We start from the raw sequence: 570,825 nt of genomic DNA, 5'->3' as shown, positions 1-570,825 counted from the left end.
TGGTTAACCAAGTAAACACAAATCGTCTATGACAAAGGTCGTTCATTGCTTTGTGTCTATTTTTTAACAGAATAGTAAAAATTGCGGTTTGTGCTTAAAGTATATAAGTCATAGAGACTACGAAATGTTATCATTGGTTACGTAGTTTGTCTACAGCCCGAAAAAGGTAGGTTGATAATTTATTCCATGCAACGATTCCTGAAGTCATAAGAGATGTTGCATTCATTACATTGGTGATAGGAATGACTTTTAAATAAAGGGATCTGATATCACCCCATATAACCCCGATACACAATCCGGACGTTGATGCGTTCGACGCGATAAACAATTTCGAATGCCTTTCTAGAAATTATGTTAGTTTATATCAATATGTACATGAACATGGTAGTTTATCTAATCAATTATAAAGTTGTTGCAAGTCTCAGATTTTGTAAAAAAAAAAGTTAGATAAAAATGCTAGATGCAAAACGCACAGGCATGGTGAAATTTTCTACAATTTATGAGGTGAACATTGTTCAATATCTTTCCTTATATTAGCTTTTGTGTAGCAATACTTTAAGCAATGATAAATAACTACACGAAAAATTACCACGTGCTTTCAAATATTCCCCAGAAGTCCAAATAAACACTATATCGTTCTAAATTAGTTCATCTTATACTGTATCGTTTGTTTCACCAAACATATCATGTTCGTGGCTCCCTTCCAAATAATCACTGTACAATCCGTTGACAAAAACCGTCATAAATCCCTGTCTTTTTTATGTATTCGTGAAGGCAGCAGCACCTTTTTTCTGTGTTTTATTGTAAATTTGCATCTGTAACTTTTGAAGTAGTCAACCATGAAATTGTCAGTCATCCAAAGCCATAAATGAAATGCACATCAGCGCACATCTGAAGGCAATTTTTTATTGAAGACTAGGAATTTCCACGTTATTCCAGATGAAATAAAGTTAAAATATTTATACATGTATATTACAGCCAATAAAACTTCGATATCTCTTACTTTCATGATTTTGAGTCTCTCTCAAATGCAGATGTTGAAAAACAACCAGATGAGCTTGTTGAACATTGTTTGCCGAACGCATTAGATTACGAGTCAAGTCCTTTCCAACTGTTTTTAGTCAATTCTTATCTTGTGTTTTTACACCACCGTCTTAGGTTGGGTATAGGATTGACTTGCAAACATGTTTAACCCCGCCGCATTATATACCGGTATCACTGACAGAGGCGGACTCATAAATTTTTCAGGGGAGTGTCACCAATACTAACTTTTAAAACGTGTCATTTTTCTTTGATAATAAAGGTCTAGCAACCAAATGGTAACCCATAAGTTACAAAATTGATTTAAATTTAATTTTTCTTTGATGGCTGCGAGCAAAAGCGTAAACAAGCCCATGAATTTACTAGTGTAAACATAAAGCAAGTGCAAATCAAAAGGGTTGACTGGGTTATAGGAAAATGGTCATACCTTGGTCTTTTTTCCGAACGGAAATCCGATGGCTCGATTAGAGAGTGCCACGCCCTCTGAACGGTAAGAACCCTTGCAACAACTCTTTAAGGGGTCCATAGGTGGCATTTTGCAAGGCTAAATTTCACTTACCAATGGCAGTCCCACCCCCAAAAATTCATCCCGATCAACCCTTAATATAGGACCTACATATTGTATTTATTGTTAATTTATTCGAGTCCTGAACATGCATGAAATGTTTGCCATTGGACACTAAGAAAACAACAACTAGTCAATCATAATGCACGTGTATCAGTGCTAATCCATAAAGTCATTTCTGTCCTGTTTTTAAGTTAAAAAAACTCAGGAACCTGAGCTTCCTATTTAAACGCTGAAATTCTCAACTGCATGGTTACACTTATCGTGCTGACTATTATAAATATGGCAGATGTTTGGAAAGTCAAACTTGTTGTTAATTAATGCTTTCAGTTGCAGACTTTGGTAATGTTGGTTTTGTGTCTGGCCAGAAATACAACCACACTTTTACTTCGAATGATAAATCACTCTTGCTAATCAAGAAAAAGTTTAGGTTTTCGATTACTAGTATAACGCATGCGTCTGTGTTCATAATATTCACATGAGAAAACAAGAGCAATAACAAGTGTCCATTAAGAGTAGTTGGTTCTTCAGATTGGTGCTTATGATTTTTCATGAAGAAAAGGGGGTAGAATAGGTAAGAAGTCAACATTTGAATGAAATTAATATGTTGTAGGATGGGCATAGGTTTAAGATGCTAATAATAATCAGAACGAATGATGAATCATTTGGATTTTGGCATTACAGTAGCAAAACATAATGTTCAGGGAAATTAAGCAATAACGTTTATATCTTGCGCCCATTACCATTACATTTGCGCGTAAAAATCATCACATTTGTGCGCAGATTTTTATTACATTTGCCCGATTCATTTTATAGGTAAAAACGGGAAACTAGATAATACACATTCCATTTCTTTACGGTCCTAGGTTTACCATGACGGTTTTCAATAATTAAATCAGATAAGGTACTACTCATCGAATTCCTTTTTCGGTGGTCAGTATATAAAGAAAAGTTAAGGCGTGCTAGACCAATGTGGCGTTCGTTACAAGAAAGTTAGGACATAGAAGTTAGATTTGTATACTATTCCCATCCCGTCCAACCCAAATAACCTTCATATATACTACTGGTACTTCCTCATTTCATATTTACTTGCGCATACTGAATTTTGATGCATTTGTATATATAAAAATGAGGAAATCTGGTGATTGCAAATGAGACAACTATCCTCCAGAGTTAAAATGAAGTGGTAGTCAGCAATTATAGGCCACCGTACGGCCTTCAACAATAAATAAAAGAGATTTCGTATAGTCGGCTATAAAAGGCACATACATGAAAAATGTGAAACAATTCAAAAGAGAATCTAACAGCCTCATTTATTACAAACTAATTTACGAAAAACCACATATGACACCGACAACCACTGTATTAAAGGATCTGGGATTGGTACAGGCAACAAAAAATGTCAAAGTCAAAATAAACGTGTTCTATCGATACGGAAAGGAAATCCATCGTTCATATTTATTTATATTTTTAAGATATGCGCTGACGCAACTTCACACAATGACTTAATTAATATTCAGTAAAATTAGGAAACAGAATACAATATTCGCAATTAAAAAGAGAATGGGAACAGGGAATGTGTCAAAGATACAGGCACTCGATTATAGAGCAGAACAGAGCCAAAGGCCAGCAATGGGTCTTCAACGCAACGAGAAAATCTCGCATATTGAGGCGGGCTTCAGCTGGTCCCTTAATAATGTATTCTAGTTCAGCGAAATGAACGCCACACTAAAGTTCGAAACATACAAATGAACAAAAACTAAAAAACACACAAGACTTACAAAGGCTAGAGGTTCCTGACTTGGGACAGGCGCAAAAATGTGACGGGGTTAAACATGTTTTGAGAGATCTCAACCTCTTCATAAAACTCTAGCCAATGTGAAATAAACAAACACACAGTCACAGTTGAGTTAGATTTTTATAGGCCACTTTATGCAATAAAGTTTCATGTATGTCTTAAGAGCTAACGGGATTTCTCTTGATCACTTAATATAATGTTTGAGAATTCAATATGGAAAATGTATAATTCAAAATGATAAATATGTTTAAAATTAATAACATCAGACAAATTTATAATGAATTATTTATATATTTACCTGCGTTACCTATTAAGGAAATTGCGCAAAGTAAAAACAAATCTTATCCAAGTCAAGAGCCTATAATCCATTGTTTTTTTAATTGCTGTCTGACATGTTTTCATTGTTTTCATATCTTGTTGTAGTATAAATTAGGCCTCTTGTTTTTTTTTTTTAAATTAACTCACGTACGGTAGAATTTTCTTATGGTTAAGGTAGTACATAACACTACAGGGAGATAACTCTGTAAAAATCAGCTGAACGTTTTAATCACGTTCTATTTTTAAGGAAATATTAAGCTTCTCAATGATCAAAATTAGTGTTTGTCAAACTGCTATATATCCAATGAAATTTTTCCGATGAAGTGTGTGGTTCAAGTTTTTATATTTTTGTCAAAGGGTCAATCAAAATTTTATGGAAATTAAACGAGCCATATTAATTTTAGTCAAGGTGTTTGGTACCACCTTAAATGTCGTACGGTAAACGTTTAAAAATATGTTATCAAATGGGAAGTCGCACGCGTCTATCCGTACGCTCAGCCAGTGATATCTGTAATTTGTCGAGCGATTGTATTTTCTAACCAATTTGCACTTTCATTATTGATTATGACACTTCTTACATGTACAAAAGAACTCAAATACTTCCATGTGTATTTCAACTATGCAACGGAGATTATATGCTGGCTTATGGTGGTAAATAATTTTTTTTTTAACATGTATATTGTTATCCCCATATGACAACATGTTTAAATACATGCAAAATTCATATGACAAATACAATGTTTTCGCAACGAATCGTACAGTATAAAACGTGTACAGATAACGAAGCGTACACAATTTGAAAATACAGAAAATACAGACATGTGAAAACATGCATTTTATTGATTCTAGATAACACATAAACCTACAGTCTTTACAAGTTTGATGTCTTAACTATAATATTATCAAAAATGTATATTTCAAAAGATATGAGGCACGGGAAACTTGAAATGTATAACTATTAAAAAATAAAGAACATGCTTTTATCAGTGGCAAGGTCGTGCGTTTTTTGCCTATAAAGAAATAAAATATTTTAAAAACCTTGCAGTAAGAGATGAGTAATACAGCAAAGAATATATTGACGCATAATATTCGAAGAATAGATATTGGAATTTCCTTAAAATTATAAATTCTTCTCTGTCTGAACTCCGTGGAATACGGTGTGTTCGATTCGAACGCGTCAACGTCCGCATTTATTTGTATAGGGGTTATACGGGGTGGATATGGGTTTTGGGGGTTCTTGTCTAGGGTGGAGATTTGTTTTTTTTGGTTGGGTTTTTTTCAGTTTAAGCGATTATCAAATGTATGGTAAGTCGGGTTAAAAGTTGAAAGAAAAACATTCAACTCATATTCTGTACGTATATATATAAAGGTGTGTATTTTTCTGGGGGGAAATGTAAGTAAAAACTTAAAGATCGAGTTAATTATCATAATGTTTAATTTCAGAAACTACCACACATGGCGTCTGTCGTCTTACTGTTGTTAGCTCTTGTCGGAATTGTCACAGCAGAGGCTGGTTTTAAAGGATATAGTCCCAAATATAATCTGAAAACATATGGCAATTCATTTGGACCCGGTTATTTTGGTGTTAATGGATATCAAGGAATTAATGGTTTTCAACAAAAAGGTTTATTGTTTGGTGCATATGGGTCAGATCCTGAATATAGTAGTTATGGAAACAGTTACTATGGTTTGAATGTACCATCATACCTAGGTGGTATCGGCGGCTATCAATCGTTTCGTGGATTTCCTGGTAATGGATATTACAACGGAAGAAGTTTTGGTGGGATAGATAATTACAGAAGTTATGGTGTTTACGGTAAAGGAATTGGACCTTTCAACTGGTATGGTTTAAGTGGATTCCACGGAAGACTTGGAGGAAATCTTGAATATGGGGACTACAGGGGTTATGGCGTTTCAAACGGCTACGGACCATATGGTTTTGGCGGGTTCATTAATGGACGATATGGGTACAAAGGCTATGGTAGTTTGGGAAAATTAGGTAAATTCTAATTGTAATACATATTGATAAGCAGATATTAGACCGTTGGTTTTTCCGTTTGTATGGTTTTACACTAGTAATTTTTTGGGGCCCTTTATAGCTTACTGTTCGGTGTGAGCCAATGCTCCGTGTTGAAGGCCGTACCTTGACCTATAATGGTTTACTTTTATAAATTGTAACTTGGATGGAGAGTTGTCTCATTGGCACTCATACCACATCTTCCTATATCTATTCGGTTATCTTATAACTCAATCTATTCGTAAATAGGAAGTGAATAAATTTAAAACTTGTAATATGTGTGCTTTATAGTTATGAGGTAAATTGCGAGAGAAAAATATATCTTCTATATAGAGGCATACGTGTTTACACAAACATATCGCGTTAATCATTTATAATTTAGACACGTGGATTGATAAATAAGTATTCATTTACTCTATGCACATCACACGTTGATGTTTTGTTTTGTTTGTTTTTTTTTTAATTTTAGAGGACAACTTCTTAAGTAAGTGAAATACATAGTATTTAAAAATTATTCATTTCAGCTTACAGAGATCTATTTTTGCAAATTCAATCAAAACTTGAAACTTTTGTCTTTTTCATACTTTTCGATCTTTGGCAAATTGTCAGGGCTTAGTGCACCAATCAGTTTATCTAGCATTGTAGTTTGGCGAAGTTATTTATCTTATCACTATTATGGATTGTAATGTTTTATCATTGCAGGTAAAAGTGCATATTAGATCCGGATTGGTAACATAGAGATTCATCTTTCAATACGTTTATCATGTCTTATATTTATATTGTATTCTCATAATTAAAATGAATCATTTATCATATACAAGCTGTTTGTGTAGTTAATTAGGTCTTCATAAAGAAAATATTTCTGGTGAAAGGGGGTGAACCCGTGTGCTCATGATATCATATATTTTTGACTATCTGAACAATTTCTCTCTCTCTCTCTCTCTCTCTCTCTCTCTCTCTCTCTCTCTCTCTCTCTCTCTCTCTCTCTCTCTCTCTCTCTCTCTCTCTCTCTCTCTTTCATACATAAACACCCATACACATACATTGTTGACACAAAGTAACGTAATACAATAGTAGCATCTATGAGGAAAACACACTTGTTTCGTTGTTTTCTTCAACAAGATCTAAGTTCGAACTATGTCCATATAGTTCTCTTTCAAGCATACACAGCTGTTCTACAAATCCTGAATTTGGGCATATTTTTCTATTCGATCTTGCTTCAACAATGGCGTTCCAAAGATGGAATTTTTGCTTCATCATCATATACGCGATTGCTACTGTTGGAGAGCGACGGTACCCAGAGTGACAATGAACTAATACTTTGCCTGAAAGAAAAAGATATCATCATCAAAACAATACAAGTTTCTGTATGTCGATAATATAAAATATGAATGAATTGGTCTTGTTTTTATCATCTTTGCTAGCCAAGGGTTACGATCCAGTACTTCGATCCTCCTCTCCACCCTTGGCAGATTAAGCCAACATTTGTGATAACAATGTTGCGCCATCTATCGGTAGATTAAAGTCACGCCCATTCCGAATACCTTATTCTTGACCAATGGTAGCACTTGAACTCTTCAATTTGGAGGTAAAAACATGGTAGCGTCTAGATTCTACACACTTGGTAAAGCAGGAAACGAAAATATACGTTGACATTCATGCATTTGTGCAAGAAACATACACAGGAACTTCTATTAATTGATTAAAAACATTCAAATTGTCACTAAATATAGTCGTATGTTTAGGGATATAAAGACTTGTTGCACAATAAGCACGTGCCAATTGTTTACATGCACTTTCTACATTTACACGTGATCATATTATAGGCGCTTTTTGATTGGATGCAGCGAGTTTCGACTGCAACCAATGAAAATCATTACCTTTTGTCTCCGAAATTCTATCTCAATCCGCCAAGGGTGGAGAGAAGGGAAGTGGATCGTAACCCTTGTTTAGCGAAGATGGTTTTTATAGAAGTGTGACAGTCCGCATGGTGCAAAACAACTCGTATACGTAATCTTCTTGTCGATTGATGATCATTGAACATAATTAAACTATGCTTGCCCATATACATATAATTATCTTACCTCCTTTACATTTCGAGGAATCTGATTGGTTAAAAGCAACCGCGTGGAGACCGTGTATATTCCATATTAGGTTAGTAGGGTTCCATATTGAGTTAGTGGGCGGGGCTTATTTCAATACACGGTTAGTAGTGGTGTTACGTCCCTTTCGCTCTCACCCCATATATATCGTATTAGGTCACTAGCACACTTTGTAACTAATATTGTCGTCAAGAACTGGTTTCTCAAATATAGAATTATACCAAACTTAAGCCATATCCTCAAACAGCATCATACAGCCATGACAGCAGTGTTTAGTGATGATTAATATTTTGAGAGCTATGTATAGATTTTCTAAAACCTTGTCGAATTTATAAACTTTCGAATAATCACTATGAGTGAAACAATACAAATAATGCTGGTTATTTCTGTTTAAAAATCCCATATCACATTAAAAAAAAGAACCATACATCCATTAACCATAAGACTATTGTAAATAATCATAACACTTTATACTAGTTGTTTGTGTACTTCTTTTTGTCTATTGGTCTTTTTCTTTTTTAGCCATGGCGTTGCAAGTTTATAAAAGTTTGAATGTCCTTTTGGTATCTTTCGCCTTTCTTTTATAAATGTTGTAAGTCAGAAGCACTTTTCTGGGTTTACCTTAATCATGAAAGCTCAAAACAAAAGAAACTATATAGGACCAAAGGGCATTAAAACAGAATAGCCAAAACCATCAAGGGTCAACTATGTCTGAGGGAGTTAGAACCTTGGTCTCTTGATTATTATCACGTTTTCAAAGCAAAATAGCAATAGAATTGAGAATGGAAACGTGGAATGTGTCCAAGAGATAACAACCCGAACAAAGAGCAGAATACAGCCCAATGCCACCAATGGGTCTTCAACGCAGAGTGAATATCCCGAAAGGTACCCGGAGGTGGATTTAATGTGGCTCTATGTCTGAGGAGGTTGGAACCTTAGTCTCTTGATAATTTCTTACGTTTTCAAAGGAAATTTGAAGCAACGTATGACCTGGATCCTGTTAGTGGCGAAGAACTGACTTCTGTTAAACGACTATACTGACTGACTATATCTCCTTGTTTTTATACTAGGCTAAACAATAATAGTGAACTAACAGCAGTATCAAACCAGTGCTAGTAGATAAAAATAACACTTTATATCTTTGGTGCATCCGAAGCAAATACTTGGATTTATCTTTATAAGAGGCACTCAAAATCATAACAACTGAAAACGAAGGATGTAGAAATACCTGAGAAGAGGGTACTAAAACAAATAGCCAAAACCATCTACGGTAAACTTTACCTTAGGGGTTGGAACCTTAGTTTCTTTATAACTTTGTAATCTTAAACGGAAAATTAAAGATATATTATATAATAAATCATGCCAGTGGCAAAGCACTGAATACAGGGCTAAAAATACACTAACACTTCATCAGCAGCGATCGGAAATACCTGTGGCGCTATAAGACTATACGTTCAAATTAAAAAGAGAAAGATTACCAACTACATTCCATTTTCTCTCAAGGCATTATCTATTATGTCAGAAGTATACTCTAAATGTTGTTTAATATCGTAATCTTCTTCATCATACATCTCAACTTCAAAATAGGCTATTGCAGTGTCACCGTAATATTCGTTTCCAGTTTCTGAATCTTCTATTGCTAAATTTAAAATATGTGTTATTCCTCGATATTGTAGTCCTTGTAAATCTCTTGCGAAATGCCTGTAATATTTGATGGTTACAAAGTCAACAGTACTATTTGAAATTATTAATTACATGTATGTTAACGCAATTATATCTGGTAAAGGTTTTTGAACTGAATCAACGAAGTTAAAAATTTGAACTTCACGTCATTTTGTTTTTTTATTTATTTTTTTTTTTTTTGCTTAACAGATCTTTTAATTTTTATATTTATATTTATTATATCAATATATTTGTTTTTCAGTCATTGCTAGTTGTATATTTTTCACTTACACATTTCCAACATAAATACTGGGGAAAAGTTCATCCACGTCGTTTTTTAGGTGCTTGTTGTCTTGGAGAAAATGTCGTATTTTGTAAAACAGTTTCACGTCATATATATAATGTTCTTCTGCAATTAAAGAAAGTTTTAGCTAGATAGCTATCTGTTATGGCAATCAGTGTATAATTATGTTGTACAGTATATAGATACAGCTTAAGATCAAGGCGGATCAATCACTGTGTGACGTCAGTTTAAGCAATATTCTCGACCAAAATCTGTGGATTAATCTTTTTTCAGTAATTTGAATAATAGAACTCTTTACCCCCAGAAAATCACTTTTTTCCTGGATCCTTTAATGGAATACATGTTTACATGATTCTATAGATCACTATATCCTTCCTTTTCCAAAATATAAAATCCCTCGATAGCCAGCATTGATTTAGTTTTACTGTTTTTCTTCGATATCAGTAGGGACTTCTGTGGCCGAATAGTCTGAAAAGTAGTTCATCTACAACTGATCACTAGCCGGTGTCGCCACGATATAGCCTAGAGTGTTTAAAGTGGCGTTAAACACCAACAATCAATTAATCAATTGTTGTTAGTAATCCCATCTTGGTAGAACGAATACGCCAATACGGTCTGGAATTGTCGAGTTTTAAGAGCTTAAAGAAAGTAATTGGAATGAAAACTTGTCAAAGAAAATATCATTTTGTGCTCGTCTGTTATGCAATAATGATTTGAATTTGTCATATAGATCGTACATTCTGTCGAAAGAAGTATTGTGCAATTGTTAATAACGGGGACGGGGTTACGGTGAGACTCAATTGACTGTTAATAACTAAACAAGTTTAATATAAAACATTACATTCATCCTCTTTTCCAAAATCATGGATCCACCATAATGGCATTTATATTTTGGGTATGCAAATTGAAGTTTCCGGGATATATTCAGATATTTCAATAGCAAACAGTTTTAAATGTTCATTACAATATACAATTGTCTTAGACAAAACAAAAGTTATTATATTCACGGGGTTTTTTTTCTCCTTTTGCTTATTTCAAAAAAAATCTCACTTACCATGTTTCTTTTTCTGACGGTGTGTGATGAATGACTGTGTCTTGAATCCCACTCTTTTCTTGAAGCCGCATTTTGGGTTCGAGTTTTTTCTTTCTTCTAACATTCCTTCAAAATATTTGTACACGTAGATAAACATTAGATTGATTGATTGATTGATTGTTGGTTGCTTAACGTCCAGTGGGATAAACATTAGACCTTAAACAGTTATGTATACGGGATATAATATGAATCCAATGAAATCACCCAACAGTTGTAGAATTAATCCCTGAGAACCGGAGGAACTTATGTAAAAATTGTATGTTACCTCCTATACATTTTTAGGAATATGATTGGTTAAAAGCGACCGCGTGGAGACCGTGTATATTTCATATGGAGTTAGTAGGAGTGGTTTATCAATGTTCTTCAACTTCGTACTTTTTGGTCTTTTTAACTTTTTTTTTATTCGAGCGTCACTGATGAGTCTTTTGTAGACGAAAAGCGCGTCTGGCGCAAATACAAAATTTCAATCCTGGTATCTATGATGAGTTGATTTATTTTAATACACGGTTAGTAGTGGTGTTACGTCCCGTTATGGAAATAACATGACGTTGAAGACAAATCTTAATGAAACGTTTCGCCCAAACAACAGTTGAAGAAATTGATGATGAACGATTGAAAATAAATGCAGAAAACACATGAAAGCTAACAGGTTGTATATTGCTGGCATTTGTTTTTGTAAAGACCAATGGAAGTAGGTTCATAATATTGAAGACTTGATCACTTTGATGGGTCACTATTCTAAATAGCACATGTTAAGATAGTTGATAAGATAAATTCGTTACACAGTGTGTTGGTGATCTAATACGATATATATGGGGTCAGTAAATTCCAATTGGGGATTCGCTCTCACCCCATATGGAATTTACTGAACTCATATATATCGTATTAGGTCACTAGCACACTATGTAACTAATAGTATCTACTGGCGTCAAATCCTCTACCCTGAGAAAGGATCCTATTTCTGGAAAAAATAAAAATTATATAGTTTTTCTATTTAAAATATAATTGAATTTAAATTTACGAATAAACAAAGATAAATTCATACATGGCTGGTGCAAATTATACATGTGTTAAATATTGCACCGAATGATATCCTAAATCGAAATAATTAAAATTGTATCTGACAGACTATATACAAATCATTTTTACAGAAAAACCAAAATTTGACAAAATCTATCATAATTGCAGTTCTGAGGTATTTTTAGGTACCTTTAATTTGGTCACATTTTCGATAATTCTTTTGAACTTAAAATACACACATGAAGCTGTGTTAATGTTAATGTTAGTGGAAATATGACTTTTTGAAAAGAGCCCCCGAGTGAAATAAAAACAGGGAAAGTTTGCCATATCTCTTTTAATAATAACAAATATGTATGTATAGATCTACAACCAACAACAAATCTTCCATATAACTAAAAACATTAAGATCTACATGAAAAGGCAACGACTAACGATGTTCCTTACCTTTTAAACAAGCATTTTGGAGATATTAACCCTCCCCCTTTTATCAGTTACCGGTGCGATCATTGTAATAACAGTTGAAATCCTTGATCATAATAAAGTTCAGAAGATGCAATAAAAAATCCATAAAGGAAAAGGAAATCATAATGTCCTGCAGTCTAATATCGATGGTTTTTAACTTCAGGGTAGATTTCATAAATCTCGGAATAAATGCATGGAATTTAATGCTTCGACTATTTGAAGTGTAAATAACAATGCTTTTATTCGATGACACAGTTATAAACCAACTATTCAGATAGATAATTATCTCATTTATGAATGATTCCACTAAAATTTGACAGCCGAACTAAAACTGAAATAATTATAATGTTAAAAAATAAATAGTTATGACGATAACAATATCGATTTTATTTTCTGTTATATGATATCTTGACTAATCTGTTTGTATTTGATCTACATGTACATTAAAGTTTGTACGACAGTTCATTGGATTTTTGGTTGTTGCTTTTTTTTTTTGCTGGTCTTTTCGAGTGTTCTTATAATAGTGTATATGTCACGGACTTTCCTTGTAATTAGGCAAATTAAGTATGAGTTGGTATTTTTTTTTTAAACTGTATAATCATAAAGTGTTAACATTTTAAGTGAAGCTACACGTATTTGTAACCATACATCTTTTGTGCGTCATAAGATTTGTATTATGGGACAACCATTTCCCAACCGTTTTATCAAAATAAAACAATCTATTTCTTTATATGAAATACAGGAACGAGAAAAGTTTATTTTAAAAATATCAATGTATTTTTCTTCACATCTAAAACAAATTCAGAATATACAAATTATTTTAAACAAAGTAATGCCACCACAAAAGATTAATTGTCAGTGCCTATGTAGATCGTCACTATACTATTATCAAGGTATTGTTCTTAAAAATAAACATAGTTTGTTTGAAAAAGCCGTTCTAGTTAAAGGTTTCAGTAAGTTACAGCTAGGCTGTACAAAATCTTTCATTTAATACAAAAAGAATGTGAATTAAAACCCAAATACGTAAAATAATGACAAACCACATACTAATTTATCTTATTCCAGCTAATATAAAAAACAGTTTCTTTGATTTTTCTAAAATACCATCTTCATAAGTAAAAATGATTAGAATATTCCTATTTTCACGAAACTCAGCTGACGATTTACTATTAAGATTAATGTTAAGAAACTGAGGAGAAAAACTTTATCCTTCATCTCATTGAAAATACCCAATATGTATGATCAGTGTAACCATAGATGCATAAGGCTTTATAGATCTATGGTGTAACAATGTAGCTACTGTATTATTTGGGTTACCTTAACCCATTTTAATGTCTCTCATTTGGGGGTGGTTACTGAACGGATAAAGGAAGATATAGGATATGTGCAATCCGTACACTTGCTATGATAGAGGATGAGAATGTGCAAAAATGTTTCTTAAATATACCATACTTTTTAAACTAATTACAACGCTCAAGACATTGGGAATTCAATTTGATTGGGCTGTCATTCAACAAAAACAACATGTGGCATATTTTGGACACAACACAGCATATGCACAGGTAGTGAAACAAAGAAAATCTCGGCAGTGTTGTTCAAATAGTACACCTTACTCGACACATGCTACACCATCTTCATATATACAGCGGCAAAATGATATGTGGGACAGTAGTGACGCTAGTCCGAATAGACAATATATCAAGATTTTCATTCAATACCAATTAAGAGCCATTTTTTCAAGTAGACATTTTACAAAGAATATTTAACAAAGCTTTTATCGTCAGAAGTGTTTCTATGGTCTTGATATTTTGTCAAATGTTACATGTCGTTATTAGATTTATAATACATAACAGTGACACAACAGCGATATGCTCTTAACATTGCTTTATCTTATAAATTAGAGCAGGATCCGATTACCCTTCCAGAGCACCTGAGATCACCCCCGATTTTGGGGGGTTTCGTGTTACTCAGTTTTTACTTTTCTACGTTGTGTTTTGTATACTGTTGTTTGTCTTTTGGTCTTTTTTCTTCTTTTTTTTTTTTTTTTTGGCCATGGCGTTGTCAGTTTATTTTCGGCTTATGAGTGTGAATATCCCATTGGTATCTTTCAGACCGCCTCTCTTTTACAGACAGCTCTTTTAGACAGTGGTAATACATTAAGGATTTTATACAAATTGCGTATATTGTGACTCGAAAAAGGATTTTACCTTTTTGTTGATGAGGCTATAATTGATGAGATGGTAATCGAGTGCATATATTTATATGAATCCTTTATTTATTTTAAAAGAACTTTGAAATCTAAAAGACCTTCTTCTTCAGCTACCGTCAGAAAACCATCAACATAATGAATGTGATTTGGAATAATAGAGGGAGAACCCGTGTCAACATATAAAACTTGTTATCATAGTTATAGATATAATTGCTTGAGGTATCCGTATTTGGATCACTCATCATCTATTGTGCTCTTTCCAGTAAAATATTTATAAACACTGAGCCTCGGAGCACCAGACTACATATACGGAAGTATGGTTCCCCTACAAAGACAGAAGTAATGCAAAGCATAATAACAGTGTGATGAATTTTCTCGGGAATTTAAGATTCTATCACATTTCATCGGCTACCAGTATTTGAGATTAAATGGTGTTCGTTAACAGTGATCTGCTGGGGTCAAACGTTTTTTCGGTCATTAGTTATATTTGTAGCCAAAATACCTTCACATATAAAATTTTGTGTAAATTGAAAGTAGACTATCGATTGCCAGGACATCTACAAACAATTATAAACTAAAATGTCTTCAAAAGAGGAAACCACACTTTTTGCTATTTATACACTCGGATATACATTTTTTAGTCTGGTAATGATAGCACCACCAACTGAATTTGTGGCTGCCGGATTGACTGTACAAAATATGTTGTCGGGTTTCCTTGGGAGTGAAGAACTTGGTTTTATCTACTTTCACATAAAAAGAACAGCTGCGACCCTTTTGATTCATTCATGTTTTCCATTAGGTAATCATAAACGAGCATTGTTTTTCGTTCTATTATCTGACCTAAGAACGGTTCATCAAAAGGAATTGAAAAATATGGCCGTGTTTACACCACAAAATCTACTCGAGTACAGACAAACCGATGCACCTAGGAAATTTGTAAGGCATGGCTGGACCTAGATACATAAAAGTTATACATGTATGTAGTTTTTGTTCCAGAAAATTAAAAACTTACCTGGATTTGGGTGTGCATTTTTTCCAGTCTGTAGAATATAGCAAAATAGACCTTATCGCTTTTTCGAAATCTGCGCCACTTGAACCGAGAATCTGCCTCTCTTAAACTATTGATGTCATACAACACTTTTCCACTGTGGCGTCAGATATTTTCTATTGTGAAGTCAAAATATAACGGGAACTTTTGTGATGTCCAGTAATGGCGGACAAATAGCGATAAGGTGTATAACTATAAGCAAACACTTGAGTTTCATTTGATACAGTCCACTCTGTTACATCGGAGCGTCTTTTTACCACAGAACACCACAGAATACCACAGAACACTCAAAATGTACCACAGAACTACATAAATTACAACAAAACTACTGAAATATGCCACAGAACAGTAAAATTACTTTATAAAACGCAAATCTAATAATTCCGAATTATATTATTTCTTTAATTCGGGTTACACCAATGACATGATGATTGACTGGATGAGATAAAAATGATCATTACTTTTTTGTTATTTGCCATATTTTGTTTACATTTGGAGACCTTTAATTGAGACACTAAACTAATGCATTGTAAAAATGAAAATCTAAAATAAACATTTAAAAAAATAGTTTTTAGCAACAAAAAAATTACTGTACGGTTTTCTCAATCGCTGATCAATATACGCTTTGAATATATTGAACTGATCGATAAAAAGTGTTAATAACTCTTTTGTTTTGCAATATTTTTTCGTGAAATTAAGAAAGAGCTAATATTTCTCATATGTAACTAGGTGTGATAATTTAAATGACATGTTAATTGGTGATTACCACAAGTGTCAAAATTGGTTAATCTAATTAAATTTCGGTACTTTAATTGTGTCGGTGAACTTGCTATGGTCAACATTAATTTTGGACTAAAAAATATAGAATATATATGTAAATGCTCAGTTCAACGATTTCTAAATGCATACAAAATTTGGTAAAAATCCGAAATATTGTTAAATGATTGGAGAAGATACACACACAACATAAGATTCAAAAAACAGTCATCGAGCTTGAACTTTTAATTGACAATTAAAAAGACACACTTATAATATGTTATAAGTCAACTCAAATATTACTGTCCTACAACAACTTTAGATATCTTTTTGAAGTTTTATATATAACTCTATAAACGGAGAAAACTTTGATGTACACACATTCGCCAATTGTTTGAACAACTCTAGATATCAGCTTAACAAATTACTTCATTAATCACTTTAATAAATAATTACGTAATGTATCTAAACATTTTCAAAAATGAATTAAAATTACAAAAAAGATTAAAATGTATTTAAAATATAAATGTCACAAATATAAATATATTATGGTTTTAATAGCTAGGGGTTTTCGGTATGATCCCAATTTATATTGGCCATTCAGTTGGGTGGCGTAGCGTTAATGAGTCGATCCTAAATAGAAAAATTAAATTTTATTTGAATAATGAATGTCAAATTATAAAAAGAATTAACAATTGCACGATAATAATGTCTGAAGTATTATTATTTCGATGTTCTGTGGTGTTCTGTGGTATTCTGTGGTATTCTGTGGTATTCTGTGGTGTTCTGTGGTGTTCTGTGGTAAAAAGACGCTCCCCTGTTACATAGTTTAAATCACCTATTGTTTGCAGATATCTATTGTCCATCTATTGTCCATTTAAATCAATACAACTCACAACATTTATTATATGAGGGGAGCTTCTCAAACCTCTTTCCCAACTCAGTTTATTTTGGCACTTTCTGCAGGGATGGAAAAAAAAATGAAAAGCAAAATCCAGTTAAGTTTTTAATATTCTGAAACTTAAGGATGTTTGCTTGTCATGTTTTGGAATTTTTGTCAGATTTTCGGAATCCTCTGGTTTCATCCATTTGAATGCCTTAAAAATTTTTGCCCATTGACCCCCATTTTTCTTTTGATAAATCTTTTACATGTATAATTATAAGCCATCTGTAAAAGTCTTATGAAATTTTATTTATTTTTGAATAATTTTTGAGAACTTTAACTGGTCAATGATAAAGCTATGAGAAATAAAGAGAGAACATTTTCCCACCAAAATTTCAATGGCTAGTATCTCGAAAACAAGCAAATTGACCTATATATTTTTTTTACTCTATTTGTTCCTTAATTAATCCCCTATCAATATATACTAGTGTTATGGAAAGCTAATTATTTTGAAACTGAGTAGCGAACTTCCTTAAAATGCATTTAAATTATATATATCTAGGTCCAGCCATGTTCTAAAACTTTTCCAGATGCACTGGTTTGTCTGTACCCAGAGTGTAATTTATGGCGTAAATATGGCCATATTTGCTAAAAGTTTATGATGGACCTTAACTGGTTTAATCAGAGACATATAAAATAAATATATACATGTATAAAACATGTATTATACATGTTATATGTCTATGGTTTTATAAAGGATGATGTGTCAATTTCTTGGTTCAATGCTAAATTTAAAACATATGGAAATTTTTGTAGAAAATCCACAGCTTTTCCTCTTGAATTCATATATTTGACAGTAACAGTTATTTTCTTAATAAATAGGGGATTACAGCATGTAGTGCTAGCAATTATTTCCCTAAAACAAGCTTTGAAATAAGATATTTTTTAAAATAACTTGATACAAATTTGGACCTATTCAGGTACACCTTTCAGGGTGCATTAAACTTAACTTTTATTGTAAAGATTGTTTAGGAATTTTTGTAAACATAAAAGCTAGCGCAACATGTACAAACAAGTGAGCAGTCAATGTTTGAAATGTTATAAAGAAAATCTCTGTATATAAAATAATTTTAAAAAGTCTGTATTCTGTAAAAATCTTGACTTCATTTGCAACAAAATTCTCATTTTCTATTACATTTTAAAGAAACAAATATCATTGCAATGAAACAATAGATATTATTGCTGTGAGTGATGTTTTCCTTGTACATGTTGTACATATGTGTACAAAATAGCCAATCTCTTTTATTCAGAATTTTTGTTGTTATATTATTGCACTTTAAAAATTCATAATACACAGGCCTACAGAAGGGGTCATAAATCTTAAAATTGTTTTTTTCAACACATTTTAAACTTTGACAGAAAATAATCAGTAACAAACAAAATGTTAAAGGCAGGATTATCAGTCTTTGTTTGTCCGAAAAAAAGGCTGTACATGGTTTCAAGAAGTTACCAATTTGACATCAAACTAATTGGTAATGTTTTATATTGACTGTATTAAAATATTGTATTACAGTATGAATTAAAATAGTTTAATGTTTTTTTTTCATTTTAGGGTATTTTATAGGACTAAGATATGTCTCGCCTCTTCAACATGTTTACTGGTTTCCTTACTTTGCATGGTATTGGCAGATATATTTGACAATTAGTCTCTTTATTATTATATGTGCATCAGCTGTTGTGTTTTACTGGTCTACAGACAAATGGTCCAGACATCCTATTGCTAAAGAACTTAGTTATCTTACCAATAATGCAGGAAGTTGGAGATCAGTGGCAGCCTCTATAAATGTTGAGTTCCGTCGTTTTGACAAATTTACGTCTGGCCCACATGGGAGAAGAGTTATTGTCACAGACTCTTGGGTTTTGAAAACATCCACATACTTTTTAAATATAGCACATCAGAATGATATTCATCTAACTTTATCCAAATCAGAAGAACACTCTCTTTCGTATGAAAGTATGACATCAGTGCAGTATCTGAATATCTCAGTAGTTAGTATCAACAAGAAAGTTAAACCATTTCAAATCAGGCAAGTCTAGTAGTTAGTATCAACAAGAAAGTTAAACCATTTCAAATCAGGCAAGTCTAGTAGTTAGTATCAACAAGAAAGTTAAACCATTTCAAATCAGACAAGTAAAGTAATTAGTATCAATAAGAAAGTTAAGACTATTTCAAATCAGGCAAGTCAAGTAGTTAGTATCAACAAGAGTTAAACCATATCAAATCAGGCAAGTCATGTAGTTAGTATCAACAAGAGAGTTAATCTATTTCTAATCAGGCAAGTCAAGTAGTTAGTATCAGTAAGAAAGTTAAACCATTTTATATAAAGCAAGTCAATTAGTTTAATAGTATCAATAAGAAAGTTAACCAATTTCAAATCAGGGAAGTCAAGTAGTTAGTATCAATAAGAGAGTTAAACTATTTCAAATCAGACAAATCAAGTAGTTTGTATCCATAAGAAAGTTAAACCATTTCATATAAAGCAAGTCAAGTAGTTAGTATCAATAAGAAAGTTAAGATATTTTAAATCAGGCAAGTCATGTAGTTAGTATCAACAAGAGAGTTAAACCATATCAAACCAGGCAAGTCACTGTTATAGTTAAGTTAATTTACAATTTAAGCAATTATAAGTATAAAAAAACTACAGTTGAGTGTTTCAATAAAAAATAAAGGGATAAGATCTATTAATTTCTGACACAAAACCCCTAAAAGCACATAACATTACACAAGGCAGAGAACATCGTTTTGTTGTTTGTAATCTCAAAGCCACAGCAATGTCTTCAGCCTTCAACACAGAAAAAATTTCTCACCTTATTACAAATTCAAGATGGCCCCTAGCACCCATTTGAGGGGAATAGAAACCCATGAATGTTTTTGATATTACATTTTTATACAACCGCAAAAAATTTGCAGTCTTATATTGGTATCACGTCATCATCATCGTCGTCGTCCGAAGACACATTGGTTTCAGGACAATAACTTTTGTTTAAGTGTATAGATTTCTATGAAATTTTACAATAAGGTTTATGACAACAAAAGGAAAGTTGGGATTGATTTTGGGGGTTATGGTCCTAACAGTTCAGGAAAAAGGGGCCAAAATGGGGCCCAAATAAGCATTTTTCTAGTTTCCAGACAATAACTTGTGAAATGGTTTATGGATCTCTCTGAAATTATACCACAAGTTACCATATCACAAAGGGATGGTAAGCATTTGCGTTGGGGGGTTATGGCTTAAACCGTTTAGAAATTAGGGGCAAAAAGGGGAAAAACAAGGGTTTCCAGGTTAATGGTCAATTACTTAATTTTAAAGCAGTGTAAGGGAGGTAATTCAAACACATATTTTCAAATTACCTCCCTTACACTGCTTGTAAATTATCTATTAAGAAATCTATTGTCTTTAGGTGATTAGCTGTCAATTTATTTTTAGAAGTTACTTTTTTAAAAATGTTTAATAAAGGTAATTTGATTATAGCCATGACTATGTATGTGAAGGAATTTTATTTTTAGATATTACTATTTAATGTTGCTGATGGAGGCTTTTTAATTTAAGGCATGATTATGATGTCATTTTCTATTTTAAAAATTATTTAATTTTAGCCATGATTATGTATGTGAAGGAATTTTATTTTTAGCTCACCTGGCCTACAAGGCCAAGTGAGCTTTTCTCATCACTTGGCGTCCGGTGTCCGTCGTCTGTCGTCGTTAACTTTTACAAAAATCTTCTCCTCTGAAACTACTGGACCAAATTTAACCAAACTTGGCCACAATCATCATTGGGGTATCTAGTTTAAAAAGAGTGTCCAATGACCCTGCCTGCCAACCAACATGGCCGACATGGCTAAAAATAGAACATAGGAATAAAATGCAGATTTTGGCTTATATCTCTTAAACTAAAGAATTTAGCACAAATCTGACAAGAAGTAAAAATGTTCATCAGGTTAAGATCTATCAGCCCTGAAATCTTCAGACAAATCAGACATTCCTTAGTTGGGTTGCTGCCCCTGAATTGGTAATTTTAAGGAAATTTTAGTTTTTATTTTGCGGTTGTATATTGGTATGACGTTGGCGTCATCGTCGTCCGAAGACACATTGGTTTTCGCACAATAACTTTAGTTTAAGTGAATGGATCTCTATGAAAATTTACCATAAGGTTCAGTACCACAAAAGGAAGGTTGGGAATGATTTTTGGGGTTATGGTACCAACAGTTAAGGAATGAGGGGCCAAAAAGGGGCCAAAAATAAGCATTTTTGTAGCTTCCAGACAATAACTTGTGTTTAAGTGTATGGATCTCTCTGAAATTATACCACAAGTTTCCATACCACAAAAGGATGGTTAGGATTGGCTTTGGGGGGTTATGACTCAAACCGTTTAGGAATTAGGGGCAAAAAAGGGGGAAAAACAAGGGTTTCCTGGTTAATGGACAATTTAAAAGCAGTGTAAGGGAGGTAATCCAAAAACAAAATTGTACAATGTTGTACAATGTTGGATTACCTCCCTTACACTGCTTTTAAATTATCTATTTAAGACTTTTATTATGTATTTAAATGGGTAATAATGGTTGCAAACTCCATTGGTAATTTGAATTGAGATTATGACTATATCTTGAGGGAAAGAATTTTTTTTTTGAAAAAGAGGGAGGGGGGGCAATTTTTTCTCATTTCAGATTTCAGAAATTAAACAAAATTTCTTCACTTATTTTTTTTTTGGCTAAAAAAAGGTGGGGGGGGGGGGGTCAATATGCAACAGCATAGTGTATTGCACAAAAGCAAAAAATTGAATATAAATTCAAATCATATAACCAATTCTAAGTTCTTTGACTACAATTATTCTTTGTCAGAAACCTATTATGTGTGAAATATTTAATTACAATCCAAATTCAGACCTGTATCAAGCTCGAATATTGTGTCCATTTTTACCCCAACTGTTCAGGGTTGGACCTCTGCGGTCGTATCCAGCTGCACCAAGCGAAGCAATTTATTGGTTATTAACTTGAATATTATTATAGATAGAGATGAACTGTAAACAGCAATAATGTTCAGCAAAGAAAGATCTACAAATTAGTCACCATGACCAAAATGGTCAATTGACCCCTTAAGGAGTTATTGCCCTTTATAGTCAATTTTTAACAATTTTTTGTAAATTTTTGCAATCTTTTACAAAAATCTTCTCCTCTGAAACTACTGAGACAAATTTTACCAAACTTGGCCTTAATCATCATTAGGGTATATAGCTTAAAAAATGTGTCTAAAATAGAACATAGGGGTAAAATGCAAGTTTTGTCTATTATGTTGTGAACCGTTATAAATAAACAAAATCTGAAAGGAGCAAAAATGTTCAGAATAATGAGCTCTACCAATTGTCCATATACGTCAAAACTGTTAGACAAATTCTTATAGGCGTTATTGCCCATAAATGACAAATTTTACTATTTTTTTCATTTTTGCCTATAATCATGAAAACTATGATATTTAGAGAGAAACATTTTTTTTTGTTATGCCTTATATGATTTAAATTATAATAGATAAATGAACACTTTAAATCACAGAAATGATCAGCAAGCCAAGATCTATTAAAAAGTCAAATTTTGTCGATATAGTTAGTAGACTGTCACTCTTCATAAGAGTGATTGCCCTTAAATGAGATTTTTTTTTACCCTCTTTTGTTTTTTGAGCAAAAACTAAAGAAAATAGAGAGAAATTAAACAGACTAAAAGATCAGTAATACAAGATCAACAAAATAGAGATTTTTGTCATGAAGTCTATTCTTGTCTACAATGTTGGAGAGTGTCCTTTGTTTGATACATGTATGCACATACACCAAGGTGAGCGACGAGCCTCTAGTTAGATATTACTATTCAATGTTGCTGATGAAAGTGTTTTAATTTTAGGCATGATTATAATGTCATTTTCTATTTTAATACTTTTAGGATGTATTTAAATGGGTTTTTATGGTTGCAAAGTCCTAGCTGTCAATTTATTTTTAGAAGTTACTTTCAAATGCTGATGAAGAAATTTTATTTTTAGATATTACTTTTAAAAGTTGCTGATGAAGGTTTTTTAATTTTAGCCATGACTATGATGTCATTTTCTATTTTAATACTTTTATGATGTATTTAAATGGGCTTTTATGGTTAAAAAAAAGCATTTTTCTAGTTTCCAGACAGTAACTTGTGATTAAGTGTATGGATCTCTCTAAAATTGTACTACAAGGTTCCATACTACAAAGGAAAGACTGCAATTGAGTTTGATGGTTAATGCTAAAAGGGGGATTCAAAAAGTTTGGGGGGAAGGGGGGGTTTCCAATTTTTTTTTAAAAAGGTTCATATTTTTATTTTCAAAATTTTCAAAATTTCAAATTTTTGAAAAGTTTCAAGAAGAAATCTTCAATTGCACAGTATTGCGCATTAGATTTGTAAGATCTTTGACCACATTTATTTTGTGTCAGAAACCTATATTAAGTCAAAAATTTGATCACAATCCAAATTCAGATAGTATCAAGCTTGAATATTGTGTCCAAATTTGCCCCAACTGTTCAGGGTTCGACCACTGCGGTCGTATTAGGCTGCGCTCAGCGAAGCATTTTATTGGTAAATATAACAATTTAACAAGGAGAAGATTAAATCTAAGACATACATTTGCTGCATGCAGTAAGAGTTTAAATAGTGAAGACACATATATGTATAAGCATGGAAGTATTATATTGACTATAATACTTCCATGGTATAAGTGAACAGTTGTATAGGGATTCATTGCATAAAAGTATCATTTTACACAGAAATGAAATAAAAATTTACCACATGTAATTTTCAGAAGTTCTGAATCAGAACCATATATATATTTATAAGTGCACTTTAATAATTCAGTTTTTGAAAGTTGGTCCTTGATACACTTAAGTCACAAATGACAACATATACTTCTACTCTTTTCAGACTGAACTCATTGGAATACAGAGATTTGAAAGAAAAGCTATCAGGGCCAATTAGAAATGCTAGGAACATTGTAATAAAACAATCTTTAAGTGACCAGTTTTTGGAAGCATTCCATGAACAAGTGAATTTGAATCATGACTTTCGTTTGCCTTTAAATATGGTAAGTATATCTCCGAGAGCAGAACATTTGCAGCTTCATGCCAGTATCTAAGACATATTTTGTAATATTCGTTGGGCCGTAAATGGCGATATTTATGAATAACAAAAATCAGCAACGTGTTCACTTGCATTCTCATGCATAAAACTGACTAAAGTAATATGGGGTTTACACAAAGCATATCAGACTGTTATGAAACAACTCAATTATTAGAACCAGAAGTAAATCAAAGTATGCAAAGTACTAATGGAATAATGTTACTTATGCTTGATTATTTTATTACAAAATACATCATTTAAACTTTAAGGAAGAATTAATTTCAATTAAAAATCCTCTTACTTTAATTAAAGACTAAAACAGAAACAGGGAAATGGTAAACAAACTTAATATATCATTTACTTTTCTTGTATAAGCATAATGTAGTAAATAACTGATGGCCTTCTCACAAAGTTTGTATTTTGTACTTTTTACTTTTAAGTATTATACAATAATTAAATCCTCACCCGACAACAGGGAGAAATAACATAAATTCAGAAATTTGCTAGATGATTTATTTGTTTATATTTAATGTTCTTTCACTCCGCTACCTCTCCCTCCCCTTTATGACTGTCAAAAAAAGGACATTTGATTAAATCTTTATGAAAATTTAAAGATATCTTTATAAAGAAAGTAATGAACTATGAGTTAGGAACTGCTTTAAGTTAAAAGAACAGGGCAAGGTTGCACAATTTATAATATTTGAAAACTTGGAACTGTCTCAACTTTAATTGAAAATTTATAAAATAATACATTTTTTTTTGTACCAAATTTTTTTTTTTACATATATTCTGTACAAATGCATTATCTATTTGATATTAAGTTATATTCAACATGCCCTAGTTGTTTGCAAATTAAAGATAGCTCTGTATAACAATCCATTTATGTTATTTGATGTTAACTCATTTTTCAAAGTGTCTGTTTGTCTTATCTTTTCAGGATTGTGATAATTGTATTGGATGTATGTATCTGTATGTCTCATCTTTTCAGGATTGTGATAATTGTATTGGATGTATGCAGAAAGAATCTGATGTGAAGCTTGTAAAACTTTGTGATGATCCAGAAGCTGGTAATTGTGTCCAGTGTTTTTGCCGACCTATGTGGTGTTTAGAATGTATGGGTAAATGGTTTGCTAGTCGTCAGAATCAACAAAGGCCAGAGATATGGATGAGTGGAAAATCTCCCTGTCCTACATGCAGAGCAACATTTTGTGTTTTAGATGTCTGTAAAATTGTTAAATAAATGTTCAAATATATAAAAGACTGTATTTCAAAAATTGCACCTAACTATTGTACATGAAAAAGCATGTTCAAATTTTATTTCACATGACAACTTGAAACCCCTGTTTACTGGGAAAGAAATGTTCTTTAGAAATTATGAAACTGGGGTTATCAATTTTTATACGACCGCAAAAAGTTTGCATTCGTACAATGCTATCACGTTGTCATCATTATCTGAAGACATTTGGTTTCCAGGCAATAACTTTAAGTGTATGGATCTCTATGAAATTTAATCAAAAGGTTCAATATCACAAAAGGAAGGTTGGGATTGTTTTGGTAGGTGGTGGTCCCAACCGTTTAGGAATTAAGGGCCAAAAAGGGCCCAAAACAAGCATTTTTCTAGTTTAAGGACAATAACTTGTGTATAAGTATTTTGATTGCTCTGAAATTGTACCACAAAGTTTAATACCACAAGTAGAAGGTTGGGATTCATTTTGGGGGTAATTGCCTACACCGTTCAGGAATTAGGGGCCAAAACTAGCAAATTTCTAGTTTTCAGACAATAACTTGTGTTTAAGTGTATAGATGTCTCTTAAATTTTACCACATTTTACAAAAATCTTCAAATATTTTTTTTAGGAGGGGGGGGGGGGGGGGGGGGGGGGGGGTAAAAAAAAATTTTTTGGGGTGGGGGTCAATTTTTTTTCCTCAAGATTTAAGAAATTATCAATTTTCCAAAAAAAATATTGGGGGGTCACAATTTATTTTGCTAATTCTTTGTATATAGTCTGAAAACAGATTAACTAAGTATTGTGCAACAGCACAGTGTATTGCACAAGAGCAAGAAATCTTCAATTGAATATAAATTCAATTCATATAACCAATTTCAAGTTCTTTGACTACATTTATTCTATGTCAGAAACCTATAATGTGTCAAATATTTAATTACAATCCAAATTCAGACCTGTATCAAGCTTGAATATTGTGTCCATTTTTGCCCCAACTGTTCAGGGTTGGACCTCTGCGGTCATATCCAGCTGCGCTCTGTGAAGCAGTTTATTTTTCCTTGCAGGGAAAATACTTTTTTCTTTTTAAATAATCAACATTCCAGTAATATAAAGATCTGATTTTAATCTAGACCATGTCAAAAGGTGTTATTTTTCATGATAATTACAGCAGCTGATGAGGTTTTTGATACAGCGTAATTCTAAAGTTATTTGGACAAACAGAATTTTGTTTCAGGATAATAGGATTATAATCGAAATAATTTTATCGTATTTACAGACTTGTTTTCAGAGTTTCAAATGACAATTTTTCTTGTCACCCTTAGGCATGATAGGAATTATTATACCCAAATCTATAGTAGGAGGCTATATTAAAATCACCTGGCTGCTGTCTGTTCTTCCATCAATATTTTTGTCACACTACTGAACAGAATGACTTCATATTTGGTCAGCAGCAAGACATTGGTAAGTTGTTATGAGGATCTGTCAGACGACTTCATCTCCTTGTTAAAGAAATTAAATTATTATTGTTTTCAATGCTCTTATGAGGACAAAAACAAAGCTAAAATTCTGTTTTATATTTTAAAATGAACAAATGAAGTAATTTTTAGATTGTTTTGCTTGGTATAATAATGGTATTTAAGTATCAGGCAACAATGACATAGGCACAACATGATTACAATAATGATATCTAGATAACATTTCCTGATCCATCCAAGTCATCAACCTTCAAAATTAATCTTTTAATAAAAAAAGTCCTTTTTAGCTCACCTGGCCTAAATGGCCATGTGAGATTTTGCCATCATGTAGCGTCTGTCGTTGTCCATCCGGCTGTTGTCATTAACTTTTTTAAAATCTCCTCTGAAAATAATAGGACATATGTAACCATAACTTTACCTTGATATTCCTTAGGTTTAGGGTATCTATCTACTATTAAAATATTATATCCAGGGATTTGATCCATCGTCAAACATGGCCGCTGTTGCTAAAAATTGAACATCAGGAAAAAATGCAGTTTTTGGCTTATATCTCAAAAATTAAAGCAGTAATAGCAAATCTGACAGGTAATGATCAGCAAGTCAAGGTCTGTCACCCTTGGAATTTTCAGAAAAATTTAGTAAATTACAAAGTTGTTGGCTTATAACTCAAAAACTAAAGAAGTTAGAGCAAACTGACATGGGGAAAATTGATCAGCAGGTCAAGGTTGTCTTCTTATGTGAAATTTTCAGAAAAATCAAAACCTCATATTGGAGTTATTGCCCCTGAAGTTTCTTTTTTTTTAGTGTGCAAATTTCACAGTATTCGGTTATTATCTTGAAAGCTATAACAGATAGAGACAATTTTTTTGCAGTTAAAATGTCCGAGATCGATAAATAAGTCCACTTGGCAGAAATTGTCAAATGTGTTATTGTCCTTGAAAGTCATATTTTACTTATTTTGTCAAATGTTTTTAAAAATCATCTCTGAAACTACTGGGCCAAATGTTACCAAACTTTACCTGGATGTTTCTTAAGGTATCTTCTTGAAAATTGTATCAAGGGATTTGATCCATCATCAAACATGGCAGCTGTTGCTTAAAATAGACATAGGGGTAAAATGCAGTTAGAACAAGTTTGACAGAGTATAAAATGATCAATAGGTCATGGTCTATCACCTGTCGAATTTTCAGAAAAATCTAACAATCTGTTGAAATGTCAATTTTTAGAATTTTTAATAAATTTCAGTTTGGCTTATATCTCAAAATTTAAAGCCATTAGAGCAAATCTGACTGGAGTAGAACTTATCAGCAGGTCAAGTTGTATTTTTTGCGGAATTTTCGGGAAAATCCAACAACCCATTTTGGAGTTATTGCCCCTGAAATGTATTTTTTTTTGCAAATTTCACAGTTTTTGGTTATTATCTTAAAAACAGATAGAGCAAAATTTTAAAATGTAAAAATGTCCAGAACAAATTTTTTTTTGTATGGAAATTATAGTTGATAAAGAGGTTCTTTCCAAAGTAAAAAATGTTTAACAAAATATATAGTCAATTGACTTCTTTTAGGAGTTATTGCCCTTGAAAGACATATTTTCAGTCATTTTTATGTTTTTGGCAGAAACTACATACTGAGAAATTAATAAGCAAAAGTATCCAGCAAAATAAGATCTACAATAGATCTGGCTTATATATCAAAAGTTCTGAAGTTCTGTCTGACATGACCTCACTTTCATGGTTCAATGACCACATAAATACTACAGTTTTTTTCATTGCAGATTATGAGTATAGGTCACCTATACTTTGTATACCGAAACATTGCAATGTTTACATATTGATCAGACAGGGTTCTCATTTCATGGTTTTGTATAAATCTACAGTTAGTTTTTGTGATTAAATCAGTTTCTCAGATATTTTAAGTATTATCAACTATATTTGGTGTAAATGATTGTAAGCTGTACATATAAATTAGAAGATGTGGTATGAGTGCCAATGAAACAACTCTCCATCCAAGTCACAATGTATAAAAAGTTAACAATTATAGGTCAAAGTACGGCCTTCAACAGGAGCCTTGGCTCACACCGAGCAGCAAGCTATAAAGGGCCCCGAAATGACTAGTGTAAAACATGACTGTATGACTGGGTTTATCTAACCGTGACTGAAGTTTGTGGATCAATGTTTAACTAATTTTGCACGATTTTTCTGAGATTATATAAGTAAAAAGTCAACTATATTTTTTGTATAGATTTATTGTAAAGTGTTCAGTCCATCAGACATTATTGTTCTAACCTTGGCCTCATTTTTTGGTTCAGTCGTCAGTGTTGATATTTTACCATAAAGTCAATTTTTCAGTCTTGATAAAGATTAGGTAAATATATCATATTGTGTTAAGATTCGTTGTAAACAGTACGTATATATGAAAATAAGGAGATGTGGTATGATTGCAAATGAGACAAGTTAACTATCCACTAAAGTTCAAATGAAGTGGATGTAAGCAATTATAGGCAACCGTACGGCCTTCAACAATGCAAAAAACCCATACTGTATAGTCGGCTATAAAAGGCCTCCACATGAAAAATATGACACAATCTAACCAGGTTAATCACACCTTATCCCATTTTCATGATTCATTGGTCAAAGTTGAGACTTTCCTGAACTATATAGTTTCTCATTCAATATCAAAATATGAAAGGTAAATTATACAAATTGTACATGCGCAGGCGCTTAGAGAATGGACCCCCCTTTTTAATTCATTTAAAGTAAAATTTCTTTATTTCTTTATTATTTTTCAGTTATTTCCCCCCTTTTTCTTGCTGTTATCTTTACGATTTAACAATAACAATTTTTATTTTTTCCCATTTTTAGCTTCAAATATAGAACTTTTAATCAAAACAGTTAAATAAATATTATTTTGAAAATTCTATATACAAATTTACAGAACCAAAACTAGTTGAATAAAGTTTTAATAATTTTAATAAACGTTTTTAGTAGCAGTTTTTCACTTTAGATGGATGCAAAAAAGATCGTGTTTCAAAAAACGCTGACGCAATGATCGGACTGTTGTAATTTGAATAAGGGTACAATTCTCATTGATGTACCCAAACATAAACTTTTAAAGGCCTGCATAAACAGGTGATCGAGTCTTATGGAAATAGAACAACCTTTGATCAGTAGGTGTAGAAGCCACTCCCATCGATCTGACAAGAATTGAAATTAATAACATTTCTATGATGTTTGTTCCATATCATTTTATTGAGGGTTTCTATTAAATCATTTGTTGTTTGGTGTCTTTAAAGCATGTAGACTGTATATTTTGATTATCATATCATCTTATTTAATTGTCTTTCTGCTAGCTTTGCCTATATATAATAATATGAGACTACCATAATCTCAGATAATAATATAAGGAGATGTAGTATTATTTCCTATGATTGATTATTGGTTGAGATTTGCCTAACTTTTAGTGGCAAGTTTTTCATACATACCCAGGACGAGAAAAAATCGGGTACGTCCTAAAAATTGGATCGATTTGAGTGAAGGAGAAAATTTGAACTTTCATCGGGAAACAACTGGAAATAAAAAGAGGCAGACGTTTTTCTTTACAACAGGTCTCTCTGAGGGCTTCTTTTACGTGTTGAGGACTTGGTACTTTCCCAACAGAAAATATTGCATTCAAGATAGGTTACATCTGAACAAAGGAGTAGGTCTGGTAAGGGCCGATTTTGGCCTCAAAATTCAGGTTCACCTAATGAAAGATTTTGGACACTTTTTAAAAACATAAGTGTCTACTTCAGTCGATTCAATTAGTTTATGTGAAATATTTGAACTGATTCAGTCATTAAAGACGCTCAAATTCGTGCTTAAATATGAAACATCTATCAAATATGCCATAATATGTCACTTTTCAGATGGTTTTTGTCAAAAATGAAAGTGGCCGCATCCGTGCTCATTCTCAACCTTTATATATGTTATGTATTGCCATCAAATACAACTTACATTTAAATATTAAGAATTAACACAAATGCAGCCACTTCCATTTCAGACGGAAACCGTCTAAAAATTAACCAAAATGCTAAAATTTCGAAGATTTCAGTAATTTAACATGACTTAATGATGCTAGTACCCGATACATGTGCATTGTATTGTCAAAAACAGCCCATATTTATGTAACAGAAGTATTCTTCCTTCCAATAAATAGCTAAAAATTTATATTTTAACAACTTTGTAAAACTGCTATACTTTGGGGCCAAAAAGGGGATTTACTTGGCCTACTCCTTTTTCAACAATGGACATACGCTCCTGTAGTAAGGTCAGCTTTTAAAGGTACCCAGTCAAGAACGTATATATACGTATAATACATATATATAAACTAAGACACGGACCATTCATCTTTTTGGGAGCTAATGATTTTTTTCTCGGGACAAACATTGTTTTCAACTTTAATCAAATACACACCTTTTTTGCTTGTCCCTGATGCAACAAATAGTTTTTGTTCAATACAATCAATTTATTTTGAAACAAAGCAATGCCTCCCAAAAAAGATGAATAGTTTGTGCCTTACAACTGAAGTTGGGGAAAACATAAAACAGGCCGAAGTTGATAACGGACTACTGGTTAAAAATTGGAACAGGCTTAGGATCATAAGAGTAGAACGGGTTAATATATTCAATTTGTTCAATTATTAAACTACAAATGTATTGTACCGACGAAAAAACGTCGTGCCGACGGTAGGTTTGTGGATTTCGCTCTTTTGTTGTTTTTAAAAACAACGTGTATTAAATGACAGAGTTAAAGGTAGAGACGAACTCTGTGAAGGATTGTCATTCCTCCTCATTTCCTGTTAACATCATCAATGTCGAGGCTATGTTTTAGAGGCTAGGAATATAACTTAAAACTTTCCTCCAGGTAACCAATAAACGGACAGGATAAAAACAAGGATCTATTTGAGTACACTCAACTCCATCCGTCCCGTTGAAAAGTAATATTCTTCACTGAAATAGAAAATAGTCCGAGAAACAACCAGTTCAGTTAAAGTCTTTTTCATGAGTTTGTGATACGATGTGAACGCTCTCAGTCTGTTCTGTTCGTCGTCGAAGAGCATACAGCGACTCTTGAATATCTATTGTAGTTATTAAACTCAGACTTATGATACCTTTTACACTGCCTCTTCTTCTATGATACCTTTTACACTGCCTCTTCTTCTATGATACCTTTTACACTGCCTCTTCTTCTATGATACCTTTTACACTGCCTCTTCTTCTATGATACCTTTTACACTGCCTCTTCTTCTATTCGTATTTTATTTTTTGTCATCGGAACCCCAAAAATAACCTGAGTATAAAAAGATATACTCACAACACGAGTTAATGTGAGGAAGTGTTGTCAAGTTGCGTTCCATTCCCTTGTTAGCTGAAGGAAATTTCTGGATTTTTCTAATCTTTTTTCATTTGCCATCAGGCACATAATCCATTCAGGAAGATGATTCTACGATTTTGAAATAATTGACTATGAATCATTGATTATTAATTAAAGATTTTTTTGTGATAAAAGTATAATTAGAACGAGTTTACATACTGTCTGAATGTCATATAGACATATTTATGAATCACATGCGTTGGTGTATAAAGTATAATATTTCATATTTTTCTTTTGTGCTTTGTATTTTTTTGAAGTAATTTTTACATGTTTTGGCTGTAAATTATGTCCTGGCATAAACATGGTTTTGTTGTATTTGTCCTCAAATTAGAAATTCTAGATATACCTGTGACCTGGATGAATAGATATACTAGTACACACTTACAGTTAAAAGTCACTTAAATATTGAATAAACAAGAAAACCATCCTCGATCACTTTGCAATTAAACGGTTGGTGATTTTAGGGTAGATGACACATATCTATTGTATGTAAAATGTAGAAACGTTAAATATGCATTCCCTTTAATAATGGCGACTGAAAGGAAAGTTAGAAAATTTTGTAGTGTTTGTGAAAAGGAAAATCTGGTGGCATGGAAATGTTTAAACTGTTTGGAATTACAATGTAGTGATTGTAAAAACGTTCACGAGAAATTTTCGATAAGTAAGAATCATATTCTTATACCTCTGGATAAACTAAGTCCTTCTATGATGGAGGAGCAAAAACTTAAAATTACGTCTGCTATCAACAATCAGGAACAATGTGACTTATTTTGCATCAACTGTAACATTAGAATCAAAACGGCAGATTCCATTATGGAACATCTCACACATAATTTGGACAGTTTTGAATCATTCAATAAGACTCTTCGAACAAATATCGACTCTCTGATATCGAAAATCACATTAGAAGTTGGATCTTCGAAATCTTACGATGACAAAAAACAAATGGTAGAGGAGAAAAGAGAAATGAAAAGAGAAATTCAAAAGAGGTATGAGGAAATAATATTAAGTTGCAAAGCTAATATGAAATCCCTACACAATGATGTGGATAAGTTTTACAAAGAAAGAGAAAAACATATTAAAGAAGCTAAGAAGAGAGTTGGGAAAGAAAGTACAAAGCTTGTCAAGGCCAGAGACAAACTCGGCATGTTGCAACATAAAGCGGAACTTCCACAATTACAAACTACATTTATAACCACAAAACAGCAACTGGATAAATACGTATCAACTTTACCCGTCGATGAACAAATAGTATTTCAAACTGGGGATCAAACAGCTGACGACATTTCACGAGATATAGGATCTCTCCACTACTCTATTGCAGCTTCTGGAAAATCAGGGAAAAGTTTTCAGTTGGAACTAATAGATAAATCAGGACCAACTAAACTACAGACCGTCTCCGTTATAACACCTTGTGGTGAGGTCGATGTCTGCATTGGGGGCGTCAAACACAAAACGATTCAACTGGTCAACCTTACTAGACCATCAACTCCACTCAACGAATTTACTGTGACATTTTATGATTTTACATCTTCAGCGGATGGCAGCTTGTTGTATATTACAGATTTCAAAAACAAATGCTTGCAAGCTGTGACAAAACTTGGAGATTTGAAAAATATTAAAACTTTCTCCCCGCTTTTGCCAACTTGTGTTCACGTTACATCTAATCATGAAATATACGTCGGAATAGTAGAATCTGACAGTCAAAACCTCGACGCAGATAGCAAAAGAGCAATACTGAAATTGACACCACAAGGAATTTTCAAGTCTGAGTTTGAGTTTGATTTGAGAGGCACTCGATTATTTACTGTGCCATATCGTTGCCATGTGAACGAAACAAACAAGTCCATTGTTGTAATTGACAAATACGATCCATCCACAGGACGAGTAATCGCATTTGACGAAACCGGAGAAGTAAAATTCAGATATTCTGGATTCACAGCTAGTTCCAAATTTAAGCCGTTTAGACCAACGAATGTCAGCTGTACACAAATGGGTGAAACAATTATTTGTGATATCGACAATCACTCTTTGCATATCATTGACAAACACGGATTCTTTATCCAAAATTTGTCGACTCTTGAAGTGGGTATACTGCACCCGCATAGCATGGCTATAGATTCATATGACCGTTTGTGGATTGGCACAGGCCACCCTCCGACTGATGCTAAACAAAAAGGTCAAATATACATCACTAGATTAACAAAGAAATAACTTCTAACGTTTTGCCGCATGAGGATGATTACTAAGTCTCTCGTAGGGATTGTTTAGATAAATCAGATACAGAAAAGTAGTCTATGTTTCTCCTGGAACAAACACGTTTTGCAGAAACGATAACAGTTTTGATTATGTTAAAATCAACTGCCTATTCATTTACAACATGAAAGTCAAACACAACCGACTATTTAAAAAGTATATGCACTAATTATAAGAGATTTTATTTTATACATTCATGTGTCTTTAAAACTTCAAAATAGTTTTTATCTACTGTAACTATTGTGACATTATGTTTGCTACTACATGTATAAATGAAAAAAATAACGATGATAAGTGAAGGTAAATCGCACAAATATGATATTTTCACAATAATAAAAAGTGAATGTTTCACAATCTTTTTCAAATTATATCTGTGATTTTGGTTTAAGTGAGTTAATAAGATACAAACAAATGTTAATCAATTTGGAATATCCCATGTTCATCCAATTCACAAACAAATACATATAAGATCATATAAGGAGTATGCAGGAGACATAAAAAGTTATTCCAGTGCGAAAAGGTACTTTGTAGAGATCTGATGAGTTAAGCCACTTTCAACTAATTTTTATAGTTTGTTCTTATGTTGTGCTGTAACACCACTGTCCCAGTTTAGGGGGAGGGTAGTTTGTTCTTATGTTGTGCTGTAACACCACTGTCCCAGTTTAGGGGGAGGGTTGAGCGCTCACAAACATGTTTAACCCCGCCCGATGTATGTGCCTGTCCCAAGTCAGGAGTCTGTAGTTCAGTGGTTGTCGTTGGTTCATGTCTGTCATACTTGTTTTTTGTAAATTGTTTTGTTATAAATTAGGCCATAATTGTTTTCTCAATTGAATTGTTTCATATTTTTCATGTTTTGGCCTTTTATAGCCGACTATACGGTAAGGGTTTTTCTCATTGTTGGAAGCCATACGGTTGCCTAGAATTGCTTACATCCACTTCATTTGAACTTGGGTGGAAAGTTGTCTCATTGGCAATCTTATCACATCTCCCTATTTCTATATGATCAAAATCAGCTATGAATAAACGACTTGCGCAAAAGAAAGAACAATCTTGCACTGTACTTGTCTAAAACATCATACAAAACCGATACAACTAGCACATGAGAGGAAAACATCATACAAAACCGATACTACTAGCACATAAGAGGAAAGCTTTACCATTCGCGTCGGTAATCGGTGGGGGTTTTGTTACTTAAATTAGTTTTCTATGAAAGGTTTTGTGGACTTCAATTGATCCTTTCGGTTTTTGTCTTTTGTTTCCGGTGTTAGCTTGTGTTGCCTTCTCGATATTTCTTTTTCTTGCAGTATTTTAATTAATATTGCTATGTTTGTAATATGTCTTGATTTAGAATATCTTGAAAAAACCGAGCTGATTTATTTCAGTCTTGAGAAAATCATCGTCAAAATAGGTATTATAGCCCATGTGCATATCTATAGTTTTAGTATACGTTATTTAACGAGATACACAACTTTATGTGCATTTAATCATAAATACCAAGTTACTGTAATTTACACTTTTTTTTATCTTTCAAAAATGAATGAAAATTGTGGATTCATTCGGTAAAAAGTTAATTATGATTTATTAGGTTTTCAGGTGTGTTAAATCGTGAAATTAAAATCCTGTACGAAATACCTGCTATGTTCTAATGATGATACATTTAAAAACTAATCTGGTTTTTCCATAAAAAAAAAATGTGTTACAGTGTGTACCCACATAAATTTCAAGTAAACTCTTTTCCTCCTATTGATAAAAAATGATATGTAGGCATATAACTTTGAAAGAAGGTTTCTAATTATCAAAACCAAGGATGAGTTTGCTAATCAGAAAATACAGAAACGGAAGACCATGTTTTCGAGATACACTTTTGGAGATGGGGCTCGTAAAAATATCCCATATCAATTATGTATGACCGTGGTATTCTAATTTTTGCTATCTCATCAATTCGTCAACAAAATTGAAAGTCAATATACAAAAATTTCATTAGAAGGTCCCTTTGTTTCAATGTCAATACGAGATGTACTACTTGTTTCATTGTGTTGTTTGGAGGCCGTCTCATAAACGTGCACCTAAATTTCTTATATCGATAGGCTAAAAATAAAATAGGTTGATTGATTGTTGATTATTGTCCAGTGGCGAATATTTTATGCACATATCAAGACGACAATGTGACATTGTAAAATTATAACAATTGTGTAATTTGATAACTTTCGTTTTTTAAGAACAAATCACAGTATTTTTGTCACGTCTCGCTTTGCATATTAAAAATACCAACAGTTATTCGTTTGTTTCTGAAAAGAGAAGACAGTTTGCGGTTTTAATTAAGCATTCTGAGACAAGTAGGCTGTATATGACCCTGTTGAATCTCCTGCTGACTAGTGTTTTATTTCTTAAAATGTAATTTAACAATAATCAAGTCTTTCCGTTACGAATTTTTACAATGTTTTACTTTGTACCGATTTAAGTTTTTAAAATGTTATTCTTTGATCGCAGTTTTAAGTTTGAATAAATGTTCCAAAATACAACAGTATAATGTCAGAACCTCAAAATACGCACATGAAAATTGTTTGGTATTGTGAAAAGTCTTCAGTGAAATTTGGTCCAACCTCTTTTTAATTAGTCATTTTAATTTAAGAACATAATAAAAGGCAAACGAGTACGATCCGTCTTGTTGGTCATAGACAGTCAATAAACAATTAAGGTTCAAAGAAAAATACATGAACGTGTGTACTCAAATCGTTAAAAAGATGCACCTTATTTATTAAAAATCATTTTAGTAGTTATGTAAATGTGTCTTTGTTCGCAATATAATGATTCGACCTTGAATAATTCTAAATATGCATGGTTTTCCCAATAAAAATAGTTTAATGTGTTATGTATGTAATAACAAATATATCATTATATAGCATTTAAAACAGGGTCTACTGAATTGATCTTTAATAAAATAATTTTTAAATATAGGTATTTCATATAAAATGACAATTACAACGTCGTTAATGTAGTCTCCGTGTGAAACTCTTTTCCTTGCAATAATTCTTCATATATATATTTATATATGTCAAAAGCCAACTTCAAAGTTTCAATCGTGAATATCAGAAAGGCAAATAAATAAAATGTCTTTCAAGGCCTAAGGTACAACGCCTTAATGAAAGGATTTCATCAGAAAACAGGTATAACCTTAAATTTCCAAAACCCAGAAGCACCAATGTTGTATAAGCCGAGTTGCGATCTTAATGGATTTTTTAGTCATTTACTATTTTTTTATGTTAAATGTTTGACATACTTACCCAAACTTAAAAGGGTCTTGTTTTTACAAGGTGTTTTCTTAAGCTAACAAATTTAAGGCTTAGTGAAAGATGGACACATGGTTCAAGATAACATCCGGAAACCAAAATTTTACCCAACTTTTATTCTATCAATTATTGCTGCGGTGACCTTGACCTTTGACCTATTGATATCAATACGGGTCTCACCCCTTGTAGCGTTAAGTAATTTTGTATAGCTCAAACGATTTTGTCAGGAAGCTAACATATTGATGACCGGAATCTGACGACATTCATCATACTAGGGACATTTCAAGCATTTGTTTTATCAAATCAAACTTAAGTAATCAATTATCTGTTGAGATTAGTTTATGTTTAAGCAGCTTCCACGGACCTAAAGTCACAACATGGTCACAATTTTGTTTATGGCAGTGGCTATTTTGACGGCTCTATTGAAATTTTTATATTACTTCAAAAAAAATTAACAGAAATGTACAGCACACATGCTAAAGTTTATAAATTGAAGTTAAGTTCCTGTTTTAATAATAACTCATTCTTACAAAATAATTCAGCATTTTTATTGTGACTTCTTTTTACAGTTTCAATATGTTTTTGCTTGGCAATGTTATTAAAATTTTTAGTGAATTTTATGTATTGTGTATGCTATTTATATCAAACTGAAATAATAACATTTCAATTTTTCAGTTATGATGATAAAAAAGGCAGTGGCTATTTTACCAGCTCTAATAAAAATTTGTCTTTTGGATACCATAAAATGGTCAGTTTTTCCTATCCTCTATATGGAAAGAGAAGCAAGAAAAGTGTTCTGTGAAAAAGACTGCTGACCCTTTTACTATGACAAAGAAATAAGATGTGGTATGGTATGATTGCAGTGACACAACTATCCACGACAGACTAAATCAAGTGGATATAAGCAACTATACATATGTAGGTTACCATACAGCAATTAACAATGAGCAAAACTCGTTCCATATATTAAATATAAAGGAATGGTGCCAACAGTGAAATTTCAGCTGCATTTTTTGATTTGCTTCACTTGTGTTGTTAGAATACCATATTTGGATAAACTATGAGAACAATGCAAGGGCATGAACTATACTGAACTTTGAGTATGAGGTTCAATTCAAATGAATAAAAGACCAAGATCTCCTTGTATAAACAAATTCAAATATCCACCTTACTTTATTTATTCCATCCTAAAAAAAATATTTTTCTAGGTGGTCATAAAATCAGTCCTGTATACTTTATATATGCAAACTTTTCCAGAGGACATTACCCCGGTATATTACCTCCTAGTTTTTTTTGTAGGGGTTCTTGTTGCTGAGTCTTTATTTTTTATGTAGTATTTTTTACACTGTTGTTTGTCCTTTTTGCCATTATTTTGCAGCTCTTTCTTTGACTTATGAGTCTCCCTTTGGTATCTTTCACATTTTAAAATTTTTCAGATTTTAAAATAAGGTATATATATTCATCAATATTAAACCCCAACCTTTGCAGCAAAACTATGACTTAGCTAGAAAACTTGTCATAAGTGACTTTTGTATTAAACAATCATGAGACCAAATGTTTGTTGTACAAGTCCAGTAAGACAGAAGCATTCATCCTTTAAGGTGTTCATGAATATTTATGCTGCTAAATGACAAGTAATTCAACAAGGCACTCTGAAGGAAGATAATCTTGGTTGGCTATAATAAACATAAACATTTTCTTTAGACATGAATGAAATGATATAATCAATTAGCACTTTGATACAACACAAATTACTATAGTATCCTGTAACTAGTAGGTCTTATAACAAAACATAACAGAAATAAAATTTCATAGAATCCATGAACACGATCACCTTTTCATAAACAATAGTCTAGGTATAAACTTAGTATATTCAAATTTAATCTCTGCCTCAAGGTGCAAATGTTTAGTTTTTGCATTATAAAAATCTATTCTACTTTCATGGTTATCTTAAAGATTCCTTCTTAAAAACAACCATCAAAGACAAAACTATAAAGTCATGAAAACCAAACACTATATCTTCAATAGCAATTAAGAGACTGTCTCACATTGTTCCGTAGTATGACAAGTTAAATAGAATTCCTGACATCTAACATTGTTTAGTTCTTCTCATACAGAAATACATGTTATACATTTTAAATATGTCCCTCCTAATTGCACAAGCACAAATGTGTACATTTTTTTAAAAGTAAAATCACAAGAAAAACCTTCAGCAATGTTATCATCTTTATCAAGACTTGTATTGAAAGTAATATTCTTGTCTGCTCCTAGACCTTTTTTCCTTCCATTGTTCAGTATGTTTACTCAAGTTCAACAGGTTCATAGGTCATACTGTTTTGGAGTTTTGATTCTCCTTGTTCTTGTGGCTGCAATGGTAGACAATGCTGGTTTGGGTGTTGCTGTGTATGATGTTACTGAAGTGGTAGCTGTAGATTTACTAGTCTTGGGGGTTGCAGAATGAGTTGTAGTACTAGCCTTTTGGACTACGGACCCCACATGAGTTGTTGTGCTGGTAACTGGGGTCTTTTTAGGTGTGGATTCATATGTTTTTGTAATAGTATAACTGCCTATTTGTGAAGAGCTTGGAGTTACAATGTTTGTGGATGTTCTTTGAATGACGGGACTAGATTCCAGTAAAGAATTTACTTTACCTAGAGTTTCTGAGGTAACAATAGGTCTGATTGTTCCTGATCCGGTGGTTTGGACTTTAGTTGTGGACGGTGCAGAATGTATAATACTTTTATCACTTGTCAGACTGACAGTTACTATATTTCCTTCAGTCACAGTGCTGACAATAGCTGGTCTCTGTGGCCGTGGAGGAGATGTATCATCTGTTTCCATGGTCATTGTTCCAGAGGACTCCATTTGATTTCCTTTACTGGTTACAATCTGAACTGTAGACGGTTTGCTGATGTCAGATAGGCCTGGGCTTGGACTTTTAGTGGCATTTGAACTTGTAAGTATTTTAGCCTGTGCTAATGTAGCTGTGTTTGGAAACTTGATCAAGCTTGCTGTGGTTAGAGGAAAATCATGAAACTGTAGTTTCTGAATGGCCTGAAGTTTCTCACTATCAGTCTGTGTAGTTGTAGATGAATTAATTGGAGAGCCGGACGTCTGACTTGTGGATGAGGAGGCATCAAGTATACTTCCTGGAGAAACCATAGCAGGAGATTTTAACGATGACAACAATGTCGGAAGTGATTTCTGTGTCTTGGATTCTGTTGTTCTATTAACAGATGTATAAAGCAGATGTTGAATCTGACTTGTCATTGACTGAGCTGATGTTATATGTACAGATGGTTTGTATCCACCAGTCCTCAGAGCATTGTGTAATGAAGTGAGTGTGGAAGCTAAACTTGGTAAAGTGTTCTCCGATGATGTCTGTAAATGTTTTGACAGCATGCTTTCATTGTGATTACCAACCGATTGAACCGAGGTTAAAGTATTGGCTGATACCTGTCGAACACTGTTTAAATGAGAACTGCTGGCTAGTGATGCAACAAGAGATTGTTGCGCTGCTTTAGCTGCAAGTTGTGCCTTAATATCGGCAGATGTCAGAGAACTTGCTAATGCCTGATGTGCAGTAGCCTTAGCAGCAAGCTGTGCCTTCAGATCAGAATATAAAGCAGATCCTTCCTTCAAAAGTCTATTCTGCATATCTATCTCTTGTTTTATGTCATGTATTTGTCTCTGTCCTCGTAACAATCCAGATAACTCTGGTGCACTCTTCATAACATGAGTTGTACCCGGTGAAAACTTTGAGTCTGGTGCAGACTTAATTCTCTTCCTTGGTGGAGCCAGAGAACTATGAGTGGATTTTCTCTTGGGCACTATAGTTGAACCTGAAAAATTCATAATTGGACTCAATGTAATATAAAAGATAATGAATGATACATTTAACAGACTGGGTTTTATAATTGACAAACTTTAATGAATTCTGGCTTAAGTTGAATATGCAGACAGAGGTCAAAAGTGTTTCACAACTCGAAAATTATATTTAAAAAAATAAAAAATAAAAAAACTTTTCTCCTTGTTTGATTTTAATTAAATGTTTACTGTTAAAATCATAAATGAGCAGATTTTTATGGTTACCATAAAACACATTTGCAACAATCTTTTTTTTTAAATTTGTTTTTATATGAAATATATGAGTAATTTTTGAGGGGTGAAACACTTTTGACCTCTGACTGACAAATGGTCCTTTTTAACATCCTTTTTTACCTGAATTTGACTTGGTCTTGTACAAAACTGCAGATTTGTAATATTTTGTTGCTTTAAGGTGTTTTCTTAGATTTTCACTGCAGAAATTTTCCTGAAACCTTGAAAATAAACTTATACAGGTTTTAAGATTTATAATGCATATATCAAAAGAAACATGGGCAGATTTGATCAACTTTGACTAGTTTGAGTCTATTTTCCAAAACTTAACAGATTATGATTTTTTTGTATAAATTTTAGTATTATTAAAATATTCAATATGAATATAAAGGAAAGTTATAAATACCTGAATGTTGAACTTTTGTGTCAACTTCTGTTTTTATATGACTTGCCCCTGAAACTGTCATTAATTTCTCATTCTGAAATAAAAAGATAAAGATTATTAGTACTATATATACTAATAAAAGTTCTGATCTTCATGTTCATAATACAATTTAAGTAAAATAGGTGGCAAGAAGATTAATGGCAAAATATATAAACAAACTGATAAAAATATGAGAAGTATTTTAGTGCAAATATGTATTTTTAGAAGCATGAGAATTCAATTTTGATAAGTGTATGTTCCTACAATACCGTAGATTCATTACTATTTGTACAATACCAATTTTCATGGATTTCGTAGGTACAGGTGAACCACGATTTTAAATGTTAGACAAATTACAAATTTTCTATAGGCTTGTATGCAGACTAGTGCAAAACCATGAAAATAAATATTCCCGAAAATGCAAGTTTTCCTCAATCCATGAAAAATTGGTATTAATAAAATAAATGAATCAACAGTATTATAATTTAAGGTTTTAAATCTGTTCTCCTTGAAATCTTTTAAAGTTTAAGTTTCCGGAACATTTGATCAAATTATTTCATAAAGATTATAACATTCTTTATTTGCAATGGAGATTAAATATTGTTCTTATCAATGTGTAAATTTGTAATTTGAAATTTTTTCAGAACAAATTTACAGCAGTGTTTTTATATGTCTATTAACAAATCTTATCTATAAAATTTATACTTAATTTAATTTTACAATTCCAAGTTTAGAAATAGAAATTTATAAATGAATACATATAGACACTAATTACAAAAAAAGAAAAAAATCCTTTTTGAATTCTTTAGATCAGATATTTCATAATAAATGTTTTGATTCAGTTGCTTGTAAACAAAACAACTGATAAATAAGAGTGCTCACATTAAAATGTTTCGCCTGCTTTACTGACCATTGATTTTATGATGATATATATGAAGTTTTACTACAAGTATCACATAAACTAAACATGATCCAAGAAAATGAGGTCAAGGTCAGTTAAAACAAGCCAGAAATACATGTACACCTTACAATCATTCCATACACAAAATCTGGTTGACCTATTGCTTATAGTATACAAGAAACAGACCAAACCATGAAAACTTTATATTGACCAATGAACCATGAAAATGAGATGAACCCTGCCAGACAGACATGTATACCTTACAGTCATTCCATGCATCAAATAAAGTATCTAAGAAACAAACTTAACCAGGAAAACTTAACATTGACCAATGAACCATGAAAATGAGGTCAAGGTCAGATGATACATTCCAGACAGACATATACACCTTACAATCATTTTATACACCAGATATAGTTGACCTTTTGCTTATAGTTTAAGAAAAACATACCAAAACACAAAAAATGAGGTCAAGGTCAAATAAAACCTACCAGACTGACATGCACATCTAAAATATTTCCATACACCAAATATATAGTTGACATATTGCATACAGTATTGGAAAAACAGACCAAAACACAAAAAACTTAACTTTAACCACTGAACCATGAAAATGAGGTCAAGGTCAGATGACACCTGACAGTTGGACATGAACACCTTACAATTATTCCATATACCAAATATATTAGACCTATTGCTGATAGTATCTGAGAAATGGACTTGACCATAAAAACTAAACCTTGTTCACTGATCCATGAAATGAGGTCAAGGTCTAATGAAAACTGTTTGATAAGCATGAGGACCTTGCAAGGTACGCACATACCAAATACAGTTATCCTATTCCCCATAAGAGAGAAATTAACATTACAAATTTTTTTCAAGAAGTCCCTGAACCATAAAAATGACAACGGACATATGACAGACGGAAACTTCATAACATTTGGCATCTTTATACAAAGTATGAAGCATCCAGGTCCTCTACCTTCTAAAATATGAAGCTGTTAAGTAGTTAGTAAATGCCGCCATCGCCGCCAGATCACTATCCCTATGTCTCACTTCCTATAAAAGTCATTGTGAAAATATGAATTATATTAGGATTAACCAGTATGGTAATTGTTTACTAACAATTGATTTTTAGTACCAATACTTTTAAATATGGATCTATTAACAGATGTAAATATGTTAATAAATTTGTTATAAGGGAGAATAAAATGCTTCGCTGGGAGCAGCTTGATACGACCACAGAGGTCGAACCCTGAACAGTTGGGGCAAGTATGGACACAACATTCAAGCTTAAACAGCTCTGAATTTGGATTGTGATTAAATAGTTGACACAGCATAGGTTTCTGACACAGAAAGAATGTGGTCTAAGAACTTGAATTTTTTTAATTTACCTATTATGGTCCAATGTCCAAAATCAAAATACATGGTTAGATTCAGCATATCAAAGAACCCCAAGAATTCAATTTTTGTTAAAATTAAACTAAGTTTAATTTAGGACCCTTTGGACCTTAATGTAGACCAATTTAAAAAACGGGACCCAAAATTAAAAATCTAAATACACGATTAGATTTGGAATATCGAAGAACCCCAATAATTCAATTTTTGATGAAATCAAACAAAGTTTCATTTTGGACCCTTTTGACCTCAATATGAACCAATTTGATAGCGGGGCCCACAAATAAAAAATCTAAATACATGGTTAGATTCAGCATATCAAAGAACCCCATATATTCAATTTTTGTTGAAATCAAACAAAGTTTAATTTTGGACCCCAACTGGGACCAACTTGAAAACTGGGCCCATAATCAAAAATCTAAACACATGTTTAGATTCAGCATATCAAAGAACTCCAAGAACTCAATTTTTGTTAAAATCAAACTAAGTTTAATTTTGGACCCTTTTGACCTCAATATGAACCAATTTGATAGCAGGGTCCACAAATAAAAAATCTAAATACATGGTTAGATTCAGCATATCAAAGATCGCCATATATTCAATTTTTGTTGAAATCAAACAAAGTTTAATTTTGGACCCCAATTTGGACCAACTTGAAAACTGGGCCCAAAATCAAAAATCTAAATACATGTTTAGATTCAGCATATCAAAGAACCCCATATATTCAATTTTTGTTAAAATCAAACAAAGTATAATTTTGGACCCTTTGGACCTAAATGTAGACCAATTTGAAAACTGGACCCAAAATTAAAAATCTAAATACCCGGTTAGATTCGGCATAACAAATAAATAAATGTTGTCCAAGATTTTACAAATCTAATGCGCCATACTGTGCAATTAAAGATTACTTCTTGAAATTTTTCAATATTTGAAATTTGAAAAAAAAAATAATATTTGAAGAATAATTCTTTTTAATTTCTGAAATCTGAAATGAGAAAAAATTGACCCCCCACAATTTCTTTTTACCCCCCCCCCCCCCCCCTTTTTTCCCCCAAAAAATTCTTTCCCTCAAGATATGGTCATAATCTCAATTCAAATTTCCAATGGAGTTTGCAACTATAATTACCCATTTAAATTTACCATAGCGCTAACTTAATCTATTTTATAATAGAATTTAAAATATAGTGTCAACTCTTTCATATGGATTTTTTTGTAAAAAAAAAAGATGCAACATTTGCAGATATTTTTACTGGTCTTCCTTTATAAATATGCATTTCTTTAAACATAATTTAAAAGCAGTGTAAGGGAAGTAACCAAAACATTGTATTTGGATTACCTCCCTTACACTGTTTTAAATTATCTTAATTGTTCATTTTCCATTACTTTATACATAATTTAAAAGCAGTGTAAGGGAGGTAATTTCAATGATGTATTTGATTTATCTCCCTTACACTGCTTTAAATTATGTTTTGTACTAAAGTATTTGTCCATTAACCAGGACAACCTTGTTTTTCCCCCTTTTTTGCCCCTAATTCCTAAATGGTTTGAGCCATAACCCCCGAAAGCAAATCCTAACCATCCCTTTGTGGTATGGAAACTTGTAGTATAATTTCAGAGAGATCCATACACCGTTCCACAGTTATTGTCTTGAAACTAGAAAATGCTTATTTTTGGCCCCTTTTTGGCCCCTAATTCCTTAACTGTTGGTACCATAACCCCCAAAATCAATCCCAACCTTCCTTTTGTGGTATTTAACCTTATGGTAAAATTTCAGAGATCCATTCACTTAAACTAAAGTTAGAGTGCGAAAACCAATGTGTCTTCGGACGACGACAACGACGACGACGCCAACGTCATACCAATATACGACCGCAAAATTTTGCGGTTGTATAAAAACATTGTTGAGTTTGGTGAATTAATTTTATCCTCATCCCAGTTTGAAAAGACACTTGTATAAAAAGCATACCCTTTTTTTAGGTTTCTTCTTCATCTCAGCATCTGAAGCCTCTGGTGTTTCTACATATTGGGATGTTGACTGTGATAATATTCCACCAAGAAATTCAGATATTTCATCCTAAAAAATGTGAACAAAACTCTTTACTTTTTTACGGCAAGATAGTACTGTTTCTGGGATTAGCTAATTTAATGACACCACTTTATCATTCCTTGATAAAACCAATAATAACTAAGACACTAATTTGATCATTTTGATTGTATCCATGATTCATGCAGATTTTTATAAAATCATTGAATCATGAAAATATAACTATTTTTTTATACTACATTTTCTAGAAATTCAGCTTTCACTTAATATCATTTCAAGCTTCCAAGTAAACATGTCAAACAATACTCTACAGTAGTTACCTGTAGAAATTTCTTTTCTTAAAAAGAGTGAATAATGATTTAATGATGCAAAAGGGAAACTCCACAGCAAGTAAAAATATCTATGAGACTGTCAGACAACTAAAAAAACATTTTTTTTATATTCAGTTGGTTAGCTTACTGGCCTGGGCTATCAGACTTATTTCCATCTAATGAACCCCTTTTACAACAGCTAAGTCATCCTTGGTGTTGTAGCTTCTCAACATCATGCAGTCTGGAATCATGACCTAATCCTTGCTTCATGCCTACTGCCATCCAGTCAGCAGCCAGACCTCCAAAAGATCCAAGTGCATGTAGTATACAGACAGACTGTGAGCCATCTACCCCAAAACTCGTAATGTACAACATGTCCACTTCAGTATTGTTTTAAATTTGTTCTAGCTCATCCTTGAAGACCTAAGGGTGACTTTCATTTAAATGAAACGAAATTAATGCATCACTCTCTTGCTTCATTATTTTTATTATATTTTATTTTATTTTTTTTTCACCTGTAGATATCCTTTACTGGTCTTAATCCAGTAAATGTCATTGAATGTAAGAATGTCAGTGTTTTTCATGAAAATTCCTATTTCTTTTTTAAAACCACTCAATAATAATCTGATTTGGCCCTACCTTCATATGTCATAAGTTTAACAATTTTGAATAAAAAGTACTAAAACTTACCAATATTTTTTTGTCACACACAATCTGTGTAATTCCTTCTTGCTTTCGTTTGGCCCTAGACATTCTGAGTTGGTTATCAGCTCCACCAATAACAACTAAAGCATTCTCTGCTCTCATTCTCTCACGGAGATCTTCCATATCATCCATATTTGTTGTTGTGGAGTTCTGGCCAATCACGAACAAAGAGGGAGTTGTCAGGTCTAGTAATGAATCTTCAATATCCTAAATTTAAAAAGAAGATACTTCCTTGAAAGAATCTTAATTGCAAACGCATAAACATGCTATGGTAAAATAAACAACATATATTATTCAATATAACACATGGATAGACAGCAGAGAACAAAAGTAAATAACTACATGGCAAATGTAAAGTTCTGAAAGTATATGAGATCTAATATTCCATGCTGTGTTTTTTCAGAATTACATAATTAAATAGTGGGAGACTTATTAGCACTTAAGGTATATGCTAATGTTTATGATTATTAGGCCAAGAACAATAATACTTCTATAAAAAATGTGTTGACAAATATCGATATGATGGACATCTAAAACACAATGACATTTGTCTTCAATAAGATTGAACTAATAAGCTAATTTAACTAATCATGGATTACAATAATTCTGATCACCATAGATAAGCGTGTAAAAGACTGCAAATGCTATTAAGACAAAGCAATTTGATTTTTTTTGATTTTTTGTTTGCTTTGTCTGAAAAAAAGTGAAAATAACAGTCACTATTAAGATCCCTGTTTCAAACTTGATCTGAGTTTTGTGGTAATAAGCATTGTTTATAAGTTGCATAACATTTGGTTGAGGCAAACTTAAGTTAGAGAACAGAAACTAAAACCAGCATTTTTTCCATTTGTAATGTGACATAACTCTAGAAAGGTAAAAGTGTTTCCACACTAATTCAAACTTGATCTGTGTTTTGTGGTAATAAGCATTGTGTATAAGTTTCATAATATTTGGTTTAGGCAAACTAAAGTTAGAGAACGGAAACCAATTTTGGGACAAACAGCCGTACTAACGTACTGACGGACAAGGGTAAAACTTAATGCCTCCTCTGCTGCGGCGGGGTGTAAAAAATAATTGTAATCACTGTGAAGTATTTCATTCATATATATGGGTAAGTGTAACAGTGGCCTTTCACTTCCTAGGACTGTTTAATATTGCCCTTTACTATTATCTAACTTTAATCCAATAATAAGCTTTATTTTCATGGTTACATGTTCTACTCACTCCTCTGTATCCACTGATGCCACTCAATGGTAGACCAAGACATACCACAGCAGACACAGTCTCTTGTAGTGCCACCTAAAACATATATACTATTATTATTTGATAAATAAATAGAACAGCGTTCCAATGTTTGCACTGATGCACATATTATATCTGTCCAAGGGCAATAACTCTAATATATTTTGTTTGGCTCTTTTAAACTTTTTCATAGATTTCCTGAAAGAAATGTAGGAGCGAGATTGCTTACAATGCAATTTTCCATTTATAATTTCTATTTCAAAGGGATATAACTCCTGTAAGAATAGTTGATCAGCACTGATTATCAAATTTGTCATAGATCTTGCTGATAGATAATCTGGATAATATCAGTTATACATGTAGTTCAAGCTTAAAAAAGCATTTCTTACTGCAATTCTAACTAGTCAAAAAGAAAAAAAAGTTGAAAAATCTAAATTAGTTTCAAAATCTCTTTTTTGTGTTTCTTATAAATGAAAGGTCATAGTAAAAGTCAATGATAGATTATAACATGTTTATACTTACATGACAAGCAATTAATGAGCCAGTATCCCATCCCAGTAAAACTATTGGCTTATGTTGAAAATGGCCTTTTAACTGAAAAATAACATGTTTATCATTACATAGAATCTTTACTTAATATTTGGGGCATTCAAACTACAAATTTATTTTCAAATAAAATTCTATAACTTGGCACAGTAACAGTTGAGTTATAGTTTTCCAATGGGTTTTTTTGTCAAATGAAAAAAAAAACATTTTAATTATAATGGTTAAGCTCAACTGTGTAATCCAATTGCATTCTTTATGACGGCTACCATATTTATAATAATAAACCTGATAGTCAACAAAAGTTTCATGGTTTAAGGTTCATTTATAAACCAAGCCAAGCTTACCTCCAAGACTTTAGTATGTACAGCTCCAACCATATGTTCTAAACACTGAGATATACCAACACCTTTACTGCCATTCACTGTGTGCATAGTGACAGGGATCACCTTGCCAAGGTTAGATAACTGAGAATTCCAGAATCTGGTTCTTTTAGAGTAAGCATGACCACCTGCAGATGGCACAGAGGGCGCTACAATGATCAGAGGATTTCCTGGCAACTTTTGCTGTAATTAAAATATATACAAATTACTACACTAATGTTACTTTTTTTAATTTACAAATTTCATAAATACTTATCTTTTAAAAGAAAATGTAAGAGTTCTTATTAGGACTATTCCAGAATTAATTGTATTGGGGTTGGAAGGCACCTTATATTAATAAAGAAGTGGGGTTCTAAACAAGTTTTCTTTTCACACTATAACTCAAAAATTTTCTATTTAAAATTATTTGGGTGGAAGTCTTTGGGGTAAATGACTTCCAAATATTCCATCATATTCAGGACTATAACACACAAGCTGGCAAGATTGCATTTAGCTGTAAGACATGTTACCCTAACCCTAAAGCATAATTCTGACTCTGAGGCAGCCAGTCTTTGTTCTTACTCCTAAATGCTATGTGCTTGTGGACAGGTAGCAAGTACCAAACAAAAACCAAAATTTTCTCTTTAGTTTGCGATGTACACATTCTATCTTTTCCTAAATTGATATTTTCTATATAGAAAAAAAATCTTTGTACTTTTTTATAATATTTATTTCAATAAAATATCAAAATACATGTATTTATTATATCCCGAGGAAATTATATAAATTTCAATTATTTGTTTTTGTTTTAGACAGCATCTAAAATTTTATTTAAATACCTTTTATCATCTTTTTCCCTAAAATTAAATGGTCCTTTAACAATTCTGATAACTTTAAAAGTATCTCATCAATAACTTACAGGTTTTTGTTGATTATAAGTACTCAAGACTGGGTCCCAAGGTCTTTTCAACAGTAAATGTAATGCTTCTATGGATGTTGCAGATTTTCCACTAGCTAAACCAATAGCCACCATTTTATCTATCATTGTTGGCAACTGTAATGTAAATTTTTCATAAAATAATTATTAACATGATTAAAAGAAATTCTTCCTGTGTTAAAAATATTATTGTGGCATTGTTTACAACCAACATCAATACAACATTGTTTACAACCGACATCAATACAACATTGGTTACAACCAACATCAATACAACATTGGTTTACAACCAACATCAATACAACATGGTTTACAACCAACATCAATACAACACCAACATCAATACAACATTGTTTACAACCGACATCAATACAACATTGTTTACCAACCATCATCAATACAACATTGTTTACAACCAACATCAATACAACATTGGTTACAACCGACATCAATACAACATTGGTTACAACCAACATTGGTTTAAAACCAACATCAATACAACATTGGTTTACAACCAACATAAATACAACATTGGTTACAACCGACATCAATACAACATTGTTTACAACCAACATCAATACAACATTGGTTACAACCAACATCAATACAACATTGGTTTACAACCAACATCAATACAACATTGGTTACAACCAACATCAATACAACATTGTTTACAACCAACATCAATACAACATTGGTTTACAACCATCATCAATACAACATTGTTTACAACCGACATCAATACAACATTGGTTACAACCAACATCAATACAACATTGGTTACAACCATCATCAATACAACATTGGTTACAACTTACATCAATACAACATTGGTTACAACCGACATCAATACAACATTGGTTTACAACCAACATCAATACAACATTGTTTACAACCAACATCAATACAACATTGGTTACAACCAACATCAATACAACATTGGTTTACAACCAACATCAATACAACATTGGTTACAACCGACATCAATACAACATTGGTTTACAACCAACATCAATACAACATTGGTTTACAACCAACATCAATACAACATTGGTTACAACCGACATCAATACAACATTGGTTTACAACCAACATCAATACAACATTGTTTACAACCGACAACAATACAACATTGGTTTACAACGGACATCAATACAACATTGGTTACAACCAACATCAATACAACATTGTTTACAACTGACATCAATACAACATTGTCAACCAACATCAATACAACATTGGTTTACAACCAACATCAATACAACATTGGTTACAACCGACATCAATACAACATTGGTTTACAACCAACATCAATACAACATTGGTTTACAACCAACATCAATACAACATTGGTTACAACCGACATCAATACAACATTGGTTTACAACCAACATCAATACAACATTGGTTTACAACCGACATCAATACAACATTGGTTTACAACCAACATCAATACAACATTGGTTTACAACCGACATCAATACAACATTGGTTTACAACCATCATCAATACAACATTGTTTACAACTATCATCAATACAACATTGTTTACAACCAACATCAATACAACATTGGTTACAACCGACATCAATACAACATTGGTTTACAACCAACATCAATACAACATTGGTTACAACCGACATCAATACAACATTGGTTTACAACCAACATCAATACAACATTGTTTACAACCGACATCAATACAACATTGGTTTACAACCATCATCAATACAACATTGTTTACAACCGACATCAATACAACATTGGTTTACAACCATCATCAATACAACATTGTTTACAACCATCATCAATACAACATTGTCAACCAACATCAATACAACATTGGTTTACAACCATCATCAATACAACATTGTTTACAACCATCATCAATACAACATTGTCAACCAACATCAATACAACATTGGTTTACAACCAACATCAATACAACATTGTTTACAACCGACTTCAATACAACATTGTTTACAACCGACATCAATACAACATTGGTTACAACCAACATCAATACAACATTGTTTACAACCGACATCAATACAACATTGGTTACAACCAACATCAATACAACATTGGTTTATGTAATTCTCAAGATTTATTGTGCTTCGTTTGATTTTATAAAATATTGATGAAATTTATCTTTATATTTTACTGTTTGTAGTTCAGATCTCAGCTGTCAATAGAAATTTTAAATGGGGAGTAGGTTCTCTTTGTACTAGCCATAAAAATTTCTATGAACTCTCTATGTGCCTGTCCCAAGTCAGGAACCTGTAATTCAATGGTTATTGTTTGTTGCTGTATATCATATTTGTTTTTCATATGTTGTTTTGTACATAAATCAGGCTGCTAGTTCCTCGTTTGAATTGTTTTACATTTGCCATGTTGAATCGTTTATAACTTGCTATACAGTATGTTTTTTTTTTATTGTTGAAGGCAGTACCATGACCTATAATTGCAAAAGTCTACATTGTTTGGTCACTCATAAAAAGTTTTCTCATTGGCAATCACACCCCATCATCTTATTTCTATATGGGCAGTTCTCATCAAAAGTTCAAAATTACAAAATTGGGTACATTATGTTACATGCATGACTACTTGCTTTCCTTCGAATTTCTTATAGCATCCTTAAAAACAGGGAATTTTGAAATACCATCTTGTTTCTAGAAAATATAGAATCACATATGTAATACATTCTATAAGAAAATCATTTCAGATAGCTGAGACTATGATCTAAAATCTCACAGGTAGAGATGAGGTTTGGAAGATATAGCTATCAAGCCAGTAACATAATTAGGGGTTTTGATTGCAGTACAAATCTCAGAATGATACAGATACATTTTAAAACCTATAAATAGGAATGTAATCAAGAGGAAATGTCAATCAAGAATTCCAGAACTTATCACTAAGACATTGAAAGAGGGTTGAAATATAAAATTTTATAGTGTTGCTCTTGATTGAGTGTTAATGGAATACTCTTACAAGACCTTAAGTACAACATATTACATTATTACAATCTTACCTTTGCCCTGAGGGTCTGTAATACATCTAAATATGATGCCAACATCTGAATGCTTAAGTTCTCTATCAGTAAATTATGTAACCATTGTGTCAATTTGGAATCCTGAAATATAATAATGTCTAAACTTATTCTATTGAAAAAATCTTATAGTTTCAGAATTCATATTCACTGAAAAGAGAAATTGATTAAGGTAAATTTTTTTTGGAAATTTTGGAAAATATATGATGCTGCATCTTTCAATGAAAACAGCAACATTTAACTGAGGGAAAGAAAAATTCTTAATTGACTTTCCAAAAGGATTGTTTTTCTCTTCGAAAATCTAGAACTCATTGACATACTGCATGAATGAACTGAAATGAATGATTTATTTGGCAAAAATAGCAATGTACATATTAAAAGATTTTAAAATGTTTACAAAGTACATGTAAACATCATTAAATGAAACAATAAAATGCTCCGCAGGGCGCAGCTTGATACGACCGCAGAGGTCGAACCCTGAACAGTTGGGGCAAGTATGGACACAACATTCAAGCTTGATACAGCTCTGAATTTGGATTGTGATTAAATATTTGACACAGCATAGGTTTCTGACACAGAATGAATGTGGTCTAAGAACTTAAAAATTTTAAATTGGACATTCACCTATTATGGTCCAATATCCAAAATCTAAATACATGGTTAGATTCAGCATATCAAAGAACCCCAAGAATTCAATTTTTTATGAAATCAAACAAAGTTTAATTTTGGACCCTTTTGACCTCAATGTGGACAAAGTTGATAATGGGGCCCAAAAATCAAAAATCTAAATACATGGTTAGATTCAGCATATCAAAGAACCCCATATATTCAATTTTTGTTGAAATCAAACAAAGTTTAATTTTGGACCCCGATTTGGACCAACTTGAAAACTGGGCCCAAAATCAAAAATCTAAATACATGTTTAGATTCAGCATATCAAAGAACCCTAAGAATTCATTTTTTGTTAAAATCAAACTAAGTTTAATTTTGGACCCTTTGGACCTTAATGTAGACAAATTTGAAAACGGAACCAAAAATTAAGAATCTAAATACATGGTTAGATTCGGCATATCAAAGAACCCCAATAATTCAATTTTTGATGAAATCAAACAAAGTTTAATTTTGGACCCTTTGGACCTCAATGTGGACCAATTTAAAAACGGGGCCCAAAATCCAAAAACTTAATACACGGTTAGAATCAGCATATTAAAGAACCCCAAGAATTCAAGAATAAAACCCCATTGAAATTGGTCAAGAAATAAGCAATTTATACGAAGTATCTTCTTTTGCACAATACTGTGCAATTGAATATTTCTTGCTATTGCGCAATACTGTACAATTGACAATTTCTTGCTATTGCGCAATATTGTGCTATTGGATATTTCTTGCTATTGCACAATACTGTGCAATTGAAGATTTCTTGCTATTGCGCAATACTGTGCAATTGAAGATTTCTTGCTATTGTGCAATACTGTGCAATTGAAAATTTCTTGCTATTGCACAATACTTATTATATAATAATTTACACATCCTGTTTGGTGTGTATCTCCTACCATATCATTATTATTTGCTTTTAAATATAAAACAGAAATAACCAACTTAAAATGGAAAATTTTAAAAGAAAAAAAAAAGAAAAAAAAGGACAAAAAAAAAAATCCCTTTGTTGAACCCCCTTATGATTCATCACCCCCAAACTCAATCCCAGCTATCCCTTTGTGGTATGGTACCTTGCAGTACAATTTCAGAGAGATCCATACACTTGAACACAAGTTATTGTCTGGAAACTAGAAAAATGCTTATTTTTGGCCCCTTTTTGCTAAACATTTTGGGCAATTACCCCCAAACTCAATTCCAGCTTTCCCTTTGTGATATGGAACCTTGTAGTACAATTTCAGAAAGATCCATACACTTACACACAAGTTATTATCATGAAACTAGAAAAAATGCTTGTTTTTTGCCCCTTTTTTGGCCCCTAATTCCTAATATTTTGAGGCAATTACCCCCAAAATCAATCCCAGCATTCCCTGTGTGATATGGAACCTTGTGGTACAATTTCAGAGAGATCCATACACTTGAACACATGATATTGTCTGGAAACTAGAAAAATGCTTATTTTTGGCCCCTTTTTGGCCCCTTATTCCTAAACATTTTGGGCAATTACCCCCAAACTCAATTCCAGCTTTCCCTTTGTGATATGGAACCTTGTAGTACAATTTCAGAAAGATCCATACACTTACACACAAGTTATTATCATGAAAATAGAAAAATGCTTGTTTTTTGCCCCTTTTTTGGCCCCTAATTCCTAATATTTTGAGGCAATTACCCCCAAAATCAATCCCAGCATTCCCTGTGTGATATGGAACCTTGTGGTACAATTTCAGAGAGATCCATACACTTGAACACAAGTTATTGTCTGGAAACTAGAAAAATGCTTATTTTTGGCCCCTTTTTGGCCCCTTATTCCTAAATGTTTTGGGTAATTACCCCCAAACTCAATTCCAGCTTTCCCTTTGTGATATGGAACCTTGTAGTACAATTTCAGAAAGATCCATACACTTACACACAAGTTATTGTCATGAAACTAGAAAAATGCTTGTTTTTGGCCCCTAATTCCACATATTTTGAGGCAATTACCCCCAAAATCAATCCCAGCATTCCCTGTGTGATATGGAACCTTGTGGTACAATGTCAGAGAGATCCATACACTAACACACAAGTTATGTCTGGAAGTTACAAAAATGCTTATTTTTGGCCCCTTATTCCTTAACTGTTGGTACCATAACCCCCAAAATCAATCCCAACCTTCCTTTTGTGGTATTGAACCTTATGGTAATATTTCATAGAGATCCATTCACTTAAACTAAAGTAAGAGTGCGAAAACCAATGTGTCTTCGGACGACGACGACGATGCCAACGTCATACCAATATACGACCGCAAAATTTTTTTGCGGTCGTATAAAAAGTACTGAGAAGTTTGCTTCCATGATATCAGAATTTGTTTTTGCTCTGGACAAGTGAATATCCCTTTTATTACAGGAGTTATACTATACAACTTAAAATGTATGTTTTTCTTGAATATTTCTGTTTATATTCTATTCTATTGTACTTCTAACAAATAGATTAGCATTACTTTGCCAGTTCTGTTTTTCATTTAAACAAACTTAAATATTATTTTTCTTACCATCACTCCCACTTTCCAATATTCTACTAGCTACAAATACAGTTGCTCATAACAATTAATTTTAGAATTTTGACATGACACCCTTCCACTGTAATTATCAATGAATTATTTAACAAGCCTACATATAAAACTTCTGACAGTAGACTTTTTAAATCTAATAAGCCCAGTAATTACTATTGTAGCATAATCATGAAAGTCAAAGTATAGACAAACTGATATGTTAAGAAGGACTTGGAAAACACTACACTGACTTTGTTTTTTAAAATACTGATTTTGCAAACAAATTACCCATGATACACCAGCCAGAGCTTGTCTGATACGTCTTGCTGTTTTGTCTATATGAATCCTTCTCATTATTGGTTCATTTTTTGTCTGTTAAAATAAGATAAAGATAGATTAGATTACAAATAAATGGTATATTATTTCACAAACTGACTTCAATGACTTAGTGGTCTCTACAATGAGTAAAGTCCTATATAATTTGACCAGATTCAATTTGGAGCAGTATTCTGATGACAACATTATTTAACCGACTGATACTAGTCATCTGAATGATTGTTTTACTGGTATCTTATGAAAATTTCGGACAAGTAAACCTAAGTTAAAGAATAAGTTTGTTCGCCATATCAAAGGTATGTGGTTAACTCTAGGTACTACAGTTTCCTAAACTTAAGAATTTCTGCTGCCTTAATCATAAACTATTAAAACATAAACATCATTGTAAACAGTCCTTTAAAAACTATTATAAAGAGTTATAAATTACTGACAGATATTAAAGATAAAACTATTCTTCATAACAATTTAAGATAACCTTACATCAACATAAGAAAGCCTGGCAAGCCTATCTGACTGTAACGCCTTCATCACTTTATTAAACAATCTGTTCTGTTGTAAACTCCATCCATTCCTTAAATAAATAAACGAACAATGATTAACTTACAAACAGACTATATTCAAAGAAATTGTAATAGAAAAGTGAGACATTACTTCATGTAAAACTACTGCTCTTTAGACCCATATAACTTACAGTGCCAATTGTGTACCCTTTATCAACAAAGAAATAAAATAAATGTGGATAGTGTCCACATGTGGACACAGATAATGCCCCCGCTTGCATAGCATATAGTTATAAAGGGGCATAACTGAAGAACAGTAAAAGTGACACTACCCAAATTTGAACTTGATCTGAGTTTTGTGGTAATAAGCATTGTGTGTAAGTCTCATAACATTTGGTTGAGGCTAGCTTAAGTAGAGAACAGAAACTAAAAATTCAGCATTTTTTCTATTTGTAAACACACATAACTCTAGAATGGTCGTGTATAAGTTTTATAACATTTAGTTGAGACAAACTAAAGTTAGAAAACGAAAACGAAAAATTCTGCAATTTTTTATGTTTATAATGGATATAACTCAAGAATGGTAAAAGTGTTCTCACCAAATTTCGTACTAAATCTGTATTATGTAGTAATAAGCATTGTGTATAAGTTTCATAACATTTGGTTGAGGCAAACTAAAATTAGAAAACGGAAACAAAAATTTGTACTTGATCTTAGTTTTGTGGTAATGAATATTGTGTATAGGTTTCATAATGTTTGGTTGGGGCAAACTTAAGTTACAGAATGGAAACTAAAAATTTTTCAATCTTTCGATTTATAAAGGGGCATAACTCAATAATGGTTAAAGCGACACTACCCAAATTCAACTTGATCTGTGTTTTATCAGTGGAAGTCAAAATTAAACATTGCATTGTATAAAGCATTGATTGTAGTTGATTCAACTATAATAATGGACAAAGGAAGATAACTCCAATTTTTAAAATTACTTGATATTTAGAAGAAAATAAAATTTTTGCAATTTTTCCATTTATAAAGGGGCATAATTCTAGAACGGTTAAAGTGACGCCACCGAAATTCAAACTTGATCTGTGTTTTGTGGTAATAAGCATTGTGTATTAGTTTCATAACATTTGGTTGAGGCTTTTTGACTCCGTCAAGGCGAGACAAAAATGTGTTGACAAATACCAATATGCTGGACATCTAAAACACAATGACATTTGTCTTCAATAAGATTGAACTAATTTAACTAATCATGGATTACAATAACACTGATCACCATAGATAAGCGTGTAAAAGACTGCAAATGCTATTAAGACCAAGCAATTTGATTTTTTTAAATTTTTTTGTTTGCTTTGTCCATGTTGTCTGAAAAAAAGTTAAATAACATTCACTATTAAGATCCATGTTTCAAACAGTAAGAAATAAATGGGGAATGTGTTCATGGGACACAGATAATGCCCCCGCTTGCATATTACACTATAAAGGAACATAACTCAAGAACAGTTAAAGTGACGCTTCCCAAATTCATACTTGATCTGAGTTTTGTGGTAATAAGCATTGTTTCTAAGTTGCATAATATTTGGTTGAGGCAAACTTAAGTTAGAGAACGGAAACTAAAATTTTTTCCATTTTTCCATTTATAAAGGGGCATAACTCTAGAACGGTTAAAGTGACGCCACCAAAATTCAAACTTGATCTGTGTTTTGTGGTAATAAGCATTGTGTATAAGTTTCATAACATTTGGTTGAGGCAAACTCAAGTTAGAGAACGGAAACCAATAAACGTATTTACACTTTTGGTATTTAGCTATATTTTTGCCTCCGAATGACCTTAGATCTACCCCGAATCACCTTTTGACTTCAGGCAACAATCACTTTTCAATTGTGACGTCAAATGTTTTGAATTATGATGTCAAAGTTTACGGGAACCTGTGTGATTTTACGTAATGGCGGACAAATTTGCATACAAGTGTAAATACGTCTATTTTGGGACGTACGTACATACTACGTACAGACGGACAAGGGTAAAACTTAATGCCCCCACTGCTACGGCGGGGGCATAAAAAGAATTTAACTGTCCTATTTCAAACTATCTATGACCTGTGACCCCTCACTTTTTAAAAATTTTGAATATACTATCATTGCATTCAACACTGTAACAAGGCCAGTGTATCAATTAACTTCATCATCCAGGTGAAAAGTGTAATTAGAGTCTAGAACCATCTAGTATCTTAGTGCTGTCATTGTAATTCTCTTAGTTGACTTATTAAGTATCATTGACAAGTCTGAATTACGTAAGAAATGAACTGACAATGATTTTGATGTGTTTACTTGAAAATATTGGATGGTTCAATAGGAAAGTTTGATCTTACCTTCGATAAATTGTCTGTATACTGTAAACCAACTTATTTTCGCGGATACTTTATTTCGTGTTTATTCCTTTCTAGTTCATTTCGCAGCGATTTAATTTTGCGATTCTCAAATTTCTTCATGTAGATAGCTAAGGAAAAATCCAAGTTTTACATATTCTCGATGATTTATATTCACGTTATTTTTCTACTCGCAAAAAACGCGAAAATAAATCGATCGTGAAAATTAGTTGGTTTACAGTATATACTGATATATACCATTGTATTTTAACCCACTGAGTCACAAGATAGCATACAAATTACATAATAATCAGTCAAAATTACAAGCTTAAATTAGTACTAATATGCATTTCCAATCTTTAAAAATTAAACATCAGCATATTTCATATCATACAGATGAAATCACAATTCATGCAGTAAGCAGATGTTTAACTAAGCAGTATAATGTTTGAAGCATGATTTCCCCAGTATGAATTGACAATGAAAGGGACGATGATGTGCAAAACTATCATTAATTTCTAAATATGTCACACACAAAATGTTTTCACGTCATACAACTGTTAAATCAAATAGGTTACAAATATTATAATTGTTACTTTTTTAGGTCTATAAAATCACTGTTCAAATACATATCTAAATCTAACAATTATTCAAATACTGATTATAATTATTATTGATAGTTGAATAAAATCATGTCAACTAAAACAGTTGACACATCACAGTGATCCAAAAATTGTTGCTGTGTTTTTATTTCAAATTTTATATAATAGTCTCATTCAACTCATTGCTAAGAAAAAATATCATTCAAATAATTTTAAATCTTTTGATATCTTAATTATGAATGAAATACTGGTTTCTTTCTATTATAATAATTGAACAAGCTATTAAACGTGAAATTAATGCAAGATGAAAATGAGGTGTTACCATGATCCCCATGAAATCAACAGACATTTGTTTAAACCTTGAAATTCTTTCTTCCCAGTCCTCTGGGCTTTCTTCTGTTCTCATAAGAGGCACATGTCGTCCACACTCCTGCATAAGACTTCTGGCTTTAGCTGTATCATATGGTGGCTTGCTGGGTTCTGTTACTGTACAAACATCTATTTCTGCTTCCCTGAAATAAAAAGACAACATGTTTATAAAAGAAACAACTGCTATAATGTTCCATCAAATTTTAATCACATATTGATCTTTATCTTTTCCTCAGTCATTCCTGTTTGTTGGGGTTTTTTTTGGCAAAGGTGGTGTTCTGGTGAAGTATGTGAGTTATGTCATATTTTGTTTGCAAATTTATTTATGTTTGTCTAAAAAATGAAGTGTGATATAAGTGCCAATGAGACAATTATCCATCAGAAGATCAAAGGACAATGATATATACATGTACCACTACAGGTTTCCTCTGGGCTGTTCCATTAAAACATACATTGTACCCAGGGAAGGCACCAGGGATGGGGTAATCGTAATCTGTAATCGTAATCGATTGTAATTGATTACATTTTTTCCAGTAATCGACAGTAATCTGTAATCGAAGATATTTTCATTTCATGTAATCGTAATTTAATCGATTACAGCAAAAATTATGATGTAATCATAGATTACTTTTCGATTACATTTCGATTACTTTGGTAAAATAGCTTGATGAAATATAATCTATTTTATATGAAAGTATGTATGTTTTCATCACTTTATAGTACAGATAAAAATAAAATGTATTGATATGACTTAAGAGTTTATCAAATGCCTTGTTTCTATCTATTGGCTCCAGCTGCTTCAACCAGATCTATCAAATTATACTGTATATCTAGCTTTTGAAACAAATGACTTTTCTTGCTGGTCAATAATTTAAGACCTTTTATTTAAAAATAAGAAAATAGATTTAAATAAGAAATAAGTCTTAAGTTAAAATCTTATTGCAGCAGTAAGCTCATTTGTATTAAAATTCCTTAAAGCATAATTTTTAATAATAGTTGGAATTTTAGCTTAGAATAGATAAACATTTGATTCATTATAATGTTATGACATAAAAATTACAAAGTACAAGAAATCCTTTTGACAATGAACCAATGGCTATGCATTAAAATTCTTGTTCAGAAATAGAGATACATGTTTCCAATTTTTGCACAAAAAAAAAAAATTGTTTATAATTTTGAAATGAAAATACAAAATTCTCAACAAACTTCTTGTCTTTACTAATCAGATGAACAAAGACTTCTAATCAATAAGATGAAGACTTTGTTTTGATTTCAATTATGTCTAATTAAGAGGAGATTTACATTATATGGCCCAGGTTATAATTGTACTCCATTGGCAGTATTATAGCCTGTAATTAGGGAGGTTGTCAAAACAAAAGGATTAATTCATGCATGTAATTACAAATCATAAATTTTCATCTCTAAAATTAGCTGAACTAATTAATTATTCTACTTTTTTATAGTTTTTTTTTCAGAGTAAACTTTCAACATTGTAATGAACTATATTCAAATATAGCTGTTAATAATGAGTAAAAACAAAAAACTTAACTTTAGTCAGTATGACAGCAAAATTTTGCAAAAATATGGAGATAATAACCTAAAATATAAAGAAGTGATTGATGCAATGTGATGCCATTGCAAGAACTTTATCACCAATCATTCATATTGAAAACCAAAATTTCTAGAATTTTTGAATATTTCGGATCCTTAGACAGTAAGAGCTTCCATCTAGAAAACAACTGTCAACATAAAATTTGGAAACAATGCTTTAAATGCTATTTTTGTAAAGTTCAAAATTTCCACTATACATACATTGAACAACATAATTGACTTTGTGTTTAACTTAATTTATTTAATTTGTAATTTTGTAGCATGTAATTGACAGTAATCGAAAAGTAATGTAATTACTTTTGCTAAAGTAATCGATTGCAATCGATTACATACAAAAATCAGAGTAATCGATTATTAATCGATTACACAAAAATCCTTCAAGTAATCGATTATTAATCGATTACATTTGTCAGTAATCGTGCCCATCCCTGGAAGGCACTTTTCAAACAGAGTGACCACCCATAGAAGCAATTTTAGAGTCCTGCCTACATTTAAACCCGTACAATACAATATTTCATACCCATCCATAGTGGCAAATTTAAGTTGCCTTCCCTGGGTCCCATGTATGTTTTTATGGAACAGCCCTCTGTTGTTGTTTTCGTCCTGTCAATATAATTAATACTCTTCATTCAAAAAAAAATACATTCAATATTTTTGTTAGTTTATATTCTGAGGATCTTGTTTTCATGTGGTACAATATTTCTAACTTTCTTTGAAAATCTTCCTTAAAGTATACACATATTATAAAAACAATTTCAACTATCTATTTACATGAATGACCCATCCCGGCTATCGGTACCTCACATTATATCATAGACCAGTCAATACTAAGATAATAAGTCAGGTCAACAGTGTATTTTATGGTGGTGAAACAATTCACAGAAGAATCTTTGAACCGGGATGTTTTTGCTTTGTTTAATAATAATAGTTTCGATTCATTTCATCTGTATTCAAGTTCAGTTCTGGTCCGGATAAATTCTGAGTGCTATCACTAGTAGCAAGATTTCAGTCTGAAACGGTCATTTTGGTCTGATCAAGTCTGAATCAACTGAATTTACCGCTAGGGAAAAACGTTAAGACTTTTTAAGACTTTCAGACGCTGTTCAGATATGTCGTGTTCAGTCCGTTCATTCATGTCAAGATAAACAAGACAGAAGGCTCTAGCTGTTAAACAAGATATGTTAAGACGGTTTTAGACGAATTCAGACCAAACATAAAAAGTAATGTTCAAATTTTCAAATCGGGTTAAGATCCGTTTAGTGTGTCAGAATGATATTAGGAGTTACGCCCCTTCATGTGGATGATACATTTTAATTATAAAAAAATTACAATATAAATGCTAGAATGAAAAACGTATATTTTTAATAATTAAACATAAAATCATTGGTTGACTTTTTATTTCTGTTGGTCTTTTTTTAAGAGATTAGTGATTTTGTTTTGTTGAGGAAATAACTTATTCGCCTATAACTGTTTATGATTTTATTTTATTTTTTATTTTCTGATGTTAATTTATGTATTTATCTACTTATTCTTTGAAAAGAAGTAATTGCAAATTTTAAACATAACATTATCAAAAGAGTGAAAACACCTTATAAATTTCATGCGTCTGAAGCACGTTTCTGGATTTAACTTCATCGGGAACGATCAACGTAAATACAAATATGTTTTATGTCAGATAATTTATATCCTTAATTTCGTTATCTTTCGATACTTTCCTCTAAAACTTAATAATTACTTCGTGGCATTTAGTAATCATTCCCCGTACGTGTTATTCTTTTTATATTTGGACAACCGTCTTTTTTTTTTTTTTTTTGCTTTTATTTCGTAGTGATGCGTAGTCACCAAGGCCGCATCAGGGAACCATGTCTCCGAGTGCAGTTAATATTCTGAAAACTGCACTTAGACCGTGACGAGACAATAAAACTAAAAATAACATACCATCGGAAAGAAGAAGATGTTGATGGGAGGGGGCGGGGAGGAGGTTACAGAATAGAGAATGAGTGGCAATAAATATAAAGAATAGAGAAAATGGATAAAAAAAATAAAGAATAGAGAATAATAAGGTGCTTGAATATAAAGAATTGATAATAATAGACAAAAAGTTTAAAGAATAGAGAAAATCGGCATAAAAAATTAAAGAATACAGAAATAAAGGACCCCCTCCAGATCCTCATAGAAGTTTTCGTTAAAACAATACAACCTAATTTAAGTTCAGCATCGAGTATATATCCTTGTAAATGCGTTAATCCTTTCTTTCATTTTAATAACAATTTTATTTAATATAAAATAATTATGTATTTATTTGTTTATTCAAGTTGCACTATAGCAAATAATTCTTCTTCGTTTTTTTCTTCCTATAATAGTAATAAATGTATTCGTTATTTAATATTTTCTGTCAATAAAGATTGAATTCGATGGCACGTGCCACTAATCAAAAATGATCCTTAAACTATCAAAAACTTGGCAATTACAATGGCTATTTCACAATTACATCATATGTACACCTGTCATGGTATCATAGCTCCGTTCATGTATGTGTAATTTAAGGTTCTGACACATTTTATAATAGCTTCTTTCTGAACACTATTGACGACATTGTTAAAACTGCACGAACATATCACAAAACCGCAAATTTAGTGGTTAAAAAATAAACGATAATGAAAAAAAAATAATTAAAAACTAAAAACAAAACAAAATTCTGTTGGAAGTAGCATATATTTACATGTATAAATTGTCTAGTGCTTTTATTACAGCGGTATACTTGTTTTATACACAGACCATATTCTGATCATATTCTATGCTAAGATATTGACAAGACAGAAGTAAATATGTTAAAAGTCGTTTTAAATCAATTCATTTCACAGCTGAGGCAAATGTTCCTTCCCATTGTTGAATGGAGGTTAAATAAATGTGAACAATAAAAAAGATGTATATTTCTTAGGCATGGAGCTAGGCATTTCTGAAGTATCTTTGATAGCATTTTTTTCCTATCAAAAATGTATGCTGGTATATATGTAACTCTAGGTGTTTACCTAAAATGTTATGTATATGTAAAAGTTTAAGATTTTTTTTTTAATATTTGCCAAAAAATAAAACATTATCCGGAAAACCATATAATGGCGTTTTGTCCTTTAATTCTTTTTTTGTGATTTTCTAACCTACCTTCTAATTGATACGTTAATCCAAACAGTGCAAGTGTGTAATGCAAACATACAAAATTCGGCTTTGGTGTATCATGTTAAAACAATACCCATAAATTATGATAATTTTCAATAATTTTAGATAAGATTATGCAAGGAAATGTGTTATTGTTTTCTATTTATCTAGCAAAATTGTATCTTTTTTTACACAAAGATGTCGATAAATAAAATTTGATACCCTGCATTTTTCATGCATTTCAATAGCATATTGTCAAATTGTTAAAAGATCTCCTCCTTAACAGGGAATCCATTAGTATTGAAAGTCCCTGTCCTAAATTATTGAATTTGTCATTCTGCATTGACAATATTCAATTTATCTTGGTGTAAGTAATACGCGCTCATTCGGGCTAACACCCTTAATGTGTATCTAATACATATTATTTTCTCCCTCGTTTCACCCCTCCGATAATAAAGTTTTTTCTTAACTAGATATCGTAGAAAAACCAAACACAGTATAGGGTTGTGCGTTCGCTACAAGATCGCCTTGAATTTAACATGTTCAACATAAATATATACAATCAGCCATGCAAAAAGGCATAACATTTGTGTCAACTAATTCTGCCTCTTTAAAGGTCAAATGAAAGTTAGTCATTTCACTCTACTATGGAATGAAATGAACGAGAAAACTTTTGACGTGGTATAGTTATAATATAACTGTTCTTTATACTTATGCTTAGTTTGTACTGCAAGCCGAAAAATCCACTTTGCTCTCTGGATGTCTCTTGGTTTTTGTTTTTGTTTTTGGTTTGTTTGCTATATAATTGACGTAAATAAAACCGACAACTCCTTTTATTCAGATACATAATTTGAGTTCTGTAAATTTCTAGACGTACGTAAGAATGAAAGACGAAAATGCAGGTTTCATAAGTGGTCATCAAAGAGCGACACAATTAAAAACAAATAAAAATATAGTTATTACAGCTACAGTCATTTTTTTTTTCTCTATTAAAACATATTTGATACTTTTAGCGCTATTGTCATATATCAAAAAAAATCTAACATTTCCATAAGCTTTCTGTGATTTCCCCGATTCACCATTATGATGTCATGCCACTTGCTATATGGATTCAGAAAACAAATTTACGAAATCTATGACCACACAATTGTAACTGTTCCTATCTTTATTAACAAAATTTAGCGTAAATATTTACAACTATAAAAATTAGTAACAGTGGTGGTCTATTCTGCCCGGAAAACAATGCGGACTAAATCTGTGTACAGTGCACGTGGCAGATCCAGTCTTTTTAAATGGGGGTTCCCAACCAAGGATAAAGGGAGGGGATCCAACCGTATGTCCTTATTAACAAAAGGGGGTCCAAAATCCGCCCCCCGCCCCATCCGCCACTGTGTGTGTACCACTGACATTAAATTTTACAAATATGCAAATCGATACTTGTTCTGTTAGATAGAGGAATTGTCTACCCCCGATCAAGAATCTCATTAAATTGTACAGATGTGCATACGTATTAGTCTAAAATATAATCTTTCATCTTATCAAATTTGAATCTCATGATTTTTGTAAAAAGGCGGAATTACATTTCCAAAGTGATATTCAAACTTATTATTCAAAGACAAACTGACAACGCCATGGCAAAATAAAAAAAAGTCAAAATGACAAACTGTACAGATATGCTAACTTAGAATATATAGAACATACTTTATGACTTCATAACCATAGAAAGACAACGAAAGATCATATCATAAACAAAATTGTATTGAAAGGTCAATGATGAGAAAATTTTAACATTTGTTATACCTAGTACTTCATAATCTTTTTCTGAAAAGTTTTGTCGTCCTGAATATGCATGAAATGTTTGCCACTGGACGTTAAGCAACCAACAATCAATTAATCTTTTGCTCTAAAAAATTAATTAAACAATATAAGCCACAATTGTATCCATCACTTGGTGTCTGTTTAGGAGCCAGCTGAAGCACGCCTCCGGGTGCGGGATTTTCTCGCTGTGTTGAAGACCCATTGGTGGCCTTCGGCTGTTTTCTGCTCTGTGGTCGGGTTGATGTCACTTTGACACATGCATTCCCCATTTCCATTCTCAATTTTGAATAGTATAAAAAGTTGTTTTATTTAAAAGAGACTTTGAATAATAACTTTAAAACACAGTTATGTTATAATTGAACGAGTTCATAAAAACTAGAAATAAAGGACTATATATATATACTGGAGTAAAACCAAAAGTTTGTTCCGACACTAGACTTGTAGGCAACGGCTCAGATATACTTATTTATACTGGATAACCTATATGTGTGGTCATAAAAATTACAGACTAATTTCCTCTATGTAAACACAAGGAGATGTGGTATATTAAGAATTGCTTATGAAACAACTAAGTTCCAGGTTTGTGAGATTTGTTCCTTACCTGGTGAAATAAGTTCCTTGTCTGTGAAATATGTTCCACTGGTTATACAAGTTATCTTTTATACTGAGCATTGTTATCAGTGAGCTTAAAGTTATAATTCAAGTACATTATAAAAACATGTATTATATTGATAATGTAATAAATAAAAGGTGTAAACATCCAATATGGATTCAGTGCAGTATAGCAAAATGTTTAATTACATTATCCATACAAAAATACCCAAATGACAATAATTTAATGAGGCAGATAAGCGAAGAATAAAAAAAATCCTTCAGAAATTTTTTATAGATCAATCATTTATTTATGAATATTGCAATTCAACATATGTTACTTCATATCAGAATTTGTAGATAAACTGTTATCACAGAAATATGTCTCATCCTTTTGTAATTTTGATTATGCAAATGTTGAAATTAAAATAGCAATACTTTAACATGTTTCATAAGTTATGCAAATATTCAAAGTCAATGAACCATGACTGAGGTACATGGCTAAACAATTTCCATGTAAATGAGATGTGCCAAAGCTAATACAACTGCATACCAAATACCATTGAATTATTATAAGTCGTTCCCTTTAAACAAACCTAAACACAAACATTAACTTATAAACTATGTAAAAGTTTCAAAGTCAATAAACCATGAAGAGGGGGTGAGGCTATATAATATCCATGGAAACGATATTTGCAAATGCCAATAAATTTGCATACCAAATATCGTTTACTTAACATTAGCAGTTCATCTTAAACTGATCTAATCACAAACTAATACATGTAAACTAAGCAAAAGTTTCTAAGTCGATAGACAATGACTGAGGGGGCGGGGCCAAATATTCTCCATGGTAATGAGATGTGCTAATGCTTATACAACTGAATACCAATTAACATTTGCCTACCCTAAATGGTTCCCCTTGAACTGACCTAATCACAAACTAATACATGTTAACTTAGCAAAATTCTCAAAGTCAATAGACCATGACTAAGGGAGCCAAATAATCTCCATGGAAATAAGATATGCCAATGCTTATACAACTGCATACCAAATATCATTGACCTACCACTAGTGGTTCCCCATAAGCTGACCTAATCACAAACTAATACATGTAAAATAAGCAAAAGTTTCAAAGTCAATTGACCATGACTGAGGGGGCAGGGCCAAATAATCTCCATGGAAATGAGATGTACCAATGCTAATACAACTGCATACCAAATATGATTGACCTACCACTTGTGGTTCGCCATAAACTAGACCTAATCACAAACTAATACATTGTTGACGACGCCGCCGCCGCCGACGCCGGAAACAGCATACCTATGTCTCGCTTTTTGACTCCGTCAAGGCGAGACAAAAAATGAAATAGTGTGTTTTAAATATTTATCGCAGTTGTTAATCATAGTTGTGCATTTGTTTTTTAATCATATTATCTACGTACAATATATATGCTGACTTAATTTGAATTTCTCAAAGATTTACCTTATTTTGAACGTTGTCGTGTTGTTTAAAGACTTCAAACAAAGTTCAATTTTGGACCCTTTGGACCTCAATGTGGACCAATTTAAAAACGGGGCCTAAAATCCAAAAACTTAATACACGGTTAGATTCAGCATATTAAAGAACCCCAAGAATTCAAGAATAAAACCCCATTGAAATTGGTCAAGAAATAAGCAATTTATACGAAGTATCTTCTTTTGCACAATACTGTGCAATTGAATATTTCTTGCTATTGTGCAATACTGTACAATTGACAATTTCTTGCTATTGCCCAATATTGTGCTATTGGATATTTCTTGCTATTGCGCAATACTGTGCAATTGAAGATTTCTTGCTATTGCGCAATACTGTGCAATGGAAGATTTCTTGCTATTCTGCAATACTGTGCAATTGAAAATTTCTTGCTATTGCACAATACTTATTATATAATAATTTACACATCCTGTTTGGTGTGTATCTCCTACCATATCATTATTATTTGCTTTTAAATATAAATCAGAAATAACCAACTTAAAATGGAAAATTTTAAAAGGAAAAAAAAGGATAAAAGAAAAAAAAGGAAAAAATCCCCCCCCCCCAAATTTTTTGAAACCCCTTATGATACATCACCCCCAAACTCAATCCCAACCTTCCCTTTGTGGTATGGTACCTTGCAGTACAATTTCAGAGAGATCCATACACTTGAACACAAGTAATTGTCCTGAAACTAGAAAAATGCTTGTTTTTTTCCCCTTTTTGGCCCCTAATTCCTAAAATTTTGAGGCAATTACCCCCAAAATCAATCCCAGCATTCCCTTTGTGGTATGGTACATTGCAGTACAATTTCGGAGAGATCCATACACTTGAACACAAGTAATTGTCTGGAAACTAGAAAAATGCTATTTTTGGCCCCTTTTTGGCCCCTTTTTCCTAAACGTTTTGGGCAATTACCCCCAAACTCAATTCCAGCTTTCCCTTTGTGATATGGAAGCTTGTAGTTTAATTTCAGAAAGATCCATACACTTACACACAAGTAATTATCATGAAACTAGAAAAATGCTTGTTTTTTGCCCCTTTTTTGGCCCCTTATTCCTTAAATTTTGAGGCAATTACCCCCAAAATCAATCCCAGCATTCCCTTTGTGATATGGAACCTTGTGGTATAATGTCAGAGAGATCCATACACTAACACACAAGTAATGTCTGGAAGTTACAAAAATGCTTATTTTTGGCCCCTTTTTGGCCCCTAATTCCTTAACTGTTGGTACCATAACCCCCAAAATCAATCCCAACTTTCCTTTTGTGGTATTGAACCTTATGGTAAAATTTCACAGAGTTCCATTCACTTGAACTAAAGTTAGAGTGCGAAAACCAATGTGTCTTCGGACGACGCCGGACGACGACGACGACGTCATACCAATATACGACCAAAAAATTTTTAATTTTTGCGGTCGTATAAAAAAATTAGTTCCGGAACAAATTTTACAGTGCTGGAACATATTTTCTTAAAATATATATTCCGGGTAAAAATTTTCTGTGATATAAATTCCGGTAGAACATATTTCGTATGAAATAAGTTCCAGCGGAACAAATGTCACGCCGGAACATTTTTTTTGTTACAAAAAATAATCTTAATAGCAAAAAATAATTCAGATATTACTTGGAACTATGAGCAGGGTCAGGAACAAACTTCTAATGTTTGTTTTGAGGTTTATTGACTATTTATACTAGACATGCTAAATGAGAGAAAGAGAAATAAAAGAAAATTATAAATTTAAAAGACGAAAATACTGTTGGCACTTTAAAAGATTATTCTTAATTGTATGTTTTCTACAAGAATTGTAAAAACAAGTATAAACATACATATACTATGATCATAAAACAAAAAGACATTTATATGTCAACATACGAACGGTCTCCCACAAAAGATTATGTCAATCCAGTATGTCAAGCTTTTAAGGGTAAGTATGATAAGGGCCTTATTCGTCATCCAACATTAAATGGTATAGTAAATAAATATGAAGATATGTACAAGTAAAGCAATAACAAAAGATACAGTATCAAGCTGTATGCTTGATTAAGTTTTGGTCAAATTTGTTGATTCTCTTATGTTGATGGCCTCATAGTGAACTTAAAGTAGCTTTGCAGAACTTATCACCTTCTTTATAACCAACGACGTCTATTATGATTTGAAAAAAAATGGCGGCGAAACTACTTTGTTTTCAGGCGCTTACAATAGGTCTTATATAACAAATTATCCGTCTCACGACTCTGAGTATTTTTCATCAAAAAATAAAATCAAGAAGTCCAATAAAACCAAATAATCTGAAAAAAAGAAACATTTAATTGTTAAGGATACTCATTATTCAAATATAGAAAAAGAGGCGTGGGGCATTCCACATTGCAGTCCAACTACAATGAATAGACAAAATCTTCATCGACAACAAAAATAACCATACATATATGTGAAGCTTTACATTTTAAGGATCATTTTTGAAAAGATGTGAGATACCGTTGGAAATATATTAATTGTGTTCTTATATGTTTAAATTTACTACGTTTCACATTTACCAGGCATGGGGCGAATTACATTTCAATGTTATGCATTATATCACAATTACTTTGACCAAACCATGCATTATATTACAATTACAATTACATGCATTTATCAAAGTAATGCATTATATTACAATTACTTTTGCAAAGTAATGCCTTGAATTACACATTACATTTGAAAATTTTATTAGTGAATAGAAAAATTAAACATTTTGAAAAACAACTACAAGTCACAAAAGATTCTAGCATATGCAGTAACTGTTCCATGAATTGAATATAAGTATACATGTAAAAAGTCTATTTAATTTGACTTTTACAATTTTTAATTATTTTAACTTAATGTTGACTTTACCTTTATAAATATATTTTTTGTTGTTTTTCTTTAAATTTTAAACGAAATATTTAATTACTGTGAATTACTTCCCTAATTATAAAATAAACATAGACCTTAATTAAAATTAACATATTCTTAATTAATCAAGAAATCTTAAATTTGGTTTAGTTAAAACTCCAACAATATGTTAAAGATGTAGTATGTGAAAAAAGTAATGACATGTAATGCCATGTAATGCATGAAATTACACAACTTTTTGCTAAAGTAATGCATTATATTACAATTACATGTAATGCACAAATTGCTGCATTACACATTACATGCAATTACTTGGAAAAATGTAATGCATTACCATGCATTACAATTACAAATTTGCATTACCCCATGCCTGCTCTCTACACTTTTCGATGCCTATTATGAACGAAAAACTTTCAGGTGGAAGCGGCCATACTTTTCTAACACAAATAAACAAGCAAACAACCAAAGAAAAAGCCAACGAACAACTCCGATATCTGTTTGAAAAAAAATAATCGAGAAAAAGACATTACCCCCAATTTCCAGTTTTAATACTTTCCCCAAAAAAAAATTGGTAAATCTAAAAAAAAGGTATAAGCCTTTTATAATTTTTGTTATCTACTACAATTTACATACAATTTTGAACGAATTGAACTACAAAGAGAAAACATTTTCCACTTTCATCAGCTATGAGACGGCTAGCTTTTTAGAAAAGCATAATTGAAAGGGTTATTTGCATGAGTATAGATCAATTGCTTTTCTTTCACCCAAGCCATGCATATACTCAGAGGACAAAAAGGATAAAAAAACTTGAACACAAGTACAGTATAAGTAAATTTTTTGAAAATAAAATAGTTCCCTACTTTACCATCTTACTATTTTATGACGTATTAGGACCTAAATTAAATAAAATTTTTTGCAAAGTTTTAAAATATCCAGTTACCTTTAAAGAATAATGATAAGATCCGAAATAAGGTAACTTTAAACTGTGAAGGAAAATAATTAAACATGTATATATGATGAATCGTTCTAAACCCCAACCCTTTTACATAAGTCTTATAAAATAACCTTCTCATTATAAATTCTGATGTACGTATAGCACCTTTAACTAACAATTATAAGAAAGTTTAATTTAAGACCACTTAAATTCTAAATTCTTATTTGTAAATATATCCAGTTCTTACTTAACTTATTCTTACACTTCAGCACATTATGAATATTATTTTTAAAATTTTATGATGACAATCCTATGAATTAGTTATAATATTAATTATTTAGTAATCATTATTGCCTAAATTCAGTCATCTGTACATAATTAAATGTTTCCTTATGTTCTAAGGTGTATATAGTTGCTACAATTATACCCTATGGGTAGTGCTCCACAATTAATGGAGGAATATACAAGAAACTGAACTGAACTGATTAATCGTAGAGAGATGTACCTAAATTTATGGTACATAGTTAACAGAAAAAAGTTTCATTCTCAGTCTTATTTCAATTGTATTAATTTTAAAGACATGTCACATCCAAACGAAGTCTACGTATATGTACATGTATTCGTCTTGTCTTGTCTATAGTCGGGAAATTTTCAATTCAATTCATTTCATTTGAAAACGTTAAAAATAATATAGATCTTATTCATTGCAAAACGTGACGTCCTTTTTGGATAAAACCCCTGTTTCATCTACGAGGAAAGTCCTATAATATAAGAATGCATATATAGGTGTGGTTGAACATTTGATAGTAAAAAAAAGGAAAATCTGGCATCAATAGAGCGCATAATAAATTAAAAAATAATTCCCGAAATAAATGTATATAAAATATGTGTGTGACTATTGAAAGTGTATCCACATATTTACAAGACACTGTCGCTTTTTTCACTCGTTCTTGTCCAGTAACACCGTGTTTCATCGGTACAGCGGATATAGGTACTAACCAAGCGGACGTGATCGATTTTTCTTCTGACACGGTAAGAAAGTCTTTGTTGTGTTTACATAATATCAATGTGTACCTCAATCTAAACATTATTGTTGTTTTAAGAAATGATTTGGTCGTAGGTTGATGATTAGAGAAGTCTCATTATTTTCCTAAAACAAGAACACTTACTAAAACATTCGCAAATACTTGTCAAAGAAGTTGGCGCTCGTCTCATCCGATATTATCCTATATTCAATATTGCAACTCTTTTTCTGATAGAAGGCCATGCACTGTGTGTACGTAATAAGTATAGCTGTTTCAATAATTGGCATTGAAATCTTTCATACATATGTTATTTTTCGATATTTTATTCCGAAAAGAAGCGTTGTGTACAGTGTATAGCTGACCACATAAATCCTTCTGTACAGTGCATAGTTAAATGAATGTACGGTATATAGCTTTTCACCCTTCGAAGTACCTATTAAGCTGTATCCGCTGTACCGATGAGTGAGTAATAAATTCCTCAAACGAGTTTGAATAGGGAAATAGAATCTGAAGAAGGAATTTGTCATCAACATTTTAATAAGGCAATATTTGGTTTTGAATGAAGCCCGTTCTTATCTGTATTTGTTGCCGTACTTATCAAAATACGATTTTCAAATAATCAAACTCAAACAGTAAAGTTTTGTTTCTCCTTAAAATCGTTCTTCTCCAGTATTACCATGATTACAAGCCTGAACGAATTTCAATGAGAAAATAAATTCTGAATAATGAATTTGACTCCATTTTTCTGTCAGTTTTCTGTCCCAATCAAGACCGACCCCCCCCTTTCACAAACGGGCTAAAATAATGCGTACATTGAACTCCCGTCATTTATCATATTTGGTTTTTTTTCTTAACATTTTCAGGTAGTAAGATTTGGTTTTAAATCGAGCTCATGAGAAATTATGAACTTTTTGGTCTTACAGAAAACATGTTATTTCATATCAATTTAATATTGTTTTTGCAAGACTCATAATCAAGAACAGCGAGAAAGACTATTTCGCAGACTGTTGAAAGATACTCAGTCCGTTCTTACAACGAATAAGTCCTTATGCACAGATGTTAAATAAAAATAAAACAAAAACTTGCCCATAAGCCAAACCAAAGAAAGAAACCAATAAAAGCACGTACTCTACCAAGATATTAGACTTATCAAAACAAAACAAAAAACACTTTGTATGTTTATATTAAATAAAATATGATATTCGTTTATTTAATTGATGTTGGAAAGGAGAAAAAATTCACGAAGAAAAACAAAAACGAACTGATAATAGACAAACTATAAAACAATATCAATTGTTATTTCTTTTACTTTAGAACTGCAGAACGTATAATAACAAAATTAATTAAGCTGACTCATTACACATAAACTGTATAAAAATACATTAAATGGGACTTTTGAGGTTTTTTTCTCCATTATCGTTAAAGTCAATACACAAAGTATTTAATTACATAAATCAATTTCGAAAAAACTTTAAAATTTCGCATTATTAAATTTTTATAAAAAACACTGTTTCAATAACATAATATTCATAAGATAGATTAATAAAATATTGAATCTGAATATTCATAAGCAATAAGGATAATCCAATCAATTTTGTTGATTGGATTATTCACGGCTGAGTAGTTGTGAATCAGTGACACGTGCCCTCATTATTTTATAAAAATATTGAATATCTATTTAAGTTCGTTTTCAAAATATTCCAAAAGTTTCCACTAAAATAGACAATGTGAAAAGAATGTAAACATTTTTCCTGTGTGCATATACGATGACTTTAAAAGAGTCCTGGGTGCACTTTGTATGTCCTGAGTGCACTCAGGAGGTCCTGGGCAGTGTTTAGACGTACCCGTTGATTTGCAACTGTATTTTTTCTGTTTTGGCACATACTTATATATGAACCTCATTAAATTCGATCTCAAAATAGCGAATATAAAGGAACAGATATTTTAAAGTCTTAATAAATTCCATTGAGCACAAAACTAATCCAAATTCGATTTCAATTATTTCGTGATTCTAAAATACGTTTTTTTTGTGGCAGAAATTGCAATTATGTTTTTTATCTGATATGACTTTGAAACACTGATTTAAGATTTATATTGTCCACAAAATATCATAAAATATAAGGGATAAAAAAGACGCTTTTCTATTATTTTTTTTACAAGGTTGTTAATTGTTTAATTATGTCGTAATTTGCTTGGTCAGTGGCGGATTCAGGAGCCGACATATCGCTTCCCCTTTGATTGGATAATATATCATTTTTAGCATAATTAAAATCATCATTTTTTTTTATCCTGGCTACACGTGGCGTTATTTCTCCGTCTGTATAATACAGCTAGTGAATTAGTCTAAATATCCATCCAATGCATAGTAATATTTCTTTTTCATCACTTTTTTTATTCTTAAATATAAGCGTTGTCTATTTCTATCTGACAAGCACACACATGGACTTTTTCGTTAGTATAGAAAGTCCCTGGCCAACAATAGCAACAACGTCCTTTTGATGATCAATTCATTATAAAAAAAACAACTAAACTCTCTAAACTAAACTATGTGGACAGTGGGTCATCGCACACAGGTTTGTTTAACAAGACAGCTGATTGGATAAATGTGATAGATTGTCACGCCTACATTAAACTGTTGTCCAATCAAATGCCAGCAGAAACCTGTCAATAAAAAGGTTATTGCAAGCGTGGATAAGTTAGAGATTTGATTGTGTATTCGATATTTGAACAAAAAGTTAGATAATCACTATTCGTTTAGAATTAAATTGCGAAGAAAGTGTTCGTGTAACAACCCTCCCCTTTTCCCGTTTTCGCCTTCTTATTTTTACACTTTCTTTTTTAACAGAAAGTATTAAATATGAGCGTACTGCAAGTTTCTGAATTTTACAAGCATTCTATATAGCGACTTGTGATTTCCGGGAACGTCATATTTTCAAGATTTCACAGACCTCTGAAAAAGTTAGAACATACAAGTTTCATCTACCATTTGCAGAAAAAACAATACCAAATTATATTTGTAAATTGGAAGAGATTAAGAATTATAGTTTAATATCCGTACTAAAAATCGTCTGAAATATAACAAAACATATTTCTCTCTGCCTCAATGCAATCGAAAGCAAATTTTCATTTTATTCTTCATCTATTTGCAAAAGACGAAGAATTCTCCTTAAAACTGTAAATTATTAAACAGGCATACTAACTTTAAAGGATAAAATACAAGTTTGTACTACCATCCAAGGAAATAAGTGTTCCATAAAGTAACTAATCCTTAATTCACAACCGTCAAAACTCAGGACTCATTTTTGATATTTACCTGAGAGATCATAAAGGACATACATCTACCAAGAACTTATTATAACCAAAATGGCAAAAATGAAACAATATCTATTTTTTTTTTTGGTAGACGAGTAGCAAATTGAATAAGGAAATGTTATTGAAAGAGAATTAAGATATATGATAATTTTTCCAAGCAAAGTGGCAAAAACATGCATATATAGAGTTATGTAGGTGCAAAACAAAACTATATATTAATAGTCAATTTCGACTATTTAATAAAGGATTATAGGTCGAACACGACACACGATTCTTGATTTCCAATGTACATGATTTAAAACCGTGTTTTTTCTTCTACAGATTGCATTTTGAAGAACACATGCTTGGCCATGATTGTTGAATGTTCAGCGTACAATATTACATAATATTCAGGATGATTTCAACGAAAAGCAAACGAAAAAGATTTATTTTTTTAAATTCGAGCATTCCTTAAATTCAACATTTAAAACCGTTTTGTTTTACGCAAAACATATAAAATTGAGAATGACTGATGTACTTTTTATTCTCTCTAACACTTAGGATTGGTAGTCCCGACAGCTTTCTCTCCATTAGTAAGGGAGGTCCTGGGTAAGGGAGGTCCTATTCTTAACAGTAAGCAAACACTGAAAAGTCACAGGACAAAAAGTCACAGGACAGGAAGTGACAATTGTTTAAGTATGTAAGAGAAATATCTTGAAAATTTACTTTGTATTACATATATTCTTTTTACAGTTTATGAAATTGTTCATTAGCCTTGGTAAATGAAGATTTATTAAATTTTAATCATGCAAATGATATAATATTTCTTAGCACCATGAAGCTGTTTAGGTACCAATCCACTTTGATAGTTTGTTTACTAAACAATTATTTGTTCATTTAATACATTTGTTTACAGAGTTGGTTTATATATACAATAGTTCAAGATACATACAAAATATATTTTTTTAAATAAGTATTTTCTCTTTTTCAAAGAAAATAGTCTCAGAAACTGAATTGTGACCTTTCGTCTGTGACCTTTTGTCCACAAGCACGCATTATTTATGAGTAAAGTTGGAACAAAGGTCAATTTGGCTCTGATTCACAACAATTGTTCTCTTGTAAACATGACCTTTTTTGTCGACACGCGCTCGCCGTATCAGGCTAGAACAAACCAATGCATATCAATGTCACATGTGTCTTTTCCTCGACTGAATGTTATTAGCAATATTAATATTGGATACAATTGTAACGTAATGAATTGCATTTGATCCTAGTCCTAAGTTTAATTTTTGGTTGAATCAGTTGAACATCTAAGTGATCATCGATGTGTAATATTTGACACTGGACATTATTTTAGGAGCGATGCAATACAAATAATGTATTTCTATCAATCATTTACTTCAGTTAAAGACTTTTGAATGTAACAATATGGTACAAATCGATTTGATTTACTGAATTGCATATTTCTTTTTATCGAAATGAAAATATTATAAACTGCTCCTGGTTAATATAAACATAGATGTATGTGTGCCAAATAATCATCTCCATCCAAGTTACAAAGTATAAAACAATTATAGATTAAAAATACGGCCTCAACACGGAGCTTTGTCTCACACCGAACAGCAAGCCATAAGGGTCCCCAAAATGACTAGTGTAAAACAATTCAAAATGGAAAAACAAAGGTATAATCTATAAGTACAGTCATTTCGCTACGTTATTCTATAGCTTTTTGGTCAATTTCGAAAAAGCAAGTAAGCATCTCACTGTTTTTTAAATGAGAAGTAACGCTGGTGTTATAAAAAAAATCTGATACGAAACAGAAATATAAACCGTACACAAGATTTTATCAATCGTTGTTTGATATTTTTCTATAAGATTTATTCTTGTATTAGTTCTTGCTAAAAAAAACTTGATGATAAAAAAAAATCAAGAGAGGTATCGAAATCGGTCTTTATAGGTACCTAATGGTAAATATAAACTGTCAACTAAATTCTTAAAATATTCTTTATTCTTGTTGCATTTTTTTTGAAAAAATAATGTTTTATTTGTCAATGTAATAATTTTACCCGGTAAATCCTTATATAAGATAAAACATGGAACTTTATTCATTTTACGTCCATAGATAAAACATCATAAGCGTTGCATGGGTAATTATTTAGATAGTTTATGACAACCCGTTTCGGTTGACTGCTTAGATAATCCGTTTATTGAAATGTAAATAACTTTCACCAAGCAACTGTCATCTGTATAATATTTAAAAATTTAAAGTAAATTAGATACTTAGAATATATTTTTCTTGACAAATTGTATATGAATCAGAACTATTATTTAACATTAGAAACAAAAAATGTTTAAGAAAATTTCAGAACATCTTTGGGATATATTACTTATCATTATATCTTTACGGGCGGAATGAATAAATACAGGACTACTTTATGTCAGAAAGCACGACTGTAAAGTTTTAATGACAAACACATTTCCCGGTTAAGACAACTAATCTTTTCTTATATAACCAATTAAATGTTAAAAATTCTATCGGGAAAAAATGAATTGTACGTTTGCATACGTTATTTAATGAAATAGATATACAGTATTACATTAAAAGACCACAAAAGAATATCCTCCTAGCTATGCCGATTTTATTCATAAAGGGGAGTAACCCCTGATAAACACAGATAAAGTGTCGCTCGTTTTATTTAAAATATTTAAAATCTTAACACGACTGAACACGATCTTACAGCAACTAAACCGATTTTTTACCTTTGGTCTTATTTTATCTGAACGTGATCTAATCAAGTCTTATTTGAACGCTAGAAGAATCTGTCTTGTTTATCTTGACCCGACTGATATGACTGAACACGATATATCGGAACAGAGTCTGAAAGTCTAAACCGGTCTTAACGTTTTTCCCTAGCAGTAAATCAAGGCGATTAAGACTTGATCAGACCAAAATGACCGTTTCAGACTTAAATCTTGCTACTAGTGTATAATTTTCTATAGGTTTGTTTCAAATTAAACGTCTCTATGAAATGGCTGGCATTGCTGTTGAATGTTGAATACGTATCGTATCATTAGGTAGGTGTATCTTTACAGTACTAGTATTTTATGACAGTTATTGATATCATTACCTGTTTTGTACATGCATTGGTGTAAGATGTGGTAGCTTCGGCATATATAACTTTTTAATTGGCCTAGCATTACTGGCATCTGGATGAGCACTCCATGGTTTGGAATAACAATGATCCATGGATACTGTACTTCCTCTATCTGGTAGGTAAACATCCATTTTAACCAAAATCTATTCCTCTACTGCCAAAAAAATCTGAAACAAAAAGTTTAAGATTGTTCATCATTCTAATTCATTGTAATTAGAGTAGGCAGACAGAATACATATAAAGGTAGGTATGCTGAGGTTATAATTGACTACTTCAATGGCTGAAAATCCCTACAATTAGAGGCCTAGGACCAGTGTCAATAACATGCCTGGTTGCACAGTGTTAATTTCTTCAATTTTATTGTTTACATCTCCCTTAATTTTTTTTTTTTTTTTGTGACAATCTTAAACAATTTTTTCAACTTAAAAAGTTTTTTAAGACATATAAGATAAAACCCAGTTGTAAATTATGCATGTACATGTACAGATGTGGGTATGGGCAAGTATCAAGAACTTCTCTAGTGATTTCTTCCCTAAAACATTCAGTAGATTAAAGGTGCACACATAGGCTTGAGGTTTGTCACATACATATGTACATGTCTTTATTTTATCAACAATATTTGAAAATAAATTAAGTGGTTAAAATTATGTACAGAAGGTTTTATATTCAATTGAAAGTACAGAGAACAGCAAAAATAGGCTGTTCAATAAAGATATCTACTGAGAGAGACTGTTTTATTGAAATGGGTAGTGTGTTCTATTGGGGTATTGTAAACCGAAAAAATGAGTGCTTGTATGTATCTATAGATGTAAGGTGCAGTCCATTGTATCCACACACCTGAGGCTTTTGGCTTTACTTTGGTTAACTCATAAATCCATGAATAATTGGATATATTGAGTGAACAAATTCATGTTATACTTTAATTTCATGAAATCTTCTTAATGTAAGATTTCACCCTTAAGATTTTGTGTAATGTGTGTCCAAAATTAAGGAAACCCCTGTTTTGACAGGTTTTTAAATATCAGGTGACTTTGCGCATGTCTTCTAAAATCAGTAAATTTTGAACAAAGGAAAAATTTTATACTACAAAACACTGTAAACACAGTTCTGTTTGAACAGACTACAGTTCTAAATGACAAAATGAATGAACCAAACAGACTGCCAAGGACGCAGAGCAAATTCTATTTTATTTTAATATAGTTTGCCTTAAAATGAAACCAATATGTTATAAACATTGATAAACTAATGATGTCATAATTTTTATAGAAAATTATTGAATATGTTTAATCATGCGATTGCAATTATCATGATTATAAATTTATGCTTGAAAATATTAATTTTAATCTTTTCTGTCCCTTCATAAGACTAAAACAGTCATGCATGATATCATCAGCACAGAGGATTATAATGTATATATGTGTCTAAAAGCGAGGTGATGAAGATTTCTGATTCTTCAATCTGCAGGTGTAAGAATGGTGTCTGATGGAATTGTGACTAGATGATATAGGAGATCTTGTACAATGAACATCATGAAAAGTCTTGTGCATAGTCTACATGCTGATAATGGTAGCAAATACATGAGATTCCAATTTTGACTTTTTAAATGAACCTCCCTGGTTGACCTGGGATCATTCTGGGTATAATGTCATCATGGTCATGGGCCATTGTGATGTGAAGATATTCGCTTTGTGACATTAAATTCCTAGAAAAAGCACCAGATGGAAGACCACGTATCTAGTGTGTTCAGCCAATTAGATACCTTACTCATATCATCTGATATTAATATCCGACAAACATATCAAGCAGCTCGCCTCTTGCTCATTTCAATATTTGATACTAATTCTGCAGTGTGGGCGTCCCGGACTGAGCAAGAGTACTCTAGTTTAGTGCGGATAAGTGCTAGGTACAAACAAAAGGAAACCTATTACCGAGAACTACACCATACATGGAAAGACATTAGAATTAGTACAGAACGCAAAATACCAAAGCCTTAATATCAGCCACAACTTATCATGGAACTATCACATGGGCACAGTAACGAAGAAAGCAAACAACATCACATCTTTCTTGAGAAGAAGTATCAGCTCCAGTCCAAACAAGATCAAAGTACAATTTTATATCACACTAGTAAGACCATTTATGGAGTATGCTTGTATCATTTAGGATCCAATAACTTAGAGAATTAGAAATGGTGCAGAGAAGAGCAGCACGTTTTGTAACTGGCGACTACAGAACCACCAGTAGTGTAACCTTGATACTAGAAGCCCTGCAATGGGTCGAATTACAAGAACCCAGGAAGAGAGTAAAGACATCATGCTCTCCCGCAGAATACACCATCGTGTTGCAATACCACCAGAACAATACTTAATACTGAGGGGTGTAGCGTAACAACAAGAGGACATGACACCAGATTCCTACTACCCTTCTCGAGAATACAAAACCACCAGCAATCATTTTTTCCTTCTGCAATTCGTCTATGTAATGAACTACCATCTGCTTTTGTCACAGCTTTGAAGCTTCCACATTGGAAGAATTCAAAGACAGCCTCCAGACACTTGCTTCATGTTAGACACTTCAATTTTAAGGTTCATCAAAAGGAATTGAAAAATATCAGATACCTATTGCTTCAGGTAGTGAGTTCCAGTCCGAAATAGTGCGAGGATAAAAAGAAAATTTATAGAAATCTTTATTTGTTGATATTTGCCTAAATTTATGTTTCCCCCTAGTACGTCTATCAGATATTGTTAAATTGTCCTTAGGAACTTCCACTAACCCCCAATTTATTTTATATAGCATAGTTAATCTAGCTTTTTTCCTTCTTATTTCTAAATTTTCCCATTCCAATGATTTAATTAAATTTGAAACTGCTCCAGGTGATCTGTCTTTATAATCATTGAAGACAAACCTGGCTGCCTTACGCTGTACCTGCTCAACCTGAGTGATATGTTGCTTTTTGTACGGATCCCATACAGGGGAAGAGTATTCGACGACTGGACGGACAAGTGATGTGTACGTGTGCAGTTTTTTAAGTTCCTACGAAGAAACGAAGAAAACCTAAGGTTTTATTTGCCTTACAGGTAATATTGTTTATATGTGTTCCCCAATCAAGATCATGGCTTATAGTTACGCCTAAATATTTACTGTCTTTTACTGCTTCTAAAACATGATTGTGCAATATATAATCAAAAGTGGAAGGTTTACTTTTTTAGAAACATGAATAACATAACACTTCTCAGGATTAAAATTCATTTGCCAGTCCTCTTCCCATTGTACTAAACTAGATAAATCTTTTTGAAGTAATTTGGCATCATAACTATTATTAACATTTCTATACAATAAACAGTCATCTGCAAAAAGTCTTGCATTGCAAGTTACATGTTCGGGTAGGTCATTAATAAAGAGTAAAAATAATGTTGGGCCTAACACTGTTCCCTGAGGGACACCAGAATCAACAGCTAATTTTGAAGATTTAACACCATTTAATAGTACCTGCTGTTGCCTGTCAGCTAAAAAGTCATTTATCCAATTTAAATTTTGATTCCTAATACCATAAAAGTTTAATTTCTGGGCTAATCTTTGATGGGGGACTTTATCGAAAGCTTTGGAAAAATCTAAAAGTATAACATCTATTTGGTTACCATATCCCAATGATTTTGCAAGATCTTGTAAACTGATGATAAGTTGGGTCTCACAAGACCTTTTACTTCTAAACCCATGTTGACTATCATTTAATATGTTATTAATTGTAAGATGTTTCCTTATGTTGCTTGTTATAATGTGTTCTAGAATTTTGCAACATATATGTCAAAGCACACTGAACTGTAATTAGGACAGTCACAGATAAGGCAGTCCCAAGCTATTGCACTGTCCTCTACTAAGATGTTGTATGTTCGAGAGCTGACTGACTGACAGGTGGTATGGTACCACTGGTTACAGGTATCACACATACCTTTGTCTTCCCATGTAACAGGTTCGTCACAGGTTCCGCATAGAAATACTGTTGTGTCTTCGCCTGGATTTAGGTTTATGTCGTTTGCTATGGTTATAAGTAGCATGGATAGATATGCAAGATGATATGATTGTTTACCATTTATTCCTTGTGAAAATCCTTTTAAGATTTATATGTAATCTGAAGTTTGCCAGGATAATCTGATGGTCTGATATATTATATCTGTTTATAATGGTAAATTGAGGATATTCATGATGGTCTACAGTATTGGTGATTTTGACATCAGAGACAAGAATATGATGAGGCATAACATGAGCTGTAGCTGTAGAAGAGTGTAATCTTACTTTTTTTTTTTTGGATAAAAACTGCATTATACCTCAATTGGTGTATCCCATTATATGTCAAATGGTGGATTATACCTGAATTGAGGTTTTGAGATAATTTCCCCTGTTTGAAGTTTTGAGATAATTTCGTTTTAGAAAACAGAGTTTCAAATTATCAGAATACAAAATTCGACGGCGACAAAACTGTCGTTTTTCAGATACTTACAAATAATTGGGAATACTGTCTTAAGTAGCATTCATACTTAAATATATCGATAAAATAATTATTTAGCCATTCCACGCCAAATATTGCATATAGGTGAAGGTCAAATTTCTAATTGCGATACGATTGCGGAATGAATATAACTCTTTCCGGAATCCGCAGTATCTTGTAAAAATTCCACTAATTCCAAAATTAGTGAAATAGTTCCCTCTTTTTTAAATATGACTAATGAAGCAAGATTTAAATTTTTGTATACCTGTGGTGAGACTGATATAATTAGAATTATTGTAAAATTCATAAGCACCATGTATAATTCTAGAAATGCTTTATTGAGTTCTTAATAACTTTGTGGTACCACCTCCTCAGCAGAGATTATATACATTCATTTATTATTGTAACAATATTTTCTTTTTATAATGGAGGGGATATACAGTTATATATATATAATGTTTATAAATGTGGTCAGATTTTGTTTGTATGTTTTTGTATTGTCTTGGTAACAATCCTATAGTTTTGGATTTTGAACCAATAAAATTATCTTATCTTATCTTATCTTATCTTATCTGTAAAAAATATTTTGAGACCAGCAGCCGGTTTTACGAACGTGGCATTAGCCTAATGGGTCATTAAGTCTTCATTAAGCCTTTATGATGCATTAGACTAATGAAGACTTAATGACTCATTAGACTTATGACACGTTCGTACAACCGGCTGCAGGGCCGTAACTACAAAGCCATTGAGGCAAATGAGGCAAATGCCTCATGTTGAAATTTTCGAGAAAAAAATTATAAGTTGAAACAAAAGCTTGTCTTCATATCAAATTGTTTTCAAGGCGAGTGTCTTGCAAGAAGCAAGTTCTGTTCACCCTCTGACGTCGTCCCCTGTTTTTCGGGATCCATGTTCCTGATTTATTTTTAGTTTTCAGTGTTGATGGTCTATCTGTTACCGGGTTTGTCTTTTGTTCGTTTATTGCCCTTCTTTATGACTATTGTCTTAGTGTTGAATTTCATTTGTAAAGACATTTTGTCTAATTTTAAAGCCTACTTTAACTTGTAAAAATATTTGAAATTAGCTCTCGCTTTTTTGTTCTGAGGCGGCGTTAAGCGAACACCAATTAATCTATCAATCAATCAATCAGTCTTTATGACTAACGCTTCAGTTGTCCAATATTAAGCAGTTGTTGATTCTTCTCGTAACATATGTATGTTGTAAACGTTCATTCTCTGCTTTGAGTAGACTTAAGACTTGGGAAAGATCAACGATGACGGGTAAAAGGTTGTGTGGTTTGGCAATGTTGCATGTCCACCGATGTCGAAAAAAATGGTTTGAGAAGATTCGATGCTACCGGACAAGGAAAAATTGGTCGTTGTTTTCATGGAAAATTAAACTTTATATTAAAGAATACAAGACTGGCTCTCTTTTCTGTAAATAAAACTTAAAAGCTGACATGGGTTAAATTAAAGTGAGACAACCAATCTCCCGGAATCAAATCATTTAAAAAGAAAAATCACGTATTGCCATACGACCTTTTACATTGAAGGGCTAAACTTGCATTAAGCCGTGTTCAGGCCCTTAAATAGAAAATAAAGGGATATGGAGTAAATGTGCAATGGACAAAATCGCACACACTACATAGAAAAAGTACAAATTATCAATGAACAGGGTTTTTATTCCTGTTCTTCATCTTGACAGTCGCTTGAGGTTCTTCAACAATGAAAGAATCATTCATACCCTACAACAAGGTCAAGACGGCCCCTATCGTCGACTTGAGCGGTACTTAAAGTATTGTACTGTGAATAAATTTCAAAGTCACACAAAAATACACCGAAGTCTAAACACAATACAAGACCAGAACAGAACAGAACAGACAGATCCGACATTAATCAGCCGGTATAAAATGTAGCAATGAGGTCTAAGAACAGTTTTCCTGAGTCTAACTTGAGTGTACCCTTTTATCTCAGTTAGGAACTACATCAAGTATTTATGGAAATGCGTTATAAAATCTTAATTCACATATTTAAATAAATGATAATCAGCCCCTCTTAACTTGATTTGAAAAAGAAATAATTGACAGGTACAATACGTTTTCTGCAAGCCGAAACTCAATTAAAAAAAAAAAAAAAAAAAAAAACAGCAGCCACACACTTTAATTATGTGACATACGATTTTTGCTTTATCCTGTTTATCGGTCTTTTGATGTTGTCCCTAAAAGCTAAGAGTATTACAATGAATCTATATATTTTGCTTTGAGACCAGAATATTGTCGAAAACATAATTAAAACAAAACTTGCGTTTCTGATTAAGAACGGGTCCGAGAAACGCTCAGAATGCACAATTTTGCGTCATTTTTTCCAGAGCTTCTGGGGCCTTGAGCGGCGAATATATTTTGCCTCACTTTTAAAAGAGGCTAGTTACGGCCCTGGAGACCTTTTTATAAAATCCCCTACTTAGTTTGGTATTCTACCTACTACCCACATAATAAAGACAAACCTTACAGAAATAATTTATTTCTAAATCACTAAAATTAGTTTTCTTTTAAAAAAACATAGCCAGACAGACACTTGGTAAATTTTTTGGGGTTGCCCCGTAATTCCGACACCCCACTAGTCCGACGCCCCATTGGTCCGACATCCCATTAGTCCGACACCCCAATAATCCGACAAAGGAAGATACATTACTGCCGTAATAGAAAATTTATTCACTGAATCATAGAATTGTTGGCGCCCGGCGTGGTTTTTTAACTACTCTTTCTTATAAGTATGTTAAAGAAACAGATAATACCATATACCACCCATCTGGTATTTAAGAAATACTATGAACATATGCATATAAAGCAATCGAGAACCTTACAAGTTTTGGTTAACTCATACACGGTGTGTTCTATGGGAAACTTCACTCCACTAAAAAGAAAATGTAAAGAACAGTCCTCGGTAGTGTGCATCATAGTCTCTCATCGTTCACTGTCATTACCGAAAAAGTATCATTTTGCCATCCGAGCGGAATATCTTTTTTTCAATCCTGACGATTTCTGTTCATCTACACTGTTCACGAACGGCTTATAGATCGAAAACTTTCAAAACTGAAAGTTGTCGAGTTGCTAATTGATAATGTAGTCGAAAATTAGTGAGTTTAAAAGTTTGATCGAAATATGCATTCATTCATTCATTTCTTTATTTCCTCAATCAAGAGATTCAATGAACAACTATATGTTAACAGATTAGATTACAAAAGTTTACAAAACAGATAACACAATACAATATTACAATATGTACAATAACTATAGTTATGTAAATATATATTACCAAAAAATCGTTTTAAATCACTTCAAATTATATCCTTGATATTGCCCTATATATATGTTTTAAAACAGTCCTGTTTTTTGTTTTTTTCATTTTTCTTTTTCCAAAAATGTCTATTAAACAGTCATTATCCATATTATCGTTTAGCTGATATAAGTGTTTTTTCCGAATTTGAAACTGACTTAATTTTCAATATATATGTTCCTGCACTGAGGAAGGCTATTTGTTAAGCCGAAATATTTGTCAACACGATTTACTCCGAAAAGTTTGATCGAAATATGCATTCATTCATTCATTTTTTTATTTCCTCAATCAAGAGATTAAATGAACAACAGTTACTGTTTTCCAATGCTCACGAATGACATCAAAGCTGTTTTTGAGGGATGGGTGGTAAGTGAGAACACATGGAGTCCTTTTATTTTTCTTTTTATCTTTGTATTCTAAAAGTTTACTCCTAGGAATTGATTCAGCTTTCTGAAAACTTTTTTTGATATTTCTGTGTTTGTATCCCCTTCTCTTCAAGCGGGTTTCAAGTTGACGTAGTTGTTATTTGGTTGTTTCTGTCACTTGGAACATATTCGCTTGAGGTATAATACCATCTTATATTAGTATCGTTGTGCAAATTTTTAGACTTATATATATATATATAATTTAATTTTGGATGTAACGCGTCTTCTGATTGGCTGACATTGTATTGTTTAGCTCATAGACATAATTTTGTCATGTGACCGTGACGTCATCAACGTTTTTTCATGGTTTACTCCGGTTTAAAATGGAATTTAGAATTAAATTATAAGAAATGACTGTAATATTTTTTTCTGTCTATTCGAAATAACATAAAAAATGTGGTGCACACTTTAAAATAACCCGCTACGCGGGTTATTCAGTGTGCACCACATTTTTGATGTTATTTCTTCATAGACAGAAAATATATTACAGTCATTCCTTAAATATATATATATATATATTTATTAAGAAACTACCCATTTACAACGAGGGTACTTGCAGGCAGGGTACATATATATATATATATACAACTGCGTCTAAGAGCATATACAATGAATAATGTAAAACAAAATAAAAGACACATAAGACTATATCATAGTTAAAAATTGATACCCTTTAAAACAAGTCACCTTTTATGAAAGACATAACAGCATTATAAGATAAAATCTCAACATTTAAAGATTACATCAATTTAATTGCACACGCAAATCACAGTCAGCTTAATTTTCTTAAACCGAAGACCTGTAAGTGTACATTTCACTCAACATCTTTTTACTAAAAGTGTTCACATGTTTACAAACATTTGGATCAACATGATAAAAAAATTCACCTAGCAGTATGTTTATTTGTTCGTAGGACGGTAACTCTGTGAAGCAAAAGTCGGGGAAGTTAGTACTTAGGTACTAATTTATATCGGCAAAATACTATTTTCGTATAGGGGTATATTCAGAACATTCGAGTACGAAGTGTTCCACGGACTCCTCAGATTTACATGAACACATTTGACAAATGGGAGTCTCGCTCATATTCATTCTATACAAAACTTGATTCATGTGTAAACAGTTTGTTCGTGCTAACAATTTTAAACATGTAGATTTAAAATCGAGCGACAAATAAGGCTGTCTACTAGGCGCAGGGTTAAATTTTGGAGAACGCATTTAAACTGCTTTTATTTCTTATAACATGAAATTCTCTTTTACAAACAAACTTTCCAAAAAACTATTTGAAAATTATTCAGGTTAACATTTGAATTGTAAAAATGATCAAGACCAACCGTAGTGAACAAATTTTCCATATACTGGGGATATCCCCATCCTCGATGTAGCGTTAAGCCCTTTAGCTCGTCAAATATAATTCGACATAATCTATTCTTATCTAGGTCATGAATTCTATCAAAATAAGACACCCTTTGTCTATCAAGGAAATAATTTATTGATTCCCAACCTAAATATACGAAAAAAGCCGATTTAGGGATATTAATATTAGTACTGAAAATAAATTTCGCCGATTTATATTGCAAAGTTTCAAGAATTTGTTTGCTTGAAGCTGACGACGGCAGCCATACAGCACAACCGTGTGCGATAGATGGCCGTATTACCGAGTTCCAGAGGGCATCTCCAAAGGATATACGATTGAAAGATCCGTGCTCATTTAGCACTTTAGTCATATAATTGAGCTTGCGCTCGAAGTTATCTTTTAAGTAACAATTTATATGGTAGGCAAAAGTCAATGAACGGGTAAAATAAACTCAGAGATATTTGTATTCATTGGTTTCATCAAGGAGCAGATTACCTAATTGCCATTTCTTATCTTTATCCAAACTTTTTTTTTCTAGATGCCCCTGAACCTCGCATAAAATATTATTATTTATTAAGTAGGCCATTTCAGATTCCTCCAAAATTTTCGAATATACCTTGTACACATTAGACGTTAAAGTTATTCCCCCATAGTTATCAATATCAAAGACAGATCCAGCTTTGAGTATGGGTTTGATGATGCCATTTTGACAATCATCAGGTACAGCTTCGAGGTCAGTAATAATAGTGAAGAGATCAAACAAGTGAATCCGCAAGAGCATCGCCACCAAACTTTAAAAATTCATTGGGAATCTCAACGATATCACTAGCTTTACACGACAGAAGGTTTTTTTATAATTTTATCTATCTGCTCTCTGTCAATTTTTACTGAGATGTGCAAGTCAGGAAAAACGTCATTTTTTTCTATACTCGAAAGAAATTCCTTAACCTCATTTTGCATATTACGTTTTAAGAATCTCTACCGAAAGAGTTAAAATGGTTACTCAAAACAGCATTTATGTCTTTTTCGTCCGTACGAAGTTCGGACTTATTCTTTGGGTTCATAATTTGTTTGGGGACAGTACTCTTATTTTTGCTTTTTAAAAGGTCCCAGAAGCCTATTACTTTATTGGAGGAATTAACTCATTTGTCATGAAATTGTTTCAATTTCAGAGCGTTTTCCTTCTTTTTAATAGCTTCTTGGACTTTAACTTTCCTGCGCTTATAAGTATTAGTCAAAAGTTTGCCCGTCTCGCTATTACAGTCACGGGTTTTGTCGTGAATTCTTTTTAGACGGTTACTTCCTTTTCTGCTTTTCGTTAAAAAGTCAAGCTCTTTGTCCCAGAACCTAGGATAGTGCTTAGATTTGCTTGCTTTTCCGATAGAAAAATAAGCTGCATCATGAACAGACTTTTACCATTGACCCCAAATAGTATTGATATCAAATGATATTTTCATAATAGGCACTGACGCGTTGAATTTTTGTTTTAGGGTTGACCGAAAAGTGTGCCAATCAGTATTATCGTTAATTTTCCAAATGAAAGCAGGTTTTTGGGGTTTATTCTTTATACTACACATATTTACGTTCATTTCAGTCCGTATTATTACATGGTCACTATGTAGATCGAAAATACTTTCCTATACATCTATAATTACACATGTAACGTTGCGACTAAGGGCTTCTGAAAGAAGAACATGGTCAATCGCGGACCTCTGGTTGTTAAGAATAAGCGTATAAAATCCTTGGCAAACCGCGAGGCAATTTACAGCATATAGCTCACTTACTTCTATAAACTGATGTGAAGCCTTTTTCCATTATAAATGCCATTCACACAATATTAAAATTAGTAATTTGACACTTCTCGATACATTTTCCGTTAAAGTCACCTATCAGTAAACTTTCATAACTAGAGATTGCTAGCTTTGAACAGTTTTCAAGTAATTCATACATGAGTATATCGGTTGTTTCCCGATCAATACCATCATTCGGAAAATATGCAATTCCTATAGCAGTTTTGGTATTGCCTATTCTAGACAGAACTCACAAACGCTCATGTTTATAGTCTTTACTACAAGTATTCAGAACATTATCATCTAGAACTGGAAGGTCTGATTTTAAGCAGATACCTATTCCCCCTTTATCTTTACCTGAGTTCCTGAATTTTCCGATCCATGTATACGTATCATCAAATTTGCAGGTCTATCATTAGTTTTAAGAAAGTTTCAACCATGCCAAATATACTTACATTATCCTAAGTAAGATGATTTTTTAGTACATGTATTTTTCTACAGACACCTCGAATGTTTAAAAAGTCTATTTTAGAAACTGGCTTAGCTTTGAACTTACCATTACGATCACGTTTATGCGTACGGATTTATTCTTACCGACCTTTGCTTCACATGAAATATCGCCAGTTACGGCACTCACTTCTTGGCCAATGCCCTAATGCATCTGACAAGCTTTAGCTTTGTGGCCTTCACCATTACACCTGTGACAAATGACAGGAGCTCCATGACGACACACATATGAAGGTGTGATTTTGCTCACCACAATACCAACATATATAATTTAACATTGTTTGACACATTTGAGTGGTTGCTATACCTTTGAGATCTTGATGGTTTGCTGTACCCGAGATGGGGATGCACAAATACGTCTCTACCAAAATACCTTGATTACTTGGATCAGTCGATGGACAAGGCGTTCGGTTGTAGATACATATGGCACGCCTGAACCACTTTTATAGATAATCCTAGATTATCTCAGATAAACTAGGATTATCTCACTATTTTACATTAAGCTCAGATAAACCGGGATTATCTCGATTTTTTTCAGATAATCCCGGTTTATCTTAGAATTTAAAGATAAACCGGGATTTTCTCAGCTTAATGCATATTTGAGATAATTCATTATATTCCTCACAAAATTAGATAAATAATTAACTGGAGAAAATCTGGGATTATCTGAAAATTCTGAGATAATCCAGGATTATCTGAGAATTTTGAAAAAATCAATTAACTGAATAAAAGGAGCCAATAGAAAGCCACGACACATAGGAGGAAAATTTCATGGTCATAAGGGATAAGATATAGATACAATGATGCATCTATACAGATAGAGAAGAATGAAAGATTACGCTCTTACGGGAAACGTTTTAGAAGTTTTAAATTTCCAAATTTGATATAAATAACAATTGATTTATTCAGGATGTAGATGTATGACAAGTGTATCGATAATAATGAAGATCAGAGGGATCTAGAATTTAGAAGATTGTCTTGAGAGTTTTTTTTAAGAGAATTTGAATGTTATATCCGTATTTGTCTTTATGAAGATATTGAAATATGTTATATAAATCTGGCATCCGCACAATTAACTAGGACAAATAACTAAAATGTTGAAATAAGTTTAGCAAAGTTGAAATACACCATTTCGAAGTTCTAAAGAGTTTCCTTTTAGGAAGTTATAATCTTTTTAAAAAAAATATCACGCGCCGTTTTTCTTTCATTAATTTTCTCTATTAAAAGAGTGAAATATGGTGCAGGAATTTGTCATCCATTTTATTGTTAAGTGTGACATTTAAGTATTTACTTGGTAAGTTGAATTAGAAAGTGTTTTTGTCAAATAGATAATCTAATCATGATTATAACAAATGCCCAATACCTGAAATATCTATTACCTTACAACTCTATTACATTGTTAATCAGTTTGGTTTTTTTAACGACACGTGGCCAATGCATAATTAACCTTTAAACAAACGCTTTTAAAACGGGGTTTTGATCCCTGAAGGACGCCACACTTTGCAATGAATTAGATCTATATTTGTTAACGTTTTCGAATTAAATAAACTGAATGGATTTCTTAAATTTCTCAAATGGCTTTAATATTATTACAAACAAAACAAAACATTTATTTAACATTTTTTGCAACTTTTATCTTTATTTTTGTTCTAAGAAAACCTTTCTTGTTTGGTTAACTAGTATGTGTTGATTACCTTCACTAATTACTAAAGATCAGAAGACCTAATTAAGGATTTGTATAGACCTTATCAACATGATAATTGGTATTGAATATGATCATCGGTCATGCATGACATATTCCAAATAACGGTGCGTGTTAATAAACACTTCAATAACTTCTGAAATATTCAATTAATTTTATTCAAACAAAAATATTAAGATAAAAAATAAATAATTTAACGCCCACTAAAATATCAATTACATGTCCTGAGTGCACTCAGGAGGCCTTGAGCGGTTTTAAAACGTACCGCAAAATTATTACTTAAAATAATTTTTGTTGACTGTTCAATGAAATACATTTCAATTCATGGATTGTTAGTGAGTTATAATATAATTTACAAATGAGGGCCCCACTTTGGTAGTCCAACTTGAAACACATTGGGCGATCGTATATATGCAATCAGGAACAGATGTATCCACGAAATTATAATAACATTTTATGAACTTGCCTGCTTTAATAAATCATGTTTTAGTTATAACATACACTTTTAATGTAATATTATTTATAAATCAATGTTTAAAATTCACATATATGTGCTAAGATTAAAACTTCATGTAATATTTTAATACTTTATTCTTGTAAAATTTTTCATTAATAAATACTGTTTAAACTAAGATTAAAATTTCATGTGTCATACGCTCATTCCAAGTGTCATTCGGTCATTCGTGTTATGTATCTCCAGTACTTCTCTATGGATAAGAGCTAAAACTACCAAAAGAAAGTTCACCAGAATTAATCAAAAACTTCCAGAAAAAGCTTATACTCTCATTACCAACTTATGTAGCAGATGTTACTATCAACATCCTAAAAGGAATACTACCAATAGAAGCCCAACTACATATTCGAGTACTTGGACTATTGAACAACATCTGTAATCAGCCCGAAAAAAGCATAGATAAATTGCTAGCTGACGACAACTTAAACTGAAAAATAGCCAAAGTTCTAGTTGCTTGTCGCTATAAAACATATGCCCAAGAAGTACGATCTATAAAATAGTACATGGACAACACCGTCAAAAAAATCTTATGGACCTCCAACATCAAGAAAACAGTACAGAGCTACTAGTCTAAGAGTAACTTCAGTAAATAGCAACACTGTATTCTAGCTTCGAAGGCCGTACGGTGACCTATAGTTGTTAGTTTAAACATATTTTATTGTTCCAAAATGACAAATGGATTAGACACAAGTTTTTCAACTTAGTAACATCTTCTATTGTTGTCAATTTCTGTGTCATTTGGTCTCTTGTGGAGAGTTGTCTCATTGGCAATCATACCACATCTTCTTTTTTAATTTCCAAAACGACGAGTGTAAAAAAAAGCAAATTTGCAAACATACAGCCTGATTTATATTTACAACAAAAACAAAATGAAATACAGGAACAAAGACTCAATTACACAATATGCCATGACGGGGGAATGCACATGCATTTTTGGAAGGGGCTAAAAAAAGGTCTAGTGCCAAACCATACCTTAAACTGAGACTGTACACATGGGATAAGACCGAAGTCAGAACTTAAAAGTAAAAATTTGTTGAAAAAGGTTCAGATCAACACAATACAGATAAAAAAAAATATACCAATAAATAGGACACAAAAGAACGATCTGATAGTACTAGCAGTTTAAAACCTAGTTCAACATGTTCAAAGTCAGTAAACTTGACAGATAGATAGATATACAGAGTGGTGATAGATATGCAGAGTGGTGATAGATATACAGAATGGTGATATATAAACGAAGTGGTGATAGATATACAGAATGGTGATAGATATACAGAGTGGTAGTAGATATACAGATTGTTGATGGATATACAGAGTGGTGGTAGATATACAGAGTGGTGATAGATAAACAAAGTGGGGATAGATATACAGAGTGGAGATAGATATGCAGAGTGGTGGTAGATATACAGAGTGGTGATAGATATACAGAGTGGTGATAGATATACAAGGTGGTGATATATATACAGAGTGTTAATAGATATACAGAGTGGTGATAGATATAAAGAGTAATGATCAATATACAAAGTGGTGATAGACAATAAAGTTGTAATAGATATGCAGAGTGGTGGTAGATATACAGAGTGGTGATAGATGTACAAAGTGGAGATAGATATGCAGAGTGGTGGTAGATATAGAGTAGTGAAAGATATACCATTGGTGATATAAATATAAAGTGGTGATAGATATGCAGAGCGGTGGTAGATATACAAAGTGGTGATAGGTATACAGAGTGGAGATAGATATGCAGAGTGATGGTAGATATACAGAGTGGTGATAGATATACAGAGTGGTGATAGATTTACAAAGTGGTGATATATACATATAAAATGGTGATAGATATGAAGAGTGGTGGTAGATATACAGAGTGGTGGTAGATATACAGAGGGGTGATAGATATACAAAGTGGTTATAGATATACAGAGTGGTGATAGATATACAGAGTGGTGATAGATATACAAAATGGTGATAGATATATAAAGAGGTGATAGAGTTTGATATGCAGAGTGGTGGTAGATATACAGAGTGGTGGTAGATATACAGAGGGGTGATAGATAAACAGAGTGGTGATATATATATACAGAGTGGTGATAGATATGCAGAGTGGTGGTAGATATAATGAGTGGTGCTAGATATACAAAGTGGTGATAGATATACACAGTGATGATAGATATACAGAGTGGTGGTAGACATACAGAGTGTTGATAGATATACAGAGTGGTGGTAGATATACAGAGTGGTTATAGGTATACAAAGTGGTGATTGATATACAGAGTGGAGATAGATATGCAGAGTGGTGATAGATATACAGAGTGGTGATATATATACAGGGTGGTGGTAAATATACAGGATGGGGATAGATATACAGAGTGGTGATATATATACACAGTGGTGATAGAGATACAGAGTGGTGATAAGTATACAGAGTGGAGATAGATATATAGAGTGGTGATAGATATACAGAGTGGTGATGGATATACAGATTGGGGTAGAAATACAGAGTGGTGGTAGATATACAGAGTGGTGATAGATATACAAAGTGGTGATAGATATATAAATTGGTGATAGATATGCAGAGTGGTGGCATATGTACAGATTGGTGGTAGATATACAGAGTAGTGATAGATATACAGAGTTGTGATAGATATACAGGGTGGTGATAGATATACAGAGTAGTGATAGATATACAGAGTAGTGGTAGATATACAGAGTGGTGATAGATATACAGAGTAGTGATAGATTTACAGAGTGGTGATAGATATACAGAGTGGTGATATATATACAGAGTAGTGATAGATATACAGAGTGGTGATAGATATACAGAGTAGTGGTAGATATACAGAATGGTGATAGATATACAGAGTGGTGATAGATATACAGAGTAGAGATGGATATACAGAGTAGTGATAGATATGCAGAGTTGTGGTAGATTACAGAATGTTGATAGATATACAGAGTGGTGATAGATATACAGAGTAGTGATAGATATACAGAGTGGTGATAGATATACAGAGTGGTGATAGTTATAGTAGGAACTTGTTGAATGTCTTATATTTGAGCTTGAACGATAACCAACATTTTGTGCAACAATACTTTCTTAAGTTATATGTATCTTTGTATACAACGTAGCAGATGTGGATTGATTTCCAATGAGATAACTATATATTACAGACTAAAGAATACCAGAGCGCAAATGCTGAAATGTCTCGTCTGCTTTACTAATGATAGTATATTTGTTGAACTTCTGTAATATAAAGGGTTTTACTAGAAGTATCACATACGCTTATAATTGTCCATAATTCATAAAAAAGGGTCAAGGTCAGATGCACCATGCCATACAGATCTCTACAAAAATCCCGTACACCAAATATAGGTGTTCCGATGCTTACAGTACCTTAGAAACTGACAAATGTAAAAGTTATGTTTGGCCAATTAATTCGGAACATGAGGTCGAAAGTATATGAACCCTGACCGACAGTCAGACACAGACATCTTACTATCATTCAATATATCAAATACAATTGACGTCATATATGAAACATGCAGACAGACATGTACACCATACACCAAATACTGTGGCCCTATAGCATACAGGTATGTGAGCTTTATAAATATAATGGGCATAAAAATGAAAATTCAAAGTTATAAATACAAAATAAAACATCTTAATGTATAAAAAAACAATACTTATGAAGGATGGACAAATGGACTGGTATTGATACAATTTACCAAGTCTGTGTGGTATTATAAGATATTAGATCCAATGGCATTGCACGATTATAGCCCTATTCACCAACAAAAGAGACCCGGGTCAGTCATGCCAATCTAGTTTTTTTTTAATACCAATAACAAATATTAATTATCATATAATTGTAGAATAATTTGAACGTCTTCGTAGCATCAGATCTTTCACGATCTTCAAAAACCGGTACGTGATCTTTGACGATCCGAAATATCAATTTTGTGTAAATATTTCTTTTTTTACCAAGTTTCAGATTATGTTTATACAAAATAACTATGAGAACCATTTGATGCATTCAAATGGAATCCCCTTTTTCGAAGAAAAATTGTTTATTTTATTCGAATTTGTGAAAAAATCATGTTTGTTTACATTTTTGATGTCACTGAAATATCGAGGAGCAATATGCCTTTTGTTATTTTGTAAAAACTATGTACTTTTAGAACTGGATTTTCTCACATACTGACCATAATGTTGAACCATTTTGACAGACAGTTTTATTTTGTTGTAAATTTGTCCGTTTAATTAATTAAATTAGATTATTTACTGACTTTTCATATGTCTTCTCGATTAAATTTCTTTCACGATCCAGTACCAGAGCTTTCACGATCGTCTCGCAATACTTGACCTCCGTTAAATATTCTTTCACGATCATTTCTCTCGATAAATCGAATGACACCCGTGTTAGCGAGTACACACACATTTTGTATTTCAGACAATGCACATTTATTGTTTATATCCTACAATTAATAACTGGCGCTTTAAGGTTCGTGGCATATAAACTATTATGTATTTAATTATTTTGAAAACAAAATGAAAATTATGTCTTATGAATAACCATGATGAAATAATTGTTTTTTCCATAATTGAATCGTGCATTATTTGTGTATTGGATTACTTAGTTGCCTTCTTTCTAGTGTTATCTATTTTGTTTACTGACAAATGACGAAATAATGCAATAGTTAAAATTAAATATTTTACAAAACTTTGTCACGATTAAAAAATTAAAACCGACTGAATGAATTAAAATATGAGAATTCAATGATTATCGATGTCGAAATTAGCCGTCGGTAGTAAACAGTCCGTTTGTGTAAAAGAAATAGCTACCAAATTTGTTTATTATGTATGTACAAAGTATATGTATATTGTATATAATCAGCCCTTCTGTATATTACTTGTTTTTATACGGCCGCAAAAAAAATTTGCGGTCGTATATTGGTATGACGTTGGCGTCGTCGTCGTCGTCGTCGTCGTCGTCCGAAGACACATTGGTTTTCGCACTATAACTTTATTTTAAGTAAATGGATCTCTATGAAATTTTACCTTAAGGTTAAATACCACAAAAGGAAGGTTGGGATTGATTTTGGGGGTTATGGTACCAATAGTTAAGGAATTAGGGGCCAAAAGGGGCCAAAAATAAACATTTTCTAGTTTCAAGACTGTCACAATAACTTGTGGAACGGTGTATGGATCTCTCTGAAATTATACCACAAGTGTCCATACCACAAAGGGATGGTTAGGATTTGCTTTGGGGATTTATGGCTCAAACCGTTTAGGAATTAGGGGCAAAAAAGGGGGAAAACAAGGTTGTCCTGGTTAATGGACAAATACTTTAGTACAAAACATAATTTTAAGCAGTGTAAGGGAGATAAATCAATTACATCATTTGAAGTACCTCCCTTACACTGCTTTAAAATTATGTATAAAGTAATGGTTAATGAACAATTAAGAAAATTTAAAGCAGTGTAAGGGAGGTAAATTATGTTTAAAGAAATGCATATTTATAAAGGAAGACCAGTAAAAATATCTGCAAATGTTGCATCTTTTTTTTTTACAAAAAAAATCCACATGAAAGATTTGACACCATATTTTAAATTCTATTATAAAATATTATAAAATAGATTAAGTTAGCACTATGGGAAATTTGAATTGAGATTATGACCATATCTTGAGGGAAAGAATTTTTGGGGGGAAATAGGGGGTGGGGGGTAAAAAGAAATTGGTCAATTTTTTCTCATTTCAGATTTCAGAAATTAAAAAGAATTATTCTTCAAATATTATTTTTTTTTCAAATTTCAAATATTGAAAAATTTCAAGAAGTAATCTTTAATTGCACAGTATGGCGCATTAGATTTGTAAAATCTTTGACCACATTTATTTATTTGATATGCCGAATCTGAGACTACTATAACTAGTCTCAGGCCGAATCTAACCGTGTATTTAGATTTTTAATATTGGGTCCAGTTTTCAAATTGGTCTACATTAAGGTCCAAAGGGTCCAAAATTAAACTTAGTTTGATTTTAACAAAAATTGAATATATGGGGTTCTTTGATATGCTGAATTTAAACATGTATTTAGATTTTTGATTTTGGGCCCAGTTTTCAAGTTGGTCTAAATTGGGGTCCAAAATTAAACTTTGTTTGATTTCAACAAAAATTAAATATATGGGGTTCTTTGATATGCTGAATCTAGCCATGTATTTAGATTTTTTATTTGTGGGCCCTGCTATTAAATTGGTTCATATTGAGATCAAAAGGGTCCAAAATTAAACTTTGTTTGATTTCATCAAAAATTGAATTATTGGGGTTCTTTGATATGCCAAATCTAACCGTGTATTTAGATTTTAATTTTGGGTCCAGTTTTCAAATTGGTCTACATTAAGGTCCAAAGGGTCCAAAATTAAACTTAGTTTGATTTTAACAAAAATTGAATATATGGGGTTTTTTGATATGCTGAATCTAAACATGTATTTAGATTTTTGATTTTGGGCCCAGTTTTCAAGTTGGTACAAGTTGGGGTCCAAAATTAAACTTTGTTTGATTTCAACAAAAATTGAATATATGGGGTTCTTTGATATGCTGAATCTAACCATGTATTTTGATTTTTGGCCCCGTTATCAAATTGGTCCACATTGAGGTCAAAAGGGTCCAAAATCAAACTTTGTTTGATTTCATCAAAAATTGAATTCTTTGGATTCTTTGATATGCTGAATCTAACCATGTATTAAGATTTTGGATAGTGGACCATAATAGGTAAATTAATAATTTTTAAGTTCTTAGACCACATTCATTCTGTGTCAGAAACCTATTCTGTGTCAAATATTTAATCACAATCCAAATTCAGAGCTGTATCAAGCTTGAATGTTGTGTCCATACTTGCCCCAACTGTTCAGGGTTCGACCTCTGCGGTCGTATCAAGCTGCGCCCAGCGGAGCATTTTATTATAATTGATTCAACAAATTTCGCTTGTCCAGGTGTCAATAACGGTGATGTTCACACCACGAGTAGTGATAAATGACACAATAACACAGCGATCGATCAATAATATAAGTAAAAATTGCGTGCCGTATGCTGAATGTCGCTCCTCCTCTGAAAAAGGACGCTAATTTTTATATAAAATCTCGCAAAATTATGACCTATATTTTGGCACATCCCCGTTCACCCAATAATAGGAGGTGAATTCGTCACCATCATGGTTTCAAAGAGAAAGTAAAACGTTAATATTTTGAGATAAACCGGGATTTTCTCCAGGTAATGAATTTTCTGTATTTTCTGAGAAAAACTAGGATTTTCTCGAATTGGAATTAAGCTGAGATAATCTTAGTTTATCTGAGATAAACCGGGATTATCTGAGATAATCCTAGTTTATCTGAGATAATTTAAGATTAATTAATAAAAGTTGTTCAGGCGTGCCATACATGGCTCAGCGGGAGACAATTTTTTGAATGTCACCCTCTCGTGCAGACCAATCAAAAATTGATAATTTAAAGGACAATGAATTGAATTTACATCAAAAAATTAAAGACAATGCTCATCGTCTTTGTTTTGGCCTCAGAAGAACTTTTTCGTAGACTGTCAAAATAAAAATAAATTGTCTTGCTTCCATTCTGTTATTTTTCTAATAACTGTTACGTTCAGTGTTATGTGCGTGACGTCATAGTTAAGAAGTTTCAATCTAAAACAGGAATAAAACCACCACTTTGTCTTAGAGCAAAGAAAACTAAAAGGAGTTGATTGATAAATTCAGAAATGTTTACTTTTTTGGTAGATCTTATCTTGCTGATCAATTTTTTAGGTTCTCTCTATCACTTTAATATTTATACAATTTCTAATGAAAAAAAATATAACCCTAACCAAAAATGACCAAAATGTGGCTGAGGTGATACTAGTAATACACAAGATACAGTAGCAAAAGTGAAATAAACACATGAAAAATACCTTTTGTTAGGCCGCAACCATTTGATATTCTGGAAGAAGGAGGGAGGGGGGGGGGGGGGGATGGGGGCTATGGATTTTTTTGGAAAAAAAGTTTTTCTGGAAAATGTGGAAAAAAATGATATGACTATCACTGAAGAGAAAAAAAAGTTTGTTTTAAAAAAATGACAAAAAAAAAATTAACTGTTGCTTAATTTGAAACATGAAAAAAAAAGTTGGACATCGTGTATATTTAACAACTGAAAGAGAAGAAAGAACTCTGACAAAAAAATGACAGGGGAGTTAAGGTTTGTTTCTATTATTAAATCATTTAATAGCATATATAGTTGCATCAAATGTATATAGTATCACTATCAGTATAAAATGTCTATGATTTATAATATCAGCAGCCTAATAGTCATCTACCTAGGAGTTCGACCATACTCAATATGAAGCGGTTGAATGCATGTAGTTAGTTTGAAGTTCAACTAAAACTATTCAGTATTCAGCGACACAAAGGCAAAATTACAAATGACCGATGAAATAAAAATGGTGAATATTAAGTCAAAGAGACAAACAATCCAATGAGGATCAAATATAGAAGTTGTCAATGGAAGTCCCCTTATACTGCCATTAGATGTTGGATGTTGCAGATGGACACAGATGCCTGATCAGATTGCTCTGGCTAAAACAAGGTAATTTTGTTACAATTATTATGATGTATAACAATCATGACAATAGTGGATTTGGTGAACATGTCAAAGAACCCAACTGGGACTAAAAAATATCAGCCCAAGGCAACCTATGGGTCTTGGAAAGAATAATGAAGACTAGTTACTATAACTTCAAAGTATATATTGGAAGATTGACTTTATTTTCATTAAAGAATGGTGAAAAGATTGCCTATTGTTAAATACAAAATGGTCTATTTACATTCTTAAAATGTTTTGTTGTACAACTCAATTCATTTTACTCTCATTTATCACCAAATGCTTTTCATATGTCTGAGTACAAGGTAAGAATGATTAAGATTTTGTTGCAAGGTACTTCATACAAGTTGACACATTAATCAACTACAACAAAAATGAACTCAAATGAATGTAGTGTAATTATTTGATAAAAATCCCACTTGCTTATATTATAAAGTAGTTCTTCTCCTGGTACACATTGTATTAAATATTAAAATGTGGAAAACTTTACCTTTTCAGATATACCATCCAAGCCATTACATATGGAAATGGTGGACATTTCACCAGCTCCATCAGAATCCAAAACACTTGGTATACATGTATGATGGGGCTCCAGGAATATCACACGACAGGAAATGGACTTAAAAAACAGCAGAAAATAATCCCTTCCCCAACCTACACCAAGAGCCATGCTGTCTATGTGAAAGATGCTATGCAGTAGTGAGATGACAAAAAATAGATTGTTTTCAATAGATGGTGAAAAAAAATATTTGTTTTTGATTGGCCCTGGAAAAAATTACAAGTTATTTTGGCTCAATGTAAAAAAAAGTTTGTCTCAGAAAAAAATCCATAGCCCCCCAGAAAATCAAATGGTTGCTGCCTTATACAAACAATAAGTTTTTACAATCTATCTTCCATAAATTTCTTTTAATGAAGAAATGCCATGGAGCAGTCATTCATATATACAGAATACAGAATCGTTTATCAAACAACTATGGATTAAAGGGCAACAGTCCTTTTGCGCCAATTTCAATTTTCAAGATGTATCATTTGCGTCAATTATCATTTTTCAAAGGTATCAATTGCGCCAATTTACGGAATTCATTTGCGCCATAACACCTGTATTCATATATTTACCGTACATAATAATCCTTAATAAATTGTAATTAAAAAAAAAAGTCATTTATGATATATAGGATATAAACACGTACAGAGCTAGATGACCAAAAATGATCTAAAATATTCAAACTTATCTACGGTCAACTTTGCCTGACTTAGTTGGAACCTTAGTTTCTTAATAGATTATTAATTTATCAACGGAAAAAATTAAGAAAATTATGTATTAAAAGTAGTCATAACTTCGCCAATGTAACCCGCTGGTCCCATACCCGGTTAAAAAGTAGAAGTAAAGTCATTACTTTTTTTTATTTGAAAAAAAATGGCGCAATCGTATACTTTATTCTTGGCGCAAATGATACACTGTATTTCAAAAACAAGTGGTGCCAACAAATTTCTGTTGACCCTTATAATACACCATATGCTGAAGGGATGGATATGAAATGTGCCAATGCTTATATAGCTGCATACGAAATATCAAGGACTTACCTTAAGTGTTTAACCTTAAACTGACCTTATCACAAACTTTAACAGTTAAACTAGTCTATGCAGAAGTTTCAATAGTCAATAGACCATGACTAAGGGATAATGACCAACTCCATGGATATGAAATTTGTCAATGCTTATATAGTTGCATATACGAAATATCAAAGACTTACCATAAGTGGTTCCCCATAAACTCACGGGTGTCATTCGGTATATCGAGAGAAATGATCGTGAAAGAATAACTAACGGTGGTCAAGCCCTCAACAAACTCCTTTTAATTTAGACCAAACAAAAAGACTTGAAAATAAAAAAAGTTGCATTTTCTATCTTGGACATAAAAAGTTGTAGTTTGGGTGTTAAATGTCTTACAAAAGAACCAAATAGTCTAAGTCGTCGATCCCTTTGCGGAGTTTTGTAGTTGAATTATATTTTAGGCACTGACCGTTTTTTTCTTTTTAAGGAGCATGGTATTTTTCTCGTGACAAACATTTTTTCCCCGACTTAAAAAAACCCAAGCTATTTCTCAATAACAAGAAAATTATTACGAAACGCAATGAATAATTCATTTCACCCCTAATATTCAATGCAAACAAAGTTTTTTGTTCACTTTCCTTCTCATATGGAATTATACTTAAATTAAATATATATAGAATACTCCCCATCAAAAGATGAATGGTCGGTGTTTTATTGAACTTTTGAAAATTCGCCCTTACAACAAATAAGACAACTGTTGTTAGTAGTATAAAGACATATGAATATGTTAATGATGATTAGGTTAATGTAACCATTTTTTCTTTCATAACACAACATCCAATAAGGGTACGCAATGATGACATCTGAATGGAATAAACGGCATATATATATATATATATAAACAAGTCTAAATTGAAAACAACGTTCAAACCTATATGATTGCGTTGGATAAAAACCGCAATTTTTATACGTTTGCATGCAAAACAAATTTCTTTGTAGAGGGGTCTAAATACAGCACAAACAACATTTTCCAAAAGATCAAAAAAGTGAAAAAGTATATTTTAACAAAACGCATTTGACTAGCAGGTCGAACAACGGATGTTCTTGAACCCTACTGACTGCCATGGCGATTGCCAAATAAACAGATCACAGATGTAACACAATGGATCTTAATTATTAATTTAATACCAAACAGAAAACAATAAACTTGCGGAAAAGATGGTATAACGCAAACATGAGGTGCAAAAATTTGTACACCATAACAATAAATGTCTCTTCACTGATGTTAGGAATCGAAACGGAATTTGGAAGGCCATATAATTTACCTCAATTTGGGACTGACTCTTGAATTTTGAAGAGTCGAAATAGGATGAACGGATCATTTAAACCCGCAGGCAAATATAATACAAGCCCAAACGAAAAAATATAAACAAGTCTAAACTTTGAAAACAACGTTCAAACCTATGATTGCGTTGGATAAAAACCGCAATTTTTATACGTGTGTATGCAAAACAAATTTCTTTGTAGAGGGGTCTTAATACAGCACAAACAACATTTTCCAAAAGACCAAAAAAATGAAAAAGTATATTTTAACAAAACGCATTTGACTAGCAGGTCGAACAACGGATGTTCTAAAACCCTGCTGACTGCCATGGCGATTGCCAAATAAACAGATCACAGATGTAACACAATGGATCTTAATTATTAATTTAATACCAAACAGAAAACAATAAACTTGCGGAAAAGATGGTATACCGCAAACATGAGGTGCACACATTTGTACACCATATCCGGATTTCGACAATAAATGTCTCTTCAGTGATGTTAGGAATCGAAACGGTATTTGGAAGGCCATATAATTTACCTCAATTTGGGATTGACACTTGAATTTTGAAGAGTCGAAATAGGATGAACGGATCATATAAACCCGAAGGCAAATATAATACAAGCCCAAACGAAAAATACATGTACACCATATCACCCTTGTTATTATCTATATAGTTATTAATATCATCTTTACATTTCAGTATATCGAAAGACGCCGTACAGAAAAACAAGTTATTTTGCAATTCGCCGTACAACGCCCTTCAATTCTCCGTATAGTAACTTGAAAATTATATGTGCATATTCTTTAAAAAACATCTTTTTGAGAGCAAATTTCAGTAAATATACTAAATATGATGTCACATTATCATAATCTAAAAATTTGTCTGGAAAAAGAATGAATATTTGGCCAGTGGGACGTCGGAGAGCGATTGACCTCGAAATTTTCTGGTACCAAGCGCACAGTTTTGAAGTATTACGCAAAATCTTGTCTTTGTTTGCTACTTGTTGGCATAAAAATTAAGCACTATATATATCAGAAAATCGTTTCATAAGCGGTAACCTCATCAAAACGGTAGAAATGGTTTAAATCAAATGATTTCTAACCTTTTTTTTCCTCCTTTCTCTCCGCTTCGTTAGTACCCAATTTCCGTTGGCTTTTATACTTTATTTTTTGTTGATGTTTATCATTTGAATTTGTCACAAGTTTCATGTTTTACTTATATATATGACAATAAAGAATTATATACTGAATAATTTAAATTCTTATCCTTTGACATGGCATTTTCGTATAAAAAAACACTGCGTTTGCCCATGTCTGATGATGACGACTACTGGTTTTCAGATATTACATATTGGATTGAAACCTTACTTAGATATAAAAGTTTTCTACACAAATTGAGGTCTATATTTATGCCCCTGTTGCTAGGCGAGGGGACATTAAGTGTTACCCTTGACCGTCCGTCAGTCTGTCTTTCCGCCCGTCCCATTTTTAAATTGCAAAGCTTGAGCAGGGGCATTCGTGTCCTCAGACACTTTCTTCTTTTATTAGTAACTATGATCTTGACCTTTGACATGGTGAACTAAAAATCAATGAGGAACTTCCTCTCATTACATGCGACATATATCCCAGTAAGGTTGCAATCTGATATAAGAATTCGAGTAAACTAAGCATCTTGAAAAAAAGAACCGACAGACGGACAGACGGACTGACATACAGATGAACGGATTGACAGGCAGGAAAAAATCTTCATTGCAAGGGATATAATTCATACCATCAGTAAGTAAGAGTCTGCATGGTAGGTACACAAGTATGAACAGCAGGGACTGACACTAGAGATTGATGGCTACTGAGGATGGATACTGGATAGACAGGAAATTTCCCACTAACCCATCAGAGTGTTGTTGCAGCTGTTCTTTAACGTGCAGAGTATATGGAATTTGCCCTTCAAGAGACATGGGATTTAGAATTTGGTGAAATTATTAACTTCTTTTCTGCAGCAAAATCCCAAGCAGGATGGATAGTCTAATACTTATTCTACTTAATATTAAAACCCCTTTCTAGTCAAAAATTTGGAATTTTGACTGAACGTTGCAATATTGCTGTATGAAAATAAAAAGAGGTCAAACACGTATGAATAATTCAAATGTTGTGAAAATCTTTTCATATAAGTTTATCTTACTTTATGTAAACCAATGAACCAAGAAAATTCTAAAGAAAAAATCTTAGTTTTTATATGCAACTCCATATTCAACTTTACATGGTTTTCAATATTCATCATATTTTTTTTTTTTTGGCAAAAGAAGTTTTCATAAATGTAAAAAAATCATACTATTTTGATTTGAATTCAAAATCACATACTAGTAAATACGTAATGCTTCGTAGAAAATATTTTAGCTCTACTTGTCTTGTGTATGGTCTAAAAATTCATAATGTTGGGATAATTTCAGCTTATTTGGTGTAATCTGGGACCAATATTTATAAATCCAAGGTGTTAATTGATATGACATAATTTTCATTTTTCATAATGTACTAAAGTTTTTGTCATTCTGTGCAAACAATACTTATTTCATGGCATAAAAAGTGTCACAAGCCACACATATATGAGTATATGCTGCTTATTAAATGTTTCGACTTAAGGTCGCACAACATTCAGCAAACATGATATTCTTCCAGCTTCTACGTTATATGACTTAAAACAAAAAGACATTTTCCCCATTCAGATTAAATTCAGCATTTGTCCTCAACATGCATGAAATATTTTCCACTGGATGTTGAGCAAACATCAACTAATCAATCAATTCAGCATACATATTTAATTAAATAGGAACAAAATTACTGCGGAAATTAATCCGAATGAAATATGACTTTTTTTCATTTCCCTCCATGAATACAAAACTGTAGTTGTTGGCCACTTTCAGCAACCTTGGCTATATATGGCAGTCAGTCTATGGTTGGTGGAGGAAGATGGAACTAGTACCTGGAGAGAACCACCAATCTTCAACAGAAAAACTCAGGCAATCCTTGCTAATCAAGATCTGAGTTGAACCCTCGCAATGACCAGGTTTCAGATTTGGATCAAAGTTGAAAGGCCAGTGACTGGTTCCATCAGATGTAAATTGGGATAGAACAAATCATTATTCAATAGCCTTAATATGAACAAACAAAAATGTCTAACATGCACGCTCAACAGTTAAATACCTCTCATAAAAAGTGACCTACTATAATATAAGGGATCTTATGAATACTTCTGAGCATCATACATCAACATTATCTTAAACTGTTAACACAGAGATATGCCTCACCTTTTTGTTATTTTGCTAGTAAAATGCAAATGATATTTAAATAGCAAAACTTGAACATGCAAGTTATGCAAAATATTCAAAGTCAATGAACCATGACTGAAGGCACAGGGCCAAACATTCTCCATGGAAATTCGATGTGCCAATGCTAATACAACATACTAAATATCATTGACCTACCACTAGTTGTTACCCATAAACTGACCTAATCACAAACTAATACATGTAAACTAAGCAAAAGTTTCAAAGTCAGTAGACAATGACCGAGGGGACGGGGCCAAATAATCTCCATGGAAATGAGATGTGCCAATGCTGATACAACTGCATACCAAATATCATTGACCTATCACTAGTAGTGGTTCCCCATAATCAGAAATTAGGTACCTCACAGATCTGAAAAGCTCACGTTTTAACTCATCAGTCAAGCTTTGACCAAAATGGTAGTCATCCTGTTCAGCAGTACCTGAAAAAAATGTGACGGGAATATTTGCTGGACAAACGGGCAGACAGAGGGACAGACCGACAAGGTGAATGCAATATAGCCTTAACTCCTCGAGGAGGTATATAATACTAGGACAAGAAGCCATCATTGCTGATTTTCAATATAAACTTTTATTAAGAAATATTATTTCAATAACCATACACAAAATGCAAAAAAAAAAATAACACTTGAATGTTTTGTTAATAAAATATCATTCTCTTACTCCAAAAATTGAAAATTAAGAAACAATGTAATTATTTTTTTTAAGTACTGGTAATCAAATTCGAAATACTTTACCCTCCTTCTAGATTCATCCAATCTTAATCCAATGGCAGATTTTAGTAGTTTTATTGAAAATTGGTCATAAGAGATGATTACAATTAGATGAAAGAAGCACCTGCTGTTAGATTGAAACAGAATAAACCTTCACAAAGTCTTGTTCTATCTCTCTATCAAATATGCAAATCAGATGAATTTAAAATATAAAAAGAAGAATTTAATATCCAAAAGATATCATTAAATTTCAAACCAACCCATACTGCTATTTCCTATAACTTAGTTTACAGTTTTTACTAAGCTCTACAAAATGGCAAATTTTGATTACATCTGATGTGCTCCTATTAATGTCTAATTAATTACCTTTCACCAAAGGAAGCGACCAGAATAAGGAGGTAAATAGGTGTATTCCCTCCCCTTGCCATAAACTTCACCCTATTAGCTCCTCATTCATCACATGGATTTTGCTTTCTGTGTTGAAGGGGTTAACAAATGACATAGATACACATAGAATAGAACATGACTGTGATGTTTAAAACAATGAGAGCTGATTTATTAAATTTTGATCCATGTCATATTCAAGTGTATATTCTTTGTTCATAGATTCAAGCCATAAAACAAATCAAAGAAAAAGTAGCATCTCAAAATACTATCTTCCTTCTAGATTTATCTTATCTAAACCAAATGACAGGTTAATTTTGGCAACTTGTTTGAGACCAGTCTACAAAAAGTTGTAAGAAGTGCCTGCTGTTTGGCTGAAAGAAAAAATAAACCTCCACATAATATCTTTCTCTCCCTCACACACACCAGATGTATTAAGTTGTAAGAATACTTTTCGATCCAATACAACTTATAAATTTCAGAAAATCCCATACTGCCATTTCCTAGAACTTTGTTTACAGTTTTTTCTTTTATCTTTTTTTTTTTCTTTTTCTTTTGTTTACATTATTTCTTTACTATTAGCTCTACAAAATGGCAAATTTTGATAACATCTGTGTCCCTTAAATATATTACATGTAAATAATACAAGTATGATAAATTAACTTTCATCATAGGAAGAAACCAGTATTAGGAGGTAAATAGGTTTATTCCCTCCCCTTGCCATAACTTCCAACCTATTAGCTCCTCATTCATTTTAGATTTCAATTCCTGTGTTGAAAACTAAAAAAAATAAATATATAAAAAATGGTACACTTAATATATTGCATATGTGTGATAATTTAGATATAAAATGAAAATTTATGATTTAAATTTTTTAGTATGTAATATTTTTAGTGTATCCTTTTTAAAAATACAGTTTTCAATACACAATGTAATACTCATCCAAGATTTATCCAATTTAAACAAATTGGCAAGTGCTTGATTATTTCAATACAAAAAGTTATAAAGAAGAACCTGCTGTTTTGCTGAAAAAGAATAGACCTTTACATAGTCCTTATTTCTGTCTTTCATACACTGCAATTCCTCTTAGATTAATCTTGTTTAAACCATAAATACAAACAAACAAAAAATAGCAGTGACCGTCTATAGTCAAACAGCTCTTAAAAAATGGAAACAATATTATGAGCTTTAAGGTTGAAACAGGATAAATCTTTACAAATGAATATTCTAACTATCTCACATTTTAACATAATGAATTTTGAAGAAAAAATTTTTTTTTAATCAAACATTGAAGATAAGCAGTGAGCTTTAAAATGAACAAATTTAATCTTCACAAATACCTAGCTGACTCTCTCTTTGCCTTTCACACATTTCATATTTTGAAATTATATTTGACTCTCTCAATTTTATAATCAATAAATAAAAAAGTTTGTGTGTGTTGTCCTTCCTTCATTTTCACCTTTTTTTCAAAATATCCACAATTGGAAGCATCAAACATTACCTACAAATGGAATGATAAGTTTTATCACTAAGGTTCTTAAAAATAAAAAGGAGAAACAATTTTTCTGTGTCACAATATTTATTCTTCATAATCAGGTTAATCACTGACAGTTAAGATTATGTTTTGCTGCTAAGTTCTTTATTTTTTATACCATTTGGTGTCCAAGATTGAATATCCGTTTACAATGCAAGCCAGGTGGCAAATAATTGGTTTTAAGAAAACGAAAAAGTTTCAAATGGTAAAACTTGACCATTCTGTGGTTTTTGCATAAAAAAATGAATCTTACAGTAAGATCTGAATGTTATTTCAGCCCTATTTGCAAATCTGATTTGATGATGATATGATATTGTATTTATAAATTAGTCCCAATAAAAAAATCTCTTATCTCCCTTGAAATAATTTTCAGCAATGCATTTCCCCCCTTTCCTCAGTATGATTGTGTGATGCACACATTTTTACATAATTAGTATATCTTCATATTGATGAGTTATTAATGAAAAAAATTCTCTGAGCAATGAGTCCTGTCATGTGTCAATTAGTTTTGAAGCTATAAAATATATAAACTGGTAGAAATAAGGCCAATAACTCATCTGAATGCTTTAACAAGGAAATTTTATACAAGAATACAACCAGTCTCTTTAACAATACATTTGTGTAGTGTTTTTGTAATAATGCTGACTTACCTAAACATCAGGTAAATTTATTCCCATTAAGTTTTCATCTAATAAAGGCACTTTGTGAATACCATGCAGGGCCAGCATCGCATTGAATGAAGCTGAAAATATAAATTATCAAAATGTTTTACTGTTCTGAGATACTTATATTTCTTCAACTTCTAATTGGTAGCATTAGAATATTTTAAAATTAGCATATTACTCATTCCTATTCTGGATTTTATTTTCTGTTAAAGTTATCCAATCTGAGCAGCCACTTAAAAATCAGCCTTCATTAACTGCAACAGTGTTCAAAAGATAATTTTTGAAACAAGAACAATATCCCTAGAATATCGCATCCATTATTCTTAGTGGATTTTTTTCTTTATGCATTTTCTCAATATAGTAAAAATTATGAGAGTTCTAAGGTCCCAGCCAGATAGATGACTTGGTCTTATTGATGCATTGACCATTATAAATCAACCTTCAAAAGTATTTTTTTTTAAATTTAAGAAAAGATAACCTCGTGTTTTGCATTGAACCACTTCAGATTTGAGGTAACAATCTCTTGAAAACTTCCTGTTTGCTATTTTCATCCTGAAAAAAAAAAAGATTGGAAAAAATATGCTTAAAAGTTAAAACAAATGATATAATTAGAAATGCATATAATCTAATTTTAATAATATTTAAAATTTAATTCCTATAACTTAACTCTGAAATATTTCATTCACACTTCTCATTATCAGTGATTGAAAAGTGACAAGCTCTCAAAATCCTAGCTTAAACCCTGCTCATTATTATCATGAAATGGCACTTTTGAGGTAAAACAGTATCAATTTTCCAAGTCCTGCAGCAACATCGAATTAACCTTTTTGTTTAATCTTGGCATCTCAAAAAGAATGGATCAACATTTGTAAATGAAACATACTTCACCACGCACATAATTTTTCATAATCCATTAAATGGCAAATCTGCAAAAAGATGACTAAATATGACATGCAAAAAGTTCAATTTAAATGTTTAAAAGATATTACTTTAATTTTGTCTGCTCTTTTAACTTATCAGTTAGCAATGCATTACTGGGAATAATCTAATATAATTTAATCTCTTTAATGTTCACTCAGGCCTTTGCTCTGGTCATGGAGATCTCTTGCTTGGATAACCATCTTTCATAATATTCCATTCCAACTTGTTGCAGTCAGTTGATGTCCACTTGCAAATATTTTTTGCATATTCAGGACATTAATTCCAGTAGGTACCTTTTGCAAAATTGGTAAACCAGGATGAAAGGTATAAGATTTAAACTACCATTGTAAAAAGGGGAAACTTGGAGGCAGAAATTCTGTCTTGCAACAGGCAAGATACATACCCCTCAGAGTTGTTGCCAGGGTTCTTTAATGTGCAGAGATCAATCTCCTACTTCACAATCAAATCGGATGTGACTGCATATTAATATTCCATTGCAACAAAAACTGATCCCCTTCAAATAAGATTTACCGCTGGATGGGAGAAGTCCAGATGACCACATATCCCACTGATTCCTTGGGTTTCCCCATTTGAATAAAATTTTATATTAATTAGGGGTTTGGGTATTGCCTCTAAATACCACCTCCTCCCTTTTAACTTTATTTGTATTTGGCAATTTATACTCTGTTGTAAAGTTTTCTTTTCTTCAATTTATTTCTCTTTTTAATATATTCTAAATTTCTGCACATAAATGTTAGGTGAAAACCTATCGAGGAATGGACAATTCATTTTTCACTCACATCTTTCTTTGTGTTATTTTATTCTCAGATTTGTTGTACTTTATTTATTGACCAATTAAAATATTATTTTATGATACCTATTAAAATTCTTTGAAGTTTTCCCTCCATCCCAAATATAAACCACACTCGAATGGCACTAAAAATGAATATTTTACCCTTGCCTTACAAAGCTTCAAAGTCAGCTAGAACACAACCATTAGGTCCAAAAATAATAATACAAAATACAATGATAAATTGTGTAGCCAGGTAAGACAAGAGTGGACACGCTGAAATGTCTCGCCTTCTTTACTAACCATTGATATTATGTTGATAGTCCTAAATGAAAGCTTTACTACAACTATTACATAAACTTAACATGATCCAAGAAAATGAAGTCAAGGTCATATAAACCAAACGAGAAATACATGTACACCTTACAATCATTCAATACACTAAATATAGTTGACCTATTGCTTATAGTTTCTAAGAAACAGACTTAACCAAGAAAACTAAACATTGACCAATGAATCGTGAAAATGAGGTCAAAGTCAGATGAACCATGCCAGGCAGACATGAACAGCTTACAATCCTTCCATACAACAAATATAGCTGACCTATTGCTTATAGTTTAAGAAAAACAGACTGAAACACATAAACTTAACACTGAGCAATGAACCGTGAAAATGAGGTCAAGGTCAAATAAAACCTGCAAGACTGACATGTACATCATAGAATATTTCCATACACCAAATATAGTTGACTTATTGCATATAGTATAAGAAAAAAGACCAAAACTCAAAAACTTAACTTTGACCACTGAACCACGAAAATGAGGTCAAAGTCAGATGACACCTGTCAGTTGGACATTTACACCTTACAATCATTCCATACACCAAATATAGTAGACCTATTGCATAAAGTATAAGAAAAACGGACCAAAACACAAAAACTTAACTATAACCACTGAACCATGAAAATGAGGTCAAGGTCAGATGACACCTGCCAGCTAGACATGTACACCTTACAATCATTCCATACACCAAATATAGTAGACCTATTGCATACAGTATAAGAAAAACAGACCAAAACACAAAAACTTAACTATAACCACTGAACCATGAAAATGAGGTCAAGGTCAGATGACACCTGCCAGTTGGACATGTACACCTTACAGTCCTTCCATACACCGAATATACTAGACCTATTGCTTATAGTATCTGAGATATGGACTTGACCACCAAAACTTAACCTTGTTCACTGATCCATGAAATGAGGTCGAGGTCAAGTGAAAACTGTCTGACAGGCATGAGGACCTTGCAAGGTACGCACATACTAAATATAGTTATCCTATTACTTATAATAAGAGAGAATTTAACATTACAAAAAATCTGAACTTTTTTTTCAAGTAGTCACTGAACCATGAAAATGAGGTCAAGGACATTGGACATGTGACTGACGGAAAGTTCGTAACATGAGGCATCCATATACAAAGTATGAAGCATCCAGGTCTTCCACCTTCTAAAATATAAAGCTTTTAAGAAGTTAGCTAACGCCGCCGCCGCCGGATCGCTATCCCTATGTCGAGCTTTCTGCGACAAAAGTCGCAGGCTCAACAAAAACTCTACCACTTGCACATAATTGCATTGCATTAAAAGGACAAGATATTAAAATGTTCCAAGAACTGTTGCACCATAAAATGACTAGCAGTGTTTTGTTTATATTAACAAAATTATTTTTTACTACTATTTAACTTATGAAATTTTGGGTTTTTTTTTTTTTGTAGTTCTTTTGGTTTTTTTTTCATTTAGTTTTATACTTTTACTTCAAAATTTAACATTAAGGTATTGGGAAAAACTGGATTCTGCTTGACAATATTTTTTTTCATCAAATTGGGGATCAGAATATGTTTTTAGGAGAAAACCATAACCATGCAAAATAAACCATGAATTTAAACAACATGGAGCTCAATTTTAACAGTGCATTTCTAACCAGAAAAAAATCAAAATTTACTATCTGCTTAATTTTAGAAAAAACTTCTATTCTTGATCATGTTTCTCTATATTTTTTAAGTATAATTCTAAATTCTATATGTCAAAATACATACTCCAAGCAATTCTTAAATGATCATGAAGAGAAGGAAATCTTACACAAAAATATTAACTTTTACAAATAATCTAACAACGTTTTTTTTTTAATCTGCTTTAATTTAAGAATTGAATATCTAAAATTTGAGAATACATTTAAACAGAAACCATTAAAGAGCTGCTATCAACACAAAATTCTCTAAATAACATAAATGATAAAAGACAAATATGGACAATTAAGGATCTGGACTTTAGTAATGAATGATATGCACTACAATGTTTATATAATTTTGATAAAATTAATTTTGAAATAATTACGAAAAAATTCAAATTGTTACTGAATCAAATGAGACCCCATAGAAAAAACTTTTTAAAACTTAAAACATCATATAAATAAACTTCAGAAATACATAACTAAGAAACTCTATAAAAACTATAGACAACATTTCAACAATCAAATACATGTATATGAAACCATTCAAACCAGCAAAATAGCAAGAAAACGTAAACACAACTTAGAAATGACCAATGAAGTTTAGACATACTAATGATAAAGAAAAAATGTTAGGTCTGTTAGATTGGTGGTTAAATGTTAGTATAGAAATGGCTAGTAAGTAAGATGTATTTCTGAATTTATTATCTGATATTTATTTGCATTATTTACCCTTGAATAAAAATATTTTTCTGTCAATTTATAATGTAGTGCACATATTCCCCTTTATATAAGGTAATTAATTATGGCCATTAACACCAAAAAATATCTCGATTTTATTTAATTGCTTATTATTCACCATTAACAAATTATTACCCGACATCCAAATAGAGTTTTACATGTACCTGAAAACTGAAATCTTTTTTCTTTATTTAGCAATTTGTTGAATATGGAATATTGATAGTCTCAGCTAAATTAATTCACTTTTTCTAGATTAGTGTTCAAAGCTCTAGTCGACATATTGTATAAGACACTTTTTTTTTAAATTGTTGATTGTTGGAGACCATAATTTTTTATGTTGATATTCTTTTTTTATGTGACGTTGGGTTGCTGTCTAATTGACCAATGATGTATTATGTATATCCACACAGCTTTTTTTTGTAGTTTAACAGGTTGTGTCAAATGCCAACTTTCAAAGCTGCAATTTCCCAAATATAAATGATTGTTGGTTGCTTAACGTCCAGTGGCAAATACCAAATATAAATGAGTATAAATCTCTAATCTATTTATAATCTTTTTTTTTAAACCATTCATTTTGCTTTAGATGTCCTTGAATGAAAAAATATGTAAGAGCAACAATTTAATATATGTGCTTCTATACAGATACACGCTAATATACATCTGATACATTAAGGATATAAGCTGAAATAAATCTGATATGTTAAGGATACAGGACGAAACACATCTGATACATACATATAATACATTAAGGAATAAGTAACTACTAAATAGATTTAAATCCTTCAAGAATGAAATTAAAAGTTCGGTTTGTAGATCCTGCAAAAAATACAAATATTTCATAAGATATCTATCGGATATTTCTGCAGTAACATCCTCAAAATACCCAACTTGGTTCATTCTGAAATAAAAACAAATTGGAGACCGTCTGCTGTCACATCCTGAAGTAATGGTACTCTTTTACAAGCTCTGGGTAGGAGGCCTGTAATTGCTGCAGGAACACAGTGGAACTGTCAACTACCCCGTCCGGGTCATCTACAACGGAGCCATTCTCAAAGTGTATGACTTAAGATCTCTTGGTCCATTCTGAAATAAAAACAAATAGGAGGATATCTGTGCAGTCACATCCTCAAGTAATGGTACTCTTTTACAAGCTCTGGGTAGAAGGCCTGTAATAGCTGCAGGAACACAGTGGAACTGTCAACTACCCCGTCCGGGTCATCTACAACGGAGCCATTCTCAAAGTGTATGACTAAAGATCTCTTGGTCCATTCTGAAATAAAAACAAATTGGAGGCCATCTGCAGTCACATCCTCAAGTTATGGTACTCTTTTGCAAGCTCTGGGTAGAAGGCCTGTAACTGCTGCAGGAACATAGTGGAACTGTCAACTACCCCGTCTGGGTCATCTACAACGGAGCCATTCTCAAAGTGTATGACTAAAGATCTCTTAGTCCATTCTGAAATAAAAACAAATTGGAGGCCATCTGCAGTCACATCCTCAAGTTATGGTACTCTTTTGCAAGCTCTGGGTAGAAGGCCTGTAACTGCTGCAGGAACATAGTGGAACTGTCAACTACCCCGTCCGGGTCATCTACAACGGAGCCATTCTCAAAGTGTATGACTAAAGATCTCTTGGTCCATTCTGAAATAAAAACAAATTGGAGGCCATCTGCAGTCACATCCTCAAGTAATGGTACTCTTTTACAAGCTCTGGGTAGAAGGCCTGTAACTGCTGCAGCAACACAGTGGAACTGTCAACTACCCCGTCCGGGTCATCTACAACGGAGCCATTCTCAAAGTGTATGACTAAAGATCTCTTGGTCCATTCTGAAATAAAAATTAATCTGATATGAAAAAGATACTAAGTTGCATTCATCTGACACATTAAGGATATAAGCTGTGCTAAATCTGATCTATTAAGGATACAGACTGGCATACTTCTGATACATTAAGGATACAGGCTGGCATACATCTTATATAGTAAGGATACAAGGCTGGCATAAATCTGATACATTAAGAATACAGGCTGTCATACATCTCATATAGCTAGGGTGCAGCTGGCTGGTATATATCTGATATAGTAAGGATACAGGCTGGCATACATCTGATACATGAAGGATACGGACTGGCATACATCTGATACATAAGGATACAGACTGGCATTATGTAACATCTGATATAGTATTTTTGTATACAGGCTGGCAAACATCTTATACATGAAGGATATCAGATATCTGATATAGTAAGGATACAGGTTGCCATACATTGGATACATTAAGGATACAGGCTGGCATACATCTGATATACTGTAAGGATACAGGCTGGTATACATTGCATACATTAAGGATACAGACCAGCATACATCTGATATAAAGTAAGGATACAGGTTGCCATACATTGGATACATGGATACAGGCTGGCAAATATCTGATGTAGCAAGGATACAGGCTGGCATACATCTGATACATTAAGGATTCAGACAGGCATACATCTGATATAGTAAGGATACAGGCTGGCATACATCTGATAGGTTAATATTACAGGTTGGCAAACATCTGAAACAATACGGATACAGGCTGGCATACATATAATACTTAAATGATACAGACTGGCATACAACTGACATAGTAAGGATACAGGCTGGCATACATATGATACATAAAGGATACAGACTGGCATACATCTGATATAGTAAGGATACAGGCTGGCATACATATGATACATCAAGGATACAAACTGATATACATCGTATAGGTTAAGGATACAAGTTGGCAAGCTTCTGAAACATTAAGAATACAGGCTGGTATACATCTGATACATTAAGGATACAGGCTGGCATAAATCTGATACATTAAGGATACAGGCTGGCATACATCTGTTAAAGTAAGGATACAGGCTGGCATACATTTGATATAGTAAGGATACAAGCTGGCATATAATTTGGTTCAAGTACGCAAGATGAAAGTCTGAAAAGGTTTGAAATTATGAGTTTGTACTGTCTTTGTGGTAGAATCAGGCAAAATGTTTATATTCAATTAAAAGGAAGACATCAAAATCTCTATTTGAAATTTTAAACATATTTGGGAATTTATAGTGCAGTATACATTTTTGTTTTTGTCTCGTGCTTATATACTTTTCAATTGAACATGTTGAATGATTGTGCAAAACACAGTAATTATGTTATCATATATAACACTGATTCAGATTCATTATCAAATATCTGTGAATTTACATGAAAATTTCACTAAATTAAAATGTTAAAGATTTACAGGTCAACAAGTCTTTCTCTTACGGTTGTGGCCTGTTTTCTATTTCTTGCATGAATAAATATTTCTTGTATCACACTGCTCTGAGTGTGATAGAAAAAGTTATACGAAAATCTGTGTTAATTTGATTGGCTTATCCAGCATCATGAGACGATATTACGACATTTCCATTGGCTATCGTTAGGTCTTTGATGACTTTCAAAGGTTAAGACTATGTACATTTCATCCATGGCAACGGATATATATTTATGTTATTTCTTCCAATAATATACAAAACACTCACACTTTTCACCTGACAATCTTATTTTTAATCAAATTTTATTACATTCTAAAGAGTACAAAAAGTCTTAAAATGTCTGATTTTAAAGTTTCATATGACATCAGAAAAGGACATATGACGTCATACTGGAATGTGCAAAAGACGATCAACGATTCAAGAAATTTTTAATTTAACACGAGAGTGTTGACCATAAGAGAAATAGGTTTAACAATTTGTGAGAATTGGATATCGCTTGATATCATCTCTGGTTAATTAATTTAAACAGTAAACTCGCCGAAGGCTTGTTTATTATTATATTGAAATTAAATAACGAGTTGATATCAAGCGATATCACATTCTCACTCATATGAAACCTATGAATATCATACATTACTGTGATAACGTTAAACTGTAAGCCAACATTTACAAACTAGAAAACTGGATCCTTCAAATAATAAACAAAATACTGTAAATTTGGAAATTTTTCATTCATCTAATTATCACTATTTCACAGTACTCACTGACATTGAACCTGAAATAAATTGTACACGAATATTTCTCTGTTCATTTAAAGGAACTGTGGCCATGAAACATTAAAAATAAGTGCAGTGAAGACTTAACTATCAAATTAGTTTAACCAGGGGTGTAGCTGGACTTAAATAAAGTGCAATAATAACTATCAAAAATTTTTTTTGGCCATTTTATGCAGAAAATGATAACTTTTTTCTGGCATTTTCCCGGTATGCCATGCTTATGAAATTCACATCACTCCTTCACGCCCAAACTCCTATTTTTTTAATACTTGTGGACTTTATAGTGATTCAGCAAGGGAGGAGGCTATGGACCACTCAAAGTCCCAAGCTGGTCCAGGGTAGCACCCTAGTCTGGGATCCAGGGCAGCACCGTAGACTGGTCCAGGGAAACGAATCCCCATGAAGCTCCGGGCATATGAGTTATTACAGTGACTGCTTTGAACATGAAAAATACCCTATCTGTTTCTTACTGTATATACCATATTTCATGAAACGATAGTAAAAGTCTAGTGAGTTCTGTAATTTGCTGCTTATATTATTAACATGGTTATTTTCAAATATAAAATAAATTTTATAAAACGGGAAGATCAGGCAGAGTCGACAACCGAAGCGTTAATCAATGGACAATTTACAAACCCGGGAACAGATAAGACACAAAAGGAGAAACAAAAACATTCAACATTGAAAACTAAATACAGATGAAAAACACGGACCCAGAAAACAATGTGGCGACCTCCGGTGCTCAGGAAGGGTAAGCAGCTCCTGCTTCTTGCAAGACACCCGTAGTGTTTCTCACGAAGGTTATTCTCAAATCAAAGGAGAGGTTTCTACGACAACGGTAGAAGGTCATTTGGGGCACAGATACCCCAGGTGAATTAATAGTCTTTTGGACGAACGGACAATGGGAATACGAAATCTAACGGCCACTTTTAAGTCGACTTATAAGTAAGGGATATAAATCTAAGATGTTTTCAAGGTGATTGTATTGAGCCTGTATTATTAAATGTTAATACTGCATGTAAGACTTAAAGTATAGTTAATATCGAAAGTCCATATATCTATTTTTTGCCAAGGCAAATGATCGCAGAACTCTCTGAGTGTTGATATCCATTTCTTTGTGAACATGTATGAGCGCCAACGAAGATAGTCTGTCCTGTACCATGGTTGAACGGAGATAAGTTTTCGGTCGCCGTAATGCACTTAATGACCGTTCAGTATAGTTGATGTAGTTACTGGCATTGTAACTAGAATTGAGAAGATTGCGAATATTGAAGGATATATAGTTCCTTATTAGTCACTGCGACATCAGAGATTTGGGCTTTAAACACCGCCCGACACAATAATCTGCAAAGACTAAAACTATCCGTAATTCAATTTCAGAATTATTTCAGAATTTTTTTTTTTTGTGAAAAAAATGTGCAAGCAAATGATTTTTTGCGTAAAGGCAGCTACCCGCCTGTCAACTGTCAAAAGTTAAGGTCCTAGCAAGGAATAAAACCTGATGCAAAACAAGTGAATTTAAACTGCGAGCTACGTACTGCTCAATGATGATACCCCCGCCCAAGTACTTGACGATAAACAGGAAGTTGTTGAGTAATGAATCTGAAAACAAATCACATGGTAGAGCTGACTTATATAAACCCTGAAACCGAATTTTAGAAATCCTTATGATGTAGTTCCTGAGAAAGATGCGACGAAAAAATATTCATGGGACAGATGGAAGGACTAATGGACAGACGGACGGACGGACAGAGGTAAAACAGTATACCCCACCTTTTTTAAGCGGGAGTATAAAAATGACCTAATATATATATAGCATAACATTACAGGTTGACCATTCATCCGATACATTAAGGATGCAGGCTGGCATATAATCTTGTTTGAGTATTCAAGATGAAAGTTTGAAAAGAAAAGAAGTTTTTTGAAATTATGAGTTTGTATAAAATGCACATGTCTGTGTGATAGAATAAATCAAAATATTTATGATAATCCAGCAAAATTTACTGTTGAAAAATGGTCCAAACAGCTATTTAAGAGGAAACAAAACCTAAGGAAATAAACTGTTGACAGAGATATGTCTCGCCTGTTGGCATAAATTTCAGAAAAAGACAATCTGATGGACACTCACTGCAACATGGTTTATAAGTTCAGTCACTGGACCATGACCTAGGGGGCAGGGCCAAAAAATAGTCTTCAAACTGATATGCACTGATTCAACAATTGTTAACGCCATTGAAGGAAAAGCAATCCATATGTCTCGCTTTACACGACTTTCATTGCAGGGGAGATAAATTACCTGATATATAAAGTTTAAACATACAGATTAGCCATCATCTGATAAATTAAGGATGCAGGCTGGCATATAATCTTGTTCCAGTATACAAGATGAAAGTCTGAAAAGAAAATAAGGAATAGTTTTGAATTATAATCCAGAAAAATTAACCAAAAGATATCAAAATATGTATAACAAATTTCCATTTATAATTTTTTACACATTTAAAACATATTGGAGAATACATATATATAGTATACTTAATTCTAGTTGTCTCATGCTTCTAACTTTCATTTGAATGATTCACTCACAGTGCAAAACACAATAGTTTTGTTTTTAAATATAAAATGGATTCAGATTCAAAATAAAAAATCCTTTGAATTTTCATTAAGAGTTCACTAACTTAGAATGCTAAAGATTTACAGACCAACAAGTCAGCTATCTTATATATTACTGTGATAATGTAAATATGTAAGCCAACATTTACAAATCGTAAAACTGGATCCATAATATAATAAAGTAAGTTGTAAATCTGGAAATTTTTGTGTGTCCAATTTTTGCAGTAAACATTATTCTTTGTAATCAACTCATTGTGACCATGAAACATTAGAAATAAATGCAGTGAAGATCTATCAAAGTTTAAAGTCCAAACTAGAAACAAAACCTGAAGCAAAAAATAAACTGATGTATAGTGAAAACTTACAGTATCTCTACCTTCATAAATCTGTGGCTTTCTATTGGCTCTTTGACATCATTTGTGTCGATGGAAGATAACAAAATAAAGAATAAGAGTTGATTAAAACTGATTCTAAACACTTTCACCAAATACTTTTATATAATTCCCATCCTCACCACTGACTTCCCAATGAAGCTAAGTCCTGGTCCTGTTGTGGGAACAACAATCTGTAACTAAGGAAGATAACAAACAAAACACATTATTAAAACCAATAACATCAATAACATTATAACAGCCAATATACTAATACCACTTTCCAATGGAGTTAAGTCCTGTTGAATGAAGTACAATCTGCAACAACCAAAGATTACAAACAAAACAATAGCATACAAAACAACAACATTATTAATTTATTTAAACATGTGATTGCAAAGTCAAAATTTTCTTAAATTAATTTTGTAAAATTATATTGCAGTCAAACTTTTCTTAAATTTGTAAAATTATATTGACCTAAAAGTATATTTATATTTTATTCTGAACACTTTCATTAAATACTTAAGAACCAATTAACTTGCCACTCTCCAATGAAGCTAAGTCCTGTTGTGTGAACTACAATCTGCAACAAAGATAGTCTGATTAAAACCATCCCCCACTGCAAGTGGATAGTGGGGGCTGGTTTTAATCAGATTGCAACAAAGAAAGATTACGAACAAAACATATCATAAAAAACAATAATATCATTCATTTATTTAATCATGTAATTTGCAAGGTCAAACTTTTCTTAAATTTGTAAAATTATATAGACCTAAAAATATATTTATATTTTATTCTGAACACTTTCATTAAATACTTAAGAGCCAAAACTTGCCACTCTCCAATGAAGCTAAGTCCTGTTGTGTGAACTACAATCTGCTACAAAGATAGTCTGATTAAAACCATCCCCCACTGCAAGTGGATAGTGGGGGCTGGTTTTAATCAGACTGCAACAAAGAAAGATTACGAACAAAACATATCATGAAAAACAATAATATCATTCATTTATTTAAACATGTAATTTGCAAGGTCAAACTTTTCTTAAATTTGTAAAATTATATAGACCTAAAAATATATTTATATTTTATTCTGAACACTTTCATTAAATACTTAAGAGCCAAAACTTGCCACTCTCCAATGAAGCTAAGTCCTGTTGTGTGAACTACAATCTGCAACAAAGATAGTCTGATTAAAACCAAAACCATGTTTTAATCAGACTGAAACAAAAATAGATTACGAACAAAACATATCATAAAAAACAATAATATAATATCATTCATTTATTTAAACATGTAATTTGCAAAGTCAAAATTTTCTGAAATTTGTAAAATTACATTGATCTAAAAATATATTTATATTTTATTCTGAACACTTTCATTAAATACTTAAGAACCAATTAACTTGCCATTCTCCAATGAAGCTAAGTCATGTTGTGTGAACTACAATCTGTAACAAAGATAGTCTGATTAAAACCATCCCCCACTGCAAGTGGATAGTGGGGGCTGGTTTTAATCAGACTGCAACAAAGAAAGATTACGAACAAAACATATCATAAAAAACAATAATATCATTCATTTATTTAAACATGTAATTTGCAAGGTCAAACTTTTCTTAAATTTGTAAAATTATATAGACCTAAAAATATATTTATATTTTATTCTGAACACTTTCATTAAATACTTAAGAGCCAAAACTTGCCACTCTCCAATGAAGCTAAGTCCTGTTGTGTGAACTACAATCTGCAACAAAGATAGTCTGATTAAAACCATCCCCCACTGCAAGTGGATAGTGGGGTCATGTTTTAATCAAACTGCAACAAAGAAAGATTACGAACAAAACATATCATAAAAAACAATAATATCATTCATTTATTTAAACATGTAATTTGTAAAGTCAAACTTTTCTTAAATTTGTAAAATTATATTACAGTCAAAATTTTCTTTTATTTATAAAATTATATTGACCTAAAAATATATTTATATTTTATTCTGAACACTTTCATTAAATACTTAAGAGCCAAAACTTGCCACTCTTCAATGAAACTAAGTCCTGTTGTGTGAACTACAATCTGCAACAAAGATAGTCTGATTAAAACCAAAACCATGTTTTAATCAGACTGCAACAAAAAAAGATTACGCACAAAACATCATAAAAAACAATAATATCATTCATTTATTTAAACATGTAATTTGCAAAGTCAAACTTTTCTTAAATTTGTAAAATTATATTGCAAAGTCAAAATTTTTAAATTTGTAAAATTATATTGACCTTAAAATATATTTATATTTTATTCTGAACACTTTTCATTAAATACTTAAGAGCCAAAACTTGCCACTCTCCAATGAAGCTAAGTCCTGTTGTGTGAACTACAATCTGCAACAAAGATAGTCTGATTAAAACCATCCCCCACTGCAAGTGGATAGTGGGGGCATGTTTTAATCAAACTGCAACAAAGAAAGATTACGAACAAAACATATCATAAAAGACAATAATATCATTCATTTATTTAAACATGTAATTTGCAAAGTCAAACTTTTCTTAAATTTGTAAAATTATATTGCAAAGTCAAAATTTTCTTCAATTTGTAAAATTATATTGACCTAAAAATATATTGATATTTAATTCTGAACACTTTCATTAAATACTTAAGAGCTAAAACTTGCCACTCTCCCCTGGAGCTAAGTCCTGTTGTGTGAACTACAATCTGCAACAAAGATAGTCTGATTAAAACCAGCCCCCACTGCAAGTGGATAGTGGGGGCTGGTTTTAATCAGACTGCAACAAAGAAAGATTACGAACAAAACATATCATAAAAAACAATAATATCATTCATTTATTTAAACATGTAATTTGCAAGGTCAAACTTTTCTTAAATTTGTAAAATTATATTGCAAAGTCAAAATTTTCTTAAATTTGTAAAATTATATAGACCTAAAAATATATTTATATTTTATTCTGAACACTTTCATTAAAATACTTAAGAGCCAAAACTTGCCACTCTCCAATGAAGCTTAGTCCTGTTGTGTGAACTACAATCTGCAACAAAGATAGTCTGATTAAAACCAGTCCCCACTGCAAGTGGATAGTGGGGGCTGGTTTTAATCAGACTGAAACAAAGAAAGATTACGAACAAAACATATCATAAAAAACAATAATATCATTCATTTATTTAAACATGTAATTTGCAAGGTCAAACTTTTCTTAAATTTGTAAAATTATATTGCAAAGTCAAAATTTTCTTAAATTTGTAAAATTACATAGACCTAAAAATATATTTATATTTTGTTCTGAACACTTTCATTAAATACTTAAGAGCCAAAACTTGCCACTGTCCAATGAAGCTAAGTCCTGTTGTGTGAACTACAATCTGCAACAAAGATAGTCTGATTAAAACCAGCCCCCACTGCAAGTGGATAGTGGGGGGGGGGGGCTGGTTTTAATCAGACTGCAACAAAGAAAGATTACGAACAAAACATATCATAAAAAACAATAATATCATTCATTTAATTAAACATGTAATTTGCAAAGTCAAAATCTTCTTAAATTTGTAAAATTATATAGACCTAAAAATATATTTATATTTTATTCTGAACACTTTCATTAAATACTAAAGAGCCAACACTTGCCACTCTCCAATGAAGCTAAGTCCTGTTGTGTGAACTACAATCTGCAACAAAGATAGTCTGATTAAAACCAGCCCCCACTGCAAGTGGATAGTGGGGGGGGGGGGGGGGGGCTGGATCTTGAACACTTTCATTAAAGCCCCCACTGCAAGTTGATAGAGGGGGCTGGTTTTAATCAGACTGCAAGAAAGAAAGATTACGAACAAAACATACCATAAAAAACAATAATATCATTCATTTATTTAAACATGTAATTTGCAAGGTCAAACTTTTCTTAAATTTGTAAAATTATATTGCAAAGTCAAAATTTTCTTAAATTTGTAAAATTATATAGACCTAAAAATATATTTATATTTTGTTCTGAACACTTTCATTAAAATACTTAAGAGCCAAAACTTGCCACTCTCCAATGAAGCTTAGTCCTGTTGTGTGAACAACAATCTGCAACAAAGATAGTCTGATTAAAACCAGTCCCCACTGCAAGTGGATAGTGGGGGCTGGTTTTAATCAGACTGAAACAAAGAAAGATTACGAACAAAACATATCATAAAAAACAATAATATCATTTATTTATTTTAACATGTAATTTGCAAAGTCAAACTTTTCTTAAATTTGTAAAATTATATTGCAAAGTCAAAATTTTCTTAAACTTTTAAAATTATATTGACCTAAAAATATATTTATATTTTGTTCTGAACACTTTCATTAAATACTTAAGAGCCAAAACTTGCCACTCTCCAATGAAGCTAAGTCCTGTTGTGTGAACTACAATCTGCAACAAAGATAGTCTGATTAAAACCAGCCCCCACTGCAAGTGGATAGTGGGGGGGGGCTGGTTTTAATCAGACTGCAACAAAGAAAGATTACGAACAAAACATATCATAAAAAACGATAATACCATTCATTTAATTAAACATGTAATTTGCAAAGTCAAACTTTTCTTAAATTTGTAAAATTATATTGCAAAGTCAAAATTTTCTTAAACTTTTAAAATTATATTGACCTAAAAATATATTTATATTTTGTTCTGAACACTTTCATTAAATACTTAAGAGCCAAAACTTGCCACTCTCCAATGAAGCTAAGTCCTGTTGTGTGAACTACAATCTGCAACAAAGATAGTCTGATTAAAACCAGCCCCCACTGCAAGTGGATAGTGGGGGCTGGTTTTAATCAGACTGCAAGAAAGAAAGATTACGAACAAAACATATCATAAAAAACAATAATATCATTCATTTATTTAAACATGTAATTTGCAAAGTCAAATCATTAAATACTAAAGAGCCAAAACTTGCCACTCTCCAATGAAGCTAAGTCCTGTTGTGTGAACTACAATCTGCAACAAAAATAGTCTGATTAAAACCAGCCCCCACTGCAAGTTGATAGTGGGGGCTGGTTTTAATCAGACTGCAAGAAAGAAAGATTACGAACAAAACATATCATAAAAAACAATAATATCATTCATTTATTTAAACATGTAATTTGCAAAGTCAAATCATTAAATACTAAAGAGCCAAAACTTGCCACTCTCCAATGAAGCTAAGTCATGTTGTGTGAACTACAATCTGCAACAAAAATAGTCTGATTAAAACCAGTCCCCACTGCAAGTGGATAGTGGGGGCTGGTTTTAATCAGACTGAAACAAAGAAAGATTACGAACAAAACATATCATAAAAAACAATAATATCATTCATTTATTTAAACATGTAATTTGCAAGGTCAAACTTTTCTTAAATTTGTAAAATTATATAGACCTAAAAATATATTTATATTTTATTCTGAACACTTTCATTAAATACTAAAGAGCCAAAACTTGCCACTCTCCAATGAAGCTAAGTCCTGTTGTGTGAACTACAATCTGCAACAAAAATAGTCTGATTAAAACCAGCCCCCACTGCAAGTGGATAGTGGGGGCTGGTTTTAATCAGACTGCAAGAAAGAAAGATTACGAACAAAACATATCATAAAAAACAATAATATCATTCATTTATTTAAACATGTAATTTGCAAGGTCAAACTTTTCTTAAATTTGTAAAATTATATTGCAAAGTCAAAATTTTCTTAAATTTGTAAAATTATATAGACCTAAAAATATATTTATATTTTGTTCTGAACACTTTCATTAAATACTTAAGAGCCAAAACTTGCCACTGTCCAATGAAGCTAAGTCCTGTTGTGTGAACTACAATCTGCAACAAAGATAGTCTGATTAAAACCAGCCCCCACTGCAAGTGGATAGTGGGGGGGGGGTGGGGGGTGGGGGGGGGAGGGGGGGGCTGGTTTTAATCAGACTGCAACAAAGAAAGATTACGAACAAAACATATCATAAAAAACAATAATATCATTCATTTAATTAAACATGTAATTTGCAAAGTCAAATCATTAAATACTAAAGAGCCAAAACTTGCCACTCTCCAATGAAGCTAAGTCCTGTTGTGTGAACTACAATCTGCAACAAAAATAGTCTGATTAAAACCAGCCCCCACTGCAAGTTGATAGAGGGGGCTGGTTTTAATCAGACTGCAAGAAAGAAAGATTACGAACAAAACATATCATAAAAAACAATAATATCATTCATTTATTTAAACATGTAATTTGCAAGGTCAAACTTTTCTTAAATTTGTAAAATTATATTGCAAAGTCAAAATTTTCTTAAATTTGTAAAATTATATAGACCTAAAAATATATTTATATTTTATTCTGAACACTTTCATTAAAATACTTAAGAGCCAAAACTTGCCACTCTCCAATGAAGCTTAGTCCTGTTGTGTGAACAACAATCTGCAACAAAGATAGTCTGATTAAAACCAGTCCCCACTGCAAGTGGATAGTGGGGGCTGGTTTTAATCAGACTGAAACAAAGAAAGATTACGAACAAAACATATCATAAAAAACAATAATATCATTTATTTATTTTAACATGTAATTTGCAAAGTCAAACTTTTCTTAAATTTGTAAAATTATATTGCAAAGTCAAAATTTTCTTAAACTTTTAAAATTATATTGACCTAAAAATATATTTATATTTTGTTCTGAACACTTTCATTAAATACTTAAGAGCCAAAACTTGCCACTCTCCAATGAAGCTAAGTCCTGTTGTGTGAACTACAATCTGCAACAAAGATAGTCTGATTAAAACCAGCCCCCACTGCAAGTGGATAGTGGGGGGGGGGGGGGGGGGGCTGGTTTTAATCAGACTGCAACAAAGAAAGATTACGAACAAAACATATCATAAAAAACGATAATACCATTCATTTAATTAAACATGTAATTTGCAAAGTCAAAATCTTCTTAAATTTGTAAAATTATATAGACCTAAAAATATATTTATATTTTATTCTGAACACTTTCATTAAATACTAAAGAGCCAACACTTGCCACTCTCCAATGAAGCTAAGTCCTGTTGTGTGAACTACAATCTGCAACAAAAATAGTCTGATTAAAACCAGCCCCCACTGCAAGTGGATAGTGGGGGCTGGTTTTAATCAGACTGCAAGAAAGAAAGATTACGAACAAAACATATCATAAAAAACAATAATATCATTCATTTATTTAAACATGTAATTTGCAAGGTCAAACTTTTCTTAAATTTGTAAAATTATATTGCAAAGTCAAAATTTTCTTAAATTTGTAAAATTATATAGACCTAAAAATATATTTATATTTTGTTCTGAACACTTTCATTAAATACTTAAGAGCCAAAACTTGCCACTGTCCAATGAAGCTAAGTCCTGTTGTGTGAACTACAATCTGCAACAAAGATAGTCTGATTAAAACCAGCCCCCACTGCAAGTGGATAGTGGAGGGGGGGGGGGGGCTGGTTTTAATCAGACTGCAACAAAGAAAGATTACGAACAAAACATATCATAAAAAACAATAATATCATTCATTTAATTAAACATGTAATTTTGAAGTCAAATCATTAAATACTAAAGAGCCAAAACTTGCCACTCTCCAATGAAGCTAAGTCCTGTTGTGTGAACTACAATCTGCAACAAAAATAGTCTGATTAAAACCAGCCCCCACTGCAAGTTGATAGTGGGGGCTGGTTTTAATCAGACTGCAAGAAAGAAAGATTACGAACAAAACATATCATAAAAAACAATAATATCATTCATTTATTTAAACATGTAATTTGCAAGGTCAAACTTTTCTTAAATTTGTAAAATTATATTGCAAAGTCAAAATTTTCTTAAACTTTTAAAATTATATTGACCTAAAAATATATTTATATTTTATTCTGAACACTTTCATTAAATACTTAAGAGCCAAAACTTGCCACTCTCCAATGAAGCTAAGTCCTGTTGTGTGAACTACAATCTGCAACAAAGATAGTCTGATTAAAACCAGCCCCCACTGCAAGTGGCTAGTGGGGGGGGGGGGGGGGGGGGGGGGGGGCTGGTTTTAATCAGACTGCAACAAAGAAAGATTACGAACAAAACATATCATAAAAAACAATAATATCATTCATTTAATTAAACATGTAATTTGCAAAGTCAAAATATTCTTAAATTTGTAAAATTATATTGACCTAAAAATATATTTATATTTTATTCTGAACACTTTCATTAAATACTAAAGAGCCAAAACTTGCCACTCTCCAATGAAGCTAAGTCCTGTTGTGTGAACTACAATCTGCAACAAAAATAGTCTGATTAAAACCAGCCCCCACTGCAAGTGGATAGTGGGGGCTGGTTTTAATCAGACTGCAACAAAGAAAGATTACGAACAAAACATATCATAAAAAACAATAATATCATTCATTTATTTAAACATGTAATTTGCAAAGTCAAACTTTTCTTAAATTTGTAAAATTATATTTCAAAGTCAAAATTTTCTTAAATTTGTAAAATTATATTGACCTTAAAATAAATTTAAATACAAAAATGTAATATTATATATATATATATATATATATATATATATATATATATATATATATAAATGGTCCATTTCCAAAGCGTTAGTGCATAAACCTTCAATTATGTTTTAAAGGAGCTTTCCGTCCCTTCATGTCCCTTCATTTAAAATTTGGCTTTCTATTTTGTAGTAGGATTACACCTCTCCATTTGTTGCCTATTTTTAGGACTACAAGACCTGTAATGTCACTCGTTCATTTTAAAAATAAGTATGAACACATTTTTACTTACCTCTTCCAATAGCTGAAAAAAAAACTATTTTCTATCGATGCTCAACGTAACATTTGTGAAGGAATTGCAAACTCAAATCGTGAATTCCGTCCAAATTTATAAAGATGTATGCGCAAGGAGGTTGAATCTCGGATAAAACCGTCTTTCGCTTACTTTGACCTTGACCACTGACAAAGGTTCATTCGATTTGAATTTTTAAAAAAAGTGATGGCAATAATAAATTGATTTTCCATTCGACTTGCATGACTTTCGTGACAAATATTTCATGCATATTCAGGACGATCAAGTTAATAGAAACGACTGTCCTAAAAAGCAGAAACTTGATTAACAATAAACGGATGGGGGTTTTGGAAAGGGTCATCTAATATATAAAAAAATAATTCAACGTGAGATGATATATGTATCATATGATTTATCAAAATTTATGAGAGAAGATTTTTTTATAAGGCGTGTTTTGATCCATAAAACGAAAATAATCTGGGGAAATATCTACCTTGTATGTGTGGCTATACAAACAGCTACAAGGATCACATCAAAACTTGTTTACTTCTCTGAAGTATGTCCAACTTGTTCGTTTAAAGACAAAGGGCTATTTGAAACATTTCGGCGGGAAGTTTTCCACTGGCAAAAAAATGAGGGTCACAAAACATGAAACCAATGAGAACCAACAAAACAAGACACACCCTCGGCATTAAAACAACTCACAAATTCATTTGACCACAGTCTTGTTGAACAATCAAATTTTGATCTCAAATCGAGCATAAAAAAGTTGCCTAGGGACAAATTATAATTAAGAGAGAACAATCATTTTAATTCTAAATAAGAAGTACGAGAAATATTTTTTTTTAATATATATTATTTATTCTTAACAATATATATAATTATGTATACCAATCGAAGTCTTAAGTGCGAACTTACCGGCGAAATTGTCATAAACAGACGTACACCTGATATCTAGTTTTCATTACAGCAACCTGATTTGAATCTATTTAGAAATAATCATACATTTATTTCCTAACACAATTTGAACAACTCCAGTGCTAAGCTGACACGTTACGAGGGGAAATGTGTGTACTTACTGAGCCTCCTCATGGGTTTTTTTTATTATGTGATTACTTGGCCGTTTTTATAGTGATTATTTGATTACCAGACTAAGTATTTCATGATTATTCTATTATTTGATAATCTAAGACTGTATTTTTGATTATTTGATTATCTTGTTTAAAAAAAAAATTAATGATTGTGTGATTACATTGGCAAAACATTTGAGATTATTTGATTACTTGGACATCCCCATGAGGGACCTCCTTACTCAATGGTCACACTTTCGACAGCATGAGAGTTCTCGCCCTACCGTGATCAAATAACCTACGTATTGTTTTGTTCTTGAATGTCTAGAATATGCATGAAATATTTGCAACTGGGCGATTACCAAACAATATAATAAATTAATCGGTATATCTAACTGAAATTGGGAAGAAAAATAACGAAGCGAATTATTTACAACAAAGCCATACCATATGACAGTAAATGTAAGAGTCAGTGGCATAGCAAGGAATTCCTTATGCTCTGGATACTGTCTTTTGATCATATAAAGCTTCTGTCATAATTTCATAAAATTCCATGAAGTGCTGACAAAATTGTTGATGTTTAAAAAAAATTTAAACCACAAACTCAACCTTCATGTTGACGACACCGACGCCGACAGAATCTATAATATTATAGCTATGTCTCGCTTTCGAGACATACATTTCGCAGGCTCGACAAAAATGCAAACTACGTATCGTATCTCAGCAGATAATGAATTGCTTTATACAATAGGAAACATTAGAATTCATAGTAGATTCAGACTTTGACAGAAAAATGAATAAATAATATATATAATATGATACCATTTGATTAAAAGTAAATTTCGTCACATTTAATAATTTATTAATACATTCATTAATACTTTCTGTATGTGTCTGTCCCAAGTCAAGAGCCTGCAATTCAGTAGTTGTCGGTTGTTGCTGTGTATCATATTTGTTTTTCGTTCATTATTTTGTACATAAATCCGTTAGCTTTTCTCGTTTGAATTATTTTACATTTGACATTTCGGGGCCTTTTATAGCTGACTACAGCGGTATGGGTTTTACTCATTGTTGATGGCCGAATGGTGACCTATGTTGTTGATTTCTGTGTAATTTGGTCTCTTGTTGGAGAGTTGTCTCATGTACGCCCAGACATTTTGACGTAAACGTAGCTACGCGCCTGATCAGTATTCTAAATTTACTGTTATCTGTTTTGAGAAAAAAAAAATATGACTTGGTCTGTTGAGGATTCTATCTTGTCAAAAATGTCCGGTGGTATTGAGTTCCAGTTAAATGGTATTCGGGATAAAGCTAAATTTGAGCGAGTCTGTTCTTGATGGTGGTCTGAGGAAATGATGTATATGCATGGATTTGGTGATTTTTCCAGATATTTTCAATTGCTCTGTTTGTATACTTTTTTGTTTAGTACTTTATGTAGAAGTAGTATCCTACACTGTGGGTAAATTGAGATGTTTCAAAATTTCTATTATTGTTCTGGATTTATAATCTCTATAATTTGTTGAATTAAAAGGGGCCGCTCTTTTTTTAAGTTTAATAATTTCTCCTGGAGATACGTTTGATAGGGATCCCAGTGTTCTGTATGCTTTGTTATAGATTTCTTCAACTTGTTTTCCACATTGTAGGTTACTTTTGATGTTTACGCCAAGATATTTGATTAATTAGAGAAATACCAGTTTGGTGCCTTTCAGAGTATCATCAAATTATACATTACTATTCTTCCTGCTTAGTGTCATCATGTGACATTTGACTGGTTAAAATCTCATACACCATGTTGTTGCTGTCTATGCCTTCCTGTTATTTGTAACAATCATTGATGGTGCTAATTTATCTATAGCAAACGCAGTCATCGGCAAATAGTTTGATTCAGGATGTATTATTTTTAGAAATTTAGTTGATTTGTACAAGAATTAATATTGGATCCAAGACCAGGGGCGGATCCAGCCGTTTTTAAAAGGGTGTTTCCAACCATATGTCCCCATTCAAATGCATAGGTCGTCCAAAAAACGGGGTGCAACCACCGGAACCCCCCCCCCCCTTGGATCCTCCACTGAAGACAGTGCCTTGCAGGACACCTGAGAGCACTGGTGTTGTTTTTGAATTGCAACCATTTACTACCAATCATTGTGTCCTCTGTATTTAAAATAAGTCTATCCAATTTAATATGTTTGTTCGTACTCAATATCTACTGACCTTACTTTTTAGAAGTTCGCGAGGTACTGTATCAAATGCCTTTTTCAAAATCAAGTTTAAAGATGTCAATATAAATAAGAAGATGTGGTATGTGCGCCAATGAGACAACTCTCCATCCAAGTCACAATATCTCTTGTGGAGAGTTGTCTCATTGGCAATCATACCACATCTTCTTTTTATACATCTGATATGTCTTGGATGTTTCTTCGACTTATTTCAAGCTAATATTTCAAGTTAAAACTTAGATACCCATTTCTGCAGAAAAAACTTGACCAAAATTTCCCAATTTGGTTCATCTTTTACAAAAGGTTATCAGAATTCAAATTTGTAAATACGTTTTAATATGGAACGCCACAGCTGTCTTATGTGGAACTCTGATATTAATTTATGTTGTTTTATTATTACTTGATGATATTTTGTCTTTACTTAATATGGTTTTGACATTACGTAATGATGTTTTGATATAACTCAATATGGAATAGTCATGAGTTGAGATCTCAAAAAACATGTTTAACCCCGCCGCATTTTTGCGCCTGTCCCAAGTCAGGAGCCTCTGGCCTTTGTTAGTCTTGTATCATTTTTAATTTTAGTTTCTTGCGTATAATTTGGAGTTTAGTATGACGTCCATTATCACTGAACTAGTATACGTAGTTGTTTAGGGGCCAGCTGAAGGACGCCTCCGGGTGCGGGAGTTTCTCGCTGCATTGAAAACCCATTGGTGGCCTTCGGCTGTTGTCTGCTCTATGGTCGGGTTGTTGTCTCTTTGACACATTCCCCATTTTCATTCTCAATTTTATTACTTAATAATATTTCGATATTACACGATATGGTTTCGTATTGACTTGATATAGTTTTGTCATTACTCAATATGGTTTTGTCATTACTCGATGTGGTTTCACCATTATTTAATGTGGTTGTGTCATTAGTCAATGTGGTTTTAACATTACTTGATGTGAGATGTGACTTAACGTTATGTAGTTGTTTCATTACATGATGTGGTTTTGTTATTTTGTAATGATGATTTGCCTATTCTTTAAATGGTTTTAACATTACGCAATGATGTTTCAAAATTTGACGATTTTACACTACATGATGTGTTTGTTTCATTATTTGATGTGGTTCTGTCATTCTTTGATGTGGTTATCCCATTACTTGATGAGGTAAAACCACGTGACCAATTCGGAAAAAAATATGTTCTATTTTTAAACAGATTTCAATGTATCGTTTGTTTAATGTGCTTTGGATGGGTATCGCTATCTATTGAGTTAAAGTTCAAATTAAAGTTCGAGTGGTTGTTCAGAGTTATTTGGTATGAAAAAGGGGAACGGCAGACAATAATAAGAAAAAAAGTATTAAAAAGTTTACAGTATTTCGGACATAGTTGGGATATCCCCAAACCACTTGGTCCTGTTGTTTTTATCCTAAGTTCTCAAACGGAAGCAGTATTTTTGTAATAAATTTGTAAAATATTCCACGGAACCCTGTGTCTCGCCTGATATTGCTGCTGTAAGTGTAAAAGCGTCATGTTGATCGGCTGTACATGTACATTTATCTATACATTTATCGGTAAAAAAAAAAATTAAAAAAAAAAATTTTTTTCTATAGATGCGTTTTCTTGAAATTGAGGAATAACTCCTATACAAGTTTTAAAACACTTCATGGAGGTTTACAAATTTATCATGTTAAAACAGTTTAATTCGGTTTTATTTAACTAAAACAAACTTGACTGTATGGTTTTCAACAATGAGCAAAACCCATACCCTATAGTAAGCTATAAAAGGTCCCGAAATGAAAAATGTACAAAACTAGAAACCTAACGATCTATAGATAGATAGATAGATAGATAGATAGATAGATACTTTATTCTCTAAAAACTAAATACAAGTTTACAGAGAAACATACAATATAAATACAGATACAATAGTCGAGGTAAACAAATACAGTATGATATTCTAAAAGTACAAAATTATGATGGCATACATGTTTAGTAACATTGTATAATGAAAGGTTAAACTCAATAGAAAAAAAAAAAAGGAGATGGAGACGCCGACGCCGACGCCACTATCGACGACGAAATATAGGTTTGTTGTGTCTCACTGCCGCTACATTGATGTCGCAGGCTCGACACAAATCAAAAGACTTGAACTTTATTGTTAACAAATGAAACACTTCAAATCAACTCACTCTAAAGTTACAGGGAAACGGGGGGAGGGGTGCTCGGACCAAGTCAAAATTTTTAAAAGTAAACCATTATAGGTCAAAGTACGGTCTTCAACACGGAGCCTTGGCTCACACCGAACAGTAAGCTATAAAGAGCCCCAAAAATTACTAGTGTAAAACCATTCAAACGGGAAAACCAACGGTCTAATCTTTATAAGCAACGAGAAACGAGAAACACTTATGAACCACATCAACAAACGACAACTACTGAACATCAAATTTCTGACTTAGGACAGGTGCAAACAATTGCAGCGGGTTTAAACGTTTTAATGGTACCAAACCTTCACCCTTATCTGAAACAATAGTGTAACATCACAACATAGAAAGACACACTATAAAATATCAATTGAAATGGCTTAACTCAATCAAAAGACATATTAACACCAGTGAACATACACTGAACAAATAAATTTGATCTATGATACAATGCAAATACTAAATAAATAAACTAAGGGAAGAATAATTAAAGTAACGTGTTATACCGCTGTGAAATGTTAAACAAACTAAGAAAAAACAATATGCTTGAACAAAAATATCAGCCATTTGCAATTACTTTAAACACAGGTAAATGAAAATAATTTTGTTGTTATAAGTATTTATTTGATACTGTACATATTTTAACATCTTATCCTATCTAGACGGAATATTTTGTGATATATATAAAGTTCCATATATATTCTGTGACTGTATCTTGCTTTAATTTGTAGGATCCTTTACAATAGATATTTCAGCTGATCTGTAACAATTCCATCTTCATGCCTTATATATCATGTACTGTATAACGACGCTAGATTAAAACTGACGAGGAAAGGTAACACCCGGGCACCGAAAGCTTTATTATTGTGAAGCCTAGTTGGCCGAGTGGTCTAGCGCGTCGGATTCAGTGCAGGCAATTTGGTGTCACGATATCTCAGTAGCATGAGTTCGAATCCCGGCAAGGGAAGAACCAAAAATTTGCGAAAGCAAATTTACAGATCTAACATTGTTGGGCTGATGTTTAGACGAGTTGTATATACAGAATGTACACAGCCATGATACAGTTTTAAAATTAAATAAACACGTTATCAGGCTTTCTAATATAAAACTATATTAACTTTTGTTCAATTATTCGATGTCGGACCAATGGGGCGTCGAACCAATGGGGTGTCGAACCAATGGGGCGTCGGACTAATGGGGTGTCGGACTAATGGGGTGTCGGAATATCGGGGCTGCCCCAATTTTTTTTACCAGTATTAAGGTATTTAGGTTAAAACAAAAATCGGAGACAAGCTCGTGCCTGTGCTACCACTACCAGAGACATGTAATACATATTACATGTCTCTGATACTACTGCACAAGACTGAAAATCATATTTGAGAGGTTTTTAATTGTTAATTTAATAGTTATTTTCTAAAATTATTAAATCTGCAAAAACAAAAGTATCCATTAACAACCCTTGAAGTATACCGATTTTCCTTTTTAGAAGACACCGGTGGAATTCCTGATGGGAGGCAGTCAACAAGAAAAACAATGGACATATTACAAAAAACAATGGACATATTACAATTAAGTAATCATTTGGCAGGGACTTTATATACTAACATATAGAAAGTGAATTAGTCCCTGCATCTGGTAACCATTTATTTCAGCTGCAAGGACCAAGATTTGGACATTCGAACTATACATGCAGGAATTAAACGCACTTGGATTTTTCTGAACCATTATAACAAGAGGCTAGCCTTATATTACACTTGATGAAAAGGGGCACACCAGCTTGTGAAATCTTAATATATTATTTGACATTTTTGGTTTTGTTTTTTTTTTTTTTGTCCTGCTGATCAATTTTGCCATTTACAATTTTAACTTAGCTCTTGTATTGTTTGAGATAACAGCCAAAAAGTGTGTAAATGGGAAGAAATTGGTCAAAGTCAAAGGACCACAACTCTCCACAAAATCATCAGACCAGGACAAAATTCGAACTTGATCTGTAACTTGTCATGATAAAACTATACATGCACTAAATATCAAATCAATGTCTTCAAGCATGAAGAAAAAAAGTGTGGAAAACTGATTTACCGGACTGACGGATGGACAGACAGACAGACAGACAGACAGACAGACAGACAGACAGACGGAGTGCAAACCTAAAGTCCCCATCGACTTCGACGGTAGGGAACTAATAAAAAACTTACCTTCAAAACTTTGTACGGTGTCCTATGAGCTTGATTACATTTAATATACTTTCTGGAATCAACTTGTACAAACACTGAATATAATCAGGCGTAATACTGACTCAAATACGGTGGATTTCTTGACCAAATCATTTTTAGATTTAATCACCCAGTATGTGTTTAAAGTTTTCTTTTAATAAATAACCAAATGTTTTCTATCACATTAAGGTCTGGATATTGTGCAGGCCAGCCCACACCGTAAATTTTGTTTCGGTCATAATGGCCAGATGAGCTAAAAGGAATAAGCTTTTTTGTATATCATCTGCCTAATATTTGAATGTTTTTAACTTTTAAAACACGTTTGATGCTTATCATTATAGTTAAAATAAATCATGATGTATTGCTTTGAATTTTGAGTATTGGAGAATATCTTATATTAATACAAAATGGAAGCCTCATTATGGTTTCAGTTTACAAAACTTATTTGGTAGCTGGAGGTAAGAAGACCCTGATAAATTAATAACATATCTGGTTGTTGCAGTTTTATAGCAAAAAATATTGTGACACTATACATTTTAATTTTTTCCTGTTGCTTCCTTAGCTTCTTTATCAGTGGCATAGCTGGTCATGAAGCTGAAAATTCTTGAAATTCTGTTAGCACTCTACTGTTTCATAATACTGTAGATTCATTTATTTTTGTGGGTACCAATTTTCGTGGATTGAGGAAATCTTACATTTTTGTGGATATTTGATTTTGTGGTTTTGTCAAAGTCTGTATACAAGCAAATGGAAAATATGTAATTTGCTGAACATTTAAATACCGACTATATCCACGAAAATTGGTATCCCATGAAAATTAATGAATCCACAGTACATAAAATGGAAAACAGGAATCACCAAACTAACACTTCTAACAGGCCACAACAACCATCAACACCAGATTCTATTGAGAGAGTAGGCATACAAACTAAGACAAACAATGAACAACAGATGGTATAGATAGACTGGTACCAGAATACAAAGTGGTGGAGTTAAACCAGTTTTACATGACTACAAACCTTACCATTTGTCTATTTTTGACCATGTTATTGAGGTAAGACACTCAAACCACCTGCACAGTGCAGCTACCAATCAGGATGACTACTAACTTGATCAAGGAAATAAAACGGACACTTGGTTACTTGGAAAACAGGTTCAGAATCCGAGATTGACATCTGGTATTGAGAACTGTCTCTCAACGAGAACCTCATGTAGACTGTAATTAACTTTTTATTTTTATTGAGTTGATGTCTCGGACACATATACCCTAAATCTTTTATATTCATTCCTATCAACTCCGTGGTGTTATAGAAGTTCAACTTTGATTCTTTACAAGAATTACTGTATTTACGCAGACTTCTGCAATTCTTTCAACCATTTTGAAGAAATGGAAATCTTTTAACTTTGTAGTAGTTGAATGGAACAAATACATCAATACAACTAACTAAAATCTACATCAAAATTATGTTTATTTCTCTGAAATATTAAATTTTGCTTTGTATTCACATACATTCTTACATAATTATGATAATTTTAATGGTAGAATTAATTACATATATATTAAACAATATATTTGAGATATTATTGCTTAAATGTATAACTTTCATTATTATGCATGAAATATTCAGTCAGAAATCAATTCATTCATGTAATACTAGCAGAAGACAAACAACATGGAATATCTAGTACAGAACTCAATATTTTAACAATGGTAAAACTATTTTCCATGTTTATTTGGGTCATTTTTCTAAAAGCTTCTTGTACGCAGTCTTTCCGACTTAGAAAATATTATAATAAAACGATATCATGTAACATGCATAACAGGGTCAAATAATTAAAATAAGTTCTAGCAATTATTGTCAATGTAAAATTAATTTTCTACCACATCAAAAAATGATAAAATATTCAATAAGTCATATTTAAGAAAGATATGAATAGAAGTAACTTTTAATGGGCTTTTTTTATTTATTTTTTTTATTGCAATACTATGTTTACTCCCTTCTAATTGAAATAATTTGGTAAAATTCATTATTCCTATCAAAACAGTTTTAATACTGAATGATACGGAAGTTAAGCTTATTCAACACTTTTAAGAGACATCCTTAAAGAGTGCATTTAACAGGATGAGAAAATCTATTTAAGGTCCATATGCTGGATATACCAAAACAGTAAAGAGGACGATAGCAAAGAAATAAAAGTTGTTAATTTAATTTTCTACAAATCGGTTTATCAAAAGTACCAAATTTTTCAACATTAATGATAAAAGTACAGGTAATTAGGCTTTCAGGCCAGCAATCAATACTCTGAAAACAATTTCTTATCAAAATGTTAAATAGAATACTGTTATGTGTTATTTTTTATATGTTTTATATGTTTCAGAGTTTAATGTGTTGTCCACTTTGCTGAACTAGAATACATTATTGCTTAGGGGTCAGCTGTCTGCGCTGAAGCCCGCTTCCGGGTGCAGGATTTTCTTGCTGCATTGAAGATCCATTAGTGGCCTTGGGCTGTTTTCTGCTCTTTGGTCAGGTTGTTGACTCTTTGACACTTTCCCCATGTCCATTCTCATTTCTATTAAACCTGTACATGTTCTGTGAGGTTTAATATGGCCAGGTCTTTTTTGTCTCTGATTTTGAACATCTTAACCAAAAAAAATACACAAGGTGATATAAATTAGTGAAAACTAATCCCCTCACCAAAATATTGCACATACAGTAGTCAGTAGTTATTGTTTTGATAGAACTTTATCTTCATAGACACTGTGAATAGGGTTACATGAAAGTCAACTGCATTATGAAAATATAAAGGTATCAACCATAGATTTCAAGACAAATATCTTTCAGCCCAATCTGCTATTTAAAGTGAGTTCTTAGTATAGTTAAAATAACTTGGACACTTTTATATTTCAACTAATTTGAACTTAAATACTTTTAAGTTTTCACATGGATTTCTTTGAACTGTTAGTTTTCAAACATCTACTGAAAAGCAAAAGCTTTAAAAAGGAATAAAAAAAACAATTCCAACATGAAACAATTACACATCAGATAAAAATCTCAAATCATAACAAACTGTTCTTCAAAATGAAGTAATGCATATAAATTTGGCCCCAAATGGTTTGACAAACCTTCTCCACATGTTGTAAATATTTATGGATTATGGGATACAAATAAAATGTATAACCACAACATCCTGAACATCTGTCTTGGCTATATTATAGGGTGTTATAATTTTTTTACATTTGCCTAACAGAATCTGAAAGGGAAGGTAAAATAAGTATTTAGACTCCTTACTGTAAACTAGTTAACAAATGCCACTGTCTTTTATATAACAATATTACAGGTGAGTAAAATTACTAACAAATCAACTACCTCATTAAGTATGCCAATCTGATTATAATCCGATGTTGTGATACGCTACGCTCCCTCTAACATCTGAACCAACTCAATATGGGGTCATGTGTGGAGAGTATCGTAGCGAAAAATAACAGCTGATTTTTATGAGATTGTAATTATGTTTTTTTGCCTATTGTTGTATACATTACGTTAAACACTACATGATGTACAGTAAAGGTATTATATTCTGTATAGGCCCTCATTAACATCATAAGAGCCAACAGTTTCCACAACCACAAAAATTGGGGTCCACAAATAAATGTATTTTAAGAGTAGCAAAATAACTGCTTCAATATGAAAGAATGCCTAAAAAACTATGTGCCTTATTTGTCTTCGAAATGATTGAAAAAAAGGTTTATACAAATAACAAGGAGATAAAGGTTTGAGAGATTTGAGATGCTATATGAAGTGATCATCAGTGATGTCCATATCTGTAAGCTGCCAGTCCTGCTGCCACCACAGCCGCCACTCCTCCACCTAACATTGCCCACTTCCACGACTTCTGAAACAAAAATATCTCATTAAAACTGATTAGAACTCATTACAGGAAAGACAGTAAAGTATGTAACCCAATTTTTAAGAATTCATTAAATTATGATTGTTTTTGTTCTTATATTTTGTTTATGCAAAAACAAGAATTAGACATTCACATTTACTGGTGGTTATGTGCATTGTGGACTTACACATTACAACATTTTGTTACTATTTATAAAAGGTTAAACACAAATCAACTTAAATCATAACCATGGTAAGTTCTTTTAACTATTTTCATTTCTCTGTTTTTTTAATTCTTGATCAGCTCTTGACAATTTATTTTGACCCTTGATCAATGTAATTTTTCATGCAATAAGAACAGTTATAAAATTTAAATCTGTAGCCTAAAAAGTAATAAAATGCTTCGCTGGGGCGCAGCTTGATACGACCGCAGAGGTCGAACCCTGAACAGTTGGGGCAAGTATGGACACAACATTCAAGCTTGATACAGCTCTGAATTTGGATTGTTATTAAATATTTGACACAGCATAGGTTTCTGACACAGAAAGAATGTGGTCTAAGAACTTGAATTTTTTTAATTTACCTATTATGGTCCAATGTCCAAAATCAAAATACATGGTTAGATTCAGCATATCAAAGAACCCCATATATTCAATTTTTGTTAAAATCAAACAAAGTTTAATTTTGGACCCCAACTTGGACAAACTTGAAAACTGGGCCCATAATCAAAAATCTAAACACATGTTTAGATTCAGCATATCAAAGAACCCCAAGAATTCAATTTTTGCTAAAATCAAACTAAGTTTAATTTTGGACCCTTTGGACCTTAATGTAGACCAATTTAAAAAACGGGACTTAAAATTAAAAATCTAAATACACGGTTTGATTTGGAATATCAAAGAACCCCAATAATTCAATTTTTGATGAAATCAAACAAAGTTTAATTTTGGACCCTTTTGACCTCAATATGAACCAATTTGATAGCTGGGCCCACAAATAAAAAATCTAAATTCATGGTTAGATTCAGCATATCAAAGAACCCCATATATTCAATTTTTGTTGAAATCAAAAAAAGTATAATTTTGGACCCCAACTTGGACCAACTTGAAAACTGGGCCCATAATCAAAAATCTAAACACATGTTTAGATTCAGCATATCAAAGAACCCCAAGAATTCAATTTTTGTTAAAATCAAACTAAGTTTAATTTTGGACCCTTTGGACCTCAATGAAGACCAATTTAAAAAACGGGACCCAAATTAAAAATCTAAAAACACGGTTAGATTTGGCATATCAAAGAACCCCAATAATTCAATTTTCGATGAAATCAAACAAAGTTTAATTTTGGACCCTTTTGACCTCAATATGAACCAATTTGATAGCGGGGCCTACAAATAAAAAATCTAAATACATGGTTAGATTCAGCATATCAAAGAACCTCATATATTCAATTTTTGTTGAAATCAAACAAAGTTTAATTTTGGACCCCAATTTGGACCAACTTGAAAACTGGGCCCATAATCAAAAATCTAAATACATGTTTAGATTCAGCATATCAAAGAACCCCATATATTCAATTTTTGTTGAAATCAAACAAAGTTTAAATACTGGACCCTATCTTGGACCAACTTGAAAACTGGGCCCATAATCAAAAATCTAAACACATGTTTAGATTCAGCATATCAAAGAACCCCAAGAATTCAATTTTTGCTAAAATCAAACTAAGTTTAATTTTGGACCCTTTGGACCTTAATGTAGACCAATTTAAAAAACGGGACTTAAAATTAAAAATCTAAATAAACGGTTAGATTTGGAATATCAAAGAACCCCAATAATTCAATTTTAGATGAAATCAAACAAAGTTTAATTTTGGACCCTTTTGACCTCAATATGAACCAATTAGATAACGGGGTCCACAAATAAAAAATCTAAATACATGGTAAGATTCAGCATATCAAAGAACCCCATATATTCAATTTTTGTTGAAATCAAACAAAGTTTAATTTTGGACCCCAATTTGGACCAACTTGAAAACTGGGCCAAAAATCAAAAATCTAAATACATGTTTAGATTCAGCATATCAAAGAACCTCATATATTCAATTTTTGCTAAAATCAAACAAAGTTTAATTTTGGACCCTTTGGACATTAAAGTAGACCAATTTGAAAACTGGACCCAAAATTAAAAATCTAAATACACTGTTAGATTCGGCATAACAAATAAATAAATGTGATCAAAGATTTTACAAATCTAATGCGCCATACTGTGCAATTAAAGATTACTTCTTGAAATTTTTCAATATTTGAAATTTGAAAAAAAAATAATATTTGAAGAATAATTCTTTTTAATTTCTGAAATCTGAAATGAGAAAAAATTGGCCCCCCACAATTTCTTTTTATCCCCCCCCCCACCTTTTTCCCCCAAAAAAATTCTTTCCCTCAAGATATGGTCATAATCTCAATTCAAATTTCCAATGGAGTTGGCAACCATAATTACCCATTTAAATTTACCATAGTGCTAACTTAATCTATTTTATAATAGAATTAATAAAAATATAGTGTCAAATCTTTCATATGGATTTTTTTGTAAAAAAAAAAGATGAAAACATTTGCAGATATTTTTACTGGTCTTCCTTTATAAATATGCATTTCTTTAAACATAATTTAAAAGCAGTGTAAGGGAAGTAACCAAAACGTTGTATTTGGATTACCTCCCTTACACTGTTTTAGATTATCTTTATTGTTCATTAACCATTACTTTATACATAATTTAAAAGCAGTGTAAGGGAGATAATTTCAATGATGTATTTGATTTATCTCCCTTACACTGCTTTAAATTATGTTTTGTACTAAAGTATTTGTCCATTAACCAGGACAACCTTGTTTTTCCCCCTTTTTTGCCCCTAATTCCTAAACGGTTTGAGCCATAACCCCCCAAAGCAAATCCTAACCATCCCTTTGTGGTATGGAAACTTGTAGTATAATTTCAGAGAGATCCATACACCGTTCCACAGTTATTGTCTGGAAACTAGAAAATGCTCATTTTTGGCCCCTTTTTGGCCCCTAATTCCTTAACTGTTGGTACCATAACCCCCAAAATCAATCCCAACCTTCCTTTTGTGGTATTTAACCTTATGGTCAAATTTCAAAAAGATCCATTCACTTAAACTAAAGTTAGAGTGCAAAAAACCAATATGTATTCGGACGACGACGCCGGACGACGACGACGACGACGACGACGACGCCAACGTCATACCAATATACGACCACAAAATTTTTTTGCGGTCGTATAAAAATTTATCACCTTTAGTTAACAATCGTATTGTAGTCTTTATTTCTAAACCAAGACGACCCAATGTATTATATTTTGAAAAATAGAAATCCCTTGGCCAATAGCCACGACATACACTATAAAATGAATAATAGCTATATACAAACCTGATTAGTGGTTGTTGTTGCTGCAGCTGCTGTTGTTGTTTTAGTCCCCATCATCTTTTTATACATATCTTTCTCTAATTCTGTTTCTTTGCTGATTTTCTGAGATAATTTCTTGATTTCTTGCTTAATAACCTACAAAAATATCTTAAAGTTATTTTAAAATGTCCTTGTTTATGAATAAAATAAATAAAACTACTTTCTTCATAAACATGTCTCAATGCATTTAGCTGATCTACAACTAATCTGAAAAAATATAACACCTCCCTTTTTTTTTTATTATCAAGGCTATATTTTTTTTGGTTAAAAACTTTTATATAACAATACTCAATTGATTTTACAAACTGAATACTTGTGGCTAACAACCAATCCTCAAAACATGTAATTCTCTTTTGACATTACCATGGAAACATTAGTTTAAAAGGAAACAATCTCTTTCTTTTTTCTTTTTTTTTCTAAAATATTAAAATGGAAATAAATGGAGAATGTGTTCCCATGGACAGATAATGCCCCTGCTTGCATACAACATTATAAAGGGATATAACTTAAGAACGATAAAAGTGATGCTACCCAAATTTGTATTTGATCTGAGTTTTGTGGTAATAAGTATTGTGTATAGGTTTCATAATGTTTGGTTGGGGCAAACTTAAGTTATTTTTTTCAATTAATAAAGGGGCATAACTCGATAATGGTTAAAGTGACGCCACCAAAATTTAACTTGATCTATGTTTTGTGGTAATAAGCATTGTGTATAGTTTCATAACAATGGGTTGAGGCAACTTAAGTTAGAGAACAGAAAGTAAAAATTTTGCATTTTTTTCCATTTATAAAGGGGCATAACACGAGAATGGTTAAAGTGACCCCACCAAAATTCAAACTTGATCTGTATTTTGTGGTAATAAGTATTGTATATAAGTTTCATAACATTTGGTTGAGGCAAACTTAAGTTAGAGAACGGAAACAAAATTTTTGTAATTTTTCCATTTATATAAGGGGCAGAACTCTAGATAGGTTAGAGTGACACTATCAAAATTCAAACTTGATCTGTATTTTGTGGAAATAAGCATTGTGCATAAGTTGCATAACATTTGGTCGAGGCAAACTTAAGGTAGAGAACGGAAACTAAATTTTTTTCCATTTTTCCATTTATAAAGGGGCATAACTCTAGAACGGTTAAAGTGAGGCCACCAAAATTCAAACTTGACCTGTGTTTTGTGGTAATTAGCATTGTGTATAAGTTTCATAACATTTGGTTGAGGCAAACTCAAGTTAGAGAAAGGAAACTAATTTTGGGACGGACTGACGTAGGTACAGACGGACAAGGGTAAAACTTAATGCCCCCTCCGCTATGGCGGGGGCATAAAAACCATATCTTAAATTCATCAAGAAAGTAATTTTACATAGACATGACAAAAAATGTATGAATATTCCGGCATCAATTTAACAAATAAAAATAACCAACTCATATATGGTTTAGGAATATACAATAATGATAGTGAACTATGTAAATGTTTATCTTTCCTTTAATACATCATCAGCAAATATTAACAAAACCCTTTATTTCTTATGTACAGTACAATCCTACGATATTTTCCTATGCATTGATAAAAGATTGTGCAGATAGGTAGGAGTTTCTTACCTTAGAATCTGGCTCCAGTCTAAAGGCTTTCTGTAAGTACTGAATCCCTTCTTTTGTATTACCTTTTGCTGTATGAGCCTGAAATGAAAATACATGTAATTAATTTTTTTGCACATAATTTGACACTCCTACTTTCCTAATGTTGTTTTTGTTATTATGTAATGTGATTTTTTTTTTGTATCATAAATTAATAAATTTTCTATTTTGGTTAATGTAAATTCAGAAATTAATGCATGCATTAATCAAATTACTGATTACTAGTAAACTAGAAAATGTAAGATCTAATTAATGGGATTCCAAGGATTTTGTAAAGGAAAATCACTAATGAAATTATGAATGCAAGTTTTTATTATTGCGAAACTGATACTGTTACGTTTTTCGCATTAATCAAAACATTGCAATAATTCCTGAATTTACAGTAATTGATAAACAAACTGTTGGCACAGAGATATGTCTCACCTGTCAGCATAAAATTCAGAAAAAGACAATCTGATGGACAACAACTTTAATTCAAAGTCCATGGACCCAACTTTAATTCAAAGTCACTGGACCATGATCTAGTGGGCTGGGCCTCGAAATGGTCAATAAACTGAGATGTACAGACAATAATGTAACATAAAATGTAAAATATCGTAGTCAATTGTAAGTAGTTCCTATCAATCTAACTTAAGCAGAAAACTTAACATTGAAAATTGCTAATTAATTCAAGGTCACTGGACCATGTCCTAGGGTGCAGGGCCTAAAAATTGTTGTCAAACTGATATGTACTGATGGTAATGCAACCTGATACAAAATATCATTGATCCATCACAAGTAGTTTTCATCAAACTGACTTAAGCAGAAAACATAACATTGAAAATTGCTAATTAATTCAAAGTCACTGGACCTTGACCTAGGCAACAGGGCCTTAAAATAGTTGTCAAACTGATATGTACTGATAATAATGCAACTTTACATTAAATATCAATGATTTATCACAAGTAGTTCCAATCAAACTAACTTAAGCAGAAAACTTAAGAATTGTTGATGCCAACATCGTCATCGTCCTCACCAGAAAAGCCAATCCCTATGTCTATTTTTCGGCGAGACAAAAAAAACTAATCCAAGAATTAGAATGTTGTAAAATCTTCAATAATTGCCTAAAAAACCCATTGATTTATGAATGACAACAGGTCATGAGTGAATTATCAATGTTGTTGTGTCACTAGTGGGAAGTTTTATATTTTGAATTCTTGGATTAATTTTCATTTTGTTATATTGACATTTAATGTAAAACATTGAAAATGCAAAGAAGTACATCTTTAGATACGTTTTTACATTGTCCTGATGCATCTTCTCTGACAATGTGTTGACATAAATTTTCTCTAATTTTCATGCTATTTTCACATTTCTCGATCGGTGTGAGAAAAGTATCTCATCTCTAGAGTAAACTTTGTTCTCAGCAAATGATTGGTCCAAATTCAATTATTACTTCAAATTTTCTTGATCTCTACTGAATTTTCTATTTGTGATGTCACGAAAAAAGGCGCCCATGCCTATGCCGCCACAAGAACACCACTTTCTGCAAATCTTTGAGAAGGAAGGATAAACTTTGTTTAGATATCGTCTTAAAATCATTATAGAGAAACAGATTCCACCACTATAACATGTGTATTACAATATTTCTCCACTCTCAACAGTTAAATTTTAAATATTCAAAAAGCACGGCAAGCCTTGCGTTTTAAATTTTAAAATTGAACTGTCTCGAGTGGTGAAATACGGTAACACATATTATGCAGTGGTGGAATCTATATGTTAAATAAATGAACTTGTGGTATACTTTTGTCTTTAGCTATATCTTAATGGGCTATTTGTCCTGTTGGAAATTTGGAGTTGATGGCAGATCTTCGATAGTTTCTGTTTAATTTATTTATAGATTGTCTAGATCAGGGGGAATTTAGACCTTAACATATCATAGAGACAATTGTTTATTGGTGAAGACCAAATGTGTACATCTAGATGCCATTTAGGTCTTTTTATTATTGGGTGACTTTTTGATGTAGAACCTGCATCTCCTTTTATTCATATTACATCCATGACTTTAAAAATTGGTAAAACATTTTTTAAAATAACATTTGTTATGACTTGGAAATGAATTCTGATTACCTTTCCAAGTCTGAAGAGAGCTTTAACATTTTGCGGCTGTAAATCTAACACTGACTGACAGGATTTTATAGCTGCATCATAAGCTTCTACCTACAAAAAAAATGGAATCAGAACCAATGACTTCATAGGATAAATCACCAGGGAAATACAGACAACAAAATTAAACTGTGTCAAGTCATACAATTTAATACAAAATATATAAAAATGTTAACAAGATACAAACTAAAGGCTCTTTTAAATGAAATAGCCTGTGTTGCTCACCTGGATCTATGTGAGCTTGAACAATGGTCATTCTCAAAACTTAAAAGATAAATTCTCTATTTTGTTGATCTTGTATTGCTGATCATTCTTGCTGTATACAGTTTTTTTTTCTTTATCTACTCTAGTTTTGTCATAAATGCAAAAAATAAATGGGCAAAAATGTCATTAAAGGGCAATACCTCCTAATAAAATCGACTGACAATTTTAGCTATGTTGACCTATTTGTAGATCTTGTCTTGCTGTTTGCAGTTTCTCTCTATCTACTATATTTTTTCCCAAAATGCAAAAAATGAGTAAAAATCAGCATTTAATTGCAATAACTCCATTAGGAGTTGTTTGACAATTTTGGATAATAGACAATACTTGCATTTTACACCTAATTCTTTTTTTTTTTTTGCAATTGCAGCCATGTTTGTTGGCAGGAATGATCATCAGGCATAATTTTTAAACTACATGTCATTACTATTACCACATTAAGTTAATGTTTATTGTGTGTAATTAACACACTTTTTTCATAATCTGGAATTACTTATGCTCTTTACCCCTGTATAAATTGGGTAGATTTCCAAATTAATTAAAAATCTCACAAAGAAAATTCTATTTTTGATACAAAATATATTTCCCCCTTGTTCTGTCCTCTCTAAGGTACTCATACAGTATAAAATATATTTTATCTACAAAATACTTAAAAATGCAAAACTGCTCATGTTATCAAGTCATTCTATTAAGTATATTAAATTTTGTTTCATTTCAATGTAAACTGTACGAAACTTTTACATTGAAAAACATCTTTAAAAATATATTTTGCCAAATCTATGTTTGATGTTGGTTACCTACAAAATCAACATGATAAAAATAAAATTGAAGATTCATAACTAAATGCACTATGAAGAAATTCTGTCAAGCTTTGTTCCATTTCAATGTATACTGTAAGAGATCACAAACCAGTATATTAAGGTCATCTTGTCTCTTCTGCAAAAAATCAAATTCTGTCAAAACGAGAAATGATAGAGTGAAGACAGCAGTACAGGTAGATAGCAAAGGGCTATGTATTTTTCTTGACCACACAGGCTAGCTTTTCAAATATGTCATCATGGGAAATTTATCTTCTACATCATGGACAGAATGTTAAATGTTACCTTAAGTTGGCAAGCTGTCATATCATTACAACACTTTAGTCTACAGTTTGATAGGTCTTGGAGTTTTGTAGGGGTTCTTTGTAATGTTAAATGTTACCTTAAGTTGGCAAGCAGCCATATTATTACAACACTTTAGTCTACAGTCTGCTAGGTCTTGCAGTTTTGCAGGGGTTCCTTGTAATGAACCGGATTCTAAAATCTTTATTGCCCTGTTATAAAAAATCAAAACTCTTCATTAAAACTAAGAATTTTATGGTATCTATTTGGGCTCTTTTTTGTAGCTTTTGTTTTCCTTATGAATAATATCAATTCAATTTAAGATCATATTTGTTTGTTTGTTTTTAAACTTTAACTAGTTTAAACTGTAACTGACATGTTAAAAAAATTATGAAAATCATAATAATAATTTATATAATTCATTTTACAAATGTACCTATTTTCATTGACAACGGACTATATTGTTTACATAATGTACACTTTAACTTACTTATTGTATGAATTAATTGCTCCTGCATAATCATTTCTTCCAAAAACCTCATTGCCTCGTTCTCTTTTCTTTTCCCTTAAGGAAAAAATAATTCGCCTTATATATCAATACTGGCATCCATATTGTTAGTAACATATATTTTTGGACATTACATCAACAAATAAAAGATTCTTTTAACAAGAGGCTCTCAAGAGCCTGAATCGCTCACCTGTATATCTCAGAGGAGAAGATTTTTAAATGTTAGCAAACTTGATGAACAAATTGTATAAAATTGTCTTTAAAGGGCAATAACTCCTTAAGGGGTCAATTGACAATTTTGGTCATATAACTTTTTTGTAGATCTTACTTTGCTGAACATTATTGCTGCTTACAGTTTATATATATCAATGATAATATTCAAAATAATAACAAAAAACTGCAAAATTTTGTTAAAACTACCAATTCGGTGGCAGCAACCCAACAATGGGTTGTTCGATTCGTCTGATAATTTCAGGGCCGTTAGATCTTGACCAATTAAACAATTTTACAACTGTCACATTTGCTCTAGAAGATGTAGTTTTTGAGATATAAGCCAAAAACTGCATTTGACCCTTATGTTCTATTTTTAGCCATGGCGGCCATGTTTGTCGATGGATACAAACTTCAGATATAATTTATAAACAAGATACCCTAAGGAACATTTATTTAAAGTTTGAAGGTAATTGGCCTAGTAGTTTCAGAGGAGAAGATTTTTAAATGTTAGCAAACTTGATGAACAAATTGTGTAAAATTGTCTTTAAAGGGCAATAACTCCTTAAGGGGTTAATTGACAATTATGGTCATATTAACTTTTTTGTAGATCTTACTTTGCTGAACATAATTGCTGCTTACAGTTTATATATATCTATGATGATATTCAAAATAATAACAAAAAACTGCAAAATTTTGTTAAAACTACCAATTCGGTGGCAGCAACCCAACAATAGGTTGTTCGATTTGTCTGAAAATTTCAGGGGCGATAGATCTTGACCAATTAAACAATTTTACAACTGTCACATTTGCTCTAAAAGATGTAGTTTTTGAGATATAAGCCAAAAACTGCATTTGACCCTTATGTTCTATTTTTAGCCATGGCGGCCATGTTTGTTGATGGATACAAACTTCGGATACAATTTATAAACAAGATACCCTAAGGAACATTTAATTAAAGTTTGAAGGTAATTGGCCCAGTAGTTTCAGAGGAGAAGATTTTTAAATGTCAGCAAAATTAAACAAATTGTGTAAAATTGTTTTTAAAGGGCAATAACTCCTTAAGGGGTTAATTGACAATTATGGTCATAATAACTTTTTTGTAGATCTTACTTTGCCGAACATTATTGCTGCTTACAGTTTATATATATCTATAATAATATTCAAAATAATAACAAAAAACTGCAAAATTTTGTTAAAACTACCAATTCGGTGGCAGCAACCCAACAATGGGTTGTTAGATTCATCTGAAAATTTCAGAGCTGATAGATCTTGACCAATGAAACAATTTTACCCCTGTCAGATTTGCTCTAAAAGCTTTAGTTTTTGAGATATAAGCCAAAAACTGCATTTGACCCCTATGTTCTATTTTTAGCCATGGCGGCCATGTTTGTCGATGGATCAAAACTTCGGATACAACTTATAAACTAGATACCCTAGGGAACATTTAGTTAAAGTTTGAAGGTATTTGGCCCAGTAGTTTCAGAGGAGAAGATTTTTGAAATAGTTTACGACGACAGATGACGACGACAGACGACGGACGACGACGGACGCCAAGTGATGGTATAAGCTCACATGGGGCCCTTCGGGCCCTGGTGAGCTAAAAATGATGATGAAATATTTCTTTCTATGCTAAAAACTTTCGAAAATTTTTATTTGTAACTTAATTAAAAATATCGAATATATCTTTGTAATCTTACATAGCAGAATACATAGTTAGCTTCTTTCATCATTTTTACATATAAAAGAATATCATAACAACATGAGTACAATTTATGAATGAAAACATTTGATTAACCCAGATAAAAAAAACACTTACGCCATATCAAGTCTCTCATCCACATCCAATTTATTAATATCAGGAGCTTCTTCCTTCTTTTTTAATTTAATCATGTATGTAATTGTAGCATTTGGAGGAATGTCAGGATTCCTGAAAATGATATGAAATAACTTGAAAATAATTATCTAGGAACAGGTCAATATGAACATATCAAAGCTTAAGTGTGGATAATATTGTTGATAGAGTCTATGCAACTATAGACTCACATAAACCCTGCTATGTGTTTACTTTGTTAACTTCCATATCTTGTAGAATGTTTGGCATAATGTATAGTTTATCATATTAACCTGTCATTTTAATTTGGTAATATTTGTTGAAGCTGTAGTCTTTTAATACTATCTGCATGTAGATCATGGATGTCTTTTTTGGGGGGGTTTGATGAAGTTATTAGGTTCTTTTTTTATTGCTGTCTATCCTTGATCTCTGTGATTCATTTGTGTACATTACTTGTTAAATAAACTTAAGGATTTGGTTTCATCATGATGGTGTTCAGCAGTTGTGGACCCTAAACAGTTTATGAAAGTTACACTGTTTTTCGAAAGGTTGATGATGAAGACATTTGCCTACAGCATTTGCAATCTTATTTGAAAGATCACTTTTGTACAATAAAGCAGAAAGGAATATTTACAGCTGTTATCATGTTGACAGATCACTCAACTCATATAGCCAAATGAAAAATAAATAGAAAAGGTGTCCATGGGACACAGATGATGTTTCCACTTGCATATAGTGTTATAAAGGGACATAACTAGAGAACTGTAAAAGTGACGGCACCCAAATTTGAACTAGATCTGTGTTTTATGGTAATAAGCATTGTGTATAAAGTTTCATAACATTTGGTTGAGGCAAACTAAAGTCAGAGCACGGAAACAAAAAAATCAGCAATTTTTTCATTTATAAAGAGGCATAATTCTAGAACAGTAAAAGTGACGCCACCCAAATTTGAATCTGTGTTTTCTGGTAATAAGCATTGTGTATAAGTTTTATAACATTTGGTTGAGGCAAATTAAAGTTAGAGAACGGAAAATAATTTTGGGGCGTACTTATGGACGTACATACAGACAGACAAAGGTAACACTTAATGCCCGTCTGCCGTGGTGGGGGCATAAAAATTGGATTTACATCATACCAGTTTTTATTTTGAACCGATTAGGAAAAAGCCCATCACAATAGTGAAACCCTGCACATTAAAAGTTATATAAACTTCAAGCAAGATGATCTCTATAAAGTTGCTTTTGAACACAAATTCAGGCACATACAAAATAAAAACAGACTGCAAAAAATGTGAAATGAAAATGGCAGACTATTCTCATGTATACCTTCCCAGTTCTCCATAAGCATATTTTGCATCTGTAGTTAATTCAATTGTCTGTCCAACTTTTGTTGTCATAACACCAAGATCCCATGCTAAAAATATATAAATATATTATTTTCTAATAAATCAGGGTTTTCATAAAATTGAATAATTAAATAAGTAACAGTGCTGAAATTAATATTTACAAACGACTCCTTCTTCAGATATATATTTATTCTCTCAATGTAGAATTATGGTTAATAAAGGCACTATCTGTAGAAAACCATTTATTCTAAAACTTTATTATTTCTGAATGTTTCACATCAATGATATGAATCTGTAATGAATGAATAAAAAGTATGTAAGGTATAAGATGTTCAAGTTATTGCTTAAAACCTTTCACGGATCATCTAGTTGAAGAACAGCTGAAGTGTTTTTTTTTTTATATATATATACATGTTCTGGTATTTCTCAATAATATAAGGTAATACCTTGTATAACATCCCCTTCACCAACAGGAAAACTCAGGTCTTCTAAAGTGTCAACAACAGTCCCATCTTCCAACTTGCCACTTGTGTTAATGGTCACTATATCTCCATGATAAGGCTTTATGTCTTCAACATCTTCTCCATCAAGTACCTGGGAACAAAAAAGTGATGTATAACTGTCAATATCAAATAATGTAATATATTAAATACTTCATAAAAACTTTTTGTTCACAATGTTCCAATGTGACATTCCTTTCTAATACTGGACAACTCATCTCAATAATTTTCTGTAATGCTCTTGTTTGTCACAAATTTTAAGTACCTTCTTTCTACAAATTTCTGAATTTATAGTAGTCCCTTATCATAAACCTTCACTTTTGTAAATCTACAAATGTAATAAAATGCTCTGCAGGGCGCAGCTTGATACGACCGCAGAGGTCGAACCCTGAACAGTTGGGGCAAGTATGGACACAACATTCAAGCTTGATACAGCTCTGAATTTGGATTGTGATTAAATATTTGACACAGCATAGGTTTCTGACACAAAATGAATGTGGTCTAAGAACTTAAAAATTTTAAATTGGACATTCACCTATTATGGTCAAATATCCAAAATCTAAATACATGGTTAGATTCAGCATATCAAAGAACCCCAAGAATTCAATTTTTGATGAAATCAAACAAAGTTTAATTTTGGACCCTTTTGACCTCAATGTGGACAAAGTTGATAACGGGGCCCAAAAATCAAAAATCTAAATACATGGTTAGATTCAGCATATCAAAGAACCCCATATATTCAATTTTTGTTGAAATCAAACAAAGTTTAATTTTGGACCCCGATTTGGACCAACTTGAAAACTGGGCCCATAATCAAAAATCTAAATACATGTTTAGATTCAGCATATCAAAGAACCCTAAAAATTCAATTTTTGTTAAAATCAAACTAAGTTTAATTTTGGACCCTTTGGACCTTAATGTAGACCAATTTGAAAACGGAACCAAAAATTAAGAATCTAAATACACAGTTAGATTCGGCATATCAAAGAACCCCAATAATTCAATTTTTGATGAAATCAAACAAAGTTAAATTTTGGACCCTTTGGACCTCAATGTGGACCAATTTAAAAACGGGGCCCAAAATCCAAAAACTTAATACACGGTTAGATTCAGCATATTAAAGAACCCCAAGAATTCAAGAATAAAACCCCATTGAAATTGATCAAGAAATAAGCAATTTATACGAAGTATCTTCTTTTGCACAATACTGTGCAATTGAATATTTCTTGCTATTGCGCAATACTGTACAATTGACAATTTCTTGCTATTGCGCAATATTGTGCTTTTGGATATTTCTTGCTATTGCGCAATACTGTGCAATTGAAGATTTCTTGCTATTGCGCAATACTGTGCAATTGAAGATTTCTTGCTATTGTGCAATGCAATTGAAAATTTCTTGCTATTGCACAATACTTATTATATAATAATTTACACATCCTGTTTGGTGTGTATCTCCTACCATATCATTATTATTTGCTTTTAAATATAAATCAGAAATAACCAACTTAAAATGGAAAATTTTAAAAGAAAAAAAAAATGAAAAAAAGAAAAAAAAAAATCCCCCCCCCCAAATTTTTTGAACCCCCTTATGATTCATCACCCCTAAACTCAATCCCAGCCTTCACTTTGTGGTATGGTACCTTGCAGTACAATTTCAGAGAGATCCATACACTTGAACACAAGTTATTGTCTGGAAACTAGAAAAATGCTTATTTTTGGCCCCTTTTTGGCCCCCAATTCCTAAACGTTTCGGGCAATTACCCCCAAACTCAATTCCAGCTTTCCCTTTGTGATATGGAACCTTGTAGTACAATTTCAGAAATATCCAAACACTTACACACAAGTTATTGTCATGAAACTAGAAATATGCTTGTTTTTTGCCCCTTTTTTGGCCCCTAATTCCTAAAATTTTGAGGCAATTACCCCCAAAATCAATTACAGCCTTCCCTTTGTGATATGGAACCTTGTGGTACAAAATGTACAATGTCAGAGAGATCCATACACTTACACACAAGTTATTGTCTGGAAGTTACAAAAATGCTTATTTTTGGCCCCTTTTTGGCCCCTAATTCCTTAACTGTTGGTACCATAACCCCCAAAATCAATCCCAACCTTCCTTTCGTGGTATTGAACCTTATGGTAAAATTTTATGGAGATCCATTCACTTAAACTAAAGTTAGAGTGCGAAAACCAATGTGTCTTCGGATGACGCCGGACGACGACGACGACGCCAACGTCATACCAATATACGACCAAAAAATTTTTAATTTTTGCGGTCGTATAAAAATGTAATAAAATGAATTTAAAGAAGTTTTTGTATGCAGGTTTATGTTGTTTTACCATAAATGTTTAAAAAACATTTTTAACATGTTTAAAATTAGACATTTTGTCAGAGTTTTATACACACTTGGAAAATAGGAGATAACCTCATATTCTATATGTTTCAGTTGTGAAAAAAGTGGTTAATATAAAATTTTGATTGATTGATTGTTGTTTAATGCCACTTTAAGCACTATTTTGCTATTTCGTGGCAGTCACTGAGTCAGTTTTTATTGGTGGAAGAAGCCGGAGTGCCCAAAGAGAACCACTGACCTTCGGTAGGAAAACTAACATTCCTAGTCAATAAAGTTTGGAGTCGAGTGCACCTGCCACTTGCTAATTCAAACTCTCAACCTCAGTGTTGACAGGCTAGTGATACAGTAGTTCGACTACTTAGACCCCTCGGCCACCAAGGCCACTTTTATACAGTCATACAGATGTGATTCATTGCTGGTCCACTTCCAATTTGTGGTTCTAAAGACTTGACAAACTTATTTTGTGGTTCTAATGACTTGACAAACTTATTTTGTGGTTCTAATGACTTGACAAACTTATTTTGTGGTTCTAATGACTTGACAAACTTATTTTGTGGTTCTAAAGACTTGACAAACTTATTTTGTGATTCTAATGACTTGACAAACTTAGTTTGTGGTTCTAATGACTTGACAAACTTATTTTGTGGTTCTAATGACTTGCCAAACTTATTTTGTGGTTCTAATGACTTGACAAACTTATTTTGTGGTTCTAAAGACTTGACAAACTTATTTTGTGATTCTAATGACGTGACAAACTTATTTTGTGGTTCTAATGACATGACACTTATTTTGTGGTTCTAAAGACTTGACAAACTTATTTTGTGGTTCTAATGACTTGACAAACTTATTTTGTGGTTCTAATGACATGACACTTATTTTGTGGTTCTAAAGACTTGACAAACTTATTTTGTGGTTCTAAAGACTTGACAAACTTATTTTGTGGTTCTAATGACTTGACAAACTTATTTTGTGGTTCTAATGACGCGACAAACTTATTTTGTGGTTCTAATGACGTGACAAACTTATTTTGTGGTTCTAATGACGTGACAAACTTATTTTGTGGTTCTAATGACGTGACAAACTTATTTTGTGGTACGAATGACTTGACAAACTTATTTTGTGGTTCTAATGACTTGACAAACTTATTTTTCTGAGAATGTTTTGATGTATGCTCTCAAGTAACAAGTACTGGACATACTGGAAGTGAACGAAAAGACTTCATACAAAGTTGTTTCTTTACAACCAATCTGTGAAGTCAATGCTTTCACAAATTTTTTATAAAGAAATAAATTGTTTATGTCTTTGAATTTCATTAACTACTTATAAATGATAAATTGCTGATAAAGAAAGCGACTATTGTGAACACCCAGGTGACTAGATATTGCTTTTGACAGTCTAGGAAATGGAAGTGACGGACAGGAACTCGACTTCTTCGCCTCAGTCACCCGTTAGCATAAGCCCTGAAAGTGAGCTAAATTCAACATAGTTGTAGTGGCTTCATGCTTTTTATATAATGTAAGTTTAAGCATTAAATGAATCTTTACCTTTTGCCTTAATAAACCATTCCCTAGTAAGTCTAAGTAACCATCTTCATCCTCATCCTTCTTTTTTTCTTTTGTTTTATCTTTTACATCATTTTCCTTGATGTTATCTGGATTTGGTTGAATTGCTTCTCTTTCCTCTTCGACTGAACTTGATTCTTCTTTAACTACTTCTGATTGTTCTGAATTTTGTTCATTTGCTTTTTCCTCTGAAGAATTTTCATTTATTTCACTATTTGAACTAGCTGAATCTTTATCCTGAGTTTCTGACGATTCGTTCATTTGTTCTCTCTCATATTGTTCATCAAACTTACATACCTCTGTGACATATGTAGCTATATTTTTAGAAAAATCTTTCACTATTCCATCTGATATGTCATTAGCAATGTCTTCTACGATTTCATTAGGCACACTTTTACTCTGAATGGTGTCAGTTTTATCTCGACTAGAATTTATAGAATCACTATTATTTGTTTGTTCTGATATATTAACACTATCTGTTATTGCCCCTGTTTTAATGTTTGTGTCCCCTGTTTTATCTGGAATGCCATTGACCTTTTGATTAGACACATTGTCTTGACTGTCACTTGCAGTTATACATTCATTTGAATTCAATTTTGCTAGCTGTTGTTTTCTTTGCTCCTCCGTGATGGCATTAGTATTTTGGTCACTATCAGACACTAAAATCATATAAATATTAAAAAATCAAATACACATATCAGTCAATCAAGTCCAGGTACTTTAGAATAATTCTTACATGATTTGCATATCTACAAATACTTGAATTTGATTGGTCCATTAGAATTTTTCCCTTGGTTTACACTTCGATAAACCATGTTGCCGAAACTACTTTCACTGATCAATTCATGCGCTATACACATGCATGAGATCCAGGGGTACTGAGCAAATTGAGATTGAAAAACAAATTACATAATTTTTTTAAGCATAGAAAAAAGAAATATTGCATTCAAGCTTAGAAAATGTCTGAAATTTAAATAAATTAAAATTCCGTTAAATATCATGAATGATCTTACCGCATTAAAGTCATGGTAAAACATGACGTCATACGAATGAAAACTCTCAATCTGAAGATTATTACGTTACTTGTACGCTTCAAATTCGGATAATATCTCATTAAAAGGACATATTTGAGGTATGTGTCAGATGTTTCATTTTAGATTCTATTGCATTAATCGCACATTTATGGATTTCAGTAAGTCAGTATGGCGGCTAACTCCGTATTTACGACATGTCCATTGTGCATTTGATGATAAAAAGAAGCCAACGAATACAAAAATCTTAATTAAAAATTGCGAATGTTTTGCTAAGAATAATAAGGATTAAACACATTTTTTTTCTAGAGGTTTAATTGATGTGTAAACTGGGGCGATTAACTCACAAACTGAATAAAAGTCCTTTTTTATTCAGTTTGTGAGTTAATCACCCCGGTTTACACATCAATAACCTCTAGAAAAAAATGTGTTTAATCCTATAATGTTGCAAGTGTCTCATCATTAATTTTGATCAATTAATTCACCAAAAGCATCAGTAATTTACATTGTGATTAAGAATGGTGGAAAAAATAGTTCTTTGAAATAGACAACAATGTATTTACAATGTAGATAAATTCTTTTTAACTCAGTGGATGTCTTATGTCATATCTTTGACCTAATTTCCTAATGTATGTAGAGTAAGACTTTGGTTGGCTTGCTTGTTTTGTTTGTATAAACATTTGATCAAGCATCGTAATTTAAGATTGACATCTGCAAACAATATAATAAGGCGGAGTTAAATATAGATTCTACCACTGCATCGAGTGTGATACGATATTTATCCACTCGAGACAGTTAAATTTTCAAATTTAAAACGTGTTGCTCGCCGAGCGTTTTAAATATTTAAAATTTAACTGTCGAGAGTGGATAAATATCGTATTACATGAGATTTGGTGGTGGAATCTGTTTCTCTAATGATTATCAAACAATACGCAGGAAAATTTTTTCCTTCTTTTCGAATGATCTGCAAAAAGATGTGTTCTTTCTATGTGACGTCATCAGGCATGGTCGCCTTTTTTCATGCCGTCACAATAGGAAATTCAGAGGAAAGCAAGAAAATTCGACGTCATAATCGGATTTTAACCAATGAAGAACTGAGATCAAACGAACCACACGTTGATTAAATTTTTTTATACAATGGGTGCAGAAAAGGATAAATTGACGAAGAATTAGAGAAACCTGTATACATTATATTTAGATTCCTAACCTCCAGGATAACATCCAATCAAATTTCAGTATAATATGTTTTTGTTACTTGGAAAATTTGGTGTAGATGGTTGATCTTTATTTATTTCTAGGCTCCTGGCAATTTGGAGCTTGTCATAAAATATTGTAAAAGACACCTGTCTATTATTGAAGATTATATGTTGGGTTGCTGTCTTATTGATGTTTACTCTCTATCCTTTTTTAGTAATATAATAAAAATTCAAAGAAACTGTAGTATCAAAAAGAAAAGGACTGCTTGTCTAGCAGATCATTAATTTGCTTTAACCGTACAACTTCATATCATACAATACAATACTTTTATTCAAAAAATTCAGGACCCACTAAAGGCATGATTAAAAACATGACAGTATATATGTAATATGCAGAGAGAAAAAATACATTTCAATTTTCCAAAACATTTGTGATAAAAAACTTTTGCTATCTACCTTGAACAAAAAAAAAAAATAGCAAATTTTTTTAACATCTGGGGCAAGTTGGTGAATTTCCTGCAAAGATCAGGTCAGATATATAACATACATGTACATGTATGATAGTTGAAACATTGAATTTCAATAACTTTCTGATATTTATCTTGACTTCAAAGAAAATAAGAAGACTGAACAATTTGCAATTTACAGCATGTACATTTGTAGATCTGTCTTACAACCAAAATCAAAAGATGTAAATTTTATCATCACAAATTTTGGAAACACCTGATTTTGATACTCCCACATAAGGAGGAGATTTGGAGTTATTGATAATCCAGAAAGGGAGTATTAATTTTTTTCACTGTCACTGTACAAATGCTGTATGGTTTGACTTGTAAATACTAAGTACAACTTAAACACTAGAAACAGAAAGGAGATAACATGTGCACTAAGCCAGATATACGTGTAACTGTATAATATGGTAATTGATTTGTGTAATTATTGATTTTCATTTTTCATGGCTTACTATATTACAAAATATATAAAATAAAATATTTGAAAGATAATTTCCATATGATCAAAATAATTATTTTAATGTCTGTGAGGATGATTAAAATGTACCCAGGGAAAACAAACACTATGGTATTGACTGACAAGTCCAAATAATCCATTGATTACACCTAATAATATGACAAAAGAGGTGCTGTTTTCACTATATGTGTGAAATATATTTATGACAGGTGCATAGTATACAGTAAAGAGTTGTTAATGATCATGAACTAGTTAGGTATCTAGCTCCCCTTGGTTTCTCTGATCATTTCATTCATCACAATAAGAACTATGCTTATAAATGGTTAAATCAGTGTTTTTTAACTTATAACCTGTATAATATTTAGGTTAATGATGTCTTTTATTTCTTTTTCTATTTAATATATCTGGGTTGCAGTCATACTCTACAAAATCTTCAATGCATTACATAAACAACAGCTTAAGGCGAATCTAATATCAAATATGATGAAACATAAAAAATTTCATAAATGTTTCAAGATCTCTATTGTAAACAAAAATAAGAAAACCAACCTGTCATGTGTGAATCTTAAATAAAAGTCTCAAGCTTGTTTGATTTTGTGGTTTTCATGTGATTTTACTGATGATCAGCTAATGCCAGCTGCAATAAACACACATAGGAATAAATGCCCCAAATTAACCAACTTATATGAGGGTCAAGACTGAATCCTTATAATTAGATTTTTAAGCTGAAAAAAGCAAACCAACTTTTATCATGTTATATGTGGACGAATATCTACTCAATATAAAAATAAGAAGATGTGCTATAATTGCCAATGATAACTCTCAACTAGGAACCAAATGACATAGAAGTTAACAACTATAGGTCACCTTACAGCCTTCAACAATGAGCAAAACCCATACCGCATAGTCAGCTTTAAAAGGACCCTGAAATGACAAATGTGAAACAATTCAAACAGTTAAACTAACGACCTGATTTATGTACAAAACAATGAACGAAAAACAAATATGATATACAGCAAAACCACTGAAATACAGGCTCCTGACTCAGGACAGACACATACAGAATGTGGCGGGTTTGAACTTGCTTGTTGGCGTCAAACCCACCTCCTAACCTGGGACAGTGGTGTAATAGTACAACATAAGAAAGGACAAACTAAAATAAAATGCTCCGCTGGGCGCAGCTTGATACGACCGCAGAGGTCGAACCCTGAACAGTTGGGGCAAGTATGGACACAACAATCAAGCTTGATACAGCTCTGAATTTGGATTGTGATTAAATATTTGACACAGCATAGGTTTCTGACACAGAATAAATGTGGTCTAAGAACTTTAATTTTTTTAATTTACCTATTATGGTCCAATATCCAAAATCTAAATACATGGTAAGATTCAGCATATCAAAGAATCCAAAGAATTCAATTTTTGATGAAATCAAACAAAGTTTAATTTTGGACCCTTTTGACCTCAATGTGGACCAATTTGATAATGGGGCCGAAAAATCAAAATACATGGTTAGATTCAGCATATCAAAGAACCCCATATATTCAATTTTTGTTGAAATCAAACAAAGTTTAATTTTGGACCCCCAATTTGGACCAACTTGAAAACTGGGCCCATAAACAAAAATCGTAAAGACATGTTTAGATTCAGCATATCAAAGAACCCAAAGAATTCAATTTTTGTTAAAATCAAACTAAGTTTAATTTTGGACCCTTTGGACCTTAATGTAGACCAATTTTAACAAGAGTGCACACGCTGAAATGTCTCGCCTTCTTTACTAATCATTGATATTATGTTGATAGTCCTAAATATAAAGCTTTATTACTGTCACATAAACTTAACATTAACCAAGTAAACTAAACATTGACCAATGAACCATGAAAATGAGATCAAGGTCAGATGAACCATGCTAGGCAGGCATGTACAGCTAACAATTCTTCCATACAACAAATATAGTTGACCTATTGCTTATAGTTTAAGAAAAACAGACGAAAACACAAAAACTTAACACTGAGCAATGAACCTTGAAAATGAGGTCAAGGTCAAATAAAACCTGCATGACTGACATATAGATCATAAAATATTTCCATACACCAAATATAGTTGAACTTTTGCATATAGTATTAGAAAAAAAGACCAAAACTCAAAAACTTAACTTTGACCACTGAACCATGAAAATGAGGTCAAGGTAAGATGACACCTGCCAGCTAGACATGTACACCTTACAATCATTCCATACACCAAATATAGCTGACCTATTGCATGCAGTATTAGAAAGAAAGACCAAAACTCAATAAAATGCTCCGCAGGGCGCAGCTTGATACGACCGCAGAGGTCGAACCCTGAACAGTTGGGGGAAGTATGGACACAACATTCAAGCTTGATACAGCTTTGGATTTGGATTGTGATTAAATATTTGACACAGCATAGGTTTCTAACACAGATTGAATGTGGTCTAAGAACTTAAAAATTTTAAATTGGACATTCACCTATTATGGTCCAATTTCCAAAATCTTAATACATGGTTAGATTCAGCATATCAAAGAACCCCAAGAATTCAATTTTTGATGAAATCAAACAAAGTTTAATTTTGGACCCTTTTGACCTCAATGTGGACAAAGTTGATAACGGGGCCCAAAAATCAAAAATCAAAATACATGGTTAGATTCAGCATATCAAAGAACCCCATATATTCAATTTTTGTTGAAATCAAACAAAGTTTAATTTTGGACCCTGATTTGGACCAACTTGAAAACTGGGCCCATAATCAAAAATCTACATGTTTAGATTCAGCATATCAAAGAACCCTAAGAATTCAATTTTTGTTAAAATCAAACTAAGTTTAATTTTGGACCCTTTGGACCTTAATGTAGACCAATTTGAAAACGGAACCAAAAATTAAGAATCTAAATACACGGTTAGATTCGGCATATCAAAGAACCCCAATAATTCAATTTTTGATGAAATCAAACAAAGTTTAATTTTGGACCCTTTTGACCTCAATGTGGACAAAGTTGATAACGGGGCCCAAAAATCAAAAATCTAAATACATGGTTAGATTCAGCATATCAAAGAACCCCATATATTCAATTTTTGTTGAAATCAAACAAAGTTTAATTTTGGACCCCAATTTGGACCAACTTGAAAACTGGGCCCATAATCAAAAATCTAAATACATGTTTAGATTCAGCATATCAAAGAACCCTAAGAATTCAATTTTTGTTAAAATCAAACTAAGTTTAATTTTGGACCCTTTGGACCTTAATGTAGACCAATTTGAAAACGGAACCAAAATTTAAGAATCTAAATACACAGTTAGATTGGGCATATCAAAGAACCCCAATAATTCAATTTTTGATGAAATCAAACAAAGTTTAATTTTGGACCCTTTGGACCTCAATGTGGACCAATTTAAAAACGGGGCCCAAAATCCAAAAACTAAATACACGGTTAGATTCAGCATATTAAAGAACCCCATGAAATCAAGAATAAAACCCCATTGAAATTGGTCAAGAAATAAGCAATTTATAGGAAGTATCTTCTTTTGCACAATCCTGTGCTATTAAATATTTCTTGCTATTGCGCAATACTGTACAATTGACAATTTCTTGCTATTGCGCAATATTGTGCTATTGGATATTTCTTGCTATTGCGCAATACTGTGCAATTGAAGATTTCTTCAGGGTTCTTTGATATGCTGAATCTAAACATGTATTTAGATTTTTGATTATGGGCCCAGTTTTCAAGTTGGCACAATACTTATTATATAATAATTTACACATCCTGTTTGGTGTGTATCTCCTACCATATCATTATTATTTGATTTTAAATATAAATCAGAAATAACCAACTTAAAATGGAAAATTTTAAAAGAAACAAAAAAGGAAAAAAAGAAAAAAAAGGAAAAAAAAATAAATCCCCCCCCCAAATTTTTTGAACCCCCATTATGATTCATCACCCCCAAACTCAATCCCAGCCTTCCCTTTGTGGTATGGTACCTTGCAGTACAATTTCAGAGAGATCCATACACTTGAACACAAGTTATTGTCTGGAAACTAGAAAAAAATGTGTTTTTTGGCCCCTTTTTGGCCCCAAATTCCTAAACGTTTAGGGCAATTACCCCCAAACTCAAACCCAGCTTTCCCTTTGTGATATGGAACCTTGTAGTACAATTTCAGAAAGATCCATACACTTACACACAAGTTATTGTCATGAAACTAGAAAAATGCTTGTTTTTTGCCCCTTTTTTGGCCCCTAATTCCTAAAATTTGGAGGCAATTACCCCCAAAATCAATCCCAGCATTCCTTTAGTGATATGGAACCTTGTGGTACAATGTCAGAGAGATCCATACACTAACACACAAGTTATGTCTGGAAGTTACAAAAATGCTTATTTTTGGCCCCTTTTTGGCCCCTAATTCCTTTACTGTTATTACCATAACCCCCAAAATCAATCCCAACCTTCCTTTTGTGGTATTGAACCTTGTGGTAAAATTTCATAAAGATCCATTCACTTTAACTAAAGTTAGAGTGCGAAAACCAATGTGTCTTCGGACGACGCCGACGCCGGACGACGACGACGACGACGACGACGACGCCAACGTCATACCAATATACGGCCACAAAAATTTTTTTGCGGTCGTATAAAAACTTAACTTTGACCACTGAACCATGAAAATGAGGTCAAGGTCAGATGACACCTGCCAGCTAGACATGTACACCTTACAATCATTCCATACACCAAATATAGTAGACCTATTGCATACAGTATAAGAAAAACAGACCAAAACACAAAAACTTAACTATAACCACTGAACCGTGAAAATGAGGTCAAGGTCAGATGACACCTGCCAGTTGGACATGTACACCTTACAGTCCTTCCATACACCGAATATACTAGACCTATTGCTTATAGTATCTGAGATATGGACTTGACCACGAAAACTTAACCTTGTTCACTGATCCATGAAATGAGGTCGAGGTCAAGTGAAAACTGTCTGACAGGCATGAGAACCTTGCAAGGTACGCACATACCAAATATAGTTATCCTATTACTTATAATAAGAGAGAATTTAACATTACAAAAAATCTGAACTTTTTTTTCAAGTAGTCACTGAACCATGAAAATGAGGTCAAGGACATTGGACATGTGACTGACGGAAATTTCGTAACATGAGGCATCCATATACAAAGTATGAAGCATCCAGGTCTTCCACCTTCTAAAATATAAAGCTTTTAAGAAGTTAGCTAACGCCGCCGCCGCCGCCGGATCGCTATCCCTATGTCGAGCTTTCTGCGACAAAAGTCGCAGGCTCGACAAAAACTGGACCCAAAATTAAAAATCTATATACACGGTTAGATTTGGCATCTCAAAGAACCCCAATATTTCAATTTTTGATGAAATAAAACAAAGTTTAATTTTGGACCCTTTTGACTTCAATGTGGACCAATTTGATAACGGGGCCCAAAAATCAAAATACATGGTTAGATTCAGCATATCAAAGAACCCCATATATTCAAGTTATGTTGAAATCAAACAAAGTTTAATTTTGGACCCCAATTTGGACCAACTTGAAAACTGGGCCCGAAATCAAAAATCTAAATACATGTTTAGATTCAGCATATCAAAGAACCCCATATATTCAATTTTTGTTAAAATCAAACTAAGTTTAATTTTGGACCCTTTGGACCTTAATGTAGACCAATTTGAAAACTGGACCCAAAATGAAAAATCTAAATACATGGTTAGATTTGGCATATCAAAGAACCCCATATATTCAATTTTTGATGAAATAAAACAAAGTTTAATTTTGGACCCTTTTGACCTCAATATGAACCAATTTGATAGTGGGGCCCACAAATAAAAAATCTAAATACATGGTTAGATTCAGCATATCAAAGAGCCCCATATATTCATTTTTGTTGAAATCAAACAAAGTTTAATTTTGGACCCCAATTTGGACAAACTTGAAAACTGGGCCCGAAATCAAAAATCTAAATACATGTTTAGATTCAGCATATCAAAGAACCCCATATATTCAATTTTTGTTAAAATCAAACTAAGTTTAATTTTGGACCCTTTGGACCTCAATGTAGACCAATTTGAAAACTGGACCCAAAATGAAAAATCTAAATACATGGTTAGATTCAGCATATCAAAGAACCCCATATATTCAATTTTTGTTGAAATCAAACAAAGTTTAATTTTGGACCCCAATTTGGACCAACTTGAAAACTAGGCCCGAAATCAAAAATCTAAATACATGTTTAGATTCAGCGTATCAAAGAACCCCATATATCCAATTTTTGTTAAAATCAAACTAAGTTTAATTTTGGACCCTTTGGACCTTAATGTAGACCAATTTGAAAACTGGACCCTAAATTAAAAATCTAAATACACGGTTAGATTTGGCATATCAAAGAACCCCATATATTCAATTTTTGATGAAATAAAACAAATTTTTATTTTGGACCCTTTTGACCTCAATATGAACCAATTTGATAGCTGGGCTCACAAATAAAAAATCTAAATACATGGTTAGATTCAGCATATCAAAGAACCCCATATATTCAATTTTTGTTGAAATCAAACAAAGTTTAATTTTGGACCCCAATTTAAACCAACTAGAAAACTGGGCCCATAAACAAAAATCTAAACACATGTTTAGATTCAGCATATCAAAGAACACAAAGAATTCAATTTTTGTTAAAATCAAACTAAGTTTAATTTTGGACCCTTTGGACCTTAATGTAGACCAATTTGAAAACTGGACCCAAAATGAAAAATCTAAATACATGGTTAGATTCAGCATATCAAAGAACCCCATATATTCAATTTATGTTGAAATCAAACAAAGGTTAATTTTGGACCCCAATTTGGACCAACTTGAAAACTGGGCCCGAAATCAAAAATGTAAATACATGTTTAGATTCAGCATATCAAAGAACCCCAAGAATTCAATTTTTGTTAAAATCAAACTAAGTTTAATTTTGGACCCTTTGGACCTTAATGTAGACCAATTTGAAAACTGGACCCCAAAATTAAAAATCAGTCAGATTTGGCATAACAAATAAATAAATGTGGTCAAAGATTTTACAAATCTAATGCGCCATACTGTGCAATTAAAGATTACTTCTTGAAATTTTGAAAAAAAAAAAAATATTTGAAGAATAATTCTTTTTAATTTTTGAAATCTGAAATGAGAAAAAATTGACCCCCACAATTTCTTTTTACCCCTCCCCCCCCCCCCCTCGCCTTTTCCCCCAAAAAATTCTTTCCCTCAAGATATGGTCATAATCTCAATTCAAATTTCCAATGGAATTTGCAACCATAATTACCCATTTAAATTTACCATAGTGCTATCTTAATCTATTTTATAATAGAATTTAAAATATGGTGTCAAATCTTTCATATGGATTTTTTTGTAAAAAAAAAAAGATGCAACATTTGCAGATATTTTTACTGGTCTTCCTTTATAAATATGCATTTCTTTAAACATAATTTAAAAGCAGTGTAAGGGAAGTAATCTAAACGTTGTACGTGGATTACCTCCCTTACACTGTTTTAAATTGTCTAAATTGTTCATTAACCATTACTTTATACATAATTTAAAAGCAGTGTAAAGGAGGTAATTCTAATGATGAATTTGATTTATCTCCCTTACACTGCTTTAAATTATGTTTTGTACTAAAGTATTTGTCCATATAAAAATGCTTGTTTTTTGCCCCTTTTTTGGCCCCTAATTCCTAAAATTTTGAGGCAATTACCCCCAAAATCAATCCCAGCATTCCCTTTGTGATATGGAACCTTGTGGTACAATGTCAGAGAGATCCATACACTAACACACAAGTTATGTCTGGAAGTTACAAAAATGCTTATTTTTGGTCCCTTTTGGCCCCTAATTACCCCCAAAATCAATCCCCACCTTCCTTTTGTGGTATTGAACCTTATGGTAAAATTTCATTGAGATCCATTCACTTAAACTAAAGTTAGAGTGCGAAAACTAATGTGTCTTCGGACGACGACACCGGACGACGACGACGACGATGCCAATGTCATACCAATATACGACCACAAAAATTTGTTTGCGGTCGTATAAAAATCAGTTGAAAAGGGCATCTTATCTCATCAGATCGATACAAAGCAGAAAAACATCAAGTTTACATAAACATGTAGCACCATTATTGTGAGAATAAATGTATGGTACCAGCAGGATTTCAACCTGCAACCGTGTGATTTAAAGGCAGCACTCTTACCAACTGAGCTAAAAAAAATCTTACTTAACTTCAATGCACTGTGCATTATTTGATATTACATCCATCCGAGCAGTTCACAGGACCAATACTGGACAACTCCCTACTCTATAACTCTAAAACATTCTGTCTTGTTCCTTTCCTGTCCCCCAGACATGTCACTGTCATCCTTAATGTCATGGTCATACTTCATGACCCTATCTATTTACACGTACCTGCTAGGTACTCACACTTGTATACATGGTCTGGGAACACAGTTATCGTCCTTTGATTTTAGTGTGGACGGTGTACTAATTGCAATATTTTTCATACCCCTTCCAAATTTATTTCTTTTTTTTTTATTGATGCCTCAAATAGCAAGTAGGGAGATGAAATGCTTTCAAGACCCGGCGGCCATACTTCCATGTCGTTCATACTGCCACATCGGCCATAGGCCGTATCGTCCATACCCTGTAAAGACCTATCATCCATACTTTTAAATATTTATTCCATTGTAGTTATAACATAAATATGATTTTGTAGTATTGTTTATGTACAAGTTTGCCGGTTTGAAAGAGTCAGTATAGATCTAGACTATATATTTATTTTTACTCTACACATCTGCTGTTCAACAAGACAAGTAGACTCATAGAAGACTGGTTTTAAGACAATCCTATTGATAATTTATCCCTACTATGAATTTGAAAAATTGATTTACAGCTTTTCAACAGAGAGTAGAAACTAAACTGCTGCATACATGTAGTCGGTACTTCAAAAAGACTGCTCAAACAGCTTGTATTGTTACAAGAATTTCACTACCCAACTGTATTTTTGTATCTGCTTGAACTCAGCTAGGGTGCTGTTGTTTTTATAGTGATCTTGTTTTGTATTTCCTCTTCAATTTCTTGACAAAAGCATAATTAATACTTATGATCATCAAAGAAATGATAATAAGCAATTAACAATTTTCTTAAATTTTAATTAAATCATTATCTAATTACTTAGTTTTATATTTCAAAACTAAACTTATTGTTTTAACTATGACAGAAACGAATCTCCCATTTTGGATATTCAATTTTATTTGTTTTATTTTTTTCAGTTTGTTTTACGCAAGATAATAAATATGTTATTAGATAAAGCACATTTATATATGACAGTGGCAGATCCAGAGGGGGGCATAGAGGGCGTGCGCCCCCCCCCCCCCCCTTTGCTTGCACTTTTTTTTTTTTTTTTTTTTTGTAAAATGATTAATCAGACTAGACATGCTAGACTTTGTGAACTTTGCCATTTTCCGCGTATTTAATTTTTATGCGACAATTCTTTACTTACAAAGATATGTTTCGCTCGTATTTACTGTAATATATTATTGATTATGTCAAAATCATGTGATTCGCTACGGTGGAGTTGACCAGTGCGTCGAAAAAACGTCACTCAGTCATTTTTAAATTCAAATTACAGTAACTCATATTGCTTTGGCTGAGGATGACAAGCATGACACCTTCAAAGCGACAAAGGATTGAGCAAGAACGTTTTTATTGACTTCTATTTCAAAATTCCACCGAACAGAAAGTAATACTCTATTACACTTTCATGAAAAAAAAGTTCCACAGCAATATTATTTACCTACGAAAACATGTTTAACCCAACACGCCCCAGCCTATTAATAACATAGCTGAATAATGATCCCCAGTCAATAAGCTCTAGATAGATTTAAAGTCTAAGGTACAGACCATTTGATTTGAGGGGGTAGTCTGAGATGTTTGAGAGAAAAAATTCTGACCCTGATTTTTGCCTTAAACAAAAATTCTGGCCGTATCTGGATTAAAAACAATAATCTTGTCCACTTTTTTGCTATTAGAAACATAAATTTCCAACAGAATTATTTAGCATTAAATGACATTAAGAAAAAAAAACGGGCATAATTTTTTTTGGGGCCGGGGGTTTGCATGTAAATCCCATATCTGACCGGAATGTCTGTTTCGTCGAACTGATAAAATGAATACTTTTTCAAGGCCCGACTGCAACCTGCCTGCTGGGTGTGGCCTTTATGTCTCCATTTGTCGACCGTCATTCATATATTCGTTGTCATTTCAGACTCATTCGTAGCCTTTGGTTGATTTGAAACCCCTCACTTCCCTTGTTGGGTGAAACATTTCAACCAAACATTTGGATAAAAATTGCTTGTTTGTCTTCATGGTCTTTCTTAACTCGTGTCGGTCGTATTGTAAATTTCATTGAATAGCTATAATAGCCCGGCATATATCTTGTTTACAACAAGAAATCCGTGACGTTATGCTAACTAAACATACAACAAACGAGAATTTTCCATGTCAATTTTTTACTGACAAGTCCCACATCAAATATATTAGTACATAGCTTTGAATCCATCCAATCATTTTATAATAGACAATTAATGGGGAGAATACGGCATCAAAAATGTCCAACCCTTACACTTCAACTATAAAATATACATGCCTTATGTCAGGAACCGTTAAAAAAGTGCATTTTACACTTATTTTATGTTTTTTAGCCAAATAAGGTCCAAAAAATTTTCCAACCCTTACACTTCAACTATAAAATATACATGCCTTACGTCAGGAACCGTTAAAAAAGTGCATTTTACACTTATTTTATGTTTTTTAGCCAAAAAAGGTCCGAAAAATTTTCCAACCCTTACACTTCAACTATAAAATATACATGCCTTACGTCAGGAACCGTTAAAAAAGTGCATTTTACACTTATTTTATGTTTTTTAGCCAAAAAAAGGTCAAAAAAATTGTCACCTTGCTCCCCTCAGCGATTTTTACAAACTTCGCCCCCCCTTTCCAAAATCATGGATCCGCCCCTGTATGATATATATATAATGCGTATTCCAAGTGTATAACATATAAAAACATGACAAATAATGTAGATACAGCATAATATATTTACAAGTTATAATAACCATATAATATATTTTATAAATAAAAATTTATTTCTGAAAAAAATATGGACGACACATCTTCACAAAGTATGGCCAATACATCTTTTCAAGGTATGGATGATACATGCTCTGGACGACGTGGCAGTATGGACGTCGCGTTCTGCATAGGATGAAATTACACTGTAAGAAAATATGGGTCATGTATATCAAAGCAGTGATTTGGTCCGACTGAAAATGGTTAAAAATTAGCATGTCTGAAGCTGTCAAAAGAATTTTAACATAAAATAGTCCATATTTTTTGTTAGAGCTGATGAAGTTTTCCATAATTTTGATTGTCCCAAAAGCAGTACACCACACTGTAAAAATATTATTGAGAAAGCGCTGGTGTGATTTTTTTTATTTTCATTTATTGTCTAAAAGAAATGCACTACGAAACAACTGTATTCTCAGGCCACATGCGAGTAGTAGTTGCTCTCAGTGAAATTGATTAATTTATATTGTGAAAATATATGTATTTACCAGCGGGATTCGAACCAACAACCTCTGGATCTAAAGGTAGAGCTTTAACTGACTGAGCCAAAGAAGATCTTTCCTAACTCAACGGGTTAGACTATCTTTATTATCTCAAATATAATATTATAGTATACAACAAAATTGAAGCAGAATTGATAAATTCATCCAAAACCAGGTATGACAATAGAAATAAGAAGATGTGGTAAGACAAGCATAGTAATGTTAAGTGTGTGGTATGAATATAGAAAATCCTGTACCTAAGAGCCTGTGTTTTATACCGTTTGGTAAACGACTTCACGTTGTCTTACAAAAAGGTCAAACATATATATGCATACAGCAAATGACCAAATCCGTAACAACTATCTATCTACAGTTAAATTCTTGTAACTTTCCTAATTTTACCATCTTCTACTTACTTTCTTTGAAACTGGAATGTTTAAGTGACAGTTAGCCAAACTAAATTGCAAATGAAAATACGGAAAAATTACCAACTTTCACTTCTGAATGTCCTTTACGACATACGACTTACGGTGCATGTTGAGTGAAAAGAATTATTATCTAACTAAATTAAAATAGACCGCTGATTACATGATTCATGTCTCATATATAATATGTTATCGAAATTTTAAAAATGCAACTAAATAACTAACTTAGTTTCTTTTTGAGAAAAAAAAACGACAACCGCAAATGGCACATACGACTGGTTACTTTGGAAAAACATAATATTTCCTAGCAAACTATCTTAAATTCAGATTATTGTCAGGAAAATTATCTAAATTTGAAAGGTAATTAGATCAACCCTTGAAATTATGTTTTTATGCATCTTTAAAACATCTGTTATTTTGTTAATTTGATATACAAATTTGTAGACGCAAAAACTAATTTCCTGAATTGGCTGAACTGGTACCCACTTGCTTAATTATGTTTGCCTGAACCTCCCCTAAGCAGGATCCCCTTAGTCTTAGATCATATTATTTTGTCAGTACTTCTTTGCTAAACCATAAGTCAATTTCTAGGGGAAGTGTGCAACCTGATCCCACTCCTTAAGGTCAAAATTGACAACTTAACAACTTGTCTCTCTTATCATGTTATGGTATACCGTTGCTCATGGTAATTTCTCGTGGTACTTTACCCTGCTGGGTTGTGCTAAAATGAGAAACAAAAATAAAAAGCAGAACTAAGCATTCGAAACTAAAAATTGACATTTACTAATATTAAAGCATAATATATAGGAATCAAAATGTATAACGAAAGATAGTCCAAATAATTATGACATCATGAAAGGCTATTTGAATGTTTTGCTATGACGCCTTCCTACGGTTGTCTAACACAGAAAAAAAATAACCCCATAGGAAGACATCACAGAAAAAAAAAAAACCCTTTCAAGACATCATAATTATTTGAACTGGAAGAAAGACTGTCTATTGAAAAAAGGTACAAACAAAGGGAGAAAACAATCAGTCAGTTTGGTTAAAAACAATAAACCTCCCTAGTTTTTGTACGGTTCATTCTCAGAACAAGTAAATTCTCAGTATCCCTGAAACTTGACTAAACTTTGAAAGATAGATATAAAACACCTGTCGATCCTGCCCCAATTTGATCTGGCCCATATTTAAAAAAATATTTACAAGGGAAAATTATATTTCAAATACAAGCTTGAGAAAAACAAGTTGTACATGTATATTAAAGAATTTATTTAAAAGACTTTGTTCTTCAGTTTGTCCTGGAAGCATTTATAATCTTAGTTTAATAGTTTCAATATTTACAGACATGATATAATGAAATGTAACACACTAATATTATTAAGGAATGACTGTAATATTTTCTGCCTATAAAGAAATAACATCAAAAATGTGGTCACACTGAATAAACCGTGTAGCAGGTTATTTAAAAGTGTGCACCACATTTTTGAGGTTACATATATTTCAAAAAGACAGAAAAAAAATTATAGTCAGTCCTTATAATTTAATTCTAAATTCCATTTTTAAGGAGTAAATCATGAAAAATCGTTGATGTTAACACAGTCACATGACAAAATTATGTCTTTGAGCTGATAGACAAAAAACTTTCAGCCAATCAGAAGATGTGTTACATCCAAAATTAAATTATTGAGAATCACATAAGTAATGTATGGTGTATGAATCTGTTATAAAAATAGGTTCAACTACAAATTTACAATCATGAACGAAGGAAGATAACTTTAACTTAAATTTTTAATTTGCCTAGCAAAATCATTTTTGTCGAGCCTTCGACTTTTGTCGAAAAAGCGAGACATAGCGATCCTACATTCCGTCGGCGGCGTCCACAAATATTCACTCTGTGGTTAAAGTTTTTGAAATTTTAATAACTTTCTTAAACTATTCTGGATTTCTACCAAACTTGGACAGAAGCTTGTTTATGATCATAAGATAATATTCAAAAGTAAATTTTGTAAAAAAAAAATCCATTTTTTCCGTATTTTACTTATAAATGGACTTAGTTTTTCTGCCAGGAAACATTACATTCACTCTGTGGTTAAAGTTTTTGAAATTTTAATAACTTTCTTAAACTATCCTGGATTTCTACCAAACTTGGAAAGAAGCTGGTTTATGATCATAAGATAGTATCCAGAAGTAAATTTTGTAAAAAAAAAATTTCATTTTTTCCGTATTTTACTTATAAATGGATTTAGTTTTTCTGCCAGGAAACATTACATTCACTCTGTGGTTAAAGTTTTTGGAATTTTAATAACTTTCTTAAACTATCCTGGATTTCTACCAAACTTGGAAAGAAGCTTGTTTATGATCATAAGATAGTATCCAGAAGGAAATTTTGTATAATAAAAATTCTATTTTTTCCGTATTTGACTTATAAAAGGACTTAGTTTTTCTGCCAGTTAACATTACATTCACTCTGTGGTTAAAGTTTTTAAAATTTTAACAACTTTCTTAAACTATCCTGGATTTGTACCAAACTTGGACAGAAGCTTGTTTATGATTAAAAGCTAGTATCTACATGGAAATTTTGTTCCATTTTTTCCGTATTTTACTTATAAATGGACTTAGTTTTTCTTCCAGTTAACATTACATACAGTCTGCAGTTTAAGTTTTTAAAACATTTATTAGATTCATAAACTATCCTGGATTTTTATCAAACTTGGACAGAAGCTACTTACAATCAAAAGATAGTATAGAGAGGAATATTTTTATTAATTTTTTTCCTCATTTTTGTTGAGCCTGCGATTAACAGCAAAAGTAGGCGAGACACTGGGTTCCTCGGAACCCTTACGAATTTTTTTATATAAAAATTCACAAAATTGTAAAATAGAAGCCATCTTTACCTTTCAGTGCTCACAAGCACTTTGAATAAAGTTTGTTCTTGTTTTGTACTGTTACAGAACTGTCCCAGGTTAGAGGGAGGGTTTGGCATGGCACCAGCAAACATGTTTAACACTGCAACATTCTGTATGTGCCTGTCCCAAAGTCAGTAGCCTTTGATTCGGCAGTTGTCGCTTGCTTCATTGTTTTGTACACAAATCTGGCCATTAGATGTTTTACATTTGTCATTTCGGGTCTTATATAGCTGACTATGCAGAATGAGGTTTGCTCATTGTTGAAGGCCCTACAGTGACCTATAGTTATTAACTTATATGTCATTTGGTCTCTGGTGGAGAGTTGTTTCATGTGCAATCTTATATCAGTGTATGTTTTCCTATAAATTTTGGAATTTAGAAAGCAGTTATTAATTAGCTCACAAATTTTTGTACCAAAAAATCATGTGTCTAAGACTAAAATGTGAATGTTTTTATTATTGGACATTGTTGGAGAATTCTTATCTACATTCATAGAGTTTGCATATTCTAAGGATTTTGATGGTTAGGGAGCTACCATTTGATTTTTATGGGGGGGCTAGGATGAAAAATTTTGTCCTGCCTTTTTATTTTTCCATATATTCGGTCCTGCTCTTTATTTTTCACTCTATTCGGTCCTGCCTTTATTTTTTAGTTTATCCTGACTTTTTTTTTTTACATAAATTGTCATCCTGCCTTTTTTTTTTTGCAAATAATCTCATCCTGCCTTTTTTTTTACTCAAAACTCCTGTCCTGCCTATTTTTTTCAAATTTCATCCTAGCCCCCCCCCCCCCCCATAAAAATCAAATGGTAGCTCCCTTAGATGAACTAAAGTCAGACATTAAAATACTGATCGCTTATTAGAATTCAGTGCCTATAACCTTTGCAGGTGCATATTTTTATTTTATAGTAGTCTTTAGGTAAATTAATTGAAAAACTAAATCTATTTGACTTTTTTTACAGGTATTTACAGCTTACAGTTTAAAAAAAAATAATGGATAACTGGTCTGCAATAGCAAAAGTCTATGATCCGCTAAAAGCGGGAAGTATTGATGCTACAGATACAGAACCACATGACCACGGTATCATCAGAGCAATGGCAGCTAAATACAAACCGAATAAAAAAGATGTAGTAGGTGATCCGGAGAAAACAATATTCATTGCTCGGCTTAATCCCAAAACAAATGAAACAACAATAGAAAAAGTTTTTTCAGGATATGGAATCATCAAGCAATTTAGATTAGTCCGTGATATTATAACAGGATATTCTAGATGTTATGCTTTTGTAGAATATTATGATCATAAGGAGGCTGAGGATGCTGTTTGGAGAGGACATAAGCAAGAAATTGATGGTTGTGAAGTTTTTGTTGATTATGAATGTGAGCGAGTACTCAAAGGATGGGTACCAAGAAGACTTGGGGGAGGTTTTGGTGGGAAAAAAGAATCTGGACAATTAAGATTTGGGGGCAGAGATAGACCATTTCGAAAACCTATTTATAATAAAATGATAGCTCTTAAAAATGTTAATGATGAACATCATGAGAATGCATGGGATGATAAAAGTAGTGAGCATGGTGCAGACGGTCACGAGAATTATAGAGGCACAAACAGGGTACGCTCTGATCGATCAAATAAACAATATTATGTGAACTTAAATATTTTTAAGTCATCTGAAAAAAATGTTAAAGATAGAGATAGAAGGCAAAATAGGGACAGGTCCATAGACAGAGAAAGACATCAGACTAGAGACAGATCCATAGACAGAGAAAGACATCAGACTAGAGACAGGTCCATAGACAGAGAAAGACATCAGACTAGGGACAGGTCCATAGACAGAGAAAGACATCAGACTAGAGACAGATCTAGGGAAAGAGACAAACAATACAGTAGATATACCAAAAGTAGTCAAGCTTGGGAGACAAGTCCACATCAAACAAAACAATCAAGAGAGACTGCAGGGGAAAGAAGGGGAAGTAATAGAGACAGAGATAGAACAAGAAGCAGTGATGGATCAAGAGATAGAATTGGAGATAATAGATCAAGGGATAAAAGTAGGGATAGATCTGGTGAGAGAAGACAAGATAGATCAGGGGAGAGGAGTAAAGATAGATCAGAGAAAAGAAGGAAGAGATCAAGGGATTCAAAAAGAGAGACTAGTGAAGATAGAGAAAGAGGAAAATATATAGATAGAAGAATAGATAAAGGTAAACATCTGGAAAGAAGTGATTATAGGGAAAATAGAGCACCAGAAACATACTATGACGAAAGAACAATCAATAGACTCATACAGACCACTGTTAGCAGTATTTGGGATGAACATGAACATGATAAGGAACAAAATTCACAAACTAACAATGAAGTAACAGAAGATTTAGAAGTTCCAGAGAATTAAAAAAAATAATTGTTTGAAGAATTGTGTCATTTTTAGTTCACCTGGTTCAAAGTACCAAGTGAATTATTGACATCACTTTTCATCCATTGTCGCCATCTGTTGTCCATCATCTTTTGTTGTAAACTTTTTAAAACAGACACTGGCTACGATAACCTGCAAATGTAACAATAAGAAATATTTATTGTTATTTCTGCGATTAATTGTCGAAATGTATTTCCAGACAGGCACTTGATTTCTTACCAAAATTGGAAGTAACAATAATTATCATTTTTGTCGAGCCTGCCACTTTTGTCGCAGAAAGCTCAACATAGGGATAGTGATCCGGCGGCATTAACTAACTTCTTAAAAGCTTAATAATTCAGAAGGTAGGAGACCTGGATGCTTCATGCTTTGTATATAGATGCCTTATGATATGAAGTTTCCGTCTGTCATATGTCCATTGTCTTTGACCTCATTTTCATGGTTCAGTGTGACTACTTGAAACAAAAGTTAAGATTTTTTGTAATGTTAATTTCTCTCTTATTATGAGTAATAGGATAACCATATTTGGTATGTGCGTACCTTGCAAGGTCCTCATACCTGTCAGACATTTTTTTTTTTACCTCAACCTCATTTCATGGATCAGTGAACAAGGTTAAGTTTTCGTGGTCAAGTCCATATCTCAGATACTATAAGCAATAGGTCTTCTATATTTGGTGTATGTAATGATTGTAAGGTGTACATGTCCGACTGGCAGGTGTCATCTGACCTTGACCTCATTTTCATGGTTCAGTGGTAATAGTTTAGTTTTTGTGTTTTGGTCTGTTTTTCTAATACTGTATGCAATAGGTCAACTATATTTGGTGTATGAAAATATTATAAGATGTACGTGTCAGTCTGGCAGGTTTTATTTGATCTTTATCTCATTTTCACGGTTCATTGTTCAATGTTAAGTTTTTGTGTTTTGGTCTGTTTTTTATACAACCACAAAAAAATTTTTGCGTCATATAATGCTATGACGTTGGAGGCTGGGCGTCCGAAGACACATTTGGTTTTCGGACAATGACTTTAGTTTAAGTGAATGCATCTCTAAGAAATTTTACCAGAAGGTTCAATACCACAAAAGGAAGGTTGGGATTGATTTTGGGGGTTATGGTACCAACAGTTTAGGAATTAGGGGCAAAAAAAAAAGGAGCATTTTTGTAGTTTCCGGACAATAACTTGTGTGTTAGTGTATAGATCTCTCAGAAATTGTACCACAAGGTTCCATATCACAAAGGGAAGGCTGGGATTTAGTTTGGGGGTAATTGCTCCAACGATTCAGGAATTAGGGGCAAAAAAGGGGCCAAAAACAAGCATTTTTCTAGTTTCCAGACAGAAACTTGTGTTTAAGTGTATGGATCTCTCTAAAACTGTACTACAAGGTTCCATACCACAAAGGGAAGGCTGGGATTAATTTGGCGGTAATTATTCCAAGGGGGAGGGGGTTCGAAAAGTTTGGGGGGATTTTTTATTTCCAATTTTTTTGGGGGGTTCATATTTTTTTCTTCAAAATTTTTGAAATTTCAAATGATTGCACAGTACTGCGCAATAGCAAGAAATCTTCAATTGCACGATAGCACTGTATTGGGCAATAGCAAGAAATCATCAATAGCACAGTATTGCGCAATAGCAAAAAATCTCTAATTGCACAGTATTGCGCAATAGCAAGAAATCTTCAATTGCACAGTATTGCACCATAGCATAGTATTGCACAACAACAAAGTATTGTGCAATAGCACAGTATTGCGCAATAGCAAGAAATCTTCAATTGCACAGTATTGCGCAATAGCACAGTATTGCACAATAGCAAGAAATCTTAAATTGCACAGTATTGCACAATAGCAAGAAATCTTCAATTGAAAATAAATTTTTGGGGGTTCTAACCTTGTATTACTTTTTGGGATATTGGTCTACATTGAGGTCAAAAGGGTCCAAAATTAAACTTTGTTTAATTTCATCAAAAACTGAATTATCTGGTTGTATGATATGCTGAATCTTATTGTGCATTTAGAATTTTTATTTTGGGCCCTGTTTTCAAATTAGTCCATATTAAGGTTTGAAGGGTCTATAATTAAACTTTGTTTGATTTCAACTAAAATTAATTTTTGTTTTTTTTTTATATGCTGAATCTAACCATGTTAGATTTTGGATATCAGACCATACTAGGTAAATTAAATGTCCCATTTCAAATTTTTAAGATCTTTGACCACATTTATTTTGTACAGAAACCTATATTATGTCAGAAATTTGATCACAATCCAAATTCAGACAGTATCAAGCTTGAATATTGTGTCCAAACTTGCCCCAACTGTTCAGGGTTAGACCTCTGCCGTCGTATCTGGCTGCAATCAGCGAAACATTTTATTCTAATACTGTATGCAATAGGTCAACTTTATTTGGTGTATGGAAATATTTAACAATGAACATGTCAATCTTGCAGGTTTTATTTGACCTTGATCTCATTTTCACAGTTCATTGCTCAATGTTAATTTTTTGTGTTTTGGTCTTTTTTTTTAATACTAGTACTGTATGCAAAAGGTCAACTATATTTGGTGTATGGAAATATTTTACGATGTACATGTCAATCTGGCAGGTTTTATTTGACCTTGATCTCATTTTCACGGTTCATTGCTCAATGTTAAGTTTTTGTTTTTTGGTCTGTTTTTCTTAAACTTTAAGCAATAGGTCAACTATATTTGGTGTATGGAATGATTGTAAGGTGTATATGTGTGACAGGCAGGTATCATCTGACCTTGACTTCATTTTCATGGTTCATTGGTCAGTGTTCAGTTTTCCTGGTTAACTTTGTTTCTTAGGTACTGTAAGCAATAGGTCAACTATATTTGATGCATGGAATGATTTTAAGGTGTACATGTCTGTCTGGCAGGGTTCATCTGACCTTGACTTCATTTTCATGTTTCATTGGTCAATATAGAATTTCCATGGTTTGGTCTGTTTCTTTTATACTATAAGCAATAGGTCATCTATATTCTGTGTATGGAATGATTATATTAAAGGTGTACATGTATTTTTGGCTTGGTTTATCTGACCTTGACCTCATTTTCTTGGATCATAAATGTTAATGTGATACTTGTAGTAAAACTTTATATGTAGGACTATCAACATAAAATCAATGGTCAGTATTGTAGGCAAAACATTTCAATGTGTGCTCTCTTGTTTATTGTTACCTGCAAAATTTTGCATTTCCAAATTATGTCTTTTTTATGTTTAGCATCAGGATTCTTTGTAGTGTCTTCGTGTCATTGCACCAACTACCAATGTACGAGCTTCTCACAGTATTTTATGCATGTACTAGTATTGATATGTTCTTGGGTCATCTTGATTAATGTAGTATCTACCTCAGTTATATCATGTGATTATTCTCAAATTTCTGCCACCATGAATGCATGTATTTTTGAATTCAGAATAGATTATATCTTTATTTCTGATTTCTTTTTTGGCTTTGGACGGTGCTCCAATTTAACAAGAAGTTCTTTTGTATAACTGCTAAAAATTTGCATCTTGGAAATTGTTGAAATTTATCATTAAAATTTTGAAAGGATATAAACTTTTCACTGACCGCAAATTGGACATACTTGCTCATTCTTATCCATACTTAGAATAGCTAGTTGTTTAAATCAACCCACTATGGCAAAGTGAACATCATATTAGTCAATATGACTGGATATTTAATCATGTTAATGTTTTGTACGTCATAATTTAAATTGTTTAAATTGATTTCACAAATTGTTTGCAAATCAAACATTTTTTAGATCAGTGCCTGTCTGAATATATTTTGCAGGTAAAATTAACTGCAGGTTACAATGAAAATGATATTACCTTAAATTTCGGCAATCAGTCTCGAAAGTAACAATAATTTCTCATCACTTGGCGTCCGTCGTCGGCGTCGTCGTCATCGTCGTCGTCGTCGTCGTCGTCCGTCGTCGTTAGCTTTTTCAAAAATCTTCTCCTCTGAAACTACTGGGCCAAAGTTAACCAAACTTGGCCACAATCATCATTAGGGTATCTAGTTAAAAAATGTGTCCGATGACCCCGCCAACCAACCAAGATGGCCGCCATGGCTAAAAATAGAACATAGGGATAAAATGTAGATTTTGGCTTATATCTCTGAAACCAAAGCATTAAGAGTAAATCTGACATGGGGTGAAACTGATTATCAGGTCAAGATCTATCTGCCCTGAAATTTTCAGACAAATCTGACAACCTGTTGTTGGGTTGCTGCCCCTGAATTGGTAATTTTAAGGAAATTCTGCAGTTTTCGGTTATTATCTTGAATATTATGATGGATAGAGATAAACTGTAAACAGCAATAATGTTCAGCAAAGTAAGATCTACAAATAAGTTGTGATGACCAAAATTGTCAGTCGACCCCTTTAGGAGTTATTGCCCTTAATAGTCAATTTTTAACAATTTTTTGTAAATTTTTGTAATCTTTTACAAAAATCTTCTGCTCTGAAACTACTGAGACAAATTTAACCATACTTGGCCATAATCATTATTAGGGTATCTAGTTTAAAAAAATTGTCAGATGACCCCGCCTTCCAACCATCATGGCCGACTTGGTTAAAAATAGAACATAGGGGTAAAATGCAGTTTTTGTTTTATATCTCTGAAACTCAAGCATTTAGAGCAAATCTGACTGGTGGCAAAAATGTTCATCAGATATAGATTTATCTGCCCTGAAATTTTCAGACGAATCCGACAACCCGTTGTTGGGTTGCTGCCCCTGAGTAAGTAATTTTACAAAAATTTTGCAGTTTTTTTTTATTATCTTAGATATCATTATAATATCTAATATCTAATACTATTAATTATGATTTTAACCTTATTTTACATGATTTCCAAAGCATCAGTAAATACAGGTCAAATGCAGGTGAGCGACACAGGCTCTTGAGAGCCTCTAGTTTCTTATTGTTACCTTTTGCTGGTAATTGTAGCCAGTGCCTTAAAAACGTGTTCTCTTTTAAGACAACTGGGCCAATGCTACTAATAATTCACCGGAATATTCTTAGGGAATCTAGTTGAAAAATTATATCAGGGGATTCGATCCATCAACAAACAAAATGCAAACAGCTGCTATTGCCAAAAAAGAACTTAGGGGTAAATGCTGTTTTTGGCTTAAATCTTAATAACTAAAGCAGTTAATGCTTAACTGAAAAAGTAAAAAATGATCAGCAGGTAATTATCAGAAAAATCAAACAACTCACAGAAAAATCAGACACTGATTTTTGAGTTATTGCCCCTGAAATGTCTGTATTTTAGAAATTTCACAGTTTTTGGTTATTATCTTCAAAACTATTATTGCTAGAAACTTAATTACTAAAAATTACTAGAACAATAAGATCTAAAAATAAGAAAAACTGCCAAATCTTCAGTTGACCCCTTATAGGAGTTATTGCCTGGAAAGACGATTTTTACTCATTTTTTTGCTAAAACTGTTAAATAAAGAGACTCCTTTCAGGAGTTATTGCCCATAAAAGACAATTTATATTCATTTTTACATTTTTGCAGAAACTGATGTAAAGAGAGAAATATTGAACAGCAAAATGTTCAGCACAATAAGATGTACATGTATAGAATGGTTGTCATGACGAAATTGTCAATTGACCCCTTATAGGAGTTATTGTCCTTGAAAGACTATTTTTGTCTTTTTTTGCGAGTTTTGCAGCAAATATTTGAATTGACCCTTGAAAGGAGTAATTGCCCTTGAAAGGCGATTATACCTAATTTTTGAGTTGTTTTTTTTGCTGAAACCATAATAGATGGAATGCTCTCGTACCGGTATATTGCACAAATGTTCAGCACAATGAAGATCTACAATTTAGCAAACATGGCTGAAATTGTCAATTGATTTCCTGAGTTTTGCCATTGAAGGATGATGTTACCCTATTTTGCATAATTAAAGCAGATAGAGAGAATCTTCAAATATTAAAAATTCGTTAGGGGTTCCATGGAATCCTGTGTCTCTGAAGCAATTGCTGGTGTCAGTGTATAAGTGTAATGTTAACTTAAAAAGTGAGTCCATTTATCAGTAAAATACAGAATTTAAAATAAAATTCAAACTTTTTCTTTTATTAGATACTATTTCTTTAGTTTAAACATATTTTATTTGCTCAAAGCAAAAAAGGATCAGACACAAGTAAAACATACTTATAAAGTCTTCTCCACAATACAATATATATAACAATACAAATTGAACATGAGCATACATCATATAATATAAACAACATAAATATTACTAAACTATACTGAAAAAAGGAGAGGGAATGAGGAAAGAACGACAGAGATTAGGATGATGATGATAATGATGATGATGTGTGTTTTACCTATACTGATACTATACTACGAGAAATTGTTTTGATCTCTTTATAAAATTGAATACTTGTTTAACAATTTGCACATTTTGATCATAGGAAAAAGATTCTTTTCCAAAAACCAATAGTTTTAAGTCCAACCCGCAGCCTTCGGGAAGCCAGCTGAGACCATTAAAAAGAATAGCCCTTTCATTTAGATAGAAAGGACAATCAAAGAAAAAATGGTGCATGTCCTCAATATCCAAACCACATTTACATGTTGGATCAGATATAATGTTAGCTCTAAACAAGTCACAATTCAAGAAGGATGCCGAACATCTAAATTGGGTTAATATTATATTCAATTTTCTTGGACCATATAAATAATGTTTAGATTGATTCTGATTTCGAATGTCGTGGTTTTTTAATTCTACTTTGAATTTTGATAATGAGTCTACATTTCGAACTGATATGTTCAAATTATTCCAAAGTTTAATTGTTGATGGGATAAATGATTGGGAAGTCAGTGTCAGCCTGCAAAATGGTAAAATAATATCTTGTCCATTTCGCAAGGGATATTGTGTTGTACTTTGAATTTTAGGGGGCACAAGGCTACATAAATATTCAGGGGCATTATTATTCTGAATTTTATAAAATAATTGTAGTTTTCTTCTTTTTCTTCGTTCCTCTAAAGTTTCCCAACCAACCTCTTTTAAGACAGTCTCAGAGTGTGTGTAAACAGGCAAACCTGTTACAATTCGTGCAGCTTCAAGTTGTAGTTGTTCTAATTTAATTGAATAACCTTTTCCGCAATTGTCCCATACTTCAGTTGCATATTCAAAAATTGGTCTAATAAATACTAGATATAATTTTTCCAAATTTTGTCGGCTAAGTTGATATTTGAGTTTTCGCAGTATATTCAGATGTTTTTTAACACTATTTAATATATTTTCAACATGGTTGTTCCATTTTGCGTCACTTCTAAATGTAACCCCTAGATGCTTATGAGATCGCACAATTGGTATTTATTTATTGTTCATAGTAAAATTAAGGTCTTGTATCTCATTATTTGAAAACATCATAATTTCTGTTTTTTTTCAGGATTGAAAGACATAAGCCACTTTCTTGACCATTCATCCAGCTGTCTCAGGTCACGACTAACAACTGATTGTATAAGTTCATCGTCATGACCCGAGTAACTGAATGAAGTGTCATCTGCAAATAGTCTGCATAAAGAAGTTAACTGTTCAGCAATATCGTTAATATATATGATAAACAATAAAGGACCAAGAACGGATCCTTGGGGTACACCAGCTGAAACATTGCAAAAAGTAGAGGATGATTCATTAATGATAACCTTTTGTTTTCTTTGATATAGGTAGCTAGTGAACCAATTTAAAAGATTTCCCTCAATGCCATATGCTTTCAATTTATGTAGTAAACCAACATGCCAAACTTTGTCAAAAGCCTTCGAAAAATCACAAAAAACAAAACAGCAAATTTCTTTTGTTTCTAGTGCATTTAAGATGTTGAATGTTTTGGCAAAAAACCTGATTGGTATATATAAATTAGTTTGATTAAATAGATGATTATATACATGTTTAAACACAACTCGTTCCATAACTTTCCCCACGCAGCTAATTAAAGATATTGCTCTGTAATTAGATGGCAAAGATGAGTCCCCCTTTTTCAAAATAGCTATTACATTTGCAATTTTCCAGCTGGCTGGATATACACATTGACTAAGGGACTTGTTGAATATAATTTGAAGAGGTATTGCAACTTTATCTGGACAGATTTTGAGCATCCTGTGGCTAAATCACATCTGGTCCCGAGGCTTTATTTGGATCAAGAATATTAATCATATCTATAATTTCTTGAATAGTGACATGTATGTCACAAATTTTATTGTTAGATTTAGTTTCAAATTGTGGTACGTTGATATTTTCTTCACCTAATTTGGAGATTTAATTAAAATACTTGTTCAAAAGCTCACATTTTTCTTCTTCTTTATATGCAATTTCGTCTATTTTTTCGGTATTTATAATATTTTGGAGTGGGGGGATGTTATTTGATCCATTGTTAGATTTGATTAACATTTTCATTATTTTCCAATAAGTTTTTGTATTCGATACATTATTTAGAATAATGTGGTCTAAATTACTTTCGAAATGTTCTTTAGCAATTTTTTTCATATTATTGACCCTATTTCTCTGTCGCTTGTACTTCAAAATATCCGATTGTTTTTTAGATTTAAAAGCCTTTTTTCGTAATCGATCTCTAGTGCGTATTTCTCTCCTAAGCTCGCTATTGAACCATGGTTTGTCGTTTTTTCGTATAGTTACTTGTTTGGTAGGTATGCACTCCCTCGCAATGTTCAGAAAAGTTACAGTAAATATTTCACATAATTCATTAACATCCTTGTCATCGGGAAGAATTGCATACCAATCTGTCTCATTCATTATTTTCAAAAATTTATCTTTATCCATCTTATCATATATCCACACTTCTCTTTTAAAAGTACGTGACATTGATGAGGAACACTCAAGAAATATTACTGCTGCATTGTGATCACTAATATCTGAGGGAATATCTCAAACATCTGATAAATAATATGACATACAGTCACTTATTATTATAGGATCTAAGAGTGTACTACTTTTATCAGTAACTCTTGTTGCTTTATCAATTACATTTCTTAGGTTGAACAAGTCCATAGTGTCAATAAGTTTATTATTATTGACATTGAAAAGATCAGCATTTAGATCACCAGTAACCACTATATTTTCGTTTAATTGAAAGGCAGTTTCGATTGCATGATTTAATCGTGCCCAGAAGTCAGTGTCCGCATTCGGTGGACGATATGAGTGACAGAGAAGGAAGTTTTTACCTTTGGCTCGTATTTCAACCCAAAGTGTTTCATCAAAGGGATTTTCTAGTTCGCTTTTACGGACGATACCGATATCATCTTTCACATATATCATTAATCCACCACCAAAGTTGTTTCGATCTTTCCTTATAATGTTATTGAAGGAATCTAGTTTTAATTGATCTTCAGATACTCTAGGATCTAAATGTGTTTCTGTTACAGCTAGGACATCAAATTCGTCAGTGAAATTATTTAAGAACTCTAATTTGTTTCTAATACTATGGATTTATCGATTTCACTAAATCTAAGACTAGAGGGTGTACTCGATATGTTATTTTCATCTGGACCAGGGTTTGGTTCAATATTACCGACAATAAGAATAAAATGAAGTACAAACAACAGAAAGATAATGTCAATCTTGGGATTTATTGATTGTAGACAAGCTAGTGAAAGAACATAGAAGGAGCAATGTAAGTTAATTTTTAGTATTTCTAAATAAGTATAATAGTTTGAATTAATACAAGTACTGCTTTTCCTCTTGCTACATGTACAATGAAATAAGCCATTGGCTGCCATGTAATCCTCAATGCTGACTCCCATATTGTTTAGGGGGTACAGAAATTAAGTATAACGACAGCCGACGGCATTTTTCGTATGGTAACTTGCACACATCATCATCAGAAAAAATAGAGAAAGTAAATATAAAACAAAAAAAATAAAAAATAAAGGTGATAGAAAAACAAATGGGTATCAGAAGGATACCTGGAGTCATACTGGATGATAAAAATGGGATTTTGCTTAGTTTTTACTATTTTTATAAATCATTGTGAACCGTGATCTAGCCACTATATTTGAAAGACAAGTTGTATGAACTATAAGGTCCAAACATAGAGTTAGTTTAAAGACGAATACCTACAAATATAGTAATAGTATTAAACACTTCATACTTGTAACTTGAGTATACAGTTTTACATGATCTGTATATATATATATAAATCAAACATGAATATTGTGTACAATTGTTTGTGCATACAATACTATTTTGTAAAGAATTAAATCAGTATCTCCTGTTTTTTTTTTCCAATAGTGTTTAATTAAAGCAAAAAGATACTTTTTTACAAACAACAGTATATACACGGAGAATATATTTGTACATTTACAAATTCTATTATTTCTTACTATAATATTTTTTTTTTCGTGTTTGTGTTAGGCAAGGGCGGTCTGTTTGACTTTTATTATATTTTTGAAAACTTCTTTTGATGGAAATCGACATTTTTCGTTAATAGATTTATTTAATTACAAACTATAAAAGTATACAATTAAGCTGATAAGATTATAAGCAAAGTTGTCGAAAGAAGAACAGAACATTTCTACGTTCACTATAAAATGCCACATTTAACGGTAATTTTATCAGCTGTTGAAAAGATCTTACGATATGTACGAAAATACTACTTGGCCAATTTGGGATGACCCTTTATATAGTTGACTTGATGTGGAAAAAAATATATATATTTTGGGGATTTTTTTTATTATTGATTTATAGACTTTGGTTGTTTTCTGGCTATCAGAACAACTAGAAGAAAATCAGCTAAACCGTTATAAAGTTTAACTGAATTAACCGTTATTAGAGCATATATAACAGGGGAAAAAAACAGAACAAAACAGAACAAGATGAACTAAACATGAAAATAATTAATTCAAACATGAATAAAAAAACCACATAAAACAAACAAACAATGTCTAGGTTATAAAGTATTGGTAAACATTTTTTTTTTTATTTTTGTTGTTAAGGTAACAACATTAAAAGCTAGAATAAATAAGTTTTTTGTAACTGTCTCCAACTAATCATGATCTGCTGATTGCTGGTTTGCACTGTCTGGCTGATTGTCAGGCTGATTGTCATAAGCAACAGGCCTTTTAAGTGGAGGTCTGAGATTACTAACGTCTTGCCAATTCTGTATAATTAGCTTTCTGCTGTTTTCAAATTTTTTGACGAATATTCGTCCGTCGGCAGTCCAGTAAGCACTGATTTGATTTTTAGTTTTCATATCGGCAAGGGTTTTTACTAGTTCAGTTCTATATTGTGATAGGTTTTCAGTTATGAAAATACTATTTGTGTCACCCTTTAGTTCCTTTTTATTGCTGTACACCAAATGTTTCATTCTATATGATATGAACCTGACTATAACTTGGGACCTGCCTTTTCTTGCCTTGCCTATAACATGTGACCTTCCGATTTCATTCAGGTCTATATTTATATTCAGCTTGCTCCTGATGATATCCAAGACTATCTCATCTGTATTCACAGGGTGTAAGATCTGTCCATGGTTGTCAACAGGAACTGGAACATTATGGAAACGAAGACTTGTTCTTCTGGAATATTGTTCCTGACTTTCCACTCTAATTTTGAGGTCAGCAATTTCATCACTCAGACAGTCAAGGTCCTTGCCTTGTTCCTTGATTGTTGTTATATGGTTTAAGGTAGCCTGTTCTAGGTTTGATATTTGTATGAACTGTTTAAGGATGTGTTGCTTGTGAGTTTGTATTACAGTTTCTTGTTCCTTTATTTGTTTAAGTAGTGGTTGTATCTGTATATCAACAAATTTTTTTGCCTCTTGCTCAATTATTGGTGTAAGGGTATCACTGATGTTTTGTGACAATAAAGGTATCATAACGTTAAGAACTTCTGGGCTATTCAGGGCATCAAGTACTTTATCTGCAACTGTTTTCCTAAGTGTTGGAGTTTTTCTTTCGCCTACTCCTCGCAGATCTCCAATTGAGTTACTATGACGTCTGCGGATTTGACGAGTTGACTGTTTTTGTGTGGCTGGTAGGGAGTCTGGGCTATCAGGATTACCACGTTTATTGCTGCCAGTTATTAAGGAAGAGATTGATGGACTTGGCTGTGAGCTAGTCAATATAATGTCGGACTGAGATTGAGACTATTTCTTTGTCTTGAAGATCAGCTTCTGTCCAAGTTTCATAACAATGCATGAAGGTTTACAAATTTATCATTTAAAAAAAATGTAATCCCAGACTGTCTGTAAATGTTAACTGTAAAATACTAAGTACATCTATCAGAAAAATACATGCAAAAGATATTTTTTCAAAAGTTTGCTTCAGACATACTATTAATCATAAGAAAAAGCTTCTGCAAAGTTTCATAAATTCTATGAAGGTTGGACACAAGTAATTGATGTGTAACAAACTCTAACCCCAGACTGCATCTCCTTGTTAACTGTAAATAAAAAAGTTCATTTATCAGCAAAATTTCGCTCTCGATACTGTATTTAGGTCATTAACAAGCTTCTGTCCAAATTTCATAAAATTCCATGAAGGTTTGACAAAGTTATTGATGACTGAAAAACTTTAACCTCAGACTGAGCCTGAATGTTAACTGTAAAAAAAAACAAAGTCCATATATCAGTAAAATACGGGGAAATGAAAATAAATATTTTCAAAATTTCGCTCTGAATACTGTCTTTTGGTCATAAACAAGCTTCTGTCTGAGTATCATAGAATTCTATGAAGGTTTGTCAAAGTTATTGATGACTGAATTTAAATGTTAAAGTTTTAATGAAACTTCAGATAAAAAAAAAGATGAATCTGTTTTATTTACATATACTTGAATGGCTAAGTTTAACTGTAAAACAAGTGTACGTGCACTTTCTGGTGAAAGAAAATCCTTCATGTTATCAATATCTTCATTAATGTACTGACATTGAATTATTGTCTTCCCGTACACCAATTCGCCGATATTTTCCCGTGTGCAGTGACCTTACGACGAGACCTCTCGTTACAACTTTGGCCCGGGAGGCACCGCACGGCGTAAGTGCGAGGGGAAAACCGTGATGAAAGAATGTAAACAAAGGTGCACTGGAAGGTTATTAAATAGTAATAAATGATTCTTAAAGAATCAATTAGATACAACAAATCATTTAACAACTGTTAAGGAAAAGTTTAATTTTCTATTGGGAAGGCATGGAAATTAAAATATATAAAAAAAAGAATATCATGGTTCTTTATCTATTCACTTATTTGTCACGCCACGTGCTCTATGTTATTTATCAATGTTAAGATCCGGTAAACTTCGGCAACAAACTCGAAAATTAATTAGCTTGCGATCAGCAATCACTGAATTTGAATGAAGTATTATTTGTCGATCATCTTCTTCTCCCGAATACGGGAGTAGACTCCTAGGTAGGAGTGTAAAACTTCCCGGAACTTGTGTGCTATGTACATATGGACTTAATTATAATTAATATAATAAAGAAAAATAGTTAACAATAACATATATACATTATGTACAGTGGCTTGGTAGTTTACTAATTTATTGTGGGTCCTTCAAATGTTAGAGTGGATATACCACTTTTGAAGGATTCCAGGATGTCAGACATACCTATTGCTTCAGGTAGTGAATTCCAATCAGAAATAGTGTGAAGGTAGAATGAAAATTTGTAGAAATCTTTATTGGTTGCTATTTGCCTAAATTTATATTTCCCCCTAGTACGTCTATCAGATTTTGTTAAATTGTCCTTTGGAACTTCAACTAACCCTCAATTAAATTTATATATCATAGTTAATCTAACCCTTTTTTCTTTTAATTTGTAAACTTTCCCATTCCAAAGAATTTATCAAGTTGGATACTGCTCCAGGTGTTCTGTCTTTTTAATCGTTATAGACAAATATTGCCTTACGATGTATCTGATCAACCTGAGTGATGTGTTGCTTATTGTATGGATCCCAGACAGGGGAAGAGTATTCGACTGGACGGACAAGTGATGTGTACGTATTAAGGTTTTTAACCTTACGTGTGCAGTTTTTTAAGTTTCTACGAAGAAAAGCTAAGGTTTTATTTGACTTACAGGTAATATTGTTTCTGTGTGTTCACCAGTCAAGATCATGGCTTATAGTTGCGCCTAAATATTTACTGTCTTTTACTGATTCTAAAACATGATTGTGCAATGTATAATCAAAAGCGGAAGGGTTCATTTTTTTAGAGATATGTAAATCGTCCTTTGCGTAACACTTTTCTGGATTAAAATTCATTTGCCAGTCCTCTTCCCATTGTACTAAACTAGATAAATCTTTTTGGAGTGATTGTGCATCAGAATTATTATTTACATTTCTATACAATAAGCAGTTATCTGCAAAAAGTCTTACGTTATAGATTAGTAATAAATGTGAAAACATGCATAAAGGACTTATAGTTTAGTATATATATATTGCACTGATTCAATAATTTCTATAACATTAAACTTACAAGAAACTCGTTTTATATGACTTTAACTGTAAAAAAAAATAAGTCCATTTATCAGTGAAGTACGGAAAATTTCAAATAAATGTTTTCAAAATTTAGCTCTGGATACTGTCTTTTGCTCATAAATAACCTTCTGTCCAAATTTCATAAAATTTCATGAAGGTTAGACAAGTTATTGATGTATAAAAAACTTTAACCACAGATTGAACCTAAATGTTGCCGACGCCGACGACGGAATCTAGGATCGCTATGTCTAGCTTTCGCAACAACTGTAACATAAATGTCGCTGGCTCGACAAAAATGGTCAGCAAAAATAAGATCTACAAGTCAGTCAACATGACGGAACTGGTCAACTGACCTGACCCCTTATAGGACGATTTTTTGTCCATTTTTGCATATTTGGCAGAAACAGTTGTAGGCAAATATATTCAGCACAATCAGATTTACAAATTGGTATCCAGGCCCAAATTGTCAACTGACTCCTTATAGGAGTTATTGCCCGTGAAAGACGATTTTTAATCAGTTCTGCGTTTTTTGCAAAATCTATGGTAAGTAGAGAGAAATTTAAACAGCAAAAATGTTCAGCATAATAAGATCTACAAATAAGTCTACTACATCGCCGAAACCGTCAATTGATTCCATATACAGTTAACTCTCGTTGTCTCGAACTCGGTTGACTCGAAATTTCGGATGAGTCGAAGTTTTCACGTGGTCCCGAACTTTGTTCCATATGAATGTATGTATTTCGACTCCTGATGAGTCGAAATTGGATGAGTCGAAATTTCGGTTGAGGATTTATTTTAGCTTAACCAAGCTAAGCAAGAGTTGTGTCCCTTGGTCTGTCAAACTTCCGGTTGTCGTTTGAGTCGAACTACGTGTATCTCGAAATAATTCTGTGGTCCGGCTGACTTCGAGATAACGAGAGTCGACTGTATATATATATATATATAGAAGTTATTGCCCTTCGAAGATGAAATTTACCCGTTTTTGTGGAAATTATAGCAGATAGAGAAACTTTTCAACAATCGTAAAATGATCAGCAAAATAGGATCTACAATAAAATTGAGAATGGAAATGGGGAATGTGTCAAAGAGACAACAACCCGACCATAGAACAGACAACAGCAGAAGGTCACCAACAGGTCTTCAATGCAGCGAGAAATTCCCGCACCCGGAGGCGTCCTTCAGCTGGCCCCTAAACAAATATATATACTAGTTCAGTGATAATGAACGCCATACTAAACTCCAAATTGTACGCAAGAAACTAAAATTAAAAATAATACAAGACTGACAAAGGCTAGAGGCTCCTGACTTGGGACAGGCGCAAAAATGCGGCGGGGTTAAACATGTTTATGAGATCTCAACCCTCCCCCTATACCTCTAGCCAATGTAGAAAAGTAAACGCATAACAATACGCACATTAAAATCTGTCAATATGACGGAAATGGTCAACTGACCCCCATATAGGAGTATAGCCCTTGACAGACTAGTTCAAATTATTATAGACATTCGTTAGCCACCTTCTATTATATATGGATAGTCGACCTTCCCATGGATAGAAACACGTGCCTGTGTCATATCGGCCTGGGGAGAACACTGGACCCAGTGCTGTATCAAAGGATAGCATGTGCGTCTCCTTTAAAGATGATTTTGTACGAGTTTTAATTTCTAAAACACAGACACTTTTCCTGGGTTTTATCATGTTGTAAATTATTGGGACGGCTGACTGAAATGTTTTAAAAACAAGAGAGAAATATAAAAATAAGAAGATGTGGTATGATTGCTAATGAGATAACTCTCCAGCAGAGACCAACTGACATAGACGTTAACAACTGTAGTCACCGTGCGGCCTTCAACAATGAGCAATACCCATACCGCATAGTCAGCTATAAAAGGCCCCGAAATGACAAATGTAGAACAATTCAAACGAGAGAACAAACGGTCTGATTTATGTACAAAACAATGAACGAAAAACAAATATGATATACATCAACAAACGACAACCAGTGAATTACAGGCTCCTGACTTGGGACAGGCGCATACAAATGTGGCGGGGTAAACTAGTTTGCTGGCGCCAAACCCTCTCCCTCACCTGGGACAGTGGTGTAACAGTACAATATGAGAACAAACTATAAAAATCATTTTAAAAGGGCTTAACTCATTAGATCGATACAAAGCAGTAAAACACCTAACAAAACACAGACTGGACGTGGCAGGGTATATATACATCCCACAACAAAAAAGACACTAAGTACAGATCTGAGAGTACTCGCAGTTAACACTGACAGCTAGTCTCAAAACCAATAACAATATATAAGAAAAATCATGCATCTAAGACTAAAATATTAATTAGTTCACATCCAACATCCAACATCCAATGAATTTAGTGTAGACTTTATTAACAGTCAGAGAAAAACATGACCTTGTGCAATGCCAAGATACAGGTATCGACAGATTGTAGAATCGCGAATGTGCATATGTATATAACAATAACATTTAGTTTGGTTTACTGATAACAAAATCAATATTTATACCAATAAAAACAATATTCAAAGATCTAATTACAGTGTCTAATTGGTAACCTTTAAGAATAAGTTTATTTAAAGGATCGATAAGTTTACCCGGGCTCGCCGGGTAAACATTATCTCCGTAAAAATTAGGAAGTGCTATCCTGTTTGAAATAAGTCTTCTACACGTACAGCTAAACTTCCAAACACATTCTTTGTATCTATGGAAGAATTTTGTAGTTGTTTTAAGTGATTTGTGGTCACGAAATCCTCTGACTTAATAATTTACCAGTAATACATAGATTACGTTCATTGAAATCCAAAACGTCACTACAGACACGGACATAGCGAATGAGTTGTGATATATACCAGCAAAGGAACATCACTATCAAAAGAAGTAAAATTAACAATAGGAACGAAAAATCGTCCCTTTTGTCGTGAATTTTTGTGTAGAGTTTCCTGTGTAAAACTGAAATATATTAATCTAAGAAAGGACAGATTATTTATTCTAATGGCAGTCCAAATTTCTCGCCTTGGAATTACGTTGACGCACTCTGCAGCTTTTAATACGGTTGTCATCCCAACAATTCAGAATGTTTTTAACAGTTTAATGTGCTGTTCTTTATGATTTATGGAAAAGAACTGAATGGGTTGAAAATTCATATGCTAATTATTTGTCCAGCAGTATGTCATGGGTTACAGAATCGAAAGCCGTCAAGTTGGAAAGATCCATGAGTACTACCACTATGTATATAGATTGTACTGTCCCCTGCCAAAGGCTGTGCGGGACCCATATAAATACTAGGGGCTCTTTTCACAAAAAAATCTTATGAGTAGAAATATTTGTAAGTCATGAACATTTCGGTATTGATTACGATCAATTTTAATCTTAAGATTTTTTGTGAAAAGAGTCGCTGGCGTCCGTTTGTAATTCCGGTCGTGTCCGTAAAAGTGACGCAACCCAAATGCAGTACGTCTTTTGTAAATTTTTTTCGATATTCACACCAAAGGTTAATATAAGCAATGTATGGGACAGGTTAGAAAGTTAGTACCGATCAACTACTTTTAAAGGAGTTATGCCCTTGGAAATAAAAGTTATATTATAAATCGCATTGTAAGCACCCTCAAAAGAAATAAGAAGATGTGGTATGAGTGCCAATGAGACAACACTCGATCCAAGTCACAATGTGTAAAAAGTTAACTCAAGCCTACATTTCTTATTTTTTATGAAATTTTATGAATTGTATAACAAAGTTTTATTAGTCTTGGATGAGTTCGAACATTACCCTCCCGGAGCACCTGAGATCCGGCACCCCCAGATTTTTCCTGTAGTGCTATGAATCTCAGTTTATGACCAAACTCAGTAAAGACACGTAATTGTTACATTTGGTTGATACATTCAACAATACCTACCGTTATCTTGATGATATTTTTTTCGTTAAATAATAATAATAATAATAATAAATTCTTTATTTAAAGAGGGTAAACACAGTTAGTTCAATTACTAATCTTCCCTGAGGCCCTCATATACAATACATGTAAAAAATAATAATAAAAGAAAAAAAGCAAACATACAACATATTAACACAATCGTATAGTCATGATAGTTCAATGTACATGTACCATAATTAGAACATATAAAACAGTTACAGATTGCATGTAGTGAATAGATATTATATACAAATCAAAATCATACATTCTGAAAAAAAGAGTAATAGTTGCAATCATTTCAAGACTGAATATTGGGACTGTCTCAAGTATTGTTTTATAATTTGTTTAAAAGAAAAAGAAAAATAATGCAGAGTTCTCTAAATATACTACCGAAATTTACCCAAAGGAACTTTACGACAAAAGAGACGATTTTTGGCTTTTAACTAGCTTTCAGTAACTGCGAGTACTCTCAAATCGTACTTACGTGTTAATTTGACCTGTTGAAACATTTTTTTTGTAATGTATTTTTGTAATTTAATGTTTACTTATTCAGTGTTATATCTAGTCTCACTATCTTTAATATATACCACCTTTGATAAGTGTTTAGTATGACGATAAATTTTCACTTTTGTTCTCGTACTAGGAACAACAAAATTATTTATTTTGTAAAAAATATTTCCGTACTCCATGTATACCTTACAACAAAATTATTTTTATTTACCTGTGTACGTTATTTTATTTGGCGGCATTTTGTCCAAGGTTAAGGTTGTCTTTCTGATATTGTTAAACATCAAACCCCTTTGTTTTATTAATTTTGTATTTACATTGTTTCATAGATCAAATTTATTCGTTCAGTGTATGTTCACTTGTTTTTGTTAATATGTCTTTTGATTGAGTTAAGCCATTTCAATTGATATTTTATAGTGTGGCTTTCTATGTTGTGATGTTACACTATTGTTTCAGGTATAGGGTGAAGGTTGGCGCCTATTAAAACGTTTTAATTGTTTTTGGCTTTTAACTAGCTTTCAGTAACTGCGAGTACTCTCAAATCGTACTTTCGTGTTAATTTGACCTGTTGAAACATTTTTTTTGTAATGTATTTTTGTTATTTAATGTTTACTTATTCAGTGTTATATCTAGTCTCACTATCTTTAATATATACCACCTTTGATAAGTGTTTAGTATGACGATAAATTTTCACTTTTGTTCTCGTACTAGGAACAACAAAATTATTTATTTTGTAAAAAATATTTCCGTACTCCATGTATACCTTACAACAAAATTATTTTTATTTACCTGTGTACGTTATTTTATTTGGCGGCATTTTGTCCAAGGTTAAGGTTGTCTTTCTGATATTGTTAAACATCTAACCCCTTTGTTTTATTAATTTTGTATTTACATTGTGTCATAGATCAAATTTATTCGTTCAGTGTATGTTCACTTGTTTTTGTTAATATTTGATTGAGTTAAGCCATTTCAATTGATATTTTATAGTGTGGCTTTCTATGTTGTGATGTTACACTATTGTTTCAGGTATAGGGTGAAGGTTGGCGCCTATTAAAACCTTTAAACCCGCTGCATTTGTTTGCACCTGTCCTTAGTCAGAAACCTGATGTTCAGTGGTTGTCGTTTGTTGATGTGGTTCATAAGTGTTTCTCATTTCTTATATAGATTAGACCGTTGGTTTTCCTGTTTGAATGGTTTTACACTAGTCATTTTTGGGGCCCTTTATAGCTTGCTGTTCAGTGTGAGCCAAGGCTCCGTGTTGAAGGCCGTACTTTGACCTATAAATGCTTACTTTTACAGATTGTGACTTGGATGGAGAGTTGTCTCATTGGCACTCATACCGCATCTTCTTATATCTATATATTATGAGTTTGAATGTCCCTTTGGTATCTTTTGTCTCTCCTTTAGGGCCGATCAATTATTTTTAAAGTAGTTTTGTCCCTTGGAAATGTTAAATCAATAGACCTTTCCATTGTAAGTGCTCTCAAGCTTGCATTTCTTGTCAGATTTTTATGACATTTATATCAAAAGTTTATCACAGCTATGACTTGGTCAAATTCGAAAATCAGTACTGATCAATTATTTTTACTGGAATTATGTCCCTTTGTTATGTACATTCTATGAAAAACTGCACTGTAAGCACTCTCACGCCTACATTTCTCGTCATATTTTTATGATAGGAGTAGGTCCAATTTCCCAAGAATTTGTTTTGTTTTAACTTTTTCATACTTTTTGTTTTAATCATCTGACAGTTATTGCAATATCAATTATTTGAGCTATTATATTATAGAGTGGTAATCTAAATCCCAACTTCATTTGTATACTTTTTGAACATTTGTTGCTCAACAAAAGTGCAATTTACAGAGACAAATGGTGACAGTAGTCCGATAGTTATTTTGTATCATCGCTAGAGCTGGAACTATTACTACTTGAAACAAAGAAAATAGAACAAATATAAGCACTAACAAAAAACAAATATGGAAATTACCATGATGTAGCTTGCAACTATATAAACAATAACTTGGGATTTTTGGCTGTATGCTAACTTTAAGGCCCCACTCATTGCAATTCTCATTTAAAATATTTAGTTTGTGTTGATAATCTCGTTAGAGTTTAAGATAAGATTAATGCGGATAATTTCTATTATGAAAAAAGTTATTAGATTGACCAATGATCAAAACAGAGTCCTTATATCATACACGGCTCTGAAAAGAAGACTTCTGTCATTTTAAAATTTGAAACATTTCAAACGAAAAAAAAACAGACAAAACAATAAAAGAAAAGAAATCAAGTATGACAGACAGCAATCAATGACACCCACTAAATTACAGGCTCCTGACTTGGAATAGGTTCATATAGAATGGCGGGGTTTAGTATGTTTGTGAGCGCTCAACCCTGTCCTAACCTTGGAGAATGGTGTAAAACACGTACAAAATAAGAACAAACTGTAAAAATCAGTTGAATATGGCTTGAATCATTAGATCGACACGAACTAACATAAAGAGACACGCAGTGTCCATCCAAAATTACTCACAATACTGAAATCTAGTTAAATGGCAATAACAACTATAAAAGAAAATCATGGTCTCCCAGACTACAATGTCATTCAGTACAAATCCAACGGATGTAGCTTACAGAGATGATGAACATTGAACAGATTGAGAAAAGTATGACCTTATGCAATACCAAAATATGAGTACATAATATCGACAGGATTATTGTATAGTATAAGTTTTCACAAATGTATAGCAATACATCTAGTTATGTTTTGATTTATCAAAAAATGAACTTCACTGTTTTATTTAAAAAGCCATTTTCGATAGCCAAGGGTTACGATCCAGTCCCCTCCTCTCCACCCTTGGCAGATTAAGCCAACATTTGGGATTACAATGCTGCGCCATCTACCAGGGAATAAAAGTCAGTGTATAGAAGGTGACTGGATCGTAACCCTTTGCAAGCGAAGATGTTAAAAAGCATGTAATAGTAATTAATATTATTAAGTTGCTATGTGTTAGACTGTACATGTGTTATATAACAATATAAAATTAAGGAGATGTGGTATGATCGCCAATGAGACAATTATCCACCAAAGTTCAAATAAAGTGGATGTAAGTAATTATAGGCAACCGTACGGCCTTCAACAATGAGAAAACCCCATACCGTATAGTCGGCCATAAAAGGCCCTGACATGAAAAATATGAAACATTTCAATTGAGAAAACTAACGGCCTGATTGATAACAAAACAATTTACGAAAAACAAATATGACAGACATGAACCAACGACAACCACTGAACTACAGGCTCTTAACTTGGGATAGGCACATAAAGAATGTGGCGGGGTTAGACATGTTTGTGAGCGATCATATTTGTGAGCGTTACTTATGTTTACTTTGCGAATGCTCATCATTTATACACCTTAAAACAAATCTGATCCGAAGTTATCACTTTTTTATGAGAATTCGATTTGTGTTTCGTGCATATTATTGCTAACTAAAACATTTCTGAAATCCAATCAGACTGACATTACTAAATTCAGAAGCTTGTCGATAATGCTATTAAAAGCAATTCCTTTGTTATTTTCTGGCTTAAATATTGGACATGTAAAATATTCTGAGAACATTGTGAAACTCTTGAATTCTAATTGTTTCCTTAAACACAATGAGCGCATAGTATTGAGATAACTAACCACTACTAAGTCTGAAGTATTATACACCAAAGAACGACCATAATGTAAACTGAGAGCTGCGATGGTTATCAGTTGCCATGATGCGTACATGATTATTACTTGTTTAGCTCTCATTTCAACTTTTTGCTTAATGTTATGAGATAAATACAGTACCGTAGTATTCAAACTGTAACGGGATTTTACCTTTAGTTAGTACTTGTAGTAGTATCTATATCATAACTCAGATATTTAGGTCAGCCGTAAGCGGTTGCGCTAGGGAAGTACCGTGCTTCTGTAGCGCAGTCGGTTAGAGCGCTAGTTTGTAACACAGAGGTCCGGGTTTGAGTCCCGGAATAGACAAAGTGAATTTCCAATTAGAATCATGCTCTCCGGTTACAAAGCCAAGAATGGTATTGGATTTGGATGTTACGGTCTCACGAGTTTCTGCAAAGGATAAACAAAATTTTGTTTCATTATTGTCGTTTTGATGTATACCTAACTTGAGTTTGTCATTGTGTTTTTACAATGCTTACGGTGTTCGAAAAATAAGAAGCCCAAACTACACTTGTGTCAACGTATCTTTACTTTATTTTACTAGCTGCACAAGAAAAACTTGATTTTGAACTTTATTTTATGCTTGGGGATGACAAAACTTCTAGTGCTTATAAAAACATCTACAATCCTTCATGGGTGAAACAAAAAAGGCCCATTGAGATAAAGGGTGTAAAGTTATTTTATTCTTTAATTGTCACATTCAATGAAAGTTTTCGACAACAGTCACGGTTACTAGACGTTTCGACCTCGAATCGCAGATTATCCCATTGAAACTGAACTTGGTCTGAGTCTACCCAATCCGATGTAACATTTGTATGTACACATTGTATACCAGGTTTTAAGGTCGACCGAGTGAATAAAATTTCAAATAGGTCACAAGAAAGTTTATAATAGAATTTATATGCACCAGTTGTCACTGTTATAAACAGTTTAAGTTGAACAAGTCTAATTTTTATAAATAACGGTGAACAAACAGTTTAAACGTTGAATGCAACAGATAATGTTTCAGGAAGTTAAAGATGTCTTCCATATACGTGTGGATAATATTCCTAGTTGAGGTTAAATTTACCAGGTCTTCTGGTAAGTAGAAGTAAGTAAAATGGATCCCGGTTTGAATGAACATGGATTCAATCATGGTTCCATTCGTAACTGCGTGTATATTTTTCTAATATCTACAGCTTACAACTTTAAACATGCAGTACGTACTTTTGTGCAACTAAATGAAATATGTAAGAAAAATTGAGACTGTTTTCGATTTATTTTTTTTTGCAATTGTTTTAACGGTTTCTTAAATTTTGGTCATAATGTAGGTGTCAGACTTGTTCATGACATTTGATTGATACGAGAGGCAATTGAAATCGTATTCATTAGTATGTTTAACTTTTTGAGTTAAACAAAAAATGTCAGTCCAACTTGGATGTAAAACAAATAAATATTAAATTACAATTGGCGTCTTCAAGGTGTCAAATGATATTTATAATAACCTGTTATTTCGATATTGTCAACAGGTAATAATTCAAATTTTCCATATTTTCTGAAATCACAAACATTCCAATTTGCTGTCATGATCAATTAAGGATATATATATAATATTTGAAATCGATGTCCAGAACAACGTAAATTTTAGAATCATATATATTTCGTCATTCACCTCCAAAGTTAACTAAACCATTAAACAGACTTATTCAGAAGGGATAAGGTTACGATACTGTTGTAAAGTCATAAAATATGGCATATTTTGGAATTAATATTGATTCACTCATAGGGTCTTTGCATAGGAAAGAAACCAGTTGTTGGCATGATATGGGTTATTCTCGTCTCGTATAATGTATGTTGGCATGATATGGGTTATTCTCGTCTCGTATAATGTATGTTGGCATGATACGGGTTATTCTCGTCTCGTATAATGTATGTTGGCATGATACGGGTTATTCTCGTTTCGTATAATGTATGTTGGCATGATATGGGTTATTCTCGTCTCGTATAATGTATGTTGGCATGATACGGGTTATTCTCGTCTCGTATAATGTATGTTGGCATGATACGGGTTATTCTCGTCTCGTATAATGTATGTTGGCATGATACGGGTTATTCTCGTCTCGTATAATGTATGATGGCATGATACGGGTTATTCTCGTCTCGTATAATGTATGATGGCATGATACGGGTTATTCTCGTCTCGTATAATGTATGATGGCATGATACGGGTTATTCTCGTCTCGTATAATGTATGATGGCATGATACGGGTTATTCTCGTCTCGTATAATGTATGATGGCATGATACGGGTTATTCTCGTCTCGTATAATGTATGTTGGCATGATACGGGTTATTCTCGTCTCGTATAATGTATGATGGCATGATACGGGTTACTCTCGTCTCGTATAATGTATGATGGCATGATACGGGTTATTCTCGTCTCGTATAATGTATGATGGCATGATACGGGTTATTCTCGTCTCGTATAATGTATGTTGGCATGATACGGGTTATTCTCGTCTCGTATAATGTATGATGGCATGATACGGGTTATTCTCGTCTCGTATAATGTATGATGGCATGATAGATCATGATACTAAAGGGTTTGGATATTTCCGTTTCACACAGGAAACTGTAAAAAAAACACAAAAGGGACGCATTTTCGCTCCTTATTGTTTATTATCCTTTTGTGGACACTGGTGTTTCTTTGACCCCCTTCTAACGGTGTGTACATGTACTTTCTCGTTCGCTATGTCCATGTCTGCAGTGGCATTTTAGATTTCAATGAACGTAATATCATTAAATCAGGAATTTCGCAATCTAATTAAAATCAGATTTATCACAACTCGCGTGCTTGTATTATCTGAGGATAGCGAAATCATAGATCTTTATTTTGATTAGATTGGTGCTTTCGTTACCTTAAATTATTTAAAACGTTTTGTTTATTTTTCAAAGATACATGTACAAAGATTGTGTTTGGAAGTTTGGCTGAACCTGTAGAAACATTATTACAAACAGGATATCTTATCCTAAATTTAACGGGGATCTTATTTATAGAATCCGTAAATTTAGAAATTATCAAATATCTGCAAAAAAAAAAATATTCTTGAAGGTTACATATTGCACGTGGAGCAGGATCTGCTTATCCTTCGTGAGCACATGAGATCATTGTTCTTCTTTTCTGACATAGTTTAGTTGGTTTCCCTTCGAACAATGAATTTTGATTGTCCCTTTGGACTCGTCAGCCTCCTTTTGATTCCCCTCTCTGAATGCTTTGGTCTTCCCATTCAGTTTGTTAACACTGAAAAATGTAATTCGTAAACCTTTGGTCTTACCATTCAGTCTGTTAGCACTGAAAATGTAATTCGTAAATCTTTGGTTTATTTTGATAGTGCTTTTGTTTTAAAGGAACTGGTATGCTGGCTTTGTGTGTGTATAATGCTTTTATTGGTATACAAGAATATATAAAAATTAAGCAGTAACTTGGTGAATCCATGTATAGTTATTGTGCGTCGTGTGATATCCAAATTTCTGGATGATATTTCCTAATTGTTATAAAAAAGGAATGATGTGTTACAAAAATCATAATATAATACATGCATTTATCTTTTATACAATCTATTGATACTATAGTTGTCATATATATATGTATTTTATAATGCAATCAATGTACTTTGTACTTGACCTTAACCGATTGTTATTATTGTGTTTGTGCTGATAAATGTTGTCTATTGTCTATCCCTAATGATAAGCGATTTGCAACGATAAACATTTAATTCTTGTTTTTGAAATACACTATGTTTAGAAATACTATTGAAAGATCAATTTCTCAAAGACGGAGACAAGTGCCCGTTTAAAAACAATTTGTACTCCTTGCCACTCAAAGATTGAATAGTGTCTATAACCAGTTATTAACATTTTATGCAGCTTTGTTGAAAATTTGTCAATGGCTACTAAGACTAGAAACTTATTCTTTGATTGAGTGATGAAACCACATTTTCAATCATATATTTCAAATGTTGTATAGATCAGTGTAAATAGATTATCAGTGTTTATTTATTTTTTTAACAAATGGGTTTTTGTTTATTCAGGTCTTATAGTAAATCATGTAAAGATTGTATATGAATACATCTAAGAATACTAGTATGTTATTCATTTCCTAATAAGTGAAATTTCTTTTTGAAAAGTAGTTCTTCGAATCAAGCGTATAATATGAAAAAAAACAAACGTATAATATAATAAAAAACAAAACAAAAAGATCAATAATGGTTATCATGTAATATGGTATAGAAATGAATAACATTGGGGAAAACCTTTAAAATGAAAATTATTTAAATTTAGTCATGATGTAAAACATTAAATTCTAAATAATTTTGATTAGAAAATTTTCAATTTATTTGCCCTACTTCCAGAAACAGGAAGAAATTTGAACTCATTCATTGAAATGATCTAACAATGGTGAACATACTAGAAAGAAAAAAAATTTCAATATTTAAAGTATGCACCATTTTTATGTCTGTGTGATAAACATATTTCACCTATTATCCCGTCCTTCTTTTTCGGTAATTTTGACACCCAACTAAACTGTACAATAAACTGTCCCAGGTTAAGGAGGGTTGAGCGCTCACAAACATGTTTAACCCTGCCACATTCTTTAAGTGCCTGCTCCAAGTCAGGAGACTATAACTCAGTGGTTGTCCTTTACTCGTGTCATATTTATTTATTATAAATCGAATTGTTGTAAATTAGGCCGTTAGTTTTCTTGTTTTATTAAATTGTTTTCATATTTTTCATGTCGGGGCATTTTAAAGCTGACTATATGCGGTTTTGGGTTTTTCTTATTGTTGAAGGCCGTACTGTGACCTATAATTACTTATTATCCACAGTCACTTGGGGACTGGAATCCCCGCATTTTCTATTTTTTTATTTTTTTTTTGTGTTCTGTTAACATTTCTTTATATTTATATTTATTTTTCACCTATTTAATGTGATTTAGCTTTTATCCATACGATTTTCCAATAACAGTAGTTAATATATGATACCCCTCTATTATCCATTGATACGGAAGCCCATTTAGTACCTCAATAATTTGAATTTGAAATCACGAATTAAAATCGGATACACAGGGATTACAATCCGGTGGTGTAAACTATTTGTATTAAGCTTTATATTTCAAAGGGTAGATACCTTGTAATCAGATGCCTTTTATATGTTACGAAGTTTCCGTCTGCCATATGTCTGATGTTCTTCACCTCATCTTCATGGTTCAACGACTGCTTGGAAAAAGTTCTTTTTTTTTTGTCATGTACATTTCTCACTTATAATGAGTAACATGTTCATGGTTCATTGCTCAATCTTAAGTCTTAATCCAGATTAAGTCTGTTTCTTAGATACTACCAGCAACACGTCAACTATATATTTGTTGCATGTAATGATTGCAAGGTGTACATGTCTGTCTGGCAGGGTTCATCTGACCTTGGCCTCATTTTCATGGTTCATTGCTCAATCTTAAGTTTTCCAGGTTAAGTCTGTTTCTTAGATACTATCAGCAACAGGTCAACTATATTTGATGCATGTAAAGATTCTGATTGTATAGTGTACATGTCTGTGGCAGGGTTTATCTGACCTTGGCCTCATTTTCATAGTTCATTGGCCAAAGAAATACCAAAAGGTTGTCTATGAGTGCTTAAATTTGGTCATTTTCACTATAAAATAGGTCTTGCTTTCATTATTATTTTCAAATACAGAAAATTTCAATGCGAACTAAAGATGTTTGTTCTTGTAGAACTTGTTAGGTTAATACAAGCAAATAACACAGGAGTAGTACAACTGAACCATAATGGATCATGGGTGATTTTATGTCTTGGACAATCAGAAAACAAAGAATCAAAGGTTATATGTCAAGAATTAGGACATGCTGATGGTTTGGTTCTTCCAGTTGGTTCCTATGGAGTAGTGAGTGGTGATTATTTCAATGGTTATATCAAATGTGACCAAGGAGAAGACATTGGCAGTTGTTCATTGGTAACGATCGACAGTTGTAAGGGGGACTATTTAGCTGTATCTTGTTATGACTCTGGATCTGTTGTGAATGGTAAGTTCAGATATAGTAAATATTTTCTAATTAAAATTGAATGTTACGTCTCAGTTAATGGTATGAATTCCTTAGTTTTGAACATTGTTGAATCTTTCATTTGTATATCTGTGTTGTCAATATTCATAAACGTTTCATACTTGTAAGATGTTCTCTTAGTTTATAGTACTGGCTTTAACCCTTGAATTGGTTTCATTTATATGATCTCATCTATTTTATTTTTACAGCAATTCAGTGCAAAAAGCCTTTTTGAACACTTTAGTGCAGAAATGTATTTATGTCTTAAAAATGTTGAAATTGGAACATTAACACAACAATGTCAATTTTCAACATAGTTTTTGACAAAATAAGATATGAGCAACAATTATTCTCAAAAATGTGCTATTCACATGACATTTCGATATGACATTCTTTTGAAAAATCAATACATATCGTAAGGCTGTGGCTTAGATTTAAATATTAACGTCAAGATCTCAAAAACAAACTACTTTGGCAGTTTTTGAAGGTTTTCATATTAAAAATGCAAGTTGATAGAAGTCGTACAGAAAAAAGGTTTTTACACAAGTAAAAATTCAAAAATATCAATGCTGATATCTGACATAACTATAATGTCTTATGAACATGAAAGGAATGTTATTTGATAGATTAAATATAAAACTAACACCAGATGGGTATTTTGTTTTAATAGGAACACACCTGAGTTTAAACAACAGCTTATCATATGGTCAATTAAATTGGTTTGAAGATAAATTCCAAGCTACAGGACAAATTTGTGCTTCATCATGGGGAAAAGAGGAGGCTGAGGTTGCCTGTCATCAACTTGGTTATGGAGGTGGACTACCAGCAGCATACCCAAAGTCAAATGAGCTACCTTTCCTTATAAACTCAATAAACTGTACAGGACAAGAACAAAACTTGGATCACTGCATCAGAACAGAAGATTTTTGTGAATCAGTATTTAGTGCTGGAGTCATTTGTTTTAATACTTCAGGTTGTTTTTAACAATAATTATTTATACTCTTACTTTTATACTAAATGAAGTACCGGTAATTTTCTGTGTTTCTCATCAAGGTCATTATTTAATATTTACTCTGCAACTCTTTTTTTTCTAAATTGTCAAGGTTTCATTGAATTTCACAACTTTACTAAGTTTTAATACTGTCAGTTTATGGTTTTATATTATTAATGCAGGAAAAGAAAATACTTTGACATGGTTCTGTTGAAGTATCACATTTAATTCTGCCAATTGGAGTACTTTTAACAAAGTTTTATATTAGAGCCAATTGTACCTCAATCTCAATCTCATTTTTGTTTTCGTTTTTATTTTTGTAAGACACAGGTTTAAGTAACAGTTTTCTGATTTAAAATCTGTATTTGAAATGTAAGAGTAAACTGTAAAGTAAATCGAATAGAGCAAACTGTACAGTAAGTTATATACAATCTGGGATTGTTATTGTAACTTAACTATATTAGTTCTAGATACAATCTGTTTCGTAGCTAGGCCATTTTTACGTGTACGCCCGAACCTCGGCGAGGGGTCTTGGGGCCTCAGCGGGTCCAGGGCAGAGGGCATCCTAGTAAGGTACGACCCCCCCTTCCCTGAAGCTCACGCGTTTTCAAGAAAGAGATACCATTTCTATTATTAAAAACCCATCAATAGCAACAACTTTACGACAAAAGAAATGATTTCAGCTTCCCAATTGTGAAATTTACATTTCTATGTAGCAACATACCAGTAGCAAAAGCATATGGAGTATATATATCTCCCAGCTGATACGATATTCCAGAGCTTGCATTTCCTATCGTGATTTCCTTGATAGTGGGTTGCTGCTTACAAGGAAGTTATTGAACCAAGAGTTCCTAATGGTGAAGTTGAAATCTCATTCAAAATATTTACGGCAGTCATCACGAGTTGGTTGACCGTTATGGAATAAAATTTTGAATGAAAACGGGGAATGCGTAAAAGAGACAACAACCCGACCAAAGAGCAGAAAATAGCCCTAGTCCACCAATGGGTCTTCAACACAGCGAGAAAATCCCGCACCCGGAGGTGGGCTTCTGTTTCACAGGTGACGACGGATATGTTCCAATTTGCTGTAACCACAATCCCGTCCTCTTTTCCTCAAGTGTGACCTACCGAATTAGAATTATTAGCGGGTTCATACTTACATGAGCGACACGACGGGTGAATCATGTGGAGCAGGATCTGTTTACCCTTCCGGAGCACCTGAGATAACCTCCGGTTTTTGATGGGGTTCGTGTTACTCAGTCTTTAGTTTTCGATGTTGTGTTTTGTATTGTTTGTCTTATCATCGTTTTTCATTTTTGTCGAGCCTGCGACTTTTGTCGCAAAAGCGAGACATAGCGATCCTACATTCCGTCGTCGGCGTCGTCGTCGGCGGCGATCACAAATATTCACTCTGTTGTTAAAGTCTTTGAAATTTTAATAACTTTCTATAACTATCCTAGATTTCTACCAAACTAGAACAAAAGCTTGTTTATGATCATAAGATAGTATCCAGAAGTAAATTTTGTAAAAAAAAAATCCTGTTTATCCGTATTTTACTTATAAATGGACTTAGTTTTTCTGTCGGTTAATATTACATTCACTCTGTGGTTAAAGTTTTTTTTAAATTTTAATTACTTTCTTAAAATATCCTGGATTTCTACCAAACTTGGACAGAAGCTTGTTTATGACCAATAGCTAGTATCTAGAAGGAAATTTTGTAAAAATTTATTTCCTGTTTTTCCGTATATTACTTATAAATGGACTTAGTTTTTCTTCCAGTTAACATTACATACAGTTAAAGTTTTTAAAACATTTATTGGATTCATAAACCATCCTTGATTTTTACCAAACTTGGGCAGAAGCTTCTTACAATCAAAAGATAGTATCTTGAGGAAAATGTAAAAATTATCTTCTTTATCATTTGTTCATTCAATAAATTTATGTTTCAACTCTTTTATAAATCTATAGATTTGATTGCATACTGTATTCATTTTGTACAAGCATAACTTTTTTCATACATTACAAACGTTTTATTTCATTAACTGTAAATCTATTATGTGCATTCTCCTATCACACTGAAAACATAGACAACAGCAAAAGTAGGCAAGACACTGGGTTCAGCGGAACCCTTACGAATTTTTGTCATGGCATTGTCAGTTTGTTTTCGACTGATGAGTTTAAATATCCCTTTGGTATCTTTCGCCTCACTTTTATAGACTAGTTTGGTTTTTTTTTTTTTGAAATTTTTTTCATTGTGTGGATTCAGAATTTAATGGTAATTTGTTTTAGAGAGAAAAAATCCAAACCAGATACTTTAAAAATGTTTAAAAGGAGATGTGGGGTAAAACAATCAATCGACAAAATATTGAAAACTTTATAGAGATAATAAAAAAAGCAAGTCTCCATCTCAATGTTGTTCTATTAATTATTTAGACTTCATCTAATTTTCTCACCCTTTTACGCGCAAATTTGTTAATGGACACATGAAATAATTAAATTTTCATTGATGGTCAGGTGTAACATAAAAATGCAAGCCACTTATCCTATTTCAACAGATAATGAATTGCTTTAAACAATAGTAAACTGAGTAGAATTCACATTGGATACAGACTTTGATATAAAATGAACAAATATATAATATGGCACCATTTGAGTAAAAAGTAAATTTCATCAATTTTGTCTTCAATTACAAGTCAAAGAAGAAAGCATTATAAAGCTCATGTGCTTTTAACCAGTTCTTCTAATTTATTTGAATTAAACTATATTTTCTCCAAATTTCATGTTCATATTTTCAGTAAACGTAGCTAAGCTCCTGACAATGTACTTAGTACTTATATTCTTTCTCTTCTGGTTTGCAGGTTTAAATGTCAGTATAAGTGATGGAGGAGTAGATTTTGGCAGAGTAAACATTGAAGTCGATGGTAAAATAGGCACTATATGTAATAAAGAATGGTCAACGAGAGATGCTGAGGTTATCTGTAGATATATTGGTTTTGTTGCAGGCAGGAAATGGAGGTATGCTTAATGTTGTAACGCAAAATGAAAATTTTACTCCAATATTTTGGAATTGGTCATTTTTTAATATTTTTTAAAAAATTTGGTGCAAAGTCTGGTTATTTGGGAATCACTATTAGTGGGGTTAAAAAAATAAAATTTTTTTAAGAATATGTAATGATTTCTTTCTCATTGAGCCTTTTATCACATTTTGATGAAAAAACTGAGACAGATTGGACTGCATATAATTAAGCTTTGACTTAAATATTTACTGACATCTATTTATATTGTTTTCTAATTTAATTTTTAGAATGATACGAAGAAATCTTAAAAATGATATTAAGATAAGCTATGTAATGTTTCAAGAAAATCTATGAATCATGCATTATCTCCCCTTTACAGTCTTGATTTTATTGGCAAGCCATAACTATGGTCTTTTATTAGTCATTATCAGGGGAGGGGGGGGGGGGGGGGGGGGATAAACAAAAAAATATATTTTTTGAAAATGGTATTTAATCATAGAAACAAAACTGACTTAAACTGGTTTTTAGACATGATTTTAACAATAGAAAATTGCATTTCATCAGCATTTGTTTATTGATTGTGTTTCAATGAAAACTAGAATAATGTGTTGCAAAATAAGTTTTTATTTCTTTTTTTTAAAGTAAAGATGGTTTCCAGAGAGAGAGAGAAAAAAAGATGCTTTGGGAATTAGTTATATAGTTTTGCGGTAGATTCATGCATGGGTACTTATTCACCAAGTTTTTGATTATATCATATTTTAGTGGACCTTTTCCACCAGGCCATGGACCTGTTTATTTGTCAGACCTAAAGTGTACAGGGAGGGAATCATTGATCACAGATTGTCTGAGTTCAGGCTGGAGAAATGTTATTGATGAAGATTGTCTGGACCACAGTCATGATGCAGGAGTCTTGTGTTATGGCAGTGGTAAGCACATACAACTGCAGTAGTATAAAGGAGAGGGCAGTAATGTTTAGTGACATTAATTTTCTTTATTGATCATTTTAAGTTTTAAATATTTATCATGGCAAAGAAAGGTTTACTGGAAGATTTAAAAAAAAACAGAAACCAAATTTACAATGTGTGCATGTATGGTAAGTGACCTTCTCATGACTAATTTGGAAGCCTGCAAACTGGCCTCTTTTGTCATGACCCCGGAAGGTTGAACTTTTCAAATTAATTTTAAAAAAGTCACCTATTCTTCTGAGACTTTATATTTAATGCCTTCTCAGTTTACATGTTTACAAGTTTACAAAAATAAAATATAATTCCTGGAGAGAATATATTGATTGATATGCAATACATTTTTTTTTCTCAGAATAAAAGACAGACAGTAAATTATAGTAAACAGTGTTGATTTGAGCAAACTTCTGTAGAAGAACTATGAGCAAAACCCATACCCCATAATAAGCTATAAAAGGCTCCATCATGATATTTGTAAGACAATTCAAAAAGAAAGCCAACGGCCTAATTTATGTACAAAACAACAAACGAAAAACAAACTAATAACTTATTAAGACATATTAAATATGTACAGTGACTAAGTATCAAGGATATAAATACATTCATAAATTTTAGTGCGCCTATCTGGGGGAGAAACAAATGACAATGTGAAAATGGGAAGAGTAGAGGTTTACCAAGGAAGACAATGGACCAATTTATGTACGTCCAAATTTGACCAAGAAGATGCAACTGTTGTCTGCAGGCAACTTGGATATGCCAGAGCTAGAGTCCTTTCATCTGGAATATTTGGACGATCACCATACTCAGGCTTTACAATAGATATAAGTTGTTATGGGAATGAGACTGATATTTTAGATTGTCCCCATACAATTGGAAACTGCAAATATTCAGAATATGCCAGTGTTGTATGCATCAAACAAAATGTTACTGATGGTAAATACTTTTAATGTATATTGAAGTTATGTTTTTTTTTTTTTTTTAAATTCAAGATATAACTGTGTTGTTTGTTATTATTATTAGCATCAGTAAATCTCTGAAAGGGGATATAATCATTAAATTGACTGTACCATTCAAAGTGGATTTCTTGTTTAACATGTACAGCCCTTGCAAATTCCAGTGGAAAAGAAAATACATCAAGAGTTTATAAATGTTCTCTGTAAAACATAGATATTATTTTCTATTTGGTAAAAACATAGAGTTAAAAAGATGATTACAATTTTAAACGGGTTTCTGGGAAATATTAATGTCAGTTCTTCTTTTGATATTTTCATGCTGACAGCTCACATGTAGAAATACCAAACTAAGTTATCGAAATATCAAAAACAAGCTCAAAAGCAATAATTCATAGTAGCATGTTGTAAAAAGGATACAGTGCAAAAATATATGCAGTGTGCAAAAAAACATTTCAAAATATTGAGTATATGTAAAGAACAATATATCACAAACATTTATTTATAAGTTTTAGAATAAAAGTTGTGCGAGACCACATTTGATTGTACCCTTGGTTTGACAGGGAAATGATGTTTGGCAGAGATTTCACAACAGTATACATTGTACATGAATGCATTGCAAGGACAATAATTGTTGTTTTTTTTACTCATAAAACTTCAAGTTTTAATTTCATTAACATATTTTGATTAAAAAGAATGTTTAAACTATTCACACTATATTGAGATAAGTATGCCAAATATAAACCCAAAAGTAGAATTGACACTTACATCAAAATTATGCAATTATTTTGATTAGAGGTTTTGAATTATAGATTTCCAGATTTACATAGATGATGTTTACAATGGAGAAGTGAGGGTTTTACAGTATGGAATTCGAGGAACAGTGTGTCAGGATGGCTGGGATGATAATGATGCCAAAGTTATCTGTCATCAAAATCGTTATTTAGATGGGCAAACATTTGGAACAATAAAGCTCCTTTCACAGATTGATCCTATCTGGCTGACATACATTGAATGTTTGGGAAATGAAGCATCAATATATGAATGTAGTTTTTCCATGAATCTTACAACACAATGTTCTTCCAATGTACAACCAGCTGGAGTTATTTGCTACAACGGAACTGGTAAGATAACTCTGGTTACTTTATATTTACAACAGCATTGTTAATTATGAATAAGTCTTTATCTTAAAACTTGCTCTTATTTTGGAAGGTGAGGGGTACAGACCTTTGAAGTATATCAATCATAAAGACTTAACAGTACAAACTCCTTGGAGCTTTAAGTTATGTCAAACATTTCTTCAAAACCAGCAAAGGGCTTAACTTGATTTAATCAAATTTATATCAAGAGGATAGATAAAAAATGTTTGCAATGCATCAGGAATGTTTTAATTTATTCAAGTCTAATGAAAAGGCTGAGTTATCTCCCATTACAAATTGTCAAAAAGTTCCTTTTGTTGGCCTAGATATGTGCCTTTAATAGAATACAACCAAGCAAGGCCACTAACTGATGGCTTAACTTCATCCAAGGATACCTTTAACTTTTTTTATTTCAAACAATTTATAAATTATTATTAGGATCATGTAACAAAAATAGTAAACTTTTACTTTTGCCGGCTTCTTTAGGTATGGATATCAGACTTGTCGGAGGGAATTCACCATCTCAAGGTCGAGTGGAAGTAGCAAGAGATGGAGTATGGGGTACAATCTGTGACAATAAATGGTCGCCGTATGATGCTAATGTAGTTTGTCAGCAACTTGGTTTTGGTAAAGGTTCAATACAGATTTCATCTTACCATGGTCATGGTACTGGATCTGTGTTGATGGATAGTTTACAGTGTGATGGCACTGCATCTAATATATTTGATTGCCCAAACTTAGGTTGGGGAGTTTCTGCTTCATCATGTAAAGATCACAGTAAAGATGCTGGTGTCTCCTGCCTACCATGGTGTAAGTACCAGTTTCATATGTTCTAACAGATGTACTTCTCTCATAATCACCACTTCAGCAGAGGAAATGTGCCTTACTTATCATTTATGATATTTTATGATATGATTTTCTAGTGAGGTCTTTAAGGTAGGAAAAAGTATTTCCTGGGCCATAGGGATGATCTAAGCCTTTTTAGAATTTGCTTATTTTAAATGTATTAGTTTGTGATGAGTTCAGTTTAAGGGGAACCTATGGTGGTAGGTCAATGATATTTTTTTCACTTTTTTGTCACAAGTCTATATTTTCAACATGTATTATTTTATTGCAGTACAGTTATCTCAGTTTTCTCCATCCTATGGTTATCTTCAAGTGTGGAAAAGTGGAGCAAACCAGTATGGTCTGGTATGTGCTGAGGGTTTTGATGATGAAGCTGCTACTGTTGTCTGCAGGGAACTCACACAATATAAATATGGCATCAGCCATTGCTGTTCAGCCTATGGAAATTTAAGTATACCATTTGCGATAAATGATGTGACATGTACTGGCCAGGAAAGCTCTCTACAGAATTGTACTTACAACACTGATTTATGTCATAGTGGGACATATGCTTCTGTTATCTGTACTAGTTATATCCCTACCCCTGGATCAGGTATATATATTACAATTAAAAGAATTTTTTTAATGAAAATGTTATTTTGCTAATTTAATTTTATGTGCATGTATACTTAATATCAACTTTCTCAACTATCCCAATAAACTTTTTATCAGGAAATACATGTTTATACATGTAACATGTTTAATGCATAACTGATGTAAATATCATCATAAATATATTAGTGATATCAAGGAAAATGATATGATTGCTTCTGTAATGTACTTATTGTCATTGTTTTAAATTTTAGTGCTACTAAATGAAAAAGCATATTAATTTGCACAATTGATGAAAAATGTGTAACATTTTGTTTTAAAAGATACAAGTGTATTACTCATTTTATTTCATTTGGTAAACTGTTCCATATTTGAGAACCTGAATATGTAAATGTTTTCTTTAAAAAGTTTGTTTTTGGTTTCTGAAGATTTAATAGTTTTTCATCAGCTGAACGTAAATTATAAAATTCTGATTACCAATAAAATGAAAGTTTTCTTGTAAATAGTTAGGAACCATATCATTTAATGATTTAAATACAAGTATTGCCTTTTGATATTGAATGCTTTTTCCACATTTAACCAGTTTAAACTATTAAACAACAAACTGGATGATGTCATTATATAAGCCTAGCAGATTTCTTTAATAACTTATTAAGTTTATTTATTCCACTTTCATAACAACTTCCCCATATATTGCAGCAATAATCAAACAATGGCAGAATATAAGCATTAAAATAAATAATACCTATATGCATAGGTAAATATTTTCTTATCTTTTGTAATAAGTTGATTCTATTTGATATTGTACACGACATTTTATCTATTTGCTCATTCCAATTTAGGTTTTTGTCGATATATAAACCGAGATGTTTTTCACAATCTACATTCTCTATTTGTTCATCTGAAATTTTGATATCTAAACTGTTCCCAGTTGAATAAAGCCTCTGTTTTGAACCAATAATCATTGATTTACACTTTTTGGCATTTATTGTAATATTATGTTTTTTTGTTGTTGTTAAAAAACTAGCAGCAGCAGTATGCAATTTGTCTCTGTGGGAAAAATCTAGTCCCAGTGGATGGAAAATGATTTACTCCGTGTTTTCGGCTCTCCCTTGACACCATTTGCGAGTATGGCCTTGAGAAACGTTGATAGTCCGTCGGAAGGGGACGATAAATGGCTGACCCGTGTTAAGAGAGAGCCATATCTCTTGCACGTAAAATATATCCTTGTAGATTTCGAAAAAGAGCAGGCTAACGCCGCTACAAGGCAGCACTCGCACCCGCAAAGTAGAAAGGGATTAATATAAGTCGCAATGAATTGTTTCCCAATCCACTATAAATAAATATGTTTAAACTAATTTTCTAGTACTTCGTTTATCTCTCGCCTGCAACGAAATCGCAGAGAAAGACATAGGTACTAATATCCATTTTTGACACTCTAAAAGTAATTAGTTGAACTGTTTTCAAAGGCCTTATTTGAACGATTTATTACCAAGTGTACTAGTAAGTAGAATAGATAGTTTAGTAGTGGAACAATGGCTTGAAGACGACATACATCTATATTTGTAAGGAGTTTTGTGCAGCTTCGGAATCCAGTACATAGTTGATTTTTTTAAGTTTTCCTTGTAAATATAAAAAAGAAGATGTGGTATGGTTGCCAATGAGACAACACTCCACAAGAGACCAAATGACACAGAAATTAACAACTATAAGTCACCGTACGGCCTTCAACAATGAGCAAAGCCCATACCGCATAGTCAGCTATAAAAGGCCCCGAAATGGCAAATGTAAAACAATTCAAACGAGAAAACCAACGGCCTGATTTATGTTCAAAAAAATGAACGAAAAACAAACATGTAACACATCAACAAACGACAACCACTGATTTAATGGCTCCTGACTTGGGACAGGCTCGTACATACAGAATATGGCGGGGTTAAACATGTTAGCGGGATTCCAATCCTTCCCCTATACTGGGACAGTGGTGTAATAGTACAACATAAGAACGAACTATAAAAATCAGTTGAAAAAGGCTTAAGTCATCAGATGGATACAAATAGAAATACATCTAACAAAAACACAGAGTGGACGTGGCCGGGTACTTGTATATCCGAACAACAAAAATACACTAAATACAGATAGTCTGTTTCTTAGATACTATAACCAACAGGTTAACTCTATTTTACAAGGAAAACTTAACATTGACCAATGAACCATGGAAATGAGGTCAAGGTCAGATAAAATCTGCCAGACTGTCATGTACCACATATAGTTGACCCACTGTCTTATAACTTCTGATAAACTGACCTAATCACGTAATTTTAACCTTGATCACTTATCCATTAAATGAGGACATGGTCAGGTGAACCATGTCTGACGAACATTGCAAGGAACTCATATACAACATGTAGTTATGATCCTATTACTCATAATATGTGAGAAATTCACATGTAAAAAAAACCTATAATTTTGCTCCAGCTGTCGTCGTACCAATTAAATTAGGTCAAGGCCAATGGACATATGACAGGCGAAAACTTCGAAACATAAGGTATCTACATACAAAGTATGAAGCATCCAAGTCTTCTATCTTCGGAAATATAAAGCTTTATACAAATAGTTAAATAGTTAACGCCGTCGCTGGATATTTGTACCTATGTCTTACTCTGCGATTTCGTCGCAGGCGAGAGATAAAAGAAATAAATCATTTTCCATTTACTGGGAATAGATTTTTCCCACATAGACAAATTGCATACTGCTGCTGTTGGTTTTTTAACAACAACAAAAACCATAATATTACAATAAAATAAGAATGTGTCTGACAACGCGAATGTCCCCCGCTCAAGCTTTTCAATTTTCCAAGTTATAAAGGGGCATAATTACAAAATGAATTACTATCCAATTCGAAATCTGACTGTTGTTATTCTTAACATTGATTGTGAGTTTCATTACATTTGGATAAGGCAAACTAAAGACAGAGGGCGGAAACCAAAATAAAAGAGCATTTTTTTCAAGTTGAAAAGGGGCATAACTCAAGGACGATAAGTGACCCACGGCCTACATTAGAACTCAGTCTGCGTGTTTTAGTTATTATATTTGTGTGCATGGGCTTCATCAAATTAAGAAAAGGCAAATTTAAGTTAGAGCGCCGAAATAAAATAGACGGATGGAAGTACAGACGGAAAGACTTACGGTCAAGGGTAAAACTTAATATCCCATTCACCTAGCGGCAGGGCATTTAAATACAAATTTAAATTTCCCCCTCTTTAATCGGTCCCTCCTACTGCAGCATAATAATAGAAAACTATTTACATTTACAGATCTATACTGAAGACTTTAAAACCCATTAGAATTCATAAAAAAGGCAGTTTAAACTAAGTTTTATAAAAATGCTTTTTTTTACAACTTTTGACCCTTTCTTACTGAACAGTTGGGACAACAACCACTAAAATCAGTTCCAACGTGCCATTAATGGTAAGAATCCTTGTGTTAAAATTCATTACAAAGAAATCGACTAGTACAAAGTTATGGCTTGCAAAACAAGTGCATGACTACAGATGAAGGCACCAGACTACGTTCATATAAAGAATAAGTATGTGCATATAAAGTAAACTATGTGCATATATAGGAAAATGATGTGCATATATAGAAAAAGTACGTGCAGATATTGAAAAGAATGCGCATATATAAACATATGTTCGCATTAGGTAGTTACGGCGTTCCATTAATAAGCCTTCAAAGCAAGATGAGGGCATATCAATTAGAACGCTTGTAACTTGTGCGCACAAGTTGTACAACTCGTGCGCACAAGTTAGTAACTCGTGCGCACAAGATAGTAACTCGTGCGCACAAGTTGCGTAACTCGTGCGCACTAGTTGTGTAACTCGTGCGCACAAGTTGTGTAACTTGTGCGCACAAGATAGTAACTTGCGCGCACAAGATAGTAACTTGCGCGCACAAGTTAGTAACTTGCGCGCACAAGTTAGTAACTTACGAGCACAAGTTAGTAACTTGCGAGCACAAGTTGTAATTTTTTTATACATGGTACTCCAGGGCTTCCGTAGGTTTTACATAAAAGATATGACTGTTTGCCAAACCAAACAAACAAAAAATCTCATGCGACAAAGCGCGTGTTATATATTTTTCATATTAAGTATTAGATAAATCAAATTTTCATTGATTTTAGTTTTGTTCTTGTTACGTAATAAATATTTAATGATTAAAAAGGTTGTATTGTATTCATTGGCAACATTTAACGATATATATCAAGTACTTAAAAAAATAACCTATTACACGAATATCCATAATTTACGTCTTATTCTAACGATTGTGAAACAGCCCATCTTTGTGAAAAGTTTGTTATTTCTTTATATTCATATCTTGGGCTTCCGAGACGAAAAAATGGGATATACTGGTTCCCTATCTCAGTAAAATAAATTATGTTTATGATAGATTTTACCAGCTATAGGGCACTAACTTTTAACAATTTGCCAACTCGCGACTTTGAACTTATCAGAATAAATGCTATTCTTGATTGCTACCTCAGATTTGAAAAAAAAGTCAAAGGAATAATATTGACTTTTTGATAAAAAGATCATGTTTCATCTTCAGTTTGGATTCAATCACATTGTGCAAAGAATCATATTTACTGCCGGGAGGCAAACACGAGCCCAATTGTGTCTTAATGCTTTTTTTATGCCACCAAATTGTCAAACCTTGTATGTTAACTTATACTTTTTCTTCCTGTTGTCTGTCGCTATGATTATGTTCTCTAATTTACACGACGGGTGCCAGGGTCTGCTTACCCTTCCAGGGCACCTGAGATCACCCGAGGTTTTTGATGCGATTCGTGTTGCTCAGTCTTTAGTTTTCTATGTTGTGTTTTCGTATTCTATTATTGTTTGTCGTTTCGTCATTTTTCTGTTTTTGATATGACATCGTCAGTTTATTTTCCACTTGCGAGTTTGAGTTTCCCTTTGGTATCTTTCACCTTTGTTTAATGTAAAATCGAATGATACGACTGTCTCAGAAAGAGGGTTCTATTACACGCACAAACTAGCAGAGTCAGAAATACTGAATCGTTTTTATATTATCGCATTAATTGCCATGTTTATATATTTATGTGCTAAAGTTTGAAGGTATTATATTGTTTTATTGTATACGTGTTTTATATCATTTTATGTCGGTTTTAAAGCCAAAAATAGCCATATGTTATATTATCATGTATGTTACCGACTTTAAATAAGATTTTTACTTATCTTGTTTTGATTAATTTTGAAAACCGGTACTATTTGAAGTTATCAATCGTCGTTTTCGTGTAGTCTATTTAGTATGCAATTCTGTGATGGTCACAGTTTCGTTGTTTTCTTACACTCTTTTGTTTATTCTATTAGAATCATAATAGTGTTAGTTTTTACTTAAGTAACTTTCTTGTCTGTTTGCCTTAGCTTGGTAAATATAATCACTTTTAGAAATGAAAAAAAAAAAAATTCTTACAAAATTCTCCCAATTCATTAACAGTGTCCGAATATTCCTAAGAAAAAAAACTCGTACCTCATCCATTACGTTTTCCAGTCCTTCAGAAAACGGTTGGGTAGTCGAATGAATTACTAAAATTGAAGTTTTCAAATATTTTGGAGGTCAAGAAAACGACTGGTTCGTGTAACATCTATTTCCATTTTGCCAAATAATAAGAATAACCTCAGTGGTGGATCCCCAAAAGGGGGGGTCAGGGGTTGGAACCAGCTTTTTTTTACGATTAATGCTTTTGAATGGGGACATATGGTTGGACAACCCCGCCCCCCCCCCCCCCTTTCCTGTTAAAAATGGCTGAATCCGCTGCCGAAGCGTGTTGTCAATAGAACGATAGGGCGATTTCCCCTCTACATTTGTATTTATTTCACTCGCATGGTCAAAATCTTAAAGCTCTTGTCAAATACTAATCGGAAATTGAATATTTAAAAGAGTCTAAATCATATACTTAAATTTTTTTTAACAATTTATATTTCCCTTACTCAAAATGAAACTCGTTGCTACAACTTGTTGCTGTTAAAGTCATTTTGAAACGAAATTACTTAATTTGTATCCGCAAAACTATTTATATCTTTACTTTCAAAGAAATTTGGTTTTGATTAACGATGTCCTTGTACACTTTTGGGGAAACTGCTCAAATTTACAATTTTACAATCGATTTTGGTCTATCTTCAGGCGTTTATAATTTAGATATGGAAACAAGCCATAATAGTTTGTTCTTATGTTGTACTTTTCAACCATTGTCCCAGGTTAGGGGAGGGTTGGGCGCCTGCTCACATGTTTAACCCCGCCAGATGCTGTATGTGCCTGTCCCAAGTCAGGAGCCTGTAATTCAGTGGTTGTCGTTTGTTGCTGTTTTACATATTTGCTTTTCGTTCATTATTTTTTACATAAATTAGGCCGTTAGTTCTCTCGTTTGGATTATTACATTTGTCCGTTAGGGGCCTTTTAAATTGGCTATGCGGTATGGGCTTTGCTCATTGTTGAAAGCCGTACGATGACCTATAGTTTATTTCTGTGTTATTTGGTCTCTTGTGAATAGTTGTCTCATTGGAAATCATACCAGATCTTTTTAGCTCACCGGGGCCCGAAGGGCCCCATGTGAGCTTATGCCATCACTTGGCGTCCGTCGTCGTCAGTCGTCTGTCGTCGTCGTCTGTAGTCGTCTGTCGTCGTAAACTATTTTAAAAATCTTCTCCTCTGAAACTACTGGGCCAAATACCTTCAAACTTTAAATAAATGTTCCTTAGGGTATCTAGTTTATAAATTGTATCCGAAGTTTTGATCCATCGACAAACATGGCCACCATGGCTAAAAATAGAACATAGGCGTCAAATGCAGTTTTTGGCTTATATCTCAAATACTAAAGCTTTTAGAGCAAATGTGACATGGGTAAAATTGTTTAATTGGTCAAGATCTATCAGCTCTGAAATTTTCAGACGAATCGAACAACCCATTATTGGGTTGCTGCCACCGAATTGGTAATTTTAACAAAATTTTGCAGTTTTTTGTTATTATTTTGAATATTATTATAGATATATATAAACTGTAAGCAGCAATAATGTTCAGCAAAGTAAGATCTACAAAAAAGTTAATATGACCATAATTGTCAATTGACCCCTTAAGGAGTTATTGCCTTTTAAAGACAATTTTACACAATTTGTTCATCAAGTTTGCTAACATTTAAAAATCTTCTCCTCTGAAACTACTGGGCCAATCACCTTCAAAATTTAAACTAAATGTTCCTTAGGGTATCTTGTTTATAAATTGTATCCGAAGTTTGTATCCATCAACAAACATGGCCGCCATGGCTAAAAATAGAACATAAGGGTCAAATGCAGTTTTTGGCTTATATCTCAAAAACTAAATCTTTTAGAGCAAATGTGACATGGGGTAAAATTGTTTAAATGGTCAAGATCTATCGGCCCTGAAATTATCAGACGAATCGAACAACCCATTGTTGGGTTGCTGCCACCGAATTGGTAGTTTTAACAAAATTTTGCAGTTTTTTGTTATTATTTTGAATATTATTATAGATATATATAAACTGTAAGCAGCAATAATGTTCAGCAAAGTAAGATCTACAAAAAAGTTAATATGACCAAAATTGTCAATTGACCCCTTAAGGAGTTATTGCCCCTTAAAGACAATTTTACACAATTTGTTCATCAAGTTTGCTAACATTTAAAAATCTTCTCCTCTGAAATACAAGTGAGCGATTCAGGATCTTGAGAGACTCTTGTTATATAATATTGTAAGAACCTTAAATTAGATACTTGGGCTCTGCTGCTATGGAATAAGTAAAGATTGAAATACTTTTTGAAAACGGTCATGATGTGAATCAAATTTAGGGAATACTGTCCTTACCTCTTACTATAATGCCTAATGACAGTTCTTCAGAAAACATAATTGACCGATGAATGGAAAGCCGATTACAGTATAATATTAGTTCCTTAATATCTTAAAAAAACAGGGACATTCCGGTGATAGGATTGGCGTTTAATTTAGTACATAAATCATATTTTAAAACCCCTTCTAAACAATTTAAGGATCAAGGAGTGCTGTACAATATCATAATTGGAGGTGTCAGACTTGAAAAACTGTGAGCAGATATCCCGAATGCATATACCACCGTTACTCTCATATTTGTGTAGATCTCGAAAATCGAAAACAACATAAAGGTTTATACAAACCAAATTAATCAGGTGGCGAGGCGCATCATGCCAGATTGATTAATTGATTGATTGGTGTTTAACGCCAATTTCAATCCTATTTTGCTATTTCTCGTGGCTGTCAGTTTTTATTGGTGGAGGAAGCCGGAGTTCCCGGAGAGAACAAACGACCCTCAGTCGGAAAACTGACAATCCTAGTCAATTAAGATCGGAGTCGAGCGCACCTATCACGTGCGGGATTTGAACTTACAACCTCAGTGTGGACAGGCTAGCACCATGTCAGAGAGTCATATAAAATCTCATTTTTTTTCGCTTTCTACGTTTTAGGCATTTTTTACTGTTATATTGAAATGTGAAGTCATAGCGGATATGGCCCTTTTCCTCCATGATTTCAGGGATGAAAGAAATGACTAAAAATGTGTACCAAAACGCCATGAAGGTCGTTAAAGTATACATGTAATTATTTTAATAAAATGTGATGAAACAAAAGGCAAAATGCCAATTATTGCACAATATTCAATTATATTGCATACACATGCATTGAGTATTCCAACTCTGAAATATTACCAATCGGTAATCTTGAAACTCACAGTTTTAAGTTAACCGATTTTCAAAATTTTATAATTTCTTACAAAATGTATACTTCATTTATACAAAATTGAGATTAACGTGGTTAATTTTACTAATTAAATCGTCAAAATAATTCGGTTCAGTCATTCAGTTCAATTCGCTAATTTTTCAAATTTTGCTACTGCTATCGACTCCCGATAAGGAAAATTACTAAATTGAGATGTGCAAATATTAGATTTCCTGTAGAAACTAAAAGATGGGCCACGATACCTAAAGAGAAAAGAATTTGTAACATTTGAAAAAAACGGAATCAGGAATGAATTGATTATTTATTCCAATGTGCATTTCCACCACTTGAACAACTTCGAAAAAATATGTACCTAGTTACTAATAGTACAAATCCAAATGAGATATAAAATGAAAAATACGTTATCATTATCACGGTGGGTAAGGTTGTCCTGCGAGAGAGCGTTCTGTGCTGGTGATTCGGTCCTGACTGGTGCTGGTGATCATTAAAAGTATGTAAACAAAGACGAAAATGACGAATTTTGACGTTTTCTCGCATAAAAAATGGAAGGAAACAGTTGAGATGTTTTAATTTTGTTTCTTTTAGGTTCATAGGCAAACAATTACAAATGTGACCTCTAAACTGTTTCAGTAAGCGTAACACAAAAGTGTTCATTTTTAGAAAATCTAGAACCGAAAAAATAAAACAAAAATGCTCCTGAAGTCCGCTTTCTATACCCAAATCCACACGACAAAATTATTTTGTGAAAGACCTGTGCAATTTATTGAAATTGTGCATTTTCTCAGTTTAGACATGTCCTGATTCTGTGCTGGTGGGTCCTGTCATTGTGCTGGTGGGTCCTGATACGGTCCTGGTGATTTTGGGTAAACAGTTGGTTATATTTGAAACAATCGTTACAGAATCAATTAAATTGGGCAGATAATTGTATTCAATCGGATTTGTGACTCCTATTTTTATTTTTGTGTATCCATTTGGCTGTTTAATAAGCGTTTTCAAATAATCGTAACTTATATTACAAAAAAAAGGGCAACATCTTCCGTCCAATATCAGATGAAAATATATCTAATTAGAATAGTTTTATTTAAGATTTTAAATGCCCTTAAATTGATGATTCTCTACATAATATGCTAACTAAAACAGTTTTAAAAGGTGCTTAAGGTTTTAAAGCGACATGTATATTATAACGACAATAAACGTTTGGCTGGTTTATTTCAGTTAAATATACGAGGTTAGATGATCATAATACTGGTGCCTCTAATTTCTTCCTTAATATATACACTGTCTCCAATACATTTAGACTGGATAAAAAAAACGACATAGACTTGCTTTTTATACATGACTGATAAAAAGTTACTAGAATGGAACAAGATGTGAACAATTGCAAGTCAAAGTATGACCTTCAACAACGAGCAAAACCATAACGAATACTAGCTATAAAAACCACGGTAAACGATTAAAAGATGAAGACCTTCGGCCTGATTTAAAATACAACTTTGAACAAAAAAACAAACATGACAGATAGCAAGCATCGACAACCACTGGTTTTGGGCACTCGTGACAGGGCTTAACATGTTTGTTTGCGCTCCACAACCCACCCAACCCCTCCTCCTTTCCTCCTTCATTGGTACAGTGGTGTAAAAACACAACACTTAGCACACAAAATAATAACATAAAGACACAAATTGTTGAACCACGAGTACTCGCAACTACTGTAAGCTAGTTCAGCTAATAGATAAACCATGTTCTCTTAGATTAAAATGTCAATCGTTACACATCAAACACAATTCGCAAAACTTAAGTTTACATTTTATTATTAATTTTTGTTTTAGCAAAACTTTAAAACTGTGCAGTTAATCTTGTGCTCACAACAGTTATTGTCATAAATATGTATACATCAGACATTATAAAGGCATTTGGAAGATACTTAGTAGTATTTTACAGTTCAATTTATTGATCATAAAGGGTGAAGATTGCATGGAGGTTAACATAGGATAAGAAGAAATTGATAGTATTTTTGGCGAAAGACTTTAAACCTTCTTTGCATTAAATTCTGAAAGTTTTCTTGCTGCCGTAAATGGTAAAATCCTCAACAAAATCTCAATAATTTGTTGGAATGAATAAAGGTTTTAAATCAAATTTTTATGGACTTTGATCCACTTTTTAACTCCCACCCTGACGAGCCATGTGAGTTGTCGGTGTCCTGTTGCACCTACCGCCCGTAAACTTTAATTCACATTTCCATCTTTTTACCCAATTCATACGTGACATGATTATTATCCTAGTAACCGGTGTTACCAATGTATCGAAAATTTTAAGTTAAAAATTCCACAATTATATATTCATTTTGTGTGTCAATTTATTTAGACAAAACAAAACTGCAAAAACTTCGAATACAAGAGAGTATTTTTTTTAAATGTCATTATTATCTGTCGATTTCTAGATCTATGCATAGTATTTATTTCAGATGACATGGATTTCACACCCTGGTGACCCTGCTTCCCTTCATATATTCATATATATCGTCCTTTCCTACGCCTATATCACTCTGCTCAGTCGCTCCGTAATTCTCCTATCACGGCTTTGAGACGAGAGCAGGCATTATCGGCGACGTCACAATGTCTGAGAAGTTATCAGCGACATCACAATGTGAGAGGAGACGTTATCAAGCTTGCTTTCGTCAAGCGTAAAACTGTCTTAAGGAGGGGGAAAAGACCAGTTATAGAACGATAAACAGATAATCGGGTTTTCTTCGTATAGATATCGTAAAATATCTGCCGCTCGACACAATGTGAAGCTTTTTCTCTAGTTTGCTGCGCTCACTCGCCAAAAAGGTTCACATTGTGGCTCGCGGTTGATATTTTACGATATCAATGTGTAGAAAACCTGATAATCTATACACATATATAAATAAACAAACTAAATGCTGCAACTGGTATTTTTGCATTTAAAATGATTCATTGCAACAAGAATGTTTGTATTGAATGGAAACTGTGTGGTTCAAAATCTTGTATTGCTGATAAATGTTGCTGGACCAAGTTTCGGCATCTGATCTGAATTTTCTGAAAAGTGCAAGGTTGATAGACATGAGCCTGTTGAATATTTTTACTCGGTAAGTTTTGCTCTAACCATGCTAACTGCTTGAACTTTTGCGATATAAACTAAAAACTCGAATATATGTTAACAAACAGTGGTCATGTTTGTTGATGAATATAGTTTTTCCTAGATTCACTCAGGAAAATTCATTTGGTAACATTTGGTCAAGCAATTTCAGAGAAGATTTTTTTTTAATTACGGACGCAAAGTCAATAGCTCACACGGCCCCTTGATACAGGTGAGCTTAGAGCGAAACGGGTTGATAACCAGTTGAAATTAAACCAAGTTTTGTAAAGTTTGTATATTTGGATTGTTTAAAACTGTTTTTAAGGCTTTTAAAAGTTAAACGTAGGTGTATAATTTAAGATTTTTTGCATCGTATATACTTGTTTATAGTCAATTGGTAGTATGAAGCTACGAGATATTGTAATTTTTGCACATTTAACAAAACAGCCGATTTCGGTAGGTGCAAATACTTCTGGGTTTTTCAGATGCATAAGACGTTACGCACGATATTGCGTCTCAATTGGTAACGTCTTATTTTGAGGTTTTACGCCGATAATCGAGGATATTTTTTTGTTGGCAATTTTTTTCTGCAAATCAATATGGATACTTCTAAATGTTTGGTTGTACTGATTATGCATAAAATATTCCCACTGGAAGTTACGCAAGTAACAAACAACACAAAACATGTATTTGGGTTATACAATAGGGTCTATATATAAAAAAAAGAAGATGTTGTATGAGTGCCAATGAAACAACTCTATACCGAAGACCAAATGACGTACAACGTATTTAGCACGCGATGTTTACCCATTTAAATCAGAGAAGAAGGAGAGGAAGATATCCATTTTGCTTTAATAAAAAGTGTGTGTGTGTGTGGGGGGGGGGGGGGGGGGGAGGGGTTACAAGTTAAACGGGTCTTTCTTATAAACTACTCTATTATAATTTGTATCAAAATGGTCATCATTTTTCTTACGGAATTCGAGTTCCTGACATTTTGAATCATTTTAACCTTATTAAAATTTCCTATAAATTGCGTTTTGTCGCAATCGTATATTTCTCCATTAAATCAGTTATCACAATTATAACACAAGAAGTATCGGATATGAAGATTTTTAATAAAATGTTTGGATATTAGTTGGTGTATTTTGTGAATCTGTTCCACGGGTTTAGAATTTATATTACAACCAAGGTTCTATATATATATATCTTTATTCTCATAAAGCCAATGCATAACATCATTACAGAGATAACAACAATAACTATTTACAATATATACAAAACAAGGAGAGAGATTACAAAAGTCACTAGCCAGGAGGACAAATAAAAGTATTAATATTTTTAATGAATGAACAAAGCTTCTTCAGGACTGGTTTTCGTGTACTCGACATAAGTTCAGAGAATTGTAACTGTATTATGTCGTTGTACAAAATAGGATAAATACTCTGTACGTTTTTGATAAAAAAAAAAGTACATTCAAATATATAGTGATATTCGTCTCCAATTTGTCGATTATAACATTGATGGCAAACACGATTTTCTCTTAATACGTTTTGCCACCTTCCTGTTTCAATCGGCAATTTGTTATTAGTCGTTCGAAATCGACAAAGAACAACGGCATCTTTAAAGTTCAAAATATTAAAATATTCCTCAAATTCACAGTTTTTCTTGAAAATTTTGTAGTAAATAGCTTTTGACGAATTTTGGATTAGTGAATTCCAATTCTGAAGAAACTGGTCTAGCAATCTTTGCTTTATAACAGTTTTTAACCAATCTTTATTTATGAAATTTTGTGTTTCCCATATATATGAGAAACCACAATCTTGAAATATTTTTTTGACAAATAGAATCCATTTAGTCTGCATTTTATAATGAGCGTTCATATGGCAAGAAAGTTGATATAATATAGAGGAAAACTTTGCTTGTTTGCCGGATATCAAATTTGCCCAAAATAATACTGCTCGAACTTTTATATCTATGTCGACCGGATGGCGACCTAGTTCCCCGTTAACCATATAATTTGGTGTTGAGGATTTTAGATTTAAAAGTAATTTACAGAATTTTAAATCGGGAGCTTTTCTAATATCTCATTATTACTAAAACCCCATACTTCGCACCCATACAACAGAATGGGCTTGATCATTTTGTCAAAATGATCAAGCTGACATTTTACAGAAAGCTGATACATCCTTCCCATTTTCAGGACTTCGAAAATGGCTTTTAAGGCCTTATCAGATAAATGTTTTTTTTGTCATATTAAAATTGCCTGTTTTAGTAAAAACAATTCCCAAATAGTTAAACTGCTTTACTATCTCAATGTTATTGTCATTGTAAGAAAATCGGAGATTTTTTTGGCAAACGTCCAAAACCAAACACTAAGGATTTGGTTTTGTCAACGTTTACTTTTAATTTCCAAACCTTACAATAAACATAAAAGGCATTGAGTTGAGTTCTCCGGCTTCCTCTACCATAGAAAACTGTCCGATATGATACAACCAATGACGCTAAAAGTTGCGTTAAACACCAAAACACAAAACAAACAAATATTTCGACTAGATTTTAAAAGACATAAATAGCGTCCCGAATTGACAACGTTGAAAACATAAGAAAATCGTTCAGTGGACAAACTTGCAAGACATTGGATTTCTTTAAAAACGAAGTCGTTTTGACTACGCAATTATCAAAAAGTATGTAACTGTTTTGTAGGGTTAAAGTACAATTACTGAAAAGCACTATTTTGTATGCTACCAATCGAAATTTTATTTAAATGACATCGCAACTGACAGTTTATTCGTAAAAAGCGGCGTAATTCGACATTGGACATTCGTACAAGACATTTGTCAAAAGCAGTTGCATTTTTATTTGTGGTGTGAGTGCTGTAAAAATTCGGTTTTGAAATGCTCTATCTATGTACTTTTGTGAGCATGTTTTATGAAAACGAAATTCTATACAATCTTATATTTCAAAAACCTATAAATTTTGATAACTTACCATTTTCCGAAATCTGACCGTTAGGAAGACTATTTATGTTTGCAAAAAATCAGCTTTTGCCGTTGCATCAACGAAAATTCAGTAATGACGCAATACTTTATATAAGACGCATATCATTCATGAGAACTTTCGCGGATTTTACACTGTTTCGAAGAGCACAAACACCCCTATAAAAGTTATTATGCGTATTGTCTGTTACGTCTGACATGCATATTTTTGACGTTTTGCCAAATTTTTTGTCCTTATTTTAGATTATTGTAAAATATTATAAAACAATTTGTTGATTTTTTTGGAACAGTAATACCTGCCTATTCTATGAATATAAATTGTATATAGCTTAACTGTTCTGATTTCATAGAAAAGCTGTTTATCAGTGTGGACTGGTTGATTTCACGGTATTGACGTAATTTAACGTGCGTAACGTCAAAGCATAAATTCAACTGAAAAAAAAACATGCACGAAAAGATCAAATATTGATCTTAAAAAGTATTAATTTGCATCTCTGCCCCCGGCAACAGTTTTTTTTTTTTTTTTTTTTTTTTTGGGGGGGGGGGGGTCTAAAAATGGGCAATTATGTTATCGTAAAGAGACAGTCGAGTACACATTTTACGTTCAAGGCGTGTTTGAGTTGATTGTATTTTCCTGAAAACGTATAAAATAAAAAAGAAATGTTTGATATATCTGGCTTTAGATTCGATTTTTTCTTTATATTAAGGCTACATGTTAATATAATAATACTGATAATTCACAGTACTTGTAAATAAATGGATGAAGTGAAATACCTTTGTAACGAGTCATTACTACAGAGAAGGTGTGTTTGAAACACAAAAATTAAAAGCTTCGGGCTATTACAAATATTTAACTAAAAGTGTATTTCTTAGTCTGGTATTTCTTTTTTTTCGTTCACTCATTTTTCACTCATTTTCTATTAAAATCAGGCATATTTTATTTTTATTCAGGAAATATATTTAAAAATAGAAAATTAGGACACATCGTTCACTTACTCCCCCTTAATTCTTTATCAAAAATCCTTGACAACAGACTTTACTTTTGGATCTTTAATATGCATAACTTAAAAAAATAATTTTATGTTGACCAGAGGCTTAAAGGTACAGCAAATGATGCTTAATAGCTAATAGATACATTTTTTTTTTAAAGTACAACTTTTAAATCTTACGGGAACCCTCCTTTCCCTCTTGGAAAATGTTCTATGGTAAAATTATCAACTGCAGTAATAAAATCGTTCTTGATCATCTGCATCAAATTATTTTTTATCAACAATTTTAGAATTTCAAAACTATTCCAAGCTAAATAACTTTCACCGTGACCTCCCTCTTCCTTATTAAAAAAAAAAAAAAAAAACCGCAATATTATTGTCATCCTTTTAGTAAACACTAAATTGTTACAAAGAAATCTGATTTTAGCTGCTGAGGACACATGATTCTTACGCGTAGAAACAAGGCTGAGATTCATTTGGTTGAATAAAAAAAAAAGTATCTACAGTATCGTACAAATTTGTCAGAGAAACAATATCCAGGATACTTAGGCTACACTGAATGTATTATCTAAACTCATCTAAGAAATGTTGAGACTCACTTGATAGTTTGCCGTGATCAACTTAGGTTGTGCTTGATTTTCATATGATGAAGACATAATCTTTCAATCAGTTTAATTGAGGTCTGGAGCTGGCATGGGAGTAACTGTCAGTAGTCCCTTGTTAATTTATGTAGCATTGTCATTTTGCTTAGTTTCATTAGTTACATATTCTGATACGGACTCGGACTTCTTTTAAACTGAGTTTTACTGTGCGTATTGCTGTGTGTTTGTTTATTCTACATTGGCTAGAGGTATAGGGGGAGGGTTGAGATCTCACAAAGCATGTCTAACCCCGCCGCATTTTTGTGCCTGTCCCAAGTCAGGAGCCTCTGGTCTTTGTTAGTCTTGTATGTTTTTTAATTTTAGTTCATTCGTATGCTATGGAGTTTAGTGTGACGTCCATTTTCATTGAAGTGGTACACATTTTATATAGGGACCAGCTGAAGCCCGCCTCCGGGTGCGGGGTTTTCTCGCTGTGTTGAAGACCCATTGGTGTCCGTCGGCTGTTTTCTGCTCTTTGGTCGGGTTGTTGTCTCTGACACATTCCCCATATCCATTCTCAATTTTATTAGAAAAAAGTCCTTCATTCTATATTTATGCAAAACCCTTTTACATTTTGATTTTTCGGGTCATTGTTGAAGGTCGTACGGTGACGTATAGTTGTTAACACCTAGTTCATTTGGTTTCTGATGGAAATTTGTCCATTGGCAAACATACCAGATAATCTTTTTTATTGGATATTTTACACCGTATTTTGATGGTCATGCAAAAGGATCGTAATCCCGCAAATCGTATGCATAATTTCTTATCTCAAAAGTGGGCAAGAGGGGTTCAATTAACAGGTCAATATTTATTTTATTTTGCTCAAATCAGAATACAGTAAATTTAAAATATTGATAACCGATAACAGCATTTTAAATGAGAAAAATAAAAAAACAGTAAACAGGGGTATTTTTTTTTTTTCATAATAACAGTTCACAACAATGTCAATTTTAAGAAAACAGATAACAGCTTATTAGTCAAAAACAGTTTACAGCACATATATCTTCAAAATAACAGTTAACAAAAGTTTAAAAATGCCAAAACACCTCAACAGAAAGATCTTGCATCCCCTCTTAAAAATCAAATAAAAAAAACATACTCAACTTGACTCATATGAAATATCCACCAAATATATGCTAGGTATATTTTCTATCAATTATACAAATTTTCTGCATCAATGATCTTGAATATTTGCCACTTTTAACTAAAATATAAAGGCACAGAACCAGGACATAGGTGCACAGAACCAGGACCGTTTTTCTAATCACCAGCACATCGTCAGGACAATTTCGTTTGGCGAATTTGCACGACTTTTTCAATAAAAAATCGTTGTAATATTCCTCGCATGGTACTTAGGAAGTATCAGAAAAAAATTAAGCAACTGACGGTTGTTTTATTGCCGTTCTGGTACAATGTAAACAAACCCACCAGCACAGAATCAGGACCCACCAGCACCAGTCAGGACCGAATCACCAGCACAGAACGTTTTCTCGCAGGACAACCTTACCCACCGTGATTATGTCATGTTCGACTTTACAAAAATCTGTCCTTGTTCCTGAAAAAAATCTCGAAGTGTTTTTTAGAAAAATCATGTTTCAGATTGTGCTTTTATAGCACTAAATAATTTGTTGAAACATGATATGATCATATTTTCGATCTGGGTGTATGTTCTCTGTATTTTTACAGTCTCGCCTACCATCATTTATGTATATAATGTTTGTTTATTGTCCTCTTATACACTCAAGGTGTCTGGGCCCGTATGCATGAAACATCTTAACTTAAGTGTTCCTTAAACTTAGATTTCACTAAGAATTCCCTTAGTTAAGTAAAATTCTTAAGTCGTATGCATAAATTTACTTAAGTCTTCACTTAACTAAGGAATACTTAAATCGGAACCTTTCTCTAATTACCGTATGCTATATATTAGCTCATCGCATGTACTCATCCATGTGAAAGTTTGTTATGATTATTTACATTGATTAATCAATACATACATTTATTAAGAGCTGGGGTTAAATTGATGTTGGTATATAAAACAATTCAATAATACGTAACAAAGTGAAATGTTGAAATAGATGACAAATTGGCGCATAAGAGAAAAGGTTGACGTTTTGATGCATGAGCATGGAAAGATAAAATATTTGTGATCCAATCCTTCCCCACTTAATCTTTTATTCATCTTTCATTAATGTTGCTGGATGTAGGGGCCTGTTTATCTTCTAGAGACAACAATATATTTTTTAACTCTAACAATACATTATAAAGGTTTCAATGGCGTAGCACCAGTGTAGCATTGTAAGCATGTGCTTACAAATTATTTTATCAAACATTTTTTTTTCAATAAGAATTTTACTATAATCGTTCAGTTTCTGGTGGGCTGCCGTCTTCTCTCTATGCAAAATTTGAAATTTGGAATATTTTCGTTAACATCACCGAATATATAAGGAAATATGAAAAATAATTTAATACGGTTTAGGTATCTAATATACGCTATATAAACTTCAAATTCCATGGGGTAGGTCCTAAAACTTTCCGATTTTGTCCCAGTAAGTGAAACATATTCAGGGGAAATTTGCCCTTCATCTTAAGAATAAAACTAAATAATTGAAAATTCAACCCATGCCCCCGCCCCCCCATCTATTCCTTCCTTCATACTTCATTTTTTACTAACGGTTACAATAATTTATTGCTACCACGCGATGTATTTTAACAATATAACGCTCAAAGTTATTTGTGTAAACATGCACGTACAGAGTAATCAAAAGAAAAATAATAGCATGCATTCCATGGGTGTAAAAACTGAGTACTTTTCGGTATACACAACAACGAGATTGATAAATAAGGGTAGAATGAAGTTATATAACTACCCTCTGTTATCTCTTAATTTGTTGATTATACGTGATTTTAAGAAAATTACAACGACCGTTAATATTTAGCAATAAACAAACGAAATATTACTGATATAACTATTAATCAATTAAATGGAAGCTAATCTAATAATGTTCTGCAAAAAAAGCATACTTTCGACCGATTTTTAACTATTTTTGAAAATTTAAGGTAGCTCTATAGGTACCTTAGACTTAAGTATAATCTTAGGCGTTTTCTTAGTTTAAGGGGTTTTATGCATACCACTTAAGTTTTGTGGGCGTGACTTAAAATAACTAAGATTTTATTAAGGAAATACTTAGTTTAAGATTTTCTATGCATACCACTTAGGTAAAAAGGGCGGAGTTTCCTTAACTTAAGTGTTTACTAAGGAAAATCTTAACTTAAGTAGCTTTATGCATACGGGCCCTGAGGTTAAATAAAGAATTTTGAACTTTGAATTTTGATAAGACCTCGGGTTCATTAATCGATGTACATGTAAGATAGCAATGATGATTCTTGGAAGATAATCTCATTCGGTGGTTTTGGAGACATTGCGAATGAAAAGTATATCTATGCAAAATGACTAATGTTTCTGACAATGTATTTATCAAAGTTGTACAAAAATCGAACATGTAAAAATGTTGTTTGTTTATAGTTGACACGTGTTTGGTTATTTATAGTAAGGTCGGTTCCATTTGGATATTGAGTTCATGCACGAGTGAAATAAGTTGGTTTCAAGTCAGTAGAGCCATTGCAGTCAAAGTGTACAGTACCAGCTGCTTAATTTCGGTGTATTTACACGAACTTTCCACATTATAATACTCATAATAAAAAAAGTTCGCAAGGGTTCCGCGGAACCCAGTATCTCTCCTACTTTTTCTGTTAATCGCAGGCTAAAAAAAATGAGGAAACAAGTTAATAAAAATATTCCTCTCTATACTATCTTTTGATTGTAAGTAGCTTCTGTCCAAGTTTGGTAAAAATCCAGGATAGTTTATGAATCTAATAAATGTTTTAAAAACTTAAACTGCAGACTGTATGTCATGTTAACTGGAAGAAAAACTAAGTCCATTTATAAGTAAAAATAAGGAAAAAATGGAACAAATTTTTAACAAAATTTTCTTCTAGATACTAGCTATTAATCATACAGGCTTCTGTATAAGTTTGGTACAAATCCAAGATAGTCTAAGAAAGTTGTTAAAATTTTAAAAACTTTAACCACAGAGTGAATGTAATGTTAACTGGCAGAAAAACTAAGTCCATTTATAAGTAAAAAACCGAAAAAATTATATGTTTTTTTTACAAAATTTACTTTTGGATATTATCTTATGATCATAAACAAGCTTCTGTCAAAGTTTGATAGAAATCCAGGATAGTTTAAGAAAGTTATTAAAATTCAAAAAACTTTAACCACAGAGTGAATATTTGTGGACGCCGCCGCCGACGAAAACGACGACGACGACGACGCCGACGACGGAATGTAGGATCGCTATGACGTTGCGCAGGATGTTGGTACTACTTAGCGTTACACGACGTTCCGCATAATGAAGCGATTTCGACGATTTCAAAGAACGTTTCAAGCGTTCAAGCTTATAATTGATGAGGTCAATTTACTGTTGTGAATTTGGTAACCGATTTCGGTTTGTCTGAAAATGCATAGTTTAACAAATAAAACTCAAAGTGGTCGTACACATATTTTTTTTAATGAATATTCATTTATAGGAGTTGTCAGTCATACCAGGCCATAATTGATCATTTTACTTTTGGCAGCAGTTCGCATTAATGAATCATACATTATATTTCCAAAGTTATACAGATTTCTTTTTAATATAAATTAGATTTTGATTTTATTTTCCCTTTTTAATGCATGTTTATACATACTCCTTTTGTTGCATTTCTTTCCGTTTCCGTTTCCTTTCTATATTTTATCATTTCCCGATGCTTTTTTTAGTCGCAAAATTTCTAGGTAGTTAAACATTTTGGATTCATGTTTTTCTCATTTCAGTATTTTTGTGGCATTATGCATATCCTTTGTTTTGTTATAATAGCCAGCAATGCTTTTTCTCTATTCTATTTTATTAACAAAAAAATCATGCATGTTGCTTTTGATGATTTAAAACTTGCAGATAGACAACGTTCCTTGAATAAAGCAAATGTCATGAATGTGCTGAAAAAAAACTAAGATCCCGATATTTTTTATATCAATCTCATTTGGTCAACATTTGAATTTAAACTTAAACTTTTCCTTTATCATACATTGGTTATATTATAACTTATATTTTTATTTCCATTCGAATTAAACTGGAAACAAATAATTATGAAATAAAATTAAAAACCCGAGCATGACATCAATTACGTTTTGCGAACGTTGGGACAAAACGGCTATACTTTTTGAAACGATATAAACATCTTGTTGCCTATCGAAAAAATGTTGAACACTATATTGTTTAAAAAGAAAAAGAAAAAAACTTTTACCGCCAAGTTTTATTTTCATTGATCTAACTATGCTTACTTAATATACAGCCGGTTAAAACCTCAACTGTATAGAAAATACAGCGTTTTTTTCGTTGGGACAAGATGGCTATACTTTTTGAAGTCATTGCAATAGAAACTATACGCATGGTTTCCGGCAAAAAAAAATCATGAACCAGGAGAAAAGTAAAAAAACTTTCAAAATATCATAAATATTTTTCCTCTCAGCTTTTCCAATTTCACGGTATAAATGCGCAAACCCGATATATGCTTACCTTGCATATGCTTGGACATTTTTCAGACCGTTTTCAAAAATAACATTTTCCAGTTTACGGTTTCAGTGATATTGGTTTTGCTTTAACACGCGAATAACAATAACAAAAGCAATACTCTTGTGAAGTTTAACGATGGTCAGAAAAAAAATTCGGTAGGAAAGAAACGGAACTCCGATCTTTTGCACACAAAATGTAACGTTGGACATTACGTTTTTGCGTAAAAATGGGATAATTAAGTGTTATAATTAAGTCTCCCAAACGAAGTTTGGGAAGACTTATTGTTTTTGCTCAGTTCTTCTTCTTCTTATTATTATTATTCTTCTTCTTCTTCTTCTTCCTCTTCCGCCGCTTTTAAATTTGAACTTGTCCGCACCCGTTCTCCAAAACCGCTTGTCAGATTAACTTAGGGTTTCACAATATGTTAGACTAACATGTCTAGTGGTGCAATCAGAGTTTTGTTTGTGCAATGGGGTTTATAAAGGGGTACTTTGAGGGGCAAAAAGAAAGGAGGGTTTTACTATAGAACCCTATGGGATTTTATTTTTTTAAATTTTCAAATGATTATAAATTGAAAACCGTTTGTGATAGACACAATCTTTTTAATTGAAAAATGTTCTAAATGATAAAGCACATTAAATGAAATACAGGGTTAGTCCCCAGGGGTCACCCCCACCCCCTGCCATTTAAGAAAGTTCTAATACCTTGTAAGTGGTCAAGATCCCCACCCCTAAACCATATATATTCTGGTTTGTCATGCTAAGATGGTTTGAATGATATACAGGGTTAGTCCCCAGGTGTCATCCCGACCCCCTGCCATTTGAGAAAGTTCTAATATCTTGTAAATGGTCGAGATCCCCACCCCTAAACCATATATATTCTGGTTTGTCATGACAAAGCACATCAAATGAAATACAGGGTTAGTCCCCAGGGGTCACCCCCACCCCCTGCCATTTGAGAAAGTTCTAATATCTTGTAAGTGGTCAAGATCCCCACCCCTAAACCATATATATTCTGGATTGTCATGATAAAGCACATCAAATGAAATACAGCTGTAGTCCCCAGGGGTCACCCCACCCCCTGCCATTTGAGAAAGTTTTAATATCTTGTAAGTGGTCAAGATCCCCACCCCTAAACCATATATATTCTGGTTTGTCATGCCAAGATGGTTTGAATGATATGCAGGGTTAGTCCCCAGGGGTCATCCTGACCCCCTGCCATTTGAGAAAGTTCTAATATCTTGTAAATGGTCGAGATCCCCACACCTAACCCATATATATTCTGGTTTGGCATGATAAAGCCCATCAAGTCAAATACAGGGTTAGTCCCCATGGGTCACCCCCACCCCCTGCCATTTGAGAAAGTTCTGATATCTTGTAAGTGGTCAAGATCCCCACCCCTAAACCATATATATTCTGGTTTGTCATGTGAAGATGGTTTGAATGATATACAGGGTTATTCCCCAGTGGTCATCCCGACCCCCTGCCATTTGAGAAAGTTCTAATATCTTGTAAATGGTCGAGATCCCCACCCCTAAACCATATATATTCTGGATTGTCATGATAAAGCACATCAAATGAAATACAGGGTTAGTCCCCAGGGGTCACGACCCCCTGCCAATTGAGAAAGTTCTAATATCTTGTAAATGGTCGAGATCTCCACCCCTAAACCATATATATTCTGGTTTGTCATGCCAAGATTATTTGAATGATATACAGGGTTAGTCCCCAGGCATCACTAATGCATATAACTTTACTGGACCAAACCAATTTTCACTGGACTTTGCCCAATGTCAGGCGACCCTGGGAATTACGAATTATGGGAGCTTCGTTTGGGAGACTTCGTAACAGCATCCTGTTACAATCATTTCTTGTTCTTGATATTTTAAATTTCGGTTCCTTTTTTCTTTATTTTTAAGTCTAATGTAATAAATTCAACCAAAAATCACTATATTTTTATCGAACTGACCAGTCTACGTATTTATTTTCATGCTAATCTATAGCAAAATGGAATTCGTACCAACATCGTGCGCAACGTCTATGTCTCGCTTTTTCGACAAATGTCGAAGGCTCGACAATGAGAGCTTGTCTCTGCAAGTGGTGTCTCCCATGTGAGAGTATGTGGTTATTTGATAAATATTTTATGTTCGTTTGAGTTTACGAATTAGAATTTAAGATTAAAAACACGCGCATTACGCAATTGGATTGAAAAGGCATAAACAAATAATTATAATTTTGACAGAAGTTCTGTTTTGGAACCCATTTTCAACCACTAAAACCGAACAAACGTTGTTAAAATAGAAAATTGAAAAGGCATAAAACTGACCTTTGAAAAGAATCTGAATACACTAATTTTAAAATCCTTTGCAATGAATGGCTAGATATGTCTTATTTTCGATGCAAAATATAGTTAGCGTGCATTTGGTGTCCAGGATACACGTATATGTGTGGGGTAAACAAATAAGTACAAATCTAGACACCGCGATAAAGAGGTAGGGCCATTTTCCCGTGAGTTTTTTTCATTTGATTACTAGTAGCTAGCTCAATCATATTTTTTAAGTAGCCCGATAGATACTAATTAAAGTATATGAAAACACGTCACATCATCTATTTTCATACCTTGAACAGGTATTCCTACAATAATCAAGGCCAAGACTATTGATTTTTTTTGTTTATCAAAACCAATATTTTGTTTGTAAATGCCCCTGAGGAGCATTAAGATATAAAGTATCAACTAATAGATATTCAAAATTAGTTTTGTATTAAAAAAAACATGGTGCTTCAGTTAGCGTGTTAATGTCTGTAGGTGATTTGTAGCGTACACGTATTTCACAGCTTTTTTTTAACTTAAAACTAACAAAATATTAAACAAGAATGTGTCCATAGTACACGGATGCCCCACTCGTACTATCATTTTCTATGTTCAGTGAACTATGAAATTGGGATAGAAACTGTAATTTAGCCTTAAAATGAGAAAGATCATACCATAGGGATCAAGTGTACTAAGTTTCAAGTTGGTTGGACTTCCACTTCATCCAAAACTACCTTGACCAAAAACTTTAACCTGAAACAGGACAGACGGACGAACGAACAGACGGACGAACGAAGGGACGAACGGACAAACGAACGAACGGACGCACAGACCGAAAAACTGAATGCCCCTAAGTGGCGCCTAAAAAAGGGGGTTGAATATAAATACAAGAAACATTTAATAATCTAATTATCTGATATAAATCAGCTAATCTAATTCAAGATCGGTCTCTGTTTTAATGCCATTAAGCCAAAAAATATCGGACGCATTTAACTGGGATGTTGTTTTCCTCAATCTGGATGTATCTATATCTATACACTGTTCCAGCTTTTAAGGTTTACCGTCTATATGAACCGGACAACAGCTTACACCAGTTGATACTAGAACGGCTTGCGTAACAAACACATGTAATCTGGTCTTTTCTGCATGGCATTGTACCAAATGGATCGACCCTATGTTGTGATACAGATTCAACACTTTCTTAATGTTTTACCTACAGTCACGATTGGTAGTGTAATTGATTTTTTTTTGTGGTGTTGTTTCATTTTCTGATGACTTAGGTTCCGGTGTAGGGACGGTGGTACAATGTAACAATGCCAGAACTAGTATCTACACAGTTGGTGGATTGGCGATAAAATTATTGTCTGCATTTTCTACAAATCATACCATTTTCTAAAACGTTCTTGTTCAAGATATAGAAAAAATATTTTTGTTGTTTTGAAATTTTTCTGCTATGGCCTTTTTTCGTTATGTGTATAACACACACAGCATTTGGGCTTATAATCAATTCTCGTGTTATTGGTTATGTACTTGTAAGCACATACTTCAGTGTGACTCTTTGAATTAAACAAACATCCGAAAAAATGTGATAGAAACATAACATTTTAATATTTCAACATAAAAAATGAGAAAAATTAGCGTAAGATTTGAACCCCATCTTAAAAACAATCCATTATTTACAGTTTTAAGCGCTACCGATCGAGCCACGGCGACTCTTGAAATCAAACTTGATATTTAGCATCTATATAGGTAAAATTTAGCGATGTTCCACTTTTTGTTAAAAAAGTTGTTTTTTAGGTATTAAGGACACAATAAACCAATTTCATTTTTGAGGGGAAAAGTTGTATAAATTACAACAACAACAAAAAACATAACTGTGTTTTGGTTTGAAGTGACCTTCTAGGGGGATTCCCTGTTTTTCCAACCTAAAAATACGGTAAATTCCTCATATTTGACTTTCATCCTTTTTTGGAGGATAAATTAACTATTTTCCAGAAATAACATAATACATAAAAATCGAGATATTGACCAAAAAACATTTTTATTTCATGTTTTTATCGTAAATTTTGTTCTTTCAGCACTTTTTGAAATTGGCCCTTCTGTGATAATATTTCAGGGGAAATTGGCCCTACCTCTTTATATATAAATAGCGGACACAAGTGGACTCAAATCTATTTCCATATATTATTAAGAATTAAAGAAACAAAGGATACAGGCGGAAACAAATGGACACAAGGTTATTTCTATTTAAAAATTATGGAAACTGGAGGCTACAAGGTTTATTTTTGTGGTTCAAAGAACAATACCCCCTATTTGGGACATACAAAAAGGTGCAATAAAAATATTCTCACCTCTGTGAAGAGTATTACTATATTAACAAACCGCCCACAAAATGCAGTAAAAATCATCCGAAAAGGGTCGCAATTACTTAAATAGGAAATAGCCAAGACAACTTCAGCCATGTTGACTTTTCTATTTGTAGATCTTGCTAGTATTTTCTGCTTTTAAAGTTTCTATTTATTTTAGTTTTCAAGATAAAAGGCAAAAATGAAGATTTTCTCTGTTTATTAAGAGTTTTCAAGATAAAACACATTTGCATTTGACACCTATGTTCTATTGTAAGCCATGTCGACCATGTTGGTTGGAAAGCACTCAACTAGATACCCCAATGAATAGTTTGGTCAAGTTTGGTTAATTTTGGCCTAGCAGTTTCAGAGATATTTTTTCTGAAATTAACAACGACGCACACAGTGATGAGAATAAATAAATAAGGTAACTAAGGGACACTCAATGTACTGTCAAAGTGTACTGTCAATGTCAAAACCATTTATGTGGACATTGACCTGTACTCGATGATCAATGAAACTGAACAAGTTTCTAAGGATTGGATCAAGTGGTACTATCATGAATCACCATCCAGAATGCAAAGAAATGGAGTTTTTAAGCAATTAAGCAATTCCAAGGCAGGTATTTTGAAGGATAAATGTCAAAACCGTATCAAAAGCAAACTAGACCCGTGTTTGTTTCAAAAGATGTGAGCATGCAGTATTATCATAAAAAATATGAAACCCATAATACAGGTGTAATACCACCAAATTATAGTACGTCACATCCGGTTGCATACGAAGAAGGTTCGAAAAAATTATCCCCTTGAATTTGCCAGTTGAAGGCAATTTATCCAACATTTCATTGCAGTAAAAAAAAATTCCGAGTCATAAACACAGCTTGGGTGTTTCAAAGCACCATTCTTTTTTTATTAGCTCACCTGGCCTAAAAGGCCAAGTGAGCTTTTCTCATCACTTGGCGTCCTTCGTCCGTCGTCGTAACTTTTTACATTTTGAACTTCTTCTAAGGATCATTAATTGGAACGAAACCAAACATTGCATGAATATTCCTTATGAGGTTTTGACCAAGCATTGTTACGTTGTAGCTGATCCATCATCCAAGATGGCCGCCAGTGGGGGGGGGGGGGGGGCATCGTTTAACATATGGACAATACACACGTTTTCTTTTAGAGAAACACTGAATGGAATGAAACCAAACATGAAACGAATGTTCCTAATGAGGCGCTGACCAAGTGTTGTTACTTTGTAGCCAATCAATTATCCAAGATGGTTTCCAGCGGGGAACTTAGTTTAACAAAGGACCCTATGTGAAATACATACAAAAGTCTTCTTTTGAAGAACCACTGAATGTAATGAAACCAAACATGGCATGAATGTTCCTTATGAGGTGCTGACCAAGTGTTACTTTGTAGCAAACTTGGTCTCAATTATTATTAGGGTATCTGTTATGATTTTAATCTATTTTTACATGATTTCCACAACCAAAGTAGAACCAGGTGAGCGACACATGATCGTTAGAGCCTCTGGTTTGGTGTTTCTATAGACTATTTAGGAAACGTTACATGGTTACAAAAGCTTGTACGCAGGAAAAAAGGGGAGAACATTTGATTGGTGAACTTCCAGCGATGGTAATCATCCTATATGCAATGACATGTTATTTGAAATTTTGTCTGTAGCCATACAGCTAGAAAGAATAAAACTTGATTAAAGCCAAGTATTTCTTTATTTGGAACAAAGATAAATTTTTAGAAGAGTGCAAATTTAACAAAGACTAATGGGGGAAAACAATGGTAATATTACACCTCTTAAGGTAACTAAGACAAAATCGAACTTGACCTACATTTTATTGTTGTCCATGACATTAGGCAAATTGTAATTAATCGGAGTGGAAAGCAAACTTGAGACAGGGCAAAGGGATGGATGAACATGTGCATCACCATGGAAGGGGTTAAATAGCTGTAACATAAGTTTTGTCAAAACAAAAACAAAAATTTCATTTACGAATCTTTCCAAATATTTAGGCTTAAACAAAACAAATAATATATTCATATTGCCGATAACCTGGACATCGGATTTTATCTTCATTAAAACAATAAACATGCATACAAGGATAAGCATAAATACATAAAGAAAATCGTAGCATTTATAATTGGTGAAATGCTCTTACATTGTATTTTATGTGAAATATCAAATAATAGCAAAAATTCTATCATCGACGACCCCGCAGACATAGAACAACCAACAAAAAACTGAAAATGTAGTGGGTAAAAAATTGAAAAATTCCAATACCCAATGCTAGGAAGATTGTCTAAGGAGGTATACCTGAACAGTTTTACAGAAATCCTTACTATTTAAAACAGACTGCTGGCCAGAAGTGTAGGCTTATAAATTATTTTTCAATGTTATTCCTTGAAACATGGGGAAATTTAATTCTAATGCATCATGATAAATACCAAAATGACACTTCCTAAACCTATCGTAACTACTTTTATGCCACTGTAGTACATCATCATAGTATTAGACGAAGACAGATCTGCATCATGAGTAAGGTGTAATTAGAAAAAATATTATTGTACAAAATACATGAAAGTATTGTTGATTCATTTTAATTTCCTGGATACCAGATCTCAGTGTGTTTGTTATAAAAAAAAAAACCTTGATAACTGAAGATGTCCAGTACGGCCCTGCTTGCACCTTTTTGTGCGAGGCATACACAAATATTGATTGTAATACTAACAAACTCAATTCAATTAATTCAATGTTTTATGAATGCGTCATACTCAACAATTACAATAGATATTTATACATTGTAAAACAACACTAAATAAAATGAACCATTCTATACAGAACAATAAGACTATTAAAATGCATAGATATAATACATTAAACAATATGAAATAAAGTACTACATGTATTTTCCATATATAAAATTTCAACGCCTTTTTAAAATCAAATAACAGGTTTTCGAACACATGTATCATATTTACATCTGAGAATAACACATCTGAGAATAAAAACACAAACTTTTGGTTATCATCTAAAGTATTAAAATTTTCATTATAAGTTTCAGCAACATAATATAAATGGTTTCTAAAATCTTCATAAAGAGGACATCTTAATAAAACATGTGCTTTGTCTTCAATAAAACTATAACATATATGGCACAAGCTAAAACAATATTTTCATATTTCCCAGTTTAAATCCTTAGTGGAGCAACACCACATCTATATTTGAGAAAAGCACTTCTGTGACTGAAATTCATTTTGACATTAAAAGTTTAACAACATAATTAGTGTCCATATTTTCAGGGCGCGATAAATGACTTGAATTCAGTTCAGAGAAGGTTTTCCTTACTAAAAAGTTCCAGTTTTCAGCACACTTATGCTTAATACTCATTTTATCAGCTCACTAATGAACTTTTGCATTTATCCGACCTTAGCTCATGTGATTTAATCTACACCACAAACTAATAATACTTTTCCACTGCTTATCAAAAATAGGTGGTATTAACTACATACTTGTGCCAAATATAAACAATGCAAACATAATCTTAGTTTGCGGACAGCCCGTCATGCTCGATGGACGCCAGATTGTATTATAAATATTCACAAATTCAATAAATCTTTATTGTTGCTATGCATATATAATTCAAAATCATACAATTCCTATGTATATATTATCCCATGGAAGTAAAATATAATACTTCCATGATTTTCCTAAATACACCAAAACCAACTTTTGACTAAATGTACCCCTTCATAGACAGTCAAGGCCGGCCAGGAACAACTAGAGATAAAAAACGATATAATCGATCAAAAAGCTCTAGAAACCTGTGTCAGTGGATGCCAAGTGCGCAATCCCGTCTCCAGGGTCAGGTGCTCTGACCTACACCATAAAACATATGTGTATTGACAAATCAAAATGCAATATAAAATAAAATTATCAACGTATAATACAATAATACCCAAGTCTCCAGTAACTGCAGCGTTTGGTACATATTTTTCTACTTCTAGAAAATCTATAGGCCCCATTATGTAAGGAATTCATACAAGAATATCTTTTTACACCCCATATACCTTTTCATATTCTATTATAGGACAAACCAAACTTTCATATAATTTTACAAATACATCGAAACAAACACCCCCTAAAAGTTTACACTTGGCTATTACCATCCCTAAAGCTCTATTCGCTTAAGATGCAACGGCTTTTGCAGTGATATTATAGTCTAAATGCTTGTTTAAAACGAGACCAAGTATCATTACTAGAAGACTTTATAGTATGATCATTACAATTAAAAATTACATCATATCTAGGTATAGATGGTGGTCTAAATTGTACAATGTTACTCTTGTTTGTATCAATTGTCATTCAATTGTCTTCAAATCATGTAGAAAAAGCATTTACCAAAAGTTGTAGCTCTTTTTCATCGTTTGCTATAATAACAACATCATCAGCATATAATAAAATACAGTTTTTCATCACCAATTTCTATTCCGCAGTCAAAGGACTTGAAAAATGGTAATCATTAATATACAAGTTGAACAAAATGAGCGACAAGGGACATCCTTGTTTCAAGCCAGTGTTTACATCAAACCAGTCTGTGAAATGACCGTTTTTTTCTTACAGAACATTTGTATAAATTGACTTAATAGCAGAACAAAAGTCTGTGTAACACCAATTTTTTTTTAGTTTATACCATAAAATATCCCTTTGTAGTGTCGTAAGCCTTTTTAAAATCAATAAAGGCGCAAAAGATTGATTAAGGAAGTGTTTTTCACACATCTATCAAATTAGTAAGCGTAGATAATTGGTCTATTGTACTACAAAGTTGCGGTAAACCATTCTGTTCCTTAACCAGTACATTGTTATCATCTACCCACTGAGCTAATCTATAGTTCAGTATATTACAGTACAATTTGTAAGACACTGATGCAAGGGCGATCCCTCTATAACAAAGGGGGGGGTCTCTCGCTTCTGACATGTTAGATTTAGGAATATGATTTATAATACATCAATACTTTTAATAGGATATCAACAGGATCCATTACACTATACTTAACGACACTACCTAATTAAGTGGATTAACCGTGTTAGCTATCAGTGATTTTGCAGATCCATTTGACCAAATGTTTTAATGAAGCAGAAATTTATATTTTGAATTTTGTTTTCACTTGTGCTTAAATTTAGAACATAAATTTCTAATTTTCAATTTCCATCCATCAAACTGTCAAATTCAATTTAATTTTGATACAATAACTTTCCAAAATCGATTTAAAATTATAAATTATAAAGTTTAAATATTATATATTCACAGTTCAAATGTTCATGCACTAATATTGTTTCTTTTTCAATGACAATAAAATACCAAATGTATATCATTTCAGAATTACATTGACAATTCCCTTTGAATGACAAAACCATATCCTGAAGACATAGAAACCACTGATTCCTCTATAGAAAAAAACAACAAACACCTCAATAAGAACTACCTCAGTAACTCCGAAACCCACTATGTTAAATGTTAGTGAAGATGATACCATGCAAGCAAAATGTACTTCTGAAATGATAATTTGATATTTGCTTAGTCCACAACAAAACTTTTAAGATATACATTAAAGGGTGCATGAACTAAACCATAAGTTAAAGTCAATTTTGTTTGTGTTAATTTGAAATTGATTTTTTTTTTTGAATTTTGAATTTAAATATATTTAACAAAACTGCATATACATTTTTGTTTTTATCTTACAAAAGCAATGACAGATATAACAGGAAAAAGTATTTCACCAAATTGGGTGTTCTGATTTGGTTACTCAAAAGATGATGCAAAAAGGAAAATACAGAATATTTACAGACTATTCTAATTTATTTATATGTAGATATGGTAACTTGTCAAATTTGAAGATAGTTTCTATTTTTAGATCTTATTTAGAGCTGGCATTAATTACAACCAACAATTGATCTTTTGGCTTAATTATGATTGTTATATCATTGTAGACATATTGAGGACACTTGGCAAATTCTCATCTGATATTTTGAACATTAGAGATTTTTATAATCTTAATCTATAAACCATAATCTTATTTATTCTCTAAAGAATTAAACTGTCTCTTCACGATTCTCAATTTAACATCTTCTGCTGCCATGCTGCACCTTCTACTACTGAAACATCATATAAGTTGCATCTGTAAAAAAAAACAATCAATTCAGAAATTAATGAGATGCATGTTGTATGTCAAATCCTTAATTTGAGACAAGAATTTTTACAATCACTATACATTCTTATCAAAATATATCTCATTACAGTGAGTATTTCAATAAATGAAATGTAGGACCAATTTGTAATAAAATTTCAAGCTGTTGTTCCAAGAAAAACTGATTTTTATTACCTAACAAATATAAACATAGTTTTAAGAACAATTGTAATGACCAAATACCTACATGTACAACATCCTAATGTGTGAAAGCATCTTTCATGGTATAGGAGTGTTACATATTTAGGCTGTATAATCTGTAACAAAAAAAAAAATTATTAATTAGTTTCAGCTTTAAATCCAGACTTTTTGCTGTTGCAATCAATTCAGAAAATAATGTGATGCATGTTTTATGTTCAATCCCAAATTAGAGAAAAGTATATAATTACAATTACTATACATTCTTATTAAAATATTCAGCATTAGAGTATAAATTTGAATGAAAGAAATTTTAGACCAATTTGTTAAAAAGCTTCAATCTGTTGTTTCAGGAAAAAACTGATTTTTATTACCTAACAAGTATAAATATAGTTTTAAGGAAAATTGTAATGACCAAATACCTACATGTGACTTATCCTAATGTGCATCTGTAATGGAAGCATCTTTCATGGTATAGGAGTCTTACATATTTAGGCTGTATCTGTAATGAAAACAAAAAAATATACATTTATATCAGCTTTCAATCCAGACTATTTGCTGTTGCAATCAATTCAGAAATTAATGTGATGCATGATGTATGTCAAATCCTTAATTGGAGACAAGAATTTTTACAATCACTATACATTCTTATTAAAATATATCTCATTAGTGAATATTTCAATAAATGAAATGTAGGACCAATTTGTAATAACATTTCAAGCTGTTGTTCCAGAAAAAACTGATTTTTATTACCTAACAAATATAAACATAGTTTTAAGAACAATTGTTATGAATAAATACTTACATGTGACTAATCCTAATGTGCTCTCTGCAATGGAAGCATCTTTCATGGTATAGGAGTCTTACATATTGAGGCTGTATCTGTTAACAAAAACAAATATTTTAAATTAGTTTCAGCTTCAAAATCAAAGCTATTTGCTGTTGCAATCAATTCAGAAATTAATGTTATGCATGTTTGATGTCAAATCCTAAATTGGAGACGTATATTTACAATAACTATACATTCTTATTAAAATATACTTCATTAGGATATAAATAGGAATAAAAGAAATTTTAGACCAATTTGTTATAAAGCTTCAATCTGTTGTTTCAGTGAAAACTGATTTTTAATGCCTAACAAATACTAGCGGCTTCAAGGAGCCTGTGTTGCTCACCTGATATTTTTATTTACAATGATGCATGAAATAATGCAACCGTTATACATTTGCTTTAGTTCAGAGATATAAGTCAAAAACTGCATTTTCCCCCTAAGTTCTACTTTTAGCCATGTCTGACATTTTTGTTGGCAGGCAGAGTCATCGGACACATTTTTTAAACTAGATACCCCAGTGATGATTGTGGCCAAGTTTGGTTAAATTTGTCTCAGTTGTTTCAGGAGAGAAGATTTTTGTAACAGACTACAAAAATTTACGAATAATTGTTAAATTTGACTTTAAAGGGCAATAACTCCTTATGGGGTCAATTGACCATATTGGTCATGTTGACTTATTTGTAGATCTGCCTTTGCTGAACATTATTGCTGTTTACAGTTTATCTCTATCTATAATAATATTCAAGATAACAAAAAAAACTGCAAAATTTCCTTAAAATTACTAATTCAGGGGCAGCAACCCAACAACAGCTTGTCTGATTCATCTGAAAATTTCAGGGCAGATAGATCTTTACCTGATAAACATTTTTACCCATTGTCAGATTTGTTCTAAATGCTTTAGTTTCAGAGATATAAGCCAAAAACTGCATTTTACCCCTATGTTCTATTTTTAGCCATGTCGGCCATCTTGGTTGGCAGGCGGGGTCATCGGACACATTTTTTAAACTAGATACCCTAGTGATGATTGTGGCCAAGTTTGGTTAAATTTTGCCCAGTAGTTTCAGGAGAAGATTTTTGTATTAACGGACGACGACAACGGACGCCAAGTGATGAGAAAAGCTCACCTGGCCCAAACCAAAGGGGCCAGGTGAGCTAATAAACCTAGTTTAAAGAAAAAAATTGTAATGAATAAATACCTACATGTGACTAATCCTAATGTGCTATCTACAATGAAACCATATTCATTGTCGAAGAGTGTAACATATTTAGGCTGTATCTGTAATAAAAACAAAAATTTTAAATTAGTTTCAGCTTTAAATAGGGAATATTTGCTGTTGCAATCAATTCAGAAATTAATGTGATGCATGTTTTATGCCAAATCCTAAATTGGAGACTAGTCTAGAATATTTACAATTACTTAACTTATTACAGTAAATATTTGAATAAAAGAAATGTTCGACAAATTTGTAATAAAATTTCAAATTGTTGTTCAAGGGGAAAACTGATTTTTGTTACCCAACACATATAAAAAGAGTTAAAAGTACAATTATAATGACAAAATACCTACATGATACGATTCTTCGTGTGCTATATACCATGAAAGCATCTTCATTGTCTAGGAGTGTAACATATTTAGGCTGTATCTATAACAAAACCAAATCATCAATTAGTATCAACTTCAAATAGAGACTATTGGCTGTTGCAATTAATTCAAAATTAATATGATGCATTTTTTATGACAAATCCTAATTTGAAGACAAGTATATAAACAATTTCTATACATTATCATTAACATAATCTTCATAAGAGTATAAATTTGAAAAGAAATTTTAAACCAATTTGTAATCAAATCTAATTTAAGCTGCTGTTCCAGGGAAAACGGATTTTTGTTACCTGCAAACCATATAAACATAGTTTTTAAAGTACAATTAAAAATACCAAATACCTACATGCTACGTATCCAGATGTGTGATCAATCTACCATGAAACCATCTTCATTGTCTAGGAGTGTAACATATTTAGGCTGTATCTATAACAAAACCAAATCATCAATTAGTATCAGCTTCAAATAGAGACTATTGGCTGTTGCAACAATTATAAAATAAATGTCACTCATATTTTATGTTAAATCCTAAATTGGACACAAGAATATTTACAATTACTACACATTCATGTTAAAATTTACTTCACTAGATTATAAATTTGAACAAAAGAAATATGTACACTAATTTGAAATAAAATTTTATTTAAGCTGTTGTTCCAGGGAAAACTGGTATTTATTACCCAACACATATAAACATAGTCTAAAGTACAATTGTAATGACTAAATACCTACACGTTAAACATCCTAATGTGCCATCTACCATGAAACCATCTTCATTGTGTGGGAGTGGAACATATCTGGACCGTATCTGTTACAAAAGAAAAAATATAAATTAGCATCAGCTTTAGATAGAGAATATTTAATGGCTGTTGAAAAAAATAAAAAATTAATGTGATTCATGTTTTATGTCAAATTTTAAATTACGGACACTTAATTTACAACTACTCTTTCATTCTTATTAAAATATACCACATTTGAAATTCGAATAAAAGATATTTTAGACCAATTTGTAATATAATTTTAAGCTATTGTTTCAGTGAAAACAGATTTTTATTGACTTCCAAATATTAACATAGTTTTAAGTACAATTGTAATGACCAAATACTTACATGTTGACTCTTCCTATATGCCATGAATCCATCTTCTCTGTGTAGGAGTGCAACATATTCAGATGTATCTTTAACAAAAACTATAAATTAATATCAGCTTTAAATACAGACTATTTGCTGTTGCAATTTTTCAGAATTTAATCTTTTGCATGTTGGACAAGAATATTTATAATTACTATACATTCCATTAAAAATATATTTCATTACAGTATATATTTGAAGAAATTTTTTTTGAAACCAATTTGTAATAAAGTTTCAAATTGGTTGATAATGAAATAGAGCCAGACAAAAAACTAAATACATTTTACCATAAACACAAGTTTTCATCATACTATGTAATCAGCTCTGATGGGGGATCTGCTTTTACGAGATTAGCGTCCATTAAATTCATCAATGTTATATCAAAATCTGAAGTTTGCTCTCTGCAGAGGTCTGCTTTTACGAGACCCATTTTAACATAAAGCATCTTTTTGTCAAACTGTTCAGGAAAAAACGGATTTTTATTACCTAACAAACATAAATATAGTTTTAAGAACAATTGTAATGACCAAATACCTACATGTGCAACATCCTAATGTGTGAAAGCATCTTTCATGGTATAGGAGTGTTACATATTTAGACTGTATAATCTGTAACAAAAACAAAAATTATTAATTAGTTTCTGCTTTAAATCCAGACTTTTTGCTGTTGCAATCAATTCAGAAAATAATGTGATGCATGTTTTATGTTCAATCCCAAATTAGAGAAAAGTATATAATTACAATTACTATACATTCTTATTAAAATATTCAGCATTAGAGTATAAATTTGAATGAAAGAAATTTTAGACCAATTTGTTAAAAAGCTTCAATCTGTTGTTTCAGGCAAAAAATGTTTTTTATTACCTAACAAGTATAAATATAGTTTCAAGGAAAATTGTAATGACCAAATACCTACATGTGACTTATCCTAATGTGCATCTGCAATGAAAGCATCTTTCATGGTATAGGAGTCTTACATATTTAGGCTGTATCTGTAATGAAAACAAAAAAATATACATTTATATCAGCTTTCAATCCAGACTATTTGCTGTTGCAATCAATTCAGAAATTAATGTGATGCATGATGTATGTCAAATCTTGAATTGGAGACAAGAATTTTTACAATCACTATACATTCTTATTAAAATATATCTCATTAGTGAATATTTCAATAAATGAAATGTAGGACCAATTTGTAATAACATTTCAAGCTGTTGTTCCAGGAAAAACTGATTTTTATTACCTAACAAATATAAACATAGTTTTAAGAACAATTGTTATGAATAAATACTTACATGTGACTAATCCTAATGTGCTCTCTGCAATGGAAGCATCTTTCATGGTATAGGAGTCTTACATATTTAGGCTGTATCTGTTAACAAAAACAAATATTTTAAATTAGTTTCAGCTTCTAAATCAAAGCTATTTGCTGTTGCAATCAATTCAGAAATTAATGTTATGCATGTTTGATGTCAAATCCTAAATTGGAGACGTATATTTACAATAACTATACATTCTTATTAAAATATACTTCATTAGGATATAAATAGGAATAAAAGAAATTTTAGACCAATTTGTTATAAAGCTTCCATCTGTTGTTTCAGTGAAAACTGATTTTTAATGCCTAACAAATACTAGAGGCTTCAAGGAGCCTGTGTTGCTCACCTGATATTTTTATTTACAATGATGCATAAAATAATGCAACCGTTATACATTTGCTTTAGTTCAGAGATATATGTCAAAAACTGCATTTTCCCCCTAAGTTCTACTTTTAGCCATGTCTGACATGTTTGTTGGCAGGCAGAGTCATCGGACACATTTTTTAAACTAGATACCCCAGTGATGATTGTGGCCAAGTTTGGTTAAATTTGTCTCAGTTGTTTCAGGAGAGAAGATTTTTGTAACAGACTACAAAAATTTACGAATAATTGTTAAATTTGACTTTAAAGGGCAATAACTCCTTATGGGGTCAATTGACCATATTGGTCATGTTGACTTATTTGTAGATCTGCCTTTGCTGAACATTATTGCTGTTTACAGTTTATCTCTATCTATAATAATATTCAAGATAACAAAAAAACTGCAAAATTTCCTTAAAATTACTAATTCAGGGGCAGCAACCCAACAACAGCTTGTCTGATTCATCTGAAAATTTCAGGGCAGATAGATCTTAACCTGATAAACACTTTTACCCATTGTCAGATTTGTTCTAAATGCTTTAGTTTCAGAGATATAAGCCAAAAACTGCATTTTACCCCTATGTTCTATTTTTAGCCATGTCGGCCATCTTGGTTGGCAGGCGGGGTCATCGGACACATTTTTTAAACTAGATACCCTAGTGATGATTGTGGCCAAGTTTGGTTAAATTTTGCCCAGTAGTTTCAGGAAAAGATTTTTGTATTAACGGACGACGACAACGGACGCCAAGTGATGAGAAAAGCTCACCTGGCCCAAACCAAAGGGGCCAGGTGAGCTAATAAACCTAGTTTAAAGAAAAAAATTGTAATGAATAAATACCTACATGTGACTAATCCTAATGTGCTATCTACAATGAAACCATATTCATTGTCGAAGAGTGTAACATATTTAGGCTGTATCTGTATTAAAAACAAAAATTGTAAATTAGTTTCAGCTTTAAATAGGGAATATTTGCTGTTGCAATCAATTCAGAAATTAATGTGATGCATGTTTTATGCCAAATCCTAAATTGGAGACTAGTCTAGAATATTTACAATTACTTAACTTATTACAGTAAATATTTGAATAAAAGAAATGTTCGACAAATTTGTAATAAAATTTCAAATTGTTGTTCAAGGGGAAAACTGATTTTTGTTACCCAACACATATAAAAAGAGTTAAAAGTACAATTATAATGACAAAATACCTACATGATACGATTCTTCGTGTGCTATATACCATGAAAGCATCTTCATTGTCTAGGAGTGTAACATATTTAGGCTGTATCTATAACAAAACCAAATCATCAATTAGTATCAACTTCAAATAGAGACTATTGGCTGTTGCAATTAATTCAAAATTAATATGATGCATTTTTTATGACAAATCCTAATTTGAAGACAAGTATATAAACAATTTCTATACATTATCATTAACATAATCTTCATAAGAGTATAAATTTGAAAAGAAATTTTAAACCAATTTGTAATCAAATCTAATTTAAGCTGCTGTTCCAGGGAAAACGGATTTTTGTTACCTGCAAACCATATAAACATAGTTTTTAAAGTACAATTAAAAATACCAAATACCTACATGCTACGTATCCAGATGTGTGATCAATCTACCATGAAACCATCTTCATTGTCTAGGAGTGTAACATATTTAGGCTGTATCTATAACAAAACCAAATCATCAATTAGTATCAGCTTCAAATAGAGACTATTGGCTGTTGCAACAATTATAAAATAAATGTCACTCATATTTTATGTTAAATCCTAAATTGGACACAAGAATATTTACAATTACTACACATTCATGTTAAAATTTACTTCACTAGATTATAAATTTGAACAAAAGAAATATGTACACTAATTTGAAATAAAATTTTATTTAAGCTGTTGTTCCAGGGAAAACTGGTATTTATTACCCAACACATATAAACATAGTCTAAAGTACAATTGTAATGACTAAATACCTACACGTTAAACATCCTAATGTGCCATCTACCATGAAACCATCTTCATTGTGTGGGAGTGGAACATATCTGGACCGTATCTGTTACAAAAGAAAAAATATAAATTAGCATCAGCTTTAGATAGAGAATATTTAATGGCTGTTGAAAAAAATAAAAAATTAATGTGATTCATGTTTTATGTCAAATTTTAAATTACGGACACTTAATTTACAACTACTCTTTCATTCTTATTAAAATATACCACATTTGAAATTCGAATAAAAGATATTTTAGACCAATTTGTAATATAATTTTAAGCTATTGTTTCAGTGAAAACAGATTTTTATTGACTTCCAAATATTAACATAGTTTTAAGTACAATTGTAATGACCAAATACTTACATGTTGACTCTTCCTATATGCCATGAATCCATCTTCTCTGTGTAGGAGTGCAACATATTCAGATGTATCTTTAACAAAAACTATAAATTAATATCAGCTTTAAATACAGACTATTTGCTGTTGCAATTTTTCAGAATTTAATCTTTTGCATGTTGGACAAGAATATTTATAATTATCAACATTCCATTAAAAATATATTTCATTACAGTATATATTTGAAGAAATTTTTTTTGAAACCAATTTGTAATAAAGTTTCAAATTGGTTGATAATGAAATAGAGCCAGACAAAAAACTAAATACATTTTACCATAAACACAAGTTTTCATCATACTATGTAATCAGCTCTGATGGGGGATCTGCTTTTACGAGATTAGCGTCCATTAAATTCATCAATGTTATATCAAAATCTGAAGTTTGCTCTCTGCAGAGGTCTGCTTTTACGAGACCCATTTTAACATAAAGCATCTTTTTGTCAAACTGTTCAGGAAAAAACGGATTTTTATTACCTAACAAACATAAATATAGTTTTAAGAACAATTGTAATGACCAAATACCTACATGTGCAACATCCTAATGTGTGAAAGCATCTTTCATGGTATAGGAGTGTTACATATTTAGACTGTATAATCTGTAACAAAAACAAAAATTATTAATTAGTTTCTGCTTTAAATCCAGACTTTTTGCTGTTGCAATCAATTCAGAAAATAATGTGATGCATGTTTTATGTTCAATCCCAAATTAGAGAAAAGTATATAATTACAATTACTATACATTCTTATTAAAATATTCAGCATTAGAGTATAAATTTGAATGAAAGAAATTTTAGACCAATTTGTTAAAAAGCTTCAATCTGTTGTTTCAGGCAAAAACTGATTTTTATTACCTAACAAGTATAAATATAGTTTCAAGGAAAATTGTAATGACCAAATACCTACATGTGACTTATCCTAATGTGCATCTGCAATGAAAGCATCTTTCATGGTATAGGAGTCTTACATATTTAGGCTGTATCTGTAATGAAAACAAAAAAATATACATTTATATCAGCTTTCAATCCAGACTATTTGCTGTTGCAATCAATTCAGAAATTAATGTGATGCATGATGTATGTCAAATCTTGAATTGGAGACAAGAATTTTTACAATCACTATACATTCTTATTAAAATATATCTCATTAGTGAATATTTCAATAAATGAAATGTAGGACCAATTTGTAATAACATTTCAAGCTGTTGTTCCAGGAAAAACTGATTTTTATTACCTAACAAATATAAACATAGTTTTAAGAACAATTGTTATGAATAAATACTTACATGTGACTAATCCTAATGTGCTCTCTGCAATGGAAGCATCTTTCATGGTATAGGAGTCTTACATATTTAGGCTGTATCTGTTAACAAAAACAAATATTTTAAATTAGTTTCAGCTTCAAAATCAAAGCTATTTGCTGTTGCAATCAATTCAGAAATTAATGTTATGCATGTTTGATGTCAAATCCTAAATTGGAGACGTATATTTACAATAACTATACATTCTTATTAAAATATACTTCATTAGGATATAAATAGGAATAAAAGAAATTTTAGACCAATTTGTTATTAAAGCTTCAATCTGTTGTTTCAGTGAAAACTGATTTTTAATTAACAAATACTAGAGGCTTCAAGGAGCCTGTGTTGCTCACCTGATATTTTTATTTACAATGATGCATGAAATAATGCAACCGTTATACATTTGCTTTAGTTCAGAGATATAAGTCAAAAACTGCATTTTCCCCCTAAGTTCTACTTTTAGCCATGTCTGACATGTTTGTTGGCAGGCAGAGTCATCGGACACATTTTTTAAACTAGATACCCCAGTGATGATTGTGGCCAAGTTTGGTTAAATTTGTCTCAGTTGTTTCAGGAGAGAAGATTTTTGTAACAGACTACAAAAATTTACGAATAATTGTTAAATTTGACTTTAAAGGGCAATAACTCCTTATGGGGTCAATTGACCATATTGGTCATGTTGACTTATTTGTAGATCTGCCTTTGCTGAACATTATTGCTGTTTACAGTTTATCTCTATCTATAATAATATTCAAGATAACAAAAAAACTGCAAAATTTCCTTAAAATTACTAATTCAGGGGCAGCAACATTTTTACCCATTGTCAGATAAAAAAAAATGCTTTAGTTTCAGAGATATAAGCCAAAAACTGCATTTTACCCTTGTTCTATTTTTAGCCATGTCGGCCATCTTGGTTGGCAGGCGGGGTCATCGGACACATTTTTTAAACTAGATACCCTAGTGATGATTGTGGCCAAGTTTGGTTAAATTTTGCCCAGTAGTTTCAGGAGAAGATTTTTGTATTAACGGACGACGACAACGGACGCCAAGTGATGAGAAAAGCTCACCTGGCCCAAACCAAAGGGGCCAGGTGAGCTAATAAACCTAGTTTAAAGAAAAAAATTGTAATGAATAAATACCTACATGTGACTAATCCTAATGTGCTATCTACAATGAAACCATATTCATTGTCGAAGAGTGTAACATATTTAGGCTGTATCTGTAATAAAAACAAAAATTTTAAATTAGTTTCAGCTTTAAATAGGGAATATTTGCTGTTGCAATCAATTCAGAAATTAATGTGATGCATGTTTTATGCCAAATCCTAAATTGGAGACTAGTCTAGAATATTTACAATTACTTAACTTATTACAGTAAATATTTGAATAAAAGAAATGTTCGACAAATTTGTAATAAAATTTCAAATTGTTGTTCAAGGGGAAAACTGATTTTTGTTACCCAACACATATAAAAAGAGTTAAAAGTACAATTATAATGACAAAATACCTACATGATACGATTCTTCGTGTGCTATATACCATGAAAGCATCTTCATTGTCTAGGAGTGTAACATATTTAGGCTGTATCTATAACAAAACCAAATCATCAATTAGTATCAACTTCAAATAGAGACTATTGGCTGTTGCAATTAATTCAAAATTAATATGATGCATTTTTTATGACAAATCCTAATTTGAAGACAAGTATATAAACAATTTCTATACATTATCATTAACATAATCTTCATAAGAGTATAAATTTGAAAAGAAATTTTAAACCAATTTGTAATCAAATCTAATTTAAGCTGCTGTTCCAGGGAAAACGGATTTTTGTTACCTGCAAACCATATAAACATAGTTTTTAAAGTACAATTAAAAATACCAAATACCTACATGCTACGTATCCAGATGTGTGATCAATCTACCATGAAACCATCTTCATTGTCTAGGAGTGTAACATATTTAGGCTGTATCTATAACAAAACCAAATCATCAATTAGTATCAGCTTCAAATAGAGACTATTGGCTGTTGCAACAATTATAAAATAAATGTCACTCATATTTTATGTTAAATCCTAAATTGGACACAAGAATATTTACAATTACTACACATTCATGTTAAAATTTACTTCACTAGATTATAAATTTGAACAAAAGAAATATGTACACTAATTTGAAATAAAATTTTATTTAAGCTGTTGTTCCAGGGAAAACTGGTATTTATTACCCAACACATATAAACATAGTCTAAAGTACAATTGTAATGACTAAATACCTACACGTTAAACATCCTAATGTGCCATCTACCATGAAACCATCTTCATTGTGTGGGAGTGGAACATATCTGGACCGTATCTGTTACAAAAGAAAAAATATAAATTAGCATCAGCTTTAGATAGAGAATATTTAATGGCTGTTGAAAAAAATAAAAAATTAATGTGATTCATGTTTTATGTCAAATTTTAAATTACGGACACTTAATTTACAACTACTCTTTCATTCTTATTAAAATATACCACATTTGAAATTCAAATAAAAGATATTTTAGACCAATTTGTAATATAATTTTAAGCTATTGTTTCAGTGAAAACAGATTTTTATTGACTTCCAAATATTAACATAGTTTTAAGTACAATTGTAATGACCAAATACTTACATGTTGACTCTTCCTATATGCCATGAATCCATCTTCTCTGTGTAGGAGTGCAACATATTCAGATGTATCTTTAACAAAAACTATAAATTAATATCAGCTTTAAATACAGACTATTTGCTGTTGCAATTTTTCAGAATTTAATCTTTTGCATGTTGGACAAGAATATTTATAATTACTATACATTCCATTAAAAATATATTTCATTACAGTATATATTTGAAGAAATTTTTTTTGAAACCAATTTGTAATAAAGTTTCAAATTGGTTGATAATGAAATAGAGCCAGACAAAAAACTAAATACATTTTACCATAAACACAAGTTTTCATCATACTATGTAATCAGCTCTGATGGGGGATCTGCTTTTACGAGATTAGCGTCCATTAAATTCATCAATGTTATATCAAAATCTGAAGTTTGCTCTCTGCAGAGGTCTGCTTTTACGAGACCCATTTTAACATAAAGCATCTTTTTGTCAAACTGTTCAGGAAAAAACGGATTTTTATTACCTAACAAACATAAATATAGTTTTAAGAACAATTGTAATGACCAAATACCTACATGTGCAACATCCTAATGTGTGAAAGCATCTTTCATGGTATAGGAGTGTTACATATTTAGACTGTATAATCTGTAACAAAAACAAAAATTATTAATTAGTTTCTGCTTTAAATCCAGACTTTTTGCTGTTGCAATCAATTCAGAAAATAATGTGATGCATGTTTTATGTTCAATCCCAAATTAGAGAAAAGTATATAATTACAATTACTATACATTCTTATTAAAATATTCAGCATTAGAGTATAAATTTGAATGAAAGAATTTTAGACCAATTTGTTAAAAAGCTTCAATCTGTTGTTTCAGGCAAAAACTGATTTTTATTACCTAACAAGTATAAATATAGTTTTAAGGAAAATTGTAATGACCAAATACCTACATGTGACTTATCCTAATGTGCATCTGCAATGGAAGCATCTTTCATGGTATAGGAGTCTTACATATTTAGGCTGTATCTGTAATGAAAACAAAAAAATATACATTTATATCAGCTTTCAATCCAGACTATTTGCTGTTGCAATCAATTCAGAAATTAATGTGATGCATGATGTATGTCAAATCTTGAATTGGAGACAAGAATTTTTACAATCACTATACATTCTTATTAAAATATATCTCATTAGTGAATATTTCAATAAATGAAATGTAGGACCAATTTGTAATAACATTTCAAGCTGTTGTTCCAGGAAAAACTGATTTTTATTACCTAACAAATATAAACATAGTTTTAAGAACAATTGTTATGAATAAATACTTACATGTGACTAATCCTAATGTGCTCTCTGCAATGGAAGCATCTTTCATGGTATAGGAGTCTTGCATATTTAGGCTGTATCTGTTAACAAAAACAAATATTTTAAATTAGTTTCAGCTTCAAAATCAAAGCTATTTGCTGTTGCAATCAATTCAAAAATTAATGTTATGCATGTTTGATGTCAAATCCTAAATTGGAGACGTATATTTACAATAACTATACATTCTTATTAAAATATACTTCATTAGGATATAAATAGGAATAAAAGAAATTTTAGACCAATTTGTTATAAAGCTTCAATCTGTTGTTTCAGTGAAAACTGATTTTTAATGACTAACAAATACTAGAGGCTTCAAGGAGCCTGTGTTGCTCACCTGATATTTTTATTTACAATGATGCATGAAATAATGCAACCTTTATACATTTGCTTCAGTTCAGAGATATAAGTCAAAAACTGCATTTTCCCCCTAAGTTCTACTTTTAGCCATGTCTGACATGTTTGTTGGCAGGCAGAGTCATCGGACACATTTTTTAAACTAGATACCCCAGTGATGATTGTGGCCAAGTTTGGTTAAATTTGTCTCAGTTGTTTCAGGAGAGAAGATTTTTGTAAGACTACAAAAATTTACGAATAATTGTTAAATTTGACTTTAAAGGGCAATAACTCCTTATGGGGTCAATTGACCATATTGGTCATGTTGACTTATTTGTAGATCTGCCTTTGCTGAACATTATTGCTGTTTACAGTTTATCTCTATCTATAATAATATTCAAGATAACAAAAAAACTGCAAAATTTCCTTAAAATTACTAATTCAGGGGCAGCAACCCAACAACGGCTTGTCTGATTCATCTGAAAATTTCAGGGCAGATAGATCTTAACCTGATAAACATTTTTACCAATTATCAGATTTGTTCTAAATGCTTTAGTTTCAGAGATATATGCCAAAAACTGCATTTTACCCCTATGTTCTATTTTTAGCCAAGTCGGCCATCTTGGTTGGCAGGCGGGGTCATCTGACACATTTTTTAAACTAGATACCCTAGTGATGATTGTGGCCAAGTTTGGTTAAATTTTGCCCAGTAGTTTCAGGAGAAGATTTTTGTATTAACGGACGACGACAACGGACGCCAAGTGATGAGAAAAGCTCACCTGGCCCAAACCATAGGGGCCAGGTGAGCTAATAAACCTAGTTTAAAGAAAAAATTGTAATGAATAAATACCTACATGTGACTAATCCTAATGTGCTATCTACAATGAAACCATATTCATTGTCGAAGAGTGTAACATATTTAGGCTGTATCTGTAATAAAAACAAAAATTGAAAATTAGTTTCAGCTTTAAATAGGGAATATTTGCTGTTGCAATCAATTCAGAAATTAATGTGATGCATGTTTTATGCCAAATCCTAAATTGGAGACTAGTCTAGAATATTTACAATTACTTAACTTATTACAGTAAATATTTGAATAAAAGAAATGTTCGACAAATTTGTAATAAAATTTCAAATTGTTGTTCAAGGGGAAAACTGATTTTTGTTACCCAACACATATAAAAAGAGTTAAAAGTACAATTATAATGACAAAATACCTACATGATACGAATCTTCGTGTGCTATATACCATGAAAGCATCTTCATTGTCTAGGAGTGTAACATATTTAGGCTGTATCTATAACAAAACCAAATCATCAATTAGTATCAACTTCAAATAGAGACTATTGGCTGTTGCAATTAATTCAAAATTAATATGATGCATTTTTTATGACAAATCCTAATTTGAAGACAAGTATATAAACAATTTCTATACATTATCATTAATATAATCTTCATAAGAGTATAAATTTGAAAAGAAATTTTAAACCAATTTGTAATCAAATCTAATTTAAGCTGCTGTTCCAGGGAAAACGGATTTTTGTTACCTGCAAACCATATAAACATAGTTTTTAAAGTACAATTAAAAATACCAAATACCTACATGCTACGTATCCAGATGTGTGATCAATCTACCATGAAACCATCTTCATTGTCTAGGAGTGTAACATATTTAGGCTGTATCTATAACAAAACCAAATCATCAATTAGTATCAGCTTCAAATAGAGACTATTGGCTGTTGCAACAATTATAAAATAAATGTCACTCATATTTTATGTTAAATCCTAAATTGGACACAAGAATATTTACAATTACTACGCATTTATGTTAAAATTTACTTCACTAGATTATAAATTTGAACAAAAGAAATATGTACACTAATTTGAAATAAAATTTTATTTAAGCTGTTGTTCCAGGGTAAACTGATATTTATTACCCAACACATATAAACATAGTCTAAAGTACAATTGTAATGACTAAATACCTACACGTTAAACATCCTAATGTGCCATCTACCATGAAACCATCTTCATTGTGTGGGAGTGGAACATATCTGGACAGTATCTGTTACAAAAGAAGAAATATAAATTAGCATCAGCTTTAGATAGAGAATATTTAATGGCTGTTGAAAAAAATAAAAAATTAATGTGATTCATGTTTTATGTCAAATTTTAAATTACGGACACTTAATTTACAACTACTCTTTCATTCTTATTAAAATATACCACATTTTAAATTCGAATAAAAGATATTTTAGACCAATTTGTAATATAATTTTAAGCTATTGTTTCAGTGAAAACAGATTTTTATTGACTTCCAAATATTAACATAGTTTTTTAAGTACAATTGTAATGACCAAATACTTACATGTTGACTCTTCCTATATGCCATGAATCCATCTTCTCTGTGTAGGAGTGCAACATATTTAGATGTATCTTTAACAAAAACTATAAATTAATATCAGCTTTAAATACAGACTATTTGCTGTTGCAATTTTTTCAGAATTTAATCTTTTGCATGTTGGACAAGAATATTTATAATTACTATACATTCCATTAAAAATATATTTCATTACAGTATATATTTGAAGAAATTTTTTTTGAGACCAATTTGTAATAAAGTTTCAAATTGGTTGATAATGAAATAGAGCCAGACAAAAAACTAAATACATTTTACCATAAACACAAGTTTTCATCATACTATGTAATCAGCTCTGCTGGGGGATCTGCTTTTACGAGATTAGCGTCCATTAAATTCATCAATGTTATATCAAAATCTGAAGTTTGCTCTCTGCAGAGGTCTGCTTTTACGAGACCCATTTTAACATAAAGCATCTTTTTGTCAAACTGTTCAGGAAAAAACGGATTTTTATTACCTAACAAACATAAATATAGTTTTAAGAACAATTGTAATGACCAAATACCTACATGTGCAACATCCTAATGTGTGAAAGCATCTTTCATGGTATAGGAGTGTTACATATTTAAACTGTATAATCTGTAACAAAAACAAAAATTATTAATTAGTTTCTGCTTTAAATCCAGACTTTTTGCTGTTGCAATCAATTCAGAAAATAATGTGATGCATGTTTTATGTTCAATCCCAAATTAGAGAAAAGTATATAATTACAATTACTATACATTCTTATTAAAATATTCAGCATTAGAGTATAAATTGAATGAAAGAAATTTTAGACCAATTTGTTAAAAAGCTTCAATCTGTTGTTTCAGGCAAAAACTGATTTTTATTACCTAACAAGTATAAATATAGTTTTAAGGAAAATTGTAATGACCAAATACCTACATGTGACTTATCCTAATGTGCATCTGCAATGGAAGCATCTTTCATGGTATAGGAGTCTTACATATTTAGGCTGTATCTGTAATGAAAACAAAAAAATATACATTTATATCAGCTTTCAATCCAGACTATTTGCTGTTGCAATCAATTCAGAAATTAATGTGATGCATGATGTATGTCAAATCTTGAATTGGAGACAAGAATTTTTACAATCACTATACATTCTTATTAAAATATATCTCATTAGTGAATATTTCAATAAATGAAATGTAGGACCAATTTGTAATAACATTTCAAGCTGTTGTTCCAGGAAAAACTGATTTTTATTACCTAACAAATATAAACATAGTTTTAAGAACAATTGTTATGAATAAATACTTACATGTGACTAATCCTAATGTGCTCTCTGCAATGGAAGCATCTTTCATGGTATAGGAGTCTTACATATTTAGGCTGTATCTGTTAACAAAAACAAATATTTTAAATTAGTTTCAGCTTCAAAATCAAAGCTATTTGCTGTTGCAATCAATTCAGAAATTAATGTTATGCATGTTTGATGTCAAATCCTAAATTGGAGACGTATATTTACAATAACTATACATTCTTATTAAAATATACTTCATTAGGATATAAATAGGAATAAAAGAAATTTTAGACCAATTTGTTATAAAGCTTCAATCCGTTGTTTCAGTGAAAACTGATTTTTAATGCCTAACAAATACTAGAGGCTTCAAGGAGCCTGTGTTGCTCACCTGATATTTTTATTTACAATGATGCATGAAATAATGCAACCGTTATACATTTGCTTTAGTTCAGAGATACAAGTCAAAAACTGCATTTTCCCCCTAAGTTCTACTTTTAGCCATGTCTGACATGTTTGTTGGCAGGCAGGGTCATCGGACACACTTTTTAAACTAGATACCCCAGTGATGATTGTGGCCAAGTTTGGTTAAATTTGTCTCAGTTGTTTCAGGAGAGAAGATTTTTGTAAAAGACTACAAAAATTTACGAATAATTGTTAAATTTGACTTTAAAGGGCAATAACTCCTTATGGGGTCAATTGACCATATTGGTCATGTTGACTTATTTGTAGATCTGCCTTTGCTGAACATTATTGCTGTTTACAGTTTATCTCTATCTATAATAATATTCAAGATAACAAAAAAACTGCAAAATTTCCTTAAAATTACTAATTCAGGGGCAGCAACCCAACAACGGCTTGTCTGATTCATCTGAAAATTTCAGGGCAGATAGATCTTAACCTGATAAACATTTTTACCAATTATCAGATTTGTTCTAAATGCTTTAGTTTCAGAGATATATGCCAAAAACTGCATTTTACCCCTATGTTCTATTTTTAGCCAAGTCGGCCATCTTGGTTGGCAGGCGGGGTCATCGGACACATTTTTTAAACTAGATACCCTAGTGATGATTGTGGCCAAGTTTGGTTAAATTTTGCCCAGTAGTTTCAGGAGAAGATTTTTGTATTAACGGACGACGACAACGGACGCCAAGTGATGAGAAAAGCTCACCTGGCCCAAACCATAGGGGCCAGGTGAGCTAATAAACCTAGTTTAAAGAAAAAATTGTAATGAATAAATACCTACATGTGACTAATCCTAATGTGCTATCTACAATGAAACCATATTCATTGTCGAAGAGTGTAACATATTTAGGCTGTATCTGTAATAAAAACAAAAATTGAAAATTAGTTTCAGCTTTAAATAGGGAATATTTGCTGTTGCAATCAATTCAGAAATTAATGTGATGCATGTTTTATGCCAAATCCTAAATTGGAGACTAGTCTAGAATATTTACAATTACTTAACTTATTACAGTAAATATTTGAATAAAAGAAATGTTCGACAAATTTGTAATAAAATTTCAAATTGTTGTTCAAGGGGAAAACTGATTTTTGTTACCCAACACATATAAAAAGAGTTAAAAGTACAATTATAATGACAAAATACCTACATGATACGAATCTTCGTGTGCTATATACCATGAAAGCATCTTCATTGTCTAGGAGTGTAACATATTTAGGCTGTATCTATAACAAAACCAAATCATCAATTAGTATCAACTTCAAATAGAGACTATTGGCTGTTGCAATTAATTCAAAATTAATATGATGCATTTTTTATGACAAATCCTAATTTGAAGACAAGTATATAAACAATTTCTATACATTATCATTAATATAATCTTCATAAGAGTATAAATTTGAAAAGAAATTTTAAACCAATTTGTAATCAAATCTAATTTAAGCTGCTGTTCCAGGGAAAACAGATTTTTGTTACCGGCAAACCATATAAACATAGTTTTTAAAGTACAATTAAAAATACCAAATACCTACATGCTATGTATCCAGATGTGTGATCAATCTACCATGAAACCATCTTCATTGTCTAGGAGTGTAACATATTTAGGCTGTATCTATAACAAAACCAAATCATCAATTAGTATCAGCTTCAAATAGAGACTATTGGCTGTTGCAACAATTATAAAATAAATGTCACTCATATTTTATGTTAAATCCTAAATTGGACACAAGAATATTTACAATTACTACGCATTCATGTTAAAATTTACTTCACTAGATTATAAATTTGAACAAAAGAAATATGTACACTAATTTGAAATAAAATTTTATTTAAGCTGTTGTTCCAGGGTAAACTGATATTTATTACCCAACACATATAAACATAGTCTAAAGTACAATTGTAATGACTAAATACCTACACGTTAAACATCCTGATGTGCCATCTACCATGAAACCATCTTCATTGTGTGGGAGTGGAACATATCTGGACCGTATCTGTTACAAAAGAAAAAATATAAATTAGCATCAGCTTTAGATAGAGAATATTTAATGGCTGTTGAAAAAAATAAAAAATTAATGTGATTCATGTTTTATGTCAAATTTTAAATTACGGACACTTAATTTACAACTACTCTTTCATTCTTATTAAAATATCACATTTGAAATTCGAATAAAAGATATTTTAGACCAATTTGTAATATAATTTTAAGCTATTGTTTCAGTGAAAACAGATTTTTATTGACTTCCAAATATTAACATAGTTTTTTAAGTACAATTGTAATGACCAAATACTTACATGTTGACTCTTCCTATATGCCATGAATCCATCTTCTCTGTGTAGGAGTGCAACATATTTAGATGTATCTTTAACAAAAACTATAAATTAATATCAGCTTTAAATACAGACTATTTGCTGTTGCAATTTTTTCAGAATTTAATCTTTTGCATGTTGGACAAGAATATTTATAATTACTATACATTCCATTAAAAATATATTTCATTACAGTATATATTTGAAGAAATTTTTTTTGAGACCAATTTGTAATAAAGTTTCAAATTGGTTGATAATGAAATAGAGCCAGACAAAAAACTAAATACATTTTACCATAAACACAAGTTTTCATCATACTATGTAATCAGCTCTGCTGGGGGATCTGCTTTTACGAGATTAGCGTCCATTAAATTCATCAATGTTATATCAAAATCTGAAGTTTGCTCTCTGCAGAGGTCTGCTTTTACGAGACCCATTTTAACATAAAGCATCTTTTTGTCAAACTGTTCAGGAAAAAAACGGATTTTTATTACCTAACAAACATAAACATAGTTTTAAGAACAATTGTAATGACCAAATACCTACATGTGCAACATCCTAATGTGTGAAAGCATCTTTCATGGTATAGGAGTGTTACATATTTAGACTGTATAATCTGTAACAAAAACAAAAATTATTAATTAGTTTCTGCTTTAAATCCAGACTTTTTGCTGTTGCAATCAATTCAGAAAATAATGTGATGCATGTTTTATGTTCAATCCCAAATTAGAGAAAAGTATATAATTACAATTACGATACATTCTTATTAAAATATTCAGCATTAGAGTATAAATTGAATGAAAGAAATTTTAGACCAATTTGTTAAAAAGCTTCAATCTGTTGTTTCAGGCAAAAACTGATTTTTATTACCTAACAAGTATAAATATAGTTTTAAGGAAAATTGTAATGACCAAATACCTACATGTGACTTATCCTAATGTGCATCTGCAATGGAAGCATCTTTCATGGTATAGGAGTCTTACATATTTAGGCTGTATCTGTAATGAAAACAAAAAAATATACATTTATATCAGCTTTCAATCCAGACTATTTGCTGTTGCAATCAATTCAGAAATTAATGTGATGCATGATGTATGTCAAATCTTGAATTGGAGACAAGAATTTTTACAATCACTATACATTCTTATTAAAATATATCTCATTAGTGAATATTTCAATAAATGAAATGTAGGACCAATTTGTAATAACATTTCAAGCTGTTGTTCCAGGAAAAACTGATTTTTATTACCTAACAAATATAAACATAGTTTTAAGAACAATTGTTATGAATAAATACTTACATGTGACTAATCCTAATGTGCTCTCTGCAATGGAAGCATCTTTCATGGTATAGGAGTCTTACATATTTAGGCTGTATCTGTTAACAAAAACAAATATTTTAAATTAGTTTCAGCTTCAAAATCAAAGCTATTTGCTGTTGCAATCAATTCAGAAATTAATGTTATGCATGTTTGATGTCAAATCCTAAATTGGAGACGTATATTTACAATAACTATACATTCTTATTAAAATATACTTCATTAGGATATAAATAGGAATAAAAGAAATTTTAGACCAATTTGTTATAAAGCTTCAATCCGTTGTTTCAGTGAAAACTGATTTTTAATGCCTAACAAATACTAGAGGCTTCAAGGAGCCTGTGTTGCTCACCTGATATTTTTATTTACAATGATGCATGAAATAATGCAACCGTTATACATTTGCTTTAGTTCAGAGATACAAGTCAAAAACTGCATTTTCCCCCTAAGTTCTACTTTTAGCCATGTCTGACATGTTTGTTGGCAGGCAGGGTCATCGGACACATTTTTTAAACTAGATACCCCAGTGATGATTGTGGCCAAGTTTGGTTAAATTTGTCTCAGTTGTTTCAGGAGAGAAGATTTTTGTAAAAGACTACAAAAATTTACGAATAATTGTTAAATTTGACTTTAAAGGGCAATAACTCCTTATGGGGTCAATTGACCATATTGGTCATGTTGACTTATTTGTAGATCTGCCTTTGCTGAACATTATTGCTGTTTACAGTTTATCTCTATCTATAATAATATTCAAGATAACAAAAAAAACTGCAAAATTTCCTTAAAATTACTAATTCAGGGGCAGCAACCCAACAACGGCTTGTCTGATTCATCTGAAAATTTCAGGGCAGATAGATCTTAACCTGATAAACATTTTTACCAATTATCAGATTTGTTCTAAATGCTTTAGTTTCAGAGATATATGCCAAAAACTGCATTTTACCCCTATGTTCTATTTTTAGCCAAGTCGGCCATCTTGGTTGGCAGGCGGGGTCATCGGACACATTTTTTAAACTAGATACCCTAGTGATGATTGTGGCCAAGTTTGGTTAAATTTTGCCCAGTAGTTTCAGGAGAAGATTTTTGTATTAACGGACGACGACAACGGACGCCAAGTGATGAGAAAAGCTCACCTGGCCCAAACCATAGGGGCCAGGTGAGCTAATAAACCTAGTTTAAAGAAAAAATTGTAATGAATAAATACCTACATGTGACTAATCCTAATGTGCTATCTACAATGAAACCATATTCATTGTCGAAGAGTGTAACATATTTAGGCTGTATCTGTAATAAAAACAAAAATTGAAAATTAGTTTCAGCTTTAAATAGGGAATATTTGCTGTTGCAATCAATTCAGAAATTAATGTGATGCATGTTTTATGCCAAATCCTAAATTGGAGACTAGTCTAGAATATTTACAATTACTTAACTTATTACAGTAAATATTTGAATAAAAGAAATGTTCGACAAATTTGTAATAAAATTTCAAATTGTTGTTCAAGGGGAAAACTGATTTTTGTTACCCAACACATATAAAAAGAGTTAAAAGTACAATTATAATGACAAAATACCTACATGATACGAATCTTCGTGTGCTATATACCATGAAAGCATCTTCATTGTCTAGGAGTGTAACATATTTAGGCTGTATCTATAACAAAACCAAATCATCAATTAGTATCAACTTCAAATAGAGACTATTGGCTGTTGCAATTAATTCAAAATTAATATGATGCATTTTTTATGACAAATCCTAATTTGAAGACAAGTATATAAACAATTTCTATACATTATCATTAATATAATCTTCATAAGAGTATAAATTTGAAAAGAAATTTTAAACCAATTTGTAATCAAATCTAATTTAAGCTGCTGTTCCAGGGAAAACGGATTTTTGTTACCTGCAAACCATATAAACATAGTTTTTAAAGTACAATTAAAAATACCAAATACCTACATGCTACGTATCCAGATGTGTGATCAATCTACCATGAAACCATCTTCATTGTCTAGGAGTGTAACATATTTAGGCTGTATCTATAACAAAACCAAATCATCAATTAGTATCAGCTTCAAATAGAGACTATTGGCTGTTGCAACAATTATAAAATAAATGTCACTCATATTTTATGTTAAATCCTAAATTGGACACAAGAATATTTACAATTACTACGCATTCATGTTAAAATTTACTTCACTAGATTATAAATTTGAACAAAAGAAATATGTACACTAATTTGAAATAAAATTTTATTTAAGCTGTTGTTCCAGGGTAAACTGATATTTATTACCCAACACATATAAACATAGTCTAAAGTACAATTGTAATGACTAAATACCTACACGTTAAACATCCTAATGTGCCATCTACCATGAAACCATCTTCATTGTGTGGGAGTGGAACATATCTGGACCGTATCTGTTACAAAAGAAAAAATATAAATTAGCATCAGCTTTAGATAGAGAATATTTAATGGCTGTTGAAAAAAATAAAAAATTAATGTGATTCATGTTTTATGTCAAATTTTAAATTACGGACACTTAATTTACAACTACTCTTTCATTCTTATTAAAATATCACATTTGAAATTCGAATAAAAGATATTTTAGACCAATTTGTAATATAATTTTAAGCTATTGTTTCAGTGAAAACAGATTTTTATTGACTTCCAAATATTAACATAGTTTTTTAAGTACAATTGTAATGACCAAATACTTACATGTTGACTCTTCCTATATGCCATGAATCCATCTTCTCTGTGTAGGAGTGCAACATATTTAGATGTATCTTTAACAAAAACTATAAATTAATATCAGCTTTAAATACAGACTATTTGCTGTTGCAATTTTTTCAGAATTTAATCTTTTGCATGTTGGACAAGAATATTTATAATTACTATACATTCCATTAAAAATATATTTCATTACAGTATATATTTGAAGAAATTTTTTTTGAGACCAATTTGTAATAAAGTTTCAAATTGGTTGATAATGAAATAGAGCCAGACAAAAAACTAAATACATTTTACCATAAACACAAGTTTTCATCATACTATGTAATCAGCTCTGCTGGGGGATCTGCTTTTACGAGATTAGCGTCCATTAAATTCATCAATGTTATATCAAAATCTGAAGTTTGCTCTCTGCAGAGGTCTGCTTTTACGAGACCCATTTTAACATAAAGCATCTTTTTGTCAAACTGTTCAGGAAAAAAACGGATTTTTATTACCTAACAAACATAAACATAGTTTTAAGAACAATTGTAATGACCAAATACCTACATGTGCAACATCCTAATGTGTGAAAGCATCTTTCATGGTATAGGAGTGTTACATATTTAGACTGTATAATCTGTAACAAAAACAAAAATTATTAATTAGTTTCTGCTTTAAATCCAGACTTTTTGCTGTTGCAATCAATTCAGAAAATAATGTGATGCATGTTTTATGTTCAATCCCAAATTAGAGAAAAGTATATAATTACAATTACGATACATTCTTATTAAAATATTCAGCATTAGAGTATAAATTGAATGAAAGAAATTTTAGACCAATTTGTTAAAAAGCTTCAATCTGTTGTTTCAGGCAAAAACTGATTTTTATTACCTAACAAGTATAAATATAGTTTTAAGGAAAATTGTAATGACCAAATACCTACATGTGACTTATCCTAATGTGCATCTGCAATGGAAGCATCTTTCATGGTATAGGAGTCTTACATATTTAGGCTGTATCTGTAATGAAAACAAAAAAATATACATTTATATCAGCTTTCAATCCAGACTATTTGCTGTTGCAATCAATTCAGAAATTAATGTGATGCATGATGTATGTCAAATCTTGAATTGGAGACAAGAATTTTTACAATCACTATACATTCTTATTAAAATATATCTCATTAGTGAATATTTCAATAAATGAAATGTAGGACCAATTTGTAATAACATTTCAAGCTGTTGTTCCAGGAAAAACTGATTTTTATTACCTAACAAATATAAACATAGTTTTAAGAACAATTGTTATGAATAAATACTTACATGTGACTAATCCTAATGTGCTCTCTGCAATGGAAGCATCTTTCATGGTATAGGAGTCTTACATATTTAGGCTGTATCTGTTAACAAAAACAAATATTTTAAATTAGTTTCAGCTTCAAAATCAAAGCTATTTGCTGTTGCAATCAATTCAGAAATTAATGTTATGCATGTTTGATGTCAAATCCTAAATTGGAGACGTATATTTACAATAACTATACATTCTTATTAAAATATACTTCATTAGGATATAAATAGGAATAAAAGAAATTTTAGACCAATTTGTTATAAAGCTTCAATCCGTTGTTTCAGTGAAAACTGATTTTTAATGCCTAACAAATACTAGAGGCTTCAAGGAGCCTGTGTTGCTCACCTGATATTTTTATTTACAATGATGCATGAAATAATGCAACCGTTATACATTTGCTTTAGTTCAGAGATACAAGTCAAAAACTGCATTTTCCCCCTAAGTTCTACTTTTAGCCATGTCTGACATGTTTGTTGGCAGGCAGGGTCATCGGACACATTTTTTAAACTAGATACCCCAGTGATGATTGTGGCCAAGTTTGGTTAAATTTGTCTCAGTTGTTTCAGGAGAGAAGATTTTTGTAAAAGACTACAAAAATTTACGAATAATTGTTAAATTTGACTTTAAAGGGCAATAACTCCTTATGGGGTCAATTGACCATATTGGTCATGTTGACTTATTTGTAGATCTGCCTTTGCTGAACATTATTGCTGTTTACAGTTTATCTCTATCTATAATAATATTCAAGATAACAAAAAAAACTGCAAAATTTCCTTAAAATTACTAATTCAGGGGCAGCAACCCAACAACGGCTTGTCTGATTCATCTGAAAATTTCAGGGCAGATAGATCTTAACCTGATAAACATTTTTACCAATTATCAGATTTGTTCTAAATGCTTTAGTTTCAGAGATATATGCCAAAAACTGCATTTACCCCTATGTTCTATTTTTAGCCAAGTCGGCCATCTTGGTTGGCAGGCGGGGTCATCGGACACATTTTTTAAACTAGATACCCTAGTGATGATTGTGGCCAAGTTTGGTTAAATTTTGCCCAGTAGTTTCAGGAGAAGATTTTTGTATTAACGGACGACGACAACGGACGCCAAGTGATGAGAAAAGCTCACCTGGCCCAAACCATAGGGGCCAGGTGAGCTAATAAACCTAGTTTAAAGAAAAAATTGTAATGAATAAATACCTACATGTGACTAATCCTAATGTGCTATCTACAATGAAACCATATTCATTGTCGAAGAGTGTAACATATTTAGGCTGTATCTGTAATAAAAACAAAAATTGAAAATTAGTTTCAGCTTTAAATAGGGAATATTTGCTGTTGCAATCAATTCAGAAATTAATGTGATGCATGTTTTATGCCAAATCCTAAATTGGAGACTAGTCTAGAATATTTACAATTACTTAACTTATTACAGTAAATATTTGAATAAAAGAAATGTTCGACAAATTTGTAATAAAATTTCAAATTGTTGTTCAAGGGGAAAACTGATTTTTGTTACCCAACACATATAAAAAGAGTTAAAAGTACAATTATAATGACAAAATACCTACATGATACGAATCTTCGTGTGCTATATACCATGAAAGCATCTTCATTGTCTAGGAGTGTAACATATTTAGGCTGTATCTATAACAAAACCAAATCATCAATTAGTATCAACTTCAAATAGAGACTATTGGCTGTTGCAATTAATTCAAAATTAATATGATGCATTTTTTATGACAAATCCTAATTTGAAGACAAGTATATAAACAATTTCTATACATTATCATTAATATAATCTTCATAAGAGTATAAATTTGAAAAGAAATTTTAAACCAATTTGTAATCAAATCTAATTTAAGCTGCTGTTCCAGGGAAAACGGATTTTTGTTACCTGCAAACCATATAAACATAGTTTTTAAAGTACAATTAAAAATACCAAATACCTACATGCTACGTATCCAGATGTGTGATCAATCTACCATGAAACCATCTTCATTGTCTAGGAGTGTAACATATTTAGGCTGTATCTATAACAAAACCAAATCATCAATTAGTATCAGCTTCAAATAGAGACTATTGGCTGTTGCAACAATTATAAAATAAATGTCACTCATATTTTATGTTAAATCCTAAATTGGACACAAGAATATTTACAATTACTACGCATTCATGTTAAAATTTACTTCACTAGATTATAAATTTGAACAAAAGAAATATGTACACTAATTTGAAATAAAATTTTATTTAAGCTGTTGTTCCAGGGTAAACTGATATTTATTACCCAACACATATAAACATAGTCTAAAGTACAATTGTAATGACTAAATACCTACACGTTAAACATCCTAATGTGCCATCTACCATGAAACCATCTTCATTGTGTGGGAGTGGAACATATCTGGACCGTATCTGTTACAAAAGAAAAAATATAAATTAGCATCAGCTTTAGATAGAGAATATTTAATGGCTGTTGAAAAAAATAAAAAATTAATGTGATTCATGTTTTATGTCAAATTTTAAATTACGGACACTTAATTTACAACTACTCTTTCATTCTTATTAAAATATCACATTTGAAATTCGAATAAAAGATATTTTAGACCAATTTGTAATATAATTTTAAGCTATTGTTTCAGTGAAAACAGATTTTTATTGACTTCCAAATATTAACATAGTTTTTTAAGTACAATTGTAATGACCAAATACTTACATGTTGACTCTTCCTATATGCCATGAATCCATCTTCTCTGTGTAGGAGTGCAACATATTTAGATGTATCTTTAACAAAAACTATAAATTAATATCAGCTTTAAATACAGACTATTTGCTGTTGCAATTTTTTCAGAATTTAATCTTTTGCATGTTGGACAAGAATATTTATAATTACTATACATTCCATTAAAAATATATTTCATTACAGTATATATTTGAAGAAATTTTTTTTGAGACCAATTTGTAATAAAGTTTCAAATTGGTTGATAATGAAATAGAGCCAGACAAAAAACTAAATACATTTTACCATAAACACAAGTTTTCATCATACTATGTAATCAGCTCTGCTGGGGGATCTGCTTTTACGAGATTAGCGTCCATTAAATTCATCAATGTTATATCAAAATCTGAAGTTTGCTCTCTGCAGAGGTCTGCTTTTACGAGACCCATTTTAACATAAAGCATCTTTTTGTCAAACTGTTCAGGAAAAAAACGGATTTTTATTACCTAACAAACATAAACATAGTTTTAAGAACAATTGTAATGACCAAATACCTACATGTGCAACATCCTAATGTGTGAAAGCATCTTTCATGGTATAGGAGTGTTACATATTTAGACTGTATAATCTGTAACAAAAACAAAAATTATTAATTAGTTTCTGCTTTAAATCCAGACTTTTTGCTGTTGCAATCAATTCAGAAAATAATGTGATGCATGTTTTATGTTCAATCCCAAATTAGAGAAAAGTATATAATTACAATTACGATACATTCTTATTAAAATATTCAGCATTAGAGTATAAATTGAATGAAAGAAATTTTAGACCAATTTGTTAAAAAGCTTCAATCTGTTGTTTCAGGCAAAAACTGATTTTTATTACCTAACAAGTATAAATATAGTTTTAAGGAAAATTGTAATGACCAAATACCTACATGTGACTTATCCTAATGTGCATCTGCAATGGAAGCATCTTTCATGGTATAGGAGTCTTACATATTTAGGCTGTATCTGTAATGAAAACAAAAAAATATACATTTATATCAGCTTTCAATCCAGACTATTTGCTGTTGCAATCAATTCAGAAATTAATGTGATGCATGATGTATGTCAAATCTTGAATTGGAGACAAGAATTTTTACAATCACTATACATTCTTATTAAAATATATCTCATTAGTGAATATTTCAATAAATGAAATGTAGGACCAATTTGTAATAACATTTCAAGCTGTTGTTCCAGGAAAAACTGATTTTTATTACCTAACAAATATAAACATAGTTTTAAGAACAATTGTTATGAATAAATACTTACATGTGACTAATCCTAATGTGCTCTCTGCAATGGAAGCATCTTTCATGGTATAGGAGTCTTACATATTTAGGCTGTATCTGTTAACAAAAACAAATATTTTAAATTAGTTTCAGCTTCAAAATCAAAGCTATTTGCTGTTGCAATCAATTCAGAAATTAATGTTATGCATGTTTGATGTCAAATCCTAAATTGGAGACGTATATTTACAATAACTATACATTCTTATTAAAATATACTTCATTAGGATATAAATAGGAATAAAAGAAATTTTAGACCAATTTGTTATAAAGCTTCAATCCGTTGTTTCAGTGAAAACTGATTTTTAATGCCTAACAAATACTAGAGGCTTCAAGGAGCCTGTGTTGCTCACCTGATATTTTTATTTACAATGATGCATGAAATAATGCAACCGTTATACATTTGCTTTAGTTCAGAGATACAAGTCAAAAACTGCATTTTCCCCCTAAGTTCTACTTTTAGCCATGTCTGACATGTTTGTTGGCAGGCAGGGTCATCGGACACATTTTTTAAACTAGATACCCCAGTGATGATTGTGGCCAAGTTTGGTTAAATTTGTCTCAGTTGTTTCAGGAGAGAAGATTTTTGTAAAAGACTACAAAAATTTACGAATAATTGTTAAATTTGACTTTAAAGGGCAATAACTCCTTATGGGGTCAATTGACCATATTGGTCATGTTGACTTATTTGTAGATCTGCCTTTGCTGAACATTATTGCTGTTTACAGTTTATCTCTATCTATAATAATATTCAAGATAACAAAAAAAACTGCAAAATTTCCTTAAAATTACTAATTCAGGGGCAGCAACCCAACAACGGCTTGTCTGATTCATCTGAAAATTTCAGGGCAGATAGATCTTAACCTGATAAACATTTTTACCAATTATCAGATTTGTTCTAAATGCTTTAGTTTCAGAGATATATGCCAAAAACTGCATTTTACCCCTATGTTCTATTTTTAGCCAAGTCGGCCATCTTGGTTGGCAGGCGGGGTCATCGGACACATTTTTTAAACTAGATACCCTAGTGATGATTGTGGCCAAGTTTGGTTAAATTTTGCCCAGTAGTTTCAGGAGAAGATTTTTGTATTAACGGACGACGACAACGGACGCCAAGTGATGAGAAAAGCTCACCTGGCCCAAACCATAGGGGCCAGGTGAGCTAATAAACCTAGTTTAAAGAAAAAATTGTAATGAATAAATACCTACATGTGACTAATCCTAATGTGCTATCTACAATGAAACCATATTCATTGTCGAAGAGTGTAACATATTTAGGCTGTATCTGTAATAAAAACAAAAATTGAAAATTAGTTTCAGCTTTAAATAGGGAATATTTGCTGTTGCAATCAATTCAGAAATTAATGTGATGCATGTTTTATGCCAAATCCTAAATTGGAGACTAGTCTAGAATATTTACAATTACTTAACTTATTACAGTAAATATTTGAATAAAAGAAATGTTCGACAAATTTGTAATAAAATTTCAAATTGTTGTTCAAGGGGAAAACTGATTTTTGTTACCCAACACATATAAAAAGAGTTAAAAGTACAATTATAATGACAAAATACCTACATGATACGAATCTTCGTGTGCTATATACCATGAAAGCATCTTCATTGTCTAGGAGTGTAACATATTTAGGCTGTATCTATAACAAAACCAAATCATCAATTAGTATCAACTTCAAATAGAGACTATTGGCTGTTGCAATTAATTCAAAATTAATATGATGCATTTTTTATGACAAATCCTAATTTGAAGACAAGTATATAAACAATTTCTATACATTATCATTAATATAATCTTCATAAGAGTATAAATTTGAAAAGAAATTTTAAACCAATTTGTAATCAAATCTAATTTAAGCTGCTGTTCCAGGGAAAACGGATTTTTGTTACCTGCAAACCATATAAACATAGTTTTTAAAGTACAATTAAAAATACCAAATACCTACATGCTACGTATCCAGATGTGTGATCAATCTACCATGAAACCATCTTCATTGTCTAGGAGTGTAACATATTTAGGCTGTATCTATAACAAAACCAAATCATCAATTAGTATCAGCTTCAAATAGAGACTATTGGCTGTTGCAACAATTATAAAATAAATGTCACTCATATTTTATGTTAAATCCTAAATTGGACACAAGAATATTTACAATTACTACGCATTCATGTTAAAATTTACTTCACTAGATTATAAATTTGAACAAAAGAAATATGTACACTAATTTGAAATAAAATTTTATTTAAGCTGTTGTTCCAGGGTAAACTGATATTTATTACCCAACACATATAAACATAGTCTAAAGTACAATTGTAATGACTAAATACCTACACGTTAAACATCCTAATGTGCCATCTACCATGAAACCATCTTCATTGTGTGGGAGTGGAACATATCTGGACCGTATCTGTTACAAAAGAAAAAATATAAATTAGCATCAGCTTTAGATAGAGAATATTTAATGGCTGTTGAAAAAAATAAAAAATTAATGTGATTCATGTTTTATGTCAAATTTTAAATTACGGACACTTAATTTACAACTACTCTTTCATTCTTATTAAAATATCACATTTGAAATTCGAATAAAAGATATTTTAGACCAATTTGTAATATAATTTTAAGCTATTGTTTCAGTGAAAACAGATTTTTATTGACTTCCAAATATTAACATAGTTTTTTAAGTACAATTGTAATGACCAAATACTTACATGTTGACTCTTCCTATATGCCATGAATCCATCTTCTCTGTGTAGGAGTGCAACATATTTAGATGTATCTTTAACAAAAACTATAAATTAATATCAGCTTTAAATACAGACTATTTGCTGTTGCAATTTTTTCAGAATTTAATCTTTTGCATGTTGGACAAGAATATTTATAATTACTATACATTCCATTAAAAATATATTTCATTACAGTATATATTTGAAGAAATTTTTTTTGAGACCAATTTGTAATAAAGTTTCAAATTGGTTGATAATGAAATAGAGCCAGACAAAAAACTAAATACATTTTACCATAAACACAAGTTTTCATCATACTATGTAATCAGCTCTGCTGGGGGATCTGCTTTTACGAGATTAGCGTCCATTAAATTCATCAATGTTATATCAAAATCTGAAGTTTGCTCTCTGCAGAGGTCTGCTTTTACGAGACCCATTTTAACATAAAGCATCTTTTTGTCAAACTGTTCAGGAAAAAACGGATTTTTATTACCTAACAAACATAAACATAGTTTTAAGAACAATTGTAATGACCAAATACCTACATGTGCAACATCCTAATGTGTGAAAGCATCTTTCATGGTATAGGAGTGTTACATATTTAGACTGTATAATCTGTAACAAAAACAAAAATTATTAATTAGTTTCTGCTTTAAATCCAGACTTTTTGCTGTTGCAATCAATTCAGAAAATAATGTGATGCATGTTTTATGTTCAATCCCAAATTAGAGAAAAGTATATAATTACAATTACTATACATTCTTATTAAAATATTCAGCATTAGAGTATAAATTGAATGAAAGAAATTTTAGACCAATTTGTTAAAAAGCTTCAATCTGTTGTTTCAGGCAAAAACTGATTTTTATTACCTAACAAGTATAAATATAGTTTTAAGGAAAATTGTAATGACCAAATACCTACATGTGACTTATCCTAATGTGCATCTGCAATGGAAGCATCTTTCATGGTATAGGAGTCTTACATATTTAGGCTGTATCTGTAATGAAAACAAAAAAATATACATTTATATCAGCTTTCAATCCAGACTATTTGCTGTTGCAATCAATTCAGAAATTAATGTGATGCATGATGTATGTCAAATCTTGAATTGGAGACAAGAATTTTTACAATCACTATACATTCTTATTAAAATATATCTCATTAGTGAATATTTCAATAAATGAAATGTAGGACCAATTTGTAATAACATTTCAAGCTGTTGTTCCAGGAAAAACTGATTTTTATTACCTAACAAATATAAACATAGTTTTAAGAACAATTGTTATGAATAAATACTTACATGTGACTAATCCTAATGTGCTCTCTGCAATGGAAGCATCTTTCATGGTATAGGAGTCTTACATATTTAGGCTGTATCTGTTAACAAAAACAAATATTTTAAATTAGTTTCAGCTTCAAAATCAAAGCTATTTGCTGTTGCAATCAATTCAGAAATTAATGTTATGCATGTTTGATGTCAAATCCTAAATTGGAGACGTATATTTACAATAACTATACATTCTTATTAAAATATACTTCATTAGGATATAAATAGGAATAAAAGAAATTTTAGACCAATTTGTTATAAAGCTTCAATCTGTTGTTTCAGTGAAAACTGATTTTTAATGCCTAACAAATACTAGAGGCTTCAAGGAGCCTGTGTTGCTCACCTGATATTTTTATTTACAATGATGCATGAAATAATGCAACCGTTATACATTTGCTTTAGTTCAGAGATACAAGTCAAAAACTGCATTTTCCCCCTAAGTTCTACTTTTAGCCATGTCTGACATGTTTGTTGGCAGGCAGGGTCATCGGACACATTTTTTAAACTAGATACCCCAGTGATGATTGTGGCCAAGTTTGGTTAAATTTGTCTCAGTTGTTTCAGGAGAGAAGATTTTTGTAAAAGACTACAAAAATTTACGAATAATTGTTAAATTTGACTTTAAAGGGCAATAACTCCTTATGGGGTCAATTGACCATATTGGTCATGTTGACTTATTTGTAGATCTGCCTTTGCTGAACATTATTGCTGTTTACAGTTTATCTCTATCTATAATAATATTCAAGATAACAAAAAAAACTGCAAAATTTCCTTAAAATTACTAATTCAGGGGCAGCAACCCAACAACGGCTTGTCTGATTCATCTGAAAATTTCAGGGCAGATAGATCTTAACCTTATAAACATTTTTACCAATTATCAGATTTGTTCTAAATGCTTTAGTTTCAGAGATATATGCCAAAAACTGCATTTTACCCCTATGTTCTATTTTTAGCCAAGTCGGCCATCTTGGTTGGCAGGCGGGGTCATCTGACACATTTTTTAAACTAGATACCCTAGTGATGATTGTGGCCAAGTTTGGTTAAATTTTGCCCAGTAGTTTCAGGAGAAGATTTTTGTATTAACGGACGACGACAACGGACGCCAAGTGATGAGAAAAGCTCACCTGGCCCAAACCATAGGGGCCAGGTGAGCTAATAAACCTAGTTTAAAGAAAAAATTGTAATGAATAAATACCTACATGTGACTAATCCTAATGTGCTATCTACAATGAAACCATATTCATTGTCGAAGAGTGTAACATATTTAGGCTGTATCTGTAATAAAAACAAAAATTGAAAATTAGTTTCAGCTTTAAATAGGGAATATTTGCTGTTGCAATCAATTCAGAAATTAATGTGATGCATGTTTTATGCCAAATCCTAAATTGGAGACTAGTCTAGAATATTTACAATTACTTAACTTATTACAGTAAATATTTGAATAAAAGAAATGTTCGACAAATTTGTAATAAAATTTCAAATTGTTGTTCAAGGGGAAAACTGATTTTTGTTACCCAACACATATAAAAAGAGTTAAAAGTACAATTATAATGACAAAATACCTACATGATACGAATCTTCGTGTGCTATATACCATGAAAGCATCTTCATTGTCTAGGAGTGTAACATATTTAGGCTGTATCTATAACAAAACCAAATCATCAATTAGTATCAACTTCAAATAGAGACTATTGGCTGTTGCAATTAATTCAAAATTAATATGATGCATTTTTTATGACAAATCCTAATTTGAAGACAAGTATATAAACAATTTCTATACATTATCATTAATATAATCTTCATAAGAGTATAAATTTGAAAAGAAATTTTAAACCAATTTGTAATCAAATCTAATTTAAGCTGCTGTTCCAGGGAAAACGGATTTTTGTTACCTGCAAACCATATAAACATAGTTTTTAAAGTACAATTAAAAATACCAAATACCTACATGCTACGTATCCAGATGTGTGATCAATCTACCATGAAAGCATCTTCATTGTCTAGGAGTGTAACATATTTAGGCTGTATCTATAACAAAACCAAATCATCAATTAGTATCAGCTTCAAATAGAGACTATTGGCTGTTGCAACAATTATAAAATAAATGTCACTCATATTTTATGTTAAATCCTAAATTGGACACAAGAATATTTACAATTACTACGCATTCATGTTAAAATTTACTTCACTAGATTATAAATTTGAACAAAAGAAATATGTACACTAATTTGAAATAAAATTTTATTTAAGCTGTTGTTCCAGGGTAAACTGATATTTATTACCCAACACATATAAACATAGTCTAAAGTACAATTGTAATGACTAAATACCTACACGTTAAACATCCTAATGTGCCATCTACCATGAAACCTTCTTCATTGTGTGGGAGTGGAACATATCTGGACCGTATCTGTTACAAAAGAAAAAATATAAATTAGCATCAGCTTTAGATAGAGAATATTTAATGGCTGTTGAAAAAAATAAAAAATTAATGTGATTCATGTTTTATGTCAAATTTTAAATTACGGACACTTAATTTACAACTACTCTTTCATTCTTATTAAAATATCACATTTGAAATTCGAATAAAAGATATTTTAGACCAATTTGTAATATAATTTTAAGCTATTGTTTCAGTGAAAACAGATTTTTATTGACTTCCAAATATTAACATAGTTTTTTAAGTACAATTGTAATGACCAAATACTTACATGTTGACTCTTCCTATATGCCATGAATCCATCTTCTCTGTGTAGGAGTGCAACATATTTAGATGTATCTTTAACAAAAACTATAAATTAATATCAGCTTTAAATACAGACTATTTGCTGTTGCAATTTTTTCAGAATTTAATCTTTTGCATGTTGGACAAGAATATTTATAATTACTATACATTCCATTAAAAATATATTTCATTACAGTATATATTTGAAGAAATTTTTTTTGAGACCAATTTGTAATAAAGTTTCAAATTGGTTGATAATGAAATAGAGCCAGACAAAAAAACTAAATACATTTTACCATAAACACAAGTTTTCATCATACTATGTAATCAGCTCTGCTGGGGGATCTGCTTTTACGAGATTAGCGTCCATTAAATTCATCAATGTTATATCAAAATCTGAAGTTTGCTCTCTGCAGAGGTCTGCTTTTACGAGACCCATTTTAACATAAAGCATCTTTTTGTCAAACTGTTCAGGAAAAAAACGGATTTTTATTACCTAACAAACATAAACATAGTTTTAAGAACAATTGTAATGACCAAATACCTACATGTGCAACATCCTAATGTGTGAAAGCATCTTTCATGGTATAGGAGTGTTACATATTTAGACTGTATAATCTGTAACAAAAACAAAAATTATTAATTAGTTTCTGCTTTAAATCCAGACTTTTTGCTGTTGCAATCAATTCAGAAAATAATGTGATGCATGTTTTATGTTCAATCCCAAATTAGAGAAAAGTATATAATTACAATTACGATACATTCTTATTAAAATATTCAGCATTAGAGTATAAATTGAATGAAAGAAATTTTAGACCAATTTGTTAAAAAGCTTCAATCTGTTGTTTCAGGCAAAAACTGATTTTTATTACCTAACAAGTATAAATATAGTTTTAAGGAAAATTGTAATGACCAAATACCTACATGTGACTTATCCTAATGTGCATCTGCAATGGAAGCATCTTTCATGGTATAGGAGTCTTACATATTTAGGCTGTATCTGTAATGAAAACAAAAAAATATACATTTATATCAGCTTTCAATCCAGACTATTTGCTGTTGCAATCAATTCAGAAATTAATGTGATGCATGATGTATGTCAAATCTTGAATTGGAGACAAGAATTTTTACAATCACTATACATTCTTATTAAAATATATCTCATTAGTGAATATTTCAATAAATGAAATGTAGGACCAATTTGTAATAACATTTCAAGCTGTTGTTCCAGGAAAAACTGATTTTTATTACCTAACAAATATAAACATAGTTTTAAGAACAATTGTTATGAATAAATACTTACATGTGACTAATCCTAATGTGCTCTCTGCAATGGAAGCATCTTTCCTGGTATAGGAGTCTTACATATTTAGGCTGTATCTGTTAACAAAAACAAATATTTTAAATTAGTTTCAGCTTCAAAATCAAAGCTATTTGCTGTTGCAATCAATTCAGAAATTAATGTTATGCATGTTTGATGTCAAATCCTAAATTGGAGACGTATATTTACAATAACTATACATTCTTATTAAAATATACTTCATTAGGATATAAATAGGAATAAAAGAAATTTTAGACCAATTTGTTATAAAGCTTCAATCCGTTGTTTCAGTGAAAACTGATTTTTAATGCCTAACAAATACTAGAGGCTTCAAGGAGCCTGTGTTGCTCACCTGATATTTTTATTTACAATGATGCATGAAATAATGCAACCGTTATACATTTGCTTTAGTTCAGAGATACAAGTCAAAAACTGCATTTTCCCCCTAAGTTCTACTTTTAGCCATGTCTGACATGTTTGTTGGCAGGCAGGGTCATCGGACACATTTTTTAAACTAGATACCCCAGTGATGATTGTGGCCAAGTTTGGTTAAATTTGTCTCAGTTGTTTCAGGAGAGAAGATTTTTGTAAAAGACTACAAAAATTTACGAATAATTGTTAAATTTGACTTTAAAGGGCAATAACTCCTTATGGGGTCAATTGACCATATTGGTCATGTTGACTTATTTGTAGATCTGCCTTTGCTGAACATTATTGCTGTTTACAGTTTATCTCTATCTATAATAATATTCAAGATAACAAAAAAAACTGCAAAATTTCCTTAAAATTACTAATTCAGGGGCAGCAACCCAACAACGGCTTGTCTGATTCATCTGAAAATTTCAGGGCAGATAGATCTTAACCTGATAAACATTTTTACCAATTATCAGATTTGTTCTAAATGCTTTAGTTTCAGAGATATATGCCAAAAACTGCATTTTACCCCTATGTTCTATTTTTAGCCAAGTCGGCCATCTTGGTTGGCAGGCGGGGTCATCGGACACATTTTTTAAACTAGATACCCTAGTGATGATTGTGGCCAAGTTTGGTTAAATTTTGCCCAGTAGTTTCAGGAGAAGATTTTTGTATTAACGGACGACGACAACGGACGCCAAGTGATGAGAAAAGCTCACCTGGCCCAAACCATAGGGGCCAGGTGAGCTAATAAACCTAGTTTAAAGAAAAAATTGTAATGAATAAATACCTACATGTGACTAATCCTAATGTGCTATCTACAATGAAACCATATTCATTGTCGAAGAGTGTAACATATTTAGGCTGTATCTGTAATAAAAACAAAAATTGAAAATTAGTTTCAGCTTTAAATAGGGAATATTTGCTGTTGCAATCAATTCAGAAATTAATGTGATGCATGTTTTATGCCAAATCCTAAATTGGAGACTAGTCTAGAATATTTACAATTACTTAACTTATTACAGTAAATATTTGAATAAAAGAAATGTTCGACAAATTTGTAATAAAATTTCAAATTGTTGTTCAAGGGGAAAACTGATTTTTGTTACCCAACACATATAAAAAGAGTTAAAAGTACAATTATAATGACAAAATACCTACATGATACGAATCTTCGTGTGCTATATACCATGAAAGCATCTTCATTGTCTAGGAGTGTAACATATTTAGGCTGTATCTATAACAAAACCAAATCATCAATTAGTATCAACTTCAAATAGAGACTATTGGCTGTTGCAATTAATTCAAAATTAATATGATGCATTTTTTATGACAAATCCTAATTTGAAGACAAGTATATAAACAATTTCTATACATTATCATTAATATAATCTTCATAAGAGTATAAATTTGAAAAGAAATTTTAAACCAATTTGTAATCAAATCTAATTTAAGCTGCTGTTCCAGGGAAAACGGATTTTTGTTACCTGCAAACCATATAAACATAGTTTTTAAAGTACAATTAAAAATACCAAATACCTACATGCTACGTATCCAGATGTGTGATCAATCTACCATGAAAGCATCTTCATTGTCTAGGAGTGTAACATATTTAGGCTGTATCTATAACAAAACCAAATCATCAATTAGTATCAGCTTCAAATAGAGACTATTGGCTGTTGCAACAATTATAAAATAAATGTCACTCATATTTTATGTTAAATCCTAAATTGGACACAAGAATATTTACAATTACTACGCATTCATGTTAAAATTTACTTCACTAGATTATAAATTTGAACAAAAGAAATATGTACACTAATTTGAAATAAAATTTTATTTAAGCTGTTGTTCCAGGGTAAACTGATATTTATTACCCAACACATATAAACATAGTCTAAAGTACAATTGTAATGACTAAATACCTACACGTTAAACATCCTAATGTGCCATCTACCATGAAACCTTCTTCATTGTGTGGGAGTGGAACATATCTGGACCGTATCTGTTACAAAAGAAAAAATATAAATTAGCATCAGCTTTAGATAGAGAATATTTAATGGCTGTTGAAAAAAATAAAAAATTAATGTGATTCATGTTTTATGTCAAATTTTAAATTACGGACACTTAATTTACAACTACTCTTTCATTCTTATTAAAATATCACATTTGAAATTCGAATAAAAGATATTTTAGACCAATTTGTAATATAATTTTAAGCTATTGTTTCAGTGAAAACAGATTTTTATTGACTTCCAAATATTAACATAGTTTTTTAAGTACAATTGTAATGACCAAATACTTACATGTTGACTCTTCCTATATGCCATGAATCCATCTTCTCTGTGTAGGAGTGCAACATATTTAGATGTATCTTTAACAAAAACTATAAATTAATATCAGCTTTAAATACAGACTATTTGCTGTTGCAATTTTTTCAGAATTTAATCTTTTGCATGTTGGACAAGAATATTTATAATTACTATACATTCCATTAAAAATATATTTCATTACAGTATATATTTGAAGAAATTTTTTTTGAGACCAATTTGTAATAAAGTTTCAAATTGGTTGATAATGAAATAGAGCCAGACAAAAAAACTAAATACATTTTACCATAAACACAAGTTTTCATCATACTATGTAATCAGCTCTGCTGGGGGATCTGCTTTTACGAGATTAGCGTCCATTAAATTCATCAATGTTATATCAAAATCTGAAGTTTGCTCTCTGCAGAGGTCTGCTTTTACGAGACCCATTTTAACATAAAGCATCTTTTTGTCAAACTGTTCAGGAAAAAAACGGATTTTTATTACCTAACAAACATAAACATAGTTTTAAGAACAATTGTAATGACCAAATACCTACATGTGCAACATCCTAATGTGTGAAAGCATCTTTCATGGTATAGGAGTGTTACATATTTAGACTGTATAATCTGTAACAAAAACAAAAATTATTAATTAGTTTCTGCTTTAAATCCAGACTTTTTGCTGTTGCAATCAATTCAGAAAATAATGTGATGCATGTTTTATGTTCAATCCCAAATTAGAGAAAAGTATATAATTACAATTACGATACATTCTTATTAAAATATTCAGCATTAGAGTATAAATTGAATGAAAGAAATTTTAGACCAATTTGTTAAAAAGCTTCAATCTGTTGTTTCAGGCAAAAACTGATTTTTATTACCTAACAAGTATAAATATAGTTTTAAGGAAAATTGTAATGACCAAATACCTACATGTGACTTATCCTAATGTGCATCTGCAATGGAAGCATCTTTCATGGTATAGGAGTCTTACATATTTAGGCTGTATCTGTAATGAAAACAAAAAAATATACATTTATATCAGCTTTCAATCCAGACTATTTGCTGTTGCAATCAATTCAGAAATTAATGTGATGCATGATGTATGTCAAATCTTGAATTGGAGACAAGAATTTTTACAATCACTATACATTCTTATTAAAATATATCTCATTAGTGAATATTTCAATAAATGAAATGTAGGACCAATTTGTAATAACATTTCAAGCTGTTGTTCCAGGAAAAACTGATTTTTATTACCTAACAAATATAAACATAGTTTTAAGAACAATTGTTATGAATAAATACTTACATGTGACTAATCCTAATGTGCTCTCTGCAATGGAAGCATCTTTCCTGGTATAGGAGTCTTACATATTTAGGCTGTATCTGTTAACAAAAACAAATATTTTAAATTAGTTTCAGCTTCAAAATCAAAGCTATTTGCTGTTGCAATCAATTCAGAAATTAATGTTATGCATGTTTGATGTCAAATCCTAAATTGGAGACGTATATTTACAATAACTATACATTCTTATTAAAATATACTTCATTAGGATATAAATAGGAATAAAAGAAATTTTAGACCAATTTGTTATAAAGCTTCAATCCGTTGTTTCAGTGAAAACTGATTTTTAATGCCTAACAAATACTAGAGGCTTCAAGGAGCCTGTGTTGCTCACCTGATATTTTTATTTACAATGATGCATGAAATAATGCAACCGTTATACATTTGCTTTAGTTCAGAGATACAAGTCAAAAACTGCATTTTCCCCCTAAGTTCTACTTTTAGCCATGTCTGACATGTTTGTTGGCAGGCAGGGTCATCGGACACATTTTTTAAACTAGATACCCCAGTGATGATTGTGGCCAAGTTTGGTTAAATTTGTCTCAGTTGTTTCAGGAGAGAAGATTTTTGTAAAAGACTACAAAAATTTACGAATAATTGTTAAATTTGACTTTAAAGGGCAATAACTCCTTATGGGGTCAATTGACCATATTGGTCATGTTGACTTATTTGTAGATCTGCCTTTGCTGAACATTATTGCTGTTTACAGTTTATCTCTATCTATAATAATATTCAAGATAACAAAAAAAACTGCAAAATTTCCTTAAAATTACTAATTCAGGGGCAGCAACCCAACAACGGCTTGTCTGATTCATCTGAAAATTTCAGGGCAGATAGATCTTAACCTGATAAACATTTTTACCAATTATCAGATTTGTTCTAAATGCTTTAGTTTCAGAGATATATGCCAAAAACTGCATTTTACCCCTATGTTCTATTTTTAGCCAAGTCGGCCATCTTGGTTGGCAGGCGGGGTCATCGGACACATTTTTTAAACTAGATACCCTAGTGATGATTGTGGCCAAGTTTGGTTAAATTTTGCCCAGTAGTTTCAGGAGAAGATTTTTGTATTAACGGACGACGACAACGGACGCCAAGTGATGAGAAAAGCTCACCTGGCCCAAACCATAGGGGCCAGGTGAGCTAATAAACCTAGTTTAAAGAAAAAATTGTAATGAATAAATACCTACATGTGACTAATCCTAATGTGCTATCTACAATGAAACCATATTCATTGTCGAAGAGTGTAACATATTTAGGCTGTATCTGTAATAAAAACAAAAATTGAAAATTAGTTTCAGCTTTAAATAGGGAATATTTGCTGTTGCAATCAATTCAGAAATTAATGTGATGCATGTTTTATGCCAAATCCTAAATTGGAGACTAGTCTAGAATATTTACAATTACTTAACTTATTACAGTAAATATTTGAATAAAAGAAATGTTCGACAAATTTGTAATAAAATTTCAAATTGTTGTTCAAGGGGAAAACTGATTTTTGTTACCCAACACATATAAAAAGAGTTAAAAGTACAATTATAATGACAAAATACCTACATGATACGAATCTTCGTGTGCTATATACCATGAAAGCATCTTCATTGTCTAGGAGTGTAACATATTTAGGCTGTATCTATAACAAAACCAAATCATCAATTAGTATCAACTTCAAATAGAGACTATTGGCTGTTGCAATTAATTCAAAATTAATATGATGCATTTTTTATGACAAATCCTAATTTGAAGACAAGTATATAAACAATTTCTATACATTATCATTAATATAATCTTCATAAGAGTATAAATTTGAAAAGAAATTTTAAACCAATTTGTAATCAAATCTAATTTAAGCTGCTGTTCCAGGGAAAACGGATTTTTGTTACCTGCAAACCATATAAACATAGTTTTTAAAGTACAATTAAAAATACCAAATACCTACATGCTACGTATCCAGATGTGTGATCAATCTACCATGAAAGCATCTTCATTGTCTAGGAGTGTAACATATTTAGGCTGTATCTATAACAAAACCAAATCATCAATTAGTATCAGCTTCAAATAGAGACTATTGGCTGTTGCAACAATTATAAAATAAATGTCACTCATATTTTATGTTAAATCCTAAATTGGACACAAGAATATTTACAATTACTACGCATTCATGTTAAAATTTACTTCACTAGATTATAAATTTGAACAAAAGAAATATGTACACTAATTTGAAATAAAATTTTATTTAAGCTGTTGTTCCAGGGTAAACTGATATTTATTACCCAACACATATAAACATAGTCTAAAGTACAATTGTAATGACTAAATATCTACACGTTAAACATCCTAATGTGCCATCTACCATGAAACCATCTTCATTGTGTGGGAGTGGAACATATCTGGACCGTATCTGTTACAAAAGAAAAAATATAAATTAGCATCAGCTTTAGATAGAGAATATTTAATGGCTGTTGAAAAAAATAAAAAAATAATGTGATTCATGTTTTATGTCAAATTTTAAATTACGGACACTTAATTTACAACTACTCTTTCATTCTTATGAAAATATACCACATTTCAAATTCGAATAAAAGATATTTTAGACCAATTTGTAATATAATTTCAAGCTATTGTTTCAGTGAAAACAGATTTTTATTGACTTCCAAATATTAACATAGTTTTTTAAGTACAATTGTAATGACCAAATACTTACATGTTGACTCTTCCTATATGCCATGAATCCATCTTCTCTGTGTAGGAGTGCAACATATTTAGATGTATCTTTAACAAAAACTATAAATTAATATCAGCTTTAAATACATACTATTTGCTGTTGCAATTTTTTCAGAATTTAATCTTTTGCATGTTGGACAAGAATATTTATAATTACTATACATTCCATTAAAAATATATTTCATTACAGTATATATTTGAAGAAATTTTTTTTGAGACCAATTTGTAATAAAGTTTCAAATTGGTTGATAATGAAATAGAGCCAGACAAAAAACTAAATACATTTTACCATAAACACAAGTTTTCATCATACTATGTAATCAGCTCTGCTGGGGGATCTGCTTTTACGAGATTAGCGTCCATTAAATTCATCAATGTTATATCAAAATCTGAAGTTTGCTCTCTGCAGAGGTCTGCTTTTACGAGACCCATTTTAACATAAAGCATCTTTTTGTCAAACTGTTCAGGAAAAAAAACGGATTTTTATTACCTAACAAACATAAACATAGTTTTAAGAACAATTGTAATGACCAAATACCTACATGTGCAACATCCTAATGTGTGAAAGCATCTTTCATGGTATAGGAGTGTTACATATTTAGACTGTATAATCTGTAACAAAAACAAAAATTATTAATTAGTTTCTGCTTTAAATCCAGACTTTTTGCTGTTGCAATCAATTCAGAAAATAATGTGATGCATGTTTTATGTTCAATCCCAAATTAGAGAAAAGTATATAATTACAATTACTATACATTCTTATTAAAATATTCAGCATTAGAGTATAAATTTGAATGAAAGAAATTTTAGACCAATTTGTTAAAAAGCTTCAATCTGTTGTTTCAGGCAAAAACTGATTTTTATTACCTAACAAGTATAAATATAGTTTTAAGGAAAATTGTAATGACCAAATACCTACATGTGACTTATCCTAATGTGCATCTGCAATGGAAGCATCTTTCATGGTATAGGAGTCTTACATATTTAGGCTGTATCTGTAATGAAAACAAAAAAAATATACATTTATATCAGCTTTCAATCCAGACTATTTGCTGTTGCAATCAATTCAGAAATTAATGTGATGCATGATGTATGTCAAATCTTGAATTGGAGACTTGAATTGGAGACAAGAATTTTTACAATCACTATACATTCTTATTAAAATATATCTCATTAGTGAATATTTCAATAAATGAAATGTAGGACCAATTTGTAATAACATTTCAAGCTGTTGTTCCAGGAAAAACTGATTTTTATTACCTAACAAATATAAACATAGTTTTAAGAACAATTGTTATGAATAAATACTTACATGTGACTAATCCTAATGTGCTCTCTGCAATGGAAGCATCTTTCATGGTATAGGAGTCTTACATATTTAGGCTGTATCTGTTAACAAAAACAAATATTTTAAATTAGTTTCAGCTTCAAAATCAAAGCTATTTGCTGTTGCAATCAATTCAGAAATTAATGTTATGCATGTTTGATGTCAAATCCTAAATTGGAGATGTATATTTACAATAACTATACATTCTTATTAAAATATACTTCATTAGGATATAAATAGGAATAAAAGAAATTTTAGACCAATTTGTTATAAAGCTTCAATCCGTTGTTTCAGTGAAAACTGATTTTTAATGCCTAACAAATACTAGAGGCTTCAAGGAGCCTGTGTTGCTCACCTGATATTTTTATTTACAATGATGCATGAAATAATGCAACCGTCATACATTTGCTTTAGTTCAGAGATACAAGTCAAAAACTGCATTTTCCCCCTAAGTTCTACTTTTAGCCATGTCTGACATGTTTGTTGGCAGGCAGGGTCATCAGACACATTTTTTAAACTAGATACCCCAGTGATGATTGTGGCCAAGTTTGGTTAAATTTGTCTCAGTTGTTTCAGGAGAGAAGATTTTTGTAAAAGACTACAAAAATTTACGAATAATTGTTAAATTTGACTTTAAAGGGCAATAACTCCTTATGGGGTCAATTGACCATATTGGTCATGTTGACTTATTTGTAGATCTGCCTTTGCTGAACATTATTGCTGTTTACAGTTTATCTCTATCTATAATAATATTCAAGATAACAAAAAAACTGCAAAATTTCCTTAAAATTACTAATTCAGGGGCAGCAACCCAACAACGGCTTGTCTGATTCATCTGAAAATTTCAGGGCAGATAGATCTTAACCTGATAAACATTTTTACCCATTGTCAGATTTGTTCTAAATGCTTTAGTTTCAGAGATATATGCCAAAAACTGCATTTTACCCCTATGTTCTATTTTTAGCCAAGTCGGCCATCTTGGTTGGCAGGCGGGGTCATCGGACACATTTTTTAAACTAGATACCCTAGTGATGATTGTGGCCAAGTTTGGTTAAATTTTGCCCAGTAGTTTCAGGAGAAGATTTTTGTATTAACGGACGACGACAACGGACGCCAAGTGATGAGAAAAGCTCACCTGGCCCAAACCATAGGGGCCAGGTGAGCTAATAAACCTAGTTTAAAGAAAAAAATTGTAATGAATAAATACCTACATGTGACTTATCCTAATGTGCTATCTACAATGAAACCATATTCATTGTCGAAGAGTGTAACATATTTAGGCTGTATCTGTAATAAAAACAAAAATTGAAAATTAGTTTCAGCTTTAAATAGGGAATATTTGCTGTTGCAATCAATTCAGAAATCAATGTGATGCATGTTTTATGCCAAATCCTAAATTGGAGACTAGTCTAGAATATTTACAATTACTTAACTTATTACAGTAAATATTTGAATAAAAGAAATGTTCGACAAATTTGTAATAAAATTTCAAATTGTTGTTCAAGGGGAAAACTGATTTTTGTTACCCAACACATATAAAAAGAGTTAAAAGTACAATTATAATGACAAAATACCTACATGATACGAATCTTCGTGTGCTATATACCATGAAAGCATCTTCATTGTCTAGGAGTGTAACATATTTAGGCTGTATCTATAACAAAACCAAATCATCAATTAGTATCAACTTCAAATAGAGACTATTGGCTGTTGCAATTAATTCAAAATTAATATGATGCATTTTTTATGACAAATCCTAATTTGAAGACAAGTATATAAACAATTTCTATACATTATCATTAATATAATCTTCATAAGAGTATAAATTTGAAAAGAAATTTTAAACCAATTTGTAATCAAATCTAATTTAAGCTGCTGTTCCAGGGAAAACGGATTTTTGTTACCTGCAAACCATATAAACATAGTTTTTAAAGTACAATTAAAAATACCAAATACCTACATGCTACGTATCCAGATGTGTGATCAATCTACCATGAAAGCATCTTCATTGTCTAGGAGTGTAACATATTTAGGCTGTATCTATAACAAAACCAAATCATCAATTAGTATCAGCTTCAAATAGAGACTATTGGCTGTTGCAACAATTATAAAATAAATGTCACTCATATTTTATGTTAAATCCTAAATTGGACACAAGAATATTTACAATTACTACGCATTCATGTTAAAATTTACTTCACTTGATTATAAATTTGAACAAAAGAAATATGTACACTAATTTGAAATAAAATTTTATTTAAGCTGTTGTTCCAGGGTAAACTGATATTTATTACCCAACACATATAAACATAGTCTAAAGTACAATTGTAATGACTAAATACCTACACGTTAAACATCCTAATGTGCCATCTACCATGAAACCATCTTCATTGTGTGGGAGTGGAACATATCTGGACCGTATCTGTTACAAAAGAAAAAATATAAATTAGCATCAGCTTTAGATAGAGAATATTTAATGGCTGTTGAAAAAAATAAAAAATTAATGTGATTCATGTTTTATGTCAAATTTTAAATTACGGACACTTAATTTACAACTACTCTTTCATTCTAATTAAAATATACCACATTTGAAATTCGAATAAAAGATATTTTAGACCAATTTGTAATATAATTTTAAGCTATTGTTTCAGTGAAAACAGATTTTTATTGACTTCCAAATATTAACATAGTTTTTTAAGTACAATTGTAATGACCAAATACTTACATGTTGACTCTTCCTATATGCCATGAATCCATCTTCTCTGTGTAGGAGTGCAACATATTTAGATGTATCTTTAACAAAAACTATAAATTAATATCAGCTTTAAATACAGACTATTTGCTGTTGCAATTTTTTCAGAATTTAATCTTTTGCATGTTGGACAAGAATATTTATAATTACTATACATTCCATTAAAAATATATTTCATTACAGTATATATTTGAAGAAATTTTTTTTGAGACCAATTTGTAATAAAGTTTCAAATTGGTTGATAATGAAATAGAGCCAGACAAAAAACTAAATACATTTTACCATAAACACAAGTTTTCATCATACTATGTAATCAGCTCTGCTGGGGGATCTGCTTTTACGAGATTAGCGCCCATTAAATTCATCAATGTTATATCAAAATCTGAAGTTTGCTCTCTGCAGAGGTCTGCTTTTACGAGACCCATTTTAACATAAAGCATCTTTTTGTCAAACTGTTCAGGAAAAAACGGATTTTTATTACCTAACAAACATAAATATAGTTTTAAGAACAATTGTAATGACCAAATACCTACATGTGCAACATCCTAATGTGTGAAAGCATCTTTCATGGTATAGGAGTGTTGCATATTTAGACTATAATCTGTAACAAAAACAAAAATTATTAATTAGTTTCTGCTTTAAATCCAGACTTTTTGCTCTTGCAATCAATTCAGAAAATAATGTGATGCATGTTTTATGTTCAATCCCAAATTAGAGAAAAGTATATAATTACAATTACTATACATTCTTATTAAAATATTCAGCATTAGAGTATAAATTTGAATGAAAGAAATTTTAGACCAATTTGTTAAAAAGCTTCAATCTGTTGTTTCAGGCAAAAACTAATTTGTATTACCTAACAAGTATAAATATAGATTTAAGGAAAATTGTAATGACCAAATACCTACATGTGACTTATCCTAATGTGCATCTGCAATGGAAGCATCTTTCATGGTATAGGAGTCTTACATATTTAGGCTGTATCTGTAATGAAAACAAAAAAATATACATTTATATCAGCTTTCAATCCAGACTATTTGCTGTTGCAATCAATTCAGAAATTAATGTGATGCATGATGTATGTCAAATCTTGAATTGGAGACAAGAATTTTTACAATCACTATACATTCTTATTAAAATATATCTCATTAGTGAATATTTCAATAAATGAAATGTAGGACCAATTTGTAATAACATTTCAAGCTGTTGTTCCAGGAAAAACTGATTTTTATTACCTAACAAATATAAACATAGTTTTAAGAACAATTGTTATGAATAAATACTTACATGTGACTAATCCTAATGTGCTCTCTGCAATGGAAGCATCTTTCATGGTATAGGAGTCTTACATATTTAGGCTGTATCTGTTAACAAAAACAAATATTTTAAATTAGTTTCAGCTTCAAAATCAAAGCTATTTGCTGTTGCAATCAATTCAGAAATTAATGTTATGCATGTTTGATGTCAAATCCTAAATTGGAGACGTATATTTACAATAACTATACATTCTTATTAAAATATACTTCATTAGGATATAAATAGGAATAAAAGAAATTTTAGACCAATTTGTTATAAAGCTTCAATCCGTTGTTTCAGTGAAAACTGATTTTTAATGCCTAACAAATACTAGAGGCTTCAAGGAGCCTGTGTTGCTCACCTGATATTTTTATTTACAATGATGCATGAAATAATGCAACCGTTATACATTTGCTTTACTTCAGAGATACAAGTCAAAAACTGCATTTTCCCCCTAAGTTCTACTTTTAGCCATGTCTGACATGTTTGTTGGCAGGCAGGGTCATCGGACACATTTTTTAAACTAGATACCCCAGTGATGATTGTGGCCAAGTTTGGTTAAATTTGTCTCAGTTGTTTCAGGAGAGAAGATTTTTGTAAAAGACTACAAAAATTTACGAATAATTGTTAAATTTGACTTTAAAGGGCAATAACTCCTCATGGGGTCAATTGACCATATTGGTCATGTTGACTTATTTGTAGATCTGCCTTTGCTGAACATTATTGCTGTTTACAGTTTATCTCTTTCTATAATAATATTCAAGATAACAAAAAAACTGCAAAATTTCCTTAAAATTACTAATTCAGGGGCAGCAACCCAACAACGGCTTGTCTGATTCATCTGAAAATTTCAGGGCAGATAGATCTTAACCTGATAAACATTTTTACCCATTGTCAGATTTGTTCTAAATGCTTTAGTTTCAGAGATATATGCCAAAAACTGCATTTTACCCCTATGTTCTATTTTTAGCCAAGTCGGCCATCTTGGTTGGCAGGCGGGGTCATCGGACACATTTTTTAAACTAGATACCCTAGTGATGATTGTGGCCAAGTTTGGTTAAATTTTGCCCAGTAGTTTCAGGAGAAGATTTTTGTATTAACGGACGACGACAACGGACGCCAAGTGGTGAGAAAAGCTCACCTGGCCCAAACCATAGGGGCCAGATGAGCTAATAAACCTAGTTTAAAGAAAAAAATTGTAATGAATAAATACCTACATGTGACTAATCCTAATGTGCTATCTACAATGAAACCATATTCATTGTCGAAGAGTGTAACATATTTAGGCTGTATCTGTAATAAAAACAAAAATTGAAAATTAGTTTCAGCTTTAAATAGGGAATATTTGCTGTTGCAATCAATTCAGAAATTAATGTGATGCATGTTTTATGCCAAATCCTAAATTGGAGACTAGTCTAGAATATTTACAATTACTTAACTTATTACAGTAAATATTTGAATAAAAGAAATGTTCGACAAATTTGTAATAAAATTTCAAATTGTTGTTCAAGGGGAAAACTGATTTTTGTTACCCAACACATATAAAAAGAGTTAAAAGTACAATTATAATGACAAAATACCTACATGATACGAATCTTCGTGTGCTATATACCATGAAAGCATCTTCATTGTCTAGGAGTGTAACATATTTAGGCTGTATCTATAACAAAACCAAATCATCAATTAGTATCAACTTCAAATAGAGACTATTGGCTGTTGCAATTAATTCAAAATTAATATGATGCATTTTTTATGACAAATCCTAATTTGAAGACAAGTATATAAACAATTTCTATACATTATCATTAATATAATCTTCATAAGAGTATAAATTTGAAAAGAAATTTTAAACCAATTTGTAATCAAATCTAATTTAAGCTGCTGTTCCAGGGAAAACGGATTTTTGTTACCTGAAAACCATATAAACATAGTTTTTAAAGTACAATTAAAAATACCAAAACCAAATCATCAATTAGTATCAGCTTCAAATAGAGACTATTGGCTGTTGCAACAATTATAAAATAAATGTCACTCATATTTTATGTTAAATCCTAAATTGGACACAAGAATATTTACAATTACTACACATTCATGTTAAAATTTACTTCACTAGATTATAAATTTGAACAAAAGAAATATGTACACTAATTTGAAATAAAATTTTATTTAAGCTGTTGTTCCAGGGAAAACTGATATTTATTACCCAACACATATAAACATAGTCTAAAGTACAATTGTAATGACTAAAAACCTACACGTTAAACATCCTAATGTGCCATCTACCATGAAACCATCTTCATTGTGTGGGAGTGGAACATATCTGGACCGTATCTGTTACAAAAGAAAAAATATAAATTAGCATCAGCTTTAGATAGAGAATATTTAATGGCTGTTGAAAAAAATAAAAAATTAATGTGATTCATGTTTTATGTCAAATTTTAAATTACGGACACTTAATTTACAACTACTCTTTCATTCTTATTAAAATATACCACATTTATTCGAATTTCAAAAGATATTTTAGACCAATTTGTAATATAATTTTAAGCTATCGTTTCAGTGAAAACAGATTTTTATTGACTTCCAAATATTAACATAGTTTTAAGTACAATTGTAATGACCAAATACTTACATGTTGACTCTTCCTATATGCCATGAATCCATCTTCTCTGTGTAGGAGTGCAACATATTTAGATGTATCTTTAACAAAAACTATAAATTAATATCAGCTTTAAATACAGACTATTTGCTGTTGCAATTTTTTCAGAATTTAATCTTTTGCATGTTGGACAAGAATATTTATAATTACTATACATTCCATTAAAAATATATTTCATTACAGTATATATTTGAAGAAATTTTTTTTGAGACCAATTTGTAATGACAACTTATTATCAATTCATTATTTATTCACTTTTCAACAAATACATGTGCCATCCACAATTCTAATTTAAAACTTTTATTAAATTAGGACATTGAAAAAGTAATTTTTTATGAGTCAAAAGTGTGTGCCTTATTTACTATGTAATACATGGTAAGCAGACATAAAGTCACAAACTTGTCTGTTTACATTGCATATAATCATATTTACCGGTAATAATTGTTCAGAAGCCTTGATTAATGAAGATTTATCAAATTTTAATCATGCAAAAAATATATTTTTTGGCCCCATGAAGCATTTTAAGTACCAAGCCACTTTGTCAAATTGTTTTCTGAACAATTATTTGATAATTTTAGTTTTTTCTAAGAATAAAGTTTGCATATAAAGTTGCTTTATATTTCAAAGCTTAAGAAAAATACAAACTAAATGTGTCTGAAAGACATGAAAGGCCCTGTCTCAAAAAGTTGAATTTCAGCAACATATGTGGACACAAACATGCATGAGTAGTATCAAGTTTTCAAAACCAATACTAGTTTGGTAAAAAATTTCCTTGATCAATGAGTTGTTAAATATCAGCAAACAGGAAGTGGTTGTACTGCAGATCTACCAAGATGTGTTGAAACTGACATGAAAATCAGCATATCGGAACGAAATGTAACTTATCATTGTAGACTCACGTAAAATCAGTGCAAAATCTGAAGGCGTATTGAAAAAAAGTCAAAATCTGCTTAATATCTGAAGGCATATATACAAAAAAAAAATCTGTATAACTGATTTTCAAAAATTTTCAAAGTCCAAAACCCGTTCTTTCAGCAAAAATCAGCAGATCGGAACGAAACTTAAACTTGATCTGTAACACATCATGGTTAACTAACATACCTAAAATCAGCACAATATCTGAAGGCATTTAGAAAAAAATCAGGATAACTGATTTTCAACCATTTATCAAAATCCAAAGTCCTGAATTTCAGCAAAAATTAGCAAAACGGAACCCAATATCTGAAGGCGTTAACATGGTTAAGAAAACAAGAGGCTCTCAAGAGCCTGAATTCTATATGACCAACAACTTTGTTGCAGGGCCATAAAAATGTTTTTAAATACTAGACATGTCTGAACAACATGAAAAGCCCGCCTCACATAAAAATTTTCAATGTCCAAAGCCCGTTATTTCAGCACAAATCAGTGGAGCAGAACCAAAATATGTCTGTATAACTGTTATTTTAAAAAACATTACAAGTCCAAAGCTTGTTGTTTCTGCAATTATCAGCGGAGCAGAACTAAACATAAATTTGATCTGTAACTCATCATAAGCAGACTCACATACTGAAAATCAGCTCAATATGTGATAGTTTAGAAAAAAGTCTCTACCCAGTATACATGTTATTTTCACATAGTCCACTAAGCCCGTAATTTCAGCAAAATATGTGATAGTTAAGAAAAAAGTCTCTACCCGGTATACATGTTATTTTCACATAGTCCACTAAGCCCGTAATTTCAGCAAAAATCAATGGAACTATATCAAACCTAACCTTGATCTGTTACTCTTTAAAGTAGACTCACATACTATAAATCAGCTCAAAATGAGAGAGTATTTAGAAACTAAACCTAGAACGACCTTCAAAAAAATTAGGCAGGGAAGCATTCACCCAATATAAGTATGCCGAAAGAAACAATATGATGGTTTATAGAAAAGTTAATTAAAAATTCTGAAAATGGAAAATATCAAGCAGAAGTTATAACCCTCCAACCCCCCCAAAATTGCACCGGCCCATGAAAAAATATCAGGTCATCCCATTGTAGACTAAGGCTCCATGTTGAGTCTCGGGCCGTACAACAGACCTATAATGGTTTACAAATTGTGACTTGGATGTAGAGTTGTCTCACTATCTGTTTACAATAGTAACTGAAGACCCCTTATTATTAAAATTAATTAGTTTTCAAATTGTGAAATTTTTATTTTTACAATCATCCTGTAGCCTTCTATAAACAACTATGTTCTATTTTTAGCCATGGCGGCCATGTTGGTTGGATGGCAGGGTCATCGGATATATTTTTCAATCAAGAAGTTAAATTCTGTTTGCACCAGTAGATTATTAAGTGGAGAGGATTCTAGTAAAAGATAACAAAAATTTACGAAAAATTGTAAATAACTCCTTAAGGGGTCAATTGACAATTTTGGTAATATGTTTGACTTATTTGTAGATCTTACTTTGCTGAACATTATTGCTGTTAAACAGTTTATCTCTATAATAACAATATGAAAGATAATAAACAAAAATTCGGCAAAATTATCAATTCAAGGGCAGCGGTCAGATAGATCTTTACCTGATGAACATTTTTATTCCATTTTATTTGCTCGAAATGCTTTATTTTAGAGATATAAGCCAGAAACTGCATTTTTCCCCTATGTTCTAATTTACCCATGTTGGCCATGTTGGTTGGCAGGTGGGCAAGGTGAGCTAAAAAAGTCTGTATAACTATTATTTTCACAAAATGTTCAGTCCAAAGCCCATTGTAATTGCAAATTATAAGCAAAGTGAAAAAAAACCAATATTATTTACCATGATCTGTAACTCATCCTATATAGTAGACTCACGTGTATACTAAAAATAAGCAGAGTGGAAACAAATATTAACATGATCTGTAACTCATCATAATAAACTCACATACTCTTATGATAAGTTACAGATCATGTTAGCACATACTTACAACTTCTTGTCCAATCAAATTGCTTGAATTTGCCTTCTAATTTTCTTAGTACATACTTTTTCTGTGTACTAAGTAACTACGCATGAATGACCACAAGGGTAAGATTTCATTGTATCATAATCAAGATATTAAAACAAAAATTGCCATCCTATTTTAAAATAAAATGCTGTTCCAAATTAAATTAAATAGCTTGTAATTAGTTTTCACATTGATTTTTAAATATCCTGCTATTAAAAAATGTTTTTGACGATTGTAAGTTTCTTTCATTTAAATAAAGAGTAACAAATATGGTTTTTTATACCTTGATTAGAGTACAATGCCATCTTAAAATTGTGATAATTTATCATGCATGCAATTACTTTGTACACAAAAAAGTGTGTACTATGAAACCTTGTGAAGGGAAATTAAGGCAACCTGATCTATTTCGTCATGAATTGATTGAATGATTATTGGTTGCTTAATGTTCAGTGGCAAATATTTCATGCATGTTCAGGACGGTGTCATGAATTGAATCAAAGAGCTGATAGCTCTGAGGTGGAAGAAGATGCATAAAAGGTAACTTGAATTACCATGAAAGCAGCCCACACCAACCCAGCCTGCTCTGTCCCATTATTGCTTTAACTAGACTCGCTTACTAGAGTATGCTTGCTCAGGTTTGGAACCTTCATACTGCTGAACAATGCAATAAACTTGAGATGGTTCAGCGTCAGGCTGCTAGGTATGCCTGTAACCATTATCATAACACCAATAGCGTTACAGACATGCACAATACTCTAAACTGGCCTACCTTTAGCCTTTACATCTAAAAATGGGTTTTTGGTGTAAAATTAGAATAACAGGTAAAAAAGCTTTTGTGAGACCTCGAAATTGAAAGTATTATCCTTTTTCTTTTATTTAACTATTGTTAATCAATAAAAAATCACAAAAAAAATAATTGTGCTTTGGTACTGGCTGTTATCAAAGAGAGACAATTCAATCTCAATATCAATGTGTTTTAATCACAGGGATAATCTTGTTACATGAGGAGTTATCTCATCAACTATAGTCTATTTTTTAAAACATCTTCTAGGTATTTAGTTTGCTTACCTATGTTTTATAATTAGTTCCTCACTTTGGAACCGCAAAGTAAACTTTAATAAAAACCCTTAATATTTATTTGCTATGTAATCTTTGTCGATTTAAAAAAAAAAGATTCATTATAGGGTAATAAGGGCGCCATCAAATAAATAGGTAAGAATGACAATTTAAGACATTGAAACATTCAAAATTCAATTGAGTGTATGAAAGTCTGATTCTTTTTCAATTTATTCTATAGAAAATTTTAATAGTGACTATGAATTTATTGAAAGAGTACATTTTTATTATTTTGACAACACATTTGTGAAAAGATATTTTGTATTGTTCTTGTATGCGTTGAGGCCATTTATATAGTTGGCAGTAAAACATACGCATGGGAGTTAAAAACGAGATGTGTTAAAAAAAAATGGCCATTATTAAAGCAAAAGTCCTGACTCGTAATTTTTGCATATATGAAACAAATCAGGTAGTATAATATATTGTGTGGCCAAATGATGGGTTGTTAATGGGTGCGAGTCATTGTCACACTGATAAGGGGGTGGACAGAATTATGGGAACTATGGAATGAGAGGGCTGGAAATGGGAATTGGATAGATGAAAGCTGGAGTCAGGGTGGTGTTAACCGTGAGGAAATGGTTGTTAAAACAGGGATAATTCATGTTGACGATAAGATAGGAGTGCAGAGGAACAGAATACGGAGTGAAGTAGGAGTTTGGGGAGAGTTTTGTCCACAGACATTTCATCGATGTTTATAGCCTTTGCCTAGTCAGCCTTGCATAGCGCCTTCTAATATATTTTTAAAGAATTTAATTCGATATTATAATTCCAAACAACTTATATAAAATGATTAAGTCTTTCAACGAAGGTTATAAATGATTAGCAAGGATGCAAATACTAAACTCTAGAACCTAAATAAATATCTCACACACTGAAGATAACATGTGTTTTAGTAGCAACAACTTTATTGTTAATAATCAACTACCAACCTGTACCAGAAACAAACACTGGTTTGGAACAAACTATACACTACGAACGACAACTCGACCTAGTATGTTACTCTTATTTGTTGATGATATAAACAAAAATTGATTTTAAAAAAGCGGTAATATATAGCAATTAATAAAAATCAGAACGCCGTAGTAAAAATCATCAGGAAATTGATCTGCTTTGCCGCCCGGAGATGCCGATTAGTGAACTTGTACAAAATCATGTTTTCAGGGGAAGTGATGAATTGTCCTTGCCAAAATAACAATTAATTCAGGTATCTAACATTGCTAACATATATTGATACCACGATAATACATTGATTATACTGTATTGTTAAATATACCTTATTGTCAAAGAATGCAGTAATAGTGTCGTCATCGACGGCCAAAGAAAAAACCGTGATGATAAAGCATGCAATACCGGAAATTGACCGTCTCCAAAAATATTAAATTCTAAAATTGAGTTATCGTCCTTTTCGCGCCAGACGACTATTGAAAAGGCTACTACCTTACAACAATGCAGACTTAAAACTAGACTCATAATGTTCTATAAAATTGTTCACTATATTGTCGCAGTACCATCAGAATTACTTGTACCAAAAGACAATAGAACCCGACAAATTCATCCACAAACTTACAGACACCTACTTACATCTAAAGACTAACAAATATTTATTTTTCATTTTACAATTAGACAATGGAATTTACTACCTCCAAATGTAGTACTTTCCCCCATCGCTAAATATTTTTAGAGAACAGTTGATACCTACTGTTCTGTACATATAGAACAGTAAACCTTAGTAGCTATGTAAATAGTTTTAACCACATGTCATGTTAGTATTTATTTCTGGCACTATTCTTTTGTAAATATTTATTTATAATTTATTAATTATCCTATGCATGTGCAGCAGTTTAGTTAGTAATCATAAAATATCTGATGGATAACTGGATACCATAAGAAGTTTATATCTATCTACAATAATATTCAAGATAATAACAAAAAACTGCATAATTTCCTAAAAACTACCAATTTAGTGGCAGCAACCCAACAATGGGTTGTTCGATTTGTCTGAAAATTTCAGGGCTGATAGATCTTGACCAATTAAACAGTTTTACCCATGTCAGATTTGCTCTAAAAGCTTTAGTTTTTGAGATATTTATAAGCCAAAAACTGCATTTGACCCCTATGTTCTATTTTTAGCCATGGCGGCCATGTTTGTCGATGAATTAAAACTTTGGATACAATTTATAAACTAGATATCCTAAGGAACATTTAGATGAAGTTTGAAGGTATTTGGCCCAGTAGTTTCAGAGGAGATGATTTTCAAATGTTAGCAAACTTGATGAACAAATTGTGTAAAATTGTCTTTAAAGGGCAATAACTCCTTGAGAGGTCAATTGACAATTTAGTCATGTAAACTTTTTTGTAGATCTTACTTTGCTGAACATTATTGCTGTTTACAGTTTATATCTATCTATAATAATATTCAAGATAACAAAAAACTGCAAAATTTCCTTAAAACTACCAATTTAGTGGCAGCAACCCAACAATGAGTTGTTCGATTCGTCTGAAAATTTCAGAGCTGATAGATCTTGACCAATTGAACAATTCTACCACATGTCAGATTTGCTCTAAAAGCTTTAGTTTTTTTGACATAAGCAAAAAACTGCATTTGACCCCTATGTTCTATTTTTAGCCATGGCGGCCATGTTTGTCGATGGATCAAAACTTCGGATACAATTTATAAACTACATGTAGATACCCTAAGGAACATTTAATTAAAGTTTGAAGGTATTTGGCCCAGTAGTTTCAGAGGAGAAGATATTTTAAATAGTTTACGACGACAGACGACGACGACGACAGACGATGGACGACGAAGGATGCCAAGTGATGGCATAAGATGTGGTATGATTGCCAATGAGACAACCCTTCACAACAGACCAAATGACACAGAAATTAACAACTATAGGTCACTGTACGGCCTTCAACAATGAGCAAAGCCCATACCGCATAGTCAGCTATAAAAGGCATATCCTTCCTATAAAAAAAACTGGCCACCATGTTTGATGACTTTAGTCAAGTGTGCTTAAAGTAGGATTTAACACCAACATTAATCAGTTAATCATGAATTGTTATAGTTGTTCACAGTTACTTGTTTTCTTCATTATAAACAAATATTGAAAAATGCTATCATAGTATGTAGGTTTGTCTCAGGTCTTTTGAGCACTTTTTAAATTTAAACCCGTTCATTTTCTGTATGTGCTTGACCCAAATAGAGAACCACTAATTTGCTGCTGTTAATCATATTTGTTTTTCATCTAAAAAATTTACGAGGGTAAGAATGCCCTTTTCCGTCAGGCATCAAACGGTCATTTCTGAAATGTTTCAGGAAAAATACGATTGAAAGCAACGAATTACTGGTTCCGTACTCGGGGGTCGTAATGGGGTTACCTTAAAATCATGAAGAATAATGGTAAAAAGCTGGACTATTTATTTGTTAAAAACCGTTTTTGATCACTTAAAACTTTGAAACGTAAGGCAATAAAGGTAATCATTGGGGACATTCCTACAATGACTGCCCATGAAAACTATGTACTTTCGATATGGATTCTGTCAACTGACATTAGTTCGTACATTGATATTTCTGTGAACTGACAGTGCATCGTTTGAAGTGTAAAGCACCAGCAGATATACGTGTGTGCTTGACTCTTTAATATCGAAATAACATACTGAAATAATATAACTTTTGTTTTAAACAAGAGTGCACACGCTGAAATGTCTCGCCTTCTTTACTAATCATTGATATTATGTTGAAAGTCCTAAATATAAAGCTTTATTACAACTGTCACATAAACTTAACATTATCCAAGAAAACTAAACATTGACCAATGAACCATGAAAATGAGGTCAAGGTCAGATGAACCATGCCAGGCAGGCATGTACAGCTAACAATTCTTCCATACAACAAATATAGTTGACCTATTGCTTATAGTTTAAGAAAAACAGACCAAAACACAAAAACTTAACACTGAGCAATGAACTGTGAAAATGAGGTCAAGGTCAAATAAAACCTGCACGACTGACATATAGATCATAAAATATTTCCATACACCAAATATAGTTGACCTATTGCATATGGTATTAGAAAAAAAGACCAAAACTCAAAATCTTAACTTTGACCACTGAACCATGAAAATGAGGTCAAGGTCATATGACACCTTCCAGCTAGACATGTACACCTTACAATCATTCCATACACCAAATATAGTAGACCTATTGCATACAGTATAAGAAAAACAGACCAAAACACAAAAACTTAACTATAACCACTGAACCATGAAAAAGAGGTCAAGGTCAGATGACACCTGCCAGTTGGACATGTACACCTTACAGTCCTTCCATACACCGAATATACTTGACCTATTGCTTATAGTATCTGAGATATGGACTTGACCACCAAAACTTAACCTTGTTCACTGATCCATGAAATGAGGTCAAGGTCAAGTGAACTGTCTGACGGGCATTAGGACCTTGCAAGGTAGGCACATACCAAATATAGTTATCCTTCAACTTATAATAAGAGAGAATTTAACATTACAAAAAATGTTAACTTTTTTTTCAAGTAGTCACTGAACCATGAAAATGAGGTCAAGGTCATTGGACATGTGACTGACGGAAACTTCGTAACATGAGGCATCCATATACAAAGTATGAAGCATCCAGGTCTTCCACCTTCTAAAATATAAAGCTTTTAAGAAGGAAGCTAGTGCCGCCGCCGCCGGATCACTATCCCTATGTCGAGCTTTCTGCGACAAAAGTCGCAGGCTCGACAAAAACGCATTTTTTCTAAAACCGGATTATGACTTGATTGCCTTAAAGATCTGAACACAGACGGAACAAGTCCGTGTATTTTTGTCAAGCATCATTTGGTTGGAAGTCGTAATCTCATTGAAGATACTCGAAATTAACATAAAATGCATTGTTAAATTAATGAAAAATCTGTTTATCATTATTTTGAAAATTTTGGATTCACAGTTAAGGTGCACATGCGAAGATACGTAACCAACGTGGTTTGGATTAACCCGAATAATTCAGTTGTTTTATTACGATTACTCTAACGAGAAACGGCAGTGGATGGAGGGTGCTGAATCTTTTTATACTTTCAAAACTTTAGCACCCCACCACGATATGTAATTATCTGCTAAGTGTTAAACCTATATTCCAAGTGGGAGTGCTCCGGTATATAACGGAGGAAAATACCTAGCAGAACATTCAAGTTAGTTTCGGATTATAATTAAATTAACGCATGCGTACTACCAAATCTACTTTAAAAACATCCGGTTACAAGTAAATAAATAAAGCATATGTAAGATGAGATGAAATCTAATAATCAACATAAATATAACAGTAGATATTAAAACATTTAAACATGAGAAATTATAACACTAACAATAGTGATTATTTTCTCAGGCCTAGCTGTACATTTGTTTTATAAAATGATGCAGATGCTCTTTTACAAACTTGAAACCAATCATGTGTAAACATCGGTGTCATGATATGTATACATGTAGCACGGAGTTATGAAATTGTAAACCAAATGTCCATTTAAAAGCACTGATTGTCCAAAAAAGGGTTTTTCCAACCCCCAACCCCTGGATCCACCACTGCATGCTATCTATATGTTTCAAATTTATTATAGCTTTTAAATTAGTTTTAACGTGAAATTGAAAAATGTTTTGTTTTCAAGACATGTAAATTAAAGCTTCCACTGCAATCTAATAATTGCCTGCTTTTGGTCAATTTGTTTTGTCATCTTACCATATAAAGAAGTACATGATGTTAAAACACCACTTTATATCAATAAACATAGTTACACCAGCATCTACCATCTTTTCATTCTGGATTCAAGGGCCTTTTAAAATCACATAATTTACAATGATACTAGTGAGTAGATTTACAAAACTTTGTCAATGAGCTCCGTTTTACAACACCTGTGATACAAGTTAAGTAGTCAGCCAAAATAAAGTATCAATAGAGCAATTAAAAGATTACTTGAGTTGTAAATATGTGCTAAATTGGATAGTATATACCTTTTCATAGACTAATTATAACATAGACAAAGAGTGGAAACAAACATTAACATGATCTGTAACTCATCATAATAAACTCACATACTAAAAATCAGCAGAGTGGAAATAAACATTTACATGATCTGTAACTCATCATAGTAGAACTGAAAATCAGCTCATTATGTGAAGGCATTTAAAAAACAAAAAAAAGTCTGATTAACAGCTATTTTCATGAAATATTCGAAGTCCAAAGCACATAATTTCAGCACAAATCAGTGGTGCAGAATTTAATGTATATTCTGTAACTCTTCACTGTAGACTCACATACTATAAACATCAGCTAAATATGTGAAGGCGTTTAGAAACTAGAGGTTCTAAAGAGCCTGTGTTGCTCATCTAGGTCTAAATGCATAATCAACAATGGACTCTATAAAACATTGTAGACAAGAATAAAATTCATGACAAAAAAAATTGATCTTGTATAGCTGATCATTTTGTCTGTTTAGTTTCCCTCTGTCTTCTTCAGTTTTTGCTCAAAACACAAATGAGGGTTAAAAAATCCTCATTTCAGAGCAATCAATCCTATGAAAAGTGACTGTCGACTCACCATATCGACAAAATTTAACTTGTTTGTGGATCTTGCCTGGCTGATTATTTTTGTTATTGATAGTCTCTATTTATCTATTATAATTTAATTAATCATATAAGGCAAATACAAAAAAAAATGAGAAAAAAAAATTGTCATTAAAAGGCAATAACTCCATTAAGGAAATGTCAGAAAATTTCCTCCATTGTATATTAAATGTAGATCTTGTCTTTCCGATCATCTTTGCTTAATTAAGTTTCTATCTATCTATTATAATGTTAATTAAAGATATACGGCAAAATTGCCAAAAAAATGGTCAAAATTGTCATCAAAGGAAATGATAAAAAAAAATTCATTAAAGGGCAATAACTTTTATAAGAATTCACCTGACAGTTTTGACTTAATGGAACAATTGGTAGAGCTCAATATTCTGAACATTTTTGCCCCCCCCCCCCCCCCCCCAAACATCAGAATTCCTCTATTAAGAAGTTTTTGGCCAGGTAAGCTAAAAAGACTGTATAACCATCATCATTGTAGACTCACATACTTAACATCAGCTAAATATGTGAAGGCATTTAGAAAATAAAAAGACTATCACCATGATCACCATTGTTTTCATTAATTTTTCGAAAACAGAAAATGTATTCAAATTTCAATTATCTAGTCCATGCTTTGTCAAAACTTTTCCAGATACACAGCTTTGACAGTAGTCAAAAGTAAATGTTTAGGTCAAAACACTAGCCATTTATTATACTTAAAATTCTAAGCCAAAGGGTACATTTTTTGCTTCATGTCCAGTGGCAAATATTTCATGCATATTCAGGACAAGAACAAATTAACAAATACAAAAAGTAAGTCCTGTAAGTGGATGTTCGTAGGAGGTAAGGCCAAATAAAATAGTATGTGTGGTTCCATTTACATCTAAAAATAAGTAAGGGTAGGTAGGTATGGATTTTTTTTTTATTTTATATTGTTTTTTTTTACATCGGGCCTATGGGAGTAACATTTTGATTTTCACGGTGCTTAATGAAAAACAAGAGTGCACAGGCTGAAATGTCTGGCCTTCTTTTAAAATCATTGATTTGATAGTCCTAATTATAAAGCTTTACTACAAGTATCACGATCCAAGAAAATGAGGTGAAGGTCAGATAAACCAAACGAGAAATACATGTACACCTAACAATCATTCAATACACTAAATATAGTTGACCTATTGCTTATAGTTTCTAAGAAACAGGCTTAACCAAGAAAACTAAACATTGACCGATGAACCATGAAAATGAGGTCAATGTCAGATGAACAATGCCAGACAGAGATGTACACCTTACAATCAATCTATGCATTAAATATAGTTGACCTATTGCTTATAGTATCTAAGAAACAAACTTAACCATGAAAACTTAACATTGACCAATGAACCACCAAAATGAGGTCAAGGTCAGATGATACCTGCCAGACAGACATATACAGCTTACAATTCTTCTATACAACAAATATAGTTGACCAATTGCTTATAGATTAAGAAAAACAGACCAAAACACAAAAACTTTTTTAACACTTTAATAGCAATGAACCATGAAAATGAGGTTAAAGTCAAATAAAACCTGCAAGACTGATATGCACATCATAAAATATTTCCATACACCAAATATAGTTGACCTATTGCACACAATATTGTCTCAGTACCATCAGAAATACTTATACCATCAGACAATATAACCCAACAGATTCATCCGAAAACCTACTTACATCTAAAGACTGTTACAAATAGACATTTTTTCCTTTACAAATACACAATGGAGTTTACTACCTACAAATGTAGAACTTTCCCCTACACTAAATATTTTTAGAGAACAGTTGATACCTACATTAAACACCCGGGGGAGGTCACTTCCTATAACTGTGTGTAACACAGTGATGTACACCCAATATGGATCATAATTTTGCGAGATTTTATATAAAAATGACCCTCCTTTTCATAACATACTATATTCAGGATATTAAAATGCATTTACGTTTGATAACTGTATATTGATTTGGGGTATATATGATTGATCTTCATATCATATATAAATATGCTATTCGGAATCTTAAAATATCAATGGTCAATATTATATGAGTTCACCTTTCAAATAAGTTTCCAAATGAACCCCGGACATTTGTCTCCTGATTTGTATATAAGTATTGGTCATTCTTTCTTAAATATTTATATTACAAATGTACTGTAGGTACTGAATTTCAGTATATGTTATATAAAAACGGGTACGGTTTTTTTTTTGGCAAAAATGGCACACCCCTACCAAACAAATATCGAAGTAATCCTCCCCACCCCAGGAGTAAACCTTACGAGTTATGTAAATAGTTTTGACATGTCATGTTAGTATCTATTTTTGGCACTATTCTTTTGTTAATATTTATGTATAATTATCCTACGCATGCACCGCAGTTAGTAATCATGAAAACTCTGATGGATAACAGGAAATCATAAGAAGTAAGAAGGGTTCATAATGTGCAGAGAGCATTGGCACTCTCTCTACATGATGAGGCATCAAATCATTGAAATGTAATCATGGTAATGTCCATATTCTGACTGAATGGCTGGGTACTTGTACATTTCGCACAGCCAAACCAATGGCCCACTTTTGGCAAATGTTTTACTGTCGGGTGGAAAAGCGAGAGAAGCTCTACTGTGATAGTCGAGTTTGGCATATTTATAAACCGTTTTTGCTAAGATTTCAAACTCCTGTGCAGTGGCGGATCCAGGAGAGGGGGGTTCAGGGGGTTGGAACCCCCCTTTTCATTTTTTTTTATGATCAATGCATTTGAATGGGGACATATAGTTGGAACCCCCCCCCCCCCCCCCCTTTATCCGGGGTTGGGAACCCCCCTTTTAAAAATGGCTGGATCCGCCACTGCTGTGAATACACTGACACTTTCTACAACAAAAACTCCTGTTCAGGATAAAACTCAAATTAACCCTATTACATAAAACAATTTTCTTTTCTATGGCATGTTATTTCAAATCTTTTTACGCAATCATATTATCGGTCTTCTCGAATCGAGTTCAGTCAATTCTTTGGTCAAACCAGAGACATATATACACATATATATGTCTCTGGTCAAACCAGAGACTTATTAAATATTATAATAGTTATAGATGCATGTTGAATGATGAAATCTTCTCTTCTTATATTTATTCACAAATGTATTTTTTATAAAGTGTTTACAAGAAGTTTTCGATAGTCACCAAACTAAACTTGACATTCCGATACTGTGCAACATTTAAAACTTGATATTCACACTGCGAACATAACGACCATATGTTGTTTATAAAGAAAGAATAAAACCTACCTTATAGATGAAAAAAATGTAATATGTGTGAACAGTCGTTCAGTGTAACGTGTTAGCTAGAACATCAAAATGGATTCACCCGCAAGAGTTGAAAAATTAGAACAATAGAAAATCCCGCCAATAGTAGCCAATAAAAAACAGAATGCATGTGGTGCAATGAACCGCAAAGGAAGGGGATTTACCTTAATTTAATTAATTTATTTAATGGCAAAAAAAAATAAAAAATAGAGAAAAATGGGCAAACATAATAAAAAATAGAGAATAGTGGAGTGCTAAAATATAAACTGAATAATTGGAAAAAATTGGGAAATTTTTAAGAATTGGATAAAAATATACCGATTACAGAAAAGAAAATGAAAAACTGCAAAAAATAAAGAATTGGGTAAAAATATACTGATTACAGAAAAGAGCAAAGTCTAGAATACAGTTATCAATTAATTATAGTTTTAAAGATAAAGAATAATGAGCGAATGATTAAAAAAAATGAGCGAAGAATACAGAATGAAGGACCTGGCTTATTCAGTGGCGGATCAGGAAATTTTCATAAGGGGAGCCCACCGACTGCCTAAGAGGGGGCCCGGTCCAGTCATGCTTCAGTGATTCCCTATATAGTCAACCAAATTTTTCCCACAAAAAGGGGGGCGGACCCCCGCTCGGAGTCCTCCTCTAAGTCCGTCTCTGTTATTAATACCCTTTAAAGACTACTTTTTACAGTAAAACAAAAATTATCAAAAACACGAGATTAATATTGGAGAAGTGCTTCGAAATATCATAAATTTACACCAGCTTTTGTTTACTAGAAAAGGCTGAGTTTTTTTTTTCTTTCATTACCACTATTTATTAGATTTCGGTTAATTTTATTTGGGCTTCTGTCGGATTTACCGAGTTAATTGTGACCGTAAATTATAAAGAATCGAATTAAGGTTCCACTAAAGTCACTAAAATATAGGACACTTCATAAACATCTAAACTTTGCCTGTATTTTTCAATCTATAATGAGTAAAGTCCTAAACTATGAGAACATTTTTCTTAAGCATACTTAACATACTTAACATATACACACTGTGTAAATTGTAAATAAACTTGAAATTGTTATGTTGTGGCCAAACCAGTTCTTGGGGTGAACACTAAATTATAAAAAAAATCTGGAGGCCTGCGAGACGACTTAATTTGTTTAAAATTGGTATGGACGTATACTGTTATATCTAATGCAGGGTAAGCTCATGTTGATTTCTTAGAAAATGTATTGATTTTCGAGTTTCAGTTAATTTCATGTACTAGTATCTAGGTGAACAAATATCGAAGGTACAATACAGAAATTGGACAAATATGCCATTAAAACATATGTATGTGACAAATTAACATGAGCTTGCCCTGCATTACATGTAACAGTATTCGTCCATACCAATTTTAAGCAAATTAAGTCGTCTCGTAGGCCTTCAGATTTTTTTTGAAAATTTAGTGTTCATGTTCATGTTCAAAGCAGTCACTGTAATTACTCATATGCCCGAAGCTTCATAGGGATTCGCTTCCCTGGACCACCGTATACGATGCTGCCCTGGATCCCCGACTATGGTGCTACCCTGGACCAGTTGGGGACTTTGAGCGGTCCATAGCCTCCTCCCTTGTCGAATCACTATAAAGTCCACAAGTATTCACAAAATAGGAGTTTGGGCGTGAAGGAGTGATGTGAATTTCAAAAGCATGGCATACCGGGAAAATGCCCGAAAAAAGTAATCATTTTCTGCATAAAATGGTCCAAAAAAAATAGTTATGAATGCACTTTATTTAAGTTCAGCTACGCCCCTGAAGGCAAGGAGAAAGAATATATTTTGTCCGCAGCAGACAGAAGTTTCATAAAGATAAACAGTTATAGCGTTTGTTGAACTTTTATATTTCATCACAGGGTTGTCACAAAAGAAACAAATACCTAATGTTCAAGTGTAAGAGATAAATTAGTCCTAATAAATGTGTCTGGGAGGACAAATATTACCATTATAAAATGTCCATGGTTAAAGAATTTACTAGTATATTTAGTCGTGAGTCCGATGTCAGTAATTTATGTCCCCAGACAAATTTTCATAAGAATTCATGTTCAGGTCATCAATATTTCAAGGTAAAAACGTCCATGTCCTTTATTTTACTCAGAAAATGTGAAATTAAAGAAATCATTTACATGTTAACGATGGATTTTTTAATTCTTATGTTTTTATGTTCTGTAACAGTTTTGCATTAATCTTTTAATCAGTCAGGATTCGACTTCGTCAAAAATATCTCCCAACTACACCAGCCAATTTGTACAATCGTACAAATGGAAGCCATTATAGGGATGACGCGCTGCCAATTTAGTTCTTGAAAACCGACAAATTTATCCACATAGCGCCATAACGACCCTTACATGCAAGTTGTATTTTAAAAGACATGTGTATCTCTATTAGCTTTTGAGCATCATTTAATGTACTTCTGCATTTAGTCAACTTAAAAATTATTGTCTAATCGGTTGTCAGGTGTAATTTTCGAAAGTTCGAAAACATTTAAAAAAATTCTAATTAAATATTTCGTGGAAGGGCAGACTAAATATTTTCAAAGGTTGAAGACTAATAACCCTAGATAACTCGCACATAAAATAAAGTTTTTTTGAAGTCATGCATTTCAAAGACCCACTTGAAAAGTCTGTCGTCAAGTACTTTTAGTAAAAATTTGTTATTCGAACACACCTACTCTGCTTTTATGACTCATCGGAAAGGTATTTCACTTGACCCATATATTTCATTTTTACATCGCGATGACCTTGAGGTCATTCCGATGTATTCAGCTATCGCCTAGATTTCCATTATGTAAATTAGTTTTGGGTTTGTAACCGATCTATAAACATGATAAATATGCGCACATAAACGAGTGCAAAATAACATTCCTTATCGTTTGATATAAATACATCTCTTCAATGAACACTGATAAAAATATTTTTGTTTACAACATAAATTAATAATATGAAAATGTTTTGTAGTTAGATATATATATATAAGTAAAAAATCATTGATAATATCAATGCACACGTACCGAAAAATTTAGCCTGGCATCCTGACCCAATCTAATACTTCGTCGATAGGCAGTGAGCCAGGACCCCAGGCTACGAAAAATTGTGTTAAAGCATGCGGAAGAATATCTCAAAGAACGTTTTGCGACAATACCGGCAAGGACCGGTAACTCTATAATTGTTTTTGCGGGAAAAGATGAATGCCTACTCGTATCCAATCTTAGAAAAATCGAATTTTTACAGAAAAGTGTCCACCATGCACTTGCATTGCACTATTATTAGAATAGTAGAATAGAATGATATACAAATGGATGCAAATCATATATATATGTAACTGTTGTTTTCATATAATATATAACAACTACAATATAATAGTTATTACGGTGAAGTTGAATTTCCTGTCATTTATTCATCATCCACGCACGAACTTGTCTCAGAAAAAAATATATCTCTGTACATTAACCCCAGTTTCAGGTAAAGAGATATGTTTTTTTTTTTCTGAGACAAGTACTATTGACCATCCTCAAGAACTTGTGGTCATCCGATGTGCAGTACTTCAGTACTTTGATTTAGTACTGTGATTTTTTAATGATATTAAATCAACCTGTAGCCTAAAATATAAAACTTATAGAATATGATGCGAGATCATGTATCAAATATATTTGCTTTATAAGTTTTCAAGACAGAATGATAAACTCAAACACGCCTGAACATAGAAAGGTGCACTCGACTTTCTCTTTTTTGATGAAATTTTTGCTCCTTTTTAGGATTTTTTTTCCAAAAAAAAATGTCGCCGGGGGCAGAGATGCAAATAAAGGATGTATTCTTCTGCTGTTTCAGTCACGTTGAAATCTCTTTCGGGATTTCTTTTCCAAAACATGTGATACAAGTGGAAAATATCAATGAATTTTAAAAAAATATTATAATCAAACTGAACTATGTGATAAAATTGTATACTAACAATAAGTAGTTTTTGAGATATATATTTTTTTTAATTCTAATAAGCAATCCGGTCAGTGTAATCATCCAAAATGTTGAAACAATTGGTGAATTGTACAAAGAAGTGATTTTACCAAAATATGTACATCCCATGTCATTTTTTTCTATTCAATTTCTTAGATATGTATTTTTCAATCATTTATTGCAAAGAAGTTGATATAATATGCTTTTTGGAGAAAAAAAAATCCTAAATTTAAAAAATTTACAGCATGGTCAATTTGACACGAAAGAGCAACAACATTTTATAAACTTTCGTATATTAACACGATCTATAATTCGTTTTTTAAAGCTAGATTATTCAGATTGGTCCACTTCGTCTTTTATAGTCAAAGAATGAACAAGAGTTTAATTTTATAACTTTGATTTTTTTCATGAAAATAGCCCAACAATGGGTAAAAATTGATGACAAATGGCGAAATCATAAAAATGGGGTATTTCAAATAGCCGAAGCAAAATAAGAATTGCACCACCATATGATCTTTTCCTTCATCAATTACTTTTTTACAGTAACATAAATAAAAAAATCAGGTAAAGAAAAAAGTTTAATTCTAGAAATGTTTGGCTCCTCAGAGGTGTCCATCCTTATTGCTTTAAAAAGATCAATTTATTCTCTTTCTGTGGATTTTTTTTCGGTGGAATTTCTGCTTATGCACAATCGACTGTTTTATGAAAATGTGTCTATAATTTAAAAGTTTACAAATATCTCGAAGCTCCAAGCTATAATTGAAGTAAAAACACATCTATAAGATGCATAAAATTCATGTCCTTTAATTTTATAGGAAAATTTGTAATGAAAGAAATAATTTGTTTTTTAATTGTTATATGTTTTAAAATTGTCAAGTTAACAGACAATAATATTTCACTATATATAAAAAAAATATGGGTGTTCGTTTTTTTATATAATTAAACGGACTTGTTTTCATAGGAAAATGGATATCACAGATTTTTATGATGTACATAATTACAATTGTTGCTTTCTAAATTTTAATATTAATAAATTTAAAGAATGTCTTAAAAATAAAATTTAACAGGAACCTTTTCATTGAAAAAAAAATGAGGATACGGATATATAAAAATGTTCATAGGAATATAAGTGCCAGACATATTTTACTAGGAATGGGCTTATTTTCATAGGAAAATTTATCCTCGGACTTACATTCGTAAAATTAAGGCCACGGACTTGATTACCTAGGAAAGACAGAATTTCACTGTTACACAAGAACCTGATATATACGCTTAGTCGCTTTGAACAATAATATTCACACGAGAATCTATAGCACCGTCTATAATGACAACCCAGACAAAGTATTAAACGAGAGTTGGAACTATTCAAATGATTATAAATGATTAAATGTTGTATTTAACATAGATACTTAGGGACAGGACAATTCTCTTTTAGCCCTCCCCCTTTTTTTTCCAAATCCGTTATTTTTTGTTTTCTATTAATTACAATTATTTTCGCATTTATCTTTGTTATATTTTGGACTGACGTATCAAATGAAAGCTTGATGACTTGGGATCACTGTAGAACCCTTGTTGAAAGTTTCTTTTAAAAAATAAGGAAGTATATTATAAATTATAATAGGAGGGCACATTTGCCCTGTTGTTCAGATCAGAAGTACCTGTTCAAGTTTTGAACTATCAAAATTCCGGGACCAAAACGCTCTAAAATGCTATTCAAGGTATATTGATTTTTTTAGCACAGGATAATGTATAGTTTTGACATGAAATGACTGCCACTTTATTTGAACTTAAGACAAAGTAGCCATTAATGCTAGAAAATTGCAGAATTTAACATAGAAAGCAACGGGGCTATGAATTAATGGCTTTATACCATAATAGTCCCGTGTTATCTGGTTATATTGAAATAAATATAGACGTTACATTGTAGTAGATGTGTATTTTACATTAAAAAAAAGATCAGTTGTATTAAATTTAGTCTTTTAATTAAACTGAGTTATTTATATCACTGCGTTCGAGTCTCCGACTACAAAATGCATGCCATCTAATAGTGTTTGCACCAGAATCAGGCGCGTCAAAACGCTCGGGTGTACATATGCATTTCAGAGAACAAATTTTTAATCTAAATAAATTAAAGAATTTATACTCACTGTACTTCTTATACCCGTTGCTACAGCTACTGCCGAAGTGTCGTTTATTTGTTTGCGTTGGGTAAAAATTGACTTGCGCATAACTATGCACCAGAAGAGACTATCCGTATTAGGGTTGATGCATATTCATCGAGAAAACCAATTAAAACTTGACTAAATTCTTTCATACATACAAATATTTTGTTTGGAAGTTTGGCTATAGAAAACTTATTAAACGACAAAGCACTTCCTAATTTTTACGGTGATGGTGTTTAAAAGCCCTTGAATTTAGATACGATTCCGGTAAAATATCGATCCTGTATATACATTTATAATAAAAGGTTACCCCATTCAACACTGTAATTATATCCCTGAATATTGTTTTTCATCGGTATAAATATTGATTTTGTTATCAATTAATTAAAACCCAACTAAATTTTATTGTTATACACATACATGTACTTCTTTTAAACTGAGTTTTACTGTGCGTATTGCTATGTATTTCTTTATTCTACATTGGCTAGAGGTATAAGGGGAGGGTTGTGATCTCACAAAACATGTTTAACCCCGCCGTATTTTTGCGCCTGTCCCAAGTCAGGAGCCTCTGGCCTTTGTTAGTATTGTATGTTTTTTAATTTTACTTCATTTATATGTTTTGGAGTTTAGTATGACGTCTATTTTCACTGAACTAGTACACAATTTTATTGAGGGGCCAGCTGAGGACCACCTCCGGGTGTGGGATTTTCTCGCTGCGTTGACGACCCATTGGTGGCCTTCGGCTGTTATCTGCTCTTTGGTCGGGTTGTTGTCTCTTTGACATTTTCCCCATTTCAATTCTCAATTTTACATGCACATCACGGTCCTAAAATATGCCGATATTGTTGCCATTGCAAAATATCGGTTTTTTTTTTTTTTACTGTTAATCACGTCTTAACTCTAAATCCACTGGATGTTGAATGTGTTCTGATTGATATCTTAGTCTTAGAAATACATTTGTTGTATTAGTTGTTATTGGCTTTGAACTAGCATTCAGTAACTGCGAGTATTCTCAGATATCTACCTTGTGTTTTTGTGGGAGTTTTTTTGTTAGTTTTTTTGGTTGTTCATTGTATCGATCGCATGAGTTTAACCCTTTTCAGCTGATTCTTAAGTTTGCTTTTATGTTGTACTGTTACAGTTACACCACTGTCCCATGTCACGGGAAAAGTTTGGTGGCAGCAATCATGTTTCGGCCGCTACAGTCACTTTTCAGGAGCCTGTAATTCGGTGGTTGCATGCCGTTTGTGCTGTATATCATATTTAAATTTCTATTATTGTCTTGTACGTTTCGGGGTCTTTAAAAGCCTTTTCACTCAAGTTTTCTTTATTATTTTATGGGATCTGAAATACGATATGTGGTGTGGTTTGCCTTCTTATATTACACCAGAACATCTATGAACATTTCCATTCTCAATTTTAGTATGCGGTATTGGTTCTGCTCATTGTTGAATGCCGTACTATGACCAATATAGGTTGTTAACTTCTACTTTACGGGCTGGTGTAGAGTTGTCTCATTAGCAATCATATCACATCTTCAAATTTTTATATAGTCTCTAAATTAAAAAGAGAATGGTAATGGGGAATGTGTAAATCCAGGAAAGTTTTTTATTTTATTTTCTGAAACATAGACGTCATAGTACTTTTATATATCTAGGTCCTGCTATGCATTAAAACTTTCCTAGATGCATCAGTTTGTCTAAACTTATAGCAAATTTTGTGGTGTAAAAACGGCCATATTTAAGTTCTATATGTCTTTGGTCTCTGGTGGCATGAAAGTTGTCTAATTGGAAATCATACTACATTTTCTTATTTTCAAAGTGCTACATTATCAAATCAGTAAAAATACAGAATAAAAGTGACATACCAGTTTGTATCTATTTCAAAGGGAAACGTTGTTCAAAGCAATCCGGTTAAAGGGGCACTAGCTGTCAAATTCATGTATACCGATTTGACTTAAATTCACATATTTGATTTATAACAATGTAAAACATTTATCCAAACTATTAAAAGTCTAAAATAAACAGTTAACAGGGGTTTACTCCTGGTTTGCCCACATTTAATTATACCAATTATCTATTAGTAAAGAAAACAAAAAAGACAAAAGGGTTAATGAGCGTACAATTGTATAGTCTGTTCCAACTTAATAGGTTTATAGTTTATCTGTGTTTTCTATATATTCAGGTATTTTTCATTTTGTAGTTCCACTTTTATTTGTATAGATAAAAAATATATAAATCAAATATTAGTGATATGGTATAAATACATCAATATATGGTAAAGTTTTCTTTAATTGCAAACATAATTTTTGTAACTAATGAATCAAATTTATACATGACTTGCATAAGAAAATAAAATAAAAGCACTTATGGTAAAAATAAGTAATATGGGTCACTATCTGTATAATGATGAAAAGTACAAAATTTTATATATACTATTTCAAAAGTAACAAAACATTTATTTATTAACAAAGTCACAAACATTTTATTTACAAAGTCACTACATGTAAGTCACAAATTACAATATTTCAAAAAGTCATTCAGTTCAATCGAAGAAGATGGGATGCTGCGACAGAGAAGTATATCACGAAGATGTGTCCGTGTTAGTATCTGTATTATAGTAGTTAGAGGCTGGTGTCTATAACTTTGTATCGTCGTCTTTTTGGTGGGCAGGCTCCTCCTGTTGCATACTGGATAATTGTACATTCTGCTAGTGCCTGACTCTTCTTGAGTAACTCGATAATCTTCTAGATGTTGGGGGTGGGCATGGTAGAGTCTCTTCTTAATTTTATTGTGCCAAAATTCCAAGGGGTTGGTGATGTGGGTTCTTCGGTAAAGCAATGGTTCAACAAAAAGCGATATCCTTCAACCCAAGACTCTGTCATATAATCAGTAAATGATGTTGTAGCAGGTATGGTGTCAGCTTCACCAATGTCTTCTAAAGTTGTAAGCCAAACATCATCAACAAGGTAGTGTGGATTGAGAGATAGTACTGCGGCTTGTCGTATAAGTTGAGTGATGTCTTCATTTTCCCTATAGTATGACTTTAGTCCACATTTCTGTGCCAGTCGCCAAATACACAGGGTAAAGTGGAAGAAGCAGCCTTTCACGGTTACCCCTGGGAACACTGTCCCTGTTGCGTTGTTGGTTTCTGTCTCGTAATCAATAAATACTGTTTCTGGTTGAAGTTGTAACTGATTAAGTTCAGCGATGTAAAGTATGTGTCTGAAGAAGCGTGAGTAGTTGATCTCGTCTTTTCCTGACAGTAGAACATACACTAGTGGGAACATAGAACCTATTATAAATTGAAAGAAGAAAGTGCTATAACTGGATGCAGATTACTGCTTGGCTACTGAACAGTTGCATTTATATTTATTTTTTAGAATTCATTGGTTTTTATATATTAAATTTCAGAACAAAGTGTTTTTTTAAATAAAAAAAATAAATAAAGTGAAAAAATAAAAGAAAAATAAACTGTTTCATCATTTTACTTTTTACATTTTTTTCCCCAGAATGTACCAAAAATTAAAATTTTTTTTTTTTAAATATTTGTCAAATTCAATACATTTTTCTGTTAAATTTATAAAATATTTTTGCACATTTTCCTTGATTTAATAGTAGAAATAGATATCTTTTATAATATTTACAGGTAAAATAGAGGTAGAAAATATGACTATAATTCAGAAATAAACTATAATTTTTAAAACAACAAAACACCCTATGTTTTTATAAACCTGCAATTAAATGTGGGCAAACCAGGATGATGGGCATGATAACACGTAGCTTCGTTTCGTGTGTATTTTAGTCTATACACCATCTAATTAACTATCGAGTTGACCTCCAAAGTCATCCGATGACCATATAAGCGATATTAACATAAATAAAGATATAAATAGATTAAGCGAACTCGTGCTATTGGATTTTTCTAGGTCTGTTTAATTTCATATTATAGATTTAAAATATATGTTTATCATCGTTTTTACCTGTATAAGAATGATTTTTTGTGGATCGGATCAGTCAATCAAATGATTTACTTTTGTTTCACTCTTAATGTTGACATTCTTTTCCTTTAAATAACTTTACAAATACAATTCACGTGTTATCTATCTCAAGCTAAGGGGTTAAATTGAAGTTCACATGAATACGGATTCAATGAGGTCGAATTATTCACTTGCAAGTGAATAATTCATCATGAATGTTTCTTAGCTTATTTTGACAAAATTGAACCATACTGACGGCTAAAAGCGAATTATCATTTCACTATTTCACTTTCATTAATGATTGAACAAAAAAAAATCATATATTAGATTTTTTATATATCTCGTAGCCAATGCCCCTTTAAGGTTCATGTGGACCCTTTGGCTAAAATGATTGCGTTTTCACTTCAAAATTTACTCTGAGTACAGACAAACCTGTGCATCTGGAAGAGTTTTAAGGCATAGCATGCCCTAGATAAATAAAATTCAAATGCATTGTATGTTTTAGAAAATTTAAAACTTAACTGGATTTTGCAGTGCACTTTTTTCGTCCCTGCAGAAGATGATAAAATCAACAAACAATCGAGTTTCACTTGATATGGTCCACTCAGGTATACAGTTTAAATCACCAATTATTGTCACGTATCTAGTGTCCATTTCAATCAAAACAGTTCACTTCAATTATTACCTGTGGGGAAGCTCTCAAACCTCTTTCCCAACTTAGTTTATTTTGGCACCTTCTGGAGGAATGAAAAAAAGTGCACTGCAAAATCCTGTTAATTTTTTAATTTTCTAAAACATGGAATATAATTATTTGAATTTTATTTATCTAGGGCATGCTATGCCTTAAAATTTTTCCAGATATACAGGTTTGTCTGTACTCAGAGTAAATTTTGAGGTGAAAATGCAGCCATTTAGCCAATGGGTCCACATGAACCTTAAATGTTTTATCAGGGTGGAAACAACCCCCAAAATGAGGGATATCCCTTAAACAAGGGACTGTCCCCCAGACAAGGGGTCATTTTGCTGTTGTATAAAAGAAAAGAGAAAAACTTTGCTTTTTTAAACTTAAAAGGGGAAACATTCATTATATTTGGAACAACTTTTCTAAAAGAGGGATACCGGTGACTTATTTTTTAATAATAAAGAAGATATGCTCTTTGGTCGGGTTGTTGTCTCTTTGACATATTCCCCATTTCCATTCTCAATTTTATAAGTCAATGGATATTACAAAATTCTTGGACATGTTTTGACAATATAATTCAAGATAGATGTATAGTTCTTTTTGAAAAGTTTCTTCAAATAATATAAATATGTGCCCTTTTGTATTAAGACGTGGTTTTAACAAAAAAAAAACACCATTATTTATCACTTGAAATATACCCCTCACAAAAGGGATAGTCATTACACTGAGGGGTTACTCCTCATTTGAGGGATCGTTCCCAATCTGTTAATTGTATTTAAGGATGTTTTTTTATCCTCTTGTTTTTGAATTTTTGCCAGATTTTCGGAATCCTCTGGTTTTATCAATGTAGTGCCCTTAAAACATTTTGCCCGCAAACCCTTACTTTTCTTTTTATAATTTTATTACATATAGTTTAAAAAGCCATATTTGAAAATCTTATACAATCCTTGTAATTTTTTCAAAGTTTTGGAAGAAAAAAGTGCCAATGTTAAATGTATGAAAAATCTAGAAAGAATCATTTCCCGCCAAATTTTCAATGGCTTATATCTCGAAAACAAGCACACGGACCCTTAAATTTTTTTCTGCTTTTTTAATTCTATTTTTTATATACTGTCAATTTAAAACAGTCTTTTAAAAGGTTTGTTATTTTGAAACAGAGGAGCAAACATCCTAAATAAAAACATGTGGATTCGATGAAAATAAAGCAAAGATTTTTACAAACTCACAGACATGATTACAGAGATTTTTGTTATAAAATTTTAAATATAGATTTCTCATTTTTTGGTCCTTCAGTGTATATAAAGTGCGAATTCAGTTTGTTCATTTTCACTGTCGTATGCGAGTATGTCTATTGTAGAATAAAGGATGACGGGAAAAACTGCCTTTGTTTACTTTTTGAAAATACGAAATAATTGATTTGAATGTATGTTTAAACACAATTTCATTAGAATATAACTTTTTAAAGTATAATAAGAAGGTTAACGTCCAAAAAACTGTAATTAAAGCAGCTGAATCCATAATATTGTTTACTGAATGCGATTTATTTTAACTATAAATGCGATGCATTATCACTGTAAGTGCAATAATTTCTGATGTGGAATTTTTGGAGGTGCGATGAATTTTCATTGTTGTTTTATATGATAATTCGACATGCAACAACTGAAAATCGTCTGTAAATGACTTTAATATTGATGATATTTACAATTTGAAAAGCAATCTAGTCGTAGATGCTTACTTGAATATACACGGGTATAACCAACGTATGGTAAATTCCTGACATTGTGCGTTGTATACCGTTCGTCGATATTTTTTCTGTACGTTCGTTGTATGTTTTCGTCATAGTTCTGTACCGTTCGTAAGAAAAACATCGAGAACATAATTAGCTGTTTATATTGAAATGCCTATCTTGTATTTATACCCCCGCTTTAAAATAGTGAGAGTATACTGTTTTACCTCTGACCGTCCATCCGTCAGTCCGTCCGTCCGTCCCATGAATATTTTTCGTCGAATCTTTCTCAGGAACTACAATTCAAGGATTTCTGAAATTTGGTTTCAGGATTTATATAAGTCGCATTTTGTGTAAGAGCCAAACATCTATGCTCTAATTGTAGTATAACCAAGTTTGAGTTACACCGAGTGTTTGTTTCGCGATGTTTACAATTGATTCACAGACCTGTCTATTTAAAAAGTCACAGGGTGTTGGTGTATAAGTGTCAATGATAACCCTTATGATTTAGGTCAGCGACAAAATCTAACAGGTTTTATTAAAGAAAAAAAAAAGAAATTGTGGAAGAAAGCAGATATTTTGACAAAAAGATCTGTAAGGGTAAGTTACTTTTGTAGACATACAGTGTCTGAAAATATATTCCCAATTAACTGTATTTGAAAACTGTATTTACATTTTTTTCAGCAATAAGTTTCCAGATAACTGGACCAGGAAAAGGATTTATATCTTTAGATTTTGCTGGCTACAGTGGTCTTATCTGCTCTGAAGGATTTGACAATGATGATGCCACTGTTGTCTGTAGACAGAAAATGTTTGCCTCTGGTATTGCTTATAAGCATTACACAGGCACTTCACAGTTTACCTATGCTCCAAGGTTGCTTAGCAACATAAATTGTAATGGGACTGAGGCTTATTTACACCAATGTTACAATCTGAACTGGGGAAAGATTGGTTACTGTTCTACAGAAACTGCTGCAGGAGTCATGTGTTCTACAAATAGTTCTGGTATGATGAAATAAGCCAAATATTCCTTACTTATAAAATAGCTTTAAGATTATTCTTCATGTGAGCATGCTTTTGATGTATGATGAACTATCATGAACTATCTGTTTATTAAATATTATAGGGGAGGTATGATCAGTGAGCAATAGCTAACGGTACATTTTCTGGAATAGCTGTTTGATTAAAAAGCTTCCATGCTTACTGATAATTTTGTATAATCAGCATGTATAAAAATAAGGAGATGTGGTATGATTGCCAATGAGACAACTATCCACCAAAGTTCAAATAAAGTGGATATATAACCTAAATTTAAATTTAAAGAAATAGAAAAAATGTAATAATAAAAACTATTAATAGAAAGCTCTCTCACAAGCAAAAAACCCATAAATGTAGAATATAAGGGCAAACACTACAAGGACGGGGACACATTCTACAGCATCCTAGTTTGTTTGTTGTCACTAGTTCATTGGTTGAAGTTTAATTATGATTTTTAATTTGGATCCATTTCAACAATGAAACATATATATTTTATTATAATATAGTGAATGTGATGTACTGAAAAAAGGTATTTTCTTTGTTTTCTAATACCACAATGATCATATTAGATGCATACAAAATTGTCAAATGGGTGCGACCAATTTTGCATATTAAAGTTCTTAATTGTGACATGCAATATGTAGCTAGATTCCACAAGATTTGAATCCTTCCTTCTATTAAAATCCTTGATCACATTTATTAGGTACCAATACATACATTAATTTGTTGACATATGATTTATGTACAGAAAAGCTTTTGAAATGAAAGCTGTTTTATTTCAGCTTCTTTGGATTTAAAGGTACGATTGGTTAATGGCTTTTTTAACATGGAAGGGAGAGTTGAAATAATGATTCTAAGAAATTGGGGAACAATATGCACTAACTCATTAACACAGGCTGAAGCACAGGTGATATGTAACGTGGCTGACTTCAATAACACAATAGGAATTATCAGAGATTATGGAAATGGAGAGTTATCTCCCTTAATACAGTATATGAAATGCTCTGGGTCTGCTAAAACTATAACTGATTGTGCTATAGAACTTTCACCACCAAATACAATGTGTAATGCCCTAGGAGTACTGTGTAGAACTGCACGTAAGTTTTACAAGTCTTAAATTTAAATGAAATTCTTCAGGTTAATAGTCATTTATAACTTCCATAAATGTTAAATGTTTTTCTTTTTCATATTTATGTTAAATATGATCTACCGTGGCCTTAATTATACCCCCACTCTAAGGATGGAGGCTATATTGTAATCACTTTGTCCATCTGTCCATTTGTCCAACAAATATTTTTATCACACTTTTCTCAGACACCACTTAACAGAAAGATTTCATATTGGTTAGCAGCTTTAAAACAGAAATAAGTTGTAACATGTGAGCAATTTTAAGAGCTGACAGATACCCACTTCCTGTTAGCAGATTCTTTGATTTTTCAATATAAAAAAAGGAGGATGTGGTCTGATTACCAATTAGACAACTCTCCACCAGAGACCAAATGATGTAGAAGTTAGCAACTACATGCAAAAAGGTCATCTTATGGACTTCAACAATGAACACCTTGTCCACCCTTTCATTCTGTTTGTCCATCTGTCTGTCAAACAAATATTTCAGTCACACATTTCTACAGTTCTACAAAACAGAATGACTTCATATTTAGTAAGCAGCTTGCTTGTCAGAACTTCCAGATACCTACTTTCTGTTTTCTGATACTTATAATTACGAGTGGGTTTATGCTTTAGCTTAGCACAACAACATGTGCATTTTTCTTAATTATAAAGATGTGTCGGTTCAAAGGTGTTTAATTTAAGGATGTTCGCTCCTCTGTTTCAAAAATAACATTCTTTTTAAAAGACTGTTATAAATTGATAGTATATAGATATAGAAACTTAAAAAGCAGAAAAAAATTTAGGGTCCATGTGCTCGTTTTCGAGATGTAAGCCATTGAAAATTTGGCGGGAAATGATTATCTCTAGACTTTTCATACATTTAACATTGTCATCTTTTTTCTTTTAAAAACTATAAAAAAATAACAAGGATTTTATAGGGTTTTAAAATATGGCTTTTTAAACTATATGTAATAAAATCATAAACAGAAAAACAGGGGTGAGCGGGCAAAAATTTTTAATGGCACTACATGGATAAAACCAGAGGATTCAGAATATCTGGCAAAAATTCAAAAACAAGAGGAGCGAACATCCTGAAGATAACATTACTACTTTCATCCTATTTACATGCATTGAAGGACAGTTTTAATTCAGTTTTTGTTCATTTATTGGTAATTACAGTTCAAAAATGATCTATTTCAATCAGTGCAGATGACTCTTTCATTGTCATTTTTCAGTGGGTCCAAGGATTTATATAGTGAACTATATAAATCCTTGGTGGGTCATATATTTTATTAAATTTTTATATACTTATATAAAATCCTTCATCAACTCATCTGGTGACATTATTATTATGCTTGAATGCTGTTGGTTATAATATGTTTCACATTCAGGTCTATATTGTTGATACAAACATCCAAAATGGTGGTATATCAGAATAATAGTTTGTAACTACGTTTGTATTTATATAGTTCATGACCTATTATTTGCACATTGTCAGATAGTTTTTAAATAGTTGTTGTTAATGTCAACAAGCATAACATTTTTGCATATAGTCTTGTAGAAAGAGAGCATCAATCTGTGTCTAATATGTTTGAAGGAAGATTCTTGTAAGCATGACTTTAATTTTTGTCTTTAATTTGCCTAAACAACAGCAGCCGGTTGTACGAACGTGACATTAGCCTAATTGGTCATTAAGTCTTCATTAAGCCTTTATGATGCATTAGGCTAATGAAGACTTAATGACTCATCAGACTAATGACACGTTCGTACAACCGGCTGCAGTTCAATATTTGTGTTATGTTTCATGATGTGTATTGTTCAATTAGTTCCAACACCCCTAACAAAAACTTATAGCTTATATTTAGGAGTATTCATTAGAGGAGGATTAAGGGGAGGGGCTACATATATGGTTGATGCATAGACTTTTGACAAGTCCTACTCCTAACATTGCCTTGTTGGTGTCCCCCTTTTTTTCTTCAAAATTCTGGATCTGCATCTGTCTGTTCATTATACTTTCAATGTCTGAAGTAGCACCCCAGTAAGTATTTATTCTACAGCAGTTATTATTATATCTTCATTTCAAAATTTGATAGGTAAATTTATTTTAGCTCCAGATGAAGTTAAAGTAAGATTGTCTGGTGGAAGAAACTCTTTGGAAGGTAGAGTTGAAGTTGATGTATATGGAATATGGGGCACTATATGCTCAAGTTCTGTCACACAGACTGAGGCTAAAATTGTCTGTCTTATGATTGGCTTCCCTGATGGGACAACAGGATCTGTAGCATCATATGGTAATGGAAGTCTGGAGCCGCAGCTTTCCAGTATAAAATGCTCTGGATCAGAGATTACGTTGGTAGATTGCAATTTGGAAGTAGCCTTGCCTTACACTGCATGTAATGCTCTGGGTGTCATTTGTCATATTCCAGGTATGATTCTGATCTTTTTCATTTTTATCCCCGCGACGGTGGCCCTACAGCGGGGGCATTAAGTGTTACCCTTGACCGTTTGTCCTTCCGTATTTCTGTCTTTCCATCTTTCCGTCCTTCCATTTTTCCGTCTGTCTGTCCCATTTTTGTTTGTTTGAAGCTTGAGGAGGGCATTTGAGTCCTCAGACACATTCTTCTTTTATTTGCATTTCTAATATATAAAAATACGAAGATGTGGTATGATTGCCAATGAGACAATAAGAACTTTAAAAAAATACTTTTAAAATTTATCTACAGGCTTGTTTGATGATATTTCATTATTCTTCTAGTTGAGTTATGGATGTAAAAATATCACGAAACTTAGAAATTAGCATTTTTTTTATTACCGTTTAACTTTTCATATCATTAAAACAAGAAAATGTTCATATCAATATTTTTTTTTATTTATAAACAAAATCCTGTTGACCAATTTAATTATAAGAAATCACCATTTCAAGTCAGAAATGCTTTTTTTCACAATTTTAACATTCTACAAAATTATAGATTTATTTCTTAATTTTTTTAATTGATTGTATCTTCTGATGCATAAATGCTGTAGATATATTCAGATGAAGTTCAAAAAGTTCTAAATCCATACAAAATTTCAAAACCTACCAAATACAATCAATTATAAAATTGAGCATGGAAATGGGGAATATGTCAAAGAGACAACAACCCGACCAAAGAGCAGACAACAGCCAAAGGCCATGTATACTTTGCCTTAATGCTTATTATTATATGGTCCTGTCATGGTTTCCTTTTGAAAAAGCAATTTTATTTTCTGTTTTTTTTTTCAATTTAACTGTATTCAAGATGAAATATTTTTTTACAAATATATACCAATGGTTAGTTATGGGTGAAAGATGACGTGGATATCTTCCAATACTATACAGTCTTCAAGTCATGTGTAAGCTAGATAAATAATTCATGGAAAATCAAACTGTAACATTTTGTAGTTTTCTTTGTTATATTTTAAAACATAATTAACACACACAGTGACACCCTGATTGATGACTAATAAAGAACACTGGCAATTCTTTAATATTTTATGGCATAAGATTATAGTTTGCATTCAGATATATCAAATGATTAACATAGAGTATGTCAACTTATATCAATACATATATGTTCACATCCTTATTGGAATAGGAAGAGGGTGCATCAAAATGGGAATCAAACACAATAAAAAAAATTTCAAAACGATGTTGCGATATAGAGTAAATTATTAGTTGTTTGGTGTTGGTAAAGGTCACTACAAATGTACTAAACAGGGTTTTTGTGTTGTTTTTGAAAGACTCCAGGAACGAAAAACATGGGAGATAACTCAGGTCAGGTGATGGTCCTATAGTGTTAACACATTTTATTAAAGAATTTGTTATGTATACAACTACAAGAATAAACAAATGGGAAGTAATACAAGTAATTCTTATATAAATACATTTTAGTTTATGGTTCAAAAACAATTGTCAAATTGTTGTTTAAGATAAAAATCTTTAGACTAACTTTAGTATTGCCATCTTCTGTTATTTCTGCTTGTATTGGTTTGGGAAATGTACCAGTTCTTATAACACCAACATATTCTTTTTTTTTACAGTTACTAAAACTACCAGTGTAGTAAGTAGTCCAAAACCAGAAGGTTTAAGTTCAACAGCTGACATTTCAACTGTAAGTTCAACTCTCTCTCTTGAACCAGAAGGTTTAAGTTCAACAACTGACATTTCAACAATAAGTTCAACTCTTTCTACTGAAACAGAAGGGTTAAGTTCAACAACTGACATTTCAACAGTAAGTTCTACTTTTACTCTTGAACCAGAAGGTTTAAGTTCAACAACTGACATTTCCACAATAAGTTCAACTCTTACTACTGAACCAGAAGGTTTAAGTTCAACAACTGACATTTCAACAATAAGTTCAACTCTTACTACTGAATCAGAAGGTTTAAGTGCAACAACTGATATTTCAACAGTTAGTTCAACTCCTACTCCTGAACCAGAAGGTTTCAGTTCAACAACTGACATTTCAAAAGAAAGTTCAGCTCTTACTCCTGAATTTGAAAGTTTATATTCAACAACTGACATTTCAACAGGAAGTTCTACTGTTATAACTGGTACTCAATCGAAGGAAAATGAGAACATTACATGGGTATGGATAGTAGTGACAGTGTTGTTCGTAGCTGTGGTCATTCTAATAATTGTCCTAATTAAATGCAGACAAGGTTTCACAAAAGGGAAATGGCAAAGAAATTCATTTAGTCAACATTCATTCAGCAATGCTAATATTATCAGACAGTTAAGTGATGGATCAGTCCATGCTGAAAATCCCTTGTCATTACTAGAAATACAGGGCGGGGCATCTCGGGAAAATCAGGATCTGAGAGCAAGTGTTATATCAAATCCAAGATATGCCAGCATAGACAATAACATAAAACCTGTTAGGCATGGAATTGACAATGATGGGTATATGGTACCAGTTTCAAAAGAGAATCAAAATCAGCCAGAAAAAAGGCATGCAAATAATAAAAAGAATGAAATAAATGGAATAAATGGAAATAAAAGTCAAAACTGTGATAGATGTTATACAGCTGATAGAAATGATTATTTAACTGTTGTTTCTGAAAGATCCCAGAGGGAAAATATGGGACATATCTCCGGAACTGTAATGGACAAAAAACATGTTTGTCCTGGTTGTATAATAAAAGGAGATGCAAGTTTTAATGATTCTATAAGAACATATGTATCTTTAGTTGACTCACAAATTCAAAGGAGAAAAAGAGATGGAGACCAATCAACAAACACTGCAAGTCCTGCAATAAATGGTGTTGTTTCAGTTGACATTCACCAACCAAATGGACACACAATGGAGAATAGCGAATATTTGACAGTGGTCCCAGATGATAGTGCTATCAAAAGAAGGGATTTGAGAGATTCAATCAAATCAACTTTATCCCATCAAGAGGAAATTGATTTTCAAATGCCAGAAATGACAACAGAATTATGAATTATTGATTTTCCACATTGTCACTTTTGTGTCAGTTTCATTTACATAAATAGTATTATATTATATAGTTTTATCAGAGACTGTATTATATGTCTCTGGTTTTATAATTTAGAAGATAGAAACTCATCATATGCAGACATCAAAGATATGAAATTAATGGCAATGTTACAGCAATCCAACAACAAATGATAAGTGAAAAACAGGAAAACTCCAACAATGAACTGAAAAAGTACACAAGAAAATTATTGAACAGATAGTGTTTTTGTACTTTTGTCAGGAACATGAATCAAAATAAATGATAGCTTTTAGATATAATGCACTGATTATATAAACAAATGCACTAAATTCTAGCAAACAATAATAATTGAATGGAAAATTTGATAATGGATGAATTTTTTGAAACCACAATCAGGAGTATGCTTATGTCCTACATAATACACAGACTGAGCTGCAAAGAATATATACATCAACACACATTCTAAATTACTTCATGTGCTGTGTATTTTAACTTGCATTATGTTCTGTACAGTCATGTAACAAAATGCTTATTTTTTATTTCATCAAGCTGTTTGGTATGATGCATTACACAAAAGCCATATAATTGACAAATAATAAGTCCAAACCCCCAAACAGGTAAATATAAAGAAATCATATCAATTCTTATACGAAAAGTTTGAATTTCTTATAAAAACAAGAAGCTTAATTTTGACACTATTAACCCTGATAAGTTTCTATGAACATAAACTTCTCATGTGTCAATATTAATGGAGTATCCCCTAATAAACAGGTACAAGGTGACATTTTTAGCTCACCCAGCAGTAGCTTAAAAGGTCATGTGAGCTTTTGCCATCCCTTCACTTCCGTTGTCTGTCCATCAAATCGATGTAAACTTTTTCAAAGATATTCTCCTCTGCAACCACTGGACCAATTTCAACTAAACTTGGGCTGATCTATCCTTAGGGTACCTAGTATATTTGGTTTTGTTTTTTATTTAGGTCAGTCAACAAACATGGCCACCATGGCTGAAAATAAATCTTAGGGGTAAAAAGATATTTTTTTAGCTTATAACATGTATAATTAAAGCAGATAGAGCAAATCTGACGGGATGAAAATGATCAGCAGGTCAAGGTCTACAAACTGCTTTATTTTCAGAGAGATTAGACAACTCAGTATGGAGTTGTTGCCGCTGAAATGTATAATTTTAGTAAACTTCAAAGTTTTTGTCTTTATATCTCAAAAACTAAAGCACTTAGAGCAATCTGACATGATATAGAATTGACCAGCAGGTCAATGTCTTTCACCGGAGAAATTTTCAGAAAATTCAGACTTATGTTGGAGTTATGTCCCCTGAAATGTCATTTATAGCAGTTATTGCCCTTGGAAGACTAATTTTGCCTCATTTTTAGCTGAAACTGTAATAGATGGATAGAAATTGTCAGATGTAAAAGTGTTTAGCAAAATAGAATCAACAAATAAGTCAAACTGGATAAATTGTCAAATAACCCCTTATAAGAGTTTTTGCCCTTGAAAGACTAATTTTCTCATTTTTGCATGTTTTTTTTGGCAGAAAGTATAAAGGATAGATAGAAATTATGAACAGCAAGTTTTCAGCAAAATAAGATTTACGAATGAGTCAATTAACCAAAATTTTCATTTATCAGGAGTTATTGCCCTTGAAAGATGTTTTTTTTCCATTGTTTCATATATTTTTTTTTGGGCAGAACTCAGTATAGATAGAAAGAAACTGTAAAGAACAAATATTTTGAGCACAATCAGATCTGCAAATAAGTCTACATGGCTGAAATTGTCAACTGACTCCTTTTAGGCCCTTGAAAGATGTTTTTTTTTCTGTTTTAGCTTTTTTCGTTTTTGCTCAAACTAAAATAGATAGTAAGAAACAGTACAAAAGGCAAAACTATTCAGCACAATAAGATCTACAAATCCGCCATCCTGGCTGAAACTTTCAACAGACTCATTATTGAAGTTATGTTCCCTGAATGATGATTTTTATCCAATATTTTTTTTTGCATTTTTGTCAAAAGCTATTGGAGTTAGAAAGAAACTTCAAAAAGCAAAAATGATCAGCAAAATAAGATCTGCAAGCAAGTCAACATGGCCAAATTATCACACTAGTAATACTATTTACTGCCTTTAAACTGAAAAAAAAAAAAAATATTAAATGGCACGTTTTTACCAGGTGAGCGATTCAGGCTCTTGGGAGCCTCTTGTTAATTCTTCCCAGACTTCAGCACTAAAATAGATAAAAGGTAGTATCTGTTATATTATTATCTTGAATTAAATACTGCCTCCCAGGTAACAGTTGTTTCCAATTTACCTGCTGCAAAACCCAAAGCACACATAAGTAATAATCTTGAATTCAAAACAACCTCCAATTGAGCAGTTGTTTCCAATTTATCTGTTGCAAAACCAAAAAAAAAAATGTTTAATCTTGAATTTTATACAGCCTCCCACCAGAGACATATAGACACATAATACAATTGTATTATATGTCTCTGCTCCCACGTAGCAGTTGTTTCTATTAATACAATTATCTGTTACAAAACCCAAAACACACATAAATTATAATCTTGAACTTAATACAGGCTCTCACTTGGCAGTTGTTTCCAATTAATATGTAGCAAAAACAAACATAATAATAATGAACTTTACAGCCCCCACTTAGCAGTTTTTTTCAATTTATATGTTTCAAAACCCTAACCACACATCTCATAATCTTGAACTTGATCAAGCCTTCCGCTTAGCACGTATTTAAAATTGATCTGTTTCAAAACCCAAAGCACATACTAGTATAAGTAATAATCTAGAACTATATACAGCTTCTACTTAGCAGTTGTGTCCAATTTATCTGTTGCAAGACCCAAAGAGATTTAAGTTATAATCTTGAACTAAATACAGCCTTCATGTATTTACCTTAAGCTTGCACGCCCAATTAAATTTACAGCTGATAAGAAAAAGAAAAATTATAGGATTCCCGAGAAAGGTGCGTTATTATTGACATGTGGCGACAAGGCATAGTTCAGTCGACTTTTCATTATTATTTGAACGACTGAAGCAATCTTAAAACAACTTAAGATTAAAATACCACTCGAAATAAACCCGAACTCTTTCACATGGATTTTTATGTAATTCCGGTATGTCAATCGGTTGAGTGCTCATAATGCAAAATGCAACTCTATCGAAAGTTTTGAAAACCAACAGAAAACACCGTTCGATTCTTGTCCAGTGTCAAAGAATTACAATGAAAAATATAGAATATCACAAATAGAAGAGGACAGAATTCCACTTTTCGGGATTTTTATGATGACGTATACACCCCCCACGTAGAAACGAAATGGCTATTGCCTGATCCAGGGACAGTCTATACTAACTAAATTATTAAACTGAGACATATCGTTTTGAAGAACACTGCAGTCGTACAAAGGGGGTTACATATTGAACAAGATGGCGGCCACTCGAAATTTACTAACAAAATACCTTAAAGTTCAAAGATCTATATTCAAAAAACTATCCGTGAAATGTTTTAAAAAACAGCGTTTTGCAATGACAAAATGTATAAAATTTCATAAAAATGTTACTTCATTAAACTTGAACATATAGTTATGAAGAACACTTCGTAAATGTGAAATGATTTGCTATGAAGTCACGTGACATCAGCGACGGCACAGTTCTGTCTGCAAAATTGTATAGACATTGTTATAAGTGACCAGTCCCGTTAGTATAGACTGTCCCTGCCTGATCATGACCATTAAAGGCACTGCCTTTAAAAACGATACAAACAACGTCATGCAGTACTGGACACTGTACAGCTGCCTTCAACAATAAGAAAAACTCGTACCGTATAATAAGTGGGTCAGATATTAGTCCCTTACTGTAGATACAATACATTGCTTGTGAAGTATACATATGTTTTGGAATTTAGTGTGGCGTCCATTTTTGCGGAACTAGCACTTTTTGCTAGTTTGTGTAATAATAGGCTCAGTAAAAGACAAATGATTGCATTTGCATGCCGCATTGCCAACATATATTACCAGTGCTTCAGTAACGCTCGCAACCAAAAGTTTGGAAGGCCAAAAAATATAAATTTTCGGTAGCACAAAAACCAAAAGTTTGGAAGGCGGCCAAAAATACAAATGTTCGATAAGATAAAAACCAAACTGAGGGTCTAAGCAGAACAGCGCTAGCAATCTGATTAAAATTCAAACCGATCGTTACTCGCTTACTCTTCGAATGAGTATAACGAAACCAGAGATCTAAATTTTAACTAGATTGAGCAGAACAGCTAAAACATTCTCACAGCATGTTTTTGTACGAGTATCAACATTAGAATTAAACTGTTTTCAGTAACTATGAGAATTCGTATAGTAAAATTATTTTAATGTGTTTCTTCGCTGAGGTATGGAGATCTTTCGTATTCTGTACAATATGACAAAGTAAACAACTTAAAACATGCTTAACCCCGCAACGGAGCCTGTAATTCAGTGGTTGTCGTTTGTTGCTTTCTATCATATATGTTTTTCGTTCATTGTTTTGTACATAAATCAGACCGTTAGTTTTCTCGTTTTCTTGATGGAATTATTTTACATTTGTCATTTCGGGGCCTTTTATATCTGACTATGCGGTAAGGGTTTTGCTTGTTGTTGAAACCTTACGGTGACCTATAATTGTTAACTTCTATGTCATCTAGTCTCTGTTGGAGATTTGTCTCATTGGCAATCATACCACATCTTCTTGTTTTTGTCGAGTGACATCTGTCGCAGAAAGCTCGACATGGGGATAGTGATCCGGCGGCGTCGTTACTAACTACTTATAAAACCTTAATATTTCAGAAGGTAGAAGACCTGGACAAGGTTAGGTTTTCGTGGTCAAATTCATATCTCAGATACTTTAAGCAATAGGTCTATTATATTTGGTGTATGGAATGATTGTATGGTGTACATGTCCAACTGGCAGTTGTCATCTGACCATGACCTCAATTTCATGGTCCAGTGGTTAAAGTTAAGTTTTTGTGTTTTGGAATGTTTTTCTAATACTATATGCAATAGGTCAACTATATTTGGTGTATGGAAATATTTTACGATGTACATTTCAGTCTGGCAGGTTTTATTTCAACTTGACCTCATTTCCACGGTTCATTGCTCAGTGTTATGTTTTTGTGTTTTGGTCTGTTTTTCTTAAACTATAAGCAATAGGTCAACTATATATTTGGTGTATGGAATGATTGTAAGGTGTATATGTCTGTCTGGCAGGTATCATCTGACCTTGACCTCATGTTCATGGTTCATTGATCAATGTTAAGTTCCCATGGTTTAGTTTGTTTCTTAGAAACTATAAGCAATTAGATCAACTGCATTTGGTGTATGGATGATTGTAAGGCGTACATGTATTTCCGGTTTGGTTTATCTGACCTTGACCTCATTTTCTAGGATCATGTCAGTTTATGTGATACTTGTAGTGAAGCTTTATATTTAGGATTATCAACATAAAATCAATGGTCAGTAAAGCAGGCGAGCCATTTCAACGTGTGCACTCTTGTTATATATGTATAGGACTCAAATCTATGGTGGGTTCCAGATCTATGGCAAATTTCTAATCTATGGTAAATATGACGTCAAAAACGCCAAACAAATCATAAATCTATGGCAGATTTTGATATTCATATATTTGTATGACGTAATTTTTCGGGGAAATGAGTAAATTATAACGTCACAATTAAATAAAGTCCACGCCGCCGCTAACGATGACGGTTTTGTTACATTTTTTTATAGAAGGAACAGAAAAGGCCAGTTTTCAAGGCCCCTAATTCATAAATTAAGGTGGTACATAACACTACAGGGAGCTTACCCTGTAAAAATCAGCTGAACGTTTTAATCACGTTCTATTGTTAAGGAAATATTAAGCTTCTCAAAGATCAAAATTAGTGCTTGTCAAACTGCTATATATCCAATGAAATTTTTCCGATAAAGTGTGTGGTTCAAGTTTTTTTGAATTTTTTATATTTTTGTCAAAGGGTCAAAGTAAGTATTTTGTCAAAATTTTATGAAAATTAAACGAGCCAAATCAATTTTAGTGAAGGTGTTTGGTACCACCTTAAATAGTATTTTAGAATTCAAGTTTACGTTAACGGAAATCCCTGCAAATGAGAAGATGTAATCATCTGATTCGGATGAAAGAAGAATACTAGCGAACAAACCTATCGTCATTCGTAGCAGCAAAATCGCTAGTGCAGGTAATTTCAGGCAAATGAACATGTTTTTGGTGTTTTCTGTGTTTATATTTCGTGTTTGTTTCTGCTCCTTGTTTTCTTGTTCTCTCGTTCCTGGTGTTGCCCTATATGATACGTACTGACTGGTCCTTCATTTGCAGAGAGTCTGCCATATAGATTTGAAAACTAAAAATTCGCCATAGATTAGGAAACCAAAAATTTGCCATAGATTGAATTCAAAAAAATCTGCCATAAATTGGGGAAGGCATGACGTCATATTTACCATAGATTATGAATCTGCCATAGATCTGGAACCCTACATAGATCTGAGTCCTACATATATACCATTGATTTGGACACAAACCTTATGCTGGTTTTTATGTGTTATTGGGTGTATGTCTCGTTTAACCGTATATACTCCACATTTCATGGTTCGACGGAAAGCGTGAACCTTAGACCATTACGTCAATCTATACTGGTCCCAGCTTGTACAGTATAAAAATAATTTCCAATTTTAGGTGTCAGACAAATTTCTTTTTTTTTTCATTTTTTTGGTTGAAAGGTTTCTTTTCAACAAATACACCATCATGACTGAGGGTCTGGATGGGGTTTACAGTATAGATAATAATGGGCAGAAAGTGCAGAATAAAGGCCAAACAATATAAAGAATTGAAAAAATAGGCCACAAAAATAACGAATAGAGAATAAGGGGGTGGTGAAATATATAAAGAATAGAGAATAATGGGCAAAAAATAAAGAATAGAGAAAAATAGCATTGAAAATTAAGAATACAGAAGTGAATAACCCCCATCGAGACCCTATAATGACTTCAGAAGACACAGACCATCTGTTACGTATACACCATAATTGATTAAGTAAAAACAACGACTCAAATAAATTCAATTATTAGTTTAATAAAGAATCTTTATGTTCTATTGATTTGTTTATATGTTCTAACAAACGAGGGGGAATAAATGATATGATTTATTGACATGTCCGCTGAATGGCTCCATGTCGCTCAGTTTGTGGAGCGGATAGTTAGTCTGTTCCTCTTTTAAAGCTCACCTTGTCTAAAGAGAAATGTGTGTTATTGCCAACAGTTGGTGTCCGTCGTCGTCGTCTCTCGTCGTAAACTTTTGGAAAAATCTTCTCTGAAACTACCTAGTCGAATGTTACCCGAAACTTGACATGAATGTTCCTTAGGCCAATCTATAGTTTATAAATTTATATATTATATCCCATTTTGAAGTTATTGCTCGTGAAATGTCTATTAAAGGCAATTTTCACTGTTTTTTATTATCTTGAAAACCATTATAGATACAAGGAATATTTGATAGTAAAATGACCAGCAAAGTAAAATCTACAAATAAGTCAACAAGGCCAAAATCGTCATTTGATCCCTTATAGAAGTAATTGCCCTTGTATGAAGATTTTAAATTCACCAATTCTTATGTCGTTGTGTTTATTGCAGAAACTATAGTGTAAATTGTAAAAAGATCTATAAATAAGTCGACATGTCAGAAGTAGTCAGTCTCCCTTTTATAATCATTGACCTTGAATGGTGATTCTTACCGTTTTTGTGTTTTGGCTATAAATTTGAAAACTAAAATAGAGATATTTAGAACTGAAAAAAAAATCAACTGTTGATTAGAACGTACAACAAATAATTCCACATAGCCAGAAATTTTAGCATTTTTACCTAACTTATCTCTAAAGCCATCATGCAGAAAAAATTTTCAGCAGAAATTATCCAAGTGACAAGATTTTGCCCAACACAGTTTCAATTCAGCACAAATTATATTCTTGTTGCATTTTTATACGACCGCAAAAAAAATTTGTGGTCCGACGTATATTCATAATATTGGTATCACGACGACGACGTCGTCGTCGTCAGCGTCGTCCGAAGACAGTTGGTTTCAGGACAATAAATTTAGTATAAGTAAATAGAAATCTATGAAATTTAAACACAAGGTTTATAACCACAAAAGGAAAGTTGGGATTGATTTTGGGGGTTATGGTCCTAACAGTTTAGGAATAAGGGGCCAAAAAGGGGCCCAAATATGCATTTTTCTTCCAGACAATAACTTGTGGAACGGTGTATGGATCTCTCTGAAATTATACCACAAGTTTCCATACCACAAAGGGATGGTTAGGATTGGCTTTGGGGGGTTATGGCTCAAACAGTTCAGGAATTAGGGGCAAAAAAGGGAGAAAACAAGGGTTTCCTGGTTAATGGACAATAAAGACAATTTAAAAGCAGTGTAAGGGAGGTAATCCAAACACAACGTTTTGATTACCTCCCTTATACTGCTTTTAAATTATGCATAAAGAAATGTTGTATTGTCATAAGATGATTAGCTGTCGATTTATTTTTAGAAGATACTATTAATTTTAGCCATGATTATGTATGTCATTTACTATTTTAAGACTTTTATGCTGTATTTAAATGGGTAATTATGGTTGCAAACTCCATTGGAAATTTGAATTGAGATTATGACCATATCTTGAGGGAAAGAATTTTTTTGGGGGGAAAAAGGGAGGAGGTGAAAAAAAATTTGGGGGGGGGGGGGGGGTTAAAAAGAAATTGTGGGGGGTCAATTTTTTCTCATTTAAGATTTCAGAAATTAAAAAGAAAACTTGGCAAAAAAAAAGTGGGGGGGGGGGGGTCAATACGCAACAGCAAAATGTATTGCACAAAGGCAAAAAATTGAATATAAATTCAAATCATATAACCAATTCTAAGTTCTTTGACTACAGTTATTCTGTGTCAGAAACCTATTATGTATCAAATATTTAATTACAATCCAAATTCAGACCTGTATCAAACGCAAATATTGTGTCCATTTTTGCCCCAACTGTTCAGGGTTGGACCTCTGCGGTCGTATCCAGCTGCGCTCAGCGAAGCAATTTATTATATGTGTGAAACTTATTTATACATGACTGTATGAACAATTTAAAATTCATTGTGTAACGATTTATTGTGTAATGGCAGTTTATGTCAATGTCAAATTGCCCATAAAGGATTCTTATTAAATATCTTAATCATACACAGAAATTGAAATTGAAACCTTTACGAGATCGGCTAGTAAAAGCTAAGCCAGAATTGAGCTAGAATACAATAAGGTATTTATGACTGAAATTTGTAGTCATCCCACATTGGCATATATTAAATATATTAAATTCTTATTGTCGGTATATTCAATTCTTATTGGCGTATATTAAATTCAATTAGTTATTGGCTATATATATATATCTATGATGACTATATTAATTATATATGTAAGTAGATTAACCCCTTCACCGATAGTCAGTTTGCATATCGGCAGATTATTGACAGTTTGTTTAGATTTATGTAGGCACAGGACTTGATTAAGAGTTGACACAAACTATGGCCTCTATAGACAGATGTCTATTATTGAATATTATATGAGGGTCTGGATGGGATTAACATTATAGAGAATGATGGGCCAAAAAGTAATGTATTGAGAACAACGGGGGAAAACAGTTATGAAATATAATGAAATAGAATAGTGTCAGATTCTTGTGTTTAGAAGGCTTCCCGACTCCTTCTTGATTGGAAAACATGATCAATTATGGCATGTACAATAATCTGTAATTCAGTTTCCATTTAAAGAGGTTGGCAGTTAAATAGTCAATAGATATACTGATATATAGACAAAGACATATAATACAAGAAATTGGCAACTAGGCGGAACCTTGTGATATGCAGCCCTCGTCGAGGATTTCATTGAAAATATTATAGAATATATATAAAAAAAAAACTAGGAAAAAATATAGCTCAGAAAAAAAAACGAAAACAAAAACGAGTAGCCGAGAATGCTACCTATATTTTATCTGTCTGCTTCGTTACACATATTTATCAATGTCACCACATAAGTTCTGTGTGTGCTTTATCTAACTCTGTCAGATAGTATTCATTATAATTAAAATGAAAAATCGCTTCTTCCTGACGTGTCTGTAAGTTCTTGGTTTGACAGTGTTCGGATAATTTCGATAAAACTCGTCTGGTTTCGACATTTTCCGTCCTTCGGAAGTGCATATCTGGACCAATCAATGATCGACAGCACACGAACTCTACTACACGTTTTATTTAGAAGTACTCATACACATAACCGGTGTTTTGTAGAGTAACAATGAAGTCCATTCTGTGTATTTTATCATTGACAGCGATAGCTTTAGCAAGTGATGTGCTGGAATTCACAGATTCAGACTTTGCATCAAAAGCAGCACAGCATGATTTGATTTTGGTGGAATTTTTTGCTCCTTGGTAAGACCGGTGTCCTGCCCATCCCCCTTTTTAATGTATATTTATGTTATTTGATACTAATCAATCGTTGCCAGAAATTAAGTTGATGGTTCACATATCTATGGTTGTCAACTTGCTTTATTAAGATTTTTTATGAAGTGTTTATAGAATAATTCCCAGGCGTTTCGGGAATGACCCCCCTTTTTTTCTAAAACTTTATTTAGTAAATATTCTGTAAAATTGTAACTTAATTTTTCTAATAAATTGTATTCTTGCTCTTATCCATATTATATTACATTAATAAACAGTTGTTTATAAATTTTGATCGTCTTATTATTTTCCACAACAATGCAAAAACTGCAGCATAGTAAAATCAGTGCCAGGCACGTTATCTATCATCAGTATGTTGATGGAGTGCTGAATGACACTGAATTATAAAGAAGACTAGCCAGGAAAGATAGAAAATTCAAATATCGTAATCTGCTCGTCTTCAACATATTTTATTCAACAAATTTCAATTAATTATGATAATTATAAAATTGTTAAATTTCACTGTATATAGGTCTCCATTAAGCCATGCTTAGTACAAGTGACATAAACTTCAACGTGTTGAATGCGGTCACTACAAAGTAGAAGTGGAAGTAGAAAAATCATCCAAAAATGACATGTATCAAAAAAAAAAAAAAAAGACTACTGTTCGTTTTTTGTTGGTTGTTTTATATTTACAATCACTGAGCTATCCAGAAATTTATAGTTATACAAAGTTTCAATCCTTGGGAGCTTTTATTTCGTCAAATCCATTACTAACTATAAATCTTCACTGACAGCTAGAAATATTTGCATATATACAAAATCTTACTCTTAAGATACCAGAATGTCCAACTAGTAGATACATAATAAGTTGTATATAGATTTGACGGTCATTGCTTTAATGTATTGCTTTGAAGATTATAGAAGAGGCAAAAGATACTAAAGGGACATTCAAACTCGTAAGTTGAAAATAAACTGACAATGCTGTGGCTGAAAAAGAAAAAGACCAATAGACAAACATAAGCATTGAAAAATAAAAACAGCAACACGAACCCCACCAAAAACCGGTGGTGATCTCGGGTGCTCTGGAAGGGTAAGCAGATCCTGTTCCACATGTGGCACACTTTATGTTGCTCATGTAAGTACAAACCTGGTGATGTCTGATTCGGTGGGTCACATTCTGGGAAAATGAGGACAGGATTGTGGTTTCAATTTATTAGGACATATCCGTTGTCATCTGTGAAACAGATATTCCATAATGGTCAACCAACTCCTAATGGTGTCCGTAAAATTTTCGAAGGAAGGATTTCAACTTCAGAAAATTCGGAAATTATTGCAATGATTAAAAATTGCTTAAATTGTAGCATTGATAAACATGATAAATAAAAGCTTCTTAACATGACACATTTTTATTTTGTAGGTGTGGGCATTGTAAGAAATTAGCCCCTGAATATGAAAAAGCAGCTACAAGACTATTAGATAATGACCCACCAGTTGCATTGGCTAAAGTATGAAGATAATATATTAATGTATAAATATGTACACATGTTTAAAAATTGTTACAACTTGAATTTTGACATTTTAATTAAGGGATATCAACACGCGCATACATGTACCATTTCTTCTTAATTTAATATGACAAAAATACACCTTATGTATACCACTCAAATTTGTAAGACTTGAGATTATAAAGACAAATGTAACTAATGTTTTTATCATTGATTAAAGGAATAACCTCATTGGGGGATAGATGTACATGTATGGTTGATTTTGAGCCTTACTTTGAATTTGCTTGGACATCAGTCATTGGATCCTTTTCACCCTATATTTAATGTTATTTGATTACATTAGGTTTTGCTTGCAACTGAATAATGATTGATTGGTGATTGCTCAATATTCAAAAGTCTGAACATTATTTTTATAAGTCATTTCTTACTCTATTTTCACTCTTTTAGGTTGATTGTACAGCAAGTACTGAAGTTTGTTCCAAGTATGGAGTAAGTGGTTATCCAACTCTTAAAATCTTCCGTAATGGTGAATTTGCTGAGGAATACAGTGGTCCAAGAGAAGCTGGTATGTATATATGTCCATTAAGAAAAATTATGAAACTTGTACACAAAAAAAACCCACAAATTATTAAAGGAGTGTTCTAGACATTAGCAATTTGAAAGCTTTGACAGAATGAGAATGATGGAAAAAAAGGATTGCGTAAATTTAATTAAAAATGTATAAAAAGGAGAGTTATATATTTGCTTTCAGTTTGAAAGTGGCAAGTTGAAAATAGGAAACCTATCCATGGGAACAAAGGGCACAATTATTTCTATTCATATATTATACTACTTTGGGATCAGCAAAGAGAGTTTTTCATTTTGAATTCATGAAAAGTGTGATCTATTCCTGATCAAACAAATTAATAAATGCAAGCAGTTGTTAGTAGAGCAGAACTTTTATTGATGCTGAACAATTTGGTTATTATTTACTAAAATTGATTTAGGTATTATATTCAATAGCTGTAGCCTTTTTCATGTAAAATTGAAGAAGAAATTACTCGTAAATGCATGTCTGACTAAGTTTCTTAAGCTGGATTGTCTTAAATATGTCCCCAATGTTATGAATGTGAAAATGTCCCACATTGTTTTTAGAGAACCAGTTTTATTTGTTGATGGTATGGACAGAATAACATACTACACAGGTATAGTGTTTAGTATAAAAGCTTTTTTTATACAGATCAGTACACTATAATGATAATAAACTGTGATTTATTTCAGAAAACGTCTTACATGAACAATTTCTCATAAGGATTATTTCAGTATCACTTACAATCAATTTTAGTCATAAAATTTTAAGTGAAAAGAGCTACATGTACCTATTTTTTTCATATATTCATGTTTGATTTAGAAGTATTTTCAACTGATGAAGTATTTATCTGACTTACTTTTTGGTTTTCAAAATAACAAAGGAAACAAAGGTTCCATATTGAACATGTTGAAAGAATGTAATGTAAAGAATTTAATTATTCATAAGTCATAACAAAATCAAGAGACTTGGCCGTAAATTTGAATGTGTAATGATATCTGATTTGATTGAAAGGATGTATTGATTGCACAATATTTTTTTTATTACAGATGGTATTGTCAGTTTAATGGCATCCAAAGCTGGACCATCCTCTAAAGAATTAACATCAGTAGCTGAAGCTGAGAAATTTCTGTCTAAAAAAGATTATGTAGTAGCTGGTAGGTTGCAAATATTTTTGTTTTTGTTGCATTCTTTATGAATTTTCAGTATGAATATAGAATCTACCACTATATCAAGTTAAAAGAATAATATCCAACTAACGTTATTTAAATTTCCAAAATTGAAACCTGAGACATGAAAAGCATTTTAAATATTTCAAAATTTCACTGACATTAGTGGAGAAATGTATCATAAAATTTTTGCTGGCCTTTTAGTCTATGTGCGTTTGTTAATTTTAAACAATGTTGACAAAAATAATAAATCAGTAGTTTGCTTTGTCTTTCAAACTAAAGTGTATAGATATTTATTATTGATAATTATTGAATAACTTATCCAAACATTCAAATATAGAAAAATGAATGACAGAACAACACTTACATTCAAGAATGTGTGTACCACAGGAGTTATTAGAACTGTTTTGTCATTAGATGAATATTTTTCCATAGTTGAGTTTATGGATTAGTTATTTGTTTTATTGACTTTTTCATGAAAAAAATGTACAGTATGGCGAAGATACAAGATTTTTCTTTTACTCATATTTATTAACATGAATGAAATGTACACTACACATCCATATTTTTCTCCTGATATTGGCTTGCTTCATCTGACAGGTTATCAATGAACAACATGATGTACATTGTATTTTAGGGTTCTTTTCTGATGGAGAAAGTCAACTAGCTAAAGCTTTCCAGAAAGCAGCTGATGCTATGAGTACTGATGTCAAGTTTGGTCATACAACAGCCAAAGCTGTACTTGATAAATATGGATACACTGAGTAGGTTTCTATTTGTAATACAGGTAGAGGGTTGTAACTTTGATCTCAAGTTGAGTCAAAAATTGACAAAGTTCTTAAAAAATATGGATACATTTTTTTTGTCAATGTGAATGAAGTAGAACATACATCCGCATGTCAATACATTAACTTTTTCTTAGTGGACAAATAGCCAACAACCATCAATCAACGGTAAATTACAATGTAGATGGACAGTTCTATACAAGCATTTGCTTACTTTATATTATTGGTTAAAGAATAAGATATATTTGTGGTTAAAGAACAAGATATATTTGTCGTTAAAGAATAAGATATATTTGTCGTTAAAGAATAGGATATATTTGTGGTTAAAGAATAAGACATATTTGTGGTTAAAGAATAGGATATATTTGTGGTTAAAGAATAGGATATATTTGTGGTTAAAGAATAAGATATATTTGTGGTTAAAGAATAAGATATATTTGTGGTTAAAGAATAAGAATAAATGCACAATTTCTTTAAAGTTTGAATTATTTTACCTGAAATGTTATCTTTTATTTTAGTTAATCAATTTGCTTATATCTTTTTTTACAGCAACATCATTCTTTTCCAACCTAAACATTTAAGAAGTAAATTTGAAGATGCACAACAGAAATATGGTGGCAGCAGTAACGTAGATAAAATAAAGAATTGGTTATCTTCATCATTGTAAGGATAATATTTCTGCTATACAAGCATTTCTTATCATAGTATACTTTCACATCCTTGAATTAAGTCTTTGGTTGAAATTAAATTGAATTGATGCACAAGAGCGACTTTTTATTTAAAACTGGTTTAAAATTATTACAATAAGGAATTGTGGCATTCAGTATTATTGGATTTTGACCTATGATGAACCTCATAGCCGATATATCATTGATAAATAGTGATAGTGAATGATAGGACTGAGGTCAAAGTTCAGTTGTGTGTTCTTGTAAGAATTTATATATTCTGTTTTGTCTACATCTCACTGTTAATTGAAACTGAGTTCTAACAAACAATGTACAGCACATCCAAATCTGTATACGGATAAAGCCAAATCTGTATAAGGTTATATGAGAATGTTTCAATCTTAACACAATAAAATTGTTTAATGAACTGGAAATTTACTGACAAAATGTATCCTTTTAATCCTTGCAATGCCAAGATACTGACTGCTGTATAGACTGTACCTAGTCCACCAGTATAAGCTTTGTAAACAAAATATTAAATATGAAGGCCATTCAAAGTTTTTGTTTCACTGCAACCAAAGTCAAAGTAGTTAGATTTATTTGTGATGTTTTGGGAGTTGGCTGCAGTTACAACTATTTAAAGTTTGTGATTCGGTTACTGATGAGGCATATCTATGTGTAAACAGTTTATTAAGTTGAAATGGACCTTTTTGTAGTGTGAGGCTACTGTTTGCCTAATAAACTTCTACAAAATTTATATTTAGACATTTCCATAATGATATATTTTTTCAAAGATGTAAGACTCATCTAAAAATATAAAACTTACTGTGCAGCTAGAAACATTTAAACTTGTCTTGTTTTGATAAGGAATAAAGTTATTAAATTGATGCAAGTATTTGATTTTGACTAATGATGAAGCATTGATGGATAATGATAATAAATGGGTTTAGTTTTGTTTTTAATCTTCTGACTAACTTAAGAGTAATGACTGTTTATCTTTTTCAGAACTGGTTTATGTGGACACAGAACACAAGCCAATGCTGACAAATTTAAGAAACCACTTATTATTGCTTATTATGATGTTGATTATGAGAAAAATGAAAAAGGAACAAATTATTGGAGAAACAGGTAAATTTCACCAAAAATGTGCTTAAAAAATATACATATACATTTCATGAATCAATTGTATAATAGTATTTGGGGACATTTTAGTTTTAATAGAAATTTAGCATCTAAAAATAAGAATATGTGGTATGATTGCCAATGAGACAGCTCTCCACCAGAGACCAAATGATGTAGAATCTTAGCAACTATAGGTCACTGTACGACCTTCAACAATGAGAAAAACCCATACAGCATAGCAAGCTATAAAATGCCCAGAAATTACAAATGTTAAACAATTCAAACAAATTAGTACAATAGAACTCAACTTGATTTACATCTTTTAAGAAGAATATTATGGCCTTTTCCAACCAAAATGTGTTTCCATGTGGATGTTTTCTGATTTATATGTCCTGAAAAACCACAGTTGCTTTTGTTCGAAAAAAATCACATTGAACATGTTTTGAATGGCCTATTTCAAGATCTTAGTATTTGAAAATACTAACTTCTTCACTGAATACCAGTTTATTCACTAGAATTATAGTATTACCATGGTAAAACAGCAGCTTGTCCAAATTTAATATCCATTATAAAATCAAAGAGAATAGGGAAAAAAAATGATTTTGTTATTGTAACAAGGTCATGAAATAAATTATAGGTCTTATCTTCCAAGTGTATATGTGTTCTTTGGTTTTTTTTGTTAAATTATTTGAAGTACAAATTTTCAGACTAACATTGACCTTAAAAATGAAAGGCCCTCTTTACTTTCAACTGTTGAGGGGAGTCTATTCCTGCAAGAGTGTGTAAAATACACAGAGAAAAGTACAAAGTTACACACATGATTGTCATATTTTGACCAATGATGAATTATCAGAGACTTGTTTGACTCTGAGTGAAAGTTAATGATAGGACTAAGGTCATAGTGTTGTAATTACAATGTGTATCGTTATGTTTCATTGATGTTTACCACTTGTCTGTTCTCATTTCTATCTCCATAGTAACAGAACTGATGCAAAGATTATTGGTTTTTTTTCAGAGTAATGAAAGTCGGAAAGAAATTGCAAGGTGAAGGAAAAGATATTTACTTTTCTGTCAGTAATCATAAAGACTTCAGTTTTGAGTTGGGAGAATTTGGACTGATTGACGTCAAGGGAGATAAGCCAATTATTTGTGCCAGAGATGATAGAGATATGAAATATATAATGTCTGGTGATTTTAGGTTTGTAGCATAATACTTATTTTAAGATGAAGTTTGATTTTATTCTTTAATACAACTTTGGGCCTGTGTTTGGTTTAAGTACACATTGTACATTTTCATTCTATGTTCATACAATACTATAATTTGGTTTTAACCTTCTTTTTCATCGAATTAAAATTTCATGATTTCTAGGGCCAAACCTGTTCACAAGACTTTATTTTCATGTTTTAGTTTTTTAACATGATCTCCTTTAATGTCAAATTTATCCAAGGGCAGATTTTCAAGATTTTTTTATCACCATGAAAGTAGCAAAAACTCTTAAATTCCATGTCTAGTAAATTATGAATTTATGTTTTTATTTCAGTATGGATAATTTAGAAAAGTTTGTGAATGATTTATTAACCGATAAATTAGAACCATACCTGAAATCAGAACCTGTTCCTGAAGATAACACTGGAGGCGTTAAGGTAATTAATGTAAAAGTATAAAATATTGATCATTATACAGAAAAAAATATTGAGAAATTGCGTAAGATGATTGAGTGAAATGTTACATTAGGTTTTAAATGAAATAAGACTCAAAGAGCATAAAAGATAACTAGCATTAAGCATATTTATGTACTTTTTAGATCAGGTTGCTCAAAGGTCTCATCACTTCGCAAAATCGTCCGAAGTTTTTCATTTTGCCAAACTGTAGTAAGATTTTAGCATGAACCTTTTACACAGAAAAAAAAGTAGAAAAACTGCAAAGGGGGGTTTCATGTAGTACTGTTTAAACCCAGAGAATTGATGTAGCATTGCAGAAGGCTTTCATATTTGTACTCGATCTAATCTGTAACATATTGCAATACTAATCATTTAAAAATTATTGATAATGAAGAATACTGAATTGCTATAAAATATTCAAAATTGATTATATATGCATATAAAACACAATAAACCATTGTCTTTATCATATTTTTTCAGACTGTTGTTGCTAAGAATTTTGATGAAATTGTAAATGATGACAGTAGAGACGTATTGATAGAATTTTATGCTCCATGGTGTGGACATTGTAAATCATTAGAACCTAAATTTGCAGAATTAGGAGAAATGGTAAATACTTTTACTTCAGATTAAACATGTATACTTGTGCTAAATTTGTAGTTTAATTTCAATAGCATAATGTACTGCTTGTGCAGGGAAAATTAAATACTGGATTAACCTGAGACTTGTTTGAACTGAACACTGATATTGGATCACAAGTTATCAAATCTTAAACGAATAGTTGTATATTTAAACAAAAACCACACAATCCTAAGGAGGCTTATAAAGGATACACATGACAAACTAGTCTCACAAAATACTCAAAATACTGTGTAAACAAACTAAAAATACTGCTGGTTACAGAGACTGTTTATCAAATTTCCTACACACTCCTAAATTAAATGGTTTTATTTTTGTTTGATCAATCTACATTGGTTGTATTTGTCAATTGTAAGGTTAAGACTGTATGAATAGTATTTACCTGTATTGTTATAAATGTATGCACCACAAAATAATATCTGCACATTTTCTATGAGTTGATCATCACACTTCTGACCATAGGTATGAACAATGTGTTAATCTGTTATGTTTTGTTAACAGTTAAAGGAAGAAACTGGAGTAACTATAGCTAAAATGGATGCTACAGCAAATGATGTACCTAAACCATATGAAGTTCAAGGGTAAGTACACTGGACATGTAAATCAAGCATGAAACATTGTCACCAGAAACTATGCTGGCATCAATTATTTGTTCAAATTAATGTATGACAAGACTCCCAATCTTTGTCCAGCCATGCATCACATTTCATAATCCTTGAATTATGATTATAAATAAGTCAATTCTTGCATATCAAAATTATTAATGAAATTATCTAATAAACATGCTTCTTATTTCATCATCATTAACCTTTTGAAATGCCCTCCCAATTTTAATAGCACCAATAACAAATCATCAATGTTTTTATTGAAATACAAAACAGGAAGTTTTACCTGTTTGAAATACCTGCCTCACTCACACCAGGTTAATTTATTCTGATTATTAAAGTTTATTATTTTTGAAAGATCACTTGCTGTGATTTTAGAATGATTATTTTCAATTGTCCATAGAGAGTTATAGAAAATTGGCCTCATGATCAATATAAGAGCACTTGGGGCAGTCAGTTGATAATGTCTTTTAAAGACATTAAGTTCTTTCACTGAAAGCTAATTTGTTAAAGGAAATTTGAGCCATGAGTTACTGAGCAATTTTGATTTGTTTATTTGATTGATAGTTTAATAGTAAATAGCAAAGGTGATTTTAAGTGAAAAAATATATAGTAAATAGATAATATGAATGAAAACAATTGTTCAAGATATAGATTACTTATAATTATTATATTGGTTTGTCATACTTCATTACTTGTCATTTTCTACTTTCAGATTCCCAACTATTTATTATAAACCAAAGAATTCCAAAAATAATCCTAAAAAATATAACGTAAGTATCATTCTTTATAAATAGGCTGTTTTTGCATGTAGGGATCTGTTAGCACTTGAGGTCAAATTTGAAAAGTGGGGAAGATTTCAAAAAATCTGTCATCAGGTACAATGGCTACAAAAAAAAACAATAATGTACGGTTGGGTAAAAGACCTTTCCCCACAATATTTTAAATAATGAGATGTGGTATGATTGCCAATGAGACAACTATCCAAGAGAGTCCAAATAAAATGGATATAAACAATTTGAGGTCATCAGATGGCTTTTAACAATGAGCAAAACCCATACACATATATATAGTCAGCTTTATTAGACAGTGACATGGCAAAATGTGAAACAATTCAAACGAAAAAAATGGCCTGATTTATAAACAAAAAACAGATATAACAGACAGCAACCAATGACAAACAATGAATTACAAGCTCCTGACTTGGGACAGGCATGTAAAGAATGTAAACATATGTTTGTGAGCGCTCAACCCTTCCCCTTACCTGGGGCTATGTTGTAACAGTTCAAATAAGAATAAATTTTAAAAATCAGTTGGAAATGGTATGGCTTACCAGATCTGAACAAAGCGCAAAAAACAACCTAACTCCGCATTTCAGTACAGTGCAAAGCAGGGTTTTGTTATCCTGAATATGCATGTATTATTTACAGCTGGATGTTAAGCAGACATCAATCATTACTATTTGTATAACATTAACACATCCTTTTAAAAAAGTATGAAAAAAGATAATACAATGGAAAAAAATATTTGCTCACATCCTTTTAAAAAAGTAAGAAAAAAAGATCATACAATGGAAAAATATTTGCTTTATTTTAGAAAAAATGCATGATTTAAAATACTTAATCACCCCATCGTGAATGTTTTTCAGGGTGGACGAGAGGTTGCTGATTTTCTAGAATATTTGAAAAAAGAATCTACAGATGGTCTAAAATATGAAGGAGAAAAGAAAAAGAAGAAGTCAAAGAAATCTAAAACAGAATTGTAAACCTGAGAGATGGTGTATATATGCTGATGTCTGAGTGACTGAATGGACTTATGAATGGATTAGAGTAACTGTTTTATGTCTTGTAAATTGTATATTTTAACTGATCATTTTTGTGGGAACATCTCATTAATGGTATTCTTTTTCTACTTAGTTCACTCTACTTTTACACCAAATAAACTTAAGCTGTGATTTATAATTTATTGTTTGATTCATGCTACAACAGGGATGTTGATATGATGATTGACAGGACTATAGGTGTAATTCGGTTGGAACTGAGTGGTTGACAACTGCAATAATTGCATACATGTTTTCAATGATGTCTTTGCAGGCACACATTTGATACCATAGAACTGTTTTTTATGGATATTTAGAAACAATGATGAAAATTATGTTTCCAGTTCAAATTGTCATTTTTCCTAATGCAATCTTCACTATTTTGTTTTTGATAGCTAATCAATAATTGTATTTATACTTTTATTCTGTTTCTATCTAGAATTTTCTTTACTTTTACAATAACAGTTCTGAACTCTTCATTGAATTTACACATGCCCCCTTTTGAGGGCATGGATGTATGAATAAATTCAGTATTTGTTAAATAATATTAGAATTTTTCTTCCACAAGAACAATCAAACCTTACTGAATATTTTAATCAGTATACTTGTTATTGAATGTTAAGAGAATTAATATATATATATATATTGGTGCATTGATGCAGAAAACTTGTCATTTGTTAGAAGTACGCATGTCTTGGGTCCATTGAATAGTGTATTTATGAAAGGTGGAAATAAAAGTTTATTACATATTTGTAGAGTTGTCACTTATTGAAGTTACAAAGACACAATGACAAATTATTATAATATTTCATGATTTTCAAAGGTTATTTTTACAAATACTTATGTTCTTGTTTCCCTTGTGATAAATGTTTTTGAGACATGGTATCTAATTCTTGAAAACAAAAAAATATGAAGACATCTCGAGGTGAAGATACAGTGTGACCAATTTTGAATTGTGCTTTATCTAAACTGAACTATGTTTGGACGATATATCTGTTTCTTTATTGGTGCACAAACCTTGTACATTGTCCTGACACATAGGCTAGGAACTTGTGATATATATCAATATTGTTCAAGCACATAAAAATAGACTATATTGAACTATCACCATAGCCATTGTGAACTGAACCTATACACAATCACTAAAAAGTCATTAAACGTGAAATGTAGATCTGGTTAAATAGATACCGTAGAAAGGCTTGTATAGTTCGCACTGGTACATAGTCCGCACCCCCTTCTCCCCACGAAATTTTAGGTAAAAAAACTTTTTGTAACTGTTAGAAAAGGTCTAATGAAACTCCGGTAATTTCAAATCCTGTGCGGTCGTTTGCGGTATTTTCTTGGAAAAACCTGTTTTCCATCATCAAACAGAAGCTGAAACTGCTTGTAAATGATTCTAGAACGCTTCATAATTGTTAAAATAAGTTTAATTCACTTTAAAAACAATTTAGAAACTTGTGTATGTTTAAACAGGAAGTTTAAAAAGCACGTGTAAAAGAAGAAATTAACCGGTGAGAGTCGAAATCCGTACATAACAGATATCACTATAATACGACTTTGAAAGTAAAACAGTTCCATCCTTTTGTAAAACAGTCTTTAATATATCTATCACATTAATGTTTGAAGGGTCTTAAGCTAATACAAACCATATAAGTCAGTATGAAACACCAAAACGGAACGAACAATAACCGATTACGTTTTGTAGTTTACAAATTCTAAGCTGGTTTACGGTTGTCTTTTTCACTATGTTTGTATCGTTTCAATCAAGCAGATACCAATTTATTTCAACCAATGCATTGAAAAGAAACGAGAAATTTGTAATGAAAGATTTAGTTTTTATATTTATCAGTATTAATTTGATATTGAATAGAAATAACTTATTAATATGGATGAGTTAAAATTATTAGTTTGAAAAAAGATAAGAGCGCCCTCTACAATATAAATAACAAAGATGGCGGAACGTAAACAAACCACCTCGCCCGCGAAATTGAAATTTTTCTCTTATTTCTTGCTTATTGTACTCTATAGTCCGCCCCCCGTCTGGAAGGTCCAATTTTGGAGAATAAAACTGCGGACTATACAAGCCTTTCTACGGTAGCTGTCTGTTGAGTGTTTATGAACAAATATTGAAAGGAAACCAAGGGGCCAATCAAAACCATATGACAAGAATAAGAGTGCACACACTGAAATGTATCGCCTGCTTTACTTATAATTAAATATATGTTGAAATTTTTTTAATATGAAGGCTTTACTACAAGTATCGTATACACTTGACATTGTCAATAATCCATGAAAATGAGGTCAAGGTCAGATGAACCTTGCCAGACTCACATGTACACTTAAATCATTCCATACACCAAATATAGTGGCCTTATTGCTTATAGTACCTGATAGACCAAACCACAAAAAGCCTTGTATTGACTGATGAAAGCATGAAAATGAGGTCAAGATCATATGAACCTTGCCAGACTGACCTGTACATTTACAATAATTCCATGCACCAATTATATTTGACCCATTGCTCAAAGTATCTGATAAACTGACAAAAGCAAAGAAAACTTGGCATTGACCAATGAACCATATATATGATAAACAAGAGTGCACACGCTGAAATGTCTCACCTTCTTTACTAACCATTTATATTATGTTGATTGTCCTAAATATAAAGCTTTACTACAACTATCATATAAACTTAACATGATCTAGGAAAATGAGGTCAAGGTCATATAAACGAAGAAGAAATACATGTACACCTTACAATCATTCAATACACTAAATATAGTTGACCTATTGCTTATAGTTTAAGAGACAGACTTAACCAAGAAAAACTAAACATTGACCAATGAACCATGAAAATTAGGTCAAAGTCAGATGAACCATGACAGGCAGACATGTACAGCTTACAATCCTTCCATACAACAAATATAGTTGACCTATTGCTTATAATTTAAGAAAAACAGACCAAAACACAAACTTAATACTGAGCAATGAACCGTGAAAATGAGGTCAAGGTCATATAAAACCTGCAAGACTGACATGTTCATCATAAAATATTTCCATACACCAAATATAGTATGAGGTCAAGGTCAGATGACACCTGCCAGTTGGATATGTACACCTTACAATCTTTCCATACACCAAATATAGACCTATTGCATACAGTATGAGAAAATCAGACCAAAACACAAAAACTGAACTTTGACCACTGAACCATGAAAATGAGGTCAAGGTCAGATAACACCTGCCAGTTGGACATGTACACCATACAATCCTTCCATACACCAAATATACTAGACCTATTGCTTATAGTATCTCAGATATGGACTTGACCGCCAAAACTTAAACTTGTTCAATGATCCATGAAATGAGGTCAAGTGAAAACTGTTTTGACGGGCATGAGGACCTTGCAAGGTACGCACATACCAAATATAGTTATCCTATTACTCATAATAAGAGAGAAATTAACATTACAAAAAATCTTAACTTTTTTTTCAAGTAGTCACTGAACCATGAAAATGAGGTCAAGGACAATGGTCATGTGACAGACAGAAACTTCATAACATAAGGCATCTATATACAAAGTATGAAGCATCCAGGTTTTCCACCTTCTAAAATATAAAGCTTTTAAGAAGTTAGCTAAGGCTGCCGCTGTTGCCGGATCACTATCCCTATGTCGAGCTTTCTTCGACAAAAGGCGCAGGCTCGACAAAAATGAGGTCAAGATCATATGAACCCTACCAAACATGTACTAGCAATGTGCTAAAATTTTTAACCAGTTTGAAGAGATGAATTCAAAGTGCAATTTTGAAAAAATATTTTAGCAAAATGGTACATGTATTATAAATGAATAAAATATGCATAGTAAAACATTCTGTTCATGCTAGCATTTCTCACTAAGAAAACAAACAAAAACAAGATACATGTATTAAAAAACAATGATTGAATTTAATTTGAAAGTATGTAATATGAAGGTTTTACTATAAATTTCAAATAAAATTAACATTATCAATGATCAATTTAAATGAGGTAAAGGTCAGATGAATCCTGCCAGACAGACATGTACACCTTAAAATCAAACCACACACCAAATAGAGATGACCTAATTGCTTATGGTATCAGAGAAACAGACCTAATTATGAAAATTTAACATTGACCAATGAACCATGTCGGACAACATCCATTCACCAAATATAGTTGACCTACTGCTTGTAGTATTTGATTAAGAGACAAATCAACGAAAACTTAACATTGACCAATGAACCATGAAAATGAGGTCAAAGTCATATGAATTCTGTCTGATGGATATGTACATGTTACAATCCTTCTATATTCCAAATATAGTTAACCTATTGCTTATGGCATCTGAAAAATAAATTAAATCAGATAAAAAGTAAGATTGACCAATGAACCATGAAAATGAGGCCAAGGTAAGATGAAACCTGCCAGTTATACATGCACAAATTACAATCATTCCATACCAAAATTATAGTTGACCTTTGCTTATAATATCCGAGATACAGACTTGACCACATAAACTGATATCGCTGATCCATAAAATGAGATCCAGGTCTCGTGAACCATATCTGAAGGACAGTAGACCTTGCAATGAACCCATATAACAAATTATTACTCATAATAAGTGAGAAGTTCACATGACAAAATAAATGTGGATAGTGTCCACATGTGGACACAGATGATGCCCCCGCTTACATATCATATAGTTATAAAGGGACATAACTGAAGAACGGTAAAAATGACGCTACCCAAATTTGAACTTAAACTGAGTTTTGTGGTAATAAGCATTGTGTGTAAGTCTCATAACATTTGGTTGAGAACAGAAACTAAAAATTCAGCAATTTTTCTATTTGTAAGCAAGCATAACTCTAGAACGGTTGTGTATAATGATAACATTTGGTTGAGACAAACTAAAGTTAGAGAAAGGAAACGAAAAATTCAGCAATTTTTCCATTTGTAAAGGGGCATAACTCTAGAACGGTAAAAGTGACGCCACCAAAATTCAAACTTGATCTGTGTTTTGTGGTAATAAGCATTGTGTATAAGTTTCATAACATTTGGTTGAGGCAAACTAAAGTTAGGGAACAGAAACCAATTTTGGGACGGACGTACGTACGTACAGACGGACAAGGGTAAAACTTAATGCCCCCTCCCCTACGGCGGGGGCATAAAAAAGATAAAAAAAATTTCAAGCTGTTGCTGAACCATGAAAAAGAGGTCAAGGACAATGGACACATGACTCATGGAAACTTCTAATCATGAGGCATCTGCATACAAGGTGTTAATCATCCAGGTCTTCTACCTTCTGAAATATAAAGCTTTAAACAAATAGTTCACTCTGTCGCTGCCCGATTGTAATCCCTATGTCATCAATGCAAAGTTGTTGGACCATGATCTAGGGGGCAGGACCTTGAAATAGCCATCAGACTGATTTGTACTGATAGTAATGCAACTTTATAGCATATATCATTGATCTATCACGAGTAGTTCCTATCAAAATAAATTAGGCAGAAAACTTAACATTAAAAACTGCATATTAATTGAAAGTCACTGGACCTTGACCTACGAGGCAGGGCCTCGAAATAGCAGTAAAACTGATATGTACTGATAGCAATGCAACTTTATAGAAAATATCATTGATCTGTCACAAGTAGTTCCTATCAAACTAAATTAGGCAGAAAACTTAGCAATTGTTGATGCCTCCTCCTCCATCCAAAGATGCTGGAAAAGCAATACCTGTGTTTCACTTTCCTGGACTGTTGTCGCAGGAGAGACAAAAATGAGATGGAAGGACAAATGAACCCTGCCATATCTACATGAATACCTAACAATCATTCCATACACCAAATATAGTTGACCTATTGCTTGAAGTTTTTGAAAAACTGACTTAACCGTGAAAATGTAGATATGTAGATTTGAGCAATAGAACAAGAAAATGAGGTCGAAGTCGGATAACCTTATTCATACCCCATACCCATACACACACAAAAGATGAAAGGTTGATTTTCCTTATGAAATTATTTTAAACTTCGTTTTTGCCCAATTTGTTTCTCAATTGAGTTAATGGAAAAACTAGAAATGGTGGAATGACACAAATTGCCTTTGCCTTAAGTCAAAGGGTTGTAACTCTGTGAAAAGGAAGTCATCCAACACTAAATATAATCTAAATTTATAACTTATTGTAATACACTTATAAACAAATAATCACAAAATTAACTCAAATATCTCTAGTCACATGAAAAAAGTCCAGACAAGTTGGATGATTGAAGATAATCATTCGTGAAAATATTCCAAATCTCAGAGAAAAATTTTAAATCGACAATATTATCCAATGATTTTGCTTGTACAATGTAATGAATTAAAAACTTGAAATGTCTGAGTAATAAACAAGTGCATTGTAAAGTTTTATTTTATAAAAAAAAGATGACAGAATGCATTTTATGAAATATACAACTTGTATAAAAAAATCATGATTCTTGTTCAAATTCTTCTGGTAAATAAGAGAGCAGATTCTGTTTTACCATCACAGAGAACTTGTCCATTAGGAAGTTACATCTAACAAAATAGAAAGGCTAATGAGAAAAACTGATACAAAATAAAATAAATAAAGTTAAAGAAAATATAAAAAGATTGAAATAAAAACTATTACGTTATTTATTGCTTCATTTTATCAATTCCTTTAAATATGATTTTTTTGTAAAAATTATACACGTACACATCAGAGGCTGCTTTTCCTTTCCCTTATCTTACCCTATTGATAAGTGATATTTACTACAAGGGTAACATTATAAAGGTCTTTTAGGTTCAAGTTACGATAAAACACTGGTGAAAATGTACCAGAGAATAAGAAATTTATGAGGTAAGAATCTGGGATGTATTTTGGAAAGTGATGAATAATAACTCATATAAGGAATCTAATAATTTCATCCAAATGGATAGTTCTTAAATCTTGACATTCTGAACATTTATGTCCCACCAGAAATCTCTATCTATAGCAGTTTTATAGATATTAGACAATACTTGCCTTTCAACCCAATGTTTTATTTTTAGCCATGGTGGACATGTCAGACACTTTTTGAAACTCAAAGGATGATTATGGCTATGTTATGTTCTGATTGACCAAGAAGTTTCAGAGAAGATATTTTTAAATCAAAGGACAACCGATACTATATGATGGCAATAGCTCACACTAGGCCTTTGGGACAGGTGAATAAAAAGGAGATCACTTTGCTTCATACTAGGTAAGAAAAGTTTGCAGTTTGATGAGGAGGATATTATAAGACAAGAGATGGCAACAGCATTGCTATTTGGGCTATGGGGAAAACCAGAAGAAAAATATGTTGAGTGGATTACATCCAAAACACTAAGTGTTAATTTCTTCTTTCTAGGTATTATTAAACCAAGAAGACATTCAAAATGAAAGTGTAGCTAGTATGAATTATCATGCAATTGATAAACAGGCTTATTATACAGTTTACAGAATATCAATCAAATCATTAGATTCATAAACCTGAAACAATTTTTCTCAACAAGATACAATTCATCAGAAGCTGCCATTAATTGAAAAAAAAATGTTTTGAAATATGTACATTAAATCACACTTCATAATTCTCAACAGTTACATTTCTTCTTCTGTCCATTTCTCAACCATGGGACTGTGGCTAATGTTATAAAAACACCTTTCATTTAGGCTTTTAGCAAGCCACATCCATTACTCTACTTCGAATAAATCCCGCTGCATGCAACAAAATGAGTTTTGAGTGAATATTGATCATCACAATAATCCTTTCATAGCTTCTTCTAATCGTCTTCTGGCCTCGATGACTTTCATCTCTTGTCGTTTTATATCTTCTTCTGTAATCATTGTTTGCTAAAAAGAAGGAAAAAACTTATGTCAAACAGAATTAAATACATGTCAAAGATTATCAAGATTTATGAAAAATATTCAAGTCATAATAAGCAATTTAATTGATTTTTGCAAAATGGTTATCAAATGAATATTTTTTTATTTTGTTACTGGAAAAGTTTCCATCTGTATTAACTACTTATCTTGCAGCTGGACAATTCTATCTGAATCTATTAATGAAGAGCTGTTTTTAAAAATATCAGGTGTTGCTCATGTAAAAATCACATGAAACAATCTGTTGACAAGGGCATTCTTTATATTTATGATGAATTGTTTATATAATAAATGTTCTTGAAATGAGGTCATGAACAACCCACATATGCAAGACTGAATGTGAGAAATACTAGTTTTACACTGTCAGATGTTTATGAACAAGTTATGAACCATGTCATTTGTTGTCATTACACAATTCTTACTGGTAATGTTTTTTTTTTTTTATTATTTAGGGAAGTTCTGGTTGTTGGCACATCTTTGATTGTTAAATTTATAACTTTTTTAAAACGACCTATCGAATTAGACTTATCACCAGGTTTGTACTAACATGAGCAACAAGACAGGATCTGCCTACCCTTCTGGAGCACCTGAGATCACCCCCCGTTTTTGATGGGGTTCGTGTTGCTCAGTCTTTGCTTTTCTATGTTGTGTTTTGTGAACTGTTGTTTGTCTGTTGGCAATTTTCTTTTTTTGCCATAGCATTGTCAGTTTATTTTCCACTTGTGAGTTTGAATGTTCTTTTGGTATCTTTTGCCTCTCTTTTAAACTATGGATGATTAAGAGCTGGACTTATAATAAATAGGCAATTATTTGTGGTTTAAGTCTATGTGGTGCCCTCTAGATGTCTAGTGGTTTGTTGCATTGTTGGGTTTGCTGTCTTATTGTTGTATACCTTAGATCTCCTTTTATTCATATCAAACATGTCCAGTATGTTGCATCGGCATTATTAAACTATTCAGTTGGTATTTCCATTTATAGTTTTAATTCATACTACTGCTAAATATCTAACTTTATAAAAACTGATGATGTGCACCAATCAAAAATTAAATAGAACTCTTACTTGAATGTGAGGTTGATTTGCATCTATATTAGCACCAGGGTTTTTAGACAGAGCTTGTTTATTATTTGTCTGTCCCATAACTGGACCATTATTCATGTGTAATGCTGCTGAAATACTTTGTAGAATGTTCTCTGTGCTTAGCTCTGGTCCAACACCTAAAACAATATCAAAGTTCAAATCATAAAATGGAAATTTTTTGTAATTTTTGCAACCTGAAAATCATTACACTGATTTATTTTTCTTTCAGTTTACAACTGAAGTTTTCAATTTTAAACAATGCAAGTTCCATGGCATTTGTATTTGTAAAACCAAAAATTATGTAATCAACTGTTGACACAGAGATATGTCTCACCTTTATTTTGATAACATAATGCAAATGTTGAAATTAAAATGCCAACATTTTAGCATGTAAAGTATGCAAAACATTCAAAGTCAATGATTGAAGGTACATGACCAAATAACCTCTGTGATATGAGAAATGCCAATTCTTATACAACTGCAACTAAATACCATTGACTTATCATAAGTGGTTGTCTTTAAACTTACCTTAACTCAAACTATTACATATCAACTATGCAAAAGTGTCAAAGTCAATGAACCATAATGAGGTGGCCAGGCCATATAATAATTAATGGAATAAAATATACAAATTGGAATAAGATATGCAAATGCTAATACAACTGCATACAAAACATTGACTTACCTTTAGAGGTTCATCATAAACTAACCTAATTAAAAACTTTAATATGAAAACTATATCAAAGTTTTCAAGTTGATACACCATGACTGATTGGGTGTGGACAAACAATGTCGATGGAAATGATATGTGCCAATGTTAACAAAACTGCATACCAAATATCATTTACATACCCCTAGTGGTTCCCCATAAACTGACAATCATAAATTAATACATTGTTGATGCCAACACTGCTGCCAGAAAACAGCAAGCCTTAGTCTTGCTTCGAGGCAAGACAAAAATAAGTCATTGTGGATATATATAACTTGAATTTTTACTAGACATGCATAGACAGACAAACAAAGTGTAACATATGTTTGTCATATAAAATATAGATATATTTCCACGAGAGTGCTATATAACCTTTACACATTCTATATTGAAACACTTAAGGGCAATAGCATTAAATAAACATTTGGCAAACTGATGCCAGTGATTTAATCTAACTTAATAAATGGCATTTTTAAAAATTCATTATGCATTACTCTGGGTGCAGCAACCAAATACCTTGTACATTTCTTGGTAAATCTAACGCCTTTAGAATATCTTCACTACTGTCTACTGCATGGAAACCTTGAAGACGCTTCTCCCAAAATAACTGTAAAACAACAAACATAAGCCTGGTTTAGCATTCCACTATATATAGCAAGAAACTTCTACATGTATAACATTCTATAAATATATAATAACCCAAATACTTACTAACCCGTATAATTCAGTCGTTATATTCCCCTGATCTACAATTACTTCATTAAAGCCTGAATGCATAGACAATGAAATATCGTCCCATCTTGATAAAATTGCGCTCACTGCTGATTGGTCACCTCTCCTACAGGGCACCAATCAAAATCCAGGATTCATGAAGAGTTTTTAGCTTGATAAGAATTCAGGCCCTCACAAGTAGCCTGGAGTAGGAGAGATCGATTACAAGGAGGGACTGAATTATTCGGGGGAATTACTTACAGGAAGTTTTATCAGTTATCTACTGACTAAGTGGCTTCTATGCATTACTGAAGCAAATCATTCCATGGTAATATGAAAATATGCCAATCCAGTTTGGGGTAGACCCTAATTACATATTATGTCATTTCATGTTTAATGCATTTTTCTATTTTACTGAGGTGGGGGCTAAAATTCTGGCAAGAAATCAATAACAATAAAATGCTCCGCTGGGCACAGCTTGATACGACCGCATAGGTTGAACCCTGAAATGTTTGGGCAAGTATGGACACAACATTCAAGCTTGATACAGCACTGAATTTGGATTGTGATTAAATATTTGACACAGCATAGATTTCTGACACAGAATGAATGTGGTCTAAGAACTTAAAAAATTTTAATTTACTTATTCAAACCATATCATTATTATTTGCAATTATATATAAATCAAAAATAACCAATTTAAAATGGAAAATTTTAAAGAAAAAAAAGGAAACAAAAATCCCCCCCCCCCCAATTTTTTGAAACCCTTATGATTCGTCACCCCCAAACTCAATCCCAGCCTTCCCTTCTGTGGTATGGTACCTTGCAGTACAATTTCAGAGAGATCCATACACCTGAACACAAGTTATTGTCTGGAAACTAGAAAAATGCTTGTTTTTTGGCCCCTTTTTGGCCCCAAATTCCTAAACGTTAAGGGCAATTACCCCCAAACTCAAACCGAGCTATTCCTTTGAGATATGGAACCTTGTAGTACAATTTCATAAAGATCCATACACTTACACACAAGTTATTGTCCTGAAACTAGAAAAATGCTTGTTTTTTGCCCCTTTATGGCCCTCAATTCCTACAATTTTGAGGCATTTACCCCCAAAATCAATCCCAGCCTTCCCTTTGTGGTATGGTAGCTTGCAGTACAATTTCAGAGAGATCCATACACTTGAACACAAGTTATTGTCTGGAAACTAGAAAAATGCTTATTTTTGGCCCATTATTCCAAAACGTTTTGGACAATTACCCCCAAACTCAATTCCAGCTTTCCCTTTGTGATATGGAACCTTGCAGAACAATTTTAGAAAGATCCATACACTTACACACAAGTTATTGTCATGAAACTAGAAAAATGCTTGTTTACTGCCCCTTTTTTGGCCCCTAATTCCTAAAATTTTGAGGCAATTACCCCCAAAATCCATCCAAGCATTCCCTTTGTGATATGGAACCTTGTGGTACAATGTCAGAGAGATCCATACAATAACACACAAGTTATGTCTGGAAGTTACAAAAATTCGTAAGGGTTCTGCAGAACCCATTGTCTCGCCTACTTTTGCTGTTAATCACAGGCTCAACAAAAATGAGGAAAAAAATCAATAAAAATATTCCTTTAGATACTATCTTTTGATTGTAAGAAGCTTCTGTCAAAGTTTGGTATAAATCAAGGATAGTTTATGAATCTAATAAATGTTTTAAAAACTTTAACTGCAGACTGTATTTAATGTTAACTGGAAGAAAAACTAAGTCCATTTATCAGTAAAATACGGATAAACAGGTACAAAATTTTAACAAAATTTCCTTCTAGATACTAGCTTTTGATCATAAACAAGCTTCTGTCCAAGTTTTGTACAAATCCAGGATAGTTTAAGAAAGTTATTAAAATTTTAAAAACTTTAACCACAGAGTGAATGTTTTGTTTCCTGGCAGAAAAACTAAGTCCATTTATAAGTAAAATACGGAAAAAATGAAATTTTTTTTTTAACAAATTTACTTCTGGATACTATCTTATGATCATAAACAAGCTTCTGTCCAAGTTTGGTAGAAATCCAGGATAGTTTAAGAAAGTTATAAAAAATTTTAAAAACTTTTACCACAGAGTGAATGTAATGTTTCCAGGCAGAAAAACTAAGTCCATTTACAAGTAAAATACGGGAAAAAAGGAATTTTATTTTTACAAAATTTACTTCTGGATACTATCTTATGATCATAAACAAGCTTCTGTCCAAGTTTGGTAGAAATCCAGGATAGTTTAAGAAAGTTATTAAAATTTCAAAAACTTTAACCACTGAGTGAATATTTGTGGACGCCGCAGACGACAACGACGACGCCGACGGAATGTAGGATCGCTATGTCTCGCTTTTTCGACTAAAGTGGAAGGCTCGACAAAAATGCTTATTATTGGCCCCCAATTCCTTAACTGTTGGTATAATAACCCCCAAAATCAATCCCAACCTTCCTTTTGTGGTATTGACCCTTATGGTTAAATTTCATAGAGATCCATTCACTTTAACCAAATTTAGAGTGTGAAAACCGATGCGTCTTCGGACGCCGACGCCAACGTCATACCAATATACGACCGCAAAATATTTTTGCGTTTGTATTAAAATTAACAGTGTCTAATCTGAAGTATATTGAAGGTGGGTATACCTTTAAAAATTAGCACTTGGGTTACTTTCGTTCACCATGTTTGAGATGTAATTTACAAACTTGTTCTGGTTGATCGTATACAAACAACATGCAAACTGGTTTAATTGAAACCAGCAGACAATATTTTGATGGAGTAGAACATTTCACAGCGGTATAACATGTTACTTTAATTATTCTTCCCTTAGTTTATTTATTTTGTATTTACATTGTATCATAGATCAAACTTATTTGTTCAGTGTATGTTCACTGGTGTTAATATGTCTTTTGATTGAGTTAAGCCATTTCAATTGATATTTTATAGTGTGTCTTTCTATGTTGTGATGTTACACTATTGTTTCAGATAAGGGTGAAGGTTTGGTACCATTAAAACGTTTAAACCCGCTGCAATTGTTTGCATCCGTCCTAAGTCAGGAATCTGATGTTCAGTAGTGTCGTTTGTTGATGTGGTTCACTAGTGTTTCTCGTTTCTCGTTATTTATATAGATTAGACCGTTGGTTTTTCCGTTTGAATAGTTTTACACTAGTAATTTTTAGGGCCCTTTATAGCTTGCTGTTCGGTGTGAGCCAAGGCTCCGTGTTGAAGACCGTACTTTGACCTATAATGGTTTACTTTTATAAATTTTGACTTGGATAGAGAGTTGTCTCATTGGCACTCATACCACATCTTCTTATATCTTTATAAATATAAAGACAGATCATTTCTTCAAAAGATAAGATTTAGCCTTATGTTTGAAAATGCCACAATGGACTTAGTTATATAAAGCTACTGCTCAACAAAGTCTATTAGCCTAACTGCATTTATACCATCAAATTGCTACAATTTGAAAATAAGTTTCAGCTTTACAAATTGTTTATCCTAATAGAAAATCTGCAAGCAAAGTTACTTTTAAAGCATATTTCTTTCAATCAAAGTTAACAAATTCAAACTTGACTAGCATTTGGTTTTTTTATTTAAAATTTTGTTCCTGAAATACAAACTGGTTTAGTTGGTCCTGCATATATATGTACAGTTTTTTGTACACACTTTTTTAAGTTGGAACTTAGGACCAAATCTTTGACGAATTAAAAATGTTGGTCCTATGGACCATCTTACAGTAGCTGTCTAAACAGATTTGCATTTGAACATGGTCTACAAGAATTGCCTTTTTAATTTAAATAAATTTACTACATTTAAAACTATAATTGATCTCACGACCCAACTTAAACAGAACATCCTAAGGAAATGTTTTAGATGTTTTGGCTTGGTTTTTTGCTTTGCTGCTACCCAGTACAAGTTATTTTTTGTAATTAAGGTTTTTCAGCCATCTCAGGCAAAAGTGGCAGTTGCCTGGCATCTTTAGTATTCAAAAGCACATTTTCCAATCTTTCAGTAGCTGTACAATGAACATGAAGAAACTGGACCAGGCATCTTCGCTAGCCAATGGTTACGATCCAGTCCCCTGCTCTCCACCCTTGGCAGATTAAGCCAACATTTGTGATTACAATGCTGCCCCATCTACCGGTAGATAAAGGTCACACCCATTCCTACTACATCATTCTTGAACAATGGTAGCTCTTGAACTCTCTTCACTGTGGAGGTGTAAAAAAGGTTGTGTCAAGTGTTTACAAAATTCGTGAAGCAGAAACAGAAAACATTTGTTGGCATTCCAACATTTTCGCGAGAAATATACACAGGAATTCAAATTAGTTCATTAAAATTGTCACTAAATATCGTCCTATGATTTGGGGGTAAATGCACAATCAGCATGTGGCAATTATTTATTTACATTTTCTACATTTACATCATCATGATCTTTGTGATCATCTTAAAGGCACTTTTTGATTGGATGCAGCCGGCTACAACTGCGACCAATGGGAATCATTACCTCGTGGATCCGATATTTTCTTAATCCACCAAGGGTGGAGAGGAGGGGACTGGATCGTAACCCTTGGCTAGCGAAGATGTGGACTAGGGTACAGAACCAGATTCAGTTGCATATTTTTACAAGAATTTTGAACATGTTGAAGAAACAAATAATTTTTTTAGTTTAACACTAACATTGTCATTGTACTCTTTAAAGTTGGAAGGATATTAAATTTCTTTTTCATAATTTTTTATTCCAAATAAAAATCCATGGCTTTTCAAGGACTGGTACAAATCCTAAACTGGTCCTGCAGACTTGATACTTTGTACAGACCTGTTTAGGAGGATCCTGTGGACCATGTTTTAAATCTGTCTTTGTTTTACTGTCTGTGTCTTCTCTAATTCGCTTTACTGTAACTGGCTGTTTGAAGATTGAAGCTGTCTGTCTGATAGGTAAAGATAAACTGGAATCTTGCCTTATTCCTATAAAACAGTTACATATAAAAAATCATCTTTGTCGGAGTGTCAAATCAAACCACTGCATTCTCAACTCCAGCTCTCCATTTACTTCACAGAAAATCCCAAAGAATCTTATTACAGTTTTTTTTAGAATCAATGCAATGGTAACCAATTTTTGTATGTCAATGTATGTATTTAACCGTTTTTGTTAAATTTGAAATGAATTACAATTAAAACACATACATATATGTAAACTGGTGTGTACAAGTTTACATGTCTTGAGAAGTGAAATTAAAAACAGGAAGTTGAACTGTTTTCACACTTAAATAGTAAAAAATATATCATCCATTTTGTATGAAAGATAAATTATCTACAGACCATTCTCTGCAATTGCCTAGTGAGGCTTACCATAATTCCCATTTTCTATTTTATAATGATAGATATCATTTTGACTACAATCAATTTAACTGATATAAATTAAACATCTTTAAAAATGCACAATAATGTGACACTTGTAAATGTCTTAGTAGAATATTTTCCTTGGGTCTCAAAAATATATTTCCCTAATACTTTTTTTTTTTTTTAAATATTTCAGCCTCAAGATGTTATCTAAAATAAATTTCCTATGCACAGTCTGGAAAGAAAACAGTCTATGGTGAAAATAAAATGCCATGGAAATTGCTACATTTACATGATACTAGGATCTATGGCTACAGTATACATTGAGTTGGCTAGGATCAACGCCATCATACACATCACAATTTGAATTTTGTTGTTTCAGAATGTTAAGGACTTTGTTTATACACATTGTCTAATAAGATAGGTAATTATTGCTTACAATGTTGTTAATTTATCACAATGTTTTGGTGATTTTTAACATTTTCTTTACCCATAAAGCATTAGATTCTGAAACTGAATTCATGTGAAAGTTATACATATGTACGTGTACCTGTATATACATGTAGATGATGTAGTTAATAGCTACAGTGACTAAGGAATATTATCAGGTTATGATGGATTAATTTGTGATAACTGGATCTAAAACTGTTTTGAGTCTACAAATGTTTGATCATTGACCAGTCATGGAGAAGCACACACTTTTACAACATGTTGCTTAACAGAAACAATCTCACAGAGGTCAAAAAATCTGCAAGATTTTATCTCTTTATCTGAACAATTTAAAACAGGTATGATCTGGTTTGCATATGAACAACAATTGACAGCACAATACTCAGTGATACTGTCAGATTTCACCATTTAAACTAATCTGATATCAAATTAAATAACTATTCCAAAATTGGCAGGAAATATTGAGAAATAAGCAAATCCAACCATTTTTGTTGACAGCTTTAAAACAAACAGAACTATAAGTCATTATATCCAACAAGATATTATATATATGTTTGTGTAATTTCTTTAGAAGATGCAAAGTAAAATATACAAATGTCTTCTTTGATTATGTATGTCTACATACATATAAGGTTTATCCTTCCTTGGTGTCAGAAATCTTTTACACTGTATACGTATTGACCTTTGACCTATACAAAAACTCTTTCTCAAGTTCTTAAAATTTTGATCTATATACTACAACATATGATCAAACATTTGTAAATTTGTAAATGAATGTGCCTTCACCAATGAAATCAAAGTTGAAAACAAAAAAATGACAAACCTCTAGCAAAGTCATAAGGACCACTGTTTGGACGCTTACTTTTTCTGATTGATGAATGATTTATTTTACCAGTGCGAAAATCAAAGGCAGATAAATCAAACCCTTCTCCTAGATATCTTGCCATCATTGGTTTGCTTCTGACCTTCTTCCCATCAGGACTAAAAAAGATATTCATTCATGTCAATTTAAGGTTATTATCAAAATGTATTTGGATACTTTTTCCATGTATTATCCTTTTTTAACCATGAATTATATGATTGGTTATCAGGTAAATTTTTGTGCATAAAAATGAAGAAATATGCATCTAGTACATGTATTTTATCTAAACGCAAAATAGCATGTCATTGTGTCATGCCTTTTTTGTGGTAATGGCAAAGCTTCAGCATGTCTTTTTTGATTTACACTTGGGAATTACTTGGAAGATTGCGCAGAACCTCATTACATGCTCTGCTCATTATTTCATACAATAAATTAAAATACATTGTGATTAAGCATGATATATGTCTGAGCAAAGGCTTTGAAGTGATGTACAGAAGCTGTAATAACACCCTATAGTTATTACAGGCATATTTTTCTGTGATAACATAAGTGTACTATGAATGATTGGCAAACTATGAACTATTATATCTTTCTAAAGTTTAGTATACATTCAGACAATAATAATAAATCAATAGAACTTGTATACATTTTAACAAAACAAAGGATGTATATCGCCCCTTTGAAACATATGTTATCACGATTTTGGATTTTTTAGTCCACAATAACACATGTATGATATTTTCTCTAATAACCCTATAGAGTTATATCCCAGGCTGATTATTAAAAGTACTGTCAGAATTTCTGTGTTTCCTATGTGGCTAGCCTATGATGTTTCATTGACGTCGCGTCCTGCATAGATATATGTTATATCTATTCAAATAGTATATTAAATATTAACAAGGATTATTACAGCAAAAGATAGTCTTAGTTCTCTTACTATACAAATCCTTGATATTAATATTCAACAAGACAACAAAATAAAGTAAGGTGAACAGACGACTGGCAAACAGGTATCATGTTGAATGGAACCAGTAGGAAAAGGAACTATGACGAAACGAGCAGTTATCAGGGTGGACACATCAAAGGCAAATATTTCCTACTCTTGATGGTACCATTCTTGATGCTGTCATACTCATAGTGTGGAGTCAAATCGGCGACTGAAAGCAATCAACACTTTATACCTATAGTAATAAACATCTGTTTTGCCTGCAGATAAACCAGATTGTCTCACAACTTCTTCTCTTCTCCAACCAGGAGGTAATGATGGACAGTCTGACTGTCTCTTTAGTTCCATTCTTTAAAAGAAAGATAAGAAGCTTTCAAGATGGGAACCGGAAGTCAACCGAATTACTTAACCGGTTATTTTCGCGCATAAAAATAGAAGACATTTTTTATGAGAGTTTTCCCGCTAAAATGAATTTATTTTTTTTAAATTGGATGTTAAGTAAAAAATAATTCGATCATGTCGGTGTATCTGTTTTGATATTGTAGCATTTACGAAGAGTGGTTGTTTGCTAACGAGGCGTAAGAATATTTATTGCAGACGAAAAGTCCGGGAAATTCAACTTGACAAACATCATTTGCGTTTGGTAATAAATTTAGATGTGAGATATCATGTCATTGTCTCGCTAAGCATTAGACAGTTAAAAAAGATCTGAAACAAAATAGGTACCTTTTTAATTGATCAATTAAACGATGGTCCAGGGTGTCCACAGTCATACAGATCCCTTGAAAAAAGCAAATATCTTAAACGAACAATTTAAATCAGCATTTACATCTGAGACTAATACAGTAATCCCTGACAAAGGTCCATCAACACATCCAATAATGGACAACATAGACATCAACAGGAAGGCATCTATAAATTAATTAAAAATATAAATCCTAAAAAGTAAAAAAGCAACAGGACCAGATAACATTCATAACTGGAATACTCACTCACCTGAATAGTGCTAAAAGAAAACATTAACACATGCACAAACATACTCACTCTAATTTTTACAGGAAATATGATTGGAATCACCCAAAGTAACACCTGTTTTCAAAAAAGGAGACGGACATCATCCTGGGAACTATAGACCAATCTCAATGTATTTCCTGTAAATTATTAGAGCACATACTTGCAAGCAACATCATGACACACCTTGATTGAATCGAACAACATACTTTATGACTTGCAACACGGCTTCAGGGCAAGTAGGTCTAGGGAATCCCAGATAATTTCACTGATTTACCAGCTATCTTGAAGTTCAAATAACGATAAAAATATACAAACCGATCTAATCATCATGGATTTCACTAATTTAGTGAAATCCATGATGATTAGATCGGTTTGTATATTTTAAAAGCCTTTGATAAAGTTCCACACAACCGATTACTTTATCAACTTAAATTTTTTTGTGTATCAGAACATTAGCTACAAACTGGATGAAATCTTTCCTATCTAATTGTACAAAAACAGTCATACTAGAAAACCATTCCTCTGACGATATACCAGTTACATCAGGTGTTCCTCAGGGCGCTAAATTAGGTCAAATACTATTTTAATATACATCAATGACTTACCTGACTATTTACATCACAGTCAAATCAGGCTCTTTGCTGATGACAGTATCATTTACCAACAGATAAAATCAACATGAGATTGCCTAAAACTCCAAGAAAACCTAGAAGGGGCAATCAAGTGGGAACAAGACTGCGCATGACTAATGCAGTTCCATCCTGACAAATGGAACATACTTCGAGTGACCACAAAGAAAACACCTATTCATTTTTATTATGATATGCATGGACACATTCTTGATTCAGTTGAAAATGCAAAATATCTCGGCGTAATAACATCATCAAATTTAAAGTGGAACAAACACATTCAGAACATGACATCAAATGCAAACAAGACCATTGCATTCATCAGAAAAAATCTAAAAATAAACTCGGTAACCATTAAAGACCAAGCATACCAAGCCCTTATCAGGCTAAAACTAGAATACTGCTGCACTATCTGGGTCTCTTACACAACTGAGAACATAAACTCCATAGAAAAAGTCCAAAGACGTGCAGCAAGATACGTATGTTCTTAATACCAATATACTGAAAGTGTAACAAACATGCTAAACACACTTCACTGGCCATCATAAGAAAGAAGACTTAAAAGCCGATCAAATATGTTCCATAGAATCACCAACAACAAAATTGCCATACCATATACTGACATACTAATTAAAAGAAAAGCAAACACCAGGTCTAACCACGAACAAACATACTGACAAATTCGATGCAGCAAAGATAGTTACAAATTTACACATTATAAACATTGATTGAACTGCAAATTTCAACTCAATCAACTCTTGGTCACAATTGATAACCAGCTATCATCTAAATCAACTCATTAAAAATTGAAAACCCTCAATCATTAATTTACAATAAATATGATTGATTACCAAGTACATGTATCAACGCAGTAAAATTCACAAACCCCTTGATTGTAATGATAGATATGATTGATCACAATTGAATACAATCATGACCCTTTGAAACCGAGAAAAGGCAGTTAGTTGATTGAATTGATCAATTCTAAAGATGATATTGTAACAATTTAATATGAACCTGGACCTTGAAAACCAGATGAGACAGTTGATTAAATTGATGAACCCATAAACGATCGATACAATAGAATATGATTGATATGATTATTCTAAACTCAAGACCTGTCTTTGCTCTTACTTCTCAATGGTGTGTGCTTATCGAAGAAGCAGCAAATACACAAATTTTGAAGTCTGGTTTGACCTGGCCCGGGTTAAAACCCATAACCTCCCTCGAGGGGAACATGCTACCAGGAGACCACCAAGGTAGTTTTAACATATGCAGAGAAGCTGGCTGATAATTTGTTACATGGGATGGTTTTCCCTTCTCTACATGAATACCTTAAGAAATTGATGATAGAAATAAGGGATTGTATATATATATGAAGAGGAGTTTTTTTTTTTAAACGCAGAGATATGAAAAATAAAGATATATTTCATGGTTTTAAATGTCCTTGATTATTACTTTTCGTGAGTAGGGGTGAGAGTGTCATGAATTCAGTTCCCAGCCAGGTTGAAACCAAAACACTTTACAATTAGAGCTATTTGAAATTATAACTTGTATTGGTGCATGAGCATATTCTGGTACATTTAATAGCTTGAAGTCATTATAATGTGTCCAGATGGGTCTACCTAGACTCGTGCAGTTATCGAACACATTTTTATAAGAAAAATAAGTTTTAGCCTAAAAAAATGAATGATAAAATGATGGGGATATACAGACTGAATATTCTTTTATTCCCTATTTTGCTGAAAAAATGTTGTTTGACCTTCAAATAAGTAACTCCTTTATATTCTGATGCAGTATACTGAGTTCCAGTGCTATTTATAAATGCAATCTCATGTATCATAATATTTGTATTTGATTTAAATTAATTCTATAAAATAATATGCCTAAATTTTAAGTTTTTTTATTTTAAGGAATGTGTCCTATTGTTCCTGTCGAGGAGATAATTTATGTATCCTTTTTTCAGAAACTGAATGATGTCGGAGAATATGCCAATATTTCAAGATCTGACTGCATGGTTTTCTGATAGTGTTTCAACTGAAAGAAAGACAAAATGGAGTAATTATTAAAAATAATTTGATAATATTTGTAATTAATAACATTTATAATTCATGTATGACTTGGGTAATATTTTTGTGACATTTAACACAAAAGGGAGACGAAAGATATCAAAGGGACATTCAATCTGATAAATCAAAACAAACCTAGAATGCCATGGCCAAAAATGAAAAATGATCAAAAGACAAACAACAGTATACAAAACACAACATAGAAAACTAAAGACTGAGCAACACAAACCCCACCAAACACCAGGGGTGATCTTAGGTGATCTGGAAGGGTTAGCAGATTCTGCTCCACATGAGACACCCGTCTTGTTATTTAAAAATGGTTTAAATTACCAGGTACTTATTACATTGCATGAAATTTGCAGCTCTTTATACTGTTATTTCTTGTCTGTCAAGGGCATTAAATGTTAAATATAGCTTTCCGAATGTCTATACATAATTCGCAACAGTGAGTGCAGATAAAAGGTCAACACAGTAACAAATTGGACCAACTATTTCTAATAATACCTAGAATCTTATTAAAAGACTAGTCTTATACTCCCACTCCTAAATGTTTTATTGCAATTACCTTGTCTGTCTGTCAGTTCAACAAAATGGCTTCATATCTGGTTAGCAACTTGACCGTGGCGATTTGTAGTGTGTGAGCATTTTTCAGATCTGTCAGATACCTAGTTCCTGTTTGCTGATAAATTTGGTTAAATGATTGATTGATTGTTGGTGTTTTATGCCACTTTGTGTATTATTGGTTAAATCATGGTGGTCAGTTTTTATTGGTGGAGGAAGCCATAGAAAACCACCAACTTTGGCAGGAAAACTGACAATGCTTGTCCTATTAAGATAGGAGTGAAATTCACCTGTCATGTGCTAGGTTTGAATTCATAACATCAGGATGGTAATACAGAAAATGATCCACTTAGACCACACGGCCACTGAGGCCCTTGTTTAAGGTAACACAATACAAAAGCAACTAAATTTTATCAAAATTTCATTTTCAGCTGTTTTTGTTACTTTTTAATATTACTAAACCTCAGAAGAAAAATAAGTTTCCATATCTTGCACTGTTTATGAGTTTTGATGATATTTAGTTTTATAAACAAATGCATGTGTCTGACTGATACAAATAGGAACATGTGTGCAGTACTTTGTGGTTTATAATAGAATCATTTGATAGCTTTATGACCACTGACCAGCTATAAAAATAACAGTCATAGAAAAGAGGTTGAATTCAGGGTTTTTAGAAAAAAGAAGATAATGAAATACAAATAAAAATACATTTCTGTATTGGAGCTGCCAGGAGAAAAAAACAAAAAAATAATTTGGAGCTATAGAGAGAATCAAATATAAATGTACAGCAATTAATGTTGCTTATGTTAATGCTGATGGTTATATCAGATTTTCTTGAGGAGAATGTGTAATATGAATTCTATTTAAAAGAAAACACAAAATTAAACATTTTATTTTCCAACTACAAAAATAAGAAAATTCTACTTTGTGTAAAATTATATATTTTCATTGTATACAATTATAATTCTAGAAATCCCCCATAAGAATCCTCTAGACTGACCAACTGATGATTTTATGTACTACTTTTTGGGAAAATGTTAAAACAAAATATATTGTTTCATGTTCTAATTGAATAAAAAAATCCATATTGAAAAAAGCAAGTGCAAGGTGGGTGGAGTTTTGACCATATCAGTAGCAACTGACTTACAGCAAGGTCAAATATAATATAACTTCTCTCGCCAGATCTGGTTTTTGATGCATATGATGTGCATTTTCTTTATATATTTAGAATTGCTGAAATGGAATGCTTACTTACTGGTCAAAACCTAATTGATTTATGATCCTGAAGTATCCCCATGGTACATGTGTGAATGATATTGAAGTTAATGGGGTTCTAATAGGAAAATCCTTATTTATTCAATTGTGACACATACATTTTTGTCATGAAAATGTTATTTTAAATGAAATTAGCTCCTATACAGATGCCCCTATATGCCTGATTTTACCACATGTTGTTCCTTGACCAGTTATCTCCAAAACCGTGTCTAAGATTTCCAAAAACATCAATAGAACAAATTTTATACCCAATTAAATTGGGTGATTTCTTACGAAATAAGGTTGCAAACTTGTAATAATTTTGTAATAATGAAATTATCACCATTTGAAAGATAAATCTTTCTTCTTTCTTTTGGTTCCTCATTTATGAATTTTAGAGTTGGATGAAAGAAATTACATCAGTTTAAAGTTGTCTGATTGTGGTTGAAAAAATCTTTGTATTGTGCTACCTTAATGGAGGTAAACAAAATCAACAGGGATGATCATTTGTAATGTGTATGCCTTTTTGAGATCTGTTAAACACCTTCTTCCAGTTTTACAGTACTTTAGGTTATGAGTGGGGATATGCTTAGCACTACACATGATTCTTGTTGTTAATAGAGAATAATGCTATAAATAAAAAGAATCATTTTGTTTTAGAGGATATTTCTGTCATTTTAAGTATTCATATTTGTTTAAGTTAAAGAGGATAATTCTCTTAATTAAAAAGTTGATCATATTTGTTTTTGTTTTAGAGGAACAAGGAGGAAAACAAGCTGATTATGACTCAGCACAATTTATATTCAGTGAAAATGCTGACAGTAAAGATACAAAACAGTAAGCTCTTTTCATCAGAAAATTGTAAGGGCTGTTTTAAAAATTAATGTATGGGGGAGGTGTCTGAAGGAATTTTTGTCAAGCCTGAAACAAGACATAGTAATCATACATTCTGGTCTAGTCTGGATTGTCAACAATTAGGTTCAGTTTGTGGTTAAAGTTTTTTTAGACATCAATAACTTAGTTAAACCTCCTTGGCATGATAACAATGGTTAAGAAACTTGGACAATCACAGAAGCTTTGGTATGATCAAAAGACACTACCAAGAGCAAAATATTGAAAACATTTTCTTCCATTTTTATGCCCCACCTACGATAGTAGAGGGGCATTATGTTTTTCTGTCTACGCGTCTGTCCGTTTGTCCGTCTGTCCCGCTTCAGATTAAAGTTTTTGGTCAAGGTAGTTTTTGATGAAGTTGAAGTCCAATCAACTTGAAAATTAGTACACATGTTCCCTATGATATGATCTTTCTAATTTTAATGCCAAATTAGAGTTTTGACCCCCAATTTCACAGTCCACTGAACATAGAAAATGATAGTGCCAGTGGGGCATCCATGTACTATGGACACATTCTTGTTTATTATGTTTTTTACTGGAAAAAATTGGTTATCACATTAAGGTACAGCCTAAAGTTTCCAAACATTTATAACTTGTCAAACCTTCATAGAATTTTACAAAACTTGGAAAGAGGATTTTTTATGATTAAGTTATAACGTCTTCATTTTTATACGCCCATTTACAGGACGTATTATGGTATACCATTGTCTGTCCGTCTGTCCTTCCGTCCATATGTCAAGTTTCAGACAATAACTCAAAAATGCTTTGAGCAGTTTTCATGAAACTTTGGTGACTGTTTTATATCTATCAAAATAACCTCCCTTTAGTTTTTTTATACATTTCTGGTATGACATCGAGGAGTTATGGAACTTTATTCTTTGAAAAAGCAACTGGCGTATCATGCGCTCTTGGCGCAGCTCTTTATTCCATATATGTGACCGATTAAACATTTACATTCAGGCTTGGATAAAACAAATTTAGAAATCGATAACTTTGTTTAACTTTCATGACATGTTATTAAACTTGGAAAGAAATTTATGAAAGATCAAGAAATAGCATCTTTAAAAGAAAAGTACCATTAAAAAATACATCACTACTTTACTGATAAATGGACTTCACAGCCAACAATATATTGACGACAGCAATAGCAGATGAGACACATGGTTCTGTTGAACCCTATATATATTTTTTTTTTTACAGTTGACCTTGCCATGCATGAAATTTTTAAGCGATTTTTTTCTCTAATTGTACAACCAAACTTTCTAAAATATTCACCACTCATTAAATTTTATAAAACTGCCTTTGACCCCCCAACACAATAAATTCTGGAACAGCTTTAAGCAATTTCTTTTTCTCCAAAAATAAGAAGATTATGAAAAAGTAGATTAAATTATGTCTGGTTAAAGCCTGTGAGTATTGAATTTAATGGGTTAACACTATTTTATTGTTTGCCCTTGGAATATTCTTTTGCTGTAAGACTCCACATGTTTCTTTATACATAAGAAGTGAATATAAATTCAGCTATATGTCTGTAACTGACTAACAAAACCATCCTGATAATATAAATATGTTGTGTACAAGTTATCATTTTTTACAAATTATAATTTGTACAAAAAAATTGTACAAATTATAATTGTATTTTGACTTTGTACAAATTGTAATTTGTACAAAAAGTGCTTGTACAAATTACAATTTGTACAACATTTGACTAAAATTCACTTATAACTTGTACAATAATTAATAGTATTGATTTTGTTATAAAAAAGCATTGATACACATTATATTTTTTTTATTTAATGACCACACAATTAACCTTATTTACAAAATACAAAAAATAGTTCTATATCATTTGTTTGAGCATGTGAGTGAATTATGGCATTGCGAATTGCACAATATCTTTTGAATTTTACATTAACATAAAGAAGTGCTGCACCCCCTTTACATATACATGAAATAAACCCCTGACCACCAGTTTTTGAAAGCTTTATAACTGTTTCACGTAGCGAAAGTTGAAGCTCAGGGACCGTTACTGCGAATAAAGATACAAAGGAAGGGAAAAAAGTATGTACTAACATGGACTTATTATTGTTCTTGGATTTCGTGGCTATATAGGTAAACCAAGAATTTGAATGTTCAACGAAGTTTACATTTTCTTTGGCATATCCATAATATTATAAGTTTACTCAATCCACAAAAATTGGTATCCATGAAAATAAATTAATCCACAGTACTCTGTATGAAAAAAATTTGAAAAACAAATTGACCTGGTTTATATAGATTTCTGTCTTAACTCTCAAATTTCTGCAATATTGCAATGTGGTAACCATAACCATGATAACTCATGCTATGAATTATATTTTTATGGACCTGCCGCTAGGCGACAGGGACATTAAGTTTCACCCTTGTCTGTACATCCCGAAATTGGTTTCTGTTCTTTAACTTTAGTTTGCCTCAACCAAATGTTATGAAACTTAACACACAATGATTATTACCTTCAAACACAGATCAAGATCGAATTTGGGTGCATCACTTTCACCATTCTTCAAGGTATCATTATGTCCCTTTTAAATGGAAAAAATGCTGAATTTGCTGTTTCTGCCCTCTAATTTTACTTTGCCTGAACCAAATATTATGAAACTTATACACAATGCATATTACCACCTAATACAGATCAAGTTCTAATTTTACAGTTCTCAAGTTATGTACCTTTAAAAATGGAAAATAAAAATGAATTTAATCATGACTTGTATTGTCATATTTCAATATTACAGTTGTTAAATTTTACATTTGAGTTTATTGAAGATGCTTTTTCTGACAATAATTTTACACAACAATTTGATTTCTATGAAGTGCAATGAAAGACTACAGTTTATTCATTTTTTTTGTTTTATAGAATATTTCAGAGTAGTGCATATAGAGATGAACACCTTGCTGTATTCCATGCAAAGTATATTTCTGATTCTACAAAAGTGCCTACCCAGAAAATACCAGTTGGAAAATACTTCTTGCCTCCAAAAGAAATACAGAATTGTAATGTATTATTTTATAGCATTTAAAAAAAAGCGTAACGACTACTGTATTTAGGGACTTATTTGGTTTGAATATAGCACAAACTGAAATAACAAAAAACCACACATCTAACTTATCTTTAAAATGACAATTTTTTGACACATGAAACACCAGTAATCAAAATTTTAAAAGTATCATGACCATAATTTATTCATTGTAATATGTTATTAGAAAAATTATAATTTTGATGTTTTTCTTCCAGTTTTACTTTTAACAGTATCTTTTCTAAAAATTAAGTTGTGATAAGCAATGTATCACTGAGAAGTAACAACTATAAAATAACATAATTCAGCAACAATTGGGTGCCACTTATGTCTATTAGTGACTGTGGTTTTGCATTCAGGTCAATTTTTCAGAAATACTTTATGATTAAGTTAACTAGTTTTCCCACTTCGCACTCTTGTATACTTCAAGGACAGATAAAAAATCAGAAGTATAGACAGGACAGACGGCACCAAAAAAAAAATAAAATCAGAAGATAAATAAGGCCTCAGCTACTCCCACAAAAACTACATAATTTGGTGCTATGGGGAGGACATGATTTTCATCCCAGGTAAAATTAATTCTATATTTGACTATATATATTTTCAGTGGTAAGGAAACAGATGAAGTATATCTGGGATGATACAGACAGTGGAGTATCTAGTGAGGAGGTTTGTACAAATTGTTACATCTCAAGTGCATTGTTTAATGGCAAATATAACTGTGAACGCTTTAATGTATGAAATACAGCCTAACAAATTTTTTGCAAATGTTTTTTTAATGTGTGATATAAAATATAGTAATAGGAAGGAAATACTTCTGACTTGAAAAAAATATATATACTTCTAGAAAAATGCAAATCTTTATATAATATTTTCTTAAAACATAATTTTGTAAGCAAGATCTGTACAGGATACTAAACTTGATCGATGTTAGTTACACCTAACAGTTTCATTTTTTTAAAGTATTCAAAAGCAAAAAGGGGACTTGACATTTGCAAGCATTTGTAAACATACATTTTGTTGTCTAGTTCGGTTCTTAGACCATTAGAAAAAAAGTTGTGATTAAGAGGAGGTGTGTGGTATACTTCAATGAGACAGCAAACTAAAAACACACAAATAACCAAAAGACATCTAGAGGTCAGCAAATGGTCTTCAAAAATAGATAGGTGCTCTAAATTGCTTCAAGTCTATAAAAAAAGGCTAATATATTTAAAATGACTATCATAGATCTGCCATCAACATCATATACCTCTAAATTACAAAAGCTTATTAGCATATGACAAAAGACTAACATTAACAAAATTCAATATTGAATGAAAAATAATGAATTAGTTGAGATCTTCTATGTTACAGCTTTATAGCTTTGATTTTACTAATTAGGATGATGAAAAAACAGTTGGTGTTCATATTGGTGAAGATACACAGCATACAGGGTTAAAATCTAATAAAGACAATGATAGAAAGAAAAGTGATGGACAAAGACTTGATGGGAAGACAGACCCAAAGGCAACACCATCTAAAAAAAGACAAAATGCTTCATTGTTAGCTAATTCACCAAAGGAAAATTCAAAAAGACAAAATGATTCTCAACTACATAAACCAAAATCAAATACTAGTAGTGATAAAAGAAAATCAAATGAAGATGTGCAAAATTACAGTTTCCGCAAAAGAACTCCAAAAAATTACAGTGATTTACCATATATTGATGTTGGTGATATTGTACTAGATAACACTGATAAAGGTACAATGGACTCACATGTCAATACAAATGGACATTCTAGTCAGACCAAGAGTCAACATAATCAAGGTATTCTTTATTTATCAGTGTCTTCTAGTGGTAATCCCAAATAAAACAGAAAATTTGTTGATGGTTATTGATTGTGCATAATTATAATTTTCAAATGATATAGTGTGATATTGAATGCAAAAATGTCTTTGGATATTGTGCCCCTCACAACGCATCTGACTAATTGTAAGAATTGAACCACTGAATGTAATGATATAACCTCATAAAGGAAAAAAAAAAATAGTTGTCTCAAGACAGTTTTCCATAGAGCACACTAGTGCTAATTGTTGAAGGCCTTGTGATTACATATTTATAATGTACACTTTTTATGTGTATTTCACTCCAATATTTTTATAATAACAGTGACTCAAATAATATGAGCAGAAGACCATAAACAACACATAACTAAAATATAAAGTAGAAAACAGAAGGTGCAAATCACAAGACAAGTTGACCTACTGTGAATGTGGGTCCAAATTTCAATATATGATCTTTTCACATAATTCTTACATCATATGACAAGTGTTCCCTTCACATATTGTTAATATTTATTAACTATTCTAGCAGGGTATTTTTCAAGCAGTTTATCTGATTGTGAAATATTTAAGCAAAAAATTCCATATTCAAAGTATGAAATAAACATTAATATTTGATAGTGTATGTGTGGATAAAATGATGTTTGTTGGTTTTTTTTTTATAGTGTATGTGTGGATAAAATGATGTTCTTTGGTTTTTTTTTATAGTGTATGTGTGGATAAGATGATGTTCTTTGGGTTTTTTTTTCAGATTTCTTCTGCATTGATGATTTACCCAAAGTAACAAGTGAAATGGAAGATCTCATACCTGGACAAAATGGATTTGAAGTAGTGGCAAAGTCATGAAACAAAGTGTAGTACTTTAAGGACTGTATAATTGTAACTAAAAAATTAAGCAAGGGAACATATCTGATCTTTTTTTGTAATCATATATGTAAGTAAAGAATACAGAGAATTTTCTAAAGAACAGCACCCATTTCAGTTTTAGATTTTGTCACTTTCTGTAGTGAAACATATTTTGCCAATAATTTGAAGGATAAACAGTCCATTGTTGCATTGAGCTTTCAATGACTGTTGATTCTGCCTAAAGTTTCAAACTATACATGAACATTAAGTCTTGGTAGATGAAAAGTTTTTTTTTGCTCCAACGTTTATAACATGTAACTTAAGTTGTTGGCAAAAAAAAATAAAATCCCTACCTTCCTACCCAACCATACAAGGCATGAATAGACAACATCAAACAAAGAATTTGTTAAGGATGGCCTTGCTATGAGCAATTTTCATGTATTCTTAATACAGTGTAAAGTTAATTGAACTAAGCTTCATTTCAACTTTCACTATTATTTAAATAATTTTGGAGTTATGTGACTTTAACTAGCAGATAAGATATTTTAATAGTTGACTGATTTCAGTTATTTTCCTTCTTGAATTTGACTTCTGAGTTGTTGACCCCATAACATTGCAGTGCAGGGGACAGCCTTGAAAGAATTCTCACAACTACAGTTCTTGCCAGACTTTTATGAAATTTATGTAACAGGTTTATATCAGATATGTCTTCGACAAGTTTGAAAATCAATACCAATCAATTGTTTTTTTAATGAGTAATGCCTTTTGGAAATATAAATTATATTGAAAATTGCATTGTAAGGACTCTCGAGCCTACATTTCTTGTCAGATTTAGATAAAATTTATATCAAAGGTTTATATCATTTAATGTCTTTTGTGATTTAGAAAATCAGTATCAATGAAATATTTGTACAGGAAATATGTCCCTTTGAGATGTAAATTTTTATTGTCCCCTACATAACGTGTTGCCGGGGACATGGAAATACCAGGCATGTGTCCGCCCGTCCAATTATTTTAACAGATCTTTTAGAAATTTCTGCACAATGTTGTAATTCATGAAGTTGAAGAATTTTTTTCACTACATGTATATTATTGGTGCATTTTAAGCACAAATTAACTAGTTTATAAATACAATACTTATAAAGCGTATGTTTTGAGGAAGACTTGGACTTGTTATTTTACTGAAATTTGATCTGTCAACATTTCTTTTATTTCGAACTTTGAAGAAAAAAGACCAAACTTAAATTAAATAAATGTTTATGTTTTTTGAGATTTTGGAAATGAAATAAAAGACCTTAATTTCTTTGGTTTGTTGTTTTAACCTTATTCTAATATACCTTTAGTATTGTATCCCAATACAAATAACACTGAAAGATGTAGGGGCAATAAGGCCCTTATTTGGCCCAAATATTACTGCAAATTTGAAAGTTATCATACATATTCTTAAATTTGTCCAAACTAGACTAAGCTACAAGATATTCAGAAAATAAAAACCAATTTCAGGTTGAACGAGTTACCATGGCAACAAACCATGACTAAATTTGCATATTTTGTAAAATTACTTGATTTTCCTTGTTTTTCATCAAATTTTAAGTATATTTTAGATTGGAAAAGTATTTGCGCACCCAAGAAACAACTTTATATTTGGTGAGAATATGTCAATAGTTATAATAAAGCTTCTCTTAAATTATTTTGTTGTTTCTTGGCTGCGCACGATGTTTCCACACTACAAATAATGTTAGAAAACTGCATAAATTCTTTTTTTTCATCGTTTTTGTGAAAAAGGTATATATTATGACGTAATTGTGATGTCATCAGATAAAAATCTTGATGTTTTTCATTTAAATTGCTTGACCCTATGCATTTTCAAACATTATGTGCCAAATTAAAATAGTTGTCAAACATTTCATTTTCTTGGGCCAAAACCGGGCCTTAATGCCCCTACTCCTTTGTTAAATTATTTATATAATAATGCAAAAAAATAATTTTGGAATCACTATAGCTGTTGTTTATCTATTGTTTCTAGCTCAGTATATTTTGATAGCTCCTAAATGACCTAGAATATTGTTTTTCATTGTATGCCCTGCGTAGTTTTATGTTTTTCAGTCTGTGCATCTGTCAGTCAGTTTGTTCATCTGTCCTGTATCATGTTAAGGTTTTTAGTCAAGGTAATTAGATCAACTTGAAACTTGGCACACATGTTCATTATAATGTGAACTTTTAAATTAGGCTTTTGTCCCCCATTTCATGGTACACTGATCAAGGAAATATGTGAGCAAAGCATGGTGTCCTATGGACACAGTTTCTTGTTTTCGTCTCGCTTGCGACGAAAGTCGCACTATGCGAGACATAGGTATTACTATCCGGCAGCAGTGTAAACTATTTGTTTAAAGCTTTATATTTCAGAAGGTAGAAGACCTTGATGCTTCATATCTTGTATGCAGATAATTTATGTTACGAAGTTTCCATCAACCATATGTTCATTGTCCTTGACCTCATTTTCATGGTTCAGCGACTGTTTGAAAATTTTTTTTAGTTTTTTGTCATGTGAATTTCTGACTTATTATGTTTAAGCTATATTTGGTGTATGTAATAATTGTAAGTTGCACATGTCTGTCTGGCAGGTATAATCATACCTTGACCTCATTTTCATGGTTCATTGGTCAATGCTAAGTTTTTGTGTTTTGGTCTATTTTTCAAATAGCATAGCAATAGGTCAACTATATATGTCTGTCTGACATGATTTATCTGACCTTCACCTCATTGTCATAGATCTTTAAAAATGTTAAGTTTCTGTAATGCATTTAGTAATACCATTATCTTTAAGACTTTCAACATAAAATCAATGGTCAGTAAAGCAGGCGAGACATTTCAGCGTGTGCACTCTTGTTGTAATATTGTCTTGAACTATAGATGTATGTTGAAATACAGCTGTAGTAACTGTCTACAAGTCGAGGTGACTAACAGTTGATATATAAATAAGATGTGGTATGATTGCCAATGAGACAACTATCCACCAGAGCTTAAATGACATGGATATAAGCAATTATAGGTCACCGTAAGCCTTCAATAATGAGAAAAACCTATACAGTATAGTCAACTTTTAAAGGCCTATATGCATTGATATCTATTCATGATATTTAAAGATGATAAACTTTGTTCTCCTCCTAGTTGTGCCTCCAAAAGCTGGTACATGTACTGGAATTAAAGGCCAACTCTTACTTCATCCATCTTAAACTAAGATTTGTTATTATCATGGGAAATGTAAATCCAAAATATTTTATAACATTTTAATAATGTGAAATAATTAACAATTACTATAAACTAGAAAAAGTAACAAATTACAACTAAATATCAGATAACACAGAAAAAATCTTGTTCTTTTAATATTTGTATTATTTCTTAAATTTGAAATTTGCATATCTACATTGGACTTTTTCCCTGAATTATTTAAGTTTCATATATGTGGGTATATTACATATATATATTTGTTTTGTATCAAGTGAAAGAAAAGTAAAGAGATTTAAAGTTAAGTTGTTCATAAATAATAAGTCACCGGTTTAACACACATATTCTTTGGCCGAAATATTCAAAGTTCTTAAAAATGCAATTGTAACAACACAAATCAGAGAGAGAGAAAGAAAGAAAAAAGAAAAGTTACACTTAAAATATCCAAAGAACAAGATGTTTTTTGTTTGTATGTGTATAACAATAAAAACCACAAATAATGGCACTTGATGTAGCATATTAATTATTAATTAATATATTTTGATTATAAACACTTAGCTTATTTACCAGCCATTCTATGATATGAAAATAAGGCCGGAATGACACTACTTTTTAACTCAATTTTCTTAAAACTTTCCTTTGATCTTTCTGTGTGATAATTTTCAACCCCTAGCTATTGGACTGAGAATGGTTTTATAACAGTAAATAACTGTTATTTCAGAAATTAATGTGTCCATTTATTATTGCAAATCCTTGACTTCTGGCAAAAATGCAAATTCTAATTAATGTGATTGCAAAATATTTTTTTAGAAAAATCCCTTTTGAAATTATGAATGCAGGTATTTATTTTTGTGAACCTTATACTGTTGCATTTTTCACAATAATTTCTGAATTTACAATAGATTGAAGATGATGTCATTGATGTTACTTGGGAAAATATCAATAAACAGATTATCTTTTGGTCTTCAAAGTGAGGAAGTTTCTTAGCTTCAACTCATCTCAGGCTATTACCCTTCGATGAGATTGTAGCTGGAAAACTCCCTCTCTTGTTTTCAGAATCAAAGATAGATATCTTTATTCACAGTTAACGTGACGATACCCAAATTGCACCTATTTGACAGTTTTTTCACCTACTTTTATTTATGACCCAGGCAAAACTTTCCATTCTGTGTTTATTTTGTAGATGTGTCATTATTTACTATATGGTTCCACCAATATAATTTTGTATCTATATTGAATCATAGAAAAGTGGGTTTGAACCGACCTCCAAACGATCCATGATTCTGTAATGAGGAGTACCTAAATTGCAACCATGCTTAAATTCACATCCTTAAAAATCGAATAACAGATGTTTTGTTTTATTTCTTCAAATATTTAGAACAATTTGACATTAGTCCATGCTTACTATTCATTTTTTAAGAATTGAATGCTTGTAACATATTTAATTTGCTCATTTTTAAAAGATGACTTTTTGTGAACTTTTTCCAGTGAATGCTTAATCTGTTGATATGTACTGTGAACGTTTTGTGTATATTTAGATATATTTGCCTTTGTTGATAGACGTATATAATGTCAAATCATAAAAATACAAATTATCTAGTCTCAAAGAAAAATTGTAAGATTTCTGCAGCAATTTGTGTTGAATAGGTGAAATTTAGGTACTGTGACGTTAGCAAATACTCTCAAACTTCATCATGACCCTATAGATATGACCCTATAGATATATCAATGTTAGTATAGTTACAGACAATCATACCGACAAGAAAAATTGCTTTCATACTGAAATGAGTTAGATATCAAAATAAGGATTTACAAGCCACACACTAATACTAGAAAACAAGAATGGAACGGACTGCATTATTATACTGGAAAAATCACATTTTTAAATATTTGTAACTACCAATATTAATAAGAAACGAAATTTGATTAATGAAAGCTTCAGTCTTTACTCTTTACTGGACAAATAGAAGTTTTTAAAAATTATCTCTACATTAAATAGAATAGCCAATACACTATATGATTATAGCAATTGTTAAACATGGTGTATTTACGCTTGTACTTATTACTGAGTATACTATATAATATAATACATGTATTTTTTATGCATATATTGTACAAGCAATATAAAAATATTGTATCTGTAAACAGGAATTTTATTAATTTGTTTACAAAACATTATCAGATGTAAGTTTATGTAACTTGTTTTGATTTGGTTATTTTGATTCAGTAAAAATAGTCTATGCCATTCAAATTAGTTATTTTATATTGTCATGATGCCAAAGTATCTTAATTTTAGAAGGTATTTTATTTTTGTCATACATTATTATATTTAAGAATTCATTTTTCTTAAAATGAAAAAAACCAAAAAAAACATTATTTAAAAGTCACTGTTATAGGCAGTTTATTCACATTTTACAACATTTTGAATGTTACACAATTGATAATGATAAAAAAGAGTAATCTCCCTTTCATCACCTAACTGATTGTCTTCTCAGCAATATAAATTTTTATCAGAACAGTTTTTTTAAATTTATTTATTATACCTACTATAGCTAAAAATCATTAATATTTTGATACTAACATGCCAAAAAATCTACAAATATCGCTTTGACCTTTTAGTTTTTCAGCTTTTAAAAGTTCATATTTTGACTGTCCAAACATGGGGTCTCAAGCATTCTATGATGAAGGTTATTCCAGAAACATGCACTCAGAAATCTGAATGATAAAGTTTTTACGGACTATGTTATCTGTCAAATAATCTGATAAGGTATGTATATATAGCCCCATTATAAGGAGATAAAAGGTCAAGATTTGTAAATTATTGTTAAGAAGATTGTACCTGAGCATTTATAATTTTACCAATTGTTTCTGATTTGGTTGATATTTGGATTTCACTGAAAATTTATTTTAACGCAATCTTTCATCCCAACATTATGTTTGTAACACTAACATTTTGGTCTGTAGGTTAAAGAAAATTTTTACCTTGTCTTTTTTAATTGTCATACCACAACTTCTATAGTGTTTGGATTTTATAGGGTTGATGTTCTTGAAACTTATCAGAAAAGGTAGTTTGAATAAGAAAAAGAGCTCTCACTTGTAGTGGACAAGTACATGGGACTAACAGATATTCCATAATAAGTACATATTACTTCAACAGCTCTTTCTAAAGTTTGTAAAACCCAAATACAGACACATGTACAGAAATTATCTATTGCAAGTCGATAGTCATTTTCCAGAGATACTGCTGTTCCAAAGCACCAAATTGCCTCTTCAATAACTCCCATCTCCATCATTGAATATCCAAGCACTGAGTATAAAATTGGAATATCATAATCTAATGTTTCCATAAGGAGATCGATTAGATTGTCCTCGGCAAGTTTTGTATGGCCCAAGTTTATATGGGATAATATCAATAAATATCTGGCAAGGGAGGATGGTGGGAGTACGACTTCTTCTTGACAGTCCACTTCATCTTGTAGGACATCTGGTAGAGTGACTTTTTCTAAACCACCATACACCAGATCTTGTGCTGTTTCAATGTCCTCTATCTCTAGAACAGTTTTCAAATGTTTAACAGCATCAACATAATTATTTTGGCTAAATAAAAAATTTGCATAACGAATAGTTATTACTGGGTTTTTCCCAAGAGCTAGAGCTTCCTGGAAGTATTTTTCAGTGGCCACAATCATTTCCAACTCGCTATCGACGTCATCACAAAGACAGGCTTTTACATAACACATTGCTGCAAGATCTCCTAATGTTGAAACGACTTCGGGCCCTAAATTTCCATTATGAATTTCTCTGTAGACCTCTAAGCTTTCATTATACGAATCAATTGCTTTATCCACATCTCCTGCTCCACAGTACATTTGTCCAAGAGAATGAAGAGTAGCGGCCAAGTCTCCTTTAATATCATCTCCCATCGTTTCTTGCATGTCATGAGCTTGTTCCAGATAGTGTACTGCATTTTGATATTGTTGCATGCTAATGTGAGCCTCTGCAGATTTGCTAACAAGCTGGTTGTGCATTGACATTTCATCAGAATTGGCATTTGCATCAAAAACTTCGTTGAAGGAAATCTGACTTTCACAATCTCCATACTCCAGGGCTTCATTGTAGAATTGTAAAGCTGATTTATAATCGTACTGAGCAAAATAACAATCTCCTAAAATTTGCAATACTCTCATGAACTGTCGACGATCTCTATTTTTAGATGCCATTAATACTGATCTTGCCACTGAAAGATATTTGATTGCTTTCTGATGCAAGTTCAGATTATTGTAAGAATTTCCCATGACATAGAGAACTTGGCAAACAAGCCAGAATTTATGCTTTGGTAATTCTGGTAACTTATCACCATGTAGGGCACAAAATATTTCGAAAGCCTGAAAACACATTGATACACAACGATGATAATTTCTCATTTTATAGAATGTAATTCCCATTAAGGCCAGTAAAAGTCCATGGAAAAATGTACTTTTAAGCGAAAAGGCATACTTTACCATGTGTAAAGCCAGTTCAAAGGTTGATGCAGCTCTTGGAAACATTAGCAGCATAAAACTAGAGACACCAAGCATACACAACACATGAGCATTTTCTAAGACAAGATCTCGTCCTACTGATTGAGTATTCTTTAACATGGATAAAGATTTTTCATAGCAATCAAGTGCCTTATCATATTCTTTTTGCATAAAGTAACAGTCCGCTAATCTTCTAGTCGATCTTGCAACCAAATCTGATTGCTTTCCCTCACTTTGACTTTCATGATTACGCAGGAGGTGTAAAGCTTCTTTGTAACACTGTATTGCATCATCAATATTCTGCTCTTCCTCAATTTTCTCAGGTGAAGAAAACTCAGATTTTGAACTTGATGTAGAGCTTGTAACATCATCAGATCCGTCTTTTTCGAAGAATTCACAAATGGCACCTATAGCATAACTGAACACAGCATTGTCTTTATCTCGACCAGTAACATAACCATTTCCTAGTTCCAATAAAGCAAGAGCTATTTCAAAATTAGCCTCATCATCTTGTAAGTCACGATAGGTCTCAAGCGCTTTGTTCAGTAATTTTAACCCCTGAGACATTTTTCCTTGTTTTGATTTTGCAGTTCCACAATTCTTGAGAAGTCTAGCATAAAATCTAAGCATGCCAGCAGTACCATCTTGAATTTCATCGACAATTTCTAACACTTGTTCATAGATGACTTCTGCATTTGCATATTCTTCCTCTGTCATTAGTTTATCTGCTAACTTAGCATAACATTTTGTCAAAGTCAGTTTAATACTATGATCATGTAAGGGGGAGACAACTTCTTTTTCTTTAATGCTTTCTCTTCTTTGAATGTCAATAATGTCTTTTTTCGAAGGTCCATTTGTATGATGTGGATTTGACGCTACTTGTACTACACTTTCAAAAGTACAGTTCTTGCGATCCCCTAAGAAGAAATCCCATCCTTCATTGTTTATGTCACTTGCAGCAAGTTCAAAACCAAGTGAATGTTCTTTGACAGGAGACTCTGATTCCTCGTCCGGTGGATGACCGTTACAAATTTCCCTATCTAAATCACTATGATCCCAATCTAAAGAACCTCCTGATACCACACTTTCTGTATCATCATTTTCATGCTTGGAATGATTCTGCCTTTTAAGAAAAAGTCTATTGAAAATAGTCCCTATATTTTTGGTTTGAAGTCTGTCATTACAGTACTGATGGAATTTGGATAGCCATGACAGGCCAGAATGGCTATCATCAGCACTTTGGTTTTCATTGGTTTTACTAATGATTTGAGAATGCATGGTTGAATATAGTGTGAATTTGTTTCCAGTAGATAAAGGAAACATACTTCTTGATGGTGTTCCAGGAGTATTGGGGAGAGAAAATGAACGAAAAGGGTCCAAATATTTTCTTGCTTCATGTTTCATACAATTATATAAAGCTCTATTTAGACTGTCTTCTAAAGGCTTACATTTCTGTTCAAGATCGTGCTTTTGTTCTGTGTACCATTCAATTGTATCATTTTCCATTTCTGTTTCTAATTCAGAATCACAAATTTCCATTGTATATTGAAGGAGAGCAATTGCATGCATACAAAGCCACTGCCATTCCATCGGATTGGACCGGCACATACGACTTCTTCGGGTGCAGACATCAGCAAGCCCATTCAATGTTTGAACAAGAATCTGTGTTGTATCTTCTGATTTTTCCTGCATTTGTTGATAGAGAAAAAGAAATTGCTTCTCTGCCTCATCAATCTGTGATGAGCTAAGCATTTTGACAGCTATGTCATAGGAGTCAGACAAACTGCCACTGGATGTGGTTGACTCATTTTGACTCGTCTGCTCAACCATCTGAAAAAACAAAGATACGTAATTTTGTATTTATCATGTAAGTGAAGGATTTTATGTTCTACATCCAAAATTTCATACATTTAACTTTTTCTCTTGCAAGTTGTCAGATTTATTTTGATTTTAGCGAAGCAGGTTTAAAAATCATTAGAATGTCTTTGGTGGTGTTAATTTATGGTTAAGTTCCCTGAAGCAATACTTATCTTATTACGAAACAAATATTGGCTTTTAAGTTCGACTTAATTGAATCTTTGGGAGGAAACTTTTGAAGTTCTGTCGAATTACCAAGTCTGGCCCCTTAAATTGCAAATAAAATGAAAAATTTTCAATCCTTACATAGTTGTCAATTTATTGATTAAAAAATAGGTTGATATTATCTGAATAATTTAGTGTAGAAATGTCATTGGCATGTTAAAATTGACACATTTGATCTAAATTTATCTTCTTTATAGTTTTGACAAAATTAGAAATGAGCCACAACCTTACCCAAAAGATATTTTTATCTGAATTAACATCTTTCTTTAAGATATCTTGTAGCAAAATCTTTTTAAGTAAGGTTGTGACTTAAATCTAGATGTAATTGACATGGTCTCAAAATGAGGTTAATTTGCAAATTTGCTTTGATGCAATGAGTTTGAAGTCCTAAAGCAAATATGCAAGACAAATTTTTTAAATGTAGATACTGATATGTAACAGTTGAATATCTTGTGAACATCTGAAGTATATTACTTGATAGCTTTGTAATACTTTTTGATTGTTTATTTAAAGGGGGGCTAAAAAAAGTCTACTTCATGGATTCAAATGATTTACTCAAAAGCCTCTGTAAACTTCTTTTTATTGGGATTTATGGTTTGTCCGGTTGCCCTAAGATACTCCATACTTCCTTTCATTTATATCTTCACTATTATTTCAGATTTCCAAACAAGCAAAACACGATCTAATAGGCAAAAAATTGTATGGAGAATTTATTCCATGTAGAGAAAATTAATATTATAAGTTTAAATCTTTAGTAATGACAATTTACAAGGAAGAAAAAACACAAACTCTTTCATGTGTACAGTCAAAAGATAAAATAGGGCATCAAATGAAAAGACTTATTTTGTTTTCTTTTATGTAGAAGTATAAGTACAATTAACTTTAAAAGTTAAATATTTATTTAGAATTAAATAGACCAACAACATTATTGAAGTAAATATCATGTGACAGGAATAGATTTCATTATCCAAAATTAGTAGATCTGATAGAGAATAAGACAGCAACCCAATAAACAAATGATAAAAAGACATCTTCTTGGAAGTTTGGTATGATTGTGACTTTGACTTTTGGCTAGCAGAAATGAATAACCAAATTCATTGAAACTAAATATTCAGTTACACCACAGTTCAAAATAAAGTTCATCTAATTATATATCAGTAGTTGTGTTTTTACTATTGACCTATTGTGGTAAGATAGAATGAATTTTTATGCCCCACCTACGATAGTAGTAGGGGCATTATGTTTTCTGGTCTGTGCGTTGAAACTTGAAACTTGAAACTTAGTTCACATGTTCCCTATGATATGATCTTTCTAATTATAATGCCAAATTAGAGTTTTGACCCCCAATTTCACAGTCCACTGAACATAGAAAATGATAGTGCGAGTGGGGCATCCTGTACTATGGACACATTCTTGTTATTGACTGTTATAGATTGACAGGTATCAACCTTCATTTTATGTTTTGTTGAATTAATTATAGACAATATACATAACCACATTCAATTTTACTGCAAGAACAAGTGATGAAGAGAATAAACTAGTTACATTGTCAATGTCAATGGTATTTTTAGTTCACTTCAACAAAGTAGAGGAAATATTAAAGTAACTTTGGAGTCCATGTGTATATCCATATCCACAGTCGTATATGGAAAACTACTTGTCCTAATTCTATATATACATTTCCATATAATGTTTTGTTCATGTTGATATACAACAATGTACTTCTGATGGAGTTACTGCCCTTGGATGTAGGTGACAGGATTCATGTTGAACTTATTCATCTTTTAAAGTTGTTTCATGTTTCAGTACATGTGTGTATAATATAATGTAAATGTGTAAAAATAGGATTATACTTACATTGCTGTCCTTTAGATTAGCATTGGTATCAAATTCTTTGCTGTCATTATCTACAGTGGAATCACTACCAGATAACTTATAGGTCACTGATCCATCGTCGGTTGAGGAAGATTTAGACGAGCCTACTACTGAGCCACTACTTAATGAAGACTTGTATGATCCAGAGCTGGAAGATGATCTGTATGAACCAATAGTAGAACTACTACTGGATGATGAAGACTTAGATGAACCAATCAAATCATGTCTTGGAAAGACCACATTGGATGATGACATCTGGTATGTCTTTGATTCGTGAAGGGGTACATCTGTAAAAAATTTAAAAAAAAAACAATTTGTAAATGTTGATATTGATCATTCGATATAGATTGCTATCAACGACATTTTGTTATTTTGCGGTCACTCTTTATTTTCAACTAATCTTTTCTAAATCTGAAGGGTGAGGTCGTAACAACTGTAACTATGTGAATAAAACAAAATTTTTTTGATCAGCTTTCATTGTATTATACTGACCCTGTCCTTGATTCCCATGCCTCAGGTCATTAGGCAGAAATTTATTTGTCACATTGAAAGTAATACAAAATTCAGTATATTTTCCAAAAATGCTGGTTACAGATTTACTACATACCATCAATCTAATAAGTAATGGAAACAAAGACCTTTGATGTCTTTGTTCACTGTGAAATGGATCTAAATACAACTGGGTATGATGTAAACTACTGTTATATAATTAGAATGGCGGGTCGCCCTATAGTGATCAGTCTGTCTGCTCTATATCTAGAGAACCGTTATCATTTCATACTTTATACTTTACATGTATATTAAACAACACCAGAGGGTGTGTCATAATGTTTGTACAACTTCCTAGGTCAAAGGTCAAGGTCAAAAACTTTGGTTCAGTTGACAACCCCATGTCCTATGGTAAAGATAGAAATTTTTTACCACACATTATTCACAGCGGGGCCCACAGAGATGGCTCCCATCTCAATGATGTCTAGATAGTTCACCAATGATATTTGGCCTCCAATGTTGTATTTTTATTATCAGAAAAATGTTTGTCTTTTGAAAAAGGAATATAAATGATCAAAATTCCTTTTATTAAATTAGACATGTAGCATAACAGTAGAAGGAAGATCAATATTCTAAGTTCTGTCTTTTTATGCCTCTGTGATGGTAGATATGGAGACACCTCTATCCAAAGGCTATATTCTTATTTGTCTGCCTATAGATACATCATTCTCTAGCTAACTTTTCTGACAGTTTTTATGCTGGAAGCTTTTTTTAAATTACAGGCCTACAAATTACATTTCCTACAGTTATTAATCTAGATTCTTTTCATTTTCACAATGTTTACCAAAGGTGTACCTAATTTTATGATTGCATCACTTTGTGTAAATGACATCTTTCACTGGTTTATGATCAAAACATAAAACACTACTTACCTCAAAAACAAAGTTTAATGAGATATTGAGATAATAATCTCATCAAAGATGTGAATTTTGTTAAATTACTTTCAATAATAAAGACTGTAGTGTTCATTGATATGAGGTTGTGTTCTGCTAACTTATAAATCATATTGTAGATTGATGTAAAAATTAAATTAGTTTTTAATTTGTCAGGAAAATGTTTTTTTTCAACTCTACAACATCAAAATTATTTATTGAAGATGTACAAAGGTTTTTTATATGCCCCACCTACGATAGTAGTAGGGGCATTATGTCTTCTGGTCTGTGGGTCTGTTCGTCCGTCCGTCTGTCCGTCTGTCCCGCTTCAGGTTAAAGTTTTTGGTCAAGGTAGTTTTTGATGAAGTTGAAGTCCAATCAACTTGAAACTTAGGACACATGTTCCCTATGATATGATCTTTCTAATTTTAATGTCAAATTAGAGTTTTTACCCCAATTTCATGGTCCACTGAACATAGTAAATGATAGTGTGAGTGGGGCATCCATGTACTACGGACACATTCTTGTTCTGTTTTTGTCATTTTCATTTCACAGTTGATTTGATTTGATAGATTAAATGGTTAATTTTCATTAAAATTTTTTACAAATAGGTAAGAAACTTATGTATTATGCAGTGTTTTTATATATATATTTCATTATAACATCATAAAATAAATTTATTGGTATGTCTTTTTTTCTAAAGAATTATAAGATGCTGAAAATGATAATTTTCCCCCAAACCTGGCTATCATGGTTCATTGTTGTATGGTAAATTCATATTTTTTCCTTTTTTTTTTTGTAAAATTTTATACAGAGTCATGCTTCAGTTTTGTATCATGATGTTTATAATGTGTACAGAATTAGCAACTATTTTCTCTAAAAATCTTACTGGGATTAATACAGTAAAATCATGAACATTAAAGTATAATTTACAATCAATTTTAATGGTTATATTTTTTACGAATAGAGCCACAGAAGCTAATTTTGGATGAAGTCTTAGTACATACATTTGTACATGTAGTTGGATATAAAGAAAAAAGTACATACATTTGTACATTTAGTTGCATATAAAGAAAGTTAAGAAAGGCGTTACCATTAAAAACAAAAGCACTTCAATAAAGTTTTCTTTGTTAATAATCAGGGGCCGATCCAGGGTTCAATGTATTATCTATAATAGTAAAAGTAGCACTGAACGTAGCAAAGTAAAACAATTGACAATTATATGCCAAAAAAAGAGATTTTTTCCCAACAAAAAATGGGGAAGGGGCACAAGTCCTCTACACCCCCATCTAAATCATTACTGATAATTCTTCCAGAAATGAATGATCTGAAGAAGTCTATTGTACAGTGAAATAATGTTATAAAAATGACAGATTATAGTATATGTTACACTTCAGGCAGTTTTCTTTTATGTAAACATTAGTGTATATGAAAGTACTTATCTTGTTATGAATAACTCTTTTGACCTTTTCAAGTTTTACATGTATATTCTATTTGAACGTCACTAGGGATGTGTTTATTGAAGAATGCAGACATGTGTAAAATATTTGTTTTTTGTTCATTATTTTGTACATAAATTAGGCCATTAGTTTTCTCGTCTGAATTGTTTTACATTTCTCATTTCGGGGCCTTTTATAGCTGTCTATGCGGTATGGGCTTTGCTCATTGTTGGGGGCCATACAGTGACCTATAGTTATTAATTTCTGTGTCATTTGGTCTCTTGTGGAGAGTTGTCTCATTGGCAATCATAACACATCTTCTTTTTATATGAATACTTTAAAAAGTTTTGACATATGAATTTTGTATTACAAGAGAAAGTTACGTATATAATGTTAACTCACTCGGTTCGTTATGATCATTTTCAGGTGTATTATTAGTAAATTGCTTTATTTTTTTTCTTGTTGCTGTAAAGAAGGCATATTGGACTGTAATTGCCCTATCAAACTAGCTAGACAGCACTTATTCCATTGAGAAATTGTTTAACTTATTGACATATTTGTAGAACTTTTCATGGGAAATCAGATTCAAATACTGATTTTTAATATTAGCAATCTTAAATAAAATATAAGAAAATAATGATATATAATCAATCTCCAGTTTACATACCTGATTCCTGCATGTTAACCAAAATATTGAAGGTCAGATTTACCAGGTGTGCTAAATTCAAAAATAGGTCATATTTTTTGTTCAAAATATTTAATCAAAATGGACTTAAGGCTATCAGTATTATAATATGTTTATGGTTTACCTGTTTATTGTATACTTTATCAATGGAACACACCATGAAGGACATACTGTGTTTCAAATTAGTTCATAAAAGATAAAAATACATGTACCAGATAATATTAGGCCAAAATGAAAATATTCATCGATTGTCTCGATTTTTATATGGATTCCCTCCCCTATCTGTCCCAACATTCACAATGTAAAAAAGATAACAATATTCATTTTCAACTTGGGGAAAAAAACTTTTATGACCGATTGATTAGAACTTAATTTTTTTATTACCAATACATGTATATCCATAGAAGTACAATTTATCAAACCAACATATTTTGGCCATTTGTAAGTCATATATTGGAGGTGTAATGATGAAATTTCACAGTTTATGAAAGGTTATCTTTAAAGGTACCTCAATACTAAAAAATACAAAACCTAATTTAAATATTATTTTATGTATACTTTTAAATGGTAATCAGGGTAACTACCAGTGACACATGGAACAACACATTTTGTACACTCTTTTCCTTTTTTACAACAAAAAATCTTTTTTTGAAACGCAGGTATCTTGCTATAATTTATACTACATGCACTTTAAAGGTAGTTTTACTGTTGGAAACATTTATTATATACTTAGAGCCTCATATTAGTTGTACTCCACTGAACTGTAAGACTGTTGAATTACTGTATAGTGTCTGGCTGTTAGTAATGATTGTAGGTAGTCTAACCCTGAGAATTTTAGACCTTTAATTAGAATAGTTGAGAGAAATGTTTTATTTATCTCTTTTTAAAGAGATTTATTCACTCATTTAAGATACTTGTATGTGGAGGTGTTAGATTTAAATACTTGTAATGATGTGAACGTAAATTTCCAAACTTTATGAATGAAGTGTAATTTTATTATCACTTTATGATTTACATAATAATACAAATATGTGATTCATAACATTGATAAATGTGCATATTTTGTTGTATGTAAAAAAGGATAGTCTAGTGAATCCCATTGAGCATAAAATATGTCATACACATTTTGAGAAACATACAATTTTACAGAAATTTCAGCGTTTTTAAATGTCGATGAAAAGTCAAAAGAAGTTCAATGTCTCAATAAGATTTGATTAATATCCAGTGGCAAGTATTTCATGCATATTCGAGACAATGACAAAGGTTATGCAGAGGATCAACCAGTTTTAATGCAGGAAATATTAACAACCAAAGGAGAAAGAGATAATATTGGGTGTGTACAGAATATAACCATGCAACAGGTTAACTACAGACCCAATAAATAGTTATTCTGTTTCATGTGAAGAGAGCAGCTGAGCTGAGTAAACATATATCTGCATAAAATATCAACTGTAAATAAAGCAATGTTGGCACAGTGACAAGAGCAAATAACAATGTATCCATGGAGATTCAGAACCTGACATATGGACACTTTTCAACTGTTGAAAACCATATTACAAAATTTAGATATCTTGATATTTTTTGTGGCTGGTTTTTGTCTATGTCTATCCTAAACCTCTTTTTCTTCATATTTATAGTCTGCCCAAAGGATCATTCATGTCTTCATGGTATATAAATTTTTAACCATGAAATATATTATATAATAGAAAATAATACATATTAAAAACTAGATGCATTCTAAAAAGTATTTTGAGTTAAAAGGAAAACTATGCATTTTATGCTGTGTCCATTGGAATGTTTTTATAAGTAAATTGCTTGTGGAATGGATTTAATTCTGTTTTAACATTTCTGATTCAATTAAATTTATATTCAAAACTGAAAACCATTTATTTTTTCCTTTTAAAATACTATGTACATTTGTGGAAATATAACTGCAAACTCAGCAACTTTGTACAATCTTCAAAGTAATGACTGTAATTAATGATTATATATTATGCAACCTAACGCCCTGATCAAATTAGACATCTTCACGGTCAAGATGACCAAAAGTATTATAAAACAAGAAAATGTTTCAATACCTTGCAAGACCATAAGACATTTTGGCCTGTCATCCCAAAGATAATTCTCTGAATTTTCTGTTGAGGAAACCATTGTAAACGTCCATGCAATTTAATGTATTCCACCATAATATTCTAAACATTGTACAATCAATATCAGAAAACATTCCAGTTTATTGATCCGTCTGCTTTCTAGTTGCACAAATAAAGAGTATTGGTGAATAAAATATTAGCTTTAAGCTTCCTGAATACATCTTAGATCTGATTATTTACATATTTTGCAATGTATTTGAATGCTTGTTGCAATAATGTCATCAATTGTCTTCTCATTTTGTCAAGGTCATTAAACTTTTTTATTAGTTTTTTTATCACATGGTTATGTAATTTGAATTATCTATAAATGACATTATTGATTCTTTGTTCTTTGATGTGCATGCAAATTAATGTAACAATTGTTTTCTCTTTAGGTTTTATAATAGATTATTATTTTTTTTAAGCATGCATGATAGTGGTACTTTAAGATATTTAAAATTCCTATTTTATATATTGTAGTGTACTCTACCAGTAAAAGTAAGCCTCTAAAACATTGTGCTGCTATTTTTAATGTTATAGCAACACCAGCACAGATTCCAACATACAACTGAATTTATTCTTGCTAAAATTTATATACTTGATTGGAGGGTTATTCCTTTAATTATTTAGGAATGTATATTTCAAATGCATACAGAATTTTATGTTTAAAAACATTTCAGATCAGTTGGTAACTTTTCGCATATTTGAAATATTTATGAATGACAAAACCTCTTGAACAAAGGCATATATCTGTTTTTATTATCGTCATAGTTGTTATGATCGCTGTGCATTTAACTTAAATTGTTCTTAGAATGATACTTCTAAAATCTTTCATTATACAAGCTGTGATACTGTCTGTCTGTCTGTCTAAGAGGAGATTTAGGTTAAACATTAATGAAAAAGCAAAAATACAAAACAAAACAAAACTCAATCCAAGTCCATTTGTCCGTCTGTACAAGCTGTTTTCAGGATAGAACTTTTTAATGTTCTGAAGGTCAGAGTTAAGTTCACAAACATAGTTCAGCTTTATATACTCCATAGTCTGATCATATCTGAGCTTAGAACAAATGAATGTTTGGAAGGAAATATTTAGTAAAATTGTTGCCCAATAACAGAGGTGTGTTTTGTAAAATTGTGGCTACACTATGGTTAATTGTTGCTTGTTGAAGGTCCCTACTACACTAGGAGATATTTTGCTAATTAGATCGGGATATTTATCTGCAAGGTCAAGGTCAGGAATAATTCAGCTTTATATAATGTAAAAGATCACAAATGACAAAATGTTTATTAATAGATCGTGCATAGGGTGGCATGGCCTTGATATTGCAAACTGACATTACTGAGTATATAAACCGAATCGTTCTAGTTTTCAAATGATTTATTGAAGTCATTTTGTCTGTGGTAGAGGTATTGTTGTATTTAGTATCAGACATTTTAAATTTTGTGTTATTTCAAATCTGACCTTCTTAACAAGGATCATCAATATTTACTGTGGTAAAAATGAGTTCTTTTCCTCCAGTCAAGCAAACGCGTCTTTTGTTTTTCAATTCCTCCATTTTTTGCTGAAAAATATTTTTGACATTAAACGGGAGTGTCCTTGAAACTTTCAATGGAGTAATTTTAACATGTCCTTTCTCTTTTGCAGGAGACATAAAAGTTATTACTTTCACTTGTCCAATTTCTTTTGTTTGTAAACGCCTTGATAAATATTTGTCTTTACTTAGCGTAGCCTTTTCATATGACCAGTCACATTTATCTTCAGGACTCGAATCTGACGGGTTTATATCCTGATTTATATCGTGTCTACTTTCACTTTTGTTTGACCTTTCTTTTAATGATTTCATTAATTGCCATATAAGGACGTCATCCTCGTCTATTTCTTGATTTGAATTATCAATGTTCAATCTATTCACCATATCATTAACTACTCCTTTCTTGTCAGGAACGTTACAGTTTTTTACCAGAATGTCATAGTGTCCATTTTCTTTAAGCTTTTTCACCTTTTCATTTGCCTCTTTAGAAATTCCAGGTTTAGAAGAGGACTTGCTCATAACTGTACACTGTACCTCGTTTTCTCCAACCACAATAGTGTCTTCTTTTAAAGCTGCCAGGTTGGCTATAGTTTTAGGTCTTGCTCCTTGGTTCTCATATTTAGATGTTAGTTCGTCGTCAGGTAAATTTTCTTCAGTACTTGTAATAATGTCATTTCCATTTAAATCACTTAACACTGATACTTGGAGAGAATTTTCCTCAAATGTTGAAAAGGTGGAATTTTCTGGTGTTTCTGAGTTGCCATTCGAACAATTGCTGCCGTTTGGTCCTGTATTGGCATTAATATTTCTATCACAGTATGTTTCTTTCTGTGAATTTTTCTCATTTTTATAATTTTCTAAAGTTTGAGAGGAAATCGTGTTATCATCTTGAACATTAAATTTACATTCTCCTGAAGAAGTCGTGCATAAATCCCTTTTTAAAGTTTGGCTTTCTGGTACATCACTGTCTGTCCATCCACAAGATTCAGAAATATTTCCAAAACTTTTGGTTTTGTCTTCAGTTGGAGACACAGATCTCCTTCTTGGTCGTATTAAAATAACTACATTTTCTGTTTCCTCGTCAATTCTGGTAATGGTTTTTATTTTTGAAGTCTCTTTCTCTTTTCTTAAATCACAGTCATATTTGTTTCGTTCAGATTGTTCCAGATGAGTTGCTGATGATTTCACGTCACATTTTTCAGAGTAATTCTGATCTTCGGTTAGTAAATGTTGAGGGACGTAGAAGGTTTCATATTCCTCTATGATAACCTCTTCCTCACTGCTGTCAAAAATGTCTTGATTTTCAGAATTGTCTCTGTCAAGTGAGTTATCTCCCATGTTGTGTCAAGATCACTTATAACTTCGGTTACGCCATTATCAGAGAAAATAATATAGGTCAGCCATGTTCATTTCATCTTACACTTATTTGACTATAAAAATTGGGATATTATCGAAAACATCCATAAATTTTATGTCTGTGCACACACAATCCTTTCTATGTTGTAAATACAAACTTAGGCTACATAAACCATTAAATATTTCTTTATCTCTGTATTTTTCAGATTTTCAATAGCACACTAAGAAAATAAAATATAACTGTCAACGTTATATCTGAAGGCAATGTTGTATAACTGGACACAGTAGCCAATTTTATTTCGAGAAAAGTTTGTCACGTTTGTAAAACTAGTATTTCTTTTTGATGAAGACATTTAGATTCGGCAAAATCACTCGAAATCTTATCACATAAGAGTCTGCTCTTGAAAAAGCCTTATAATATTTTCAGTCTCTCATAATTATAGTAAACCTTTAATGGCCACAGAAATTCATATATTTTTTTTAAGTCATGCTCCATAAATTTCAATCATTAGGTTCAGGTATGGATTAAAGCCAAAATTAAAAGCATCACTTGATCGGGTCAATGGTTAAATTATCTCCCGTAAGCTCTTATAAAATCACATCAAAGGAAAACGCATAAAACTTGTCCAATTAGAACGTGTATCAAACAAATCACTACTTATCCATGTTTCTTATTCACAATACTATATTCTGTAGTCACTTATTAGTTATTTTTACTTTACAAAATCCTTACATTCCCATGCACAAGTAAGAGGTTTTTAAGCATACATTCCTAAGCAGGTCTTTAATTTTATTTCATAATAATCCGAATTAAAGGTTAAAGGAATGATCCGTGTTTCATTTCATTCTTTTTCGTGCACAGTTTTTTATTAGAACAGTAGTAGTTTTCCACTTGTTTTTTTATTATGAAAATACTTCTCCATTAATATATTCCCACAAATTTTTTTGTAAAATAATTATGGAGATTATTAAAGTAAGTTACTCATCATCCTGTACGTAATTCATTCCTTTATAATGTCAAGTTATTCCCCACAGCAACTATATATACTATAAATACTATTTGAGCATGAAATGTATATGTAATGTATTTGAAGGGACCAATCGGTTTTCGATAATGTTTAATATATATCTGGATTTGGTTTAATATTATTTTTTATTATTATTTTAATGTTTTTGTATAACAAACATTTCTACAGGTGAAATGATGACCATGTATAGACGAAATAAAATATAAATAAAAACACATAAATGCAGTCAAACATAACAACGATTGTTTCGTTAAAATAATAGTTCAAAGGTTACCATCCAACGATATCGTCCAAATCAAAATATTGACTGCAAAGTATAATTTTTTTTTACTAAGATTCAGTAGGATGTCTGGTTGAACTTGGCAGGAATAGTGTATGTGCTGAATATAAAAATTAGGAGATACGGAATGATTGCCAATAAGATAACTATACTCTATAGACCAAAGAACTTCAGACTTCATACAACCAAGTTTGTTTGATAAATTCTATTATGTTCTCTGTAATCTATTGAACCGAACATTCGACGAAGTACTGATAGCATATCCTAAAATGGCTTAATGAGTTCCTGTTTAAAAAATTATATTCTATCTTCGAAACTTCTAGACAAGTGAAAGGCATAGTGAAAGTTTCTAATTTCGCTCCTTGAAACACCAGACTGCTATCGAGGTTTTTTCCGCACTTTGTTAGATAGTTCAGTCTTCATCTCTTTCCGGAAAATTGGACCTGTCACATCTTGGTAGGAATACAATCGCTTAGGCAATATAGTTCATAGTTATTCAGATAGGGGAATTTAGTTCAACTGAATAACGAGACTTGATAGCAAAGATCACACTTTTTTAGTCAGAAAATCTCCCATTAAAAGGGAGTTCTTATGATACCTGTTCCAGAATAGGTGTTATGCTCTTGATATTGTTTTATGTGATCCATATCTCTGATATAACTTTGGGAATATACAAATATATTCGTGACATCCGGATACGTTGGTTTGGTTGTGCGGGGCTGATGGAAGTTAAAATTGTCGTGGACTATTGGTCATCAGGAAACGAAGAAAAATTATTTTGAAAATTGTTACATATTTTATGATCCCGTTAATGTAATTATTGTCATTAAACCTGTTTTAGAACAAGTCGACTGATAGAGGTTGTGTCACGTGGTTTTAATTCTAGTAAATGCTTGCTTGTCTGACTGTAAACATATCCTTGTGTGTAAAGGTTTTCTTGAAAGAACAATGTGGAAATAAAATTAATGAGAGTGACTTTTTGGTGCTTAGTATTCGTCTATTAGTGTGCATATCAAACTGTTCTTGGGGTATCCTCATGCTGGTATGAAATATCACCACCGTCACATATAACCATGCAAGGAGTGTAAGGGTGTCTGATATGCTAGTGTTTACATTCAAGTCGGTTCAGGCTATCTGTGAGCACTTATAAAGAACTTACATTTAAGTCTTGTCGATTGTATGAAGTTTGGAATTGCAAGTTATAACCGTTGCGTTGCATCTAGAAGGACTTTGGTTAAAGCTTTAAGATTAATAAAGTTAAATCTTAAGTTCATTAGGATGTCTGGTTGAACTTGACAGGAATAGTGTATGTGCTGAATATAAAAAGTAGGAGATAGGAGATCACTTTCAATATTTGAACATGTTGAATAAAACCAACGCAGGACTAATAATATTATAGTTCCAAACAAAAATGATGGGGGTGTTAAATGCAAAAAGCTTTTTGCTATTCAAAGTGTAGTTTATGAATAGGAACTCTATTGAGTATTTATAGAACAATTGATAACACGAAAATACCTTAACACATGTACAATGACATACAAACAATTTGATAGTACATAAATGTACAAAGCATTATCAAAGTACAATCTATTCATAATAAAAGTAACACATTTTTGGTCAATCAATGAGAAACGTATTACTTACCTGTTAATGAGGATCGAGGTTCTATCCCAGAACTATAGGTATACCTCCACGACATTATTCTTCTGAACTAGTATGTCAGAATTCACTATATATGTATGATTAGGCAATCCTTAACTAACACCTACATGTTGAACATTTAAATTTAAATTTTCAAAACTTTAAAGACCTAAATATTAGTCATGTGTTTTCGTTTCAACGATCGATACAGTTATGGTTGTTGAACATGAACAAAATTTTTGGGGACGTCAAGTGAAAATAATTTGTAATGGGAGACAATCCGAAGACATTTGTTTTTCGTATTTGCCTTCAAGACTTTGTTGAACTTTTTATCAAAAACTTATTGCCAAAATCTTCAGTTTCAAGAGCAGTGCTTCTATAAAAGAGGGACGAAAGATACCAGAGGGACAGTCAAACTCATAGATCGAAAACAAACTGACAACGCCATGGCCAAAAATAAAAAGACAAACAGACAAATAATAGTACAGATGACACAACATAGAAAACTAAAGACTAGGCAACACGAACCCCACCAAAAACTGGGGGTGATCTCAGGTGCTCCGGAAGGATAAGCAGATCCTGCTCCACATGTGGCACCCGTCGTGTTGCTTATGTTATTACAAATCCGGTAAATAGTCTAATTCGGTAGTTCACATTCGTGAAAAGGGAAGGGTGTTGTAGTTACGACATAAGGAACATATTCGATATCATCTGTGAAACGGTTATTATAAGACGCGTGCTTATGAAGAATGCATGGTAAGTAAATGTGTTGACTGTTTATAAACTTATTATAATAAAATAAATCATCATCATTATTATTATTATTAAGACCAAACAAGAAAACTGAATACGAAAACAAGAAAAAATTGCCACCAAAATTTACTTTAATATGAAAGTGATTATGAAAATTGAACATTTCATCTATAATATTGTTGATTAGTAGTTTTTATTATTGACAGCAAATTCAGCATTTGCTCACCTTCCAATCGTTAATAGCAAGACTATTCATCATCTAAGATGGCAACCATATATCCTATTCCTTTTATAATCTTAGTATTTTCAGGGAAGTGCGCCTCAGTAACATTTTCTTTTTATAGAAAAGGTCGACTACATCTAAACTGCAAGCCAAGACGTAACATTACAAGATATCCACTATGTATAGGCGTCCGAAATTAAAAAAAGAAACCTGACAAATTTCGAGTTATGTATGCATCCATTAAATGTTCGACCAGCAATAAGTCTTTTAAGTTCTTCTGACTAGTGCTCTTACAGATGTTAAGGAACTCATCAACAATTTGTTTACAAAGCTTACGTTAACAGCGGTATATTAACTATTTCTAGAGTGCTACAAATTCGTTTGAGGTCTTGGGTAAGCTACGTTTCTCTGATGGCCAGTTGGTCTCCATTGTTTTGATGTATCCACTCAAACAACACTTCCACATAATATTACACAGACATTTTCATACTTAATGAAATAATAGTCTTAAGATAAATCTTGACGTATCTATATTTTGTCATAACAACGCCTTGTTAAATGATGAATCTAAGACCCCGTTCACACTAGCAAAGCCACTTCAATTTTGTTTGGTGATATTCATTTTCGTTTTTTATGAAGCATTCCTGTAAGTGTTTGGTATTGCAATATAGACTCACTCTGCATCTCAGTAATATCAATTGCAAAAGTTTTGTTTTGTTAAATCTCAGAAATGTCAAACGAAACACAGCTCGATAGATATTTTCAACAATACCCACAGACGTTAAGACAACTTACATGTAATCGCTCGTTCTAGATTTTTCTGAATATACTATTGACATTTGCCTAACTGAACTTATTCTTACTAAATGCAACGTAAAAAGTGGTGGTTGCCGTTTTTAGACCTCGATGATAAAATTTCTTAAGATTATCCTACAACTAAAATTCATGACACACGGGACGACTTTTACTTTCCTATTATTAGTTTTCTTTTCCTTGATGTCACTGGTGTTCAGTTGTCTCCTTCGTTATGGAGTATATATGCTTCCGATATGGTTCCGATTTGCAAGGTTTTTTTTTATTCTTATAGATTTATTGATCAAGATTTCAATTACGCTACTACTGTCAAACGATTGCGTCTTGTTTTTTTGTTTTTAGAAGTATATCAATATGCATATTTATAGTGAGAAACAACAATAAAATGCTACTTTCATTTGATTTTTTTCTGTATTTAAATGCTGTACAAAAGTCAATTTTGGACACTGCAAATGATCGTTTCTACCTGCAATGTTAATTACGATTTGCACGAAATTAACTCCAGGTACAGTCACTGATATTAGAGAAAGACCGGTGTGATTTCAATACTAGTTGAATAGTATTTTGATTTGCTTTTTGCAAGTTTTTAATAGGTATTATTTAAATTGTTTTCCATGTACCTGTGTATTCGTTAAGTCATTAAAAGGTTGGGTAATCTTTTTGGAAACTTCTATTATGTACCCTTTGTTATTCAACTTATCGAGAACTAAAGCAGTCGAGGGTTGAGCGCTCAGGAATAAAGTTAAATCCAGCCACAATACTGGGTCATGTTCATGCGTCTATCCCAAATCAAGAATCTAGTCAAGGTTGACCTTATTTATACCTAAATGATGTTTGTTTATTAGTAAGTCTGGTGTTTAACATGTTGTATAGAAACTGATGTCTCATTTAAGTATAACCAAACACAAACTTTAGTTCATACAAACACGGAAGAAACCCAATCTTTTAATTACTAACATGCTAAATATGACAATTCAAGGTTTATACCCCTCATTACAATTCTAGATGCATGCAAGTTATCTCTGGCAGTTATTCATCAATCTGTTTTTTTCGCCTGTGACAAAAGTCCCAGAATGCTAGACAACGGGATGCTAATCCCAAGGTAGCGTTACTTATATTTGTATAAAGTTTTATATTTCAGAAGGTAGAATACCTGGCTACTTCATACCTCTTATACAAATGCCTTATATAGTTTCAGTCTGTCATGTCCATTGTGCTTGACCTCATATTCATGGTTCAGCGCCTGCTTAAAAACTGTATAGTTGTTTTTTAACCTGAATTTCTAACTTATTTTGAGTAACTATATAGATGGAATCTTTGCAGAGTCTACATGTCCATCTAATAGGGTTCACCTGAATGTGACCTCATTTAATGGATTAGTGATCAAGGTTAAGGGTTTGTGTTCTTGTCTGTGTCTCTGATACTAAAAGCAATACTAGTAGCTCAACTATATTTGGTGTATGGGATGATTGTAAAATGAATGTGTCTGTCTGTCAGGTTTCAACTGACCTTGACCTCATTTTTATGGTTAAAGGTCCATGTTAAGTTTTTGTGGTTTGGTCTATTTCTCAGATACTATAAGGAAGTACACCACTAATTCATGGCCCCATTGCTTTCTATGTTAAATTCCTCAATTTCAAGCAGGCACAGCTCTTTTAAGTTCAAATAAAGTGACAATCATTGCATGTCAAAGCAACACTTCATGGTGCCTTGTACTGAAAAAATCAACATACCTTTAATGGCATATAAGAAAGAACTGGTTCCCGGACCTTCGGATGTACCAAAACAGGTACTTCAGATCTGACAAACGGGCAAAATGTACCCTCTTTTTTAAATTTGATGCAGTTTTTTTAAGATTCAAAATTATAAGTCAAAAAGTGTTCTACAATGATCACCAGTCATTCAGCTTTCATTCCATACCAAAAATGCCTAAATATTCTACATATTTTGAAAGTTACACTCATGCGTAGGAACTATTTTGTGTTAAATATGTACTACTTTCTGGTATGTGCTTTCTGGCCGGGCCCGAATTAGTGGTGTTACACCATAAGCAATAAATCAGCTGTATTTGGTGTATGGTTTGATTTTAGGGTGCACATGTCGGTCTAGCAGGTTTCATTTGACCTTGTCCTTTTTCTTGGTTCATTGGACAAAGTTTTTGTGGTTGGGTCTATTTCTCAGATACTATAAGCAATAGGGCCACTTTATTTGGTGTATGGACAGATAGTTTGGTGTACATGTCTGTCTGACAGGGTTCATTTGACCTTGTCCTCATATTCATTGTTCATTTGTTAATGTTAAGTTTCCAAGGTTACATTTCTTTCTCAGGTACTATACGATGGATACTATATGATGCAAAAATTGAACATAGCCTGGGAACTTAAATTGTCCACAATTTCATTATATTTTTTTATTTATCATACCACAAAAATGGTTTATTTTTTTACATAAATAATTAACTTTAAATGAGAATAAGTAACTGATCAACAGAAACAAAATATAAAATATATTATTGTTTTATCATAAACATGTACATGATTATAAATAATAATACACAATGTGCTTACATTTAAAATGTGAAAATATGACCATTTTCATTGTATAAATACTAATGCATAACACCTTTATAAACATCTTTATTTTATCATATGGTTTATACCCAAAGTCATATAGGAGAAAAAAATCACTAAAATTTAATACCCAGCGATTACATTTTCCATGGGTCAATGTAAATTTAAAATAGGGATGTTTTAGTACCCGGTACTCTTGAATAACAAAATATTTTAACAGGGTTATTTACATTCTCCAAATACAATACACTTAAATAAACTAAATCATCACTAAAATAACTAAGGATATCTAATAGCACCTAAACAAACATAAATGGAAATAAATATCAAAATGATAAATTGGCTCAGTGCTCAAAACAATTATTTCAATCACTTAAAGGGGCATTAGCTGTCAAATTTATGTTCACCGATTTGACTCAAATTCTCATATTCGACTCATAACATACTTAAACGGATATTCAAATTATAAAAAGTCTAAAATAATCAATTTACGATGCATAGACTCGATAGTATGTATCAGCATTTTGTGTGTATTTTAGTCTAGATGCTTTCTAATTAACCATCAAGGTGACCTTTGTAGACTGCTGACAGTCATATAACCTGATATAAACATAAACATAGATATAAATAAATTGCGAACTCATGCAATTGGATTTTTTTAGGTCTGTGTGATTTCATATTATAGGATAAATAAATATGTTAATAATCATTTCTACCTGTATAAGAATGAGTTTTGCGAGATCAAATCAGTCAACCAAATGGTTTACCCTTGTTTCACTTTCAATGTTTACACTCTTTTCCATTTAATAGCTGAACACGCCTAGTTTATGTGTAACCTATCTCTAGCTATAGGGATCAATTAAAGTTCACATGAATACGGATTCAACGAGGTCGACTTATTCACTTGCAAGTGAATATATATCATTAGCGATGTTTCTTTGCTTATTTTGACGAAACTGAACCAATCTGGTTGTTAAAAGCGAATTATTATTTCATTATTTCACTTTCTTAAATGATTGAACAAAAAAAAATAATAGTTTAGTTTTTTATATCTCGTAGCTAATGCCCCTTTAAGTTTCAGACTGTCCCATCTAACAATAGCAATGCAGGTAGAATAAAATGCTGTTGAGTTATTTCAAGCAAACTGTTACCAGAAAGACTAAGTATCCATTGTAGGGTATCACCCTGACCTTATTTTTGAAAGCATAATTAGTGGGTTGGTTCTATTACAGCCATTTTACATTTTCATCTTAAACCTGTTTTGTAGAATCCATTGTGGACAATACATAACTACACATAAGATAGAAAACCATAACAGTTTAACTTAGATCCAATGAGTACATTTAAGAAGAGATTAGTTTTTTAATATCAGCTATTCAAATCCTTTAAGATGAACCCCTAGTGTAAAAGAAACATGGTCTACAACTGAACTATACTGAACATAGTGGAAATATTCTAATTCTTGCTTACATATGTGACTTGTAACTTTTAAATAAAAAAAATCCCATAAAATGAAATAACTGCAAACGATTACAGAATAATAACATGACTTTTTTTCTATATTCAACTAGAATAAAGAAAGATTGTTTCACAATGTACTAGAAAATAACACACTTTGAACAATCAAAAGAATAACTGTATGCATGTCGTACATTGTTCAATCCACATATACTGATAATATGGGGATCAATTAATTACATGACATCTTCACTTTAATTTATGATGCAAAATGTTTATGATGTAACAATGAACCTTGAAACAAACAATATTAATATAAATTTGCAAATTTCAAACTAATTCCTGATTTTATGGAATTGTCTGGAGGGAAAACAAGCATAGTAAACTCAAACAGCCTGAACAGATTCATCCAATCAATTTTGAGCTTGATTTGGATAAAACAGTGTATTTTTTATCATTCTTTTGAATCATTCTGTTCAAAAATATAAAAACTACAATTGGAATGTGTGAGTTAATTTTTTTTCATCTTGGCTACAAAGGATGAGGTATGATAAGAACTATTTTTTGACCCCTGAAATTACAAAAATGATATGACAAGATCTCAAATAAGGCTACTTTGGCAGTTCATGATGTTTTGCAATAAATGTAAGAATTTTGAAGCCCTAATGCTAATCTGTAAGACAAAATTCAAAATATAAATACTAATATCTGAGAGAAAAAGGGGGTTTTATCATACCTCCCTTTGTAATATGAGGTTTTAAAATGTATGAATATTTTTTAAAGGACCTGGATGGTAGAAAGTGTACTATATTTAGTACAAAAATCTGTGTAAATGGGATTTCTCACTTATCTATCCATGATTCTGGATGCCTACAATCACTTTGACCTAAGTTTCATGCACCTCAGCTTCTAAACAAAAATTATAAATTTGCTTACAAATTTTGCTAAAAAAAGTTGTTATAAAAATATAAATTTGTTTTAAAGCTCATATTTATGCAAAGTTAACTCATTTTGTTAGGAATTCATTGGTAAATCAAAAATTATCATTATGTGAAAAGAAAAAAGAAAGGATAACTGAATTTTGAAATAGCATTTTCTTAAAACTTTTTTTAATAATTCTGTATACCTTAATATGTAACTGTCTACAACAATCAATTGTAAAATGAAATAATTGTAGTTACTCCCCCTTTCCACCAGATTCTACAAATCTTTAAATAAATCAAAACTTTCTCTATATTGGTATACAGAACAAAGGTATAAGATCAGACAATATCGATTTCAATGAAAATGAACTGTATTTCACCACTAAAGTTTGCCTATTTCAATAAAATTTGAAATTCAATATGTCTGACAAAAATTTTATACCCAGAATTAACTCTTAGAGAGCTGTTGAAAATAATGAATGTTTGTTTAATATAATGTCCCTTTAAAATATCAAAATATACCGGTATCCAATTTGCATGTTTTGCAAACAAAATGAAAATCATATCCTCCCACTAAATACATTATTTTGCTACAAAAGTCCTACTGAATAAAATCTATGAAAGGGGAGATAATTAGTACTTTTTTAATCTTCAGAATCTCTGCAATCAAGAGGAGATAATTAGTACAGTTTAATCTTCAGAATCTCTGTAATCATTGTCGATCGCACTGTTCTGTAAGTAGACACTTATAGGTGTAAAAATTAACGATGGTTTGTTCTGTGCTCTCGGACCCGAAGAAAATGGAAATGATGAAGTCAAATAAGTACTGTCCAACATATTATCATGTTGGTCCTTCGGTTTGTCTGAACTAAAAATAAGATTACTACTCGGTCTACGTTGATGACACTTGGAATTCAGTGACGACAGTCTATGTTGGAGGTGGATAATTTCTTCCATCATGATACATTGTTGAAAATACTGAGCGGGGTTACCTCCCCCTACAATCTGTGCCGGGGTCTGCCATCTTAGGTAACACTGGCTCCACAGTTTTATCACAGATTCACCAATTATTGGATTTAAAATAGGAGAAGGCTCATCAGAAAAAATGTCTGCATTAATGTCATCATAATATTTTCCCAACTTAAAAACATAGCTAGTATTCCTAGTCAGACTGCCATTCAAACTGCTTTTGTCAGACATTGTGTCTTTTACAGGACCGTTCATTTGAGATTTACATTTCAGTATATAAAGTGGATTATTAAACACTGCTTGATCGTCTTGACTAAACTGGACATTCCAACTCCAAACAGGTGGAAGTCGGAACTGACGCATCACTCGGTTGTCCACATTAAACCTTGACCTCTGATGAGGACTATCAAACAGAAATGATTCAAAAAGTCCAATTTGTACACTGTCCCACACGGAAGTTAGATATGTCTCAGTAAATGCAAAGGACGATGGGAATTGTTGAAGTAGTTGCCAAACACAATCCAAAAATAACAAAAACACTGGCACCTGAAAAATATAGAGAAGAGTTCAATAAATGGTTAAGATCTGATTGAATTCTTTGTAACAAAAGTTTTATAAGGTTCACAGTACCAGTGGTTCATATTGGTTTACAGTAATTATAACATAGACACTATACATTCCACTAAATCTAGTGCTAAGACTTGTATGGAACTTACAGTGAGATGTAAGCTTAAGCTCTGCGTTGAAGGCTTAACCGCAACTTCTGTGAAATGAACAGCAGCAATATTATAAGTGTGCTATTTTTTGTTCAGGGTTTTTTTAGGGTGTGTGAAGGGTGTTTTTGTTATGTTTAAGACACCATCCCCTTCTTTGAGAAACCATACATTTGTTGGAGAAAATCCTGAGTGATTATAAGCAGTACTTGTAACAGTTTTCTACAACAAGATTCAAAGTTATAATTTCCCAACTTAAAAAAAAACATAACTAGCTAACATAACTTGTCAGGCTTTCATTCACTCTGCTCATGACAGACATCGGTTCTCTGATCTAGACCAAGCCTTCTTCTTTCTGATTTAATTGTGAAACCATATTGTCATCATAAAAACATTTTTAGTTTTACTTTCAAGTTACTGGTAATCAATTCTCCTTTTGCACATACTTTTTATTACATACCATAATTTCTTTGTAACAAATCCCCAGTACAATTTGTTTTTACCTGATGACAATATTAAGAAAATTGCTCAGGAAAAGGGACAGGTAAAAAAAGAATATTTAAAAAAAACAATGTAATGATTAGTGATAGACATTTTTGTACATATATTTTCTTAAATTTCCTTAAATAAAAATGGCATCATAAAAATGTTGCAGCAAACACAAAATAATTTTTCCTAGAATTATATAGTTTCTGAATCACTACATACTACAGTTAAAATTTTAGCAAAATGTGGCTGATTGGATAAAAATAATTTTTTTTGGTCAAAGATGGATCTTACAGTACTTGTTCCTGGAACAGCACGGGATCCATAATTTAAATGCAAATTTTGGTCTGTATGAGGTGATTTCTTGTAGAAATGCCAATTTTTTTTTTCATTCTTTAATATGCATGTAACATTTTTACATGAATGGTATATTAAGCATATCACATTACATTAATGATACCTTAGCATGTGATTTGGTAATCATATAAAGGTATAAATACCTTGTGGAAAAACACAGTATGTCAACTGAATAATCATTCATACTAGAGTTATATCCCTTGACTATCAATATGAATTTGTCAACAGTGTCTGTTCTGACTGTGATCTTGTTTGGACTAATGAGTAAAATCCAGGGATCTTGTGACTCTAAACTAGGTATTTATAACATTTTGACAAGTTTCAATAAATATATGATACATTGCTAGTCAATTATTTTTTGTAAGAATGTGAGTAAATTTGTACCATTTATGCATACTTTTTAAGCTCATTTCACAGTGTTCATTTCTACAGAAATGCTCTTAAGATTTAAAATTATACACATTTTAGAGAAGAAAAAACCCAAATCAAAACAAAATTTGTACAAGTAGTTACTTTACTAACTTACATACAATCATTATTGTTTGTAAAATCATAGGACTTGGGGGAAAAACAATCTCTTATTACCAATATTTTACTATAACTATTTCATAAAAATTTTGTTACAATATGATCAATTGCAAGAAAAGTACAAAGGAAAGATTATTTCTGTTTTTTCTTGAATATTTATTTCTGTACTTTCAGAAAACAACCTCTTCAAAGATCTGCTTAATATGATGTTGAAGTTAAAAGGATCAGGTAGTTGTCATTCAGGTGGGTGTCATTCATTAAAAATTCATTATTTGTTGTTCATAAGATATTTTTAGACATATGAATATTTCTAATCATAATGATATTGTCAAAGCTATTCAAATATTTACTTCCAAAATCTTATTTTTAAACAAGCTTTAACTTATTTAAGATGTAAAAGTTTTCACAATTTTTCATTCACATGTAGAAACCAATAGTAAAGTACTCAACCGTCTGCATGTTCAATACAAAATTAGAAGCACCCAAAATGGATCTACTTATATCTTATTTGTTATAATTACAGGTAATGGAGGTAAAGGTGTCCCTGCGTTTTCAGCTTCTCTTTCTAGTACAAAATCCTACACAACCAATAATAATGTAAAATTTGACAAAGTATGGGCAAATATTGGAAACGGTTATGATGCTGACAGTGGGATATTCACTGCCTCCCAGTCTGGGGTTTATCAATTTTCTTGTACAATAATGAGACATGCAAATTATATTCGAGTTCACCTTTGGAAAAATGAGGTAAAGACAGTAGCAATCTGGCCAGGTTCTACAAAAGACTATGCGCCTGGTACACTCAACTTAGTGATGCAGCTAAAGAAGGGTGACAAAGTATTCATACGAAATGCCCAGAATCAACAAATCTATAGTGAATCTGGAAGTCATTTCAGTATGTTTTCTGGATTTATGATTTCAAATTAAAATGTTTATCTTTAATATTAGTTTATGTTGTTTTATTTATAAGACTTTTTATTTCCAATCCAATAATGACTATGAATAACTTCAGAAAAAATTGCAATTACCCTTTCACTGTTGCCTTGCTGTATCAAGTTATTGTGTTTCTGGAATGGGTGTCCCATCATAACCCACTCTCTCTGTACCAAGGATTGGAATCCTACTTGTGTACGGAAGTTAGGGTCCATCAGAATCTGAGAAAGACTAGACACAAGGCAAGCAAAGTTCCTGCTGTCAAATTCTGTAAAATAAAATGTCTAAAAGTACTTCCAATCAAAGTCTTAACAATATTTCCCTCCATGAATGTAAAAAAAAATACAAAATCCTGTATATTGGAAAAGACATTTATCTTTGTATTGGCAATCATTTTGATTACCCAGAGTTACTGTATACTTGTTATTTTACAGTTTTTTCATATATCATTCTAACAGCCTCCTGTTCTTAAAAATGTAGACTTTAAATGGACTGTTGTGTGTGACTTGTCAGTCTCCAAGAGGATTTTATTTGGAAAATAAGCATAAATTTTGAATACTTTTGGTTTGAAGTCTTTTTCATTAGTATTTTACAATGTCTCAATTGCTTGTACCATACATCCTCTTATTAAATCACCAACTTCCTGACTAACATATTAATCTATTGCAACAACTTGTTTAACTGAAATAGAATACACTGTACTGTGATTCACTTTTTTTTGTAAATAATACCGAATTTATAGGATTGAGGAATAAATATTTTTTCATATAAAAATAGCAAGATGTGGTATGATTGTCAATGAGACAACTCTCCGCCACATACCAAATGACATAGAAGTTAACAACTATACATTTATTAGATATCATGCTTTTGACAAGTTCTGCATATAAGCCTATAGGAAATTTTGATTCCCCTTCACTCAGGATATCCATAAAATTTAGTACCCAAAGATAATTATCCACATTACAAGCTGTTCACCTACCTCTGACAGATTAGTTTTTTTATTATTATTATTTTTTAGGAATGATGATCATGAAACTGAAAAAAATATACAAAAAAAAAAAAAGGTTTGAAGGAAGAAAATACTAAAAACAAAACATTTAAACAAAAGTGTTTGTAACATGGTTTCTATATAAACAGCTTGATATCCATTATATGACCTTCACATACCTTTAATCACAACTGTCTTTTGTTTATTGACAATAGTATCCATTGTCTCTATAGAAACAGCCATACACTGGGATACTAATGATAGCCATTTAGAGTTTTCCAAACTTGACATCCAGTTTATATCTTGTACTAAAAAGTCCTTTTCAGAATCTGAAATAATAAAACAGAAGTTTAAGAATTATCGTATAACGCCAATATATCACCAGAATGAAAAAACATGATGTGTGTTTGTCAGTAAAACATTTAAATTTTATGTGAGAAAACACTTTCCAAGAATAGTATTGGGTGATCCTTTAACCAAATAATCCTGGTTTCAAAAGAACTGTTGAACACAGCAATGATCTGTCTTTGGAATATCAATTTGTTAGTGCAAAATTAAATCTTGATACATTCAAGTATTGAAACATAATACTAATGTTCACATTAGCATAAAAATGTCTATGGGACACAAAAGGTTTTTAGCAATGTAAATCTTAAAACAAAATATCATTAGTAGACATTTTAAACTTAAAACTTAAAACTTAAATTTAAACTTTCAACTTTTAATATATACTGTGGATTCATTACTATTCCTTGGATACCAATTTTCTTGGATTTCAGGGATACAGGTGAACTACAAATTTGTATGTTCAACGAATGACAAATTCTCTTTAAGGTTCTATGAAGACTTTGGCAAAACCACAAAATCAAATATCCACAATAATGCAAGTTATCCTTTGTTGACACGAAAATAAATGAATCCACAGTATCTATTGGGGTGATAAATAATTATAATGTTTTAGATGTATTCAAGTTTGTTTAATGCTATTAATAGAGACTCATATAGGAGATACATATTACAAATCATACCGTAATCATAAATATAATATATATTAATCAATAAAATCTAATCTTGAGCAGTAAAGTATACAAACTCAAATGATATCTATGATAGAGAGCTTTTAGTTAAATGTTCACTATTTTCTGAAGAAGTTTAGGATAGAATACTAATATAACCTTGGATTATACACAATGAAACACTTAACAGAAAATGTGTACTTTCAAAAACACACAAATACATATACATGTAATATTCTTTTCTTATGAATACTCTAGATAAGTCATGCAATAGTTGGAAGTGAATACTTGTTTGATTATAATGTGTAAGATACCTAGGGAAATGGACCTCTTCAGTCTATCTCCTGTTTAAATAACAAACACATAACACTCATGATCTGGGTTCTCCATCATAAAACTTTACTCAGTACTCAGAGTACAAAATTTGTGATTAAAACACCAAATCTAGCATTTTGATTGGATGGTTTCTGAGTTTGAGTATGCACGTTTTATAACTGCAAGGCCTGATATTATTAAATCAAATGTATTTTTATACCACTAAGTGGCCATGGTATATAGTGTTATCACTGTCCATCTTTGGGTCTGTTTGAAATCAAATGGTTGTCTGACCCTTATTATTGTTAAACCTGCAGACACTGATATATTTAGTGTATAGTGAGGAAATTCATGACGATGAATGATAATTTGTTTCCGTTTCTTTGATATTGACCAATTTTTTAATAGAATAATGGCCTGTGGACAAAGAAAAAATTTATGAAATAGTTCTTGTCTGGGCTTTTTATGTAATGACTGCAGATTCAAGTTTTTTTTTTACATAAGTGAACACATAGACTAATATATACAGTTTTATGAAAAAAATTAAATGCTCCTTCTCTAGCTTAGGGTTACAATAGGATAAATAGGATATAATGAATATTTTGAAACATAAACAAAATTCATATCAAAATTTTCCAACATAAAAATATATATACTATCGTTTTTCAAATATGTTGTTATTTAAATTAAAAAATTTTGAAATAAAAAAAATATTTATAGCTAACATACAAATTGCAGAAAAACTATAGTTAAAACTATCTTAAAATGATCTCACTGTTATAAAATTTACCTATTAAACATAATTCTTTTAACTTTTCATAGCTGTTCTGTAAATCTTTAAGTGACGGACATGACTTATTGAGGTCTATGATTTCTGGAGGACCCTTGTTGTCTGCCATTTGTACTGCTGTTAACAACCTGTAACAAATAGAATTAACAGTATAAATAATCATATATATAAATCAACTGAACTACAATTGATCACCAAAGATACTACTACATCCCTCTCCCAAAACAGGCCATATTTTGATGATGAAGTTTGATTGTTTCCATCTTAATTGCAATTGGTGAAAAAAATTGGCAATTTTTATTTCAATGATGTGGGAAATTTTAATATTTTATGTTGGATTTTATGCATCAATTAATCCGCATTACAAATATATTCTGCATAAAATGTAAATTGAATTGAATCCACACTGTTCTACATTCTGATGATGTCAAAATATATGATAGTTAAAAAAATACACAGTTTTCAGAATTCAAGTTCCAAAACAGTTATTCAAGTTTTCTAGTATTGCCTTATAACAACTTAGATAAAATTCCAAACCTAAAAAACATTGTAGTATACAACAGTGAACTATGATATTCAATAGACTATTTTCATATTCCTGAGTACAATGCATAACCTACTCTGTGGTAGGACATTCTGGTAATCTGGAAAAAATTAATTGTTTTCTGTTTCTATACACAATAAAGTCATTAGAAAAAAGTTAATTTTTTTCCCAAAATTGCAGCGGTTGTAAGCTTGATTTTATTTCTTTTGGTTCCTCTTACTTGACCAGGTACCAGAATGTTGTACCACAAAGTAGGTAACCTGTCGAAAAATTATATACTTTTGAGTCAAAGGTCTATAATATGAAAATAGTCTATTGTGTTAAAGATGATATGTTATGGAATGTTAAAATGGATGACACATGCATTCTAAATGTTATATACAATACTGTCTATCTTATTACACAAACAAACTGACATAATAATATGACTTGTAATACAATATCAACCTTGAATATATTTGTAGGACTCGGAGGTGCGATGGGGACACTGAAGTGCGATGGTCACGCTGAAGGGTGATGGTCTTTGCAGAAGTGCGATGGTCTGTTTGCTGAAGTGCGATTGTCTATAAATGTCATTAGTTACAGTTTCATACTAAATGAGAGATCGTTCTCTTTAAATTTGCTGCATGGGGACATTATTCTGCTTTAACAGTTTATCTTAACGTAATCTCAGCTCTCATGAGTTCCACGTTTACCGTAATATTATAATACGGAAAGTTTCTCTGCTGACCCATATGTAGTTAGAGAATTCGAAGCGCCATAGTTCGTAAAAAACGGAACTTCTGTAGATTTCAAATAAAATGCTCCGCTGGGGCGCAGCTTGATACGACCGCAGAGATCAAACCCTGAACAGTTTGGGCAAGTATGGACACAACATTCAAGCTTGATACAGCACTGAATTTGGATTGTAATTAAATATTTGACACAGCATAGGTTTCTGACACTGAATGAATGTGGTCTAATAACTTAAAAAAATTTAATTTACCTATTCAAACCATATCATTATTATTTGCTTTTATATATAAATCAGAAATAACCAATTTAAAATGGAAAATTTTAAAGAAAAAAAAAAAGGAAAAAAAAAACCCCCCGCTCAATTTTTTGAACCCCCTTATGATTCATCACCCCCAAACTCAATCCCAGCCTTCCCTTTATGGTATGGTACCTAGCAGTACAATTTCAGAGAGATCCATACACTTGAACACAAGTTATTGTCTGGAAACTAGAAAAATGCTTGTTTTTTGGCCCCTTTTTGGCCCCAAATTCCTAAAAGTTTAGGGAAATTACCCCCAAACTCAAACCCAGCTTTCCCTATGTGATATGGAACCTTGCAGTACAATTTCATAAAGATCCATACACTTACACACAAGTTATTGTCCTGAAACTAGAAAATGCTTGTTTTTTTGCCCCTTTATGGCCCCTAATTACTAAAATTTTGAGGGAATTACCCCCAAAATCAATCCCAGCCTTTCCTTTGTGGTATGGTACCTTGCAGTACAATTTCAGAGAGATCCATACACTTGAATACAAGTTATTGTCTGGAAACTAGAAAAATGCTTATTTTTGGCCCCTTATTCCTAAACGTTTTGGGCAATTACCCCCAAACTCAATAACAGCTTTCCCTTTGTGATATGGAACCTTGTAGTGCAATTTCATAAAGATCCATACACTTACACACAAGTTATTGTCATGAAACTAGAAAAAATGCTTATTTTTTGCCCCTTCTTGGCCCCTAATTCCTAAAATTTGGAGGCAATTACCCCCAAAATCAATCCCATCATTCCCTTTGTGATATGGAACCTTGTGGTACAATGTCAGAGAGATCCATACACTTACACACAAGCTATTGTCATGAAACTAGAAAAATGCTTGTTTTTTGCCCCTTTTTGGCCCCTAATTCCTAAAATTTGGAGGCAATTTCCCCCAAAATCAATCCCAGCATTCCCTTTGTGATATGGAACCTTGTGGTACAATGTCAGAGAGATCCATACACTAACACACAAGTTATGTCTGAAAGTTACAAAAATGCTTATTTTTGGCCCCTTTTTGGCCCCTAATTCCTTAACTGTTGGTACCATAACCCCCAAAATCAATCCCCACCTTCCTTTTGTGGTATTGAACCTTATGGTAAAATTTCATAGAGATCCATTCACTTAAACTAAAGTTAGAGTGCGAAAAAAACTAAAGTTAGAGTGCGAAAACCAATGTGTATTCGGACGACGAAATTTTTTTTGCAGTCATATAAAAAGGATCGAAATTATCTAAATTTTCCCTGTCTACTCTTTATTTCCCTTTTGCAGTAGTATTGAAATCTGTTTATAAGTTGTATTCATGTCAAATACTAGTATGCAAAAACATTCCATATTTTCTCCAGTTGCAGTAAAAACCACTGAAGTTTATAAGGCCCTTATTATATTGCAGTTTTAAACAGCTATCGCATTTTCAGTCATTGAAATTAGCACTGGTTTTTATAGAAAATAACCTTTGTATGAAGCGTCTTGAATAATTGTATTATATATTATTTTTTATGAATATATTGGTTATATATATTGGCTTATTTTTGTCCAAAGTAAACTTCAACGTTACAATTAGAACTGGTAATATTTATCATGACTGTGATTAATTAAACGGGTTAATATTCTTGATGATTACTTAATAAACATGAAAAGCTGCTTTTAACAAACAAATTGACTTTTTCATCGACATCGAAAATATAGTTTATGTAATCCATTGCACTTCAGCATAACCACCATCGCACTTGGGCATAGTTACAAACAAGATAGCGTCACAACGCCACCATTGCACTTCAGTGTGATCAAAAACACACCTCAGCGTCAAGCCATCGCATTTCATCGTGACCATCGCAATTCAGAGTACCATCGCAGGTCCGAGTCCTACATATTTATGTTAAAATACCCTCATAAACAAAACAATATGATTGCATAAAATAAAAAAAAAAAACACATGCATAATTTATTTGTATAATCCTCTCCATGCTTGGAACTAAAATTAAGCAAACTCTGTTCTTATATAAATGCCCTATATAGACATGTGTTGCTGTTTCATAATTTTTTGTTGAATTGACATTTATAAAAACTTCATTTTCTTAAATTGACATTTATAAAAAAAAATTTGGTTTTAATATTTTCTTAACCATAAGTACACATTATATTTAATTTCTACTCTGTTATTTCAGGTGTAACAAAAGTCAACTACTAGTTATTGGAAGTAAAAAAATCACACATTATATCATTAATTCAACAAGCAATGAAAATTAGAATATGAAAAGTTACGAATCAGTAACACAAAGCCTGATATCAATTATTACAACAAAATTTACATACATCTTGGTAGTGTATTCCCTGTAAATGTAATAATAACTTTACCTTTATAACCCATAAATACATAAATACACATCTAAAATACTATCATACTTCATTTCAAATTTGAATATATGAATTGACAACAAACTGGCTGAATGAATAAATAAATTGATGAATTAATGAATAGATGAGTCAATGAATAGATGAATCATTGAGTGGATGAATGAATGAATCAATGAATGGATAAATCAATGAATGTGTGATTCAATGAATTGATGAATCAAAGAAGGGGTGAATAAATGAATGGATGATTCGATGAATGGATGAATCAATGAATGGATGAATCAATGAATGGAAAAATCATACGATAAATCAATGAACTGGTGAATCAATGAATGGATGAATTAATGAATGGATGAATCAATGAATGGACGAATCAATGAATGGACGAATCAATAAATGGATGAATCAATGAATGGACAAATCAATGAATGGATGAATCAATGAAAGGATGAATCAATGAATGAATGAACTATATAATTGATTGATTGAATAAATGAATGAATGAATGAATCTAATCATATATGAATTTGAATAATGAAATGAATAGTAAGCACCTAACTGTTGATCTGAACCTGTCCACACATGGACCTAAATATTGTTAGAAAAGGTAATCTGTGATCGAAAGAAATCACTATTTACTATCAAGAATACAACATTTCTCAAACACATTTCTGTTTGAGTTTTAGCAATGATCGATGATTTTGTTTGTCAATACAATACCTGTATTCTATTTCATTTATTTTTAAAGGTTTTGGAATGAAAAGAATATACAAAACCACATTGTTTTATATGCACAAGTGAACACATGCACAAAGGTGTGCAACTTAACTATAAATCAAGAATTTTCAAAAGAAATAATGAAATTATATCAGCTATCTTATGTTTATTTCAGGTATTCCTTGAACAAAACTGAATTTAAAAAAAAATACTTAAACTTGAAAATACTAGACAAAAATGTGCAGAAATTTCACTATCAAGTCAACATGAGGTATCAGAAAAACATGTGCTTTTTTTAAACCAAGAGTTAACTTTCTTATCAGAGCATTATTACATCAATAAAGAGCATAGCACAAGCATAAGTCTGCTGAAATTACAAACTTTAAATGATGCACTGTCAATTAACATAAATTAACATAAACGCACATCAAGGTACAAGCTACAGTCAGTTAGAGGAAGCCAATTTCAAAATACAAAGTAATCATTTTCATGTGTTGTGATGAAATTCCTTGCCCTTCATCCCCTGGTGTTTACTTGTATTGGTTTGCAAGCCTTTATTTACAAAAGAAAAAGAAAAAGCAGCATTGAAAATATGTCTGGCTGACTTGACTGTTTTTGAAACCATGGTATGTAGACATCTTATTGTTTTTTATCATTTAGACAATTTGCATTGATGGCAGACCTTTGATTGTCTTTATTTTTGCGAAGGAAATCATACCTTTCCCCAGAATCACTATCTGCTTATTTCTAAATGTTTGCAACAGGAACTGTCCCACTGAATAAATACAATGCCTATTGTTTTCTGTGGATTTCATTCAATGGGAACTTAAATTTCTCCTTGAAAAACCAATCATTTTAATTTGGCTGTATAAAAAGATGAACTCCTGGTGATGAAATACATGTATCAATCCTTAATAAAATGCTCTGCTGGGCGCAGCTTGATACGACCACAGAGGTCAAACCCTGAACAGTTCGGGCAAGTATGGACACAACATTCAAGCTTGATACAGCTCTGAATTTGGATTGTGATTAAATATTTGACACAGCATAGGTTTCTGACACAGAATGAATGTGGTCTAAGAACTTAAAAAATTTTAATTTACCTATTCAAACCATATCATTATTATTTGCTTTTATATATAAATCAGAAATAACCAACTTAAAATGGAAAATTTTAAAGAAAAAAAAAAGGAAAAAAAGGAAACCCCCCCAATTTTTTGAACCCCCAAACTCAATCCCAGCCTTCCCTTCGTGGTATGGTACCTTGCAGTACAATTTCAGAGAGATCCATACACTTGAACACAAGTTATTGTCTGGAAACTAGAAAAATGCTTGTTTTTTGGCCCCTTTTTGGCCCCAAATTCCTAAACGTTTAGGGCGATTACCCCCAAACTCAAACCCAGCTTTCCCTTTGTGATATGGAACCTTGTAGTACAATTTCATAAAGATCCATACACTTACACACAAGTTATTGTCCTGAAACTAGAAAAATGCTTGTTTTTTTTCCCTTTTTGGCCCCTAATTCCTAAAACTTTGAGGCAATTACCCCCAAAATCAATCCCAGCCTTCTCTTTGTGGTATGGTACCTTGCAGTACAATTTCAGAGAGATCCATACACTTGAATACAAGTTATTGTCTGGAAACTAGAAAAATGCTTGATTTTCTTCACAATAAATTAAGAGCTTGACATAATCTATAGACACTTCAGGTCTTTTGTTGACTACCATATGTTGACCTCTAGATGTCATTTGATTCACTTCCTCCTCTTTAACAATATGCATTTCATGTGCTAATTCAACAAAACTGATAAAGTGATAACTATGCCTTGCATTTGATGTTATGTATATGCTAGCTATATATAGTTAAGTGCATAAACTTTTACCTTTCTTCAAATGTAGCAACATCAGTCTGAGGTAACAGGTTGGCCATTCTAACCAGACTTACACCGTTGGTATGTGTATAACACCATGTCTACAAACAATACCAAACACACACTTAATACACAAACTTACATTGACACAACCACAGGTTGTTAAGTACAAGTCTACTTATGAATCAGAGAATGGAAAAGCAAGTATTACCACTGAATCCAAATCTAGAATGATCACTGAATCAAAATCAAGTATGATCACTGAATCAAAATCAAGTATGATCACTGAATCAGAATCAAGGACTATCACTGAATCAGAATCAAGGATTATCACTGAATCAAAGAAAGTAATAAAGCTGAAACAAAATCAAGTATTAATCACTGAATCAGAATCAAATATTATCACCAATTCAAAAATATGATGTAAATTATGTATCACAATATGTAATAAATGGGGAATGTATCCATGGGACACAGATGATGCCCCCGCTTGCATATCATATAAAGTTATAAAGGGACATAACTGAAGAACGGTAAAAGTGACGCTACCCAAATTTGTTATTGATCTGAGTTTTGTAGTAATAAGTTTTGTGTATAAGTTTCATAACATTTGGTTGAGGCTAACTTAAGTTAGAGAACGGAAACGTAAAATTCAGCAATTTTTCATTTTGTAAAGGGGCATAACTCTAGGACACCACCAAAATTCAAATTTGATCTGTATTTTGTGGTAATAAGCATTGTGTATAAGTTTCATAACATTTGGTTGAGGCAAACTAAAGTTATAGAATGGAAACGAAAAATTCAGCAATTTTTCCATTTTTTAAAGGGCATAACTCTAGAACGGTTAAAGTGACGCCACCAAAATTGAAATTGATCTGTGTTTTGCGGTAATAAGCATTGATTATAAGTTTCATAACATTTGGTTGAGGCAAACTAAAGTTAAAGAACGGAAACCAACTTTGGGACGGACGGACGGACGAACGGACGGACGGACGGACAGACGGATGGACGGACAAGGGTAAAACTTAATGCCCCCTCCGCTATGGCGGGGGCATAAAAAACAGGAGGAGTTAACTCATCAAATAATAACCAAGATAATGACATTCTACGGAAACGTTTCCTTTACTTAACACACCTGCACAGGTAAAAACACTAATAATTGTGTTGGAAATAAATGATTATTGAAATGAAAAACATATGAGCTTAAATCCTCAACAAATAAAGCACACACATGTACTTGTATTCAGACTTCTCAAAATATACAAAGACATTGAGAATTAACAGCATGCAAGGCCTAATCTAGGATTTTGGAGAGGAAGAAGTGACTTCTCAATGTTCAAAGTCGGCGTTGTATTTATTTCATTTAATCGTCGACAGTATTATTCCTTGATCGTTTCGAAAATCTTGATTTTCCTTGTCAGTCGCCATTTTTGTTTACCTGTGTGACTTGTAAATCACAAGTTGTCTCCCTTATACCGATCTTGATAGCGATTTGACTTTGCTAAGAAGTCAGCTGGCGGCGAGTTTTAGCGATTTTCAAAATTCTTTGGCGACTTTATAAATCGTCATTTCGCCGGCAAGATTATGGCCTGGCATGTAGCTTCACCTCTATTAAACATAAGAGCTTACTGGTATTCTTCTATCTACAAAATGTGTGGAAGCTTTCTTGAGGTCAAAGTTCAGCAACCCACATGGAACAACAAATCTTTCTGGTAAACTGAAAGAGAGATTGAACAACATTTTTACGTATTTTTACTACATAACTAGAGGCTCTAAAGAGCCTGTGTCGCTCACCTTGGTCTACGTGCATATTAAACAATGGACACAGATGGATTCATGACAAAATTGTGTTTTGGTGATGGTGATGTGTTTGTAGATCTTACTTTACTGAACATTCTTGCTCCTTACTATTATCTCTATCTATAATGAACTTGGCCCAGTAGTTACAGTGGAAAATATTTTGTAAAAATTTACAAATATTTACAAAATTTATGAAAATTGTAAAAAATTGACTATAAAGGGCAATAACTCCTTAAGGGGTCAATTGACAATTTTGGTCATGTTGACTTATTTGTAGATCTAACTTTGCTGTACATTATTGCTGTTTACAGTTTATCTCTATCTATAATAATATTCAAGATAATAACCAAAACCTGCAAAATTTTCTTAAAATTACCAATTCAGGGGCAGCAACCCAACAACATGTTGCCTGATTGGTCTGAAAATTTCAGGGCAGATAGATCTTGACCTAATGAACAATTTTATACCATCAGATTTGCTCTAAATGCTTTGGTTTCAGAGATATGAGCCAAAAACTGCATTTTACCCTATGTATTATTTTTTTGCCATGTCGGCCATCTTGGTTTGCGGGCAGGGTCATTGGACACATTTTTTAAACTAGAAACCCTCATGATGATTGTGGACAATTTTGGTTAAATTTGTCTTAGTAGTTTCAGAGGAGAAGATTTTTGTAAAAGATTACAAAAATTTACGAAAAATGGTTAAAAATTGACTATAAAGGGCAATAACTCCATTTTGGTCAAGTTGACTTATTTGTAGATCATACTTTGCTGAACATTATTGCTGTTTACAGTTTATCTCTATCTATAATAATATTCAAGATAATAACCAAAAACGGAAAATTTCCTTAAAACTACCAATTCAGGGGCAGCAACCCAACAACGGGTTGTCCGATTACTCTGAAAATTTCAGGGCAGATAGATCTTGACCTGATAAACAATTTTACCCCATGTCAGATTTGCTCTAAATGCTTTGGTTTCAGAGATATAAGCCAAAATCTACATTTTACCCCTATGTTCTATTTTTAGCCATGGTGGCCATCTTGGTTGGTTGGCGGGGTCATCAGACACATTTTTTAAACTAGATACCCCAATGATGATTGTGGCCAAGTTTGGTCAAATTTGGCCCAGTAGTTTCAGAGGAGAAGATTTTTGTAAAAGTTTACGGACGACAGACGCAGGACAACGGACGACGGACGCAAAGTGATGAGAAAAGCTCACTTGACCTTTCAGGTCAGGTGAGCTAAAAATGAACCCATCATAAAAAATTCATGTGGGGTATGAATATTTTTTTCCATTTTAACCAAACAATTTAACTTACCCAAAGAAAACAACAGGAAGATGCATCAATAGTAAAAGTCATTTTTTGCCGTTGAAACTGTAAAAACAGTTAAATTCTTCAAACGTTTCAAAAATTTGTCTATTTAATTGATAAATGAAAAAGATATATATATAATAATCACTTAAATGAAGAAATTCTATTTGTGATGTCACTGTGATATATTACATTTAGCACCAACCTTTCCCCAATTGATATAAAATCTTTGTATAAGACGTATGGTATAAAGGCCTTCATAAGACTGTTGCTAATATCTACATATTAGTAGAAAGAGCTTGAAATGAGACAATTTTTTTAGTTATGTCAGACACATTTCAAATATATTACCTTATTACTGAAATCTGACAGACATGTTCATGAATGTTATTTGATAGACAATACAATACATTTTGACTGTCTAACTCGAGAGGTAAAAAGCCTTTTCTAGCTTCTCCTCTCTTATAAAAAGAACATAACTGTAACACTGTGGATATCAATACAGTATGAGCAGAAGAGTTATGGACATAAATACTAACATTGCCCTAGGGCACATACAAAAGCTTCCAAGTCAATGAACCATGACTTAGAACATGGGGCCATCAATCTCCATGGAAATGAGATGTACCAATGCTGATACATTTGCATACCAAATAGCATTGACATCATTAGTAGTTCCTCTGAAAGTGATATAATCACAAACTTTTATTGACACTTTGGACACAAATGTTGCCCAAATCTCAATTCAACAACTCAGTCACAAATGAAGCAAAAACTGATCTAATGATGCCATAATCCTGTTTCTTGTGTGTTCCTTTCCCAATTAAGGAATCTCTTCAGTGTCTTTTGTTATATATCTATTGTTTTGGGTCACTGAGATAATTCAGTGTTGATGGAAGATCTCTGGTAGTCTGATGAATGTATTCACAACCCTTTCTTCAAGACTTCGGATGATTTAGAGCTTGAGAGTGTTAACCTCTAGATGTCTTTTGGTTTTTGTGTCATCTTATTTCTTCATATTCAACTTTTTTTTATTGCATGACTAATAAAATTGGTTTTAAAGTTATTGATTTAATATAGAAGATATACCTTGTAGACATGTCGTAATTGGCATTGACATCTGTCACCCACCATTTATTAGAACATCTACAGCGGTTTATCTCTCTTTCCCAGTCAGTTGGACTATCAAACAGGGGGGTGTCTACAGAACTGCCAAAATCTGTAAAAGATAATACACTATTCCTTTATATTGTACTACCAAAGGTTTCATAAAAATATTGACGTACTATTCTAATTAGTTTTGTAAAAATGCAGCATTATAAAATATTTATTTATTTATTAATTAAAAGAAATAGATGTCTGGAAAACATTTTTCTTGAATTGAAAATAATTTACAAAATCTATTTTTTTTACAAGTAACTAAGCAATCCAGCCCATTGGATCTGGTTGTCATGAAAAAAACATAAAAACCAAATATTTACTGTTTATTGTCCCTTCAAATTAGCCCTGAATAGAGATAAGCTTTGCTCAAAGTGTTAATTCTGTTGTAACAGGCATCAAATAGAAATAATGTAGTCTGTTTCATATAAATGATTGATCAATAGATTTTAAGAATTGAATGCTTTTTTGTAATTTTATTGGGATGTAAACCCTTTGATAGAAGCACATCTAATAAAAAAAGTGCACAAAATCAACTCTTTTACAACCCAATAAAATTACTCTTATAATTATATTTATATGCTACAACTATGAAATTACGAGTTACATTAACATTTTTGTTTGATTTCCTATGCATTGTAGTGACATTGTCATTGCAAGTATGTGGACCGGTAATCATGAATATTGAATTTTATTCCAATCAAAAGAATGGAATTTTATGAAATAGAACATGTAATGTAACTATTGCTGTATACCATCATACTTTAATTAATAATAGTACAGTACTTCACTTGAATGTTACTAGAATAGATCTTTAATACTGTAAACCAACTAACTTTTGTGGGAGATTTATCTTTTGCGATAAAATTGTGAAAATATAAATAGTGGCAAGACTGTCAAACTTAAATTTTCTATTGTGTAAATACACAAAATTACATATAAATCATGAAATCAGTGGCAATGGGCTAAATACTAAAATAATATGGTTAACAGAAGTCCACAAAATATACATAAATTGTACTTACTGAAATGCTGCTGTTCTTTTCCGTAATAAAAGGCAAACAGTAGTGAGGACTTTGTAGGGTATGCATAGTGTAATATTGTGTTTACTATCTGCAAGTTAATAAGACGATTATATACATTAGATTCAATTTTCATTAATTTAACAACTGTTAGATGTCCATCTATTTACCATATTTTATGCAGTGACAACATTGACAAGAGAATGATACTCTTTATGCCATAAAATACAAATTTGGAAATCTATATTTGTCTATACTATTTTATTGCTTTAGAAACACTTTAAGTAACATAAAATATTTTTCAATGTGTAATTTTCATTTTGTATACAATCATTCACATATTAAATGCTAAATCAGGATAGAACATTTTAACGAGATGTGAATTTGAACCCTGCTTTGTACTAGACCAACATGCTGAGCCAGATTTTAAAGGTGCTAGTTCACAAGGTAACAGTTTGTAGGAACATGTCACTCTACCTGAACACATTATTCTGACTGTGAGCCGCCCAGTCTTTGCCCTTACTCCTAAATGCTATGTGCTTAATGGAGAAGCAGCAAATACCAATTTTTAAGTCTTCAGTTTGACCCGTTTAGAAATCGACCCAACACCCTTCAGGACTTGACAAGCATGTTACCACGAGACCAATGATAATGTCAATTATTCAGAGCATACACAATATTATAATATGTTTACTTTCATTAAACCATCATTAGTAAGAGATGATTATAAAATGCACCAACACTATCAAAGAAAAAACTCCATTGACAGCAGATAGTCTGAATGTTTAACTACAATATCATACCATTTTGTTCTGGTCTCTTGGTGTGAACTTTAATCCAAAAACATGGACATTAAAATTCTGAAAAAGAAATATGTCAATTCAGCAGATTTCTAAAGTAACTTAGTCAAGGTAAAAAATTTCATTGATCAGTATACTTACTTTCATCAAATAAAATGAAATAAAAATAAATCAGATCTTGTTTCGAAGAAAAATCTTGAAATCAATTTTTTCAGATTGTAGTTATATTAGTATAACTATTGACAGTTGTTCCTGGTGATATTATCTTACCTTACAGTGTATCTCTATATACTTAGTATAACTACCGACAGTTGTTCTTGGTGATATTATCTCACCTTACAATGTATCTCTATATACTTAGTATAACTATGGACAGTTGTTCCTGATGATGTTATCTTACCTTACAATGTATCTCTATATACTTAGTATAACTACTGACAGTTGTTCTTGGTGATATTATCTTACCTTACAGTGTATCTCTATATACTTAGTATAACTACTGACAGTTGTTCCTGGTGATATTATCTTACCTTACAATGTATCTCTATATACTTAGTATAACTACCGACAGTTGTTCCTGGTGATATTATCTTACCTTACAATGTATCTCTATATACTTAGTATAACTACCGACAGTTGTTCCTGGTGATATTATCTTACCTTTCAGTGTATCTCTATAGACTTAGTATAGCTACTGACAGTTGTTCCTGGTGATATTATCTTACCTTACAGTGTATCTCTCTATACTTAGTATAACTACTGACAGTTGTTCCTGGTGATATTATCTTACCTTACAATGTATCTCTATATACTTACTAAACTACGGACAGTTGTTCCTGGTGATATTATCTCACCTTACAATGTATCTCTATATACTTAGTATAACTACTGACAGTTGTTCCTGGTGATATTATCTTACCTTACAGTGTATCTCTATATACTTAGTATAACTACTGACAGTTGTTCCTGTTGATATTATCTTACCTTACAGTGTATCTCTATAGACTTGGTATAACTACTGACAGTTGTTCCTGGTGATATTATCTTACCTTACAATGTATCTCTATATACTTAGTATAACTACTGACAGTTGTTCCTGGTGATAACTTTCTTCTCCTGCCTCCAGATATAACTGAAAAAGAAAGTAACAATATCAATATGACACTCTTCTTTCACTTTGTAAACTAAGCCATGTTATAATGATGTCACAATCAAAATAGCACCTTCAATTGTATTCTGAACAATGAAGTAGCTCAAAATTGACATTTTTGTTGGTGTTGCTTCCGAGGAAATATGTAATATCATTCTAAAAGTAAGTTTTATACATGGTTCAATTTTTTTGATTGTGAAAGTTTGTGCTTCATCAACTCAAAATGGCTGCCTTCGAAACATATCTTATAGGTGGGCTAAGATGTACAAATGTTCTGAATTTTCCTGTTGTAATCAAAATAATACAATCATGTCATGCTCTATGCTCTAGTCATTATATTTGTCAACATTTTACATCTTGCTAACCCTCTGTATAAAGATTTTGAAATACATTATGCCTACCCATGTAACATTCAAAGTATCATTAAATTTATGGACAATATTTGAAACAGCATCTTTTCTACGTACTCGATTATGGAAAGGCTTATTGGTATTTTAACAGTATTAAGATTTCATTTTACTGCAAAACGGAAATAACACATCATTTCTTTGATTACAACAATATTCAAATGATACAATTTGGAACAGCTTAACACAAATTAGAATAGAAAACAGTTAAATTTTTCTGTTAGTTTCAATAAATTTTATAAATTTGTAGCTATTGATTTCACTGCTGGAGGAATCTGGAAAACCTAGGTTAAAAACCTATAATTACTAACAACCATAATGACTATCATACCAAGTCAATATGACAATCCCCCAGTCAATAGGACAAACCCCCGTTAGCACCAAAGTACTACTAACAACCTCAATGTATATTATAACCAGTCAACATAAGCAGGTTAAACATATGAATGATTATCACTTCTGTGTAAGTACAAAGCTCACCAAAATTTTCCCTGAGCAAATTTAAATGAAAAGTTACTGAAATTTTTGAACTGAACAAAATATCAGACACAAACTTTTCATCAATGTGAAGTTGCCCTGCTAGTTATCATAGTAAATTTTTTAATTTAAGAATAAAAAATGTTAAATTTTCACATTAGATTGACAAATAAGCTGGATAACTTATATGTCAACCTTTTAAAGTTATTTGATAAGTTATCAAGCTATTTTGCTTTATTTTGGTTATGCTTATCATTTCTTATTAGAGTGCTGATTACTAGGCCAATAACAATTCAAAAGCATATAAAATGAGCTTAAACAACAATGTTATTACTCTTTGGTGATGGATCATCGTCTATTTCTGAAAAACAATTTGTATACATTCTCATCAATTTACTAGTACATGTAAAAAATAAATCATTTCTATATTTGTTAACTGTTTCAAAGACATGTCTGCATCTTAGTCTTCTTCAGTGGAAAACGTTTTGTCCTTTGCTACATAATTATCATCAGTTTTAGCATTTGATTATTAACAAGCATTCTGTGAGTATTGCATGGCAATACATAGTCCCCTACCGGTTAAAAATTCATTGTACTGGAACCAAATGATAACTTGAAGCATGATGAAAAGTGTGGAAAACTGATTATTTAAGTAAATTTTCTAAGTCCAAGGACCATAACTCTGCAAAAAATCATCAGACCGGAACAAAATTTGAACTTCATCTGTAACATGTCATGATAAAACTATATACGAATTATCAAATAAACATCTTCAAGCATGACAAAAAAAAGTGAGGAAAACTGATTATTTGAGAGAATTTTCTCAGTCCAACGACCATAACTCTGCACAAAACGAACTTGATCTGTAACTTGTCAATACACCAAATATCAAATCAATATCTTCAAGCAGGAAGTAATAAATGGGGAATGTATCCATTGGACACAGATGATGCCCCCGCTTGCACATAACGTTATAAAGGGACATAACTCAGGAACTGTAAAAGTGACGCTTACCAAAATTTGTACTTGATCTGAGTTTTGTGGTAATAAGCATTGTTTATAAGTTTCATAACATTTAGTTGAGGCAAACTTAAGTTAGAGAACAGAAACAAATATTTCAGCAATTTTTCCATTTGTAAAGGGACATAACTCTAGAACGGTAAAAGTAACACCCCCAAAATTCGAACTTGATCTGTGTTTTGTGGTAATTAGCATTGTGCATAAGTTTCATAACATTTGGTTGAGGCAAACTAAAGTTAGAGAACAGAAACGAAAAATTCAGCAATTTTTCCATTTGTAAAGGGGCATAACTCTAGAATGGTAAAAATGACACCACCAAAATTCAAACTTGATCTGTGTTTTGTGGTAATAAGCATTGTGTATAAGTTTCATAACATTTGGTTGAGGCAAACTAAAGTTAGAGAATGGAAACCAATTTTGGGACGTACATGTGCACAGACAGACAAGGGTTAAACTTAATACCCCCTCCAATGATTTTCAGGCTAAACATATATTAATCAATACATGAATTTGACCATCCAATTGCAAAAGAATCATCCTTGTACAATGTCTGAATGAGTAGAACAATTATAAATGTGAAAATGATGTGCCAGTTATTAACAAGAGGCATATATACCAAAACCTTCTTACCTTGATAAATAGTATCTATTGAAGTTAGTGGAATGTCAAAATCACCCATCAATAAATTCCTTTGTCTACTATTTGACTGAAAAAAAAAATGGCAGCAATAACAGAAATGTTTGTTGAAAATATTACAGATTATCAAAATGTTTTATAAAAAAAAATAAAACAAGTTCACTATGTGAATTATTTAATTATAAACACTATGTAAAGTTCAAATGCAGAATCATTTTAAAACAACTGCTTGAATTCTCATTTGTGACTAAAACTGACAAACTGTATGTCGAATATATTCTAAAGTCTAATATCAATGAATTTGTTACAGTTTCAATCTTATAATTACTGTAAACCCACAAATTTTTATTGGGACTTATTTTTGTTTATTTCGTAGATAAATGTTATCCATAAATCAAAACCCCAATTTAAGTTTAACCTTGAAGAAAAATTACTTTCACTTACTTCAAACCAAACCAGGAAAAATTTATCGCCACAAAATCAATTTTTGAGACAAAACCACGATATTTTTCCCCTTGAAAATTAATATTTCTACAGTAAGTTTATGCTACTGACTTCCACATAAATGTGATTTACCTACTGTAAATTCAGAAATTTTTGCATGCATTTTTCTTTTTAAATTGACAAAAAAGTAAGATTAATTATTGCGATTTCAGGAAAGGATGTATAAAAATAATGCTATCAAAATTGAAAATTAAGTTTTCTAATACTGTGAAACCGATACAATTTTCTGAATTTTCAGAAATGCTAATTTGGTTTAATATTCTGACAAGATAATATCTTTACCCCTTCATATGATGATCTATCCTCAGTGACAAACGTAACTTTGAAGTTAGTGACAAACAGTTTCCCTGAGACTCCAGACTTTCTGTCAGTAAAGGCACTAAAACTTAATGTCTTGTCTGCCTCTGCTATCTTGCATTCTCCTATAAATGTAAACAATAGGTTAAGACTATTTTTAATTCTTTGTTTTTAAAAATAGGAAGTTGTATTATGATCACAACTGTCAATGAGACAACTATCTGACAAAACATTAATGACCAAGTACAACTCAAGGCTTTAAAATGACTTTGATTTGGAACACTTTAAACTAGTATTGGCAACCAGTATTCAAGAATCACAATGAAGATCAAGTACTCATGTGCAAATTTCATACTCAGATACTCTTACAAATTGTTTTTGACATTACCCCCTGACCAATATTTTCCATCTCAGTTAACATCATTTGAAATTTCCCCTTTTTTTTGAGATGAAAAGTGTTAACCCTAGGTTTAACAGCAGAAATAAAAAAAAATTAATAATGCCCCCAATAACATCAGCTGTCTGGGCTTATTTCAAAGATGTTCAATGATAATAAGTTAAGTGCAAACTGTGCGATAATGAATAAATATGATGGCATTATAGCATATAGAGCTACAAAGAGTCGCAAAAATCACATAATAGCATGAAGTCTATTAATAAGGAGTACCAGTGAAATCAGTTCCATCAAAGGATTTTCTCATCTACTGGTCCAATCACAAAAATGATCATTAGACACAGTGCTAGACAACGTATATGAAGTTATTGACAGTTCACCTTTGTTGATACCTTGATTGTGCATTTAACTTACTGTTTATTTGAACCGAAACATGTGCATCGCTCTTAATGAACTACTTAGATGATAAGAGAGTGAGTAAAACAACACACAATATCACTAATACTGTTATTTCCATTATTATCCAAGTATTTGATCAGTACTGGCAAGTATATGAACAGATTACATGAGTATAGATTCTGTAAAATATTACCATCCCTACTATATGTGTACAAACTCTTAATTCATCAAATGTGTTATATGTTTCTCACTTATATTTGATTCTCATATTTGTATGTAACCAATAAAACAAGAGTACACACACTGCAATGTCTCATCTGCTTTATAGACCATTGATTTTATGTTGATAGTCCTAAATATAAAGCTTTACTACGAGTATCACATAAATTTCACATGATCCAAGAAAATGAGGTCAAGGTTAGACAAACCAAACTGGAAATACATGTACACCTTACAATCATTCCATACACCAAATATAGTTGATCTATTGCTTATAGTTTCTAAGAATCAAACTTAACCAGGAAAACTTAACATTGACCAATGAACCATGAAAATGAGGTCAAGGTCAGATGAACCATGCCAGACAGACATGTAAACCTTACAATCAATCTATGCATTAAAAATAGTTGACATATTGCTTATAGTATCTAAGAAACAAACGTAACTATGAAAACTTAACATTGACCAATGAACCATGAAAATGAGGTCTGGGTCAGATGATACCTTCCAGACAGATATATACACCTTACAATCATTCAATACACCAAATATAGTTGACCTATTGCTTATAATATCTAAGAAACAAACTTAACTATGAAAACTTAACATTGACCAATGAACCATGAAAATGAGGTCTGGGTCAGATGAACCATGCCAGACAGACATGTACACCTTACAATCAATCTATGCATTAAATATAGTTGACATATTGCTTATAGTATCTAAGAAACAAACTTAACTATGAAAACTTAACATTGACCAATGAACCATGAAAATGAGGTCTGGGTCAGATAATACCTTTCAGACAGACATATACACCTTACAATCATTCAATAAACCAAATATAGTTGACCTATTGCTTATAGTATCTAAGAAACAAACTTAACCATGAAAACTTAACATTGACCAATGAACCATGAAAATGAGGTCTGGGTCAGAAGATTCCTTCCAGACAGATATATACACCTTACAATCATTCAATACACCAAATATAGTTGACCTATTGCTTATAGTATCTAAGAAACAAACTTAACCATGAAAACTTAACATTGACCAATGAACCATGAATATGAGGTCTGGGTCAGATGATACCTTCCAGACAGACATATACACCTTACAATCATTCAATACACCAAATATAGTTGACCTATCTAAGAAACAAACTTAACCATGAAAACTTAACATTGACCAATGAGGTACTTACTGACGGGCAAGGGTAACACTCAATGGCACCTCCTGAAGACGGGGCCAATAAAACCTTTGTTAGCACGCTCACATACCCCATGCCCCCAAACTGTCACTGGGCAAGCAAAATTTCATTAGATTTTGAAGATCAAAGATTCTTAACTCCCACAAAAATCAACTGATAAACATTTCTTGTGGATATGCACATCTACATATTATGTCCTCATTGACTACAAAGTTTAATTAAATTCTGTTGTGTGGTTTCAGAGGAGTTGCCATGACAAACTGTTGCAGTAGTATATTTAGGCCAAAATTCTAAGTTCAAACGAGCAGAACTACTAGAAAAAAAATTTAATCATAATTTCCATTCGATATGCACATCTACAAAGTATGTCCTTATTATCTACAAAGTTTCATGAAATTCTGTTGTGTTGTTTCAAAGAAGTTACAATGGCAGACTGTCACAGTAGTATATTTAAGCTAAAATTCTAAGTTCAAAGGGGCATAACTAGAAAAAAGTTTCATGAAATTCTGTTGTATGGTTTCAGAGAAGTTGTGATGACAAGAACAGGACTGGCTGATGGATGGACAGACGGAAAAACACCAGGTAAAAAACATACCCCACTCAACTTGGTTCCATGGGGTATAAGTAGGGTTGAACTGAAGTTACATGTTAGTATGAAGTTTCAGTTCATGTTTATTGTTGTAATTGTCTTTACAGTTAAACAACAAACTTAAGCCATTTAACTTCCTTGGTCACTAAAAGGAGAACTCCAAGCTAACTGGAAAACAGGTTTTCGTTAATTTTTTACTCATATCTTACCAGATAGAAGTCTAGGAGACAGATCTGTTTGGAAGAATGATGAGGCTCGCTCCTTCATGTCATCCTAAAAAGGGAAATACACAATTTAGTATTCAAATAACTTCTCCTAAATGATTTAGATCTACAAACATGATGATTTACAAGATAAAATATAAAGTATTGTGTTTCAAACCAACACTATCAATTAACATACTTTGACAAAAACATTTCCTTTACAGTCAGGAAATTTTAAGATTTTAAGCAAGTACTACCCTAGTATGTAAGCAAATAAACAATTCATGTGATTTCAAGTGTTTCATGAAAGTTTACAAAAAAGTAAAATCACAAAAATACTGAACTCTGAGGAAAATTCAAATAGGAAAGTCCCTAATCAAATGGCAAAATCAAAAGCTCAAACATGTCAAACACATCAAACGAATGGATGATAACGCCTTAATAAACAGCTGCGCCATGAGCGCATGATACGCCCGTCGTCTTGTGTGTGAATTTTTATGCAATAAGCATAAATAGTTTCTGACATACGGCGTGAATCATAAATCGTTTTTGAGATACGGCGCGACATGTGAAAAACCCCTCCCCCTTTTTTTACAAAATACTCATTAACTCAAAAATAAAATTTTGAATCATCACCAAAAAGTATACAGATCTTAAGGTTAAGGTGATATTTTTACACATAATCTTGAATTAAATACCTCCATCTTTGTATAAATGTGGTCAGTATACATCCTTCCTAATATAAGTACTTCTTACCAGGAAATTGTACAATAAAGCATTTTTTTCAAAACAATAAGAATCTACTTCCTCAAGTGGAAGAATTTATCTAAACTAGGTTATAAATACCCACAAGTAAAAATATTCAGTAAATTGATAAGGAGTTTAAAACGTGTACTAAATTGAACAAAGATTTTCTATATCTACCTATCACTTCAAATATTTATAGAACATTATTAAAGGTTGTAAATTGTGTACCACACTAGGAATATATCTTCCTTCATAATGAGGAAAATTTTTGGATATTTCATTTCCATAAAAAAAGTACACTGTAGCAATTATTTATAAATAATTCTAAATGACACTTTTGTTTTTTCCCTGTAGACAAAGCCATGTTCTAATGTGAATAGAATATGGGGTGCATATGCATAATGTCACTATTAAAATTGCAATGTCCATTTTTTAATTGTGAAACAATTAATTTTCTAGATTGTTTTTGCTTCATCAAATCAAAATGGCTGCCTTTCAAGTTTGCCTTATAGGCTAGGTGTGCTTCAAAGTACAAAAGTCCTGAATTTTCTATTAGAATAAATATAATTCTTTCATGTCATTCTCTATACTCATTTTAACATTGCTATGCATTATATTTTACACCTGAGTGTAAGGATATTGAAAAATATAATGCATAGCAAAGTTAAAATGAACGTAGAACATGGCAATATAGAACTATTTCTTTAAATAAAAATAAGTAATATACATCTAAAATATGTTAATCAAATCTATAGTGATATTTCCCTACAGTACATATCAACTTAAATATTAATGTTACAGGTATATATATTTGATTGATATAATTTTGGTTACTTCTATATATATATATGAACATGTACGTGTTAAATAAAAACAAAATTCAATTCAAAAGAAGAAATATAAGGTTTAATTAAGCAGCAACTTACTTTTTCGTTGTCCTCATCCTCGTCAATGTAGGACTTGAATGTCTGAAAAATAAAATTTCAACAATTACTTCCTTCTAATAATTACCCTCTGTTTATGAAAATTATTTACTCAGAATGGAGTAGAAGCATTTCCTTTTATGGTAAGACTAAGGATTAATCGTACTTTTGTTGTTTTTCACATATTAAGTTGCACAATATATTCATTTCCAATTTTATACATGAAAAAAATTAATTACTACAATAAAAGGGAAGAATTTCAAAATTAAAAATAATAAGTATTAGAATTGAAAAAAAATGATATGAAGTCTAGTGGCTCTTAAGAGACTGAATTGTTCACTTTGATCTATGCCAAATATCACCAAAAGCCACTTTCCAGCCCTATTAAACTTATATAATCACATTAAAGTCCTCCAACATTTAACCTGACTCTTCAGAGGAATTTTCAAAAAGATTTTCCTTACATTTTAAAACTAATCAAAAATAAGAAAGACTTATGGCTGGATTCTGACAATGGTGATGAAATATATACCCTAATTTTCATCTGACAGAAATGAAAAGAGGAATTTTGATTACAGACCTTAGGCCTCCATACAGTATATCATTCCTATCATGGTCTTTCACGCTGGCAACTCATTAGAATTTTATGAAATTTGCCATATGACTCGATAGGAACCTACATGGCATCAACAAAAATCAAAGGCTTTTGTCTCATTTAACATTTCTATAAAGTTTGGAGGGATTTAAAATATTAGTTTCAGATAAATTTATTTGAAAATCCATTCATCAGAATCAATAAATGAGTCTAGAACAAAATCAGATACTTTTCATTAATTAATAACAACTTGAATGTTTGGTTCAGATTGACAAAATATAAGCCACCCAATCAGTACAATATGGGGAAAAATCTGAATAAAGGGTTTTAGTCCAATAAAGTTTGATAAGATTCTGCATTGAAGTTTAATAGCAAATATCTTTATTGATTTATATTAGAGTTAACAATTGATACTCTAAATTCAAAGTTCCTGCAATGCTTTTATTTTGTAGAAAAAAATGTGACAGACCTAAGTATTCACATCTCACATTTCAAATTTTTTAATATATAACATGTATTTGTATGATTCAGTGCATTAGTTGCATCAATTGATCTCTCATTTTATCCTGCGATCAGAAATCACAACATAAATGCATGCAATTATTTTTGAACTTAAAGTAATAACACTGATTTATCAATTGGTGTTAGAGAAGTTCTGTATACATAATACTATAGTTATAATGTTTGCCTTCCTGTTTATCTTTTCAGTAGAAATTTCACATACTTCCTGTGAATGTGATATGTTATGTATTTTAACTATTAAGTACATAGATATGATCAATGCAATAAATTTCAACTATTTCCTTAAATAGCTGTAGCTACTTTTAAATGAAAAACAGGCATTCTATTTATATAACAATTTTCTTGTCCTTTATGGAATTTGATATTACTAGTAATAGCACATATTTTATTGTCGCTGGTAAATATTTTCATAAATATTCTTGTCTCAGGGAAATTTAGAGCCTGATATAAATATTAGAGGCTATTTGTCTATTGTTGAAGACTGTAAAATAAATTACTTTGTTTATTTTGTGTGATTTTTTTTTTTTGGTTTGCTGTCTCACGTCCTACATTTCCTTTTTCTTGTAAAGATTAGGATCAGGTATGAACATTTGATGATAGATCAGTGACACATCCAGTATGAGAATTCCAATCAGGTTTGAAATTTGATAATAGATTAGTGATACATACAGTGCTAGAGTCAATTATGAACATTTCATAATATATCAGTGACAAATTGGTGTAAAGATCATGTATGAAATTGAATGATAGATTAGTGACATATATATGAGTGTAAACATCAGGTATAAATATTGGATAATACATCAGTGACATATACAGTGTAAGGATCAGGTATGAATATTGGATGATAGATCAGTGACATATCCAGTATTAGGATCAGGAATGAACATTGGATGATAGATCAGTGACATATCCATTATTAGGATCAGGTATGAACATTGGATGATAGGTCAGTGACACATCCAGTATTAGGATCAGATATGAACATTGGATGATAACATTGGATGATAGATCAGTGACATATCCATTATTAGGATCAGGTATGAACATTGGATGATAGATCAGTGACATATCCATTATTAGGATCAGGTATGAACATTGGACGATAGATCAGTGACATATCCATTATTAGGATCAGGAATGAACATTGGACAATAGGTCAGTGACATATCAATTATTAGGATCAGGTATGAACATTGGATGATAGGTCAGTGACACATCCAGTATTAGGATCAGATATGAACATTGGATGATAACATTGGATGATAGATCAGTGACATATCCATTATTAGGATCAGGTATGAACATTGGATTATAGATCAGTGACATATCCATTATTAGGATCAGGTATGAACATTGGATGATAGATCAGTGACAAATCCATTATAAGAATCAGGTATGAACATTGGATGATAGATCAGTGACATATCCATTATTAGGATCAGGTATGAACATTGGATGATAACATTGGATGATAGATCAGTGACATATCCATTATTAGGATCAGGAATGAATATTGGATAATAGATCAGTGACACATCCAGTATTAGGATCAGGTATGAACATTGGATGATTGATCAGTGACACATACAGTATGAGGAACAAGTATGAACATTGGATGATAGATCATTGATACATACAGTATGAGGAAAAATATGAACATTGGATGATAGATCAGTGACACATCCAGTAATAGGATTAGGTATGATCATTGGATGATAGATAAGTGACACTTTTAGTAATAGGATCAGGTATGAACATTTGATGATAGATCAGTGACACATCCAGTATTAGGATCAGGTATGAACATTGGATGATAGATCAGTGACACATCCAGTAATAGAATTACGTATGAACATTGGATGATAGATCAGTGACACATCAAGTATTAAGATCAGGTATTAACATTGGATGATAGGTCAGTGACACATCCAGTATAAGGATCAGGTATGAACATCGGATGATAGATCAGTGACACATCCAGTATGAGGATCAGGTATGAACATTGGATGATAGGTCAGTGACACATCCAGTATTAGGATCAGGCATGAACATTGGATGATAGGTCAGTGACACATCCAGTATTAGGATCAGGTATGAACATTGGATGATAGATCAGTGACACATCCAGTATGAGGATCAAGTATGAACATTGGATGATAGGTCAGTGACATATCCATTATTATGATCAGGTATGAACATTGGATATTAGATCAGTGACACATCCAGTATTATGATCAGGTATGATCATTGGATGATAGATAAGTGACATATCCAGTTTAAGGATCAGGTATGAACATTTGAAGATAGATCAGTGACACACCTAGTATTAAATCAAGTATGAACATTGGATGATTGATTAGTTACATGTCCAGTATGAGGAACAAGTATGAATATTAGATGAAAGATCAGTGACACTTACAGTATTAGAATCAGGTATGAAAATTGGATGATAAATCAGTGACACATCCAGTATGAGGATCAGGTATGAGCATTTGATAATAGATCAGTGACATATCCAGTATAAGAATCAGGTATGAAAATTAGATAGTAGATCAGTGACATATCCAGTACTAGGATCAGGTATGAAAATTGGATGATAGATCAGTGACACATCAAGTATGAGGATCAGGTATGAGCATTTGATAATAGATCAGTGACATATCCAGTATTAGGATCAGGTATGAAAATTAGATAGTAGATCAGTGACATATCCAGTATTAGGATCAGGTATGAAAATTGGATAGTAGATCAGTGACATATCCAGAGGTTTGGATATCCAATCAGGTACATATAATATCCAGTGTGAGGGCCAGTGAATGTATGAGTATGTGTGGGTGATAGACCAGTGACACACACTATACAGTGTAAGGATAAACATGAATTAATGTGATTGATAGATCAATGACACCTGTTTTCCTGTAAGAGGGCCAGTGACTGTATGATTGTGTTGGATGATAAATATTTAGAAATACTTAAATGATATATTATTTTGATGTGAGGGTCAGTACCAATGTTTGGATAATAATTCAGTGACATTTCATATCCTATGTGATCAGTGTGGATGAGTTTGGATAATAGATCAGTGATGCATCCATATTGAGGATAAAGTATAAAACATTTGAATAGAAAATTGAAAATATAATTTACAAAAGAATTCATCTTTTTAACAAACTCAATGCATGACTGACTCAATTTCATCATTTCAAAAAGGAAAAAAACATATGTACATTTTTAAGTTAACCATGGTAAATGAATAGAGTATGTAATATGCAGATGTTTACTGTTATAATATTATAACGTACATGTATGCCTTCATGTTATCTCATTAAAATAATATATATGTATATTTATATGTAATTTATATGGTGTTAGTTCAATTGTCTAAATATTTTTTGCACCTAAATAAACAAAAAACATCTCTTTTAATTGATCATAATTATACAACTTGGACAGTTACTTTTCGTCAAGTACCAGTACTAGAAATTCATTTAAAAAGTTGTCCATTTAATAAGCATCTTCATATATTTTTTCCATAAGGCATCTCTATATATTTATTCCGGTTGAATTCTTTTTTTCATCGTGTTTTCAGGATATTAAGGAGGGGAAAATCTGGGAAAACAAAGGGGTTATACACTCTGGAATATTTGAGTGGACTACCTACCTGCATTCGATGATAATGCTGTATCTCAACATTTCCATTCTGAAGAACAGTTATACAGTTAAAAACATGTTTTATTGAAACATTACAGATACTAAGAAAGTTTTATCTGTATCCAGATCAGACAGGTTTGTTGTATAAAGGTTGCTTTAGACAGGTATTCAGGGAAGAAGCAGTCAATAGTTGTCATTTAATTTAAAGTTTGTCAAAATTTTCAGGATTTGTCCAAGAAGACCTCATTATTTTAAAATGTGAGTCATGGCTATGTATAGAATATACATGTAAAGGTATCATATTTCTCTCTATAGAAGAAAAGGTATCAATAATTCCTAGAAAACTTGAGGTTTCAGGTGCAAAGCTTACAAAATGTAACCAATTCCTAATATATAAAGTTATGACCTTGACCTTGCCTACAAGTGTCATTAATATCTTTCAATGCATTCAAAGTTCTAAGTCTGACTTTGCACATTTGTAAATATGTTTCTGACCTTGACCTTGCAGATAGACATTCCATACTTATTTGCTACACACCCTTTGGTGACTATAAATAATTAGCAACAATAAGAGCAAGTATTATTTATATAATATCCTTCCACGCATTAAATAAACTCCTCATAGATACCAGGATTGAAATTTTTTACACAACGCACGTTTCGTCTACAAGACTCATCAGTGATGCACAAATCAAAAAAGTTAAAGAGACCAAATAAAGTTCCAAGATGAAGAGCATTAAGGACCCAAAATTCCTAAAAGTTTTGCCAAATACAGCTAAGGTAATCTAAAAGATTTAAGTTGGACAAAATGTAGAATATTAAAAATTATGGATAAAAAGCTGAACAAAGTTTGACCTTTACCTTTCAGACAGACATTCATTCCAATTTCAACAACAGTTCTAGTGTTGGGCAACAATAATACCAAGTATCACTTATATCCTTCAAGGCTTTCAAAAGCTTTGTCAGTTGTTTTATAGTACCAAAATGTGATAGTATCAATATAAAACTTACAATTAAATGGTCAATTGTCTAGCTCTATTATTTTATCACCATGCATGTTTTCCATAAAAACAAGACCAGTATCATCATGTACTTTTACCTTTTCATCCTAGATCGAGTAGCAATTATCCTGCATCAATTCATTCCACGAAATTAACCAAAATTAGAAAATATATTTTGGGTCAACATGAGTGAAAGTAATGGAACCAGAGAAAAAACTCCTGGGACTGACTTATAAGTCTGATACAAAAAGTGTTTCAAATTTTTTTTATACATGACATTAACATTAAATTAAACTAGTTGGACAAGAAAATTGTTCATTAGTTTGTTCCTGTCTTTAAGAGAAATAGATAGCAATCAAGCTAATAAAGCTTAAGTCATAACCCGAATAATTCAGTTGTTATATTCCACTGCTCTACGATGGCAACATCTCGCGAGTGGGAGAGTCGATCATGGGGAGGGACTGAATTATTCGGGTTACTTAAATCATAGATTTCCTGATCTTGGTATAAAAACCAAGATTTACCTGTACATATGGTATTCATAGGCATAAATGACTGATGATTGCGATGGCAGTGAACTGACAACCTGTAAGTTAGGAAACAATTTCCCATTGGTGATAATGACCATTTCAATACCTTCATTATGGTTATTTGAATGTTTTCATCTTAAGAGATGTGAGATTTTCAGTCTGTGATTTAGTTTTTCTTAAATGTAGCATGTGCATATATTTTTGAGTGGTTTCAATGTTTATGTTCTCTATAACTCTACGAAAACAACACATGGATGGGTGCATTCTAGTAACGTAATGAAATTTGAAATTTTCCATTAGAAAATATTTTCTATTATAGTAAAAAGCTATTTATCAAGAATACATTAATTATACCACTGTCATAAGATAGTTTTTATCTCAGATATCTATATTTAAAACTATCACATGGTGTCTGTTTATTGAAGCAGTCTTAGGATAAGGACATGTCCTAAGACTATATTAGGACATATGATATCGTTTCATAACTATTATCGACCGCTTTGAAAAAGAATAGATTTATCCCATTCATCTATCTATTTCCTGAAAGTGATTGATCTAAGTCATCTCCTCAAAACAAGTTATTAATTTATATAAAAATAAACTTGTTATATCTACCTTTGAATGATTTTCTTGGAATACATGTGTACTAATATTTAGAAACTCATTATAAAACTTGTTATATTTACCATGGACTAATTTTTTTGGAATACATTAGTATATGTACTAATTTTTAGTCACTCACTATGAAAATAAGGATGGTATGATTGCCAATGAACATACAGACGAGAGTCCAAATGACCTGGATTAAAGCAACTTTTGTTTTCTTTTTAATGCTTCCAAAGACCCCACTGGGCTTGCATTGGTCACAATAGGTTAAATATTGATATTATAAAACATGACCACTACATTTTTTGTTTTACATTTTTACTTTCTTTTATTATGATTATATACATATGTCAACCTGCATTCATGTTGCACTACACATGTTCTTCATAATAAAGAAATTGTGAAATAATTGCATTTGTATAATCATCTGCAATGTTTAATGTTGATATTGAATTGAAATAAATCTATAAACTATACTTTATTGAAATTTTGAATGTAAATATATTTATCTTTTTTTTATTTTTATTTTTTAAAAATCTATTTTATCAGAAAGCTATTATTAGTTCTGAATATATATATATATTATAGTGTCAATTTACCGTCAAGACAGAAGGTTCACCCTGTTTTCTCCGAACTATAAACATTTTTTGTACAAGTATGTATAGTACTGGTACAAATAGTATCCTATGAATTAATGTATGCACATGTCATGGTGGATTGATTATTGAGGTACAAATTTGTAAATATTTGACACTGATGTAACCCGAGGATATATATGGTAATCTATGTAAGATATTCATTGATTATCATCATAATAAACCTATATCAATGTATAAGTATTATGTCACTGAAATCATGGATATGACTAACTTTTACTATGACCCTCAAATATACAAGTCATTGATATAAATATTCTAAGTAAATAATCAATCCTTTAAAAACTAGGTTATCACGGTAAACAAACATAATACACAATGTAATATCTGGTGCAATGTGTTTGTTGTTACTTATTCCTATGTTGACCTGTAGTTTTGTCATGTCAATAAGGAAATATCTTATAACTACATTTATCTATGAATTCTTTATAGTATAAAGTTGAGTATGAAAATGGGGAATATGTCAAAGAGAACCAACAACCCGACCAAAGAGCAAATAACAGCTGAAGGCCACCAATGGGTCTTCAACGCAGCGAGAAAATCCTGCACCCGGAGGTGGTCCTCAGCTGGCCCCTAAATAAAATTGTGTTCAGTAAAAATGGACATCACACTAAACTCCAAAACATATAAAGGAATTAAAATTAAAAAAACATACATGACTAACAAAGGCCAAAGGCTCCTGACTTGGGACAGAGCAAAAATGCAGCGGGGTTAAACATGTTTCGTGAGATCTCAACCCTCCCTCTATACCTCTAGCCAATGTAGAATAAAGAAACATATAGCAATAGCAGGTATTCGTTTGAAAAATGCAGACATAAAATTTGAATGCTAACAAACCATCAAAATCAAAATGCATTCAATAAAAAATATGTTTTTGAAACAGTGACAATGACCTTTGATCTGTTGACCCTAAAAACAATATAGACTTACTCCACTTTCCTTTATCTTCCATCTGTATAAATATCTTTCCAATCAACACAAGGACTTGTATAGTGAGACTATACAAATCCTTGATCAACACAAGATACTCAAGTTATAAAAGAAAGACCGAAGGAATTCAGTGTTTTTTTCAAAGAGAATAATGGATAGTGGTCCCCCATCCTTCTTAATCTTTAAAAGTTCTAATTCTGTAATACTCAAAAATTAATGACCACCATAATCAAGGTAATCCTCCCTCTTTCAAAAAGAATTCTATGGAATACACGTGCAGTGTTTCGTGCAAATTGACCAAATAGTCTGGGTTAATCGTTTGGTTTTGTCAGTTTTTATGGACTTCCCCCTTTTTGAATTTAACTTGGAGTTCGATAATTTTGTTTTAACTTTTTTTTATATGAGACGTTTCCATATGAATAGCTACTTCTAACAGTTACTAAGAGTAAAATTTATGCTGATCTTTATTTATTTTTTTTATACTTTTAAAGCAACAATACGATTTGGCTCGTCTTTGCCTTACACACATGACTTTTAAAAGAGAAGAAACATGTAAATCCCTGAATGAGTCAAAATAACATTGGTTACTAGAGAACATAATTTAAAAGCAAGATATCATAGTTCATAAATATTTCCTTTTGTTGTTATAAAAATCGAGTACTGACAAAGAAGAATAAGAAGTGATGTATTCACAGGATGAAAGACAATTGTCTCCCTTTGGAATCAGCTGTTCTTATTTTCATTGTGTAAAACTTGTCTGTCTCATAAGGATATTAGATGCAGTATATAACCAGGAAAATATTGCATGTCCATTAATGACTAACTACTACCTTTTGGTATCCTGAGATTTTCTTTCTTTAAAGTTGCAAGTGTTAGATTCTTGTTTATATTTACAGTTGTGTTCAATCCAAATGAAACAGAATATTAATCAACTTCCATTTTGGGTTCATCATTAGAGTCCAAACTAAAGGTCAATGTGATAAGTTTAGAGGGGGGGGGGGGGCATTTCAAGTGAAAATGTACCAAAAAAATGTACCAGGATTGATTTTTTTCTTTGCAAATGTTATTGGTATAAATATGCATCCTTTACAATGTTCATGATTTGAATATCTCTTGTTAGAAAACATTTGGGTTATATCAATTTGTTAGAACTTGGAACATATTTAATTACTAGAGTGAAAGGGGCATGAAAAAGTTATGTATTTTAGAACTTATTTGTCTTTACTCTAAACTCATACTTCTGTCTGTGTGTTAACTATATGATAGTATATCAGTAGTGCGAGAATTGGGACAGTAGTTCTGCAAATCTCATGCAATAGGAGTGAAACTCATGTGCACACATTCCATGGGGTACAAGACAACTTGGCCCATAGACAACTTGGACTGTGTACAAAAAAGGTACTTTGTATGGAGACAACTCTAACCTTCTGAATTTATACAGACAACTTAAGAACGTGGAAATATAAAACAATTTAAGCTTGTTTCCTTATAAAGAATTGTAATATGTCACTTCCTTTTACCACCATTGTGTTATAAATACCCAAAAAACTGTAAACTGATATTCAGTCTTCAAGATTAATATCTCAATCACCTGTACCATAAACTCAAAATAGATATCAGGCTTCAAATTTTGTACGCCAGATGTGTGTTTCTTATACAAAAGACTCATCAGTAACGCTCGAATATAAAGTTAAAAAGGCCACATAAAGTACCAAGTTGAAGAGCATTGAAGATCCAAAATTCGGATTACGTTTTGCCGAATACAGCTAAGGTATTCTATTCTTTAACAAGTGTAAAAAGCGTGTGAAATTGAATAAAAACAAACTTATTTTCTTTAAACTACCACTGGTTTCAATTGAGATCACTTGTGCTGACCATCAATTTCTAGATCATTTAATAAGACTAATCAAATTTCCTGGTCTTCCAGTCAAAATTAATTCAATTAATACAACTTAATTAGGTAAACTACAAAATAATTACACCCCAGTTCTATTGTTATACTTCATAGCTTCTATTTCTGAAACAAGTGTAAATTGAATAGATCTATTGTTACGAAAAACAATGGATTTTGACCACAGGGTGTGACGAGCGGGGTTTCTGGAAACCCCTGCTTCTACATCCCGCAAACAAAGTCCATTGTTATTCGTAACAATAGAAATTGATTATGAACATAAGAAATTACTAATAGTGTTCACTTCAAATTGTTTCATGATATTAAAAAAAAACACATTTTAGGAAATTCCAATAAGCATCTATATGGAATACAAAAATAATCCTTTAAATACTTTTTTGCTTGAAGGTAATTTTTTTTTATCCCAGTCATATGGCCTCTATCTTAAGCATTGATCTTTAAAAAAAGAATTGGGATTCTAGCTCCCGGACCCCCCTCCCCCACGGTTACCCAGTGACCGATCCGGGGTTGGGGGTTCCGCGGGTTGGACCTGACTTTTATTTAAAAGATCAATGCTTTTGAATGGTTGGGCCCCCCTTTCTCTTGAGTTGGGAACCCCTGGCTGGATCAGCCCTTGATTGCCCCCCAAAAAAGGGGAGTTCCTCAATTTTAAATATTGTATGTTGAGCGTGTCTGGTAGTCAGGTTTCTAATGCAGACACACCTATTCCTTAGTATGTTCGAATATGAATGTTTGTTTATTCTCAAGATGAGGGGGGGGTTTGTTTTTGATAAAATCATAAGATATAAAATACAGTTATGATTACCTTTATTAGACTGATACAGATAAGTATTTTGGGTTATAATATTGCCTTTATCTTTAGTCTCTTCTACCAAATCCAACGCTTGCCACAGAATGTCATCCATCTTATACCCGTCCATATTGACAACTGTATACCAGGAGCATGATGTAATTTTTTGTTTGTAATAAGAATACACGAAACAGTCAACCTTGACCTGCTGATCCATATTAGCACATGGATTTAAAGGGAATATGCAAAACGACTTTGACATTTGTAAAATATATTCACTTGTCAAAGTTTGAACGAAGATAACCAAAGAAAGGTTACTAATGGGGTTTCATGTAATAAAAAAATATTCTTATAAATCATGGTTTGATATTATCAATAAATATGCTATCGTTTTTTTTTTTCATTTAATAATCAATGTTAACAAATATAGGGTTTAGAATGGGGTGTAAGTTAGTTATACACCTTGGGATACGGTGTGTCTGGATAAGAAACCCCTCCGGCCTCCGGTCGACAGGGTTTCTTATCCAGACACACCTATCCCTCGGTGTATAACTATTACATATACAATCAGATAAATATAGATTCTACCACTGCATCAAGTGTGAAACTATATTCATCCACTCCAGACAGTTCAATTTTCAAATTTAAAAAAAAAAAACATGATGCTTGATGAGTTTTTTAAATTTTCTAAATTCAACTATTGAGAATGAATTAATATCATCATATTGCACGAGATTTTGTGGTGGAATCTGTTTCTCTATTGATTTATAGATGATATACATACTTCAAAAAGATGTCTTCTTTCTATGTGACGTCATCAGACATGGTTGCCTTTTTACATGACGTCACAATAGGAAATTCAAAGGAAAGCAAGAAATTTTGATGTCATATTCGAATTCTGACCAATGAAGAACTGATATCAAATGAACCACACATTGACTAAATAAAAATAATCAACAGGTCAGGAAAAGATAAATTGGGTAAGAGAAACAAGAGTGCACGAGCTGAAATATCTTCCCTGCTTTACTTATCATGATTGAATTATGCTGGAAGGTTTTGTTGCAAGTATCACATAAACTTAACATTATTAATGATCCATGGAAGTGAGGTCAATGTCAAATACACTGCCAGACAGACTTGTACAACTTACCAATACACCATGCACGAAATATAGTTAGCCTATTGCTTATAAATTATAGTATCAAAAAAACAGTCATAATTACAATAAAATGCTCTGCTGGGGCGCAGCTTGATACGACCGCAGAGGTCGAACCCTGAACAGTTGGGGCAAGTATGGACACAACATTCAAGCTTGATACAGCACTGAATTTGGATTGTAATTAAATATTTGACACAGCATAGGTTTCTGACACAGAATGAAAGTGGTCTAAGAACTTAAAAAATTTTAATTTACCTATTCAAACCATATCATTATTATTTGCTTTTATATATAAATCAGAAATAACCAATTTAAAATGGAAAATTTTAAAGAAAAAAAAGGAAAAAAAAATCCCCCCCCAAATTTTTTGAACCCCTTTATGATTCATCACCCCCAAACTCAATCCCAGCCTTCCCTTTGTGGTATGGTACCTTGCAGTACAATTTCAGAGAGATCCATACAATTGAACAGAAGTTATTGTCATGAAACCAGAAAAATGCTTGTTTTTTTGCCCCTTTTTGGCCCCAAATTCCTAAACGTTTAGGGCAATTACCCCCAAACTCAAACCCAGCTTTCCCTTTGTGATATGGAACCTTGCAGTACAATTTCATAAAGATCCATACACTTAAACACAATTTATTGTCCTGAAACTAGAAAAATGCTTGTTTTTTTGCCCTTTTATGGCCCCTAATTCCTAAAATTTTGAGGGAATTACCCCCAAACTCAATCCCAGCCTTCCCTTTGTGGTATGGTACCTTGCAGTACAATTTCAGAGAGATCCATACACTTGAACACAAGTTATTGTCTGGAAACTAGAAAAATGCTTATTTTTGGCCCCTTATTCCTAAACATTTTGGGCAATTACTCCCAAACTCAATTCCAACTTTCCCTTTGTGATATGGAACCTTGTAGTACAATTTCATAAAGATCCATACACTTACACACAAGTTATTGTCATGAAACTAGAAAAATGCTTGTTTTTTGCCCCTTTTTGGCCCCTAATTCCTAAAATTTGGAGGCAATTACCCCCAAAATCAATCCCAGCATTCCCTTTGTGATATGGAACCTTGTGGTACAATGTCAGAGAGATCCATACACTTACACACAAGTTATGTCTGGAAGTTACAAAAATGCTTATTTTTGGCCTCTTTTTGGCCCCTTATTCCTTAACTGTTGGTACCATAACCCCCAAAATCAATCCCCACCTTCCTTTTGTGGTATTGAACCTTATGGTAAAATTTCATAGAGATCCATTCACTTAAACTAAAGTTAGAGTGCGAAAACTAATGTGTCTTCGGACGACGACGACGCCGGACGACGACGACGCCAACGTCATACCAATATACGACCACAAAATTTTGTTTGCGGTCATATAAAAACTGAACATTGACCAATAAACCATAAAAATGAGTTCAAGGTCAGATGAACCCTGTCAGACAACATGCATGCCATGCAATAAATATAGTTGACCATTTGCTTATAGTATCTAGAATTGGAATTAACCATGAAAACAAGACATTGACCAATGAACCATAAAAACGAGGTCACAGTCAGATGAATCCTGCCAGACGGGGTTACATCCATTTCATTTGAACTTTGGTGGATAGTTCATACCACATCTGTAACTAAGCTACAAGTTGCTTAACTCAATTAAATGAGTTTAATATAATAAGGTATAAGGGTTATTTGGTGTCATGTATGATTATATGTTGGTTGCACATACATTTATAAAGTAACATACCAATGGTGGACCCACCATAGAAGTAACCCACCAATGATGGACCATTGTAGAAGTAACCTACCAATGGCGGACCCACCATAGAGGTAACCTACCAATAGTGGACCCATAACTTGGAGAAATGGTGGACCCACAACTTGGTTAAATGGTGGACCCACAGGACTGAATGAATGGTGAAACCTACCAATGGTTCACCCACATCACTAGATGAGATGAAGTAACTCACCAATGGTTCACCCACATCACTAGATGAAATTAATGAAGTAACTTACCAATGGTTCACCCACATCACTAGATGAAATGAAGTAACTTACCAATAGTTCACCCACATCACTAGATGAAATGAAGTAACTTACCAATAAAGAACTGGTGAACTGTCTTGAAATTGTGATCTGTGAATTGACCTCATGAAGGGAACAATGATAGAATTAGAAATATATGTGAAGAATAATATGACAGAAACTAAGAAGCAGTGAATCAATGAATTAAATAAACTCGAATGAGCTCAAATGATTAAGATAATATGAAGAGACAATAAGATGGAATTTAAACTTGGACCACAAAATTAGGAACAATAATCCATGAAAACTTTTAATTATGTGTTTTCCCCAAAAAGGGTGTTAGCAGGGAATATGAAGATTGTGCTCAAGAACAATTATTGCCTATTTTGAATATGTATTTAAAAAAAAACATTTATTTTTGCTTGCTTATGATATATTACTAATATTGTTTTGTGTTTCAGTGATCTTATTTAGATAATTCTTTGATAAATTACATACTAATGTGTTAGGTATAAAGTAATTTTATTTTTATGAATAATATATGATTTGATTACCAATGTTTTTTTACCTTGTAGCTAATTACCAATATGAATAAAATATTATTCTAGTATTTCAGTTATTTTGCTATTTTTCATTTAGATTTATTATCCTAATTAATACTTCATGAAGTATGTCAATGAGCTCATTGATTATGTGAGAGTTGGACTTGTCAATATTAGTGAACTTCAGAGAACTTCCCTGATATGGAAAATCTAAACTTGACCATTCCCCCAATCACGAAGATGTATATATACTAATATTTTATAGGCAGGAATCAGTAATTCAATTGTTGCCTCATGATATGTGTATAATATTTTTTTATGATTTTTTTTTCCATGATGCATTTTGTGCTTTAAGGGAAGATTGCAGGAGCAATCTTGGCGACAAGGGGAAGAGTATAACCAGTATATTTTAGAAGTCAGAATTGTAAATTTTAAATAAAAGTCCAAAATAATATGAGAAGCAACTTGTAGCTTGGTCAAACATCTCCTTAGATATTGTACACCTTACAATCATTCCATACACCAAATATAGTTAACCTACTGCTTCAGCATCTGGGAAACAGATTAAAACACAAAAAAATTACATTGACCAATGAACCATAAAAATCAGGTAAGGAAATGGACATATGACAAACAGTAACTTCGTATCATAATGGCATGATACATTTAGTTGAAGGCCATAATGCTGTAAAATGACCTGTATTATTGAAGATACATACAATACTTATCATAAGGTGATGTGGTGGGTAATATCAGATAGTTTTTTTTTTATTATTTATACAATCATATAAAACACCTGACCAATTCTCTTGTCCAAGAACCTACCCAGTTGGTTACCAGATTGTGTTCAAATTCTCAGAAATTGCAAACTTTCTCTTAAATAAGTTTTTTGTGAGCTTACTTTTTTTCCCAAAGAAATTTGTAATGCATTATCTAATTTAGTGTTTCATAAAGTAATGACCCAGCATGCACTCTGAAAACATCCTCAAATATGTATGCCCACCAAATATCTTAAAGTAATGTTTGGCCAACTGCTGGACCTCACCGAGGCTTTGTTCTGGACCTAATAGGGAATTTTAATAAGTGGTCCCCAGATCCCTTGTCCATTTTCCTCAATGAATTCTCCTGAAAATATGCTGGCAAGTAAATGATCATGCAAACCAGAAAAACAGGTTCATGTATATTTTACAGTGCCAACTGGAATTGAGAAGAATCCAAAATCCTCCTGGTACATATCAGAATTCCAATATTTACTAGTAGAAATTGGAATTCTGATGTATACTTAATAAACTCCAGTACAAGTCAGAATCTTAATATCTACTACATTTTTATTATAAATAGGGATATCCAATACTTACACTTCATTACAAACAAAAATGATAAAATGCATAAACTTTTGTGAAAATCTTTCATTCCTAATAACTTTCCCTAATAATTTGTTTATGGTATTTTGATATAAGCATACAATTTTGACTTTACAACATGAACAGAGTTATATTGTAAGGGAAACAAATTTTGCATAAATTAACAAGTTTGTCTTCTGAATATTAATTTCAAAACATTCCATCAAAAATCAAATATATTTTTGTTACATTTAGTATCGAAAGACATCATTAAAAAAATGAATTAAATTTTATTTAAGTGCCAATCTGCCTAAGAATCAGACAGTAGTGAAAACATGACAAACAAAAACACACTCACGTTTACATTGATTTAAGTTCAAAATGTAAAATGGTGCCTGAATATATAACATTAGTTTTCTTATCCTGGCCTGGTATTTCAAGATATAATTTGCTTAAAATGCACTAGAAATTTGCAATTCAAGGGAACGAACTCCGTAATTCGCTATCATTCTAACCAAAAGTTATCTAGATGTTTCTTGAATTACCAGACACGCAGAAACGAAAACCTACCATTTCTAACTCAGGATGAGGGTAACTTCAAAATAGGATGGTTAGGTTGGCAGGTTTTTTTTTGTCATGTTTTGAAATTCTTCTAAATTGCCTGATTCTTGCAAAGACTGACACTTAATAGACATTATCTTGATTACCCCCGATAAAATTTTGGTTTTGGTTACAAATGTCCTTATAATCACTCAAAATTTGCCAAAATAGATACATTTAAACATGCATGTATATAAGGATCTATAATTAGATCAAATGTTCTGAAATACACTAAAGTGTTGTTAAAGGGGCATTAGCTACGAGATATGAAAAAAAATAGAATATGATTTAGTTTGGTTCAATCATTAATAAAAGTGAAATAATGAAATAATAATTTGCTCTTAGCAGCCAATTTGGTTCAATTTTGTCAAAATAAGAAAAGAAACATCATTGATGAATTATTCCCTTGCAAGTGAATAATTTGACCTCATTGAATCCTTATTCATGTGACCACTAATTTAACCCATTAGCTAGAGATTGGTTACACATGTTTTAGTCGTGTTCAGCCATTAAAGGGAAAAGAATGTCAACATTGAAAGTGAAACAAAGGTGATCTATTTCGTTGACTGATTTCGATCCACAAAAATATCATTCTTATATAGGTAAAAACGATAATTAACTTATTTTTTAAACTCTGCTCTGCTGTGAAATAAATTCATAAAATTTTGGCCCTACCCCTCTTCATTTAGATTCAGACAAGTTTGATTATACTCTTTTGATGACAGAAAAATAGATGCAATGTATTAATATTTCATTCCAAATCCATAACTATGAAACATCTTCTGAAAGCGTTACTGTATCTGGAAAATTTGAGATAATGACCCTATTCCTATTTTATCAAAACTAATTGCCCTTTTAAGAACAAGAGAAAAGATAAAACAAAATGTTTATTACTTCTATCAGAAGTCCAGTAATGGACTTCTGCTTCTATGTAAATCAATCTGATGTATATGAGAAGCATACATCTAATACACGTGACATTTCACATTCGACCACATTATACGTTATATGCACGCGCATGCGCATACATGTAAGCAGATATTCTCGTTATCAACTACAACATGATGGACAGGAATGGAATTTTAGATTAATTGTTCATAGAATTTAATTTGGATCCCATTAAAACGCATTCCAGTTTTTAAATTTAAAATACTGCTCGCATTTCGACAGTATACTAATAAGCTTATATGAAGACGAGATCCATTATCCTTTGCAGCATCACGGCTTCGTGTCGGACTATGGGATGAACGGATTGTCGGATTATCGGACCGTTGGACTAACCGACTGTCAGACTATCTGACTGTCGGACTACTGGACTGTCGGAATTTCGGGGTGTCGGATTATAGCTACACTCCCCAATATTCCTGTCAGTAGTTAGTTATGTAGTGTATATTTGTCGTGGATTAGATGTCGAGTTTCATAAAAAAAATGTTAGCTCCAAATGGAAAAAATACTGTTGAATATTGTTTCCACTGGAAGAAATACAAAGTATGTATTTGTTCCTATTGGTATGGAATAACACTATAATAAATAACAAAAAGTAACCAGAGGACTTCTGTATGAAGGAATACATATATGTTGAAATATCGATCAAGCAACCTATTTGCAATTAATATTATTTCAGTAATATAAGTTCACAACATTATTAACATACAAGTACATGTATACATGTATGTAAATAAGTCATAACAAGATAAAATATATACGAAAATCGTTCTGATCATTGACATTGATGAACAGGTGAAGCTTACTATTGCACCGATTTGAGGAAATAATCAAGTGTACGAATTTGAAAGAAAACAGTCATACCTCTTTACTCCGTTCTGTTTCATTTCTGGTTAAATATGAAATAAAGTTGGACATTCTTTTTACTTGAATTTAGACCATTTTAATCGTCATCCTCTTTCACACCCACTATTATATGGGAGATAACCGTTGATGTAAATAATGGAGTTATGTGCCCCTACTTTGTACCGCATCAGATGTTCTTACTCTTAGTGTCGCCAAGGAATTGTACATAATCATTGAAAAGGAATGGAAACGCGGCTCGAGATCAATCGGGACTCCCGTGGAGCGCTAATCATGGTCGGAAGTATGGCAAATAATACAAAGAAATCACAACTGGAGGTCCATTTCCTGTTATATTTATCCGGTTACTGATACATTTATCTATTAGTTACAATTCCCTGGTACTGATACATTTATCTATTAGTTACAGTCCCTTGGGACTGATACACCTATCTATTAGTTACAGTCCCATGGGACTGATACACCTATCTATTAGTTACAGTTCCCTGGGACTGTATTATTGTTAGAAGTGTTATATAGAAGGTTTTTTGTCATGTTGGAGGACGTCAAAGTTAAATTTATACTTGAGTGATGGGTCAAAGTACCCTTTTCGAGTGACTGTAGATGTAGATGGGACTAATACATTCAGTATCTATTAGTTACAGTCCCCTTGGACTGATACACCTATCTATTAGTTACAGTTCCCTGGTACTAATACATTTATCTATTAGTTACAGTTCCCTTGGACTAATACATTTATCTATTAGTTCCAGTAGTTCCAACTCAGACCTTCCTTAAGACAATTCTAATATTTTTATATTGTGAAGTATTGAAAATGTATCCAGAGATTTAAGTTTATATACGGAACAGATGTTTTTCAAGTAGAGGTCGGCTAGTGAATATTTTTTTTTAAAGTTTAACTTATCAATATAAGTAACTCTTATATTTTTTTAAGCATGGGAATATCCAAGTTCTCCTTCTTAATTTTATCATTTAATAATTGTATATCCCAGTAAAGTTTCACAATTGTTAAAGTCGATAAAATCAGCTTGGATTATTTAAACAAATTAACACTGTGTGACAAGTTACCATTGATTCGGTTATTTTACCCGGCCCTCCATAGATAAAAGATATTTTATAGCGAAGAACTTTTCTAAAATTTGTTGCGATGAAAGTTCGGAACTGATGATGATCATTTGAAATTAAGGAAATGGTTCCCTGCAGGCATAGCTATACGGTCGATTTCCTCAGTGCCCTTGTTTGGCTATACTTTTAGTCCTTTTCAGTTACAAGTATCAATATAAAAATAAGGAGATTTGGTACGATTGCCAATGAGACAACTATCCATCAAAGTTAAAATGAAGAGGATGTAAGCAATTATAGGCAACCGTACGGGCTTCAACAACGAGAAAAACACATACCGTATAGTCGGCTATAAAAGGCCCCGACATGAAAAATATGAAACAAGTCAATTGAGAAAACTAACGTTTGTATTAGGTAGGTTTGTTATTTATAAGTACTAATATTTTGACATTGAGCATCACTGAAGAGACCGTGATTATTTGTCAAAATACGCGGCATTAAGTATAATAAAGTTAGTAACTATATAGATATTAACGAATCGGGGTACACAAAACAGCGACAACATTGAAATTGGCAAATATTACTTCACATAAAGATACCAAGACGACTATCTATATCACCTAATTTAAAAAGTAACATAAACAAACTGTTCCTAAAATGATAGGAACATTTTAAGCGATATGGACTCTAGGAATAGCGACCACTGTTTGCTGTTATTAAAATATTATATTATTATTATCATTATTATTCAAAATTAGAAATCAACAACATAATTGAAAAGTGTCATGATAAAGGAAACTACATTGCATTTAATAAAGAATTGTAAGAGAAAATCTAAGAAGTACCCCGCCCCCCGAAAAAAGACTTTAAGAAATTTTGAGAGTATACAAAGAACAAAAAGACTAAACGAAAAGAAGAAGATCACCACTGTGAATAAAAGAAAGAAAACAGCAGAGTCTTATCTTAGCATGTGGTATTAAACAGTCAATATTTTATCCGCGTTTTCACAAAATTGAAATGTGAATCTTCCGACCAACCAAGAAAATTACTGAAGTCGTCAGACGTTACCCTGTAGTATTAAATAAACTAGACGCAGATTTCACAAAACTTGAGACTCATTTTTTCAGACAGCAAAGAGCTTGACATTCCCTACACGAGACATATAATTTAACGTCTCCTTTAACGACTGGAAAAGTTACTGGTATATGCAGAGGCGGATTTAGGGGGGACCCAGGGGGCCAGGGCCCCCCTTTTGTGGGAAAAATTTGGTCGATTATATAGGGAATCACTGAAGCATGACTGGAGCGGGGCCCCTCTTAGGCAGTCAGTGGGCCCCTCTTATGAAATTTCTGGATCCGCGATTGATATGTGGTAGTGAATTGAAGTAAGTTTGAATCATACTGTTCCATGTCCATATATAATAATAATAAGAAGTTTAATGATTACCAATGAGACAAATATCAACCTCAAAGTTCAAATGAAATGAATTGTTTTTGTTTGTTGTTCAGTCGTTGTATCTTGTATAGTGGGCGGGTGAACATCAACTTGCTATTGCCTAATTTATAGTTTGAAACAAGACTTTAATACCACATATCCTTATTTTTATATTCAATGTGTTCTTTATATTTCTGCGTTGAAATTCTGTACGAAAGGTCGTGTCTGTCTGTACCGTGTATGACATTTCTGTATGAAATCTACTCTTAAGTACGATCATCGATATTAAAGTGAAAGACGGCATGATAAAACACTTATTTTGCTGAGTACTTTGAATATAAAAATATAAGATGCGGTATGATTGCAAATGAGACAGCAATCCACAAGAGAACAAAGGATAAGGATGTTTACAACTATACACTCTACCTCATTCAGCCATCAACAAAACTCTTACTGTATAGAAAGTTATAAAAGACCCTGGCAAAATACGAAACAATTCAAAAGAGAAAACCAACAGCCTGATCTTAAAATGCTTAAAGCAAACGAAAAAAAAACCAACTTAGGCAGTCAGCAACCAACGACAACCACTGAATAACAGGCTCCTGATTTATGACAGGCATATACAGAATGTAGCGGTGTCAAACATGTTGGAGAGAGCTCAACACTCCTCCCCTAACCAATGACAGCAGTGGCGTAGGTGCAAACTGAAAAGTGGGGGCGCAGCAAATTTCTGAAAATGAAGCAAAAAGAAACTAGTAATGTCAGTCGCCTCTTTCGTTTTCATTTTTTATAATCAATATTTTTTGGGATTAAAAAGGGGAGCATAGTTTTGCTTCAACACTTTTGAAAGTAGCCTTAGTTTGTAAGATATCTGCTTGCGTTGTTGTTTTAGGGTGTTGTATTCTAATGTGTTTGTTCTCCAAAGGTTTTGAATAAATTTAAGAAAATATATGATGCTCCCATGCTCCGTAAAAATACAGTCTCTACGTGAAATGTATCGTAGCTGTCTCTATTATAGAGAATCATAGAAACAGTATATGCTCATAGCAATAACCAAAGTGTTTATTTAATTCCGGGTTTATTTAGATGAACCAAGCACGTGCATAAAAAATGAATTACATACGCATGTTCTCATAAAAACATGAGAAAAAATTAGATTTATTTCTGCCCTTTGGCATGAAATGCATGTACTGATAAAATCTTATAAAAACCAAAATAAAAATCCTTATTATCTCTATTTCTGTAAAAGAAATATCAGTTAGGTTTGTGTATGAGTACCACTCGGGTTCATACGAAAAAGTTGCCTAAGAAGGTAATCATTTTCTTCTTTTGTAATTTTTAGTTATAGTGCTGTTCTGCGTGAAGATAAGCTACTCGTGTTATTCTTTGTTATTTTCGGTTATAGTGCTGTTCTACGTGAAGATAAGCTACTCGTGTTATTCTTTGTTATTTTCGGTTATAGTGCTGTTCTGCGTGAAGATAAGCTACTCGTGTTATTCTTTGTTATTTTCGGTTACTCGTGTTATTCTTTGTTATTTTCGGTTATAGTGCTGTTCTGCGTGAAGATAAGCTACTCGTGTTATTCTTTGTTATTTTCGGTTATAGTGCTGTTCTGCGTGTAGATAAGCTACTCGTGTTATTCTTTGTTATTTTCGGTTATAGTGCTGTTCTGCGTGTAGATAAGCTACTCGTGTTATTCTTTGTTATTTTCGGTTATAGTGCTGTTCTGCGTGTAGATAAGCTACTAGTGGTATTTTGTGTTATTTTTAGTTTTAGTGCTTTTTTTGCATGTAGATAATGTATTCGTGTTATTTTTTTGTTATTTTTTAGTTATAGTGCTGTTCTACGTGCAGATAAGATTCTCTCTCATCTTATTCTATGTTATTTTTAGTTACAATGCTGTTCTGCTTGTAAATAATCTATTCGTGTTATTCTTTATTACTTTTCTGTTATAGTGCTGTTCTGCGTATAGATCAGCTATTCATGTACGTTATTCTTTGTTATTTTTAGTTATAGTGCTGTTCTGCTTGTAGATAATCTATTCGTGTTATTCTTAGTTTTTTTAAGTTATAGTGCTTTTCTGCGTATATATAAACTATTCATATATGTTATTCTTTGTTATTTTTAGTTAAAGTGCTGTTCTGCTTGTAGATAAGCTATTCATGTTATTCTTTGCAATTTTTAGTTATAGTGCTTTTCTGCGTGTAGATCAGCTATTCATGTCATTTTTAGTTATATTGCTGTTCTGATTGTAGATAAGCTATTTATGTTATTCTTTGCTATTTTTGATTATAGTTCTGTTCTGTGTCTAGATAAGCTCCTCATGTTATTCTATGTTATTTTAAGTTATAATGCTATTCTGCGTGTAGATAAACTATTCGTGTTATTCTTTGTTATTTTTTAGTTATAGTGCTTTTCTGCTTGTAGATAAGCTTCTCGTGTTATTCTATGTTATTTTAAGCTTTAATGCTATTCTGCGTGTAGATAAGCTATTCATGTTATTCTTTGTTTTTTTTTAGTTATAGTGAGGTTCTACTTGTAGATAAGCTATTCATGTTTTTCTTTGTTATTTTTTATTTATAGTGCGTTTCTGCTTGTAGATAAGCTTCTCGTGTTATTCTATGTTATTTAAGTTATAGTGCTATTCTGCGTGTAGATAAGCTATTCATGTTATTCTTTGTTATTTTTAATTATTATAGTGCTGTTCTGTGCGTTGATAAGTTATTCATGTTATTCTTTGTTATTCTTAGTTATAGCGCTGCTGATCTTTATTGTAGAACCCTCTTCAGCTTTAATTATGATTTTACATGTAACTTGATATATATAAGATTGAGCTGATATGACGTACTTATTTGCATGCTTTTCGTTTTATGTTATGTATATATTGTCTTCATTCTTTAAAAAGTCATTAAAAGCTTGTGTCTCTGTATATACAAGTACCGAAACAAAACAACACTTTCTTATTCGTGTTTCCTCATAGATGCATCAAACAATTCAGTCCGATTAGGAAATCTTGAAAATTCTGTACAGGTCATAATTATTACTTTTTTAAGTGATTATTTATACATTGGAGTATAAGTGACAACTCCAACCACCTTCTGCATGTTTGTCACAGTTACTGAAAATAGATCAACTATCAAAGAAACCAGTATAATAAAATTACGTGAAGGAGCATGAGCAATTGCTGATAAACTTTGGTTTGAAATGAACTTACCGTCCACGCTGATGATGCAAACCGCTTCATAACAAGGCTATCACCGTTATTTATTAACATTATGCTTACCTGAAAGAAAGAACCGCTTCATAACAAGGCTATCACCGTTATAACATTATACTTACCTGAAAGAAAGGTGGAAGTTACCAAAGTGATAGACAAACTAACAAGTCGAAAATCAACCGAATGACATAAATTAAGTGTAAAACGCATTCCTTGCGATCAATTGGTGAAAACCAGAAACTTGTCTTTGTCTAGTGAACAATTTCTAGATTATCATCAGATTGGCCAATAGAAAATGGTACAACAATTTAAGATAAAGGGTATAACGAGACTTTGTCTTTAATTCTATTTTACAGGAATCAACTCATGTCATATCCTTAATTAACCCACGTATAGACAGCGGAATCATGGAAAAATGGGAAACTATGTTTTTTCCCTCTCCCACGTTTAAGAGAAAACAATATTCTTGAAAATTTAATGAAAAACTGTAAAATGAAATATTGGATGTAAAATGAAATATTGGACTGTAAAACCCTCTCAGTGTTAAAAGGTTAAGAACTCAATTTTTGCCGAAAGAGGAAAATATTCTTGAATCAAAAATATCTTCCGCCACTCATGTTCATTTGGTGAAAAAAGGAGACAATATCATGCATGCAGTGCCTGTACGTACGTGTTGCAAACTTAATAAAAAGTCTCACTTAGGGTAATTAATAAAAAGATGTTTGATTGATAATGACGTTGGATAAACATCTTCGAATTACAATTGATGGATTTTTATAAGTAAAAAGAGGTACTAATATTTATAATAGATATGTTTAGTATTTTCAGGTCTAGACTATCTATAAATAACCTGAAAATGAAAGTAGGTCAGATATTGTTATAGATGCAATTATATTCGTATAGTAGATTTTTTTATTTTCTTGACCAATCTATTTATTTCTCGATTAATCGTAAGCAATACAAAAGAAAGGTGACAAATATAAATATTCGATAAATAGGAAAATATAATATATATATACCAAGGCAAGATGGCGCAAATTCAGTATGCTAATGATGTCCCAATAAATTTCCTTTATTTTGAATGATTTGACCATAGATCTGTTAATTTTTACAGATTTACTAGAAAGTAAACAATGAAAAAATATCTTAATAAATTTTAGATTAGATGAGCATCAAGGATTATTCGATAACTGCATAAATTATTGTCGTATAAGAAGACAAAGAAGGCTATGGTGTGCTTTGGGTACCCTTCTGAGATGTGATTTTAAAGAATAACTACATTATATTTTGTATATCAAATGCTTGATCCATTCTATTCAAGCTTTCTTCTATGATATATATTCAAAATAAGAAATAAAATTGCGAGAATTTCTCCAGAAATAACATTTTTCAACAAAACTGACAGGGTCATGGATAAGTGGCCTCTTCTATTTATACAAACCACAATAAATGTGCTACCATTTGAAATTAATTTTAAGTTGCACGGAACTTCTAAGACACTGGTGATACGCATATTGTCAACTTTAGGCGGATTTACCTTATAGTTGATGTCAGAAACAACATTTTTATTATGAGTGGAAACACATCGCCATTTTAAATCACAATATCGGCAATACACACGCACTTGCTTCCTTGTTGGTGCTTTCTCCGCGGTCCGCGCTAATAATATAAATAAACTGTCAATATCTACTTTCTGTTTCTCTTATTATTTGTACAGCAAGACGAAAAATCCATTGTAATGTCGGAGGACGCAGCAGCAGACACAGTGGTTGTTGAACCAAAGCCTGAGGATGCAAAACCCGAAAAGAAAGCTAGTAATAAATCGTTTAAAAAGAAATCAACACCAGCAAGCAAGAAAAAGAAGTCAAAGCAAGCACCATCTGATCATCCACACTACAGAGACATGATACGAGATGCGCTAACAAGTCTTAAGGAGAGAGGTGGAAGTTCGAGACAGGCAATCCTTAAATACATTATAGGAAATTATAAAATTAGTGTAGAAGAAAAAACCGCAAACAATCATTTAAAAATGGCTTTAAGAGCAGGAGTAAAAAATGGAACTTTGACTCAAAGCAAGGGACAAGGTGCTTCTGGTTCGTTTAGGTTAGGGGAAGTCAAAACAAAGAAATCCAAGACCTCTTCGAAGAAGAAGGAAACTGTTTCATCTCCTAAAAAAAAGGTTAAGAAACCTGCATCACCAAAAAAGGCTAAAAAGCCAGCACCGGCGAAGAAGACCAAGAAATCTAAACCAGCAAAAAAGGCAAAATCTCCAAAGAAAAAAGCTGCGAAGAAAGTCAAAGCAAAAGGAGTGAAGGCTTCCGAAGAAACGCCTCAAGCTGAAAAAACAGACTGATCAATAACAGCATTCTTTAGTATTCATAAGTATTGTAATTATCTGTGTCGTAGCAGGTTACTGTAATCTTGCCAAGCGAAGGACTAAGGACAGTTTTATGCACAAAAATGAACGCCATTCAAAATGGAAAATATTGTGACATTAGGATTACAAAACAGTATTCGTATTTGTGGTAATTTGTAGTACTTAATCAATTAAATTGATTTTATATTTTATATTCACGTATTATTGTTTTAATATTATGAATTTCTTCAATTTAAAATATTTCTGAGTTAAGTTGCAACATTTGTTTACATTCATATTGTTTCTGTGTTGATAATGTTTGCTAAGAGTACATCATTAGTTTCTCTAAAAACTGGAAAAATAAGGTCCTGTGTGTTCAATTTTATATGCAGTGATCTATGGTAATGATGCTGCTGTGGTGGTTTAAGTAGGGGGGCATAGAGGGTGCATGCCCCCTTTGATTGGAAAATATATTCTTCTTAGCATAAAATTGTCCTAAAAGTTGTCTACTCGCTCCGCTCGGCAGTATATATGTTGTTTTCTACAAGTATGCCCCCTTTAAACATTTTGGATCAGCCCCTGCATCGCAAGGTAGCTAAAGGCTGATATGTGCGTCTTCCGAATTACTCGATTGATCATGAAAATCATGGATGACATTCTTTCTATTTCTTTTTTTCCCCTTAAAATCATAATTATATATTTGTATAAAGCGGTAATCGTAGACATGGTACCTTTTTCAGAATAAAGATAAAAGCAATCATGCATGCATTAAAATTGCCCCCTCCCCCCTTTTTTCCACCACCAACAAAAAAGGAGCAAATGAAACCGAATCAATTAAGTCTATATTAATTATATTAACCCGATTTTTGTTCTTTTACGACTACGGTGCTAAACACTAGTTATGTTAAATTCTAGAAAAGAATGAGGAAGACTACAGTTTTAGTAGAGTCTTTTAGTCTGACAGATGCCACTTGGCCTCATTGCAGTGGTCAACTGAAGAGTTTTGATGACGTCTGTATTGTAATAACTATTAGGAACAATGCACTCGTCATTTGACCAATGGCTTATGCAATCAGACCCAAGGCCAAGTGACGTCTACCAGACTATAGTACAGACTGAAGAAGGTAAACACCCCTAAAATAATGTGTAGGGTGGCTTATATATGTCAAACCATACGTAACATAAGGCTATAGTACAGATTGAAGAAGGTAAACACCCCTAAAAATAATGTGTAGGGTGACTGATATATGTCAGACCATACATAACTGATAAGGCATATGTTCAGTTTTCAACCTGAAATAAACATCTGCCAGACAATTTGTCACTGCCTTTATCTTCGAAGATGACTAAGACTTTGAAAATATTACATTGCTTACAAGTTAAAGGTAACAACTTAATATGATAAGTCAATGGTTTTTGGTATACAGTTTTGTAAGCATTGGCATTTCTAAATTCCGTGGAGGTCACTTTGTCCTGCACCTTAAGTCATGGTTCATTGAATTTGAATGTTTTGCATAGATTATATGTTTAAATATTGCCATTTGAATTTAATATTTGCATTATACTGTCAAAATTACAAAAAGTCGAGACATATCTCTGTGTCAACAGTTTATCAAAATAAGGAACACATTTTGTCAATGAAAAAAAAAAAACATGTGGTATGCTTCGTCTCTGTATCTCAAATTCGCAATTCTTGTCATCTCACTCGCCCTTTCTCTCGCATATTAATGAAAAAAATTGGTTATAAAAGAAAAGTTGTATGGACCTGATGAGATGTTGGTAATTAGAGGTCTATATAATTAGATTGTAAAGAGGTGTATGTCACTTAGAATATGATGGTAGAGTGTGAAAATTGATCTAAGATGTAAAACTACAGTCAAACCTGTATATAAAGGTCAAACTTGGGCCACAGAAAATTTATCTTACAAGAGAGATGACCTTTGAATTGGTTCAAAATGCACAGATATTACTACAGAAGGTCTGAACAAGAAGAGGGTGACCTGGAAAGACAGGTTTTCGCTAAATCGAGGTGACTTTTATAGCAGGTTTGACTGCAAATATAAGTTTGTCGAAGCATAATATCTAGGTCAGAGTTACCTACTTTTAGTGTGAAGCTGTGACACTTCTATTGACGCATCCTTGCACAATACTATGATTGTAGATCACTATCTGAGAAATTATCTTTTGACTTAAAACTTCGTAAAAAATATATCAGATTGACCTTCTTTTGAGGATAACTGTTGAGCTACCCTAGAAACACCTTCACACCAATCATATGATGGTAAGTCACTTAGTATCTGAGATCTGAATTCAGTCGTAACAATTTTAAATAAATTGCTTTGCCGAATGAGCTGGATACAACCGCAGAGGTCCAACCCTGAACAGTTGGGGCAAAAATGGACACAATATTCGCGCTTGATACAGGTCTGAATTTGGATTGTAATTAAATATTTGACACGTAATAGGTTTCTGACACAGAATAACTGTAGTCAAAGAACTTAGAATTGGTTATATGATTTGAAATTATATTCAATTTTTTGCTTTAGTGCAATACACTATGCTGTCGCGAATTGACCCCCCCCCCCCTTTTTCCAAAAAAAAAAATTCTTTCCCTCAGTCATGGTCATAATTTCAATTCAAATTTCCAATGGAGTGTGCAATCATAATTATCCATTTAAATACATCATAAAAGTCTTAAAATAGAAAATGACATACATAATCATGGCTAAAATTAATATTCCTTAATCAGCATTTTTAAATAGTAACTTCTAAAAATAAATTGACAGCTAATCACCTCCAGACAATACAACATTTCTGTATACATAATTTAAAAACAGTGTAAGGGAAGTAACCTAAACATAACATTGTACTTTTTTTAATTGTCCATTAACCAGGAAACCCTTGTTTTTCCCCCTTGTTTGCCCCTAATTCCTAAACGGTTTGAGCCATAACCCCCAAAGCCAATCCTAACCATCCCTTTGTGGTATAATTTCAGAGAGATCCATACACCATTCCTCAAGTTATTGTATTGAAACTAGAAAAACGCTTATTTGGGCCCCTTTTTGGCCCCTAATTCATAAACTGTTAGGACTATAACCCCCATAATCAATCCCAACCTTCCTTTTGTGATTATAAACCTTGTGTTTAAATTTAATAGATTTCTATTTACATTTACTAAAGTTATTATCCGGAAACCAAATGTCTTCGGACGATGCTGACGACGACGACGTGATACCAATATACGACCACAAAATTTTTTGCGGTAGTATAAAAATCAGCAAAGCGTAAAATGTAGGCCAAGATGGTCTTCTTTTTGTACTTTTCCCCCCGAGATACAGCCTAATACGAAATTATTCTGAATCACTCACTTCTTGAGATCTGAACTCGGACATACAATCAGATACAAGTCAGTGAAGCGTCAAATTTGGGTCGGGTTATCCCAATTCTTTTGAGATACCGCTTTACTCAGAGATCAAAAGTGTTTTTCACTTTGAAAAATACAATACATGGATATATTTCATATAAAAACACATATTTTTTTCATATTGTCGGCAAGTTATTTCTTGTCATTTATTATCTATTTTTCATATTAAATACTATATAAATATGGAGATGTGGTATGATTGCCAAAGAGACAACTATCCGCCAGAGTTCAAATGTTGAAGACAAATGCAATTATAGGGGACTGTACATCCTTCAACAATGATAAAAAATCATACCGTATAGTCAGCTTTCAAAGGAGAAAACTAACGGCCCAATTTATACAATAAAATTCAAGGAAAACAAATATAACAGACATGAACCAACGACAACTGAATTACAGGCTCGTGACTTGGGACATACACATAAAGAATGTGGCGGGGTTAAACATTTTTGTGAGTGCTTAATCCTCCTTATAACCTAGGAAAGTGGTGTTACAGCACAACATAAGAACAATCTGTAAAATCATATATTAGGGTTTAACTCAATAAATCGGTACGAAGCATAAAATAAACCAACTATCATAAAAACAATAGACACAAAGCCCCGATATACGAGCACTCGCAGTTACTGAAAGCTAGTTCAAAGCCAATTACAACTAGTAAATAAATCATGTTTTCCCGGACTAAAGTATCAATCAGTACACATCCAACAAATTTAGTGTAAGGACGTCATAAACAGCCTGAGAAACGCACGACCTTGTGCAATGCCAAACTATAAGTCAACAGTATCGACAGGATGTAGGATCATGAGTACTCATCACTGTACATATATAGCAATATAATTATTTTTAGTTATGGTTTTATAAAACAAAAGCAAAACTAATGTTCTTACCGATAAAAACAACATTAAAAGATTTCCCTACAGTATAAAATTGATAACCTTAAAGAATAAGTTTATTCAGAGGATCAATTAGTTTAGATGGATTGTATCTAGATTTACGGGCTTTATAAACAATATCACCGTAAAATTAAGAGTGTGATATCCAGTTTTTCATCAGAAATCTAAAGTACAGCATAAATTCCCAACCAAATCTCAGTATCTATGGAAGAATTTAGCAGAAGTTTTGATTAATTTGTTCAGACAAAATTCCTGACTTAAGATTTTATCAGTTATACATAAATTATGTTCATTGAAATTGATATTTTGCTGGCTCTAATAAAAATTGATGGATGCAACATTTGTCTTTTGGTTACTTTAAAATGATGTGTATTATCAACATAAAAGAATTGAAATATTATTATTGCAGTTTAATATAAATAACATACACAATTAATACATGATATTTGGGTGTTAATGTCTTCCTCTTAGGATTTAATAACTGATTCCAAAGAAGTGCCAGATTTAGAGAGGGTGTTATCATCAGCATAGTTATATAATTCACAGTGTTTAACAAAAAGAAATATGTCATTAATGGAGACAATAAATAATACAAGGCCAAGTATTGATCCCTGAGGAACACCTTTATAGATATCAAGCATTTGACTAATGTTTTCTCCTACATTTACACGCTGTGTCAACTTGGTTCAATATTCAACATTCAATATTCAATATTTTTTTTTCATAGTTTTTTTTTTTTTTTTTTTCCCCCAACATTTGTTTTCAACATTCAACATTCAAAAAAATTTTTCGTTTTCAACATTCAACATTAGTTTTCAACATTCAACATTCGTTTTTAACATTCAATATTCGATTTCAACATTCAAAATATTTTTCATCTTTTGTTTTTTTTGAAATTTGATTTGTTGAATGTTGAATGTTGAAAACGAATGTTGAATGATGAATGTTGAAAACGAACGTTGAATGTTGAAATCTAATGTTGAAAACGAATGTTGAATGTTGAAATCTAATGTTAATTGTTGAAAATGATTTTTGAATGTTGTGTTGAATGTTGAAAACGAATGTTAAAAACAAAATTTAAAAAAAAAAAAAAAAAATGTGTAAGAAAACAAAAATTTGAATGTTGAATATTGAACCAACCTGACATCCATGTTTCCTGTTTGTTAGATAAACTTTTAATAAATCTAGTGATGTACTTAGGCCATATTTTCGAGTATAAGGATAAGAAGATCATAAGGTAGGCAGTCAAAGGCTTTGCTTAAGTACTGCTGCTAAATATTTATTATAATCCAGTGCATTTTTCCATTCTTCTAAAATGTTTAAGAAGGCTGACAGACAGTCACAACCTGATCAATAAGCTGCAAGGAAAGGGTTAAAATATCATCAAAGTATTCAGAAAGTTGATTTTCTTTGGCTGTTTCATAAATTTTGGATATAGCAGGTAAAACACTAACAGGTCCATAATTCCCTATTTTTTTGTGAACCGGGATCACTTGGGCAATTTTCAATGAGTCTGGAAGAAATAGAAGTGGGCAATGATAAATTTACGAGCTGAGTGATAGGTTTAACCACAATAGGTTTAGCATAGTGCAGTAGTTTTGACTATATACCATCTGTACACCAGCCGCCTTTTTTACATTTAGTTTAATTATACGCTTAGATATATTAAAGCTTCATTTACAGGTTGAAAAAAATAAGTTGATTGGGTGTTAACCTATCTGAGTATTTTTGATTTATGGCTTCTGTACTTGGGTGTTTTCATTAACCTGTATGCTAGTGTCCAATATTTTTGGCTACATTTATAAAAAAATTGTTAAATAATTCAGATATATCTTTGTTGGTTTTGTATGATTGTTCTTTCTTCATCAAGTATGGTTTCTTCAAGTTTGGCTGATGCATCATTTGTACGTTAAAAATGGCTTTATAGTTGGCCAAAAGTCTTTCAACTAATGACCTCCTGTGCACTGTTCTAGAAAGTATTTATTTATGGACTGTTTTCTAATTTTTGTTACATGTTATATAGAGAAAAGAATGCCCAAGGACATTTTGAGAACATCAATTTACTGAAATTCGTATTAGTATGTAAATTTTAAATAAATTTGAAGTATATTTAAAAATTTCAATACAGCCGGCGAAATAGCCACTTGCTTTATTTAAAGCAAGTTCCCTTGGTCAAATTTCCGCAGTAAAATTAGAAAATTCTTGATTATTTAAAGCAAAAATATCATCAAAGTAACGGTAAGTGTTTTTAAATTTTTCAATTTATGTAATTTAAACGGATCTTTACTGAGTTTTGGCCATAAACTGTAATTCTTAACAATACAGGAACATTATAAGGGTGCATTCGGTTCTTATAGAAATGTCTACAACCTGTTGATAAATTTTATTGCCAAAACATCTGATACAAAAATTTAACAATACTTTAGATATTTGGATGATATATTGGCTCTCAATAATGACAACTTCAGTATGTATACTAAAGAAATTTATCCTGTTGAACTTACTTTAAATAAAGCTAATACTAACAATGACCACTGTCCTTTCCTCGATCTTGATATCTATATCATTAACGGGAAGCTTAATACAAAAATTTATGATAAAAGAGATGATTTTTCATTTCCTATCGTTAATTATCCATTTTTAGATGGTGACGTTCCCTTGTCACCATCTTATGGTGTTTATGTATCTCAACTTGTACGATTCGCTCGTGTATGTAACAACGTATTAGATTTTAGCGAGCGAAATTTATATATTACTGAAAAATTATTACACCAGGGTTTTCAATATCATAAACTAGTCAAAACATTTACAAAATTTTATCATCGGTATAAGGACATCATTCGTAAATATAACTCAACATGCAGACATCTTATACGTTCGGGTATTTCACATCCAATCTTTTATGGTAATATTCTTTACAAAGCACAAAAATGTCAGTATTCACCTCAAAAGCTAACAAAACCTTTAAACAGACTTATTAAGAAGGGATATAGTTACGATACTGTTGTCAGGTCATTAAAGATTGCATATTTTGGCTTTAATATTGATTCACTTATAGGGTCTTTGCATCGGAATTAAACATATTTATTCTAAAACCAGTTGGTGGCATGACACGGGTTATGTTCTTCTCATATATTTTATGACGGTATAATACTAAACCCCTAACAGGAGGGATTGTGCCTGATATTCATATGACGAAGACATAATCTTTCAATCAGTTTAATTGAGGTCTGGAGCTGGCATGTCAGTAACTACTAGTAGTCTGTTATTTATGTATAATTGTCATTTTGTTTATTTTCTTTTGTTTCCTATTCTGACATCGGACTCGGACTTCTCTTAAACTGAGTTTTACTGTGCGTACTGTTGTACGTTTGTTTTTTCTACATTGGCTAGAGGTATAGGGGGAGGGTTGAGATCTCAAAAAACATGTTTAACCCCGCCGCATTTTTGCGCCTGTCCCAAGTCAGGAGCCTCTGGCCTTTGTTAGTCTTGTATCATTTTTAATTTTAGTTTCTTGTGTATAATTTGGAGTTTAGTATGACGTCCATTATCACTGAACTAGTATACATATTTGTTTAGGGGCCAGCTGAAGGACGCCTCCGGGTGCGGGAGTTTCTCGCTGCATTGAAGACCCATTGGTGGCCTTCGGCTGTTGTCTGCTCTATGGTCGGGTTGTTGTCTCTTTGACACATTCCCCATTTCCATTCTCAATTTTATAGATGTTGCCAAGGAAAAAATGTACAGCTTTAACCATCTCATCACAGTTCCAGTAAGTATATCTAGCATATTTCCCTTTTTCATTACAGAAGGAGGCTATATATGAGTTGCAGCAAATAAATTTGCAACCAGATTTTTCAAAGGACCATTTAACCAAATAAATTAAATAAGAGAACTTCTGTTTGATAAGATTGTGTGAAAGTGAAGAGTCGAAAAGTCATAACTGGCAACAGAATTTAACAGACCTTCAAAAACATGTAATTTATCCAAAACATAGGAAGAGTTCTTACTTCCAAAAATAATTAATACCGTTATAGGTTTGTAACCCTTTCATAAAACCTGAGGATGGTAATGTTTTATCGTACTTTTACAACAAATATGTTGTTGTTCAAGCAAAAGAAGCCTAAACAGTATTTTCTTTTATGCGAAAATCACTATTTGAAATTGCCTATCAATGAACTTGGAGTTCAGTCAATCTAGGAAATATAGATATTTTCGAGCAAACATTCCAAAATGTCTTTAAGTTATATTTCAAACAAATACTTTAAAACTATTTCAAGAAAATGCAGATAGTATTTATGCTAGACGTTGCTGACCTAAATATTTAAAAAAAATCACTTAAAACATGTATATCAGTGGTTGATTTAGGGAAATCATGGTCCAAGAACCCTAATGAGGTGACAAATACTTGTTTCTTGCTTTTAAATCAATTCTGACCTTTATAAACAATTGCTTGACTCCTAAAGTAGGGGCAGATCAAGATTTTTTTCAGGGGATGACGCCAATACAAACTTTCAAAATTTGTTTTGAAAGTTAAGATAAGAATGAAGTAACAAAGCACATGGTTTGCACGAATGTACCAGTGCCATATGTGGAACAGGATCTGCTTCCCCTTCCAGAGCACCTGACATGACCCCTGTTTTTTGTTGGTGTTCGTGTTGCTCAGTCTTTAGAAAATCTATATTTGTTTTTTACAACTGTTTTTCAGTTGTTTTTTAGTTTTTTTACCATAGCATTGTCAGTTCGTTTTCGACTTATGAGTTTGAATATCCCTTTAGTATCTTCCACCTCTCTTTTACACAGTCCATTCCCAAGTTTTGTTTTCTGGGATGTTTGCATCCAAAATGTAAACTATCACATCAAAGTCTTAATCATTATAAATCATGATGCACGTACATCAGTTATAATCCATTTGGTCATTTCTGACAAATTGATGCCCATTAACATTTTAAGGAATCTGATCTCAATATTTGAAGGTTCATTAGTCATATCAATTTACAATTATTTACACTTATCGTGCAGACAAAAAAGAATGACAAAGATGCTTAAATGTCAATTTATAGCATTTCCTAATGCTTTTAGTTGCTGACTTTGGTAATGTTTCTTTTGTATTTTCCCAGAAATGCAAACAAATTTTTACTTTGGAAGATATCCCACTTTGGCCAAATAAGTTGAGGTCATACAAAACAAACATAAGTATCAAGGAACGGGTATTTTGCCTTAAGGGAAATCTATGGTATTGGAAATAAAATAACAGTTTGATGACTATTGATAAAAAGCACATGCACTTGGGGACAGGACAATTTCTTTTGTCCTCACCCTTTTTTTTCTCCAAAATTCCATTATTTTTTTGTTTTCTAATAATCTTAATTATGTTTGTGTTTTTCCACAAGAATACTAAAAGTACCATTTGTTATTTGTTGACTATCAATTGCTAGTTTACTACATGTATCTGATAGTAAACTAGCAATTTATAGTCAACAAATAATAAATGTTACTTTTAGTATACTTGTGTAAGTCTAACATAGCAACTATCATTTATAAGTCTTTGGTTTGACCCACTGGGGTTTGAATCCAAAACTTCCCCACTTGTGGCAAGCACCCTACCATGAGACCAACAAGGTGGTCAAAACAGCGGTATAAAGTTTCAATTAAATAAATCTAAGCATACTGGATTAAGTGTATGATATGCGAAAAAATTGCCTTAAATCTAATGGCTATTAAACTCCTTTATTTCTGGGATACAAAAATTAAATCAGAAGGCAACTTTTTTCAACTGATTCAAATATTCAATATATTTTTAATGAATTTTTATCAATTTTCTTTTCTTTTTTTTTTTTACCGGTATTCCAAAACAATATTGCACACACTGTTAACATTTACTCCACTGACACAGCTATCTCAGTGAAGGTCCCTGTTTCATTAGTACCAGAAGTTCAGGGATTCTTCGGGTAGATAAACTGCATATTGTAAGTCGTTTACAAAGCATTTTCTAGCTTTTGTACAACATCATGACGTAGTATAAATAGATCTTCTTTTCAGACCTAAAGTATCCTTCACTAATTAACTCTGTACAACATCATGATGTAGTATAAATAGATCTTCTTTTCAGACCTAAAGTATCCTTCACTAATTAACTCTGTACAACATCATGATGTACTATAAATAGATCTTCTTTTCAGACCTAAAGTATCCTTCACTAATTAACTCTGTACACCAGTAAGTCTGACTTTTATTTTATGTTTCTAACAATTTAACAAAAAATATAAACTTAACATGATTTATTAAAATATATAAATAACAATATGGCACATTATAAATGAAGTCCACAATATTTAAATCTTGATGACTTCTCTGTTTATCCATGAAATACTTCAATGAAGCCTTTCCATCCTAATTATTTAAATTTTTTTTGATTAGTTAATTGAGCATTCTACATGTGACTCTCAGTATGGAAAATACAGATTATTGCACTGCATCATTTAATATATTTATAAGATGCTGAAATAAGTTCTTTATAGAATTTTAAGCCACAGATGACAATCTGAATTTATTCTTATCATAAAATGTGTTTAAAATGAACTAAACACAATTTCTGAGTGAACCATACCAACATAATAAGAGCAGCACAGGTCAATAAAGTCTGCACATGTTGGTTATATTATAAACTTGTCTGCAAAGTAATGGGTGATATTCTGGAGACACAATGTTATAAAGAATGAGATACATAATCATCCTGTCCACCATATAACAGTTTGTATAGAATGTTTGGAGTATGATAAGTTAATATAACCTAATTCTGGATCATGTAGAGATATAACACCATCATCTTCTGATCTGAAAAAAGCATAGACAACAGACATTACAATTCTGAATATAAACAGATTCTCTTATGCATATTGCATATTTTTTTAATTCATAAATTTCCTCTGAGTGATCATATAAATATATATATATTTATATATATAGAATGTCTATTTAAAGGGGCACTAGCTGTCAAATTCATGTTCACCGATTTGACTCAAATTCTAATATTTGATTTATAACAATGTAAAACATTTATCCAAATTATAAAAAGTCTAAAATAAACAATTTACAGGGCATGGGCTTGAGAATGTGTGGCTTCGTTTCGTGTGTATTTTTGTCTAGACACCATCTAATTAACTATCGAGTTGACCTACGAATACCTCCGATGACCATATAAGTGATATAAACATAAATAAAGATATAAATAGATAAAATGAACTCGTGCAATTGGATTTTTCTAGGTCTGTTTAATTTCATATTATAGATTAAAAATATATGTTAATCATCGTTTTTACCTGTATAAGAATGATTTTTTGTGGATCGAAGTAGTCAATTAAATGATTTACCTATGTTTCACATTCAATGTTGACATTCTTTTCCTTTAAATAACTATACACACACAATTCATGCGTTATCCATCTCTAGCTAAGGGGTTAAATTGAAGTTCACATGAATACGGATTTAATGGGGTCAAATTATTCACTTGCAAGTGAATAATACATTATCAATGTTTCTTTGCTTATTTTGACAAAACTGAACCATACTGGCTGCTAAAAGCGAATTATTATTTCACTATTTCACTTTCATTAATGATTGAACAAAAAAAATCCTATTTTAGATTTTTTAAATATTTCATAGCTAGTGCCCCTTTAATAGATAATCTGTGAAACAGTACTCACAGGTGTTAAATTTTGTCGTAATACATCTTTGTGGCAAATAAATCATCATCAATATTTGCTTTTCTGCAAACACAAGTATTTTGGAAACTTGAGGTTACATGGTTACTAAAGCTTGTCAACAGGCAGAAAAGAGGTGAAAATTGGATGGTTAACTTCCAGCGATGGTTATTATTGTATATGCAATGAAATGTTATGTGAAATTTTGGTAGTACTGGACAGGATAAAACTTTACTCATGCCAAGTATTTCTTTATTTGAAACAAAGATAAATTCTGCACAATTTCTTGAAAAGTGCCAATTTAACAAAGACTAATAGGGGAAAAACAATGGTGGTATTACTCCGAAACAGTATACAGGGAGATAACTCCCATATGGAATAGTGTTCATTTAAAAGGGTGAGTTACAATAACTGTTTGATTCATATACCAATCTTATCAAAAAGTTGTGAAACAAAAGGGACATTCAAGAATCAAAAGTGATGGAAGAAATAAAAAATCAGATCAAAATCAAAAGGTCTTTCCAAAGAAAGGTGGAAAGACCTAATAACAGCACTGGTCTAACCATCAAATCTGTATAACACATAACATAAACTTCATGTTAAATATACTTTTCACTATTAATATATCAAAATCTTAAAATCTACATAAAAATTATGCAACTGATCATTTTAAAGACGGTACATTTTCTATCATTGATATACGTAGTATCAGGACATACCTGTTAAGAATTACAACAACTATAGAGTTATCTCCCTGTATGAATGCTGAGATTTGTAAGCCATCAATCTCACTTCCTTTAATGTCTATTCTCTTTGAACCAGGAAGTACAAACTTACTGTAAGAAAAATGGTAGCTAGGTGTTATCAATATTCAATCTTATAAGATACTGACTATTACTTAAAATGATTGTTTTGCCTTGAAATGAACATTATATGTGGAGTAGGATCTGCTTACCCTTCTGGAGCTCCTGAGATCAACCCTAGTTTTTGGTGGGATTTGTGTTGATCAGTCTTTGGTTTTCTATGTTGTGTTTTATATTCTTTTTTCTATTCTCTTGTTTGTCTTTTGAATTTTTTTTTCTTTTCTCGCCACAGCACTGTCAGTTTGTTTTCAACTTATGAGTTTGAATATCTTTTTGGTCAATCGCCTCTCTTTTACCATACCTGTCAACCTCTAAAACTGAAAATGCAGGTCATGACCTGCACTGAAGAAGAAAATGTCAGGTCATAACGCCTACAAATTTTTTGGTCCAATTTTAGTATTGAAAGTTTTTTTTATACACTATAACATATACATGTACCACTGAGTTTCCTAAAAATAATCACTTTTGTATTTGTTAAGTATATAAATATTTATCATTAATTAAATATCTTTCTAAAGTAATGCCCTCTTATTGTTTTATTCACACTAGTTTACTTCTTTTTATTAATGAATGTCATAAACACAAGCTATACATGTAATTAGAAATCAATAATAGCTAATGGGCTCCTATACACAGGAAGAAGATAGATAGAAAGAAGTAACAGTTAGTGTGTTCCCTTTTCCTGCTCAGTGTAATATCTAGAGCATATGGATTTAAAGCTTTTACATTTAAGTGATAACTAAATAATTCTCTAGTAATGTATTAAAAGGTTCAAATTGTTTTAAAATGATTTTTACAGGATATTTGATATTTGCAAATGGCAAATCTTGTAATCAGGACATAGAATTGTATGTCAAACTTGAATGGCTTCAACTTTCTGGGGTAAAATTAACAAATAATCCTTGAATTGTTACCTTTCAATTAAATGTAATGTTTTGATAGCTGTCATTGGCATGGTAAATAAGCAAATTCTTAGTTTTGAATTTTCAATTGTTTACCTTTTCAAAGAAAAACCCAGAGAAAACTGAAAGTATATTGGACTTCTAAATACCGGAAACAATACCGGTCACAAATATGGGTGAAAACAGGTAATTTTATGAAATCCCGGGTTATTTGAATACCCGGCAGGTATCTAAAAAATCCCATGTGAAGGAGGAAATTCTTGGGTGTGACCCACAGAATACAAGTCAGTTGACAGCTATGCTTTTACACTGTCCCAAGTAAGGTGGAAGGGTTGATCACTCACTGACATGTTGAACACTGCTACATTCTTTATGTGCCTGTCACAAATGAGGAGCCTATAATTCAGAGGATGTTGTTTGTTGATGTCCATCATATTTGTTTTGAGCATAAATGAGATCCCTTGAATTTGTTCATATTTTGTCATACTAGTCCTTTTATAGCTTACTATACTGGACAGTTTTGTTCATCATGGCTGAATGTTGTACAATGACCTATAGTTGTTTATAACCTCATCCTTTGGTCTCTAGTAGATAGTTGTCTCATTGGCTATCATACCACATCTCCTTGGTCGCTGGTAGATAGTTGCCTTATTGGCAATCATACCACATCTCTTTATTTCTATAGCATACCTCGCTGGTGGACAGTTGTCTCATTGGCAATCATACCACATCTCTTTATTCTTATATAACAGTAGATATGCAGTAACTTATTAGTAAAGGAATCATACAGTTAATCAATGTGAAATGTAATAATATTGGCTGTTTTAAAATAAACATGAATTTCTCAAATATAAGTTGATGATAATTATTATCTAATTGGACACATTGTTAGTATAAAATTTCAACAGAGACCTCTGGCTTCTTGTATAATTCATGTCCATTCCTTGGCAGACTTTTATTGATTCATCCTACAGTCTACAAACCTGAAATGTCCCATGGCATAAAACATCGGTTGTTTATAAAACTCATCCTTCTTTGCATTTACAATTATGGGACTGTCTACAAAATTCTTCACCCAATTTGGTCCTCCCTCCATATCTAATGCAATATTCCAATCAGTCCAACCAGTAACCCAGTTATTGACATCCTGAAAGAAATAACAAGCTGATTTTTTATTTAAGTAATAGTCTGCTTAAGAATCAGGTAGTGGTGAAAACATGCCAAACAAAAACCCGCTCGGTTTTTCCAGACCTGTTTTGAAATTCTTCTAAATTGCCTGACTCTTACAAAGACTGGCACTTATAATTTGTGTTCAAAATTGTGGAGTGCATAGGATAGAGTTCAAAGCATAAATTTGAGATGGTATACAGGTCTTTATAGGGTCCATATAAATCTGTACATGGTGTTTTAATTACTGTGCCCAATATTTCTTTTCTTGTTATAGACAACAGATATCTCTATACCCAATGTAAGTTTCTATACAGCTTCTTCATCAGGCTGATTAGTGGCCATGTTGCGTAAAGTAGCTACATTGCTGTGTTTTCCTTTAAACTTGAATATGGGTAAAATTTCCATTTTTGATTGTTTGAGAAATTTACAGTTGGTAGTTCTTCAAGATCATTGGATCTTTATTTATTTTTCATAATTGACTTTTATGCTAAAGTGTATCCTCATGCATGTTTTTCTTTCTACAGAGCTATTTCATTTTCTTCTAATTAAATCCCTTCTATTAAATGTCCCATCTTATTTTTGCAACAATTTTAATTGCATTAATAAGGGTGTATCATGTGCTCTTGGCTAAGCTGTTTATTGATATATTGCCATTAGTAATCTCTTGATGTATACAATGTTTCCTGATTTTACATTATATACTGTCCTATAATAAAACAAGCTTCTGTCCAATTTTCAAGAAATTATAAATAGATGTAATGCCCTTTTTCATTCTTCAATATTGGGATTAGCCAATATATAGCTGTGAAAAAGTTGAAATAATTCATTGTTTTAAATTCCATATAAAATAATGCAATTTTCATATACAGATACAGACTAAGGTAATCTCTTTACCCTTTATATATCAAAGTTAAAAATAACAATTTACCTGTAAAATATCATGTGCATAACTTTCAGCCCTTTCCCAGCTTCCCAGAATAACTTTACCAAATGGTAGAATAGATCCTGCACAGGCCTCTGTAGCCAGTATAAATTTATCTGGGAATTTCTGATTAGTGCTTGATAAAGCTATAGTTGGAGTTATAAAATCTTCATACCAATGGACAGCTATTCCAGAGATATACTTTGATGCTTTAGGACTGGAAAATACCTGAAAGTATTAACAAAAATGATAAGCACATATGCAGCACCATTAAATCTAATATCTAAACTACAAGAATATTTGTCTACAGTGATCATGCAAATAAAGTTCTATTTTCAACATATTGTTTTAGTATGAGAGTTTCTAGTAGTCTACAGTGATCACTTACATTCAAATAAAGATCAGTTTTCATCATTTTGTTTTAGTGTGTGAGTTTCTAGTAGAATTAGTGGTATTCACCACTGGTATATCAAAGATATTTCTTTATGACATATATGTATTAGTTGCTCCAGTATAAATTAAACTTTGTTTTTGACACAAAATTATAGGTCTCCCATGTTTTCTCTAGTTTCAATAACAAATACTGTAACTCTGCCATTCTACTGGTTTGATTTTACTTATCCAATTGCTAAGATGAATAAAACAATCCAGATACATCATAAAACTTCCTTCCAATGCTGATATTCATGATTTTTTTTTATGAATTTGTTATCAATTTAATGCCTAACCTGTTCTGCCCAATAAGGTAACAAGAACCTTGCATCATCTAGAATCATTAGCTTGATATGCTGGAGGCCATTTTTCTCTAAAACTGGTCCCAAGTCAAATGCGATGAAATCTCTTTGTTGGGCAGGTGTCCATCCCATAGCTTGGAACTTAAAATTAGGCAATTTTCCATCTGAAGGCTCATTCTGTGCTGTGATTCCCCATAGATGAATGCCATGCTTACCATACTCTTGTAAAAATCTGAAAGTGAAACACACATATGATACTCCAATCATCTTTTTGATGTACATGTATTGACTTTCTAATTGTTGATGCTGTACTGATGTATCACTCATCTTAAGTCCTATAAAAATAATTTTTTATATCAAAGACAAAAGTTGTCCTACAAATCAATACAAATTTAATTTTTTTTAACTTTTTGAATTTGAGAATTTAATTTACCGGTAAATCTGAATGAAATTTGAAACAAAAGAACCCTACAGCTACTCTTCTGTCATTAACAGTTGTAAGGTGCAATTCCATAAATAACCTTGCTAAACTGCCAATCTGCCAAAAATATTGATTTACCTGACAAAATATTGAGCCCATGTTTTGTAGTATTTGCCTCCAGGTTGTCCTATCAAAGATCCCTTTCCTGTCATGTTCTGATTATCTTTCATCCAAGCAGGAGCACTCCAAGGACTTCCAAATAAAGTCAGATTTCTTTTGCTCATCTTCTGAGCTGCTATAATGTAAGGAATCTAAATAAAAATCCAAACTGTTTTTCTTAACTTTTCAGTTAGAATAGAATATTATAATGCCAGCCTCCCCCCCTTTTTATTGTAAATCTATGTCTGTATAGTTTCTTGAAATTATTGAGGATAAATGATAGATGTTAGTGAGATGTCTAATGTTGCAAGTAATGTCAGACTTGTAATTTGTTATTTTGGCTGTTGTTTCAATGATACGACAGATTTGTGTATGTTAGTTTGTTAAGAAGTTTTATTTCACGTACTGATTCCATATTTTCGCGGTAGTTACCTTATTAGAATATAAACTCAAATAAAACTCTTCTAATGATCTACTAATGTATTTAAAGTCAAAACCCATCTTTATTGATGAAGATCAATCCATGTTTACAAATGATATCAACATTACGGGAATTTCCCTTGTGTGATCCATGGTTGCCGATTGGTAAACAATATGTAACAAGCTCTGCCATTGGTCAGTCGGAAGTATAAAAGCAAAAGCGACGGATTGTTGGGTTGGCAAATTTGGAAAGTAACAAATTTGAATAGAAGCTAAAATGTGTCTGATAATCACAACCAAGCGTTGAAAGTTAACTTTGTTTTTATTGAAGGTTGTCGGTGCCGGTGCTAAATCGGGTTGCCGGTGACGGTGCTAATTATAATGTTGTTTAATATAGACGGTGCAAATTAAGTTTGTCGGTGACAGTGCTAATGTTGTTACTGGTTGTGTATAAGTTGTTTTTGACGGCGATAAACTTATTTTGATGGTACCGGTGCTAATATAGTTTTTGACGGTGCAAATTAAGTGTATATGTGTCGGTGACAGTGCTAAGGTTGTTATATTGACAGTTCTAAAGTAATTAGTATGTTGTTGGTTTTATTATGCTGAGTTGATGTTGTATAATGTAGAATGGTAGCAATATCCTTAAATTGGGATTATTGAAAGATTCTAAATAAGTGACAACCTTGTTACTTAACTGTTGAATTATATATTATTAACTGGTTATTATCAAAAGTTTGTTTGTATACTGTAAGACCAACCATTACCCGGGACCCGAACTGACCAGTGACAGAGCCTGCAAGACCCATTCTCTCCGTCGTGGATTATTTTTTATATTAATAAAATATGAAACTTTATTTTATTCAGATATTTAATTTAACAACTGAGAATATATATATATAACTACAAGTATACGATTTCCCTATTGTAACGTGTTTTGGTCAGACGGTAAACAGTGGACGTCGAACCTTACACTTTATAGATCCTTTTACTCTCTTTTTCTTTGTGACCCTGTGACCTGTGTTCTCTGGTGGCCGACTCTAGCACCAGGGAGACAGCTTTTCAATATAATAAAAAATACACTTTTATTTTTTTTTAATTTTCTTTGAAAGATTAGATGCAACATTTATGAGAGCACTCATTTATTACCATATAGGCAACAGTCAACAAGACTGAAATCGTTTAAGAAAATAAACAAATCACTTTGAATGTATATATGAGAGAGGATTTCCTCACTGGGCCGTTTTGACGGAATATCATGTATTACAATTTTTTTAATATGTAAACACCCAATCTATCCACCTTATAACTATCATGACTATGGGAAAGAATTTTTAAAATAGACTGTCTTGCTCCATGCTCTTTGTTAATAATGCACAATTTAAACAATAAAATTTCTGGTTTGAAATTCATGAGTACAGTTCACGTAATCCTACAAAGTCAGCACTTCCAACGGTTTTATAGTCATAATCTGGTAACCATTAAGTGTGAATTCATTTATATTTTGAAGGAACCAACTTTTGCTAATTGAGGAAAAATTATCTTTTTCATGGATACTTGATTTAATGGGTATTTTTTTGGCAAGTTTTTCAAACAAGTCAGTAGGAAATTTTTCATTTTGTTGGAGACATAAATTTCTGGTTAAAAAAAAACCCCTAAAAATCTTTAAAAAAAAAAGTTGCTGTCATATTATAATGATTTCACAGTATTTTCAATTTAGCAAGGGAATTACAGTATACTTTAGTTTGATTTTTTAGTGGAAGCTCCTCATTCAGTATCGTAGTGATGTTGCTATACTTATTTGCGACTAAATCAGTCACCAGTGTCTACTGATTGAACAAGACCAATACTGGGTCTAGACCTCATAGCAGCATGTAATTGTTTGAGGTTGCATGTATACTGTTGTATAACTGATCATTCTCTTTCATTGAAGGTAAAAAACTATGATGAAAATGATATTCCTTGTATAATGAGGGTTGTAAAATTTCAGACTATCTGCAAACAGGAAGTGGCTGCAACACAGATGTAAAAATTGCTTACTCGCTACAACTCAACATTATCAAGCAGCAGACCAAATATTAAACCATTTCCCTTCATAGAAGCCAAGAAAACTTTGATGAAAGTTTTGTACCTAAGGTATTTCAGATGCAAGGAATGACAGAGTCAAGCGGTTACTATATCTGATTTCGCCTTTGGTGACGCAGGTTAAAAGCTTGATAATCATTGTAGTTGATTAAGCAAAATACCAGAGAATTTTGATAATCAGTTTAAAAATAAAAAAAATACATTTACTAGTTTAATGCTTTCTTTTCAACATTAATGCAAGTTGGTATTGGTTTTTTCTCTAAGTTTAAAAATAATCACCTTATACTTTAAATCTTCTACAGCCATTGAGAAGTTCTGTAACAAAAAATCACCAGGATGGTCATCATAGGAATAAGGATGTGTTGAAAAATCACAGCTAGCCATTGGTATTCTTCCCACTGTATACTCAATACCTGTAAAACAATCATCATATAAAAACACAGCTAGCCATTGGTATTCTCCCCACGGTCTACTCAATACCTGTAAAACAATCATCATATAAAATCACAGCTAGCCATTGGTATTCTTCCCATGGTATACTCAACACCTGTAAAACAATCATCATATAAAATCACAGCTAGCCATTGGTATTCTTCCCACAGTATACTCAATACCTGTAAAACAATCATCATATAAAATCACAGCTAGCCCTTGGTATTCTTCTCATGGTATACTCAATACCTGTAGAACAATCATCATATAAAATCACAGCTAGCCATTGGTATTCTCCCCACAGTCTACTCAATACCTGTAAAACAATCATCATATAAAATAACAGCTAGCCCTTGGTATTCTTCTCATGGTATACTCAATACCTGTAGAACAATCATCATATAAAATCACAGCTAGCCATTGGTATTCTCCCCACAGTCTACTCAATACCTGTAAAACAATCATGATATGAAATCACAGCTAGCCATTGGTATTCTTCTCATGGTATACTCAATACCTGTAGAACAATCATCATATAAAATCACAGCTAGCCATTGGTATTCTCCCCACAGTCTACTCAATACCTGTAAAACAATCATGATATGAAATCACAGCTAGCCATTGGTATTCTTCTCATGGTATACTCAATACCTGTAGAACAATCATCATATAAAATCACAGCTAGCCATTGGTATTCTCCCCACAGTCTACTCAATACCTGTAAAACAATCATGATATAAAATCACAGCTAGCCATTGGTATTCTTCTCATGGTATACTCAATACCTGTAGAACAATCATCATATAAAATCACAGCTAGCCATTGGTATTCTCCCCACAGTCTACTCAATACCTGTAAAACAATCATCATATAAAATCACAGCTAGCCATTGGTATTCTTCTCATGGTATACTCAATACCTGTAGAACAATCATCATATAAAATCACAGCTAGCCATTGGTATTCTCCCCACAGTCTACTCAATACCTGTAAAACAATCATGATATAAAATCACAGCTAGCCATTGGTATTCTTCTCATGGTATACTCAATACCTGTAGAACAATCATCATATAAAATCACAGCTAGCCATTGGTATTCTCCCCACAGTCTACTCAATACCTGTAAAACAATCATGATATAAAATCACAGCTAGCCATTGGTATTCTTCTCATGGTATACTCAATACCTGTAGAACAATCATCATATAAAATCACAGCTAGCCATTGGTATTCTTCTCATGGTATACTCAATACCTGTAAAACAATCATCATATAAAATCACAGCTAGCCATTGGTATTCTCCCCATGGTATACTCAATACCTGTAGAACAATCATCATATAAAATCACAGCTAGCCATTGGTATTCTTCTCATGGTATACTCAATACCTGTAGAACAATCATCATATAAAATCACAGCTAGCCATTGGTATTCTTCTCATGGTATACTCAATACCTGTAAAACAATCATCATATAAAATCACAGCTAGCCATTGGTATTCTCCCCACAGTATACTCAATACCTGTAAAACAATCATCATATAAAATCACAGCTAGCCCTTGGTATTCTTCTCATGGTATACTCAATACCTGTAGAACAATCATCATATAAAATCACAGCTAGCCATTGGTATTCTCCCCACAGTCTACTCAATACCTGTAAAACAATCATCATATAAAATCACAGCTAGCCATTGGTATTCTTCTCATGGTATACTCAATACCTGTAGAACAATCATCATATAAAATCACAGCTAGCCATTGGTATTCTTCCCACAGTATACTCAATACCTGTAGAACAATCATCATATAAAATCACAGCTAGCCATTGGTATTCTTCCCACAGTATACTCAATACCTGTAGAACAATCATCATATAAAATCACAGCTAGCCATTGGTATTCTTCTCATGGTATACTCAATACCTGTAAAACAATCATCATATAAAATCACAGCTAGCCATTGGTATTCTTCTCATGGTATACTCAATACCTGTAGAACAATCATCATATAAAATCACAGCTAGCCATTGGTATTCTTCCCACAGTATACTCAATACCTGTAGAACAATCATCATATAAAATCACAGCTAGCCATTGGTATTCTTCTCATGGTATACTCAATACCTGTAAAACAATCATCATATAAAATCACAGCTAGCCATTGGTATTCTTCCCACAGTATACTCAATACCTGTAGAACAATCATCATATAAAATCACAGCTAGCCATTGGTATTCTTCTCATGGTATACTCAATACCTGTAAAACAATCATCATATAAAATCACAGCTAGCCATTGGTATTCTCCCCACAGTATACTCAATACCTGTAAAACAATCATCATATAAAATCACAGCTAGCCCTTGGTATTCTTCTCATGGTATACTCAATACCTGTAGAACAATCATCATATAAAATCACAGCTAGCCATTGGTATTCTCCCCACAGTCTACTCAATACCTGTAAAACAATCATCATATAAAATCACAGCTAGCCATTGGTATTCTCCCCACAGTCTACTCAATACCTGTAAAACAATCATCATATAAAATCATAGCTAGCCATTGGTATTCTTCTCATGGTATACTCAATACCTGTAGAACAATCATCATATAAAATCACAGCTAGCCATTGGTATTCTCCCCACAGTCTACTCAATACCTGTAAAACAATCATCATATAAAATCACAGCTAGCCATTGGTATTCTCCCCACAGTCTACTCAATACCTGTAAAACAATCATCATATAAAATCACAGCTAGCCATTGGTATTCTCCCCACAGTCTACTCAATACCTGTAAAACAATCATCATATAAAATCACAGCTAGCCATTGGTATTCTTCTCATGGTATACTCAATACCTGTAGAACAATAATATAAAACAATAAATTTACATTATATAATAAATCCACTCAGAATTATTAATTTGAAGGACCTGCAAAAATGCCAACAAAACTTATTCATCTAATCAATACCTCTACATAAAGACTAGTTTTTTTCAGATATATAGACTTGGATTCCTTGAAAGAATCTCAATACTTAAAAATCTTTTTTTTATCTATTATATAACCCACTTAGTGTGCTTAACATATGATATCCAAGACTGATTTCAAGCTTGTGTTTTGTTAATTCTATTTTTAGTTTGCATGTGTTAAGGGTCAAGTTTCACATCTCTATTTATTCAGCCAAAAACTGAGTAAAATTTGGTCATAAAGGTTTGACATTAGTTTGCTGTGAGAAAATCCAAGCCAGTATACAGTATATCTTAATGGCTTTACCATGTATGTAGAATTTGGGGGTAAATTAAAGCTTGTTTAATGGCATTAGCACCATCTATCAGTTTGAAGACCATACACTAACCTCCAGGAGTCGGTTTCACAAAAAAAAAATTAAGACTAAGATTGATCGTAAGTATACTGAATTGTTCATGACTTACGATCAATCTTCCTCGTAAATTTTTTTTTTAAACCAACTGGTTCAGATCTGGTTGTGTTATGTTGTAGGACTGGTGTTTTAATGACTTTACACAGTATTTCACTTTTATAATCAAACAATCATTCAAATGAATCAAGAAAACTTCTAAGAGAAAACAGTTTGTATTTATCACGCTTATGTTACACCACTGTCCAACGTTAAGGTGAAGGTTGAGTGCTCACAAATATGCTATGTTTGTTGTTGAAGGCCATATGGTTGCCTATGATTGCTTACATCCACTTCATTTGAACTTGGGTGGATAGTTGTGTCATTGGCAATCATACCACATCTCCTTATTTTTTATAATCCGGCCACATTCTTTAAGTGTCCATTAAAAGTCAGGAACCTGTAATTCAGTGGTTGTCTTTGGTTGCTGTCTGCTATATTTGTTTGTCATTCATTGTAGTAGAATAAATCAGGCCCTTTGTTTCCTGTTTTGAATTGTTTCACATTTGGTCATGCCAGCCCCTTTTATACCTTACTATATCGTATAGGTTTTGCTCATTGTTGAAAGTCATTGACCTGTAATTGTTCACATCTTTAATGAAAGTTGTCTCACTGGCAATCATACCACACCTCCTTATTTTCATAAAAAAAAAACAACAGTAATAATCTTGGATGACAGACACCACATGTATCCAGACAGTGTTTTATTTCTGCGTAAATGTAATTATTCTACCCATATCCCTCGAGTTGATTACTTAACCTTTATAAACCAGTTACATGTACATGTTGTACACGTCAACTAAGGCTGAGATGAATCAGAGGCTTTGGCTTACCATTAGTAAACAGTTCTGTCATGACTTAGCTGGTTTTGACTCAAGTACAGATGTAAGACATGAGTAATTTCAGTAAATTAAGTTGAGGTAACAGGCTAGTTTCAACTCATCATAAGGAGAACAGTAGCACATAAGTTAAAAATCCTGATTTGTGAGGAATTGCTGAACTTTAAAAGAATAGTATAAATGTGTAAAATGTCCTGAATTATAATGATTGACAGGATTAAACTCACCCTCTGGAGAATAGTAAGACTTGAGTAGATTAGCTTGAGCTGGAGACGACAGACTAGCAATGTTAATCCCTGCAGCATCTGTGAATGCTCCACCAAAGCCAATCATGGTCTGGTACGTCATATTTTTATTGATAGTAAATATTCCTGCAGCATAATACATGTTTTTTTTGTAGATATAGATATATATACATGTATTTATATTGATAATCATTTTAACTCCTTACAATTTGATTAAGGAGAGACTGGCATTGGAAGGAAGAAAATGATTAAGCAACTCCAAGTAATAAAAATTTCTTATAACAGATATCCTGAAACTTGACCTGTTTTTAAACAGATATGAAATTTTCTGCTGTCCAATTGCTTATACATTTGTATCTCAGATTAGTAAACAAATTTATATTAAAGTACTACATCTGGTTGATATTGCAAAAAGTGATTGTCAAAATAAGAACTTTACTGTAAGGTAAAAAAATTTAAAAAAAATATTAGTGTTGAAGGTTTCCTTACCTTCCCTTTTTTCTATGCATTTTTGGTATCAAATTGTAGGAAATTGTATGTGGTCAAAAACTAATAGATAAACATGTATTTCATGTTTAATATCAACCCTCATTGAATTTTGACTTTAGGGTACAGAATATAAGTTAACTAATTCATGAAATACAGTAAGCAGCTATAAATCCACATCATTTGGTCTCTGGTGGATACTTGTCTCATAGGCAATCGTACCACAACAATGTAAGATTTAATAATCTTGCATTTACATTATTTAATTTTTTTACTTTTTCGCATGCAAAAAGAAGTAAACTGAACCTGTATCATTTAAATAGCTTTGCTTATAGTTGTAACGTCACTGTCCAAAAAGTTTATCATGTTAACACAGGGATGTTACAGTTCAGAGTTTGCAGAATAATAACAATTGAACAAATATTATTAATTTCATCATGTTCATTTAATAATTTAATTGTATTTTACCTTTGTTAGTTGTAGAATGGGTTGATGTAAATTGTCCGTAGGTTTTATGAAGACGATATCTATCTTTGTTTGAGGTGTACACAGTATATGTTCCTTTAGAGACGGGAACATTAGATTCTACTCTGTCACAGTATGTTGAGTTACAAACACAAACATAAGAACCGTGTCCATAACTTCTTTGGTCACATGTTAAACTATCTACAATAATCAAATCTATCATAAATCACCTTTTAAAATACATTGCATTAAATTACCAACAATTAATTAATTTGATTATTAAGAGATCAAAGTAATTAATTTGAAATTGACAGTTGTGTATAATTACTTAAACTTAATTAAAGTGTTCAATGTAATTTGTAAACTGACATTAAGATGATGATGATGGATGGCTGCTTATCTTCCAGCAGTAAATTAAATGCATATTCAGGACGAGAACATGTTAATGTACAAATGTACATGTGTAAATATGAATATTAACCCTGCTTTGTACTTGACTGACACTCTGAGCCAGAATTTTAATTTTTAATTTTTAACAAGGTTTTACAGTTCTCAGGAGTCATGTCACGGTTGTCACCCTACCTAGACATATCATTCTGACTCTGAGCCGGCCATTCTTTGCTCTTACTCCTATGATGCGTGCATGGAAGCAGGAAATACCAATTTTAAAGTCTTTGGTTTGACCTGTCCACACCGTACCAAGAGACCACCAAGGCGGTTATTAAGAGTTTCTGATTGAAATTTTCAAGTTTCTTTGTATATTAAAGTGCACATAAACACCTAAAGATATGAAAATACAGCAAAATTCACACAATTTCATTTATTTCTCCATTTTTTGTTACATTTTAACCCTTATTGATAATTTATGTAAACAACAAATAAACAGTTTATCATTCTTCTGAAGATGGAGTTTTATAACAAGTAAAAATTTAATTTTTAATATGTTTAACAGTTATTCCTTAGTTATTTGGATTTTTTATTAAGTGTTATGACATGTTTTTGGGTGACTTTCAGTAAATCTATGGACCAAATACATTATCATTGATTTTTAATATACATTATCATTGATTTTATACATTATCGTTGATTTTAAATATTACTTTTTTTCATGTTTTATAAGTTACATAAAAATGTGCATCAGTGGTGCGGAAATATTTGCTGTGAGTACTTGTCCCTCAGCAAGTAAAACTGTAAATTTTACTTGTCCAGAAAAAAAGTTACTCATCCCTTCTATCAATTAATTTGCATACTGACAAATGACTGTTTTTTAAATTTTTTTGGTTATCTATCTATTTCCCATTTTATTTCATACATCTTGTCATGAACATTGATGTTTTAACTTAAATTATATGTTTTACAGGTGTTGATCATTGGTTTCTTTTACATAAAATAATACATCTTAATAAGTTGTGAAAATAATTCTATATTTTTAAATAAATAGAATGTTGTCAAGTGTAATGTATAACTTGTCCACATGCAACGTACATGTAGGCAAGAAAAATAACTTGTTGAGATGTAAAAATGTACAAGTTGGGTATAGCATTTCAACACCCTTGTACATAAATGCTTGTCACAATCATTTCTTTATTAAAATACAAAGAAAAACCTGCTAGTGCTCAGTTAAGCATGGCAACAGAATTTGCTAATCAGAGTTCACCATTAACAAATCAAGTGTCAAAAGAACCCAACTGGGAATAAGTTTCAATAACTTTTGTGGGTCATCCTACATTGTAAGGTATTAGGCTGCAGTGAAAATCGGTAAGAGTACCATATGGCACCCCCACCATACTAAAAGAACACAATAATGTATTACAGTTTATGGGGTTGCCAAATGGAACTCTTCCCTGAAAATCTAGTCTATTTAATTTACTTATTACAATCTAGTCAAATATCAAAATATCATGAAAATTTTCATTATTTTATATTTAAATTATTTTTAGTGATCATGTAAATCATTTAAGCATCTGTATCTGTGAAATCCTATTCATGTCTAGTGCTAGATCTGTATGTAATTTTAATTTATTGTGTCTGTCAAATTCATGCCTTTTATCTAGAATAAATACATATATAACTAGAGTTATTCCCCCTGTGCCACCAACTAATCACTCTTGAGGCTATTTTTAATAACACCAGCCAAAGCTACTTCCATGATCCCTACAGGGATTTGGAGTTTAGAGCTTTCATAATTCCAATTTGAACCAATTATTCAAGGATTGAAATTTCTGAGTTATATTAGTTTTTATGTGTGGTGGACAAAAATTCAGGAAACAAAGTTTTCAACTTAAACTTGGAATTATCACAATGAACCTCAATTAAATCGATTCATTTCAAAACGAAATCGGTATACCTGTGGACGACTTTATAACAAAAACAAGTAGGAAAATCAGGAAATATTTGTTTACAGCATCATAACTCGATTCAATAACTCTGAACATCGTCGATTTCCAGATCACATGTTTTTGTTTACCAGGAAGTAGTAGAATAGTTGAAAAATGAAAGAAAACTCGGAATGACAAAGAAATTCCGAAAATTTCAACTTTATATATAAAAAGAAGATGTGGTATGATCCAAGTGAGACAACTCTCCAAAATAGATCAAATGACACAGAAATTAACAACTATAGGTCATATATATTTATCCATCTGAGGGGGGGGGGGGGGGTGTAGGACCTTTATCGGGACTCCGGGATCGGGTGTTTTTAAGCTCGGGATTTCGGGATTGATTCTTTCGGGATCCGGGAATTCTTTTTTCGAATTTCGGGATGTCGGGATTTCAATTTTTTTAAATTCGGGACCTCGGGATTCCATGTTTATAAGCCCGGGATTTCGGGATCACTCGGACCACTCCTACCCCCCCCCCCCCCCCTCATCTGATGAGTTAACTGATTTTTATAGTTTGCTCTTATGTTGTACTGTTACACCACTGTCCCAGGTTAGTGGGTCTCATTGGGGTCTAAGCGTGACCCGGGATTGCCGATTTTTTGTAAGCGTGACACGTGAAAGTCAAATTATTGTGCCGTGAAAACAGGAAATGAAGTATAGCGAGACACGGGAAATTACAAAAAAAATGAGAATTGCTTACGTACATAGTGTAAGCGGGATACAGGAATCTGACAAAACAGTAAGCGGGATCCGGGATCAGAACCCCCCAATGAGACCCCCAGGTTAGGGGGCGGGTTGGCGCCTTCAAACTAGTTTACCCCCCCTCCCCCTCCCCCCGCTTTCTATATGTGCCAGTCCCAAATCAGGAGCCTGTAGTTGAGTGGTTTTCGTTTTTTTTTGCTGTGTCTCATATTTGTTTTTCGTTCATTGTTTTGCATAGTTTGTTTTTATGTTGTGCCGTTACACCACTGTCCCAGGCCAAGTTAGGGGGAGGGTTTGGCGCCAATAAACTATAGTTTAACCCCGCCACATTCTGTATGTGCCTTTCCCAAATTAGGAACCTGTAATTCAGTGGTTGTCGTTTGTTGCTGTGTTTCATATTTGTTTTTCGTTCATTATTTTGTACATAAATTAGGCCGTTAGTTTTCTCGTTTGAATTGTTTTACATTTGTCATTTCGGGGCCTTTTATAGGTGACTATGCGGTATGGGCTTTGCTCATTGTTAAAGGCCGTACCGGTAACCTATAGTTGTTAATTTCTGTGTCATTTGGTCTATTGTGGAGAGCTGTCTCATTGGCAATCATACCACATCTTCTTTATAGATAACTGAACTTTTCTAAAAAGCATGCCTCACCGCATCAAATATATATTTCACCACGAACACACCGGTGTGTCTGGTTATTCAAACTCATTTGAAGATGCAAAATGGTATATAAATGCTGAATAAATACAAATGAAAAGTACAAAAATAGTATCCGAATAAATACCAGAATTATAAAATTTCCTAATATTTTTAAATAAATTTCCTCGGAAAATACGGCCGAATATCTGACATTAAAATAAACTTGGGATGAATCACCAAGGAACGAATTTTAAGTTGGAACGAATTGGTTGGTACGAATCGGAGTTGGAACGAATCATCCAGATAGCTACATGAGACATGTGTCGCTGACTTGCATTGCTTGTGAAATGATAGACTCAGTATTGCGCCAGTAACCAGTAACATCATGGCTCATGCTGAGCAGCACAATGTCTTTTATCCACTACAATATGGTTTTTGAAACTGGACTGTCTTGTGACACCCATCAAGTTGATTCATAAACGACCGTGTCTCCAAAAAAGAAAACTTGATTAAGGTCAACGGACATATTGTTTATTCAAATATTAAAGCTGGGCCATAATAGTATAATAGTCTCAGATTAAAGCAAAGAGATCGGCAAAGTGTCTCATAACCTATTAACACCGTTTTTGTTTGTATGCTGTAATTATAAATTCCTTGTAATGAAGCGTATGCGCACACCTTTGTTTTGCAAAAAAGTGGCCAGAATAATTCTGCGATACGATTAACATTGTCACCAGACTTAGACAAATGATCACGACGACATCATCTAATGCGTAACGCGAAATTAAAAAAAATAATGCCAGCTTCCCTTCTTCCTTTTTTTTTTATGAATACTCCATTCGCAGTCTACCTTTCGAATAAAAGAAAAGGCAGGCAATATTATCGGCAACATTTGTTCCCATAAGATTGGCGATCGTCTGTCGAAAAACGCGTCTCCTTAACTATTTAAATGTGTTTTCAATACTGAGAAAAATCATTTTTGCTGATACCAGTTGCAGAGATTTTTTTGCAAAAAAGAATGACTTGTCCCTTCCTCAATCAAAAATAATTGTTATTTTAATCAGTCTTCAAGTTTAAATCTAATAATCTGATTACTTTGCTCGTGTTGCCTTATTTTACAGCTATTTCAGTTTTGCCTTCATTGCAACAGATATACATATATAACATAAACACGTCTAAACATGTGACAACTTTATGACAGATCGACATTCTTCGTCGAATAACACGTGGTTATACAGGGCTTACGCCATAACATATATATATAATTCGTCTCAAATTTATCCCAACGATGTTAGATCTTCAAAGCGTTAGCAAATGTTTGTTCTTCCCTCAGCGGGATTCGAACCCTTGCTTCTGTGACATCGTGGCAACACCGCCTGCATCGTGTCCAGCGCCCTAGACCACCTAGGCTACATAAAATATAGCTTTCAGTGGTCGGTGTAATACCTTTCCTCGTCGGCTTTATCTAGGGTTGTAACACAGTACATGATGTATAGTGGCAAGTAGATGGTGTACTTTTCAGATCAGCTATTTTGTATGTAGTAAAATACAATATATATACGTACATAATTAAATGGACTGATTACAGAGTCAAAAGATTTGATATAGCTTTAGTGTGGAGATTAAGAAGATATGGTAAACTAAAAGTGTTTAGAATGTGTCGTTTTGGCTTTTCTGCGTTTGTTTACTTCACCATTGGCGAATGATGCAGTGCCTTGTTCGTCTAACGTCCGGTTTTTTTTTTTGGTCCGACGTTGCTTATTGTCCGCCATCCTCTTGTCCGACGATGTTTTTGTCCGCCACCCGCTTTTTTCCGACGTTGCTTTTTGTCCAAAAATTTTGATTTTGTTTTAAACTTTTGCTTTTGTCCAATAATTGTGGGGCGTATAACACCCCTCCCAATTTGTTCAAACCACATGTCTCGTTGAAGCATGCGCACCTCAGGTGCAGTTGGTCATTGGCTGGAAAGACTTGAACATTTGTATTTGCTTCTTTCCCGCTAAGGACGCGGCATTCAGAAGTAAGAACACACACTAGACGATCCAGAATAATGTTTCCGTGCTATCATCATAGAGACAGGTCTTCCTCAGAGGGACCGTGCTCGGTTAGCAGATACAAAAATCAATGATAGGATTTTTCAGTATACGGATATGGATAGTAAACTGTACATTTCAAGAAAAAATTGTATGTTTCGGAGTTTAGTGTGGCGTCTATTTCATTGAGTTAGTATACATTATTGTTTAGGGGCCAGCTGAAACCCGTCTCCGGGTGCGCCGGGGATTTTCTCGCTGCGTTTAGGACCCATTGGTAGCCTTGGGCTGTTTTCTGCTCTTTGGTCGGGTTGTGGTATCTTTGACACATTCCCCGTTCCAATTCACTATTCTAAATATTGATTCCAATGTTAAATATTTAAGTAATGTAATACAAATAGACTGGAATTACGAAAAAAATAATAAAAAAAACATTGATTATTAATTTTTACATCGCGATGACCTTGAGGTCATTCCGATGTATTGCTATCGCCTAGATTTCCATTATGTAAATTAGTTTTGGGTTTGTAACAGATCTATAAACATGATAAATACGCGCACATAAACGAGTGCAAAATAAAATTCCTTATCGTTTGATATAAATACATCTCTTCAATGAATACTGATAAAAATATTTTTGTTTACAACATAAATTAATAATATGAAAATGTTTTGTAGTTAGATATATATATATAAGTAAAAAATCATTGATAATATCAATGCACACGTACCGAAAAATTGTGTTAAAGCATGCGGAAGAATATCTCAAAGAACGTTTTGTGAAAATACCGTCAAGGACCGGTAACTCTGTAATTGATTTTGCGGGAAAATATGAATGCCTACTCGTATCCAATCTTAGAAAAATCGAATTTTTACAGAAAAGTGTCCACCATGCACTTGCATTGCACTATTTTTAGAATAGTAGAATAGAATGATATACAAATGGATTCAAATCATATATATATGTTACTGTTATTTTAATATAATATAAACGACAACTCAGTGTATACTGATTTGTATCACTACAATATAATAGTTATTACGGTGAAGTTGAATTTCCTGTCATTTATTCATCATCCACGCACGAACTTGTCTCAGAAAAAAATATATCTCTGTACATTAACCTCAGTTTTAGGTAAAGAGATATGTTGTTTTTTTCTGAGACAAGTGCTTTTGACCATCCTCAAGAACTTGTGGTCATCCGATGTTCAGTACTTCAGTACTTTGATTTTAATCTGCTGAGTCCCTGTGGTCTACCTGCTAGCTATTATTTAAGATACCGAATCAGCATATCGGTCTAGTACGAATCAGGATTGCATTATAACGAATTCTATTATACTAATGATTTGCATGTAATAATTGACACTGGACGTTAAACAGCCATCAATCCATCCATCCATCGTTTGTTCATATTGGATCCACACAGCCGCTAATTAATTAAAATACAATTACATTTTCCAACGCTATGATTGAATTATCTTTCTTTATCCAATCCAAATTGCACAATGTAGATGTTATAATACAATTTGTTACTGTTTGGCAACAAAGGAAAGTAACGTATGGATTTTCGGATGTATTGGTTTTAACATACGTGCGCTGGATACCAATACATTTTGAACACTTTAACTACCAGCCCTATTCATACCGCCAAAACGGCGTCCGATTAATTTTACTTAACTACAGTGTGAATTGAGTCGCGGTGTCCTATATAGATTGCGAGAAATGTTTGTGATGCTGGCACTCTATACCCCAGCGAAGTAACAGTACGTTATAGGAGCAAGGATGCTTAAACATTTCATAGAGGATACCATTCACTATGTGTACTATATGTCTTTCTGGTATCATAAAATTGTGTGGTTCTTTGGTAATTTATTGTTGATACTTTACACCCGAAACGACAAAGGTCAAATTAAGTACACGTTGCTTAAAGTAAGCTTACTTCATTTCCAACATTGCAAGGCTTTAGTTGTTGTCTTAGATTATTCAGATGGCAACCAGTGTACAGGTCATTTTGTAAGAATGGAAATAGTATGTAGCCGAGTCAAGGAATTTCGGCCTGATCTAAAGAGGAAAAATCTTTTAATTAATGTATTTGACTTAAACAACTACTTTAATCGATGAATGTACGTTTTTATTGAAAATAAGCTTTCCACACCATGCATATCAAGGAGATTAAACCAGAAAAGTTCTTCGTGCGTATTCGTTAAATATCTATCGCATCATTTTCGGTTTTGTATGGATAACATTACCTTACACACTCCTTCCAGATGATAATTGATGAAATATGATCGATATTGTAGATTTCTGACTGAGAAAGATTAACTGGATTTGGGATATTGCAATGAAATCTCCTATAACGCAACCACAAAAAATATATGCTAACGTTTAGTACCACGTGGTTCATATGTTATTACAGATTTTAATTTTGTAGTTTCAGCTTAGGTCCAAATGGCCAGTTAATGCGAGGAAATAGTTTAAAAGTAATTTGTTAAACTAGAATTAAGGAATCTATTATTTTGCAAAAAGATTGCAGTGTATAGGATGCTTACCCCATATCTCCTTTTATTATACCCCCGCCGTCACCAGAGGGGGCATTGATTGTTACCCTTGTCCGTCCGTCCGTCCCGAAATTGGATTCCGTTCTCTAACTTTAGTTTGCCTCAACCAAATGTTATGAAACTTATACACAGTGCTTATTACCACAAAACACAGATCAAAAACGAATTTGGGTGGCGTTACTTTTACCGTTCTAGAGTTAGAGTAATGCCTCTTTACAAATGAAAAAAAGTGCTGAATTTTTCGTTTCCGTTCTCTAACTAAAGTTTACCTCAACCAAATGTTATGAAACTTATACACAATGTTCATTACCACAAAACTCAGATCAAGTTTGAATTTTGGTAGCGTCACTGTCATCGTTCTTGAACTATGTCCCTTATAACGTTATATGCAAGCGGGGGCATCATCTGTGTCCCATAAATGCATGTTATATTTAGCAACATTATTAGTAATTGCTAAGGAAATCTGAAATATTGAAGTTTATTCAATCACCTATTTTAAATTATAGTACTGAATACCGATTTAACAACCACTTATTATTCAAAATAGTGTTTAAAACATAAGTCAGCGGCACCACTGTTATATTTGAAATCTATTTTATGGTCGTCCATATCAGTTAAGAGTACTAGTATTTAGTTGTTTTCTTCGTCCGTATTCTTAATGCATCCTTTAACTGATTTGACTGTTTCATCACTAACTATTTCACATCTAATGCACATTCCATTGAAATTGTCCTCAATTTGACAAAGATGTGTCAAGCAGCACTTGCAGTTGTCATTCTTTCGATAATACCTCGCTGACGTTTTGGAATTCCCGTGCATTTTAGCTTGGAAAATTCAATCAGAGGAAATAAGTGTGATCAATTTAAAAGCAAATCAGCAATTCAACATGACAGCAAGCACATTAAATTTAAGCAAAAATATGTGATTCAATTTAAAACAAAATGGCATGACTTTTGAAGAATTATACTGCTCAATCCCTATTGATTCTGACGGTGATCCCTCTTCGTGTCAAATACAGTATTTTGACAATTCAGTTTACAAATAGTGCGATTGTTTGTTTGGTTCATGATATTTCTGGAAAAATTCGTGAAATTAACACAATAAATTCTCCTCTTGCTTGCCGGTACTTCTCTTAATCAAGTTTATATCTGGATTCAAAGTATTCATGTGGAAAAACGGCTTCGACATTATGGAATGAATTTAGTTTTCATAATCTATTTGTATATTTTAGTTATTACTTCAGTTTCTATTTTCATTACCCTGTTTCAATCGTTTCAAAATGTATCTGTGACATTAAAATTGCCATAATTTAAACTTGTGTACAGTTTCCATTCACGTGCGTTTAATTTTTTTTACATGCATATGTTATTTTAACTCTTTCTCAGTAAGTTCTGCTTTAATCAGGTACAACAATAAAAGAATACCATTTTTTTATTTCATATCCAAAAAGTGTTTCATTTTTTCCAATAGAACAGAAAACATACAATCCATTGCCCTTATATTGTAATATACACATTTGACCAATAATTGCTAAAACGTATATATTTCGTTCATACAATCTTTCCAATGACAATGGAAATAAAAAAAATTTAATAAAATTAAAAAAAATCTTAAATTATCACTAACTGGCCTTATAATTCCTAACGGAATCTCACTTACTTTTATGATTATAAACATACAGCATTTAGCTAAGGGTGTTTTGGTGACCTCACTTACTGGGCATGATTATAAACATTCTGTATTTAGCTCAGGATGTTTTGGTGATCTCCCTTACGGGCATGATTATAAACATACTGTATTTAGCTGAGGGTGTTTTGGTGACCACACTTACCGGGCATGATTATAACCAATTCTGTATTTAGCTGAGTGTATTTTGGTGACCTCACTTACTTGGCATGAGTATAAAAATACTACTAGTACATTTAGTTGAGGGTATTTTGGTGACCTCATTTACATGGCATGATTATAAACATACTACTAGTACATTTAGTTGAGGATGTTTCGGTGACCTCACTTACATGGCATGATTATAAACATACTACTAGTACATTAAATTGAGGATGTTTTGGTGACCTCACTTACATGGCATGATTATAAACATACTACTAGTACATTAAGTTGATGATGTTTTGGTGACCTCACTTACATGGCATGATTATAAACATACTACTAGTACATTTAGTTGAGGATGTTTTGGTGACCTCACTTACATGGCATGATTATGAACATACTACTAGTACATTTAGTTGAGGATGTTTGGGTGACCTCACTTACATTGCATGATTATAAACATACTACTAGTACATTTAGTTGAGGATGTTTTGTTGACCTTACTTACATGGCATGATTATAAACATTCACTTCTAGCTTAGGGTGTTTTGGTGACCTCACATACTGGCCAAGATTATAAACATACTACATCTCACTGTGGATGGTTTAGTGACCCCACTTACTGGGCATGATTATAAACATACATTTAGCTGAGGATGTTTTGGTGACCTCACTCACTAGGCATGATTATGAACACACTGTATTTAGCTGATAGTGTTTTGGTGACCTCACTTACTGGGCATGATTATAAACAAACTACATTCAGGTAGGGTGTTTTGGTGACCTCACTTACTGGGCATGATTATAAGCAAACTACATTTAGGTATGGTGCTTTGGTGATCTCACTTACTGGGCATGATTATAAACAAACTACATTTAGGTAGGATATGTTGGTGATCTCATTTACTGGGCATGATTAGAAATGCACAGCATTTAGCTGTATCATACAAATGGAACTCGATTCATCATGATACATGAAACCAAATGTTTTGTACTACTACTATGCTGAATGCTGAAGATGTTAATGTAATAGGCAGAATGTTTGTTGTTATTTTAATGCCACCTTTCGCACACTTGGTTTCATCATTGCTGCAAGTTTTTATTGTTGGAGAACACAAGTTTATCTTGAGAGAACAAGCTACCTTTTGACAGGAAAACTAGCAATCCTTGGCAATCCTTGGCAATTCTTGAGTGGGATTGAAACTCCTTATCTCAGATTTGACAGTAGTGATCACTATAGATGTACCACTTAAACCACTGGGTAACCAAGGCCAGAGTAATCGGTAGAAAATGATTTAATTAACTAACTTTTTATATAATAAGAGAAGACTGTTTTTACATGTCTCAGATTTACAATAAAATGCACATTTTGTAAGTCTTTGGAAATTTTTTTGTTAATTAAAGCCAATATTTCCTGCTTTACATGTCTTATGCAAAGTTATCATTGTGTTGATTTTACTTACATATACAAGAAATGACCAGAAATACAGAAACAAATTTATTGAGTCTAAAACTAATGAATGGGCATGATATTAAACCTGAATATTAACAATCTGTAGGGTGAATATATCGTCTTTGCTAATCTAAATATTTGCATGCAGATAGGAATACTTTGCCATTCAGATTTCTAAATTCTTAATGTTGTATGTAACAATCTCCAATGAAAACAGTTGTATATTCCTGAGAGATTCAATACCACCTATTGTCAACACTGAAGATGGAAGATGAAAGAAGAGCTAATTAAAGTTAAGAGAATAAAAAAATCATTGAAACAAGAATGCACTTGTTGTCATGCTAAGCATCATCTTCATCCACACTCATAACTGAAAAGTCCGGGAAAACATGAAGAAGGTGTCTGACAGTTCTCCCTAGTTACAACTTATCATTGTCAAGTTGCTGACCAAATATGATATCATTTTGTTTAGTAGTTTCTGAGGAAAGTGAGACAAAAATATTTGTTGAATGAATGGACAGAGACACAAGGTATATCCATATCAATCCTAGGTCTGGATGAGCTGAGCTTGATACAGTTATGTAAGGGACATGGCAAAATACAGCATATTTACTTCAAATCTTTCATATGGGCATAAAATAAGCATATCAATGCTAAATTTATGAGTGAAATAGACATGTATTGTTTTACTATTTATTTTGAAGGCATAACAAATATGTCAACTAACTTTGGTTGACTTTTATCAAAAACAAAAGAGTAGACAGCAACAATATTGAAGATCATTCAGGTACCACGCAATCATAGATCATTCGTGTATCACACAATCATTTATAAACATCTTCTCCAATTCTTTTAAAACAATCATTCATAAATATCATCACTAAGGTGATACATCACTTTCAATACAAAAAAGAATAATCAGTTTTTAAATAATTCAGTATTAATTGTACTTAGTACTTCAGTGTTTCTTTAAAAATTATTAAACTTTGACTTTTTTGATATGGTAGATATTGTTTGTTATTCAGAAATACCAAAGAAACATTCCCTCTTTCATGAGTTGAGTTCTATTTTTGAAAAAGGTGGTTATTTGGAAAGGTTTCTTTGAGAAACTCAGAAATTTCATATTTTTATTTGACAGTATTCAAGGTCATTAAATATGTGTTCAAGGTCAATCACAAAATACAGCTGATTTTGGACTATCATGAACTTTAGAGGTAAGTTAATTTTGAATAAAAAAATCTAAATTATGTAAAAAATTGCAAAATGAATCATTTAAAAAACATACAAATATGGACTATAACGCTTTAAAATTTGTTGAATATACAACTAGGTATATGATAGATAAAGAGGTGAAGCAATTCTCAAAATAACGAGAATTTTGAATTGTTTTTAAAAAAAAATATCTATCGGCAAGGAAAGGAATACTTCAATAAACCACTTTTACATCACTGACCACAAACATTATTCTTCTCAATATGAGCAAACTCACATTTCAATCACAGCTTCCATTTTTATACAACTATCATCCATCACGGTCAATATATCCAAGATTCATACATTCTATTAACAGTCACCTATATCTTACTCTTACAAATCATTCAACCGTATCAAAATATGAAACTAAAATAAATAATCACATGACGCAGTATTATCTATTGCAACTTCGTTTTAAACTATCTGTTCAACAAAAAAGCATGGAAAATGTCCCTCTATATACAAATGTTCATGAAAATTTACAAACCCAGACAAATGCTCTCTGGCTGTGTTTGAATAAGGAGTAGGTGCTTATATTCTCCAGTATCAACATCAAAACATTTAACTACAGTAAATAGTTGTTGTGAGTTACAATAACCCCACCCCCACACCAAAACCTCTTCCTTTATGACGAAGTTTCAAGTAAAAAATAAGCGTTATGTCAAAGGCTACAGGAAATAAAATTTTGCTCACTTAATATATTCTAATTTCCTGATTGAAAAGTTAAGTTTGGTTTCTGATGAGAGGTTTCTGATTTAAGCAGGGTTTTATTTAGACAGGTTTAGACAACTCCCTGATTTCAGATAGTACTTAAGAGGGAGTTAGGTTAAGACAGATCTCTGAATTTAGCAGAGTTAGGTTAAGACAGATCTCTGAATTTAGCAGAGTTAGGTTAAGACAGATCTCTGAATTTAGCAGAGTTAGGTTAAGACAGATCTCTGAATTTAGCAGAGTTTGGTTAAGACAGATTTCACTGTCGGTTATTTCATATGGCCTTTAATAATATGGCTATGTATCTTAATTATTTGTCAAATAAATTTTATTTTTTCAAAAAGAGTCTGTATAGGCAAAAGAATTGGTTCCCTAATCTCCAAACAGTTAAAGTTATACTGGAAAACTCAAGCAACCTACTCCTCTTGAATAAAATTCTTGTAAAGGAAATAGTTATAAAGCATTTCTTCTGATAAAGACTTTGGTTGATATGTCTCAAATACTGTATATTAGCTATGTTGACTAGGTTCTATACATATTTTGGCTTAACTGCCTAAAATACAGCACCAAAGATACATTTCTACAAATAATGTACAAACTATTTACAAATAGAAGGAAATCATATACAGAACACATCTCCTCCTTTTGGCATAATAAATATCACAAAATATATTTTGTTTTATGTATGGTGGTCTTCATACCGATATAAAAGTAAAAAAAAAAAGAAAAGTAAAATATAATAACCCTGTTTCAAGTATCTAAATCATAGTTTACAACTTATTTCAAATCATCTATGTAATCAAATTTTGTTTTTACTTTTACCAACTGGTCACTTATACACATAGATACTTTTATTGAATTCAAATGCCTGTTTCAAAAGCATTAACTTGGAAGAAATATGGCCTACCTACTTTTCTCAAAAGAGCTTTCAGTTCAAATATATTACATGTATTACTAAATCATGAACACACAATATTTAAGTAATTAAAAATAATCTAAAAAATAAAAATAAGTTTTTATAACTAGTTTTTATGTAACATATTATATACAGACATGTTCCATGATGCCAAATATTTGAAATTTTTGTTTATCAAAATTTTTTGTTTTTCAAAATTTGTTGTACATTTACTTTGTTTGCTTCACAAAAGAAAGCAGTTAAATATGAAAGGATAATTAAAATGGCAGCACCAATTTAAAATGACACAGGGTTTACCAAATAAACAGATTGGTAGTAACAATGTGTCTTCAATCTCTACACAATGCAATACATTTTACAGTTATTAAAGAGTTTCAATGCAGAAAAATTATATACATATCATTTAGTACTTTTTAAAATATGCATGAAATTCAGATTTGGTAGACCATATCCCTATATATTAACCAAATGATAAAAATTGTGACTTCTTATATTTACACTGGTTAAAATAAAAAAAAACAACCAAAAAAACAACCCAAATCATAAGTGTATAAACCTAACTTAATATTGTATACAAATTAACATTATTTTGTATGAACAGATAACTGTTTCTGAAAATTTAAGGACAAAAAAGAGATTCCTTTTTTTAATCAGCTGAATTTCAAATAATTTTTTTAATATCCCAAATTTTACATACAGAAATAATATTAAAAAAATAATATGAAGAATTCCTCTTCAGTGAAAGAAAATCCTTAGGAATGAAATTAAATTAAATATTAAATCACATAAACTATATACACAACTAACAGAAAATAATTAACAAAAAGCACTTCTTGCTACAAATAAGTATAAATTCTTTTATAAAAAGGTATTTACATAACAAAAATTGTATTGCAATAAATGACAAACATATTTAGTCACTAATGTTATAGATCAACTGATTTTCTCCAGAAATTGTACTCTGTACTTAATCCCAACTTTTGTATCTGAACCAAAAAAAAAAAGAAGCTTCAATCATAAACATCAATATACTTGACATAAAATACAAACAGCATTTAAGAACATTTAAGTTTTTATCAATTTTGACAAGATTATAGACCACTGATTAAGAAATTTTTCAGAATTTGAAAAATAATTTTTCAATTTGGTGTACAGATAATGTTCCCTCCCTTCCCATTCAAGAACAAACTCAAAACAGTTCAATATCATAACAAACGTTTACTAAAGTGTACAATACAGAATAAAATTTCTTCATCTTTTCTCGATAACTGGCGATTAATAAAGTCTGAGGTATTCCGTAATTAAAGTTGTCTCCCTTTGGCTATGATGAATACTGTGAGGATGAAAACTGTGGTGTATTATGATGGTGGTGATGATGCTTTTGAGATACGGATGAAATGTCTGTATAAAAGTCAATGCTATGATTTTTAGATGAACCCATACTTGATGGGAACATTTGGTTATTAGATATACCAGTGTACTGACTGTTAGGCAGACCTGGATATAAGTTCGGATGTGGAACCCCATGCATGGGGTTCACATGCAAGTTTGTAGGATGGTTAGAGTGCATCGAAGGAAACGATTCAGTCTCTGTTGTTGGAACTGCATTGAATCGGGGTCCTTTATTCACATTTGACGAGTTATTTGTTTTTTTCCTCCGATGAAGAAGAGTGATTGCAATTGTCACTGCAATTAATACGAAACAAGTAGGCACACCTATTGTGAGAGGTAATGATGAACTGGAGGTATCAGAGGTCATTTCTGATAATGCTGGATCTGAAGAAAAAAAAGAGAAATAATTAATTGGACTATTAATTGTTTTTTTTTAATTTTCAGCAATATATTCGAATAAACTCAGCATTCTCATTTTCTTATACCAAAACACAAAGTAAATCTGTAACCCACATGAACTATGATTATTCAAAGTACTTAATATTCTAACTAAATAAAAACAAATCAAAGAGTTCTTTCACATGGTTGGAAATGTGTACTTTTACCATATTTATCCACTGATCTCATTAGATGCTTCTCATTTGTATAAAGGATATTGCAGATATCATTTCTTGTGTAATTTAATCCATTGCTTATGATTTCATGCATGGATAAACTTTAACTCAATCATTGCTATTTTCATACACACTTCAAAAGATTTCCAGTTAATTATTAACCAATTTTACATAAAAATAATACAATTTTAAGTTAAAACCTGATGTATCCTTACAAGGATTACCTATCATATTTGGTTTTTCTCATATCACTTAGCAATTCACTTAGGCCACTAAATTATTATTTTTAGTTTATTTCACTTGGTTTTATATGAAAGACAATTCATATCTCAATCATGTCTAATGAAAGATTTTCTTTTGTATTGGAAGGTTTTCACAAATTACTTATACAATGTACTAGAATAGCACTGTTTTTTAACTGTATGCCTTGTTTTAAACAATGTACTAGAATAGCACTGTTTTTTAACTGTTAGCCTTGTTTAAAACAGTTTTCAATGAATGTATAAAATGCAAATTTTAGTCCACAACTGTGGCAGAACTACATATACCAGTAAAAAGTATGATGAAACATGTGAATAGTCCTTTATTGTACTTACTTGGTCTGATGTGTAAATAGTCCTTTTTGAGATAGTCCTTTATTGTACTTACTAGGTCTGACGTGTAAATACCCCGGTAGGCCTTTTTGAGATAGTCCTTTATTCTACCTACTTGATCTAACATGTAAATAGTCCTTTTTGAGATAGTCCTTTATTGTACTTACTTGGTCTGATGTGTAAATAGTCCTTTTTGAGATAGTCCTTTATTGTACTTACTAGGTCTGACGTGTAAATACCCCGGTAGGCCTTTTTGAGATAGTCCTTTATTCTACCTACTTGATCTAACATGTAAATAGTCCTTTTTGAGATAGTCCTTTATTGTACTTACTTGGTCTGATGTGTAAATAGTCCTTTTTGAGATAGTCCTTTATTGTACTTACTAGGTCTGACGTGTAAATACCCCGGTAGGCCTTTTTGAGATAGTCCTTTATTCTACCTACTTGATCTGACATGTAAATAGTCCTTTTTGAGATAGTCCTTTATTGTACTTACTTGGTCTGAAGTGTAAATAGGCCTTTTTGAGATAGTCCTTTATTGTACTTACTTGGTCTGACATGTAAATAGTCCTTTATTGTACTTACTTGGTCTGATGTGTAAATAGTCCTTTTCGAGATAGTCCTTTATTGTACTAACTTGGTCTAACGTGTAAATTATCCTTTTTGAGATAGTCTAGCATTTTACTTACTTGGTCTGACGTGTAAATAGTCCTTTTTGAGATAGTCCAGCATTGTACTTACTTGGTCTAACGTGTAAATAGGCCTTTTTGAAGGTGTATCCTCTGATGTTAGCTCCTAAACAAATGTACATTCCATTGTGTTCCTCTGTGGCTCTATTTATCACTAGTTTATTGAGGAATGTTCCGTTGGGAATGGAATAAACATCACCAGTTTTTAAAACAACAAATAATTCTTTTCCTACTTTGATAGTTGACTGGTTGTTATCAACTTTTGGGTTCTCGAGGAGTTTCAGCCACTGAAAATAATTCAAATTTATAACTACAATTATCTTTGTTTTTTTTTTATCGTAAATTTTTATTTAAATCTATGTATAATGAAATATTAATATAAAAATAAGATTGATTGATTGTTGATTATTTAACGTCCAGTGGCAATTCATGCATATTCAGGATAAGGTAAGAAATTGAAGTTTTATGATTGCAAATGGGACATCCATCAAAAGACCAAAGGACATGGATGTAAACAACATACAGATGAACATACCTTTGACAATGAGCAAAACTATACTGTATAGTAAACTATAAAATGCAATAGGTAAAAAAAAAAAATTGAAAATATATATGATTCTTCAATAAACTTGTTTGATAAAGAAAATAGAAAACTTGATTAATTGTTACCTTCAATAGAATCATAAGTCATGGAATGAAGGAATACATATTTTTAAAAGAATTCCAGCAGAAACGGGAGAAAGAATCTATGCCACTCAAAATAGCAGAATGGTAAGGGAGATAATTCAAATATCTTACCTGAATGTGAGGTTCTATCAAACTTTTGACTTTACATTGTAAAGATGCCTGCTGGCCATAATCTACTGTTGTGTTTAATGGATGAGGACCAATTAATTCTGGTTTTTCCTGGTATTGTTCTGAAAATATAAATTATCATCAATTTCTGATTTTATAAAAAGTTAACATAAGAATACTTAATTTCATTGTAATGATTGTTGAAGAATTTTAAAACTATCTGTTGTAAAGTCTATTTCACCGTCTGATAAATTGGAGTGCAAAGCTGGCATTTTTGATGGAAATAAAAAACCAAAATAGAAATCAGGAGAAAATAACTTTATTACAGTTGTTATGTTGGTGTGGTGTTTGATAGAAGCCAACAAAAAACCCATGAAATTGTTTAACTTTGGAAGCCTGGTTGATACTAGAGGCATAAAAGTCAAGTTTAAATAAGCTTCTGAAAGACAACCTGTTAAAAAAGAAGAGTTCAATGTAAATCATAATGCCTTTTTTCTGTCTTATCAGAGAAGTTACATATATTTATATTTCATTATCCAACTTATTTTACGTAATGGTATATGACTGATATCTCTGAGAGTTTATAGAGAAGATAACAGGCATCTATATCAGAATTCTTATAATTTGATTCTAAATTATGACTCCATTATGCTGTCTAGTATACCAGTATCATAGTAAGTTATTTTAATATCCTTAAATAAAATGTTTTTGCACATATCTAAAGATCAAATTATAAGGAATCTATCAAAACCAGGAGAAACTATCTTTATTGCTGTGGTGATGGCGGTACAGTATTTGACGAAAACAGAAAAAAAGAAAAAGTTTCATTTTGGACGCCTGTCAGACTGATATTAGCGACATTAAAGTTGAGTTTAAATACATTCTTATTAAATGTCTCATTTCTAAACTGAATGAAACCTTTTCAAATTTGAAATTCATTAATTAAGGGAGTTTTTTGCATATTACATAAGCAGAACTGTGCATGTTACTCAAAAGGACTATTGTTTTCTTTTATATTACGTCCAGGAATAAAATCACAGTATTTACCACAACGTTTTTGTACCACAATTAACTTGGGACAGATAAACTGACACAATTCATTACTCATTTCCATTAAACTGATGATTTCATTTTAAAAATCACTATAAATCCATTTGTAATGTCATATTTAGCAATTTATTACAATATAATATTAATAATTCATTAAGAGTGACGAAAGTGTTAGAATGTGGGTTTAATTAGTACACTTACCTATAACATCCAATGTGTATGTATAATTAATGGACCCAAGTCGGTTGTTCACTAGACATGTATATTTGCCAGAATGAGCTTTGGTCAGTTCGAGTAACTTTAATGTCCACATGGGCTTCTTCCCATGATTATTGATGACTTCATTGTCTTTTAACCAAGCTATATGTGGAATTGGGTTTCCAGTTGCCTTACACTTGAACCTCACAGAACTTGAAACAGGTCTAGCAAAATGTTGCCGTTTCATCTTGTCTTTGTGAACAAAATGTGGTGAAGCTAAAACAAAAAGAATAATAATAAATATAAATACAGTCTTTTATATTATATCAAATAGTATTGTGTGGTTTAAACTTTTTCTTTTCCTTCAAATAATTCAATTATTTCATTTCATTTTACTTCAACCATAGTTGACCTTTTAGGGTCTTTATCCTTTTCAGAATAGTTGACCTATGGGTTCTTATTTGACTCCAGGTTAAGTTGACCATTGGGCCTAAATGGGTTATTTGTTTTGAGTTATTTTCATAATATTTCTCCCATGTATTTATGTATCTTTTGTTTTCCAAATATTTATTTCTCAGGGTTAAGATGAAGGCTGATAAAATAAAAAATGGAGAATGTGTCCATGGGACATAACTAGAGTAAAAGTGATGACACCCAAATTGGATCTATGTTTTATGGTAATAAGCATTGTATATAAGTTTCATAACATTTGGTTGAGGCAAACTTAAGTTACAGAACGGAAACTAATTTTGGGATGTACGGACTACAAGGGTAACACTTTATGCCCCCTACGCCGTGGATGGGATGCATTAAAAACAATAAAAGTGCAGCATATATGGCTTGTTTACTTTGATGTTACCCTCAACTGTTTTTCTAATGTATGTTTTAATTTCAAATATTCCTTTTTCATTCTGCACTGCATCAATTTTTTTTAAACAATCAACATACATATATTATAAATGAAACTCTACTTGGGGTATATCTTAAATATCTCAATAGCATATCAGGTAAAACTACTGGTCATTAAAGTACATATGACCTTTGATCAGGTTATGATAAGTATTCCTACCTCCATCTTTGGACAAGTCTTCACTGTCTGATTTGGGATACAGATTATTGTCTTGTTTAACCATGCCTGTAGATTCATCTATTAAAGAGTAAATTTAATACATTACTTGTCAGCAGAGTTAAAGAACATGTTTGCAGAATCTCAATGAAACATATGCAATACATGAACCAATCTTTTCATTCAATAAATATAAATTAAGTGCTTCTATAAACCATTCATAACTACTTCTTATCAGTTTAAATTTCTTTTTAATCTGAATTGTGAGATTTAATGTAAAACATCTCCATTCTTAAATATGATTAAATTTGGCTCATTTAGACAAAAGTTGCATGAAAATATGATAACTTAATTGTTCGTGAAGAAAACCTTTGTTTAAAAGTTGTGCAGATAAGAAACTGTTTTCTGCTGGATGTTACCTCATTCTTAATGAGTATTTGGCAATATGGCATTTATCATAATGTATTTTCGCTACTGGGATTTAAGTGATAAAACCAGGGGCCCCACTGTGAACTAAATATAAGAGACATATTTCATGGATAGAAATGTTTCAACTGTACAGAATCTATTAATTAAACAGAAAAAACTTCTGACATTGTATGTTTTGATTTTTTACATGTCTTACTTTTTTCTTGTAAGAGCAAATGTATAACCTGTTTTCAATTACAGCCAATTTACATCCAACACCTTGCAGATAGGGATTATAAATGTCTTAATATCCTAAACTGTAACAGTAAGTGTTTCTGTCAAGTGTATATAATATGTTAAGCTGTCATTACTATATATTTATCTATGAATGAAGCAAGTTTTTGTATGCATTTACTAAAGAGTACAATTACATCAACACTGTTTCCATCATTCATTTTTTGTCATTGCAGTTGAATTAGATTTCTTTCAAAAGAGGCAAAGGGAGACAACAAAGAGAAGTAAAAGAGATATAAAAGAAAGTTGGGATTGAAAGTTTGACTCCTAATTTCTTGCTTTAAAAAGTAGAATAAAAGGAGATGTAAGATGTTGTTTAGACAGCAACCAAATAACACTAATAACAAAACATGCATTCATATACAGATGTATATATACAATATGTCATGCTTAAAACATTATTCTTCCAAACCACTATATTCTACAAATATTTTAGAATAGAATGGACACTAGAACTCTTCCATAAACAAATAGCCCTAAAATTTGATTTCTACCCCTACACAAGTTTTCATATGTACAAGGAAAGAATATTACTCTCTCCAAGATACAGGAAAATTCAGGAAAGAAATTCTACTTTGATGAGTTTCAAAGCAATATCTTAAAATTTCAGAATGCTGTTGTTTTTATAAAAAAAAAAAAAAAAGACAAATAAACATACTCCTTCATACACATAAGAATTTACTGTCATTGTGTGTGAGTGTGTGAAGATTGCACACTATAACATTTACATTTTAATCACAATGCTCTTTACCAGGAAACAACAAAATGACTGATTCTGTCTTATCTAAAGTTAACAAGTCAAGTGACTGAAACATAGAGAGACAGGAAAATTACCCCCTGTCAATGATATTTACATCTAACATTCCTCTGTCAGTAAAACAGACAGCCATCTTTTGACAGCTGGGGTCTTGGGAAATTTTTTTTTTTGTTAAATTCTGTTTTTCCAGCTTTGGGTTACAATAATTCATTCACATACATTAAATATATTAAGGATGTACTTAGGTGAGGTTAAGGAATTTTAGTCAAATGTTCGGACTCCTTGGTTTTTTTCCTACGATACTGGGTAAAATATTTTGCCCCATAACACCCATTTTTCTTTTCATATGAGACTTCAATAGCTCATAAAAGGTCATTTACCCACATTTAAGCAGGTTCTAGATTTCTTTTCTTTCGATTTGAGACCCAAATAATACCAATGCAAATAAAAGGTAAAAGTCTGTGTCAGCCTTTTCCCGCCATTTTTAAAAAAATAATATATATCTCGAAAAGGAGCTCTATAACCTATCAATATTTTTAGCTTATTTTGTTCCTCAACTAATGCTCTTCTGACTTATAGTATCAATTTTAAATTCTATATTTTTTTTTAATTTCACCTAAGTACATCCTTAAGCCTTGTTTTTCATTTAACTTTAAGATTGTTGTTTAATTTCAGGCAAAATTTAACAGCACCGGTACATGTAGTATTTTCAAGTATTAAAACTTTTACCGTTACAACAATTTTGTATTTCACCTTAAAACCATGTCAATATTTCATCTCTTAAATAACTTAACATATATATATGTTCATGTCTCAGTAATGAAATTGATGGGACAATCTCATGCAAAAAGACATTAACTTACATCAATAATATACTTTTCTCTTGCATACTAGGCGATGTTTACATTGAACCCTAACTATGAGCCAAACTTAGCATGTCACCAATGTTCTCCAGATTATTTACCTCAACGTTTAATTAGGGAAGAAATATGACAATGTCTTGTTTTTTTTTCTCTTAAAGGGATAATTATTCTCCTGTTTACAGAACAGTTACTATACTGTTTCTAAAGAACACCCAACTTAGTTCTGATAGCCACAACATTTTTATTTAATTTCCTACATCAACATTTCCATATTTTCTATCCCAAATTGTGATTATTTTGTAATGACTGACTACGATACTGAGCAAATATTTTGTTTCAACTGTATGAATGTAATACCTTCATTTCTATGTATATGGATATTAGCTACATTTACTTTGTAGAGTGGTGCAATATAGAGATGCAGTTGCTGAGCAATGATAGATGAGAGCAACTATAAACAAAAGAGATACCAAGACCTATAGTCAGAGGACAAGCACCACCCAATAATAGAATGGAGCGACTTCAGAAGAAAGAAGATACCAAGATCTATAGTCAGAGGACAAGCAAAACCATGGCCAAAAGAAAAGATATATAAAAGTCTATACAACATTACTAATGTTGTATATGATTACACAAAAAAACTAAAGATTTAGCAACATGAAACCAATAAAAAATTGAGGATAAAATCCAGAATGATTTCGCTTTCTGCTCCACTAGTTACACCTGTCATGTTTCTCATGAGGGTATACATCTGGTGATTAGTTGTATTTTGTGTATGATGGGTTTCATGTTTTTACTGAAGAAATGGGATTTGTAATAATATAATGCATGCAAGGGTGCACAGTTTTCTCCCCCTACAAACAAAAAGTGAAAGAATGACAAAAATTATTCATGTTTTTTGTATTCCATTTTCTCCTTAAACTGAAATCCTATATCTGATACTGTTACATAAACTGTTTCCCTCAATTAAATGGCTATAATCAAATATTATTTTTCCAAAGAATGTTTGTTATAACAAATATGGTAAAATTTACAAAAAATATATGGTATGAAATTACTAGAGCAGATGGTTTAAGGACCTATACATCACTATTAGTGTCACTGTAGGGATGATAAAATACATTGTGTCATGCAAACTGTTTAATAAGTCAAATAACAAAAGCAATATTTTTGGTTATATTAGAACCTTTTGTAAACCAATACCTGACAAGGCTTCAACAGTAAACAGAACTTTGTGGCTGTGTGGTCACTATAAAAATGGGAGCTGGGTAGGTATATAATTTCATATTTGAATGAAAGGAAATAAATCATGTTAATAAAACCCGATCTCATTTTCCTTCATCACAACACAATAAGATAATTTATACAGTTTCCTCATCGTAATTCTGTTTGTTCATTAATTAACAAAAATTAAAGTCGGTATTAAAAAATCTATTGTCATTATTTTTATTTATTGTGAAGTCAGCGTCTATGTCATCACTGCCTATCACATGGATCAAATTCTATTGAAGATGAGACCCATTTCACAGTAAGTTGTCCTTTATATAACGAACAGAGAAAATTATTATGGGATAAAGTAAACAGTTTTTGTAATAATTTTAAAGAATTACCCAAGGATAAAAAATATTTCTGGCTGTTCACAAATGAGCATTTACCAACTCTTATGTGCCTAGGCAATTACATAATTAAGTGTTTAGAAATAAGATCCAGGTGGATACAAAATATATAAAATTATTATGCAATTATTGTTAATGTTATGTAAGACACATGATGTGTTAGGCTCTGATCCTGTCCAATATATGATAGTATTATATTAGGATATAGTTTTTCTTTTTTCCAATCATATTGTGCTTAATATTGTTGTAAATGATGCCCTTTATGGGTTCTTGATTAGATTAATAAAATTCTTATCTTATCTTCTTATCTCTTATTGTAATTGTAAAAATGGACGTATATGGAGAAACTAAAGAGGAAATGTTTCATGCAGACATTTTTTCCATTCTTTTATTAATAACTTAACATAGTTTTTGCTATTAAAAAGTGATATGATAATACAATAATCATGTTGACGTTTTCCTTGTATTGTATACTTGTACATAAGTAGTGTTGTCAGTTCGGCGACAGACATTTCACTACCTACATAATAAACATGACAAGACTAACCTCATTTCACTAACATTTTTACTTTACTCATGGTTAGAAATTTAATATATTAAACCCTATCATAGTCAACAAGATGACTGTCAAAAATCTAAATGTTGAATATGTTACTGAAAATATGAGTCAGACATGGCCGCAACTTTTACTCTATCGCTACTTCTATACTGTTTATTGTTTTAAAAGAAGACATGCTCAGGCTTTCAGTGAGGAGTTTAGATTGAATGATTGTATTTGCTTAATGTCCAGTGGCAAATATTTCATGCAAGTTTAGAGAGGATGTGGTGGATTTGTTCTGCATCTGACTCAAATGGATATACATGTAATATGTAATCTTTTGATTGGAGAAAAGTTAGACAAGTGTTACATGCCCTCTGGGAAGGTTTCTTCAAAGTTTGTATGAGGCATATTTCAAAATGTAAAGCTTTGAAAACATATTGTAAAATGGTAGAAGTCTGATATGACAAAGGTGCAACATGCATTATTCTCTACAAAGAATACGCTGATACCACAATAGACAAACTTCATTCTAAATAAAATAATCTGAAATTATAAAGATGTAACATGATGCCAGATGAGGCAGACATCCTTTAAGATAACAATCTTAATGCACAACTTAATGGGAATGAAATCAGATATTTTTCACTCTCTATTGTTAAAAAATCTATCATCATTCTGCCTAATAAATTTGGTGGCATGTAATCTATCTGGATAGATATTCAATTTAATTCATTTTTTTTATAGAGAAAAGTTTAATTTGACAGCTGTAATGGAATTATTCTAACTTAATATTGTTGTTGTTGATGTTTACATATGGACATGGATTTTCTGGTATGCTTAAGGTCACTAATTTCTTTTTGATCTATTGCACACTTAATTCCAGAACTTTTGTATCAATGAAATCAAAAGATGAAAACAGTTTTTTTTTTTGAGATTTCAATTTTATACATAGGATGTTTACATACTATTTGCTGATAGAGCTGAACATTAATCAAACGTAGAAAGACCACATTGAAATCTATTGCTTTTATACAGCATAAAAAGCGTGATTTTTTTTACCAATAAAGTGTTATAAATTATGGAAAATATGTGTCCCTAAGATGTAATCATACAGATATTATCACATAAACCAATTAAAATCGATGCAAACTTCGCCAATATTGATGATATTACCAGTATCATTTTTCCTGTATCAACCGGTGTATTAGTGTTAAATTGGCACTATTATAACGTAACTACTTTTGTAATTATATAGATTAAAAAATTATTATGGCAATAAATGTGTTATAGATGTAATATGATAAAAATTTATGGGCTTTCATAATATTGGTTTACGTTACAGGCGAATGCATTAAAGATGTGCAGAAGGTATTTGAAGTATGATACTCATATACCTAAAAATTACTAAAATTTGTAACAAAAAATTTAAGAATAAAGCTTTTTAAAGTAAATTTCTATTCAAATAATCTGACTCTATCTCATATTTTTCTTTCTTTGTTATATTGAAAATTTTTCCTGTGATCTGACTCTTGAATAATTGTAGCTTCTAAAATTATTCACGACAATAATTTCATTTATTGAACTGGTTGTACGGCGATGTAATACGATTGAATAGTCCTTCATTATCCCAGATCTAATATAAAAATTTCATACAAATCATACCAAAAATTTCAACTATGAAATGCTAACAGACTTTATTGAATTACTTTAATGGTAACCTTATAGTGGTCAGTCAAGGGTGGACAATGGTCTTGTCATGTCCACACTAAATCTGATGGACAGGACATTCATTACAAATGATGTCCAGTTAATAATATATTGTGGTTTAATCATTAGGTACTCCATAAATATGTCCAATTATATTAACTTCCCCTCTGATTGGGTTTATAATAACACAGATGTATAAACCATTAAAAATCCTCCACAAAAATAATTGAATTATTCAAGCTATGTTCTATAAATTTGACATTAATAGAAGGTAAATCAAAAAGTGATTTACAGGTGCATATTGCTACTTAAACAAAATACATGTCAGAAATCAGGTGCATGTTTATCTACAACTATACATGTCAAAATATTTTACCATATGCACTACAGAAAGTTGTTTCTTCCAGTACTTTGGGAACTACATCATATATGCAAGCTGGTATTTTTAATTAACTGGTTAACCCATTCACTAATCCATTTCCCCCCACTACATCAATGGAGACTGTGAACTTGCATTGATAGGTAAACTAGTTACTTTCACTAAAAAATTACAAGTAACAACATATCAAAGTGTGTAATGATAACTAATGAATGAAACACTTTATTCTGCTTTAGAAACCTTTCTATTTCTGTCTTTTTGAATCAAACCTGAAAATTTTTGTTTCAAATTAAGAGATTGAAGATCAGCCTCATGAATACCACCCTAAACATGTAAAAGGAAATTTCACTTGATCAAATTAATAGAAAAAGTGCAGGTTGCTTATTTTAATTGGTGGTATTAGGGATACTATGGATGTGTTGACTAAAAAAGTCTTTTATTCAAAGTTTTTTTCAATAAATAGTTGAAAATAAGTTAAGAGTGAAGTAAAGATGATATGGTGTTGCAACCCCTCTTATTTCTGAATCCTATATAATATCATAATTCTTCATTCCGTAGAAGTATAGTATCACAAATATACAAGACTCCACATGAAACCTAATGGATTAAGTGTTTTCTTTAAATTTCAAACAGCTATTTCAACAAATGAAAAGAAAATTGAGATTATTTTTCTTCATGTCAAAAAAACAAAAATGAGATATGGCACCTTCTACCTAAAACCAGAAGCTACCAACAGATCACAATCTTGATTGTTCAAATAAGACAAGCTAGGTCACATCACAAAGAGAATATTAATTTCTGAGCCAAATTTTAATGGAGTTAGTGAAATCTGATTACAATAATATTATTTATGATAACATGAACTCACTACTAAAGTATAAAATCATATTATTACTAGGTCTGCCATTTTAATTGAACATTGGTGTATTTATTTTCACAACCTTATATTCAAACTACTGTCAGTAAATGCCTTTGAAATGCCACATGCTTTTCTTAAGTTGTTTATTTTCAATTACTCCTTTAGAAATCTAGGTACAATTGCAATACACCTCTCGCAATTGTGTTTAAATCGCCCTAAGAGTTTTTGTTATTTCTGAAGATTGATATCGGAAGAACTTTAAAGAAAATGAAATTCCTTCTAAATGTGTTTGTCCAGTGGTCTAAATGACCAATATTGTGTCTAGATTTCAGTTTACTTAAGTCCAAGCTATATCATTTCATAAATAGTCTTGCTTGAATAAGAAAATAAATATGTATTTTGAACATTGGTTTTTCCCAAGTTCTGATCTTAAAACTGGAAGTTGCATGAGATACAAGAAATTGAAGCTGTCGTAAAAATAATGCAATGTTGCAATGTGTCATAAAACAATTTACATTTTGGAGACAAAGAACTTAACACTGTCCAAAAGACAGAGACTTGTCTTATAACTATTCTTTTGGAAAAAAGACATTTTCATTTTTGGTAACATCTGCCCTGACTAACTCTGAAGATTTCTGAAAACCCCCATGAGAACTCTTTCAGGAATCAAGCTTAGAAAAGTGAAGAGTTGCTCTTAAATCTGATTGCATAAGATGACTAATTCATTTATTGTGCATTGGTTGTCAATATAACAATTAACAAAAGCCTCATTAATCACATCACATTACAGCAGATCTTGTCCTTGTTGTTTTCAATTTTCACTTCCCTTTAGAAGTATTTACCAAATGTGTACTACATAATCACACATGTCACTAGTACAATTGTCAAAAAACTTGTTTTTGCTCTTTTTTCGTTTTTTTGGAATAAAAGTACAAACATATTTTAACATTTGGCATCTTTATTACCAAATATCTGTTATTTGTAAAATAATAACTATGAGCCTGTGGTTAAAATTGAAAATCAAAACTCCATTTTACCAATACAAGATATTTATAAGATATGACAAAGGCTGCTCTGAAAATGGACCAGTTGACCCTATCACCAATTTCAAGGTATTGATTAATATTTAAATTATTAGTTAAACTTAGTATAGAACCTTAATTTCATAACAAAATACTCAGAGATCTGAATATTTAAAAACTTTGACAACTTTTTCTTTTTAGAATTATTCAAAAATAGGTATTTTGTCTTTTTCCTTCTATAAATGCATAGGCACAGTCGTTTTTGTTGAAGTATACTTGATATTGGATCTTCAATTAATACACCCCTGGATTCATGGGAAGTTAATTTTTCTTTTTAAATTTCTCTTTTATTTGAGGATTACAAACTGAATATCGTCTGCTGAGAGTGAAGACCACAACATCTTATTTCAATGGAGACCGTTTATATTTTCCACAAGAATGGAGGACTTCAATGCCGATCTCGCACCACAATTTGAGGTGTGCTACGGTAGATTCACTAATCCGTAGTATTAAGACATGTTCATTCACAATATTCAAACAGCTTTACACCAATAAAAAGAGAAGAATCAGTGACTCTGTGTCAACTTGGTGCATAAATTTGATTCAATTAAACATGGCCCCCAAAACAAAAGTTCCAGGTGTTTCTTGAATTAAAAAAACATTTAGAAATAGACCTACAGGATTTTACTGGGAAAATATTTCATGTGTTTGAAAGACTTCTCATAATTCAATTAAACAAATTATAAAGTTTAAAATATGAAAGGAAAAGTATCCATCAATGCTTAAACTAGGCCTGTACAAAGACTCAGGGTTTGATGACCACAGTTTGGAAAATGTAGAAGAAAGTCTCATTCTGCAATTACCAGAATAACTCAGTTTCTGTCACTCAGGCTGATTCTGTCAGTAAGTCTAAATGATGCCAAATGAGGACAAAAATATGTTTATCTACTCAAATATGTATAAGTAAATATTTGTACTGGTCTAAAATGTTTTCAGAATATATCAAGAACCCATTAAACCAATACACCAACAATTCTAAACATTTTTTTTCCAGTTCTTTTGACATTTTTCAATATGACAGCTTAATTTTGTACAGTTGTGTGAGATATGTAAATTACCAGTGGTGACATTTATAGATATTTACAATGAAGACCTTTACAATGTTTATTTCCCATCATTATCATCTATTGTATTATTATAAGTCTTATTTGGTGCCATCATTTAGTATCATTTATTTATTTAAATATGACAAACTTATCAGTTGTCACTTAAAACAAAGGGTGTCCCCTTTAAACTTGGACCGATAACAGCTTCACTACACTAGAATTGGGTTAGTTACCTGTCCAATGTACCGATATATTAACATCCAGTACAGGTAAGCATGGACCAATGTCCAGTGGACAAAAACAGCAGATGGTCTGATCTGCATTAGGGCATAATCTATTGTTAGCACACCTAGTTCACACATTTTTCACTTAGAATGTTTTATATCTGGCAAATTTCACAAACTTACTGGTGTTGAATATTCTTTGTCAATGAAAGAACTTAAAATGTTTAGAAGCAACCTTTTTTTTGTATTATATATTAGTGAAAGGAGATGTAAGGTATATGTGAATGAGACAGTAACCCCAAAACACAAACCACACAAAAATACATGCATTTTTATTCTAACTAAACATTGAAAAACAAAAAAATGTTTAAATTTAGTAAAAATGGAGGAGCCCAGCACTGCACAAGAGATTTTCAGAAGCTTTGTTTACATTGCTATCCACCTTATCACCCTAAATGACCTGTGTACAGAACCTCCTATAATAAATCATAGAATGCAATAAAAGGGGTAATAAAAGTTAAATGGTTGACCTCAAGTTATTATTAGTGTAAAATAGTTCACTCCAGGTCAAACTGTCCAAAAGTGCCTTATAAATATATAAAGAGAGGTCTTCATTACAAAAACACATTAATTAAAGATCACTTAAGCCCTGTCAAATTTCTTTAAACCTGAAACACTATACTTCGCTCTTTAACCCTGATTTAAATGGCGTTAAGAAGCTATAACTTTCAAACAGAATATTATTTTCAATATGATTATCTTATCTGTGTCATCATAATAAAAGGCAATAAAATATTGTATAAACTGGTAGTTTTAATAATTTGAAATTTTCAAGTATTTTTCACCTGAATCTTTATCAAAAGTAGAATCACTTAATGGCTGAAGTAGGGTTCCATTATATTGAGCACCATTCTGTATATATGCACAAACTTTTCAACTTCTAAAAAAGAATAATTGGACTGTTCCCTGATTTGACCTTACCTATATCTAACCCAATAGCCCTCTCAACAAAAAACACTAATTTACTTTTCTGTATCTAACCCTGTGACCCTCAACAAAACAATGTATTTGGATTCATTAGTAGACAAAATGAATATTCAGTTTTAAAGAAATTTATCTCAATATTTCATGGCTATCTGTTTTCTTTTGATGTTCCAGGTGATTTAAAAGGATATTGATATTGCTAAAAATGAAATTCTTTCAGAAACCTGAATATTGTTTTTCTCTTTAAAAATAAAAAACCTGAAGTTTTAAAGAACTACTTGAAGTTAAAAGATCTTTTAAGTGTTAATATAAGATGCCAAATAAAAATTACATTCCCCCTCAAAATCCCTCTTTTGTAAGTGTACTGCACCCATACATTAAGACAAGTAATGTCAATTAATATGTATTATTTTGATAAGTAATGAGTTGTGTCAAATCAAATATTCCTTATTCAAATAAATCATTACAATGAAAAAAGAAAATGTCAAAAATGAAATTAACTTCAATTTCTAAAATGAAACACTTGTTTAAACAATATTCCCTGAAGAGGTTTTTAAAGTATACACACATTAAGCAATTACTGAGCATGATTCAGAAGAACTTTAAACAGGAAACTTAATTCAATATTCAATATGTTTGTCAAATTTCCATCTTTTGAGCATTATCGAGTCTTAACAGCAACCAAAATGGCAATATCTACAACATTGTCTCTTTCAATAAGATTTGTTTGTTATTTGGAAAAGGATATTGTCAGCCAGGCAGGAAATTCACCTGGTATAATTACCAATATTCTGGTTTTAGTTGATTTCATGGTTCCAAAAAGCCATTTTTATTCAAACAACAGTAGAAAGATTATCACTTAAGGATAATTAGAAATAATCTCTCCGGAATATTGATTTGGTTTGTAGTAATAACAACCATACCCTTGAGAAAAGAACGCAAACATTAAATCTTTGGAGATTTGTCACAAAAAAAGATATTTCGCTTAATTGCCCCAGTTCCATATATCTGGCAATAAAAATGGAAGCTTTTTTAACAGAAAAAACCCTGGTAATCATAGTTTATGACAACATAATCACAATTCTACTTTCTCATCAACTATTTCTCTTATTGCTAAATCTTTAGTTTTCTATGTTGATGTTCTATAGACTAATGTTTTGTCTTCTGGTCTTTTCACCTTTGACTGACCTGGGCTAATGTTTTGTCTTATGGTCTTTTCACCTTTGACTGACCTGGGCTAATGTTTTGTCTTACGGTCTTTTTACCTTTCACTATGGTGTTGTTTTTTCTTCCTAGATTATTATTTAATGAAGTCCTTACCTTTTACAATTAATGTGTAATTCACATAGTAGCTGCCGAAACCATTCACAGCTTTACATAGATAGTTCCCAGCATCCTCCATTGTTATGTCCGATATACGTAAAGATCCATCTGATAAAATCTTGAATTTATCCCATATTCCATTTACATCATCTCCATCTTTATACCACTGATTTAACGCTGGAGGATTTGCTTCCACTGGACACAATAGTTTTTTGGTAGTGTTAACATCCACAACTTGACGTCTTTTGTATGGATGTGCTAAAGTTGGTGGACCTATGGAAAATAAGATGGGAAAATATTACTTTAAAATGAATTCTTAAGATTATAATGTTTCAATGGTTATTGTTAAATGGCAATGCTTGCCATGCTTGTCTCATCATAAATAACATTAGACAATTATTTGCAGACATCACCCTTGGTTGAATTTACAAAGCCACCAGTTGTATGTTTAATGGCTTAATAAAAGAAACAATATGGCTTTCAAATATATCTCGTTCTGGCCTTGAAAAAATGCTTGTACAGCAGGTCCAGTTCAAACATCCAGCATGATCATCCCTAACTGTACCATGTGGGATTTCCTTTGAACATTCATATGATTTTCTCTATAGTTAGTTAAGCTACAATTAGTTTATACTTGTATCTTGAATAATTGTTGTTGATATGCATATCTGACTCTTTTTTACAACATCCCTGCTGTTCTTTCAATTATTTTGTGCTGTGTGTTGCCATTTTTGCAAGTGACTTTTTCTTTTCAACTTTAAGAAAGTCCATTGAGTTTAGTATATTTATCGTTTTATATACTTTTGTCTACTTGTTATTCTCCTAGTCTAATTTGTTTGATGTGTAAAAGGCATGGTTCCTAAACACCAATATTTTTATTCTACTATTAAATGGTATTGTTGCCACTAGGGGATCAAGTGATGTAATCATTGAAACAGATAATGCTATGAACACACAGTATAACATTCCCCTCATCTGAAACCAATTCTAAATTTCCCAAATGTGCAACTATCAAATTTCAAATGTCACTGAAAAAAAAATTAATGTAAATTATCCAATAATTAAAAAGAAAGATTATCCATGATTCTGTTTAGTTTTCAAAGCCTTCTTTGTATGAGAGACATCATTTCACTAGTACTCGTCATAATTCTTATGACGTGGATGCTTTGGAGCAGAATAATAATTTGAATTAAATTTCAGTGATTTTACTGGGTTGGGAGACATACCTATCATTAAGTGGCATGTGTCACATATATACACAGACCACCAGGAAACTGAATTTTAAGATCGAAAAATTAACTTTTATGCTAAAGTGAAGATTCTGAGGTTCAGATTATAAATTACACTCTTTATAATTCTATGACATTTTTGGTGGTCAAACTCAATATCAAAGGTTTTGATATATTAAAAAAATGGGTTTCGCCAAATACTATTTCATCTAAAACCTTTGATCTAGTGTAAAAGTCGAAAAAGACTGTTAAACTGCAATTTCAAAAGTACACAAAAGAGTGATCCATGAATACCAGTATTACCATGATACCAGATTTCAACATGACTCCCACTAATTACTGTGTTATTGTTTACTTTGTGAAGAGAAATTTTGACAGCTTTTCTGCCAAGAGAGGATCAAATTGGTTTCATATGACTGGTACATTAAGTAGACAATTAAATATTGATAAAAGACAATTTATTTTGTAATATTGAAATATAATCATGATTTGTATACACATGATAAATAGATCATGAACCTATGGTATATCATTTGAATCCACTCCCTGGGGACGGTTCTTCTTCATGGATGTTACATTTATCTCCATTTTATTAAATTAAGAATGAAATTAGAGTATTTAGGTATAGTATATCTGTGATAAATATTTAATAATTTTGATAAATGAGTCTGACTGGTAAACAATGTTTTAGGGTGTAAGCTTATAAATAGGTGTTGTATTCTGACACCAACGTGTGATTTACGGTAGATCTAAAGCACTGCAAGCTCAAGTCTGGAAAGGCAGTATTGTTGTCAAGGATGAAATCATTAGTCCTAGATTCAAGTGTCCTACTGAGTGGGTTCTTGAGATAGTGAGACAAGTACATATATCCTTCCCTTATACATACTTCATTCTATGTTATTTTAATACAGTCCCAAAATTTAGTGCTTTTTCAGTTCGGATTGTAAATACAAACCCCTCTCCACCTTTTTTCATTTAAAACATATTATTGTTACCTAATGGTTTATATTATTCTTGCACAATCCCTGCTTGAAGCCAACCCTTAATATGAACCCTTAAAAGTAAGAACATTTCCTTAAATAATCATCAAATCTTTTGGCAACTTCTGAATACTGAAACGGACAACAGTTGCTAATTACCTCCCTTGTCAATTTCAAGGCAATATTGTCTAAACAAAAAAATAAGAATGCCTTTGAAATGGATTATAAGAATGATATAATACATGTAACAGGTGTATAAGCAATGCTACCCTTGTAGTCTATCTTATTTATGATTTTCTATTCTTGTTAAGAGAAATTGTTGTTGAAAGATTTGACAAAACAGATTCTAAATGACCTACTTATGCAAATCATGTAATTTGTCTTTTTCTAACATTAATGACAGGCATACTAACTTGTTTTTTGTTTACATATATGATTTTTGGTCTATTTTTTCATAATTAAGAAAAATGTTTTTATGTTCCAAAAAGACCCATTAGACCCATTTAGCATATATTGTTTCCTACAACTGGGACCAATATAGTGATTTCTGTTTCCTACAACTGGGACAGATATAGTGATTTCTGTTTCCTAAAACTGGGACAGATATAGTGATTTTTTCATATCTACATATGACATCATAGAACAATGTTTTCAAAGCCGTTCTTAAAAGATTCATTAAGTTCAGGTAATAAAAATTTTTGCATGAAGGACCTTCAATGACAAAAGCCAACTTTGGTCTCCTTTTTGGAATATCAGAGAATTTATTTTCTGTAATTTTGTTCATATTATATCATGATGCTGTAATAATTGATTGTATGACAAAGTATAACTTTATCATCCCTGGTTCTTAAATTAAAATTGATTGAAAATAAAGATTTGTGAGGATTGACAAATCTACTAATTCATGTTTCAAGATGGGCTTCGGATAAAAAATCACTTCATTTAAAAAAACATTTCTAATAGATATTGAACAAATGTACTTTGGGTAACAGGACTGAATAGCTGAACAACTTTTGAACTTGATAAGACAATTATTGATTGATTGGTTGATTGTGTAATGTCCAGTGGCAGACATTTCATGCATATTCAGGACTTTATAACACAAGTAGATCAACTTTTCATTTCCCTTCAATATGTTCAATAAAAATAACCAAACAAAAAATGAAATTTATAATGAAGAGACTTTCAATTGTCCTTAAAACTGAGAAAAAAATTCAGAAATTAAGTAAAATTAAACTTGGTTTGTTATTAGAGAAACCCATTGTTCCCCTGCAAAAAAATAAATTGTTTTTCTAGTCAAGATTTGGTCAATTTACATATAAATTTGAAAATGTATAATATTACATGAATGCATCAATCAAAATTTAAATAAAATATAATTTAATCAGTGTTTAATTTACACAAGAACATAGTAATTCACTCTCTGACAGAAATAAATGGGTCATAATATGGAGAAATAGATTAATATTTCTGAACTTGATTACAATAAGGCTTAGTGCAAATATAGATGACATTCAATAATGACAATGCTTTTTATGCAGTATAATCATGACTGGACTAAGAATAATACACAGACTACTTAATTAAAATAACACATTCCTTGTAATGACAAAAAGTCAAAATAAAAATGCTAAACTAGAAATTATTATATACAAATATTGATCTAGAAATGGTTGCACAATTAAGGCTAGTGCAAAGAGCTTTAGTCCAAATTCTTCTCTTGAAGAGCGTTTAATTATGACAATGCTTTGTTCGATTACCCCGGTACATGAAAATCAATGAATGAAAAATACTTGAGAATTCATCTTTTAGAACAAAAAATAATAACTGCTTAAATCAAAATTCCTAAATTCTTAACAGTACCAGGAGAATGTCTGGTGTACAATTAAAACACAGTAGGTACTGCAATTAAAGACAACATATGCCAATACATCGCAAAACTTTTAGATTTTGCAATTTTTTTTGTAAAGAATGTATTTTATTGTTTTTTGTTCATTATCCTAATGATTTCCTTGGCTGAAGCCCGTCATCCCTTGATATTTGCTGTCTGACACCTCTGTCATGGTTTTTTGCTGCCAAATATACATGATCTTTAGGTAAATTTTTATCCCTTTTATATTTGTTCAGGTGTTGAAGATGTCTTGATAAATTTTATTCAAACATCCTCCTTCTAAGCAAACAAAAGATAATCCCTACCAAAAATAAACTCATCTTTATAAGTCATATGGTTATCGCATAATTGAATTTTCAAATTCAAAAATTTTATTAAGTTCAATTGTGGTTACTTTAAGGCTAACAGAAAATGATGAAATTGCTATAAAAATCTAAAGGTAACGCCAATGAACTGACGCAGGAATATTGTAAATTCTCTCATTCATTTTAGTAAGGTTAAAATAATATTTAGCTATTTAATATAAGAAAAACAATTCTCTTATATGTAATTAATGCCTAACCATCCCCATACTGTAAATCATGTTCTTTCCTGAAGTTTTCCTTAGGTAATGAGACCATACATTTCCTGATCTAATCATAAATTGTTCAATAACACTTTTCATATAGGGCAAATAGGGGTGTGAGGCAATTAATCAGAGGACTGGACTACACTTTCCCCTAAAGGAGATCAGTGAAATATTAATGTAGGGGTAACCTATGTATATTATTTTGTTTTGATCTTAAATAAAAAGCATCTGTTATTAGAACACGCCCAACTTTCTTTGTATATGATCAGTCCTTAGTTTGCAGGGGAAACCAACTGATGTAAAAGAAGCACCTGTTTTCTAAAAGATAGATGAACTATGTGTACCATGAAATTCAAATGTCAAGATAATCTATTTTATTGTATTTCAAAATCATGATTCACACGTCCTACAAGTAATGCCATTTCTCTTTAAAAAATATATTTTGTCTTTCTTAAAAAAAAAAGACTTTTTTCTTTGTAGCATCTGTTTTCAGTTATTTTGAACAAATTCTCATTTATTTCCCAGTTGAAATAGTTTTTTTTTCAAAAAGGATATTTATTCCCAAGTCTATGGGATACTATAACTGTACAATTTTGGAAATGAGGATTTTCAGGGAGGGAAAATACAATTTTTCTATATATCTTTTTCCATTTAAAAGATAAGAAGATTTTTTTGTTTTCTCATTTGAGAAATACAGTTAATATTGGTCTATATATCTTTTTTCGTTATTGTATGTTATTAGTTTGGGTCTTAAAATTTAACCAACATATCATTTTAATCATACTTATGCAGAAAAAATAAATAAAATTCCTGCGTTTTTTTAACTTACAATTTACAAAGTGCCAATAGGTATAAAAAGTTGTGTCCATTTATAATTGTCATAGATATTAAATGAGGTATGTAAATAGTAGGTCTTTTAACTGACTCACAAAATGACATTTCCTTCTGGCTGTCGTCTTATGTAAACTTCAAACAGCGCTTAATTAATTGCATTTAAGATTAGCAGTGACAGTCAACATAAACTTAATGAGAAAACGCAACCAGGAGCACAATTATGAAATTTGATAGCACAGTTAAGTCAAGGTGCTTAACTAAATACTATGCTATAATGTTGAGTTTTATCAATCTTACAGCAAATAATGCAGGTGTTTCTATGAAGATAATCTAAAATGTCAAAATTTTTTGAATTTATTAAATATGAGGATGTTTGTAATTTATATTCAACTCCGACAAACACGGCTGTCACGTCTCCTTTTCTAGATTATAGCTAAATATGCTAAATGAAAATTGAGCAATTAAATAACAATTATAAGGTAAAAAAATTAAGATGGTAGGGGTGACTACTATGGAGAATTAATCATCACTTTTTTTTTTCAAATTAGTGAAGTAAATAGCAGGCATGTCTTTTTTTGTGAAAATATACATATTTTATAGAAACAGAATCCATTTATTCTCCATCTTATATTGCCAGTATCAGCCAAAAATATAAACAAGTTAAATCATTTGTTTACAAAACTAATTGCTTCCTTCGCTAAACAGCCAAAAAGTTTGAAACATTACATGGAACTCCAGAATGAAAAATCAGACTCCTTTATATAACTGAAAGTTGTAATGAAGAAAAAGGTTTAGTTTGCATCTTGTGAGGCTGCAGATCATTATGAACTATATTAAAGCTATTAGGGTGTGCTTAAATCATGAGTAATGAAGAGAATAAGTAAGTTTAGCAACATCTATATCCACTTTTGTTTAGTAAACTTTGTAGCACCTTACACCATATGGTTTACATCCAAGGCCAGATATTTGGCATTTACATGATTTTTAAGAAAAAGTGAGTATTTTAGTGATCATGTGATCATAGCTGTTATTTGTATATATATACTAAGCAATAAAGGCAGATTGCTCATGGTATTTCTGTTGTCAAGGAAGATATGGTGCAAGAATTGTTAAGAGCTTGCTTTATATTGACTAAAGATTCTAAAACAAAATATTTTTTCTTTGTGACTTTCTTTTATCCCATTGTTTAAAACTCCCTTTATCAGATTCTCCCCTTCTACTTACAAGCACATGCTAGTTTATGTGCTGATAATGGGGTACTTATTTCCTAAGCATCAAATGGTCATTAATGCATTATATAATTATGATATATCATATTATGAAAATAAAGATATGTCTAACTTGCCACTTGGGAGTGTCAATCAGGAGATTTACTGCTGCAAATTGACTGTTTATTTATATTAAATAGATAAGATATGCATGTACTTAGCATTCAGAAATTTCCCATTAACAGAGGTCTTTTTAAAAAGATGTTTTTCTCGTAAAATATTAAAGATTGCCTCCCAAACCTACATCATATTACACAACTTTCAAGTGACACATGTAAATAAATATAGTTTGCGTCATATATTCCTAAAATAAAAATATTATAACATTTTTATAACAAATAACGACTTTAATCTTTCACTGTGGTAAAGCACACTTTCTTTTGTTCATCTTTTCAGCATTACAACAACACAAGAAAATTTCACTGTCACACAAATGTCTTGGACAAATTACTTTCATTTTTACACAAGAAATCTTCTGAATAGAAGTGAATTACAAAAATTGTGTTGTCGGTCACAAAAAAGAAAAGATTAATCACGAAATTGATTTGATTCAACTAAATAAGATTAACATGCAGATCAGTCTAGCTTCTTTGTTGTTTAGACATGGAGGATGGCGTGCATTTAAGAAATAATCCTATCTGGAATGAAAACACGCATATGCGCTTTTTTCCCCTTAAAATGAATTTCCCACCCACAGAAATGTCATCACATGCTTCTCATTAAATGTAGATCAACTGTAAATACAATGCATGTCAAATAATTAGTGCACATGTTATAAATTAACCCTTAATGATGACTTAAACAGATCTCAATATCACAAACTTCATATGTAGCATTTAACAATATTAAAAAAAAAGTGGTTGGATTTACAGAGGAAATGAACCTGAATGGTAAAATAGCAGTGTATTTAAACTGTATTGATTTGAAATTGCTGAATGCAAGACTATGAAAAGAAAAGAAAATCCAGTGTTTAAATTAGTGGACTTTGTCTTTTCTAGGGCCTAATATGCATTATTTTCCATCTTGTACATATGCTTATACTTGTCTCAGTATCCTAATTATTTACAATTTCCTTCATATCTATAAATTTATTGGCTCTACTTGGTATCTGTTAATTTAGGAAATTATTAACCCTTTTAATTTCCTGTATCAATTAAAATATGCATATCCACACCCTAAACATGATACAATAAAGGTACAAAGGTCAAGTTCATGTCCACAACTTTATTAAGCTTATGGATCATGTACATCAACTTCTCATTTACAAACCAGGGGGCAATGCCAAAAAATATCTGGTTTTATTAATAACACAAATCTTACTTAATCAAAAGCATTAGACCAGGCTTTCTTTTTTAAAGAAAATATCCGACTTACTACAAGAACTTAAAGAAATGATGGTTTAGAAAATGATACAAACACATGGTCATGGTCCGTCATCATAATTATCCTACATTAAATATTGACATGTTATAATTTACATGGATGAACAGATTAATTAGTTTCTAATTGAAAAATTAAATTCATATTGCAATCTTTCAGCAGTTAGGTAGTGCCAGAACTGTGTTTTAATTAAGATTCTGTTTCCAAAGCAAACCAGATGGTTTTGAGAGACAAGAAACATTTTGCTCATTTAGGAAATTCCACTTCAAACAAGCCATCTTTAATTGTTTACATTTCAGCTTGCGATGCTTCCAAGTCAATACCAACATTTTTCTAGTGAAGCAAACCAACTGTAAAATGGCTTCCCCATACACTAATATACCAGCTAGTATAAACACAATAAACCTATTAGAAAACAGTAAGGAACAGATGAAAAAGTCATCATTTATCTTATCCTTTATTACATAGGAAGTCATCTCTGTCTTAATTTCTGATTTTGGGTTTTTGGGGAAATTGTTTTAACCTCTGTCATCACTAATTATTTTTTCCTGGGAGGCCGACCTAGCATTCATAGAAAAATCAAACCCTAGACAAGTTAATATTTCTATTTTCATTTGCCCACCAAGAACAGATGCTTCTAAAAGTAATAAGCCCAAAATCTTATGATTTTTTTCCTTCAAACTATGAATAATTTTAAGCAATATATCCTAGAAAACATTGTATGGATTACATCCCCCTTTTCACAGTTCACAAACATGAAATGCTAAAATTACTCAGAGATAAAATATCAAAATGGTATTTTTGTTGGGAAAAATAATTTTGCTTATATAATTAAATTTATACAGATATGCAATCTGCTGTTTTAATGAATCAGGACAAAGACTTCAATTCTGATACAGCTATATATATTTTTCTCAAAACTAAATTAAGAGCCATGATCTAATTTATGACTTTCTAGCTTGCAACATAAATAAAATGAGGAAAATACATCTGCAACTGGTACATGTCAATTTTTGTAAAAGATGGATAAAAATATCAAATATTATAAAGAACGACATGTAGATTATGGAATTAATCAACGTCCCGTTGGGATTTCGGTAACAACTTATCTAGGAAATGCTATTACACAAATGGAGTCCCTGCAAATTTTATCAAACCTTCATTACAATTTTATAATTCTGTGCATAGCTTTATTATATTATACTAGAGGAACTCAAATTACTGTGGTAGTATGTCTAGCATTTATAAATTTAACATGTCCCGTTTAGATTAATATCATCAGCTGATTCGGAAAGTCATTTGTTTAGGAAGACAAATATATTGATCTAATGGAGATAATCTCTGAAAATATATTATAACAAAAACAAAATTAAGACAACCTACTGCCAGAACTGACAGATAGAAAACAGAAATATAACTAAAGTAGAAGTTAAAAATTTGCTAGGGAGGAGACATATATATATGTTTTATATACCACTATGAACATACTACTGTACATATATTATACTTCAGGCTCCAGCATTTTCTGATTAAATCAACTAAAATACAGCACTAAAATTAAAGCAATTAAGAAATATCAGCTAATTTTCCGCAATATGACCACAGAAAATTGTAATCACTCTGTACTTAGAAAACTTATTATGATCCTTTATCCAAGTCGGCAAAACAAAAGAGAAGAAAACTATTTTTCTTATCTGATAAAATTCACTGACTGAAAAACCACAAAAAACCATTGATTTTTTATCAATTTTTTAAATCATGTACAGTCTAATTTGTGTTTTGGCTTTAATTACTACCCCAGATTAAATTAAGCATGAAAGTAAGACTGATTTAGTAGTGTCATAAGTTAGTCAATACTAAGCCATCCTTGAAATGTTTTGCCTTATAGTTTTGAAGATGGGATGGTGGCAAGGTGAATTATTCTGTCCCTATTCTAATAATGCTGAAAAGTCTTCTTTTAAATACTGAATTTTATACAATGAAAAACACAAAAAAATCAAGAACCAAAAACCAAAAATAAATGTGAAATGCAAATATAAAATAATAATAGTAAGATAGATATGTTGGGTCAGTCTCAAACAATGGCAAATGACCACTTATCTTCAAGTCACAATCTCCTCAATAAAATTTTGCAGGAATTTTTATTTTGTGCCATTCAAATATGCAGGTAGTATTTACTTCGGTACCCTTGGAGGGCATAATTTAATAAGACTTAGACCAACCAAAATCATTGATAGAAATGTAATTTTTCATGACCATTTCCTATGCGTTTGTTTGCCTCTTTGTATTATTGCAGTCTTCACACTCAACCAAAGACCCACCAGCCCAGGCTTGTAAAAATGCTGTCAGGCCTGTAAAAATTGTCTCTACAGGCCAATAGAATCCAACTAAAATGTTCATAAAACTCAGCTTCGGGTCTGTAGATTCAAAAGTTTATTGTGAAGACTGTTATTTTAAAACCTTCATAAAATTTCATATTTGATTTGGATTACACAGACCGCTTCAAGGAGTCCCCCTCCCCATCCCTGAGCTAGTAAAATAATTGAGTGATTTAGTTTGTATTAGTGACTTACCATATGCTGTACAGAGCGAAAACAGGGAAAATGCTAAATGAATAACAAGTGTCTTCATCTTTACTTCTGATCTGCAATGACAAAAAAAAATTAATAAAAATAAACTTTATTCCTTATCTTACCATTAAAATATAATATATATGGCATAATATATTTAAAAGATAAAATTTACACTAAACCTTTTCAACAACCGATAAGCTGAAACAATCTCTGATTGATGTTTACAGGTAATTGAAACAGTTCCTATGTTTACTGAGAAATTGCAATAAAATCTTTTTTTTTAGTTTTCATGGTTTATGCTTATTGAGAGTAAACCTTACAAAATATTAAACAAATGTTGTGGAGCATATATCATCACCCCTCGTCAATTTCAGAAATTCTTCACAAAGAAAAGATTCCTCAAGATTGAAGCTCATCTGTCAATCAGTGAATCGATAAAAAATCAACGCCTTCTAAGATAAGTTGATAGTGCAGATTTTTTTCCTCACATAAAACAGCAATATTAAGTTGCTATTATTTTAATTGTGGACTTAGCAAATTAAGGATTATACTAATGGGTATCTGATATGTCTGTCAACAAAGCTTAAAATATCCATAACAGAAGCTCATACTATCATTTATACTGGAACTTTGTCATAGTATATACATAGCATGTAATTATAGGTTGCATACAATGTATATGTATATGCTGTTCAATATTTTTGGTAATTTCAGGTCCTTTTTTTTTGCATTATATGATCTGAAAGTATTTTTCACTTTTTGTTTCCATGATTTTGAAATTTAGGAGAACTTTATTGATACAGGAAGAATGTTGATGACTTAAGAAAAGGGTATCATTTACTTACCTTTAGCAAATAAAGTCTTACATTACCAAAATAATTAATTCCTTTTAATTTTGAATGAGACCTTGATTTGAGCACATTATAAAGTCATATGATATATGTACTTCAGCGTATAAGTGGTTACTACAGCTAAATGTCAATTCACTATACACACTGATCAACAATAACTTTGTTAATTTCCACAAATTTTCGACTTTAAAATATCATTAGGTGTTCTTTCAATAGCAACTTCTACTTGCTCCGAATAAAGTAAATTTGAAACCGCCTCTAATATATACTGAATTTGACACTCATGTCAAATATTTTCTATAAAAGCCGGATTAGATTTTTCCATTTAATTCAGCATATGACACTGAAAGGAAATTCAGCCTTTTGATAGATGCATAACAATTCTTCAATGTACTATTGATTAACTATGAGTACATAATTTTCTCTCTTGAAGCTCCACAAATTTGCTTCATTTCAATGTTTCTCAAATTTAATCCAAAAATACAAAGGTTTTCACAATGAAAGTAAAATTAAAACATGTCAAAGCCACTAGAAAGGACAAAAACTGTATTTATTTACTCCGCTACTGTATAAATATTTGTGTGAACAATGTCAATCTGAAATCTGTAACGTTAATGAGTTGGTGACTCAATAGGCACACATCTTCCGATGGAAAAGATTAAAAAAAAAATCCATTTGCAAGCTAAGATCCCAAAGCCTCTATTTCTGTATTGGGAAAGAGAAACTGATTTGATTGTGAAGATTTCAAACATTGACAGTGTGTGTATGTGAATAAATGAATCCTTTTCATTGATTGTGATACGGTCCAACAAAAGTGTCATTGAAGGAAATGATCATCAGATAATAACATAAACTGGCCTCAGTGTGACAGGTAAATTATCCCTATGATTATATCCTTTTAATTCATTTTGTTCATAAAACCTTATACACTGCCATATATTGCTTTTCATGCATATATATATATAATTTTCTTTTTATTATATTTTTAAATTCAAAGTGAAATGTCAATATGCATTTTGGTTGGTTCTTTTTTAATGTAATATGGAATGTTTTCCCCAATAGCCAAACCAGTCCCTTTTGTTTACCTATAGTTTTTTATGGACAGTTGTGACAGAGCAAGACATTTTTGCTGTAGGTTAATATCTTTCAAATTAATATATATGGGGTACATCATTCTGAATCAGCAACCCAAACATCTTACCTAACTGGCCTTACTGTATAAGTAAGCTATATTTCTTGTCCTAATTTGACATTTTCCCAATGTTATCACTTTGATAATCAATCATAAGTCAATTAAAACCATTTACATGTAATGATCTCGTACTTAAGCAATAAACTGTAATCGAGTAATCCTTTTATTTAAAAATAATCCATCAATATTTACAGTATTTGTATATCTAGTTATTTTTAACATCGAAAAGTTTTTATGAACAAAGACTACAGAGTAAAAAAAAATACAATCGATCATAATCAAGCGCTCAATTTACTATCTGTCAAGGTTTTAAAACAAAAATCGTCTCATGAAAAGATACCGCTACGTGCATTCTGTTCTCCAGGCGAAACTATGATTACCTTTTTATTCTTATTGTGATCTATTAGTAGCAATAGCATATTAAAATCTGGTCCCATTTAATGAATAAACTGCAAACATGCATGTACCTGTGGTGTGCATCTAATAATTTTTGTACATTTTTGGGATTGTGGTTCAATGATTGTCCAACAGTCGAAAGACAATTTTGTCCAGTTTGGTCAGTAAGAAGGTGAAAAGACGAGGATTATCGAAAAGAAACTAATTTTGATTGGATGCAACAGAATTTTATTTACAGCATAGACCTGTCGGTAGTTTCATATTTCGCCGTGTAATTAATCTGTCGATGGGATGGGGCAACTAAATTTTCTGTCTTAAAAACGAAATCGGATAATGCTATTGCAGTTTTGTCATGGAGCACACAAACAGATTTAAATCTGCTACTGGGAGTCCCAAACTAATACATTTTCTATGGTCCCAGTTTCCACCATTTAAATTAGTCTGCCGAGAAAAATGGGTATATCTTCTTAGATTACACATCACACGAAATGGTGAATTTAATATATTTTATTGACAATTCAATGCCTGTAAATCATTGAAGAGTTTCCTATTCTAATTTTTATAGTTATAGAGATAAATTTCCAATAAATAAACTGATAATTGACTATCTAAGTATTACAAAAACATAAAACTACCGCAAACTGAATTTATGTGAGTGCTCCTCCAAAGGCGGCCAAGAAAAGCTATCTTACGACCATTTTCCATATCATTCATAAGTATCAGTGAACATTTAAAGTCACAAATCCGTAAATTATTGGAAAATGATTGAGTATACGCTGATCTCGGTACATAAATTTCCCGAACGTCTTTCATCCAATATTTACTTGAGAACAAGGTATTTATTGAATGGTTTAACGCGGTAACTTTGTTATTAACTTTTCAATTAGTTTTAATAACTATTCAGTATTTATTGGACCGTGTGAAAACAGAACAAATATAATCTGTGATCTTTAACATATATATATAAAGATGCCTTTTCTAGCATCTGGAACGACAAAGGCTATACATTGATGTAACATTAACAGAATGAAGCGTTTTATCTTGAATGTATAGGAAGGGGTGTTATCGAAAGAAATCACGATTTCTGGAAATTAATTAATAAGAAATTTAAAACATTGTTTAATATTGGATCAATGCGATCAAAACAGATTTTCTATTTTTAAAGAAAATGAAAATTGGGATTATTTTTTTAGTGAGAATACGACCTACAGCATGCTTATTTTGCTCAGTTATTTCTTAGTTCTAACACGAACCCAGATAAAACTGTAAAGTTACCGTTAAATAACTATACTACGGGGTGTGACCCCGTGTCCTTGTTTGTGTATACGCGAATTTCGCATTCCACCATTTCCTGGGAATACATAGATAGTTCAGTTAACTTAGGTATGAATCAATTAAATTAGATGGTCTTATTTGAAAAATTTAATTTAAACGAATTAAAATAAAACAAATTGAAAACACGCTCAAAGTTTAGGTAAGCCGTGATGAAAATACAAAATCTGAAAGAAAACTCAAGTGTATGAGACGTCCAATGTTTCCTAAAATAGAAATACAAGATGTGAAGTTTGCATAAATACCTGCTTAAAATTAATCCTTTAATCCAGTTCTACAGTGCACCTTGCGTGTTGCAAGCTTTTTTCATTATCAGAATATCTGGTGCTAAAATTAGTAAAAATACTAAGCCCAGCGGGGCGGAATGTCAAATCGGTTAGCACACATCTAATCAGGTGACATAGTGTTTGAACAATTCGCGACAAATGACAGGTCAATTATGATTAATCATTTATACAAAATATTATTATATGATAATTTAATCTAAGATCTAAAAAGTGTTCACCCATACTGTGACAGATATCGCCAAACAAAGTCCACTGTTGCTATAGTTTTTACTAAATTTTTGTTTTAAAATGCAATTAAGACCGAAAATGTGTGAATCAACAAAGTTGCTATTCCAAACTGTTTTTGTCCCATTCATAAGAGCCGAATATATTATTCAATTTTGATAGAAAAGTTATGGATTAATGAAGCATTATCGTAGAAGGCTTGTATGTTTGGAAATTGCTGACCAAATGGAATAAATCGTCAGTCAATATATAACACAGAGACTGAACCTGAAACACACTATTTTCTTAATAGATTTTTCAGCTTTGCAGTCAATATCTTTTTTTTTGTAGAAGAAGAAAGATGTCGTTAATGTTTTGTTCGATGACAAGTGTTAGCTGAAGTTTCACTTCAGGAGCCGATTTTCTTAGCAAGATTTAATTAATTTTGACGCAAATCACGCGAGCACTTGTCCTTATCTTATCCTATTTCTAAGAGTTATGTTACTACATCAAGTATTACATGGTCTTTTGGTGAATTACAAGTTGATAATGCGTTTTTAATGAACAATATATGTCATTTTAGAATATGACGGCATTTTACGTACTAATTCATTTAGACGGTCAATGATAACATTAGTTTATGTATTTGTTTTGTAACAGTGGTTTGTGACATGCCAACGGTTGTTAACTATAACCGTGCAATGGTTGTCCCTTCCCCCGTTAATTTAGGTTTACACAAATATTCATGTCCATATTGTTATCACATTTAGGTCAAATATCCGAGTCTATTTTCGAGAAAATATATTAAAAAAATTTCCTCAATTCATCTTTTCACTGGTTTCTCGATATTGAGAAAATTCTGAGAGCAAATACATTTATATTTACATGACGGTCGATCATTGACTAAGGGGGCATAAAGAGAAATCCACGGATTAACTTTGCTTAGGGGAGTTGGAACCGTTTGCTCTGTAAAAAAAATATATGATAGCTATTTTCCATTCGTTCCGTTGGTTGATATAGTTTAACGTTTGAATTTGTTAGGTTTTATGGACTTCTCCCTTTTTGAATTTACCTTGGAGTTCGATATTTTTGTTAATTCATTTTTTTATCAACTAAATTTATCAAAACTAACGTGTCAGTTTGAGAGTTTTAATGTGTGTTTTTTATTTAGACCCAAAACAGAAGAAAAATCTATTACTTGATTAATGAAAATTAGATTGCAACGGAAAATAAAAGCTCTGTTTACCTCCCTGAATGATAAAGTCATTGAAACAACACAGAAATGACGCAAGAAAGCTCTTTATATTTGACAGAAAAAATTGACAAAACTTAAAATAAGTACTGACGGTTTTGACACGGGTGGAATTATGATTTATATCAATTTACTGGCAAGGTCAAACACAAGATAAAATCTACCGTTACATTAAATTAATGAAAGCCCTTTTCATAGCGGTATTTAATCATTTAAAGTTAGTTTATAACAGTACTAACTTTATCATAGTCAGTGGTCGAGACCCGTCAATATTTCAGAAGTTGGCAATGAAAGTTTTTTTGAGTGTTATAGTTGTAAAATGCGGTTATTATATTTTTGAGTATTCCTTCAAGTGTCATCCATAAAAAAGGTTGTCAAATAGAGGGTAGATCTATGGGATATCTAAAAAAGTAACTTGAAATCAAGGAATTTAAGACGAAGTGTAATATAAGAAAGAATCACGGAAATGTGAAATGTGAATAATACCTTACACCTGGAAACTTACCTGCTTAAAATATTGTGATGATGATCAACAGAGATTGTTATCGGACATACCTGTCATGCCAACCAATGTACAATTTTTATCAAATTAAGATAAAATTTCATACCTGCTTTGATACTGTAGATTTTCTTCCTAAGGTAACAACTACATCCAAGCAAAATGTCACTCTGTTTGTTTTAACCAAGAATAACAAAAAATACAAGACAAGAAACAATATTGGACGTCTCATTAATTCAGATGTATATCATATGTAAAGACAAAATCTTGCACTATACGTGTCAATCGTCTATCAGGTGTTTTTAGAGTTTTTGTCATCAATTACATGACATCCATATTAATTTTCCAGCAATTACATATATCAATAAAACCATAACATGACAACTGTATCAACATTTAAAAAAAAACGACTAGTAAGTTTATACAAAGTTCATTGTAATCTATGCATAAATATCAAGTAATCAATTGCATGCAAATTTACTAGTACATGTTACAAAAAACACAATACAGAAATCTTCCAATTGTGTTAGGTAACAAATTAGATTAAAATCCTCACCTTGAAAAATAGTTAATCCGAGCAGCTGTTTATGAAATATTATAATTATATATGTCAACTTTTTCGCATCCTTATAAATTGTCACTCGACACTATATGTTATCATCTGTTAATATAACATGGATTCGAAATTCATTGAACAAAAGTTGGAAAATGAACTAAGTTTTTTCCTAGTAAACATTGAAAAAGAGTTTGTATTCGTCCAGCCCTCAGCTATACAAACAACTATATTAATTGGTTGCTCTTTATAAGTTACGATATGAATTAAACTCCTTGTAATAGACACACCTTCACGAGTGCAGCCTTATTTTCTATGTAAATAAAGTGAAAACTTCACTAATTCTCTATAATATGAAAATCTAAACATGATTAAGTTAGTAGTCACGTGACATGGAAATACCTATAGAACGGAGAGCATGTGGTTTTAACAAGGTTAAACTGATAACGACAATAAATTATCAAGTTGACTGTTCTTACACAATTATGACAATTTTCTATACCACTAAATAGTATATGCACATGGACAAACTTTGTTTCACAAATGATCGGAAACAGTTCTTGCAAATACGAAGACCTTAGACGGAAATTAAGCTTTTTATATGCATATTTTATAGACACTAAACTACTCGACCAAACATTGAAGAGTCCTGCAGAAGAACAACATAGTAAATACTAGTGCTCGAGTACTAGTGAAACTGTTTTGAGCTTTGGTGAGGCAAATCAAAGATGTGTCGAACCAAAAAACTTGAAAATGCTTTGATTAGGTTTATACATGGTATCAGAAATCCATTAGCTGATACTATATCATTATGTTTTCACTGTGTAGGTAATCCCTATTCTCTATCTATTGGTTATATTTTTATTATTATATTTCAGACTACATGTTAAAGTCTTATTTTTTTCAACTTTCAAGTTTTCGGTTTCATGCGCCTTTTTCTCAAAATACTGTTTATACATCTTGTTTACCAAATTAGAACTTTTCAGTTTCAATAGAGATTCTGCTAAATTCTTATCAATGGACGTTAAGCAACGCCAAACAATCAATCAAATTTCTAACTTCATCCTAAAACACATTCGAAACTTTTATACAATCTCAAATGAAAATGACTTTATAATTTTCGTGCGTCTGAAGTCCTTTTCTGTGTTTACACTCATCAGGAACACTCTAACGCAAACGTTTGAAAGTCAGAGATGTAAAAATATAGTAGGAAACGACGTTAGGAGCTATATGTATATGTAGCGTCTGATGAACAAAAGCCCAAAAGTTCTATAAAACAGTATTTGTTATTTTATTTTGTTTTTGTTAACATTATTGCATGGAATAATAAGAAAGCCTGTGTTTGGAAATGATACCTCAGAGAATCAATATATTACTGCAACTTCAATGGATTCTCAATATTCAATTAATTGCACTCAAATATATTATTTTATATGATTTTGTTAGAAAGGGGAAATAATTTTTAATATTCATGATGCAATATATATATAAGTACAACTTGTTTTTGTAAACAAATGTAATCTTGTTTTAAATAACACCATCACTCTCTCTGCAGTTGATCAGTAATAATGAGAGGTTTGGTAGTTTGCGATATTTTTATTCTTTATATTTCTTATCATGGATATGAACTCTTCTTGCAGACAAGACTTTAATATCAATATTTTTGTAGATAAAACTCAGTTATCTTGTGATTTGTATTGTTAAAAGGGTGAAAACAACATTTAGCATAATCAACTCTGTGTTTTACAAAAACTTTTAAAAATGGAGGATTTGGGAAAGTCCAAGATTAACCAAATTTCTTTTTAAAAAATAAATATTATTCTTGTTTTTTTATAAAGTCACAAATAGAATAAAGCGTTGTGTAGTATAAAACTGTGAAATGATTCCTGCACTAAATTTAGGAAGATCTTCATCGCATTTTCAAATTCCTTGAAAACTATTTATTGTGCGCAGAGTACTTTAATATTAAAAGTTCATGAGGTAGTACATTTATATCAGGTGCATTTTTGAAGCACTCTCAAAATGTTTGTTGAATTCTTGATTGTTGAAACATTCAATAGTGCAAACACATAATTATGATTTTAATCAATAGTATTGCACCTCTCTTAATGTTGATCATTCACTGTGAAAAAAATGATTAATATTTTATCACTTTGTTCTGACCTTATTGTAACTTCCAGTCGATTCTATCAAGATCTCCGATCTTTTATATACTACGGTCGTCATCACTTTCCCCCTAACTGCATAGAGTTTGTTCCGCAAGAAATAGTTCCTGTCAGACTGAAACGCCGATTGGAAAAAATACTTTTCTACTCCCATTAAACGGTACCAATTTTACTACACCAGATACCCATTTCGACAGTTCATGTCTTCAGTGATACTCGAGGCCAAACTTTATGAAAACCAAAACCTTATAGAAACGTCGAAGAGCTATATAATATCATCAAAAAGGACAAGAAGTTTTCCAAAACAGGCGAAGAAACCAGGAGGGAGATTCATTCCATAATTTCAAATGACTCTGTAAGTTTTACAACAGCTAATTTCAACAAACAATATCCGTATAAATAACAGGAAAGCCTGGGGAATATTGTCTTAGCTAATCGTGTTGTCTTTCATATGTTCATATGTCACATTAGTTTGCATAAAATGGCATACATAATTATTTATTTATGCCAAGATCATTGCATGTTTGATTTGAGAGCCATTGACGAGTCTTGTGTAGACGAAACGTGAGTCCGGCGTAGTAAGGTTTAAAAGCTAGTATCTTTGAACATTTTTTACCATTTTTGTTTAATCTTAGCTCATTCTTATATAGTCAAAACGATTTACAAAACAAAAGTGACACACACCGTTTCTTTGTGTCTTACCTGCATACTTCCTTTTATAAATGTGACAACTACTTTTTCACAAAGTTTGTAATGTTTTTGATTGATCTTTAAATAAATATAGACATAATGATCCTCCTAACTATAACTGAATACTCCCTCATCAGTAGATTGCATTTGATTTGATAACTTTTTTGATATAATATGCCTGCAGTTTCAGCTGTCATGCTTTAACTCCTACTTCCATTTTTTGTCCCCATTATACAGTTGTAAGTTACAAGCATAAACACAAAAAATAGTTGATAAAGTGCTTAAGATCAGAATCCAATAACAGAGTTATTCTCTCTGGTTTTCAAATATTTCATACGTAGTTGGAACTATCAATTATAATTCTTGGTTTTGTGTTAGACTCTGTTGGATAGTTGTCTCAATCATAGTACATATCATTATTTTATAATCATTCTATTTTTCCGGATCGACATATCTTCGTTTGGTCCTACCATATCTATAACATGATGCTTTAATACATCTTTTTCCATATTCATGCAAACGCAGATACAAATACAAATATCTTATTTTAGGAAGGGACCATTACTTTGTAAAAACTCTTCTGATTCGAGCAAAAAGTTCACAGACACTAACATCTTGATTTTGTAATGACAACTTATTTTTTAAGCTTGAAGGACATATTTGCCAGCATACAATCGACTTGCCTAATGGAATTAAATGTGCGTCTTTACTTCCCGGCTTGCTAGTGGTAGGACGTATTTGTCAACATACAATCGACATGCCTATTGGAACTAACTGTGCCCCTCTGCTTCCCGACTTGCTAATAAGCATCTCTTTATTCGCGCGCCACTGATGAGTCTCATGTAGACGAAACGCGAATCTTGGAGTTCGGTATTTTTGTATCAAATTATAATCTTTGTATCTTTGAAGAGTTTTTACATTAAGAAATTGACAATAAGGGTTGGTTTAGAACTAGACTTTACCACAAAAAGATGATTTCAATTTCCCCATTAATTTGAATGTGAACTTTTCATTTCTATGTAAAAACATTCAAGCAGTACAAATCTCCTAGTTGATACGATATACCGGAAGTAGCGTTACTTCTCATGCCTTCCTTGATGGAGATATACTGCTTACAATGAAGCTATTGCAACAAGAGTTTCAAATGGTAAATTTACAGTCATAGTTTCGTCGTGTTTTACGGACGCCACCATTATTTCGTTGACCGTTATGGAATATCTGTGTCACATTTGACCACGGATATGTTCTATTTGTCGCCATCACAATCTATTCCTCTTTTATTCGATTGTGATATCACCGAATGAGACTTATCGTCGGATTGTTACTTATATGAACAACACGACGGGTGCCAAATGTGGAGCAGGATCTGCTTACCTTAACAGTTTAAACTTTTGAATCGACCGACACTTATGAGTCAGTGCGTCTTGTGTATACACAATTATATGCCGGGTATATTTGATTAATTTGTACCCGTCCGGAGCACATGATGCACTCAGGTTTTTGGTGGGTTCGTGATGCTGAATCTTATTTTTCGGTGTAATTTTTTGTTATTGTTGTTTACTTTTCGTCGTTATTCTTTTTGCCATGATTTTGACTGTTTTTTTTTATATATAGTTTTTGATTGCTACCTTGGTATATTCTCTCTGTTTTAATGATTTAAGCTAGTGGATATGGCATAATGGTTTTATACTATATGCTGTGCATGATTGCACGTCTTAAAAGTGGTCTTTAAGGTCTTTAAGGTCCAGATTATTGATATTATATTTTTTTTGACTAAAATCGATCGGATTGTGTCAGACCATTGATGAACCATTCTGTTCAAGGATTTTCTCAATGTAGAATTGTAAAAAACGGAGAGAGAGAAAAATAGACAGCCAGTAACAGTCATACTTTTAATATGAATCTAATGTTTCTAATATCATTTCAATGGAAACATCATAACTTTCCAGCTACTTATATCAAATCCTACAGTGCGCAATAAATTATCGATTTGATGTGTTTTATATATATAATCATTCATATTTAAAATAAAGATATTCCCATTGAGTAATAGATTTCGATTTATTTCCCATCTAGTAAAGGTTGTTATTAATAACCAAAAAAGGAATGAACAATTAAGAAATATCCCTTATTGTATAGATACAAAGTTTTGATAATTTATTTCTTGTATATTTGGCTTTGCTTCATTTCGCCGTATGCTAGTTCCATCTGAGCCATTTGGACAAGTACTCTGTTGAATTTTAAATCAAGTGAAACATTAAGGTTCTCGCTAATTTAGCATAATTAATAAATCTAACATAAACAGCAATAGTTGTCCTTTTCTAGATTTAAACATTTCAATTCAAAAGGGAAACTCCATACTAAAATTAACGACAAAAGAGACGATTTTTCATTCCCTATTGTTAATTTTCCATTTTTTAGACGGCGATGTTCCTTTGGCACCATAATGCGGTGTTTATATATTCCAACTCGTTCGTTATGCCCGTGTGTGTAGTGTTGTCATAGATTTTAACGAACGTAATCAATGCATCACTGGTAAATTATTAAGTCAGGGATTTCGTTACCATAAATTACTTAAAACTTCTACTAAATTCTTTCATAGATACAAAGATTTGATTAGTAAATTTGGCTGTACCTGTAGAAAACTTATTAAAAACGGTATTTCACATTCTAAATTTTACGGTAATATTGTATTAAAAGCGCGGAAATCACTATGTGATCCGTGTAAACTCATCGAACCTTTAAACAAACTTATTAGTAAAGGTTATCTTACCAATGTTGTAATTAGATCTTTGAATATAGTTTACATTGGCATAAATATCGATTTTGTCATCAGCAAATTAAAACATAACTAAATTTGTATTCTTTTCAAACGTTTTTTTTATGTATAAATACACATCCACGTTCATTTTCTATATAGAGATTACCCAGTCTATATATTACATAATACGTATTTATTAACAGGTTAACTCCTAACTATCCTACTGCCTGTCGATACTTTTATTTTGGCATTGCACAAGTCATGTCTTCTTTGACTGTCCATGACGTTAAAACACTAAATAACTGGGATGTGTTTTAGTAGATTTTAGTCTCTGATGCATGATTTTTTTATTATTAATTGTTTTTCAAGTCGTACTTTCGTGTTAATTTGACCTGTTGATACAATTTGTAATGTATTTTTTGTTATTTAATGTTTACTTATTTAGTGTTATATCTAGTGTCACTATTTTTGATATATACCACCTTTGATAAGTGTGACGATAAATTTTCACTTTTGTTCTCGTACTAGGAACAACAAAATTATTTCCGTACTCCATGTATAACTTACAACAAAATTATTTTTATTTACCTGTGTACGTTATTTTATTTTGCGGCATTTTGTCGAAGGTTCTGGTTGTCTTTCTGATATTGTTTTACATCTAACCCCCTTGTTTTATTAATTTTGTATTTACATTGTGTCATAGATCAAATTTATTCGTTCAGTGTATGTTCACTTGTTTTTTTTTAATATGTCTTTTGATTGAGTTAAGCCATTTCCTTTGATATTTTATAGTGTGTCTTTCTATGTTGTGATGTTACACTATTGTTTCAGGTAGGGTGAAGGTTGGCGCCTATTAAAACGTTTAAACCCGCTGCATTTGTTTGCACCTGTCCTAAGTCAGGAACATGTTGTTCAGTGGTTGTCGTTTGTTGATGTGGTTCATAAGTGTTTCTCGTTTCTCGTTTTTTTTATATAGATTAGACCACGGGTTTTCCTGTGTGAATGGTTTTACACTAGTCATTTTTGGGGCCCTTTATAGCTTGCTGTTCGGTGTGAGCCAAGACTCCGTGTTAAAGGCCGTACTTTGACCTATAATGGTTTACTTTTACAAATTGTGACTTGTATAGAGAGTTGTCTCATTAGCACTCATACCAAATCTTCTTATATCTATTGTATTTTACACGACTCCATCTATGTTTTTTTTTTTTTTTTTTAGAATTTTCATCTAGTTCACATTATCGTATAGAAGGTATTGGTAACCTTGAGTCCTGGTTTAATTGCTGATCGAACAACTGATAATAGTTTGGACATACCCAAAGTCTCGTATAACCTCCTTGATATTACGTTGTTTTTATGGACACTTACGCAGCTTTGATTTCTAGTAGAGTCGAGGAAAAATAATCCCTTGGTTGATATTATATACGTTGCTCATATGGACACTTACACAACCTAGTTTTCTAGTAGAGTTGAGGAAAAAATAGTCCCTTGGTTAACATTTCAAAAGAACGTTACAAAAACAGAATTTTCTCATATGAAAGTTTTGTATGTATTGGACATGCAGGCAATATGACTTTTGATGACTCATATCTTCATCTTTTGCTTGGATATCCGTTTAAGTAAGTAAACAAAAAACTCTATAAATCATATTTTAAGAATACTTGAACAAAACATAAGAATGCTGTAAAACACGCTATACTACGGGGGTATTTTACTACCTTGATTACTCATGAGGGTCTCGCACGGTTTATTAACTAGATATTTATTTTTCTAGTAATGTCAATTTAAGCGAGACTAAGTAATAGTTTTAGTATCGTTGAAATAAAATATTTTTAAATAGGAAACTTACCGTATTTGCAATATTACATTTCACAGGATTTTGTAGTATTTATTAATAACATGGGAACATTCATGTTAAGCAACTGTTGACTTTTTACAATACTGCGTGCATATTGGCGTTCTGAAAGCCTATAACTATCAACAGAGACATAATACAATTGTATTATATGTCTCTGCTATCAATATAGTAACACAAACATTAAATTATACCCTGAGTTACTACCATTGCTGGTAGACTGTTGTATACATATATAGTACCCGAGAGTATATATACATTTTTTTACGCAATATAACATTACGTACATACTGGTAAATAAGTAGCTGATAAAATGATTAAATTCCTAAATCAGAACTGCACCTCTTTTACAAAAAAAAACTACCTTGCAAGGCTTTTACTGTTATTGGTAGTTTCCGAGGATGTAATGTTAATCTCCATGTCGGCGCATTAAATTTTATACCAACCAATATGTTGATAGTTAAAATTGTATGTAACACAAACTTACAACGAAACAATATTGGTCCAAACCAAAGAATAATGTCAAATAATGAATGTTGTCATACACAACACAAATAAAAGAAAGGTGTGGTTAATAATGAGAGTTGTTTTAATTATGAAAGAATGCCCAAATGCAGAAGTTAGAAGATTTTCAACCAAAGTTTGTTAGTTGTGTTGGTGGTCTTTATTCTTAATTTTCTGTGTAATGTGTTGTTGGTTTGTTTCTCTGTCTTTTTTTTTGAAGACGGAGAATGCTGTCTGTCTGTCTTCTTCGATTTTGTGAATCGTTTCCTTGGCACCTTATAATGTGTTAGAAATCGCACGTAAAAAGATGGTGTGTAAACACAAAATAATAATCAAAATAGTCTGTAGATGGCCTGCGTTTTCGAGTTATACCTAATCGTTGTTTTTTTTTTTAACTCTGCATGCATTTAAACTTGAATTACAGAAGAGGCGAGCTAGCATCAACACAAATATCAAAAACAAAAGCTTACTTGACACATTTGGATATAAAATTAAGATGTCATATGAATGCCAGTGAAACAACTATCTACTAGAGACCAAAGGAGGATGATGTATACAACTATAGGTCACCGGCGGTCAACGATGAGCAAAACATTATACCGTTTAGTAAGTTATAAAAGGGCCCGACATTAAAAAATGTTAAACACTCATAGTTACTGAGAGCTAGTTCAAAGTATGGCAAGCCGTTCTCGTCAAAACTATGTTTAAATCATTCTTCGAAAAATTTACACACTGAGAATTAAAAAAAAAAAAAACACACTGAGATTAAAAAACCAAAAAACACACACTGAAAATTAAAAATTACACACTGAGATTTCATAAAAACGCACTGAGATTACAAAAAATGAAAAACACACACTGAGAATTGAAAATTACACACTGAGAATTGAAAACTACACACTGAGAATTGAAAATTACACAATGCGATTTCAAAAAGACACACTGATAATTTGAAATTACACAATGAGAATTTAAAATTACACACTGAGATTTGTGCGCACTTTTTATGCGCACATATCTAATTAGCATACTTAATCTGAATCTATTACAAGCTTAAAACAACAAGGGGACAGAACTCGTTAATATTTCAATTTGGCGCTAAATGTTTTATAAAAAACATTAAAAATACAACGTATAGAAAAACTACGTTATCAAAGACCAATAGAACAAGAAAAATACCAACTTACTGTCATTACAAAATATAACCAAATGGTGAAAAACTTTATAAGAATTATAAGAAAACATTGGAACAATCTGCAAAAATACAAGCAATGCAGTGAATTTATTTCCAAGTGCCTATTATAGCATATATACGTAACAAAAATATAAAAGATTACCTTGCGAAATCAGGGTAACAGTTGAAAGACTTTTGAAAAGGGACCATGCTTAAACAGTTTTAAGCAAACAATCCTGATATACTGTTAGTAATAAACTGAATTTATAGGCAATAAACTTATGAATATGAAAAGTTGTTAAGTCTTGAAATTTATTATGAATGTTGGTTGTAGGAACCGCATTTCATTATAATGACAAGAGTTTGGGAGACCAAGATATTAATCTGTTGAATTATTCATCTCATGAATATTCAATAGTAATTTGCATATTAATCTCAGTGTGTATTTTTGAAATCTCATTGTGTAATTAACAATTCTCAGTGTTTGTTTTTCTATTTATTTCATCTTAGTGTGTTTTTTTTTTAAATCTCAGTGTTTAATTTTCAATTCTCAGTGTGTGTTTTTCATTTTATTAAATCTCAATGTGTAATTTTAAAATCTCAGTGTGTAATTTCGAATCTCAGTGTGTTATTTTAGGTTTTTAAATCTCAGTGTGATTTTTTTAATTCTCAGTGTGTAATTTTTTCGAAAAAAATGGTGAAACATAGTTTTGACGAGAACGGCTTGCCATATCAAAGGCCAATTTCAGCTTAGAAATAAACCATGTTTTCCACGACTATCTATCAAAGAACTACATTTAATGATATTTTGGAATAAAATGTAGTACCAAATTAACTTTGCAGATAAAAAGAATCAGCGCAGCCATAATCTTTAAAACTTCCCAAATATTCATACAGCTTTGTTACGCAAACACAATGCATGCTCTTTATGGAATATATATGGAGGACTCTAAAGTGCGATGGTACTCTAAAGTGCGATGGTCACGCTAAAGTGCGATGGTCTACGCCAAAGTGCGATGGTGTCAGACGCTAAAGTGCGATAGTTTACGCCAAAGTGCGATGGTGTCAGACGCTAAAGTGCGATGGTTGTTTGTTTTTTTTTAAGTGCGATCAGATGACACGCTAAAGTACGATGGTATGACACGCTAAAGTGCGATGGTATATGACACACTAAAGTGCGTTGCTTTAACACGCTAAAGTGCGATGTTGTAACGGGAATGGGGTTCAGGCAATAGTTTTTGTTTTTTGCTTTGTTCATATTAGTTTTTTGTCTATTGTATTGTTTATAAATCATGCCGTTGTCTTTCTCTTTTGAATTGTTTTACACTAGTCATTTCGTGGACCTATATAGCTTGCTATGCGACGTAAGCCAAGGCTCTACGTTGAAGGTCATAATGTTATTAGGTGCATACATCAACGACATTTGGTCTATGGTGGTTAGTTGTTTCGTTGACAAAATACACCACATATTTATTTTTTTTTTGCTTTGTATATAGATCAGTTCGTTATTTTTCTCGTTTGAATTGTTTTACACTGGTCGTTATATAATACTATCTGTGGGGTTAGCCATACGGTAACCTATAGTTAATAGCCTTGGATAGAACTTTGTCTCATTGGCAATCATATTATGATACTGCACCTCTGGTCGTTATGTTACTGTCTTGTTGACGAGTATCCATCTCTTTTACAGACATGACGAACCATATTGTAAAAAAATGTTTTATAAAATAGTTCAATTAGAAAATTAAAAAGTAGATTTTATTTCACGCAAGTAAATGACATGTGATTTTAAAAACATAGACGTTTCTATCCACCATTTTCTACATAAGAAAATGCCTGTACCAAATTTCTATCCACCATTTTCTACATAAGAAAATGCCTGTACCAAGTCAGGAATATGACAGTTGTTATCCATTCGTTTGATGTGTTTGAGCTTTTGATATTGCCATTTGATAAGGGACTTTCCTTTTTGAATTTTCCTCGGAGTTCAGTATTTTTGTGATTTTACTTTTTTCTAAATTAAATTTGGACGAATTTTAAAAATACTTTGACACTTGGTGTATTTTGCCGTTTTCGCTCTCTCTTACGGTATACACTTTCCCCTAACTATCGTCCGTTTCTATGTTTATGAGAAGTCCCTTTTCCAATATCTTGACAGAAACACGTTTGTCCCTGCCGACACCACGGGATCAAAGTTTTGCATTTCTGTTACTGTGGATGATTTTTTGGGAAATAACTCCTCCGCATACAAACTCTTCTAGCACCGATCAAAAATGTTCCGGATTGGGATCATTTCTTTCTTTTTTCTTGTCTTGTAAAAATCCTTCATCTGCACAAACATTCTCGTTTACCGGCATGTCCGTTTTTGTTTGTACATATTACTATTTAACGTTGCAAACGTCCATACTTTCGCGAACAGACGCACTTTCGCGGAAAAACGAACTTTAGCGTATCGCGGCATCGGACTTTAGCGTGTTTCATTAAATAGCACAGATCATCGCACTTTAGCGTATCAAACCATCGCACTTTAGCGTGGGCCATCGCACTTTAGCGTGACCATCGCGTTTTAGCGTCCCCGTCGCACTTTAGAGTCCTACATATATTTGCTAACAGGTCGTTCATCTTTTTTTCATTTTTCATTATTTAAAATACGTTGGGACAATTACCATAATTGACGTACAATCTGGAAAAAGTATGAAATTGAAATAAGAGTGATGTCGACCATTAAAAATATTACCACAATTTCAATATGGCACTTATAACGTGAATCTAAATTTATTCATTATAAATTAAGGAATGTACCTCCTTCTTGTCTGGGCTTTCCTTTGGTCCTTTTTTTGGTTTAATTAGCTCTTCAACGTTTTGGACTTTCAAATATTTTGGCCTCGAGCATCACTGAAGATACATTTATTGTCGGAATGCGCAACTGGTGCAATAAAATTGGTACCGTAATTGTAAAAACAGTACCAACAACGCTATATATGATGTTTAATTTTATAATTTTTATATATTTTGTTTAATTTTGTAATTTCTCCAATGTGTATATATTTGTATCGTATTCTTTATATGCCTTCAACCCTTCGGGGTAAACATGTGCATTTCATTAATAAAGAAATGAATTGTAATTAGACTAATATAAAATCTCGATAACTCGTAGACAGCTACACGTTGCAAATGAAAAATAAACAACTATTTTTTTTTCAGTGACTAGTTTTGAAATGAATTTATGTTGAGATATATAGTGTGTTATTTATTCCTCCACAAAACCAATTAAATGTTAAAAGGTTATATTGTTAAGATAATTTTGCAAATATTATCTTTTATTTATAAAATTCAAAGAAAAAGAGGTTGTGCACTTACAAATTGTGTTCAATTTATGCCATAAATGCATTTATTTAAATATTTAAATAAACTTTTAACCACTTTTAAAGAATCAATAAAAAGCTCTTACTTAGAACTATCATTAGCACAATATTTAATTTATATAATAAATATAGTCCAATGTTGTGTTTTGTCTTGCAATGTTTGGTTAATTTGGAAAATCGGGTCCAGGGAATTGATTTTTATTGAATATGTCTACAAGCAACTTATTTCTCCAGGTTCGTTAAGTTCGTTCAATATGAATTTAATTTAAACCTTTTATTTCCAAGGCATATAGCTGTGTGGACAGAAAAAACAAGGCGCGTAGTAATCAAGTAAACTTTAGCATGCAAGACAAAACTTTTGTCTGTAATCGAATCAACAACAATTCACATAAAATATACAAGACATTGTTACTAATGCGAGAACGGAAAATTGAGAGAAAATCATTGATTAGATTAAAGATGAAATCTTATTTAAAATTTGCCCTTCTTAAACCTCTGTCGTAATTTTTTGTATTTTACGTCTGTTTTTCAACCCACACTATTCATAACAGTTATCTATCATTACTTCATTGCAAAGATATCATAGAAAAATAAATACTGATATATTTGCATTTCCTAAGAACAATAAATGAACTTATTCTAAGAACCAACTTATTTTCGTCGCTGAACACTGTATAGATAACAAGTGTTAAAAGACAGATTTATGCAGGATTAATACCCAGTGTAGTAGTTGCTGAAAAACAATTTTCATCTGTCTTTTACTTTATGTAAATTGACTGTTCTTGCTAATTCTAAAAATGTTGTAGTTATAGTAGACACTTGGTACCTGTCAATTTTGATGACGGATTAAAGTATACCTTTGCTTTATAATTGAAAATCTGCAAATAACGTCAGTGATGATGAACAGACATTATTAACATCAAAATTCCTTTGATTTCTGACAATTTATTGACTTTTATGGTGATATCTACTTTTATCCGCCTTTTTAGTATTACATCGGCTTTTGACTGTCACTTAACAATAACAATTACATTTTCTTGTTATCTATTAAAACCCTAATTTGTACTCTAACAGAACTTCATCCAGGCATCAATGTGTTAATTCAAGTAATAAGAAAGCTTATTTTCTAGACTTGCTAAGATTCACTGTTAGGAAAGGAAAAGTGTCAAGTTGCAGGTAGAAATAATATTGGTATAGGAAGGGAATTTTTGCTTTAACTCTAGTTTTCCTGTTTTAATATTTTAAGGAGTATGAATTTCGTTAAAAATATTCTACAGTTGGAAAAATAATCAAAAGCTATTCTCTCAAAAAAGGATTTTAAAATTTCGTCAAACAGCAACATAACACATTGACAAATTGGTGAACTCATTTTGTAATTGAATAATAAACCAATGAAAAAGATACATATGGATCACTATTCATTTAAGGGTATCAATACACTGACTTTGTTTCTGTTAAGTTGTGTACGCCTTTAAATATTTTGATTCTTAATTTGAGTGGAACTTGTGCTGAACACATTGAATATATATAGGTGTGTGGTTTAGACATCTTGATCTATAGTATATATATATGTTTATTCTTCGGCTTTTATTATTAATGTTGAAAACTGCAATTTTAAGAAAGTGAAAGAAGCAGACACAAATAAAATTAAAACACAATTGCGATGTCAGTATTACATAATAAAGCATGACAGCCATAGAAATCAAAGTTTTAAGATGAAGATTATTAATCGTCTTTCTACTTTATTAATAATGGTAATTGGATTTGTATGTTTGCTTGGCATAAATCCTGATGGCTTAAAGCTTACAATTTTATCTTAAGTACTGAACATGTACTTCAACCGAACATAGGAAGCCATATAACAAAACAGATTTTTAACACCAACGAAATACTGTTTAATTATAGTTTCGAGTGACGCGATATATTTAGTAAGCCACCACGTGTCAAATACATGTAGTATATTCTTTTAAAACTTTCTATTTTTTCTATAGATGCATTGAGGATTTCAATATGTATAAATTACATTTTACATTTTTACTTTTAATGGTCCTTTTAGGCTAAAAGATCAATGTTATAGATCAACAACAAATTCGGGCTTTTTTTAATATAACAAAATGTGAGTCATTACACGTTTCGCTTACAATGATCTGAGAACATTCCGTTCAACTTTCTGTTTTAAAGTCTTTACGGGATCTCCAGATTTTGTCTTAATGATACGCACCTTATAAAATTTGGGGTTACACTTTCATTGGCTGATGTAATAATTACCAGAACAGAGAGTAGAACTGGGTATGTCGGATCCTTGTAAGCAAAGCATTGATACACGATCAGGATTTTTTTTTATAAGGTTGCAAATTTGATTGCCAGTATACCAAAGTACTTAGCTACCTTGCTGGTTATCAAGTTTTCAAAAGAACTACATGTAATATAATTTTGAAAGAGTAGATATTTTTTACTATCTTGCAATTTCAGGGAAATAATAGTATAGTGAAATTGAGCGAGTAGGGAAATGAAGGTATCTATCTTGTGTATTAAACTTATCCTACAGTTTTCAATCCAGAGCCATGAAAGTTCACAGATAAATTGCACATACATATAAACTGAAGTTGTGTACCTGTTTGTTATAAAATGGTTTGAGGAATTTACCACTTTTTAACAGACCTTTGTTTTTTTATAGCAAAATTTACAAAGACGGTACTAATTTTGTATAATGAACTCCTCCTTCAGTTTTCAACCAAGAACCTTGAAACTTTTGAATAAATCTCCTACCATAGTGAAGATGCACATTTCCTTAATGAAGTTTTTTAAAGATTTTTTTTGCCATTTTTTACATTTCGTGTTTCCATAAAGTTAAATTTTCTTATATAATAAACAGTTGAATATATTGAAAAAAAATTTCCACTTGTTAGAAGCATTCTGTATAATACGACAATTTCAGTCGTTTGTCCTTTTTTTTAAAAGATCTGTTATATTTCTTGATTCAGCATTTCAAACCGTACATAGATGTGATATTCCATGAGACCAGAACAAAATTAAAAAATGTCCTACACAACATTTATCAACAGACTTTCGCTTAAAATTCTTCTCAATTTAAAAAAAATAAAACCCCATAAAAATTGAAGGTTGGTATCATTTACCACTAAACATGAATTCGTATAGTATGGGCTTGCTATTTGAGAATTATACAGATTTATGTATCAATTCCTTCATATTATTATGTATAATTTGTATGAGATAACGAATATAAAGAAAGTTCCAATCCTCAAGGCTGTAATAAAGGGCGTGAAAAATTAAACTAAATGAATAAAACGGGCATTAAACATTACAAAATAAGACAGAACGATATTTACAATCCAAGATGTGATATCTAATGCCCTGAATGGCGACATCTTCATGTTATGTAATGCATAAAAGATGCAAAAAATACATAAGACAAAAACATGAGATACAAATTCATCTAAAACGGAAAAAAGAAAGCACATTTTCTTACTGAATAGATACAGCTATTTCTCTAACAGTCGATCGATATATCAGTGAGTAAATCTTTAGCGAATTCTGGTATTTTGTATAAATCTTTGCTTTACAAGATATTTTACACTTAAACAACAAACCTGTCTCACATGAAACATACATCACGTAGAACGTGCTTTTCGAGTGGTAAGATTACTGAAACAAGTCACATATTAATGTTTTGCGCTATTTGGAGAATCAGTTTGAATGGCAGATCTTTGATCGTTTCTGTTAAATTTTTATAGACTCATGACGATTAAGCGCTTGCATATTGTATATGCACCTGTCTCTTGTTGCAGACTATATTATCCTCTAGATGTTCATTGATTGCTTTAGTGTCGTTGGTTTGTTGTCTCATTGACTTGTTTACTCCGCATTTCCTTTTATTCATAGTAAGTCTTGTTGAATCGTGAAGATTGATACTGGTTTTATAATAAAACTTCAGGACGATACGAATGTTCCCGCCTGCTGTCTCATTCCAAGGACAGTTATTTCGTGAAAAGCGAGTAATCCCAAACGATATGCGAACTGGCTGTTATATCCAAATAAACCAAAAATCACCTATATATCTACAGACATTACGAAAAAAAGTCCTGAAATATGTTTTATTACGGAATGACGGAAGGACGAACAGGGATAACCATGCTGACTGGAGGCATGGGCATAAAACAAAATAACTGAAAAAGAATGAATAAAGTCATCAATTTGCAAGGATCATATGTATTTGTTTACAGTATACAGTATAGTCCTTGAAATATATTTAAAGAAAAAGAGACCTCCTCATAATGCATAAAAGTTTACGAGATTTTCATTTAACATCATGAAAGAAAATAAGTTAATTAATCTGTTATTTTTTTCACACGTTATTTTATTTTTGCAAGATAGCAATTTGTCAGACACGTCAGTTGTTGGAAGATTATATTTTTTATGCTTTATCAAACTTTGAGCGTTTATTTGTATGTGTTGAAAAATTTCAAATCCCACCATCAAGCAGCCAAACTTATCTATACAAAGTTTATCGAAAGATACCGAAAGTCATCGATCTACAAACTTTGAGTGCAATAAGCATAAACAACTTGTACCTGCCAATTCCTTAATCAAATAATGGAATGAAATGTATTTTTCTTTTACGTATACACTTTCCATCGTTTACCTAGCTAACGCAAATGAAATATGTCAAAATATATATTTCACTTTACCCACGCAATTAAAATGAACTGACAACTGCTATACGAAACAAGGAAAACATATTAGTATTCCTTGAATTTTTCAAATTTGTTTTTGATCTTTGTTTTTCTTGTTGTTATGATATTCAAGTTTCAAACAACCAGTAGAAAAATGATAAACCAATTCTTAAAGGTAAATACAGAAAATAATTCGTACAAATATAATATAGATCAAGACGACATTAAAGCTAAAATTCTATTGTTATAAATTGTATTATATTTTGTTTGAATTGATGGTTTAGTGCTTAAGTATATGTGTTAATTTTTGGTTTTGGCTAAAGAAAAAAGAAAAATATAAAAAATACCGAACTCCAAGGAAAATTCAAAACGGAAAGTCCTTTATCACATGGCAAAATCAAAAGCTAAAACACATAAAACGAATGGAAAACAACTGTCATATTCCTGGTACAGGCATTTCCTTATGTTTAAAATGGTGGATCAAACCTGGTTTTATAACTAGCTAAACCGCTCACTTGTATGACAGTCGCATAGAATTCTATTATATTGACACCAATGTGTGAGCAAAACAAACAGGCATAACAGGTAAAGAAGATATAAAGAGATGATCGCCTTTATAACCTGATTGATAAACAAAACCAGCCATATAGAATGAATTAAGTTTTCAAGTCAGGAAACATTAAAAAGGACTTATTGCTGGATAGATTGATGTTTTAACACTCCTACTTCGGAGCCTGACCTAATCTCTGCTTCAAATTAAGTCGAGCAGCGAGCCATGGTCAAAATTATAGCAAAAAAAACACCAAATAAAAACATAAAAAGACAAACAATACTAGTAATACACAAGAGGGGCGAAAGATACTAAAGGGACATTCAAACTCACAAGTCGAAAATAAACTGACAACGCCATGGTTAAAAAAGAAAAAGACCAACAGACAAACAGACAAACAAAAGTACACAAATCACAACATAGAAAACTTAAGACTGAGCAACACGAACCCCACCAAAAACTGGAGGTGATCTCAGGTGCTCCGGAAGGGTAAGCAGATCCTGCTCAACATGTGGCACCCGTCACACATAAAGAATATAGACATAATACCCCCCCCCCCCCCGAAAAAAAACGACAAAAGAAATACCGGGGTGATCTTAGGTGCTCCAAAACCAAAAGTACCATAAGAGTACATTGAAAATACAGACTGGAAGAACCTGGAGATAAAAGATTAAGACTAACATGCTACATTCAATAACAATGGAATTCTGTAACATGACAACCATTGTATGTACTGGGAAA

The 570,825-nt window shown here is 31.9% G+C and overlaps 16 protein-coding genes and 2 long non-coding RNA genes across 34 annotated transcripts; 8 read left to right on the top strand and 10 right to left on the bottom strand.

Moving 5' to 3' along the window:
- Window positions 1–19,374: 19,374 nt before the first annotated feature.
- LOC127735968 (E3 ubiquitin-protein ligase TM129-like) lies at window positions 19,375–25,718 on the top strand. Its single transcript, XM_052246441.1, has 3 exons — window positions 19,375–19,415; window positions 24,266–24,425; window positions 25,449–25,718. The coding sequence occupies exons 2-3, from the start codon at window positions 24,423–24,425 to the stop codon at window positions 25,698–25,700; spliced, it is 255 nt and encodes an 84-aa protein (XP_052102401.1). The 5' UTR covers window positions 19,375–19,415; window positions 24,266–24,422; the 3' UTR covers window positions 25,701–25,718.
- A 7,243-nt stretch (window positions 25,719–32,961) lies between these two features.
- LOC127735964 (uncharacterized) lies at window positions 32,962–35,194 on the top strand. Its single transcript, XM_052246434.1, has one exon. The coding sequence runs from the start codon at window positions 33,099–33,101 to the stop codon at window positions 34,782–34,784; it is 1,686 nt and encodes a 561-aa protein (XP_052102394.1). The 5' UTR covers window positions 32,962–33,098; the 3' UTR covers window positions 34,785–35,194.
- A 4,575-nt stretch (window positions 35,195–39,769) lies between these two features.
- LOC127735963 (KAT8 regulatory NSL complex subunit 3-like) lies at window positions 39,770–86,049 on the bottom strand. 3 transcript variants are annotated; one of them, XM_052246430.1, is made up of 14 exons: window positions 85,951–86,049; window positions 81,426–81,619; window positions 61,464–61,628; window positions 58,127–58,217; window positions 57,599–57,682; window positions 54,112–54,213; window positions 51,064–51,198; window positions 50,130–50,348; window positions 49,762–49,833; window positions 49,222–49,296; window positions 47,983–48,204; window positions 46,904–47,011; window positions 42,621–42,693; window positions 39,770–41,958 (listed from the first exon to the last, which is right to left on the bottom strand). In XM_052246430.1, the coding sequence occupies exons 2-14, from the start codon at window positions 81,581–81,583 to the stop codon at window positions 40,436–40,438; spliced, it is 3,027 nt and encodes a 1,008-aa protein (XP_052102390.1). In that variant the 5' UTR covers window positions 81,584–81,619; window positions 85,951–86,049; the 3' UTR covers window positions 39,770–40,435. The 3 variants fall into 3 exon arrangements, with proteins under 3 accessions (XP_052102390.1, XP_052102391.1, XP_052102393.1); XM_052246431.1 differs by having other exon boundaries at window positions 61,476–61,628; XM_052246433.1 differs by lacking the exons at window positions 81,426–81,619; window positions 85,951–86,049 and adding an exon at window positions 68,672–68,814.
- Window positions 86,050–111,074: 25,025 nt separating this feature from the next.
- Window positions 111,075–114,995, bottom strand: LOC127735967 (uncharacterized). Its single transcript, XR_007998668.1, has 3 exons — window positions 114,198–114,995; window positions 113,705–113,796; window positions 111,075–113,021 (listed from the first exon to the last, which is right to left on the bottom strand). It is a non-coding gene; the product is annotated as an uncharacterized LOC127735967 (long non-coding RNA).
- Window positions 114,996–143,128: 28,133 nt separating this feature from the next.
- LOC127735965 (peptidyl-prolyl cis-trans isomerase FKBP8-like) lies at window positions 143,129–177,927 on the bottom strand. 2 transcript variants are annotated; one of them, XM_052246435.1, is made up of 11 exons: window positions 177,771–177,927; window positions 162,473–163,149; window positions 158,521–158,668; window positions 158,055–158,142; window positions 156,715–156,825; window positions 154,668–154,742; window positions 154,278–154,389; window positions 152,781–152,870; window positions 150,636–150,713; window positions 149,000–149,131; window positions 143,129–145,570 (listed from the first exon to the last, which is right to left on the bottom strand). In XM_052246435.1, coding segments are annotated over exons 1-11 (1,599 nt in total). In that variant the 5' UTR covers window positions 177,772–177,927; the 3' UTR covers window positions 143,129–145,483. The 2 variants fall into 2 exon arrangements, with proteins under 2 accessions (XP_052102395.1, XP_052102396.1); XM_052246436.1 differs by having other exon boundaries at window positions 143,129–145,567.
- Window positions 177,928–178,020: 93 nt separating this feature from the next.
- Window positions 178,021–183,096, top strand: LOC127735966 (U11/U12 small nuclear ribonucleoprotein 35 kDa protein-like). Of its 3 annotated transcripts, none has more exons than XM_052246439.1 (3): window positions 178,021–178,139; window positions 181,647–182,399; window positions 182,508–183,096. In XM_052246439.1, exons 2-3 carry the CDS (start codon window positions 181,678–181,680, stop codon window positions 183,073–183,075), a joined length of 1,290 nt encoding a protein of 429 aa, XP_052102399.1. In that variant the 5' UTR covers window positions 178,021–178,139; window positions 181,647–181,677; the 3' UTR covers window positions 183,076–183,096. The 3 variants fall into 3 exon arrangements, with proteins under 3 accessions (XP_052102399.1, XP_052102398.1, XP_052102397.1); XM_052246438.1 differs by having other exon boundaries at window positions 181,647–182,471; XM_052246437.1 differs by having other exon boundaries at window positions 181,647–183,096.
- Window positions 183,097–206,630: 23,534 nt separating this feature from the next.
- Window positions 206,631–340,255, top strand: LOC127735951 (scavenger receptor cysteine-rich domain superfamily protein-like). Of its 4 annotated transcripts, none has more exons than XM_052246409.1 (14): window positions 206,631–206,782; window positions 211,466–211,774; window positions 212,463–212,765; window positions 215,642–215,798; window positions 216,563–216,726; window positions 217,378–217,695; window positions 218,525–218,836; window positions 219,338–219,661; window positions 219,969–220,289; window positions 332,770–333,090; window positions 333,906–334,220; window positions 336,342–336,659; window positions 338,293–338,394; window positions 338,515–340,255. In XM_052246409.1, the coding sequence occupies exons 1-14, from the start codon at window positions 206,722–206,724 to the stop codon at window positions 339,693–339,695; spliced, it is 4,506 nt and encodes a 1,501-aa protein (XP_052102369.1). In that variant the 5' UTR covers window positions 206,631–206,721; the 3' UTR covers window positions 339,696–340,255. The 4 variants fall into 4 exon arrangements, with proteins under 4 accessions (XP_052102369.1, XP_052102368.1, XP_052102367.1 ...); XM_052246408.1 differs by having other exon boundaries at window positions 338,293–338,514; window positions 338,575–340,255; XM_052246407.1 differs by having other exon boundaries at window positions 338,293–338,574; window positions 338,635–340,255.
- On the bottom strand, window positions 249,124–305,739 carry LOC127735962 (uncharacterized). Its single transcript, XR_007998667.1, has 39 exons — window positions 305,509–305,739; window positions 305,132–305,207; window positions 300,789–300,868; window positions 300,407–300,482; window positions 300,040–300,115; window positions 298,814–298,890; window positions 298,421–298,496; window positions 298,044–298,113; window positions 297,482–297,549; window positions 297,103–297,178; window positions 284,554–284,633; window positions 284,172–284,247; window positions 282,579–283,880; window positions 278,526–278,602; window positions 278,147–278,222; window positions 277,771–277,840; window positions 277,210–277,277; window positions 276,833–276,908; window positions 276,447–276,526; window positions 276,065–276,140; window positions 274,472–275,773; window positions 274,093–274,168; window positions 273,665–273,786; window positions 269,104–269,611; window positions 268,725–268,800; window positions 268,339–268,418; window positions 267,957–268,032; window positions 267,590–267,665; window positions 266,367–266,443; window positions 265,988–266,063; window positions 265,612–265,681; window positions 265,053–265,120; window positions 264,676–264,751; window positions 264,290–264,369; window positions 263,908–263,983; window positions 263,541–263,616; window positions 262,383–262,459; window positions 258,331–258,407; window positions 249,124–253,264 (listed from the first exon to the last, which is right to left on the bottom strand). It is a non-coding gene; the product is annotated as an uncharacterized LOC127735962 (long non-coding RNA).
- A 9,739-nt stretch (window positions 340,256–349,994) lies between the features above and the next one.
- Window positions 349,995–361,506, top strand: LOC127735956 (protein disulfide-isomerase A3-like). Its single transcript, XM_052246421.1, has 13 exons — window positions 349,995–350,206; window positions 351,636–351,723; window positions 352,171–352,288; window positions 353,341–353,448; window positions 354,098–354,224; window positions 354,795–354,908; window positions 355,916–356,038; window positions 357,048–357,230; window positions 357,574–357,676; window positions 358,175–358,303; window positions 358,835–358,914; window positions 359,654–359,711; window positions 360,587–361,506. Exons 1-13 carry the CDS (start codon window positions 350,073–350,075, stop codon window positions 360,701–360,703), a joined length of 1,482 nt encoding a protein of 493 aa, XP_052102381.1. The 5' UTR covers window positions 349,995–350,072; the 3' UTR covers window positions 360,704–361,506.
- Window positions 361,507–367,163: 5,657 nt separating this feature from the next.
- LOC127735959 (methyl-CpG-binding domain protein 3-like) lies at window positions 367,164–379,180 on the bottom strand. 2 transcript variants are annotated; one of them, XM_052246426.1, is made up of 6 exons: window positions 379,020–379,180; window positions 377,800–377,957; window positions 376,003–376,151; window positions 370,976–371,066; window positions 369,733–369,887; window positions 367,164–368,642 (listed from the first exon to the last, which is right to left on the bottom strand). In XM_052246426.1, the coding sequence occupies exons 1-6, from the start codon at window positions 379,130–379,132 to the stop codon at window positions 368,547–368,549; spliced, it is 762 nt and encodes a 253-aa protein (XP_052102386.1). In that variant the 5' UTR covers window positions 379,133–379,180; the 3' UTR covers window positions 367,164–368,546. The 2 variants fall into 2 exon arrangements, with proteins under 2 accessions (XP_052102386.1, XP_052102387.1); XM_052246427.1 differs by having other exon boundaries at window positions 377,839–377,957.
- A 208-nt stretch (window positions 379,181–379,388) lies between these two features.
- LOC127735958 (telomere repeats-binding bouquet formation protein 2-like) lies at window positions 379,389–392,924 on the top strand. Of its 2 annotated transcripts, none has more exons than XM_052246425.1 (7): window positions 379,389–379,427; window positions 382,394–382,485; window positions 385,067–385,148; window positions 388,099–388,235; window positions 388,866–388,927; window positions 389,639–390,065; window positions 390,831–392,924. In XM_052246425.1, the coding sequence occupies exons 2-7, from the start codon at window positions 382,401–382,403 to the stop codon at window positions 390,923–390,925; spliced, it is 888 nt and encodes a 295-aa protein (XP_052102385.1). In that variant the 5' UTR covers window positions 379,389–379,427; window positions 382,394–382,400; the 3' UTR covers window positions 390,926–392,924. The 2 variants fall into 2 exon arrangements, with proteins under 2 accessions (XP_052102385.1, XP_052102383.1); XM_052246423.1 differs by having other exon boundaries at window positions 379,397–379,506.
- Window positions 392,925–394,201: 1,277 nt separating this feature from the next.
- On the bottom strand, window positions 394,202–414,874 carry LOC127735952 (uncharacterized). 2 transcript variants are annotated; one of them, XM_052246411.1, is made up of 3 exons: window positions 414,145–414,874; window positions 402,613–402,917; window positions 394,202–400,503 (listed from the first exon to the last, which is right to left on the bottom strand). In XM_052246411.1, exons 1-3 carry the CDS (start codon window positions 414,197–414,199, stop codon window positions 397,210–397,212), a joined length of 3,654 nt encoding a protein of 1,217 aa, XP_052102371.1. In that variant the 5' UTR covers window positions 414,200–414,874; the 3' UTR covers window positions 394,202–397,209. The 2 variants fall into 2 exon arrangements, with proteins under 2 accessions (XP_052102371.1, XP_052102370.1); XM_052246410.1 differs by lacking the exon at window positions 414,145–414,874 and adding an exon at window positions 408,254–408,618.
- Window positions 409,574–412,081, bottom strand: LOC127735957 (uncharacterized). The gene has a single exon (XM_052246422.1). The coding sequence runs from the start codon at window positions 411,172–411,174 to the stop codon at window positions 409,771–409,773; it is 1,404 nt and encodes a 467-aa protein (XP_052102382.1). The 5' UTR covers window positions 411,175–412,081; the 3' UTR covers window positions 409,574–409,770.
- A 3,451-nt stretch (window positions 414,875–418,325) lies between the features above and the next one.
- On the bottom strand, window positions 418,326–468,552 carry LOC127735953 (myotubularin-related protein 10-B-like). Of its 5 annotated transcripts, none has more exons than XM_052246412.1 (17): window positions 468,434–468,552; window positions 449,769–449,810; window positions 448,102–448,165; window positions 445,067–445,206; window positions 444,275–444,350; window positions 442,959–442,985; window positions 441,640–441,722; window positions 440,594–440,650; window positions 439,794–439,881; window positions 438,700–438,829; window positions 436,126–436,213; window positions 434,509–434,597; window positions 431,868–431,885; window positions 427,980–428,107; window positions 426,038–426,187; window positions 424,963–425,135; window positions 418,326–422,396 (listed from the first exon to the last, which is right to left on the bottom strand). In XM_052246412.1, the coding sequence occupies exons 1-17, from the start codon at window positions 468,485–468,487 to the stop codon at window positions 421,572–421,574; spliced, it is 2,232 nt and encodes a 743-aa protein (XP_052102372.1). In that variant the 5' UTR covers window positions 468,488–468,552; the 3' UTR covers window positions 418,326–421,571. The 5 variants fall into 5 exon arrangements, with proteins under 5 accessions (XP_052102372.1, XP_052102373.1, XP_052102374.1 ...); XM_052246413.1 differs by lacking the exon at window positions 468,434–468,552 and adding an exon at window positions 457,273–457,490; XM_052246414.1 differs by lacking the exon at window positions 431,868–431,885.
- On the top strand, window positions 423,553–424,876 carry LOC127735961 (complement C1q tumor necrosis factor-related protein 3-like). The gene is made up of 3 exons (XM_052246429.1): window positions 423,553–423,703; window positions 424,109–424,177; window positions 424,458–424,876. The coding sequence occupies exons 1-3, from the start codon at window positions 423,619–423,621 to the stop codon at window positions 424,859–424,861; spliced, it is 558 nt and encodes a 185-aa protein (XP_052102389.1). The 5' UTR covers window positions 423,553–423,618; the 3' UTR covers window positions 424,862–424,876.
- A 7,283-nt stretch (window positions 468,553–475,835) lies between the features above and the next one.
- Window positions 475,836–476,714, top strand: LOC127735960 (histone H1-delta-like). The gene has a single exon (XM_052246428.1). The coding sequence runs from the start codon at window positions 475,885–475,887 to the stop codon at window positions 476,497–476,499; it is 615 nt and encodes a 204-aa protein (XP_052102388.1). The 5' UTR covers window positions 475,836–475,884; the 3' UTR covers window positions 476,500–476,714.
- A 10,321-nt stretch (window positions 476,715–487,035) lies between these two features.
- LOC127735954 (lysosomal acid glucosylceramidase-like) lies at window positions 487,036–504,555 on the bottom strand. 2 transcript variants are annotated; one of them, XM_052246418.1, is made up of 10 exons: window positions 504,434–504,555; window positions 502,090–502,287; window positions 501,118–501,261; window positions 496,478–496,611; window positions 493,673–493,845; window positions 493,108–493,345; window positions 492,386–492,607; window positions 491,271–491,434; window positions 489,242–489,358; window positions 487,036–487,656 (listed from the first exon to the last, which is right to left on the bottom strand). In XM_052246418.1, exons 1-10 carry the CDS (start codon window positions 504,519–504,521, stop codon window positions 487,551–487,553), a joined length of 1,584 nt encoding a protein of 527 aa, XP_052102378.1. In that variant the 5' UTR covers window positions 504,522–504,555; the 3' UTR covers window positions 487,036–487,550. The 2 variants fall into 2 exon arrangements, with proteins under 2 accessions (XP_052102378.1, XP_052102379.1); XM_052246419.1 differs by lacking the exon at window positions 504,434–504,555 and adding an exon at window positions 496,746–496,812 and having other exon boundaries at window positions 502,090–502,220.
- A 9,804-nt stretch (window positions 504,556–514,359) lies between these two features.
- Window positions 514,360–552,689, bottom strand: LOC127735955 (fibroblast growth factor receptor-like 1). The gene is made up of 8 exons (XM_052246420.1): window positions 552,333–552,689; window positions 545,764–545,834; window positions 535,038–535,313; window positions 522,961–523,038; window positions 521,895–522,167; window positions 520,647–520,765; window positions 519,901–520,135; window positions 514,360–518,337 (listed from the first exon to the last, which is right to left on the bottom strand). Exons 2-8 carry the CDS (start codon window positions 545,819–545,821, stop codon window positions 517,883–517,885), a joined length of 1,494 nt encoding a protein of 497 aa, XP_052102380.1. The 5' UTR covers window positions 545,822–545,834; window positions 552,333–552,689; the 3' UTR covers window positions 514,360–517,882.
- Window positions 552,690–570,825: the final 18,136 nt, after the last annotated feature.

The sequence above is a fragment of the Mytilus californianus genome, unplaced genomic scaffold (genome assembly GCF_021869535.1).
Source record: "Mytilus californianus isolate M0D057914Y unplaced genomic scaffold, xbMytCali1.0.p SCAF_3, whole genome shotgun sequence".
NCBI classification, from domain to species: Eukaryota; Metazoa; Mollusca; class Bivalvia; order Mytilida; family Mytilidae; genus Mytilus; species Mytilus californianus.
Note: the sequence above shows the minus strand (reverse complement) of the source record. Positions and strands in the feature narration are given on the sequence as shown.

Bases quoted from the DNA above. Each gene is read 5' to 3' on its own strand.
- LOC127735958 (XM_052246425.1), top strand. From the start codon at position 382,401: ATGATGTCGGAGAATATGCCAATATTTCAAGATCTGACTGCATGGTTT. The intron at 385,149-388,098 runs GTAAGCTCTTTT...TTTGTTTTATAG, and splicing joins GACAGTAAAGATACAAAACA to AATATTTCAGAGTAGTGCAT. The intron at 388,928-389,638 runs GTTTGTACAAAT...TTTACTAATTAG, and splicing joins GTGGAGTATCTAGTGAGGAG to GATGATGAAAAAACAGTTGG.
- LOC127735960 (XM_052246428.1), top strand. From the start codon at position 475,885: ATGTCGGAGGACGCAGCAGCAGACACAGTGGTTGTTGAACCAAAGCCT.
- LOC127735956 (XM_052246421.1), top strand. From the start codon at position 350,073: ATGAAGTCCATTCTGTGTATTTTATCATTGACAGCGATAGCTTTAGCA. The intron at 356,039-357,047 runs GTAAATTTCACC...GTTTTTTTTCAG, and splicing joins ACAAATTATTGGAGAAACAG to AGTAATGAAAGTCGGAAAGA. The intron at 359,712-360,586 runs GTAAGTATCATT...AATGTTTTTCAG, and splicing joins ATAATCCTAAAAAATATAAC to GGTGGACGAGAGGTTGCTGA.
- LOC127735951 (XM_052246405.1), top strand. From the start codon at position 206,722: ATGTCTTCCATATACGTGTGGATAATATTCCTAGTTGAGGTTAAATTT. The intron at 220,290-332,769 runs GTATATATATTA...CATTTTTTTCAG, and splicing joins TATCCCTACCCCTGGATCAG to CAATAAGTTTCCAGATAACT. The intron at 336,660-338,292 runs GTATGATTCTGA...TTTTTTTTACAG, and splicing joins TGTCATTTGTCATATTCCAG to TTACTAAAACTACCAGTGTA.
- LOC127735952 (XM_052246410.1), bottom strand. From the start codon at position 408,326: ATGGTTTCCTCAACAGAAAATTCAGAGAATTATCTTTGGGATGACAGG. The intron at 402,918-408,253 runs GTATTGAAACAT...AATTTTTTACAG, and splicing joins ATGTCTTATGGTCTTGCAAG to ATGTACCCCTTCACGAATCA. The intron at 400,504-402,612 runs GTAAGTATAATC...TTGTTTTTTCAG, and splicing joins CTAATCTAAAGGACAGCAAT to ATGGTTGAGCAGACGAGTCA.
- LOC127735966 (XM_052246437.1), top strand. From the start codon at position 181,678: ATGGATAACTGGTCTGCAATAGCAAAAGTCTATGATCCGCTAAAAGCG.
- LOC127735957 (XM_052246422.1), bottom strand. From the start codon at position 411,174: ATGGGAGATAACTCACTTGACAGAGACAATTCTGAAAATCAAGACATT.
- LOC127735959 (XM_052246426.1), bottom strand. From the start codon at position 379,132: ATGGAACTAAAGAGACAGTCAGACTGTCCATCATTACCTCCTGGTTGG. The intron at 376,152-377,799 runs GTTTGTCATTTT...ACTGTTTTATAG, and splicing joins TCCTTATGACTTTGCTAGAG to GAATAAGGCAAGATTCCAGT. The intron at 369,888-370,975 runs GTATTTGGTTGC...ATATTGTTTTAG, and splicing joins TTTACCAAGAAATGTACAAG to GTGTTGGACCAGAGCTAAGC.
- LOC127735965 (XM_052246435.1), bottom strand. The intron at 154,743-156,714 runs GTAAGTGTTTTT...TTTTTCCTTAAG, and splicing joins GATGAGAGACTTGATATGGC to GGAAAAGAAAAGAGAACGAG. The intron at 149,132-150,635 runs GTAAGAAACTCC...ATATTTTTGTAG, and splicing joins GACTGGAGCCAGATTCTAAG to GTTATTAAGCAAGAAATCAA.
- LOC127735961 (XM_052246429.1), top strand. From the start codon at position 423,619: ATGAATTTGTCAACAGTGTCTGTTCTGACTGTGATCTTGTTTGGACTA. The intron at 423,704-424,108 runs GTATTTATAACA...CTGTACTTTCAG, and splicing joins ATCTTGTGACTCTAAACTAG to AAAACAACCTCTTCAAAGAT. The intron at 424,178-424,457 runs GTGGGTGTCATT...TTATAATTACAG, and splicing joins ATCAGGTAGTTGTCATTCAG to GTAATGGAGGTAAAGGTGTC.
- LOC127735954 (XM_052246418.1), bottom strand. From the start codon at position 504,521: ATGTTCAGAGTTATTGAATCGAGTTATGATGCTGTAAACAAATATTTC. The intron at 502,288-504,433 runs GTATACCGATTT...TGATTATTGTAG, and splicing joins TGTTATAAAGTCGTCCACAG to ATAGTTTAACATGTGACCAA. The intron at 501,262-502,089 runs GTAAAATACAAT...ATTATGCTGCAG, and splicing joins CCATTCTACAACTAACAAAG to GAATATTTACTATCAATAAA.
- LOC127735963 (XM_052246430.1), bottom strand. From the start codon at position 81,583: ATGGATGTTTACCTACCAGATAGAGGAAGTACAGTATCCATGGATCAT. The intron at 61,629-81,425 runs GTAATGATATCA...TTTTTATTTCAG, and splicing joins CCAATGCATGTACAAAACAG to GGAAGCAGAAATAGATGTTT. The intron at 50,349-51,063 runs GTAAGTTATTGA...TTTTAATTACAG, and splicing joins CTTATAATCAACAAAAACCT to CAAAAGTTGCCAGGAAATCC.
- LOC127735964 (XM_052246434.1), top strand. From the start codon at position 33,099: ATGGCGACTGAAAGGAAAGTTAGAAAATTTTGTAGTGTTTGTGAAAAG.
- LOC127735955 (XM_052246420.1), bottom strand. From the start codon at position 545,821: ATGAAGACACTTGTTATTCATTTAGCATTTTCCCTGTTTTCGCTCTGT. The intron at 535,314-545,763 runs GTAAGTCACTAA...TATTTTCCATAG, and splicing joins TTCGCTCTGTACAGCATATG to GTCCACCAACTTTAGCACAT. The intron at 522,168-522,960 runs GTAGGAATACTT...TTTTTGTTTTAG, and splicing joins AGACTTGTCCAAAGATGGAG to CTTCACCACATTTTGTTCAC.
- LOC127735953 (XM_052246412.1), bottom strand. From the start codon at position 468,487: ATGTCCAACTTTATTTCATATTTAACCAGAAATGAAACAGAACGGAGT. The intron at 449,811-468,433 runs GTATGACTGTTT...TTTATTTTTCAG, and splicing joins AAACAGAACGGAGTAAAGAG to ACATTCAAGTCCTACATTGA. The intron at 440,651-441,639 runs GTAAGATAATAT...TTTCTTTTTCAG, and splicing joins ATATAGAGATACATTGTAAG to AATTTTAATGTCCATGTTTT.